We start from the raw sequence: 576,716 nt of genomic DNA on the forward strand, positions 1-576,716 counted from the left end.
ATTATTCCAAATAATCTGAACTCCCCCCCTCCCACCCCCCGCTTGAGGCAGGAAGAGAAAGGGAGCCAGAACACCAGGCAGGCAGTGGCAGCTGCACTTCACCCAGGCAGGCTGCCTTGCTAGCAAGTGGCTGTCCTGCTGACAAGAAAAGAATGATAGAAATGGGAGGGAGAGTGCTGGTGTGGCTAGGGGCAGGCTGCCTGACCAGCAGCTGGCCCAGTGGCAGAGCGCCATGAGTTCTCAGGTCCCAACTTGTGGATCTCTAACTGTTAAAATTCTCCTTAAGTATACACAATTTTAACAAGAATATGTAGAAACCAATAGAACCATCACTCAAGTAGTTTAAATCTAGTCAACAAAACCCTCACTGATTTTAAAAACTCTTACAATGCTTTTAAGTGATGGGAAGATTCTAACTTGACAGGAGAATGAGCTTACTCTTTAGGAACATTGTGTGTATTTTAATAGTAAAGATGCTATTTAAATCATGTACAGTCAGAAGAAAAAGACAACTCTAATTTTGCCCCAAGCATGGAGAACCCATATTAGAAACTTGGGGTTTTGAACTAAAACAATACATTCAGTAACATCCCCACATCCTCTACATTCACTTCTTGTCCTCATTTCTATTCTTCTCACAAGGGCAGACAGAGCCAAAATGAGGCAACAGCAAGGAGGTGAGACAGAGAACTTAAAGCTGTGAAAAAACAGTTTAAATGGAGTAGATCATTAAGTCAGCTGAAAGGAATTGCAAGTTATAAACATGTTATGTAGAAATGGAGGCATTTGGATAATTAGTGAGTAGAACAGGCTATGTCCGGATTTCTAGGGTATCAAAAAGGTAAGTAGAAGGAAAGATGTTGAAGCTGATCTCTATCTATTGTTGAATAAATCTATATTGTGATTATGTTCTAAAATACCATATTTTAATTTTAAAAATTGTATTTACTTAATTTATACTCCACTTTTCTTCTCAATAGAGACCCAAAATGTCTTATATCATTCTTGTCTTATCATTTTATCCTCACTATTGCCAGCTTAGCCGTAATAAGAGACAGACACAGGCTTGGAGATAAATGGCCGTTTATTAATATAACTGTAACATATAATAACTGTAACTACGGCAAGGGCCAACTATGCGGTACAGGCCAAGCCACGGGGTCACACCTGACCGCTGCCTTGGCCTGTCTGGGCGAGCCCCAAAGCCCCAAGTGTAGGCCATTCATAGAATGGCTGCAACCCGGCCAGCCAGGCTAATGGATCCACCCATCAAGCTCCAATCGCCCCAGCCGTACAGCATGAGGGAAGGACTTGTTCCTGGGGATCCCCGCAGGCGTCTGCCTGTGCAATGGTAGCCGTCACAAGCATACCGCACTGATGGCAGACCCTGTTCCCCCACGTATGGGGGAAATGCCACAGGGTGCTCACCGGCCCACTCCCTATTCCCCGAGAATCTCCTGCCAGGGAAACCTAACGGCACCACCCCGGCCAAAACCATGAACCTCTGCCAGCAGTGCAAGGTAGGCAAAAAAAACCCCACACCAACAGCCAATACGGAACAGGGGCAAAAAATTCCTACCTGGCTCTGGAAACAGCAGCCGGCTAATCCTGCACTATGACAGGGTGAGGTGGGTGGGCCGAGCGAAGTCAGCAACTGAGGGACGGGAGAGCGGAGCCGCCTTCTAAGGCTCAGGCTCCGCCCCCGGCCAATTACCCATATGCCCGGGAAGGGAGTCTGTCTCTTTCCCGGGCAAGCTTGCAAAGCATGGCCCCCGGCTAATGCAGCGTTGCTGCAGCCGGGAGTGCCAAATTGCCAGCTTAGCCGTAATAAGAGACAGACACAGGCTTGGAGATAAATGGCCGTTTATTAATATAACTGTAACATATAATAACTGTAACTACGGCAAGGGACAACTATGCGGTACAGGCCAAGCCACGGGGTCACACCTGACCGCCGCCTTGGCCTGTCTGGGTGAACCCCAAAGCCCCAAGTGTAGGCCATTCATAGAATGGCTGCAACCCGGCCAGCCAGGCTAACGGATCCCCCCATCAAGCTCCAATCGCCCCAGCCGTACAGCATGAGGGAAGGACTTGTTCCTGGGGATCCCCGCCTGTGCAATGGTAGCCGTCACAAGCATACCGCACTGATGGCAGACCCTGTTCCCCCACGTATGGGGGAAATGCCACAGGGTGCTCACCGGCCCACTCCCTATTCCCCGAGAATCTCCTGCCACTGACAGGGCCAAGCCTCTGCTTAGGCCCTGATGCCCCACAGGTGGCTCAAGGCCAACCTAAGCCCTTGCCGTAGGTCGTCAAGAAAAATTTCATTGCTCTCTGGCGATAAATGCACGCCATCATCCCGGTAGAGATGGGCAAATTCGGCCTTAATCCTAGCGTGCGGTAAATATATCCCCAGGCCTTCCCCAAAGGTTTTTTCATGGCCCAGTTGGCTTTACGCCGGGCCCCCTCAACAGCCCGCGGGTCAGATGCCTCACGCCACACCCGACGCTGTAACATTTCGGACCAGAAAATAAGCACGCCTGGCCACCGACGGCTTATTTCACGGAGGTCCACGGTTGCCTGCAGCGACAGGGCCTTGCCCTGCACCAAACCAAGGTCATTACCTCCCAGGTGTATGACCAAGATATGCGGGGGCGGACCCTTCCGCCCCCTAAAAAGGAGTGGTAACAAGGCAGGCCACCGAAGTCCACGCCGTCCCAGCCACTCGACCGTGGCCACAGCACTGAGCCCCAGCTGGGATCCAATCGGAGTCCGTCTGGCTTGGTGAGCGGCCCAGAACACCATGCTGTGTCCACAAATCATGATCCTGCATTTCAAAGGGCCAGGCACCGCACCTAAGAAAGAGCAGTTAGCAAGGGCTGTCAACAATGGGAAAAGGGGCATATGTAAGATCGAAATGCACCCGACCTCCACCTGCCCACACGTTGTATCACCCTTTGAGTATAACCCATAGCCGCGGCAGTAGAGGCCGCCCCAATCCGAAAGGAATGGGTGCCGAATTTGACCCCAGATAGCCCCAGCTTACAAAGGGCCTTCTCCGTAACCGCCCAAAACTGATAACGGGTCAAAGGGGCCCCATCAACATGCCTAAACAAGGCACCTTGGTCGTCACCTCACAGCTCAATATAATCCCTAAGGGCTCGAACCGGACAGAGCTCCTGCTCAGAACAGGGGCCTAAAACCAAAGTGGTGCCATGCTGCTTCTGGTCTGTCTTGGAGCGACGGATCGTAATGGACACCTTATCCCCCACAAACTTGATGTCCTTAGCCAGCAGGGCCCTGCTGGACGTATCCGTACGAGCCTGCACCACCAACTCACTAACACACAACGCACCAAAAAAGGCCACTAAAGACGCTGCATGAAATAACCTCTGCTCATAGGGGGAGGAACAGATATCAGGCCAAATGGCTCCCAAACTCCTCAGGACAGTAGGAGAAATTGGCTGCCACTGATCCTTAGGAGCACCAGCCTCCCTGGACAAGCCCTCAAGCATCTTCCGTACCCTAAAGTCGCCGGTGGCATCAGCCAGGCCGCGGGCCTTGCTGACAAAAGCCAGTGCCGCCAAACAGCCCCTAATAGACTTAACTGAAAGACCGCGTCTATGCTGCACCACACAGAATTGCATAAGGTGCTCTGGCGGAATGGGTCAAACATTCTGAAGACCCACAGCCCTCCTGAACTCTGCAAACTGCCCTACCGCACGGTCATACGCCCTCCGGGTACTAGGGGCTAACGCTGACAGGATTGCCTAGTTCGCTTCCACCTTCCAAGCCGCCACAGCTCGCTGGGCATCTGCGCTGGTAAGCGATCGGCCTCTGGGGCAAGGAGCCGAAACCGATCCATCTGTTGGCGAGACAAAGCGTCCGCCACACCATTACTAATCCCTGGAACGTGTCTGGCTCTAAACAATATATTCAGCTGAAGACACTTGAGGGTAAAGGCCCTCACTAACCGCATAACCCTAGGCGACTTTGAAGTCAAGGAGTTAACCACATGAACCACCGCCTGGTTATCGCACCAGAAGTGTACCGTGTGGTTCGCCAACTCCTCGCCCCAAAGCCAAACAGCAACCAGCAGGGGGAAAAATTCCAGAAACGTCAAGTCTCTGGACAAACCCTGCTCTGCCCAGTCAGGCGGCCAATGGGCCGCACACCAGTGCCCCCTAAAATACACTCCAAAACCCAGGGCCCCTGATGCATCGGAAGTAACCTGAAGCTCAGCTTCAAGCAACAAATCCTCCCTCCAGAACGTGACCCCATTAAAGGATCCCAAGAATTCCCTCCAAACCTGCAGGTCCTCGCGCATGCCCCTACTGAGGCGCACACGATGATGGGGGAGCCTCAGGGACCCCATGGCATCACACAATCGCCGCAGAAAGGCCCTACCTGGGGCAATCGCCTTGCACGCGAAATTCAAATGCCCCACAAGCTGCTGCAATTCAAGGAGGGAAACTTTATTCCGCCCCTTAAGGTCCTCTAACCGACCCCGCAAGTCCTCAACCTTGTCAGCAGGGAGTCTCAAGGACTGCTGTATGGTGTCCAACTCAATTCCCAAAAAGGTCAAGACCGTGGAGGGGCCCTCGGTCTTCTCACAAGCCAGAGGAACACCCAGCTCCTTAGCCAGAGAAACAAAGGTGAGCAGCACAGAGGGGAAACCCCCACGGAAACCAAACAAAACACCAATCAGTATATAAACTTTGAAAGTTCTTAAAGTGCCAGTGCAATATACAGTGCAAACTTTTAACATGAAAAGTATCAAATTCATTCAAATTACATTCATATACAGAAACATAAACATTCAGATAAACTCTACAGTAGTAGTTATAAACATTCAGATAAACTCTACAGTAGTAGTAATAGCAGCATAGACAGAAAGTGTCCAGAAGTATGCACAGACTACAGAGGTAAACTCCTCCTAATGACGATATTCTTGCTGTCCTTTATTCCATATTCTTCCAACAGGGATATATAAGAAGCTAAGACCTTTTTCCTCCACGCTCAATCTGGGGCCGGCTGCAAATCACAGATTTCGTGCCCACTTCATCAGGAGCGTGATTTCTATCGTGAAAAAGATTATATCAATCACTCCCCTCAATATATCAACCTAACCCAATTCGCACTGTTCCCAATTCATTTCCATACTCACATATCCCATCCATTATTCTTATTCACAATAAAGATTGCTAATTAGTCAACCTGGAGTCTGGCTGCTGCCTGTTCTTTAACGCGTGCATAGTCCCCTCATTAGACCTTTTTGTCTCTACTCCTTGATTGGAGACTCACAACTTAAAGGTACAGGCTTAGAAAATACAAGTCAACTATGATGTGCAACTTACAGGTAACAGTTCAGTAACAGCTCATTATTCAAGCCCTTTGGTTTCACACAGTCAAATTTGAATATCCAGTAAGCCTCCCGTTGGAGAAGCCACGATTGTATTTCCTCTCGTTCACCCTTGGCAGCCACTTCTAAAATTACAATCTTAAGGTTATTAGCTTGGTGCTTTTGCTCCTTAAAGTGCTGAGTCAGTGGTGCTTCTATGACATTATTCCGAATACGTGCCATGTGCTCCAGTATCCTGACCTTGACGGGTCTGAGCGTGCAGCCGATGTAAAACAAGTTGCAGGGGCATTCCAGAGCATAAACCACTCCTTTACTCTGGCAATTGGCAAAATGGCCAAAACTATGCTTAAATCCCCTGATGGAGATCTCTTTACCCTCCACAAACAGATCACAAACCTGGCAGTGCCCGCATTTGAAATTCCCCTTAGGGAGGCGGCATAAGTTGGTCTCACTGCAAACATCAGCCCTAACTAATACATCCTTTAGATTCTTAGTTTTACGGAAGCCTACCCTTGGTTTCAATTCACAGCCTTTGATGCTCTCTATAATATTCCAATGGTGAGAGATGATCTTCCTTATCTGGTTAGCCCTGGGAGTGAAGTCCAAAGCCCAGACTATCCTATCTTCCTGTGTTTTTCTTTCTGATTCAAACAGGGATCTTCTCTCTCTCACTCTTGCTCTCTGCCAAGCATGCTCCACCACTTTCTCTGGGTAATTCCTCCTCAAAAACTGCCTACAGAGGGATCTGCCATCTCTGTCAAAATCCACTGCACAGGACGAATTCCGTTTAATCCTGAGCAGCTGCCCAAAGGGGATGTTCTCCCTTAGATGCCGGGGGTGAAAGGATTGGAAATCCAAATATGAATTTTTATCTGTCTCCTTAGTGTAGGTCTTAATTTTAACCAAATGGTCCCCACTCCTGTATGTAACCACATCCAAATAGTTAATTTGTTGTTCATTATGTTGCCACGTGAACTTGACATTAGGATCCTGACTATTCAGCCACTCACAAAATTCTTCCACTCCCTCCATGTTCCTATAGATGAAATAAAGGTCATCTATGAAACGGAAATATTGGACAATATGTTCTCTATATGGGTTTGAAGGATGTAGTATAAAGTGATTCTCCCAGCTGCCCATGAATAAGTTGGCTATACTGGGTGCCACAGAGCTGCCCATCGCTACCCCTCTCAATTGAAAATAGAAATCTTTCTCAAAGCGGAAATAGTTTTTCTCAAGTACCAAGTCCAACAATTGTAACAGAAAAGCCCTAGAATGCCCAATGGCCCTGCTCCCTAATCAGCGCATCCTCCACCACCATTCTAGCTGATTCATGCGGGATGATTGTGTACAAGGAGCACACATCCATGGTGAGGAATCCAGCCCCTTCTTCTAGATGCGTGCCTTCTATACGTTTAATGAAATCTCTAGTGTCCTGCAGAAGGGGACGTATATTAAGCACTGCTGGACGAAGTACAGAGTCAATCAATATTGCCAATGGCTCCAAAATGGATCCATAACCTGAAATAATTGGCCGACCAGGGGGAGGGTCCACTTTTTTGTGTATTTTGGGTAGAATATAAAATAAAGGAGTCCGGGGATTCTTAATCCACAGAGATTTAAAAAGCATCTCATCTATTTCTCCCGACTCCCGTGCTTCATTAAGGACCACCTTAATGATGTTTCTAATGTGGTCTGTTGGATCTGATGGTATTCTCACATAGCTGGATGCATCTGCCAGTTGTCTCCTAGCTTCTCCTAGATACACTTCCCTATCCAAAACAACCACTCCTCCCCCTTTGTTGGCTTGTTTAATGACAATGGTATTATCCTCTTTCAATGTCCTAATTGCTCTGAACTCCGCCCCAGTGAGATTCTTCCAGGATTGTAAAGGTTCTTTCTCTAATCTAGCCACATCTCTCATAAACATAAATTCGAATGTATCAATTCTGTGGTCAGATACTGGGGGCATGAAAGTAGATTTCTGTATAAGTCGTTTGGGCACAGTGAGCTCCGAGTCGGACCTGTCATTTCCTACTTTGCTAAAAAACGCCTTTAGTTTGATTTGGCGAATCAGTTTAAACAGATCCAAACGCGTTTGGAAGGGATAGTAAATAGGTGTAGGAACATATCCCAGACCCTTGTTAAGGACAGATTCTTCTGCAGGGGAAAGCGGGCGTCCTGATAAATTGATGACTAAATTATTTATCTCGGTTTGTGGAAACCTCTCCTCTTGCCTTTGCCCAAAAAAGGCTGCCTGCTGTTGGAATATATAGTTCTACTCCGGAGATGACGTCCACTAGGACCCTCATCTCCTGAACTATCAGAGAGTCCCGATGTCTCTAAGTCCGAAAAGGATCTAATCGGTTCTGCCCAGGTCACCCTGCGTTGAGTATCTTTGTTAGTATTCAAGTTGTCCCACCAATAATATACCCTATTGTTGGCATAATCAAGGGTGTCCCTCTTATATTTCTTGATTTTAATTTCCCTGGTACGGGCTTCAAACGCTTTGACTTCCTGTTCTATTTCCTTAAGTCGTGCCTCAAATTCTGAGGAAGGTAAAGGCGTCTGGATCGCCTCCGTCATCTTCTCTATATCTTTGGTGAGCTCTGCGCATTCCTTCTTACTCCTTCTAACTATAAGCAACATCAAGTCCAAGCTGCACTTGTTTAGAATAACTGCCCAGTCTGATTTAAAACCTTCATCAAACCCAAACATGCCTGGGGGCTTTTGGATCCTCAAGCCTCGTGGTATTCGTGAAGCCTGTAAATAATCAAACAGGGTGGCCGCATGCAGTTCAAATTTAACCTTTTTGCATTTGAGAAATTTTAAGGAGTCCCAATCATCCTTAGGAGAGCTCTCCGGATCTTTCATGATAGAGGACATGCCAGCCAAAATTTCTTCCCTATCGTCTGTAGAGAAAGCCAAAACTTCTTTGAAAGAAGCCATAATCACAGTGAGGAGTTAAAGAGAATGGCCGTTTCCGTAATGAAAGCTGAGCAGCACAGAGGGGAAACCCCCACGGAAACCAAACAAAACACCAATCAGTATATAAACTTTGAAAGTTCTTAAAGTGCTAGTGCAATATACAGTGCAAACTTTTAACATGAAAAGTATCAAATTCATTCAAATTACATTCATATACAGAAACATAAACATTCAGATAAACTCTACAGTAGTAGTTATAAACATTCAGATAAACTCTACAGTAGTAGTAATAGCAGCATAGACAGAAAGTGTCCAGAAGTATGCACAGACTACAGAGGTAAACCCCTCCTAATGACGATATTCTTGCTGTCCTTTATTCCATATTCTTCCAACAGGGATATATAAGAAGCTAAGACCTTTTTCCTCCACGCTCAATCTGGGGCCGGCTGCAAATCACAGATTTCGTGCCCACTTCATCAGGAGCGTGATTTCTATCATGAAAAAGATTATATCAATCACTCCCCTCAATATATCAACCTAACCCAATTCGCACTGTTCCCAATTCATTTCCATACTCACATATCCCATCCATTATTCTTATTCACAATAAAGATTGCTAATTAGTCAACCTGGAGTCTGGCTGCTGCCTGTTCTTTAACGCGTGCATAGTCCCCTCATTAGACCTTTTTGTCTCTACTCCTTGATTGGAGACTCACAACTTAAAGGTACAGGCTTACAAAATACAAGTCAACTATGATGTGCAACTTACAGGTAACAGTTCAGTAACAGCTCATTATTCAAGCCCTTTGGTTTCACACAGTCAAATTTGAATATCCAGTAAGCCTCCCGTTGGAGAAGCCACGATTGTATTCCCTCTCGTTCACCCTTGGCAGCCACTTCTAAAATTACAATCTTAAGGCTATTAGCTTGGTGCTCTTGCTCCTCCTCAAGGACTGCTGTATGGTGTCCAACTCAATTCCCAAAAAGGTCAAGACCGTGGAGGGGCCCTCGGTCTTCTCACAAGCCAGAGGAACACCCAGCTCCTTAGCCAGAGAAACAAAGGTGGCCAACAACCTGGCGCACTGCTCAGTGCCCACAGGCCCAACGAACAAAAAATCATCCAAATAATGACAGGTATCCGGGCAGGCAGTGCGGCGACGCAACTCCCATTCCAAAAAGGAACTGAAGCGCTCAAAGGCCGCACAAGAAATGGATGACCCCACAGGAGGGGCACGATCCATATAAAACTTGCCCTCAAATGCAAAACCCAGAAGCTCGAAGTCACCTGGGTGAACCGGGAGAAGACGAAAAGCTGACTTAATGTCACACTTTGACATCTCAGCACCCACTCCACAATGGCGCACGACCTTGACTGCCTGGTCAAAGGACGTATAACGCACCGTACACAGTTCCTCCGGAATGGCATCATTCACGGAACTGCCCCTGGGAAACGACAGGTGGTGGATAAGGTGGAACTCCCCGGCCGCCTTCTTTGGCACCACACCGAGTGGGGAAACCCTCAAACAAGGAACAGGAGGGGCATCAAATGGGCCGAGAACGCGGCCCTCTGCACACTCCTTAGCGATCTTAGCCCGCACTACATCTTCCATACCAGCCACAGACCGAAGGTTGGCTGCCATGAAAGGCTTGCGCTCACCCTGAAACGGAATACGGAACCCAAACTTAAACCCAGAAACCAAATACTCGGCGTCACTTCGCCGGGGGTAAAGGGACAACAAGCCCTCAAGTACCCTCAGATTTATTGGGGAGGGGCCCTTTTCCAGGCCCCTGCTGACTACCACCGCCCCCGAACTGCTTGCCTCCGCCGCCAGGCCTGGACTTGGGACAGGCAGCATAAGAGTGAGACCCTGCACAGGTGGGGCACTCGTGACAGTACTTGCAGGCTTATGATTGCATTGCCCCTTGGATGTGAAATCCCAACAGAGCAGCCGGGGTTGAACCGGCTGCCCCGCGGAGGCGCGGGGGCCAGGTGTGTTGTGAGGGCGGAAAATCAAGTGGCCACTATCTGACCTATCCCCTACATTTGGCTTGGCCGGGGTCATAAACTGCAGCCATAGCTGCTGGTGAATCTGATCCCACGGCAAGTTCGGGTTCATGGCCGTGCGCATCCTGAACTCCTCATCATACTGGAGCCAGGCAGAACCAACAAAAACCGTATAACCTTTATAGATTATATCCAGGTATTGAAAAAGCGCGACTGCGCACCAAGGCTGCGCCCGTGTCAATACGCCTGCATAAATCAGGAACCCGGGCAACCAATTTGACCAATTACGGTCCACTTTACGCCGCCTGATTTTCTCCTTATCTTTCTCATCCAGATCATCTTTGTCCTTCTTCTCCAGCTCCCTGAAGAGAAGGGCAAAAACATCTACATACTCCCCCCGCACAATTTTATCCCGTGTGGCCTGAGTCAAATGGTCACCAAGCGGTAAGGCAGTATCACCAAACGGCAGGGCCCTGTACGGCACCAAGCCATAAGGAGAGGGCCCATCAGCAGGGAAACCCCCTTGGCCCCCGTAGCCATAAGGCCAACTTACAGGTGGCAGGCCAGAGGACGTGGACTGGGCCTGTAGCTGAGCCGGGCCAAGAGAAGAGCTAGCACCACCCTGCCAGCCAGGAGGGGCAACAGGGGGCCAAACCAGAGCCGACTGCGCAGAAGCCTCAGGGGAGACAGGAGGCCAAGCTGAAGAAGTGTGTGGCATGGTGGAAGCAGTGAACCCGGGGGGCCCGGAGGCAGCAGGCTGACCCCAGGGCCCCCACGGCCAGGTGCATGGCTGTTGAGGCACAGCCAACCTACCTTCCTGCAGCACAGGCTCCACCGCTATGGCCACTTGGCCACCGTCCGCAGCTGCCTCCTGTTCATCCTCGGGTGCAGCCACCTCTTCCACAGCTTGTGACGGACGCTGACTGCCGCTGGCTTCACCGCGATCACCTCCCGAAGCTGCCTCCAATGCTGAAATATGCTTCAGGATATCCTTTTGCAAAACAGAAGGAGCAACTTTTTTAGTAGGCCGACGAACCCTACTCCTGGTGACTCCTTGCTGAGCTCCCACCTGGGCTTGTTCCAAAGCCACTAAGCAGCTAAGTATCCCTTGCATTCCAGATTCACCCTCATCCTCATCAGAAGATGACTGAGCAGGGGGGTGAGGCCTCTTCGCAGCCACCTTTTTTGCAGGCTGTTTGCCCTTAGACGGGCCACCCCCTTTTTTAGGGGGCATCCTGACACTATTAATGTTAGATACTAAAAGCAAACTATCCCCTTGAGAAGGAGGGGTTAACGGGGGACAAAGGAAGAAGCAGGCTCTGGCCAACAAAATGGCCGCCGCTAAAGCCCAGCCACAAAATGGCCACCAAGTACCTCTGTGCCCTGGGTAATGCTGACAGAGAAGGTGACTAATCACTTACCCTGAACGGGCAAGAGCCCCCGCACCCTGCCCTACCACCCGGGTGTGGGGGGGGGTACCACAGCAATAGCCCAGATGGCCGTTCAATCCAGCCACCAAAAAGCCCACCCACAGATACTCCCCCACCCCTATATAAGGGTGAAGAGCAACAGGAAGGGACAATCCCCCCCGGGCAACAGAGGGAGTGGGATATCAAAAGACCCCCCAACCACCAATCCACGAGGTGGGGCAAAGCGGGGGAAATCCCCAAAGAAAGCTGCCCTCCAGAAATGGAGCCGGCTAAGCAGGCAGCCGAGCCGGGCAGTAAGGCCGCCGGGAAAAACACCCCGGTCTAATGCACAGTTGCCCAAGCACCGGGCGTGCCCAGAAGCCGCAGCGGGCAGAAGCGAAGCTGCGCAGCCACGCCGCCGCAGGCAAGCGTGACCAAAAATGGGGGGGGGGCTCAAACGGCTCTGGCCGCCAGGGAGAACACCAAGCGAGCCCACTGCCGCCCCCCAAGCCCAGAGAAGAGCTGCGGGGCAGCCGCAGCAGGTGGGAAGCCACACCGCGCCGCCGCGCCGCCGCCGCGCCTCAAGCAGGCACGGCGAAAAAGGCCGCTGATGCCTCCAGACGTTCCTCGCCAGCTGCCGCCGAGAAGCCACTCCGCTGGGCGCCCAGCCGCAAAGCGTCTCCCTCGCCACTCCAAGGGACTGCTGCTGACTACGCTGGAGGAGGTAGGCCCCTCCAAACACTCGGAGAGCTGGAAGGCTCCTTCCCTCTCCGAGCAAAGTCAGCAACTGAGGGCCGGGAGAGCGGAGCCGCCTTTTCAGGCTCCACCCCCGGCCAATTACCCGTATGCCCGGGAAGGGAGTCTGTCTCTTTCCCGGGCAAGCTTGCAAAGCATGGCCCCCGGCTAATGCAGCGTTGCTGCAGCCGGGAGTGCCAAATAACCCTGTAAGGTAGGTGATGCTGAGGGTTTGTGACTGGCCAAAGGTCACCCAGCAAGATTCTATAGCAGAGCAGGAATTTGAACTTGGGTCTCCCAGATCCTAGTCTGAACTCTAGCTACTATATAACACTGTTATTGTGTGGTTATGGATTTGTTCCAACTATATATGCATTATGACAGCCTGCCTTTCTCATACCCTGTCACCCACCATAAACCTCCATTCACAGGTTTGGGGTTTCCAAGACACTGAGAAGCAGTAAACTCTTGCTACTTGTCTAATCTTTATTATCAGGCAGAGAGCCCTGACTCAAATACACACAGGGTCCCCTCTCTCCTCACTCAGAGGCTCCACCAGACAGGCAACCTGTTCTCTTTATCTACTTCCCCTTACTTAGCTCATTCCAAGAGCTATTAGGGAAAGAGAACTTAGAGTTAACTTTCCCTTGTATACTCTGCCACCATTTAATTAAACTTGGTTCATTTAATATGATCAGAGTGTTTGAGGTCTGTAGGTATGATATTTTCCCTCAGCCAACAATTTCAAGCCAGCCAGGGTTAAACAAAACAAAAATAAACTTTATTTATAAGATGGAACCTAGGAGTGAATGGTTTTAAACTCATAAAAATACTGGGGTTAAACAAGGAATATTTCAGTGTAATAAGACAGGTTTGTAATCAAACAGCAATATCTTCTCTCAGCCATTCCCAAAAGCCTTCTTTCCCCTCTCACTCTCTCCAATTGACTTCAAGTGCCAGTGGCCCAGCATTCTGTCTGTTTTCATGGGTTGTTTCTCAGGAGAGGCAGATCTGGATCTAATCCTGTCAGTCACATGCATATCTATGCTGCTTCTTGACACCAATATGTCCCAAAAGAGCTTTTTGAAAGGCATAAAGCTGCAAAATGTAGATAAAATAATATTTAAAGCCAACAGCAATAAATACAAATCTGTAATTGACCAACAACAGAATGAAAAAGGACTTTAATATGCCACAGTCCTCAAATGGAAGAATTCTCATTGAACTCACCCCAAGCACTTGCTGAAAAGAGATTTTTTTCAGCATCGTCTGGAACAGGGTCAGGAATGGTTAATGGAGAAGGGCATCCCATAGTCTTAATGCCATCACCAAAAATTCCCTTTTCTTTGTCACAATTTGTCAAATGTCTGCAGACAGAGACATAATTAGAAGGACTACGTCATTCAATGGTTTAAGTTTAATCATATTTAAAGATTTTTGGTAGATGCGGTAAAATATATCCAAATGCTATAGTGAGACAGAAGACATTACAGTAAATATGTTTTTCATGGAGAGGGATCGTTGGCCTTTGGAATCCCAGTAGAACTCATGAAGATTATCTTCTTAAATTTGAAAACCTGTTAAACTGAAATGGTAATTTACAAAACTTGCAATACAAAAGAACACATTTTCGAAGCCCAAAGGAAAGTCCTCTTTCAGATAGATTTCTCATTTTCATTCAGTAAAAGGGGGGGAAATGATACGAGAAACTCACCACAGAACACTTTTTTTCTTTTTCATAAGCTTAATCTTTGTATGAAGCCACTAATCGGAGTAGTACTTATGAAAAGCAATATATGAGCAATCACCTGGGACTGCAGGGAGGCCAGATACACTACAGGGTGTGTGACAAATTTATATAATCAATATTATCCTTTATGCACTTTAGCCAATTCACATTTATCAATACACAAAAATTTGTTATCTGTTCATATCCAAGAGTCCGTATTCTACTCAAAGCCCGAAAAAGTCCATAATACAGTCCATACTGCCAATACTTTATATTCCCCATTCCTTTCAGCAGGATGTACGCTGAGTGCTGTGTCCACAGTCGTCTGATGCTCCCGTCGGTTGGCAACGAGCCCGCTAGCATGTGTTCATGCTTGTTTCGAGAACTCTTGTTCACTGCCACATTAATTTCTAAAGACAAAAATCAAATATCTGAAGCACTACTGCAATGCAGCTAAATACATTCCATTACAAAAACGCTTGTAACTTACAATTCTTCTGTGAAATCAGCAGTATTCTTACAAGTCAATTTCCCAATTTCCTATTCGGGTGTGGGTTTTCCCCACTGAGATCAATTTAACCAACACTAATGAATTACCATTTAAAGGCGCAGTAGTTCCATGTCACAGTCAAATAATTAACCCGGTAGGGTTTTGAAAGGTTATATTATCTTACACAGCAATTTCATAAGCATGTAGCCTAGTAGAAGTTACAAAAACTTACAGAAATTTACAAAATTCGGACTCTTAGATATGAACAGATAACAAATTTTTGTGTATTGATAAATGTGAATTGGCTAAAGTGCATTTATTTCACATAAAGGATAATATTGATGATATGAATTTGTCGCACACCTTGTAGTGTATCTGGCCTCCCTGCAGTCCCAGGTGATTGCTCTTATATTGTATTTCCACTGGAGACCTCCCTCTTTTGTGTAGTGTACTTATGAAAAGAACATTTTGAATTTTGTTATTTTAGGAGGCAACTAAATACTACTTGATTTAGTTTTATGTATGATGTGCCATTGACTCTACAAATCCCTTGTTTGCAATCCTTTAAATCACTCAAACACATATAAAGTTTGAATGTTTATAAATATCAGTGATTCTAGTTTGGTTCCTAGCCCATAAATATTGCACAGGAAAAAAACTTAACAGGTTTTAAGAACAATATGGGGCGGGGAGGGAGCTCCTTAGTTTTTGGGCTATGGATGGCTGAACATATGAAAAATAAATAAATTATGCCGTTTTGGGCCATACATGCTTGAACACCTGTCAATTCAGCTGACATTTTGTTTGCCAACTGCAAAAAGGGAACTGATTTTTCAGTGATCAGTTTGACTGTTAATTGATCCACGAGTGGCTGTTTAGCAGCTTCCTTCTGTACATTCCTTCCTAACTATGCAGTACAGTGCAGTCAGCTTTCTTTATACATGTATGTCCCACCCAGACTGACTGTACCCTCCCCCATCATCTTTGCTTCATGACTGCTCTGTTCAGCAGGCAATTGTTTAAATAGACAATTAAATCAGTCATTTAGCATATAAAGTAGTCATAGCATGCTGTGTTTTAATAAAGTCCTACCCTTAAGAGTTAATCTAAATAGTTCCTAGTGATGGTATTGGCAGGTGGACAGTTTGAATCTGAAGTATCTTTATGCATATACTGTTTTTGCAAAAACTTGATGCAAACCAGTTCAGCAGGCGTTCATAGCTGTTTGTCATGAACTGACCAGTTGATTAGCTCATCTCTGACTGACACCTTTGAAAATGGTAAAATCAACTGTTGAACATGTTTGTACTGAAATTTGGAGCATCTTTAATAACAGCTGGTGGAGATGTTAGTTTTGATTGAAGCTGCAAGGGGAAGGGGACGATTAACATGGGGATTTCAATGAAGAAGTGATAACAGCAGGGGTCCACCTGGGTAGGACAGATCAAACAAAGGTACAAGGCTACAAGCGCCTATATACCAATGCCCAAAGTATGGGTAATAAGAAGGAACAGTCTGAGCTTCTCTTGCAAACAGAGTGCTACGATATAGTAGGAATTACTGAGGCTTGGTGGGATGATTCCCATGACTGGAATGTAGTAGTGGATGGGTATGAGTTGTTCAAAAAAAAACGGAAGGGCAGAAGAGGAGGCGGAGTGGCATTGTATGTGAGGAGAGGGCTTGATTGTCAGCAAGTTCTGGAGAATGTGGTTGACAGCCCAGTGGAAAGTATATGGGTGGAAATAAGGGGAGGAAGGACAAAGGGTATTGTTTTTGGAGTCTGCTACAGTCTGCCTGACCAGGGAGAGGAAATGGATGCTGCCCTCCTTGAACAGATTGGTAGCATATCCAGACATCAGAACCTTATAATTATGAGTGACTTCAACTTCCCCCATGTGTGCTGGGAGACAAGCTCGGCAAAGCAACAAGACTCACACAACTTCCTGACCTGCCTGGCTGATAACTTCCTTTTTCAAATGGTTGAGGAAGCTACAAGGGACTCGGCCATACTAACCTTAATATTAACTAACAGAAAAGAATTGGTAGATGGGGTGAAGGTGGTGGAGACCTTAAGGGGAAGTGACCATGTCCACCTTGAATTCCAGTTGCTGTGGGGGGCCAAGGAAGTTCATAGCCGGACTCATAGGTTAGATTTTTGTAGGGCCGACTTCAATGAACTCAGAGGCTTGATAAGAGTCATTCCATGGGGGAGTGTGCTGGAAGAGAAAGGAGCGAGTGGGCTCTTCTCAAACATAAGCTTTTGCAAGCTCAAGCCCTCACTATTCCAGCAAGATGGAAACATGGTAAGGGCTCCAAGAACCCAATATGGATGAACAGAGAGCTTCAGAATAAGCTAAAGGAGAAAAAGGAAATGTTCAGGAAATGGAGAGAAGGACAGACCTCTAAAGACTGAGGGTTACTAGGTACTGCAGATCAGCCATCAGAGAAGCCAAAGCTCAGTATGAGCTGGGTCTGGCCACGGCGGGTCGCTACAATAAAAAAAACTTCTACAGATATGTGAGAAGCAAACACAAGGTAAAAGAGGCAATTGGACCGCTGATGAGAATGGATGGAGAAACTCTGATAGAGGACAGAGAAAAAGCAGACAGGCTTAATGACTTTTTTGCCTCTGTTTTCTCCCTGAAGAACTCGAGCCCATCTAGAGATGGTAGTAGACATGACAGGACACCTGGGTGGCTAGTTGACATTGACAGAGAGGTTGGGGAAAGGCACCTGGCTGCACTGGATGAACACAAATCCCCTGGGCCGGATGGTGTGCACCCAAGAGTGCTCAAAGAACTTCCTAGAGAACTTGCAGAGCCTCTGTCCATCATCTTCAAGGCCTCCTGGAGGACTGGGGATGTGCCACAAGATTGGAGAAGAGCAAATGTTATCCCATTCTTTAAGAAAGGAAAGAAGGATGACCCGGGAAGCTACAGGCTCTTCAGTCTGACTTCTGTTACTGGGAAGATATTAGAGCAGATTTTAAAGGGATGAATCTGTAAGCATCTGAAGGACCATGTAGTGATCAGGGGAAATCAACATGGTTTTGTCCTCAACAGATCTTGCCAGACCAACCTGGTTTCCTTCTTTTATCAAGTGATGAGCATTCTGGATCATGGGAACTCTATTGACGTGATTTACCTGGATTTCAGTAAAGCTTTTGATAAGGTCCCCCATGACTTTCTAATGGGTAAACTGGAAGTCTGTGGACTGGACTATAGGCCAGTTCGGTGGATAGGGAACTTACGGTGGACAGGGACCACCCAAAGAGTGGTGGTCAATGGTGTTTCATCAGATTGGAGGGGATGTCCAGTGGGGTGCCACAGGGCTCGGTTTTGGGCCTGGTACTTTTCAATATTTTTATCAGTTATTTGGATGAAAGGGGTTAACGGGCTACTCATTAAATTTGCTGATGATACCAAATTGGGAGGAGTGGCAAACACCCAAGAAGATAGAGTTAAAATTCAATAAAACCTGAATACTCTGGAGAAGTGGGTGGTTGTGAACAGGATGAAATTCAACATAGATAAGTGCACAGTATTACATCTGGGCTGCAAAAATGTGAAGCACAAATACAGGAAGGGGGATACATGTCTGGGTAGTAGTGTATGTGAAAGAGATCTTGGAGTAAGAGTGGACTGTAAACTAAATATTAGCAGTCAGTGTGATGCGGTGGCAAAAAAGACAAACTCAGTATTGGGTTGTACCAAAAAGGCCATTGCATCAACATTGCAGGAGGTCATAGTCCCTCTTTATACTACCTTGGTCAGACTGCACCTGAAGTATTGTGGGCAGTTCTGGAGGCCTCACTTCAAAAAGGATGTGGACAAAATTGAGAGAGTGCCAAAGAGAGTGACGAGAATGATCAGGGGTCTGGAGACTGAGCCCTACGAGAAAAGGCTGAGGGCCTTGGGAATGTTTAGTTTGGAGAAGAGGAGATTGAGGGGGAACATGATTGCTCTCTTTAATTATTTGAAAGGCTGTCATTTGGAGGAAGGCAGCAGAGGATAGGACGTGAAGCAATGAGCTTAAATTACATGCAGAAAGGTCTCGGCTGGATATTAGGAAAAACTTTTTCACCATCAGAGTAGTTCAAAGGTGGAACCAGCTGCCTAGGGAGGTAGTGAGTTCCCCTTCACAGACAGTTTTCAAGAAGAGGCTGGATGAATGTTTGTCACGGGAGCTTTAGGCTTGTCCTGCATTGGGCAGGGGTTTGGACTAGAAGGTCTGTATGGCCCCTTCCAACTCTATGATTCTATGATTCATTTGCAGATGACCTAGTATTTATTGATTCTGTGAAATGCCTCAGGAGAAAAGATTAAATCCTGTCTTACTCTGTCCTATAGCCATAATGCACTTGGAGGTCCATGTGCACTATATTCCTTTAAATACTATGTGAATATGTGAATATCCAGTCACTATCAAGTCTGCTTTTGTTCTAAAAACAGTTTCTAGATTTAAACACTTTGAATGGAAGATTTACTCAAGTTAAGAACTTTCCTTCCTTCCTTCCTTCCTTCCTTCCTTCCTTCCTTCCTTCCTTCCTTCCTTCCTTCCTTCCTTCCTTCCTTCCTTCCTTCCTTCCTTCCTTCCTTCCTCTTTTTGTTTAAGAACTGGGTGAGGGGGCAGTGATGAATTGTATAGATCTTGGAAATGCTTCCATCACAGGGGCCTAAGGATTGTATATATGTATATAAGTAAAAATGAGGGGGGAAAGACTTTGCAAAACAAGAAAATAAACTCCAATTTTTTTGCCCATTAGATGTAATTCTGCTTCCACCCACATTCCACTGGAAGCACCATTATACCCATTATATTTGAAAACTTTATTTCCTAATGTTCTTGCTTTTCAAGGTAGTAAATTTACAGCCTTGCCTTCTTACAATACTATTCAAAGGAGAGCACAGCTATTTGATTTCATTTCCTGTCATGCTCAAAAATAATCACTCATTTTCATTTCATGATTTGCTTTCACTTTTCCTGACTGAGAGCTTAGTTTCATCACCTCCGTTTGCAAAAGCATGCAATTTCCTTATCTTAAATTTCCCATGCTCTAATCTCTTTTGTTTGCCTCATCAAGGGCATTTGATACTGTAATCTACACAGCATCTTGCAGACCTGATTCCTATTGTGTATGGTTACATTGTTGTTAACACTGACATGATACTTTGAGGCAGCTGGTTCTCATTGCACATCCCTTTGGCCTGAATCTGAATTATTATCCATCCATTTAGACAAGTACAACAATGTACTTGTAACTATTTGTTGATTTTCCTTGGGCTGATTTAGGATGAAAGCCCTGCTGATTTCTGTATTATATTATGAAAAAAGGTTACAGATTGGATTTGTGACAAGATTCAGTCCTTCTGTTATTGTTTGTGTCAGGCTTAAAGTAAATATGTGTCTGGCCACATTTTCAAGCTTCAGTATAATAGGTTGTAATCAGAATGTTTATCTAAAGGTGCAGGTGTTTATCAGGAACCACACTAACTAGAAAATGTTTCTCTTCTCTCTGCTTCTAAAAACAGTTACTTCAAGCCAGCAAAAGTGCATGACATGAATTCAGGGTTTATATCTCTAGCTGGAGGAAGGTTCATACAACAGGTCCTCCCCTCTCTGGTGCAATGCCAGGGCTGCAGGTGAAGAACACAGTTCAAAACAGTAATTCATCCTCTTCCAAAAGAACAGGAACAGGAGAGACATATTTAGTGCCACACATTATCCTTCCTTGCCAAAGAGCAAATGTCACAATTAATCCATGTGCACAATTCCAGCAGCCAAATCAGAGGGAGGAATTTTGAAGGAAGAGTTGAGAAAGGCCATTGACAATTACATTTAAGCAAGCAGCTTCCTTGTATGAAGTCAAAATCATGGTCCTCTGAGAGCCAAACACACGAGATGAATTACACACAGCTTTTTCTGAGAGGGAGACTTGGGGTGGGGGTGTTTAGAGGGCAATGAGGTGTAGGTCTCCTGTAAAGTTGAAGGATTGTGGATCTTACAGAGGTCGTTTTAGAGCCCTCTCCCAAGTAGGTGCCATCAGCCACCCCATTTTTTACTATTGTGGAGAGAAAATGACAGCAACTGGGGAAACCCATTGATCATGCCTTTCCCGGGATTCAATTTCCCTGAAACTTGGAAGTTCTTTAGAAGACAGTGAGGAGTAGGTCTCCTGAAAATTTGGAGGATTTTGCTTGCAAAATGCCACCTGAGCCCCTGAGATAGTTTCCCTAGTTTTCCCCACAGAGAATAATAGAGATTGAAGGTGGTTGGGTTCACCTTCTTTCAGGGCGCATAAAGTGGACCCCTGAAGTCCAATCTTCATGAAACTTGGGAAGTCTTTATAGAACAGCTACAAGTAGGTCTCCAGCAAAATTGATAAAAAATTGGTCATAAAATGCCCCCCAGACCCCTAGAAAACCCCAAATCACATTTCCCATTGGAAATAATGGCCAAATTTTACCCAATTTGCTCTTTATTCCAGAGCCAAACTGGAGAACAAGTAGCCCCCACCTCATTCTTTTCAGGTTCATGTATCAGGCAAGTTTTTGAACTTTTGCTCAGATGCTCAATCATGTTGCCACAATCTTTCTCCCTACCTCCTCCTTATTTCAATTGAAGACGCTGCATGGAGAGGAGGAGGAGGAGGAGGAGGAGGAAGTTACGGGGGGAGGAGGGTGCTGGAAGGAGGAGTAGGGAGGTGGCGGTGTCAACTAGAAAGTGGGAGAATTTAAATCATGCCCTATTAAAAGCAAAACGGTTGGGGTATAAGCCGGATCTAAGGGCAAAGAGTGGGGAGAGAGAAGCGGAAACCGCCCATAATTGACACTCTGCAATGGCAACTTGCTGATTATGACTATGGACACTCACAACTGTGACTACACCAGTTACCTGATACGTGCATGGAATCATAGAATCATAGAGTTGGAAGGGGCCATACAGACCATCTAGTCCAACCCCCTGCCTGGAGCTACATGGCACGTGTTCACTCGGGATAAAATGGACATGGGCAGGTAGGAACAGACATGATTCTAGACACTTGCATAGCCTCATGTAACGAGTCTCGTTTAGTGTGGCTCTGAGTCTGTCAGCAGGAATTTTACACATTCAAGCATACTTTTTCTCAGCTCCATTACCCAATCACACAATTAAAATGGAGCAAAACCCTCCTTGATCTAAAGCATGTACTCTTCAGCCAAGCTATGGATCTTTCCCCAAGGCCTTTGAGCAACTTAAGGAGTGGACCCCATACTATATCTTTACATTAAAATCATGCAGACTTATCTGCATAACGCCTATCCATTTGTAAGAGAGTCAGTATTACTGACAACACACTGTTTGATCCCTTTGCCCCATTACTGTATCCTTCTTTGGTGTTGGGAAGTCTTTGGGATTCTAATGACTTGATGATACCTAAATATGATTACTAGGAAATCTTATTAAATTCACTAGGAAATATTTTCTAATATACTATCATTACAGTTTAGACAGCAGGAAAAAAATAGTAAAATATGACTGTGAAACTCACATTTTAAAGTATAGAAGACTGGTACAGAAGGACATTTTCTACCCTTCTTTAGAAGAATAGATTATTGTCAGGCACTCATTTCCAGGAGCAGGAAAGTGCCTTGAGACAGAAAGTCAGGTATCAGCCAGATAGTCATTAGGCAAGGAGTCTGCCAGTGAGCAACCAAGTAGAAGACCAGTACTCTGTTAGTGCACAGATCATGTGTTGATGTCCCTTTCTGATGAGCTGTCCAGGCTTTGAAATACTATAGAACTTAGAATTTTGTATTAGATGGACATAGGATTTACTCTCTAGCATTACCTAATTTTCCTGGCCTGGAGACAGTTGTATGAGTAACGTAGTCCACTTTCAATACTATACGGGTCCCTCTGTCCAGCAATCTGACTTGCATGTGGAATTCTGCAGGACTCCTAGTTAAACCCCAAATGATAGTGAAACAGATCTGATAGTTTAAAGGGTTTCTCTGGACTTGGTGAAATATTAGCAAATTTATTCTCTCAGGTTTTAAAACCAAGCTGGTTGTGAGTGTATGAAAGGGTCTTCCTCAATTATTTTAGCTTCCAGATCTCTGATACAGAAAGAAGAGGGTTCCCTTCCCCCAGTACTACTTACCTGTTTTCCAGTATCAACAGAAAAACAATAGCAATTGTATCCTAAATAAGCTATCTCCTCCACGCCCTCACCTAAAACTCTCGAATTATAAATGATTAGGAACTGATAGGTGGTAGCAATCCTACAATTTAAAAACTGCTGTGCTAAAACGGTAAAAGATTATATTACCTACACATTTAAATTATATATTGGAAAGTAATCCACTAGAGCCCTCTTAAAATTAATCAGTGAAGAAACCATTTCAAGTCGAAGTATCTTCTAAAGGATGAATTGTTCCTTTTTAGCATGAATGAGAAAGCAAACTTTGTCTCATCTGAGTAAAGAAACAAAAGGGAAGATACTGATACTCAAACCTCATAGATTTTATGATTTCAGGAATGATAGAAGAGTAAAATGCAACTTTCTTTTTAAAAATAAATAAATAAATACTTTAATCAGGATTTCCCTAATGCTATCTAGACGTATTTGAATCTAGATGGAGAAGATTGCAGTATTTGCAAAAATTGTTGAAAAGGGTAAAAAAAATGATAAGAGAATCTTGCTGACTCACCGGCAGGCTGTACTGGCATTGAGAGCAGGATGCAGTGGAGGTGTGGTCAGTCAGGAAGAGGAGTATCCAGCCCTTCTCTGGTGCAGCCGCATGGTCAGCGCCATTCCTTCTGGATCCCTGGCAGTAGCAGCACGGTTCTCGACTGTGGATCTGTGGTTGAGGTAAAAGGAGGGCTCCTGCCAGGGATTCCTGTTTGGTATGGACAGGCTTTTATCTGGGGCCTGGGATTCACCTTCCTCCCCCCCCCCTATTTCAAAAGAAGCAGTGAGCAGGACATGGGAGCCAGATGGAGATCCTTGGCCAACACCAGGGACTCCCAGGGCCCCCGCCTGCACCCCTGGGCCCCTTTGGCAGGCTCCCCCCTCCCTGTAGGGAGCCAGCTGGTCTACTTGTTTGGGGTGGGGGTGGGGGACCATGATGGGGGCCAGGCCAGTCGGCGGACCCTCCACACCGCCACCCCAGCTTTGGCATTGCCAGTGGGGCTGGCTGGGCAGCTGGGTGTGCTTAAGTGTGCACCATGGCCTGTGGTGCTGGGCCAGCCTCAAGGATCTTCCACAGCTGTGGCATATCAGGAGCTGCTGGGTGGGGGGCTCACAGTGGGGCCATGCCAGTTACGAAGCCCAAGTGTGGGGGCCTGGCCCTGTACACAATAAGTAGGGATTGAGGTACTCACATGTCTGCCTCACAGGTGTGGGAGGTTCTTTCTTGGTTCTCAGGCATGGTTCTCAGGCATGGCATCAGGATCCAAGGGCAAGGCGATGGCTGTGACCACCCAACAGGGCCTGGTCACCAGGTGTCATGGCCCAGTCTGAGAGTGAGGTCTCCTCTGGAGGAGAGGAGCCTCGTGTAGCCAGCCAGGACTCCTCAGGAGAAGAGGAGCCCTGTATAGCCAGCCCTAGCCCTGATTCAGCAGAAGCCAGCAATCAGGAGCAACAGCTGCTGGCTGATCAGAGCTTGCAGCCAGCAGCTGAGACACCAGCACCCTCTAGCTCCAATACTACAGGGGAAGCTCAGCCAGGGACTTCTATAGATGCAGTGCAGCCAAGAGCCTCCACCCCCCCAGGTTCACCCACGCCCAAGGAACGCCGCAGGCAGCGCCAGAGACTGGAACTGCAGGAGAGACGGCGCAGTGCTCGCCTCTCGAGCCAATGCCAGCTGCTGGAGAGTGATGATGAGTAATGTCAGGATGAAGCCCCAGCAGCTGGCTGAAAACCACGCCTGGCTATAAGAGCCAGTTTGGAGGAACTGCCGGGTGTGGAGGCAATGTGTCAATTACCTGCAACCACTTCCTGGTACCTTGCATCTCACTCTTGCCTGCACCTTGCCTTGATACCCTCGTGCTCTGACCTACGGACTGGACTTGGCTTGGCTTTTTGGATCTTGGACACACCCCTGGCATTTACCTTGGGCTCTGACTAACAGACTGGACTCAGCTTGTGACTCTTGAACACTCCTTGGCTTCGTGTTAGTGCCTGGGCTACCAGCTTGGGCAGGTCCAGCCCATGACACCAGGGGTGTGGTGGGGGCCCTGTGCAGTTCATAGGAGGAACCGCAGTGGGTGTCTGACCATGGCCAGGCCACTGCCACAGAAGAGCAGGGCAGGTGCCCCACTAGAGTCCCCGGCAAGGAGGAAGCAGTGCATGTGGCGCTCCAGAGCCTCTTGTGCGGCTTCAATGAGTTCATGCATGTCCTGTCTGACTCCATATCAGCCCCCCTGGGCAAGGATGGTGGCCTTGTCCCCATGGGGGTTGAGCTCACGACAGCACAGGCTTTGGGCCGGGGGCTTCAGGGGGGCAGTGAGCAAAAATGCCCATAGGTGGTGGACCCCCCCACCAGCTGGGCCTGGAGCTGACTAGTCACCAGCACCAAGGAGCCCATCCCCTGATGACCAGGGCACGATCGACCAACTGAAGGACCCATCGGGCCCTGAGGCTGCGTGGAAGAGTGACGCAGAACTGGAGGCAGACTGGGGTTGGGCTCGGGTGTTGAAGCGGAAGTCTTGCAGGTCACAACAGAGGAGTAGCAGCTCATCCAGAGCATCATGGGGTGAGTCATCGGCAGATGAGGATTGGGAGCACGGTGCACGAGATTACTGGGGAAAAGCAGCATATGCCCCGGGGTTGGAGGATTGGGTGCAGCGCCACAGACACTGGGGAGGACTGATGAGGGAGCACACACTTCCTGGGAGCACCCACGTCCCATCATGCTGGGACATTTACCACCACTAGTGGGCCCTGAGAAGGCTCCGTTGGGCTACCTCCTATCCATGAAAGTGAGGGTGCACATCCTGAATGGGTATTTTGTAGATATTTTCACCCTGCTGCACCCAGACAAGTTGGCCGAAGTGTGTGGATGCTCCGAGAAATGTAGGAGAACCGAGAGGGAGCAACCAGCTGAGCTCACCTTCAACAATTGGATCCTTTGTTAACAGTGTTTACATGGGGGTGGTTTAGGTGGCCTACCCGGAAAGAGGCTGGCACCTCACCACTCACCAGAGGAAGGTCGCACAGGTCAGGGCAGCAGCCGGGGACTGGGGAGCCTTCGAATATGATGAGGAATTCCAGAGGAAGGTGTTCAGCAACAAGCTTACCAGATGGGACCAGCTAGACAGTGTGGTATGGTTCCAGGTTGTGGGGCTGAATGGTAGGAGCAGGGGGAACAGACCCTGGCAAAGGGGACTATCACCAGGAGGTACTCACTCAGGAAGCCATGCTGGGAGTACAATGTCAACGGCCCAGGTGTCAACAGCCCAGGTGTCATTACGACCATGTGTGCAAGATGTGCTAAGGCTGTCACCAAGGCAGGATTGCCCCCAGCTCCCAACAGCCCTTTTGCGGGTGTGCAAGGGTGGCAGCCAAGGAGGCTCTACCGCAGCAAGCTAGAAATGAAGAAAGCACGCAAGGGGACTGGTGGTCTCTCACCCAGATGCCAGTCTTCCCGGCAGTGCTGCAGCCTTTGCTGCAGCATTACAATAACTGGGCTGCTGCCGCCATGCTTTGGGAGGGGTTCACTAGAGGGTTCAGAATATCTTATGAAAGGCCGCACATAGCCATGGACACAGCCAACATGAAGTCAGCTAGGGACCTCCTGGAAGTGGTGGCAGCCAAAATCCTGGAAGAGCTGAGTGCAGGATGGGTGGCTGGCCCATTTGACTCTCCTCTTATCCCAAACCTGAGAGTGTCCCAGCTCAGCATGGTCCCAAAAAAGGTCCCCAGAGAATATCACTTGATCCATCCCTTGTCATACCCAAAAGGGACGTCTATGAACAATGTAATCCCTCTGAAGCTTTGCTCTGTACGCTATGCCCATTCGACCAAGCAGTGAATCTGGTGTGCACCTGTAGCTGCAAGGCACTCATGGCTAAGTGTGATATCCAGTAAGCCTTCTGGCTTCTTCCAGTCCACCCTGAGGACTTGTACCTACTGGAGTTCAAATTCCAAGGCAAATGGTACGTGGACAAGGCGATGCCTATGGGTTGTGTAGTGGCCTGCTTGGCCTTTGAGACTTTCAGCACCTTCCTGGAATGGGCCATGAAAGATCAAGCGGGCTCTCCTTTCATTATTCATTATCTGGATGATTTTTTTCATGGTGGGCCTAGTGGGCAACACTGACTGCCAGAAATGACTTCACCTGTTCCAGGAGGTGGCTGCTGAGTTGGGGGTCCCATTAGCCCATGAGAAGACAGAGGGCCCCTCTAAGCACATAGTTTACGTGTGGATTTTTATAGACACCATGCAGGGCACCTGAAGCCTGCCCCATGACAAGCTAAGAGCTCTCCTTGAGAGAGTAAGCAACGCGCTTGGGTCGAAGAAGACACTGTGGGAGGTTCAATCCCTCCTGAGTAGCCTGAACTTTGCCTTCAGGGTGGTGGCACCCAGGAGACCATTCTGCACTCACTTGGCCAGGGCAATTGCAGGAGTGATGCCCCCCCCCCATCACCACATTCAGATTACCAAGTGGTTGAAAGTGGATCTGCAGATTTGGCAAACCTTCTTGAAAGTCTACAATGTTGGCACAAGCCCATGGAGATGGGGGCAGCTTTCCAAGTACACTCTGATGCCAGGGAGGGCGTGGGTTTTGGGGTATATTGGTAGGGACAATGCTGTGCCCAGTTATGGCCGGAGGTCTGGAAGGACAGTGGCATCCTCAGAGACCTTACGTTCCTGGAGCTCTTTCTGATTCTGGTCACGGTGGTCCTCTGGACCAACTGGCTCCGAAACAGGAAGGTCCTCTTTGATGCAACAACTAAGTGGTGGTGCGGGTAGTAAACAGACAGTCGTCACGCTTGGAGCAAGTCATGTGACTGGTACGCAGGCTGGTACTCCTCTGCTTGCAGTACAATATTGTGTTCAGAGCTTGCCAAGTATTGGGAATACAGAATGACATAGCAGACGCTCTTTCATCAACTGTTTCAGCATTCATGGCCTTCCTCTCTGAGTGGCTTGGCCAGGCAGAGAGCAAGGTACCAGAGCAGGCATTCTTGGAATACTTGGCACGGATGGACAAGTCCAGGTATGCACCCAATACCATCAGGATGCATGTGGCAGCCATGTCATTTTTCTACAGGGCGACAGGTCACATAGACCCGACCAGCAACTTCCTGGCCCAGTGGGCCATGGTGGGCTGGGCCCATTGGGAATCCCCCTGCAAGGACTCCCAGTGGCCGATCATGGTGGACATATTGCTGAGTATCCTGGGGTGCTTCCCCAGAGTATGTCGCTCATCCTTCGAGTCCATGCTCTTCAAGGCAGCCTTTTGCCTAGCATTCTACATGGCCTTTCAGGTGGGGGAGCTTGTAGCCCCTTTATCTGGGGATCAATCAGGCAGGGCACTGGCTGTGGGTAATGTTTTGCTCAAGGGCAGCAACTTACGGGTCAAAGCCTGGCTCTCCAAGATGGACCAGCAGGGGCAGGGAGCAATGGTATGGCTCCGAGCAGGGCCCCCTGACCTGTCCAGGCAATCAGTGAGTATCTGGGCAAGCACCCCTCAGCTGCCGGCCAACTCCTGGTCCATGCCGACAGGACCTTAATCATGAGGTTCCAATTCACAGCTGTTCTGAAATCCAGCCTCCAAGCAGCTGGCTTTCTGCCAGCGGAGTACAGTTCTCACTCATTCCGGACTGGGGCAGCCACCACAGCAGCCAAAGCCAGGCTGTCTGCAGACCCCATTAAGGCGATTGGCAGGTGGGCTTCCAGAGCATACTTGGGTTACATCAGAAGAGAGTGCACTAACGTTGTTTGATCTAGTTGTAGGCATGGTGTCCCCCTGGGAGAGGTGGCAATCAGCTGGCAGCAACATCTGGACAAGCAAAGAAGAATGAGCAGTTACGAGATGTGGTTGGGGCCCCTGCGGGTCCCGGAAGAGATCCTCAGGGCCAGTTGTGCTGGTTGCCTGCGGGAATCAAGAAGGAATTTTTCCCACAAGGGGCCAGATTGGCTGGGGATCCCTTGGGGTCCTTCCTCTGGTCATCAAAGTCAGGAACCCCGAGGGTGGGGTGGCTCCAACTTTCTTGGCTACAGCAGTTGGAGTACTGGTGGGAGTCGGACCTTCAGCCTTCCTCCAGTGGCAGGTTTGAGGCATTGGGCTGGATCCCAATATGGTGAGTGCGGCATTTGGGCAGCTCACCACGATGGATTGGGAGGCAACAGCCATCCAGCAAGGCTGGCAGCAGAAGAACACTTGCTGTGGTGTGCCAGCATGGGGCTGGCGTGATATGCATTGGACGGTGAGTGGGCCTTCCGATGCCAATGGGAATCCATGCCCATATGCCTGGCCAATGATCCATCTAGCTGTAATCTATAAAGTTGTGGCCATTCCAACCCAAGAATGGTGTCTGTGTGTTATTTGCCAGAACACAGACTGACGTAGCACATAGGAGACAAGAGAAACTCGCTGACTCACCTGCAGGCTGTATTTGCACCAAGAGCAGGATGCAGTGGAGGCATGGTCAGGAAGAGGAGAAGTGTCCACCCCTTCTCCAGTGCAGCCGCATGGTCAGCGCCATTCCTTCTGGATCCCTGGTAGGAGCAGCACATTTCCCGCCCACCCTCCACTCTCTGGGCTGAAGGGAGGGCTGTGTCAGGGGAAAAGGACCCCTCTGCCCTTAGATGTGAGTTCACTCAGTGTAACACAGTTTATGGTGCAGAGACAGTAAACCAAGGCACACAGAAGGAAAATATTTTTTATTCTGAGGAACTCAAACTTTGCAAGCATCTATAAAATAACAAATCCTCATTAAAAGGCTAATTAGGGCTAACGTAACTGAAACACTTAGATTAGCTGACTAATACTCCCACAGGTCAGCCTCACCAACGGACTCCACAGCGTGATAACAGGTCTTGCGACGTTCAGACCAAAGCAGTGGTCCAGCACCGTCAAAAGCAGGGAAAGCCACACCCCTCTCCATGGCTGGAAACAGGCCCATCTTAAAGTGAATCCAGCCAATCAAGGCAAACCTCCACTAAACAATTGCTGCCCTGAGAAACTTGTGAGGGAATAAGGCATGACGACACACCAGTCATGCCAAATTCACGCAGGTGCAGGCAATTAGCCTGCTAACCCCTCTCAAGCCAGTAGCACTACTTTTTAACAGCTCTTAAAGTCAACTCACACCAATATATTCTTTCAGGCTCAAGTTCTTTTCCTGACAGGCTGTCACAACTTTATGGGTTTGGTGGGTTTGAGGCATTGAGTCGGGTCCCAATAGGGTGAGTGGGGCATTTGGACAGCTCACCACGATGGATTGGGAGGCAATGGCCATCCAGCAAGGCTGACGGTGGAAGAATGCTTGCTGTGGTGTGCCAGCATGGGGCTGACGTGATATGCATCTGACAGTGAGTGGGCCTTCCAATGCCAGCGGGGATCCATGCCCATATGCCTGGCCAATTATCCATCTAGCTGTAATCAATAAAGTTGTGGTCATTCCAACCCAAGTACGGTGTCTAAGTGTTATTTGCCTGAACACAGACTAACATAGCACATAGGTAACAATGTGAATATTTTATGATTCACATAAATGAAGATACAACAAAAACTTGAATAGAAATTCATAGAAAGTAAAATGGATCCATATCTAGGAAAATTACACATGTGTATCTTCATTCTGAAAATGGGGTAGCTTCTTTTGCCCGTCTTAGTCTTCAGCTGTCCATTTCCCAGCCACCAGTAATGAGGAAGGCAAAAGGTGAGGTGATTGTATACAGTCTTTCCCACCTCAGTGCTGTTTGTTCTTTTTTACTTCCTGTCTGCTATCCAGGCCAGCTTGCAGCCAGAAATAGAATAAGCATCAGCAACCGTTGTTACTTGTATGGAGGGGACAGATGCTGGCTTGTTACCTACAAATATAAGAAGAATCAGACAGGTGAACCTACTACTACCAGAAGGTGACCATGCCTGCAGAAGCACTGACATTTGGAGGAGGCAGGCAGGTGATGTTCCACTAGTCTCAGGAAGGGATAGGTAATTGTGCCTTCTGTTATCAAGCAATGTTGGCTCTTGAAGTTGTGGGGACTACCAGAGGGGGTACACCAAAAAGTATTTTGTTCAAGGTTCCACACCATTAGAACCAACCCTGACACAACTAGTTCCATTCACCCAATAAAGATCTTGATGCATTTCTAAACACATAGTCCTATCCCACACTGTGCAATTTAATGGATTTCTTTAGGTCAGTCGTTCTCTCGCAGCCTAACCTACCTTACAGGGTGGATGTTGTATGAGTAAAATGAAGGCAGATAATATTTGTATACATTTCCGGCTCCCTTTTGGAGAGAAAATGGGCTAGAAATATCTAAATAAATAAAGTTTATATATAAAGTTTAAATGCAGTTTGTTTTTAATAGAGATCTGCTGTTCAACAGAATACTGCCAAAAATTGCTCTGGCTGTCAGTGCAAACCCTCCTTCCAACAAAGATCCTTTTGCAGTTAGGCAATTCATGTGATGTTTACTAGTCATTATCACGCTGAGTTACTACCTCCTTTAAAATCTAAAGTAGACTATACCCATTGATACTGTAGAGCTTCAAGATAAAATGAAAGCATAATAAACATAAGGTATAAGCACACATTACAGAGTAGAAGTTGATACAGCCGTCAGGTGGAAAGTTGCTTTGCAACTACGAGGCAGACAATAATGGAAATAAACTCCAAGTTCTATCGGGAGAGAGATTTTAGGCTAAAGTATTGGATGAGAATGAAAGTGGCCTATGTCTATTCAATATAAGCAAGATAGTAATACCGGGAACAGTTTGGATCTGCATCTAATAGATTAAAAGCAAGAAAATTGTATGTTATTGCCAATATAGCCTCTCCCCTTTGCCTACATCATTCTCTCCTTCCCATACAGCTGCCAAGCTACCTTTATTTGCCTCCTGTCTTCAGCTTTGTTTCTTTCCTCCCCTGGAAGCCTCTACCCAGGAAAATTATGGCCAAGTTGTGCAGTGATGGCCACCAGGACAGGTCCATTTGTATTTTAGAGAAGTAAGCCTGTAGTCTGTTTACTTGTAGCAATATATGGAAAAACTGTATCTCTGCAATGAATTGGGCTAGACTTACTTTTTTAAAAATGAAAGCTGAGATCTCAGAGAACCTAATGCATATTTTAGCATAACAGTATATCAATACAACACTATTATTAAATCACTGATTTAAAAATCAGTGCCAGGGAAACCTGCTGTGTGGAAACCTTGTCATTGCTGTGCTGTATTAGCAGCTTCAGCAGTAACAGGGAACCTACACACCCTAAAAACTCCAAAAAATCCACAATCTAGAACTGGCAACATGAACACTATATGCAAGCTAGAGAACATTTAGACCTCTTTGAGCTTGGGGTCATGGTGGGATACCCTAATGTTGACATGCCTTTAACTAACCCATTAGAAGGCTGAGATCCCAAGTGAACCCATTTTCTGCTGTGGTGTCTCTATTTTAGAGATAGTGGGCAACTTTCCTTTCTCTTGCAACATGGCCTGTTTATATTATTCACACATAAATGGCTGCTTTTGGCTACCAACGATATGTCAGTGGGTCTGAATATCAGCACCACAAGCTTTGTATCACCTGCTTTCCTGTTTCTGACATGAATTTGGTTTTTCCAGTGTTTCTGTACTGTGCACCTTTTTATCTATTATCATATTTCAGGGGTAAAAAAAACTTGAAAAAATCAGGCCTTAAAATTAATCTGGTATTTCATATGCATAAAATATTAGAACAGCATCCCTGTGCAATGATAAAGTAAGAAAAGTAGGAGGACAAAGCCATAAACTAGGTTAGAGAGAGAGCGGAATATAACTGCATACATCATCCAGAATGGCAGATTGTCAGGATTAATGAGAGACATCTGTCTGCACCCATTACTAACTAGGGAGTTTGTCTCATTTGACTCAGTGGGATTTACTTCTGAGTAAACATAGCTAGGACTATGCTGTCAGAGGAATAACTTATTGACTGCATCCCAGCTGTGCCCTGTGCAGATGTAACAAGTCAGATGAATACCAAGTTCTCATCAGCTCATGATTAATGCACTGCCAGGCAAGAGAACTATAGTTATATGTTCTATTGGATAACTGACTTGCAAGTTTTTTTCTTGCTGTTTTAGTTGGGTTTTGAAAAATGAATGGTAGAACTTTAATTATTTATTAGTGTCTTTTGCAATTAAAATATGAGATTAGATCTGGAAGTATAGATATTTGGAGGGTCAGCTTCACTTTCTTTACATACAGGAAATGCTTCAAAAATGCATGTCTCTTAAGTAGAGATGGGCACGAACAGCAATACAAAAAAAAAAGCCACAAACAGCCAAATGTGCTGTTCGTGAACAAGCTGTTCATGAGGCCCCATTCGAAATGAACAGGTGGTCATTGCAAGCCTCATTTGTTGCTGTTTGTTGCTGTTCATCAAGCCAGACAGTCTGGCACCTGCAATCAATTCTTTGGCAACTTAGGCAGGGATTGTCTGAACTCTGTCTGAACTCCTGCTGTTGCCCTAGAAATCCCAATCTAAGCCCAATTTAGCTTGATAGGCAGGTCTTCCTTTCAAGTGTGGAGCTCCAAATTTGTTACAACAAGGGAGCAAAGAGAGGGGGGAGGGGGGCTCCCAGCTCTGGCTTAGTTTACAGACAGTGGAGAGGGAGAGAGTTGCTGTTAGCATTTTGACAGAGAGAGTGCATTGGAGCTTAAATTTTCTTTGTGTGTGATGGAAAAGGGATCTACGCCTTCATGTTCCAGGGCTGCTGCCAGGCTCTGGAGGCAAGCTATTATTTATTATTGGCAACTTCCCTGGTGCCTGCTCAGGTCAGGTTTCTGGGAGTGGTGCATTAGGGATCTTGACTTGGGGATGATGGCTGGAGGAGAGCCTGCTGGCCCCCATGAACAGCCAACCATGGACATGTTCATGAACAGGGACATGTTTGTAGTTGTTCATGAGTCCCTGTTCATGGATGGCAACGAACAATGAACATGATGTTCATTTTTTTTCTGTTCGTGCCCATCTCTACTTTTAAAACATCAACCTTAACTAACATACTATAATTAATCAAATTCAATAGCCTTCTAAAAGAAACAGTGGTGATGAATAAATTGAAAAAAAGTATCTTGCTGTCTCCACATCATCCAACAGGCAAACCTTTGGCAAAATCAAAGTGAATTAAAGCAGAAGTGGTTTTTCTTCATGCACATTGACATTACCCAACTGACTTCTCGTCTCCTCTTCTCCTTTGCTGTGACACTGCTCCAGATGGCAGGAAATAGTTTAAATAGACAGTGAAAGCAGCTCAGCTAGGTAGTTCAGGTTCTGAACAGGGTTGAAATAATATCTGCCATTCTGTTGCTTCATTGTTACATAGATTCACTTGTTCTGTATTCTACTCCTATTTTTCTATATTTAAATCTATAACAACAGCCCATAAATGGTTGTTGTGGGTTTTCCGGGCTGTATTGCCGTGGTCTTGGCATTGTAGTTCCTGACGTTTTGCCAGCAGCTGTGGCTGGCATCTTCAGAGGTGTAGCACCAAAAGACAGAGATCTCTCAGTGTCACAGTGTGGAAAAGATGTTGGCAGGTCATTTGTATCTACTCAGGAGGGGTGGGGTTGAGCTGAGTCATCCTGTAAGAGTTTCCCAGGGTGTGGAATGCTAATGGCGGGAGGCTTCACTGTATCCTGAGGAGGTTCTTTTGCATATGGATTGGTGCTTGATGTGCTAATCTTCTCTGCAGGGCTATTGTCGAGTATAGAGTGTTTTGTTAGCCTGGTATTTTTCAGAACTGGAAACCATGCTCTGTTCATTCTTAAGGTTTCTTCTTTCCTGTTGAAGTTTTGCTTATGCTTGTGAATTTCAATGGCTTCCCTGTGCAGTCTGACAAAGTAGTTGGAAGTGTTGTCCAGTATTTTGGTGTCCTGGAATAAGATACTGTGCCCTGTTTGAGTTAGGCTATGTTCAGCCACTGCTGATTTTTCAGGTTGTCCAAGTCTGCAGTGTCTTTCATGTTCTACACTTTGTGGTCCCGATGTAAACTTGTCCACAGCTGCAGGGTATACGGTATACTCCTGCAGAGGTGAGGGGGTCTCTACTGTCTTTTGCTGATCGTAGCATCTGTTGTATTTTTTGGGTGGGTCTGAATACTGCTTGAAGGTTATGCTTTTTCATAAGCTTTCCCATCTGATCAGTAATTCCTTTGATATATGGCAAAAACACTTCCTGTAGGAGACTGTTTTTCCTTGGTTGTTTGATTCATCCTGGGTTTGATTGCTCTTCGGATTTCATTTCTGGAGTAGCCATTTGCCTGAAGTGCGTGGTTTAGATGATTAATTTCCTCATTGAGAAAGTGCGGCTCACATATCCGTCTTGCACGATCCACTAATGTTTTCATTATGCCTCTTTTCTGTCGGGGGTGGTGATTGGAGTTTTTGTGTAAGTACCGATCAGTGTGAGTTGGTTTCCTGTAGACCTTGTGACCTAACTAAAAGTTTGCTTTGTGGATGACCAAGGTATCCAGGAATGGGAGTTTTCCCTCAATTTCTTTCTCCATTGTGAATTGTATGTTCAGGTGGATGTTGTTGAGATGATTCAAAAACCCCATCAATTCTTCCTCCCCATGGCTCCAAATGATAAATGTATCATCCACAAACCAGAACCATACACTAGGTTTGTGGGGTGCTGATTCTAGAGCTAAAACGAGATCCCACCTGCAAAATCACCAGGCTAACAAATGCGCTGATCAAGAATTCCTCACTACATCCCGACACGCACAGAAAACTATGCAAGACAGAAGCACAGCCACCTAGACTATATGGACTCCCTAAAATACATAAGGATTCAGTCCCACTCCGACCCATTGTGAGTGCCATTGGTGAGTGCCCAGGAAAGACAGGCTTAAATCCTCATTCTGCCAGTCACATACTTCCAGCTGAATGTATCTTACAGGGTTGTTGTGAGGGTCAAATGGAGATGAGGAGAATGATATAAGCCAGTTTGGTTCAAATTGAGGAGAAAGGTGGGTGTAAATGAAGTAAATTAATTCATTAATAAATTGGGAAATCTAATGTCTTCCACAAGTCATGTCCTTTTGATAACCATTGCACCACAAATAAATAGCAAACAAAGGATGAAAAAGCAAAGACATACTTGGACTGGACTAGCTTGGAATGAGATCACTGGTATGGTCCTCAACTTCCATGCCCTGGTTGCTGAATGATAATGTGGATGTCTAGTCTAGATTTCTTTCAAACAACAAACCAGGCACAGTTTACATACTCCAAAAGGATCCCTAGGAACTAAACCTGCACAATCGTTTACAAATTAGCAGATATTTCTGGATTCTCTCCATTACATACCATATTTCTTTAGAAAGCATTTGGCATGGAACAATTTTGTTCTAATTCCAGTTAAGACTTTTATAAAGCCAATGACCTCACTTCCTTAGCTATCTATATGTAAAAGTTGGAGTTTAGCTCACTGTGATTTGGTCCAAATGAATGATAAGGAAGTGATGGTACATCCTCTGAGCTTTAAGACTGGATAGACTGCACTTCTGAATAAATAAAAAGCCATTATCAAGATCCTCTCCAGTCCCATGAATGTTTAAATTTATTTAAATCTAACATGCAGAAACACACTCAGTTCAATGACCACATTAGTTTATGTAAGATCTCCAAACATAGCGCCTCATTTAATTCTGCATTTTTGAATTAAAAAAATTGAGTTTAAATGAGTTCAAAAACGTGCTACGTATTCCTCTGTTCAAAGTTCAATTTGCAAGTTGTGAGAAGCATCTTATAACAATCAAAAAAAGTTTGTGTTCACAGATACACAAAACTATTCTGAACTGTATTTCAAATATTTGCTGCTTTCCCACATTTCTTTCTGTCCTACTCTCCATTAGACATGGACACGAACTGGAATACGAACAAAAAAACCCCCATGAACCAGTCCAGTTCATGGTTCGCGAACCAGTGGTTCATGGAAGCTTATTTCCACAAACTTCCATGAACTGGTCTACTGGTTTGTTCAGTTCATTTTAAACAGCAATGCCCCTTTCCGTGTCACTGAAAAGTGGCAGGGAAAGGGGCATTTAAATCCACAGATCAACTGCTTGTTGAGGAGATCCCAAAGCAGCGGATCATTTAAACAGCGGGGCTTGGCTGGCTGGCCAGGAGTTTCCAGCTGGCTAGCCAAACGCCACCCGCAGTATAAATGGCCATTTCCTTGCTGCTTGGAATGGCCATTTAAACTGGGGTTTGGCTGGCTGGCCGGGAGTTCCCGGCTGGCCAGCCAATCCCCACCTGTTGTTTAAATGGTCATTTCCCTACCACTCAGAGTGGCAGGGAAATGGCCATTTAAACAGTGGGTGGGGCTTGAGCATTTAAAGAGCAAGTGATGCTAGGTGAGCCGGCCAGCCAAGCCCCACTGTTTAAATGGCTATTACCTTGCCACTCAGAGCAGTGAGGAAATGGCCATTTAAACTGTGGGAGGGGCTTGGCTGGCTGGCTGGGAACTTCTGGCCAGCCAGGCATGCCCCACCCACAGTTTAAATAGCCATTTCCCAAACAAGCAGCTGATCCGGGGTTTTAAATCCCTTTCCCTGCCACTGCTAAGTGGCTTGAAAGGGGCATTTAAACCCCACAAACCATGAACCACAAACCAGTTTGTGAACTTGCCCAGTTCGTGGTTCCTGGTTCATGAAAACACCACGAACCATGAACCGCACAGTTCAGTTTTTTCATGGTACATGCTCATGTCTACTCTCCATCTGTCCTGCTACCCTATCCATCAGTTTTTTAAAAAAACCTTCTTAAAGAACAGCTTTCTTGGTTGTGTCATTCCTCTTTGTGGGGAAGGAGAAATGTGGGAAGAACGGCAGTACTGTTCACTTTGATCACCTGACTTTCAAAGTCAATCATATTCAGTGATTAGTCTAAATTGTATTTCAAATAATTCACTCATTCTTGTATGGTCCCTGGGAATAATGGTTTGATTCAGCAACTTCTGAACACATGTATGAATGCTACTTAATGCTTTGCATCTAAATGCCAATTATGACAAAAGCAGCTGTACACCAACAGCTACTCAGGCAACTGTTACATTGTGGACAGGTACATTCTTACATTGTTTTGTTGCCAGAAGTGGTATCCTTGCAATAAATGATTTGTGGGGGAATTAGCACGCAAGAAGGATAGCTATACGAGAGGCTGGTAACTGGGATCTATCACTGGTGTATACCAGGTCCCTTCTGAAATAGGCAAATGAGTCTGGTTCTTAAGGTCAAACAATAGCTTTTATTAAAGGGCAAGATGGCATGCACATACACTTACAATTACAGGGTAAAATAATCATACACACGCACACAGAAACCTAGGATGTTTAGCCAGAAATTGGGGAGAGAAAGGGAGCAAATATATCTACCTATCCTTGAGAGGGGGGTCCAGTCCACAGAGAAGAGGGTAGTTTTGAATGCCAGCATCCTTGGCCAAGAGAGCAAGAGGCTTGGGCAAACCTCAACAGAACAACACTTATGGATCCGGAAGCGTAAATGAAAGAAGAGAAGCTTAGGGAGGAGACCCTAAGGGAGCAGCATCTTAAACTGGCATGATTTGAATGAGGCTAGGGCCTACTGTTATAGGGAAAATGTGCCCTGAGGTGGAAGAGCCCACCTAGCCGTTAGAACAAAGGCTCCAATGGTTAGTTCCTGGGTTAGACAAAAGGCTTGAGTACCTTGATTGATAGCTGCTGGGGTGTGTGAATACAAATGTAAAACTAGTTCTAGCGCTGCATAAAAAGGATAGTTTGCTGATGAAGTCTACTGCAGCTAAGTACATTTAGGGACTGTTGTCTCCCAGGAATGACTATATACCTATCGATGTCATTTGATTAGCTCTTCAATCAAGGACAGGAGATCTCATCACGGAAGAAGAGAATGGAAGGTGATAAATGGGGATGGCTCTGTGAGACCTTTGTTGCACTGTACTCCTTGGGGGCTAGAAGGACAGTAAATCCAATCGCTCTCAATCACTCTGCATTCCAATGTGGCATTCCATACATGCCATGTTCTCCCGGGCAGGATTAGCAACTGCTAGAGGTCCTCTGGTGGCCAAACAGCAGCCATTTTAACTCCAGAGGTGTGAACATCTTTAATATTACAAGCAGCCATATATAAAACTGCTATTAAAATGGCAGAGGCCGGGCCGACTGCTTACAGTTTGGTGGACGTGCCCAAAGATTCAAGTGCATTGGGAAAAAGTTATACTACTATGGGGGGGAAAAAAAGGTTACACAATACAATGCAATCCAGAAACAATATTGTTGAACTTATGGAATAAAACCAATGTACCTACTTATAGAACAGATTTTATCTCATTAATTATAACAGCCGCCAAGATACCCATAGCCCAAAAATGGAAAAGTGACAGCATACCTACTATGAGTCAATGGATGTCAAAATTATGGGATCTCTTAATATATGACAAAACAACAGGCCAAATAGCCTCATCAGAGAATCATAATTATCAATTAGTCTTCATGGAGAGATGGCCGTATTGTGATTTGCTTGCCTGGTGCGACAGTAGTGGACATCACACAGGTTCTAGATAGGTTGGTAGACAGTGCTGCGGAGGAGCCAGTGGTTGTGGTACATGTTGGTACCAACAATGTGGGGAAATGCAAGTGTGAGGTCCTGGAGGAAAAATTTAGGCTGCTAGGCAGGAAACTCAAAGCCAGGACCTCCAAGGTAGCTTTCTCAGAAGTGCTACCTGTTCCATGTGCAGGGCCAGAGAGACAGGTTCAGATTAGGAGTCTCAATGCGTGGATGAGACAATGGTGAGGGGAGGAAGGGTTCAAGTTTGTGAGGCACTGGGATGCTTTTTGGAACAAAGGGAGCTGTACAAAAGAGACAGTCTCCACTTGTCCCGAGAAGGAACCAGGCTGCTGGCACTAAAATCAAAAAGGTGGCAGAGCAGTTTTTAAACTGAATCTTGGGGGGAAAGCTGACAGGAGATGAAATATCTCTGATTTGGGATGGTTCATCTCAAAGAGATGAAGGGTTAGCTGTTACTTTTCTACAGGGAAATGGATTAGAGTTGTCCACTGAGATGGTGACAAACAATATGGACTGCCTGGCAAGATCTCGAGGCAGGAGGAGGAAGGTTGCAGGCTGAACATGCCTGGGAAATTATGGATGTTTATATACAAATGCTAGAGGTGTCCAAGGTAAAATCAGGGAGTTGGAATGCTTAGTGTTGGGGGAAAACATAGACATTGTGTGCATTACAGAAACTTGGTGAGATGAGGAAAATCAGTGGCATACAACAATTCCTGGATATAAATTATATTGTAAGGATAGGGAGGGAAGGTTTGGAGGTGGGGCGGCTCTGTATGTCAGAGAGGGTATACAATCCAGTAAGATTGAGAAGGTAAGAGAACTAGATTTGCTGCATAAATGCTATGGATTAAAATAGTGGGCCCAAAAGGAAACTTAAATCTAGGAGTTTGTTATTGCCCACCGGATCAAAAGATAGAGGATGATTATAACATGATGAAAGAAATAAGGATAGCAGCTAGATGAAATAACCGTAGTAATATATGAGTTCAATTTACCCTCACATTGATTTGGGTCAATATGTGTTCAAGTCAGGAGAAAGAGACTGAGGGCCAAGCTACACATGACGAATGACACTTGAACGGCAAGTGTATTTCTCCCTTTTCACTTGCCCTCCACTCAATCCACTTGCCGTTCAAGTGTCATTCGTCATGTGTAGCTTGGCCCTGAGTTTCTAAACACTCTCCATGACTGTGCTATGGAGCAGATGGTTGCAGAACCTACCAGGGGAGAGGCAATCCTGGACTTGGTCCTAAGTAATGCCCAAGATCTGGTGAGAGATGTAAAAGTGGTTGCACCGCGTGGGAACAGTGACCATAATGTTATTGACTTCAGCATTTGCATAAATAGGGAGTTGGCCAAAAAGACCAACACAATCACTTTAATAGGGGTAACTTCTCTGAGATGAGGGGGCATGTCAAGAAGAAACTGAAAGGAAAGGTCAAAAGGGTCAAAACCCTTGGGAAGGTTGGAGACTATTTAAAACTACAATCCTAGAAGGTCAGATAAAATATATACCAAAAGTTAGGAAAGGCACAAATAGGTATTTAAAAAGGCCTGCATGGTTAACAAAACAAAGTAAAGGAAGCTATAAAAGGTAAGAAAGTTTCCTTTAAAAGGTGGAAAGCTAGTCGGAGTGAGGTATATAAAAGGGAACACAGGCTGTGGCAAAGAAAATGCAAGTCTGTGATCAGGTAGGCAAAAAGGGACTATGGGGAACATATTTCAAAAAACATGAAGACCAACAATAAACATTTCTTCAAATATATTAGAAGCAGGAAACCAGCCAGGGAGGCAGTGGGGCCCCTGGATGATCAAGGGGTAAAAAGATTAGTGAAGGACGATAGGGAAATGGCTGAGAAGCTAAATTCATTTTTTGCTTCTGTCTTCACTGTAGAAGATGAGAGGTGCTTGCCCACTCCAGAACAGCTGATTTTGGGAGGAGTGTTGAGAGACCTGAGTTAGATTGAGGTGACGAGAGAGGAGGTCCTACGACTGATAGACAATTTAAAAACTAACAAATCACCAGGCCCAGATGGCATACATCCAAGAGTTCTGAAAACTCAAATGTGAACTTGTGGATCTGCTGACAAAGATATGTAACCTTTCATTAACATCTGTCTCCATTCCTGAGGACTGGAAGGTAGCTAATGTCACCCCCATCTTTAAAAAAGTGTTCCAGAGGAGATTCAGGAAATTACAGGCCAGTCAGTCTAACGTCAATACCGGGTAAGTTGGTGGAGACTGTTATTAAAGAGAGAATTAGTAGTCACATAGATGAGCAAAAGCTATTGAGGAAGACTCAGCATGGCTTCTGTAAGGGAAGATCTTGTCTCACGGACCTGTTAGAGTTCTTTGAGGGAGTGAACAAACATGTGGACATGTGAACCAATAGATGTTGTCTACCTGGGCTTCCAGAAAGCTTTTGATAAACTTCCCCATCAAAGGCTGCTAAGTAAACTCAATAGTCATGGGGTAAAAGGACAAGTCCTCTTGTGGATCAAAAACTGGCTAATGAATAGGAAACAGAGAGTGAGTATAAATGGGCAATATTCACAGTGGAGGGTGGTAAGCAGTGTGCAGGGCTCAGTATTGGGTCCAGTGATTTGGAGTTGGGAGTAAGCTGTGAAGTGGCTAAGTTTGCAGATGACACTAAATTGTTCAGGGTGGTGAGAACCAGGGATGATTGTGAGGCACTCCAAAGGGATCTGTCGAGGCTGGGAAAGCGGGCATCAACATGGCAAATGAGGTTCAATGTGGCCAAGTGCAAAATAATGCACATTGGGGTCAAAAATCCCAAATTTACACAACTATGGGGTCCAAACTGGCGGAGACTGACCTAGAGAGAGATCTTGGAGTCATGGTAGGTAACTCACTGAAAATGTCGATACAGTGTGTGACGGCAATAAAAAAGGCTAATGCTATGCTGGCGATTATTAGGAAGGGAACTGAAAACCAATCAGCTAGTATCATAATGCCCCTGTATAAATCAATGGTACGGCTTCATTTGGAATACTGTGTACAATTCTGGTCACCACACTCAAAAACGATATTATAGCACTGGAAAAAATGCAGAAAAGGGCAACTAGAATGATTAAAGGGATGGAACACTTCCCCTATGAAGAAAGGTTAAAGTGCTTGGGGCTCTTTAGCTTGGAGAAACAACAACTGAGGAGTGACATAATAGAGGTTTACAAGATTATGCATGGGATAGAGAAGGTAGAGAAAGAAGTATTTTTCTCCCTTTCTCACAACACAAGAACTTGTGGGCACTCAATGAAATTGCTGAGCAGTCGGGTTAGAACAGATAAAAGGAAGTACTTCTTCACCCAAAGAGTGATTAACACATGGAATTCACTGCCTCAGGAGGTGGTGGCAGCTTCAAGCATAGACTGCTTCAAGAGGGGATTGGATGGAGCAGAGGTCCATCAGTAGCTGTTAGCCACAAGGTATAGATGTCTAGGGCAGTGATGCTCTGTATTCTTGGTGTTTGGGGGGGGGGCAATCAGTTGGAGGGCTTCTAGTGTCCTCTCCCCACTGGCAGACCTCCTGATGACACCTGGTTTTTTGGCCAGTGTAACACAGAGTGTTGGACTGGATGGGCCATTGGCCTGATCCAGCATGGCTTCTCTTATGTTCTTATGTTCTTATTGTTGTTTTATTATTGTTAAAATACTAACTGCAGATGAAAAAAAAATTCAAAATACTGTTCCTTTTAAATTGTAAGCAAATCACCAATGAAGTACTCAACTTGAAAGAAGTGCACATTGTGAGCATGACAATTTCAGTTTTTGAATATATTGAACAACATTGAAGCATTACTAGCTCAAACAATTTGTTTTTGCTGCAGTGTATCTAACCTTGCCTCAGATATTTTACATACCCTGCAACCAATCAAATGCCAGAACAGTTCTTTTATTTCTCATACCTTATTATTTGGAACACCACATTCTAGGACCAATGCAAATTTTCATACTTGTGGAGGTGTACTGTTTGAAATTACAAAACTGGAAATTATAATCTGAGGTGCATATTAAAAATGAAGTAGTAAATAATGGATATGACTGAAGGGACAGTTATTACAATGGAGAGAAGCATACCTTGAGTACCCTGGGATCTGTAGTAGAAATGCTGCTATTTAGTGTGATCTGCAATTGTGGATGGGAGCAGTGGAGAAGATTCCAAAGCCCAAGTGATTTATGAAATGCTCCAAAAGAATTATTCTAATTAGGTGAATGCACCACAATATGGTAAATCAAGCTCAACATAAGGAATTGTAAAATGATGCAGATTGGGGCAAAGAAGTCTACCTTCACATATACACCAATAATGTCTGAACTGGCAGTGAATTAATAGGATAGATATCATGGGGTATCGTGACAACTCACTGAAAATGGGTTTGGTGCTTTCCAGTACTTCCCCTTACAACACATAATTACATTGCAGAGTTCACTGTCACGATATGGTGTTATGACCACTAGCTTACATGGCTATGGGACTAGTGTGGATGAGCCATTGATCTGATCTGATAGAGTCTAGATTTTTTGGAGACTGGCAGTACCGTCCTAAACACAGAGATGGTTTCCACATGGGGATGGGATTTTGTGGTTTTCCTGTTGCTGGCATGGCGGTAGATAAACTGCAGCAGCAATAGGGCTTCCTCATGGCAGATTTCCCCACAGTTTCCTGTCTCTAATCCTCTGGATGTGGTGAACCCTGGACCACTAGAGTTTTTGCATGCTTTTTTAAAATGACACTAGAATATCATTATATGCATATACTGCTACAACTTTGTAGCAGGTTCTCTGAATTCGCAGCTTCATTTGTTTTTAGCAAGTAAGCTTCTAGCCCCTTCTCTTTGAATATATGCCTTTCCCCTCATATTTCCTCAAGGGAAGGGGCTAGAGATTTGCTTTAAAAAAATAAAAGCTGAGAATTCAGACAACCTGCAATGGCATATAGATATAATGATACCCTAGTACAGATTTTGAAGTAAAATAATAAGCCTTCCAAGTGGTGGGAGGAGGAAATAGTTACCCAGGGAGAGGATCAAGGAAAATGGTGCTATCTGGGCCAGAAAATCTTAATGTCCTCACCCACACAGCAGCCAGCCAAGGTTCACAGCTGTCTTTCACAAAACTTCAGAGTAAAGCAGGTTTGACAAAGATCAGAAAAGAACCAGGGAAACCTCCAATGGAGCATGAAAAACACATGTGGAGAAGCAGGGGGCGGGGGAGGGGGAACCCACTTCCCAAAAGCATTGAACTTGGGGCAAAAAATCTGTGTGGAAATGTCCAGAGTTGCACTTCATTTAGAAGGCTATAACTCTGTTTAAGATTGCATTGCGGCCTCTTTTACAGAAGGTTTCTAGTTTGATTGGCTCAGTCTTGACTTGTTTATTTGGGCTGATTTTATCATGAACTCAGATGATGCATTAGAGGGAAAGATGCTCATATGTACAATGAATTCAGGTGGTATAAATTGTCATAGCAACTATATTGAAGACATGGTTCAACACCATTCATTGATTGATCTCAAAGAGGAGATTATCTTTCTCCATTGTCACCCTGGTGCACACATTGTGATGCCTGCAGAGGAGCTGTCAGATATGCAATATCCTCTGAAGATGATCCCTTTTCAGACATTATTAATCTTTCTTGGCACCATCAACCTGGAGAGAAGACATATTTTATTTAAATCACAGCTATGCAAGCCTTTGAGATTTAGTTTTCAGAAAAATTCTTTTTTGTGCTGAGCTGGCTCACATGACAAACAACAAAGCCTACCAATAAAAAAGTACTAGAGAGCCTACAGGTCATCTCTTTAACAGCTGCAAGTCTGTCCTTTCTTGATTTAGAGATTTCACTATGCTAAGAAGCTAATATTTAACCATTTTCGAGCAAGATACTAGGATCTAAAATCCACTAGGATTAGCAAATCTAGCATATAAATTTAATGAATGAATGCTTCTGTGTCTTAGAAAAATTAAGGTACATATAGGAATATTTTATTTTTTATTTATTTACATTATTTATATATCTTAACAGTAAAACAAAAGATTGTACACACACATAGGGTATCTAGGGTAATGAAGCTTATTTTATTTTTCAATAGGTAGGTTGACAAATAACATATTATATGTTAAATACATTTAATCAACATTTTAAAATTATTTTTGAACAATGTTCTGAAAGGAAAATAATATTTTCTATGGAGTAACAATTAGGTATTCTACCTGATTAAATAACGCTTAGTTGGAGTCTATACTCTACTTCCATTCTTGAGCTGGAGGAAGGATCCACCATTACAAGAACAGAGCGTAGGACTGAATGTTTAGTTCATTAATTGTATATATTTTAGTTAACAGATTCATTAACTGAGTAAATCTACAGACCTTGAGTTCAAACAGATTATCTTATCTAAAGAAGAAGAAGAAGAAGAAATGGCAGTTGGATTGGATTTGTGTTTCAAAAGAACAGGAATTTACCCCTTATACAGTTTAATCTCTCACTACCTGTATGATTTTGGTTTGAAACTGAAACTAGAGATGGGCACGAACCGCATTGCGAACTTCAAAAAAACATAAAATTGGCAATCGCGCAATTGCGCGATTGCAATCCAGCAGTTCATGATTGTCCTCGGCCAACGAACCCACGTTCGGAAGAAGCCTGGTTTGGTGCGTTTGGCCGCGGTTCGGGAAGCCAGACACTCAGGCGCCAGCAATCAAGTCCCTTGGAAACGGAGCCGGGGGAATGCCTGAACTCTGTCTGCGCTCCTTCTGTTGCCCTGGAAACCCGAATGGAAGCCCAGTTTACCTTGATTGGCAGGTCTTCCTTCCAACCACGGAGCTGCAAAATGGTTACAAGTTGGGAGAAGACACCTGGGGGAGGGAGGGGGAAGGGGATGTTCTGTAGCCATCGTCACTCCAATCTCATCCCTGCAAACCCTAATAGGCAGCTCTGACGGCCAAACACCTTGAGGAGGGAGCTGGATGACTGGATAGGTGAGGGTACCATCACTATGGGATGCATGGTGATGGATGGTGGCCAGAACATGAGGGCAGTGGTGCGTCAGGTGAGCCACGAATGCATTTACTGCACGGCTCACAAACTTCACCTAGTGGTGAAAGACGCGCTTGTGTTGGGCTCCTCCTCGGAACCCCAGGACCCTGTGAATCGTGACTTCCAGTATCTCCTGCAGAAATGTTGGAGGCTCACGAGTCACTTCTTGTGCAGTCTGAAATCCACTCATGAACTGTGCCAGAAGCAGGCCAGGACAGGCGTGCCAGAGCATGTCCTGATCTCTGACGTAGTCACTCGCTGGAACTCAACCTGTGCCATGCTGGCGAGCTTGGTGGAGCAGCAGGCTGCACTCCAGGCATGGCTCTTAGAGAGCGATGCTACGAGTCAGGTGGTTGAGTTCAGCTAGGAGGATTAGCTCACCATCACTGAGACAGTGGAAATCCTGAAGCCCTTCAAGGACTTCACTGTAGCGGTCTCGTCTGACATGGCGACCCTGGGTCTGGTCTTTCCTCTGGTGCACACGCTCCAGAGTTCACTGGCCTCCTTTGTGGACCCAGACGCACTATGTGCAGACAGTGTTCCAGCAGTGCGTATGCTCATGAGAAGGCTGCAGCTTGGCATAGCTGCCAGGCCAACGCCTCTCATGCAGAAGGAGTCGTACATGTTTGCGACCATGTGCGACCCACGCATCAAGGGCACTTTTGGCTTGCTGCTTCGTAATTCCCTTTATTCCGGATCTTTTTCCCAATTTGGGTATCCCGAATCAGGAAACCCGAATCGCGCTGGCCCTGCACACCCCTAGTAAGTGGTATTGGTTATCACTTATTCTTCATGGCTTTGGTCCAGCATACCTACGGGACTGCTCCCCCATGCTCCTCCACAGCAGTTTTGGTCATCTGAACAGGGTCTCCTGCAGGTGCCACCCTGCACATTGGCAAAATCAACAACAGCCTGTACATGGGCTTTGTGGTGGCTCCTACCCTGAGGTATGGCCTGCCTGAAGAAGTCAGTAGAGTCCTCACTCTGCTGGATTTCTGCAAACAATCAAAACTGAATGATTCAAAAAGGCATTTTTAATCAGATAGGAGGGCTGTATTGTAGGGAGATGTCAGATGATCCTCTAATGACTTAGGAACCGTAGACTTTACCACTATGTTGTACTGGATTCCTGCTAATGCTATGTCTTTGTGAACTTGTATCTATTTCCCTATAGCATTGTTTATGGAAATTGTTCTTGATATTGATAGTACTAATGTCATAGTGTGTAACCCACCTTGAGTCTCCATAAGAAAGGCGGACTATAAATGACATAAATAAATACATTTTTAAAAAATGTGGTGTTTGATACCATTGGCCATGGTATCCTTCTGGAAAGGCTGGCTGAGCTGGGAGTGAGGAATATTGCAGATCAGTGATTTTTCCTCTAGTTTGCAAATTTTGTGTTTGCAATTCATGTGTTTAATATCTTGTTTTCATGGAGGAAAGAAAAATGCCACCCATCTGTTAAACCTGGTCTGGGCAAAAGTGCTCTGCAGCAGACATCCAAGAGTCCCTTGGTTTCATTCCTCACATGTGGGGGGGGGGGGTCAATGATACAATTAATTTTTTACCAACAAAACGACCACTCAGAAATTACTTTTGGGGTGGGACATGGGCTGCCTGACTAATAGGGTTCCCTTCAAGACATGGGGAATCATAATGATCAATAGGTAATCTATAACTGCTTGATTGAAGGGACAACAGTAGATTAAGGAAGCAATGCTGAAATGTTGCTTCAACAGTTATTCTTGGAAAAATGCCACCAAAGAGAAGCAGGAGCACTTCTGGAGGTATGAGGAGGTGTCCCTGCTACTTGGCATCCTGCAGTCTAGATTCACCATGAACCAGCACTCACCGGTGAAACTGTGTCATTGCAAGGAAGCCTACTGAAGCCGGCTTCACCTGAATGACCAACCAATACCAAGTTCAAACGAGTCAAATGTGACTTCATGGACTCCCTGGAGCCATAGCAGGGCATCCTTCATTGCAGTGGCCAGATATTGCACCACTGCTTGATGATGTGGCTGTGAGAGGCTGCTGGAAGTCTGTGTTGGTAGGATCATCACCACAAAGGTAATGACAGTATGTTGTTAAGTGATGGATCATGGAAGTGAGCCTCTTCGTAGAAAAGTTAAAATAATACATGGATTATCAAATTTCAAATGAGCCATGGCACGGTGGCTCTCCCAAACAAAAGAACCACTGGCTTGTTGATGAGTCGAGGTGTCGTTGAGATGGCAGACTGTCTGCTCTTCCCTGTGCCACAAACAACTTCATTCTGATGTATACTCTCCCAGCCACTCTTCCAAGTGATGGAAGGACCCCCACCCCCATCCTGATGTTCTCCATCCCAACAAATGTTCCAAGCACCTCCTCCCATATGTTTACCATCCACCCTACTTTTCAGAGTGATGCAAGCACCTCTATCTTGATGTTAATCCTTCCACTCAGTCTTCCAAGTGCGGCTTGTACTGTTATCCTGATGCTCACCCCCATCCCACTCTTCCAAGTGTTACAAGCACCTCGTCCCAGCTATTTGCCACTCACCCTACTCTTCAAGTTATTGCAAGCACCTCCTCCCTGATACTCCCCTCCCAGTCCTCCAGGTGTTCCAAGCCCCTCCATCCTGATGTTTACCCTTCCACTCACTCTTCCAAGTGTTGCTTGTACTCTTATCCTGATGCCCTCTTCAAGGTGTGGCAAGCACCTCCACCCTGATGTGTACCCTCCCACTCATTTTATCCAATGTTGCTAGCACCCACACCTGACAAATTCCCCACTAACCCTGCATTATGTCCCACTCTTCCCAGTTTTGCAAGCCCCTCTACCTTGGGGTACACCCCCAAACCAAATGTATAAGTTGTTATTAGTCTAGGAAGGCATGGGGGAGATGTCAGAGAGAGTATTCACACACCCTTCCCTCCACAAAGCCTCCACATCCTTATGAAAACTGCATGGATGCTTTTGCACGATAGAAAATGATATGGGGCGATTTCTCTGTGCGGGTCATTCTGAAGAGCTTGTGTCATGTCCACTGTGCACAGAGCTGTGGGGAGATGCCTCAGCAGCTGTGTTAATTGTTGGAGTGCAAAGAAATTAAGCACAGAACATGCATTATGTCTACAGTGAAAAAAAAAATGCAAGAATGGACAGCTTTCAGATCATGGTCAAAAAGCTGACCCAAACTGTCCGCTAGCTGGAGGAGGAGAACAGGAAACTAAGGAGGGACCTGGATGCATTGGTGTCTATGCAAGAACAGTAATTTTTACCAGGTCACGATCTGTAAATATATTAATAGTTAAAGACTTTTTTTTAATGGTTGAATTTTGAAGCATAACATCTAACAAAAAAAGTAAATATCAAAATTTTCCACAAGTGTTTTTTTTTTAATGAAATTTTATTGGAATTAGAATCATTTGATTTCACATTACAATCAATTCCCGTTTCCCAATTTCTAACCCCCTCCCTTTCCCCCCTTTTTTGTAGACTTCCAACAGTTTTCCAACCCTTTGTCCCTTTTCCCTTACTCATTTTAAATTCATCTATCTAACAAACATATACTTTCCCTTTAATCTAAGCAATAATTCTTTAACTATTTTTAACACTCTGTACCCTGTCTTTAAGTCCCTTCTCCCATATTAGACAAATTTGTCCCTTTTTTCATAATTTCATAATTTCCTGGTTTCAAATATTTCTATAAGCCATATACCATATAAACCATATAATCCATACATTCATATAAGTCAACCAATTTAACTTATATTCTATATATTACTTTTTCTACATATCTTGTCTTCATTCTACTTTAGTTATATTTAATTATATTATTAATTTCCTCTTTCTTTAATTATACATCTATATAACTATCGTCAAAAGTTATCAATCAATTTGATCCATATATTTCTTCAGGTAGACTTATTCAGTTTAACATGTTACACGTTTATACCAGAAACAATATTAATTAGTTGGTCCTTATAATTAGTTATTTTCTATCCATATTCTATATATTTTTCTATATATAACAATCTAACAAGATAGCTGCTTAGACATTTTCATTTCTCTCTCTACCCTACGGTAAAGTCACCCCCCTCTACATTTTGTCATGTTTCAATAGTTCTCAAACTGCCACAGTTCTCCTCCCACCTCCCATTTCTTCAACATATATTGCTTCAGCTTCTCCCAGTCTGTGTTGAACTGTCCTGGGTCCAGATTTCTCAATTTTCTTGTCATTTTGTCCATTTTGGCCATATACAGCAATTTGTAAGTCCAGTCCTCAATAGTTGGCACTTCTTGTACTTTCCATTTTTGTGCATACAAAAGTCTGGCCGCTGCTGTCATGTAAAATAGCAATGTTCTATATTGGGCTGGAATGTTCTCCATTCCCAAGTTCAGTAGCAGGAATTCTGGGTTCTTATTGATTTGAAATTGTAAAATCTCACTTATTACTTTTATTATTTCTCCCCAGTACTGCCTAGCTACCTCACACGTCCACCACATATGGTACAGAGAGCCCTCGTGTTTTTTACATTTCCAGCATTTATTAGAAGTGTTCGAATTCCCTAGCGCAATCTTCTTTGGTGTCATGTACCAACGATAGATCATTTTGTAAATGTTCTCTTTAATATTAGTACACGTTGTAATCTTCATTGTGTTTTTCCACAAGTGTTCCCATGCCTCCATTGTTATTTCTTTGTTAAAATTTATGGCCCACTTCACCATTTGTACTTTAACTATTTCATCTTCAGTATACCATTTCAACAGTACTTGGTATACCTTGGAAATTTCCTTCTTATCCTCTTTTAAAAGTGTCTGCTCTAGTTCCGAATTCTCTGTTCTTATGCCTCCCTTTGCACAGTCCGAGTTGTAAAGATCTCTGATCTGCCTATACTGAAACCAATCATAGTTGGGTGATAACTCGTCCTGTGTCTTTATTTTAAGTTTGGAAGCTTCTATTCGGGTTATCTCCTTATATGTTAAACACTGTTGTTCAGTATCGACAGCTCTCGGATCTATTACTTCATATGGAACCACCCACATGGGGGTTCCTTCTTGTAGAAAGTCTCTGTACTTCTTCCAAGTTGCAAATAGGCTTTTCCGTATGTAATGATGTAAGAACATAGAGTTCACTTTTACTTTGTCATACCATAGGTATGCATGCCATCCGAATATTTTTTTATATCCCTCTAGGGCCAATAGTTTCTTATTCTTCAGCGTCATCCAATCTTTCAGCCACACTAGGCAGATTGCATCATAATAAAGTCTTAGATTGGGCAGTTGCATTCCGCCTCTTTCCTTTGCATCTTGTAAAACTTTCATTTTCACTCGAGGCTTCTTGCCTGCCCAAACAAAGTCTGATATTTTCCTCTGCCATTTTTCAAACTGCTTAGAGTCTCGGATAATTGGTATTGTCTGTAACAAAAACATTACTCTTGTTAACACGTTCATCTTAACTGCTGCAATCCTTCCCAACCATGACAAATTCAATCTATTCCATTTGATCAAATCTTGCTCAATCTGAGTCCATAATTTTTCATAATTATTTTTGAATAGGTCTATATTCTTTGCAGTCAGTTCAACTCCCAAATATTTCACCTTAGTTGTTACTTCACAGTCCGTTATTTCCATTAACAGTTGTTGTTTTTGCTTAGTCATATTTTTGCATAGTATCTTTGACTTCTTTTTGTTAATATAAAACCCTGCCAAATCTCCGAACTCCTTGATCTTCTCTATCACTTTTGGCATATTCTCCATTGGGTCTTCCACAATTAACATTATATCGTCCGCAAATGCTCTGATCTTATAAGAAAAGTCTTTTATTTTTATTCCGCGGATTTCTTCATCTTGTCGTATTTGTATCATCAGTATCTCCAATACCAAAATGAATAACAGCGGAGACAACGGGCAACCTTGTCTTGTTCCTTTACTTATAGTCAATTTCTTAGTAGTCTCATCATTCACCACAATTGCTGCATTCTGGTCTCTGTAGATTTCTTTAACTGCTCTTATGAATCTTTCTCCCATTTGTAGCTTTTCCATAGTGGCAAACATAAAGTCCCAGTTCAAATTGTCAAACGCTTTTTCAGCATCAACAAAGAAGAAACCAACCTCTTTGTCACAACGCTTATCATAATACTCAATAGCATTGATCACTGTCCTTAAATTGTCTCTGATTTGTCTACCAGGTAAAAAACCTGCTTGTTCCTCCTCAATAACTTCCGAAAGCCATCCCTTCACTCTCTCTGCCAGTATCTTCACAAAGATTTTATAGTCATTTTATAGTCATCCTTTCCCAAATTTGTTGATTGTATTGCCGTTTTTATTTCCTCATCCGTTACTTCGTTGTTCAGTCTGTCTCTCCATGCTTCCGAGATTACTGGGAGCTTCATTTTCTCCAAATATGTCGCTATCGATTCTTTATTCACCTCGTTCTTATTATACAATTTAGCATAAAATTTATAGAAGGCTCTACTAATGGATGTCTGTTCCAAATACGTTTTGTTATCTTCACATATTTTATTTATTGTTTTCTTTTCCTTTCTCTTTTTCAGTTGCCATGCCAAATATTTCCCAGGTTTGTTTGCACCTTCAAACCCATTTTGAATCAGTCTTTTAAGATTCCACTCCAATTCTTTATTATTCATTGCTGTCAGCTGTTCTTGTAATATTTTAATGTCCTGATAAATTTTCTTTTTCCCTGGTCTCTTCTTTAACTGTATTTCTTTGGCTTTTATTTTCTCCATAATCTCCTGTCTCTTCTCCTCTTTCTTTTTTCTGACTCTACCATTTAAGTCCATTAGTATGCCCCTAATTACCGCCTTGTAAGTGTCCCAAACCTTGTTGGTTGGTACTTCTTTATTCATGTTGTATTGTATGAAGAACTTTGTCTCTCTTCTCAGCATCTCCATATTCTCTCCCTCTTGAAGTAAGTCCTCGTTTATTCTCCATCCCTTCCTTTTGCTCCTTCTCCCCAATTTCCACATGATTGGATTATGATCCGAGCCTACCATCGGCATTATTTCCACTTCCTTAGTCCATAACGCTAAGTCTTTTGAGGCCCGGATCATATCAATTCTCGATAGTGTAAAGTGTCTTGCGGAGTAAAACGTAAATTGTCTACTTTTCGGGTTTTGTCTTCTCCATACATCTTCTAAGGTTTCCTGTTGTATCAATTCAAAAAACAACTTTGGTAGCAGTCCTCTCTTCTTTTGTGCAGTTGATGATTTTTTGTCTAAATCCAAATTTGTCACTCCATTGAAGTCTCCAGCAAGTATTATCTGGTCATATGAAAGTTCATCTAGTTGCTTCCTTAAATCCTCAAAGAAGCTTTCTTTTGCTCCATTAGGTGCATAAATTCCAACTACCAGCACTCGCTTTGAATTCCATACGCATTCCACTGCTATAAATCTGGCTTCCACATCTTTCATTACTAACTTTGGCTGCAGCTCCTCTTTAATATAAAGCACTACTCCTCTTTTTTTCTTATTAGAGGCCGCTGCAAAATCATTGCCCAATTTTTTTGATTTTAAATACTTTACATCTTGTTTTCGAATATGGGTCTCTTGCAAACATACAATATCACATTTTTGTTTTAATAGCCAGTGAAAAATGCTTTTTCTCTTATTCGGTGAATTAAGGCCATTTACATTCCAAGATAAAACTTTACACTCCATAATCATAATCTTGTTGCTGGTAAGTCCTTTTCATTGTCTCTTATAAATCGCTCCATCTCTCATTCAGATCTGATGCGTTTTTGGCCCCTCCAAATTCAAAGGACACTCCTTCTGGTAATTCCCATCTATACCTGATTTTCATGTCCTTCAAAATCTGAATTAGCGCCTTATATTTTTTCCGGTCCAATAACACCGATCTGGGTAATTCCTTCATAATGATAATCGTCTGGCCGTCAATCTCCAATGGATCTTGAAACTGTTTAGTCACAATCTTCTCTTTCATATTTCGAGTCGTGAATTGCACAATCACATCTCTTGGTAATTTCCTCTGGGTCGCAATTCTTGAATTTACACGATATACCACATCCAGGATAGCCACAACTTCCTCCTCCTCCTTCCCCAGGTATTCAGCTAACACCTCAGTCATCTGTTCTTGCGCTGTCTTTCCTTCCACTTCCGGCAAGCCGCGAAATCCTAGCTGCTTCTCCATGTGTTTACTTTCCGCAACCGCCATTCTCCCCCTCATCAGCCTCATCTCTGTTTGTTGCGTGTCAGCTAAATTCTCCACCGCGCCTTCTACTACTTTAACTCTCTGCTGTGTTCCTTGCAGTTCATTTTGCATTGTTTCCATACCTTTCTTTACTTCTGACAGCTCACTTTTCACTGTCTGTTTAACCTCTTTGATCAGCTCCGGTTTCATGTCCTTAAGTTCTTTAATCACTTCTAAGAGTTTTTTGTCTAGGTTCTCTATTGCCGATTGCCACTCTTTTTTCGACATCGTGGGGCTTGCCTTAGCTCGCTCCCACGAGTCCGCCCTCTTCCTTAACTCCGTGGCGTAAAATTTAGTGTCTTTTTAATTTTTAATTTAAATGTCCCGGTCTTTTTGCAAAGGAAAAACTTTTAGAAAATCCAAAATGTCGGGCGTCTTTTCTCTATGGTTTTTCTATGGTTTTTGTAATCCAAAATGGCTTACTTTCTCTTCCGCTGAAGCCGCGGCTTTTCCCCTTTCAAAGATGGCGATTCCCTTCTTCCTGCCCTCCGGCAGGGGCCGCTTCTCTCCAGCAACTCTATTGTTATTACGTACTTCCTGTCTCCCGACTTCCCGCAGTAGCTCTCGCGATGGTAAAATTTTCTCACAGCTCCATAACTGCAAGTATTCAAAACAATAGTCCAAATTCTTTAATAACTTATTTAAACTTAGTCTTTTTTCTATTTCGACTCTTGCCGAGTCTTCTCCTCCTTATAATTAGCCTGTTGCAGTTTTAAAATCTACTTTTAATCTTCTTTACTTTTAACAATCTGTCCTGTATCAGAAGATAGTGATCTTTACCTTCCCATTCACTTTCCGTGGGTTGTAATAACTGTTTCAATCTTCGTTTCTCCTCTACTCCTCTTTCCCCTGTTGAAGCTTGGGTACGTAGGTCTTATGCCAACCACATTGGCCCCGAAACTGCCGCAGAGATCATAGCCGACCTGTCACAGGGTGGGACCTCAAGGGTCGTGAGGGGGCCCGTCGCGTAGAGCCCCCCCTTGCCCGAGATCAATGCGCCCTGAGGTCTTGAGCGTTCTTTGCCTGCTCTCTGCCTGAGAGCAGTCGGCCGCGGGCTATTTTGCCCCCGCCGGCCGCTTAAAACGGCAGTCCGGTCAGCTCCTCAGTTGGAGCTGCTTCAGACCTCCATGAATCCCAAACCGGAAGTCCTACAAGTGTTTGTTTTTGTCGTCAATTCTACCAACAACAGTAAAACATGCTATCATGTGCTCTGAATGAACCAAGCTATTTAGTAACAGAATGGAGATGTAGGAAAGTGAACTCAGCTGGCCTCTCAAAATACTTAGACAGCAACAAGCATGACTCTAAAACTTAACTGCAAGTGCAGCAATGGTGACAGGATGCTGGGAACACTTAGGGCAGTCAATATCCTTTCCAATTCTGCACCTCTTCAGTAGTCAAAGGGAGGGATCATATCTCTTTCTCCTTCTAAAAATGCATGCCCATTTTTTCAGTGGCTCTGAAGGTGGGGAGTCTTCCCTGTATTGGGAAGGAGATGGTGCATTAGTATCTGGGGCAGCAGCTTCTTTCTGCTCCTGCATCAGCAGTTCTGTCAGGTAGTTCAAAGCAATGACAGCTTTGTTTAGCGCCTGTATATTTTGCACCTAGGACTCAACAAACACCCTTCTGTTCTCCTGTGCCTCTCTGATAGGTTGTTCATGTTGCAGCCTCAAATTTAGGAGGAACATCATATGCCAACCACTCCCTGTGACATAAGCCTCCCCACATTCTTGTTTTCTCTCTCGCTCCTTCCTCTCACACTGAGCCAACATTTTCTCTGCCACATTGCCTAGGAGTGCAATGTGCTTTGTCCTGGTTCATGTTTTCTCTAGGCACATTGCTGGAGACAGCTGTGCCATGGCGGTAGAAGGGTCAGGTCTAGTGGGAGTTTCTTGTATGGTTAGTACAGTACACATGGAGGATAGGATGAGAAAGTCACTAAAAATCACTTTCCTACATTCCTGATTTACAGAGCCACCTCCAGTTTCTTCACAGTCATCCGTGATTAGTTTTTCCTCTGAAACTGCAAGACAGTGCTAAGAAAGAGGGAAAGCAAAAAATTCAAGAGTGTGTAATTGATGAATGAACCATTACAGACAGCATTCATTGATACATTTAGAAGAACTTGTCCACAGTCACAGGCCCCTGACAAATAAGCAGTGACAGGAGTACATGGTCCTTTAACAAATCACATATCACAAGGGGCATGTACAAGGAGCCTTTGCAGTCTTTACTGCTGACCTTGTGTGTTCCCAAGGCAGATTAGGATAATTACCATCTTTCACAGTCTGTCCATCGTCCTCAGGTGAACCCATGAGGTGGGCATCACTAGTAGACAGTTTCTGTTCTTCTGAAGAACCTGCTATGGATCACAGCAGGGAGTAGGTTAGCAATGGGCTATTTGTGAACTTTTCCCTAAAAACAAACTGTTTGCAATCTAAAACCAGTATTGTTAACATTCCCCCCAATCCTCCCTCCCAAACTCATGTTTCAAAGTTCGACTAGTTGTTTACCTGCAATGTAGAGTGTTGAAGTGGTGATCTCCTGGAGTTCCAGAGTCACCATTGGGTGTGGGAAGAGTTCCTCTGATCCTTCCCATAGATTATGTATTTGAGGGTTTGAATGAGTTAGGGAAACACTTCTGGCCACCCATTGTGGCTTTATGCTGGCATCTCATCTAAATATCCTGTGTAGCTGGGAGTAGAAGGGGCACGTCACTGGAGCATTCTCCATGGCAGCTTTCCCCCCACAAAAGTAATGCTTCAGCGTTGCTTCTTCACCATATTAAAAAAAAAAACTGAATGAATTGTTGCTCCACTTGATATTTGCTTTCTGACATCATAAACCTCCTATTACCATGACCACTGACAACCCGCTCAGGTCCCACTTGTTTCTTTGGTCTTTTTAAGAATCACTACAATTTTACACTGCCGTTGTATCACAGTGAGGCAATGTTATTGTCTTTTTTTAACATGGCAGAAAAAGCAGTCAAGGATCTGAGAAGGGTGGGTGTGATTAGTTCCACACAGACCAATCAGCTCCCAAAGAAAACGAGAGGTCGGAGAAGAGAGAAGTATAGAGTTCACACTGACATTAATCAAACCAACCATGACTCGGCAGCGGCTTCAAAATTACATCAAGGTATGTCCACAGGGGGAAAAATGGAGGATGCTGCAGACAAACATTGGTCCTGCATCCCATGACTACCTTGCAAGTGTGAAACTCCTGCAAACATGGGAAGCAGAACAGATACTGAAACGCTTAAAAGTCCCAGTGTGAAAAGGACTTATGTACTACATAGAGTTAGTGGCTAGGATAAGCTCAGTGCATACCAGGAATTTCTTTTTTATTTGGAAAGCTGATGAATTATGAAGTCTCTCTCGGATTCGGTTTCGTTTTCTCAGCCATGCCGGACGCTCCTCTCGGCTGGTCCGGGAGGAAACGACCGGGCACCCTGACCGGGTGGCTGATCCGCAAGGATTAGCCCCCAGGACTCCCAGGGAGGGAGCCAGGGTCCGGGACGCGGCGGGAAGAACTCCCCGAAATCAATGCGGGGGGGGGGAATTGCCCGTTTGTCCCTATGGAGGCCGGCAGATGTGCGCGGCGCCTCGAGTGCCGCCGGGCAACGAGAAACGGCAAGTAAAAGAAACAGGCGGAAGCCTGTAAACAAGCGAATCCCTTCTGTTCTACAAGCGTTTGTGAAGGAGAGGTTGATCTGAAGAAGACTCGCTCTTCCCCTTCGTTGAGTTCCAGAATTTTGTTGGCGCCCCCCCCCCCCCCAAAATGGCAGCAAAGAAGCAAAGTCCCGCTCTCGGTAAGTCAATCTCGGCTACCTTGCAGAAGGGGGAGTCGCTCGAAGAGTTGGTGCGCAGGGCGGTGGTGGAAGCTATAAAACCCTTTGTTGACAAGCTGAACGAAACTGATCAAAGGGTGGGCTTAATTGAAAGCGAGGTGAAAACCATTAAGGCAGCAGCGGGGGGGCAGAAAAGTCTGCTCTGGAAAGTGCGTCACTTGTGAAGGCTACAAAAAAGGAGCTGAAGTTGGTGGAGAACCAGCTGATCGGGCTACAGGTGGAACGAACGCAGACAATTTTGCGTCTCCAAAACGTGAAAGAGGAGGAAAATGAGGATCTGTGGGATTTGGTCTCGGAACTACTGGCGACACCCGCGAGGACGACTAAAGAAGAGGTTAAAAGCGCCATTTTGGAGGTCCGTCGGGCTTCTTCAAAATATGCAACAAAGCGACAGTTGCCTCGTGAGATCATTATGGACTTTTCATCTAAAAAGATTCGGGACACCATCCTATATAACTCATACAATGCGGATTTGGACTTTATGGGTTTGAAAGTCAAGATTTTGAAGGACGTTCCATTTCTAGTCCAGAAACGGCGTTTTAAATATAAAAAGTTTGCAGCTCTTCTGAGGGACCATGGAATAAAGTACAAATGGTTATTCCCGGAAGGAATATGGTTCAGATATAAAGATCAGGCCTATAAGATATTATCAGAAGATCAACTAAAGGATTTTGAGAATAAAAACCCAGAACTCTGCTGCACCAAGAACGAAGAAAAGGAGGAGCCGGAGGGGGGGGAGGAGGAGGAGAGCATCGCAACAGCAGTTGCACAGAGAGAATTGCGTCCGGGACCTAGAAGGGGGAGGAAAGTTTAATCAGAATTTGAAATGTTTATTCTCTGTATGATTAACCACTCCATCATTATTCTATGGAGCTATTTTTGTATTATGACAGTATGAAGGGAAACATTGAAGTGTAGTGTTTAGTGTTTGTAGTTCATTCCCCCCCCTTTTCTTTTTCCACCTCTCTTTGTCCCTTCCCTCTCCCCTTTCCTTGTGATAGTCTGGTGTAGTGTTAAAAAAAAAAAAAGAATTATGAAGTCTCTCATGGGAATAAAGGTGACGAATTTTTGTTAAGCCTATATATTAATAAAATATCATAAAATTATACAACGTTCAGTGTCCAGTTCCTTTTCCTGGAAGTATCATTTTAAAACATCAGATTTAAAAGTTTTTTCTTGAGAAGCTGATGGGCTTGGAAACTACACAGGTTAACAAAGGTAGAAGAGAAACATAAAGAAAATAAAAATCCATATAATCCTGCATTCTGCCTTCCATAGATGCCAACCAGATCCTGAAATTAAAATGATTACCTCCTTCTTAGATTGCAGAGGTGTGCACCTTTGGGAAATAACAGCAACAAGATTAACAGTGGGTAAGGTTCCTAACTGCGCTCCCCACTGGACAGCAAATGGTTCTTGCTTAGGATTTGTGGGGAAGACTGTCATGAGAAGATGGCTGCAGAGAAGGCCAAGAAGGGTATAGGTAAGGAAAAATATTATGGATTGAATCCAGCAAGTTATTTTTTTAAAAAAACTTAGTCTTGGCCAGTTCCTCATCTTATTACAATCCCTGTTCCATATGGCTTTTATTCATGTAGGTTGAATGATTTTCAGCACAGCCTTTTAAACAGCTGAAAGGGACCGTCTCCTTCCTTTTTTACCATTCAAAAAACTGGTTGGGTCAAACTCTGTGAGACGCACAGATGCAAAGTTTGTACAGTACATTTCCAGTGTTTCTTAATGAGCTTTCTTCCCAAATGAGAATTACAATAGCAGTTTGTGAACAGAGAAGTTAACTTCAGTTCTTCAATTGAAGGCTTCAGTACTTCAATTTTTTTTCCTCCTTTCGCATTATTTTAGCTGTATTATATCTATGCACATTTATTTTCAGCAGTGGAACTGCATCATGTGCTTTGAGATCATTCTCTCAGAAATACAACTCTAAAAAAGGGATTTAGATATTTTGTACTGGAGATTCCTCAAAGAAAGATGAAAGATAAATCCTGAAGTTTGTGCAGATAAACTCAGTTTGACCAAACAATTATCTTCCTTAAGTTGCAAATGGTTTTGGATTTCACCTTAAGAACAGTTGTATGTTACCCAAATTACTATACATGTAAAGGCCCTGTATATGCAAAGGCATCCCCCTGCTGGCCCAGGACAAACACAAGTACTGGAGGATATTGAAAACAGTATTTTGGGATCTTTGGCCTGTATATATCAAGGTTTAGATCCAGCCCAGAACACAGAATAACTGGGGGGAATAAGTAGTCTTAAAATGAATAGGGGTTTTATTGAGATAATATAAGCCAAATTAAACAACTGTTACAAGAAATATGAGAGAAGGAGAGAGAGAGAGGGCGAGTATACACAAACACACACACACATCTCCACAAGAGAAAAATGATGTGTACATAATAGTATAACATGAAATGTATTAATAATGCAGGCTTTTGAATTTATGCTTGAAGAGATGTAAATTAGATAATAGCACTCCATTGTAAGATTAGATTGATTAATGCCTAACTACAATAAAATCATGATTTAAGTACGTATGGCATCTCTAATAATAGCTATTGAATTTTTATTATTATTGCTGCTATGATAATTAGAACTGTAGAAAAGTAGACATGCTTCATCCTCTTTAAAGGAGAAAAATATCCATGCTTAAATGTAACTATTACATAACAGCTCCATACTTACATATTGCTTCATGATGGAGGATATATCTCCATACAGTATAGCATCCTTTGGTATTTAAATGGTCACCTGCTTAGATTATGCAAACCTAGATTTTTTTATGCTAGCCTTTTAATTGTGTGATCAGATAACATACTTCTATACAATCCACATTAATTATGAGGGAATACATTTAGACAAAATTACCTGTGTTGTTACTTGTTTATCATGGGTGTGTTTGCTATGTGCCATCAAGTCACCTTCGACCTATGGCAACCCTATAAAGGAAAGATCTATAAAATATCCTATCATAAACTACTTGCTCAGATCTTGCAAACTGGAGGATGTTGCTTCTTTTATAGAGTCAAGTCATCTCGTATTAGGGATTCCTCTTTTCCTACTCTCTTCCACTTCCTCTAGCATTATTGTTTTTTCCAGTGAGTCTTGTCTTCTCATGATGTGACAAAAGTATGATAGCCTCAGTTGTGTCCTTTTGCCTTCTAGAGAGGCTTAATTTGATCTAGAATTCAATGTCCATGTTGATTTGATCTAGAACTCAGTGTCCATGGTATCCACAAAACTCTCCTTCAGCAATACATTTCAAATGAATCAATTCTCTTCCAGTCAGCTTTCTTCATTGTTCAGCTTTCACATCTATATAGAGTAATGAGGGATAGCATAGTTTGGATTATCTTGATCTTGGTCCCCAGAGAGACAGGATCTTTTCTAGTTCCCTCACAGCTGCTTTTTCAGGTCGCAATCTTCTTCTGATTTCTTGGATGCAGTCTCCCTTTTGGTTGATGATTGAGCCAAGGAATAAAAAATCTTGAACAATTTCAGTTTCCTCATTGCCAACTTTAAAATTGTATTTATTTGTTTGTTTGTTTGTTTATTTATTTATTTCAAATTTGTATTCCGCCCTCCCCGCAAATTGTGTAATTCCTCAATAGTAATTACTTTTGTGTTCTTGATGTTCAGCTGTAATCCTGCTTTGGTGCTTTCTCCTTTAACTTTCATCAGTAATTGCTTCAAGTCTTCATTATTTTATGCCAGTAACGTGATGTCATCTGCATATCTCAAATTGTTAATGTTCCTTTCACCAATTTTCACTCCACCTTCTTCTAAATCGAATCCAGTTTTCCTTATGATATGCTCTGCATAGACGGTGAGCAGGTAGGGAGATAATATGCATCTTTGTCTGACACTATTGCCAATTGGAAATAATTCCATTTCCCAATATTCTATCCTGATAGTAGCCTCTTGTCCAGAGTACAGATTGCACATCAAATCAATCAGGTGTTGTGGTACCCTCATTTTTTTTTAACACTATCTATAGCTTTTTATGATTCTCACAGCCGAAAGCTTTGCTGTAATCTATAAAAGAGATTTTCTTCTGAAATTCCTTGGTATGTTGTCACCTGCTATGTCAGACTGCATTTCGGCAAATGAATCACAACAGACACCTGCTTGGGTTAGGAATGGCCACAACTTTATTGATTACAGCTCAGTGGAGAATTGGCCTGGCATCTGGGCACGGATCCCCATTGGCATCGTAGGCCTGGCATCCAACTGATGCATCACCCATGAGCCTCCTACTGGCACACCTCGGCACACATTGTTCTGTCACCGGCCCTGCCTGGTGACCCTTGCTTCCAGATCCATTGGGGTGAGCGGTTCTGAAGGCCCACTCACCCTGTTGGGATCTGGCCCAATGCCTCAAAACCACCACAGGAGGAAGGCCAGAGGCCCGACTCCTGCCAACAACCCAGCTGCTGCAACCGAGAAAGGTGGAGCCACCTCCCATCCCCAGGGTTCCCAACTTCGATGCCCAGAGGAAGGCAAAAAGCTCAAGAGGCCCCGGCCAATCTGGCCCCTTATGGAAAAAAATCCTTCCTGTCCCCCGAAGGCAACCGGCACAAATAGCCCTGGGAATCTTTGCTGGGACCCCCAGGGGTCCCATTCGCATCCCCCTGACCCAGCTGTTCGTTATCCTTCTCATCACGGTGTCACCAGCTGTGCACCATCTCTCCCTGGGGGATGCCATGCCTGCAACTAGATCACACAATGTTAGTATATTCTCTTCTGACATAACCCACATATGCTCTGGAAGCCCACCTGCCAATGGATTTAATACGGTGAGTGGACAACCCCGCCTTGGCTGCTGTGGTTGCTGCCCCAATGTGGAACGAGTGGGAGCTGTACTCAGCCAGTAGGAGGCCTGCTGCTCTCAAGCTGGAACTCAAGAGAGTTGTGAACTGGTACCGTGTGAGTAGACTGCCGTCAGCGTGCACCAGGAGTTGGCCGGATGTGGCCAGGCAGTTGTCCAGGTACTCACTGACCGCCAGGACTGGGCAAGCCCCCCCCCCACATCACAGAGCTGTACCACTACTCTGCACCCCTGTTGGTCAGTCCTGGAATGCTAGACCTTGATCAGCAACCCACCACCCCCGAGCAAGATATCTCCCCATGCCAACAGCCTGTTGGTCTGATCCCCGGCTGATGCCGCTGCCAGCTCACTTACGCGGAAGGCTCTTTAGAATACAAGGCTGCCCTGAACAGCATGACCTTGAAGGATGTGTGGCATATCACACCCATTTGCCCCAATATGACCTGTAAAATGTCACCTTCTCCTGCAAACCTTTCAGTTTCTCAAGAGGTAGCCTGCAGGTACCCCATATGGAGTCTATCTGTATCCCCAGGAATGAAAGGCAGGTGGAGGGACCCTCGGTCTTCTCTTGGGTCAGTGGGATGCCTAACTCCGTGGCCAACCCTAGGAACAAACTCAGGAGGCTCTGGCATTCGCTACTGCCCCCTGCCCCGCCATGAAAAAGTTGTCCAGGTAATGAGAGACGAATGAGGAATGAGCAAGATCTTTCAGTGCCCATTCGAGACAGTGCTGAAGGTCTCAAAGGCCAAGCAGGCCATGGCACAACCCATAGGCATGGCCTTGTCTACATACCACTTGTCCTGTAATTTGAACCCCAGGAGGCACCAGTCCTCCAGGTGAACATGTAGTAGATGGACAGTGGATTGAATGTTGCACTTGACCATGAGTACATCATAGCTGCAGGCCCATACCAAATTGTCAGCCAATCAAAAGAGGCATAGCACACTGCGCAGAGGTCAGAGGAATCGTATCATTCACAGAGGTGCCCTTCGGTTAGGACAGTTGGTATATCAGGCGGAACTCTCCCGGTGCCTTCTTCGGGACCACAGCAAGCGGGGAGACTCTCAGGTTGGCAAAGGGGGGGAGTCAAAAGGGCCAGACACCTACCCCGCGCTCACCTCCTTTTGGACCTTAGCTGCCACGTTCAGGATATCCTGTGCTGATTTCAACTTGGGAGCATCTGTGGCCACCTGTGGGCCCATGTAAGGGATCCTGAATCCTTCTGTGAACCCCTCCCAAAGCATTGTGGTGACCACCCGGTTGGTGTATCACTGCAGCTATGGTTGCAGTGAGGCCGGGGAGATCGGCATCTTGGTGAGAGAATGCCAGCCCGCCGCGTTGGCTGCCTCATTTCTTCCCAGGAAACAAGGCGCCGCCCTGGCCTCCTCCTGTTGCTGTTCAGCTCCCTTCATCCTCTTTTCCTCTGCTCCCTGCTGTTCCCCCCTTGAAAGTGCCACTGAGATCCAGAACCCCTGGGGCAATCCCACCAGGGGTGGCAGCCATGGCAGTCCTTGCAAATGTGATTGAAGCAGCACCTCGGCTTTTGGCAGCCCCCCACATTGAATTCCCAGCATGGCCGTTTGATGGCATGGTGCCTGTAACCCGAAACCCTCAGCCTGGGGCCGTTCCCCTGAGCTCCTGCCATTTACTGCTGGTAACCAACCCATGTTGTCTGGCTGATCCCAACGGGTGAGCTCATTACTTGATGCCTTCTTCCGGAAGGTTTAATCATATTTCAGGGCTGCCCGCTCGACTGAGGTGGCCTTTATACGCATCACCTTCCTCATGTGCATGGTAAGATGCCAAGCATGCTCGGGGTACGCTACCTGCACCACCCCAGCATACTCACAGTACCCCAGGACCCAATTAGTGAAGGTGCACTCAGCCGGTCACTCCCTGTCATGTCATCTGCACTTCCTGGGGGATCCACTGTCCCCCATTGGCTCTGCTGATTGCAGCAGAGTGAACACGTCCACATAGTACCCACTCAGAATGCATTCCCTCACCCGAGCGAGCAGGTGGTACTCAATAGGAGCCTCACCAGGCCCCACAGGCTGTGAGGATTCTCTGTGGTGAGCCAAACGGGGGTTATCCCATGCCCCTACATTCGCTCTGCCCTGGTGTCTGCAGCGCCGCACCCAGTCCACCAGCCCTGGGACGTAGGCCACTGTCTCCCAGTAATCCCATGCCTTTCTTTCCCTCTCAATGCCCTGGATGATGAAGAGCTGCGGCTCCAGCTCCTCTGTTGAGCCCTGCATGACTTTCGTCCAGAGACCCGGGACTGACCCCGGCTCTGCTCCTGCTCAGTGTTGCTCTCCCATAGAGCAATTGGGCTCGCCGGGTCTACCTCCTCTTTCTGCTCGACCAGCTCACTAGCTTCCGGCGAAGGGGTCCTTTGTGCCGAAGTCCTAGCCAACTTATGCCCCACCACCTGAGGAGGCGAGTTCCTGCGAGCCTGCATGCCTGCGAACCCCTTGAAAAGGTCTGGCCGGTGTCATGCCCACCTGTGCCACTGCCTCTCACAGAGGCCAGCTCACTGCCTTTGCAAAGTGCTGTCATCAACGCCACCATGTACTCATGTAGGCCACGCATGGCCGCCTGCAGTGCCGCCCCTTGGGCAGGGGCCCTGACCTGGTTTGTGCCCTGCTTCCCCGCGTCCACAGCTTGGCTGCCACTGGGCATCTTGTGGGAGGGCCCTGTGCCACTGGGCACCTTGGGGGCTCCCCCCATGTCCTATGGGGGGCCCTTGCTGTGCCCCTCATCATTGGGCCCTGACGGGTAGTGACGGCCACTGCGTTGCTCCTGGAAGTAGAACTTAGTGCCATCCTGCAACATATAAAAGGAAAAACTGCCCATGCCTGCAAGGCAGTCACATGAGCCCATGCCGCCTTAAAAGACTAACAGAGGTGGTGTGCCATTGCCTGCCTCTGTAACCCTGGACCCTGGGGGGGGGGGTCCCCATCCATGTCCAAGCCACGGCTGATTCTGGTAGCTTCTGAGGTCATCTCAGGAGCCTGTGCTGCCCTGGGGAGACTAGCAGGGTGATGTGCCATGGCCTGCCTCTGCATCCTGGCCTCTGCAGAGAGTCCACCATCCATTCTTGCCAAGGACGTCCCTGCTCCACCCTGAGGTGTGCCAAAATCAGGCTCCCCCAGTGCAGTCCAGGTCAGGGAGGGAGGCTCGAGCAGCTGCTGCCATGGTGAAAGCTGAGACCTGGCAGTCCCCCATCAAGATCCCAAGTTGAGTGAGCAGTGGAAGGGCCCCCTGCCTGGCCCACAGAGGCCCCCCTGAACCCCAGGGATGCCACCTGCTGGCCCATGTGGGCGGCAACCCAGATTGCCCCGCCTAGGCCCGGGCCCCAGGCAGCCACACCACCCGTGCAGGCTCCGGGCCAGGCAGCCCCAGCTGCCTTGTGGCCTGGAAAGGCCCCCTGGGGCCCCTGCAGCCCAGTCACAGGCTGCCCCTCCTGTGCGGCTACATGCCGGGCTGTCCCGCCTGCACCAGGGCCCAGGAAGGCCCTGTGGGCCTGGGTGGCCCTAGCGCGCACCACACTAATGGGACAGACAGTGTGTTGGCTGCCCCACCTGCACCTGAAGGCCCCCCAGGCCCACCCGCACCCCAGGCTGAAGGAGTCCCCAAGGCCTGGGCAACCACAGTGTGCACCACAGCAAGTAAGGCTCCTAAGCCCACCCATGCCGCTGCTCAGGAAGGTCCCCGAGGCCTCCAGTGACCACGGGCTGCACTGAGCCACCTGCGCCGGTGGCAGGCCAGGCCGCCCTGCCCATGCTGCAGAGAGGAAGGGCCTGTGCCAGGGCTGTGGGGGGCTCCGAGGCCTGGGTGACCGCAAAGCGTGCCGGGCCACCCACGCGGGCAATGGGCCTGGCAGTCCCATTAGCAATTCTGCCAAGAAGCCCCCCCCCGTGTCCCTGTGGCCATGGCGTAGGCCGCAGGCACTGTGTTCCGGGTGCTCTGCAGGCCTGGTCACCCCGCACCACTGTGGTTGGTGCTGCCCCGGGCAGCTCCATGGTGCCAGGGGCTGGGTAGGCCCTCTGGGCACCAGGGCCATGATGAAAGTTCACCGCCATGCCACCCAGTGTGGGCAGTCGGCCAGGTCGAGCTGGGTATGAAGCCGCCAGGTTCCAGCCACCCCACCCCCACCCGGGAAGAGAGTGTTGGGGGTGAAGGGGGGAAGGAAGGGACCCCGGGTCAAGCCCCCACACACCACCGAGGGAGCCCCTTTGGCATGGGGGAAAAAGACACTTCCCCTCAGGCAAAACCCCAGCATCCACACCTTCTGACATGCTGACTCCTGCTCCTGCAAATGCTCAGGTGAAAATTCCGCTAGTCACATGGCTGGCTAGAGCAGGGTGGATGCTTCTCCTCCTCCAGCTAGTCCCGCCTCCATTGCATCCTGCATCCAGTGCCAACCCAGCCTGCCGGTGAGTCGTCAAGCTTACTTTTCCATTAGCCATTGTAAATTTGCAATGTGATCTCTAGTGCCTCTTCCTTTTCTGAGTCCAGCTTGAACATCTGGCTTTTCTTGCTCTATATAGGGTAAGAATCTTTGTTGTAGAATTTTGAGCATCATTTTTCTTGCATGGGAGATTAACACTATGATCCAGTAGTTGCTGCTCTTTTTGCCATCCCCTTTTTTTGGAATTGTTTCTCATAGAGACTGAAAAATAATTGCCACATTATTCTTTGTTGTATTTGCCTGTGCTTACTTCTCATCCATCTTCTTCCCTCTTTGCTGAATGGCTGGTCAATGGTTTCCAGAGTTTCTGACTGGTGATGTAAGTAAGTATCACAGCTGCTTACCGTGATATCATCTATAACATTTAACAGTGTTGAGGAACTGGTAATTTTTGAACTTGCAAAAAACTTCATATGAAATTAATTAACTCTTGAACTTAAGTACTGCGCACAATATTTTAGCTATTCCTTAAATTAGGGTTATTTTAAGCCATTTCTTATTCATTTATCTGTGGACCCAGAAATATTATACAGCTGAGCATGTGTCCACTCAAACACTCCAGTAAGCTATTTAGTTAAAACAGTCTTATAGAAAGGCAGACATCAAATGGAAAAGCAATCTTTGCAAAATTCTACACAGGAAGTTCTGATACTTCAAGTTGCATCTTTTGGTTTCTTATCAAACACTGGACTTCTCTGTGAGACCATACTAGATAGTAGCCAAGTCAATTTTGCTGGTTCAGTTCCCATACTGCAGCATTTTTTTTCATGGCTGTCTGCACCAGATTTGCTACCATAAGAAGTCATTATATGGCTTTTCCGCTGCTTTCATGGGAGCACTTATATCCTGACTTAAAAAAAGCCTCCGGCGCGGAACTTACCTGCGCCGGCGTTTGCGGGGCTGCAAAGCGGGAAAGGAAGGCAGGACGGCTTTCCTGCCGGCCCAGCCCAGGCGCGCGGCTCCACAGCAGGCTGAGCTGGGTGTTTGAAAGGCACAGCTGGCCAATCGGAGTCGCCGCCTGGGAGCCAATGGGGAGAAGGCAGTCAGCCGACCTGAAAGGGGAAGTTTTCCCTCAGGTCCTCCCCAGAGGTTTTATAAGGCTGGGCCGGCTCCCGTGGCTCAGTCGGCTTCGGAGCAGCGATCCCCGCCCACCCTCCGCTTGAAGACGGTTAGAAGTTAATGTAATAGTTAGGTTACCATAATTGCAGGATTACGTATGTATGAGCATTGAAGTTGAGTTTTGTTAGCGTTAATTGTCACAACTTGTTGTTGGCGGTTTGGGCGTGGGGCACCGATCCCATTGGGAAAAACAGTGCCGGCCGGCACTGTGTTCCCATAGATGGGGATCCCCATAAGGGATCTTGGGCCAGGCTTGGCAGGGGTAAGCCCAGCTCGGGGGCTGACAGACCAGGCCTGTGTTCAGGTGACGGGGGAGCCACGCAGAGGCTACCGCCCAGTGTGACTCCCTTAACTGTCATCCCGTGGTTTCCCCCTGCAGCGGGCCGGCTGGAGGGGTGAGGGGTCATCGCCTGGCAGGCGGGTCAGCCGATGATGGGATCCGTGCCCTTACGCAGCCATAGCTCCAGGATTCTGTAACCAATAAAGTTGTGGCCAATTTTCTCCAAAAGAAGCGTCAGCGTGTTTTTTCCTGCCTGGTGAATTCCTGCGATTCAGGCTGGTCCCGCAAAATCTGCTTTGTGGTCAGTTGTTTCCCCATGCATACTCTTTATTCCATTTTTTTGGTGTTCCATCCTCTTCTGCCCCCCTCTCCCATCCCTGCCAGCCCACTGCATTGTGATTGGCTACTCTCATCTATCCGGCCATGCCCTCTTCTCTCCTTTTCATCCTTCTCCCTTCTCCTCTTTCCTCTTTTTTTTTTAAATTAAGTTTAGTGCTGGATCGATGAATCACTGGTTTGAAATCAGGCAAGGGCAAGTTCCCTTTTTATTCTTTTTGCTTTGGCACAGGTGGAAATATTGTACAGGAGGCTAAATATCTGGGTCTCAGAAATAAAGACTTTAATATGGAGTTTTAGATTCTCTTTTTAACCCATGGTGGAGAAACAGTTAATTAGAGGCAACTGTGAAGGAGGCAGGAACGGAGCTTTGCCAGCGATTCATTCAATATTATTTCTCTTTGTTTCTAGGGGGGGAAAATTCCTTGTTCATGCAAGTGATTCAAGTGCATGCTTGAATCCCCCCTCCCACTTCCTCTATTGTTTCCCCTGTTTGGCTGGCCAATAGGCAATTCTCACAGCCAATTTCATGTGGAGTTCCTTAAAAAGAAAAAGAGGAGCACAGGCAAATCTGCATATCAGGATCAACAAAGGGAGAGGTGGAGGGGTGGAGAGATTGAAATCCAGAAAATCGGTTGATTCAGCACTCCAACGATGCATCAATTCAGCACATGTGCAGAAAAAAAAGGAAGAAAAGACTGGCGCTTTTGTGGACACCACAAATGATGGCATCAGTGATGATTAATCAAAAAAAGTTGCTATGATAGTTTGTATAAATATAAGTAACCAAGGAGGGGCAAGGAGAGCCATTATACAATTATGTTTAGTTATGACAAATTGTGAATGTATTCTCTAGTAGTTTAATGTAATTTTAAATGCAGTGCTTGTATAAGTCTTAAACTAATTCCAAATGCACTGCTTATGTAAGTTTGTATAAGTCTCAAATTGTTTGTATAAGTCAATTCAATTTCAAATGTAGTGTTTATATAATCTTTTATTATGCACTTTCTATTTTCATATCTTTTCTTTTAAATATACGTTTTTTAAAAGCACTCATGATGATCCCAACTCATTTTGGCATGGTGCAAACTTTAAAAAAAAAACAGTGTCAAGATGACCAAAACATGAGAGGTTCAAATGGCCACAAACAAGCCAATTCCATGCCTTTTGGCTTGACTTCAGGGAAAATGAATTATGTCCCCCAGGCAGAAGGGCAAGTGTTGAGGCTAACCACATGTGCATGTACATTTTATTATTTGCAGTGCTCATGTTCTCAGCGGATCTCAGGAGGAGTTCTGTCACAGACAATATGGACTCACAAGGGGACTCTCAACAATTTGATCAAGGCCAGAATCATCAAGTACATGATACTTGCTGGATGAAAAAGAGTATATGGAGCCAAATATGGGGATTTAAAGAAAGTTTTCTGCTGAGCTTTGTATATAATTGATGTTAGTTGTACGAAATGTGGAAAGTGTCAGACTGTGGCTTGCTAAAAGTTGTAATCCAGACTACCTCTTGCAATGAGACATGAGTCCATTGGTTTCAAAAGATTTACTGAATATAAACAACCATTATAGTCCACAATCCAAGATGCTAGGATCTTGGCTGAAACAGAAGTATTGTTATGAATGACAGGCAAAAGCTAAGGTACAGAATAGCAATCCTCTGTAGGCCCCATCCTCCCCCACAGTTCTCAAAACAAACGGCCCAAGGGTGAGAAAGTGAAAGCTTCCCAAGGCTGGAAAAGTTGTAGACATAACATTCTTCTCTCTGTGATGTTCCAGTGAACTGCTTGCCACCTGCAACAGAAGCACTTAAAATAGTGACAAGATTAAAATGGAGTCTCTTTGGTTTGAAAATACATAAAACATAGTCAGAACCTGACATTCTGCCCCCTCTAAAACGTTCCTTCCCCGGGTTTGAGAGGATACAAAGTATGAAATGCTTTTAACAATTTAGGAGCATGAACATGAACAGACTCCACCCACTCATCATGCCCAGAATCAACGTCCTTCCACCTGATGAGGTAAAACAGCTTATTATGTTTAACTTTAGAGTCCAAAATCTCTTGTACTTCATAATGGATTTGATCATCAATCAAAGTAGGCATGGGAGGAGCACGGGTGTGCCATTGATTTTCTGGAGGGACCTTTTTCAGTAGACTGATGTGGAAGGTGGGATGTACGTGGCGTAAATTCTTTGGCAAATCAAGAGCTACAGTAACTTTGTTGATTACTTTGTGAACAGGGAAAGGTCCTAGAAATTTTAACGCTAATTTATGGCTTGTTTGTGCCACTCTTAAATTCTTTGTGGACAAATATACAAGATCTCCTGGATGTAATTCCCATTCGGCCACACGATGGCGATCAGCGTACTTTTTATAATCCTGTTTGGCTTTGTCAAGATGTTTTTGAATAAGAGTCCATTGTTGCACTGCTTCCCCCCACCATTCTGAAACATCTTTGGGAGCTGTCGGAGGGGGAAGAGTTTCAAAAGGAAAGGGTTTAAAATCATAGCCATAAACTACTTTGAAGGGTGTTTCTCCAGTAGAAGCATGCACACTGTTGTAGGAAAATTCTGCTAAGGGCAATAAATCAATCCAATTATCTTGTTGAAAATTGATGTAGCATCGGAGGAATTGTTCTAAGAGTTGATTAGTTTTTTCCGATTGCCCGTCGGTTTGCGGATGATGGGCGGAGCTTAAGCCTTGTTCAATGCCCATAAGTTGGAGAAGCTCCCGCCAGAAGTTGGCAACAAACTGTCCGCCGCGGTCGGATATCACCTTCGATGGAAAAGAATGTAGTTTTACAATATGTTTCAGAAAAATGTCTGCTAACCTTTTTGCTGATGGTATAGTGGTACAAGGAATGAAGTGGGCTTGCTTTGAAAATAGATCCACTACGACCAATATACAGGTGTGGTTTCTGGAGGGGGGTAGATCTGTGATGAAGTCCATAGAAATGATTTCCCACGGTCTGCGTGGGGTTTCAAGTGGTTGTAAAAGTCCGGGGGGGTTGCCCTTCCGCGTCTTGGCACTGAGGCAAATGGGGCAGGAAGCCACATATTGGGAAACATCTTTGCGCAAGCCTGGCCACCAAAATTGTCTTTGTACTAAATGGAGAGTTTTTAAATATCCGTAATGGCCTGCAGTTGGGGCATCATGACAGCGTTGTAATACTTCTTTTCTTAAAATAGCTGGTACGTAGAATCGATCACCCCAAAGCCACTCCCCTTGCACAGACTGATTTAGTTTTCCTTTGGGTACATTTTCCCCCTCCTTCTCCACTTCGCTTTTCAGTTTTTGTCTCCACCCCGATCTGATTGAGGAGGTTGCGTTGCGCGACTGCGCGTTGTAACCACTCCTCCTAGTTGCGTAGGTGAAAATATAGTATCCACTGTCTCCTCCCTCCTCCCTGAGTTGGGGCATGTGCAATAGTGCGTCTGCGAGGAAATTAGTTTTACCGGGCAAGAATTTGAGGGTGAAATTGAATTTTGAAAAGTATTGTGTCCATCGTAACTGTTTGGCATTTAGCCTCCTAGGACTACGCAAAGCTTCTAAGTTTTTGTGATCTGTCCAAACTTCGAAAGGGTGGCGGGCCCCTTCTAGCCAATGGCTCCAAGTGGATAGCACGGCCTTAACTGCAAAAGCTTCCTTTTCCCAGACATTCCAATTCCTTTCTGATTCAGAAAATTTTCGAGATAGATACGCACAAGGTTTGAGACTATTATCCTCTCCCCATTGGAGAAGAACGCCCCCAATTGCCGCATCACTGGCGTCTACCTGGACTATGAATGGGCGGTTTTCATCGGGGTGTTGCAGCACTGGTTCAGATATGAATTGCTGCTTTAAGAGATCAAAAGCTAATTGGCATTGTGGTGTCCATAGTAGTTTAGCGGTTGGCTTTTTGGCTTGTTCCCCTTTGTTTTTTGTTTTTAATAGCTCTGTAAGGGGAAGAGATATTTGGGCAAAGTCTTGTATGAATTCTCTGTAGAAATTAGCAAACCCCAGAAATGATTGCAGTTCTTTACGATTTGTGGGGGTTTGCCATTCTTGAACTGCTTTAACTTTGCCTGGATCCATTTTTAGCCCATCTTTTGAAATGCAGTGTCCTAAATAACTGAGTTCAGTTTTGTGAAATTCACATTTGGGCAATTTGATGGGCAACTTGTTGCACATTAGAGTAGTTAATACTTGTTGGACTAATTGTACATGTTCTTCTTCTGTTTCCAAATAAATTAATACATCATCTAAGTAAACGACTACTCCTTTATATAAAAATTCATGTAATACTTCATTGATCATGGACATGAAAACCGAAGGGGCCCCAGCCAGGCCAAAAGGCATGACTAAATATTCATACTGTCCTAAAGGCGTATTGAACACGGTTTTCCATTCATTCCCCTCTCTTATACGAACGTGGAAGTAAGCATCTTTTAAGTCCAATTTCGTGAAGATCTTACCATGGGCCACAACGTTGAGTAGGTCTCGGATGAGAGGTATGGGATATGCGTTTGTGAAGGAGACTGCATTAAGTCCTCTGAAGTCAGTGCATATTCTTAATCCTCCATCCTTTTTTTAACAAACAATACTGGAGCGGCATGAGGACTATTTGCTGGTCGGATAAATCCTCTTTCCAGATTGGTGTCAATAAATTTGCGGAGCTCCTCTCTTTCTATAGGGCTCATTGGGTATAATCTGCCCTTGGGCAAGGTGGCTCCGGGAATTATTTCTACTGCACAATCTGTCCTCCTATGGGGAGGTAAAGTGTTAGCCTCTTCTTCTGTAAAGGCTTGTAGATAAGCTCGATATTCTTTAGGTATTTGATTGATTTCTTCCTGGCTTAGAAGTGCTTGTTCCATGAGGGTAGGATTGCTACCCCAATTTTGGTTTCAACGATGATTTTTGCAGCGATTGTGTTTAAAAATAATGCTTCCAGCTGGCCAATCTATGTCTGGGTTGTGGTCCCACAACCATCTGCTCCCCAAAATCAAGGGGTATTTAGCTGTAGAGCTAATCACAAATGATCTCATCTCCCAATGTTGTCCCATTCCAGTAACCACAGGTATTGTTTCAGTGGTAACTGGGTTCATGTTAGTACCATCCATTTGTTCAAAAATAACCGGAGTCTCTAGTTCTTTCATTGGGAGTACTAGTCCATTTACTAGAGCGGGTGCAATAATGTCTCTGGAGCATCCAGAATCAATGAGAGCTTGCATGCGAACATGAGTCTTTCTTTCAGGATTGACTAATGTGACAGGCATGAATAATATGGACCCTCGAGGTCTTTCCACTATGGGAACGGACTGCTTTTTGATCTGCTGTTTGGGTCCGTTTGCGACAGATCCATTTCGTTTCCCGAACTGGGGCTCTCTGGTCCTTCTTCTCCGATTAGAGCGGTTGAATCAAGTTCCATGATTTCTTCAAGCTCTAATCCTTTCTCGGGAGGATTTCTTCGGGAAGAACCTCGCCCTCTCGCAGTTCATGGAGCTGGCGTTGGGTGGTATGGGGGGGAAGGGTGGTAGAGGCTGGATGCCGTGGTTGGAACGGAGTTCATTGCACAGGCCTGAGTGGACATTGTGCTGTGTAGTGACCGCTTTGGCCACAATTTAGGCACAGTCCTTGTTGCCATCTAGCTTCTCTCGCTCCCCTGGCTGCGTATCCTGCTCCCCTTCCCCCTCTCACAATTATTGAAGTCCGTCGATGCCCTAACGCTTGCTGCTGTTCCACGAGCCGTACTTCCTGCATTCGGTTTTCTACTTCACATGCTAATTGAATCCAGCCCAAAAGTGTGAGGGGATTATCTTGCATAAGGGCTCGATCCAGCAATTTGGGATTCATGCCTTGTTTGAACAAAATTATTTTGGTGGATTCCTCACACCTTGGGCATTTGGCGGCCAGCTGTCGGAATTTAGTAACATCGTCTCTGGCCGACATATTTCCTTGCCTGATGGTTTGTAATTCCATTCGGGCTCTACCCTCTTCCAATGGATTTTCATATTGAGCTTGGAGGGCTGCTACCAATCCCTGTAGGGAATCTAATTCTGGGGCCCCCTATTCATACAACGTTACATACCATTCTGCCACTTTTCCTTGCAACCGGGATCCCAGGTGTTCGATTTGACTGGCCTCGTCTTCGAACAAATGTCCCCAACGATTAAAAAATTGAAGCGCTTGTACTAAAAAAAATCCCAGTTTCGTGGGATCCCCGTCGAACGTAGCTTCCAGCGTCACCCATCCCATCGGTAGCTCCTGAGGTCTGGCAACCGGTGATGGTAGCAGGTAGTATTGTAAAGGCACTGGTCTCTGTTCCGGCCGTACATCGGGTCGACACGGGATGGGTTGCATTGGGGGTTGTTGGGGTCTTGGTTGCGGGGGGCCCCGCAGTCTCGGAGGAGGAAGACCTGGAGGCCTCTGCGGCGGGCCTTGCGGTCTTGGAGCCGGAGGACCCTGTGGACGTGGAGGGGGACCCTGCAGTCTCAGAGGTGGAGGACCTTGCAGTGCTGGACCCCATGGAAGAGGCTGAAGAGGAGGCTGCTCCTGTGGCTGCAGAGGTTGTTCCCCTGGGAGAATTGGCTGCTCCTGCGGCTGGAGATATTGGTCTCCTGGGAGGATTGGCAGCTCCTGCGGCTGGATAGGTTGATCTGGTGGCCCTTCTCCTCCGTCGTCTCCCGGAGGCCCCAGCGGCGCATCTAGACGGGGTCCTCCCGGAGTCCCGTCTGGTGGCTCTTGAGGTTGATCAGGCGGTGGCATCACTGGTTTCTGCTGATCATCAGCTGGTAAAAGTGGTTGCTCATCCTGAGGGGGTGCCTGGTCCGCTGGTGGACGTAATCCAGGTAAAATCCTCTGGAGGGCTGCCACCTCTCGGCCAATCGAAACTCTAGTGCATTCCCCAACTTCTTGCGGGAGCCCTTCTCCTGGGCCTCCTACAACCAATACTGACAGCAAGTGAACTGCATGTGCTAAACTCTCCTCCATGCTGCTGATTCTCTCTTCTAATCTTTGTACATGTCTGGGGGCTGAGGTATCGACATCCTTCTCAGGTAATTCCTGGAGTGGTTCAGTTGGAAATTGTGTAGTTTCTATATTTTCCGGATAGGAGGTGGCTGCTCGGGGCCAAGGTTGAATCTCTCCCATTCCGATGGCCCCGGTACCTTCTTCTTCCTCCGATATGCCCACCAGGATTCCTTTCGTTAGCCCCGTTATTGCCGAAATTCCAGCATCTACCGCTAAATTTCGGCTTTGTAACTGCTGCCAACTTTGCTCGCTCGACTCGCGTTGCCCTGTCCACGGGGTGACTTCCGCGTAGTCCCAACTCATCAGATCATGGCGGGAAGTTTCCCACACCTGGGTACTTTCAGAACCTCTTAGGTCCCACTCTATTTGGTCGGATTCTCTGTTCCAGTAATACAACGGTTGACTACTGGATCTCTCCACTGATGAACCGACGACTCTTTTCCCATCCATCTGCAATCTAGAAAACACTGTACTCGCTCTCCTCTCCCTCGTCTCTCTCGGCCTCGAACCCCACTGCCTTGGTGTAGGCAACGATATCAGGGGTTCTGCCATCACCCTTGGTCGAGCTCCCGCTCTGTCGGGTGCGAGGGTATACACCGTTGTACGGCTTGTCTCCATTCCTCCCTGAATGGGTTGATTAGGGGGTTCTAGTCCTTCCAAGTTGGAGGCATAAGGATCAAACAAAGGGTCCCTGTTGGACGCGGCCTTGGTATCCGTCTCCCCTGGCTTAGGCATTGGAACAGATGTGATTCATAACAAAATGTCAGACTGTGGCTTGCTAAAAGTTGTAATCCAGACTACCTCTTGCAATGAGACATGAGTCCATTGGTTTCAAAAGATTTACTGAATATAAACAACCATTATAGTCCACAATCCAAGATGCTAGGATCTTGGCTGAAACAGAAGTATTGTTACGAATGACAGGCAAAAGCTAAGGTACAGAATAGCAATCCTCTGTAGGCCCCATCCTCCCCCACAGTTCTCAAAACAAACAGCCCGAGGGTGAGAAAGTGAAAGCTTCCCAAGGCTGGAAAAGTTGTAGACATAACATTCTTCATCTCTCTATGATGTTCCAGTGAACTGCTTGCCACCTGCAACAGAAGCACTTAAAATACTGACAAGATTAAAATGGAGTCTCTTTGGTTTGAAAATACATAAAACATAGTCAGAACCTAACAGAAAGGGAAGCAGAAATACAGATTTACTACTAATTTTGATATGCATTTAATTTTTAAGCTGCTACAGTATCCAAAACAAATCTCTATTTCTATAACGTCTGTCTGGTGAAATCTATATGAGTCAACATATTAATTTACTTCTTGGTCATTCAAATATCTGATAATTAATATGAAGCAAATACTGTCAAGGCTTAAGCATAATTTCTCCAGTACAAATGTATAACATGTACCCTCCAATACTACTCTATATGTTCAACTTCACAAAAGCCGATCTTCTATTTTATTTTGGCAGTGACATAAATAAAACATAACTGTAGTGAGCTTCCCCACTAGGAGCCCTGCTCTCCCAGGCAATGATAAAATGCACCTATTTCCTTCCACCCTTAGTTTGGTTCCTGAATTCCATTGATTTCAGTGAAGGTTACACCAAGTAAGTACAGGGATTCTAGAGCAATAATGCATAGTACAGATTTTCTTTCATTTAGTGATTGAATAAGCTTATATTCACTTCAGCAATCTATTATACCTTTTATGTTTAGATTGTATATGTAATGAGAAGTTCAGAAGAAGATTTTACTGAAAAAAAACCATATGAAGTCTTTCCTCTGCTTTTTCTTCCCAGGTGTTATTTTATACATTTGGCCTGAATGTGCAGCTCCACTTATCAAAGTAAACAACTGGCTGCCAGGTGTTCTGGACATTAAAGTATTTTTTTAAAAAAATCAATTTAAAGGATTAGCCAGTAGAGAATGCTCAGCATCTTGTGCCTTACCCAAGACTGAATGTTTCTTTCGTGACTCACTCAGCCAGCACCAGTTTTGATTTTAAAATACTCCAGAAAAGCTGTACCTGAAAGACATCAAATATAACTTGTACTAACTGCAATCATTTTAGATTCTATGAAGCAGCAGGAAACGTGTTCATCTTGCCATCCTACAGTCTACAGAGATTTCAATTGGAAGTATTCTAGCTGAGGTAGTATGTGAGTTTCTCTTTTGAAAAAGTAGTTCAACTAGCCATTGTTCCATCTTTTCAGCACTGACCTACCAGGTGAAGGCAGCCTTGATCCTGAATGGTCAAAGTGCCTGAATGTGGCTTTGAACACTGTTGGAGGTCTGGGCCCATGATCTGCCAACCACCCCTCTAGAGAGGTATTTTTCACATCTTTGCTTGGATTACAAAGTTTCAAGTTATATAATACTGGTGTGTTGCCTTTTAGCATCATGTTCAACCTCAAATAAGAACTTGCAGAATGTAAATGAAGCTATTGTTCCCCCCTCCCCATCGGAATGAAGAGGCAGGCATCAAAGCTGGGAAGTAAAGGGTCGCTTTATTAAAATTACAACAACATATCTGTCAACATGGCAAGAGGCCTAACTAGCGGTACATGTCAGGCCCTAGGGTCACTCATGGATCTCTGCCCTGACCTGTCTGGGCAAGCCACCTGCTATCCCGGGTATGAGCCATCCATCATATGACTGGGAACCGGCCAGGTCAGATGAAGTGGTTCACCTCCTTAAATCTTCCCCACCTGGCCATAAAGTGGGGAGAGGCTTGTCCAGGGGTTTCCCACCAGGGCGTCTGTCCTCGCAACTGGGCAATAAAGTAACCAGCTGCTCCTGACAGACCCCAATTCCCCACCAATGGGGATATACCAAGGGTGGTCACCAGTCCACTCATTTTTCCCAACTTCTAACCTGCCACCACTAAGGCCAAGCCTCTGCTTAGGCCTTCACGCCCCATAGGTGGCTTAAAGCCAACTGAGCCCCTGCAATCTATCATCCTAAATGCTGCTGCTTCCATTCCCTTGGTAGAGGTCAGCAAGCTTGGCCCCAATTTGAAGATGGAGGTCCCTAGCCCCTTCCCTAGGTTATAAAGAGGGCTTGCCATCCTTCACCTAGCTCTCAGCCCTGAGTCCAAGCCCCTTGAGCACCACAGGCAGGAAGTCTTGGACAAAACCTCAAACTGGGGCCCAAGCTTCTTGCACACACCTGGCAGGGAAGCCTTGGGCCCAAAACAACAAAATCCAACTTCCTGCAACCACAGGCCAGGAAGTTTTGTGCATTTAGGAATGAAGACCTTGGGCCCAAAACAAAACAACATTCAAAGTTCCTTGCACATACCCAGTGGGGAAGCCTTGAATTTCAGTGCACCCACGGCATAGAGCCTTGGGCCCAAAATAAATTGCAAGCTTCTTGCACACACCCGGTGGGGAAGCATTGGAATACATACCATAGGAATCCTCAGCTTCTACAACACACACTAGGGGAAGCCATACGTCCTGAACCTGCAACAATGGGTAAAGCCTCAACAAAAGCTCAGTCTCCAAGGAGGACTTGATGGGCCATAGATCTCCATGTTTATGGGTCATTGCCAACCCCAATAATTGCACCTAGGGAGAAAATACAACCAGTAACTGCCTTCAATAACCAGGCAACAAAACTTATGTGTTATCAACCACTCAATCTTGCAGCAAAGGCCCTTTGCCCCCTTGCTTCTGGGTAGACCCAGCCCCATTTGTTCTGCACCTCTTGCCCTGTCCCTGATGCTTACATGCTGTGCAGACATGAGGGCCCGCACAAATTGGGCATGCATGGCAGAACATGCAAGTCTCCCTGGAGCAAACCCCCTGTGAGACAAACTCCCAGCAGAGCATACATGGCTGGGCAAAAATGCTCCCACGGCAGGCAAGTGCCCGATGTCGTGGAGGTCCACTGCACCAAGTGACTGCTATCAGAGCAGTCGCCTGGGCCGTTTCCAGATGGCTTACCTGAAGCCACTCCATGCTGTAATGTTGTGGATTGTGCTGGGGAAAATGCAAAATATCGCATTTTCCCCAGCACGATCCACAACATTGCAGCATGGAGTGGCTTCAGGTAAGCCATCTGGAAATGGCCCTGCATTGGTCCACATTGGGGATATCACCTGCACACAAAGCTGCTGGTGAACTTGATCTCAGGGCAAAGCAAGGTTAAGGGTGAAATGCATTCAAAATTCTTCATCATATTGCAGCCGAGCTGCACCAGTGAAGTCTGAATCCCCCTTGTATATGATGTCCATGTACTGGAACAGGGATGCTGCCCTCCAAGGCTGTACCCGGGCGATGACCCCTGCATAAATTAGAAACCCAGGAAGCCAAATAGCCCAGGTCCTTTCTATAGGAAGGTCAATGGTTAGTCACACCTACCTTGGCCAAAGGACATTCTGCTGATACTCATAAAGGCTTAACAATACAAAGTGTCTTTCTGCTACGTGCGGTTTTCCTGTCTCTGCTAGTAACTGATTAGCAGGAGGTCAGCAAAGACAGACATCTCTTTCCTTATTCATTGTTCCTGGGGATTATACAAGAATGCACAGGCTATGCTTAAATAAACGACCACTGCCCAGTGGGGCAGACCAGTGTTCAGAATTTCAACCCTGTGTCGTGTGATTCCTACATGTGGCGTGCGAACAGGGACCCCACTCATCAACGCCTGGCATAGGCCCCTTGAGTGCACTCCTTTGTTGCTGTCTCAGTGACCCCTTCATTGGTGAGTATGGGAGGACAATTTTCACATGCCCAGTGCAGGCATATGGAGGAACTACGGTTCCTGGTTCAGAAGTCCAGTGGGTCCGTGGCTTCTAGTCGTTCCTTGTTTCAGGAATTTAATAAGCTATGCCCTTGGTACCCAGAGGACGGTTCTCTCCACGTCAAGGACTGGGAGAAAATCGGCCGGGTTCTTCATACCCCGCCACGAGCTAATGTAGAGTTGTTGCATACATGGCACTAATGCTGGCATGCAGTGGAGAAGTTTACACCCGTTCCCACAACTGCTCAATTGTCTAAGGAACGTCCACGAAAATATGCTGATGTGCAATTGCTTCCTCCGGCACCGCTCAGCTCCCCATCCCCTCCATTACCTTCTGCACCCCCCAGTAAAGATTTTAATCCTCCACCTTCCTCTGGAGGAGTCCCAGGGTGCCTTGTGCAGGAGGTACTGGAACGAGAACTCAGGCAGGCAAAATCCGAGGACGTGGCAGAATTAACTGAAATGCTTGCTATCTGCCCAGTTCATTTTACTGACCAGGTTGATGCTCAGGGCAATCAGATTGTGGAATATAAGCCTCTCTCTTATCCTGTTCTTACGGAGTTAAGAAAAGCTATTCGACATGTGGGATTGCAGAGCAGTTATGTACAAGGCATGCTTGAGGCTGTTATGCGTAATTGTACCCTAGTTCCCAAGGATTGGAAAACCACGATTCGCATGCTTTTAACTCCTGCAAAATATGTGGTTTGGAAAAGTGAGTTCCACCAACAGTGTATATTAAGAGGCACCAATTCTGTCAGAGCTTACACGGCTGAACAACTGTATGGAGCAGGTAATTTTACTGATCCCAATACACAAATCGTCTTACCTGCCGCCACTCTGGAGGATTCTTCTAATTGTGCCTTTCGTGCTTTTCAGCGTGTTCCATCTTCTGGCAAACCCTCACAAACCTTTTCCAGCATTCGCCAAAAAGCCACAGAGCCTTACACAGACTTTGTTAATCGCCTTCAGGAGGCTCTTAAGCATCAAGTTGATAATACTGAAGCCCGAGAGGAGCTGTTAATTAAATTGGCTAAGGAAAATGCTACCTCTGAATGCTGAAGGATTATCACGGGTCTGGGAAAAAGCCCGGAGTTGGCAGAAATGATTAGAGCTTGCCAAAATATAGGAACTCCCTCGCATTAAGCCTCTTTGCTTGCTGCCACTCTCCGCCAGGGTGTAAAGCCAGGGGGAAAATGTTTTAACTGCGGCAAACCTGGTCATTTTAAAGCAGAATGTAGGGCTCCTTGGCGTGGAGGTGTAAAACCAAAACCTACCAGCCCAACTGGAAAAGGAAAGCCCCGAACCAAATGTCCCAAATGCGGCAAAGGATTTCATTGGGCTAGTGAGTGCCGCTCGGGAAACTCCTGGACGGGCCCATCTCTGGCCCCGGTCCAAACAGAGGCAAGTCTGGGCTAGAATCCTTGCCTGCTTCTACTGTTTTCAATTCCCCAAGTGCCACTAAAGGCAGTGCAGGGATTGATCTTTTCCTACAAACTGATCTTACTTTCCAGTTCCCCGGAGAAGTGCAAGTCGCACCTTCTCAGCTCTCTGGTCCTTTGCTTCCTGGCCATCTGGGCCTGATCTTACCTTGCTCCTCTAGCGGAAAAAAGGGAATCTTCGTAGTCCCTGGGGTTGTCAACTCTGATTATGAAGGAGTCATACAAATACAACTGTGGACTAACTTGCCTCAGACTTTGCCTCAAAATTCTGCACCCGCTCAGTTAATTCTTGTCCCCTATGTCTTGCCCGCAGGGGGAGCCGACCGTGAGCGTGGCACGGGAGGTTTTGGGTCTACCTCTGCTGATTCACTGGTAGGACTGACTACCACTATCTCTTCTGCATGCCCTCAGCAACATATTTTTATCCAAGGCTGTAAGTTTAAAGGTATTATTGATACTGGAGCTGATGTTACTGTTCTCAGCCACTTGCAGTGGCCCCCTGAGTGGCCTCTAGAGGCCTGTCCTAGTGTTTGGGGCGTAGGGGGAAAACAGGGAGCTCAACAAAGTGCACACTTTCTTTCTGCTTCTCTTCCTGATTCTGATCGAAGGGTGCAGTTTCGCCCTTATGTTCTCGATATTCATGTTAATCTGTGGGGACGAGACTTGCTGAGCCAATTTGGCACTGTTGTCACAGTGGGGGAATGAAATGTCTCCCACTGCTCTCCCCCTCAAGTGGCTCACGAATGAGCCTGTATGGATTGATCAGTGGCCTCTCCCGTTGGACAAACTTTCTGCTTTACAATCTTTAGTTTCTGAACAGCTAGCCGCTGGTCACAAGTGGCAAATGGCGTATGTTGCATGACCTCCGTGCTGTCAATGCCTGCATTCAACCTATGGGTCTGCTGCAGTGTGGGACTCCAAATCCTAATCTTATTACTCATGATTTTCAATTACTTTTTGTAGATCTTAAAGATTGCTTTTTTACAATCCTGCTCTGTAAGGCAAAAGAGAAGAAGAAGATACGTTACAGAAGTCCTTGCAGTCACATCTTTAAAAACTTGTCAGTTACATCTTCGCTTGCCTTTACTACCCAGGGTCCCAGGGTTGGGGACTCCTTGTCAGAATAATTCTGGAATTATACTTGTATATTGTTTGTATCATACAGTGCATATATAATAATCTTGAATGCTAGAAGGTTTCACCCTAATAACAATCTATCAGTTATAATTATTGACTTTTGATTTTTTGCCCTTGGTTACAATTTGTTTCTCTTATCTTTGCGGTTATAACTGCCAATTCACTTCTCATTCTTTGTGTGCTGTGCTGTTTTCTTCCTCCCGGGAGAGCAACCTCCCTTCATGACCATTTAGATTATAACCTGTGGGAGCAGCTAGCCCGGTAAGTCAACGCCTCGACCTTTTGCATTGAGGAGTCTGCTGACATGTGGGGCAGACCGGTGTTCAGAATTTCAACCCTGTGTCGTGTGATTCCTACACCTTTCTACTTTACGGTGTTTAAGCAGTTCCTTATCCTGCTCCTTGAGGTCCTCTTTATTCTTCTTCTCTAGTTCCATGAAGAGAAGGGTAAAAACATGCACATATTCCCCTTTAAGGTTCTTTCCTCTTTTTGGTGGTCCCCAGGGGCATTGCTGTGTCCCCAAAGGGCACTTTGCCTGCCCAGTGAGGCCACAGGGCAGGCAAGGTTGGCTAAATAATAGGGCCTTGTAATTGAAAAAAAAATGGGGAGGAGGTAGCCCTAGGCCCTTTCCCCATCCGCAAGGCCCTAAAGGGCATTTACTCGTAGTTAGAGCAGAGGGATCTGTAAAAGAAACTCCATGGTGCCAGTAAAACCATTCCTGCTTGAGTTTGAGCCTGGGTGGCCAGCCAACCAGCCATCCAAGGCAGCTGTCCCATAAAGGATGGCTGCCCCCACTGCGGCCATACACCATTAGAAGGTAAAGTTTGTGATGTGCTCGGCTGTGTATATGCAGCCTGAAATGCACATGGGTGCGCAGAGGCAGTGGCCTGACCCCAGGGCCCCTATGACCACATGTCAGGTTCCACCATGGGTACAGTAGTGTCTGATGCATGAACTCCTGATGGGGGGGTCTTGGGAGCAGCCAGGCTCAGCACAGGTTCCCATGTAGTGGAAGGAGGGGGGTATACATTACCTTCACACTCAGCCACTTATTGGCCTGGTTTGCCTCTTGACTCAGCTCCTGTCTCTGCTCCTTGTTATGTATCCTCCTCCTCTCTCTCTCTCCAATCCTACACTCTCCACCACCACCTCCCATCTGAACCTGCCTATATAGGGTTTTTCTCCCCTTTCCCTCCACCCTTCCTCCTGCATCTCTTCCTATCCCAGGGCAGCTTTCCAGCTGCAGGTTGATTGTTCATGATGCTGTCCAGCTGCAGAGACTCCTTGATGACTCTCTCTAGCTTTTGCACCACACTTTTCCCTTCTACCCACTCACAGGATGGGGCTGGTGGGGCCTTCCCAAGTGTTGCAGTTTGGCCGGTGCTTCCACCTTGGCTCTCGAGGTGCTAGCTTGGGCTTTTGGAACTGCACCAACCTGTCTGGCTGGGCAGCAGAGTCTTGAGATGTCAGGTTTGCATCTTGGCCTTCGGGGTTGAGCTTGGCAGCTCACGCACCTACTGCCACTGTGACCCCCAGGCTTCCCAAGGTGCCTTCCTACTCTCCCCCTGCCATGGCTTCTCCAGGTTTCAGCATCTGGTTGCCTTCTATCTGATAAGGCAAGTCCAGGAGGGTGAGGAGCTCATCCTCAGAGACCACACATTCCCCAGTTGTGGCCCAGACAACTTACCATCTAATTCCAGAGGCTATACTGCCACTGTCACTTGTCCAGATTTGGCTGACCAACCTGAATTTTACAGTCAATGGGGTCTAGATTTTTACAGTCAATGGGGTCTAGATTCAGACCTCTAGTAAATGTTTTGCAGCATGCAAAGCTACCTGTGATTTTAAAAGACTTCTGGAATATGAAAAAGTGCAAATTGTCCTTCATTCACGCTTCATCATCATTGTAACTTTTTCTTATTATTTTCTTTTAAATGTATTTTATTTTCTATTTGTATTATACTATTTGACCTTAAGCAGGCTCTAAATGTTGTTTATAATAAAACTCATTAAAAAAAACCTAAACATACATGGAGTTGTCTGCTTCCAGGTGGAGATTAGAAATCTTCCAGAATTATCTCCAGACCAGAAAGATCAGTTCCCCTAAAGAAAATGGCTGCTTTAGAAGATGAACTCTATAGCATTATATCCTGCAGAGATCCCTCCCCGTACCCAAACTCCCTTCCCCAACTCCAAATCTCCAGGAATTTCCCAACCATGAATTGTCATCTACAACATTCTTGTAATGCTTTATATGGTAGGTGCACAAAAATAGTACAAGTTCAAATATCAAGTCTAAAAGTATATATGACAATAGCCATTCCTAAAAGAAAAGAAAGAAGTGCATTGGGAGAATCACCTGAACTTGATAACTTTCTTGCCATAGATACTGTTATGTACTTATGATAGAGTAGGCCTATATTCTTTTGAGCTTGCAGTAAAACTACATTTTGTGATTTGGATTCATCAGTTACACAACTGGAGGGGAGCATAAAAATATCATATTTGGCCATCTGCATCCTCGTCCCTCACCTGACACTTCTCTCTTTCTGCCCTTTGCATCCAGCACAAAATTTGGCATACCTCATCAAATTGGGGAATCTCCATAAAAGGTTTAGATACTCAAGTAAAAGATTATTGGTTAGAGTTATCATTGGAAAGAATTTTGAATTGACACTCTACTATTTGAGTGGTCCTTAAATAGAACAACCCAAGCAGAAGTAATCCAGAAGTAAGGGGACCAAAGGGTGTGAGCCTTTGTCTCATTTTTGCCAAACCCATATAGCTTCTTCTATTTCCCTCCCTGTTTTATGGTGCCAGAGTTCTTTTTGAATGGTTCAGGGGCCCATGAAAGTGGACACATTGGTCAAATTTGTTTGAAACTTTGGTTCCCCTGCAATTTTTGTTCCCCTGCAATTTTGATGTAACTTGGTTGAAAATCAGCTACTTCAGCCACCCTGAAAAAGTTCCCTAAGAGGAATAATAACAGAGCTATGTTTCTCTGTCTCTTCCTCCATACTCCCTTTGTGAATAGAAAAAAACATGAAGGAGGGAAACACAAAGTTTTTAGCTGAACTGTAATTTTTTAAAAAGTCAATCAGTGTAAGAGTAGGAAAATGAAATGAATATAGACCATTATAGACACATATATGAGACCAAAATAAATAATAGTAGGAATTCAAAAAGATTCCTCTATGATTTTTCTCTACCAGTGTCTCTGAACACCTAATGACCTCATAAATTATCAATGATGGAATCAAATTCAGCACCTTTATTGACTAAATATGCTTTAATGAATTTTTTACTATTCATCTATATCTTACTGACACACTTTACAATAGCTTGACATTTCAAAGGCACCTTTTGTAATGGAATTTTATTCAGCCTAATTTGTTCAAAATTCATTATCTATGCAGAACTTCCTTGTTTCAGCTGCTAGTGTCATTGATTCAGACAAAGAGGGCAATCTCATAACTCTAAGACTTACCATATTACACGTCTTATCTGGTCTTAATAAACTGCTTGCACATATAGGAATAGAACAGAATAAATGTTGGGGGGTGAAATCATTGGCTAGTCTATTTAATTATTCTATTCTGTTTCCAGTTCATGAGGTTAATGAATTGATTGATTTTTAATTTTTGAATTTATGCTTCTGGGGAAATACTATTCCATCTGTTTTCTAAATAGAGAAATAAATAAAGATCACGGTTCGTGTGTCCTGCAACATGTCAATAAAAATAGGGACATGACCATGAATTAGTTCCAGGATGACAACCAAGCACAGAGGAACCCAAGAGGTCTCAGGGGTAAGACCTGGAAAACAATGTTTGGTCTAATCATTGATTATATACTAATGAAGGAGATTCAAGGAGTTCAAGAGCTTGGGGTGGAAAATGTCTCTGCCTCCACAACAATCCTGATGTGCTGAGAGAAGATGGTGTGTGGATGTGAATGTGGCTGTTCCTAGTCCTAGTCCAAAATGCACCATTATACCACAGTGGCTGTCAGTGAGAGTGAGATCAATTCACACTACAAATATTCATGACTCAAAAGAATGATAGCTCAAGAATCTGGATTGGAGATTCAGGCCCCATTACTAAGCACAGTAGTTTAAACACTCTGCTGAATAAACTTAGCTAGGATCAGGTTTAAACACAATTAATAGGATTTAACCAATAGTGATTGTTGTTGGGGGGGGTCATAATTTCCAAACATCTTGGGGTATGTGTTACTATTCTGGAAAATTACAGAAATGACCCAATTTGGTGGTTTTCGTGTATATCTTCAGCTCAGAAATGTCATAATACACAGCCCTGTTGAACATAACCGTATTAAATTCATTTACAATATTTTTAAAAGCCAATAAAATATAAATAAATACTAAATAACTATTTTACTTAATTTTTATATAATAAGAAATTCAAGTTAATAAATAAAATAATTACATTTTTCTATTAGAAGAAAATAAAGACTCCTTGACCGCTATCAGACACAACAATTTTGCCCCATTTGTGTAGCATATCTCTATTATTCCCTCCCTTTCCAATCAATGTCCCTCATTGTCCCTAGCACTGGAGTAACCCCCCCCTTTTTTTTAGAGGGCAGACTATTAGTATATCAAACTGGTTCTAGTCTCACTTCTCAGGTATTTATGGACTTCTCTACTTTCCAAAATGCATCAACAAGCCCTATTTTGCTTAGAACAATGCTTTTCCTCCAATCATCTACCCTTAGCCTTCCTTGATGCAGTGATCACTGGATGGTAGCAGAAACTGGGCAGGAGATTAGAAAATCTTTCTCTTTGGTGCATGAATCTGGATATGCTGGATTTTTTTTTTAAAGAAAGAGAATGCCAAGAGTTTTTAAAACACGGTCTTTGCTTCATTCTCATGCTACAGGCTGGGTTCCTATTGTGAGGGGAGAGAAGTGACCTGAAGTCGCATCTCTGTCTGTATCTCCTCTTTGCCCTACCCTAATATGTGCAAGTGTAACCCTTGATCCACTAGAGGGAGTGAAAGAGTTGGAGTATTCCTTATAAGAAAAAATGGCATAATTTCCCCTGAGAGATTGGAAGATCTGAAACTGTAGGGAGAAGCAATCTAACCTCAGAAGCACTCCTTTCTATAATTATTATATATTAATATTTTAGAAACTCCTGTAAAGAACAGAAGACATCCCCAACACAGAGCACAGCTACATATTGGTGCATCTTCAAGGGACTGGCTAGACAGAGACCCGGGTCTGCTTGAATACAACAGGCCTGAATTGTTACATGATGGTTGTTGTTGTATATGCTTAATTATTGTCCCAAATAGGATGTATTTTCAAGTTGGTTCATTGTTTATTTCTTAGGATACCAGACCCCCACAAGGAGTGGGTGATCCCCCACTCCCACGCTCCACCCCCACCACCGCTTATCTGGTCGGTGGGGAAGAAAAGTGGGAGACTGCACCTCCCAGGACCCTGCACAATGATGTTGTGCCTTACTGCCCTGGCAGCACTCCCACACTCTACAGCAGGCTGATTTCAGGCACAAATGGGCCCAATTCACCTTGTTGCAGAGTGCAGAAGCGCTACTGAGAAGGCCCTGAAGAGCTCCTGAACTTCACAGTGGGCCAATTTAGGCCCCAAACAGGCTTGATTTGGCCCACTGTGGAGCACAGGAGCACTCCCAATGACCACATGAGGCCCTGTGTGATGACATCACTTCCTGGAAGTAACATCATTACACAGCCCAGGAGCACGCATGAGAGCTCCACACTAAAGGTGAGTGATGGGTCTTCCACCTCCTGCTGGGAGGGTAAGGGGACCAGGAAACCCTATTAATTTTATAAATGCAAATGTCACAAGGTGGGATCACCTTGTGACACTTAGTGTCATAGATGTGAACTCTCTTAGTTACTTTAAATTTAAAAATATATTTGATACTGCTTCTTGAATTAAATAGGTTATGCAATCAAAGCTTTTGTCTTAATGTAATTAAGCAGATGGGTCCAAATAGCTTATATAAAGAGGATCTGTGCCTTTATAGAATCAGAAAGCCCACACAAAGCCAGTGAGATGATGCAGTTATTGGAAACACTGTGCACAGAAATACCAACCGGGGTTAAAATGTTTGGCAGGGAGCTGGAATAAATGTTATGATGGGACAATACCCTGATCAGGCACAAACTATTTGCTGAATCACTCTCACTACCCTCAGTGCCAACCTTAGAATCATGGAGTTGGAAGAGGCCTTACAGACCATCTAGTTCAACCCCTTGCCCAATGAAGGAACAGCCTAAAGCATCTTACTATATAATTGAGTAAGCGTATTTCAGACAACTCACTTTATACCCTGGTGTACCACCAGAGGGCACTGTCATGGAAGGAAGCCTAGGCGAAGCACCATATCCCTCCAGAAAACATGCCATGGTGGGAAGCCCAGGCCAGGAGCAGGATGGGAGCAGGTGGCAATGCCCACCTCCCACCTTCACCCAGCTGGTATTAGAAGTGAAGCAGGTGGCAATGCCCACAACCCAACTTAACCCAGCTGATATTAGGAACGGAGCAAGTAGCAATGCCTAACCCCCGATGTAACACAGCTGGTATCTTCAGCAGCAGAGGAGGTGACAATGCCCTCCCCCCTTTGAACCAGTTGGGATCAGGAGTGGAGCAGTTGGCAATGCCCCCCGCCTCAACCCAGATGATATTAGGAGCAGAGAAGGTGGTAATGCCCACCCCCGCCTTAACACCTGGTATTAGGAACGAAGCAGGTTGCAATGCCCACCCCTCGCCTTAACCCAGTTGGTATTAGGAGTAGAGCAAGTGGCAATGCCTCCCCCCCTTAACCCAGCTGGTATTAGGACCAGAGCAGTTGACAATGACCGCTTCCCCAACTTAACCCAGCTGCTTTAGGAGCGGAGCCGGTGGCAATGTGCACCCCCACACACACCTTAACCCAGCTGGTAATAGGAGCGGAGCAGATGGCAATGCCCACATCCATTTTAACTAAGCTGGTGTTAGGAGCGAGGTAGGTGGCAATGCCCACCCCCTGCCTTAACCCAGCTGGTATTAGGAGTGGAGAAGGTGGCAATGCCCACCCCCCTTCACCCAGCTGGGATCAGGCTCGGAGCAGGTAGCAATGCCTGCCCCCTTTCACCCAGCCATAGTCAGGCACAGAACAGGAGGCAATGCCCCCCCTTGCCTGGCATGTATCAGGCATGGAGCAGGAAGCAAAGCCCACCACCCCTTTACATGGCCAAGATGAGGCAGATCAGGCATGGAACAGATGACAATGCTCACCTCCCTCCTTCACCAGCTGGAATCGGTGACGGAGGAGGAGCAAATGCCTGCCTGTCCGCCCTCCCCTTCCTAGAGCCCGTTGTATTTTTTCCCACAACGAGCTTTGTTGCTAGTCCCCAATAAGTGTTCAGCCAGCTACTCTTTGAAGACTGTCAATGAGGGGGAACCCACCACATCCGTTGGCAGCCGATTCCATTTCCTTCTGTTGAAGGAAACTGAAAACCAGAACAAAAGCACCAGAATAACAGACAAATCAGAAGGTTTCTGATCAGATAAAACAGTTGGAGATAATTCTGTTCAAATTTGATGCATTTATTATATTAACAAACTGATACGTTGTAATTAACTTTTATTGGTAAATTTCCAGCTGCATATTTCTATGTATATCATGTAGGCAATATGAAGTTATTTTCAATTTTAGACAACAGAAGTTTTTGTTTATTTTTGTGCTTCATTCTAATGTAAAGGTCACATTACATATAGGAGACTGAGAAAATTGTTTTATCTTTACAGATCAATATATATATAGCTTGTTATAGAGCTGGTAAATTATTAAGTGTTAATTGACTTCTTAAGCTAATTGGCTAATGTCAGTTAAATAAATTACTGTATCACCAAGACCTCAGTGTAAATGACTTTTAAATATATTGATGGAAGTATTATAGCTTACAATTTCATAAGCAGAAACACATTGTCAGAAGAAAGTTACTTCTTTTGTTCTTTGTTAAAATAATGGAAAAAATATTCTATCCATTGAACTTCCTTCCCTCTCCAAAATCCCCCTTCCTTAGGAACTGCCTACAAATCTCCAGATATTTCCCAAGCTGCAGTTGGCAGCCATAAGAACAGGAAGAGAGGAAGTAAGAAAGAAGATGCTTATGGAAGATACTGAGGCTATCAGACCTAGAGATGCAAAGTAATGGCTCACTTTTAGGGTTGTCTAGGCTGAGAATGGGGACATGACAGGGTACAACATCAGTGATGTCTCTATATCACTTCTGAGTACAACTGGGTAAAACGGCTGTCACTACATCGCTTCTAGGAAACACTGGCAAATGTATGGTAAATCCATAGAGTTCCTGGCAATTCCAAGAGTTACCCTTTGCACTTCTTGGTTTTATCCAGAAGTGACATAGCTACATCAGTGATGCCACTTAAAAAAATTCTCTCCTACCACCACTAGCAAGTCTACTCACTTTAGAGTCTATGGCTGAGATTCCATTAACAGAAAAATATGAATTAAGACATGCAGGTGAAATTCTGCTAACAACTTGTAGATTGAGACATAACGAGGTGCCCCAATTTTTCCCTCTTTATACATTTTAAAAATCAAACCATTAATAACAGAGTAACTGTTCTACCACCTCACAACATAACTTCAGAGACATAATTTTAAAGGAAATATTTGGTAACTCATTCAGTAAGTTTTAGTTAAAATTTATTACTTGAATCCTATGTAACATGAGCAGAGGGGAGCTGCATACACATACATTTTCCTCCCCATCCCTCCACTGCAGTCATTACCTTCATCTGAATGGCCCAGGCTAGCCCAATCTTATCAGATCTCAGAAGCTAAACAGGGACAGCCCTGGTTAGTATTTGAATGGGAGATTACCAAGAAAATCCAGGCTTGTTACTCAGAGGCAGGCAATGTGAACTACCTCTGTTGGTCTCTTGCTTTGAAAATTCTATGGGATTGCCATAAATTGGTTGCAACTTGATGGCACTTTATACACACACTGCAGTCATCAGCTTCCTCTCTGAATTGTGCTTCTATATCAATAGAACCACAGGAATATCAAGGAATCTACGGAGGGAGGGGGGCTGCAGTAAAAATTGTAGTGAAAATCAGCAAAAACTGACCTCTCACTTTTCTGTGGGAAGTACATTCCATGAACTCAAAAGGAGCTCACGATCCAAGCTTGACAATGCTTCCTCTTTCCTACTATAAATTTAATAAAAATTCTACTATATTTAGAAAGGTAATACTATGTAATTCAGATAAATAACTGAGTCCTTTAGGTGCCTCCATTCTACCTGGTCACCTCATATAAAGAAACAAACACCACTGGCTTTTAAATCAATAATCAACATGGAAACCCCCCTTCCAATTTTCTGATATTCAATAAATGAAGAGGTTAAACATAAATTAAAGTGCTAGAATATTATATATCTTCTAACCATGTCAGAGATTTCATATATGAGTTTTCATTTCCTTTACAAATAAAATTAAAATCAAGGTTGTGTCATTCCTAGAAAAGTCTATTTTGGTGTGCAGGTCATGGCCATTAATCTGAAGGGCTTTCAAAGCTTTCAAAATGTTGTCAAGTATTGCCTGCTGGTTATTTTAGCCTAGCAGTTGCCTTTTTAGTTCTCAATGTGGCATAAATTGCATGGGAAGCATTCCACAACCCATTTTCGCCTGATTAATCCTATTCAAGTCAATGGGTTTGCTCCTGAGTTATGGACTGCAGCCATATTCTCTATGGCATGTCTAGCATTATCCAGCATTTTCATTCTTCTTTTGCCAAGGTTAGCCAGATCTCAGATGGCCAGAATGTGCAGAAGGACACTACTCACTGTAATGCCTCATAATCACATATACCATTATGAGTTGCAGCAGTTTCAAGACATACTAATAGAATAGCCTCCCATAAACACTAGGGTTTTTAGTTGTACCTTTAAGCACCTTGTTGAATGCCAAATTTGTATAAGTTTACTCATACTGAAAGTCTTTCGACCTCAACAAGGAAACATTCAAACTCCTTTATTATATATACAGACAGTGCTTGGGATTGACCTGAGTCAATCCTGTTCACATGGGACTGAATGCAATGAACAATGAAATGAATGACTTTATGGACTGGATGTCTCACACTTCATATCTGGATCCCTTCTCCAAGTACTCTCCTAAAAAAAAAACTGTTCCTGAGTGTCTGAGGTGGCTCAGGGTCAAACTACATGTTACCTGTAACACAAGTATGATCAGACACATACTAACTGCACCACACTGAGGGTCCTGCAACACAATGCAACATAGTGACTGCAACATGGGCTCCTGAGGGCATTTTGGCTTGGGAAAATAGCACTGGAGAGAAGACTGAAGCCTCTCCTCCACCCACTGTCATACTTCTGAGCTGAACAGGGCTCCACTGTGCTTGGGAACATTAGTGTCTTGACTTTACATAAGTCAGTTCAGGTACACAACTAGCATGTAGTTTGACCCTCAGCAGCATAGTAGGGTGCTGCATGATGGGGTGTGTATATTCAATTCTTCCACAAATGAGGCAGGAAGGGGTGAAATTTCCTCAGTTTCCTGCTTCACCCCACCCCCCAGTATCCCATGATAGTATATATTCAAAGAACCTTGGAATCTCACAGGTAGTTTGGGGAGAATTAGGAGTCTTTAGAGAGGTTCAGGATAAAACACAAGAATTCCATATTCCATTGACGGTTCATTGCCATCATAATAACAAGTGGAGTTTTTGATTCATAAGAGTGCTCCATCAGGGTCTGCCCAATTCTCCCTATATTGTCTTCTTATCCCAACAGCCATGGCCCTTTTTGAATGGGAGATGGTTACCAGTGATATGCAGGGCACCCTATCCTGGCTTGTGGATAAGTCTGTAAGGGTATTAGTCTAAGGCAATACATTGTTTATAAAAAGTGTTTGTGTGAGATACTATAATTGTCATCCTTCAGGATTCAGCTGCCTCCCTGGGATTTTAAGGCACTAACAGTGCAATCCTAAGCAGCATTATACCCTTTAGGTTATTAGTGTACAACAATCAACCATACGAGGCACAATATAAGTAAGTATAAACGTGGGACATTGAGGCACTATCTTTCATACACAATGATGTTGTCTGAACTGATGGGAACTGACCAGGGAAGAGATCTTAAGATCATGATGAATACCTCAATGAAAATTTTGAAGCAATGTATGGTAGCAGTGAAAGGAATAAATTCTATGCTAGAGATTGTTAGGAAAAGGTTGGAAAATAAAATGGCCACTATTATACTGCACTTGTATAGATCTAAGGTCAGTTCTAGTTGCCTTTTCATAAAAAGGGTATTGTAGAGTGAGAAAAGGAACAGAAAAAGGGCAACCATATTGATCAAAGTGTCGGAGCATCTTCTGTACAAGGAAAGGTTAAAGAATTTAGGTCTTTTCAGTTCTTAAAAAAAGATGACTAAGATGGAACATGATAGAAGTTTATAAAATTAGCCATGGTGTGGAGAAAGTGGATAAAAAGGCAATTTTTTTCTGCTGTTTCCAAAATAATATAACTTCAGAGCACCCATTGAGATTGATGTTCACTATATTAAGAACCGTCAAAAGAAAGCATTACACAATGGTACTCACTGACACAGGACATGGTGAGCAATACAGAGAGCCAGTATAATATAGTAGTTGGACACTAGGATCTGGGAGAACCAGTAATCCCATCTGCCATGGAAGATTGCTGGGTGACCTTGGGCCAGTCGCAGACTCTCAGCCTAACCTAACTCATTGGGCACTTTTGTTTTCTGCTGAGAAGAAAGACAGGGTATAAATGAAGTAAGTAAGTAAGTAAGTAAGTAAGTAGATATTATGACTTTAACCATGATTAAATACATTTATAGAAAATAAGCCCATTGGTGAGCACTAACCATGATGGATAAATGGGAATTACATGTTCAGAGGACCACAGTATGCTGGTTTCTGGAGCACAGCAGCAGGCAGAAGTTTTGGTTTCTGTGGACATTACAGGGCATTTGATCAATCACCATGGGAAACATGAACTAGATGTACCATTGTTCTTGTCCAGCAAGCTCCTCTTATATTCTGTTCTGCTTATTTATTCCAAACAAGAGAAAGAAATATGCCTTCATTATTTCCTTTGTGATTCCGACCTCTTTAGCTCATTTCCCCGTTCTCATCTTCACTAAAAGTGCCTCTATTTTAATTGCCTATAGTATCCTGGCAAAAGCTCATTTTTCTTCTGATAAGATTTTGTTAGAGCAGAGGTTCTTGCAAATCAGGGAAAAGGCTGGTGTTGCCAGACTGATCTACATGCTTTACCCCCTGTGCAAACAGATACATTTGTGAATATCCTATTAAAGTTAACCATAAATAAATTTCAGATATAAATTCTACAACAGAAAAACATCCAAGACTTGGTCTTGCATTCCAGCTACGTTTCACACATCAGGCCTTGTCTGACTGTATGTAATACCACGAAATTACTTGTGCACATTTCTCTTTCTCCTTTAAAGAATGGCAGGTATTATAGCCATGTGTACTTGTATGTGTTTAAGTGGGCAATTCACCACACTTACCCTCCCCTTGGCCAGTAGTCTTTTGGTTCTGCCACTACCAAACTCATTTTCAGGCTTACCTTTCACCAGCAGTTTCGTACTGGTGAGATTGAGCATATTCAGAGCACTGATCATGAATGAATATCTAGGCATATAGGAAGGAACTTTGACATAGGGCCAAGCTACACATGATGAATGACACTTGAACGGCAAGTGGATTGAGTGGAGGGCAAGTGAACAGGGAGAAATACACTTGCCGTTCAAGTGTCATTCGTCATGTGTAGCTTGGCCCTTAGTCTATCTTCTTAAACAGAGAGATGACTTTATTATACTACATCTAGATATGTTACAGAGGATAAAAACACATGGAAATGCAATAGCATAAAACAAAGGTTAGGCAGAACTAAGAAAAGAAAAATAAAACATTAAGCTAGGCCAGCATTTGCCAACTTTTTAGATATGACGTGACCCACCAGACCGAATTTACTTGGTACAGTGACCTATCTAGGGTTGGCCCAAGGTTTTCTGTCACCCTTGGCAATGTACGACCTTGGCACCCATCTGATTCAGAATTCCATTATCTACAGGGGCCAGTGGTTGTTGTGGGTTTTCCGGGCTGTATTGCCGTGGTCTTGGCATTGTAGTTCCTGACGTTTCGCCAGCAGCTGTGGCTGGCATCTTCAGAGGTGTAGCACCAAAAGACAGAGATCTCTCAGTGTCACAGTGTGGAAAAGATGTAGGTCATTTGTATCTACTCAGGAGGGGTGGGGTTGAGCTGAGTCATCCTGTAAGAGTTTCCCAGGGTGTGGAATGCTAATGGCGGGAGGCTTCACTGTATCCTGAGGAGGTTCTTTTGCATATGGATTGGTACTTGATGTGCTTGATGTGCTAATCTTCTCTGCAGGGCTATTGTCGGGGATAGAATGTTTTGTTAGCCTGGTGTTTTTCAGAACTGGAAACCATGCTCTGTTCATTCTTAAGGTTTCTTCTTTCCTGTTGAAGTTTTGCTTATGCTTGTGAATTTCAATGGCTTCCCTGTGCAGTCTGACAAAATAGTTGGAAGTGTTGTCCAGTATTTTGGTGTCCTGGAATAAGATACTGTGCCCCGTTTGCATTAGGCTATGTTCAGCCACTGCTGATTTTTCAGGTTGTCTAAGTCTGCAGTGTCTTTCATGTTCTTTTATTCTTGTCTGGATGCTACGCTTTGTGGTCCCGATGTAACCTTTGTGGTCCCGATGTAACTGGATGCATAACCTTCAAGCATAACCTTCAAGCAGTATTCAGACCCACCCGAAAAATACAACAGATGCTACGATCAGCAAAAGACAGTAGAGACCCCCTCACCTCTGCAGGAGTATACCGTATACCCTGCAGCTGTGGACAAGTTTACATCGGGACCACAAAGCGTAGAACATGAAAGACACTGCAGACTTGGACAACCTGAAAAATCAGCAGTGGCTGAACATAGCCTAACTCAAACAGGGCACAGTATCTTATTCCAGGACACCAAAATACTGGACAACACTTCCAACTACTTTGTCAGACTGCACAGGGAAGCCATTGAAATTCACAAGCATAAGCAAAACTTCAACAGGAAAGAAGAAACCTTAAGAATGAACAGAGCATGGTTTCCAGTTCTGAAAAATACCAGGCTAACAAAACACTCTATACTCGACAATAGCCCTGCAGAGAAGATTAGCACATCAAGCACCAATCCATATGCAAAAGAACCTCCTCAGGATACAGTGAAGCCTCCCGCCATTAGCATTCCACACCCTGGGAAACTCTTACAGGATGACTCAGCTCAACCCCACCCCTCCTGAGTAGATACAAATGACCTACATCTTTTCCACACTGTGACACTGAGAGATCTCTGTCTTTTGGTGCTACACCTCTGAAGATGCCAGCCACAGCTGCTGGCGAAACGTCAGGAACTACAATGCCAAGACCACGGCAATACAGCCCAGAAAACCCACAACAACCATCGTTCTCCGGCCGTGAAAGCCTTCGACAATACAGGGGCCAACTTTTTTTTTTTGAGAAATCAACAAACATCACAGCCTACTATGAACCCCAGGCAAGTGGCATGCCGAAGTATGCAGCCTTTGCATACAAGAGCTACACTCCAGCCTTTTACCACCTTCTTCTCCATTATTCCCTATCACCCCCTTTAAGATTCTAAGAAACTCACTCTAGTAACCATCAGGACATATTTTACTTGATTCTTTACAAATTAACATGTGTATGCAGTGATGACAAAAATACAAGCTAATGTATGACACACTGGCTGGTTCCACATAGCCAAAGCCTCCAGAAGATTGCATGAAACTCATGGAATGAAGCGTGTTCGTAGCATGATTTCCCAGCACAATCTCATTTAATGGCGTGATTTCTGACGTCATCGTGTCTTTAAAGGGGAACACGCTAAGAAGACACTTCATTCAGTGAGTTTCGCGCGATCTTATGGGTGCATATGAAAATGGCCACTATTTCCACTTCAAACATGATAATTTTCCTACAGAAATACTATTCTACATAGAAAAACCTGTATACCTATAAAGTTACTAGTTGCCAGATGGCTTCCCCCTGTTCATTACTGCTGTAAAAGGTGGAGGAAGCAAGAATATGAAAAGCTGGCATGGAGGAAGAGGAGAGAAAGAATGCAATTCAAAGGACAGAGGCAGCCATGAGGGATGACTGGTCTGCAACTCATTTTTAGAGGTTTCACAACCCATTTCTGGTTCCTGATCCAAGGGTTGGAATACACTGGACTATTTGAAAGTTACAGTTTTTAACTCACATCTCCTTCACTGGGATGAGTGCCAATCTTCTCCATGACATAGGCAATAAAGGCAAAATCCTTCTATTTCTTCTGCTCCTGGTGGGACATGGCTTGCTCACTTGCACCTTCACCCAAGACGTTGCATGTACACCAAACATACAGTACACAGAACAAAGAATGTTCAGAGTTTTTAATCTTTGTCCCCGTTTGGGCAGATTTTCCCATTCCCAGTTCTGGGCTTCTCTTGTGGGCTCAGTAGGCAGGGCCCCCCTCCAGCAGTGTTGGGGAGCACAAATTACGCGTAGCTTCAGGCTTTATTGTCTCACATGGATTAGACAGTCAGTTACCTTTCTAGCCCACTTTGACAGTGGCTGTCGAGAATTTTATTGCCCTCCTGCCCCCCCTCCACACTTTCTGGGAAAGAGAATTTTCTTCAGGATCTGATTTTCTAGGGGACCCACTAGGGTTGCAGAAATATATAAAAACATAGAAAAACAAAACTTTTTTTTTAAATCCCATAAAACACCTACCTGTGCTGTGCACATGCACAGTCCTCAGTCACCTTGAGGAAACACTCAGCTGCTGGATGCTCCAATTGACCTGGCTGAAGTAAAGCACAGATGGGTCAAAAGGGGGTGTGGCTGCCATGGAGGGAGCTTTACCCCCCCCCCATCACTATGACAGAATCTGCAACATTTTGTTGTGGCCCTCTGCTTGTATGATCAGAAAATAAGTGTTTCAAAATTGGAGACCAGCTTCAGGATCATTGAAGTTGCAGTGTCAAGCATGAAGGGAACTGGAACATCATAGCCAAGGTTATGTCCAGAACCTCCCTCTCCCATGCTATTTCCTAAGGAAACTAAAGTTCTCACAGGCATAACTCATCAGAATATAGTGCTAAGAATCTTGAAACTGGCCACCCTTTTCTGGATAATGATAGGACTTGCAATGCAAAAAATGTAGGGAATCAGTCAGTACACCTTAACCCAATTTATGTCCAGAACCCCCATGCTTTTTGCAATGTATTCCATGGTTCTATCTTTGAGGCAGACATAACTTATCAGAAAATTAAGCAAGGAATCTCAAAGTCACAAATTAGCTGCTTAACATTCTGCTGTTATTTGAAATGGAAGGAGAAGTTTGAAATGGAAGATTCAGGCAATAGAGACAGGAATGTAGACTTCCCTGACCTATCATAGTCAGTGTGGTATAGTGGAGTCTGACTATGATCTAAGAGCCCAGGCTTGTATCCCACTTTTGCCACAAAAGCTTGTTGGGTGACCTTGGGCCACTCACACATTCTCAGTCTAACCCCACCTCACCGCCCCACCCCCCCCTCAACCCTCAACCCCCCCCCCCCACACACACAGGGTTGTTGTGAAAATAAAATGGAGGTGAGTAAAACAATTAAATTGTTTTGTATTTCCATTGGGGAGAATGGCAGGGTATGACATTGTTAGATTTCACTTTGCAAAAATAGATAATTGCTCTTGCTGCCAGGAGGCAGAGCTGCTCACTCAGTATTCCAGCTACTGTTAATATCGCAACTGTAGAGATCTATGGGTTGGCTAGTGGAGCCAACAGGCACACCTCTAGTTAAACATAAAGAATGACAAAAAATAGGTTTTCCTGCCACAAATAGTCAATCTTGATAATCCCAAGGGATTAAATCATTAAATACAAAACAGTCCACCTTTGGTTCACTTTTCTTTTTTTATTTTGCACAAATGCATTGTAACAATGCCAAAAATGTGATCAGTTCAGCACATATTATGTTGATGATGTCACAGTTTCAGTCAATTGCTTGTTTAATAAAGACTGTTATCCATCTATCTTTAGTGCTAGATAAATTTAGCATTTTTTTGATGAGAAGTCTGTGTGAGACTAATGGTTTAATAACAAGGCAACATTGATTATATTGATTGGACCTTAATATCTTGACTCACTAGTTTGTCAATATGTTTGCTTATTAAATCAGCTGCCTATTTTCAAACAGATGTGCTTATGTTATCATTAATGATTGATTTATATAAGAAAACACAGACCTCTGCAGGCTAGATAGATGGCAGCCAAAGAAAAGAGATCTAGAACTAGAATGATGGTGCCCATATCTAAGACTTATCTACACATTACAAAAAAAGTGAATCTACAATACAATGTGTTTACAACATTTTCCACTGGGCGTTGAGGTTATAGATAGCTTATTGATGTTTTTGCAATATATTATGTTAAAGAGAGCAGATGAAATTTCTCAGCAGGCATGATTCCATGACAGGGCCTATAATAAGGGCTTTTAAATAAGTTGTATAGCCTTACTGTGTTTTTATTTGGCACCCCACACTACAGGCTTGCAAAGTGGTCATATACATCTCCACAGTGAAATCAATAGGAATTCCATTTAATACTATTTAGGAGGCATTTTATAAAGCAACATAGTTACAAGTGGTGACTGGATTCTCACGTTTGAAAGTTAATTGGCTACTACATAACCAGAATAAAGGCAATGACATATGGATTAAGCTAAGATTTTGTAGCAATTTACGATTGTATACCATTATTAACTTTAATTTTCTTAGTATGGATTCCCATAAAGGCTACTGGAAGTGTGCAGCAGGGTTTGGGCATAGAAGCAATGCAAAGCCCACACCAGAGCCACCCTGATTGGCCACCTCTGTCAAGAGAGATCAATTTCATTTCAGTTTCCTGGATTCAGGGCTTCAAGTCTTTCAAACTGATGCAAAGTGGTGCTCACCCAGTATCTCAAGGATGAAACTGAGGCTTTCTTACTCTTTGAAAGCCTTGGTCCATGTTCTTTTCAATACCCTGAGGCAGCACTGTTGGTGTTAGTATATTACTTTGAAGGAGCACAACTCTGAAGGAAGAAGACACCCCCAAACACTTACTCTGGGCACTGATCACAGCCCCCACAGACCTCCTAGGTAGTAGGAAGATGCCTGTTCCATTTTGCTTGTGAAACTTTTCAGTCTCTAGGTTCCTCCTGAGGTTGTACCCACATACAATCAGTATCTCCAGACACAGGCTAGAATAAAATATCTTTTAGGTTTTTTTAATACAGGTTATAAAGAGTGTTGCAGAGCATAAAGCACTCTAGTTTAGGCAATAGACAAGAAAAAACAAACATTTTCTATTGCTAGCTAACAACTATCTGACTAAACACACTTTAAAGCTTGCTACAAAACTTCTCTGATGTAGCTTTATAGCTGATAGGTTCTCCCCATTTGGTTTCATAAAAGAGTCCATTTCCAGTGGGATGGGCCATAACTGCTGAAGTCCAGCCATTGCCCTGAACTCATAGAGCTGCCCTACCGCATGGCTGTATGATCTGCGGGTGCTTGGGGCAATGGACAGTTGGATCGCTCTGCACGCTTCCGCCTTCCAATCTGCCACAGCTCTTGGGGCATCCTTGCTGGTTGCCTGTTGGCCCACGGGGCAAGCTGCCAGAATCGTTCCATCTGTTGGTGAGACAAAGTGTCTGCCACACCATTATTAACACCAGGAACGTGTCTGGCCCTGAACAAAATGTTCAATTGCAAACATTTCAACGTAAATGCCCTGACCAGCCTCATCACCCTGGGGGATTTAGACGTCAGAACATTCACCACATGCACCACAGCCAAGTTGTCACACCAAAAGTGGACTGCCTGTTTAGCTAGCTGCGGACCCCAAAGCCAAACGGCCACCAACAAGGGAAAGAACTCCAAAAATGTAAGGTCTTTGGACAATCCCTGTGCTACCCAATCAGCTGGTCATTGGTCAGCACACCAGTGGCCCTGATAAAACACTCCAAAGCCCATGGACCCAGAGGCATCAGAGGTGACTTGGAGTTCAGCTTCTAACAAAAGATCCTCCCTCCAAAAAGTCACCCCCTTAAAGGAATCCAAGAATTCCTGCCAAACCAGCAAGTCCTCCCGCATACCTTTGCTAATTTGCAAGCAATAATGGGGCAACTGCAAGGTCCCCATAGCATTGCACAGCTGCCTGAGAAAAGCTCTCCCAGGACCCACCGCCTTACAGGCAAAATTTAAATGGCCCACCAATCACTGCAGCTCGAGGAGGGAAACCTTGTCTTTACTCAGAAAATCACCCACCCAAGCCCTCAGATCTACCACTTTTCCCAAGGGCAACCTAAAAGTCTGTTGCACAGAGTCCAACTCTATGCCCAAAAACTTGAGGACAACAGCTGGTCCCTCAGTTTTTTCATGGGCTATAGGAACACCCAGTCCTTCAGCCATTACCATGAACCCGGCCAATAGCCTAGCACACTGCCCATTGCCAGCTAGCCCAGACACCATAAAGTTATCTAAATAATGAACGGTGTCAGGGCTAGCACAGCGGTGACGCAACTCCCATTCCAAAAAGGAACTGAAGCGCTCAAATGCCAAACAAGAAATGAAACACTCCATGGGAAGGGTCCTGTCCATATAAAACTTTCCTTCAAATGAGAACCCCAGGAGATCAAAGTCTTCTGGATGAACAGGGAGCAGACAAAAGGTAGACGTAATGTTGCACTTAGCCATCTCAGCTCCCACTCCACAGCAGCGCACAACCTTGACTGTTTGGTCAAAGGAAGTGTAATGCACCGAGCAGAGCTCATTGGGAATGCTGTCATTCACGGATCCTCCTTTGGGAAAAGACAAGTGGTGAATAAGGCGAAACTCCCCTGGTGCCTTTTTTGGCACCACCCCCAAAGGAGAAACCCACAACGTGAATAGGGGTACTTTCAGGAAACTGCAGTAGTGGGATCCAAACCAGCAAAGTGCTGACTTGCAGCCCAACCAATTAACCACTATGTGAGAATGGCTCTCTACAGTGCAATAGCATTATAATGACAGTGTAACAGTTTCTCTGAATTCCCAGCTTTCATTTTTTTAAACTAACTAACTTTCATTTTTTAAAAAACTAACATTTTTTTTAACTAACTTTTTTTTTTTAAAAAAGTTAGCCACTTCCCTTGCACAGATATGCCTTGCACAGATATGCCTTTCTCCTTGTATGCCACAAGGAAAGGGGGTAAAGATTTACTTCTTTAAAAAGCTGGGAATTAAAAAAACCTGCTACACCTAACATCATAATGCTGTAGCATTATATATTGTAATGCAAAATATATATATATTGTAATGCAAAAGTTTGGTGGCCCAGTGGAGGGAGGTAGATAGTTTTGGCACTAGAAAAAGCAACACTGTTTGAAATGGTCACAGCAATTCACATAGGGATCATAAATGGATGTAATTGTTGTTTGAAACCACCGCTCCGACACTGTTTTACACAGACAGCAATAGATAACAACCAGGTTAAAACTGAAATATGAAAGGGACTGAAGTCAGCATCAAGTTTCAGAGTCCAAGGCATCAAGTCAAAGTTGTAATCCACAAGGTCCCCAAAGAGAAACCAAATATACAGAGGCAGATCAAGAGCCAAATGTAACACAGGCAGAATTACTTTTCCTGATTTATGCTTAATTGCCTAGCAACTTAGGGAGATCTCATTAACCAATCAGTCCTATGCAAGGACATTTGAGGTTGACATTCTGAACAGTTTGTCAAACATTCTACTGTGCTGACTTGCAGCATGAGGATAGCCTGAGAAACAAACTATTTTGATGATCAACCATATCTGATACAGAGGTCTGGACTTCAGGGTCATCAATATACTGAGAATAGAAAGCAGTTAAAATCTAGCTTGGTATCTGTATGTGGAGAAATAAAATGAAACTAAATTCAGAAAAAGTGTAAGCACTGGTTGTCTTTGATGGGACTTATACAACCTGTTTTGTATGGAGTAGCAGATCCCAAATAATCAGGCTTACAGTTTGGTTATGGCTCTGCTTCTAGAGAAACAAATTGTTGGGATGTTTAACTGGGTTGAAATAAGCAGAGCAACTCTGTTCTAAGTCAATTAAGGTCAAAGGGCTTAGAAGGAGAGGTGTACATAATGGACAAAACAAATCAAAATTATACACAAAACTTGCTGATTCTGCTCATTAAAGTAGCTTCCAGAATGCTAAACCAAAATCCCGGAAATTAAACTGAAACAAGTCCCTCCCACTAAACTGTCTATGTGTTTTGTTTCATTTCATACCTTTGGCATTGAGCAGGCTTGCCTCACAGGGCAGAAAAGCAGCTTACTTTCCTGAACAGTGCCAATCAGATCTAAAAGGGAGAGAGACCTTAAGTTATTAATTAACTTTGTTGTCAGGAAGAGGGAATGAGACCAATGGGCTTGAGTGCATCTCCCCTCACCAATCAGGTCCTTGCAAGGGGAGAACCCTCTCTTCCCTGCCTATTAGCTTTGAAAATGTTTGGATGGGAGATTTCAAACATAGGCGGCAATTCAAAAGACACTTCCTGAGACAAAGCACTATTGAATAATATAGGACTTACATCTGAGTAGTCCTAAGATTGCGTCCTTAGTCTTTCAGGGCTCTCTCTCTCTTTTAGTCAATTGGAAAACATGTAACTCCTTCCTTTCAAAAGCAATCCTGCCTGCCTCAACAGCAAAAACAAAGTTTAGATCCCTTTGGGTAGGGGAGGGGAGCAATTCAGCCAATCATTCTGTCTGCCTGCCTGCACGTGGATGATGGAGAAGATTGGCAGCAAGATCATCTCATTTTGTCAAGGAATGCTGAAAGGAAGGATTTGGATTTGCCTCTCATTATGAGAACAGAGAACAAGGAAACTTGAAACCAAAACTTAACAGCAGAATGCAAAGGTAATATTGGCATTATACAAAAAGAAAGAAAAGGTGAACATGAAGCAGGATAGTTGCATTTGTTGCAGTGCTCTTCTACTTGGGAGTGCCCTGCAACCACTGGTCTATCAGTCAATGCTCACTTTCCATGGGCCTGTTGTTCTGTGTGCATGCTATTGTGCTTGAGAAAAAACTCAGTGGATCAATTGTTTAGACTAGGAGGGGGACTACTGATTGATGCTGTTTTTTGTTAAGCCCCAAAACAGCTACTCCAAGGCTGTTTACCTACTCTCTCCTGAAAAGAACAGCATGCATTTGCACATGTGCAGCCAAAGCATGTGTAATGGACTAAAATGAAAATACTAGCATGAACAAATGATTAATGAATCGAGATTGTTCACAAACTCCTTTAAAAAGAGAGAGAGAGAGATTGTTCCCAAACTCCCAGAGCTGAAATTGAAACTGGAACCAACTGTGCAACCCTAAGTTACAGCAAATGTTAATGATTTTATCCACAAAATAGGTTATAAAAACATCACAGTGGACCTGTAGGTTTTCCAGGTCTAAATTGTCAAGATCCTTGAATAAGAACATGTTCACAACCCAGAAAAGCTGGAAGCATTGTACAGATGCAATGGTGGCAAAAGAAACATATTGGGCCCTACAGACAAGTAAAGAGTGCTCTGGAGCGATCATATCCATAGCTCGGCCCACCTCCATATTTCACATAGCAACCAGGGCTATGAGAAGAGCATCAATCTTGCTGACAAGAAAATTCCCAGCATATAAGAAAGCCATCTTGATCCATCAGCATCTTTGGCTGTACTATTCTAACTGCCCCCACCCCAAGAGCTTCTGAGTGACTGTGGTTCATGGGAAGGGCAGTATGTAAAATTCCCCCATTACCAAACTATATATTTTGTCCCCAAGAAAACCAGATCCAGTGTTATGTGACTAGGGAAATGTTTGTGAGACATCAGAATCTACTTAATATAGTTGAAAGCCCAACAGACCATACACTGAAATGGCCAGCTTTCCAAGGAACATTTCTGAGTGCCTTGTTCTTTTTGTTCAGAATAAAGTTTTGACAGTAGAACAGAGTTATGATCCTTTAATTCCCATGCAGGTCTTTGCTTTTGTAATCGATCAAGCCACATCTATGTAGGACCTTTGCTGAGTAATTCTAAAAGCTATCACCTTCTCTGCGCTTTGCAAAGTACATTCAGTACAACTCAGGTCATCCAGCACCATAAAATACATGATAGTTTGATCCTCTCACCGCTCTTCACTAAATTGTTCCCATCTTGCAGAGAATAAATATCACAAAAAGTTGAAGGCAGGTACACAGGAGCAAATGTCATGGGTGAGGTTGCAAATTATGTCATAGGTAGCCACAATCCAGAGCTCATGAGGGCCCGTTAGCAACAGCCATTAGATATCAAAGCTTTGGCATAACTCCCTCTTACACAAGAGTTACTTTTTTGTTTTGCTTGAAGAAGACCCTCCACAGGGCCCTGATGAAATTCTCCAGCCTTAATGTCCTTGTTTGGGAATGTAACATGAGAGAAACAGCTGTGATAACATTTGACATTATAGTATAAACTTGGGGCTTCGATCCTGTACATACCTACTTAGAAATAAGTTAAATTGAAGAAGGATTTATTTCTAAGCAAATGAGTTTAGGTTTGGGAATGCAAGTAATATTTTCCCAATGGCTTTCTTTTTTGTAAGCCTCCAACAGTTTTTTCAGGAAAGAGCATTTCTGACTTCTCCTAAGAGTTCCAAAATACTCACCATATGCAGTGAGCATATGGCATAGCTTTATAATAGCATTAAATATCAAGAACATGGCAGATTTTCACAGAGACACCACTATGGGAGGAAGTTGCTTCAATATGACAAACAGCTGCTTATATAAATTTTGTCCATAGTGAAAATAAACACCATTATTTATGACATGGTTACGTTTGGAAATATCACAGTAAGGAAATTAATCAAGTACACTTGTCTTTGCTCATGTGGGGAAAGGCAATGTTTTTGTAGTTGGGCAACATAAAATGGTTAGAGAGAGTGTAAGCAAAATACTTCATATTTTGAAGCTGATACAGTATATGTATTTAAAGACAATCAGACAGACAGACAGACAGACGCTTTGTTGGTTTAATGCTGCTCATAGTTGCCCTAAAGACTGAACATATCAAAATGATACCATAAAATCGGATTGAATTATTAGACAGTAAAACCTAATTCATTAAAATGTCTTAATTTAAATATTAAAAATATCTGAGGCCTGAGCCTTTCCATTAAAAAAGAAATTAAATAGAAGTTGGTCAACTACTTCAGAACCAAGCAGAATGAAAAATGCATGGTGCAAGGTGAAGATTAAGTTGTTGCCCTTTTTCCTAGAATGATCCTCAGTCTTCAGCAATAGACATTCAGCACAATCCACAAAAGTGTCATTTACTAAAATTCTGTTGGCATATATGTTGAAGTTAAGCAATTGGATCCAGAGTAAATCTTCCATTAACTGAAAACACTTGCATTGACTGAATGGAACTTTTCTGCCTCCTTCTTTTTCTGCCTCCTCATTTTGATCTCCTCAATATACTACTTCAGGGAACATGGGGCCATTTCAGGGAGCTCAGTCAACTGCAGCATGAGGTGGGAAACAGAAAAGTTGCATTCTGTTGACACAAGTGTCTTGTTAATGGAAACCAGACTATGGATCTAAGGATTCCTGCCAGAAATGAATGTTGGCATCTTTGCATTGCCCCCTCAGTTGGAATGAAAGGCAGACACAGTATTTGGGTTCTAAAATGGGCCACTTTATTAAAATTACAACAATTAAACATAAACTATGGAAAGGGCCTAACTAGCGGTACAGGTCAGGCCCTGGGGTCACTCCTGGACCCCGCCCTGACCTGTCTGGGTGAGACACCCACTGCCCCGGGTGTAAGCAATCCATGGTATGGCTGGGACCCGGCCTGGCCAGGCGAAGTGGTTCACCCCAGTAAAGCTCCCCCACCCGGCCATACAGCAGCGGGGGGAGACTGGCTTGTCCAGGGGTAACCCACCCAGGGCGTCTGTCCTCGCAACTGGGCCGTACGGCAGCCAGCCGCTCCTGACAGACCCCAATTCCCCACCAATGGGGAGGTGCAAAGGGTGTTCACCGGCCTGCTCAAATTTCCCCCTAACTTAAATCTTGCCACCGCAGAAGCCAAGCCTCAGCTTAGGCCTCAGCGCCCCACAAATGGCTTAAAGCTCAACATAAACCCTTGCCGCAGGTCGTTCAAAAATATACTATTGACTCTCGTAGAGAGGTATACACCATCCCCTCAGTAGAGGGGCCTGAATTTGCTGATGGAGCAAATAAATCACCAACCCCTCTGTCCTAGCCTTGAATAGGGCTCTGTTGGCCATTTGCCTAGCCCGTTCTAAAGCTTTGTGGTCCAATGCATCCTGCCACACCCGGCACGGAAGCATTGCAGACCAAAAAAATCAGGATGCCGGGCCAACACTTGCTATTCTCCAGCAAGTCATCCCGCACCTGCCAAGACAGGGCCATGCCCTTCATCAAACCCATGTCATTATCTCCCAAATGAATGACCAGGATGTGTGAGCCAAGGTCATTACCATGCGGTGAATGACCAATGTGAGGCAGAGGTCCACACCTCCTATCAAACGATTAAGGCCACTACTTGCCTGGGCGGTGCAAGCCTGAGTGCGCCTGTAAGGAAAGGGCCATGCCCTGAAAGCCAAGGTCATTACCATGCGGTGAATGACCAATGTGAGGCAGAGGTCCGCACCTCCCCTCAAACCATCAGGCCACAACTTGCCTGGGCGCTGCATGTCTGTGTGAGCCTGTAAGGAAAAGGGCTAAGCCCTGTGAGACAAGGTCAACACCATGCGGCGAATGACCAGGACATGAGGCGGAGGGACGCACCTCCCCTCAAACTATCAGGCCACTACTTGCCTGGGCGCGGCAAGCCTGTGTGAGCCTGTAAGGAAAGGGCCATGCCCTGTGAGACAAGGTCAACCCCACGCAGCGAATGACCAGGACGTGAGGCAGAGGTCCGCACCCCCCCTCAAACCATCAGGCCACTACTTGCCTGGGCGCTGCAAGCCTGTGTGAGCCTGTAAGGAAAGGGCCATGACCTGTGAGCCAGGTCAACACCACGCGGTGAATGACCAGGACACGAGGCGGAGGACAGCACCTCCCCTCAAACTATCAGGCCACTACTTGCCTGGGCGCTGCAAGTCTGTGTGAGCCTGTAAAGAAATGGACATGCCCTGTGTGACTAGGTCAACACCACGCGGCGAATAACCAACATGTGAGGTGGAGGTCCGCACCTCCCCTCCAACCATCAGGCCACTACTTGCCTGGGCGCTGCAAGCCTGTGTGAGCCTGTAAAGAAAGGGCCATGCCCTGTGAGACAAGGTCATTACCACACAGTGAATGACCAACATGAGGTGGAGGACCGCACCTAAATGACCAGGAGGTGAGGCAGAGAACTACATCTCCCTTCTAGCCACCAGGCCACTCGGGCACTGAGATGGGGGTGCACCATGTATGTCAGAACAATGGTCACATCCTATTGCTGGACCTTCATGTACCAGCCAAGGGGACCCCTGGGCATAGCTCCTGACCACCCTGAGGCCCAATAGCCTCCTAAGCCCCATTGCCTTTGGCTCGTTTGCAAACGTGTCACCTGTAAGATTTGTGTCATGAGCCATAAAGGCTCCTCATGACCCATCCTTAAGGGATTAGGCCACAACAAGGCAGAACAGCTGAAAGTGTTGTCACATCAAAGCTGGGAGGCACACTAAACCAAAGTTGCCATGCCTCCCCTCCACCTAAAAAGTGTACAGCAGTATTGAAAGCCCATTGAGTGCTGATTAAAATGGCAAACTACATTGCCCTGCACACCTCTGCTTTCCAAGCTGGAGAGGGGGGAAATCCTGAGGAATCCAGGCCAGGGATCCACCGGCCTCAAGGGCAAGCTAACTAGGGCTGCCATCAAAAGACCTTCAAGCAGGCATCGGAGATGGCCAAAAGCACACCAACTAGCAACAGGCCTCCCTCCATAAAGTGACTCAGTTAAAGGAGTTGAGAACCCCCCATACTTAGAGGTCCTCTCGCATGCCTGCTGTAATCCTAAAACTGAGATATGGAAACTGTGGGATAGTCATGGCCGTGTTAAAGCTGCGGGTGAGTGTTACATACCCCGTCAAGAAAAGAGCTGAAGCAGCCAAAAGCCACACCTGAGACAGAGCACGCGGTTGGCGGAGCCCTGCCTGTGTAGGGATGGTGCTTGAATGACAACCCAAAAGCAAAGAGTCCGCAGGCAGGACCCAGGGGAGGCAAAATGACAACTCAGTGTCACCTTTCTGTGCCAACTGCACGCCGCTGATAACCTGATAGCCCAGACGAAGCATGTGTCCGCACAGGCATCATTTACTGGGCTTCTTTGGGTGGGAAGGGTGATGAATGGAATGAACTACAGCAGGCTGTCTGGTACCTGACCAAAAAGTGGGGAAGACCAGCCAGGAAGGAGGGAGCTTCCCATCTCTAGGAACATTCTTCCCCAAAACAAGGCATTGGCACATTTGGGAGATGCTCCATGCTGCCAAGGTACCTTCAGTTGTATAGAGCTGGATCCTCATACCAGACTACTGCTGGGCTTCCTACAGACCCACCAGCACCTGGCACCCACACTTAGCCACCTAGGGCAGGATATGGTGGACTGAAGCCATCCCTGAGGGACCTGGATAGGCATGACATAGCCAGTCCATGCTTCAATGAAGGGTGTGTGTGTGTGTGTGTGTGTGTGTGTGTGTGTGTGTGTGTGTGTGCGCGCTGATAGGAACTTGAGTGGACAGCACCTGAGCTACTCCACCATATAAGCCCATTCACATTACCAGTCGGCACTAACCCTGGAATGTGCTAGCTAGACCATGTTGGGTGGGAAAAGCCATGGTGTGAGGAGGCAGGGACTGACCCACAAGGCCCCCAATGGCCAAGCATACCCCAGCCAGGGCCAAATGGACCTACCATCACTGACCACCGGATACCTGCCATAGATACCGCCTCACAGCCATGCACTCTACAGTCTGGAATCCGCTTCCCTCACTGCCAATATGGCAGATGCTCCCATTACCTCCTTATAAGGTGGCTGCATTGCCACTGCTACCAGCCTCTTTCATCCATATCCATGTTGTTCTTCACAGTTCACCGGACTCTTCACTGCCAGGGGCGCTGAACAATCCTCCCAGGCCATATGGACCCAGCTTTGTCAGTCGGTTCACTGCCATGCAACCGGACTGGATTAAGGCAGGGTAGCTCAGATGAGCTACCGTCCATCAGTTGAACTAAACTGTCAGAAAGGACAGATAACATCTTAGACTTCTGTGCCCCACATGACAACTTTGCAGTTTTCTGCACTCCCCCCCCCTGACAGAAGATTTCCCACCTAGCTTCCTCTTCTGGGCCCGGGCCTTTCCTGGCATCTAGATGTGCCACTAAGTCCCTGATGACACTAGTACTCAGCAGAGGAAGAAACTTGCCTCAGGGGTCTCCTGGTTGTGGGGGACATACATGCTTCCCCTTTCTTTGGAGAAGCTTTGGATAGCTTTTTGGGTGGCAGTCCACCATGCTTTTACAGCAACCTACAAAGCCTGACAATGATGATGATTGTCCTCCAACATCAATTTGTTCTGTTTCTTATCAATGAAATGTTATTAATCAAATCCCACACACTACCAATCAAACGGTTCACCTCTTCTCACCCTTCAGTGCCTCTTTCTTTGCACAATAACCCAGTCTTGCTAAAGCAGATGCAAAAACACAATATGCCATTGGTGGCATGTGTGAGAAAGTAATAATGTGTGCTACCAGCCCAGGTGTGAAGCAATCTGCCCCTCAGACGGCTGAAATCCACCCCTGTTGCTGTAAGTACTCTCTCCAATAAAGAAAAACAATGGGGTGGGGGAGGCCTAGATAGGCTGGAGGCCTGAGGGGGCTGGGCCTAACCCTGCCTCAGCCCTCCTGACTGATAGACACTGATAGCCCAGTATTTCCCTCATTCCTTTGGTCTCTTCATCATCCTCAAAGGATGAGTCTGCAGGTAGCTGCACAAGCCCCACCAAAATGACTGCAACTGCTAGTAAGCAGGAGGCAAATCAGGCCACACAAATGCCACACTCAAAATGGCCACTCTTGGAGCTGCTCATATTGTAGATGCCTTCATAACATGGCTGCACTGCCAGGAGGCTAAGAAGGTCACTGGGTGCCACTCTCAAAATGGCTGCGCCCAACTAAATAAACTGCAAAATGGCCCCTGCTGCCTGCAGGCCAAGGCTGAGCTATTGCTGCTAGAAATACTCCCTCCCAAGTAAGTGTAAATGGCAAGGGAGGACAAAGCCTAGATGGAAGGGGGTGGGCGTCTACCAGCATCCACTCTGCTAGGCCAGTAGCAATAAAGTATGAATTAATCCACCCCTTAAATGGCTGCAACTCACCCCTGTGGCCTACAGCAAAGCCTATTGCTGCTGCTGCTGCTGCAAGTATTCTCTCTCAACAAAATAAAACAGTGTTGTGGGGCGGGGGGGGGATCCTAGGTAGGCCAGAGGCCTCAAGGGCTGGGCGTAATCCTGCTTTAGCCCTCCTGACTGATAGACAACAGGCCCCAAATGTAAACAAGGAGAAAAAAGTCTCTGCCAAACCAGTGAGCCTGGCCCTGGGCCCTGGCTCTCCTCTTGAAGTCTGAAGGTAGCAAGCAGGGGAAATTCACAGTTTCTCCAAGGCAGCTACTGCTGCCTAGCCCTAAGGGCCCTCAGTAAAACCAGCCTCAGAGGAACTCGGCTGAGAGAGCTTGAAATGAGCTCTGCTCAGGCCGAGCACAAGGCACAATTGAAGGCAATGGTGCGGACAAGCCATCTAAGGCTACAGGCTCCGCCCCCAATGCTAAGCCCTGGATGCCAGGGTGTGCCTTCTGCTTTCCTCCTTCCAAGGAGGCAAAAGCAGCCACCGGCCTGAATGGCTGTTGCCACTGGCCGGGATGGCTGAATTGTTGTTGGCATGACATGCTTGCAGTCTGAAGTTCACAGTAATTCTGTTTCTGACTGCAATTACAGTTGTATGAACAGAGCACTATCATTAAACCGCCATCGGTGTTAACTGTACAGAGCTTGGCTGAATTCAGGTAATTGTGGTAAACTATGGTTTACAAACATTGGTTTGATCAAATCCTAGTCAGTTGTGATATCTAAATAAAGAATGTTCAACAAAATGTGGTCTGTTGTTTGGGACCAAACTGGGATTTTACAACAACAACATTTGATTTATATACCGCCCTTCAGGACAACTTAATGCCCACTCAGAGCGGTTTACAAAGTATGCCATTATTATCCCCACAATAAAACACCCTGTGAGGTGGGTGGGGCTGAGAGAGCTCCAGAGAGTTGTGACTAGGCCAAGGTCACCCAGCTGGCTTCAAATGGAGGAGTGGGGAATCAAACCCAGTTCTCCAGATTAGAGTCTCGTGCTCTTAAACCACTACACCAAACTTTCTTACTACAGTAAGTGAAGACCTTCCTAGAATTAATATAAGCAAAGGGGTTTTGTGGAAGGTACCATAGACTTGGCTTGACCTGAGTCATCTTCTTGGGGTAAAATTACCCCTTTAAAAGCTTTAGTTCCAGTCACTCTGAGACTCTCTCTGGCAACAAGCATGGGTGAGAGCAACCAAAGCGGGGGGGGGGCTTTCCTTTTTTTGCAGCAGTAGCTAAAGCTTATCTCAGGAAATAGCTGCATGACACAGCAGAAGGGGGGAAAGGATGAAGAGTGCTCATTGCTAGATAACTCTTGAAAGGCAGCATCAGGCTCCAAAGTGAAAGCAAGGCCAAGGGGAGGGGGAGAGGAAGGGATCAGTGTCCTCAAGAACAGCTTACATATGCATAAGCATGTGACTGAGCAAAGAAAGAAAAGGCTGTTTTTGTACAGATCATGCACACCAATTGTTTCAGATGTTAATTTTGTTGGATAAACATGGTGAAAACTATTTTAAACTAGGGTTTATTGATCCCAGTGTCTACTTACTGTTGTTTGTCATAATATTTGTATTCCTGGTTTATTGAGTAGAACTGCTTCTTCTGGCTACATGGCCATAGAGATAGCAATATAAATAGAATGGCCTGTCTTCTGGGAAGATAAAGGGAAGCAGATTAATCAGGGTTTGTAACTTATTTCTGGTAATATTTCAAGTTTGTTATACAAACCACATGCCAAACAAACCACAGTTTATCATGAATGCAGCCCTCATCACTAGAACTTTCCAGTCCTGATTTAATGGAGGATAAAAATCACAGCATACATCTTTTGGGTGGTGTTAATTGTTTATGCAATAGAAAACTTTGAATGGTATTTATCAGACTGAAATGTTATATTACACCTGGTTCTTTTTAGGATTCTACTAAGATCAAGAACAATGGCTCAATGCTCTAGCATTGACAGACAACATACAATCCCACTGGGTTGGACCAGCTTTTCTGCTGATGAAAAAGTAATGAACGGTCCTAACTTACAATAAAAGAAGGCTATGCTGGTAATCATAGGGCCTAGACGTGCGAAAACTCTGTTGGATAGCATCTGGATCCAACCTATTTTATTTACTCACCCATGATTGTTCATATGGTAATTCTGAGAGTCTGTTTAGTGACTTTTTCAAAAATATCAAGAAGGAAACAAAGCACCTATTGTACCTGGCTTTGCTTCTGGTGCATTAGAAAGCCTGGAATTGTGTACTTGTGCATTGCACCTGTTCACTTGCGGGATGCTTTCTCTCTCAGTTCTTATGACTAAGTAGTCATCCTTTATAAAAACATTTTTCTATTGGTTCCAATGTTAAGTCAAATATAATTTGCCATACCATCCTGGGAAGGAGTCTTTTGCATGTGAACCAGCACCATCTTCTTGGGACTGACAATCACAAATTAGATTACTGTAATTCACTCTAGGCAGGGCTTCCCTTGTGCCTGACCCAGAAACTGCAGCAGATCCAAAATGCTGCTGCTCGTATCCTGACAGGAATTTCATTCGGGGCACATGTGACTCCAACTCTGCAGCAGCTGCACTGGCTCCCCGTGGAATTCTGGATCAGGTTCAAGGTTCTGGTTCTGACCTATAAGGCACTAAATGGACTGGGTCCAGCATACCTGAGGGACCACCTCTCCATATATGTACCTCGGAGGGCTCTTAGATCTGCAAGTAAACACCTACTGGTGGTCCCTAGCCCCAGGGAGGCTTGGCAGGCCTCGACCAGGGCCAGGGTATTTTCTGTCCTGGCCCCAACCTGGTGGAACTTTCTGTCGGAAGACAGTCGGGCCCACCAAGATCTTGTAAGTTTTCAGTGGACCTGTAAGACGGAGATGTTCCACCAGGCATATGGTTGAGGCCAGCACTGGATCCATCTAATTAGTCTCCCTGCCAGTCTCCTGCCAGTGTGGGGGAGCATATGGTCCATCTGCCTCCCCATGCTTGAGGAGTTAGAGTTTCACCAACCCACACCTCCACCCTTTTCTTCCCTTGGGTATGGTGGGCAGGGACAGGGGGAAGGGTGCACTATTTGGAATGCTGAAATCCATGTTTGTACTGAGATGTATTTTATTGGTTTTATTTATTGTAATTTATTTATCATTGTAACCTGCCCTGAGCCTGCTTGCAGGGAGGGCAGGCTAAAAAGCTAATCAATCAATCAATCTATAAAATGATCAGCAAAGACTAAAGCAAGTTTTGCAGTCCAAGGTAACTCAGGTATAGCTTCTTGGCATATCTCCTATCCCTATTTTGTGCAAGTTGTTTAGACAGGAACTACTTATTTAATTGGTCAACCAATTGACAACTCTCCAAATTTCTGGACCGTTCATGCAGATAGCAAGAATGAAATTCCAAACTTTGGATATTTTTCATTTTTGCTACATGATCTCATGGTCCCTCCTGCACACAGGCCAATATTATCACATGAAAACTTTCTATGTTGCTCTTTCAGGTTATTTTTAACTTGTTCACTTTTCAGCTCTTCTTACCCTTATAGCTCTCAGCCTTGGGGCAATTGCTTCAAGGGAGGGTGGTCTGACTATTATGTTGGAGCCTTTTTAAAATGATGGTTTCATTAAGCAAGAAAATGGAGTTGAATGTTTTGCTCTCTGAAAACGAGACAGCAGTTTCCTTTTTTTTTTTTAAGATTCTTTCTCAGATCATTAAAAGAAGATTTTCTGTACTGGGTTAGTATCAAGTATGTGAAATTTGCTACCACTCAAGCATAAGTTTAAAAAAACTCTTTTGTTAAAAAAATATTTAATCATATATATAATAATACAAATGAAAAGGAACCATGAAACCATGAGATACAGAGAGGACTAAATCATAAAATTAATCCATGGAGAGCAGTAAAAGAAACTACACTTCACAATCTGTTACAAACACAAGAATCACAATGGACAAACATCTAAACTTTGTTTCATTGAAGGAATTACACCTTTAGCACCTATAAAATCCAGAGCTGGTTTCCATATTTTATCATACTCGAATAAAGGAATTACCATACATAGGTCCCCAAAGAATGGATTATGAAAATCCTGCCCATTAAATATTGCTCCCAGATTTCCTGGTACCATTTTTTGAGCAATGGTCCCGTGAGAGATTTCCAATTCCTAGTGATAACCAGGCGAGCAGAGGCAACCAATATCAAAACCAGAGATTTAGTATTTTTATCAAGCAGAGAATTGGCCCAAAAATCTAATAACAAAAATTCTGGACAATATGACAATGAAAGACCCACCATGTTGGATATCTCCTTATGAACCACCTTCCAAAAATCCTAAACCAGATGGCATTCCCACCACACATGTAGAGCTGTGCCTTCCTGCTTACAAGATCTCCAACACAATGGGCTCAAAGACCTGTTCATCCAGCTCAATTTATGTGGTGTTAAATACTAGTTGGACAACAACTTGTAAAAATGGAGTTTAATGTTCCAACAACGGGATTTGTTGGAGGAGGAATTCCATATCTGTTTCGAATCAGAATCTGAAAAGGCCAGTTATAAGGAGTCAGACCACTTTTTTTGGTATGGTAAAGGACCCTTATGTATTGCCATTAGTAAAAATTTATAAAGGGTGGAAATCGTGCCCAGTTTACCATCATTCCCATTGCAAATTATTTCCTCAAACGGAGTTAGTGGCTGAAGCAAATCCTTGGACCTGATCAGATTAGTGATCAGATGTTTTAACTGAAGAAATCTAAACCAGGAAATCTTAATTCCAAATCTTTCCTCCAGTGTAGATTTATCTAAGATTGCCCCATCTTTAATCCAGTTAATAATCGTCGACAAACCAGAGCATCTCCATCCCCTAAATTCACTTAACTCCTTTCTTGGTAGAAACCAGTCTTGATTAATGAAGGACATTAAGGGAGAAATACCTGGAGTTAAGAATTTCCTATATTTGTCCCAGGTTTTAAGCATGTTATCTAATAGGAGGTTGGAGGTAATCAAAACAGGCCTGTTTTTAGCCAAGGACCAGATGGTTATTGATAACGAAAATGGTGAGAGTTAGAAAAACTCTAGTGGTTTGATGAGTTATCAAAATGGTATATCCATGATATAAATGGAAGTCTGGGGAAATGAGTGAGCATTTTGAAGCTCAGAAACTTTCCTGAATGCAAAGTGCTCAAGTGTGATATCCTCTTCTCCATGTCATTACAATCAACAATGATTTCAGTAGTACAATCTTAACTATTCTACCACCACCAATGCCTGCCATATTAATATCTAGACCTTTTCCTTTTATTTTTTGAGGCTAATACTAAGTGTGTTTCAGCAGTTTCTGTGGAGATCTGGCTCTAATCCTATCTTGTCCTGCTAAAGTACTCGTTTTGATTTAAAAGGGCTTCACAGGATTTAAGGCATTCTGCTAGAATTGTTTGAACTTCACTAAAGGCCAGACTGGTGTCTTCACAGCTGTTTTATCACAATAGAAGCTAAGCATGAAGTAGTTTCAAATAAATCATTGCAACATTTTAAAAAATGAGATGGAAAGGCTTGCAGAATTATTTTTCACGTCAGAAGTGCTCTATCACATTTAGATGCAAAATAAATACTGTGTATAAAACAGACATTTATAATTGCTTTTATAGCTTATCCTCAAATACCACCTGTAAGTAATCCAAAACGGACCATTTAAGGCAGTTTCTGGGTGTTCATGTGTTTTGCATTCATGCTACCATCATGGATTTTGAAACCTTGCTCTGTCAAATGTAATAAAGCTTTCAGGTTTCTTTTTTTTTTTTTTGAAAAAATTTTTATTGGGTTAGAATCCATTATTTTTACATTACATTCAATTTTCCCCAAATTTTTCATTCCTAACCCCCTCCCTTTCCCCCCCTTTTGTTGACTTCCAACAGCTTTCCCACCCTTTGTCCCTTTTCCCTTACTTCTGTTAAATTCCTCTATCTAAAACAGATATACATTCTCTATTATATTAAGCAGTACATCCTTAACTACCTTTCTCGTTATATACCCAAACTGTAAGTCTTTGTTTCCATCTTAGATAAACAATTTATCCCATTTTCCAGCTTCAAATATTTCTATATATCATAAACCATAAAAATCTTACATTCAAATCAAACAATTTGACTTATTCTCTATATATTCCTCATTCTATCTTTTTATGGTAGTTCTGTATAGCACATCACATAGTCAATCAATTTGACTCTTCTGTACATTCAGTTTGGTGCATATAAATCTTATCAAAGAAAGAAAATATTGTTAGTTATTCACTCCTTATATTTAAACCTTATCATTAATTATTTTCTATCAATATTCTATCTATTAACCTATATATATCTATTTATATATCAATCTGTTAACTGCTTATTAATTCACATTTATCTCTTCCTCCCTCGGTAAAGTCACCCCCATCTATTATACTTTTATTATACTTCAGTAGTTCTCAAACTGCCACAGTTTTCCTCCCACCTCCCATTTCTTCTCCAGATATTGTTTCAGCTTCTCCCAGTCTGTGTTAAACTGCCCTGAGTCCAGATTTCTCAGTTTTCTTGTCATCTTATCCATTTCTGCCATGTACAGCAATTTGTAGATCCAATCTTCAATAGTTGGCACTTCTTGTACTTTCCATTTTTGCGCATACAAAAGTCTGGCTGCTGCTGTCATATAAAATATCAACGTCCTATGATGGGCTGGAATTCCCTCCATTCCCAAGTTTAGTAGCAGGAGTTCTGGGTTCTTATTTATTTGAAATTGTAAAATTTCACTCATTTCTCTTATTACTTCCCCCCAGTACTGCCTAGCTACCTCACACGACCACCACATGTGATAGAGGGAGCCCTCATGCTTCTTACATTTCCAGCATTTATTAGAAGTATTCAAGTTCCCTAGCGCAATCTTCTTTGGTGTCATGTACCAACGATAAATCATTTTGTAAATGTTCTCTTTAATATTAGTACATGTCGTTATCTTCATTGTAGTTTTCCACAAGTATTCCCATGCCTCCATTGTTATTTCTTTATTAAAGTTTATAGCCCATTTCACCATTTGTGTTTTAACTATCTCATCCTCGGTATACCATTTCAACAGTACTTGGTACACCTTTGATATTCTTTTCTTGTCCTCTTTAAGAAGGGTCTGCTCTAGTTCCGAATTCTCTATTCGTATACCTCCCTTTACAGAGTCCGAGTTATATAAGTCTCTAATCTGTCTGTACTGGAACCAGTCGTAGTTAGGTGATAGTTCCTCTTGCGTCTTTATTCTAAGTTTAGATGCTTCAGTTTTAGTTATTTCTTTGTATGTTAAACATTGTTGTTCATTATCCACAGCTCTCGGGTCTATCACCTCATACGGAACCACCCACAAGGGAGTTCCTTCTTGTAGATAAATTCTATACTTCTTCCAGATTGTATATAAACTTCTCCGTACAAAATGATGCAGGAACATCGAGTTGACCTTTACTTTGTCATGCCATAGATATGCGTGCCATCCAAATATTTTTTTATATCCCTCTAGGGCTAGTAGTTTCTTGTTCTTTAATGTCATCCATTCTTTCAACCAAACTAGGCAGATTGCATCATAATAGAGTCTCAGATTGGGCAGTTGCATTCCGCCTCTTTCCTTTGCATCTTGTAGGACTTTCACTTTCACTCGAGGCTTCTTGCCTGCCCAAACAAAATCTGATATTTTCCTCTGCCATTTTTCAAATTGTTTCGAGTCTCTGATGATTGGTATTGTCTGTAGCAAAAACATTACTCTTGGTAACACATTCATCTTAACTGCTGCAATCCTACCCAACCATGACAAATTCAATCTGTTCCATTTAATCAAGTCTCTCTCTATCTGAGTCCATAGTTTTTCATAATTGTTTTTGAACAAATCTATATTCTTTGCAGTTAATTCGACTCCCAAATATTTCACTTTGCTTGTTACTTCACAGTCCGTTGTTTCCATTAATAGTTGTTGTTTCTGCTTGGTCATGTTTTTGCATAGTATCTTTGACTTCTTTTTGTTAATATAAAAACCTGCCAAGTCTCCAAACTCCTTAATCTTATCTATCACTCTTGGCATATTCTCCAGTGGGTCCTCTACAATTAACATTATGTCGTCCGCAAATGCTCTGACCTTATATGAATAGTCCTTTATTTTAATTCCCTGAATTTCCTCATCTTGACGTATTTGTATCATCAGAACCTCCAACACTAAAATGAACAACAATGGAGACAACGGGCAACCTTGTCTTGTTCCTTTACTTATCGTCAATTTCTTAGTCAATTCATCATTCACCACAATTGCTGCAGTCTGGTCTCTGTAGATTTCCTTAATTGCTCTGATGAATCTTTCTCCCAGTTGTAGCTTTTCCATAGTGGCAAACATAAAGTCCCAGTTTAAATTGTCAAACGCTTTTTCAGCATCTACAAAGAAGAAACCAACCTCTTTGTCACAACGCTTATCGTAGTATTCAATAGCATTGATCACTGTCCTTAGATTGTCTCTTATTTGTCTGTCTGGCAAAAAGCCTGCTTGTTCCTCCTCTATAACTTCCGAGAGCCACCCCTTCAATCTCTCCGCCAATATCTTCGCGAAAATTTTATAGTCATTGTTAAGTAGCGATATGGGTCTGTAATTTTTCACATTAGTCAGGTCTTGGCCCTCTTTTGGGATCAATGATATGTTCGCTTCACTCCAAGTAGCTGGAATCCTTTGATCCGTTAAAATTCCATTTATCACCTCTTTTAGGAATGGTGCCAGTTCATTAGCCATTACCTTATAAAATTTAGCCGTAAGTCCATCTGGCCCTGGCGCCTTTCCTAGATTTGCAGATTGTATTGCCTTACTTATTTCCTCGTCAGTTACTTCACTGTTCAGCTTGTTTCTCCAAGCTTCCGAGATTTCTGGAAGTTTGATCTTCTCCAAATATGACGCTATTGATTCTTTCTTCACTTCTTTCTTATTATACAACTTAGCGTAGAATTTATAAAAGGCTCTACTAATGGTAGTCTGCTCCAAATACGTTTTGTTATCTTCACAAATTTTATTTATTATTTTCTTTTCCCTTTTCTTCTTCAATTGCCATGCCAGGTACTTCCCAGGTTTATTAGCGCCCTCAAACGCTTTTTGATTCAGCCTTTTAAGATTCCATTCCAATTCTTTATTACTCATTGCTGTTAGCTGTTCTTGAAGTATTTTAATTTCCTGGTGTATTTTCTTTTTCCCTGGTCTCTTTTTTAGCTGTGTTTCTTTGGCTTTTATTTTCTCCTCAATCTCTTGTCTTTTCTCCTCTTTCTTCTTTCTTGCTCTACCGTTTAAATCCATTAGTATGCCCCTTACAACCGCCTTGTAAGCATCCCAAACTTTGTTGGTTGGTACTTCTTTATTCACGTTGTATTGTATAAAAAACTTTGTCTCTCTTCTCAATATTTCCATGTTCTCATTTTCCTGTAACAAATCCTCATTTATTCTCCATGCTTTCCTTTTTCTCCTTTTTCCTAGTTTCCACATAATTGGATTATGATCTGAGCCTACCATCGGCATTATTTCCACCTCTTTAGTCCATAACGCTAAGTCTTTTGAGGCCCAGATCATATCAATTCTTGATAATGTAGAATGCCTTGCAGAATAAAAAGTAAACTGTCTGCTTTTAGGATATTCTCTCCTCCATACATCTTCAAGAGTCTCTTGTTGAATCAACTCAAAAAAAAGCTTTGGTAAAAGTCCTTTTTTCTTTTGTGCCGTTGTAGTTTTTTTATCTAATTCCAAGTCTGTCACTCCATTGAAGTCTCCAGCAAGAATTATCTGGTCATATACAAAATCATCTAAATGCTTCCTCAAATCCTCAAAGAAGCTTTCTTTTGCACCATTAGGTGCATAGAGTCCGACTACCAACACTTTCTTTAAATTCCAAATACATTCCACTGCTACAAATCTAGCTTCCACATCTCTCATAACAAATTTTGGCTGTAGCTCCTCTTTTAGGTACAGCACCACTCCTCTTTTTTTCTTGTTAGAGGCCGCTACAAATTCTTTGCCCAGTTTTCCAGATTTTAAATATTTTACATCCTGTTTTCTAATATGGGTCTCTTGCAAACACACAATGTCACATTTTTGTTTTAGTAGCCAGTGAAAAATGTTTTTCCTTTTATTCGGTGAGTTTAGTCCATTTACATTCCAAGATAGTACTTTACACTCCATACTCATGGTCTTGTTGGTAAGTCTTTTTCATTGTCCTTAATAAATCGCTCCATCTCTCGCTCAGATCTGATGCGTTTTTTGGCCCCTCCAAACTCAAAGGACACTCCTTCCGGTAACTCCCATCTGTACCTGATTTTCATGTCCTTCAAAATCTGAATTAGCACTTTATATTTTTTCCGGTCTAATAACACTGATCTGGGCAACTCCTTCATTATGATAATCGTCTTGCCATCAATCTCCAATGGATCTTGAAACTGTTTTGTCACAATCATCTCTTTCATATTTCGTGTTGTAAACTGCACAATCACATCTCTTGGTAATTTCCTCTGGGTTGCAAATCTCGAGTTCTTGAGCTCTCGAGTCCTTGAGCTCTTTAATCATATCTAAAAGTTTTTTGTCCAGATTTTTATCCAGATTTTCTATTGCCGATTGCCACTCTTTTTTCGACATCGTGGGGCTTGCTTTGGCTCGCTCCCACGACTCTGCTCTCTTCCTTAACTCCGTGGCGTAAAATTAAACGTTTTTCTTTTTCAAATGTCCCAATCTTCTTACCAAAATTAAATTTTAAAGTGTCCAAAATGTCGGGCGTCTTTTCTCTATGGTTTCTCTATGATTTTATAATCCAAAATGGCCTACTTCCTTTTCCGCTGAAGCCGCGACCCTTCCCTTTTCAAAAATGGCGATTCCCTACTTCCTGCCCTCCAGCAAGGGCCGCTTCTCTCCAGCCGCTCTATTGTTATTACGCACTTCCTGTCTCCCGTCTTCCCACAGCAGGTCTCGCGATGGTGTCTTTTTCTCACAGCTCCAAAGCCACAGGTATTCAAAACAATAGTCCGATTTCTTTAATAACTTCTTTAAACTTAGTCTCTTTTCAAATACAACTCCTGCCGAATCTTCCCCTCCTTTTCACTAGTCTGTTGCAGTTTAAAAATCTACTTTTTTTCCTTTCTGTTTTTGTCAATCTGTCCCGTATCGAAAGATAACGATCTTTACCTTCTCTTCACTTTTCTCGGGTTGTAATCGCTGTTTCGATTGTAAGTTCTCCTCTCAGCTTCTTCCCCCAATTGAAGCTTGGGTATGTAGGTCTTATGCCAGCCGAATTGGCCCCAAAACTGCCGCAGAGATTGTAGCCGACCCGTCGCAAGGTGGGACCTCAAGGACCGGGAGGAGACTCGTTGTGTAGAGCCCCCCCTCGTCCGAGATCTAGCTCACCCTAGGGTCTTGAGCGTTCTTTGCCTGCTCCCCGCCTGAGAGCAGTCGGCCGCGGGCTATTTTCACCCCTCCAGCCGGTTAAAACGGCAGTCCAGTCAGCTCCGCGAATGGAGCTGCATTAGACCTCCATGGATCCCAAACCGGAAGTCATAAAGCTTTCAGGTTTCTACTGACATGGAGGGCAGATCAGACTAGCATTAGTATGAGTGGAATACTTTTTCCAAAATTCACTTTTTAAAGATACAGCCATGGATTCCTCAAAACAGCAGTTTATCTTTTATTTCTCTTTGTAGCTTTCTGGCAATCCTCATATGCACCTTTTCATAAATGCAGCATTTTTTAAATGTTATACTTCACAGGATAGTGTTGTAGAAGGAGGATGAAAAGGTTATCCTTATGAGATGGAGGGCAGGAAGGGTTACATCAATGCTTAGTTCTCGTGGCCCCTTCTTACATGCCCAAGGTAAGGCCAATCACCACCTTGGGGTCAGGTAGCAATTTTCCCCAGGCCAGTTTGGCTAGGGATCCTGAAGGTGTTTTGCCATCTTCTGGGCATGGAGCAGGGGTCACTGAGGGTGTGAGGAGGTAGTTGTGGATTTCTTGCATTGTGCAAGATGTTGGACTAGATGACCCTAGAAGTACCTTCCAACCCTATGATTCTATTGCCTGATTCTGCAAAGTGAAATTCTGAAATTTTGAAACATCTCCCACCTTGTCCTCTGTCTCCATGAATTTTTCTCTGAATCACACAAGAGTGGATTTGAAACAGACTCCAAATCCCTAAAAAAGAGAAAAAGAAATGAATTTCAGGAAGAAAATGGGTAAAGAAGAATTAAGAAATTTTCTCTTCACAATGCTAAGTCAGATGTTGTATTGTACACCTTTCCCCTTTCATGGTAGTTCTGTTGACTTCTGTATTCACATGAACAACTCAACATGTAATGGAAGCTGCCAGGTTGCAGAGGTGGGGTGGAACCTTAATTTGCTAAGGATGGGGTGGAACCTTAATTTGAACCATTAGCTATGGTGATGGTGGTAGGTGAGCATTTCCAGAGCAGGCTTGGGACCTTGGGCAGCTCAGTCCTAAACCCTGAGGCAGCGTCTTTGCTCATGCATTGACGTAAATGGGGCACCACTCCACAGCTCCCTATGGACTTTTGCAGGAGAGTCCTGCCAGTGCCTGAGTGCAGCAAGGTGAGGCATGGCTGCCGCCAGGAGCATAACCACCATTCCCCTGACAACCTCACTCACATCAGCCAATGGCCACACCGCTCCTCTGACAGGCAAGAGAGGGGCAAGCAGTAGTGCAGCCAATAGGGAGGCTGTGATCCCCGCTGCCACCAAAAGGCCCCTCCTTGGAGAGCAGGCATCCCTGCCAGAGAGGGGTGCAGAGGTGACAGTGAAGGTCCTGATCGAAACCAATCTTCTCACCCGTCCAGCCCCGATTTCCGATGAAGGCCAGGCCGGTGGCTGCACTGTGGTGCACCTGCAAATCCCTGCTGCTACCATGAGAAACAGGTTCCCCCTCCCTGAAAAGTGGAACAAGAAAGCCTGTAGCACTTGGGAGCAGCCCATGGATTGGAAGAGTCAGGTGGGGAGGTGGGTTCTTCAGTGAATGACAGGAATGCCATTTGGAAACCACACAGGAGGCTAGAAGGGAGTGCCCACAGACTTGTGGTGGTGCCATTTGAACAATCGCTGCATCACAAAGATGTGAGAATGCAAGTTGGACCTTGAGAGCCACACTCCAGTCCAGGGGTGACACCCCCCCCATGGACTGACAGCCTGTGTGAGCAGAGAAACAGTTCTAGGGGCCTCCATTCACCTCCTCCCCATGCCAGATTTCCCAAGTCCATCCCTGCTTCCTCAAACAGCAAAATGGAGGGTGGTCCATTCTCCTGGAGGAGAATGAGATCTGAAGATGTCGCTCCCACATCCCCCACCTCTATGCAATAACTTCCACTTCCCCCTCTGCCTGGCTTATCAGATTCCAGCAGCTCAGTCTGTCAGAGAATGAACATCTTCAGTCAAGTCTTCCCAGACATTCATAGGCCACACTTCAATTCCCACCCCACTGCCTGAAGTTACATTGTGGTGAGCGAAGGGGGCAGAGAAGCTGGACAGGGCACCACTTGACACCTGCTCCTCCTGGCAGCAGATCCCACCCCATTGATCCCAGCCCGGAGCCAGGAAAAAGTTGCAGGGATGTCCCAATGGGGAGTTTGGGAGCAGCGGCAGCTACTGTCAATCTCAGGGGAGCAAGCAAACTGATAGCTGTTTCTTGTTCTTCGAAACAATGTATTAAATTGGAAAAGGTGCATCGTACTCTGGAAGTATTTCCTGCCAATGTGGTCGAGCCGTGGGCTGCCTTGTTAAACTGCTCCCTGGGCAGGACATGAATGGCACTTGCAGAAGCTTATGGAGAACTCAGAAAGTCATGGTCTCCCAGACAAGTGCTGATCTGCCTGCAAGGGAAACAGACACATGTTGCAAGTGACCCAGGCCGGTGCGCAGCCAAGGCCAAGCCCAATCTGCAACATCTGGGAAGGTGCCCATTGGTTAAGAGGTGTGGCGGCAGGTCCACAGGTGCAGCTCGCAACCACATGATGCATGACTCTCTGGTGAGACAGCACTCTGGCTTGGAATAATCTTATCTCGTGAAGGAGAAAGTGGCTGAGCACCCTCCAGCAACAGGTGTTACAACATCCAGTCAACCCAACCACTGCCCACACTTCCTCCTCTGCCAGGAGGGGCCCCAGCTGAGGGAGTCTGAACAGAGCTCCCACATGGGTAGCCCCCCCCCCAATGGCTGTGTCAAGAGTAGTTTTCTGGGCAACTGCCTCTGGGGCAGACAGGGGCTGCTGGCACTGCCCACTCCCCGCCGAGCCTCACCTGAAGAGGCTGGCAGTCAGGCGAGTTCAGGTGAGGGGGCAGCTGGCACAAATCAGTAAGCTGGGTTAGGCACCGCCCCAGCTCCTTCTTACTTGTCAGTGCTCCCTTGCTCCTTACCAAGCTACAACTCCAGAGTCAGATAACCTAGAAGGAGATTTGGGTGGTTGTTGTTAGTCAGACATTCTGGACTTTGCCCTTCTTCCCTTGAGCAAGTGCAAAGTTCTCCTGGTTTTCCCGCTAAGCCCCCCAGTGCACTCTGGGCCTGCCACCATGAGTACCCACTCTCCTGCCTCGTGCACAAAGTCCCCACAGCAGAAGGATGACAGGCAGAGCCTCCAACCGCATGCTCACCTACCTGAATTCATGAGCGGTGCAGCCAGAGGTTTTGTAGGATGCGTGGGCAGGTGATTGGGTGTGGGGAGGGGGGCTTGCCCACCTTGGAAGTGCATGTGGATTGGCCCCTGGGTTAGTTCCCATCCTATGCTCCTTCGGGTCATGGAGGTGGGACTAGGTGCACGGAGAGGGGCTCCGAGTTTTCCCATTCAATGTGCACCTATGGGCTATGCCTCTTATTTTGTGGCATAGGTTTCCACTGCTACAGGCGGCATTCCTGGGCCTGGAGTGGCTTTGGAAGCAGACTAACTCATGGCCCACCCTGTCTTGCCCCCTCCAGCACCAGTGCGGGACCTTGTGCCGCTCTTACACCTCCACCCAGCCGCCAAGCGTGCCTGCTAGCAGTGACCCATCTGTGATGGTGTGCCTTGGGTAGGCATCAGTGGAAGGGGAGTTACGTCCATGTAAGTGCCATTTACTCCTGCACAAGGCTTAGTTCTCTCCCTATGCGCTTCCCACCCTGCTGCTTATGATTGCATTTAGTTTCTTGTGGGTTCTGAAATTGCTGCATAAATAATATAATATCTACTGTCAGTCAGTTTGCAAAAGCTGAGATCATACCTCAGCCTGATCAAAACAAACTAAATAATCACATGAATGAAATCCAAGTCTCACATGATAGGATTATGTCACGTATGCCAGCATACCTGCCATTATTGTGTTATGCATTTTGTGCTGATCATAACTGTTTGCCAAAGTTATATTCTGTATACTGTATATGTCATCTAAGAGTGTCTTAACTACCAACATAAAATGCAGGTGAGCCACTGAGGCCTCTCCATTATCTGCTGAAAATATTTACTTTCCCTTTTCTAGCAAGTGTCCTTGGAAGTGAGCTGCAAGCAGCAAACCATGTATTTTTTCTCAAAGACTGGGATCATTTCACTTTGTACTCTGTCTAGTCTAAACTAATCAGTTCCCATATAACTTCTCTGGGGTTTTGCTCCAGACTGTAAATGAACCTGATGGTTGGGAAGTTTCCCTATAATTAGTGTGTGAACATCTTGGACTGCATAGATCTCTAATGAAGTTGCTTCAACTGGAACACCTGTGTGTTAACTGTGGAGAACTTGGAGGGGCCTAACTGCCAGGGACTGACATTTTAACAAGGAGAAAGTGGGAAACCCACCCGGGATGGATCCTGAGAGACTTACTTTCACTACTAATGCAACAATGTGCTTTGTAATTATACAAACATACAAATATATATTCTTCTAAAGGCAAATGCTCTCCAATCAATGTAACAAATGTGCTCAGCATCAAACAGACATACAGTGATACAAAACTGCAATATAACAAGTGCAACAAATGCAATACGTTCTCTTGTTACTAAGAATGACCACCCACTCCCCCGATTCCCCCACACTCAAGACCAATTGCCCGACCACAGGCTGGAATATCAACAGGGCTGTCACTCAGGAGAGGCCCTGGGTTGCCACCACTGCATGGGTTGCTGAAGGGATTATAGTTCACTCCTACTACTTCGCAGCAGGCTGTTTCACAACCCCAAGGGGGCCAGCTGGTGCTGCCACTTCAACAACAGCTGCCAATGGGATCTTTACTGTTGGGGGCCATCGCACCTGCCCCACCATGACCGAGAGAAAGGAGGGGGGGAAACTGGAGCAACCCCCCTCAGCAAGGCCGATCCAGGGAATCCCAATTGGATTACAAGTCAGTTCTCCACAAGATGGAGTAATGGGGTCCACCTCTTCAGGGGACCCCATTCATGCCACTACTTCAAGGAACAGCAGCGGGCCTGCTGCCACAACCGCCAAGGGGGGATCACCGCTACATGTCCCCCATTTCGCCTCTACAAGTACTGCTAGCAGGGATGCCTATGGCTCTGGCAGGGGATGGAACACAATGGGGTCTACCATGTCAGGAAGCCCCTACCATGCAACCACCCTCTGGAGTACCCATAGGGCAACCACTGTTGTTTCTGCCATAGGTGGCCCCTCCACCTTATAGAGGCCCAGCCATACTGCCACCACTTCCAGGAATGTGGAGAGGACATTTACCACAGCCTCCCCCTGTGGCCCCGATCCTCAGATTGCAAGCCGCTCCAGAGGGAGGGCCCCCAGCAATGGGCCCACATCAAGGGTGGCATAAGCTAGGTGCACGGTTCTATGAGAACCCAGAAGAATTGGGATTGTTCATTATGCAAGCAGTAGCATTTTTCCAGGAGTGGGGTCACGCTTTCCCCAATGAACATAGCAGGGTAAGCCACCTGGGATCACGATTGGGTGGACCTGCAGCCGAATCGTATGTGACCCTATATGAAGATGGAGCAACAGAATTATAGACCTTTGATGTGCTCTTGCATGCTAAGAGCCCAATTTGAGGATCCTCTCGAGGAAGAATGGGCAAAACCCAAGCTGAAAACAATGTGGCAAAGACAATGACCAATGTGAGAATACGCTGCTGAATTCAGACAATATGCCACCAAAGTTTACGATTGGACCAAAGGGATTAAAATGGAATTCTTCTGAGCTGGGCTAAATGCATACCTAGTAGTGAAAGCCCTTGTGCAAGACGACCCCAGAACCCTACTGGGATGGATCTAGCTGGCGTGTGAGATCAAAAACCAAGACCAAGTGGTGAAGCTCCTAAAGATGCAACAACAGTGGGGAGCTAAACAGCCACACTCAGAAACAGGAGTAAAGGACTGAAGATGGCCCAAACCTCACCCCTCGGAGTAGGAGAGAGCTCTGTATTGGAAACAGGGCCTATACATACAGTGCGGAGGAGTAGGGCTCTTTGTGCTGCTGGCAAAAGCAGCACCCAAAAAGGTACCCCTGAAACAGAACTGATCATAGATGGGCCTCGAAGCTGCAGAAATCCTGGATAGGGCGGGCGAGGACCCCTTGGAGGGAGAGGAAGACCAGCCCACCCAACCAGCTAGAAATGGCAATGGCCTGCCATGAAAAGACCCCAATGGCAGGTCCCAAAAGCAAAGGCACTAGAGAAGGTGAGACAAAAAGGGGCCCTATTTTACCCACCAGTGACTTTAGTTAATCCAAAAAGGGACACTCATATGTGAGTGCAAGCTTTAATTGACTCGGGATGCACTCAAGATTTAATTGCCCCAGCCCTAGTCAAAGAATTGGGACTGAGTGTAAATGAATTAGAACACCCCATTGTGTTTGAACAAATGGATGGGTTCCACATGAAATGGGAACCCGCCCACTATCAGACTAAACCGATCCCGGTGGGCATGGGAAATCATTGGGAATCAAGAACTTTTATAGTTAGTATTGCCACCAAGTTCCCTCTGGTGTTGGGGATCAGATGGCTCTGGGACCATGACCTTTTGTCAAATGGAAAATGGAAGGACTACAATTCAATAGGGAGAAATACCAAAAGCATGTATGGACCAAAAAGTGGGGTCCAAATACGCCTCCCCTCTTAGAAACTGTTCTACTAATTTGAGAAGAGGTTGAACAAATCCCCACCGAATACTGGGATTTACAACAAGTATTTGATGAAAAGGAAGCTGATGAACTCCCACCCCCCACCAAGCTACAGTCTGTGCTATTGAACTGCTCCCAGGGCAGAAGTGGCCAAAAGGGAAATTATATTTGATGAGCTGGGAGGAACGGGAGGAGCTGAAGGAATTCATTGATAAAAACGTGGCGTGAGGATTCATCCACCCTGCCAGCTCTCCCCATGCCGCTCCGGTGTTATTTCATAAGAAAAAGGATGGGGGGCTAAGACTTCGTAGTGATTATCGAGGAATAAATGCTGTTTTGATGTCTAATGCCTACCCCCTCCCTCTCACTAAGGATTTGTTGAGCGTGGTGGCTCAAGGAATTTTTTTTTTCTAAACTGGACTTAAAAGATGTGTATTTTCGGGTATAAATAAGGGAGAGGGGAGAATGGAAAACTGCTTTCAACACCCCATTGGGACAGTTTGAATACCAGGTGATGCTTTTCGGATTACAAGGGGCTCCTGTGATTTTTATGAGTTTAATTAATGAATTGTTGCATAAAAACCTGTACAAAGGTGTGGTGGTTCATCTTGATGATGTGTTGATTTATTTACGAGATTATGAGTCAGATGTGACATTAGTTAGATAAGTGCTTAAAGCCTTAAAAGACATTCACTTACCAGTAGAACTGTCTAAATGTGAATTTCAAAAGGAGGAGTTGGACTTCTTGGGCTACCATGTGTCTGGACAAGGTCTAAAAATGGATCCAGCTAAAATACAAGCCGTGGTGGGGTGTGATTCCCTTAAAACTAGAAGGCAATAGCAATCCTTCCTGGGTTTCGCTAACTTTTACAGACCATTCATCAAGAACTTTGCTCAAATCTCCTTACTCTTAACTGATCTGTTGAAAACAAAAGAGAAGGAGTCTCAAGAAACGAAACTTAGTGCTAAATTAATCTGGACTAAAGAATGCCAGGAGGCATTTGACCATTTCAATAAACTGTTTACCTCAGAGCCGGTCCTGCAGCACCTGGATGAGAACCGTAAATTTATTGTGCAAGTGGATGCTAGCAATGTTGCGATGGGAGGTGTACTCCTGCAAGCAGATAAGGAGGGGAAATTACTCCCCTGTGCATATGTGTCAAAGAAATTATCTGAGTCTGAATGCCATTGGGTGATATGAGATAAAGAAGCTTCAGCTGTTAAACTGGCATTAACTACTTAGAGACACTGGTTAGAGGGGGCTAGGGTACCATTTAAAGTATGGACTGATCATAAGAACCTAGAAGCCCTACGTGCCCCCCGCAAATAAGGCGCCAAACACTTGCGGTGGGCAGAATTCTTCTCCAAGTTCAATTTTACTCTGCAGCACCTGCCCAGCAGATGTAACTTCCTGGCAGACGCGCTCTCATGCATGCCCCAACATGAAAGCCAAAGGGCGGCAGTGATAGTCACAGTGTTCTCACCAACCCAATTGGGAAGGGCCATGATTACCCGTGGTCAAACTACAAAGGTGAATGTGGAGCCTGACCTCCCCGACTGGGAAGAATGAGTTTAAAAAGAGGTGGGAAAGTAGGGGGAAGCTGTACCAAAAACTGAACAGAAAGATGGGGAAACTGGTAACTGATACAGAAACGATAAATTGTATGTTCCAGCCAGCCTAAGGGGGGAAGTGTTGAAACAATGGTTCCAAATTGGCTGGTCATTTTGGATACTTGAAAACATTGCATCTAGTGCAAAGGCAATTTTGGTGGCCAAATATGAGAAAAGATATTTCTCAGTATGTATCTTCTTGTCTAGTGTGTATAATATGGAAACTCAGAGGAGGGAACCCCCCCGACTGTTACAACCACTAAAAACCCCCCATAGCCCATGGGCTGTGGTCTCAATGGACTTTATCACTGACCTTCTGTCCTCAAAAGGGAAAACTGTAATTCTAGTGGTGGTTGATTTGTTTTCTAAACAAGCACATTTTGTTCCCTGCGCTACTATTTCCACAAAAAAGAAACTGGCCACCCTCTTTATGCAACATGTGGTCAGGCTGCACTCTTTTCCAAAGAAGTTACTTTCTGACAGGGAAGTCCAGTTCATTGCCAACTTCTTGGGGGAGCTTCTCCAAGTAGCATGGATTGAATAACTTAACGACCCAGTGGGAGGTCATAAAAAGACTTTGGAATAAGACAAAGAGGATTACAAAAAGTTTGCTGACAGGAAACGATCTGCCCAGTGGAAACTGCAAGCAGGAGATTATGTGTACATCTCTACCAAACACTTCAGGGGGGAGCAACCTAGTAAAAAACTTGGATGGAAATTTTTGGGACCTTGCCCAGTAAAGAAAGTAATCAATGAAGTAGACTTACCAAAGAACGTAAAAAACATCCACCCAGTATTTCACTTTATCCTGCTGAAAAAAGCTTTCCCCTCTCACTTACAAATGGCATCTGGAGCGTGGAGCTCCCCACCCTATCCTGGACAAGTACAGTTGCTTCAACTGAAACACCTGTGTGTTAACTGTGGAGAACTTGAAGGGACCTAACTGCCAGGGACTGACAGATAATCTTTTTGGCAAGTGTTGCAACTAATTGACTGAAATAATGAAATACTGATAAGAACCAAGGCTGTAATAGCTAGTTCCATAAGCTTCTACAAATCTCAAACCAAAGTATAAAAACAGGTTAAAATTCATGAACTCGTCCCCCTCCCCCCAATATCATGGGTTAATTGTTCTTGCTGGAAAATAAAATTATTCAGGAGAAAATGACTACTCAATGTATAAAAACAAGGAATAGAGCTACCTACTGAAGCTTTCTTAAAGACCATTTGACTCTCAAAAGCTCATACCTTGGAAACATAGTTGGTCCTTATGGTGCTATTGGACCCAGATCTCACTCTTCTATTGGAGACCAACATGGTTATCCACCTGAAACCACTGTACCTTTGTATTCATACCTATGAAAGCACCAAAAAAGTCACAGAAACCTCTATACTGCTTGAATCTACGTAAACTGTCTTTAAAACACTTGTGTGTTTGTAGGGTACTCTCTTTCAGCCCACCTGATTGTTTACTAAAGCTTCTATTGAAGGGAAAATTAGGATATTTTTAACCTTCCTATTGCTCACTTTGGGGGGAAGGAGACATGGTATTGCCCAATTTCATCAGGTCTTGGAAACTAAGCAAGGTCAATACTTGTAGGGAAGACTCTGCAGAGGAGGGCACTGACAAACCACCTTTGCTTCTCATTAGCCTTAAAAGCCCCTTGTTGGGATCACTATAAGTTGATTGTGACTTGATGGCACATGCACACACATGGCTCACTTGGAACATAAATTAGTGTCTTAGCTAAAAACCTCACATCCTGAAAAATCTAGTGATAAGATGATTTTTATTGATGGCTGTATCTAAACTTCATTCCATTCAGGGACTTTGGGAAGAATTTCAGCTGTTGGTATTCATCTGGGGCTTTGCTACAGTGGAACGATTTCATTCTATGGTCCACTGAAACCATGAAGAGTAAGACTGGATAGGTCTGCTGACTCCTAGTTGCAGCAACTTCCATGATTTCCAAACTACATTTTGAAACTGATGCAGAAGTAAACTCAGTTTCTAATACATGGCATTGTTTACATGAAGGCAGATTCTGGAACAATTCTCACAACTATAAAAAAAAATATGTGTGAATGACCTTTGCCCCCCTATTTGGAATGAAGAGACGTACACAAGGCTTGGGTGAAACAGGGCCTTTTATTGACCAAACTAACTTAATAACTTAATAACGGCAAGGGTCTAACTAGTGGTACTAGTCGAGCCAAGGGGTCAGTGGGACCTGCTCCTCAACCTGCTTGGGTGAACACCCCCTGCCTCAGGTGCGAGCCATCCATTGCATGGCTGTAACCCAACCGGCCAGGCGAATGGTTCCCCCCTTTAAAGTGCCATATACCCCAGACTTAAAGCCCAAGGGAAGGCCTTTTCCAGGGGGTCCCAAAGGCAGCCTGCTCTCTCAGCTGGCAGCTGTAAAGCCCGCCAGCTGATCCGAGACAGGCCCCCATTCCCCACCAATGGGGAGGTGCCACAGGGTGCTCACTGGCCCATTCTGCCTACCCAAACTAACCTGCCAATGCCAGGACCAAGCCTCTACTTAGGCCCTGGCGCCCCACATCTCCTGCAGGGCTAACCACAACCCTTGCCACAAGTTGGTCAAAATATCCCATTGCCCTTAAAGGACAGGTGCATGCCATCTCCTCAGTAGAGGTCAGCATACGTGTCCCTAATCTGGGGATGGGGCAAATAAATCCCCAGCCCAGCACCCAAAGCCTTCAACATAGTCTTGTTGGCTTTACGCCTGGCTTGCTCAACCCCTTCATGATCCAAGGCCTCCCTCCATACCCGACGTGGGAGGATGGCAGACCACATTATGAGAACACTAGGCCACTGCATGGCTATAAACTTTAAGTCAGCCTGTGCCTAGAGAGTAAGGGCCTTGCCCTTGACCCAACCCAAATCATTCCCACCTAAGTGGATAACCAAAAAATTAGGGGGAGGGGCACATCTTCCCTCGAACAGGAGTGGCAACAGGCCTGGCCACCTTAGGCCCCAACTTGGGCCCACCAACTGAGGCCACTCAACTTGGGCCCACCAACTGAGGCCAAGCTGGCATCCTCTTAGCCTGATGGGCAGCCCAAAAGATCATGCTGAGCCCGCAAATGAGGATCCAGCACCTCCCATGGTGAACAACAGCACCTGAAGAAGAAAAGGGAACAATTAACCGAAGTTTATAAAGGGGCAGGTAGAGGACGGACATACCCCCGGTAAGCCGTCAATCACCACCATCCTACACTGCAAATGGCCACCTCAGGGTATCCCATTGCGGCTGCTGTGGAGGCCGCCCCGATCCTAAATGAGTGGGTACAAAACTTGAATCCCACCAAGCCAAGCTTAGCCAGAGCTCTCGGTAACAGACCAGAACTGGTACTGAGTAAGGGGGGCACCATCACAGTGGCAAAATAAAACCACATTACCGTGGCCCCTATCCAGATATGCACACAAGGCTCTCACGGGGCACAACTCTGACTCCACACATGAGCCCAACTGAGCCACCACCCCTTTTTGGTGCTGGTCAGTTTTAGACCTCCAAATGCAGAGGGTAACACCATCCCCAACAAACTGCACATCCTGTACCAGAAGGGCACAATCTGACTGATCCATGCGTGACTGCACAACCAGCTCCCCGATCCTGAGGGCTCCCAAAAAGACCATGAGAAATGCCGCATGAAAAAGCACAGCCTCCTAAATGGATGAGCACACAGAACCTCAGGCCACACCTAAGCCCCGAAGGATGGATGGAGAGATAGGTTGCCTGGCATCAGGCTGGGAACCAGCCTCCCTGAACCAACCCTCCAGCATCTTATGGACCCGGAAGTCACCCATGACCTCCGGAAAACCACGAGCCTTGCTGGCAAAGGCCAGCGCAGCCAAAACGTCCCCTCAGAGACTTTACTGACAGGCTGCCCCCTCTCCATTCAACACAGAACTGCATAAGATGTTCTGCAGGAATGGGCCAGATTTGCCCCAAGCCCACAGCCAACCAGAAGCTAGCAAACTGCTGCACAGCACGATCATATGACCTTTGGGTGCTAGGGGCAATGGCTAGGCAGATGGCTCTGTGCGCTTCGGCACTCCAAGATCCCACATTGGGACTGGCAGAATATCGGCCTTGGGGGAATGTTGCCGGAACCGTTCCATCTGCTGACGAGACAAAGCATCTGCCACCCCATTGTCAATGCCTGGAACATGCTTTGCCCTGAACAAGATGTTCAGCCGGAAGCACTGGAGCATGAAATGCCTCACCAGCCTCATAACCCGGGGCGACCGGGATGACATGGGGTTGTTCACCTGCACCACAGCCATGTTGTCACACCAAAAGTGGACCACATGGTTGGCAAGTTCATCACCCCACAGCCATACTGCTACCAAAATTGGAAAAAATTCCAAAAACGTAAGGTCCTTGGTGATATCACCATTGCACCAATCAGCCAGCCAGGGTTCCGTACACCAGTGCCCCCAGAAGTAGACCCCAAAGCCCGTGGACCCAGAAGCGTCTGAGGCCATGTGCAACTCTGCCTCGAGCAAAACCTCCTCCCAACAGAAAGTAACTCAGTTAAATGATGAGAGAAAATCCTCCCAAACCTTCAGGTCATCCCTAACTCCTTGGGACAGCCTGACCCTATGGTGAGGCAAGTGCAGGCCTGCCATGATGTCACACAGCCACCGCAAAAACGCCCGCCCGGGTGCCACAGCCTTACAGGTGAATTTAAGGTGGGCTACAAGCTGCTGCAGCTCGCATAAGGAAGCCTTCCTCTTATTCCTGAGCACTGCCAAATGCCCACGCAGATCAGACACCTTGGACCGCGGTAGATGGAAGGTCTGCTGTACGGTATTGATCTCAATACCCAAGTACGTCAAGACCTGGGCGGGGCCCTTGGTTTTCTCGTGGGCAAGGGGGACCCCGAGCTCCCCAGCTAAGGCTATGAACCTGGCCAATAGCCTGGCACATTGGCCTGACCCCTTAGGTCCACAAAAAATAAAATCATCCAGGTAGTGGGCGGAGTCACAGCATCGCTGCCTCTGATGCAAAGCCCATTCCAGGAATGAACTGAACTTCTCGAAAGCCGCACAAGAAACAGAGCAACCATAGGAGGTGCTCTGTCCATGTAAACTTGGCCATCAAATGAGAAACCCAACAACTCAAAATCCCCCGAGTGGACAGGTATGAGGCGAAATGCTGACTTGATGTCACATTTTGCTATTTCTGCACCAATACGGCTGCGCTTCACCATAGTGACAGCCTCATCAAAGGATGTGTACCACATGGCACACAAGTGCTCTGGGATGGCGTCATTAACCGACCCATCCCTGGGAAAAGACAGGTGGTGAATCAGACGGTACTCACCTGCTGCCTTCTTAGGCACTACTCCCAGTGGGGAAACCCTCAAATTGGGGATGGGGGGGTGGGGAAAGGTCCCAAAACTCACCCCTCCGCACATTCTCTAGCTGTTTTAAGCCTCACAACCTCCTCCATGCCGTCCACTGAACACAGATTGGACGACATGAAAGAGGCCCGAGGGCCCTGAAAAGGAATGTGGAAACCAATCGTAAACCCTTCTAACAAAAACTGAGCCGAAGCCCGATCGGGATACCCCTGCAATACCTCAGCCAGAGCCTTCAAATTTATGGGCATTAGGCCCCTTGTCAGCTGAAGGCTGACTGGCCCACCCCCAGGCTGCCTTCTGCCACTGCATGGCTGGGGGCAGGGACATCCTGAGAACGCATGGGAACCTCTGCACCACAGGCATTCATGCTTAAAACTGCACCCCCTCTTGGAGCATACCCCATGATAAGTGAATTCTCAACAGAGCAGCTGGGGCTGAACCAACTGCCCCACGGAGGCATGGGTACCAGGAGGGGTGGCAAGGCACTGCAATAAATGCCCGCTGTCTGACCTATCACCTAGGTTGGGCTTGGCAGGGGCCATAAGCTGCAGCCAAAGCTGCTGGTGAATTTGGTCCCAGGGCAATGTAGGGTCAACTGCAGCGCGCATATGGAATTCCTCGTCATACTGCATCCAAGCAGCAACAACGAAGTCCATATACCCCCGATATACAATATCAATATACTAAAACAAGGGGGCAGCCCATTGTGGCTGGGCACGTGCTATAACCCCGGCATACATCAGCATGCCAGGCAACCAATTGGCCTAGGTGCGGTCGACCTACCGGCGCTTGAGCCTTTCCTTGTCTTGGTTATCCATCTCATCTTTATCCTTCTTCTCCAGGTCACAGAAAAGGAGGGTAAAGATGTCAATGAACTCACTCTGAAGGATCTTATCCCTAGTGACACGTGTGAGCTGGTCACCTAAAGGCAGAGCCGTGTCCCCAAAGGGCATAGCCCTGTAAGACATGACGTCCAAAGCCGAGCCTTGGTAATAAGGGCTCATGGGAAATGTGGATGCCCAAAGGATTGGCCGCTGCTGGCAATACCAGACACACCCGCCTGCACTACCGCAGTTGCTGGAGGGATGACCCTGTGCTGAAATGGCAAAGCCTGAGGGCCCCAAAACTGCCACTGACCAGTGCCACCCTGCGCTACCTGATAGGGGTGACCGAACCAAGCCGGCAGACCCACTTGCGGGGCAACCATTGAACTGCTGTGCTGTGGCTGTGACACCTAACCAACAGGAGTACCAGTCATGCTGACAGGCCCCCAGGGCCAAGAGTGTGTGTCTTGTGGTGCAGGCAACTTACCATCCAGCTCAGGGTGGTCCATGGCCACAGTGATGGGAGGCTTCTCAGCAGCCTCAGGCCCCTCCTGCTCCTCCTGAGTAGCCATCCCACTGGGCTCCAGGTCTCTTTTTTTAATTATTTTTTTATTTTTTTATTACCTACATCAACTAACAATACAGAGGGAAAGAAGGGGGCAGGGGAAGGAAAGAAAAAAAAACAGCAACATATAACAACACTACACTACAAATAATGCTTTCCCTTCATACTGCCATTATTAAAAAATTAAAACTTTGTAAGATATTGATGGAGTGGTTGACCTTGCAAAATACAGATTACAATCCAAATTAAGTCTTCCTCCCCCCCCCCCCGGGCCTCAGACGCAGTTCTCTCTGAGCAACTGCAACCGCAGTGCTCGTTCCCCCCCCCCCCTTCAGACTTCAAATCCTTTTCTTCTTGCTTGGTGTCTTGCTGAAATTCTTGATTTTTGTCCTCAAAATCCCTTAGTTGATCTTCTGATGTTATCTTGTAAGCTTGATTTTTGTAACTAAACCAGATACCTTCTGGAAATAGCCATTTATACTTTATTCCACGTTCCCTCAGAAGGGCTGCAAACTTTTTATACTTAAATCTTCTTTTCTGAACTAAAAATGGAACGTCCTTCAGTATTTTAACTTTATTACCCAGAAAGTCCAGATCCGCATTGTATGAGTTGTATAGGATAGTGTCTCGGATCCTCTTAGATGAAAAATCGATGATGATCTCGCGAGGCAGCTGACGCTTCGTTGCATATTTTGAAGAAGCCCGACGGACTTCCAAAATGGCGCTTTTTACCTCTTCCTTAGTTGCCCTCGCGGGTGTCGCCAATAGTTCCGAGGCCAGACCCCATAAATCCTCATTTTCCTCCTCTTTCACATTCTGGAGGCGCAAAATTGTCTGTGTTTGTTCCACTTGTAGCCCGATCAGCTGGTTCTCCACCAGCTTTAACTCTTTATACGTTGCCCTCACGAATGACGCATTTTCCCGAGCAGACTTCTCTGCCCCCCCCGCTACTTCCTTAATGGTTTTCACTTCGCTCTCAATTAAGCCCACCCTTTGATCTGTTTCATTCAGCTTGTCAACAAAGGGCTTTATGGCTTTGATAACCGACCTCTTCACCAAGTCCTCGAGTGACTCTCCTTTCCCCTGCAGGGCAGCCGAAATTGACTTGCCCAAAGCGGGACTCTGCTTTTTCGCTGCCATTTTAGGGGGGGGGGGACCGCCGACCAAATTCTGAAACTCAGCGAGGGGGAAGAACAAGCCTTCTTAGCTTCAGATCCCATCACTCCTTCGCGTGCGCTTGTAATAACAGAAGGGATTCGCTTACTTACAGGCTTCCGCCTAGTTCTGCTCTTTGCCGTTTTCCATGGCCTGGCAGCACTCGAGGTGCCGCTCACGTCTGCCGGCCTCCATAGGAACAAATGGGCAATTTACCCCCTGCATCAATTTCAGGGGGCTCTTCCCACCGCGACACCCATGGTGTTGCTGTTTCTGCAGCCCTGCAGGGGGTGCTGTGAAGGGCATTCATTTTACTAGGAGCTAGTTTGGTTTAGTGGTTAGGGTGCGTAGCTCTAATTGGGTGATTTGGGTGTTTTTCCATTCCTCCACTTGAAGCCAGCTGGGTAACCTTGTTGCCGGTTTCGGCCCTCTGGAGCCATCTCTGCCCCCCCATTTAATAGTGTTGGAGGGGATTTTGAGGGTGAAAATTCCCCTTTGAGTGACCAGTGGCCCTAGTGGAATTTTTCCTGCTTACGGCTTGAAGCCACTCTTTTATTAAGCCATGCCTCCTAAGAAGGGTGTTGGGGTGAGTAAGGGCAAGCAGCCTGCAAAACAACCCCTGACTAAATGAGTGCTGCCTGCCTCTTCCTCTGATGATGAAGATGTGGAGTCTGCTAGGCAGGAGATCCTTGCTAAGCTGGCTGCTCTGGAAAAGGCCAGGGGTGTCATTCCTGGGCAGCCTACTGGGAGCAGGGTGCGGAGGGCCTCCAAGAAGGTCTCTGAGGCCACTTTTCAAAGGGATGCTTTAACGTGCTTTTCTGCTCTTGAAGGTTCAACAGGTGCAGCTGGCGAGGGTGCGGCTGTGCATCCTGGAGACCTGGAGCCCAGTGGGAGATTCGTTTTCGTTTTCTCGGCCATGTCGGACGCTCCTCTCCGCAGGTCCGAGAGGAAGCGCCTGAGCAGCCTGACCGGGCGGCTGATCTGCGAAGATTAGCCCCCAGAACTCCCAGTGAGGGAGGTAGGCAACAAATATGGGGCGGTTCCACCCAGTGGACAAAAGGCACCAACCACACACACCCAGCCACAGTCCCCCAAATGGCGAGGCAGTGGGGCGGTGGCCCAGGGCGTAAGCCATGAACGCCTGCATGCCAGCCAGCCGGGGGGGGGGCGCAAAACTAAACAAATGCAATCCGCGGTGCAAAATCGCCCTCCTAGCCGAAGGGCCCCCCCACTTATCCGGCCCTAGGAGGGCAGAGAAAGACACCGCCGTGCTAGATGATGCCGCTGCCACAGCCATGGCTGCCACACGGGGCCGAGCAGGCATGGTGCCCAGCACAAGCCATGCCGCCGCAGCCCCAAGTGAACACTGCTCACTCCACGGGCACCGGCCAAACACAGAATGAGCTGACAAAGCCTCCAAAAGCCGCTGATGAGGCCGAGCATCCGACGAGTGGCAGCAGGTGGGAAGGCAAGCGCCTCTCAGAGCAGGCAAACCCGCCAAGGCACGTCATCGCCCATTCCCTTTCCTCTTGCAAGCCGAGGCCGGAGCAACAGAGCTCCATTGCCTATGAGCTTGCAATGAGAACTTCTCAGGAGGGGATGCAGGGCTAGCCTATAATCGGCCAGGCCACACACCCCTCCAAGCACCCAGATGCCCGGGAAAATGCTCCTTTCTTCCTCCGTGCAGAAGGGCAAATGGCGGCACCCAGGTAAGCGTGCAGGCGCGCCCCAGGAGTGCCGTTATGTGCTTATATAAAAAAGGGGGTGGTGATGGTGGTGGTGATGGTACTAATTCACAAAACACTTTTTAAAAACTATAGCAATCATAGAAATGGTCAGGAGTAATTTCTGTGATTTGTCTGAGATATTAAGTTATGCAATCAGTAGAGTTGCTCTTGACAACATCTTTGATTATTAGCATCACACTAATACTGTGTGAACAAAAATCAAAGACAGTCTTATTGCCTTTTTTCCTTGCATTGGATTTGTGTACCTACAGTTGATAAGTCTTGAGCCCAGAACTCTAATCTAGAACACTGCATTATCTTCTGATGAACTAATCCAAATTTTTACAGTAATGAATACCTGAAAAATTAATCTCTTTCTTTCTCTCCTGTACTGAATTACAACTCTTGTGAATATTATATCTTTATGTATCTGCTAAACACTACACCTTCATGGTCTAATGAATAATGGCTTGGATCTAGTGATGTGCAAGTGGAAACATAAACAGATTTATACCATTTCATGTGCACAAGGTCTTGTGCAATACCAAGTGCTTCCCTTCCTGTTCTTATTGTGCTCAGAATTAGAATTTGAATGTTTTGAGCAAGTGAAAAATGATTTGGTATATGCTATGTTTAACTTAGCATAAGGAGATAGCTTGAGCTTTTTTCACATTTCCACATGCACAAGGAAGCTAGCACATGTGGAAATCTTCTAGTGGAACCAAGCATGTATGTGGGGTTTGGAGTGAGACTATTAATGTAGATAAAGAAACCAAATAGTATGTATAACTATTATGGGAATTGGTATCCATCCTGTTTTGAAATAAACTACTTTTACAGATAAATTCAGAGATAAAAGACAATACATTTTGTCAATATTTCTGTGAAAGAAAACACTGTTGCTCATTTCAATAACACACTTGCATAGGTTTAAAAAACCCTGACTGGAATCCTTGTGAAGTAATTACAAGGAAAATTCTTGCTACTGCAGCTATTGCAGTAACGAATTATTGCCATGAATTTTAATTATCTTCTGCATAGTGAATAGAATTGAAGTGAATCTGAACATCTTTAAAAGTGCTGAAAACCGAAGCTTTATGAGGGGGTATGATTTACAGTCAGTTATGTCAGAATAAATGGATTGGCAATTTGACATTGACAAAACCCACTGTAGCTATCATTTTCAGTGTTCTGGGTTAGCACATAATAATTTGTGAAGCTATTTTGGTGCAAAGTTTGCTTGAATAGCGATGATGTAGATTCAGCATTACATTTTGCTAGCATGCCAACTATTATGAGATAGATAAATAAATGGAGACCTCAAAGCAAGCAATAAAATGCATCATACAAAATGGCAGTACTTAACCAGACAGACTTATAAAGGTGAATGCTATAAAAATTAATATTAGTGAGCTCTGTTTCAATAAGCTTTCAGTACTAATGCAATCTCACTTTTGGGGATCATTATGTTGATAAAACTTCTGTAGCATCAAAGCAATTTACACTGTTCATTGCAATAGAAGAACAACATACCTAAGCCTCTAATTAAAATCTCAAAATACTTATAATCAATGTGCATACCAAAGAAGGCATCTACAAAACAATCCTCTTCATTCAATGCTCAAATTATGATGACTTACTGCCTGCCAGTCTAAACAATATGTTCAGTTAACAACATTGTGTGAAAGGTATAGCAGAGCATTAGTCACATTAGTGTTTCTGTTATAAGCTATGTATTGATAACAACAAAAACTAATTGCAAGTTTCTTGGAAAAACTGAGAATGTGTTAAGAAAACAAACTTTTATCAATGCCTAGCAGGATTGCCTGGTTTCCTGCTATGGCTTGACGCTTCCTATAGACATCCTGCTCTTCACATCACTGCTCAAAGTGGCAACAGGAAGCAGGAAAATATAAAAAAAAACTGCTGTTGGGCTGATGGTGTGGCATCACTTCCTCAGAAAACCCAGAAGTGATACCATACCTGTCTCGGAATTGTTAGTATTCTGACAATTCTTAGAGAGGTACTACATCATTTCCAGGTTTCCCCCAAAAGTGACATCATGCTCTCACTGATGGTGTTTTCCCATGCCCCGAACCCCTTAGATTCTTGCCAGTTGATAAACTGTGCCTGGTAACCCTAATACCCAGCTTGACTTGAAACCCAGCCCACTCCAGTACTTTTTCAGAGCCTTATAGCAAACTAGCAGCAACTATAAATTGCATAATTTTGCAATTGTTAAACATCTGATAAAATTGCAGGAAGACAGCACAAATTATTTCCTCACTTTTATCTTCAGTGCTATGCTTATTTCTAATACAGTACACATTGCTAGCACTGAAATGTTATTGTTTATTATATTTCTATTCCATCCTGCAACTAAGTATCCAAGGGTTTTTCTGCAAAGTCACATTGGGCACCAAGCAGTCTACCTCCTCCTGAAGGCAAGATCTCAGTAGGTCCCTGATCTACTGACTTACACTGTGCAGACACAATGGTGGCAAAAATTGTTATTTGTTTGCCACCATTACTGCCATGGACTACACTTTAAAATGAGTGTTCACTCATGTCTTATCTGATTCCTCCCATGTCTTCTTCCACTTTCTCCCTAGATCTTCATTGTCTTTTCATCAATTGCAGCCCCTCTGTAAACCAACAAGCTACCTGCACTCCCAACTCTTGAGAAGTTTTATCTATTGTAGTGTTTTTGAGACATCCTTTTTGTATGTATTAATGGGATAGTTGTGTATTTCATGTACAGTTTTCTTGTTATTTATATATGATCTGTGATTTTTTAAGTATTGTGCTGTTTGGTTCAAAGGAACTTATTGTTAATAGAGGAAAATCACATGGAAACGATGGTGTTGTCCTCATTCTAGAGGTCAACCAGAGCACTGACAGAAGCTCCAACCATATCAAAAGGAAAATCCCCTAGAGCTGTCAGGAAGCCATTCAGATCTATCTGGCTCTGGAGGGGGGGTCATTTTAATAGATCCTCCACTCCTGCAGAGTCTTGGTGTCCCTGCAAGTCTAAACTAGAGTAAATAGTGATCTAAAGGAACCATAATAAATTCCTGTTCCCTCAGATCACATTCATCCTGCCTAGAACAAAATACCAGGTCAACAGTGTGACCCAGGGTGGGGTACACTTTACTGGGTCTGGATGTCCAGAGGGGCCCAGCGCAGGCTGCAAGCCCTATTTGTCAGATCTGTGGCTAAATAATAATTGTAATCCAGACTACCTTCTGCAATCAGACAAGAATCCATTGTTTCCAAAAAGTTTTACTGAAAAAGCAATCATTATAGTCCACTGGCCCAGATGCAATATCTAGGCTGGTACACGTGTATTGTTACGAATGCCAGGCAAAGCATAAGGTACAAAGTATCAGATCCCAGCAGACCCAACCTCCCCCCACAGTTCTCAAAACAATCTCTTTGAAGCTGAGAAAGCGAAAGTTTCCCAAGGCTGGAAAAGCGATAGCCAAAACAATCCTCTTCTGTGAGATAGCTGCTTGGAACATCTATTTATTAGTGCAAAACAAACAGCAAAAACCCCAATGCTGGCAAGAAAAACCCTATTGGCAAATCTGTACATATGATTCTATAAAAGATTTCCAAATATCTAAAAATAAGTTCATATGTAATTGCCATCTATATTCAATATGCTCAAATGCTGATAAATTTATAAGGTCCAATCGATTATAGAAAGTGGCCTTTTTTCTTTCCAGTGTTATAATATAAGCCTGTTAGTTACTGTAAGAGCATGAAGAGTCCATTTCCATTGACCATCAGCTAGGTTCCAAGAGACAAGCAAATAATTTAACAGTACATTAATATCCTCAAAGATAAATGAGTATTTGAATGCAAAATTAATGTGGGTAATGACTTCCTCCCAAAAGGGCTGAATGACATATCCAAAGCATATGCTTAAGAGACACATCTTGCAGATTACACCACCAACAATTAGACACTGTACTTAATCCTTTAGTAAAAAGGCACTGTGTTGTCCAGTATACCCTAAACCTTTTTTTTTGCTGACAAATTTGCAGTTTAAGATTAGAGATGGGCACAAAATGGGAAAAAACAAGTGTTTCGTGTTTCGTCGTATTCCATGAATCACGAATCATGAATTTTCATGAAATTGTCCCATTTCGAGAAATGATTTGTTAGTTTCATTATTTAGCAGAACTCATGGCACTTCAATGGCCCCCTTCATACCCAGAGATACCAAACTCATAGGGAGACTTCAGCAGACTCTCCTCCACCCACCCTCACCTAACAAGCCAGCAAGAAGAAATGCTCTAAATAAAAACATAAGCAAAGAAAATTAAAGAAAAAAAAGGTAGGCCTCAGTCAAGCCAGGCCCTAGAGCCAGCAACAAAACACAATTTCCCGTGCAATAACAATGTCTCCCTATTTTATTTACAGTAATTGCATAATTTAACAGAACTATACCACATGTAACCAGTTCTAGGAAAAAATATTTTGCAGGCGTCATATATGCTCCAAAGTCCATACATAAAGTGTCCAGTGCTTCAAGTGCTCTATTAATATTGCAACAGGTATTAAAGTGCAAATGCTTCCTAGCACCATGTACACATTAATTATTTCATACAAGCTCGCCTTATATTCCAACTGGAGTTGGGTATAGTCCAAGATTTGGTTCCAATAAACTGTGTAGTTCACAGATTACAAGGAAGGTCCAGATCACCATTGATATCACATGTGATATTGATTGTATATGCAATATTTATTGCTGTATTGTAAATGTAAATTATTGTAAGATGGTGTGTAATATGTGTTATTGCATGTTTTTCCAGCAACTGTGTTCTTTGAGAAAGAGTTTGGAAATGGATACAATGGTGATCTGGACCTTCCGTTAGAATAATGATGTCACAGAATTATCAATGTACACCTAAAGAATACACACAAAGGTCTACTTGTAATCTGTGAACTACACAGTTTATTGGAACCAAATCTTGGACTATACCCAACTCCAGTTGGAATATAAGGCGAGCTTGTATGAAATAATTAATGTGTACATGGTGCTCGGAAGCATTTGCACTTTAATACCTGTTGCAATATTAATAGAGCACTTGAAGCACTGGACACTTTATGTATGGACTTTGGAGCATATATGACGCCTGCAAAATAATTTTTCCTAGAACTGGTTACATGTGGTATAGTTCTGTTAAATTATGCAATTACTGTAAATAAAATAGGGAGACATTGTTATTGCACGGGAAATTGTGTTTTGTTGCTGCCATACTTACCGTGTTGCTCCATATTTTGTGCTAGGCCCTAGAGCCAGGCAATGCCCTGAGACTGAGGTTGGGTGCGGTGGAGGAAAGAAAACACCCTCACTCAATGACCTTCCCAGCAAGGCCAAGAGCTGAAAATAAGAAAGAGGCTTTTCAGTCTTTTTTAAAGCAGCAGCAAATCCAGTCAAAAGCTCCCAATTCCACTCTCACTCCAAATCCCAGCAACAGGTCCTCCCTCTCCCCTCTCCCTCTGTCTACTGGAATTGAAAAGCGTGAAGCAGAGAGCTGAACCTTATATAAGAAATGTTCACATAGAGCAGAACAGGAGGTCTCTGGTTGGCAGACAGACCTGCCTAACTGGGTTTGGAGGGATGAGATTGGTGTTCCCATGGCTACAGAAGGCCCATCTCCTCAGTTGCCTAGGTTGCCTCACTTGCCTCAGTTGCCTAGGGGATTAACCCCCTTGCTTCTTGATGTATAGGGAAGAATGGAAGCTCTCCAGTTGGCAGGGAGAGCTGCCTATCAAGGTTATGTGGGCTAATATTGGAGTTTCCAATGGCAACAAAAGGTCTGCAGACATTCCAGGCCTATGTTTCTTATGGAATCAATGGATCAGCACCAGTCTGTCTGGCATCATGAATCATTCACGAATTGAACAAATCAGCCTAAAAAGTCATGAATTTCATGAAAACTGCAGTCCCACAAAATGTGTTTCATGAAACATAAACTGGCCCGATTCATCATGAAATTTGATTCGTATTTTGATTCGTGCCCATGTCTATTTAAGATCCATAGCAATGATAGGTATAAGGCTTAAAGTCTTATCCCATTGCTTAGGCAGAATTGAATGCTCTAGCTCATTATTTCATTCACCTCTGAGACTCTATGTATCATATTTATTGACTGATCAGATACTTATAGAAAATATTGTAGTTTTCGTTCAGTGTATAGATTCAATAACTTCTTCAAAAGTAGGGGAGAGTTTGAAGCACTCAAAGCTGCCAGGCCTCAGTGGATATTTGAATACCCACTGAGGTCTAAATATGATTTGCCAACTTTTGCTGAATGGCAATATTTACAATTGCAACTCCTCAGTCTATCATATCAAGAACTACCAGTCCCTGAATTCTTTTTGCATAGGCAGGAGGAGACGCAAGAGAGAAGGACACCTTGTGAGAAAGAAAAATCAAAACATCATAAGAGCAAGTGCTGCTGCTGCTTCTGGTAGGATTTGCAAGCCCAAAACATACGTGTCTATCTAATTCACCATTGTCACAAACACACACAGTCTATGCTGCTATGCCTGGTGGTGGCTATAAAAACAAATCAGGCAGCCAGAAACATAAGGAGGCAAAAGAGATGGAAAGAAGCAGCAGCTAAAAGCGACGGCCACAGACTCACCTGAAGGCAGTCCGCGCGGGGGGCGGGGATGGGTGGAAGCGGGCGGCCGCCATCTTCCCCCCCTCGGCTGCCTCCGCTGCCCCAGCCAATCAGTTTGAACTTCCCCCCAGCCAATCAGCGTCGGCTGGGGAGGGCGGGCGGGGCGCGGGCCGGACCTGAAAGGCTCAGGTCCCCCTCTGGTCTGGCCGTTCCCTATTTAAGGAGGCAGCCGAGGGGGACCCGGCATTCGCGTCTCCGTTGGGCGAACTGGTCGGGCGTGCGAGCGGTGCTGGCCTTCGGAGTTGAGATCACTGCACAGCACTCGACTCGAGCAGCCCAGCCCTCGCGCGGAACGTGGAAGTCGCCGGTTCCAGGCAGCAGCATCGGACGACGCGGGAGAGGAAGCCGGCTGGCCGAGGAAGAGGCCGCGAAGACTAAGACGGACAAGCCACGGCAGTGTCGGGAACACATGGCGCCGAAGAGGAGCAGCAAGACAGCGGCTGGGGCCTCGGCCGGGCCGCGGCCAAACGGCAGTTCTGCTGGAAGGGCAGGGGGAGGCGGGAGACCCTCTTCACCCTGATCAAACCGGAGGCAGAGGATGGGAGGTGCGCCCCCCCCATCTAGACAAGAGGCCAGGGCAGCCAGGAAGGAGACAGTCGAGTGCTCTTTTGGCAATTGGCTTGAGGGCTACACCGTCTACATGGGGGTGGTTCACGCAGCCTATCCCAACAGGGGCTGGGATCTTACCAACCACCAGGGCAATGTGCTCAGGGCCAGGGCACTGGTGGGAGAGGTGGCAGCCATCGAATATGATGAGGCCTTCCATAAGAGGGCCTCCCACAACCCGAGGGCCATGTGGGACCTGATCAGCCAGAAACTGTGACTCTGGCTGGTGGGGCCCCACATGAGGGGCTGGGGCGAGGGCGTGAGGGGGGCAAAGGGGCCCAGTCTCCGGGATAAGGGCAGAGGCCTCTGTTGGGAGTACAACCAGGGCAAGTGCATGCGGCCACGGTGCAAGTACGAGCACAGCTGCCACTCTTGTTTCGGCCCCCACCCCCGTGCCTCGTGCACGCGGGGCACTGTAGGCCCCCAGCCCTTTCGCACGGGCCGGTCCTCCAACGGCGGCCCCCGCAAGGAGGGAGGATCCGGCACCACCGGGACTCAGCCTGCCACCACAAGCAAGTGAGGTGCCACAGGGGTGGGGAGGCCTAGCCCCCACCCCAATCAAGCTAAGGGCACTTCTCTCCCTCCTGCTCCTCTACCCCAACAAGAGGGCCGCACGCTACTTAGCTGAGGGGTTCACCTCGGGTTTCCGCATACCATTTTTGGGGTCGCGGGTGGCCACCACGGCGGGCAATCTAAAGTCCGCCATGAAAATGCCCGAAATTGTGGTGGCCAAGTTATCCAAAGAGGTGGCCGCCGGCAGGGTGGCAGGCCCCTTCCCCGCTCCCCCCTGCCGAATCTGAGGGTGTCTCCCCTGGGGGTGGTTCCCAAGAAGGCGCGGGCAAGTTCCGGCTCATCCATCATCTCTCGTACCCACGGGGGGCATCAGTAAACGACGCCATACCCCAGGAGTTCTGCTCAGTGAGATATGCGTCATTCGACCATGCAGTCAGGTGGGTTCAGGCTTGCGGGAGGGGGGCCCTAATAGCAAAATGTGACATCGAGTCAGCCTTCAGGCTGCTGCCTGTCCACTCCGCGGACTTCTGCTTACTGGGAATCAAGTTTCTGGGTAGTTAGTATGTGGACAAGGCCATGCCCATGGGGTGCTCCATCGCCTGCGCGGCGTTTGAAACTTTCAGCACCTTTCTAGAATGGGCGGCGAAGGTACGCATGGGCGCCCCCACATCACGCACTATTTGGACGATTTTTTAATATCTGGGCCCCCTCGTGGCCCGGGGTGCGCGGAACGGCTCCGCATTTTCCAGGGGCTGGCGGGGGAGTTGGGGATCCCCCTTGCACAGGACAAGACCAAGGGCCCGGCCACCCACCTGGTCTACCTGGGGATTGAACTCGATTCAGTGGCAGGGGTCTCCCGCCTACCAGCGGACAAGCTGGCCCAGCTTTGTGTCCTGTTCTCCAGTGCCATGTCACGCAGGAAATGCACACTTCGGGAGCTGCAGGGCATCATCGGCCACCTTAACTTTGCCTGCAGGGTGGTATCCCCTGGCAGGGCCTTCTGCGCACGACTGGCACAGGCCACCAGGGGGCCCCGCTCTCCATTTCACCATATCCGCATCACGAAGGGCATGAAGGAGGACCTGGGGACTTGGCTGAGGTTTCTGGATGGCTTCAACGGAGTCTCCTTGTGGCAGGTCCCTCAGGACCTGGGCTCCAGCTTGCAGGTCCACTCGGACTCTTCTGGCAGCCTGGGCTTTGGGGTGTACTTCAGGGGGCGTTGGTGCACGCAACAGTGGCTGCCATCCTGGGCAGAGGGTGGGATCCTTTGGGACCTCACCTTCCTCGAGCTATTCCCCATTGTGGCCGCGGTGGTCCTATGGGGGGACCTCCTCCGGAACAGCAGGGTGACTTTTGGTGCGACAACCAGGCGGTAGTCAGGGTGGTCAACAAGCAATCCTCTCGCTCAGAGCGGGTCATGCGCCTGGTACGTCGTTTTGTCCTCTCCTGTCTATCCACTAACATTACATTCTTAGCGCGGCACGTAGCGGGTGTGGATAATGGCATTGCAGACGCGTTGTCTTGATTCCAGATGGAGAGGTTCTTCAGCTTGGCTCCAGCAGCTCAGCGTACACCCAAGGAGTTCCCGAAGGACCTGTGGCTGCTTGGCAACGATCGGTGATGCAGGGGGTGCTCAGCTCCATCACCCCCTCCACACTCTGGGCCTACACGGCGGCGGAGCAGCGATTCTGGGCATTTGTGTGGGAGATTGGGGGGCAGACTCTTGGCCTGCATCGCAGGACCTGGTCCTGCGTTACTTGGCCCACCTACGAGCTTTGGGGCGGGCCCCCAGCACCATGCGGGGGGACATGGCGGCCATTTTTTTCTTCAGCAAGGCTTTGGGCTTTAGTGACCCATGCGATTGAAGGGTGGAGGCACCTGGTTCCTCCTCCCCCAGACAGCCACAGACCCATCACCCTACCCATTCTACGGGAGATCATGCGCCTGGCCCGCAGCATCTGCAGGTCGGATTTCAAGGTCATTCTATTCCGCGCTGCTTTTTCCCTGGCCTTCTTCGGGGCCTTGCGGGTGGGGGAGATGGTTTGCTCTGCGAAAAGGGACACCTCCGGTCGTGCCCTGCAGGTGGGGGATGTGTCCCTGGGCCGGCAGGGTCTAACCATCACTGTCCGCCAGTCCAAGACCAACCAGCTGGGGCGGGAAGCCAACATCCTCCTCCGCCCCTCCTTCATCTCAGCCGTGTGCCCAGTCCAGGCATCCAAGGAGTATCTCGTGCAGCGCCCCACAGGCCCCGGCCCCCTACTGGTGCACGCGGACTCCTCCCTGGTCTCCCACTTTCAATTTGTCACAGTGCTGCGGGCCTGCCTCACCGCGGCAGGTCTCCCCCAAGGGGAGTTCGGGACCCACTCTTTTAGAATTGGAGCCGCTACATCGGCCAACGAGTGGGGCCTGGGGCCCGCCCACATCCAAGCCATTGGGCACTGGAAGTCTTCTGCTTATCGCACCTATGTGCGCCCCACACGGGCCAAGCGCCTTTAACACACCTGTTCTGTTTACTTTTCCGGCAGGTCACAACAAGCAGGTCTGGATCTGTGGGCACAGCATCGTCCACTGGGCTGGTGTGTACTCAGCGGCATCGGGATGGGGCAAGCATCTTGGTCTGCAGAGCGCGATCAGAGTTTCCTGGATGGGGGTCAGAGGCATGCGCTGGGACGCCATGCTTCCACTCCTGCTCCAGCACACTCGGCGGTGGGGCCCACCAGACGGGCTGGTCATTCAGCTCGGAGAGAATGACCTAGGCCTGTGGGAAGGACCGGACCTGAAACGTGCAATGGTGGGGGACTTGGAGCAGCAACCACCTCCTGGGGTGGTTGCAGGGTTAGGAGTGTTGGCGGCAGCCGCTTTGGGGCTCTTGTGGCCGGTTGGCATTGGGATCCGATCCCCCGGGGGGAAATGGGGCCTTTCGGCCACATCCAACCCCATTTATGGGGACCCCCATAAGGGGTCCAGGGGGTGAGGTCAAGGGGCAGGCCCAGCTCGGGGGCCTGCCAGAAAGCCTCACTCCTAGGTGGCGGGGGGGCCAATAAGGGGTGTACACCCGATTGGCCCCATCAACTGCCATCCCTTGGTTCCCCTCCACAGGACGGCCTGTGGGGGCTGGAGGGCATCGTCTGGCAGGCGGGCCAGACGATGAGGGATCCGATCCCTATGCTGCCAATACTCCTATCTTTGTAATCAATAAAGTTGTGGCCTTGTTAACCCCAGATGCTTGTACGTGTTTTATTTCCGCCGCTTGCGCCCGCTTCCACCGCCCATCATCGCTGGACAGCAAGCGATGGCCACAGACTCACCTGAAGGCCAGTTTGCAGTCCGCGCGGGTGGCGGGGATGGGTGGAAGTGGGCGGCCGCCTTCTCACCCCCTCGGCTGCCTCCGCTGCCCCAGCCAATCAGTTTGAACCTCCCCCCGGCTAATCAGCATCGGCTGGGGAGGGTGGGCGGGGCGCGGGCCGGACCTGGAAGGCTCAGGTCTCCCTATGGTCTGGCCGTTTCCTATTTAAGGAGGCAGCCAAGGGGGACCCGGCATTCGTGTCTCCGTTGGGTGAACTCCCACCCACCCTCCCCTTTCCAGATTGTAAGAGCTCACCGCTTTACGTTTAGGTTTTATTTCTCTTGTCACAACTGTTGGGCGGGTTGGCATTGGGATCCGATCCCCCAGGGGAAAATGGAGCCTTTCAGCCACATCCAACCCCATTTATGGGGACCCCCATAAGGGTTCCAGGGGGTGAGGTCAAGGGGCAAGCCCAGCTCGGGGGCCTGCCGGAAGCCTCACTCCTAGGTGGCGGGGAGGCAATAAGGAGTGTACACCCGATTGGCCCCATCAACTGCCATCCCTTGGTTCCCCTCCACAGGACGGCCTGTGGGGGCTGGAGGGCATCATCTGGCAGGTGGGCCAGACAATGAGGCATCCGATCCCTATGCTGCCAATGCTCCTATCCTTGTAATCAATAAAGTTGTGGCCTTGTTAACCCCAGATGCTTGTACATGTTTTATTTCCGCTGCTTGCGCCCGCTTCTGCAGCCCATCATCGCTGGACAGCAAAACGCCAATCTATCCTTCAGTTTTACAAATCAGGAAAGGCTAACTTTCTGCAGTCACGTAACAATATAGTAACAGGGGAAGCAGTTGAACAAAATCAAGGTAAAAATTATTTCAATATAGGAACTGAGTCTGTGAGTCTGTAGCAATTAATTTTCAGTGAATTGTTCATAGCCCTATGGATTCTTTGCACACTGCTAGTGACCATGAAAGAAGCTGAAAGAAATTTCAGCAACCTAACACTCATTTAAAAAAAAAAAAGCTGCTGGTGTTCTACAATGGGGCAAGAATGGTTGAACCACCTAGCCGTATTGTCTATGAGTGTGAACTTGCAAAAAACTTGAAAAAATTGATTTTGAGGAGCTAATTCATGATTTTGCACTAAAAAAGGCCAAAAAAACCCCCTTTAAGGCATATTCTTTGCAGACATTGACTTAAAGAGACCAAAAAGTCATAAAATGGTTATCAGACTTATAGATCTCTCAGTCTGGGTGCTATTATTAAACAAAACTAGCAAAACTGGCCTTCTTTCAGAAATGTAGAATGTACAACAATAATTTCATAGCTAATTTTAAAAAAAAACCCTGTGTTCATGGTTCATGAGATTGTATGTATGGGATGAGGGACTGTAGAGTTGGTGAGTATGTATGGAGGCATTTAAAAAAGTTTGACCTGGGGCTTAAAAAAAATAATACTTGGGCCCTGGTGTGACCTACACTCTGTGCAGGAACTGAGACATGGTCCATGGTAGTTATTACAATCACTTGATGAACCCTAACCCTTAAGTCCTTAGGTGGTATAGAGGAAATAGTGCTACTGGGACTTTCTGAGTAGTTCATTATAATAAAATCAGAGTCAAGGCAAATGACTTAGTCTAAATCAGTGGTGGTACTCATTCTACAGTTTACAGAGACCCACATTGACAATTACCATAAACCGTAAAACAGCCACATTTACTTCCATCCCTGCTATAAGGCAAGTACATCTGGGAGGCTCGCAGCGTACCCATTGTCTGCTAGTGGCTTTTTCAATGTGGAAACAACCTGCTACTGGCCAAAGGCCTTGCCCACTTTTCAGAAACAATTGGCAAATGTCACACTGGGGAACAGTGCTCAGAAGAGGCACAAGTTGAATGGCAAAGAGCCACATGTGGTTCCTGAGGCACCAAAGCAATATTACTGATCTAAACCCTTGTAAATCGTCAGCAGGATCACTTAAATACATTTTAAGCCACAGAACCACCAGTCCCGTTTAGTGGATTCAGATATCTTTTGTCCCCACCCGTCTGATGGGGAGGGCAGTCTAGAATTGTGATTGAATAAATAAATAAATAAATAAATTTGTTATGGGAAGGGGTTTTTTTTCCAAATGCCACTTTTTAAGATATATCAATTAATTTTCCTACTTCCTTATTTCTCTTTTAAAAGATGAATTTCTCATTCATTTCTCTTTGATTTCTCTTTGTAGAGAAATGGAACAGCCCTTGAGGTTGTTTTCTGTTACACAACACAGAGTGGTGCTCTGGCAGGATGATAGATCTAAACACACATCTTTGGGAATCTGTTTCTTGTTGTTATTTTTAGTGACTTGTTATTAGCTACAGCAAGTTGAGGGAGGGGAGGGGAAGAGAAACAGCTCCAACTGCCACCCCCCCAATCCCTCTCTTTCCCTCTGTTCTTGCTTGGCAAAAGAATACAGTGTATATGCACTGAGTAGCTGCCACCAGCATGAATTGGCAGTCTCAGGTTCCCTCTCTGTCACTGTCCCTGTCTCTGTCACATACGCACATACACACACCAGTCTAGACTTCCTGGGCTGAGATCCCCACCTTGTGATTACACTGAGCAATCAAAGGTATTTACATATTTTTGTCCTCAAGGAACAAAGATTTACTGAGATATAGTAAAGACAGGATGCAAGTGGAATGTGTAGAGAATCCAGTGAATATGAGGGGAGTATAGAGAGCATATATATGGAAAACCATTGGCTCAGAGCTTCTGTGCCACATCCCAAGGTGGATACTCACTGGCACAGACTGCCCTCTGTTCCTGTGCATGATCAATGAGAAATGTGCATAAGATTTCTTGTTTACCGAGAGTTTTAAAAGACTGGAAAAATTCCCATCTCTCACATTGAGATTGGCCTACTTTTTAGATGAGAAGTTATTAATTTCCATGTCTGGGAAAAATGGCAAATTGCAAGTAATAAGTTTTGGGAGAGTTGGTATATTATCACACCTTTGCACAAACAAACAACCTGAGACTCCACTGGCAAGGATACAGACAGAATGAGCTAAGCATATTGTGAGAAAGTTACTCCATGAAGGAAAAATCATACCACTTAGGGAAATTATCGAAACAATAGGAAAATTAGGAGTATGTTGAGAGCATCATTAAGTGACAAACTCCATGGAACTGTTGGTGACTATCAACATTCCTACTTCCTACAAAGGACAGCTAGGAATATTTAGAGACTACAGGCATCTAAAGAGAAGATTCTGTTCTGATTAGAAGTGTTGTTGTTTCAATCCTCTAAAACTTTGTGTCATTGCTTAGAGTTCTACATATTAAATCAGATCATTATTAAGTTTCATCCAAAATCCAGGTTCTGTCTAGACCTGGAACACTGGCAAAGTTCAGATATTTGAAAATAAAATTCAACTATCCAGAGACAAGCCATGTAGACAATGGCTGTGCTAGCTCTTCCGCTGTGAAGCATAGATACAAGCCTGGAGACCTAGAGGGACTTGGCTCAGGTTGCAAGTCCACTATTATGATGTGGCCTACTTATTATGTCATTTCAGAAATAAAATATAAGCTTTCTTTCATGACTTACGATATATGTATAAAGTAGGAGTTTATGCAAAGTTTATGTTAACGCTCAAACAAATGCTCTTGAATCTCTTTAATAATGTTCTCTTCAATAAACACATAAAAGGCCTATAAACTGGGATAGGGTGGGAGAGAATACAGGTTATCCTCCCTATAGACATTTCGTTTCATAATGCGTATTAGGTTTTACTAGGAATTGGAAGGGACAAATCCCTTTTGGCTAGATTTGTTCATGGGAGTAGAAAGGATTAACTTTTGAAGAAGAGGATTCAAAAGCCCTTCTAATAGCCTTCAGGAAACATTTCAAATGCCATTGTGCTATGATATTTGGCTAGATATCATTTTGAGCACAAAAAGGAGCAAGTCAATGTGCTCAAGCAAGACTGCTGAAAAATGACAACCTTAAAATCCAATCCAAAGCAACTGAAAGCAAGCTAATAGAATGGTTTTCCTGTCATCTGAATGCTTTCTCTTGCTGTTTTTGAGGAATAAATAGGGAACCAGAGCCATAGCAATATCATAGCAGTAAGATACAATATGCCATTAACCACTTTGAAAAGGTAAGCCTCAGCCAAAGTTCTCATACCAGAAGCATTTCCTCTGTCATAATAGAGCTGTTACTTCTACAAGTTGAGTCATGTTAAATGGGAGCTTGCCCATCAGCACATCCTCCATCCTAGATTTCTGAACAAATCTTTGGGTGCAAATTAAAATCACCTATATAGAAAGCAGTATAATTCAGTTTACTAGTTTTCCCAACCCTATCATCAGGACAGATTGTTCTGGAAGACTCTGATCAGGCCCGATTCAGATATAGGCATTTACTTAAGAAGCCCTAAGCATCTAGTGAGTTTCCTATATCAAATAATTCAATTCCTGGCTCTACGTACACCACAGATAATGTCTTGGGTTCATTACTGGTTATTCTACACAAGTAATTCAATTATGGAGTCTCTGTTTCCATTCTAAAGCTTTATTATTGCAACATAGTTAATCAGCATTCTTAATATCAACTCAATAAAAAAATCACATCATACATTATAACAACTACAAAGACCATTAAGGAGAGCAATTGCATGTGTCCAAAAAAAGTCTTACTCAAAGATCGGAAGGTCACAGGCAAGGTTTCAGAATCTTCTCCTAGCAATAGCTGTCTGTCCCGCTTCAAAGGAGTGCACACTTTTGGCTAACATATTGTTTTATAACTTCAAACACCAGACAAACATCCATATTTGAAACATCTTAAATATATATAAAAATTGTTAGTTTATTCATTATACTTTTTATCTTAACAAAGGCTATGTGAAATTAGAGATTACAAGTTTCTCAAACATATTAATATCTTTTGGTCTTCAACCAATTCATTCATTATTGAGTAATATTTCTAACTTCTGAGACGTTAGACAGTTCTGCCATTCTCAGATTTTACACTAGAGCCTTAGGTTTGGGAAAGACCCCAGAGAGCAGAAAACACCAAGCTAACTGTGAAACTATTTGGACTCTCCAAAAACTTATAAATGGACCAAATATGAAAAAGTTTCTGTATGAGAATTTAATCATGCATATTTTTAATGAGAAAATTTTACCCTCCTGCAGCCCTGATAGTTGGAGGAAAAACCAACCCAATCCATGCTGTTGTCTTTTTGCCGCCTAGCGTTGAGGGTGGGAGAGAGAAGGGGGGTTTGAACAGACACAGACCACACCAGTGCTTGGGGAAAACATGGCCACAACTTTATTGACAGCAGCAACAGAGGAGTATTGGCGCAGCATGTGGATCAGATCCCAGAAGACGTCGGCTGACCCGCCTGCCAGCCAATGGACCTCAACCCCCCCCCAGACCCCGGCTGGGGGGAGGGAGCACCGAGGAGTGGCATTTGGGGGGAGATCACCTGGGTGTACGCCCCTGAGTGAATCCCCTGCCACCTGGGAGTGAGGATGCCGTGGCAGCCCCCGAGCTGGGCATGCACCCCCAAGCCTCAATCCCAAGACTCCTTAAGGGAATCCCCTAATGGGAAGCCTGGGGCACGGCGGCCCCCAGCTTCCACTTCCTCAGAAAAACAAATCCAAGGGGGCGTGGTCGCAAGCAGAATAAAAGAAGGCGATCGGTAGGACCACGTGAAGCAATGAAGTTTGAAATAAAGTTTAATGTTCTCTTCTTCAGAACTCAGTATAAGGCACAACAGTAAAACAAGATTGAGAATTTGTTTTTTTTGTGCTCCAGACAGTGGACCCTAAACAATCCGTTGACGTGCACAGGATGTTGTTATGGTTAGAAGCTCAGTGGATTGTCCGCTTAAACAGCCTTGCACCTCATGGGCTGAATCTTGAGGTAGATTTTTCTTCATTTCTGGGCTGATAACGTTGTAATTGGCATTATGCAGCAGTATTCCTTGTAATACCATATTGTAGCCTTGCCCCTTTAAGTTTAAGGAACTGGGTTGTTATCTCAATTAGTGACCACAACTTTAAATAGTGGATGAAGTCAGCGTTTTTCCACCCCATGAAATGAACAATTTGGGATCATAAGTTTCAAAGAGAAAGGTAGTGATAGCAGATCATAATTGGTGAGTTTTTTTCTTTGTAATGGTTTTCTGCAATATATTTCAGTGTAATCTAAGCCAGGGTTTGTATACCACTTTAGCAGAACAGACTTAATTAAATATACACTCTTTCCTTCTGCTCACATAATTGGTTTAGACAAGCTCCTTGTTTGCAGTGGTGGCAACATTTTGGAGAGAAGCAAGTAGGGGTGTGCAACCACAAAAGATTCAGGTCTCCTGCTTCTGGTTTACCCAGAACAGGAAAAAAAATTGGTAAACCTGAAACCCGAAGGGGTATATAAGCCGATTCTGGATTATTAGGGAAGATTCAGCCATTGTTTCCAATGGGAAATGCTGCTCCCGGCTATCTGGGGGCCTGAGGGGGGTCATTTTCTTCCCTAATAACACCAAATTTGCAGGGGACCCTCTCCCAACCATCTTCTCATGTCCACCCAAGTTTCAGGGAGATTGGACTTCAGAGGGCCATATTATGCCACCCCCAAATAAGATCCCCCAGCCACTACCTATCTCCATTGTTTCCTATGGGAAAAATCAGGGGGAAGGTTCCCAGGAGGCTAGGGGTGGCATTTTGCAAGAGAAATGCAACAAAACTGCAGGGGACCCTCTCCCAACTCTCCTCCCATGGCCACCCAAATTTCAGGGATATTTGACTTCAGTGGGCCATGTTATGCCCCCCAAAGAAGGTCCCCCAAGCCACATTATTCCCTATAAGGACTGACTTCACACCAGAGAATCACAGTAAGAAAAATTAAATTAAACATACACAACAAAACTATATGAAGCAAGTGAGTGAGCAACTAGAAGTGAACAACCTCTCTCAGTACAGCCAAACTGATGAAAGTGGATCAACTTCACTCCAGAGAATCATCCATTGAATTCAACCCAAACACAACTGAACCATGTGTTGAAAACTAGTGGGCTGTTCTAGGAGGCTGGGGCTGGCATTTTGCAAGCAAAATGCACCAAATTTGCAGGGGATCTACTCCTACCTGCCCTCTGGAGATCACCCAAGCATCAGGGAGATTGGTCTTTGAGGGACCATGTAATGGTTCCCCAAAGAAGGTTGACCACTACCCCAGCCACCCCACTTTCTATTGTGGGAAAATCCAGACTCCCACAATAGAAACACATGGAATGTGGCATCTATGGTCACAGGCAGAAACCCCTCAATAGACCCCCCCCAACAAAACCAAAGACAAACTCCTCAAAATTCTCCAGCACACTCAGAGCTGGCTGGCCAGCCACTCTCCATGCTTCTCTATGGGGCCAACCATCGCAACAGAGATTCACACACACACAAAGTCAATTTTTAAAAAAATATTTCTTGGTAACAGGAATAAATTAAAAACATCACATCACTGCTAAATCACAATGTACAGTCCTAGATTAAATCAACCCCCACCATCACAGCAGAGAATCAAAAACACTCCAAAAACAGAACCAAAAACATACCAAAAATAATTGTTTAAAATTTCATTTCTTGGATTTCTGGGAACAGGATAAATAGCACATTCAAATCACAGTCCGACCTCGAATTTTTTTTAAAGAAAAGACTGTCCTCCCAGAGAATCCCCAAATTGGGAAAGGAAGAGCTGCTTGCTCCTGCAGCGACTGGCTCTTTCTCTCAGCCAATCTCCCTTCCCTGATCACTCCCTCTCCCCCTCCCTCTCCTGCCTCTCTCACTCCCCTCTTCCCCCTCCCATCAATTGAAAGTCATAGGAAGAGAGGTCTTTGAAGCTTTTTTCCTCTTGCCGCGGCAAGGGGAAAAGGCTTCACAGAGCAACCTGAATCAACCCGAATCACTTTGGGTTGCTCTGCTTCGGGTTTTCCAAATTGGGCCAGCTCTGCTGGGGCCAATTCAGGAATCACAGATCAACCCGAATCGGAGTTGATTCGGGTTTGCTTCGGGTTTCTGAAACCCAAAGTGCACATCCCTACTTGCAAATAACTAGACTATTGTCATCAAATGGATGGTAAAAAAATCACAAGAATTACAGAGCAAATTCATCAAATAGGAAGCCAAATTGAAGTCAAATAGATTAGGAAGATGCAACTCCGTTACTTGGGCTATGGATCCATCTAGCCCAAAGCTATGCCTGCAGCTTTCCAGGATCTTAGAATGAGATATCACCCAGTCCTGCTACAAGGTACCTTCTCAACCAGAGAAGGCACGAGATGCTTCACAGCACTCTGCTGGTTCAAATCCCACTACTGCCTTGAGCTCAGTACATGGCCTTGAGTAAGCCATTCCTCCCAGCCCCAGCTCCCCAGCTGTATTGTGGGGATGATGATAACACTGATTTTGTTCAGCACTCTGAGTGGGGAACTAATCTGTCTACAAGAGCCATATATAAGCACAGTTGCTGTTGTTACTCTGCCCCTGGGCTGTAGCTGTGGCCATTTGATGGGAAGGAAGGCCATTTTTGGCTTCCTCTGCTGCTGAAAACAGCCTCCCTGCCCCTCAAATGGTGGATGTGACAGCCATTTGAGGTGCAGGGAGGCCGTTTTCAGCCTCCACTGCTACCCGGTGGGCCCAGTCAGTGGCAGAAGAGGCCAAAAATGGCCTACCCGCCCCTTACGGGAGGAGGGGGAGAATGCTGCGGGCCTGCAGGCCAAGGTAAGTGTGGGGCTGAGGCTGGGGCTGGGGGGGTTGGGGTGGGGGCTGGGGGCTGGGCATTTTAAAGGGCTCTGCTGCTTGCAAGTGGCAGGTCCCTTTAAACTATCCGCTGGCAGGCAGCAAGGGGGGATCCCCCCATGCCACCTGCCAGCTGATAGTTTAAAGGGACCTGCCACTTGCAAGGCAGGAAACAGCCCTTTAAACTGTCAAATGCCCCTTTCCCTGCTGCTGCTAAGTGTCTGGAAAGGGGCATTTAAATCCCACGAACCATGAACTGGTTCGTAAAGTGGCCCCAGTTTGTGCCAGTTTGTGGTTCCTGGTTCATCAAAATCCATGAACCACGAATCTCATGGTTCAGTTTTTTTGTGGTTTGTGCCCATCTCTAGTTGTGTCTTCTGGCCCCAAGAGGTGCTACCCTGTTGAGTTAGACATATCACCACTAACTGAACACAGACTAATGCTATTAACTGCACTCTACTGAAAACAAGAGAGACTATTTGGGCATTGTTTCAGATGGGTAGCCATGATGGTCTGCTGTAAAAGAGCAAGGTCTGGGTCCTGTAGCACTTTCTGTACTGTTTGCTGCCTGAAGACAGTTTTTAATGGATGCCCTCCAGGGCCCTTCCCCCTCCAGGTGTATGTCACAATGAAGTATGGAATTGTAGGTATTGGACATGTTTTTCCCCAAGACAAACTTCAACAGGGAAAAGAAATGTAACACTGATGGTTGCTTTTCAGGCTTTTCAGATACACTAGCTTTTAAAGAATGCAGTTATGCTTTTTAGCTAAAATGTATAAACTCTTGTTTAAATTTCAGATAGGAGTGAAAGACCCTACGATAAAATGGGCAAACTATTTTGGGTATAATGTACAATTGGAACTATGGGAGCATATGTGGATGAAGGGTCTTAAATTCACTCTGAGTTCTATGCTTAAAGAATTTTTTTTTTATAAAATGATGTATCATTGGTATATGACCCCAAACAAATTAGCTAAAATGTATAAAAATATTTTGAATAAATACTGGAAATGTGGACAGCATGAAGGGACATTTTATCATCTTTGGTGGACTTGTAATAAAGCAAAAAAAATTGGATATAAATTCATATGGCAATACAGAACATTTGAAAACTAGTATACAATTGAAACTAGAAGCCTTCTTGTTGGAATTAATGGACAAAAAAATGGAGAGACTCTCATGGTAGAAATGGAAAAAATAAGGACAAAAGTCTGACCTAAGTGACATTCACTCACTGTAATTCCTATATTCAATGTTACAGTTAAAGTGCTCAGTGCTAATGATGTCTTATACAAAGTAACAAGCTAAATGCAATAATCACATATAAGATTTTAAAACTAAGTGGCGCAACCCACACTCACTGATACAAAATCAATTACAACACTCATAACCTGGTGCCAAAAGTCAAAATATTCTGAAATATGCAAAATTACTGCTACGCCTGATACACATACAACCAGAGGAGTTGTAAGCTCAGTTCATACAATTTCCAAGGGACCATGCCTTTCAAGGAAATACAGTCCAAAGTGCCCATGTGCATCCAAAGATCCTTAATTAGAAGTACAGGAAATATACCATGTTCTTTTATTTTGATTCTTTTGATGTTTCCACAAGTCTCTAGTTTCAAAATGGCTGTGGTCCTTCAAGCTCCAATCCTCTGGTCCCTAAAAGGGGAGAAAAATTGGGGGGGGGGTAGCCCAACAGACTGCTCCATTAAATCCTGTTTTATCAATTTTTTTTCAAGGAGATTGCACATATTCCATGTATCATTTCCTATGTTGTAAAAGCACAACAATAAATACAATATCAAAAAAACCCAGATTACATTCCTATTGCATTAAGTCAAATGTACAATTATACCGGAGTGCCCCATGTGACTCACCAATGTATGTTCAGTCATTTGCATACAAGATATTCCCCATATTGTCTTTTCCACTGATGGGAAGCATTCTGCCTGCAGACCTTAGTCAATTAAATAACAATTTAGAAATATTTATTTTTGGGGAGGATTGTTTGTAGCTGACACAGTTTATACATCAAGATATGCTGCAATTAATTGGGGAAATGTTAAACAATAACATTCCAGCATAAAACAGACATGTATTTGAAAAAAAAATCTGTTTGTGTATGTATTTCTTGAACATGGACAGCAATAAATGGTCTCTCAATAGAAACTGGCACCACTTGATGATTTATAATCTCAAGAATACTTTGGAATTTGTTTTATTTTATGTACATTCAATAATATCAATTTTTTTAGACATAGACATTGATTCAGAACATTCATTCTTTATTTTTTTTTAATTGTGATATTTTTACCAAAATCTCCTTTTCTTTAACTTTAAAAGAAATGAAAATGTACTTGGTTTTCCTGAAACCCTAAAATAACCAGAAATGTATAGTTCCCTAATGGGAATTGATGGGCTGTATTTGGAGAACATGTTCCTTATATTCATCATGAAAATCAAATGTCAGTATGGAATAATCATAAATTACTTGTGGAGTATATTAACTGAAGGTGTTGATTTACCTGTTCACTGATATTTTGACTTAATGTTATAACTGAGATCCCCTTATTTCTTCACAGGCTTCTGATTTCATAATCTCCATGGAGTGCATTTGATGTGGTCTTCTGAACAGAACACAGAGAATGCGCAACAGAAGTATCAATCAAAAAACTGTCATTTAGTTCTCTATGACAAAGATGTAAGGAAGCTATACGGTGTCAGTATAAAGAATTTTACTGGAAGTTTTCAACTTTACAGTATTCATTCCTCCAAAGAAGAAATTGTGCTTCAGAGAGTTCAAGAGATGAGCATTATTTTGAATCAACCTGTTAAAAATTTCTGAAGATCGTGTGACTAATCAGTTCTTCTGATTCCACCTCTTCGCTGACAGTATGTCAAATATTAAATATATACCTCTCATCTTAGAAACCAAAGCAACCAGAGAGAATTCATTACTGTCTAGTTGTTTGAAAATCTCTAAATCCTTCTATTTCAGTGATAAATTAGGTTGCAATGGGACTAAGTTTCCATTTATCAAAGCATTCTATTCAGGGATTAATCCCCCAAACAGTTACAATTGGATATGGACTCAGTAAAATATCACATCTGAAAGTGATTTAGTTGCCAGATGAAAAACAGTAGAGAATATTCCTGAATTACAGTTGTTGTGGGTTTATAGAAACTATGAGTTCACTACAGATATATGAAGAAGTTTACAGTTTGAGCTGAGCAAAACATTCACAAACCTGTCTATTATGAATACTTTCTACCAAATTGCTCACACTTGTATTTCATTTCTATTCATATTTGTTTAATTGCTCAATCTAAGACTATTTCATAGTAGGTTAATCAGTCTTTAGATAAAAAAGTAAAACAGAGATTTTAGATACCTAATTCTTGTACAAAATATAGGGAAGAATTATGTACTATTCTATTTTTTTCATCATGTATGGTTGGTCCAAGGCAACCATACTCCAAGTAGAAATCAAAGAAAGAAGTATACATCTATTATACTAAAAACAGAGCATATTATTTTGCAATATATTTTGAATATTTATACAGTACTGAATTGCATGGCCTAAAAATGTGCTTATTTTTAATCACAGGCTAGCAATTTCTATCAGTTTTGACTGAAAGTGCATACTCTGGTTTCTGACGAGTTTATAATGAAACTGCAGTGAGTTTTGTGTCCTTGTGGATAATCGGCAGCAATCAATAGTCTTGTGACATATTCCAAATTGTGATGAATCACTTCCCATGTACAAATTTAATAAGAGTTTATTGTTTTCAATCATGCAAACAGATCCCACCTGAAGCATAAAGTATCTATTTCTCCTATCAACTTATCTAGCCTTTTGTAATCCAACATGGATTCCAAGCTTTTTTTTTAACCCACAGGTAACCAACACTCAGGATAGGGTAAAGGTGGTGGGAACCTTAGGGAGAAGTGATTGCACCTTTTTAGAATTCCTTTTGCTATGAGGTATCAAAGGAGTTTATTGCCAAACACACAGGCATGGCCAGATCGAGGAGGGGCTGGGGGTAGTCTTCCCCCAGCGTTGCCAGGGAGGGGGCGCCGGGAGCAGCTGCCAGGAGCATGTGGGTGGCAGCGCGGGCAGCCTCCCAGCCCCCCATGCTGCCTTTTGCCTGCCCCGCAGGACAGGGGGCAGCTGACTTGTTCTGCAGGCAGTGTGCAGGGCTTGGAGGCCGCCCGCACCATTTGCCTGCCCCACAGGACAGCCCTGCACACAGGACAGATTTTACAGATGACATCACAACCCTAGATTCAGCCCTGCACACAGGATAGATTTTAGTAGAGTAAACTTTAATAAACTTAGAGATATGATGAGAGTTATTCCATGGACACAAATGCTGGAAGAGAAAGGAGTGAATGAAGGATGGGCTCTTCCTAAAAAAGAGCTCTTGCAGGCTCAAGCCATTACCATTCCAGTAAGACAGAAACGGGGTGGAGGGTCTAAGAAGCCAGTGTGGATGAACAGAGAACTCTGTGATGAGCTAAGGAAGAAAAAAAAGATGTTCAAGAAATGGAGGGAAGGAAATGCATCTAAAGAAGCATTTTATTGTATTCTGCTCTGAGCTGTTTGTGAGGAGGGCAGGCTAATAATTGAATCAATCAATTAAATAAATATAAGAAGAGTATCTAGGGGTAACTTGGCACTGTAGGGCAGCCATCAGATAAGCCAAGGCTCAGAATGAGCTGAGGGACTCACCACAACAAAAAGATGTTCTTCAGTTATGTGAAGAACAAATGGAAAGTTAAGAGGGCGATACCTCTATTGCTGTGTCAATATGGAAAATTCTGACAGAGGACAGAGAGAAGGCAGAAAGACTCAATGCCTATTATGCCTGTTTTCTCCCTGAAGGAGTGAACAGGCCCACCTAGAGATGGTAGTAGGCAAGGCACAGCATCGGTGCTGCTGGTTGACATGTGCAGAGGAAGTTATTAAGAGGCACCTTGCTGCACTAGATGTGTACAAATCCCCTAGGCCAGATTGGATGCACCTGAGAGAGCTTGCAGAACCTTTGTCAATCATCTTCCAGGCCTCTTGGAGGACAGGTGATGTCCAGAAGACTGGAGGAGGGCAAATGTCATCCCAACTTTCATGAAAAGGAAAAAAGATGATCCGGAGACCTACTGGCCAATCAGCGTGACATCTATCTCAGGGAAAATGAGTAGATATAAAAAAAAGCAACCTGTAAGCATCTGATGGACAATATGGTGATATGGGAAAGTCAATATGGATTTGTCCTTAATAAGTCCTGCCAGATGAACCTCATCTCCTTCTATGACCAAGTGGGGGTTTACTGGATTGTGAGAATGCTGTTGATGTAGTTTATATGGATTTCAGTAAAGTTTTTGACAAGATTCCTCATGATGTTCTGATGGGTAAACTGGAGGACTGTGGACTGGACTCTAGGATGGTTAGATGGATAGGGAACTGACTGGATAACTGTACTCAAAGAGGGAGGGAGATGTCCAGTGGAGATGTCCTCTCGAGTGCCACAGGGTTCGGTTCCAGGCCCAGTGCTTTTCAATATTTTTATAAATGATCTGGAAAAGGGTGTGAAGAGATTACTCATTAAATCTGAAGATGACACCCAACTGAGAGGAGTAGCAAACACCCCTGAAGACCGGGATAGAATTCAACAAGATATGAACACACTGGAAAAGGGGGCAGATTTGAATAAGATGAGATTTAAGAAGGATAAGTGCCAGGTTCTGCACCTGTGTAACAAAAATGCAAAACATGCAGGATTCGGTTTCATTTTCCCGGCCATGTCGGACGCTCCTCTCTGCAGGTCCGGGAGGAACCATCTGAGCAGCCTGACCGGGCGGTTGACCCGCGAGGGTTAACCCCCAGGACTCCCAGTGAGGGAGCCAGGGTCCGGGGTGCTGCGGGAAGAACCCCCTGGAAGTAATGCAGGGGGTAAATTGCCCGTTTTCTCCAACGGAGGCCGGCAGACTTGCGCAGCACTCCGTGTGCTGCCGGGCCATGGAGAACAGCAATAAGCAGATTTAAGGTGAAAACCTGTAAGTAAGCGAATCCCTTCTGATTTTCAAGCGTATGCGAAGGATTGGTGGGAGCTGAAGCTAAAAAGGCGTGGATTTCTTCCCCTGCACCGAGTTTCGGAACTTAGTTGGTGCTCCCCTCCCTAAGATGGTGACAAGAAAGCAGAGCCCAGCAATGAGTAAATTGGTGATGGCGACGTTACAGGGGAAGGGGGAAACTTTGGAAGAGAAGGTGAGACGAGCAGTCTTTGATGCTGTGCAGCCCTTTGTTGCGAAACTGAATGAAATGGGGCAAAAGGTTGATTCAGTGGAGAGTGAAGTGAAAGCCATTAAAGAAACAGCGACCAGAGCAGAGCAGTCTGCACACGAGAATGCAGTACTCATGAAAGCAACAAGTAAGGAAGTGAAGCTTTTGGAGAATCAAATAATAGGATTACAAGTGGACCGTGCCCAAATGGTACTGTGTCTTCAAAATGTAAAAGAAGAGCAAAGTGAAAATTTAAAAGATTTGGTGTCTGGACTTTTGGCGCCATTCGCAAAGGCAACTAAAGAAGAGCTAAAAAGCGATATTTTGGAAGTCCGGCGGACATCTTCAAAGTATGTAATGAAGCGTCAGCTGCCTCACGAGATTATTATTGACTTTTCATCTAAGAAGATTTGGGACACCATCTTATATAATTCGTACAATGTGGACTTGGATTATTTGGGCAATAAGGTTAAAATATTGAAGGATGTTCCATTTTTGGCTCGTAAAAGAAGATTCAAGTATAAAGGACTTGCGGCTTTCTTGAGGAAATGTGATGTAAAATATAAATGGCTGTTTCCAGAAGGCGTCTGGTTCAGATATAAGGATCAAACCTACAAGATTACATCAGACACGCAGCTGACAGACTTTTTGTTCAACCATCAAGAGTTTCAGCAAGAAGAAAGTTCGAAGTCTGAAGGGAAAAGTGGGGGGGAGGAAAGAACGGGCGCAGCTGCTTCAGCTGCGCAGAGAGAACTGAGACCGAGACGCAAGGGGGGGGGAGAAGTCCTGATCCTGAATATAGTCTGTATTGTATAAGATCTACCAACCTGCTAGCATATTAGAAAGTTAACGTTTAAGAAAAATTGCAGCATGAAGGGAATACAAGACATGTAGTGTAGCGTTGGTTGTTTGTATGTTGCTTTTCCCTTTTCCCAGTCCTCCCCTCCCTTTGTTTTCCCCCCTCCCCCTTATACTTTTGTAGTCTTTTGTAGTTTTTTATGTTAGATATTAAAAATAATTAAAAAAATTCAAAAAAATGCAAAACATGCATACTGGATGTGGAGTACACTTCTGGGTAGCACTGTGTGAACAAGATCTTGGGATATGGGTGTGTGGGAATTTAAATATGAGCAGTCAGTGTGATGCAGCAGCAAAAAATGTGAATATGATCATGGGGTGTATCAACAAATTCTTAGCTGTCAGTATCTGTCAGTTTCTTGGCTATGGGCATTGTAGTACATTGTAGTGGAGGGGGGAAGGTCAGTAATAAAGTCCATGGAAACCATGGCCAATGGCCGAGGAGGCATTTCCAAGGGTTGTAATAGTCCAGGGGGCTTCCCCCTTCTTGACTTTCCCATTATACACACTGGACAGGAGGACACATATTGAGAAAAGTCTTTCCTCATTGCTGGCCACCAAAACTGTCTTTGTACTAAATGCAATGTTTTCAAATATCCGAAATGACCAGCGGTTTTGGCATCATGGCATTGGTGCAAAATTTCTTTCCTTAAGCTGGTTGGGATGTACAGTTTGCTCCCCTTATACCAGTGGCCATCCCCCACTTGCTTTAGTTTGGCTTTGGGCATATTTCCCCCCACCTTTTCGGTTTCTGTTTTCACTCTCTCCCCACTCTGAGAGATCAGGTTTCAGGCTGCTTTGCATTTTCGCTGCCTGGCGACGTATCGTCACTGCCCCTCCCAACTGAGCTGGCAAAAAATGTGTATCAATTATCTCCTCCCTCTGGCTGTCATGTTGGGGCATGCGTGAAAGGGCGTCCGCTAAGAAGTTTGACTGCCCGGGGAGATATTTTAAAGTAAAATTAAATTTAGAGAAAAACTCCGCCCACTTTAATTGTTTGGCGTTTAATCTCCCGGGGGGTGGGTACGTAGTGCTTCTAAGTTTTTGTGATCAGTCCACACTTCAAAAGGCACCTAGCTGTAAGAGCACTCCCCCCATGGCTGTGTCACTTGCATCGACTTGCACTACGAACCTCTTGTTCTCATCTGGGTGCTGCAGCACCAGTTCAGAAACAAACAACTTTTTAAAGTGTTCAAATGCTTCCTGGCACTCCGCCGTCCAATTTAACTTAGTACTAGGCTTTTTTCCTTGCTCTCCTTTCTCCTTTGTTTTTAGTAAGTCTGTTAAGGGGAGGGCAATCTGAGCAAAGTTCTTAATAAAGGGTCTGTAAAAGTTAGCAAACCCCAGAAACAACTGCAATTGTCTTCTTGTTTTGGGGGCCTCCCACCTCACTACGGCTTGGATTTTTGCCAGGTCCATTTTCAATCCCTGGGAAGAGATTTGGTACCCCCAAAAATCCTGCTCCTCTTTATTAAATTCACACTTAGACAATTTCACTGGCAGTTAATGTTTCTTTAACGTGGTCAGTACTTTTCAGACCATCTCCACATGTGCTTTCTTATCAGCAGAATAAATTAACATGTCATCTAGGTAAACAACCACACCTTTGTACAGGTACTTGTGTAACACTTCGTTGATGAAGGTCATAAAAATGCCTGGGGCCCCTTGGAGCCCAAACGGCATAACAAGGCCCTCAAATTGGCCAAGGGGCATATTGAATGCCGTTTTCCATTCATCCCCCTCCCTTATTCTTACCCAGAAGTAAGCATCTTTTAAATCCAACTTCGAAAAGATTTTTCCCTGCGCCACCACACTGAGCAAGTCTCTTATCAAGGGTAGGGGGTATGCATTTGACATTGAGACCACATTTAGACCCCGGAAATCCGTACACAATCTTAACCCCCCATCCTTCTTTTTTCGGAACAACACTGGTGCCGCATGGGCGGAGCTGGCGGGGTGGATGAATCCCTGCTCCAGGTTTTTATCAGTGAAGGCTCTAAGTTCCTTCCTCTCTACTGGGCTCATTGAATACAATTTACCTTTAGGTAACTTTTCCCCTGGGATAAGTTCAATTGCAAAGTCCGTATTTCAATGGGGAGGTAATTCAACGGCTTTCTTTTCATCAAACACTTCTTTTAAATCATGATATTCTGGGGGGATGCTCCCTTCCTTACCTGAAGTTAACAGTACAATCTCTAAGGGAGAAGGTGCTGCCTTTCCTCATATCTTAGTCCATGCATGTTTAGCACACTGATCTCCTTTGAAGACTACAATTCCAGTGAACCATTTGATATATGGGTCGTGATCCCATAGCCACTGACTTCCCAGCACCAAGGGGTATTTGGCTACGTCACTCACTACAAAAGTCCAATTTTCCCAATGGTCTCCCATTCCAGTAGCTGTAGGTTCGGTTTGAAGCTGTGCCGGTTGCATACTAGACCCATCCATTTGTTCAAACACTATGGGGTCTTTGAGTTTGGTTACTTCTAAGCCCAGTCCATTTACTAGCACTAGTGAGATTAAATCTCGTGAACAGCCAGAGTCTATTAATGCCTGCACCTGAATATGAGTTCCTCTTTTCGGGTTCAGTAAAGTCACCGGCATAAACAATATGGCCCCTCTTTCTCTCACCTTTGGAATGTCGGGTTCTTTAGAGACCTGCCGTCAGGACCCTCTTATGGCAGGTCTTCTTCGTTTCCCACCAGGGGAATGAGATTTTTCTCTGCTTCTGTGGATGGGGCCATTTCAGTAATTTCAGGGGTATCCTCGACCTCTAACCCGGTCTCCGGCTTTCTCCTCTTTGTGCCTCCTCTGAGGCTCGGTGGTTTGGGGGGAGTTTTGGGCTTAGGTATGTTTTGGGTTTCCCCCCTCTGTACAGCTCTCTGTCACTGGCACCACAGAACACTGCGAGGGTTGGGAAACTGCCAACGGTGGTGCTTTCCCCTCTGGTACTGGGCTTGGTCCCTGAGGGGGTATGCTTTGTGCTAATTGGGAACGTGGTAGAATTCCCCCCATTCCCATTGTGGTTACTGAGACAGATTTGGGAATAGGCACTCTTTGATCATTGGTGAATTGCTCAGAAGTCATTAGGCTTACTTCTCTCCTTCCCCACGGCACAGTCCATGCCTAGCCCCCCACTTGTGGTGAAACCACTGGCCACTCTAACTCCTTGTTCGTTCCAATTCCCAAACGGGCTGGCATCTCTGGTGTGCTTACATTTGCTCGCTTGTTAAGTAGGTGCCATTCCCATTCCTGTTGTCTCCTGACAGCACACATTAATTTCCCTCAGGTTGGATGCAGTCCATCTCTCACAGTCTGCAGCTGTTGGGTCTCGGCTGCTTCCTCCAATTTGCTGGATTCCAAGGGTCCTGTCTCACCCACAATGGAGTAAAACCCTACAGCATACTTGGTTTCAGGGATTAATCCAAGGCTCCCCTGCATTTGTACATTCTCCAGCACCAATTGTGCTGGTATAGTGAGCGGCAGCATCTGGCCCCATTCTGGGTTAATTTGCCCAGACACTGCTCCCATTTGTACATCCCCCAACACCAATTGTGTTGGTGCCGCTTGTAGCAGTGAGAGCTGCAGCCTCTGGCCCCACTCCTGGTTAATTGGCCCAGCCGCAGCTCCCGTCTCCCACAGAGTTAGTGGGCTGACTGTAAAATCACCTCACTCTGCAGCCTCTCCAGGGGTTAGTTCAGGGCCCCCCAACATCTGCAACTCCGGTGCCTCTCTTAAAGAATGGGGACCGGCAACCCCTGGCCTCAAGTTCCATCCTGTTTGGGCGGCAGTAGCAGCAACCGGCTGCATCATTGGCTCTCTGACATACGTTTCTAGTTCTAGGGAACATCAAAAGTACACCGTGCCATGGCGTCGGGTTCCCTCTCCGGCCACTGTGGACCTTCGTGGGTTCCACTAGCGCGGGGCTGGCAAAGTCCATTGATGGTACTTGGATCCAGCTTTAAGGATTGCTCCCAGCTTGTGGTACATCGGAAGGGTCCCCCCCCATATTGAGGCCCTGCATGGCCGAGATGTTATGGTCCATCAGAACCTCCAATTGGTTATGGGTCACAGGTGCTAATTTCATGGAAGCTCCTTCCAGGGCGGTCCCCGGTCCCCGCTGGTTTGAGGGGTCCTCTGGCTCTGGTAGCCCCAGGTCTGGCTCAGATGATGTGAAGATGGTCGCCATAATCCCAGATTTCAGGTACAGAGGACTAAAAGGGATTCTGGTCAAATTGTCAGTCTCTGGATGGTGAAATACAGCAGACAGATCCCTGGTTCATTGTAACAAGACAAAGGTTCTTGGTTAAATGACTTTTATTCCGAAATCAGTTCTTTCCATATTCAGATTCAAAGGTCTACTTAGAAGTAAAGTAAGCAGCTAAGCAGTTCTAGCAGAAATTTGACCAGAATGGCTACATAGAAAAAGTACATCCCTTTTCTACCCATGTCCCTTCCCCCTCCCAATTTCCAAACAACCTAGTGTTGTTCTTTCTGTGTGAGAACACTATGTATATTTGTGCTATCAGGCTACAAGGAGAGAAGACATATCACAGTCAGGAAGAAGGCTTCAAACTGGTAAACACCCGACCACCTGGGAACGTGTGACAACTCACCAGAATGTTAGCAACAAGGAATGGAATTATATCTGGCAATACAAGAAGGAGTCACATTTGACAGAATAAAGCATACACTTGACAACAGAGATATTAGCATGAATGAATGGGTACAGTCAGACATGACAATATCATCCAAATCACAGGATGTCATTGTCCCACTATATAAAGCACTAGCAACAAAGCCCGTTGTGGGGGGAAAATACAACGGGCTCTAGAAACGGGAAGGCGGACAGGCAGGCATTTACTCCTCCTCCATCACTGATTCCAGCTGGTGAAGGAGGGGGGGGGTGGGCATTGTCATCTGCTCCATGCCTGATCTGCCTCATCTTGGCCATGTGAAGGGGTGGTGGGCTTTGCTTCCTGTTCCATGCCTGAAACATGCCAGGCAAGGGGGGGGGGCATTGCCTCCTGTTCTGTGCCTGACTATGGCTGGGTGAAAAGGGGCAGGCATTGCCACCTGCTCCGAGCCTGATCACAGCTGGGTGAATGGGGGTGGGCATTGCCACCTACTCCCCATTGGGTGAAGGGAGGAACAGGCATTACTTCCTGCTTGGCACCTGATCCTGACAGGTGAAGGTGGGGAGTGGGCTTTACTACCTACTCTGCTCCTGATCCCAGCTGTGTGAAGGGGGTGAGGGCATTGCCACCTGCTCTGCTCCTGATTCTGGCAGGTTGAATGGGAGGCAGGCATTGCTACATGCTTGGCTCCTGACTCCGGCAGGGTGAAGACTGAGTGGGCATTGCTGCCTGCTCAGTGGCTAATTCCGGTAGGTTGAAGAGGGCAGGCATTGCCACCTGCTCAGCTCTAATAAGAGCTGGGTTAAGGCAGGGGGCAGGCATTGCCACCTTCTCTGCTCCCGATACCAGCTGGGTTAAGATGGATGTGGGCATTGCCATCTGCTCCGCTCCTATTACCAGCTGGGTTAAGGCGGGGGGTGAGCATTGCCACCTGCTCCACTCCTAATACCAACTGGGTTAAGGTGGGGGAGTGGTCATTGCCAACTGCTCTGCTCCTAATATTAGCTGGGTTAAGGCAGGGGGGCGGGTATTGCCACCTGCTCTGCTCCTGATCCCAACTGGTACAAAGGGGGGAGGGCATTGTCTCCTGCTCCGCTGCTGAAAATACCAGCTGGGTTATGTCAGGGGTTAGGCATTGCCACCTGCTCCGTTCCTAATACCAGCTGGGTTAAGATGGTGAGACAGCATTGCCACCGGCTCCGCTCCTAATACCAACTGGGTTAAGGTGAGGGGTGGACATTGCAACCTGCTCCATTCCTAATACCAGGTGTTAAGGTGGGGGTGAGCATTACCACTTGCTCTGCTCCTAATACAAGCTGGGTTAAGGTGGGGGGGCGGGCATTACCAACTGCTCCGCTCCTTATCCCAACTGGTTCAAAGGGGGGAGGGCATTGTCACCTGCTCCGCTGCTGAAGGTACCAGCTGTGTTACGTCGGGGGTTAGGCATTGCCACTTGTTCCGCTCCTAGTATCAGCTGGGTTAAGTTGGGTTGTGGGCATTGCCACCTGCTTCACTCCTAATACTAGCTGGGTGAAGGCGGGAGGGATATGGTGCCTTGCCTAGGCTTCCTTCCATGACAGCGCCTTCTGGTGGTACACCAGGGAATAAAGTGAGTTGTCTGAAATACGCCTACTCGATTATATAGTAAGAAGATTGGTCAGGCCCCACCTGGAGTTTTGTGTGCAGTATTTGAGACCTCACTTCAAAAATTATGTGTACAATTTGGAATAGGTGTAGAGGAGAGCAACCAGGGCCTGGACACTAAGCCCTATGTGGAAAGACTTAGGGACTTCGGAATGTTCGGTCTGAAGAAGAGCTTGAGGGACGACATGATTTCTTTCTTTTTAAAAAAGGCTGTCAGTTAGGGGAGTGAAGGGAGCTGTTCCTGTTGGCAAAAGAGGATAGAACTTGAAATGATGGGTTCAAACTTCAGGAGGGAAGGTACCAGCTGGATATTTAGAAAAACTTCTTCATGTTAAGAGTAATTCAACAATGGAATCAGCTGTCTGGGGATGTGGTAGGTTCCCCCTAATTGGCAGTCTTCAAGGAGCAGTGGGACAAATACTTTTTGAGGATGCTTTAGGCTGTTCTTTCATTGGGCAAGGGATTGGACTGGATCATCTTTAAGGTCATTCCAACTCTATGATTCTATAATTTGATGATGCTTCTTCAACCTCTTGCTTCTTGACTCCAACCCTTATATGATAATCATGGAAATGTCATATGACTCACAACTATGAGCTTCTTTATAGTGCAGGCTCATGTTTTGAAGAACGGGCACATGAATGAAAATTTAAAGATTTTCCACACTGTTGAGTTCCCTGTATCTTTATCTATTGTCCAAGACTTATCAGCATATAAATATCCTGTTACGATAATGTTGGGGGATCCAGGTGTGTTTTAGTCAAAGGTAAAATACTAAAAGCTGGAGTCTTGAGACATGGATGATTGGATTAAAAGAGAAATGCTTGTAGGCAAAGGTCCAAATATGCATACAGACCAGTATGGGTGATTCCAGTCTCTTCCTACTGTAGATCTTCATGCCTCTGGAAAGCTACCACAGAAACCCAGAATGGCATTGAAGAAGTCATGACAGACTGCAGTTGGAAAGAAAAATAAACAATTCCTCCTCTCATTAGTACAACTGCTTTTAACAGCATCCTTAATGAAGGCACAAAACACCAAGGTATGGGTTGTGGTGAGAATTCCCCTATAAGTGGGCAAACCTCATCGCTTTTATGGGCTTGGTTCGATGTTCTATTAGCCCCTTACCAAGGTGTGTATATGTAGTGTCACTGAAACCTTTGCTATTCTAAACTGACCGTTGTCACTAAGAAAGACTGTTGCTAACACAATGTACTTAACCAGTCTAATGTTGTTTATTAAAACAAACCACAAGCATGCAGATAATACTAGGCCAAAGGCGCCTTGTGGGGCCTTAGTGAATTACAACAATAATATATGAAAATCTGACCCCCCAAACAAGACAAAGTTAATTATAAACAAAAGAAAGAAAAGCTTCCCTTCCCCAAGCAGTGAGAATTCTCGGACTGAGAAATGCGAACCACAGGAGCTAACAGCACTCTCTCAAGGCTGGCATAGTCAACCCCGATCCTTGGTGGCTCTGATCTTTTATAGAAAAAAGATCAATGGTTTTGGGAGGTTATTGCATGTGTAAATTGCATTTTGCTTTGTTCTCTTTGATAGGAAACATATCCTGTGCAGAGGATGTTCCCAAGCTATCTATCAACATATCAATACATACAAAATGGACAGTTACTCTTGATATACAAACATCTGGAGGTGTAAATTACTGCAATAATTTCACACTTTTTCAAGGCAGGCTTTGTCTTTTGTTCTCCCAGTTGTCTTGAGATAAGCCAGAGCCGAACACCTTATCTCGCATCTATGTAACAATTTAGTTGCAAAAGGCCAGAGGCCCTGCGTGTGTAAAGTATCAATTAACAACTTGTTTTTCCTTCCCTCCCTTTGGCAAATTCCCAGGGGAAAGATTCCTTGCAGGCAGCTAGAAAAAGCCAGCCGCCTTGCCTGCTGGGAGTTTGGACAAGGCCTGTGTTGGTTCCATGCTTAGCCTTTACATGTTAGCAGCTCTATTTTCCGATCCAAACCCAAAAATTCTTACAACATGGGTTAAACATTACTAATGGCTGATCTATTCTACATTAACAAAACATTGCCCCAACTTTGAATGTGGGGTGCTATCTAAAAAGCAACTAACATTTTAGGCAAACCCACTTTGTCTCCAATCCTGTCCAGCATTACCATTGCCTTTATTTATCCCAGCCTGCAAATAAAATAGTAATGAGATGGGTTAAGCCTCATCCACATGCCACTCAAGCAAGTAAAGTCTGGTTAATTCTGGACCCAGATGGTCCAGTCCACAATCCACTCAGCTGCTCATATCAATGAAGGGAAGCAATGGCTCCCAGACTCACCTGGGGGTCAAATTGCAGGTGATGCAGGAGAGGCAGGTGGGGAGATGGCATGGCGGCCACCATGTTGTGTTGGGGGTGGGGAATGATGAGGGGCCAGGGGAGCATGCCCAGGCACATCTGGCACAGGCCCCTGGTCTGTGAGGCAGGCCCCACCACCACAGCACTTGGTCCGTGGCAGCAGCAGGGAAGGATGTGCCTGGGCCAAGTGGAAGGGCAGCACAGCAGCAGCACATGTGACTGTGGAGTGCTGGCCGCCAGGCTGGAAGGCGCTGCTGTTGACTCTTCGCCCCTCTTGGGCCCTGCATCGATTGGCTGGAAGAATCAGCCAGGAGGAGCTTCTGGCACCTGCTGTGCCATTGCTGCCTCTTCTCCCCTTGGTTCAGTACTGAAGCGCCTCAGCCATACTAGGTGCTCTTCTTGTCCAGAGCTCCCTTCATTATAATTTGGGCATGGACTTTGTGGGAACAGTGCATAACTGGGTGATGAGGCCAATGCAATGTATGAAGAAGGAAGAGCCAAGGAACTGGCAGAGCAGCTCTTGAGTTAGCACCCACAAGCAGCCCCCCTCTGCAAAAGTGCTAAAATGGCCACCCTGCACCAGATGAATGTGCTTGCATGCCAAGATGCCAGCCACTGCTGATGTTCCTGTAGGAACTAAGGCTAGCAGTGTGTGTGAGAGAGAAGCTATGATTCCAGAGCAGGTTCAAAAAGGACAACAACTTTTCCTGTGGACACCATTTCCAGCCAGGGCTGCTGGCATGAACTGTTTAGCCGTTGCACCTTTGATATGCAGATACCCAAAGTGAAGACCAGGAAGCGAGGCACCTCTGACTCTGGGAATCACCCATTGAAATGATTGCCTCCAACTATCAAAACAATGGAGCGCAGTAAAATGCAGATGATGCCCCATTTGTATCTTTTCTTCTGCATAGAGTTGACACAAAGCACCATCAATAAACTCAATCGCTTCCTCCCCTCCCCTTCCCGTCCCTCCTTCCCTCTATCAGGTGTCACAACAGAAAACATTAGATCCCAAATTATCTTTTTTGGATATCAAGTGTTTTGCTAAATTGACACATTTATTGCTTTTGTTAAAGTTCCTGAGAATCATCAAAGGAGCATGGGCCATTTCCACTAACCTTGCCCCAAGACAAATAATTGGCTATTTAGGGGAGAGGCAAAAGCGCCCCGGCATGCGCCACCCCCCCCTCAACTAACGTAGTGCAGGCACTCCCAGAAATCTGACCTGAGCAGGCACCAGGAAAGGTACCAATAGTAAATAATAGCTTTGTCCCAGAGCCTGGCAGCAGCCCTGGACCTTGAAGGGGTGGATCCCTACCGCACCACTCCCCGAAACCTGACCTGAGCAGGCACCAGGAAAGTTACTAATAATAAATAATAGCTTGGCTCAGAGCCTGGCAGCAGCCCTGGAACTTGAAGGGGTGGATCCCTATCCCACCACACACAAAGAAAATTCAAGCTCCAATTCACTCTCTCTATCAAAATGCCAACAGCAACTGTCTTTCCCTCTCCACTGTCTGCAAAGTCAGATCTGGGAGCCCCCCTCTCCCCTGGTCTTTGCTCCCTTGTAACAAATTTGGAGCTCCACACCTGAAAGGAAGACCTGCCTATCAAGCTAAATTGAGCTTAGATTGGGGTTTCCAGGGCAACAGCAGGAGTTCAGATAGAGTTCAGACAATCCCTGCCTAAGTTGCCAAGGAAATTGACTGCAGGTGCCAGACTGTCTGGCTTGATGAACAGCAATGAACGAGGCTTGCAATGACCACCTGTTCATTTAGAATGGGGCCTCACAAACAGCTTGTTCGTGAACAACAGATTGGGCTGTTCATGGCTTTTTTTGTTTGTTTGTATTGCTGTTTGTGCCCGTCTCTAATGCTGACCAGGAATTTTAAATATTTTGTTAAAGTATGTTGCATGTCAAGGAATTCTGTTTTTAAATTGCAGAGATAAAATTCAGGCATACTGTACAGCTAAAATGAAATAGATGGCCAGTGGCACTTAAAACCTTCAACTTCCAGCATGTGAGTTGGAGAGTGTGGCTCAGTGAAGAGAGTTCTGAGTTAAAAAACAAACAAACAAGCAAAACCCCAGAGTACACTGGAATGATTTTGTTGGGGTCCAAGGTGCTGCAGAGCTTAGGTTTTAAATTTGCAGTATCAGATTAGCATATCTGTCCCTCTGTTATGATGTGTTCACTTAAAATTTCAGGCATGGTTTCGATACCAGATTTAGGTCGCTGGCTAGAAAAGAGATTCTAAGCCGGATAGCTGCCTAAGGGGTTTAATACAGGCATCCTGAGCTACTGTTTTGTTCCCTGGCTACACTAACTGCTGGCCAAGAAGAGTGCAGGTGTTCAAGTGATTATCTTGTACTGTTCTGCATGGGATTCATTGCAGAGCTACCTTTTTAGTGTCATAGGCTAGGCATGATCCCATGCCCAGTGGCATTGTGCAAGGTGGACCCATCTCTTTCTCTTGCACTTGCTGCCACATTCCCACACAGGGGAATGGTTTATAGTTTCACCAACTCACATTTCTGTCACTTCCCTGCAGATTTCACAGTGACAGTCTCTCACTTTTCCTTACTTCACAATATAATACCCTGAATAGTTAGAACGTGTTTAGTGCTGTGTAGTTAATGCACATTGATTAACCCGGTTACCCTCAGCATGCATTGTGGATTTCTGGGGTGTGGTGGTGGCCAGTAATGGCACATTGCAAGCTATCCAAACTGGAGGGGAGTGTTATGGGAAGCTCCTAGGAAGGAATGGCACAGTATTTACTGCTGTGGAAGGTTTGAAACCCTTGTGACTATGGCTGGAAGGACAGATTCATCCTCATAATCAATCCGCCCTGAGCCCACTTGGTTGGGGAGGGCAGACTATAAATCTAAGTAAGTAAATAAATAAATAAATAAATAAATAAAATGCAGCATTTTCTTGCCTCTGTGTAAAATGGAAATAATAGAATAGCATGCCCCCACCCCCTTTTTAGGTATTAAGCATTAGTCACTTCTGTGCTCTGCATTCCATAGGAGCACATAACACTAGTAGGGAGCACATGCCCTAGCCTTAATTCTGTTTCGCGGACATATTCCAGGCAGAGCAGGCTCAAAACTTTAGTCTGATGTTTGGAACATGAACATTAGGTTGTGGTTCCAGCAAGCCTCCTGTAAGGCACTTGCCCTGGTACGTAGTTTGTAATATACATATAAATAAATAAAATGAAGGATGGGAGTTCACACAGAGTACAGGGAGTTTTCTGCCACTATATTCATTCCCCTCCTTGCACTTCCAGTTTTAATCATTCTTGGAGCACAGGTAAATAATCACCAGCTTTCTTTTCTCTCACCTCTGAGTTTCCCTTGAGGATCAGTCAAATATATTATTATAGGACGATAGATAGATAGTTATAGAGACGTGTAGATACAGATATTAAGTTGCAGCATGCATTAAATTATTTACTTTTGAAATGGTATGTTGCTGCTGTGAAATGCTCTTGGGGGGTTTGGAATATTTTGATGCTGTTCAATGGTGTACATACCGTATCATGCATTTTAAGAAGGCAGCCCTGAATTCTTATTCATGCACCTTATGCGCATGTTCACCTTGCGTTGTCAGCTAACAAGTTTTTCTTCAGCCCAGTATGCTGCAGGATGGGGAATCTGCACTACGGAACCCTAAGGGACTCACAGAATCACAGAGTCGGAAGGGGCCATACAGACCATCTAGTCCAACCCCCTGCCCAGTGCAGGATGAGCCTAAAGCATCTCTGACAAATATTCATCCAGCCTCTTCTTGAAAACTGCCAGTGAGGGGGAGCTCACCACCTCCCTAAGCAGCTGATTCCACTTTTGAACTACTCTGACTGTGAAAAAGTTCTTCCTAATATCCAGCCGGTACCTTTGTGCATGTAACTTAAGCCCACTGTTTCAGGTCCTACCCTCTGCTGCCAACTGGAAAAGCTCCTTGCCCTCCTCCAAATGACAGCCTTTCAAATATTTAAAGAGAGCAATCATGTCCCCCCTCAATCGCCTCTTCTCCAAACTAAACATTTCCAAGGCCCTCAGCCTTTCCTCGTAGGGCTCAGTCCCCAGACCCCTAATCATTCTCGTCACTCTCCTCTGCACCCTCTCGATTTTGTCCACATCCTTGTTGAAGTGAGGCCTCCAGAACTGCACACAATACTCCAGGTGCGGCCTGACCAAGGCAGTATAGAGAGAGGCGATGACCTCCTGTGATTTCGACGCTATGGCCCCTTTGATACAACCCAGGATTGAATTGGCCTTTATTGCCACCGCATCACACTGACTGCTCATATTTAGTTTACAGTCCACTCTTACCCCAAGATCTCTTTCACATAAACTACTGCCCAGAAGTGTATCCCCCATCCAGTATTTGTGCTTCCCATTTTTGTGGCCCAGATGTAATACTGTGCACTTGTCTTTGTTGAATTGCATCCTATTCACAGCTGCCCTCTTCTCCAGAGTATTCAGGTCTTGTTGAATTTTAATTCTATCTTCTTGGGTGTTTGCTACTCCTCTCAATTTGGTATCATCAGCAAATTTAATGAACAGCCCTTCCACTCCTTCATCCAGATCATTGATAAAAAATATTGAAAACTACCGGGCCCCAAACTGAGCCCTCCGGCACCCCACTGGACACCTCCCTCCAATCTGATGAAACACCATTGACCACCACTCTTTGGGTGCGGTCCTCCAACCAGTTCCCTATCCACTGAACTGTCCTATAGTCCAGTCCACAGTGTTCCAGTTTGCCCATCAGAATGTCATGGAGGACCTTATCAAAAGCTTTACTGAAATCCAGATAAATCAAGTCAACAGAGTTCCCCCGATCCAGTAAGCTGGTCACTCGATCAAAGAAGGAAACCAGGTTGGTCTGGCAAGATCTGTTAGGGAGAAAACCATGCTGACTTCCCCGGATCACTGAGCAGTCCATCAGATGCTTACAGTTTGATCCCTTTAAAATCTGTTCTAATATCTTCCCAGCAACAGACGTCAGACTGACCAGCCTGTAGTTTCCCGGGTCATCCTTCTTCCCTTTCTTAAAGATTGGGATAACATTCGCTCTTCTCCAATCTTGTGGCACATACCCAGTCTTCCAGGAGACCTTGAAGATGATGGACAGGGGTTCTGCAAGTTCTCTGGAAAGTTCTTTCAGTACTCTTGGGTGCACCCCATCCGGCCCAGGGGATTTGTATTCATCCAGTGCAGCCAGATGCCTCTCCACAACCTCTCTGTCAATGTCAATTAGCCACTCAGGTGTCCTGCCACATTTTCTACTATCTCTAGATGTGCCTGAGTTCTTCAGGGAGAAAATGAGGCAAAAAAGTCATTAAGCCTGTCTGCTTTTTCTCTGTCCTGCATCAGAGTTTCTCCATCTACTCCCAATAGCAGTCCAATTGCCTCTTTTACCTTGTGTTTGCTTCTCACATATCTGTAGAAGTTTTTCTTATTGTAGTGAGCCCCCTGGTCAGATCCAGCTCATACTGAGCTTTGGCTTCTCTGATGGCTGATCTGCAGTACCTAGTAACCCTCATATATTTCTCTTCTCTCCATTTCCTCAACATTTCCTTTTTCTCCCTTAGCTTATTCTGGAGCTCTCTGTACATCCACATCAGTTTCTTGGAGCCCTTACCATGTTTCCGTCTTGCTGGGATAGTGAGGGCTTGAGCTTGCAAAAGCTCATGTTTGAGAAGAGCCTACCTGTCACTCGCTCCTTTCCCTTCCAGCATACTCTCCCATGGAATGACTCTCATCAAGACTCTAAGTTCATTGAAGTTGGCCCTAAGAAAATCTAGCCTACAAGTCCAGCTACAAACTTCCTTGGCCCCCCACAGTTACTGGAATTCAAGGAGGACATGGTCATTTCCCCCTAAGGTCCCCACCACCTTCACCCCATCTACCAATTCTTCTCTGTTGGTTAATATTAAGTTTAGTATGGTTGAGTCCCTTGTAACTTCCTCCACCATTTGAAAAAGGAAGTTATAGGCCAGGCAGGTCAGGAAGTTGCTTGAGTCTTGTCACTTTGCTGAGCTTGTCTCCCAGCACACATCAAGGAAGTTGCACATAATTATAAGGTTCTGATGTCTGTCTACTCTACCAATCTGTTCAGGGAGGGCAGCATCCATTTCCTCCCCCTGGTCAGGCAGTCTGTTGCAGACTCGAACAACAATACCCTTTGTCTTTTCTCTCCTTATTTCCACCCATATACTTTCCACTGGGCTGTCAACCATATTCTCCAGAACTTACTGACAATCAAGCCCTCTCCTCACATAGAATGCCACTCCTTCTCCTCTTCTACCCTTTCGGTTTTTCTTGAACAACTCATCAACGCCGGATCTAGGGTTCCCCGTGCCCAGGACAACCCTAGGCCGACCACCTCGCGTGCGTGCGCACTCCCCGTGCTGCATGATGATGTCACTTCGGTGATGTCATAACGCAGAGCGGAACAGCGGAGGCAGCGTGCAGGGCTGGGAAGCCGCCTGTGCCATTCGCCTCCCCGCAGGTGAATGGCACGGGCGGCCTTACAGCCCTGCGCGCTGCCTTTTGCCTGCCCCGCAGGACAGGGGCCGGCTTGCTGTGCACCGCCTGCCCTGTAGGGCAGGCAAAAGGCAGCATGGCCACCCGCGCCATTCACCTGCTCCGCAGGACGGGGGTGGCCGGGCGCCCCCTGTCCTTCTGGGCAGGCGAATGGCATGAGCAGCCCCGCAGCCCCCCGTGCTGCCTTTTGCCTGCCCTGCAGGACAGGGGGCAGGCGAAAGGCAGTGCGGGGAGCTGCGAGGTGTGGGGGTCTGATGTCTGCGCCCTCTGGCACCTGGCAGCTGCTCCCGGCACCCCCTCCCTGGTGGCGCCAGGGGCAGACTATCCCCCTCCCGCGCCCCCCTTGATCCGGCCCTGCAACTCATACCCATTCACTACCACATTCCAGTCATGAGAATCATCCCACCAAATCTCAGAAATTCCTACTATATTGTAATCCTCTGTTTGCAAGAGAAGCTCAAGCTCTTCCTTCTTATTACCCATACTTTGGGTATTGGTATGTAGGCACTTGTAGGCTTGTACCTTGGTTTGATCTGTCCTACCCAGGTGGGCCCCCGCTGTTATCACTTCTTCATTGAAATCCACATGTAGATCATCCCCTTCCCTTTGTGGCATCCGTTTAAAGCTCTCCTGATGAAGCTCTCCAGGATCTTTCCAAACATTTTCTTCCCTGACCTTGGGAGGTGCTAGAAGGCTTTCTCTAAGAAAACTTATCCCAACACCCAAAGCTCTCCTGCTGGCACCACCGCCTCAGCCAACGATTCACCTTGAGTATAGTCTGTTCCCTTTTCATTCCTCTTCCTTTGACAGGAAGGCTAGAAGAGAATACCATCTGTGCCCCCATTGTCTTCAACTGCCTTCCAGGAGCTTCATAGTCCTCGTTAATTCTTGTGATTGTATTTGTGGCCGTATCATTTGTTCCCACATGAACCAGCACAAACGGTACTGATCAGTTGGTCTGATGAGTTTCGGCAGTCTGTCTGTAATACCCTGAATTTGCAGCAAGCAAAACATCTCTCAGAATAGGGGATCTTGCCTAGACACATGACGTTCCATACCCCTGAGCAGATAGTCCCCGATGACCACCATCTTCCATTTTCTTCCAGTTCCATGTGGCCGCATGCCCTCTTCACTCCCTCCTCCAGGTTTTTGTCATTCTCCTTCCACTCTTGTCTCTGTCTCCATCTCAAGCACCTCAAAACGGTTCTTGAGCTCCAGTGGACCAGAGCATTAGCCCACGTCTTCCAGTTTGTATTGCAGAACTGAGAGGAGGCTCAGAAGGGAGATCGACTCTTCCTTCTTTTCTTGGACTTATTTCTTCTTGCTTGTGCAGAGCCCCCAGGCTCTTATCAATAAAATCATCCCTTTCCTTGATTTCCTGAAGGGTGGTGATCCTCTCCTCCAGGCTCTGATTCTACTCCTCCAAAAGCCTGACCAGCTTACACTTCTGACAAGTGAAGTCAGTTTTCTCTTCCTGAAGGAAAACAAACAAGGCACACTCCATGCAGGTGTCTGGAAAGGGGCCTTCTGTCAACATCACTGCCTTCCAAGTATATTCCAATAGTACTCTTCTAGATGCAAGTCCCTTTCCTTCTCCTTCTCAGAGACCAGATGGCTGAAATAAGCCTCTGATGAGGAGGAACCTCAGTCAGTAGAGTGTGGGAACAGCAGTTAGCCCCAGGCAATTAGTAACAATCCCTCTCTGCAATCAGCTCCAACTCAGGCAAAAAAGACAAACAGAAACACTTACTTCAACTGGCACCACTTTACAGCAGGCTCTACACACTCACACAGTCCCAAACACTGTCCTCCCATGCAGTAACCTCAGCAAATTCCCCCAGCAGTTAAGGAAGGCAACAGAAAAGGACTCACCACTCTAGCAGCTCCCTTTCCTGCTCCTTCTCAGAGCCCAGATGGCTCCAGTTCTTCAAGTGCATCCTGGATGGAGTTATGGGCCGTACCTGTTGCCAGTGAACTGCTGAAATTTGCAACCACTCATATATTCAAGGGAATTATTGGATTGTTTGCTTCCTCCACCCTGCAGACCTCTTAGATGGGGATTTAATATTTGGCCTTAGTTACCCAATGTCTGTGCCATAGTTGTGCATATGCTAATCTTCCTGGGGGGCATGGGGCCTCATCCCCAACATCTAGAGGGGTGTGTGCAGGGTTTAGCTCATGGGGCCTCTTCTCACGTGCCAAGGGTAATGCCGATCACCAATTTGGGGTCAGGAAGGAATTTTCCTCCAGGTCCTATTGGCTCTGGGGTCCTGGAGGGTTTTTCCTTTTCCTCTTCCTCTGGGCATAAAGCAGGGGTCACTGTGGATGGGGAGGGAGTGTCATTCAGGAGCCCCCTCTTGGAGGGCATGTCCTTGCTATTGTTGTGACCTCTCCCCCCACTTCCTGAGGAGGTGGTCACTGGCAGAATGGCCTGGGGTCTTTTCCCTGCTATGGACGGATGGATTTGTACAGCTGCAGGTGTCGAGCTACATTGATGGAGCCCAAGCTCTCCACTGATTCTCTCTTTTTAGCTGCAGGTTCTGAACTGGTTCCAGTGAAGCCTTACTGCAGGGGGACAGTGGATGCCAGGTACAGTGGTGGCAAAGTGGCCAGGACCTGGAGGAGTGCACCAACACGGTGGATCCTAGCAGTGGCCAAGTGGGCATCCTGGAGTTCTTCAGGATAAGCATGGGGGCTCCTCAGGGGGGCCCAGCTCAAGATGAGCCTTCTTTGGACAATGGGCTAGAGCAGGTCATGGTGCCCAACCTCAATTGAACAGGATGCAGGGGGCAGAGCCTGTGGGATGGCTGTTGGAGTCCCATGGGGTGACTATTCCCTGATCAGCTATCGTGGAACAGAGATGGTTCTCGCCTGGTGATGCCCATCCAGCTGAGGTCTGGATGTGTGGTCACAGGTAACCTGGGCCCGCTTGGTTGGTTTTGCAGCTCTGGAGTGTTGGTGCGTTACCGAGCAGCCCCCCCCTCCTGCCCTGAGGCCAGCCACGAACTGTGTCTGAGTTCTACACTAAAAGATTGCCTTGCACGTGTGCCTCTAATACACATGTCAGTTTCATATCTGATGCTGCAACAGACTGTGTCAGTTTCCTGGACAATTGCTTTCAGGACCCTTGTGTGGCACAGCCCTGTTCAAGCTTATATTTGGACTTTCCCTTGTGGTTCTACCCTGCTACCAATCATGGACTGTGTCTTAGATGCTGCTTCCTCGCCTTCCATGAGAGCTTGCCTCACCCTGGGCCCCAGCCACGCTGCTAGTAGTCAGGTGCCAGCCAGGGAAGATCTTCAGTGAGCCTGACTAGGCATCCCCTGGCCAGTCCCCACCTGGAGCCTTCCACAGGCTGGTTGCCAAGCTTGCCCTCGCTACCGGGCAGCCTGCTAGTAAGCCCTTGCCATGCCCAACCAGCAGCCATGTCTCCAAGCAGCCAGGAGACCTAGAAGAACTGCCTGCTTTGGGAAGCCATTTCGAAGAAGCGAGCTGACCACGTACACAGCGAGAGAACTCCGTTCTCCTCTGCATATCTTGACACCTATCCAGAATGGAGATTGAGCACCGGTCAGCCAGAGAAAGCAACAAGCGCACATCAAAGCAACCTCTGCACTCCAGACTTGATGGCACCAGGATGAGCGCTGTTAACGTGCAAACTGCCAGGATCCCCTTCCTTCCCCTGTCCCCTCTCCCAAAAGGTGTCATGATATCAATCAGACTTCAAACAGTGTCCAATCAAGGCTATTCTGATAGCCCCAAATCCTTTGATTTAAGTCGTGAGAACCACTGAACGGGGCGCCAGCCCCCAGGTGCTTTGAAAGTATATAAGCTAGCCCCTCAAACCATAGGGTGCGCACCATTCCTGTCCCAGCCCCCTTGCTGTCTCTCCGTGGTTCTGGTGCTGGCACTGGACCACGTCGCTGCCATATCTCTGACCTGCCTCAGGATTGTAAGTATGCCCTTGTCATCGTGGGGTTCCTGCTCATGCATCCGTCTCTAATTTTCCTACTCTGTATTTCTTAGCTCTTGAATGTAATCTTGTATGTGTGTGTAAGTTCAGGCATACGCCACACTATTAGAAAATACACTTTATTGATTGAATAATTGTAGTCTGCCTCTTTATCACGTGAGTTTCTGAAGAAAGGACCTTGGTATAGCTGGCTAGATCCGTGCTAAATTTAGTTCTGGACTGCTAAGCTAATTCCCCATCCAAATAAAAGGCAGTTCCAGTAACAGACGGTGAGCCATTTTGTGGTGCTTGTGGCAGATTGGCATTTTGCACCAATCAGTTTGGGGGGAAACAGGGCCCTCAGGCTTAGTTTCCCTATTATGAGGTTCCCCATAAGGGGTCTGGGAAGTGAGAAATGGCCAGTGCATACCCATTCAGGGCCTGTCAGTCCACCTCACTTCCAGATGGCAGGGGATGTTTCACACAGGGGTATATACCCATGTGGAATTCCACTGGCTGTCATCCCATGGTCTTCCCCCTCAGCAGGGTCTGAGGGGGTGTGTGAGTCAGCAGGCAGCTGTGACAGGCATCTTCAGAGGTGTAGCACCAAAAGACAGAGCTCTCTCAGTGTCACAGTGTGGAAAAGATGTGAGAGGATCCACACTACCCGCAGAAAATTTGCGTGTCTTATGTGAGAGGATCCACACTACCCACAGAGAAGGCCTTCTAGCACCTCCCAAGGTCAGGGAAGAAAATGTTTGGAAAGATCCTGGAGAGCTTCATCAGGAGAGCTTTCATGGAGAAAGAAATCGGGGGGAAACTTCCATTTCTAGATATCTTGGTCATCAGCAAAGCAAACTTTCAGTTAAGTCACAAGGTCTACAGGAAACCAACTCACACGGATCGGTACTTACACAAAAACTCCAATCACCACCCTCAACAGAAAAGAGGCATAATAAAAACATTAGTAGACCGTGCAAGACAGATATGTGAACCACACTTTCTCAACGAGGAAACTAATCATCTAAACCATGCACTTCAAGCAAATGGCTACTCCAGAAATGAAATCAGAAGAGCAATTAAACCAAGGATAAATCAAACAACCAAGGAAAAACAGTCTCCTACAGGAAAAGTGTTTTTGCCATATATCAAAGGAATCACTGATCAGATGGGAAAGCTTATGAAAAAGCACAACCTTCAAGCAGTATTCAGACCCACCAGAAAAATACAACAGATGCTATGATGAGCAAAAGACAGTAGAGACCCCCTCACTTCTGCAGGAGTATACCACATAGCCTGCAGCTGTGGACAAGTTTACATCAGGATGCCACACAGCGTAGCATCCAGACAAGAATAAAAGAACATGAAAGACACTGGCCATCTGGAAAAATCAGCAGTGCCTGAACATAGCCTAACTCAAACAGGACACAGTATCCTATTCCAGAACACTAAAATACTGGACAACACTTCCAACTACTTCGTCAGATTGCACAGGGAAGCCATTGAAATTCATAAGCATAAGCACAATTTCAACAGGAGAGACTTTAAGAATGAATAGAGCATGGTTTCCAGTACTGAAAAACAGGCTAACAAAACACTCTATACCTGACAATAGACCTGCAGAGAAGATTAGCATATCAAGCACCAATCCATATGCAAAAGAACCTCCTCAGGATACAGTGAAGCCTCCCTCCATTAGCATTCCACACCCTGGGAAACTCTTACACGATGACTCAGCCCAACCCCACCATCCTGAGTAGATATAAATTACCTGCCAACATCTTTTCCACACTGTGACACTGAGAGAGCTCTGTCTTTTGGTGCTACACCTCTGAAGATCCCAGTCACAGGTGCTGGCAAAACGTCAGGAACTACAATGACAAGACCATGGCTATACAGCCTGGAAAATCCACAACAACCATCATTCTCTGGCCGTGAAAGCCTTCGACAATACAAGTTGTCACAGTGGGCTAATTTAGGCCCCAAATGGGTCTGTTTTGGCTAGTTTGGGGGCCAAATCAGTCCACTGCAGAGTGTGGGGCTGTGTCATGCTGCCTGAGAGTGAGCCACGGGAGGCCCATTCCCCTGCCTTTCCCCCTGCTCACCAGGTAATTGGGGTGGGGATGGACAGTGGGAGCAGGGATCCCCCACCCCCAGCAGGGGGCTGGCAATTCCAGGAATCCCCCTCCATCTAGGATTGCTGATCTTCCAGTGGGGATTCAGGATCCCCCATTCCTAGCATTCCCTCATCATTCCCTCATCACTATTCATCTGGCCAGCAGAGAGAAAGTTGTAGGAAGAGGCCACCTGGGGCTCTCTCCTGGCACAGTGCAACACCTTCCAGGAGTGATGTCATCACACAGGCCCCGGGACTGCACCCACGCTTTGTGCCAAGCTGATTTGGGGGCCCAAATCAGCCTGGTAAGGGCCTCCAAGAGGTAAATGCTGGATGCCCCCACCTGCCAGTAGAGAGGCTGCAGGTTGGGTCACATACAGTTTTTGAACTTCCCTTTTCTTTCAAAAGAAAAAATAAGGCATTAAAGAGCAAGACATAAACTGTGAAACTTGTAAAACACCAAAGAAAATTAACAAATAACAGTTGAGGCCTCATTTGAGCTTGAAGCCCAGGTCAAATGCTACCTTGCCCCTCAACTGCTCCTGTACCTAACATTTGTAATGTGCCTTTAGAGAATCTCTAGAACACTACAGTCTTAAAAAAACTAGGTTAGTAAGGCCTTTAGTGCCCTGACCTGGATAACACAGCCAAACCCGATTTTGTCAGATCTAAGTAAAACAGAAATCTTGTTAATTGGTTTAGTGATGCCGCAGAAGGAAATTTATTTTAAAATGCATGTGAAAGTCTAAAAAACTGGGAGCGAATTAATTAGAATGACTATATAAAGCAGGGTCAGACTTGCTCAGTAATTGGATGGGAGGCCTCCAAGGAAGGCCAGGGTCACTATACAGAGCCAGGCAATGGCAAACCACCTTTGTTACTTTCTTGCCTTGAAAACCAGCAGGGGTTGCCATAAGTCAGCTATGATTTGACAGTATTCTCTACCAAAAAGACTTTGGGTTTAATAAATGCACAAGAAACACATTCCCTCCAGTTTGCTGCTGTTGGAAGCTAAGAGTTGGGTAAATAGAAGTGGGTGAGACAGCTGGGAATACTTCAAACATAGAGAAATTTAATACAGTTTAGGTTGGGATCTCTAACAGTGCATGCCTAAGCAGAGTTACTTCAGTTTGAAGCCATTGGTTTCGATGGAGTTAGACTGGAATAACTCTATTTAGGATTGCACTGTAATAAAAAATACTAAAATATATTATAATTTGGGAAGAATTTGCTTCTAATTTTCTTCCATCCATTTGATATTACGTAGATTCCAGATTTCTAAATAGATGTTTATTGCCAAATTTTAAAAGCCTGATTTTATTGCTGCTAGTAACTTCAGTGGAAAAGGGATTCTAACTAATAAGGTTTTTTTGGGGGGGGGGGGAAGTAATTATAATTTAAAAATAAGTTTTCTACTCTGGCATCACTGGACCAATTAACAAGCTTTCTATTTTATTTAGATTACATTTAATTAAATTCTGTACATTCATATTCAGCTGTCTCTGAAATTGATGGTTTCTGCTTGCTTGTGCTAAAGATGTACAACATGAACAAACATATGTGGATGTAGATGAGTAATTTGGTAGAACCTACACTGTAGAGTTAAGAATATCACTTTCCCCCCTTCTTATTTGCCACACTCAGAATGTTGCTGACAATATCTCCTTCTGTGATTTAAACTAATTGAAGTGGTCTATTTAAACTTGTGCCAATTTTAAAGCAAATTAAAATATGCTGTTCACTGTAAGGCATGCCTCTCACATAAGTTATCTTTAAATGTTATAATACTCAAACACAACCATGACAATATGTACTTGGCCTTCTTGACTGTCCCCATATTTATAACAGGATGGTAATAAATATTTTTATTTATAACAGGATGGTTTTGATGGAAAGAGATCACTATCTGGAAGGCAGCAGAGTTATACCTTTCTAAATTCATTGCACTGTTTGATTGTTGTTGTTGTTTTTTAAAAAAATAATTGGATGGGTCATTATACAAATATAAAAACATACACAGTTAACATCCATCATATTGTAATACCCCCCCACCCTTTCCCCCCCTTTTCCGTTGACTTCCGACAGTTTTCCATTCCCTTTATTACCTCTTAAATAAAACCTTAACCAAGCTAAACTATATATAAAATAATAATACCTATCTAATGATGAATACCATTATCTAACATTCCCTATCTTTTAGTACTATCTATCAATAATATCCAATAACCTACAATATAATATGTCCCCTATATTAATAGCTATATACTACATTCTAAGAATGGGTCGTAGTAATAAATTTTATACCATTGCATATCTTTAGATAGCACTATTACATGTATCTATCATATCTATAATGTTCAAAATTATTAATATCCTTTATATTTTTATCCAATTCATGAGTTATACCCTAGTAAATTATAACATATTGTACCTACATATATCAATAAAATGGTATATTATCACAGACTAGATTTTTTACTTCTAATAGAATATAATGATTACTACCTCTGTATTAATTCAAAGTAACAGAACACTATCATCCCCTCAGAAAGTATCCAAAGACCACACCTTCCCTTTAATGTCCCACTTTTTTTCTATATAATTCTTAAATTTCTCCCAACTTGTTACATACTCTTCCATATCTTCCTCTCGAAGTTTCCTCGTTAGTTTATCCATTTCAGCCAAGCTCAATGTTTTTAAAGTCCAATCTTCCACCGATGGTATCTCTTTTGTCTTCCACAGCTGTGCATAAATTATCCTAGCTGCCGTAGTCATATAAAATACCATTATCATGTCCATTTTGTCAAAATCTTCTAGGTTCATACATAACAGTAACAATTCTGGGTTTCTAACAACTTTTTTCTTCAATATATCTGGCATAGCGTCTACTATTTCCCCCCAGAAATGCTTAGCTTTTTCACACGTCCACCAGATATGATAAAAAGAACCCTCACGCTTTCCACATTTCCAACATTTATCTGACATCTGACTATTTCCATTGGCTAGCTCTTTTGGCATGAGATACCATCTATAAATCATTTTATACTCATTTTCTCTTATCGTGGTACATGTTGATATCTTTATAGTATTTTTCCACAATTTCTCCCAAGCTTCCATCAATATATCTTTATTACAATTTATTGCCCACTTTACCATTTGAACTTTAACTGTCTCATCTTCTGTAAACCATTTCAACAAAATCTTATACACTTTAATTTCATCGTCTTCTCATATTTGTCTAAGTAAAATTTCCAACACCATCACAAATAACAGTGGAGAGAGTGGACATCCTTGTCTTGTTCCCTTTCTTATGTCCAGCTTTTTTGTTATTTCTCGATTGACAACTATGGCTGCAGATTGATTCTTATATATCGCCTTAACTGCTTGAATGAACATCTTACCCATCTGTACTTTTTCCATCATTGCAAACATAAAATCCCAGTTCAAATTGTCAAACGCTTTTTCAGCATCCACAAAGAAGAAACCAACTTGTTTTCCTGGATTTTTATCATAATATTCTATCACATTCAATACAGTCCTCAGGTTGTCTTTTATCTGCCTATCTGGTAGAAAGCCTGCCTGCTCCTCCCCTACAAACTCCACCAACCAGGCCTTCAGCCTTTCAGCCAATATTTTCGCAAAAATCTTGTAGTCATTGTTTGTTAAAGATATTGGTCTATAACTTTTTACATTGGTTAAATCTTGTGTTTCTTTTGGTATTAGTGTAATATTAGCTTCATTCCACGTTTCCGGCAGATCATCACCTTTTAAGATTACATTCATCACTTTTTGCAGCAACTCTTTCAAATCTTCTGCCATTACTTTATAAAATTTAGCTGTGAGGCCATCTGGTCCTGGCGCCTTTCCCATCTTTGTAGCTTGTATCGCTTCCACAGTTTCTAACGTTGTTATTTCAGCATTTAATTTATCTCTCAATTTCTTGGGCACCGTTGGTTAAGTCAACTTTTGAAAATAATCCTCTATTGAATTCTTATCAATTAGTTTCTTCTGATACAACTTTGCATAATATTTTAAAAAAGCCCTCTCTATTGAATTTTGATCAAACAGTTCTTTCCCATCTTCCACGATCTTACTAATTATTTGTTTCTCTCTTTTCTTCTTTAACTGCCACACTAAATATTTCCCTGGTTTGTTAGCTCCTTCAAATGATTTTTGTTTCAGCCCTTTCAACTCCCATTCCACCTCCTTATTTTCCATTGCTCTTATTTGTTCCTGCAATATTTTAATTTCCTGTTGTATTTTCGTTTTACCCGGTCTTTTCTTTAATTGCTGCTCTTTAAATTTGATTTTTTCTTGAATTTCTTTCAACCTCGACTCTTTGTTTTTCTTATCTTTGGCATTTAAGTCCATAAGAACTCCCCGAATCACAGCTTTATACGCATCCCATACTTTATAAATTACCACTCCTTGATCCACATTGTACTGTATAAAGCTTTTAGTCTCTTTCTTAAGAACATCCACATTAACATGACTACTTAACAAATCCTCATTTATTCTCCCTCTCCTTTTTTTCCCTTTCGTTCCAAATTTCCAGAAAACAGGATTATGGTCTGAACTAATTTTTGGCAAGATAACAGTTTCTTTTGTACATACAACAAGCTCTTTTGATACCCAAATCATGTCAATTCTTGAAAAAGATTGATGTCTTGCTGAAAAAAAAATATATTGCTTAGCACCCGGATTCTGTTTCCTCCATACATCCTCTAAACCTTCCTGTCTTTGAAATTCAAAAAAGGATTTTGGGAGCTTACCTCCTTTGTTTCTTATCAAATTCATTGTTTTATCAACTTGTGGATCTACCACTCCATTAAAATCCCCCGTCACAATCACTTGATCATATGTCATCTGTCCAAGTCAATCCTTAATTTCATCAAAAAATTGTTCTTTCACCCCGTTTGGCGCACATATTCCCACAATCAGGGCTTTTTTGGCATTACAATCAAATTCCACAGCCAAATATCTCCCCTCCTTATCATTAAAAATCAATTTCGGTTGCAATTCTTCTTTAATATATAACACAATCGCTCTTTTCTTTTGCTTAGTTGTTGCCACAAATTGCTTCCCTGATTTTTTATTTTGTAAATACTTTACATCCTGTTCTCTTATATGGGTTTCTTGTAGACAAATCACATTACATTTTTGTTTGGCCAACCAATGAAATATTGCTTTTCTCTTTGAAGGTGAATTAAGTCCATTTACATTCCATGATATTAATTTGTATTCCATAGTTACAGTCTAGTTGATTTTGGTAAGTCCTTTTCAAATTCTGTCAAAAACACATCCATTGCATGTCTTGATTTGATGACTCGCCTCACAGATTGAAACTCAAAGCTCAACCCTTCTGGAATTTCCCATCTGTATCTTACGTTCATTGTTTTTAATTTTTGAGTCAGGTCTCTGTATTTTCTTCGGTCTTGCAAGACTGATCTCGGTAACTCCTTCATAATTCGAACACACTCCCCTTCAAGTACCAATGGGGATTCATAATGCTTTCTGATAATCTCCTCCCTCATTCTCTTGGTGATTAACTGGACAATAACATCTCTTGGCAAGTTTTTTTGCTCTGCATACATGGAATTAACTCGGTAGGCAATGTCTAGGTTGGCAGCCACTTCTTCCTGCTCTTTACTTAAAAATTCCACAATTATTTCAGTGACTTGTTTCAATGCAGATCCCGCCATTACCTCTAGAATACCTCAAAAACGAAGCTGTTTTTCCATAGCTCTGCATTCCATTACAACAATTCTATCACTCACTCCTGCTGCCTCTGCTCTTATACTCTCCGTTTTCTCCTCCACCTCTTGCACTTTTTGTTTTGTCGATTGGAGCTCTGTTCTTATTTCATCAATACTCTTTGCCAATTCTGCAACCTCTGATTTTATTGCCTCTTTGATCTCTTTAACTAAATTCAATTGCGAGCCTTTCACTTGCTTCTGTAATTCCTGGACCATTTCTTGTGTTTTTTGTATAGTCTCATTTGTTTCCTTATTGCCTTCTGTTTTATTTTTGTCTAAACTTTCAATCGCTGCCTGCCACTCTTTGTCCTTTTCCCCCGCCATTGGACTTGCCTTGGGACCCCACGAATCGGCTCTCTTTCTCAGCTCCATCTTTTCTATTTTATTTTACTTAATTAGTTAAGTCCAATAATATAAATGGGAAAGAGGAAAAATCATTTAATCTTTTGCAAACCTTCAAAATGTTGGGCCTTTTTTCTCAATGGTACTCTCTATAGTTGCCCTCAATTTTTCCCTTGTCCAAAATGGCATACTCCACTTCTTCTTTAAAATGTCAGGTACACTTTCTCTCTACTGAAGCCTTCTGAAGCCTTCTGCCCTTTCTACACTCAAAATGGCTAACTTCCACTTCCTCTTCTGGTCTCTTGTTCTGCTTTGTTTTTCTTCCTCTGTTCCTGCCGTCTTCCTGCCCTTCTAGCAACCACTCACTTGTATTACAGGCAACTACAGGCAGTTCACTTCTCACAATGTTTCAGCCTCTTCCCAGACTCTCCCTCTCACGTCATCTCCCAAACCACAGGTATGCAAAACAAAAGTTCTTTTTGCTCTTTTTAAGCTCATTAAGTCATTAAAATCACTTTCTTCACTCCCAGCCACTTTTTAATGCCTTTTGCTTTAGGAATTTGTCTCTTTACTTTAAAATGTTTCAGTCTTTGAACAAAGATTAAGTCCGTTAGGGGAGATAGTGCTCTTTACTCTCTCTCACTCTCATAGGGTTGTACTCACTGTCTCTTTGACTCCCTTCTGGTTAAAATCTGTTTCTGAAGCTTGGGTACGAAGATCCTATGCCAATTAAATGACTCCAAAGTTTGCTGCAGAGATATTAGCCACCCCTCTGGGAGGGGATCTTCAATGCAGATGGAGAATCCTTGATTCAGACCCCCCCTGCCAAGATCACACCCTCTTAGGGCTATCGAGCGTCCTTGCCCAATTTCTGCCTGAAATTGGGGGGCCGTGGGTGATCAAAGCACCCCACTAGCCCAAAAACAGCAACCTGGATGGCTCAGCTCCCTGAGTCACTTCAGATCTCCATGATCCCCAACCGGAAGTCTTGCACTGTTTGATTGTGATCCTATACAATTATTCCTGTCCATGTACTTTGATTTCAGAGACAGCAGACTGGTGTAACTCTCCATAGGGTTGCATTGTTACAATGTAATCCTAAAAACATTTTCCTGAGAGTATGCCCCATTCAATAGATTTGAGTAGGATTTTGAGTAGACCTGCTTAGAATTGCTCTCTTAAACACTTAGGAAGCAGCTAGATCTGTAAAAAAACTTTCTGCACTGTGAAAATAAAGTGAGTCCTTATATCATACTCTCCATTCCATATCATAGATCCAGAGGAGTTAGCCGTGTTAGTCTGTAGTAGCAAAATACAAAAGAGTCCAGTAGCACCTTTAAGACTAACCAACTTTACTGTAGCATAAGCTTTCGAGAATCTCTGACGAAGAGAACTGTGATTCTCGAAAGCTTATACTACAGTAAAGTTGGTTAGACTTAAAGGTGCTACTGGACTCTTTTCTATTCTCCATTTCATATGACTTCAAAATGTACTTATCTTCTATTCTTAATTTATTCCCTGTTTCTTAAATGATGATGTGGCCCAAGTTTGTATATTCAGTAAGGACATCAGGCAGCTTGGATATTACCAGTGCAAACTTAAATAAAGTTAATTGAAAACAATGGGCTTAGAAAGATGTAATCCTTTTTTTAGGATTGTGCTGTACATGTCATAGGGCTCTTTGCATTTGAACAATTTCTAAACATGCTTCAGCTAGTGTCCCAGGTACTGGGTGTTAGTGGCAAATAACTTTCCAGACTGGTATCTCTTAGGGTTGCCAGGTCCCTTGACTCCCCTGGTGGGAGATTGGGAGCCTGGCACCTACCTCACTGTGCTCCTGGGTCCTGGTTTTGTGCATGCATGCACTCCCGGCTTGCATGATGACGTCACTTCTGGGAAGTGACATCATTGTATGGGTCAAAGGGCGGCCTGGGAGCCCTCCCACACTCACTAAGGGACTGGATTGGCCTGCTGCAGGCACAATTCAGCCAAAATGGGCCTGCTGCAAGGCATGTTTTGACCCGAATTGGGCTGCTGTGGGAGCGGGAACATGCCATGCCATTTCTGTATTTTTCTTCTTCACCTTCTCCTGATATAGATCCCAGGTACTAGAATTTTTGAACACAGCAGCTGGTGAAAGCAGCAAGTGATCTCACTTTAAGGCCTATATTTCTAATAATGCCACAGTTTTACTGAATATTTATTATATAATCACCTTTGCTTTACTATTTGATTAGAAAGGGACTGGAATTCTTATAGAGGTAATAAATGATTGATTTGCAGTATTGTTTTTCAATTTTACCTTTCTTCCTGGATGAGGGTTTAGCCTAAAATATGTGTGACCTTGATTCAAATTTTTTTTCCCAGTAAAGGCATCCATGGCCATTTAGGCCAGGGATAGTATTGTAAAAACCCTTTGAAAATCGAATGAGGCACAGGATATTATTGGTGGGGCTATTAATTGGTCAGCCAAATGGAAGAGCAGCTTGGAAACTTTATCAAGGTTCTCCAGTGTTCTACACAAGCATTTGCTGCATGCCAGTTGAAAGAACCACATGAGGCAACATAGGATTCATTGCCAATCTATAAACAGATGTGGTCTTAGGTCTGTTTCAACCATATCTGTAAAAAGCAGGCATAGGACAGGTTCCTTATACAGGAAGGGTGAATTGGTGAGCACAATGAGACATCATATATTGGAGGAACATTCTGGTGACAAGCCATCATTCATTGTAGAGTGAGATGGATTGGGAGGGGATGCCCTTGGTGCTGACCAGCATTAACCAGACATTTAATTGTCTGTGTACTACATTGGAGGAGGCAGGCAAGGCTTGGCATCTCTTGGCATAGTTCACATGCTGAGACAGAGAAACAAAATCAGGGTAATTACTGGCCAATTTGGAACCAGGGTGGATTTGTGCAAATGATGGTAGTTGCTGGGCTGTCCAGTGTATCCTGCCCTTAATGATGATCTGTAAATGGATTTTTCTGACCTTTTACCTACATGAGTTCTTACTGAAGCTGCCCTTTTACACAGGAGGCCATTTCTGCCTCGATGGGTAAATGCCTTCTCTCAGATAAAGCTGTGGGTCATGATGAACCTACAGTAAGGAGAGAATATCAACATTTGTTTTCATTCTCTTTTTTGCCTTGGCTAAGCAGTCTCTTAGGTTTTATACCCATAACAAAAGTATGGCTTCAGATATTTAAATATGTTTATACTACAAGATCTGATTTGTCCTGTCACTTCGGCCTGTTGGTACCATGTTTCCTGGAGGAATGTACTTCTGAAGAATTATTTGTATTAACCATTGATTTTATATTTTTAAACAAATAGCAATTATTCTGTAAACAATTAGAGCTGAAGGGTATAAAAAGCTCCCAATGGAACTGGCCTTTACACATTTCTACCAATGTGTCATGGGCTTATCAATATAAATAAATAAACTCATATTCCCTTGAAGATCACTGCCTTCAGTGTCTTTATTTGTGTAAAGTCATTGGCTTTAAGGGGGATATGAATAAGACACAACAAATAAAATAAAACTTCAAATAAAATCCTCTTACATGTACAATTCAACTCAATTTAATAAACTAGTTAAACTCATGTATGGTTGCCTTGTGTCTTTATTTAGGGAGATGCTCAGAAAAAACTGTATTTCATCACTTTAGCCTTTGCATTCTGCCTTTTTGTACAACCAAAGCAATGAGACTGGAAGGCTCTGGTTCATGTAGATAGGGTTGCCATATGGGGACTAGAACAATACAGGACCTGGGGGTGGGGGCACATTTTTTTTTAACATTTGTGTGTATATGTGCAATGAGTGCACACTTCCAGCGGGCACAATGATATCATTGTGCTGACCCACTTATGGGCTCCCTGGCTGGCTGGCCACTCCCAGGCAGTGCCTTGAAGCTGCAGGAGGCGAGCTGAGTGGCCCACTCTCACCCATGTCATGCAGGAGGCCAGGCACCTGGGCTGGCTGGCTACCCAGGTAGCACCACTCAGGATGACATCTGGGTGCCCAGGCTGCTGGCCAGTTCCTTAGGCCAGCAGTGATGCTGTGCAGCCTCAGGAAGCTGGACAGTTGGGCAGCGTGACAGGGGAGGATTCATGTGTTTAGTATTTGGGGAATGTTTCCCGTGGACAGTCCCCCAAAATACCAGACTGTCTGGGTGAATCCCAGACACCTAGCAGCCCTACCAGCAACGAAAAAAATGAATCATTGAATGCTCATATAGTGTTTGTGCACATGTACTTGTTCATGTGTATGGCTCTGTTCAGATGAACACCTGCGGCTGAAAGCTGGTATGATATTGATTTATCCCTCCCTTGTTCACCCTACATACGATTGTTGCATGTCTGGAAATGTTTCTGGATGTTAAAAGGAAAATCTATCAATAGTTTAGGGACAACATGTATACGTTTTTATTTGGAATAAGACATATAGATGAATCTGTACAACCTCTAACAAGCAAGTATTGTTCCTTTAATTAACTTTCCTTGTCATTGGAAGAAAATATGCTCAAGCAAACACACTATGATTCTTTCTTAAGGCAACACTGTGCTGGTTTCTTTACATGCTTGATTTTGATCTTATATTACTGGGCATATAATTAAAGAAAACTAATTTTAAAGTGAAAACAGTATGAGACATCCAACTATGCTTTTCCTGAAAAAATGTACTGTTAAATTGGATAAATTTAAACTTCAACAGCTTTACATCCCGCACTTCCCTTCATGCCACTAAATAAACTGCATTGCAGTTAATGGCTTGGTTGGAAGCTAACTCTCAAATTAATTTTATAGTGATATTATCAAAATCCAACTTTAAAAAAAACACATAATTTGTGTGTGATGGGCTGCAGGATTGTGCTGGAGCCCAGTTTGCTGGCTGTATTGTTTATTCATGATCTTAATGAGAAATGTGTATTGATTCTATTTAGAACTGTCTCGTAGACTCCAGTTTAACAAAGCTTCCTTTCTTTGCAAGCTTGATACAACACATACTTGCATTAGCTGTGCATGCTTACTACTGTAAAATAAAGGGGACTCAGGTGCTTGTTAGTTAACATTGATGGGATTTTGGCACAGAATAACAAACCAGTGAAAGCTTTTTATGAGATGCTGAAAAACTGTAGTCTTTTTGAGTATCATTCAAGACATAAAGCTACAGGAAATAAGCCAGAAGATGACAAAAGAGCAGACCAGCAGAAAGAAGAATGTGTTAGTTTGGAACTTGATTAATGGGATCTTTCCTAGTTCTTCCCTCAGTTGTAATGCAGCAGGCATTGTACCATCATACCCTGAATACCCCTTCTGGCAGCTCAACATGAAGTTCTGTAATGGAAGGAAACAAGACACTTCACAAAGGAGATGCGGTAAGGCCAACCATATTTGGCAAATGTTTCTACATACTTATATCACATTAAAAATGCAAAATGGTAACCAAAAGCACCAATAGCATTAATTTGATAGTGTCCAAAGAATTAAGGGGCTGTCCATTATTCAATGCTCAGATGTTGAGTCTGATTACTACTTTGAAGTTCATTATGTCATATCAGAAATTACTTCTTTAAATCCATTGTGTGATATTCATTGTGGTTTTGGCCATCTAGGTCTCTGGTGCACAGATCTTAGCAGCATAGCAAAGCCTACAGTGATCTATAATGGAAGGGGCAATTTGGTGTTTTGTGTAGAATTTAAGGATGTTTCCAAGATTCTCTTCATTAAATATTCCTCCAGGATGTACTTCCAGGCATTAAGAGCAGAGGAAACTTGGCACTAGGAAGTAGACAAATACCCTGGGTAGTACTGGCAGGCAGACAGGAACAGCAGAAAGATAAACAATGACAGATGGGAACTACCCCATCAGCATTGGACACTACACAGTTGAGTGAGCACAATCCTGGAGTAGCAGTTGGAGAAAGGAGGCAGGAGGCAGCAGACTGAAGTATGGCATACTCTGTATTGTTGACGCAAGGGTAACATTCTCTCTTAAATGACACTTCAAGGAAACCCAGCCTTCCCCATATGCCAACTGCCTCTACCATGCCTATTAGGGTTGCCAGGCCCCCAAGGCTTGAAATCAGAGAGGGGGATTGGGGGCGAACCAGGAGAACTTACCTTGTGCTCGTGCACAATGCACACATGCTTCAGAGGACTTCCTTGTTGCTCTAGGAATGACTTCATTCCCAGTGTGATACAGAACTGATGGGTCGTGCATAGGGCAAATTTTATCAAAGACTATATTGGGGGCTGATTTTCATTTAATCAGCCCTGCACTCAACGTGTTGTTTCTGTATCATGTCAGGAATGACTTCATTCCTTGATGCAAAAAGGAATTACTCCAGAGTTCATGGGAGCATGCTGCAAGGCTCTCAGGCCCATTCGTGCACATTTCCCCCACCAGCCAGGTGAGATGAGGCAGAGGGTGGAGACTGAGAGTGGGAGATCCCCCACTGGAGGAATGGGATCCCCAATGCCCATATATTATACTGCTGACCAACTAGTTTTTTTAAAAATTGTACTTTATTTATATCCACTTTTCTCCCTAATGGGACCCAAAGAGGATTACATCATTCTCTCTTCCATTTTTTCTGCTCACAACAAGCTTGTGAAAGTAGGCTAGGATATGAATATGCAACTGGCCCAAAGTCTTCCAGCAAACTTCCATGGTAGAGTAGGGAATTGCACCTGGGTGTTCCAGATCCTAGGCCATCACTCTAGACATTACACCACTGGCTCACATTATCTCCCCAAAACAACAGTATCTGATTCTGCTACAGCAGAACACAGACAAAAAAAGGGGGTGGGAATCTATTTTATTCCTAATATACAATGAAGGGTAGAAAAGTAATCAAATGTAGAAAAGAACACAGAGAAGACAGTTGCAGTAAATGGAATAAACTGTCAAGGAACTGCAAAGGGAATTATATAAGAACTAGAAACAAAGCCCGTTGTGGGAAAAAATACAACAGGCTCTAGAAAGGGTCGAGTGGGCAGGAAGGCAGTCTCTTCTCCTCTGTCATTGATCCCGGCCGGTGAAGGAGGGGGGTGGGCATTGCCACCTGCTCCACATGTGATCTCAGCAACATGAAGGAGTGGTGGGCTTTGCTACCTGCTGCACGTCTGATACAGGCCGGGTAAAGGGGGCCAGGCATTGCCACCTGCTCCACTCCTGATCCCAGCCAAAGGAAGGGAAAACGGGCATTGCCTTCTGCTCTGTGCCTGATTATGGCTGGGTGAAGGGGCAGGCACTGCTTAGGACTGAGCTATAGCCGTCAGTATTAAGTGTACTATCTCTTTAAATGAGCTCTAGTTACAATGAGATGTGAAAAATATTTATGAATTTGTGCTTACCTGCTTATTTCCTGTAAAGATGAAGTGGTGAAATGTATTTCTGTCCTTGCACATACTTGTTTGCACTTGCACTTTAGCAGAATCATTGACATTTGTTAAGAGAAAGTTAATGTGTATTGTGTTAATTACAGGGATTAAGATCTTTGTTTCAAGCCTCATCCCAGCTGGGTGAAGGGACGTGGGCATTGCCATTTGATCCCTGCTGGGTGAAGGGAGGAGTGAGCACTACCTCCTGCTCCTTACCTTATCCCGACAGGCCAAGGCAGGTGGTGGGCTTTGCTACGTGCTCTGCTTCTGATCCTAGCTGGGTGAAGGGGGTGTGGGCATTGCCACCTTCTCTGCTCTTGATTCTGGCAGGTTGACAGGGGGCAGAGATTGATGCCTGCTTGGTTCCTGATTCTAACAGGATGAAGATGGGGTGGACATTGCTGCCTCCTCAGTGCCTTATTCCAGTAGGTTAAAGGGGATAGGCATTGCCACCTGCTGCACTTCTTGTCCTGGCTGGGTGAATGGAAGAAGGGAATTGCCTCCTGCTTTGTGCCTGATCCCACCCAGGTGAAGGCGCTGGGTGGGCATTGGCACCTGATCAACTTCTGATCCCAGCTGGGTGAAGGGGGCATACATTGCCATCTACTCTGCTCCTGATCCCATCTTGATGAAAGGGTTAGGCATTGACACCTGCTCCACTCCTAATACCAGCTGGATTAAGGTGGAGAGTGGGCATAGCCACCTGCTCCACTCCTAATACCAGCTGGGTTAAAGCAGGGTGTGGGCATTGCCACGTGCTCTGCTCCTAATACCAGCTAGGTGAACTTTGCCACATGCTCTGCTCCTAATGCCAGTTGTAATAAGGAGGGGGTGGGCATTTCCGCCTACTCCGCTTCTAATACCAGCTGTGTAAAGGACACTCCCGCCCACACCGGGATAAATGAATGTATGGCTGGTGCTTACTTTTACTTGGTGGTTATAAACAGAAGCTCCTGAAGAAACAGGCGCGAAATCTGTTCACAGCCGGCCTCAGATTGAGAGATTGAGAGCATTCCAGGGGAGAGCGTTCTAGGGTGTGCTATCCCAGGAGGAAGCACCCCCCAGCGATTGTTTCCTCACTGGCAATTACATCTGCACCATGCTGGAATGAAACAACAACTAAGATATTTCTACTTTAAGTTATGACAACATAGAAGGATAAACTGACTTCAAACAAAGACTCAAGCCTATGTAGGCTATTCTCTCCCGGAAAATATTTCATGAACTGGTTATCTAAATGGTATCATCTTTAACTCATCCTACCCTGTAAGATTGTTTATGTAATATGTATTGAATCATGTATGGAGTGTTATGAGCACGTTGCAATTTTGAAACTTTGAAGACACTGTATGAAGTGTTATGAGCACATTGCACTTTTGGAATTTTTAAAATATAATATAAAGAATCATTTTTTGTATCCTGTAGGGTTTTGCCCCCCTTTTTTCCTCCCAGTTTATTACAGGTACCGCTCCTAATACCAGCTGAGTTAAGGCTGGAGGGTGTGTGCATTGCCACTTGCTCCACTCCAAATACCAGCTGGGTTATGGCAGGGGTGGGCACTGCCACCTGCTTCGCTCCTAATGCCAGTTGTGATAAGGCAGGGTGGGCATTGCCACCTACTTTGCTCCTAATACTAGCTGGGTTAAGGCAGGAGCGCGCATTACCACCTGCTCTATTCCTGACCCCAGCTGGCTGAAGGGGGTAGGCATTGCCACCTGCTCTACTCCTAATACCACCTGGGTTAAGGTGGGGGTAGGCACTGCCACATGCTCCACTCCTAATTCCAGTTGTGATAAGGGGGGAGTGGGCATTGCCCCTGCTTCACTCCTAATAACATCCGGGTTAAGGTGGGGGGTGGGCATTGCCATCAGCTCTGCTCCTAATATCGGCTGGGTTAAGGCATGGGCAGGCATTACCACCTGCTCCGCTCCTGATTCCAGCTGGCTGAGGGGGGGGAATTGCCACCTACTCCTCTCCTAATACTGGCTGGGTTAACGCAGAGAGTGTGCATATATACCTACACTGCTCCTGATCCCAACTGGGTGAAGGGGGAGAGGTCTCCTGCTTTGATTCTAATATCAGCTGGGTAAAGGTGGGGGTCCGGCATTGCCACCTGCTCTGCTCCTAATACCAGCTGAATTAAGGAAGGCGGACATTGCCACCTGCTCCACTCCTAATACCAGCTGGGTTAAGGAAGGCAGACATTGCCTCCTGCTCCACTCCTAATACCAGCTGGCTGAATGGGGCTGGGCATTGCCACCTGCTCCGGCACTAATACCTGCTGGGTTAAGGTGGTGGTGGGCATTGCCACCTGTTCCACTCCTAATACCAGCTGGCTGAAGGGGAGGTGGGCATTGCCCCTTTCTCCACTCCTAATATCAGCTGTGTTAAGGTGTGGGGGGGGTGGGCATTGCCACCTGCTCTGCACCTAATAGCAGTCGGGTTAAGGCGAGGGAGGGCATTGCCACCTGCTCTGCTCCTGTTCCCTGCCTGGGCTTCCCACCACAGCATGTTTTCTGGAGCGATATGGTGAGTTATGTGGACTTTCCTCTGCAGCAGCACCCTCTCGTGGTACAGCAGGGTATAAAGTGAGTTGTCTGAAACACACTCAATTATATAGTAAGATTATATAAGCAGCTATGTCCTTATTTCAGTTGGAAAGACCAATGTGAAAGTACTTTCTGGTGTCTGTCTGAAAAAGGATTTCATAAGGTCAGAAAGACATCACTCTGGGCTTGGCTCTCACCACATTCCACCACACCATGGCAGTACCAACCAGGGGACACTGAGCGCTCTACCCCTACTATCCTTGGTGCCATGCTGTCTGGGGAGTTTCAGTTTTATTTCTCAAGAAGCCAGTATAAGCTGTCTGAGGAACAGGTCTCACTTTTCTCCTCTTGCAATCAGTCTAGCCTGCTTTCTATAGAAGTCACTAGAACTCCAAATATTAGGAATCATTCTGAATATTCAGAACAATAAAATATGCATTTAGAAATATTTGCAGCTAGCATTATTTGGTTCTATCAAACATTTCCAAATCCAAACTGCACATCCCTAGTAGTTTCTCCACCTCAAGTTCTGGAGACCAGCTTTTGTGAATGTAGGTTCCATTTGAGGAGTCGGGCCAGTTTGGTGTAGTGGTTAAGAGCACGGGACTCTAATCTGGAGAGCTGGGTTTAATTCCCCCCTCTTCCACTTGAACCCAGCTGGGTGACCTTGAGCTAATCACAGCTCTCTGGAGCTCTCTCAGCCCCACCCACCTCACAGGGTGTTTTTTGTGGGGATAATAATGTCATACTTTGTAAACTGCTCTGAGTGGGCATTAAGTTGTCCTGAAGGGTGTTATATAAATCAAATGTTGTTATTATTATTATAATATTATAATCCTATGGATGAATGTCTGGAGTACACAGGTGTTCTGTGGTAACAACTATCTTCAAATTATTGCTAGTTTATAATTCTTTACTTGGTTAAAGGAATTAATCTATTTAACACCTGCAAGTATTGTTTTAAATGCACTTAATGTCCCATATCTTGCATGAAGCCAGTTGACTTTAAAATAGTAGAATACGAATAGACTGTGGAAATGGGGAGGAAAGGCCTTTTCTAACCTCCCTTATTCCTCTAGAAATTTGTTTCGTCAAGCAGAAATGTAATAGAGCGATTCTAGTAAGGAACATGGCCTGAAGTGTCTCCTCTCCAGTCCATTAACCAGAAGGGCAGAGGGGACAATCATAACAAATGTACATTTCACATTTAAAAAGTGATAGAGGACATTTAGGTTTTTTGTCTTCTTTATCTAAAACCCATGTATTCTTCCTGTTATCTTCTTATCTCTTCCCTTCTTATCTTTCTTTGTAATCAATGTACTATTTTTCTGGTGTAAAATGTGGATGGCTGTTTAGCTCACTCCTGTACAAGACTAATGGCTTGAGGTTTAAATCTTAAAAAATGAGAACCCCCCCTCCCTTTCAGGGATCAGTAGAATAAATAATCTCCAAGAGCCCTTTCCTGGTCTCTTAGCCATTGGTGCTTTGATTTTTTTTCTTTATGAAGTTTTCACAGACCTTTTCCTATTGATTGCTTAAATGTCCCCTTGGGATTCTGTGGTAGTTGTGGTGAACTTAATCAGCAGTATATTCCAGAAAGGGAAATTATTATGCTCTGGAGGGTCACACCTGATTTGAACTTCTATAAAAATAGAAGTCATAGTGGATAAATGTTTTATACATTTGAAACTGGTTGTATCAGTCAGAAAACTTTAAAAATTCATATTTCTGTATCTGTTTTTACTCTGAATTTAAAATCTGACACATTTGTAAGGATATGAATTTAAAAAATAACAATGTAGTCCTAAGCAGAGGTACACCCTTCTAAGCCCATTGACTTATGGCAGACCTGGAACCAATCAGCATCCAAACCAAACACATCCAGTTTCTTTGTGAGAGTTGGGGGGACAGGGTAACACATGGGTTAGCCTTAGACGTCTCAGAGGGCAAGAAGGGGCAATGCTGACAGGTCAATGGGGATGTTCCACCACATGGGGAGAATTGCCTCTCACAAGCCAGTCACAGGAAAAACAGAAGTAGGTGTCCTTGGAACACAGGATGTTAGCTGCCTAACTGTAGTCTTGTTCTATATATACACTTCTTGCCCATCAGGGACTTTAAATTTGCTTGTAGCTGAACATGGCCATGTGACAATGAATCTGCCTCAAACCCCTAAGCAATTGTGCATCTTTTGGGGACGATTTAACTTCCTTCATGCCCACATCCCCAACTTTGCTGACATTATTGAACCTCTGTGGTACTTGCTAAAGAAGCAATGTACCCCTCAAAGTATATTCTGCGTGGTCAGGCGATGCCCCTTGTTAGCAACACCTGTCTGACACAAGAGGTCCTTTGCTTTAACAGTAAGGGCTTCTTAGACTTCCAGAAAAATTCATGCACAGTCTCCTGTCACAGCCTCTGTGGTTTTCAGCATGCCCCAAGTCTTAATTCGATTATAACAAAGTATGAAGACAGTCAAGCTCCTGAACATTTCTCACAGTTATGAAGATGCAAATCTATAAAGATGCTTTAGCAAGAAGCTTTGATTAAATGTTGATCTGTACCTTGTAAATAATATTGTGCCTGCCTGTATAAAGGCACAGTGCATGTAGCTAAAAACCTGAGAGACTATGATAGACCAAGTAGGCCCAAGAGAGCAAAAGTCAGGAATCTCACCCAGAGGATTAGAATGACCCTAAGACTGCAGAACAACTAAAATGGGAAGTCACATAAGTAGAAGACCACTGTCACAGGAACATATTACAATAATTCTCAAAGATGCCCAAGCCACATGACTGAGAGCCAAACTACAAGTGACGTTTTACACAGGTTGGACACTAGTCGGTTTTCCTCAAGTTTTGATGGGAAATGTAGGCATCCTGGTCTTGCAGCTGTAATGGAGAGCCAAGCTGTAAAACCAGGGCGCCTACATTTCCCATCAAAACTTGAGGGAAGCTGACAAGTGTCCAACCTGTGTAAGGCATCACTTGTAGTTTGGCTCTGACACTCATGTCAAGATGGGCATCCAATCACAGAGTCCACATGGGGCAAGGATACCCTAGGAGCAGCCAAACATGGGCATGAGGCAGGATGGGCCAAGAAGCTCCAAGAAAGCTGAAACAAAAAAATTGTTGCTAGATTCTCCCAACTGGTTTGTGAATTTCCACTTGTTTGGCCAAGCTGATTGGGGTAAGTTTAATACAAGCTTGCAAAACAAAACTTTGTTTCTGTTTATAATAAAGCTACAGCTGATTTCATGACATCTGTCATGAAAACTAATCTCCACTGGGAAACTATCTCCACTGGAGCACCTAGCTTAGGGTAGAATTCTCACATGACACCATCTGCAAAGGGAAAAGGAATTTAAGATAATAGCCTGGGCTAGATATATCCTTTTTCTGATGGTGCCATGATGTCTTCATTGGTATGATGTCTCATGGTATGTTTAAATTTCTGTCACTCCTGATCCTGGGCATAGCTTCTCTGCAAACCTCCATGAAACATTTGGAGATAGAATAGCAGGGAATGCATGGTTACCTTTGAGCCAGAGGGTGAACACAGCATGGGAAGTTGTGCATGACCCTCACTATCTGGCTCAAAGATGGAATATCTTGGAGCTGCACAGCAGCACCATGAATGAGGGTGATGCACCACTTCCCATCCTGTGCTTCCACTCCTTGGGGTAGAAAAAATACATTGAGGTGGTTTGGGCAGAAACACTGCTTGTCTTAGAGCCAAGCTATAAGTGACGCCTTACACAGGTTGGACACTTGTCAGCTTACCACAAGTTTTGATGGGAAATGTAGGCGTCCTGGTTTTACAGCTTGGCTCTTCATTACAGCTGCAAGACCAGGATGCCTACATTTCCCATCAAAACTTGAGGGAAGCTGGCAAGTGTCCAACCTGTGTCAGGCGTCACTTGTAGCTTAGCTCTTAGTAATTCCAGCTATCAGATGTTCACCTATAGTAAGGAGTGAGCAAATGCCTCAATTGCAGCTGATGGCAGAATTACTGAAAGAAGGATTTTTGAAATGTATACATGTGAGGCAGTTTATACCCCTAGGGATACACACACGTACACAAATGCTTATCATATTGTGCCTATTTCTGTAGATCCCAGCATGTACAGAAGCGTGGGGGATCTGCATTAGACCCCAGGGATTACCTTTTACTGGACTGTGAGAGAAAAGTACAATTTACACAAAGTACAAATATTTGCAGAGATGTTGGCTAATGATTATAACAATTTAAAGGTATCTAAGAAGTGAAATAATTTAAGTTCGGTTGTTGTGGATTTTCCGGGCTTTCGGTGCTACACCTCTGAAGATACCAGTCACAGCTGCTGGCAAAACATCAAGAACTACAATGCCAAGACCGCAGTGATACAGCCCGGAAAATTCACAACAACCATTGTTCTCCGGCCATGAAAGCCTTCAACAATTTAAGTTAGGCTGTGGGTTGTTTGATTCTATGTATTCCAAAAAAGGAAACAATTTTTCCAAAAATTCTGCATTATTAGGAAAGTGTTCAGCTTGGTACATTTTGTTGTTTAATTTGCTAAAATAAAATGATCCCATACTTTTGTAAACCAGTTTTCAATTGTCAGTGTCTTTTTTGATTTCCAATACATGGAAATAGCAATTTTAGCTGCTATAAGTAGATTTGCTATAAGGTCTCTTCTAATTTTAGGTATATTAATGTTTTCCCACTGGTCCAAAAAGATTATTTCTGGGGATAGAGGAATTGCGTAACTAGTTATGTTCTTAATTACTTTTAAAATTTCCTGCCCAAAATTTGTCAATACGTGAGCATTTCCACCAACAATGGGAAAATGTACCCTCTTCTCCACAGCCTTTCCAATGTTTCGGTGAAGACAATGATGATACCTGTGAAAGTTTTTTAGGGGTCATATACCATCTATTTATTATTTTATATGTTTGTAACCTTGTTACAATTATATTAGAATTAAGTATATTAGATGACCAAATCTTTTTCTAATTGTCTAATTGTCTCCACAACCTTTCCAACATTTCGGTGAAGACAATGATGATACCTGTGAAAGTTTTTTAGGGGTCATATACCATTTATTTATTATTTTATATGTTTGTAACCTTGTTACAATTACATTAGAATTAAGTATATTAGATAACCAAATCTTTTTCTAATTGTCTAATATTGTTCAATTTTGCAATCTTGTCCCCATTTAGTTTGACAATTAAGGATTTTGACTTTAGAAGTAGCTAGTATGGTCCTATAAGTTTTAGAAATTAAGCCTTTACGTACGATTTTTGGGGAGTTTAATAATTGTTCGAACTCAGTTTTTGGAGCATTCATTATTTTCTTAAGGTTAATTTGATCCGCAATGCTTTTAAGTTGCAAGTATCTAAACCATTGTATTTTTATTGTTTTAAATTCTAGTTCTTTTTTTTCTAATAGGCCCTTATGTGAGGCTTTATCAACTAATCTGGTGATTTTAACTTGCTTCCAAAATCGATTAAAAGTTTTGTTTTGTCCTGGTGGAAACCAGTGTTGAGAAATGAAAGATGAAAATCTGGAAATATCTGGAATGAGTTTGCCTCCTATTTGATCCTTCAATATTAATTCTATAAAGATATTGCTCTTAATCATTGTTGAGTGACTATTAGGTTTATTCCAAATTACATCTGTAATTGATTCATTGTCCAACAAAGGTTGATTGATCAATGTCCAATTTGGAAATAATTGCATACATTTGATGGCATTTAAACATTAAACTTATTATACATTTCTGAAATATACAGTGTAAAATAATTTATATTTTGGCCTCTCTACTTTCTAATGTAATTTGTACCTGCTGTACATGAGGTTTTGATCTACATACCAACACTCTACTTCTGAAATGCAACATGCTCACCTCTAAGGTCATGCTAAGTCAATTCAGGCCTGAGAGTTTTAAAATATAAGAGATCTGTGAAATTTTAAAAGCAGTTTATTCTTTTTTAAAATCAGTTGTGTGAGAAAATTAAATATGAATAATTAAATGGCTTTGAGATTTAGAAAATAGTTTTCAAATAATTGAGTGAGTTCACAAAAGATTTGCTGAAATATTTTCTACTTTTCATTATAATTTTAAATATTGGATTGTTGTCAGCTTAGCTCTACAGCTCCATAAAAATGTCAGTGTAGTGTCCCATATGCTTTCAGTAACAATATAATGTCTCTAAAAGATTTGATGTCAATGGAAATATCTCACAGACTCAGATTAAATTAAGTGATGCACATTTCTACGGAAACAGATGACAATATCACCTCCAGTGCCTCTTATGTTTAGTACTGTGATTAAGAAATTAACATCATTATTTTAGATCTAGTGACAACCTATCAGCTCCAAAAGTAGCTTACATGGGATTCTTCCAACCAAAGTGTTCTGTCACCATACTCATTATTATAGATTTTATTCAACTTTAACTGTAAGGCTTTTTTTTTTTAATGCTCCTACTTACAGTAACAATCATACCCTGCCTGGACATAGCCAATCCGGCCACCTGAAACTACACCATAGTTACATCAAGACTAGACTACTGTAATGTACTCTGCATAGGTCTCCCCTCAAAGTCAATTCAGATATTCCAGTTGGTGCAGAATACCACACTTTTAGGTTGCACTGGAAGTGATTTCATCATGTGGTATTGTGGAGCTTGCTTCCCCCATTTCCTGAGCTTGCCTTCTGCTTATCAGCTAGTGATTGGCAGGCAGAAGCTAGGCTTGCTGGGAGTTTGCCTGCTGAAAATAAGAATTGCATTCCAGTCAATGTTTAAATATAGTGGTTAGAGAGTTGGATCTGTGACAACCACGTTTGAATCTCCATTCTATTATGGAAGCTTGCTTGAGTGATCTTGGACCAGTCACAACCTCTCAGCCTAATCTACCTCACAAGGTTGTAGTGGGGATAAAATGGAGGAGAGGAGAATTATGTAGGCTACCCTGGATTCCCATTGAGGAGAACAGTGAGGAATAAAGTAAATAAAAATTAATTATGTATAAACTGAAATGAAGGCTATTTTTTTCTCTTTTTCACTCCAAGCAGCAAAACATTCAAGAACTGAGAATGTGATACATAGGACTTCTTGGTATTCTTTTTTAAAATTTATAAATATATAGACTATACACAGATGTTACAGAAAAGCCGAAATAAACACAGGGAAGTCTTGTTCTAACATTTCTTGATCTCAGCCCCCAGACCTCAGAGTAAAATGTGCCTATACTGGTTCTCAAGGCTCTGCTTTAGGAATGACTAAATACCACTAGAGTCCCGCCTCTGCAAGCACATGCATTTCTAATATTAAAGTATGCATTCCATAGATAGCTATGAACAGGTTGTAAGGATGCTTTCTTTTTTTTAGTTAATGGCTCTGAAATTAGCCAGTAGGTTTCATCCTTTTCCAGACAGGAGAGGTATATCAAGGCAAACCATCTGGTCATTACAACTTATTTGTTTGCAATTGCAAGAAAACACTGAAGAATGTGTACTGTTAATAGGGATAAAAATCACAGGAGAAATATCCTTAGCTTTTCTTACACACAATATTGGGCTGCATTCTAGACACAGCTTCATTAAAAGCTGATTTGAGGCTGTAACAATGCTAAACCAGAAGCCTGGTGAAGAGCATCAACTAATATATGGAAGTGCCAGTCCTACCAGGCCCTGGTCATACTAGCTGTAATGGTTATAGATATCAGTTAAGTTGCCAAATCTGGATAAAGAAATTCCTAGATATTTGGGAGTGGACCTTGGGGAAAGTGAGTTTGGGGAGGGGAGAGACCTTTGCAGGATATAATGCCACAGCGTCCACCCTCCAAAGATAAGTATATCCTCTGTGTTGCTGAAGGTATCAGATATCATGAATGAGCATGCAGGCCAGGGGCATCAAGCACAGTGGTAGTGCAATACTATGCACAGTTTCCAAAAGAGCTTAGACTGGAGAAGCTCCTGTTAGGATTGCATTGTAAATCAATCTTCCATCTCTGTACCTTAAGGTTTTAATCTAATTCCTCATTTCTCTGGATCCCCTTCCCCCTACCACTAAGAGACTGCCACTTGATTTCGCTTGCTGTGTGTTGGTTAAAAAATACACACACAACTTCCAATCACATCATTTGGACAGATTTTATCTTTCATTTCCTTCTATTATATGCCAGACAATTATTCACACTCTCTTTATTAAGTCAATTTGTTTAGTGTGAGAGCTCACAAGGGAAGATGTCTGTTTTATGTATGGCTTTAATTAATAATAGCTCTGGGCAGCAAGGAGTCAAAAAGACTGCTTGTGATGTATAGAAACAAAATGTTTTGCCTCCGTTAGTCAGCATCTGTGAGAGGCAGGTTCAAAAGAAAGGGAAGATGGTATGTTGGAGGTAGGTGTCATAAGAAGCTACTTTGAAAAGACAGTGTTTGTTCATAAGAAGGCTAAACCCCAGCAGCTGACACTTCACATTCAGACTTTGCTCTGAAGAAGAATTGTGTTTTCTGTATATTTTCAGGAAAAAATAATGCTTATTAATGTAACAATGTTATCAAATGTCCTTTTGTTTTTGTGTTTTTTTGAAACGTTTTTTATTATTTCTAAAATAGCTCCCCAGTACTGCCTAGGAACCTCACAAGTCTACCACATGTGATACAATGATCCTTCATGACTTTTACATTTCCAACACTTATCAGACATCTTAGCATTTCCATAAGCTATTTTTTTTGGCGTCAAATACCACCTATATATCATCTTGAAAACATTTTCCTTAATACTGGTACAGGTTGAAATCTTCAATGTATTTTTCCACAAATACTCTCATGCCTCCATTGTTATGTCTCTTTGACAATTTATAGCCCACTTCACCATGTGGACTTTAACAGTTTCATCCTCTGTATACCACTTCAAAAGAATTTTATAAATTTTTGAAATTTTCTTCTTACTTTCTTGTAGTATAGCTTCTTCCAGTTCTGAGTGTTTCCATTTAATTCCATCTTTTGAACGATCCGAGTTATATAAGTCCTTTATCTGCCTATATTGAAACCATCCATAACAAAAAGCTAGCTCTTCTTCTGTTTTAATTCTTATCATATTTTGTTCCTGAATAAGAATCTTTTTATAGGACAGACATTGATCTCTATTATAAATAACTCTCGGGTCGATAGTTTCGAATGGTATCACCCATGAGGGGATACCCTTACCCAAATGACTTTTATATTTTTTCCAGATTGTGAAGAGACTCCTTCTAACATAATGATGCAGAAACATAGAATCAGCTTTCAATTTATCGTGCCACAAGTAGGCATGCCATCCAAACAATTTTTTATAGCCTTCCAAAGTTAGTAGCTTACAGTTCTCCAATGACATCCAATCTTTAAGCCAAACCAAACAAATTGCTTCATAGTATAGTCTGATATTCGGCAATTGCAGTCCACCTCTTTCCTTGGCATCACACAAAACTTTCATTTTTACTCGAGGTTTCTTGCCTGCCCATACAAAATCGGAAATCTTCCTCTGCCGCTTTTCGAATTGCTTACTGTCTCTAATAATTGGAATTGTTTGTAATAAAAACATAATCCATGGTAACACATTCATCTTGACTGCCGCTATTCTTCCCAGCCATGACAGATTTAATTTATTCCATTTAATCAAGTCTCTATCAATCTGCTGCCATAGCTTTTCATAATTATTCTTGAACAAGTCAATATTCTTCGCTGTCAGCTCAATTCCTAAATAGTTTACTTTATGCGTTACTTCACAATTTGTAATTTCCATCAATTCTTGTTGCTTTTGTTTGGTTATATTCTTACATAATATCTTTCACTTTCTCTTGTTGACATAAAAACCAGCCAGATCTCCGAATTCCTTTATTTTGTCTAGCAACTTTGGCATATTTTGTATTGGATCCTCAACAATAACCATCATATCATCCGCAAAAGCTCTAACTTTGTAGGTAAAGTTTTTAATCTTTATGCCTCTTATAGCATCATCCTCTCAAATCTGAATCAATAGCATTTCCAAAATCAAGATAAACAACAATGGAGATAATGGGCAACCCTGCCTTGTACCCTTTCTGATTTCCAGTTTTTTGGTTAAATCATTGTTGACTACAATTGCTGCACATTGGTCTTTGTAAATCGCTCTTACCGCTTGAATAAAATCTTTTCCCATTTGCAGTTTTTCCATTGTGGCGAACATAAAACTCCAATTTAAATTATCAAAAGCTTTCTCTGCGTCCACAAAAAAGAAACCAACTTCTTTTTCACAGTGTTTGTCATAATATTCTATCGCATTTAAAACAGTTCTCAAATTGTCTTTGATTTGCCTATTTGGAAGGAAACCTGCTTGTTCTTCTGCAATAAATTCCACAAGCCCTTCCTTTAATCTCTCTGCCAAAATTTTTGCAAAAATTTTATAATCATTATTCAGCAATGAAATAGGTCGATAATTTTTAACATTATATAGGTCCTGATCTTCCTTTGGTATCAATGATATAATGGCCTCATTCCAAGATTCTGGAACCTTTTGTCCTCTTAAAATTTCATTCATTACCACCTTCAAAAAGGGTACCAATTCATTTGCTAATGATTTATAAAATTTAGCCGTAATTCCATCTGGACCTGGTGCCTTGCCTAATTTAGTCGACTGAATAGCTTCTTTTATCTCTGTCTCTGCAATTTCTGCATTCAGCTTTTCCTTCCATTTTTCTGATATCAATGGTAATTTAATTTTATCTAAATATTGTTCAATAGCATTCAAATTTACTTCTTTCCTTTGATATAGTTTTGCATAAAATTTAAAAAATGCTCTACTGATCGCTGATTGATCCATCAATGTCATTCCATTTTCTTGAATCCTAGTTATCACCTTTTTTCTTTTTTCTTTTTCAGCTGCCACGCTAAATATTTCCCAGGTTTGTTTGCTCCTTCGAATGACTTTTGATTTAATTTCTTCAGTTCCCATTCCAACTCTTTATTCTCCGTTGCTTTCAATTGTTCTTGCAAGATTTTGATTTCTTGATATACTTTCTTTTTCCATGGTCTTTTCTTCAATTGCATCTCCTTAATTCTTATATTCTCCACAATTTCTTTCTTTTTTCCCTCTTTTCTCTTTTTATCCCTTGCATTTAAATCCATCAATACTCCTCTGATAACTGCTTTGTAAGTATCCCAAACTTTGTGGGTTGGAACAGTGTTATTCAAATTATACTGTATAAAGAATTTGGTCTCCTTTTGTAACAGTTCTAAATTACCCTTTTGCTGCAGCAGATCCTCATTTATTCTCCATCCTCGTCTTTTGGTGCATTTTCCAAACTTCCACATAATTGGATTATGATCTGAGCCTACTTTTGGCATTATCTCCACATCTTTTGTCCATACAGCCAAGTCCTTAGAGGCCCAGATCATATCAATTCTTGATAATGTCAAATGTCTTGGCGAAAAATACGTATACTGCTTTACTTTAGGATTATTCCTTCTCCAAATATCCTCCAAATTCTCCTGATGCTTAATTTCAAAGAAGGATTTTGGCAATAGTCCTCTTTTCTTTTGTGCACCCTTTGTTTTTTGTCAACGTCTAAAGCCGTAACTCCGTTGAAGTCACCTGCCAAAATTATTTGTGAGTGAGTTAGTCTGTCCAGTTGTTTCTGTAGATCCTTAAAAAAATTATCCTTAGCACCATTGGGTGCATAAATCCCAATCAGCAAAATCTTTTCCATATTCCAAATAATTTCCACGGCTATATATCTGTCTTCCACATCCTTAAACATCATTTTAGGTTGCAGTTCATCTTTAATATATAAAACGACTCCTCTTTTTTTTTTTTGCTTCGATGACGCTGCAAATTCCCTTTCCAGTTTATCATTTTTTAAATATTTCACATCCTGTTTCTTAATATGGGTCTCCTGTAAACAAATTATATTACAATGCTGTTTTGATAGCCAATGGAAGATAGTTTTACATTTAGAAGGTGAGTTCAGTCCGTTTACATTCCAAAATATGATTTTGCATTCCATAATCAAATTCTGGATCTTTTAGGTAAGTCTTTTTCATTGTCCATAAAAAACCTCTCCATCTCATGACTGGACCTAATCGTTTTCTTGACTGTTTGAAATTCGAAACTCAAACCCTCTGGTATCTCCCATCTGTATCTAATATTCAAATCCTTCAACATTTGAACCAATTCTCTATATTTCTTTCTTTCCAACAAAACTCCCCTAGGTAGCTCTTTCATTATTCGCACTCTTTTTCCAGCAATTTCCAAAGGGTTTTGAAACTGCTTACTCACAATGTCATCTCTTGTTCTTTTTGTTGTAAATTGTACTATCATATCTCTTGGTAGATTTTTTTGAGCTGCATATTTTGAATTAATTCTGTACGCCACATCCAGAAGAGCTGCAATTTCTTCCACTTCCTTGTCCAAAAATTCTGCAAGTATTTCTGATATCTGCTCTTGGGCTGATTTTCCCTCTACTTCTGGGACTCCGCGAAATCTAAGTTGTCTTTCCATGTGTTTACATTCCATTACAGCCATTCTTCCTTGCAAACCCTTGGTTTCTATCTTAAAAGAAACAATTTATCAACTTCATCTTCCATTACTTTCACTTTCAACTGCGTCGTTTGTAACTCCTTCTTGACCTCATCAATACTCTTGGTTACTTCTGCCACCTCCGATTTAAGTGTCTCTTTAAAGTCTTTCGCCATATCCCTTATCATATCCTTAATCTCTTTATTTCCATCCACCACCTTCTTGTCCAGGCTCTCCAATGCCAACTGCCACTCCTTCTTCGACATCGTGGGGCTAGCTTTACCTCGCTCCCATGAGTCCGCTCTCTTCTGCAACTCCGTGGCAAAAATAATTTATTGTTTTCAAAGTTAAGTCCTTTATTTAAAACGAATTCTTCTCCAATTAAAAAATCCCGGTGTCCAAAATGGCGGGCGTCTTTTCTCTATGATTTTAACTCAAAGCTTCGGCCCTTATCCTTCTCCAAGATGGCCCACTTCCGCTTAAGTTGAGGTCTTGCCCTTTTCCTTTTCCAAAATGGTGCACTTCCTTTTCCGGGTTTCCTTTAACCGCCGCTTCCAGCCCGTTACTCTATTACTTTGATGCACTTCCTGCTCTGTCACAGCCACACAGCAGTTCTCGCATTTCTTCAAGTTTCCCACAGTTCACTATCTCTCTTAGACTGCAGGTATGTAAACAATAATTATGTCCCGATACAGACTCACACTGGCAGCATGCAAGAGAAAACTCCCAAGTTGTCCAAGCAGGGCAGCACCCAGTTCCAAGGTTCAGGCACTAACTGGGCACACTCACGGCTTCAAGTCCAAAGGGGGATTCCAAAAACACATCCACAGGAACAGGCCAAGGTCAGGGACAAGAGAATCAATTCCAAACACAGCAGCAAGGTCAGTAGCGAGTGGACTCGTTGCTTCCACGCAGCCACTCCCTCTTCAGCTGCTTTTAAGCCTCACAGTACTCAGCACCTGCCAGCTATCTCAGTCCTGCTCCTGCGAGCACTCATCATCACTAATGATGCTGGGCCGGTGCTGTGCTTCTAGCCTGGCACTGCGCCTTCTGGCTTGGAGGGCTCTTCTAGCCCTCCTCTGGCAGCGCTCCCGAGGCTCTGGTGATGAAGGGGGAGAGCTGGCCTGCACCTGGCTTTCTGTTGCCAGCCCAGGGCTGGGAAGCTGAGGAACCGATGTGCTGGGACCTGGCTGTGGATCAGTATCTGAGCCTTCAGAGCCTGCCTCCTCCTGCAGTGCCTCTGCCACTGGCTGTGGATCTGGGTCAGGTTCACCAGCTGCCTCTTCCTCAGAAGAGTCCTCTGAGTCTCTCTGCTCCACTGGGCCAGGTTGGTCCATGACAAATTACTTTTCTGCTCTAATTCTTCTAAATAAATTCTTTTTAACTCAGTCACTTTACCGGAGCATAGCCAATAAGTCTTTAGAACTTAGCAATCTTTATCTTCCAAATTAATTCAGTTCCTCTTATCAAATTTCTTCTCGGAAAGAGAGATAGCAATCTTTACCTTAACACCTTAATCGCTGTTTCAATGCTCAAAATATTCCAAATTAGTTGCTGAAGCTTGGGCACGGTGATCTTATGTCAATTCAATGACTCCAAAGCCACTGCAGAGATCTTTGCCATCCTTCATAGAGTGGGACCTCAAGGCTGGGTGGGCGATCGTTGCGCAGATCTCCCCCCACAGCCAAGATCAACACACCCTCTGGATCCTGAGCGTTCACACCTGTTTTCCACCTGAGAACAGGAGGCTGCGGGCGATCTAGCACCCCACTAGCCCTTACAAACAGTGGCTCTGACAGCTCCGCTCCTTGAGCTGCGTCAGACCACCATGATCCCAAACCGGAAGTCCTAAATGTCCATTTGTTTAATGCATGTTAATTATCAGTATGGAAGCTTCATAGCATCAACAGAAGAGAAAGGAGAAAATACTTAGTCGAAATAATGAGTAGAAATGCAGAAACAGTGACAAAAGTAAATTAGATCGACTATTCTCCACCCAGAGAAGGATTTCTTCAATCAACCTATTAAGAGGTAAATCACTGGCCTAGGTTTTTTTTTAACCTTTTTTTTTAGTTCTTAAAAGTTAGCCAAAATCATTGTGTGGACATAGTTATCATAGGTGATGTCTTCTAGATGATAATGGTTCTAGTCTCAAATATGAACCATTCTTCTTAAAGAGACAAGTTCTTTACTGCTCTGAATATGTTTGGTTTTTAACTATGTATTTGTTTGGTTAGTGTACCTGTGCAGCCTATCCTTCCTCCAAGTAGACAAGAAAAACAACTCAGGTCAACCTACTGAATTGAGGTAGGTCAAAATGAGTTTTTTTTAAAAAAAAATCTAATATCACTAAGTGGATGCATTTGCCTCTTGCTTTTCCATGTCAAGATCCAAGATTTTACCCACTGTACTACATACAATATTTTCTCCTGGATTTTTTTGGGGTGGGGTGGGGGAGAGGACTAAGTACTGCCCAATCCTTCCTAAAAAGTTGAACACAATTTTTACCCAAATACAAACTTTCTCCTAGTCTAACATGTGACCACGGTAGACACATTTCCTACATTTTCTTGTTTCAGGAGATCTATATTGTACTTGAAGTTGCTCTGTATTGCAGGACCTCAGTCCAGTAAATTCATTAAGAGAAATAGTTGAAACAAGTTACTTGCAAGTTGTTGCAACTACCTCAAGTCCTGTTGCTTTCAGTGGGGCCCAACGATACCTAGTCATGAATATTGTAGTTGATTAGACTAATAGTTAATAGCTATTTTTAAGAACAATGTAGGACAATTTCATCATGTGATATGATTAGTTCTTTGTGGTAATACACTTGTGAGCTTCTTTAAATTCATTGTTTCAAGACAAGGGTCCCTTTTTTATAAAGAAATAGCACTACTTTAAAGAAAATTATCAGCAATTCAACAGACTGAGCAGTATAAGAAAGATAAGAATAGATTTTCTTTTCTACTTTCTTTTCTACTTTACAGACAGGAACTGTAAAGGCCGTGAAACTACGATTTCAATGACATGGTCTTTTGGCAAGAAACAAGGAAGGCATTTTAACCATTGCCTGGCAAGTTTGCTTTTCTAAGCAAAGCTTCACTATTATAAGATACACTCAGAGACACATGTCTATGAACTAAGAAGGGTATAAATCTGATTAGGCAGGAACAGTTAAATATACAACTAAAGAGGTTCGATAGAACTAAGTGAGAGAGAGGTTAGTGTCTAAATATCTCAGAATTAAAAATAACTGCAGATTATGGGTTTTAGTTTTATAGTTTTACCTTCCTTATCATCCTTTTGCTAACCTTTAAATGGTATAGTGTGGCATAGAGAAAAATATGATGAAGAAGTTAGAGTGGTGGAATAGGATCTGGGAGACCTACATTCAAATCCCTGCTGGGTAACCTTGAACCAACCAGTCTCTTATCCTAACCTGCCTCAGAGTAGGAGAGAATAAGATACTCCACCCTAAGCTTCTTGAAGGGTGGGGTACAAATGTGCTAATCAATGAAAGACATATTTCTAAAAGTGTCACGACCTGGAGACCCTCACCCCAGTCTCTGAATGCTGAAAGCCAGCACTCTGGACCCCTAAGAGTATCCAAGAGCTCTGGTCAAAGATTTGTGAAGCTCTCTGGCTCCCTGGATTCATTTGAGTGCGTGTACACCTTTGGCTAGTAACACTGGACACAGGCAGGTAAAATATATTATTGGAATTTATTAAAGAAAGAACATAGGAGCATATGCAAAGCAGGAATCCCTCTTCAAAGTCATTTAGGCAAGGCACAAAAACAAATAAGACTTGCTATTCTAAATAGCACCTAAATAACTAAAATTACTACAAACTGACTGTCTAGTATTCTCTGACTTAGTTCCAAGGCTAGTTGATCTTACCAAAGGCTTAGCAAAGAGTCCATTCATGCCAGCCAACTCTAGGCATCCTTACAGTGTGGCATAGTGCTAACAAGCTCTCTCACACATTGTAGATAAGCAACAACAGCTGAAAGGTAAAGGCTGAGGTTTCGCCTAGAGATAATGAGGCGTCTTGAGATCCGGAAAAGTTGGCCCACCAGCCTGGGAACCAATTGGGGCTCAGTTACTTACTCAGTTACTGCCAATTCCACTGCAGGAGCCAGCCAGGCAGTAAGAGCAGGCGGCACTGTGTGCAAGCAAGCTGTGGGAAGAAGAAGAGCTATATCTGCCATTGACCCCACCACTGCTTCCACCTTCCCACCATGTGAGCCAAACAGCCAAGAGAAATTGTAGGTGGATTGGTTGGCCAGCAAGTGGGTGGCCCGAGGCATAAGCAGCCCAGAGAGTGAGTGAAGGAGAGGGAGTGACCATATGGATGAGATCCCCCCATGACTCTTGTAGGTCTCCTGAATTTCATTCTACCTGAATGGCACTCCTAGTTTAACCAGGAGAATTGCTAAATTAATTCCAAATTTTATTTGTTTAAAACATTTATATGAACTCTCTGCTGGATACATTTTCTATGTATTAATTTTTTTAAAAAAAAATAAAAAACATTTATATTAGGGGTGTTCATAATGAAAATTGTGAGCCATAAAAATAATTAAAATAACTGTTTCCAGATTTTATTGGTAACTCTTCAGAAAGAAAACACTAGTCCTGCCTGCTTGGTAGTCACAAAACCCCTCCCTGAAAAAAATAGTGCTTTTTCTGAGTTCTAGTGTATACCAGAAATGCAGCCTAAGCTCACGTGTCACTTTAAATCTGTACCGATTCCTGAACAATTTCTCCCTTCTGAACAGATCATAGCAAGGGAGGAGCAAAGAGTGCCAATCAATCCCAAACTGCAGAGGGTTGGTATTCTCCTTTTCACCTCCATCCCCCTCACCTCTCCCCTTGTGTGCTGGAGAGAGACCTTTTTTTTTCTTGTGAAATTAAAAAAAAACCACTGGGTTCGCTCAAGGGCCCATAGAATACAAATGCTTTGCCCAATTTGCTTGAAGCTTATAAGGATAGGCAGAAGACACTCAGCTGCAATTTTGGTGACATTTGATTGAAAAACAACAACTCCAGTCCCGCTCCCCAAATCTCCCATAGGGAATAATGGAAATACAATGATGGCTGAGAATATAGCTCTTTTAGAAATGCTCTTTAATTGGATGGAGACCCTTATCTGAAATTTGACTAAGGTATTGAATTCAGAAATGGATTTAAATGAATGTATGTCATTCAGAAATGGATTTAAATGAATGCATGTTAAATTATAGTGAAATTAGATGGAAGCTTTCCCCTTTCTCTTTTTTCTTTTCCTTGTGTTTTGTTTATCTTCTTGTTACTATTTATTGTTGGGTAAAAATATAAAACAATAAAAATTTTAAAAAGCAATGAAGGCTGGGGGCAGCTTGCTCAGGGGCTTGCAGAATTAAAACACTTTTTGAAACTTGGGGGTTCTTTGAAGGACAGGCAGAAGACACTCTGCTGCAATGTTGGTGATATTTGGTTCAAAAAATAGCCACACACACACACACGCACGCACGCACACATGCACACACACTCATCAGAAGTCTCCCATAGAGAATAATGGTCATACAATTATGACGGCTGGGAAGGAGTTATTCAAGTGCCTGCAGAATTTAAATGATTTGCCCAATTTCTTTAAACTTGGGGTTCTTTGAAGGACAGTCAAAAGACTCCACTGCAATTGTGGTGACATTTGGCTGAAAAACAATGACTTGAGCCCCACCTAGAATCTCCCATAGGCAATAGTGAAAGTGCAATGATGGGAGGGGGGTAGGGAAGGCTGCAATGGAAGGGTTCCTCACTTTTTGAATGGAAACAAAAAACAAATCACAAGGAAGGAGGACAAATGCAGAGTTTTCAGTGGAAAGTTTTTTAAAAGGCATCAGTCACTGTAAAAGTAAGGAAATTAAAAGAATGCAGATGAGAGTTTTTTTTAATGCTGGTGGCCAGCTAGTACTTAACAGCCATTTTAGGAATTAGCAGAGAGAAGTTGGTGGTGCAGCTGCACACAGAGGGACCCACTTCACTGGTCTGTAAAATTACCTACCTTTATTCAATCTGCCTTAAACTTAATTGTTCTTCATATTATAGAAGGACTGTCTTCTGGTGCCGCTAAAGCAAAAACAGCTGCCCTACAGCCTCTAGTGGTCCTCTTCCCCTTCCCAATTGAAAAGAATGGCCATGAAAATTATGATAATGGGGGAAAAAACCCAAATTTCAATCCCATCCCCCCATAACCTGGCAATGCCTCACCAGAAAACCACTCAATTATGTTTAACATTTCACACAACAGTTCTAGATAAGTAATCACATTGAAAATTTTCTAGTTGCATGCCCCAAATTTATATGCCAGATCTTGAGAGATCCACTTGAAGTAGCTCATGAAAAAGGTATAATCATATAGCATAAATGCATTAAAATTAACATGCTTTAAATAGCAGCAAAAAAAACCCAGAAGCATGAAAGCACATAAAAACTGAGAAACATAAAAGAACACAAAATATTTGGTCATAAAACATTTAGTAGCCTTATCTAATATCCTCATAATAGTTCTCAGGATAGAAACAGATGGTAAAAACATTTTGAAAGAACAGTCCCTTAATTAAAAAGCTGCCTAAAAAGAAATATTTTTGCTTAACACTTGAAAGAGAGTAGGGTAGGTGCTAGGTGAGCCTGAAGGGGGACAACATTCCACAGCTGTAGTGCCCATGTTGCAAACACCTTCTGAGGCACACAGATCACTGCTTGTGAGGAGGCTTTTAACTAGCAGGACGTCTAGTAAAGGAGCATGAGCAGTATGCCACAGGTTTCCTGCAGTTTCTTTGATCCCATCCCCTAAGAACATGTGTGAATACAAGTGTGTGTATGTATCCTCAAGTTGCTTCAGACTTATGATGACCCTATGAATTAATGGCCTTCAAAACAGCTTATCATTAATAGATTTGCTCAGGTATTTACAGAAGGCCATAGCTTCCTATATTGATTCAAGCCATCTCATGGAGATGACTTGAGTAGTTTAACACAGACAGGAGAACTGGGGGAAAGTTGGCAAGGAAGTTTGGGAAGTAAGTGCAGACTTCCATCCAGGCCAATAAAGGGGATAATTCTTCTATCCAGTCAAACAGGGAGTTTACTTTGAAGAGTGAAGAGATCCCTGATCTGGTTTGGTTATAAACTGCCTTTGGAGAACTTATGAGTCAGTTAAAAACTGAAGATGTGTATTGATGTTTCAAGAGAAGGGACTTGGGTAGACTTGGGTACTGGAAAGAGGGCCCCAGCCTTCTTGAAACCAAATAAGTCCCTGCCTCTTCAGGAGGCAATGGCGTCCTGATGCTCCCACTCTGTAGGAGAGACATGCAGCTGGGTTTTTTGTGGTTGGAGAGCTTTTCTCCAGCCATTTATCATTCCTGATAAGAGAATGATCAAAGATACCCATTTGTGCCTCATTTGGTGAATTTGATGGAACATTTACTGCCTGGACAATGTCGGGGCAGTATCTGATGTTGAAGTGCCAAGGACCAGGAACGCAATATCATTAAAAGCAGCGATGGCATGAAGGACGACACCTCCCAATCTTATCTACTAATCGCTTTCTTTGACCTTTTAACTACAGTTTGGAACTTGTGATACAGAACGGTTTATTCAGCTTGCTGAGAAAATTTCTCTTGCTTAACTCTCATCTAACTTGTGTATTATATGTTGAAAAATAAGAATTTAAAGGAATGAATATACTCACAGGAGCTTGCTTTATTTATATTGGAAAAAGAACGTTTCAAACAGACATAGGGTGAATTTTTGCTATGTTGGTGGAAGCCTGTGTTTCTTTTTTATGACCTGACAAGGCAAACAGTCTGGCATGCGAAGCTAGAATGTAGTGTGAAGAAACAGCCTTGGAAGATAAGCCAACAGAATGATAATATCTTCCTGAGAAGTCCCTGTCTCTCTTCATTTGTTTTTTCCTTCTGAAATTGTTCTATGCTTTTAGCTATAGAACTCTGGCTTAAGTTTGGTGTAGCCAGTTTGGTGTAGTGGTTAAGAGCACGGGACTCTAATCTGGAGAGCCGGGTTTGATTCCCCACTCCTCCATGAAGCCATGGGTGACCTTGGGAGAGTCACAGTTCTCTGGAGCTCTCTCCGCCCCACACACCTCACAGGGTGATTGTTGTGGGGTAATAATAACACTTTGTAAACCGCTCTGAGTGGGTATTAAGTTGTCCTGAAGGGCGGTATATAAATCAAATGTTATTATTATGTTGTTATTAATATTAATTTCTGGATCTTTGAGAGATAACACTGTGAAGACTTCTGGCTTGGGATCATGGAGATCTGAAGTGACTCAGGGAGCTGAGCCATCCAGGTTGCTGTTTTTGGGCTAGTGGGGTGCTTTGATCACCCACAGCCCCCCAATTTCAGGTAGAAATTGGGCAAGGACGCTCGATAGCCCTAAGAGGGTGTGATCTCAGCAGAGGGGGGGGTCTGAATCAAGGATTCTCCATCTGCATTGAAGATCCCCTCCCAGAGGGGCAGCTAACATCTCTGCAGCAACCTTTGGAGTAATTTAATTGGCATAGGATCTTCGTACCCAAGCTTCAGAAACAGATTTTAACCAGACGGGAGCAAAGAGGCTGTGAGTACAACCCTATGAGAGTGAGAGAGAGTAAAGAGCACTAACTCCCCTAAAGGACTTAATTTCTGTTCAAGGACTGAAACGTTTTAAAGTAAAGAGACAAATTCCTAAAGCAAAAGGCATTAAAAAGTGGCCGGGAGTGAAGAAAGTGATTTTAATGACTTAAAGAGCTTAAAAAGAGCAAAAAGAACCTTTGTTTTGCATACCTGTGGTTTGGAAGATAACGATGCGAGGGGGGAGTCTGGGAAGAGGCTGAAACATCGTGAGAAGTGAACTGCCTGTAATTGCCTGTAATACAAGTGAGTGGTGGCTAGAAGGGCAGGAAGACGGCAGGAACAGAGGAAGAAAAACAAAGCAGAACTAGAGACCAGAAGAGGAAGTGGAAGTTAGCCATTTTGAGTGTGGAAAGGGCAGAAGGCTTCAGAAGGCTTCAGTAGAGAGAAAGTGTACCTGACATTTTAAAGAAGAAGTGGAGTATGCCATTTTGGACAAGGGAAAAATTGAGGGCAACAATAGAGAGTACCATTGAGAAAAAAGGCCCAACATTTTGAAGGTTTGCAAAAGATTAAATGATTTTTCCTCTTTCCCATTTATATTATTGGACTTAACTAATTAAGTAAAATAAAATAGAAAAGATGGAGCTGAGAAAGAGAGCCAATTTGTGGGATCCCAAGGCAAGTCCAATGGTGGGGAAAAAGGACAAAGAGTGGCAGGCAGCGATTGAAAGTTTAGACAAAAAAATAACAGAAGGCAATAAGGAAACAAATGAGACTATACAAAAAACACAAGAAATGGTCCAGGAATTACAGAAGCAAGTGAAAGACTCGCAATTGAATTTAGTTAAACAGATCAAAGAGGCAATAAAATCAGAGGTTGCAGAATTGGCAAAGAGTATTGATGAAATAAGAACAGAGCTCCAATCGACAAAACAAAAAGTGCAAGAGGTGGAGGAGAAAACGGAGAGTATAAGAGCAGAAGCAGCGGGAGTGAGTGATAGAGTTGTTGTAATGGAATGCAGAGCTATGGAGAAACAGCTTTGTTTTCAAGGTATTCCAGAGGTAATGGCGGGATCTGCATTGAAACAAGTCACTGAAATAATTGTGGAATTTTTAAGTAAAGAGCAGGAAGAAGTGGCTGCCAACCTAGACATTGCCTACCGAGTTAATTCCATGTATGCAGAGCAAAAAAATTTGCCAAGAGATGTTATTGTCCAGTTAACCACCAGGAGAATGAGGGAGGAGATTATCAGAAAGCATTATGAATCCCCATTGGTACTTGAAGGGAAGCGTGTTCGAATTATGAAGGAGTTACTGAGATCAGTCTTGCAAGACCGAAGAAAATACAGAGACCTGACTCAAAAATTAAAAACAATGAACATAAGATACAGATGGGAAATTCCAGAAGGGTTGAGCTTTGAGTTTCAATCTGTGAGGCAAGTCATCAAATCAAGACATGCAATGGATGTGTTTTTGACAGAATTTGAAAAGGACTTACCAAAATCATCTAGACTAATTATGGAATACAAATTAATATCATGGAATGTAAATGGACTTAATTCACCTTCAAAGAGAAAAGCAATATTTCATTGGTTGGCCAAACAAAAATGTAATGTGATTTGTCTACAAGAAACTCCTATAAGAGAACAGGATGTAAAATATTTAAAAAATAAAAAATTAGGGAAACTAATTAGGGAAACTAATGAGGAAACTTCGAGAGGAAGATATGGAAGAGTATGTAACAAGTTGGGAGAAATTTAAGAATTATATAGAAAAAAAGTGGGACATTAAAGGGAAGGTGTGGTCTTTGGATACTTTCTGAGGGGAGGATAGTGTTCTGTTACTTTGAATTAATATAGAGGTAGTAATCATTATATTATAGTAGAGGTAAAAAATCTAGTTTGTGATAATATACCATTTTATTGATATATGTAGGTACAATATGTTATAATTTACTAGGTTATAATGTCATGAATTAGATAACAATATAAAGGATATTAATAATTTTGAACATTATAGGTATGATAGATATATGTAATAGTGCTATCTAAAGATATGCAATGGTATAAAATATATTACTATGACCCATTCTTAGAACGTAGTATATAGCTATTAATATAGGGGACATATTATATTGTAGGTTATTGGATATTATTGATAGATAGTACTAAAAGATATGGAATGTTAGATAATGGTATTTATCATTAGATAGGTATTATTATATTATATATATTTTAGCTTCGTTAAGGTTTTATTTAAGAGGTAATAAAGGGAATGGAAAACTGTCGGAAGTCAACAGAAAAGGGGGGGAAAGGGGGGGTATTATAATATGATGGAAAGTTAACTGTGTATGTTCTTATATTTGTATAATGACCCATCCAATAATTTTTTTTTAAAAAAGAGAGAGAGAACACTGTGAAAACATTATGAAATTGGACTTTAATTACATCTAACTAATTGGATTTTATTGGCGCTGAACAAAGAAGGAATTTGATTTATGGGGCTAAGTAAAAAAGAAGAAGAAGAAGAAGAATGGGATATATACCTAAAGAGTGGAAATGGACTGGAGGACTATTCAAAGTTTGTATCAGACAGTTAACTCAGATGTGAAGTTGAAATATATAAAGTTCATACTAGATTGGCAACGTAAATGTGGTAATGAAATACACAATAATAAAAAAAATAGTAAGAGAAGCCGCAATTTAGATTGTGAAGAGTGGACAGAATGGGAAGAAAGAATATTATTCCGGATCAGAAGGGGAAGAGGATCAAGATTAGAACAGTCATGAAGATGTGAATAAAGAAGTTTGGATATAAATATATAAGGAATGAAGGGTAAATAAAGGGGCCATAAATTTATTTTGTAAAACGCTTTAATGAGAATTCCAATAAAAATATAAGGATACATGCTTTGTAAAGGATTAAAGGTTTGCAAATTAAAGATTGGAAAGGGGAATAGAAGAATTATTATATTATTTTGGGTGGTTAATGTGTATTTGAAAGATAAATTTCTAGTTTGGACCAGAGTTCTGTGCGTGGGGAAATATGACAGGGAAGGAAGAGGAAAAGAGTATTTTTTTCCTTTTTTTTTAATGATATGTGGGGAATTATTAAAGTGGCTTGTCTGGTGATAGTGAAGGGATTGGATTGGAATGATGTGCGCTCTAATTGAGATTGCCAAATTTATAGTTATAAAGAGATATAAAAATATGATTTGTATACATAGCAAATTGGAAGCCCTTGATGACTCTCTGACTGGAGAAGAAAGATAAATTAATGATTAGGTTATGTTAGAATGTCAAGCTTGGATGTTAAAAAGATGAGATAAGATATGCACACACACACACACACACACACACACACCATCTGTTTGGAAGGAACCCTGCTTGCTCTTCTGCAATAATCTCAACTAACCAGTCCTTTAATCTCTCCGCCAACATTTTTGCAAAAATTTTGTAATCATTATTTCACAACGAAATAGGTCGATAATTCTTGACGTTACTCAAATCTTGATTTTCTTTTGGAATCAGTGATATATTGGCCTCATTCCAAGACTCTGGTATCTTTTGTCCTTTTAAAATTCCATTCATTACCTCTTTCAGAAAAGGTACCAGTTCGTTTTCCAATAATTTGTAGAATCTAGCTGTAATTCCATCTGGACCTTCCCTAACTTAGTCGACCGGATAGCCTCTTTTATTTCCATTTCCGTTATTTCTGCATTTAATTTTTCCTTCCATTTTTCTGATTGTATTGGTAAGTTGATCTTATTCAGATATTGGTCAATAGTATCCAAATCCACTTCTTTCCTTTGATACAACTTTGCATAATACTTAAAGAAGGCTCTACTTATGGCCAGTTGGTCTATTAACGTCTTACCATCTTCCTGAATCTTAGTTATTACTTTTTTCTCCCTTTTCTTTTTCAATTGCCGCGCTAAATATTTCCCAGGTTTATTCGCACCTTCAAATGATTGTTGGTTCCATTTTTTAAATTCCCACTCTAATTCTTTATTGTTCATTACTCTCAACTAGGGGTGTGCAAAGGCACACCGTTTCGGGTTTCTCGTTTCGGATACAGCAAAACCCGAAATGGCTAGCCGTTTCGGATATCGATTCGGGTTGTTTCGGGTTGTTTTCAATGGGAAAATGCCTCCGTCTTCCTGGATGCCTGGGGGAGGCATTTTCCCACCCAATCAAGCCAAAAGTGGTGGGGACCTTCCTCTAACTCCTCTCTAACAATCCCCCAAGTATCAGACCGATTGGACTTTGGGGGGCCATGTTATGGCCCCCCAAACCAGGTCCCCCGATCCTCGCCTAAGAAAGGGAAAAGTGAGCGTCTTTTTAGCTTGCTGCTGCTAATCTTCTTCATTATTTCCTATGGGGAAAAAAAAGAAGAGGCAGGCTTGTCTTGCCAGGGGTGGCATTTTGCATGCAAAATGCCCCCCAACCCTCTGGGGCCCTTCTCCCACCTCTACTCCCACCCCCCACCAAGGCTCAGCCTGCTCCCACTTGGGGGGGCATTTCATGGCCTCCCAAGTAGGTGCTCTCAGCCCCCAAAGTCCACCCCCTACAGCCCTACACAAACCCCATCCCCCCCAGCAGCCACACACAGACCCAAATCCCCGCATTAGCCCCTCACAGACCCAAATCCACCCCCAGCGGCCCCACGCCCATAACCCCAGGAACAGGCTGGCCAGCCCTCCCCCTTTGTTCCCTATGCTGGGAACTTCTAAACTCTCCCAGGGCAATTCCGCACAGCCCAGGGGTGCCACAATGGTGGGCACACTTCTGAGTGCCAACTTGTCCCTGGGAAAGAGCACCTGACACACAGACAACCACCCCCTGACACCCCCACCACCTACAGGGAAGGCTGGCCAGCCTGCCCCATTGTTCCCTATGCTGGGAACCAACCTCACATCAAAGAATGAAGCACACACACACACACACAATGATTCAAGTTTAAAAAACTTTATTTTCTCACTTTCAAAGTACAATAGGTCAACACATCACAGCAAATCACACTAACCATCCCCCACATAAAAGGACAACACAACTCACTACACATCAGAGAATCTTAAAAAAAAAAATAACAAACACTAAATTTTTGAACAGATTCAGGTTACATAGTAGGAGGGCACAACAGGGCATGGAAAAAGAAGTCCACTAAACAAAATTAACATAACAACTAGCTTCATACAACAAAACCACAACACCTTTCAAAAACTCCTCATGAACAGCTTAAATTTACACAGCAGTAGGGCACAAAAGGGCATAATAACAGTATGCTTGCAGTGAGTCACACTACTCAAACATAACACAACTCAATAAATATCAGACAATCACCAAAGCTTCAAAACATCTGTACAAGATGTGTATAACACAGCAGGAGGGCAAAATGGGTCAAAAACACTTCCGTTCTTGAACAGATTTAGGTTACACAGTAGCAGGGCACACCCACAGGCAGGTCAGCATTGTCTTGGTCAGAAAACAACACAACTATCATGAAATAAAAAACTTATTTGCTTAACCCCCTCAACATCTCCGCCATAACAACAAAAAACCACACAAAGACTTCTTCTGTTTCAAAATTTCTTTATCTCTATGCGCGTGAGCCCATCTCCCAACCATCCCTCCATAACCAAACTTATTGGGGGGAAACCACTGCAACAAGGTCCAGCAGAACCAATGTCATTTCCTCCGGCTATGCTTTCAGTTCAGCCACAAAAAGCTGGACTGGGCACTGCCAAGGCACTGCACAGTGGTATTTCTGGAGCAGTGTTGCAGAGGTTTCCCCCCACCCCCACACCAGCCTCAGCATTTACCTGGAAACATCTGCGAGAGATCATCATTGGCTGGTTCCCAGCCCCAACTCTTCCCGCATTCTCCCCCCCCCCAGCAAACCAAACAGTAACATTTCAACTTTTTTTGGGTTGGTTTTTTTTTTATAAATGAACGTTTCAACTTTGAAAAAACATTATTACAATTTTTTGGGTTTTTTTTTTTTAAGAAAATCAACTCTTAAAAAACATTTCATTTTTTGGTTTTTTTTTTTTAAACAAAGATTTCAACTGTGAAAAACATTTTAAACATTCCAAACAGCAGGATCTGACATTTTCCCATTCCCTAATCCCCACCTAAGCAATCCCTATCTAACCTATTTCTCCTTCCAGTGGCAATCCATGTTTCTGGGGCATTATTTTTCAGAATAAATTTGGTCCCACAGGGTCTGTCTTAGTGCTGGGAGATGTTTTGAATTCCCTTGAGGGGGCTTTCAAATTTCTGGGTGGATTCCCTTTGCCACTGGTTCCTAACCACCCTTCCTCTACTGGCCGGTTTTAACTGCATCTACAGGGTTTTATGCAGGGGAAAGTGCGATTCCAAAGGATTGGACTCACAGAGGATGCAGGCCACAAGTTGGGCTCACCTCAGTCACTCTGGAAGTCCAGTCCTGAGAAATCGAAGAGGCGAGAGTTGGCCTTCAGGAAGGTCAACTGCTCGACTCTCCATGGGAGAAGGCGAGTGCGATGTGGGCCGATAATGTTGCCCGCATGAGAAAACACGTGCTAGCTCTCCACGCTCGTCGGAGGGCATGAGAGCAGCCGCTGCGCCTCGAGGGAGAGGTCCGGCCAGACTGACTCCTTCTTGGCCCAGTAGCTGAGCGGATCAGTGGAGAGCGACTTGCAGGGCTCTGCGAGGTAGTCCCTGACCATTGCCTCCGCTGGATCCTCTCTCATGGTTCTCACGACCCCAGAGGGGACAAGGGACCACCGGAGCATCTCCATCTCCATCAGCACTCCGGTGGTGGCCACGGGGGGGAGGCTGCGCAGAGGGGGCGTCAGAGGGACCCGCATGGCAGGGCCCCTCTCATGTGCTCCCTGTCAACAGGTGTCCCCTCTTGGCCTGCCTGCGCCTCACCCAAGAGCAGAGCCCATTTCTGGCTTGGGTGAGGTTCCCGTCCCACTCGGCGAAATTGCCCTTTATGCGCGGGTCACACATGGTCACCAACATGTATGACTCGATCTGCATGAGAGGAGTTAGCCTGGCAACTATGCCATGCTGCAGCCTTCTCACCAGTGCGCGCACCGCTGGAACAAGGTCAGCACGAGGTGCGACCTGGTCTGCAAGGGTGGCCAGATTCCTCTGGAGCGTGTGCACCAGGGGAATGACCAGACCGAGGGTTGCTGTGTCTGACGAGACTGCCACAGTGAAGTCCTTGAAGGGCTTCAGGACCTCCACTGTCTGGGTGACGGTGAGCCAATCCTCCTGGCTGAACTCACCCACCTGACTCGCACCGCGGTTCTCAGAGAGCCATGCGTGCAGTGTGGCCTGCTGCTCCACCAAGCGCTCAAGCATGGCGCAGGTGGAGTTCCAGCGAGTGCTTACGTCAGTGATCAGAGCATGCTCTGGCACACCTGTCCTGACCTGTGTCTGGCGCAGTTCGTGTGTGGCTTTCACGCTGCGCGAGAAGTGACTCGTGAGGCCCCAACATTTCTGGATCAGTAACTGGAATTCACGAGTCCTGGTATCAAGGGGTTCCTTCGAGGAGCCCAACCCCAGCGCATCTCTCACCACTAGGTGAAGTTTGTGAGCCACACAGTAGATGCACTCTTGGCTCACTAGATGCGCTGCTGCCCTCATGTTCTTGCCACCGTCCGTCACCATGCATCCCACGGTGGCGGGTCCCTGGCCTATCCACTCTTCCAACTGTCTCCTCAAGGTGGCAGTGATGTTGTCCGCCGTGTGGGACATGTCGAGCACCTCGGCGTGAAGCAAGGCCTTGCAGTAGCCGGCCCGGCGGTCTCCCATCCTTCCCTGGCTAGCTGTGCTAGGCACCTCTCCCCGGCCCCCACCCAGAACTGCCTCAGGTTCCCACCAGTGAGCAGTAAGCGAGAGGTACACTTGCTGCACACTTGGGCAGGTCCAGATGTCGGATGTGAAGTGCACAGTTCTCCCGGCAACCTGGGACAGCTGTGCCTTCACATGGTCCCCGGCAGCCCTGTAAAACGAGGGCACCACTGATCTGCTCAACGTCGTGCGAGCAGGGACGGCATACCAGGGAAAGAAATCGTGGAGCAGTCCTGAGAAGCCGAAGTCTTCTACTATGGAAAACGGTCTCCCATCCACCGCTACCATGTTGACAATGTGGCGCGTAAGGCGCCGGCTGGCCCTCTGGATCCCCTCTCTGGGCACACTAAGGCCCTGCTTACCAAGCATCTCCAGGAGAGAGACTTGGCGTCCCTTCCCTACAGGAACCCTTGGGGGGAGAGCACCAGAGGAGCCTGCCTCCTTCTGGCTAGCTGGCGGCCGTGTGGCACCACTTGAACTTTCCCCCCGAAGAAGCACCGCCTGGTGGTGCCTCTTCATGTGGGTCCTCATCCCAGACGTGGAGAGATGCAGCACATCTCTGCCACAGCTGATGCGCTGCCTACAATGCAGACACTGGGCTGCTCGGGGATCCTCCGTTGTCTGGAAGTGCTTCCAGATTTTGGAGTAACAGGACGGCCCACGCTTCACAGGAGAAGCACTTTCGGGCCCACCCTGAGGCATCTCCTGTGAGGTGTTCTGGCCGGACACGCCGTGTCCCACTCTCGGCCGGGCAGGTGGGGATGGACGAGGCTGAAGGGGCAGAGATGTGGGCTCTTCCACCACAGTCTCTGCCTCTTCCTCCTGCATCCTCTCTTCCTGCACAGCCATGAGAGGCCTGCTGCTGGCCTCAGAGGAAACTGGGGTGGACCGCCCCAGGGGGGGGGGTCTCACGGGCAGTTCCTCCAACATCCTCCGGGTTTCTGGGATGATCGTGAGGGATGGAAAAGTCACATGCCCCACGTCCATCCCAGGAGACACCACATGCTGCCCCTCCTCCAACAGCTGGCTCGCAACCACTGGAGGAGGAGGAGCCTCAGCAGCAGGCCCCTGCCCAGTGCCAGCCCCTGCCTCATGCACCCGGGTTGGGAGTGGCTGTCCAGCAGCTGCCTCAGGAAAGAGAGCCTTGCGAACCTTCTTCCTGTCACCAGAAGCCAAGCTGGTGAACAGCAGCAGCGCAGGGGAGGGCCTCCTCTGCTCAGATGGGGGGGCTGCCGCAGCAGTCCCCCTCTCCCTCCCCTCCTCCCGTCTAGATTTCTCCCTAGCCTTTCCCCAAGGGCCCCTCTCTGCTTTCCTCTCTGACATACTTTCCCCTCCCAAAATCTACACTAACTAAGCAGAAAACCTTGGGAAAACAAAGGTCAACTTTGTTTTCGAGACCTAAGTTACCTGCTCTAAATCTGTGCTTCTAGTCGCTCTGCGACTTGGAGATGAACAATCAAGTGCCTTTTTAAGCGACGCTATTTATGTCGGGGAACCTGAGCCTGCCAAACAGCTGAATTCCTCCGGAATTGAGCTGGCCCTAAACCCCAATAACAGGTGACAGCCTTAGACACTCACACATTAGTATGCCCGGGCCGGCCTGGCACCACCATGGGTGCCAGAGATGGGCAGTTAAATCGTAGTTATGGGGGCACTAATGGGAAGCCTATTGACAGCTATTCCAAATTTGTATATATATAGAATTCAAACCTAACTCTCACTCACTAATGCTTTTCCTGCTGCGTCCCTATTTAGTTTTTTTTAAAAAACTACGTTTGGTTTCCCTATCGATTACTTTGAGGGCAATTAGCCACTGAATACCTACCAACTGGCCTACCTACCTAAGACACTATTTAGCGGGAACAATGTTTCTGTGGTGTGTCGGTGTGGGGTGTGGATGTGGTGGTCTGAAAATATGCCTCCCCCCTCCCAAGCTAGCAAGAACCCACCCCTAAGCCCACCCAAATGTAAACCCAGACTCACTCACCAGTCCTGCAGTCCAGTGATGTTCAGGCGGTCTTGCAGCTGGTCCTCCTCTCCTCCGCGATGCTGTCAAGAAAGGTGGAATGTTAACAGAGTCAATAACACACGCTGCACACACAACCCCCAAAAGTCAAGGCCCCGATCCGCTTTGGGCCTAGACAGTCATGAAGCCATTGTGAAGAAGCGGTGCCAGAGTTAAAAGTCAGGTGGCATGTAAGAACCTCCCCCCCAAGAAAGGCTAGGGCCAACCACTGGTAAAACACAACACATCCACCCTGCAGAGCAGGCCTGTGTGTAGGCCCGAAGATGGCACACTCATTTTTTAGGCCTGGGAAACAGTAGATCAAGCCCACCCCACACTCAAGCATAACAAAGGAAACATTAAAGAAAGCAAGCACAACAATCAATACTGACCCCCCCAACCCCCAAACAATGTCCTCTTGCCCAACTAGAAAATGCCCCCCTAGCCCAAGCCATAAAGACCAAACTTAAGCATGTGCTAGCAGATTGCCACAGCAGCAGCAATAAATTCAAAAAAAAAAATTTAAACCCTACCAGTCCTCCTCTCCAGATGTCCCGCAGCAAAGTTGATCCTCCACACACAGCGGTCTCCAGGCCGATGTCCTCCAAGTGCAGTCCAGTCCAGAAGAGGTCCACGAACGATCAGCAACCTGTTTGTGAAGCATGCTTGTGAGTGCCAGGCCAGCCAGCAAGCAAAAAGGCACCAAAGCCAGAGCAGGAGGCCTGTGTGTAGGCCAGAGGCTGGCACACTTGTTTGAGAGCCTGGTGGGAGGCATTGGATGAAGGGGACCAGAAACAGCAAAGCAAGCCACACCAATCCAGTTTGTGAAGCATAATTGTGAGAGCCAGGACAACCAGCAGAGAGGCACCAAAGCCAGAGCAGCAGGCCTGTGTGTAGGCCAGAGGCTGGCACACTTGTTTAAGAGCCTGGTGGGAGGCATTGGATGAAGAGGACCAGAAACAGCAAAGCAAGCCACACCAATCCAGTTTGTGAAGCATAATTGTGAGAGCCAGGACAACCAGCAGAGAGGCACCAAAGCCAGAGCAGCAGGCCTGTGAGTAGGCCAGAGGCTGGCACACTTGTTTAAGAGCCTGGTGGGAGGCATTGGATGAAGAGGACCAGAAACAGCAAAGCAAGCCACACCAATCCAGTTTGTGAAGCATAATTGTGAGTGCCAGGCCAGCCAGCAGAGAGGCACCAAAGCCAGAGCAGCAGGCTTCTGGCCTGTGTAGGCCCAAAGCTGGCACACTCATTTTTTAGGCCTGGGAAACAGTAGATCAAGCCCACCCCACACTCAAGCATGACAAAGGAAACATTAAAGAAGGCAAGCACAACAACCAATGCTGAACCCCCCCCACCCCCAAACATTGTCCTCGTCTGCCAACCTGTCCCACCAGGCCATGCCAAGACAGACTAAACTGAAGCATCTTTTTGCAGAGGCAGGCCACAGCAGCACATTGCCCAGCATCAATAAATATACAAAAATTAAAAAAAGCCTACCAGGTCTCCTCTCAGGATGTCCAGCACAGTTGATCCTCCAGGCAGATGTCGTCCAGGTGCAGTCTCTCTCCTCTCTCGGTCAGCAGCAGCAACAGAACTGTTCCAGACCAGTCTTGCCCCAAATTTAAATCCCCTACTGCAGCCTCAGCCAAAGATTTGAATCTATTGGCTGGCAGAAGGATGCAGCAGTGGTATTGGTGACTCCTAAAGTCCCCCCTCCCTTGCCTGTTAATTTTGGCTGGAATCTGGCATTGCTTTGCAAATGCCAAGTGTAATGCTAATGCACCTTGCATTTGCAAAGCAAAGGATTCCCTCCTATGCAAGAGGGGTGAGGGGTGAAAGAAGGAGTGAGTCACTCACTCCTTCTCCCCCCCCCTTCTAAGAACCTTCAGGAAGCCTTAGCTTCCAGCAGGATTTTGCTAGACGCTTGCAAAGGCAAACGCCTAGCAAAAACAAAATGGCGATTCTCGGAAACCGAAACAAAACCCGAAACAACCCGAAACGTTTTGGGTTTTGTTGTTTCGGGTTACCCAAAATGTTTCAGATAACCCGAAACAAGTTTGTTTCGGGGTTTTTTTGGGTTTCTGAAACCCGAACTGCACACCCCTACTCTGTTCTTGCAGAATTTTTATTTCTTGATACAACTTCTTCTTCCCAGGTCTTTTCTTTAATTGTAACTCCTTGGCCTTTATCTTTTCCGTAATTTCTTGCCTTTTTTCTTCTTTTCGCCTTTTGTCTCTTGCGTTTAAATCCATTAAAGTTCCTCTGATTACTGCTTTGTAGGTATCCCATACTTTGTCAGTCAAAACACCTTTATTTAGATTATATTGTATAAAGAATTTGGTCTCTCTTTGTAGTAGCATTATACTGTCTTCTGATTGCAGCAGGTCTTCATTTATCCTCCATCCTCGTCTTTTGGTGCCTTTCCCAAATTTCCACATTACTGGATTGTGATCTGAGCCTCCTTAGTCCATACCGCCAGATCTTTAGAGGCCCAGATCATATCAATTCTTGATAGTGTCGAGTGCCTCGCCGAGTAAAACGTATATTGTTTTATTTATCTCCAAACATCCTCCAAATTTTCCTGATCTTTAATTCCAAAAAAAGGATTTTAGCAAAAATCCTCTTGTTTTATGAGCGCCTTTCATTTTTTTATCATCATCCAAATTTGTTACTCCATTAAAATCACCTGCCAGAATTATTTGAGCATATGTCAGTCCGTCCAATTGGTTCTGTAAGTCTTTAAAAAAGTTCTCCTTAGCGCCATTCGGTGCATGAATCCCAATCAAAAGTATTTTCTTTGCATTCCAAATTATTTCCACTGCTATATATCTAGCTTCCGGATCATTTAAAATCATTTTCGGTTGCAGCTTATCTTTAATATATAAAACAACTCCTCTTTTTTTCTGCTTTGACGCCGCTGCAAATTCTTTCTCCAATTTAGCAAATTTTAAATATTTCACATCCTGTTTCCTAATATGTGTCTCCTGCAAACAAATTATATTACAATGTTGTTTAGATAGCCAGTGGAAAGTAGCTTTACGTTTCGAAGGTGAATTTAGTCCGTTTACGTTCCAAGATATAATTTTGCACTCCATTATCAAAGTTTAGATATTTTGGGTAAGTCTTTTTCATAGTCCTTTATGAACATTTCCATCTCCTGTCCAGATCTGAGTGTTCTTCTGGTCTCACAAAACTCAAAACTCAATCTTTCTGGTATTTCCCATCTATATCTGATGTTCAATTCTTTCAACATTTGTACTAGTTCTCTGTATTTCTTCCTCTCCAACAAACACCCCCTAGGAAGTTCCTTCATTATTCTCACTTTTTCCACCAATTTCCAGAGGGTTTTGAAATTGCTTACTCACAATCTCTTCTCTTGTTCTTTTTGTTGCAAATTGGACTATTATATCCCTTGGTAGGTTTTTTTGTGCTGCATATTTTGAGTTAATTCTGTATGTCACATCCAGAAAGGCTGCCAATTCCTCCGGTTCCTTTTCAAAAATTCTGCTAGTACTTCTGAAATCTGCTCTTGGGTTGATTTCCCTTTCACTTCTGGGACTCCACGAAATCTAAGGGCCAAGCTACACATGACGAATGACACTTGAACGGCAAGTGGATTGAGTGGAGGGCAAGTGAACAGGGAGAAATACATTTGCTGTTCAAGTGTCATTCGTCATGTGTAGCTTGGCCCTAAGTTGTTTTTCCATATGCTTACATTCCGCCACGGGCATTCTCTCTTTCAAACCCTTGGTTTCTATCCTGTGTGATACAGCCAACTTGTCAGTTTCATCTTCCACTGTTTTAACTTTCTGCTGTGTCGATTGTAATTCTTTCTTGACCTCATCAATATTTTTAACCAGCTCCACCATCTCTGATTTAAAAGTCTCTTTGAGCTCCTTAATGTCTTTCACAATCTATTGCATCATATCTTTGATCTCCTTATTCCCCTCTGTTACTTTTTTATCAAGACTGTCCAGCGCCGTTTGCCATTCTTTCTTTGACATCGTGGGGCTTGCCTTACCTTGCTCCCACGAGTCCGCTCTTTTCCTTAATTCCATGGCGTGGCTGGTTTACTTTCCTCACCTTAAGCGTCAAATTTTAACCAAGTCTTAAAAATTTGCGATCTTAGCATCCAAAATGTCGGGCGTCTTTTCTCTATGGTTTTTACTTGAAGTTTATGCCCTTTCCCTTATCCAAAATGTTCTACTTCCGCCCAATTTGAGGTCAAGCTCTTTCCCTTCTTCAAAATGGTGCACGTCCTCTTCCGGTTCCTCAGAGGCCGCTTCCAGCCAGTCTTTCTATTGCACTGACACACTTCCGGTTTCTCTTCTCGACACAGTGTTTCTCACGATGTTTCAACTTTCTCACACTTTGCTATCTCTTACAAGCCGCAGGTATGTAAACAATAATCTATTTTCCGCGTTAGCTCCTCTCTAAAAAATTATTTTTTCTCAGTTACTTTGCTGGAATATTCAAAGTAAGTTATTAAGTCTTTTGCAATTTTTGTCTTCTAATTTGATTCAGTTTCTTTTACCATTTTTCTTCTCACATAAAGAGATAGCAATCTTTACCTTATTAAATCTTCTTTATGGGTTGTAATTGCTGTTCAGTAGTTATGATAGTCCAGTATTCCCAGTTTAGTGCTGAAGCTTGGGTACAGAGGTCTTAAGCCAAAAACTTGACTCCAGAGCTACTGCAGAGATCTTTGCCACCCATCTATGAGTGGGGTCTCAAGGCTGGGTGGGTTATCATTGCATAGATCCCCCCCACAGCAGAGACCCTCACACTCTCGGGGTCTTGAGCATACTTGCTTGTTCTCTGCCTGAGAACAGGGGGCTATGGGCAGTTGGCACCCCACTAGCCCTCACAAACAGCAGCATGGACAGCCCAGCTCCCTGAGCTGCTTCAGCCCTCCATGAACTCCAAGCCGGAAGTCTCACAATATGAGAGACTATATATCTGGCCAGTTTCTTCTTGCCCTCCATGCATCTGATGAAGAGAACTGTGATTCTCGAAAGCTTATGCTACAATAAAGTTGGTTAGTCTTAAAGGTGCTATTGGACTTTTTTGATTTTTCTCCACAATGGGGACCCAAAGCAACTTATACTATTCTCCTCTCCTCTATTTTATCCTCACAATAACCCTGTGAGGTTAGTTTGACTGAGAATGTGTGCAACTAACCCAAAGTTACCCAATGAGCTTCTACAGTTCCCAAAATCCTAGTCTGAAGCAATAACTACTATATCACACTGGGTTTTGTCGAGTAGCTGCTGTTGAACAATAGTGAGCAGCCAGGCCAGGATGAGTTATGCAAATCATCTGATAGCAAGTCACCTGGTGGTTTCTGCTGGGCCTGGCCTCAGTAAGTCCTACTTCAAAGACCAAAATAGCCCTGGGAAGGGCCTTGCCTCTCTTTATATCATTTTTCTGACAGAAAGGACAGTAGAAATCTGATATAACTGCACACACATGCACACGCAAACACACAGATTCTCAGGGCATTTTTCAAGTTTGTAGAAAGATCTGTCTCATCTGTTCATGGTTCCAATATCTGGATTTAAGTGACCACAGACTTAATCATGTTAAAAATTAGATATATTGATGAGTGGGAACCTGCAAGGACTTGTGGCGTGCATCTAATCTGCCTCCCAAGTATTTCCTCTTTCCCTTTCCTGAAAGCCCTAAAAATCTCTCCGCTTTTCTTTCTTCTAAGCCTACTCATCAGCCAACCTATACCCTCTAACTAAGAAAATTATGGCCCAATTCTGCAGTGCCAATTTCTGGGCCAGACTCATTTGCACAGTAGGTAACCTACAAGGACATACAAGGGGTGCCTTTGTGATGGACAGGACTGGCTCCAGCTCCTCCTCTCCTGGGAACGGGCAGAATGCTGGGGCAATAAGAGTTAGAGTCCTTTGGATGGAAAAGGAGGCTCTTGGGAGCTGCTAAGAAGGGTTTTGACTCTGCTGAGGGAAGGCATTAGAGAGAGAATGTTAATCTGTTCTGATATTTTAAAACATTCTCTGTATGATTTTTAGTTTAAAATCTGTTCACTTCTATGTTCCATTGTGTAAATAAAGTTTGGGTTTGTTTTGTTTAACCCTGGCTGACTTGTGATCGTTAGATGAGGGGAAATATCTGACACGCACACACAAATGCTCTGGTCAAATTAAGCAGGCCTAGTCTAAATAGTGGCAACATATATATAAAGTAAGTACCTTTAAGTTCCCCTTCCCTCAACAGCCCTGGGCTGTAGCTGGGTGAGGGGAGGTACATATAGGGAACTGGCTGCCAGTCTGTTGGAGCCTCTGGAAGAGGAGAAAAGGGACCTTGTTATGGCTGTCTGTCTGCTGCAGTGGAGGCTAGACAGGTGGCATATGGCAGACTCCCAGGCTTTACTGCCCTGGGTGGCAAGATGTGTGAAAGGCTTGTGTGTGAGTTGGGGGGGGGGTCTACACTCCACCATCCATAACTTTGTTCTCCCCACACTGTTTTCTCCTTTCCATATTTAAACCCACAGACCATCACCTTTTCTGCTTCCTTCTCCCCAGGAGCTGCCTCCCTCACCTCTCCTCCCTTGCCTGATGGAGGATTCAAGGGATTGAACCAGGTGCTGCACCATCATCTCTTGCCTTACATGGAGATTCAGCAGGCTGAGCTAAGAACAGCTTCTCTCTCCTCATCTCACACAGAACTTGAACAAACTGAGTCAAGGTGCTGTCTACTTTGCTTTATGTGAGGTTTGGGTAGGCGGAGCCAAGTGCTGCCTCCTTCACCTCATACAGGGCTAGGTACTGCCTTTGCCACCTCACTTCATGTGGATTTCGGGCTGGCTAGGTACCACCTCCACCACATCATCTCAGGTGAGCCAGCCACTGCCTCTCCTGCCTTTTGTGGGGCTTGGGCGATCCAGGCTCAGGCCCTCTGTCACAAACCTGGCTTGGGTCATGTGGGGAAGTACATCAGCCCACTAAGAGGCATCCCAGTGCTCTTAGTTGCCAATCCACACCTGCACGAGAAGTAAATTAGGCTGAGAATGTATAAGGTCACCAAGTGAGTTTTCATGGTAGAATGGGGATTTCAGGTCCTAGTCTGAAACTCTAACCACTACACCAAAATGGGCTGAATTTTACTTACAGAAACTAAGCTTGGAATGCTGGCAAGGCTGTTGAGGTTGCTTACCAACAACCACAGAGAACATCCATTTCTTAAAGCTACAGGGACTTCTATCATTTTAGGGGTTTTTAACCTCACCAGCGTATTTTTTTCCTGCAAACCTGGGGACATTTTCCAGTTTTATAGAAAGATCTGTCTTATTTGTTCATGGCTTCAGTCTACAGATGTAAGTATTGTCTAATTTGACCAGGTTGAGAATTAAATATGTTGATAATCCTTGAAAACATATTTGTCATTGTGATAAAAGAAACCAAAGCCATTTAACTACGCTTCTTTAACTATATTGTGCTATCCCAGTTATTGCCGATAGAAAGCTAACAAATTTTAATGAAATTATTTTCAAGACTGCCTGCTTCTATTTGAACTATTTTTAAAATAAACAAGGAAAATTGAGAAAAGAAAATTAAATAGGCACTTAGACTTAAAAAGAACAGTCATGAAGTTCACAATGATTAGTATAAAGATATCAAACAGATAAATCCTGTCCTCATTACCTACCATGGACAGAGTTTCAAATAACCATAATTAATAGCTGTGCAATTGTTCTCAATCATTTTGACACTTTACAATTTCAGTATGAAAGGCTGACTTTGTTGAAGGATAATGCTGGGCATTCTAAATTGCCAATTAGGATGCAAGATTGAATGCAACCTTTTTCTAAGTGAAGCATATTTGCATACAAAAAGTACAGCTAAAATACACAAACATGCTCCCTTTAAATTACCTCCCACTCTGCAAATAAACAAAAACGCCCAGGTCCTAGTGTTCTATCTACAAACACTATTAGGAGGTAAAGCTTTCAATTCCTGGGCCATAATTCTTAAGCTGTCTAATAAAGGAGAAAGCCTCAGTGTGCCAGCAGTTATTACCATTACATTATTCAAACTGCCCAGGCACATTCAATTCTCACAATAAGCCAAGGTTAATTATAGCACTCTGTTATGCTTTGATATTTGAACATAGGTTCATTGTTAATTCTATGTATAAGCATTAGATGAAGTCATATGATTTTTGCTAGAATGTCAGTGCAATCCTAAACAGAGCTTTACTCTTCTAAACTCATTGACTTCAATGGTTACAGAAGGATATTACTCTGTTTAGTATTACACTGTACATCTGGTGAACAAATCTAAATATGGTGATATTTGTATACCACACAAAGAAATGTGAACATTAATGCTACTGTTAAAAATATATTTTGCTACATTCAAGTAAAAGCCAAATCGCTTTTTACTAAAAGTTGAACTCAATTCCCTGCCACTGTCTCTTGATATTATTGTTGTTATCATTGGTTCTGAGACATTTCTGGTACAAATAGTGATTCACAATTATAGTTCAGTAGTACAACAACAACAACAACAACAACAACAAAATTTAAAAAAAACATTTTAATGGGTAAATATATGCAATTTGATTCACTACCATATATACTTTTGATGCATAATTGGTGGAACAAATTGAGGGACAGAAAGAGAAGGTAGCAGAGGAATGCTGGATCCATACCCCACCCACCACTCTTCCCCTGAAACCTATAGGTCCACCATTTCACTACTTGATATGGACAATATATGTTTAGTAGGTACTCCGGCTAGGGGGAAGGGATTGCAAGCAGGCAAGTGGTGGGTAGTAATATGTTAATAATTCCCGTCCATCTGAATGAGTTGAGCAGCAATGATTCTGGGAGCAATCCTAAGTAGGTCTAAGAACCATGTTAGTCAGTGGGGTTTACTCCCAGGAAAGATTCTTTTGGATTGCTGTCTAGAGTTTCCAAAGAGCAGGCTGAATTTTTCTCCCCTGAAGCTGACTCCCAGAGCCAGAGCCGAGGTGAAGTGAACAGAGGGAAAGGTGCATAGTGAAAATGCCACAGTAATTTAATAGCATCAAACAGGGTAGGTTTGGAGAAATACTTTATATAACTTTCCCACTTATTAGAGACAGCTGTTTTCTGGCTAAAACTGATCCAACCTCACTCTCTTCATAAAGTACTGTGCAATTAGCCAGTTGACGCCTTCCACACACCAGACTTATCGTCTCATTTTTCAAAATGTCAAGCCAAAACCAATGCAATTGGCTGGGCCACGTTCCCTCCTCACCTCTTCCATGTAATAGTGGTGTGTTGTTGGTTTATTTATTCCATTCCATACTTGAATAAATTGGGATTGACATCATTAGTGATGTCACAATGCCAGTCCCTTTTTTAGAAAATATATATTTTTACACAGGCTAAATTAACACATTGCTGGAAAGTGAAGGGAACACTATTCCTGGAATTTCTCCCTCCCCACCTCTCTCCACCTCTCTCTTTGGTTTGGGCTCTGCTCTTCCCCTTATACAATATTTGAAACCCTACTAATATGGAAAAATGAAAGCAATAAAAGTAATGGGAATCTGCACCTCTAACATGCTTGCAAACCATCGGTGCATTGATCCAACACTGAAAAAGAAAAAAGAAGAAAGAGGAGGGGGAGAGGAAAGTGGAGAGGGTAGAGGATGGAAAGGAGGGGAGAGGGAATGGCTGGATAGATGAGGGTAGCCAAGCACAAAGAAGTGCAAAAAATAAGTAAGGAAGTGGATGTTGTCATAGAGTCAAGCTGAGAGAAATCCCTTTTAGACCTGTTTCAAACTGATTGTGAAGGGGGTTAGTTAAATTAATTAGGTCTGGTGAAGGGGGTTAGTTAAATTAATTAGGTCTGGTTTGTCCCTCACTAAGTGGAAGTCAGGATTAGTATGAGTTAGGTCTTTTAGCCTCAGCAAGCACCCTAGGCATCTGTGTATGGTTGGGGTGAAGGGACCTAATCAAAGCAGACACTGTAAGCTGACAAGTCCAAGTGCCTGGCGAGACAATTCTTTTGGAGTTGAGTATCATCACCTGAACCTACATGTTAACTACTGTAGGTCAATGGTATTGAAGAGCAAGCTATCTATGTATGTTTTTGGTGGCCAGGCAAGGGAAAGCAAAGTATGGTTATTGCATTACTCTAAACTTTGAGCCAGAGCCCTAGTGCTTGTGAACCTTCCAGTAGCCTCTTAGGAAATGTTCATATATCTATACACATACACACATATTTACTACCACATGGCTTCAGCCGGAAAAGCAATAAACATATTATTATTATTATTATTACTACCACATGCCATACATGAAAACACCAGACAACAATATATGGAGTGGTGGTGTGCACATGTATGCATCCACATGTGTGTGCACACTCACACTCACTCACTCATACATATGTATGTACATGTGTATGGATAACCCATATAGTCTACTGCCTTCATTTATGGTATGCAGCAGCAAATTGCTTCCATGCTTTTATAGTTCATTCTAAATTTCACAAAAGAGTCAATAAAAGGGGATAGGGGGTAGGGGTGTGCAGTTAAAAAAATGTATTACTTGGATCTGAGTATCCAGAATACCATATATATTCAGTATTCCTGATATAAGGGTCTGAATGTACCAATTTAGTATTTGAGTTTTCTTCTGGAATCTGAATACATTCAGCTCCATTATTCCCTAGGGAAGAATGTATATGGGGAGATGGTGGGGGGGATTTTTTGCGTGAAGACCACAAATAATGCAGTAAACCTAGCCCTTCCTGTCTACTATATACCCACAATGTTTCAATAAGATTGGAATCAGGGAACCAAATCTATGGGTCCTTAATCTAGAGGCCAAAGGCCCAGTCCCAATGCAAGCTGAACCAAGAAATTCCGACAGAACCAACATCAAACCAGATAAACTCAGCAGAACCAAAGTGAAGCAAGGTACACTGTTGCAAACACAAAAGTACTAGTATCACTCTCAGAAGCCAGATAGAATCCACGGCCAATAGGCTAACACCACATAACAAAGTACCAATATCAACCACCCAGCAGAATCATCAACCTGGCAATGACAAGCAAACATGATGCACACAATAGTAAATTAGTATAAGATCCCTCTCCCAAGGAAGACCTCAGAAAGTGAGAAGGAGGGATAATTTTGGATAACCCAAGTTCTCCTCTCTCTTCAGTTTGCAGCCTACACTGTGACTCACTGGCTTAGAGGAACCTGGAGACAGAGCTGCAGAAGATTCCCTTTGTAACTAGCCTTCCTGTTCACTTCCATCCCTGCAAAGAAGAAAGTTTATTTAACACTTTTTAAGAGGCCAGTTGTAGACCTAACCAGACACTGGGTAATTATCTGAATCATAGAAAACTAGTAACAGCCCATTGTGGGAAAATACAATGGGATCTAGAAAGGGGAGGGTGGGCAGGCAGGCATTGCCTCCTCCTCTGTGACTGATCCCAGCTGGGTGAAGGTGGTGGTGGGGGAGCAGACATTGCCACCTGCTCTGCTCCTGATCCTGGCCAGGTGAAGGGAAAAGGGCATTGCCTGCTCTGTATCTGATCCCAATAGGGTGAGGGGGGCATTTTTGCCTACTCTGCACCTGATCCCAAGTCAGAAGACAGAAACCGCAAGTGGATGCTGGAAAATAGTCAATATACCCAATAGTACAAAAATCAAAATTCTAATGTGCAATCAATCAATATCACAACCAGATCACAAAATGTATGAACCATTAGTCAAAAGCAGTGTTACAAGTAATTCATAGCAGGCAAGCCGCTCCTTATAGTCTTTTAAATCTTTTAAATCCAACAGGTGTAGTCCTCCACTCGTACAATGGGTGTGGTAAGTGGAAGGAACAGGTAAGTCAATGCAAGTAAATATGTAAAGTTCCACAGTGGGTAATGCTCCAATTTCTTCCTTCCAACAGGTATGCTGTCCCAGATGAAATATGGACATGTAAACTCCCCGTCCGACAACTTGGACTGGCTGTTGCCAGTTGTTTCATGAGCAACACCTCCTCAGGGGCGGCAGCCCACACCACCTGTGATTACCTACAAAAGTATACAAACCCTGCAAGGTTACATGATGCAAGGTTACATGATGCAATAATGGTACAATGATAAGCTTAATAAACATAGATTTGAAATACCTTTGTCAATGTTATACAGTACTCACCAGTGTAAGACAGTCAAAACCAAAATTCAGAATCAACAGTATACTCAAGGCAAAGTCAAAAGGCAGCAGCTAAGTACCGACTAGCCCAAGATGCCCAGCTTATAAAGCCCCATCCTGAAGGCTCTTAAAGTAACAGTAACAATACAGCACATCATAATATACATGCAATGTAACATTATAAACCTCCCAAGACAATATTCAAGATGACACAATACATGTATTGTACACACTATGAATAAAATCAAAGAAAGCAAGACATGTTAATTTCATAGTTTAAGCCACTTGGATGCAAGGAGTGCAAACAAAGTATCCAATAACACTCTTTTTGCAATAGTGTTCTCTATAGTGATCTAGAGGGAAGAGACATTCCTGAAAATAAAACCATAACCCTAATGTTATCTGCTCTGTGATTTAATTGTAAGAAATGCTCCACCAACGGGGCTTCCTGAACACTATTCTTAATACATGATAAGTGCTCCAGCAGTCGCACCTTTAAAGGACGAATAGTGCTGCCCATGTAAAAAAGGTTACATTCACACATAATTAGATACACCACACCTGAAGTTTGACAAGTAATTAAATTCCTCAACTTGACTTTAATCTGAGTGCCAGAAATTATGACATTATTGCCAGTCATGAACAGCGAGCAAACACGGCAATATCCACACTTAAAGAGACCCGCTGGCAATTTGGTCTCCACCCTGCTCTCCTTCAAATACGAATGCACCAGCATATCCTTTAAATTCCTGGTGTGTTGGTAAAAGATTGATGGTGGCGTCTCACAACCTTTGATGCTTTTAATAATAAACCAATGTTTATAAACTACATTCATGATATTATGGAACAGGGGAGTGAAATCCAGAGACCACTGGAGGCAGCTACCCTGATTTATTTAGAGAGATTTATTTATAATCAGGCCAACAACCCCTTTAGTGACAAATTAATTTAATTTAATTTATTCAATTTATAGTCCACCCTCCCCACACCAGTGGGCTCAGGGCGGATCACAACAAAGCTTAAAAACACATTACACAATTAACCATCATTACTATTAAAAACATAAAATAGTACATATCATTCATTTTAAAAATACTACATCTGTATAAATATAAAAAACAAAAGACATAGCAGCACATAATTTAGACGCTCACCTTTCGCCATCTAGAGAGCATTTTTTCAGCAAAATATGTGAGAAATGGGAGGTGACATTGAATGGGAGGGAATATAGTTTAACTCCCCACTGGGGGGGGGCACTGCCTAACATCAACCATATGCCTGGCTGAACAGTTCCATCTTGCAGGTCCAGCGAAATGCTAACAGATCCTGCCGGGTCCTGGTCTCATAAGACAGAGCGTTCCACCAGGCTGGGGCCAGGGCCAAAAAAGCCCTGGCCCTGGTCAATACCAGTCGGGCCTCTCTAGGGCCAGGGATCTTTAATAGATGTTTATCGCTTGAGCGAAGGGTCCTCTGGGGCTCATAGGGGCAGAGGCGGTCTCACAGATATGACGGTCCCAGTCTACATAGGGCTTTATAGGTTAATACCAAAATCTTGAACCTGATTCGGTACTCCACTGATAACCAATGCAGCTGGTGCAATACCGGTGTTATGTGCCCCCATATCAGTGTTCCGACAATAACCCACGCCGCTGCATTCTGTACCAGCAGTAACCGCTGGATCAGGTTCAGGGGAAGCCCAGCATACAGTGCATTACAGTAGTCCAGTCTAGAAGTGACCATTGCTTGGACCACTGTAGTCAAGTTGCGGGATGATAGATAGGGGGCAAGTTGCCTGGCTTGTCAAAGATAGTAAAAAGAAGACTTGGCAACAGCAGTAACCTGATCCTCCATTGTCAGGGAGGAATCAAGAATCACCCCAGGCTCCTAACTCTTGGAGCCAGTGTAAGCACTGCCCCATCGAGTATAGGGAGCCAGGGTCCCAAATCCATACTTCCATGACTCAAGTACATGATCTCCATCTTCGTAGGGTTCAGTTTCAGCCAACTTTGTCTCGACCATCTGGCCACGGCTTCAAAAGCATGCTCCAGGACATCCAGGGCCAATCCAGGCCATCCATCCAACAACAGATAAAGCTGGGTGTCATCTACATATTGGTGACACCCAAGCCCGAAACTCCACACCAACTGGGAGAGGGAGCACATATAGATATTAAATAGTAATGGGGAGAGTATTGCTCCCTGCGGCACACCACATACTAGTGGCCTATGGGACGATAACCTCTCCCCTAGTGCCACCCTCTGTTCCCAATCACAGAGAAAAGAGACTAGCCACTGCAGCGCTATCCCCTGAATCCCCACATCAGCGAGGTGGTGGGTCAAAAGATCATAGTTGACCATATCGAACGCTGTTGAAAGGTCCAATAAAATCAGCAGCACCGATCTGCCCCGATCAAGATGCCTGTGGAGATCGTCTGTGAGGGCAACCAGCAATGTCTTTACCCCATGTCCTGGGCGGAAACCAAACTGGAAGGAATCTAGGGCCGAGGTCTCCTTCAGGAAGTTCTGCAGTTGTTTCTCTGCCGCTCGTTCAACCACCTTACCCAGAAATGGGAGGTTTGAGACCAGGGGGTAGCTGAGCAAATTGGTGGGTTCTAATGATGGTTTCTTCAGAAGAGGCCATACCACAGCCTCCTTTAATGCCCTAGGAAAAACTCCAGAGCTTAAGGACAAGTTTACAATTGCTTCCAAGGAATCCCATAGTCCGTCGACACTGACTTTTACCAACCATGACGGACACGGGTCCAGGGGGCATGTGGTAGGCTGCACCACCTGTAGAATCCCGTCCACCTCCTCCCCAAAAAGGGGGCTGAAACGATCAAATATCTGCCCCAAAGATGGCTAAGGGGCCTCTAGTTCACGTACTGTATCAACTGTGGCCGGTAAGTCGTGGCGGAGAGACAGGATCTTATCAGCAAAAAAGCTCGCAAAGGCCTTGCAGCTTTTCTTCAAATTTTGGTGGTCTCCGCCTGATTGAGAGACCAATGAACACACCACATTGAACAATTTAGCTGGGTGTGAGCTAGCTGATGCAATGGAAGCTGCATAGTATTCCTTCTTCACAGCCTTCACTGCAATATCTTAGGATCTCATAAACAACCTATAGGATGTTCTTGCTTCCTCGTCACGAGATCGCCACCACACGCGCTCAAGTCATCTTAGTTCCCGTTTTTATCGCTGTAGCTCCTCCATATACCAAGGAGCTCGTCGATTTCGGCAACAAAGAGGATGACGGGGGGCAATTTCATCAATGGTCTCAGAGACCCAGACCTGCCAGTCCTCCACCAGCTCATCCAATGAACTGCCGTGAAGCATCGGTTCCCGCAGGACATTCCAAAAACCAATTGGATCCATGAGTCTCTGCAGGCAAGCATAAATTTGCTCACCGCCCTTGCAGGGGAGGGGCACACCCAGCCGAGCCTCCAGGACCACGTGGTCTGACCATGGCACTAATTCTATTCTGTACAGAACCACATACAGTCCCATCCCAAAAATCAAATCCAGCGTATGGCCCGCTTTATGTGTGGGCGCCGATACAAACTGGGAAAGTCCCAGTGTTGCCATGGCTGATACCAGGTCCGCAGCCTGCACAGAGGCGGCATCATTAGCATGGACGTTGAAGTCCCTCAGCACCATCAGCCTGGGGTACACCAAGGCCCACCCCGCAACCACCTCCAACAGGCGCCGTAGGGCGTCTGCTGGTGCGTTAGGCCATCGGTACACCAGACAGGCAGCCAAACTTTCCTCGGCACTCCACACCAGTCCCACACAGTCAATGCCAGAGATCTTCGGGATGGGTAGTGGCCTGAAGGAGAAACCCCCCTCGGGTGAGGATTGCCACCCCTCCCCCCCGACACCCTGTTTGCGACTGATGGAGGACCGAGTATCCCCGGGGGGGTCAGCTCACCTAAGGTGACTGTTTCGCCTTCCCTTACCGAAGTCTTGGTCAAGCATACCAGGTCCATATTAGCTGCTGCAAAGACGTCACACAGTGTTCTGGTCTTATTATTTATAGACCTGGCATTACACAACATCAGTGTTGAAAGGGAGTTTTTCCTAGCTCCAACACCAGCGTGTCTTGGGATGGGACGTAGGCTAGAAGGGCACTGAGCCTTGCCATATCTCCCTGACCTTCTCCCTTTTAACTGAGTCCCATCGCCATACCTCCCTTGTCCTTAGAGGACTGGGATCCCTGGCCTTATCTCAGTTGCCCTCCCCACATCCTTCATCATCATATCACAATACCCAGTATCTTTTAGCAGCAGGAAGCAGCACCAGTTCTAACAATACAGAGAGTAGCACCAGTTCTAATCCAACAAATTTCTATGGCTCAGCCAAGCAGTTTTTGCCTAGACCAATAACATCCAATGGAAGCCAGGGCCTAAATCAATTTCAACATTCCAATTCAATTCAGTTCATAATGTATTCCACCCCCCATCTACCCGGTTTCACATTTCAACTTTTAATTCTGGCATATACTGTCTTGCTTAACAATTCCAATTTGCAGCAGAACTTTTTTTTCTCATTTATTTTGGGAGAACTCTTAAGGGTTCTCTAATGTAATTAGGGCTACAACTAAACTATCAATAATCATTCCATTTCTGGGGGAGGTGCACAATTTCGAAATTATAACTAAAACCTATCCCTATTTTACAATTCCCAATTTATGTCCTTCATGGTCTTTAAAGTCTTGCTTTGCTGGGTCAGCTCAACACACTCTCCCCGAGCCAACCGCCTAATCCTTGCCTGGGGGCCTCCCTTTTAACTGAATGCCTCCAGCATTCTTTGACCTCCTTGGGGCTGTCCAACGCTACTCGGATCCCTCCGGAGATCCTCGACATTTCTCAGAGGCTGCTCGGCTGCTCAGTGTTTCTCCAACGCTGCCCGGCTCCCTCCGGAGGTCATCGGCGTTTCTCGGAGAACTCCGCCTAAGCCTCAACAGTCCTGCCCACCCTACCTTCTTCCCTTCCAGTCCCTGTTCTCGCTGGCCCCCAAACCTCCAGTGGTCTTGTCTCCCCAACTGGGTGACTCTCCACTGGGCAATTGGGTCACCAGCTCGGGTTCAGTAGGGTTGGGGCAAGTTGCTTTTTAACAGGAGGTTGGGGCAGGTTGTTTTAACAGGCAGTTGGGGCAGGTTATTTCCATGAACAAGTTATTTCCACGAGCAAGTTATTTCCACAAGCAGCCCTTGGACTACTCCATGCCACCCAAGCACTCCACACCATCCAACACAGGTTGAAGCAAAACAGTCACCTGCTATGGCTCTCCCACTCATTCTGCTTTCCTCTCTGCTTTCTTCTCTGCCACACTGCTCCACTGCCGTCTCTGTTGTTTATCAACTTTGCTGTTTTATCTCGTTGTAATTTAGTCCTTCAATTTATAGTTCTGTTTCCTAGTACTTTGGGTACTTCGGGTCGTCTTTTAGCAACAATTTCAGATATTATTTAGTTGTTATTTAGTTGTTATTCAGATGTTATTTGCTCAATCTTAGGGGAGCTCAGATCTCAGCCTCCGCTTGTGCCACCATCTTAGCTCCAAAGCTAAATACAACAATTAATGTTGTATTTTTGCTACATTGATGATCTAGTAGCTATTTTAAACTGTTGTTAAATCGCCCTGAGCCCGTCTGATGGGGAGGACGGTCTAGAAATGTGATAAAATAAATAATTGTCAGGATGTCAATTCTCTAGCCAGAGTAACACCATGTTACCATGTGCTATAATCAGTAGTTGTCTAGTTTTCCTCCCTCTAGGCCCTTGGCCATTCTCAACAAAGCTTTCATTCAGTCAAGGGCCTCTACAGCCTTTGGATTATGGACACCTGTATCCTGAGCATAGCTTTCAATAAACCTTTTGGAATCAAAAGACCTTGTGCTTCTTGCAGAAGGGGGGAGACGAACTCAGATAACTGGGATTCCATAGTCTGACATTTTGTTGAGAATGGCATGTAAAACGAAAGTTACAACACTTCAAACACCCATTCCCAGCCTCCGCCCTAGTCCTGTCTGCGAAGGCATGAGAAGACAAGGACATCAAAGTTGTTGGCTGGACTGGATAGATAAGGCTCTTTGCTCCCATGGATATGAGCAGCCTGGACAACACCTGGGCCTAGAGGGAGGAAAACTAGACAACTACTGATTATAGCACAAGGTAACATGGCGTTACTCTGGCTAGAGAATTGACATCCTGGCAATAATAAAAAATAAAAATAAATATTTTGGACCATGAAGACACTGTCCCTGCCTTTGCCTCCTGGCTGAATTATCTTGATCTGTGCCTTAAGTTCACGTGCAATGCACACCCCAACTGTGTGAATTTCCTAGATGTGACTGTTTTTCAGGATGGGGACAATACTATTCCTGTTCGCCCTTTTAGGAAATCCACAAGTCAGTATCCTACCTTTAGTACTCATCCTTCCACCCACATAATTTACGTGACAATATACCTTTTAGTCAGTTACTAAGGGTCAAACGTAATTCCTCTGTCTCCCAAGATTACGAACGTGAAGCTCAGTCAATGGGATGTGATTTTGCATCTCGGGGTTATCCTATGGAGATAATTGACAAAGCCCTTTGTAGAGTAAAGAGCATCCCTCTGTCTGATCTGCTTATTCACAAGCCCAAAGCCAGTAAGACAGGTATTTCGTGGGCTCTTGATTATACTCCTCTAGCCCATAAAATTAAAAACATTATATTAAAATACTGGCATCTTATAGCAGATATTCCTGGCTGTAATGTTGTCCCCACCATTGGGTTCCACCGTACCCACAGTATTAGACATTTTCTTGTCCACAGTGACTTGCCATGTGAGCATGCTGTGGTATATATGAACAGTCACCACAGATGTGGACATTGTTCTGTATGCCCCTTATCACTAGACGGCTCTAGCATTGTGTTTGACAAATTGGGTTTAACTGTCTCTTTAAATGCCTTCAGCACTTGTTCGACTTCTGCTGTTATTTATGTTATCATTTGTGGGTGTAAAAAACTGTATGTGGGCAATACCATTCGCCCTGTACGTGTTAGGATTTTGGAGCACTTGTCAAGAATTTGTCATCAAGTTGTTGAAGCTCCACTCACTGAACATTTTCTGGAGCATCATTGTAAAGAAAATGAATTGTGATTTTCTGTTTTGTATGTTTCTTCTTCTAGGAACACTGTCAGCGAACAGAATTAGTGCGTAAAGAATCTTATTGGATATATAGATTGAAGTCTCTAAGATCTGATGGCCTCGATGCTGAATTATCCATGACTTGCTTTTTGTAAGTTTGGTATTACTGTTTTTGGATGTATGCTGTTTCTTTAAGAATTGGTTTTTATATTGTGAGAATGTCGGGCATCTCTCAACAGGCTTTTTGGTTCTGTAAACATCATGTTGCCACAATAGAGATTCTAGATGCTTCACTGTGTGTAAGGAGTCTTGTTTGTGTTTACTTACCTTGTTAAAATGTTCTTGCTAAGTGAATGCTATATACTAAGAATACTGGTAATTGTTTTTTACTTACCTTGTTAAAATATTCTTGCTAAGTGAATGCTATATACCAAGAATACTAGTAATTATTTATTACTTTCATTGTGCTTTTATTTTTAGTCAAGGTGGTCCTCTATTTTTTTTACTCCCAAGAGTCATTGGGGTCTTTGTACCCCTTGTTTGGTCATGGACATCTGCAGAGAAAACACACAAGTCAAGCAACATTAAGAATTACAGGCTTTGTCTTCTTTCTTTTTTAAAATCAATTTTTATTGAATGGGTTAACATACATTCCCATAATACATAATACAACTACATTTACCCTTTAAATCAGTATATATGCCCCCCATCCCTTCCCCCTCCCCCTTTCCCCTTTTTGACTCCCAACAGCACTATAATCCCTTTATTTCTTATTATTATCTCTATTCAAATACTTGTCCCTATTATAAAAGGTAAAGTTTTACATATTCTCTATACATCGTAATAGTTGTCCAGAGACCACAGCTGTCCTTTCACATCCCACTTGCTTTCAAGATACTCCTTAAATTTTCCCCAGTCATTTAAAAATTCACTTGCATTTTGTCTTTCAGTTTTCTTGTCATTTTATCCATCTTCGCCATGTACAACAGTTATTGGATCCAATCTTCAACTTCTGGTATTTCTTCTTGCTTCCAGTACTGTGCATATAGTAATCTTGCTGCCACCGTCATATAAAATGTCAATGTCCTATCCTTCACATTAACTTTTTGCATATTCAATCCTAACAATAACATTTCAGGGCTCTTCAACAAATTACATTTCATAATCAATAACATTTCCATATATATCTTTGACCAAAAAAGCTTGGCCTTGTCACACGTCCACCACATATGATAAAAAGAACCCTCATGTTTTTTTACATTTCCAGCATTTCTTTGACATATTACTATTTACATTAGCTATTTTTTTCGGTGTTTAGATACCACCTATACATCATCTTGTATCCATTCTCTTTCAGATTATTACATGTAGATATCTTCAATGTGTTCTTCCATAGAAATTTCCATGCCTCCATTGTAATTTCTTTATTAAAATTTATTGCCCACTTCACCATTTGAGTTTTAACCATCTCGTCTTCCGTATACCATTTCAGTAAAAGTTTATACACCTTAGAAATCATTTTCTTCCCCCTCCAAATAGAAGCTCCTCTAATTCTGTATTTTTAGTTCTAAAACCCACTTTCCTTTTCTCAAATTCAAATAAGTCTTTAATCTGTCGATATTGCAGCCAACCATATTCAAATGGTGAATCCTCTTTGTTCTTTATTTTAAAAGAGTCTCTGTCCACCCATAATAGTTCTTTATAGGTTATCCAATCTTCTCCCTTGTATTCCATATTTGGGTTTAAAACTTCTGCTGGAACAATCCACATAGGTCTTTTTTATAATCATTTTTCAATAGAGAAATGGGCCTATAATTCTTGACATCTGTTAAATCTTGTGACTCCTTTGGAATCAATGAAATATTTGCTTCGTTCCATGTGTTTGGGAGACCTTTTTTCTTCATAATCTCATTCATCAACCTTTGTAGGGTCTGCACCAGGTCTTTTTTCATTACTTTTTAAAATTTTGCTGAAATTCCATCTTGACCCGGTGCTTTCCCCATCTTAGTTGACTCTATGGCTTCCAAAATTTCTTCTTCTGTAATTGGAGCATTTAATGTCTCTTTCATTGTATTTGCAATCTTAGGTAATCTTGCATTTTCTAAATATCTATTTTCTCTGGGTCTATCCTCCTTTTTTGAAATAATTTGGCATAATACTTGTAAAATGCTCTTTTTATCCCTTGGTGTTCCATTATCTCTTTCCCTTCCTCCACTATCTTTCCAATTCCTTTTTTCTCCCTTTTCCTTTTCCTTTTCAATTGCCAGGCTAGATATTTCCCTGGCTTATTGGCCCCTTCAAAAGATTTTTGCTGCAAAGCCTTTAAATTCCACTCCAACTCTTTATTTGCAAAGGCCCTCAGCTGCTCTTGTAGTATCTTTATTTCTTGAATTATTGTTTTCTTCCCGGTCTTTTCTGTAACTCTTTCTCCTTCTAAGAAATTTTTTCCTGTATTTCTTGGATTTTTTTTTCTTTTTTCCTCCTTTCCCTACTGTTCAAAGTAATCAAGATCCCTCTCATCACTGCTTTATAAGCATCCCAAACCGTATGTGTTGGTACTTCCTTACCACTGTTATATTGGAAAAAGTATTTTGTCTCTCTTTGAAGAAATTCCATATTTTCCTGACTCTGAAGAAGATCTTCATTTAATCTCCATCTAAATTTTCTAAATCCCATCGAAATTTTCCACATCATTGGATTATGATCCGAACTCACCCTCGGCATCATCTCTCTTTTCTTTGTCAACAGACTTAACTCTTTTGTGGCCCAAATCATGTCAATTCTTGAAAAGGACTGATGTCTTGCAGAGTAGAAGGTATAGTCTCTTATTTTGGGATTCCAATTTCTCCATATATCTTCCAAATTTTCTTGTCCTACCAGCTCAAAAAAAAGATTTTGGTAACTTCCCTGTTTTTTTGTTAGATGACTTTAATTTCCTGTCTAGCTGCAGATTAACAACACCATTGAAATCTCCAGCCATTAAAATTTGCTCATATGAATATTGGTCCAGATTTTGAATTATCTCCTTATAAAAGTCATCCTTAGCTCCATTTGGTGCGTGAATTCCTAATACCAAGGTCTTCTTAAAATTTAACATTATCTCCACTGCCAAATATCTTCCATCTTTATCTTTAAAAATTAATTTGGGATCCAATTCTTCCTTTACATTTATCACAACCCCTCTTTTCTTTTGTTTTGCCAATGCCCAAAATTCTTCTCCTAATTGTCTGCTTTTTAAAAATTTACAGTCTTGCTCTTTAATATGTGTTTCTTGCAGACAAATTATATTACAGTTTTGTTTCTTTAGCCAATGGACAATTTTTGAGGTGAGTTCAGTCCATTAACATTCCAAGATATTAGTTTGTACTCCATAAGGTTACTTTTTAACAGTTCCAGGAAAGTCTCTTTCATTATCAAGCAGGAACACTCAATAAAAGAAATCAAAATAGAAATTTCCAAATGGGAAAACCAAAATCTTAACTGGTTTGAAAGATATAACTTGATTAAAGCATTTATATTGCCTAAGCTTTTATTTTTATTTACATCACTCCCTATACAAATTCCAACCAAATTGTTAAAACGATGGCAAACAATGCTTAACCAATTTCTATGGCAATGAAAGCACCCAAGAATAGCCTTTAAAACATTAAGAAAGAAAGAAATACAAGGAGGATTTAATTACCCAGACTTGGAATTGTATTATGCTACAACTCGTTTAATTAATTTAATGCAAATAATTCAAGATAAAGGTCAAACTGATTGGATAAAAACCATAAGTATCCCACAACTCAATATTACATTACAAGATATAGTTTGGAAAAAATCTAATCATAGACCCAAAGAAATTAATCATAATCCATTTTTAATAACTATTTTAAAAATATGGGATAGATATAAAAACAAATTAATCCCCAAGGTATCTCGCTTTGCTACCATTGCTTCGCAAGAAGATCCAAAATATAATTATAAAATAATCAATTTAAAAACCGAAGATCAATATAGTAACCCTCGTTTAATTGATATTGCTACGAAAACTGGCTTGTTAGAAAAGCATAAATTAGAAGAAAAAATGGGACAGAAAATTCCTTGGTTCTCTTACTTCCAATTAGTCTATTTTTCAAAAGATATCAAGCTGAAAGAAATAATGAATAAACCAAAAACTGAGTTTGAACATTTTATTGCCACTCAAGAATTCATAAGAAAAGGTTTAACTTCCAAAATTTACAATTTACTAATACACTTATCAAGGACACCCAATACTAATCTATATTCCAGATGGCAAAAAGATTGGGAAATCACTATTTCAAATACTGATTGGGATCGAATTTGGGTCTCTAATTCATTTAATACACATGTGATCCATCTTTATTTACAATCATACACAATTATTAATTACTGGTACCTCACACCCTATAAGTTGTCAAAAACCTATTCAAAAAGTTCCCCCCTATGTTGGAAACAATGTGGGGAACTAGGTAATTATGTACATTGTTGGTGGAACAGCAAGTATGTAAAAGAATTTTGGAAAAAGATTTTATATCAAGTAGAACTTATAACTTCATATAAGATTCCTCTAAAACTAGAAATTCTTTTTTTGGATAATTGGGACGACCTAAATATTCCTTCAGTTAGAAGGGATTTAATAACTATACTATTTCATGCAGCTAAATCCTCACTTGCTTCATTTTGGAAGTCACAATCAGTTCCTACAATTAACACCTGGTTCAACAAGATATGGGATTTTCTAATAACGGAAAAAATAACAGAAAAGCTATACCTACAGAAAAACCCCACTGGTACTTCGAATTTTTATGTTAAGTGGGAGCCTTTCCTCGAATTTCTTTCTAAAAATGATCTACTTTTGACAAAGCTACCTTACCAAGAAGTTATTGATATGGAAATGTGGGGTTTATGGTGACCTTTTGTGCAGATTGTTATATTACTATTAATATCTCTACTGTTAAGATTGTTCTGTTTGTTACATATTTAAAATAAGTATTAATGGTTTCTTGTATTGATACTGACAAACTTGTATCCATCTTTGGTTTTAATTTGAGTATATTGTTGTTTAGTTTGATGATAGCTGTTAATGTTATTAAAAAATTTTAATTAAAAAAAAAAAGCAGGAACACTCATATCATGTCTTGACTTGATGTTCACTCTTGTAGATTGACAATGAAAGCTCAACCTTTCAGGCATTTCCCACCTATACCTAATACTCTTCTCTCTCAATTTTCCCGTTAATTCTCGATACTTTTTTCATTCTTGCAAGATTTTTTAAGGAAGTTCTTTCATAATTCTGACTCTACTTCCCTCCATTACTAAGGGGCTTGCATAATGTCTTTTTAAAATTTCTTCTTTCATTCTTTTGGTTGTCAGTTGTACAATTATGTCTCTCAGTAAATTTTTCTGTTGTGCATATCTGGAGTTTACTCTGTATACCAAATCCAAGTTTACTTCTATTTCCTCTGGCTGCTTGTTTAAAAATTCTGCCAATATTGCAATCATCTGATCTTGCACACTCTGCGTTGTAGACTCCGGCACTCCCCTAAATCTCAACGGGTTTTCTGTGATTCTACACTCCATCACTGCCACACGCTCTTGTAGTATTTGATTTTCCAATTTTAAACTAGAGGTCTTTTGCTCCACCTCTTGAACTGTTTGATTTGTTGACTGTAGTTCCTTCTTTATTTCATCTATATTTTTAGACAGCTCTGTCACCTCTGCTTTTATTAACTCTTTTATATTTTTAATCAAACTTTCCTCCATTCTTTGCATAAATTGGCCCAACTCTTTATTGCCATCTAGCACCTTTTTTTCTAATGCTTCTATAGCAGTCTGCCATTCCTTATCTGCTTTCTTCATCATGCCTGGGCTAGCTTTTGCGCCACCCCAAGTGTTGTCTCTCTCTCTGAGCTCCGTTTTTAATGTCCACTTCAATTTCTATTTTAAGCCAGTGTTAATTTCTTTTAATTTAAAGTCTTATTAATTTTGACCTTACCAAGATGTCGGGCACAATTTCTCTATGGTAACTTCCTTGCTCCTTTTCCCTTCTTGAAATGGCGGGCTTTCACTTCCTCTTGACCTCTCAGTTTCTCCATCTCATGATCTCTTCCGTGTTCTTCTGCGCTGTTCCCTCTTCCTTCCTGAGTTGGCTCCTCTCTAGGCGGAAAAACTCACAGTGCTCTGTGTCTTCTATAGTCTCACGATGTTTACTCCATTTCCTCTCGTGCTCCCTCCCCTCTCTCACTGCCGTTATCTCCTCCAAAACCACAGGTATGTATAAACAAAACTGATTTTTCTTCTTTGATGCTTTAAAGTTCTATCAAATTTCCACAACTTCCCCTGGATTGCCTTCCTCCTCTACTCAACTAGCTGCTCAGTCCATTAATTCCACTTTTTCTTGGCTCTTTCTTCTGATCTTTAGTCCAAAAAATAAGATAGTAATCTTTACCTTCCTTTGCTCCATTTGGGTTGTTCGTGCTGTTTCTTAAGTTCAAAGTTGATCAAATTCGGTACTGAAGCTTGGTTTCTGACGATCTTATGCCAAAATTTGACTCAAAAGAGCTCTGCAGATACTTTAGCTCGCCTTCTCAGAGGGGACCTCAAGGCAACGGGAGAAATCCTTTATTCAAAACCTCCCCCCCCATCGCCGAGATCACTCACTCTCAGGGTCTTGTAGCGTTCTGGCCCCTCTCCTACCTTGAGAGGGGTGGCAGTGGGTGATCTAAGCACCTGGGCTGCCTAAAACAGTTGCTCTTGATTGCCCAGCTCCCTGGGCAGTGTCAGGTCACCATCAATCCAAACCGGAAGTCAGGCTTTGTCTTCAAACAAGATGTTTAAAGATCCTTACTGCACTTACCTTGCATCTTACTATGCTGCTGTGTTGCACTGACTATTGCTGCCTGTGTCTCCCTTGTGTGGGGGCTTACTTTTATGTCTGGTTCATTCCTTGGACTTTAATTCATTACTGATACATTAAATTTTGTTAAATTTTGTTATATTGTTTGTTATATTGTTTTCCCTTGTATTATATTGTTAGGTTCCATTCCTGATCCCAGCTGGGTGATGGCGGTGGGTGGGCATCACCACTTGCTCTGTGTATGATCCCAACCTGAGCTTCCCTCCATGCCACGTTCTTGGAGGGATGTGCTGCCTTTTCTGGGCTTTCCTCCATGGCAGCACCCTGTGGAGGCACACCAGCATAGGAAGTGAGTTTCTGGGACATGGTTAGCCTTTTATATAGTGGGGTGCTTGTTTGATGTATGATTCAGTACTCCTATGTAATATGAATGAGCAGTCTAAAAAGAAGATATGCATTCTACAGGCTATGTAATAATATAGCTTAATGAAATGTTTCATTAAAGAAAGCAATATGGTAGAGTTCTTTTGAGTCCCCTTTTATGTGAATTACTCTTTTCCTTCACAAACTAAGCCCACATTGATTTCTTTCAAGGCTTATCATAATCAATAGAGCAAACCCAGTAAAATCAAATACCTTATCACACAAATTGCCATTATTTCTTCAGGATAAAAAAGATGCTGGATAATACAGTACTAAAGATTTCAGTATAAAGATATGTACTCTGATTTCTATTCTACCCCACCTTTTGTCTGACTGTTTTTGACACAGAGATAAACGTACAATATCCCAATAAGCATACTTTTGGACTAATTCTGTGAGGCTGGGCCCCCAGAAAACACATTTAGGCTTAGATATACACTGTTTAAAACACACATTTTCAATTCATAGACACTGGGATCTAAACTGGTGACATAAAGCAAGATAATTTTTCATTCACCTTCAAAATATAGTTGCTCCAGAGACATTTATTCATTTTTTGCTTTACATTGTGCCCAGGATGTATGTCTACCTGAAAATTAGAACTGAAGGCAAACAAGTTTACAATTTATCATCATCCTGAACCCCAAATGCCTTTTTCTCCATTTCTGTGCCTAGCTGGCATGTAGCAGAAGAGATGAAATCAGAAATCAGTCTCACTTAAAGTATTCCCAGAGTTGTGATATGCTATGCTTCCTCCTTCTCTGTAGAAACTAGTGAGGTAAAACAATTTACTTAGCCTTTAATGTTAGAAGATGTTTCAGAGATGACACACTTTTTATATGACAAATATGACATTTGTGCTGGCATGATTTTCAGACAGTTTTGATACAGATAGCTGAAAGGATTGATAATAAAATTCCTCATGGAGTTACTATAAGAGAGAAATTTTGCATGGCTGACTCTGAGCTGTGATGCCCACATTCAACATCTGGAGATAGCCAGGAAGACACATGCTGCTGCTGATCAGGACTGAGTATGCTACAGTGCTAGAACTCCATGTAAAGGAATTGTCAGTCCAAAGCCATTTTTTTGGTAAAAATGGCTGTACTCAGGTCTAGAACTGTAAGTGTTGTCAGGCTCTGGCCTGTCTCAGATATGTGATGGCTCAGCTGATTAGTGATACCTGTGGAGCAGTCTCTGAGTTCCCAATGATTTCACCTCAGGGGACTGTTCTCAGAGTGGCTTTATGTTCACTCCCTAGATTTTCACACAGCTGAAATACAAACAGCTCAGCCCTGATTGGCTCTTAAGTTGCCAGTAGATGCACTGAGTCCTGAAAAAGACCTCAATTCCTTTCCTCTCTGGACTAGCTTTTTTTTTTTTGACCAAGTTCAGATCATGATGCAACTACACCAGAGAGAATCTGAAAGCTGCATGCTATTCATTGCCTCAACATGTTCCTATGACGAACTCCTCAGCATTGGAGAGGGCTTGTATTCTAATAAACAGGTAAGATAAGTAACAAATGGATGCCAAACAGAGATGTCTAGGTAGCTAGCTCTCAAGTTTCTAAACAGGCAGATTTTATTATGTAGCAACAGTAAGGTTTTCTTATTTTAATGTCTGTTGCCTGTCTAAGAGTGCTTTATGCTTTTTGCAAACACTCCTTAAGCTAATAAATTTAACTTTTATTTAAAGCTTTGCTCATCTGAACAGGGTCTCCTGCAGGTGCCACCATGAACATAGGCAAAATCAACAGCAGCCTGTACATGGGCTTTCTCTGTGGTGGCCCCTACTCTGTGGAATGGCCTGCCTGAGGATGTCAGGAGATCCCCGACTCTCCTAGCTTTCTGCAAACAATGCAAAACCAAATTATTCAAAAAAGCTTTTGTATTGTAGGGTGGGAATCTCAGATGCTTTGCTAATGAGTTAGGGACCATAGATTATCAACTACCATGTTGCCTTAAATACTACCAGTTGTTTTAAATATGTGCTCCTATGAGCTACCTATGCTTCATGTTGTCTAATGTTAATCCTAGAATTGCCTATGTTCTGTTTCAGCATTTCTTCAACTCTATATTGGATTCTTGCTAATGCTATGTCTTTGTAAACTTGTGTTTATATACCCTCAGGCATTGTTTATGGAAATATCCTTGATATTGACTATACTAATCTCACACTGTGTGATCCACCTTGGTTCTCAGTGAGAAAGGCAGACTATAAATGACATAAATAAATTGAAGCTGAGTCTGGAGTTTATGACTTGGGCATGGATACCCCCAGAACAAATCCAGAGATTGGAAAGGCTTTTGGGAAAGGGAGAGCTTTCATTCTCATATACAAAAGAGAGTATGTCCCACCTGCCTGACTGCTGAAGTGGCTCTGCTCAAAATTAGGAGGAAGGGAGGTGGCCTTTCTGATAATCTGCATGCTGATTGCTGAACATACATTTTAAAACAGAAGGGCATTGCTCACAGAGATCTGCCATTCTGGATCAGACAAATGGTTCCTCTAGGACAGCATTCTATTCCTAGTGGTAGCTGCTGAGACACTACAGGGCAAAAATCATGCCCACAGATAATCTCTCTTCCCTACTGACTACTCTCTAGAATCTGAAATTAGAGTCCTATTTAGCTATCACAATAGATCATAATGGACCTACTCTCCATAAATCAGTTCCACTACATTTTAAATTCATTTCAATCAGTGATAATATTGTGGCAGTGAGTTCCACAAGTAAATTAGCATTATGTAAAGTAGTTCATTTCATTTGCCTTAAATTTACTGTCAGTCAGTTTCATAGGGGGTCCTTGAGTTCCTGCAATATGAAAGAGGAAGAACATTTTTGCTCTGCATTTTCTTGACATCATGAGTAATTTTGTAGACCTCCTTTAGATCATTCTCAATCAACTTTTTTCCTCCTGAACTGAAAAGATCCAAAGTCTTCAGCCTTGCCTCACAGGGCAGGTTTTCCAGTCCCATGATCATTTTGCATGCCCTCTAATGCACTTTTTTCAGTTGTTCAATTTTTTTTTTAAGATGAGGGTAGAAGAATGGTATACAATAATACAAATGTGGCTGAATTGGGGACTTGGCTATAGGCATTATAGATTTTATTCTCGGTCGTTTTCCTGATTACATCCAATGGGGAACTTGTCTTTTAAAAATCAATCACCATACACACCAAGTTGACATTTTCAGCAAGCTATCCATCACAGCCACAAGATCTTGTTTTAATCTATCAACACCAATTCAGACCACATCAGCATATATGCAAAATTAGGATTGTTTACCCCAATATGCATTCAGTTTCATCTGTCATGTCATTGCCCATTAACCTGGTTTGGAGATGTCCTTTTGGAGATTCTAAGAATCCCTTAGTGAAAGTTCTGCAGTCATTCACAAATTTTGTTACTTTTGTATTCACCCCAACTGTACATAAGAACAAAAGAACATAAGAGAAGCCATGTTGGATCAGGCCAATGGCCCATCCAGTCCAACACTCTGTGTCACACAGTGGCCAAAAACCAGGTGTCCTCAGGAGGTCTGCCAGTGGAGAAGGGACACTAGAAGCCCTCCCACTGATTGCCCCCCCCCAAACACCAAGAATACAGAGCATCACTACCCTAGACAGAGTGTTCCATCTATACCTTGTGGCTAATAGCCACTGATGGACCTCTGCTCCATATGTTTATCCAATCCCCTCTTGAAGCTGTCTATGCTTGAAACTGCCACCTGAGGCAGTGAATTCCATGTGTTAATCACCCTTTGGGTGAAGAAGTACTTCCTTTTATCAGTTCTAACCTGACTGCTCAGCAATTTCATTGAGTGCCAACGAGTTCTTGTATTGTGAGAAAGGGAGAAAAATACTTTTCTCTACCTTCTCTATCCCATGGATAATCTTGTAAACCTCTATCATGTCACCCCTCAGTCATCGTTTCTCCAAGCTAAAGAGCCCCAAGTGATTTAACCTTTCTTCATAGGGGAAGTGTTCCATCCCTTTAATCATTCTTGTTGTCCTTTTCTGCACTTTTTCCAGTGCTGTAATATCTTTTTTGAGGTGTGGTGACCAGAATTGTATGCCTAAATTGTAGATCATTTATGAATAATTCAATACAAATTAAATCCATTAACTCTTGCATCATCACAGACTTTGTTATAGTTCTGTTTTCAGAGGTGAAACAGATGGTAATGAAGAACAGAGCCTTTGCCACCCTAGTCGGAATGAAGAGACAAACACCAGGCTTGGATCTAACGGCCACTTTATTAATTAACTTCAACTAATAACATCAACTAACAACTGTGGCAAGGGCCTACTAGCGGTACAGCTCAAGCCACATGGTCACCCCCTGGACCTTCACCTTGACCTGTCTGGGTGAGCCCCAAAGCCCCAGGTGTAAGCCATCCCTGTGGATTGCTGCGACCCGGCTGGCCAGGCAAATTGGATCCCACCTTTCAAGCTCCTAAGCCTCAGCCATACAGCAGTGAGGTAAGGACTTGCACATGGGGTTCCCCAAGGCAGTCTGCTCATGCAGCATGGCTGCTGTTACAAGCAGTACCAGCTGCTCCTGGCAGACCGCTCTTCCCCATCAGTGGAGAAGTGCTTAGGGTGCTCACAGGCCCACTCCCTATTCCCCAACTCTATCCAGCCCATGACATCACTAACCAGCACCACCATGCCAATTACCTCAACCCTAGCAAAGGTGCAAGGTAGGCAAAAAAACAAACAAAACCTCATACACAATGCCAATCCAGGTGAAAGGAGGGAACAATTCCTATCTGACTCTGAATACAGCAGCTGGCAAATCCTGCACCAATACAGGGTGAGGAGGGTGGGCCAAATGTTTTCAGCAACTGCGGCTGGGGTAAGGCGGAACTGCATAAACAGGCTAATGGCTCCACCCCACAACAGGTCCTGGATGTCCGGGAAACAGCGCTGCCTCCTCCTCCTTCCGAGGAGGCAAAGTGCAGCGCCAAGCTTGCACGGCATGCCAGCAGCCAAAAGGGCCATTTTTTTAGTGTGTTTCTGTGTCTGTTTTGGAAGTCCCTTTCCCTCTCCCTGCATTTTGTACTATCACTGGATATTTTGCAGCATTAAGACTTTCTTTTAAAAAAGAACCACTTGCAAGGCCACTTATGGTAACCACTTCTACTCTAGAAACCGCCCCATCCTGATTTCTGTGTTAAATGCAAAGTACTCTAGAGAAGGGCAAGGTTAGTATTTTTGCAGATTTGTGCTCTCTTTGATCAGTTAAGCTCAGAGGTTTAGAAAATGCATTGATTTTCCTGCTTAGAATATACTGTCTGTTCATTTCAAAAGAAGGGTTACATTAACCCATCTTTTGTATATGCAAGCCATTTTCCTTTGTATATGCAAGCATTTGCATATACAATGTATATGCATTCCTTTGTATATGCAAGCCATTTTCTTTGCTGATTTTAATAAGAAACTTGAAATGTATAAAACATCTGTGTGTAAAATAGAGGCCTTATGGACTTGGGAATATAGTTTATCAATTATCACTGGATAAGGATGATTTGAAGCAATGTGTGCAGTTTTAGTTACAATGTTAGTAAAACTATACTGGAATATTGGAGAAAAGGTGCCATAGAAGAAAACAGAAATTACATTGGGACTCTGTGGGTTTGAGCTTGATAAAAAACCATCCAAGCATAGCTTCCATAACTTATAAAAAAAAGATTGTGAAAGAAACTGCTGAAAGATATATAATACACTGCAAAAGAAGGTATATAACCAACTTTTTCCTTTGAAAAGTAGCTAAACATGACCACAAAACAACGTGATTGTTTAAAAAGAGAATAAAATCTAAAGAGTTCAACAATATAGAATTCATTTCCCCCCTGAAACTATGCTCCCCCCCACCCCAATTCTTGTCTTGTCTTGTAGCAGGTTATCCCTTGGTATCATTCTGGCTTTGTTGATCTGTATCCTTACTACATCAGGTGGGCACTGTAGTGGACATGGGCAAAAACCGGGGGAAAAACAAACTACGTGGTTCATGGTTCATTCAGTTTTACAGAACATGAACCATGAACTTTGCCAAACTTGAGCTGGTTCATGAACCAGTTCGCGGTTTGAGGTTCGAGGGAGCAGGCCCCTTCACGCTGTTATGCACAAACTTGTGCCTTAGGTGTCCCTCTCGCCAATCACAATAAGAGACACACCCCACGGAGTCCTGTAGAATGAAGCAATATATGATTGTTTAATTTAAACAATGGAGGAGCCCATTTTCACAGGAGTAGGTGGTCTCCTTGTGTCCTGAGCTCATCAAACTTACAATAGAAATACAGGCAATTAATACTTTCAGATAATCATAACAATATTACAGTATTCTAATATTTGATATCTTATTGGCTTGTAACATATCTAGGGTCAGTTCTGATTTGAAGATGCAATTCTAGGCTGGCCTCTCTATTTGGGGGAATTCCAGTCTTCACAGTTTTTTTTCTCTGCACTCATTTTGGAAGGACACTGTCTAACCTTTTACCTACTTTCTTCTGGGCATAATACTTTCAAGGGCGCCAATGAGTCTCAATCTGGTGGATAGGAAGGGATGTTTTCCTATTCGTGTCCTTTTCCCGAGTTTCTTATCAGCTTTAAGGAAGATAATACCACAGGTGGCCAAAACCAGCTTGCTGCATCAAATCAGTTTTCTACAAAAGGCTCTCTGGTACTGATTTCTATTGGAATCTATAGAATAATATAACATATAATATAAGTGCAGCCCTAAAAGCAGTATATCAGTTCTTACAGAGTTTCAAGTCTTCTTGTTTCAAGTGTCAAATTCTTACAGGTTACATTGCAAGTACTACTTTGGCTCCTGAGCATAGAAAAAGTGCAAAGCATGTAATACTGAAAAAGCATAGGTTTAGTATATAAAAAGAAGTATATAAAAACCCTCCAAATCTATATCCATCAACGCTCACAGACAAACTAAACAAGACGAATTAAATGAGGTTATGCAAGTATCTAGGATCATGTCTATTCTTTCCTGCCCATGTCCATTTTACTCCTGATGAACACGTGTCCTGTAGCCCCAGTCCGTGCACGTGTTGGGTAACTGGTGTAGTTGTTGTTGCGAGTGTCCATAGTCATAATCAGTGAGTCACCATTGCAAAGCATCGATTTTGAGTGGCTTCTGCTTCCCACTCCTCTTTCTGCCCCTGGATCTGGCTTATACTCAAACAGTTTTGCTTTTAATTTGGATAGGGGTGGCATTTTGCAAGCAAAATCCACCAAATTTGCAGTGGAGCTAGTTCTCACTGTCCTCTAAAAACTCCCCAAATTTTAGAGAGATTGAACGCCAGGAAAAGCATGATCCATGGGTCCCCCCTTCTTGTCATTTTCTCTTCACAGTAACCACTTCCACTGGAGAGCCTGCTGGCAGCTACTTTGAGGGGCTACAAACTGACGTTCCCAATGTCCAAAACCCACCAAATTTGCAGGGGAGCTAGTCCTCACTGTCCTCTAAAGAGCTCCCAAGTTTCAGAGGGATTGAACCCCAGGAAAGGCATGATCCATGGGTCCCCCTTCCTGTAGTAAAAACTGGAGTGTCTGCTGGCAGCTACTCTGAGGGGCTGGCCCTTTTCCTGGCTGGATGGGCCAGAATGGGAGCTCTCTAGTTGGCAGGGACAGCTGCCAATCAAGCATGGAGGCCTCAGATTGGTGTCAACCAAAAGACTGCCACCGTTGCCTGGGCAATGGATTGAATGGCGCCAAAGTGCCTGGCTTCCTGAACCAGCAACAGAACAGTAGGAAAAAGTCATTTGTTTCATTAAAACGCGGCCCCATGGAGTGTTTCTTTGACTATGAACCAGCCATTCCATCCAGAACTTTGTTCCATGGTTCGTTTCATGCCCATCTCTATACTGTAGTTCCATAAATGTCTGTTGTAGATCCTGCAGGTGAGAATCTCTGTCAAAAGAATTGGCATAAATGCAGTTTTAATGTAGAGCTTATCTGTAACCTCTACATTAAAGCTCACCATTAAGATGGTGACTTGAGGCATGTAGATATGTTTTTCAATTAGTATTTTTCTGGTAGAAGGTGGTTTTTATGTTTCCATCATGTATTTGTACAGTGGTGTCTAGAAGATGTACTTCTTGTGTGGATTGATTCATGTCAGGTTGATAGTGGGGTGGAAGCTGCTGAAAGCCTGGTGAAATTCCTCCAGTGCTTCTTTCTCATGTGTCCAAATGATAAAAATATCTTCAATAAATCTCAAATACAAGAGGGGTCTTAGTGGGTGGGCACTGAGGAGCAGCTGCTCCATGTCAGCCATTAAAATGTTGGCATATTGTTGTTCCATGAGAATGCCCATGGCTGTGCTGTTGATTTGAAGGAATAAATCTTCACCAAATCATAAATAGTTGTAGGTGAGGACAAACTGGCAGAGCTTGGTAGTGAAATCACCTGTGGTGTTGTCAATATTCCTATTGGCCTGTAGCCCATCTTTGTGGGGAATGTTGGTATACAGAGACTCAACATCCATGACTGTCAAAATAGCATTACCTGGTAGATTGTCAACTGATTGTACTTTTCTCAGAGAGTCTGTAGAACCTTGCACATAACTGGGGGCACTGATGGCATAGAGTCTGTGAATGGAGTCCATGTACCTAGACATACCAACAATGATGGTCCCTATTCCTGAGATAATAGGGCATCTTGGTTTTCCAGGCTTGTGTATTTTGATACACAAGATAGAAAGTACCCAGTTGAGGTACTCCTGGTGTCTCTACACAGATTTGTTCCTCTATGTGTGTTGGTAAGTCTTTCAAAATCCTGTTCAGTTCTTCTTGGGATTCCTGAGTGGGGTCTTGAGGTTAGTAGTTTGTAGAACATCGTGTTGGATAGTTGTCTTTCAACCTCTTTGCTGACTACATTTGGCTTCCAGTAAAAGATTTGCTAAGAGTGATGTTCCTTCAAGCATGCAAACTTCAGACCATGAAGGTCTTTAAAGGTAATAACCAATACTGTGAATTTGATCTGTAAAAAAATAGAAACCAGTGCAGTACTCACAACAGGTTAGATATGTTCAATGTGCCTTGTGCTGGATAATAATTTGGGAACCATGTTTTGATCCAGCTGAAGCTGTTTTCAAGGAGACTTCTGGCTTGGTGTTATGGCAGTCTGACATGATCCAGGGAGCTGGATCATCTGAGTTGCTGTTTTTTAGGCTGCTGAGGTGCTTCGACCACCCACAGCCCCCTGATTTCAGGGAAAAATCAAGCAGGAATGCTCTGCAGCTCCAAGAGTGAGTGATCTCGGCTGAGGGGGTGTGTGTTCTGAATTAAGGATTCTCCCCCAGCCTTGAGGTCCCCTCATAGAAGGGCGAGCCTATATCTCTGCAGCAGCTTTGGAGTCAACAAATTGGCATAGGATTGTCGTACCCTAGCTTCAGCTACGGATTTGATCAGAATTTAGCAAAAGAAACAGTGATTACAACCCCAAGGAAAGAAGAGGAGGTACAGATTGCTATCTCCCCTAACGGGCTTGATTTTTAAACAAAGACCAAAAGTTATTAAATGAGAGACAGAGGTAATTAAAGTGGAAGAGCCAGTAAAGAGTTTGGGAGTGAGAACTGTGAGACTGTTTAATATATAAAGCATAAAAGAGCAAAAGGGAACTTTTTGTTTACATACCTGTGGTTTTGAGAAAGCGACGCGGAGGGAAGGAAGTGGTGGAAATATCGCGAGAAGGAGTTTGTTTGTTGGAGCAGCAAGCCGTGTATAGAAGGGCAGGAAGTGTGCTGGAGTAGCAGTGGAAGGAAAACAACAAGGAGGCAGTGAAGAGTTGAAGAGGAAGCGGAAATTCACCATTTTGGATAAGGGAATGACTGGAGACTTCACAATAGAGTTCACCATAGAGAAAAGATGCCTGACATTTTGATTGCTGGAAAAGGTACGGATTTTAGTAACTTTTAAACCTGACACGAGCACAAACAGTGACAGGTGAAAACGGAGTCAAGAAAGAGAGCAGACTCGTGGGCAGGTGCTAAGGCAAGCCCAACGATGTCGAAGAAGGATAAAGATTGGCAGATGGTGATTGAGAATTTGGATAAAAAACTGACAGAGGGCAATAAAGAATTAAATGAGACTATACAAAAGACACAGGAAATGTTGCAGGAGTCACAGAAAAATTTACAGGAGTCACAGCAGAATTTATTAAAAGATATTAAAGAGGCAATAAAGTCAGAACTTGCAGAGTTGGTGAAAAATATTGATGAGATTAAAAAAGAGCTTCAGTCTACCCAACAGAAAGTGCAAGAGGTGGATACAAAAACGGAGAATTTGGCCACTAACCTAAAAGTGGAGACATCAGTGTTAAGTGACAGGATGGCTGTTATGGAGTGTAAAGCTACTGAAAAACAACTGCGATTTAGAGGCGTTCCGGAGACAATGGCACAACCAACCCTGAAGCAAATTACTGAAATAATAGCAGATTTTTTAAATATAGAGAAAGAAGAGGTGGTAGCCAATCTGGATATAGCAAACAGAGTTCATTCAAAATATGCACAACAAAAAGATTTACCAAGAGATATTATTGTCCAATTAACCACAAAGAGAATGAAAGAACAAATTATTGGAAAGCATTTTGAGACCCCATTGGTACTTGAAGGGAAGTGGGTCAGGATTATGAAAGAGTTACCGAGGAAAATTTTGCAAGAGAGAAAGAAATACAGAGATTTGACACAGAAGTTGAAAACTTTGAATATAAGATACAGATGGGAGATACCTGAAGGTCTGAGCTTTGAATTTCAAACGGTAAGGAGAGTGATTAAATCAAGGCATGACATGGAGGTTTTCTTGTTAGAGAATGAGAAAGACTTACCTGACACAAGTAGGCTTTAAATATGGAGTACAAATTAATATCATGGAATGTAAATGGACTTAATTCATCTTCAAAGTGTAAGACATTATTTCATTGGTTGGCCAAACAAAAATGTAATATAATTTGTCTACAAGAGACCCGTATAAAAGATCAAGATATTAAATATTTGAAAAATAAGAAATTGGAACAAGAATTTGTGGTGGCGGCAGAGCAGAAAAAGAGAGGAGTTGCAATTTATATAAAAGAAGAGCTACAACCAAAGATGATGGTGAGTGACAGTAATGGCAGATATTTGGCTGTGGGGTTTAGATGTAATACCAAAAAGGCATTAATTTTGGGAATTCACGCTCCAAATGGAGAAAAAGAACAATTTTTCAATGAAGTTATAGCCCAACTGGGTCAAATGACATATGATCAAGTGATTGTGGCTGGAGATTTTAATGGAGTGGTGGATTTGCAATTGGACAAAAAAACTAGTGTGAGTAAAAATAAAACAGGGAAACTGTCAAAGATATTTTTTGAGCTTCAAAAGCAGGAAAGCCTTGAGGATATCTGGAGGAAATATAATTCGAAGATCAAACAATATACGTATTTCTCGGCTAGTCATCAATCGTTATCAAGAATAGATATGATTTGGGCATCTAAGGTCCTAGCGGTTTGGACAAAGGAGATTGATATTATGCCAAGAGTTAGTTCAGACCACAATCCTATTTTTTGGAGATTTGGAATGAGACGTAAAAAGTTGAGATAGAGAATAAATGAAGATCTCTTATACAATCAAGTAAGTTTGGATGTCCTGAAGAAAGAAACAAAGTGTTTTATTCAACATAATGTGGACCAAGGGGTGTCAATTCAAAAAGTTTGGGATGCCTATAAAGCGGTCATTCGAGGAGTTTTGATGGATTTAAATGCCAGAGATAAGAAAAGTAAAGAAATGAAATTGAAAGAAATACAAGAAACAATAAAGCAAAAAGAGCAACAACTAAAGACCGGGTAAGAAGAAACTTCAACTTGAGATTAGAATTTTACAGGAGCAGATAAGAGCAATGGAAAATAAAGAAATGGAATGGGAATTGAAAAGATTGAAGCAAAAATCATTTGAAGGAGCCAACAAACCTGGGAAATATTTAGCATGGCAATTGAAAAAAAAGAGAGAGAAAAAATTAATAAGTAAAATTATGGAAGATGGCAAGGAGTTGTTTGATCAAGATGCAATTGGGAGAGCATTCTATAAATATTATGCGAAATTGTAACAGAAAAAACCTATTGATATTAGACTAATTGATGAGTACTTTCGAAAGATAACCTTACCAACATTACCTGATAAGCTGAAAGATAGATTGAACATCAAAATTAAAATAACAGAAATAATGGAAGCGATACAGGCAACAAAAACGGGTAAGGCACCTGGACCAGATGGAATATCGGCTAAATTTTATAAAGTAATGGCTGATGAATTGATACAATTGTTGCAGAGAGTAATGAATGGAATATTAGAAGGAGAAGGAGTACCGGAAACATGGAATGAGGCAAACATTACATTGATACCAAAAGAAATCCAAGATTTAACTAATGTTAAAAATTATAGACTGATATCTTTAACAAACAATGACTATAAGATATTTGCTAAAGTATTGGCGGAAAGACTTAAAACTTAGTTGATGGAGTTTATTGCAGAAGAACAGGCAGGTTTTTTGCCGGAGAGACAGATAAAAGACAATTTAAGAGTAGTACTGAATGCCATTGAATATTATGATAAACATCCGGGGAAGGAGGTTGGGGTTTTTTTTGTTGACACAGAAAAGGCTTTTGACAATTTAAATTGGGACTTTATGTTTGCTATAATGGAAAAGATGCAGATGGGTAAGATGTTTATCCAAGCAGTAAGGGCAATATATAAAGACCAATGCGCAGCTATTGTGGTGAATAGTGACTTAACAAAAAAACTGGAAATAAGGAAGGGGACGAGACAAGGGTGTCCACTCTCTCCACTGTTTGTGATGGTATTAGAAATTCTACTTAGATACGTGAAGACGATATTATACGAGGACTGAAAATAAAAGGTCATTCCTATAAAGTGAGAGCCTTTGCCAATGATGTGATGGTGATAGTTGAAGATCCAATTCAAAATATGCCAAGATTAATGAGAAAAATAAAAGAATTTGGTGACCTTGCAGGATTTTATATTAATAAGAATAAATCAAAGCTACTATGTAAAAATATGACTAAACAAAAACAACAAGAATTGATGGAGATAACGAACTGTGAGGTGGTGCATAAAACAAAATATCTAGGCATTGAATTAACTGTGAAGAACATTGATTTATTTAAAAACGATTACGACAAGCTATGGCAACAGATAGATAAAGATATGTTGAAATGGAATAAATTGAATTTATTGCTGCTATTAAGATGAATGTACTTCCAAGCATAATGTTTTTGATGAAAACAATACCAATTGTGAAAGATAATAAGCAGTTCGATAAATGGCAAAGGAAGATTTTGAGCTTCGTTTGGGCAGGGAAGAAGCCTAGAGTGAAAATGAAAGTGTTATATGACGCCAAGGAAAGAGGTGGATTACAATTACCAAATTTACAACTTAATCATGAAGCCATTTGTTTAGTTTGGCTGAAGGAATGGATTCTGTTGAAAAACCACAAATTATTAGAATAAAGAGTTGGAATGGGGACTGAAGAAATTGAATCAAAAGTCGTTTGAAGGAGCAAATAAACCTGGGAAATATTTAGCGTGGCAGTTGAAAAAGAAAAAAGAAAAAAAGGTGATAACTAAGATTCAAGAAAATGGAACGATATTGACTGATCAAACAGCGATTAGTAGAGCATTCTTTAAATTTTATGCAAAATTGTATCAAAGGAAAGAAGTAAATCTGGATGCTATTGAGCAATACTTAGATAAAGTTAAATTACCATCGATATCAGAAAATTGGAAGGAAAAGTTGAATGCAGAAATTACGGAGACAGAGATAAGAGAAGCTATTCAGTCGACTAAAATAGGCAAGGCACCAGGTCCAGATGGAATCACGGCTAAATTTTATAAATCATTGGTAGAGGAATTGGTACCTCTTTTGGATGCGGTAATGAATGAAATTTTAAGAGGACAAAAGGTCCCAGAGTCTTGGAATGAGGCCATTATATCATTGATACCAAAGGAAGACCAGGACCTATGTAATGTTAAAAACTATCGACCTATTTCGTTGCTGAACAATGACTATAAAATTTTTGCAAAAATTTTGGCGGAAAGATTAAAGGAAGGGCTTGTGGAATTTATTGCAGAAGAACAAGCAGGTTTCCTTCCAACCAGACAAATCAAAGACAATTTGATAACTGTTTTAAATGCGATAGAATATTATGACAAACACTGTGAAAAGGAAGTTGGTTTCTTTTTTGTGGATGCAGAGAAAGCTTTTGATAATTTAAATTATGTTCACCACAATGGAAAAACTGCAAATGGGAAAAGATTATATTCAAGCGGTAAGAGCAATTTATAAAGACCAATGTACAGCAATTGTAGTTAACAATGACTTAACTAAAAAATTGGAAATTAGGAAAGGTACAAGGCAGGGCTGCCCATTATCTCCATTGTTGTTTATCTTGATTTTGGAAATACTGTTGATTCAGATTCGAGAGGATGATGCGATAAGAGGCATAAAAATTAAAGATTTTACCTACAAAGTTAGAGCTTTTGCGGATGATGTGATGGTTATTGTGGAAGATCCAATACAAAATATGCCAAAGTTGTTGGACAAGATAAAGGAATTTGGAGAGTTGGCTGGATTTTATGTCAATAAGAGAAAATCTAAGATACTATGTAAGAATATGACCAAACAAAAGCAACAAGAATTGATGGAAATTACAAATTGTGAAGTAACACATAAAGTAAAATATCTAGGAATTGAGCTGACAGCGAAGAATATTGACTTGTTCAAAAATAACTATGAAAAGCTATGGCAGCAAATTGACAGAGATTTGATTAAATGGAATAAATTAAATCTGTCATGGCTGGGAAGAATAGCGGCAGTCAAGATAAATGTGTTACCTTGGATTATGTTCTTATTACAAACAATTCCAATTATCAGAGACAGTAAGCAATTCGAAAAGTGGCAAAGGAAGATTTCCGATTTTGTATGGGCAGGCAAGAAACCTCGAGTAAAAATGAAAGTTTTGTGTGATGTCAAGGAAAGAGGTGGACTGCAATTGCCGAATATTAGACTATACTATGAAGCAATTTGTTTGGTTTGGCTTAAAGATTGGATGTCATTGGAGAACTGTAAGCTACTAACTTTGGAGAACTGTAAGCTACTAACTATAAAAAAACTGTTTGGGTGGCATGCCTATTTGTGGCACGATAAATTGAAAGCTGATTCTATGTTTCTACATCACTATGTGAGAAGGAGTCTCTTCACAATCTGGAAAAAATATAAAAGTTATCTGGGCGAAGGTATCCCCTCGTGGGTGGTACCATATGAATCCATTGACCCAAGATTTATTTATAATAGAGATCAATGTCTGTCCTATAAAAAGATTCTCATTCAGGAACAAAATATGTTAGGAATCAAAACAGAAGAAGAGTTAGGTTTATGTTATGGATGGTTTCAATATAGGCAGATAAAGGACTTACATAACTCGGATCGTTCAAAAAGTGGAATTAAATGGAAAGATTCGGAACTGGAAGAAGCTATATTGCAAGAAAGTAAGAAGAAAATTTCAAAAATTTATAAAATTCTTTTGAAGTGGCACACAGAGGATGAAACTGTTAAAGTCCAGATGGTGAAGTGGGCTATAAATTGTCAAAGAGACATAACAATGGAGTCATGGGAGTATTTGTTGAAAAATACAATGAAGATCTCAACTTTTACCAGTATTAAAGAAAATGTTTTTAAGATGATATATAGGTGTTATTTGGTGCCAAAAAAATAGCTTATGGAAATGCTAAAATGCCTGATAAATGTTGGAAATGTAAAAGGCATGAAGGATCATTGTATCATATGTGGTGAACTTGTGAGGTAGCTAGGCAGTACTGGGGAGACATTTTAGAAATGATAAATGAGATTTTGCAGATTTCAATAATAAAGAACCCAGAACTCCTGCTACTGAACTTAAATATGGAAGATGTTCCTATGCAACACAGGACATTGCTATTTTATATGACAACAGCGGCAAGAATACTATATGCACAGAAATGGAAAGTGCAAGAAATACCATCTATTGAAGAATGGATACAAAAGTTGCTGTACATGGCAGAAATGGATAAGATGACAAGAAGGCTGAGAGACCAGAACTCTGAAGAATTTTTTAAGGACTGGGGAAGACTGAAGGAGTATTTGGAGAAAAAATGGGATCTGAAGGGGAAATTATGGCAATTTGATAGTTATTAATTAGGGAAAATATTGGAGATAGGGATTTTTACCATTTAAAGCGAAGTTTTAATTATTGTTAAGTTTAAGTTTTGAATAGATATGAATTTAATAGATATAATTTAGTTTATTAAGGAAATATGAGATAATAACATATAAATGGAATAGATAAGTAAGGAATAGAATAAGATAAGGGTTGGAAAGCTGTTGGAAGTCTGAGAAAAAGGGGGGAGGGAAAGGGTGGGGGGAAATAGATATTTAGGTTTTAAATAAAAATGATATCTGTAATATGTACTTACCTAATTAAAAAAAATTTTTTTTAAAGAAAAACCACAAATTATTGGCTTTGGAAGGATATAAAATTTTTTTTGGATGGCATGCATATTTGTGGTATGGCAAGATTAAAATGGATGCTATGTTTTTGCATCATTTTGTGAGACGGAGTCTATTTAGAGTATGGCAAAAATATAAAAGATATTTCGAGGAAGAGACTCCATTGTGGATTATACCAGCTGAAGTTGTAAATCCGAATGTGGAACTTGGTGGAGAGGAGTGGATGACGTATAAAGAAATGTTAAGAGTGGAACAAAATACATATATTATGAAAACTAATGAAGAATTATCATTTCAGTATGGTTGGTTTCAGTATAGACAAATTAAAGATTTATATGATGCAGATCGTAGGAAAGTAGGATTTAGGGTTAAAAATTAGGAGTTAGAGAGGTGTTTACTTCAAGAAGGGAAAAAGTTGATATCTAAAATATATAAGATTTTGTTGAGATGGTATACAGAAGATGAGGTGGTTAAAGTTCAAATGGTTAAATGGGCAATAAATTGTAATAAAGATCTTACAATGGAAGCTTGGGAACGATTGTGGAAAAATACAGTAAAAATTGCAACATGTACCACTATAAAAGAAAATGTTTATAAAATGATTTACACCAAAAAAGCTAGCTAATGGTAATAGCCAAATGTCAGATAAATGTTGGAACTGTAAGAAACATGAAGGGTCCTTCTATCATATGTGGTGGACGTGTGAAAAGGCAAAGCAGTTTTGGGGGAATATTGTGGATGTTATGTCATATATTTTGCAGAAAAATGTTGTTAAAAACCCAGAACTGTTATTGTTATGTATGAACTTAGAAGAATTTGATAGTATGGACAGAACAATGGTGTTTTATATGGTGACAGCAGCTAGGATGTTATATGCACAACTTTGGAAGACACAAGAGATACCATCGGTGGAAGACTGGATCCAGAAGTTATTGAACATGGCAGAAATGGACAAACTAACAAGGAAACTTAAAGAACAAGATATAGAAGAATTTATTATGAACTGGGAGAAACTTAAGAACTATATGGAAAGAAAGGGGGACATGAAGGGGAAAATTTGGTCTTTGTTTTTTTTTAAATATTTTTTATTTTTCAATATCTAACATACAAAACTACTACATACATACATACCCTACAAAACAGTAACTACAAAAGACTACAATAGCACAAGGGATGGGAAGGAAAGGAGAAAAAAGAGAAAGGGAAGGGGGGGTGGGGAAAAAGGGGAAGGTAATCTACAAACACTAAACACTACGTTTCATGTTTTCCCTTCATACTGCCATTATTCAAAAGTTAAAGCTTTATATTATATTGATGGAGTGGTTGACCTTACTAAATGCAAATTACAATTTAAATTCAAATTAAATTTTTCTTCCCCTCCTGGGTCCCGGATGCAATTCTCTCTGAGCAGCTGCAGCCGCAGTGCTCATTTCCTCCCCCTCCCCCTCAGACTTCTCCTTTTCGTCTTGCTTGGTGCACTGAAATTCCGGATTTTTATCCTCAAAATCCCTTAGTTGATCTTCTGATAATAACTTGAAAGCTTGATCTTTGTGACTGAACCAGATTCCTTCCGGAAATAACCATTTGTACTTTATTCCACATTCTCTCAGAAGAGCTGCAAACTTTTTATACTTAAAACGTCTTTTCCGAACTAGAAATGGGACGTCTTTCAATATCTTAACTTTATTACCCCAAAAGTCCAAATCCGCATTGTATGAATTATATAGGATAGTGTCCCGGATCCTCTTAGATGAAAAATCAATGATGATCTCGCGAGGCAACTGACGCTTCATTGCATATTTTGAAGTAGCCCGACGGACTTCCAAAATGGCGCTTTTTACTTCTTCTTTAGTTGCCCTCGCGGGTGTCGCCAATAGTTCCGAGACCAGACCCCGTAAATCCTCATTTTCCTCCTCTTTCACATTCTGGAGACGCAAAATTGTCTGTGTTCGTTCCACTTGTAGCCCGATCAGCTGATTCTCCACCAGTTTGAGCTCTTTATTCGTAGCCTTCACGAGTGACGCACTTTCCCGAGCAGACTTCTCTGCCCCCCCCCGCTGCTTCCTTAATGGTTTTCACTTCGCTCTCAATTAAGCCCACCCTTTGATCTGTTTCATTCAGCTTGTCAACAAAGGGTTTTATAGCTTCACCAACCGCCCTCCGCACTACCTCCTCCAACGACTCTCCCTTTAGGGCAGCCGAAACTGACTTGCCCAGGGCAGGACTTTGTTTTTTTGTTGCCATTTTAGGGGGGGAGGAACTGCCAGCCGGATTCTGAAACTCAGCAAAGGGGAAGAACAAGCCTTCTTAGCTTCAGATCCCACCACTCCTTCACGTACGCTTGTAGTATCAGAAGGGATTCGCTTACTTGCAGGCTCTCGCCTAATTCTGCTCTTTGCCGTTTTCCATGGCCCGGCAGCACTTGAGGCGCTGTGCACGTCCGCCAGCCTCCGTAGGGACAAACGGGCAATTAACCCCCCGCATTAATTCCGGGGGGCTCTTCCCGCAGCGTCCCGGACCCAGCCTCCCTCACTGGGAGTTTTGGGGGCTAATCTTCGCAGATCAGCCGCCCGGACAGGGTGCTCGGGCGCTTCCTCTCGAGCCCGCGAAGAGGAGCGTCCGACATGGCTGAGAAAACGAAACCGAGTCCCGGGAAAATTTGGTCTTTGGATAACTTGTAAAGGGGGAAGGTAGTTCTTTACCAGGAGTTGAAATATTTAAACAATAGATAATGATAGATAATGGATTTTTATTGTTAAATATAGTTTAATAGAAGAGATAGCAGATAGACTGCAATTTAAATAGGGGGGGTTGGAAAACTGTTGGAAGTCTACTATAAAAAGGGGGGAATGGGTGGGGGAACTGAAAGGGTATGGAGATGTTAATTGAATGTAATGAGTGATATATGCTAACCCATCCAATAAAAACTTTTTTAAAATAAAAAAAATGATGAAGCTGTTTTCAAGAGCAGTCCCATTGCAAGCATTGTATATCGAGGTTCACTGTTGCATGAGTAAGCATGGCTAAATTTCCTTGGTCTCCTCAGTACAGGTCTGATTTTTATGTTGGATGTTTCTGTAACGTGTAGTATATATCAGGTAAGTCATGTGTGACAGACAGGACTGGTTCCAGCTCCCCCTCTCTTCTGAAAGACAGCCAATGAGAGTGGGTGGAATGCAGGGCCAATGAAAGTTAGTATCTGTTGGAGGTAAAGGGGGCTCTTGGGAGCTGCTACGGGAAAAGGATTTTGACTCTGTTGAGGGAAGGCAGCAGAAAAAGATAGCTGATTACAAACGTGTTCTGATACTTCAAAACATTTTCTGTTTAACTCTAGTTTGTTTATTAGTTTAAAATCCATCCACTCTTATGTTCCAGCTTGTACATAAAGTTTATTTTTGTTTTGTTTAACTCTGGCTGGCTTGAAAATCATTGGCTGAGGGGAAAAAATATCACACACACAAATGCTCTGGTCATGTTAAATGGGCCTATTTTAAATGGTTGTAGTGTATACATAAAGTAACCTCTGAGATCCCTTTTCCCCATTAGCCCTGGGCTGTACCTGGGTGAAGGGAGGTACGTACAGGGAATTGACTGCCTGTCTGTTGGAGCCTCTAGAAGAGGAGAGAAGGTACCCTGTGAGGATTTTGGATAGAGCTCTCTGCCTGATATAGTGGAGGCTAGACAGGGTGTGTGTGGTGACCCAGCCTTTACCTGCCTGGGAAGCATTAATCCTGTGAAGGGAAGTTTGGGGTGGATAGCAATCATGTGAGGAAAGGCTTTTGGTGGAGGGGTCATCCCCATATCATGATATTAAGTTGAGGAACCATGCAGTTTGCAAACAAACAAAAAAATTCAAATAGCTCGGTTTATAACAAAACCTGTTCTTATCCCAGAATGTGTTTTGACCTGCCTCCTTTCATAAGGGGTTTAAAACTTACATTCATGTGGTTTTATTTATTTTATTGATTTTAATGTTGTAAGTCAACTTGAGTCCATTGGAGAAATGAATCATAAATGTATAGAATTTGGTGAATGATGAGTAAAATATTTACACAAATATATTTTCCATGAAAGTTGCCAAATTTCACAAGAACTGTTACTTCAAAGCACTTTCAAATCTTGATAGCAGTATCAAGAAAGCTAAAGCTACAAATAACACAATTATTCAAAGCTGTTAAACTTACGTCCAAACAGTTTCTTCTGATAATGAAATCACTTCCTATGCAGTGTTTGTACAGTTGTTATATTTTTTAAAATTAAGAATTGTTTTAGCTTGACTGTTATATTGTACATGATGAGTGTAAGCACCCTTCAATGCACTGAATGAAAAAGGTGGGTATCAATTTCCTAGTCCATCCTAATACTAAAAATAGGAGATGATCTTGCATGATTTGTTTTAACAAATTATGCCAATATGTTTGTAGGGCTGCTAGAGAACTAGGTCTGTGCAAGTGTGTTACCACTGTGAATGGCATTGTGAACCATAATTGGGTTGGAAGATTGAATAGAATAATGTTTAATAGTCTTTCAAACTAGGCATCATTGAAGCCTGAGGCAGATATATTGAACATAGGAAGCTGCTAAGTGTCAGCTTGTGGCTAGATAAGGCGCTTCCTACAGGTTCCCTTTCAAAAGCAAACAGGAGTCCATTGATTGAACAAGGAAACTTTACTGCAGAAAAGGTCCATTATAGTCCACTGTCCTGAATAGGAGACTCAGGATGGTACATAGTCATTGTTACCAATGAAGGGCAAAGCATGAGGTACAGAGTAACAATACCCATCTGGATTTGCCTCCCCCCACAGTTCTCAAAACAACATCTTTCAGTCCTGGGAAGCTGCTCTCCTTCAAGGCCAATGCTTGGTGGAACGGTGTTAGACAAAACAGTCGCCTCCGGTGGGAATGCTGCCTGGGAACTGGTGCACCTGGGAAGAAAGCACTTAAACACTAGAAGCATTAGAAAATGGAGTCAGTACAGTTTAGATATACACTGGACCTGACATTCTGCCCCCCTTAAAATAGATCCCCCCCTGGTTTATATGGGTAGCGAGTATGAAAAGCTTTGGTTAATCTAGGAGCATGAACATGTACAGAGTTCACCCACTCATCGTACCCAGAATCAAAGTCCTTCCATCTAATGAGGTAAAAGAGCTGATTTCGTTTGAGTTTAGAGTCCAAAATTTGTTGTACCTCATAGTGTATTTGGTCGTCAATTAAAGTTGGAATGGGTGGAGCTTTGATGTGCCACTTGTCATCGGTAGGAGCTCTTTTTAGAAGACTGACATGGAACGTATCATGTATGTGGCGTAAGTTCTTGGGCAAAGTTACAGCAACAGTCACTTTATTTATTATTTTGCGCACAGGGAAAGGTCCCAGGAATTTCAAAGTGAGTTTGCGGCTTGTCTGAGCTAGTTTCAGGTTCTTTGTGGAAATATACACATGATCACCTGGTTGTAATTCCCATTCGGCCACACGATGGCGATCTGCGTATTTTTTGTAATCCAGTTTGGCTTTTTCAAGATGTTTCTTAATAAGCGTCCATTGTTGCGCCGCCTCCCCCCACCACGAAGACACATCTGGCAAATTAGAGGAATGGAGAGGGGGAGCGTCCAACGGGAAGGGATTGAAGTGAGCTCCATAGACAATTTTGAAAGGGGCCTCTCCAGTTGAAGCGTGTACACTGTTGTTATATGAGAATTCGGCCAGAGGGAGAAGGTCTACCCAATTATCTTGTTGGAAATTAATGTAGCAACGAAGAAACTGTTCTAGTATCTGGTTTGTTTTTTCGGATTGTCCGTCGGTTTGTGGGTGGTGGCTTGAGCTCATGCCTTGCTCAATATTCAACATTCTCAAAAGCTCCCGCCAGAAGTTGGCAACGAACTGTCCGCCGCGATCCGAAATCACCTTGGACGGAAAAGAATGTAATTTTACGATGTGTTTTAAAAATAAATCTGCTAGTTTTCGAGCGGTGGGTATAGCAGTACAGGGAATAAAATGAGCTTGTTTGGAGAACAGATCTACCACGACTAAAATGCAATTATGTCCTTTTGAAATAGGTAGATCAGTGATAAAGTCCATAGATATTATTTCCCAAGGTTTGTTGGGCGTTTCCAACGGTTGAAGGAGACCTGGAGGTTTTCCTTTCCTGGTTTTTGCGCTGAGGCAAATGGGGCAGGAACTAACATATTGGGAAATGTCTTTGCGCATGCCCGGCCACCAGAACTGTCTTTGGATTAGATGCAATGTTTTCAGATACCCATAATGACCAGCAGTGGGAGCATCATGACAGCGCTGCAAGACCTCCAGCCTGAGGCTGTCTGGGACATAAAACTTGCTTCCAACTAGCCAATCCCCCTGTGGGGACTGGACCAGTTTGTTTCGCGGAGCCTTATCCCCCTCCTTTTCCACCTCAGCTTTAAGTTTCGTTTTCCACTCCTGGTTGGCCGGGAGGGGCTGTTTGGCTCGGCTGCGAGTAGTCACCACGCCCCCAAGTTGCGTAGGCGAGAAGACCGTGTCGGCAGTCTCCTCCCGTTTGCTCTTGTGTTGGGGCATGCGCGATAGGGCGTCCGCCAAAAAGTTAGTTTTGCCCGGGAGATAATTTAGAGTGAAGTTGAATTTGGAAAAGAATTCCGCCCATCGCAATTGCTTGGCATTCAGTCTACGTGGGCTTCTGAGGGCCTCCAGATTTTTATGATCTGTCCAGACCTCGAAGGGGTATCGCGCCCCCTCCAGCCAATGTCTCCAATTAGTAAGGGCCGCTTTTACTGCAAAAGCCTCCTTCTCCCACACATTCCAATTCCTTTCTGCCTCCGAAAACTTTCTAGACAAGAATGCACAAGGCCGCAACTTTCCATCCTCCCCCTTCTGCAGTAAAACTCCCCCTATTGCCGTATCGCTGGCGTCGACTTGCACTACGAAAGGGGACTGTTCGTTGGGGTGGGAGAGGATGGGTTCCGTTACAAATTGTTTTTTCAGGCATTCGAAAGCAGTTTGGCAATCGGAGGTCCATGATAGTTTGGAGGAGGGTTTTTTAGCTTGGTCCCCTTTATCTTTTGTTTTCAACAATTCCGTTAAGGGGAGCGTGATGTGGGCGAAATTTGCTATAAAGTCTCTATAGAAGTTGGCAAAACCCAGGAAGGATTGTAGTTCTTTACGGGTGGTGGGTGTTTGCCAATCTTGAATCGCTTGTATTTTGGTTGGATCCATTTTTAAACCCTCTTGGGAGATGCAATACCCAAGGTAAGTGAGTTCGGTTTTATGGAATTCACATTTGGACAACTTGATGGGCAGTTTATTTTTCATCAAGGTGGCCAGGACCTTTTGTACCATTTGAATATGTTCCTCCTCTGTGTCTGAATAAATTAAGACATCATCAAGGTACACCACCACCCCTTTGTACAGAAATTCGTGCAGAACTTCGTTTATCATGGACATAAATACAGACGGGGCTCCCGTCAATCCAAAAGGCATAACTAGGTATTCATATTGTCCGAGGGGCGTATTAAATGCGGTTTTCCACTCATCCCCTGCCTTGATACGGACGTGGAAGTAAGCATCTTTTAAGTCTAATTTTGTAAAGATCTTACCTTGGGCGACGACGTTGAGAAGGTCTCGGATGAGTGGTATAGGATAGGCGTTGTTGGTGGACACTGCATTAAGTCCTCGAAAGTCCGTGCACAGTCGTAGTCCCCCATCCTTTTTTTTCACAAAGAGAACCGGAGCGGCGTGGGGGCTGTTGGCTGGACGGATGAACCCTCGTTGGAGGTTGGTGTCGATGAATTTCCGGAGCTCTTCTCGTTCATGGAGACTCATGGGATATAGTCGTCCTTTGGGCAGTGAGGCTCCGGGCAAAATTTCCACCGCACAGTCCGTTCGTCGGTGCGGGGGTAGAGTATCAGCTTCCTCCTCGGAAAAAGCGTTTAGAAAAGGCCAATACGGTTCGGGTATTTGGTTGATTTATTCTTGATTAAGAAGGGCCTTTTCAGTGTGAGTTGGATCATTGCCCCAGTTTTGGTTCCAGCAGTGATTTTTGCAGTTGGCATGACTGAAGGTGATGCATCCTTGGGCCCAGTCTATGTAGGGATTGTGATCACATAGCCACTTGCTGCCTAGAATTAACGGGTATTTGGCAGTGGAGCTAATGACAAAAGACCTCTTTTCCCAATGTTGTCCCATGCCTGTGATCACTGGGATGGTCTCAGTGGTAACAGGGTTCATATTGGTGCCATCCATTTGTTCAAAGATTACTGGATTTTGTAATTCCCGAGTTGGTAAGACTAGTCCATTGACTAGAGCTGGAGCGATGATGTCTCTCGAACAGCCCGAGTCGATAAGGGCTTGCACTCGGATGTGCATTTTTCTCTCTGGGTTGATTAGAGTCACTGGCATGAATAAGATGGACCCGGGCGGCCGGTTCCGTGCCGGAACGGGCTTGGGGCGGATCTGTCGTTTGGGCCCTTTTACGACAGATCCATCTCGTTTCCCGACTGGGGGCTTTCTGGGTTGACTTCTGCGTTTGGGGAAGCGGGGTCGTATTCCATAACTTCTTCCGCTTCTAGCCCTCTCTCTGAGGCGGGCCTTTGGGAAGCGCCGCGGCCTCTGTTCGCTCGTGGTGCGGGAATCGGGCGTTGGAGAGTAGGAAATGGAGCAAGGGTTGGGCGCCGTAGTTGAAGCGGAGGTCTTTGCACAGGCCGGTAGGGACATTGTGCTGCAAAGTGACCGGCTTGTCCGCATTGCAAACACAGCCCTTGTTGCCATCTAGCATCTCTCGCTCCACGGGTGGCGTACCCAGCTCCCCGTCCTCCCTTCTGTAAAGTCAAAGGTCTTCTTTGTTTCGTTTGTTGTTGTTGTTCAACCAAACGGACTTCCAAAATGCGATTCTCAACTTCGCATGCAAGTTGGATCCAGCCTAACAACGTAGGGGGATTGTCCTGCATGAGGGCTCTGTCCAAAAGTCTCGGGTTTAGTCCTTGCTTGAACAGAATGATTTTGGTGGACTCCTCACACCTAGGGCATTTGGCAGCCAATTGTCGGAATTTCGTGATATAGTCTCTCGCCGATATGCTACCCTGTTTAATGGCTTGCAATTCTGTTCGGGCCCTGGTTTCCTCTAAGGGGTCTTCATATTGCGCTCGAATAGCATCCACCAACCCCTGGAGAGTATTGAGTTCTGGGGCCCCGATATTATAGAGTCCTACATACCAGTCCGCTGCTTTGCCTTGTAAGCGGGATCCGAGATGTTCAATTTGACTGGCCTCGCTGCCGAAGAGGTGTCCCCACCAGTTGAAGAATTGCACGACTTGCACTAGGAAAAATCCCAGTTTGGAGGGATCCCCATCAAAAGTAGCTTCCAGTTTCACCCAACCCATCGGGAGGTCTTGCCTCGGAGTCGGTGCTCGGTAGAAGTCTGTCGGAAGCATCAATGGCACTTGAGGTATGGGGGGACCCGGTTGTGGTAGCGGTGCTGGTTGCGCTGGCGGCGGCATCACCGGTTGAGCCGGGGGTAACGGCCTCGGCTGGGCTGGCGGTGGTGCTCTCGGCTGGGCTGGCGGTGGTGCTCTCGGCTGGGCCGGTGGCTGCAGTCGTGGTCGGGCAGGCGGCTGCAATCTCGGTCTGGCTGGTGGCAATACAGGAGGTGCTGGCAGTAGCGGTTGAGGCGGAGGTGGCCCGTGCGGCTGAGTAATGACCGGCCGCTGAGGGACGGGTTGGTGGGGTCGTAGTGGTGTAGGCCCCACCGGTTGGTTCGGAGGTGGTATTACGGGCTGCTCAAGTGGCAAACGTATCGGTTGCTGCGAAGGAGTTAGTTGCGGTCGAAGCGGAAGGGGCCGCAGCGGCGAAGGCCTGATGGGTGGTGGGCCGTGCGGGCTTACCCCTCTCGGCGTCATGTTTCTAGGACGCAAAGGCTGATCTTGTGGCGTCGGGGCGCTCGGGGTCTGTTGGATGGGAACCACTTCTAGCGGCCGTTCCTCCTCTGAAGGGGCCGGGGGCTCTTCCGTCTGATCCGGCCGAACTGTCATTGGAGAAGCGGGAGGGGGTATCACCGTCGTTTCGGTTGGACGGGTTGGCCCTTCTTCCTCCTCTCTAGGCTCCTCCGCTGGAGTCTCCTTGGGAGATGGATCCCCGTCCGATTTTGGGGTTTCCGTTGGAGTCTCTCCAGGTGCCTCAGCTGGAGTATCCCCGCCCGGCGGGGTTTCGTCTATCCTAGGGAGTTCCGCGGGCGATTCTCCCGGTTCTCCCGGATAGTATTCCTCCTCTCCCGAAGGTAGCGGCTGCTGCGGGGCGTCCTCCACTGGATAGGACATGACACTTTGGAGGGTGGCGATTTGTACCGCCATTTCTTCAGGTGAGATTCTCTCCCCTGCCCCCATCGCTGAGATTAGGTGAATGGCATGAGCCAAACTTTCCTCCATATCAATCAGCCTAGCCTCCAACTGTTGCATTCGGCTAGGACCCGGTTGCCCCATCACGGAACCTCCCTCGGTTGTACTCACCGGGGAAAACGGTCCCCAAGGCGGAGGGTCTCCTTGATCGACTCGTGATCTCGCTGCTAGAATTCCTTTGGCTAGGCCCGTCACTGCCGATATGCCGGAATCTACAGCATGGGTGCGACTTTGCATTTGCACCCAACTTTGTTCAGGAACTTCCGTTGGCTCTTTCCAAGGGACAAGTTCCGAATAATCCCAACTCAGGGCGCCGCGGCGAGATGTGTTCCCGTCCGTCTGTTCGGCCGTCCTGTTCCAAAACAGCCACGGTTGGCTGCTATCCAGCTCAGGGACAGTCTCTAGGCTTCGGCGTCCGTTCATCGAAATTCTTGGATGAAGCCCTCCGGCCCGGCGCTCTCGCGTTTCTCGGGGTCTGGCTCCCCACTCCGACGGGGTGGGTAACGAGATCAAGGGGAGAGCGGTAGCCGTCGGCCTGGTCCCCTCACTGCTGAGGTCGATGAGAGGCGATGTAGACGTCGAAGCTCCAGCCCCGGCTGGCACATGAGATTCTTGGGGTTGCACTGTTTGACTGTCGGGGGACGCATACGGATCAAACAAAGGATCCCTGTCCGGGACAACCTTGGATTCCGCTGGGCCCGACTCAGGCATGATTGGTAACAAAATGTCAGCTTGTGGCTAGATAAGGCGCTTCCTACAGGTTCCCTTTCAAAAGCAAACAGGAGTCCATTGATTGAACAAGGAAACTTTACTGCAGAAAAGGTCCATTATAGTCCACTGTCCTGAATAGGAGACTCAGGATGGTACATAGTCATTGTTACCAATGAAGGGCAAAGCATGAGGTACAGAGTAACAATACCCATCTGGATTTGCCTCCCCCCACAGTTCTCAAAACAACATCTTTCAGTCCTGGGAAGCTGCTCTCCTTCAAGGCCAATGCTTGGTGGAACGGTGTTAGACAAAACAGTCGCCTCCGGTGGGAATGCTGCCTGGGAACTGGTGCACCTGGGAAGAAAGCACTTAAACACTAGAAGCATTAGAAAATGGAGTCAGTACAGTTTAGATATACACTGGACCTGACACTAAGATGATCATACTGAGATCATTGAGCCCTCTTATTGAATGTTGCTTAACCTGCCTCAATATTGTACTTCATCTAGGATCTCACCATTGAAAGAACTTTCCTAACAAATGCTGCCTGATATTCTTTAACTACCAAACTACAATAGCCTCAGTTTTATCACTTCAGCTTTTAGGGAGAATTCAGGCTTTATTTGATCTAGAACTCACTTATTTGTCTTTTTGGCCATCCATAGTAGAAACTCTCCTCCAGCACTACATTTCAAATGAATCAATTTTCTTCCCTTCTTCACCGTCCAACTTTCACATCCATACATGGTAATGAGGAATACCATCGTTTGGATTATCTTGGTTCCCAGAAAGACATCTTTATTTTTAAGGATCTTTTCTAGCTCTCTCACAGCTGCTCTTCTGAGTCTTAATTTTCTTCTGATTTCTTCATTGCAGTCTCCCTTTTGGTTGATGATTGAGCCAAGGAATAGAAAATCTTTAACAATTTCCGTTTCCTCATTGTCAATTTTAAAATTGTGTAACTCCTCAGTGGTTATTACTTTTGCCTTATGTCTTCTTGTCTTCTTTATATTCAGATTCTCATGATAACAAGATTCTCTGGAAAAGTCAATAATGCTAGGAAAAGTGGAAGGCAGTAGGAAAAGAAGAAGACCTAAAACGAGATAGATTGACTCAATAAAAGAAGCCATGTCCTCCAGTTTGTAGGATCTGAGCAAGTCTATTAAGGGATAGGATGTTTTGGAGGTCTTTCATTCATAGATTCGCCATAGGTTGGAGGTGACTTGATGGCACATACACATTCTTTAATACCAGAGTTTGAACCTGGGCCCTGGTGTATGCAAAGTATGTACACTGTGTCAGGCTATGGATGACAGGATACTGCAGACAGATTTCTTGCCCATTTGCAGAAAGACATCATTACTTAGTCAAATGGATTTTATTCAGAAACCAGTTCATTTCAATATTCAGTTCCATAGGTGTACTTAGGAGTAATATAAATGTCTAAGCAGCTCGACTAGAGATTGACCAGAATGACAACAAGAGAAAGAAACAGTTCTTTTCTAGTTCACTCTGCTCCTCCCCCTCCCAGTTATCAATAAAGTTTCCCTACTCTTTCTCTGTGAGAACATTTTACATGTATTGTCGAAGGCTTTCACGGCCGGAGAACGATGGTTGTTGTGGGTTTTCCGGGCTGTATTGCCGTGGTCTTGGCATTGTAGTTCCTGACGTTTCGCCAGCAGCTGTGGCTGGCATCTTCAGAGGTGTAGCACCAAAAGACAGAGATCTCTCAGTGTCACAATGTGGAAAAGATGTTGGCAGGTCATTTGTATCTACTCAGGAGGGGTGGGGTTGAGCTGAGTCATCCTGTAAGAATTTCCCAGAGTGTGGAATGCTAATGGCGGGAGACTTCACTGTATCCTGAGGAGGTTCTTTTGCATATGAGGAGGAGGAGGTTCTTTTGCATATGGATTGGTGCTTCATGTGCTAATCTTCTCTGCAGGGCTATTGTCGGGTATAGAGTGATAAAGGCAATGCTAAAGTGATCATGAAAACAGAGGAATACAAAAAGAAGATTAAGGAACTCCTGGACCCCTCCACCTACAAAAAACTAAAACGAGATCCCACCTGCAAAATCATCAGGCTAACAAATGCGCTGATCAAGAATTCCTCACTACATCCCGACAAGCACAGAAAACTATGCAAGACAGAAGCACAGCCACCTAGACTATATGGACTCCTTAAAATACATAAGGATTCAGTCCCACTCTGACCCATTGTGAGTGCCATTGGTTCACCGACATATGAATTAGCTAGACATCTGGCCGATCTCCTGCAGGACCACATCGGGAAAACCTCGTCTTACATCAAAGATTCAGCAGATTTCATCAACAAAATCAGTTCTCTGAAATTCAATCCACAAGACATACTTGTCAGTTTTGATGTTGTATCCCTGTTTACCAAGGTTCCAGTAACAGACACTATTGCACTTATTAATCAGATTTTCCCAGAGGATGTAACAGCCATATTCCATCATTGTCTGACAACCAGTTACTTCCAATGGGATAACGAATTCTATGAACAGATGGACGGGGTGGCCATGGGGAGCCCTCTCAGCCCAGTTATAGCAAACTTCTACATGAAAAAATTTGAAAAAACAGCTCTAGAATCAGCACCCCACAAACCTAGTGTATGGTTCCGGTTTGTGGATGATACATTTATCATTTGGAGCCATGGGGAGGAAGAATTGATGGGGTTTTTGAATCATCTCAACAACATCCACCTGAATATATAATCGAGGGAAAGAAAGAAATTGAGGGAAAACTCCCATTTCTGGATACCTTGGTCATCTGCAAAGCAAACTTTCAGTTAGGTCACAAGGTCTACAGGAAACCAACTCACACTGATCGGTACTTACACAAAAACTCCAATCACCACCCCCGACAGAAAAGAGGCATAATGAAAACATTAGTGGATCGTGCAAGACGGATATGTGAGCCACACTTTCTCAATGAGGAAATTAATCATCTAAACCACGTACTTCAGGCAAATGGCTACTCCAGAAATGAAATCCGAAGAGCAATCAAACCCAGGATGAATCAAACAACCAAGGAAAAACAGTCTCCTACAGGAAAAGTGTTTTTGCCATATATCAAAGGAATTACTGATCAGATGGGAAAGCTTATGAAAAAGCATAACCTTCAAGCAGTATTCAGACCCACCCGAAAAATACAACAGATGCTACAATCAGCAAAAGACAGTAGAGACCCCCTCACCTCTGCAGGAGTATACTGTATACCCTGCAGCTGTGGACAAGTGTACATCGGGACCACAAAGCGTAGCATCCAGACAAGAATAAAAGAACATGAAAGACATTGCAGACTTGGACAACCTGAAAAATCAGCAGTGGCTGAACATAGCCTAACTCAAACAGGGCACAGTATCTTATTCCAGGACACCAAAATACTGGACAACACTGCCAACTACTTTGTCAGACTGGACAGGGAAGCCATTGAAATTCACAAGCATAAGCAAAACTTCAACAGGAAAGAAGAAACCTTAAGAATGAACAGAGCATGGTTTCCAGTTCTGAAAAACACCAGGCTAACAAAACACTCTATACCTGACAATAGCCCTGCAGAGAAGATTAGCACATCAAGCACCAATCCATATGCAAAAGAACCTCCTCAGGATACAGTGAAGCCTCCCGCCATTAGCATTCCACACCCTGGGAAACTCTTACAGGATGACTCAGCTCAACCCCACCCCTCCTGAGTAGATATAAATGACCTGCCAACATCTTTTCCACACTGTGACACTGAGAGATCTCTGTCTTTTGGTGTTTCACCTCTGAAGATGCCAGCCACAGCTGCTGGTGAAACGTCAGGAACTACAATGCCAAGACCACGGCAATACAGCCCGGAAAACCCACAACAACCAACATTTTACATATTTGTGCTATCACGCTTCATTGCCAAGGAAAAAGACATCAAAGTCTGAGCGGAAGTCCAGTTTAACCTAGCACTTGGCTTTTTCCCTTGTAATTCTTTCCCGTTCGTTTTTAACAAGTCTGTTGAGGGTAGGGCAATTTGAGCAAAGTTTTTAATGGTCAGTAAAAGTTAGCAAACCCTAGGAACGACTGCAACTGTCTTCTTGTTCTGGGGGCCTCCTACCCCACCACTGCTTGGATTTTTGCCGGGTCAATTTTCAGCCCTTGGTGAGACAACTCAAAAAATCCAGCTCCTCTTTGTGGAATTCACATTTAGACAGTTTCACCGGCTGTTGGTGTTTCTTCAAAGCAGTCAGTACTTTTCTGACTAATTCTACATGCGATTCTTTATCAGCAGAATAAATTAACATGTCATCTAGATAAACAACTACACCCTTGTACAGGTACTTATGTAGCACCTCATTGATCATATTCATGAACATGTCTGGTGCCTCCTGTAGGCCAAAAGGCATGATGAGGTACTCAAACTGGCCTAGGGGCATATTGAATGCAGTTTTCCATTCAACTCCTTCCCTTATCCTCTCTCGGAAATAAGCATCTTTTAAGTCCAGTTTTGAAAAAATTCTTCCTTGCGCTACGACACTGAGCAAGTCTCTAATCAAGGGAAGGGGGTATGCATTTGACATTGAGACAGCATTTATCCCTTGGTAGTCCATACACAACCTTAACCCCCCTTCCTTCTTTTTCCTGAACAGCACTGGCACCGCATGGGCGGAGCTAGCGGGGCGGATAAATCCCCATTCCAAATGTTTATCAATTAACTCTCTTAATTCCTTTCTCTCAGCTGGGCTCACTGAATATAATTTACCTTTAGGCAACTTTCCCCCTGGAATAAGCCCAATAGCACAGTCTGTTTTTCTATGGGTGAGGTAGCTCATCTGCTTCTTTTTCATCAAACACTTGTTTTAAATCTTAATACTCAGAGGGAATTACTCCTTCCTCTTCCATGGTTAACAGTACAGCCTCTAAGGGGAAGGGTGCCTCCTTCCCCCACACTTTAGTCCATGCATGCTTTGCACAACAATCCCCTTTAAAGACCACCATCCCGGTGGACCATTTTATGTACGGTTCATGATCACATAGCCATCGACTTCCCAACACCAAGGGGTATTTGGCTACATTACTTACTATATATGTCCGATTCTCCCAATGAACTCCCATGCCCATGGTTGTAGGTTCGGTTTGAAATTGGGCCGGGTGCATACTAGATCCATCTATCTGTTCAAATATTATTGGGTTTTCCAATTCGGCTATTTTTAAGCCCAATCCATTCACCAATGCTGGTTATATTTATATCCTGTGAATACCCAGAGTCTATTAAAGCTTGCACCCGCACATGAGTTCCTCTTTTTGGATTCAATAAAGTCACAGGCATGAACAGTATGGCCCCTCTTTTCCTCACCTTTGGAGGTTCTGATTTCTGTTGGACCTGCCGGCAGGGCCCTTTTATGGCAGGTCTGTCTCATTTCCCGACGGCACCATATACTCCTCCTCAGCCTCTTTTTGTGGGGGTTCCCCAGCATATCCAGGACCCTCATTGGCATCCAAGCAGGCTTCTAGGTTCCCACATTTCATACCCCGGGTCCGACCCTATAGGTTTGGGTAGGAACTCACTCTTTCTCTCCTGTGCCAATTTGCCGGGGCATTGCACTGCAAAATGCCCCATGCCTCCACAATTTAGACATAGTACTCATCTCCATCGTGTCTCTCTTTCAATCACTGAGGGCCAAGCTACAAGTGACGAATGACACTTGAATGGCAAGTGGATTGTGTGGAGAGCAAGTGAACAGCGAGAAATACACTTGCCATTCAAGTGTCATTTGTCACTTGTAGCTTGGCCCTGAGATAGGGGCATGTGAGTAGGGGCTGTGACTCCTGTTTGCAGTGGTGGGTCTCCTTGACACTGCTTGTTGTTGCATTCTTACAAGTTTTACTACTTGGGTTCTGTTTTCTCACAGGCTAGTTGAATCCATCCTAACAATGTTTGTGGATCATCTTGCATTAATGCACGATCTAACAGATCCGCATTTAGACTGTTTCGAAAGATTTTAATTTTTACTCCTTCATGATAGCCCGGTATTTTGTTGGCTAGCTGCCTAAATTTGGCAGCATACTCTCTGGTGGCTCTGGACCCCTGTTTGATGGTTCTGAAATGTGTTTTGGCTCTTTCCCCTTCCAAAGGATCATCAAATTGAGCTTTGAGCGCATTTGCGAATGTATTTAAATCATGAAGCTCAGGTTTCAAACTGTCTTGTCAAAGAGGAGCTTTTTTAAAAACCTAAGAAACAAACATGGAAGTTAAAAGCCACATAGCATGCATAGACCTAGATGTGTGGTCAGGACCTAAGGCTGTAATTCAGCTCTCAGTCATGTTTTCTTAAATATATAAAATCACTATATTCTGAGAACATTGTGATTTTTTTTTCTATGCAAGTCTGGACATTTCCAGAACCATCTGAATTTTTTTTTAGGTTAAGATAAGGCGTCTTATGGAAGTAATTACACATCTTTACTGCAATGGGCTCAGTTTCAAGCCTTATAATAAGGAATAATAAAAGAATGTCTAAAAGCATTTACTTCCTTTTCAATAGTGACATACAGTAGCAATAACCTCTTGTACCTAAAGTTTTCTAGCAGGAGCAAAAAATGTCATGCTGTCAGCAGAAGATAGTAATGAGCTATCCACACCTGATTTTTTGTCATGTTTAGACAAAGCTTTTATTGACTTTTGATAACATGTAAGACAACAATTTTATCAACATTTCCATTGCTTTGTGGTGAGATGTTTCATTTCCTTTTTCTCCTCTTTCATTGACCTTCTAAACAATAGCATTAAGACAAATATGCTGTTATGTTGACATACTGAGAACTAAGGAACCCTTTGAAATGTCGGCATGCTTTACTTCATCATTTCTGTTAACAGAAAGACAACTTTTAACGAAATAAATAAACCCATGACTTGTTCTGACATCTATGAGTATTTACATTCCTAGATTTTCTTCTCTTCAGTGCAAAAAACTTACTAGAGCTATAAAAAAGATAGTTAAAAGTAGTCCTTGCCAAGGAGAGTAAGAACTATATTTCTAAAAAAAAGATCATGTGATGTTTTAATGGTCAGACTGTCCATTATTTAAAAAGGTCTGTAGTAACAAACAAATGGGTATCAGCTGTGCATTTCACCTTGCTTATTCATTTGTTCCTTTAGCCACACCACTCTCCAAACTCCTACAGCAAGCATAGGTCTATTATTCATTGTGAGGGGAGGGGGAAATGAAACAGGCTCAGTGAAGGAACCAATGGAGCAATGCTTCAGGAAACTTACATGTTCCTGGGATGTCTTACAATTAATCAGAACTACTTATCATAGAGAGATTCTAACATATATAGCTGTCCTTTCAGGGCAAACTGACTGATGGAGTAGTGATCGAACAACTCCAAGTCCTCTTGAATGACTCATCTGCTCTAGACTCTTTTTGGTCTTGTTTCAGGTTGGGCTATGGGATAAAGATAGCCTTAGTTGGTGATCTTCATCTTAATGTTGACAAATGGTCATACCTCTAGGTTGCTTCTACAGGATTTATCTGCACCCTTTGACACAGTGCTCTATATCTCTCTATGCAAAACTCCTGGTGAAGTGGTAGAAGTCTTGAACAGAGAATAAATTGAACCCTGACAGAATGGAGGTAATGCCTGGATGGAAAGGCTGAGCTCTTGAAATAATTTGAAGGAAATTGTGTTTCTCACCTTTTACGGTTAAGAGCATAGATTAAGAGCATAATAACATCCAGCATTACTGCAAGAACCCATTCTCTTCCAACTTAATATAGCCCAGGGACTGTCCCCCTTCCTTCACTCAACTGTTCTGGCTGCCTGGATCTATGCCACAGTAACATCGATAATAAACTATTGCTGCTATGTTCTGCCACAACAGTATTACTCATCTGAACAGGGTCTTTTGTGGAAGCCACCCTACAAATGGGCATCATCAACAATTGCCTGTGCATGTGCATTCTGTGTTGTGACCTCATCTTGTGGAATGGCATGCTAGAAGAGGTCTGGAAGGCTCTCACAATTCTGTCTTTCCAAACCTATGTAAAACCGTATTGTTCACAAAGGCATTTTTATAGAGGTAATAAGACTATATAATAGCAAAATGGCTCAGGAAGGAGCTTTAATAAAAGGATCAAGACTGTGAAATATACCATTGTGTATTTCCTGTTTTCAGTTCATATTATCATACTCTCACTGCTTTATTGTTATGCTTATATACTATCATTTTTGGAAATGTTTAATGTATGTCTAATACCATATGCTTTATTCCAGATTGCTCCAGTCCTAGCATATTGACTTACACTTTGCTATCCACCTTGAAGCTCAGTAAGAAAGGTGACCTGTAGGTAAATTAAATAAAAATACATAGAGTAAAATAAAATAGCTGTACCTAAATATTGCTTTTGTAATATTCTTATATAGTTCATGCATAAGTTGGTATGAAAAAAGAAGGCAATGTTTTGAAACAAGAGGAGGTAAGTTACATTTAGGAATTTGTGGATTATACTGCATAGTAATTTTTGAAGAAAATCAGGTCATACATATGTTCTGAACATCAAAAGTCCCATTCCAGTGCTTTTGAGACGGGAACTGTGAACAGACAAGACAGATGTTTCCACAAAGCTGAAAAAAATCCCAAGTTTACATGAAAATCTGAAAGCTTATATATATGTGTGTGCGCGTGCGCGCGTGCGCGCGTGCGCGCGTGCACACACACACACACACACATATGCATACATTGGAGTTTTTAAAAAACCCAAAATGATAAAAGGAGAGCATGTAGCTTTAAGAAACAGATATACTTGATGACTGTTGCTAGGCAACCAGCATTCCAGGCTTGGTTTCTGTCACTAAAATGCAAGGGGAAGCGGGCAGGGCCCTTTCTTGGGCTGTTTTGGCATTTGAGGGAGAAGTCATTGGGGCCAGCCCCAGTACCTACCCAACCACCCGCCCCCAGGCAGCTTGCTACCACATGACTCAGCCAGACATAGCTGCTTGTTAATGTTCAGCAGCAGCCACCCCACAAAAGCCATGTGAGGCAAGGAAGGGAGCATGCTACCCAGCCCACCCAACCCCACACAAGGCAGTCATGGGGTCATGCAGCATCACGGTCACCCAGCATGAGGTGAAGGAGGCAGTCTGGCTCAGACCACCGAATCCCCATGCAATGTGAGGGAGGCAGTAGTGCTTGATTTGGCCTGCCTGATCCTCACACGGGGCAAGGTGAAGAAGGTGTTGCCTGGCTTGACCAACATAAACCCCATGCAAAGTGAGGGAGGTGGCACTTAAGTCCTACAGATGCTAGGTCATCCAAGTCCTACATAAAGTAAAGGAGATGGTACTTGGCCCACCCAAAGGGAAGAAAGCAGTGCCTAGCCTAGGCCCTATATGAAACCAGGCCCAGCCAAGCCCTGTGCAGGGTGAGGAAAACAGCTCCCAGCCAACTAGTTAGACTGCCTCTTCCTCCCTCCCTCCTACCTTTGGGAGGGTGGGCCAGGGGCAAGTAGATGGCTTCTCCCTCTCTCCATCCCTCCTTTGCAGGCAGGGGCAGGGCAGGTTGGGGAAGGGGCACTTTTCTAGGGGTTTTTTTTTACACCAGTCTGACCCTGCTCAGGATAAAATAGAAGATAAAATGGAGAAGAGAATGATGTAAGCTACTTTGGGTCCCCATTGTAGAGAAAGGCAGCATATAAATAAAATAAATGTAGCTGAAGTTGGGAGAGGGGGCAGATAAAAGTTAGGTTGATGGGTGGATGGGAATAAGAAACTAGCAGAGAAGGGTAGGATATGGGATTGCCAGGAGGAGGGAAATAGGAAATAGTGTGGAGAGGTAATACAGGGGAAAATGAGATCTCTCATATACCGTATATTTCCAACTGTACAACTGGGCCTGATCCAGCAACCAGCACTGTGCAACTAGGCCATAGTTTTCCCAGGTAGAGGCTGTTAGGGGTCAGGAAGGAAGGGAAACTGAAAATGGGGGTGGGGAATAAATGTAGGTGGTCTGGTGGATGGGAATGAGAGAAGGAAGCAGGAGATGGAGAGAGGCTCTGGGAGCTTTCAGGGAATTGAAAGAGGAAATAGTAGGGGATGTGACAATGAGAGGCCCCCTGAAAGTCCTTGCAGGTTCAAGCTTGTAGATTCTAACTCAGGATCAAAGGTTAGGTTATATTTTAGGTTCCTTCCAATTTGACAACTACTGAACAGGAAATGTGTGGAAAAATCATTAGAAAAATGCCTTTAGGGACAGATGAGATTGTGCTAAAGGAAAACAGACTGAGTTATGTGATGTTCGTTATTCACAGCAGAAATGTGAGCAACCATGTGGCTTAAGAACAGAATGCAACCATCTGATATTTTACCCAACCATAATTAGTAACTGTGTAAGAACAAATTCCTGAAGTAAATCATGGAAAGGGAGCTTGAGGCCAAGACTAATTTTTGACAAAATAGGGTAAAATATTGTAAGAAATTAATGGGCAAGAAGGAAAAGACTTTATATTTATCAAATGTGGACTGAGTAAGCCTCAGGGATCATTACCAGCATGATATAGTGGTTAGAGTGTCAGACAAGGATTTAAGAGAACCAGATCTGATTTCCCATTCTGCTGTGGAAGCTTGCTGGGTGAACTTGGACCAGTCACACACACTCATTCTGTTATCTCACAGGGTAGTTGTGAGGATAAAATTGAGGAAAGGAGAAATGTGTAAGTCACCTTGGATGTCCATTTGGGGGGGGGGGAGTGGGGAATAAATTAAGTAAATAAGAAACATTTTCCAGTATCTCTTTAGGAACTTTAGGAGCTTGTGTATTATAAGGCTTTTATGCGTAAGACTTAAAGTGGTTCTTGCTTCAAGTGTTCTGTACTAGTCTAGCTGTATTGTGAACCAAATGCCATTTGCCTTAGATGAATATCCCTTGGGAGAGATTTCCAGAATTTTGGGGCCACAACCGAGAAGGCCCTGGTCTAAATTCAGAAGCCCAGGATACCAGACCAGGGCCTCAGATGATAACCACAGAGGCAGGATTGGTTTGGATGGGATTAGACTGTCTTTATGGTATACTTGTCCCAAACCACATAGTTACTAGATCCAAGCTTAGGTTCACAAAGACATCTGCTTTTTAGGTACATACCCAGAACTTTTATGTAAGTCTTATTGATAGGAAATATGGAACTATAAATTATCAAGTAGTATAATCAGTGTGAGTGCAACAATATTACTAGATAGAAAGATGAGCTTTTTTCTGACTGCTTGCCACAAAGGCTCATTAATGCCAAGTTGATTACAAATTCAGCAGAGGGAGACTCACTCAGCCATCAATATTTGTAATGTGAACTCAAAATCTGCATTGACCAGAATAGTCATCTGTCATGTGTGTTTCCCACTTTCTGTTCTGGATTAACGATCGGATATTCAAATAAATGCTTTGTGGAAAGTTATAAGGGGCTCTGAGTCTCTCTCTCTCTCTCCCCCCCTCTTAATTATTTTATCTCTCTGCAATGATAGGAAATCAGCAAGTGCAGATAAGGGCATAAGAATTGTTTTTCTGTATCAGAACAGAAATTAAAGAACAATCCTAAACATACTGATATACATAAGAACTCAGAATCCTCAAGTCTATTCAACGGGGCTTACTCCCAGGAAACTGTTCTTAGGGTGGTACTACTAGTCTAGCAATCTGTTTCCAAAAGTGACTGCTAGCTTAGTTAAGACCTGTAAGAAGCGCTTAAGCAGGGCACAATGATTCTCTCAAATTTGTCACTAGAATCCAATCATTGGATATACGCACTTCTGAACACTGAGGTTCCATTCCATCTTTTATGCAATTGTGGAAGGCATCCCTAAGACTTTGTTTTAGAAATCATTTAGCTAATGATCAGAATTCAGCACTACATACAATAAGGAATCCTGTCACATAATTATATGAAAAACTTCCTTTTCTTTATCCTCAACTGACTGCCAATTTTTTTTATTGGATAATACATTATTCTTGCTATTTGAGAGACAGGTAATAATGTCAATTTTATTCACTCTTTGCAGTTTGTTCATAGTTTTATGAACCTTTATTTTACTCCTCCTCTCCCAATAGTTCTTCATAGCATAAAAGATTCTGCTGACTCTGATGATTTTTGTTGCCTTTTCAGAACCTACAGTATTTGGTGTTTAAATATAGACATAGTTTAATTTTTATAATGGTTTTATGATACTTGTTTTTATAATATCAGGTTCAAGTAGAGTTCCAAGTTCCCCTGGTTGGGGCAGGGGAATCCCCTGCTCCCAGACCCTGCCCCCTGCCTCCTCTTACCTGGTCAGCCAACAGGGGGAGAGGGGAGGGGAATGGGAACAGGAACTCCAGAGCATACACTTGTGCTCTCTGGAGGCTTTGTTGGCATACTGGGAATATCATTCCTGGCATGACTAAGGAAGGGAAGGCCCCCACGGGGTGGTGGTGGTGGTATTTTTGCTTAAAATCAGATGATGGGTAAGTTTCCCTCATGTGTTCTGCCATGACTCCCCCCCCTTGGTCCTCTGGCAACCCTAGGTTTAAAGTTATTAGATATTTAGTGTGTGTGTATGTTTGTCCTTAGTAGAGATGGACACGAACCAAAATACTAACCAAAACTCATGACGAACCAGGCCAGTTCGGGGTTCACGAACCAGCTTTTTGTCAGATCCCATTTCTGATGAACCACCATGAATTTTAGGCTGGTTCATTTGGTTCATTTTTTGGTTCGTTACTGCAGACAGCCTGGTGCTGATCAATCAGTTTCCTAGGCAGCAGGGAATGGACTTCCTGCAGACCTTCTGCTGGCCCGGAAGTGACCTTCTGCAGACCCAGAAGTGATGATTTTCTGACCTAGATGTGATGTTTTCATGAACCAAACGAACCGGTTCATGAACTTGAGGAGCAGGTTCATGAAAGTTCATGGTTCGTGAAATTTCATGAACCACGAACCACATGGTTCATTATTTTTTTCTGGTTCGTGCCTATCTCTAATCCTTGCACTTATCTTATATAACCCATTTTTGAGAAAAGCCTTGCATACCTTTTTTTACAGTATGCTGTGATGCATTAGGATGAAAGAAATCTATAGTATTTCCCACAAGACTTTTTGGGGAAAGTGGAAAGAAAGTGTTCAGCCTGACACAGAAGGTAAAACAGATTTCTCAGGTCCCTTTGGGTATACACAAACAGGCCATGTTAGAAGAAGGGACTGGCAATGTCACTTGCTCAGGCCTTTAGGGCTGCCAGCAAAGAAGAAGGAAGGCAACAACCATAGAGCCAATTAGATAGATAGGCTGCTATCAGTCTCCTTCTTGCCAGGGGAACTTCCTTCCCTCTCTCCCCCTCCTCTCTCTCTTCTTCCCTGCATGCACCAGGAGAGGCAGCATGGTGTCTCCTCCTAAGAGAGATGGCCTACTTTCAATCTAAAGCCATCCTAGCTAGTTAGATCAGTTACTAGTTCTTTCTCTCCACTAAACTTATGTAAATATATTTCTTTAGATAAATAAACAGTTATTTGTTCTTTAACTTGGATGAGAGGTTTCTGCATGCAGTTTGTTTAGTTAATGTGTTTTAACTAAAACCCAATAGGCTGAGTGTGGTTGAGCCCAATGTATATGCCCAAAGGCCCTTATTTTATCTCTCTGCAATGATAGGAAATCAGCAAGTGCATATAAGGGCATAAGAATTAAGTACATTTAATTTTGGTTAAACAAACACACACACACAAACAAAATGCCCTCACTGTATTGGAATGTTTGCATTAGAATGTAAAGTCCAAGTGTAGCCCCAGGGACCAAACATTTTTTGTACTCTTTAGCTGGGTTTTCCATTCAATTCTTATTTAACAACAACAGATTGTGTTCATGCCTTTAAATGCATTCTTTAAATACTCAATCATTTTATTTTGATCACTCCCAATGTGGATTTTCTTCTCCCTATTCATAGCGTTCTTAGATTAGCCTACAAATCATGGAAACTTATATAAGAAACTCATCCATGACTCAAAGCAGAAAAAGTCAGTTCTTTCTTATCCCATGTTGAACAATATGCTAAATAACAGCTTGAGTTTAACTCAGTAAATAAGTTGGGTTAATTCTGGTATCAGTAATATCAGTATAAGAGAGTGAGGGAAGATCTTAAAAGAAGATTATACTATTAACACATATATTCATCAAGAGCTTTATCACCACAGAAGAGTAATATTTATGACTATGTGCATTGTGTTTGAAATGTATATTATGTCTGCATTGGCTAAGAGAAAAATAAATATTTAAAAGTTCTGAAAGCAAAACATAAGAAATCAGATCAGCTAAAGAAAGTGAGATATGGAATCACTGTATTTGATTATGAGACGTAACTTTCAGTTGTCCCAGATCTTAATATGTTAGGATTCATATTGTTGAATGCTAAAGAAAATAAAACCCCCTCAGTTTTTGGAAGTTGTAATAGACTCATGATATACAGATTTTGGACACACGCAGATTAAGAGTTTAAGTCTGGAGAAAATGGTGCTGAAGGAAAGCCTAAAACCCCTCTTCCCCCCCTCACAGTGCCCCCAAGCCAAATGGAGCAACAGAATGCTTTGCAGGTGTGTTCCTTAATCATACATTTGACTACAAGTTGGGCTGGACACTCATGACTAGAGATGGGCACGAACCGAAATACAAACCAAAATTAAGCATGAACCAGGCTGGTTCGTGGTTCGTGAACCACAGTTCATCAGATCCCATATCTGATGAACCGCCACGAACTTTTAGCCTGGTTCATTTGGTTCATTTTTTGGTTCGTCACTGCAGGCAACCTGGTGCCAATCAATCAGTTTCCTAGGGAACAGGGGACAGACTTCCTGCAGACCTTCTGCTGACCCAGAAGTGACCTTCTGCTGACCTGGAAGTGATGATTTTCTGACCTGGATGTGACGTTTTCACAAACCAAACAAACCAGTTCGCGAACCAGCTGCAGGTACGTGAAAGTTCGTGGTTCATGGTTCGTGAAATTTGACGAACCACGAACCACATGGTTCGGGGATTTTTCAGTTCATGCCCATCTCTACTCATGACCCCTCATGTCACATGTACCATGTATTTTGGCCTTTATACTGGCTCCTAAATTGGATGAGAAAATTGAATAGCCCTTATTGAATAGCCCATTCAATAAGGATAGAACAACCATGGAAAACATTCTTGTCCCGGTAGTCTTACCTCCTTTAAGGAGAGAAGAAAGCAAACCTTGTTGTATTTTAGTGCAATTTGGGCTCATATGGTAAAATTGATTTTTACCTATTCTTTTAATTTACTGGGGTTTTTTTTTAGTAATGTCGTCTAAAAAAGCAAATCATCTATATATCTAATGCTCAACTTGGCCCCATTTGTGGATATTTAAAACTGGAGACTGGGGCCATGAACAGGCTAAACAGATCTTTATATAAGCCTGTGAAAAGCCACAGGTTTGCCGAAAATTCTGAAATATAAAAATAAAATGGGCCCTTGTTTGCCACAAATCCCTGTAGCCACACTACTGCTGCTCCTTTTCCTTCCACAGGAGGGGCATTCAAGTAATCATTTCACTTGCTGGCCACCAACTGATGTCTGGAACTATCATGCCATTGGCTGGATCAGCACAGCCCCTCAGCTCCCAGGGCAATGGCCTTGCTACACAGGCTTGATCCCTGAGGGCACCAAGCACTGGAGGTGCACAAGGCCTCAGACCAACATAGGCATGGATCACATAATCATGAAGTCAAAGAAGTCCATAAACATGTTGCCAAGATAAACTTTATTAGAGACATAGGCTCTTGGCATCAAAAGAAGGACAGACAGTAGTAAAAAACAGGAACCAAAAGAAAAATAACATCTAGCAGAGAGACAGAAGGTAGTTCCTAATGCTACAAAGAAGTAATGATAGCAAGTCTGGATTATTTGCACATTTGCGAGTAACATGGAAATCCATCAGATAGAGTGTTCTGCAATTATTTCAGCTATCTACACAGAAATAGTGCTATTTTCCTGTTCATGCATTTCACTAGATATGTGAAAAAAGGAATATGAACCATATAGTTACATTTGGTAGTTGTTTCCTACTAACATGGAAACCCAGAAACAGAGGATGAGAGCTTTGAAAGAAAGATCAGAGGCAATATAGGTAGGACAAGAGAAGTATCATGAATATTATGTACTATACTGTTTGTTTGTGGGTTTTTTACCCTCAGTCTGCAGACTTAGATCTCTATATCTTTACACAGTTGTCAGTAATTGAATATTTCAAATGAATGCATTACATTTGTTTATCTATCTTCATTGTCAAATTATGTATGGATCCTATTCATTCTCTCCCCCCCCCCCAAGAAAGGTTACCTCAGTAATTTTAACTTGTTTTTTTAAAAAATTGTTGATTATTTGCCTATCAAGATGCAGCAGTTTTATTAAATTAAATATACTTCATTCTTTCTTGCTGTAATCTGGAATCATGCACACGCTGACCTGGGTCTTTGTGTAATCATTATTAGATATGGGCACGAACAGCATTACAAATGCAAAAAAGCCACGAACAGCCCATTCAGCATTTTGTGAACAAGCTGCTCGTAAGACCCCATTCTAGACAAACAAGTGGTCGTCACAAGCCTGGTTTGTTGCATTTGTCCGCTGTTCGTAAAGCCAGACAGTCAGGCACCTTCAATCAATTCCCTTGGCAATGGAGGCAGGAACTGTATGAGACCTCTGGTTATAAAAGGAAGCGTGCTCCAAGCTCTGGCTTTTCAGTTTCAGAAGGCAGTGGAGTGGGACAGAGCTGTTGGTAGCCTTTTGGGAGAGAGACAGGGAGAGTGGATTGGAGCTGGGATTTTTTCTGTGTGGTGGGTGGGATAGGGATCTATACCCTCTGGTTCTAGGGCTGCTGCCAGGACCTGGGGACAAGCTCAGTGGGCACCTCGGCTGAGGGCTCACACTGATTATTATTATTATTAGTGCCTGTTCTGGTCAGGTTTCTGCAAGTGCTGGGCTAGGGCTCTACCCCCTCTCTCTGGTTCCAGGGCTGTTGCTAGGCCCTGGGGCCAAGCTCAGTGGGCACCTCAGCTGAGGCCTCACACTGATAATTATTATTACTACCAGATCTGATTCTGGTCAGGTTTCTGGGGGTGCTGGGCTAGGGCTCTAGCTCCTCCCTCTGGTTCCAGGGCTCCTGCCAGGCCCTGGGGCCAAGCTCAGTGGGGACCTCGGCTGAGGGGGTCACATTATTATTAGTGCCTGATTGGTCAGGTTTCTGGGAGTGCTGGGCTAGGGCTCTACCCCCTCTCTTTGGTTCCAGGGCTGCTGCCAGGACCTGGGGCCAAGCTCAGTGAGTGCCTTGGCTGAGGACTCAGTGTTCTCTCATTTTCTTTTCTCCTTAATCCTTCTTTGCTGGCACAATGAGGCTTCGGGCAGGGGCCAAGGGTGGTCGTGGGGGGAAGTGCAAAGATTGCCCCAGTTGCCTCACGGGAAACAGTACTGGACAGGGCTCTGTGTCAGCAGAGACTCCTGCTCCCCAAAAATCACCTCTGGGGGCTGTGGAGGAGGCTGAAGAGCTCTTGCCGCCGGGGGAGGAGGAACTCTTTTAACTGTTTGAGGAGGAGAAGGGCAAGGGATCCATGAAGGAATGGTGAGGGTTCGATGAAACATCCATCTCATTCCCATCCCAAACTCCCAGTGCTTTCCCTGCCTGCAGTCCACCCCTCACTCCATCTTCCATTGCCAGCTCTGCAGTATGGCCAGTAACCCTTTGTCCTCCTTCCCCTGAACACTAATTGGGCCACGGTTCAAACTCTATGTATGGAGGCACTTTTGGGCCCTTCTGAATGACCCCCGTGTAGTGCTGTGCTGTGTTTGTGATGGCCTGATGTGCAGGGACAATGATCTGAAGCACCTGTCATCGACAGTCCTGTCCAGGCACCTGAAGACGCACCACCCGAGCCTGTGTTCTCCTTCCTCAGCCAGTAGGGGGAGATGGAGGGCTACCAGCTCCTTTGAGCCAGGATCAGTGGGAGGGTCACCAGAATCCACCCCAAACAAGAAGCTTTGCCCCAAGGGAGCTGCTGGTGGGAGTGGAATGGTTAGACAGACCACCCTTGGGAAGGTTGTTCCATTGGGGTCAAGGATAGTGGTGTTAAAAAGGGTAATGTCTAGGGCTCAGGAGGCGGGCATTCGTGTAGTGGCAGAGACAATTTCCATTCAAGGATTCCCCCATCCATCGTGGAGGGTGTGGGCTTCCGAAGGCTTCTTCAGTACTTTGCCCCATGGTTCTCCATGCCATCATGGTGCACTGTTGGGCATCGAGTCCTGCCTGCTGTCTACCATTCTGTGTGAGACATGGTGCTCAGGGAGCTGTTGGCCACCAAAGACCATAAAGTACACTTCATGGCTGACCTCTGGAGCAGCTGCCATCATGGCTACCTTGCCATCACCACCCATTGGTGGCAACCAGAGGACCTCCGTCACCCCTGGCCAAGAACTGTTGCTGCAAAAAGGTGCCATGCTTGACACTGGGCTACAGGGTAGTTCTTCTCCAGGCCCGGGGATGGACAAGGTCCATACTGGGAAGAAAATCACCACCACTATAAAGGCAGCTCTGAGGGAGTGGATGGCGGGGGCAGAAGGGTTTGTCTGTGGCTTCATGGTGATGGACGTGGGAAGCAACGTGATGGCAGCCCTGAAAGAGGCATCCCTCCCAGACCTGGTGTGCATGGTGCACAAGCTACACCTGGTGATGCAAGGCAAGGTACAGCTGGGATGTGGGAACCTTGTGGACATGCAACCTGCTGGAAAGCTGCCGGCGCATCGCTTCCCACTTCTCCCGCAGCATCAACTCTTCCCACAAGCTGTTCCAGAGGCAGGGGGAGGGGGGTCCACGAGCACCAACTCTTCCAGGACCTGCCCACCCACTGGAACTCCACCTATGACATGATATGTCATCTGGTGGAGCAGAAGGGCCTGTTGCAGGACATCCTGTCATCTATGGACTTTCTGAAGAGGGGAGAAGAGCTGAGCCTCAGCTCCATGGAATGGAGAGTCCTTCCCCAGATGTCCTGGATGCTGAAACCCTTTAAGGAGTCCATCAAACTCTTGTGCTCCTATGAGGCCAGCCTGGCTCAGGTCACCCCCTGATCCACGGGCTCGTCCAGTTTCTGGCCAAAGAGCTCCAGGACGAGCAAGAGCTGTTCCCTGGGGTCTGGGACTTTGTGCGGAGAATTCAGGCATGCATGGCTGAGCACTTGCATCCTCTGCACCACAAGGTGTCATACCAAATGGCCTCCCTCTGTGACCCCCGGATCAAGGGCAGAATCACCATGCGGGCGGGTCAGAGGAAGCGCTGGAAAAAGGAACTCTGCACAGCAGTGCTCCGTTACCAGAAAGAGAAGCCAGGATGGAGGGAACCGAGGGGCAGGCGGTGGAGAAAGAGGAAGAAGAGGAGGTGGGGGAGGGGGAGGGGAGGGGGAGGAGGTGGGAAGAGAGCCACACCAGGATAGACCCACTCAAATGGCCCCACTTGATCTCTGGGCCTCATCAGTGAGCTGTGTGGTTGGCCGCAGCACAGTGGGTGCGTCTCTTACAGTTTAGGACTCTGCAGGGGCTATGGTGTGAGAGTACATTGCAGAGCCCACCAAGCCCCCTCATTCCAACCCCTTGGAGTGTTGGGTGAGTAAATCTGCCATATGGCTGGATCTGTCTATTGTGGCAACCAACATCCTGTCCTGCCCTCCCATCATCGTGCAGAGTGAGAGGGTGTTCTCCCACCTGGAAGACCACCTCCGTCCCTGCCGCACATATCTGAACCTAGACCTGGTGGACATGTTGACCTTCATCAAGGTCAACCTTAACCTACTTGGGTATCCCTCCGTGGACCTTAACCTACCTGGGCTCTGAGCCACCCCAAGTCTACTGTGGTTCTAGGCCAAGCTCTGCAGCGGGTTCTAGCCCCCGTCAGTTCTCGGGGCTGCTTCCATGGCTGGTAACCCGTAGCCCTCCTCTCCCAGACAAGATCCCAGACACTCCCTCTTTCAACCTCTCCCTCTCTGGAAGGCACCAATATGACCCCTCCCCACAACTTCTCCTGCCAATCATATCCTCTCCCTGACAAGTCCCGGTCCCTTTTTCAACCTCTCCCTCTCTGTCTGGATGGCACCAATACGACCCTTCCCCACAACTTGTCCTGCCCATCGCATCCTCTCCTCTCCCTGACAAGTTCCCGGTCCCTCTTTCAAACTTGCCCCCTCTGGATGGAACCAATACGATCCTTCCCAATGACCTCCCCTGTATGGCCCATCCTGTCCTTTCCGCAAAGGCAGGAAGGTGGGTAATGTCAGCTGCCACCACCTTTGGGCACGAGGGACTATCACGCCACTGCCACTGCCTTTGGGCCTTCCTGGCCCCGCTCCGCAATGTGGCTGTGACAAACAACCCTTTGTCCTCCTCTCTCTGACAAGGCCCTGGACGTTCCCAATTTCAACCTCTCCCCCTCTGGATGGAACCAATACAACTCTTCCCAATGGCCTCTCCTGTCCTGCCCATCCCGTCTTTTCTGCAAAGGCAGGAAGGGGGGTGATGTCAGCTGCCGTTGCTTTTGGCCACGAGGGACAACTCTGCGGCTGTTGCGCAGGTGGTTGTACAGTACCACACGGTGCTCCCTATCTATGGTGCCTCTGTCCACGCTGAGCTGGGGGGAATGGGTCCCGTGCTGTGACTCACGTCCTTTCCTTGAAGGCAGGAAGGTGGGTCATGTCATCTGCCACTGCTGCCCCATGACTCAGTGGGTTTCTTGGCTCATGGCTCATCAACGAAGGGGTCTTACTGGTCCTGCTCTGCAATACAGCCAGTAACCCTTTGTCCTGGTCTCCCTGACAAGTTCTCTGATGGTCCCTTTTTCAACCGCTCCCTTTCTGGAACCACTCAGATGCGTCCCAACCTCTCCGGTCCTGCCCATCCCATTCTTTCTGCGAAGGCAGGAAGGTGGGTCATGTCAGCTGCCTCTGCTGCCCTGTTACTCAGTGGTTTTCTCAGCTCATGGCTCGCCAATGAAGGGGCCTTTCCAGTCCTGCCCCTAGATGCAGCCAGCAACTCTTGTCCCCCTCTCCCTGAAAAGGTCCCAGTCCCTCTTTCAACCTCTCCCTCTCTGTATGGTGCCCAAATGACCCTTCCTCATGACTTGTCCTGCCCATCATGTCCTCCCCCTAACAAGTTCCCAGATGGTCTCTCTTTCATCCTCACCCTCTGTGGATGGTACTAATACGACCCTTCCCAACGGCCTCTCCTGTCCTGCCCATCCTGTCCTTTCCGCGAAGGCAGGAAGGTGAGTGATGTCAGCTGCTGCCTCTTTTGGGCATGAGGGGCAGCTCAACAAGCTGTTGCTGATATGGTTGTGCCTCATGGTGCCCCTCTTTCCATGGCACCTGCTGTCCCCTCTGAGCAGGTGGGAATGGGTCCCTCCCACCCATTCTGTGAAGGCAGGAAGGTGGGTGCTGTCTGCTGCTTCTGCTTTTGGACACAAGAGGCAGCTCAAAAGCTGTTGCTGATATGGTTGTGCTGCATGGTGCCCCCCATTCTTTGGCACCTGCTTTCCCCTCTGAGCGGGGGAAATGGGTCCTGCCCACCATTTCCGTGAAGGCAGGAAAGTGGGTGATGCTGGTGGCAGCCTGCCTGTACTATCTGCACAGGTAAGCTGTCTCTGAGTGGTGCAGATTCTGTGGAACTGCTGTCTTCTGTAGGGTACACTGAATAGGCTGCCACATCTGTGACAGCAGGCCGGTGGGTGATGCGGGGGGGCATCCCACAGATCCCCACATGGGCACCTACCTGTCTGCCCACAATCCCCTTTCCTAGGGGAACTGATGCCTTCCCCACAATGGGGGGGAGGCATCCTCCATTGCCTCCACAGCCAGCACGTGAGCCTCTGCTTCTACATGTTATGGGCAGGCCCCACCTCCCACCCTTTGTTCTTTCCTTCCAACTTTCTAATGATGGGATGACGCAGATATTTATGCAATTCACATGTCTCCCCAATATGCCCAGACATAGTATCTGTCTCTCCTGTCATTCCAATACACGTATTCAATGTATCCATGCATCCCTCTATCCTATACACCTATCCCATACAGCTGTGCACCTGTCTATTGAGAAACCTGTCTATCCCATGTACCTAAATGTCCAATGTTCCATGTCCAGCCAGTGTGTTTGGCCAGCAACAGCCTCTGCACCACCTCTGGGAGGCCTGGTGGGTGGGTATATAGAGGTTGCATTGGCGAGAGGCCAAGCCCCCTGCCCCCTAAAAGGGAGGAAGCCAGCCATCAATTTCCCCAGCCTACCAGGCCCAGCAGCCACTGCCATCACCCACCATTATACTTTGGTGGAAAGTAGCCTCTTGGAGGCCTGGTGGGCAGGCACATGGGGGTTTTTCCAGTGAGTGGCCAACCCCCCACCCCCTAGAGGGGAGGTGGCCCACCACCACCTCCCCCAGCCCACCAGGCATGGTGGCCACTGACATGACCCACCATTACACCTTGGCAGAAAGTAGCCTCTGGAAGGCCTGGTGGGAGGGCACGTGGGGGAGTGCCACCAGCAAGTGGTCAAACATCCTGACCCTTAGAGGGGAGGCTGCCCACCCCCACCTCCCACAGCCCACCAGGCCCAGCCGCCGCCGACCTGACCCATCTTTATAACGTGGTGGAAAGTAGCCTCTGGGAGGCCTGGCAGGCAAGCACAAGGGGGGTACCGCCAGTGAGTGAACAAACACTCCACCCTCTAGAGGGGAGGTGACCCATCATCACTTCCTCTAGCCTGCCAGGCCCAGTGGCTGCCAACATGACCCACCATTATACCTTGGTGGAAAGTAGGCTCTGGGAGGCCTGGTGGGTGGGCACATAGGGGGTGCTGATGGCGAGCGGCCAACCCCCTGCACCCTAGAGGGGAGGCAGCCCACCACCACCTCCCCCAGCCCACCAGGCCTGGCAGCCGCCAACATCACCCACCGTTATACCTTGGCAGAAAGTAGCCTCTGGGAGGTCTGGCAGGCAGGCACAGGAGGGTACCATTGGTGAGTGGCCAAACCCCCTGCTCCCTAGAGTGGAGGCAGCCTGCCATCACTTTCCTCAAAATATGTCTGATTTTCTGATAAGTGATATTCAGCACCGATCTGTATTCATTTTTGTATCGTTCTGTTAGTGATACTCTCCTACAGGTGCTGTAAAACAGCAATCAAGATTGATATAAACAAGAATGAGACTCTGACTTTTAGACATTGAGCAGGTAAGTAAAAGAAAAGTCTGCCAGTGATGGCACAAAGGAGCAATCAGGGACAAGGAAGTATATATTTAAAATTTATATCTCATGTTTCTCCCAAGTGGCCCAGGATGGCTGAAGAAGAACAAAGGTCCCTAAAAGACAGAAACATAAGTAGCAGCAGCTGTTGGGGGAGGAACATTAGTGAATGGGTTCACAAGGAAAGAGATGATGAAAGAGATGGGAATATCAGGTCATTTAGGACATTAAAAGTAAGAAGGAGCAACTTCAGTTGTGCTTGTAAAGAAATAGGCAACAAATGAAGTTGCAACAAACCATGATTCCTCCCTCTATCTAATCACTATACAGTTAAATATATAGAAACAGTTTAATCTTATACACATACTATATAGTTCAAAAATATGAATGCAATAAAACGTAGATATACAATACAATCACTACTATCACTACAAATTACATCGTACCATCAGTTAATACATACACATATACACGACAAACCAGAATAACTCATAACGACAAAGTGTAGTGACCAGACTCCAATACTATTACATACATATAGTGATAGCAATCAAGAAACAATCCAAATCAGGGAACAAATAAAAGAAAGACAGTCCAAAAGTCCATTCTGGAATATCGTTTCAGTATCATAAATATAACCAGCCACTTCCTCCAACTTATTCTATAAATGGAAACTCTGCAGTGCAAACAGTGGAGGAGCTCTCATAGATGGTGGCTGGAACTCCGACCAACAAATCGCTAGCCAATCTGTTTTGCAGTGTAAGCTTCCTCAGGGGCGACAATACAATTCATTGAAACCTTAAAGATTCACCCCAAATATCTGCTCCAGTCTGGTGTCAGCGGAAACAAGGTTTCATGAACAAGGTCTTCTTCCCTGTGTGCCTCCTTTAGAGTTGTTGTTTAACAAATGAAGTTGCTCCAAAGTAGATGCAAAGTCCAAATTACTTTGTGAAGGGAAAACTGATGACCTTTAGCATTTAAAACAATACAAATAGGCCTTTGTGCACTGTTGTTTGTGTTTGGGGGTACAGTGTGATTTTTTTTGTCCAAAGCACAATTCTGTGACTCCACCTACTGTACTGCCAATTTGTGACTGAGTTCACTACAATGATTTGTTTTCCTTGGCCCTTTTCTGTTCTCAATCAATTCCTGATTTAGACTACTATAACGTGGGGCTACTTTTAAAGAAAATCCAGAAACTTCAAATGATGGAAAAGGTTGATAAACGCTGTGCAATTGTCTGCCAATCATCTCCAACAGAAACTCCATGTGTTTTCTGGACAAAAAGGATCAAAACCATCAGAGATCTGTATCTTTAACACCTCCCCCCTTTTATGACTGAACTAAGTAACAGAGTGATCAACTGTGTGAAACACCAAAGATAAAAATGGATTAATTACCCTTATCTAATTGTAAATTGAGATTATCCACTAATTCAACTCCATTCCATTCCAAATCTGCACCTGATGACAGACTGAATGGGTAAAAGGTGGATGGGTCAGGGAATCCAAGTACACTCACAGTTTTTTTGCTACCACTCACAAAGTCAGATTAGCTAAAATAAAGATTAGCTACTAGCCTATAATTAGTGTTTTGACCATGAAGGGTTTTTATTTAAAAGCAGAGATTTAATCTCTACATTCACAAGTGACTTTGAAAAAACTCCTGCCATCAATGAGTAATTCACAATTTTAGTAGGAAGAACATTCACTTTCTAATGCACAATTTCATTAATGAGGAAAAGCAGGAATCCACCCTGCAGATGGTGGCCTTCATGACTACAAGGATCCTGTCTACATAAATCAGAAATATGAAGTAGAATCTGGGGGGAAATGGACAGAAGCTCCCAACACGTCTATAGCAGCAGCTACTTTGAACCTGGCATCTATATCAGACTGGATAAAAAAGATTTTGTCTGACCTGGATAGCTCCTGCAAGCCCTATCTTGTAAGATCTTGGAAGCTAAGCAGAGGGATCACAAGCTTTATCTAATGGTTTGGTAGCATGTAAGCTTCATTTTCCATAAAAGGTTCTTAGCCTACAAGAATAATGCCCTGAGTTGGATAGCCCAGGCAAGCCTTAACTGGTCAGGTCTCAAAAGCTAAGCATGGTCAGCCTTGGTTTAGTAACTGGATGGAAGACTTTCAAGGTCACTATGCAAAGGCAGGCAGTGGCAAACCACCTCCATTAGTCTCTTGTCTTGAAAACCACAGCAGGAGTCACCATAAGTCAACTACAGCATGATGGCACTTAGAGATTTTATCCTCATATTGCGGCACTTACCCGGCTCGCTGTGTGCAGTGTCAGCCGGATGTTGTAAATTGCTGCACTGGAAGGAGGGAGGCTGCACCAACTCCTCTCCCTTCCTTATTTGGGCTGGCTGGGCAGGGCGGGGCAAGAGCTTTAGAGGCTGAGCTGCCCTTGCCCAGCCTCAGTTGCTTCAGGTGCTCGGCCCACCCTCCGCTCCCTGTATTGGTGTAGGATTAGCTGACTGCTGTTCTCAGAGCCAGGTAGGAATTTTTTCCCCTCTTCCCTAATTGGCTATTGGGAGGAGGGGTTTTTCGCCTACCTTGCACTGATGTATAGGAGTGGTGATTGGCTTAGGGTGGAGCCTGTTAGTTTTGTCATGGCAGGTTTGGGGTCAGTTAGGTGCGGGACGGTGAGCACCCTTGGTGCTTCCGCATAGTGGGAAGAGGGGCCTGCCTGAGGGGCTGGTACTGCTTTGACGGCTGCCAGGGGTAGGGCAGGCTGCCTTTGGAAACCCCTGCTTGCGAGTCCTTCCCTCACTGCTATACTGCTGAGGTGTTAGGAGCTTAAGAGAGGGGTGACCATGTTGCCTGGCCAGCCGGGTCTGCGCCATCCAGTGGATGGGTCGCACCCAGGGATTTGGGGCTTGCCCAGACAGGTCAAGGTGGTGGTCTGTGGGACCCCATGGCTTGACTTGTACCGCTGTAGGCCCTGCCTTGTTATTAGTATTGTATGTATATAGTTAATGAAGTGGCCCTTAGATCCAACTTGGCGTCTGCCTCTTCATTCCGACTAGGGTGGCAATATTCTGGCAACCAAACCAACAAATTCCCCAAACCAACAAATTCAAGACAAACATGACAGCACTGCTTTGTCTTAGGCTTTTAGAATGTCATGCATTAACAGTGATGCTACTAGAATGCTAGACATCAATTATCTCACCTATTAAAGGGCATACAACTACCAGTACTGAGTAGTGCCTGCGCGGGGTCCTCTAGTTTGGTTGGTGGGGGAAGGGGAGGCATAAATCCTAAACAAAAATGTCTATTTGGAGCATGGTTGTCCTATATTGGGGATTTTTTTTTTAAAAAAAACAGGCATAATGACATTATAACATTAGGATTTACGACACATACACACACCCCTGCTGTCCAAACTGGAGAGCCCCTCTCAGGCTGACTCAAAACTGGAAGGCACACACTGGCACCAGGAGTGGTGGAAAACCAACACTACCCTATCTCCACAGTGGCAGGAAGGCCCAGTGAGGTGGCCTGGCTTTCTGGAGGCTGGAGAAGACCCAGCGCAGTGGTGTGGCCCTCCAGAGGCCCAAAGATGCCCAGCACAGTGGTGGTAAGGCCTGGCACAGCAGCAGGAAGGACCAGTCTGGTGGCTCAGCCCTCCAGAGGCCCAGGAAGGACCAGCATCATGGCCCGGCACTCTGGAGGACTGGGAAGGCCCAGCATGGCAGCCTGTCTAGAGTTGCCAGGCCCCCTCAATCTCCCAATGGGAGATTGCACTCTGCAGGGGCCCACAACAGGCCCAATCCATGCCAAAATGGGCCCGATCTGTGCCCTTTTTGGCGCAGATTGAGCCCGTTTTGACGTGGATCGGGTCCGTTGTGGGTCCCTGAGGAGTGCAGGAATGCTCCTGCGCTCCACAGGGGCCCCGATCCAGGCCAAAACAGGCCTGATCCTGGCGGCTGCTGTGCATGGAGGCGCGCATTACCACAGGGGGGCATGCATGGAAGGTGTGCGCCTCCTCCGCTGGCCAGGTAAGTAGGGGCAGGGGTGGGAGTGTGGGGCCAGGGGATCCCCTGCCCCCACCGGGGGTCTGTCAGCCCTAAGCCTGTCCCTCTGGAGGACTGGGAAGGCCCACCATCATGATGCGACCCTCCAGAGAAAGTTTTCTAGAGCTCGTTGTTTACACAACATGCTTGGTTGCTAGCGAGATAATAACATGACATTATAATGTCATAAAATTTTCTTCACAAAAAAATGGAATGTCTTGAGAAAGGAGAGAGAGGAGGGGAAGGATGGGGAAGGGGGAGGGAGTTGCTGAGAAGAGAACATAGAGAACTATCAGCAAGAAGTGGTCGATGGGGGAGGCAGAACAGAGGATGGAGGAGGGAAAAAAGAATGCATTATTGAAAAAGCCAACTCAAAAGTGCTTCAAGAGAAATGTTAGTGAATAAGCGCAAGCAGAAAATCCAAAGAGAAATCTTGAAAACACAGCACTGAAATCTGAAGGAGGGAGTTAAGCATCTGGAATTTGGAAAGAAAACTCTAAGAAAAATGGGACCTAAAGTGGTGAAAGTCACCCATGCAAAAAAGATTGATTGATTGATTAGATTTTTAGCCTGCCCTCCCCACAAGCAGGCTCAGTGTGTGTTACAATCATAAATAAATTATAATAAATAATACCAATAAAATGCATCTCAATACCAACATGGATTTCAGCATTGCAGATGGTGCACCCTTCCCTCTGTCCCTGCCCACCATACACAAGGGAAGAAAAGGGTAGAAGTGTGGGTTGGTGAAACTAACTCAAGTATGGGGAGGTAGATGGACCATATGCTCCCCCCCCCACTGGCAAGAGACCGGCAGGGAGGCTAATTAGATGGATCCAGTGCTGGCCTCAACCATATGCCTGACGGAACATCTCTGTCTTACAGGTCCTCTGAAAAGATACAAGATCTTGGTGGGCCCAAGTGTTTTCCAACAGAGAGTTCCACCAGTTTGGGGCCAGGATAGAAAATGCCCTGGCCCTGGTTGAGGCCAGCTGAGCCTCCCTGGGGGCAGGGACCTGCAGATCTGAGAGCCCTCCAAGGTACATATGTGGAGAGGCGGTCCCTCAAGTAAAGGCTGAAGACTCCTGATAAATGCCATCCCATGTGTATCTAAATATAAATTGCAGTTGTCTAGGAATTTTGTTGGCAGAAGCTCCTATCAATGAAAAAAGAAAAATATATACTCTCAAAAATACAGTGGGGGGAGTGGAGGAGTATTGTGAAGACAGAATTTTATTTGTTTGTTTGTTTATTAATTACACTTCCATACCCCCCTCCCTGCAAGCTCAGGGCAGGTTACAACAGTAAAATATAAGTTACATTTAAAAACATTGATAAAACAACAAAAATCCCATTGACACCCCCCCCCACCAGACTGCAGCCTTACAACCCAACTCCCGCAGACACAGAGGGGTGGGTAAAAGAGGGGTGGGTATAAGAGTGGAACAGGCCTTTCCAATCAGGCTATAACTCATATAGAGGCCAGATGATCAACTGTAACTCATATGCGGGGGCAGATGGTCACACACACACACCCCAGCCAGGAGGGCAGTTGGGAGGCTCCTAGGTAACTGCTGATCTGGCCTCAACCTGGCAGAACATCTCAGTCTTGCAGGCCTGCTGGAATGATACAAGATCCTGGTGGGCCTGCATATCCTCTGTTAGAGAATTCCACCAGATCGGAGCCAGGATTGAGCCACTGTTGCAACCTAGGCTTCCATTGACAAGGAGGCATCCAATATCACTCTCAGACTCCTGACTGTCAGAGCAGGCACGTGTGGTGCCCCATTGAAGGCTGGAAGCTGGATACCGAAATCCAACAGCCCATGACCCAAGGACAGGATCTCCATTTTAGCCAGATTCAACTTCAGTCAACACTCAACCAGACACGGCCTCCGAAGCTCTTACCAGGGCATCTGAGGCAGAACCGGGCTGGCCATCCATCAACAGATACAACTGGGTGTCATTCACATACTGGTGACAACCCAGTCTGAAACTTCATGCCAGCTGGGCAATGAGGCACATGTAAAGATTGAACAACAAAGGAGAGAGTATCGCCCCTTGTGGGACATCAAGTTCCAGTGGGCTGCGTGATGATAGCTCTTCTCCAAGTCTCACCCTCCGTCCTCAACTACGGAGAAAGGAGACAAGCCACTATAAGGCTGTCCCTCATATCCCCACATTGGCGAGTCAGTGAGTCAACAAATCATAGTCGACTGTCGAACGCTGCTGACAGATCTAACAACACCAACAGCACCGACCCATCCCAATCCAGCTGCCTGTGAAGATCATCTGTGAGGGCAACCACCACTGTCTCTGTCCCATGTCCTGCACAAAAACCAGACTGGAATGGGTCCAGGACAAAGGAATCCTTCAGGAACACTTGCAACTGTTCCACCACTGTTTGCTCAATCACATTGCCTAGAAACGAGATATTTGAGATTGGGCGATAACTGGATGGGTCGGTGGGGTCCAAAGATGGTTTCTTCAGAAATGGCTTCACCAGACTTCCGGTTTGGCTAATGGTGACCTGACGTGGTCTAGGGAGCTGGACCATCAAGAGTGACTGTTTTGGGCAGGCCAGGTGCTCAGATCACCTGCTGCCTCTACAGAAGAGGAGCTAGAATGCTACAAGACCCGGAGAGTGAGTGATCTCGGTGGCGGGGGAGGTCCTGGACAAAGGATTTTCCTCATCGCCTTGAGGTCCCCTTGGAGAAGGGTGAGCTAAAATCTCTGCAGTACTCTTTGAGTCATTTGTTTGGCATAAGGTCTCCAGAAACCAAGCTTCAGAACCAGATTTGGCCAATTTGAAACGAAAGAAACAGCACGAAAGACCCAAACGGAACAAATTGAGGTAAAAGATCTTTATCTTTCTTTCGGACTTAAAATGAGAAGAGAAAGTTAATTAGAAGTTAAAAATGTGGACTGAGCTGATAGAACAAGAAAGGAGCAAGGCATCTTGAAGGAAAAAGTGAAATTCAATAGACTATAAAGTGTAAAAGAAGTGAAATTAATTTTTGTTTATGCATACCTGCAGTTTTGGGAGAGATAACTGGCAGTGAGAAAAGGGGAGGAGGCTGTGAAGCTGCGGAGCAAACATCATGAGAGGCTAGAATGCAAGGAGAACAATGAGTGACACTGCCTGGAGAAGCTTAATTTGGAGAGTAAGAAGGAAGTGGAAACAGCAAAGAAGACCTCGGAAGGAAATCAAAGGAAAAAACGTGAGAAATAGCAACGAGAGGACAAAAGGAAGTGGATACCCACCATTCCGGAAGGGAAAAGGACGAAGCAAGCTACCATAGAGACTCTCCGCCCGATATCTGGTGAGATTAAAATAGTCTGGATATTCAAAATAAAAGCTAAAAAGGATATCTGGGGTGGGGAAGAATCTAGTGTAGAAGCATGAAGAAAGTGGAGAAGAAATGGCAGGCTGCCATAGGAATGGCTATAGAATCGCTGGGAAAAAAGTTACAGAGGGCTATGAAGAATTGAGCCAATCTGGGACTTCCTGTTTGGGATCCATGGAGGTCTAACGCAGCTCCACTTGCGGAGCTGACCGGACTGCCGTTTTAACCGGCCGGCGGGGTGAAAATAGCCCGCGGCCGACTGCTCTCAGGCGGGGAGCAGGCAAAGAACGCTCAAGACCCTAGGGTGAGCTAGATCTCGGACGAGGGGGGGCTTTACACAACGAGTCTCCCCCCGATCCTTGAGGTCCCACCTTGCGACGGGTCGGCTATAATCTCTGCGGCAGTTTTGGGGCCAATTCGGCTGGCATAAGACCTACATACCCAAGCATCGATTGGGGGAAGAAGCTGAGAGGAGAACTTAAAATCGAAACAGCGATTACAACCCGAGAAAAGTGAAGAGAAGGTAAAGATCATTATCTTCTGAGACGGGACAGATTGATAAAAACAGAGAGGAAAAAAAGTAGATTTTTAAACTGCAACAGACTAGTGAAAAGGAGGGGAAGACTTGGCAGGAATCGAATTTAAAAAGAGACTAAGTTTAAAGAAGTTATTAAAGAAATGGGACTATTGTTTTGAATACCTGTGGCTTTGGAGCTGTGAGAAAAAGACACCATCGCGAGATCTGCTGTGGGAAGACGGGAGACAGGAAGTGCGTAATAACAATAGAGTGGCTGGAGAGAAGCGGCCCTTGCTGGAGGGCAGGAAGTAGGGAATCGCCATTTTTGAAAGGGGAAGGGTCGCGGCTTCAGCGGAAGAGGAAGTAGGCCATCTTGGATTACAAAATCATAGAGAAACCATAGAGAAAAGACGCCCGACATTTTGGACTCTTTAAAACTTAATTTCTATAAGAAGACCGGGACATTTAAAATAGAAAAACGTTAAATTTTACGCCACGGAGTTAAGGAAGAGAGCGGATTCGTGGGAGCGAGCTAAAGCAAGCCCCACGATGTCAAAAAAAGAGTGGCAATCGGCAATAGAAAACCTGGATAAAAACCTGGACAAAAAACTTTTAGATATGATTAAAGAACTTAAGGACACGAAATTGGAGCTGATAAAAGAGGTTAAAGAGGTTACACAGACAGTAAAATCGGAGCTGTCAGAAGTGAAAAAAGGTATGAAAACAATACGAAATGAATTACAAGGAACGCAGCAGAGAGTTAAAACAGTAGAAGACGCGATGGAGAATTTAGCAGACACGCAACAAACAGAGATGAGATTGGTGAAGGGGAGAATGTCAGTTGCAGAAACTAAACATATGGAGAAGCAGCTACGTTTTCGTGGCTTGCCAGAAGTGGAAGGAAAGTCAGCGCAAGAACAGATGACTGAGGTGTTGGCTGAGTACCTGGGGAAGGAGGAGGAGGAAGTTGTGGCTATCCTAGATGTGGCATACCGTGTGAATTCGAGAATAGCAACCCAGAGGAAACTACCAAGAGATGTGATTGTGCAGTTTACAACACGAAATATGAAAGAGAGGATTGTGACAAAACAGTTTCAAGATCCATTGGAGATTGATGGCAAGACGATTATTATAATGAAGGAACTGCCCAGATCAGTGTTACTGGACCGGAAAAAATATAAAGTGCTAATTCAGATTTTGAAGGACATGAAAATCAGGTACAGATGGGAGTTACCGGAAGGAGTGTCCTTTGAGTTTGGAGGGGCCAAAAAACGCATCAGATCTGAGTGAGAGATGGAGCGATTTATTAAGGACAATGAAAAAGACTTACCAACAAGATCATGAATATGGAGTGTAAAGTATTATCTTGGAATGTAAATGGACTAAACTCACCGAATAAGAGGAAAAATACTTTTCACTGGCTACTAAAACAAAAATGTGACATTGTTTGTTTGCAAGAGACCCATATCAGAAAGCAGGATGTAAAATATTTAAAATCTGGAAAATTGGGCAAAGAATATGTAGCGGCCTCCAACAAGAAAAAAAGAGGAGTGGTGTTGTACATAAAAGAGGAGCTACAGCCAAAATTTGTTATGAGAGATGTGGAAGCTAGATTTGTAGCAGTGGAATGTATTTGGAATTTAAAGAGAGTGTTGGTAGTCGGACTTTATGCACCTAACGGTGCAAAAGAAAGCTTCTTTGAGGATTTAAGGAAGCATTTAGACGATCTTGCATACGACCAGATAATTCTTGCTGGAGACTTCAATGGAGTGACAGACTTGGAACTAGACAAAAAGACTACAACGGCACAAAAGAAAAGAGGACTATTACCAAAGCTTTTTTTTGAGTTGATTCAACAAGAGACTCTTGAAGATGTATGGAGGAGAGAATATCCTAAAAGCAGACAGTTTACCTTTTATTCTGCAAGGCATTCTACATTATCAAGAATTGATATGATCTGGGCCTCAAAAGACTTAGCATTATGGACTAAGGAGGTAGAAATAATGCCTATGGGAGGCTCAGATCACAACCCAATTATGTGGAAATTTGGAAAAAAGAGAAAAAGGAAAGCATGGAGAATAAATGAGGACTTGTTACAGGAAATAGAGAATATGGAAATACTGAGAAGAGAGACAAAGTTTTTTATACAATACAACGTGAATAAAGAAGTACCAACCAATAAAGTTTGGGATGCTTACAAGGCGGTTGTAAGGGGCATACTAATGGACTTAAATGGTAGAGCAAGAAAGAAGAAAGAGGAGAAAAGACAAGAGATTGAGGAGAAAATAAAAGCCAAAGAAATACAGCTAAAAAAGAGACCAGGGAAAAAGAAGGTATACCAGGAAATTAAAATACTTCAAGAACAGCTAACAGCAATGAGCAATAAAGAATTGGAGTGGAATCTCAAAAGACTGAATCAAAAAGCGTTTGAGGGTGCTAATAAACCTGGGAAGTACCTGGCATGGCAATTGAAGAAGAAAAGGGAAAAGAAGATAATAAATAAAATTTGCGAAGATAACAAAACGTATTTGGAGCAGGCTACCATTAGTAGAGCCTTTTATAAATTTTACGCTAAGCTGTATAATAAAAAAGAAGTAAACAAAGAATCAATAGCGTCATATTTGGAGAAAACCAAACTTCCAGAAATCTCAGAAGCTTGGAGAAATAAGTTGAATAGTGAAGTAACTGACGAGGAAATAAGTAAGGCAATACAATCTGCAAATCTAGGAAAGGCGCCAGGGCCAGATGGACTTACGGCTAAATTCTATAAGACAATGGCTAATGAACTGGCACCATTCCTAAAAGAGGTGATGAATGGGGTTTTAAGGGATCAAAGGATTCCAGAAACTTGGAGTGAAGCGAATATATCATTGATCCCAAAAGAGGGCCAAGACCTGACTAATGTGAAAAATTATAGACCTATATCGCTACTCAACAATGACTACAAAATTTTTGCGAAGATATTGGCGGAGAGATTGAAGGGGTGGCTCTCGGAAGTCATAGAGGAGGAACAAGCAGGCTTTTTGCCAGACAGACAAATAAGAGACAACTTAAGGACAGTGATCAATGCTATTGAATATTATGACAAGTGTTGTGACAAAGAGGTTGGTTTCTTCTTTGTTGACGCTGAAAAAGCGTTTGACAATTTAAACTGGGACTTTATGTTTGCCACTATGGAAAAGCTACAATTGGGAGAAAGATTCATCAGAGCAATTAAGGAAATTTATAGAGACCAGACTGCAGCAATTGTGGTGAATGATGAATTGACCAAGAAATTGATGATAAGTAAAGGAACAAGACAAGGTTGCCCGTTATCTCCATTGTTGTTCATTTTAGTATTGGAGATTCTGATGATACAAATACGTCAAGATGATGAAATTCGTGGAATAAAAATAAAGGACTATTCATACAAGGTCAGAGCATTTGCGGATGACATAATGTTAATTGTAGAGGACCCATTGGAGAACATGCCAAGAGTGATAGATAAGATCAAGGAGTTTGGAGACTTGGCAGGTTTCTTCATTAACAAAACGAAGTCAAAGATATTATGCAAAAATATGACTAAGCAGAAACAACAATTGTTAATGGAAACAACGGATTGTGAAGTAACAAGTAAAGTGAAATATTTGGGAGTCGAATTAACTGCAAAGAACATAGATCTATTCAAAAACAATTATGAAAAACTATGGACTCAGATAGAGAGAGACTTGGTTAAATGGAATAGATTGAATTTGTCATGGTTGGGCAGGATTGCAGCAGTTAAGATGAATGTGTTACCAAGAGTAATGTTTTTGCTACAGACAATACCAATCATCAGAGACTCCAAACAATTTGAAAAATGGCAGAGGAAAATATCAGATTTTGTTTGGGCAGGCAAGAAGCCTCGAGTGAAAGTGAAAGTTTTACAAGATGCAAAGGAAAGAGGCGGAATGCAACTGCCCAATCTGAGACTTTATCATGATGCAATCTGCCTAGTTTGGTTGAAAGAATGGATGACATTAAAGAACAAGAAACTATTAGCCCTAGAGGGATATAAAAAAATATTTGGATGGCACGCATATTTATGGCATGACAAAGTAAAGGTCAACTCGATGTTCCTGCATCACTTTGTTCGGAGAAGTCTATACATAATCTGGAAGAAGTACAGAATTTATCTACAAGAAGGAACCCCTTTGTGGGTGGTTCCATATGAGGTGATAGACCCGAGAGCTGTTGATAATGAACAACAATGTTTAACGTATAAAGAAATAACTAAAACTGAAGCATCCAAACTTAGAATAAAGACACAAGAGGAACTATCACCTAACTACGATTGGTTCCAGTATAGACAGATCAGAGACTTATATAATTCGGACTCTGTAAAGGGAGGTATACGAATAGAGAATTCGGAACTAGAGCAGACCCTTCTTAAAGAAGATAAGAAAAGAATATCCAAGGTATACCAAGTACTGTTGAAGTGGTATACCGAGGATGAGATAGTTAAAACACAAATGGTGAAATGGGCTATAAACTTTAATAAAGAAATAACAATGGAGGCATGGGAATACTTGTGGAAAACTACAATGAAGACAACGACATGTATTAATATCAAAGAGAACATTTATAAAATGATCTATCGTTGGTACATGATACCAAAGAAGATTGCGCTAGGGAATTCGAATACTTCTAATAAATGCTGGAAATGTAAGAAGCATGAGGGCTCCCTCTATCATATGTGGTGGTCGTGTGAGGTAGCCAGGCAGTACTGGGGGGAAATAATAAGAGAAATGAGTGAAATTTTACAATTTCAAATTAATAAGAACCCAGAACTCCTGCTACTGAACTTGGGAATGGAGGGAATTCCAGCCCAACACAGGACGTTGATATTTTATATGACAGCAGCAGCTAGACTTTTGTATGCGCAAAAATGGAAAGTACAAGAAGTGCCAACTATTGAAGATTGGACTTACAAATTGCTGTATATGGCTGAAATGGACAAGATGACAAGAAAATTGAGAGATCTGGACTCAGGGCAGTTCAACACAGACTGGGAGAAGCTGAAACAATACCTGGAGAAGAAATGGGAGGTGGGAGGAAAACTGTGGCAGTTTGAGAACTACTGAAGTATTGAAGTAGAGGGGGGAGACTTTACCGGGGGGAGAAGAGATAAATGTGAATTAATAAGCAGTCAGATTAATAGATTGACATATATATAGATATATATAGGTTAACAAACAGAACATAGAGAAAATAATTAATTATAAGGACTAAATATAAGGAGCGATTAACTAACAATATTTTCTTTTTTTTTCTGACAAGTTTTGTACCAAACTGAATGTCTGAAGATATAGATGGGTCAAATTGATTGACTACGTGAGGAGAGATATATAGAACTATTATAAAAAGATAGAATGAGTAATATATATAGAGAATAAGTCAAATTGTTTGATATAAACGAATGTATGATCTATATGGTTTATGATATATAGAAATACCTGAAATTGAAAAATTGGGATAAATTGTTTATCTAAGATGGAAACAAAGGCTTACAGTTTGGGCATATAATGTTAAAAATAGTTAAGGATGTACTGCTTAGAATAATGGAGAATATATATCTGTTTTAGATAGAGGAAGCTAATAAAAGTAAGGGAAAGGGGACAAAGGGTTGGAAAGCTGTTGGAAGTCAACAAAAAGGGGGGGGGGGAAAGGGAGGGGGTTAGAGATGAAAAAATTGGGGAAAATTGAATGTAAATGTGGAAATAATGGATTCTAACCCAATAAAAATTTTTCAAAAAAAAAAAAGAATTGAGCCAATCTATGCGGAAGATGGAAGAAAGTTTGATTAAAAACATAACTGATTTACTAAAAGCAGAAGAGGAGGTGGAGAAGGAGCTACTAGTAACAAAGCAGATAGCTCAAGAGATGGACCAAAAAACAACCGATCTGACAACGAGTTTAAAAGTTGAAAAACAAGCAGTTCAAGATCGTGTGGCAGAAATTGAGTACAAAGCTACAGGCATTAAGCAGGGAATTCACAATATGCTGGGGAAAACAATGCAGAGTGTGCAGGAACAAATTATTCAAGTTTTGGCAGAATTTTTAAAGAAGCAATCAGAAAATTTAACAACAAATATGGAATACAGAATCAACTCCAGTTATGTACAACAGAAGAATTCACCAAGAGAGAATATTGTTCAAGTGAAAGAGGAAACCCGGAAAAGAGGCACAAGTACAAGATTCAAGTTTCAAGTTGGAATTACATAAAGGACTAAGCTTTCAGTTTTAAGCTACAAGAGCTTAGTAGAGGATTGAATTTATGGTTAAAATGTAAAGTTAAAGGAACAAATTGATAATGTAAAATAAATGAACAAAATGGAATATGTTAAATGTAAAGTTAAATGAACTAATTGATAAGAAAATGAGGAGAACCAGATTTAAGTAAAAAAAAATTTCTGTGGACTGGGAAAATGTAAAAGTAAAATTTATTTGTAAAAGATGTGGAAACTACAGATGGAATTATTTGATGGAACAAGTTTTTAGTTCCAAGTTAAAAGTGCTATCTAAGGGACTGAAGCTAAATCAAAAGTTTAAAGTTATATGTAATTGGTTAAAGAAACATATTGTAATAAGTTGAAGATTGGATTTAAACTGTTGTATATGGTGTAAATGAATAGATTGATAAGGTAGTTATGAGAATAAACTTAGGTGAAACTCTTTATAGAATGGGGGGAATTTAAAATCAAAGCTATGTGAAATTAAGAGGGATCTGATAGAGTAAGAGTAGTCTAATGACAATTATAGAAAGGTAATGATAAAGAATAAGTTAGGATTTTGCCTTTAATTATAGGGACAAATGAAAGTAACATAGAGTTAATGATAAGAATGCGGCTCTCCCAGCACGGAAAAACGCCGCTGAAGCTGGGAGCTGTCCTTTGAAGCCCCACCTGGTGGAAAGGAGACAGTCTCCCTTCCCAGGCATCTGGGGCTTTGCCGGGGGGCGGAGCCAGGAGCCGTTTACTGGCGGCTCCGCTTTCCCCCAGCTTCAGTCTCTTCGATTGCTCGGCCCACCCACCTCACCCTGTTTTAGTGCAGGACTAGCTATCTGCTAGTCCAGAGCCAGGTAGGAATTTTTCCCTCTTTTCCCTGATTGGCTGTTGGGAAGGGTTTTTTTTCGCCTACCTTGCACTAATGGCAGTGTTTATTGTTGGGTTGTGCTGTTAGATAGTGTTGGCAGGAGATTTTGGGAATAGTGTGCAGGCCAGTGAGCCCCTGTGGCATTTCCCCAAGGCTGGGGAGCAGGGTCTGCCATTAGGGCGGGATGCTTTTGATGGCTTCCGTCAGGTGGGCAGACGCCTGAGGGGATCCCCAGGAACAAGGCCTAACCTCATGCTAGTCGGCTGGGGCGTAAAGGGTGCTTGAGGGGGGATCCATGGCCTGGCTGCCGGGTTGCAGCCATTCATGAGATGGCCTACACCCGGGGCATTGGGGCTGGTCAGGGTGCTGACCCCAGGGCTTGACGTGTACCGCTTAGTTAGCTCTTGCCGTGCATTACATTTATGGTCATTTTAATAAATGGCTCTTTATTCCAAGCCTGTGTCTGTCTCTTCCTTACGGCTGGGGTTGCAAATAAAGGAGTCATAGTGCTGTTGGGTGTCAACATAGAAAAGGGGGGAGGGGAGGGGAGGGGGTGGGCTACATATATTAATATAGGGGGGAAATGTATTGTAAAATGATTGATAGAATGTATGTTAACCCATCCAATAAAAAATTATTAAAAAAGAAAAAAGAAAAATAAATGGCTTCACCATAGCCTCCTTCAATGTCCTTGGAAATATTCCAGAGCTCAAGGATAGATTAATAACAGCCTCCAATGGGGCCCTCAGTCCATCTGCACTGGCTTTAACCAGCCACAAAAGACAGGGGTCTAGGGAGCACTTAATGGGCCTCACCAGTCATAGGGTTCTGTCAACCTCTTCCTGAGAGACTGGACTGAAGTGGACTGGAAAAAAAAGTACTTCTTTTTGTTCTTTTAATTTTTTGTGTGTGCAGTTACCTAAAGCAGCTTTCTGTGTTTTCTTTCAGAATTCCCTTTTATTTTGCCAAGAGAAAATCACATCATTGAAAAAGTGAGCCATATTCAACAGTCTGGCAGAGACTATCATTTATTTATTTATTACATTACATTTCTAGACCACCCTCCCCATCAGATGGGCTCAGGGCAGTGTAACAACCAACAATTTACAACATACAATTTAAAACAATAAAAACATCATGAATAAACATTTAAAATATTTAAAACATTTTTCCGTATACAATAAAATTTCTCAATGGTGGATATAAATATTAAAATTCAGCATTTTAAATGCAGGGCCTCGGTCTTACAAAATGCCCTGCATCAGACTTCGTGAGCTCTTGAATGGGTGGTGGGCATTCTTCAATGGTATGGTCAGTGAGAGGACAGCCTAGCCCCCACCTAATGCCTGGTGGAACATCTCCATCTTGCAGGCCTGGCGGAAAGATAACAAATCCCACCAGGCCCTAATCTCCTCAGACAGAGAGTTCCACCAGATCGGAGCCAGGGCTGAAAAGGCCCTGGCTCTGGTAGAGTCCAGACGGACCTCCGTGGGGTCAGGGACAATCAGCAGATGCTTATTAGCTGATCACAGCGACCTCCGGGGAACATATGGGGAGAGGTGGTCCCAAAGGTATGCTGGGCCCAGTCTGCATAGGGCTTTATAGGTCAATACCAAAACCTTGAACCGGACCCGGTACTCAACTAGTAACCAGTGCAGCTGTCAAAGGATAGGTGTTATATGTGCCATGGTTGGAACTCTGGCAATCACTCGTGCATCTGCATTCTGAACCAGCTGTAGTTTCTGGATCAAGCCCAAGGGAAGCCCTGCATAGAACGAGTTAGAGTAGTCTAATCTGGAGGTGACCGTTGCCTGGATCACTGTCGTAAGGTCATGGGTCAGTAAGTAAGGGACAAGTTGTCCTGTCTAAGATAGAAGAATGAGGATCGAACAACCGCTGTGACCTGTGCCTCCATAGATAGGGAAGCATCCAGGACCACCCCCAGGCTCCTAACTCTCGACACCAGCACAAGCGGCACTCCATCGAGAGCCAGGAGCCGGATTCCCGCACCCATGGACCCTAGACCCACATGCAGGACCTCAGTCTTCATGGGATTCAATTTCAGCCGACTCTGTTTCAACCATCCAGTCACAGCTTTGAAGGCATGTTCCAGGACATCTGAGGCAGAGTCAGGCTTGCCGTCCATCATCAAATACAATTGGGTGTCATCTGCATATTGATGGCACCCAAGTCCGAAACTCTGTACCAGCTGGGCGAAGGGGTGCATGTATACGTTAAATAGCAAGGGGGAGAGTATTGCCCCTTGAGGGACACCGCACCCCAACAGGTGGTGGGATGACAACTTCTCCCCCAAAGCCACCCTGTCATATTGTCATAGTGGGTGAAACGAGTTAACAGGAGTTTTAAAAACTCTTCCAGTGCAATTCTATGAAGAGTTACTCCAGTCTAAGTCCATTGATTTTCATGGGCTTAGACTAGAATAATTCACCATAGGATTGCACTGATTGAGTATGAAATTTTCAATAACTTGGAACATATCTGTAAAAATTGATAAATGCACATGTAATCACTGCAATATTACTGTATTCTGAGTAAATATAATCATTTATATATTTAAGAAAGGATCTCTTATGCAGTTTCTGTATGAAAATATCAAAGAAAATTCATGAAACAAAATTACTTTGATTTATGTTATAGCAGGACATAAATTGGTCTCTTTGTAATATATGATCCTTCTCACTTGCCAAACTAGCAAGAAGGACCCTTTTTTACGGAGTCATATCTCAAGAGACCTTTAAAAATAATAAAAGAATAACTCTGCAAGGATGGCACTGCTAGAATCCCACCAAGCATCTTTCTTTTCTTCTAACTGCACCAACTAATTTCTCTTTTGCTAGTTGTATTGCAATTGACAATTTAGCCTCATGCAAGTAAATGGGTTGTCCAAAGTCTAGTAGTCACCAAGTATTTCAGCTAACAAACTATATAAAAATCTTATGAGAAAGACTTTTTGCACGCCCTCGAAGATATAATATTGTTCCCTCCAAAAGAATAATCTCATTCTCTTCTATATACTATCAAGTTATGTGCCATCAAGTCACTTTTCCTACTACTTTCAACTTTTTCTAGCATTGTTTTCTTTTCCAGTGAGTCTTGACTTTTCATGATGTGACAAAAGTACAATAGCCTTAGTTTAGTCATTTTACTTCAAGAGAGAATTCAGGCCTGATTTGATTTAGAACCCATTTAATTGTCTTTTTTGGCAATCCATGTTACCCGTAAAACTCTTTGTCATGTATGCTTGCCTGCAGTACATTCCATGTGTATGTTATATGCCACTTATTGATCCTCTGACACTATGAAGAGTTCTGATTACGTCTCCTTGCCTGTTCTTGGGAAATTAAGGGTATCAGGAGTGGAGAAGGTGGCAATACCCACCCCCCTTTATCCAGCTGGGATCAGGAATGGAGCAGGTGGCAATGGCTGCCCCCTGCCTTAATCCAGCTCTTATTAGAGTGGAGCAGATGGCAATGCCCACCCCCTGCCTTAGCCCAGCTGGTATTAGGAATGAATCAGGTGGAATTTCCCCTCCCACCTTAACACAGCTGTTATTAGAAGCAGAGCAGGTGGCAATGCCACCCCCAACCTTAACCCAACTGGTATTAGGAGCAGAGCCCACCCCCCTTCACCCAGCTGGGATCAGAAGCAGAGCAGGTGGCTTTGCCCACCCACTGCCTTAACTCAGCAGGTATTAGGAGTGAAGCAAGTGGCAATGCCCACCCCCAACTTAACCCAGCTGGGATCAGGAGCAGATCAGATGGCAACGCCCACTCTCCTTCACCCAACTGGGATTAGGAGTGGAGCAGGTAACAATGCCCCCCTGCCTTAACCCAGCTGGTATTAGGAGCGAAGTAGGTGGCAATGCCCATCCTCCACCTTAACACAGCTGGTATTAGGACTGGAGCAGGTGGCAATGCCCCCCCTGCCTTAACCCAGCTGGTATTAGTGGTTGAGCAGGTGGCAATGCCCCCCACCATCACCCATTTGGGATCAGGAGTGGAGCAGATGGCAATGCCCACCTCATGCCTTCACCTGGCTGGGATCAGCCACAGAGCAGGAGGCAATGCCCTTCTTCCCTTCACCCAGCCGGGATAAGGAGCAAAGCAGGTGGCATCATGATGTACCACCTTCGTTATATCTTGGTAGACACCTGAAAGAAAAGGAAAGAAACAACAAATTTTTTTGAATAGATGCATACTTACTGTCTTCCTCTGTGAGCCTGGAGTCTTTGCCCTGCTCCTGTAAAGGTATTGGAATAGGACTTTGCTATCTTTGTCTGCCTTGGACTGATACATAAGCTGTGAACCCCGTAGACGGCTTAGTAACGAGAGAATGTACTGCATTTGTTGCATTTGCTATTTTGTATCACTGTATGTCTGTTTGATGCTGAGCACATTTGTTACATTGATGAGAGAGCGTTAGCCTTTAGAGGTACATATATATTTGTATGTTTGTATAATTATAAAGCACATTTGTTGTAGCAGTAGTGAATGTAAGTCTTTCAGGATCCACCCCGGGTGGGTTTCCCACTTTCTCCTTGTCACAAGCAGTACCAGCCGCTACTAGCAGACCCCTCTTCCCCACCAATAGAGAAGCGCCAAGGGTGCTCAACAGCCCACTGCTTTTCACCAAACTCTATCCCGCCAGTGACACCACTAACAAGCACCACCCAAAGCAAATTTCCATCACTCAAGTCCTGGCGCAAGGTAGGTGAAAAACCCCTTATGCCCCATCCAATTTGAGAAAAGGGGGAAAAATTCCTACCTGGCTCTGAATACAGCATCCGGCTAATCCTGCACCAAAAACAGGGTGAGGAGGGTGGGCCAAGTGTTTCAAGCAACTGAAGCTGGGTCGGGGGAGCCGCCTGAGATGGCTGCTGGCTCCACCCCCCCCCTGCTAAGGCCCGGATTCCTGAGCAAGTGCTCTGCTCTCTCTCCTTCCAGGGGGCAATGCACGACCCTCTGCTTAAGCTGCTAAGCTGCCCGCAGTTGTGGCCGTATTGCCCCCCAAGTTGGAATGAAGAGACAGACACCAGTGTTGGATCTAAGGGCCACTTTATTAAATTAATCTCAACATTAAACATTAACCCATTACTGTGACAAGGGTAAAAGCAGTACAGGTCAAGTGACGGGGTCACCCCTGGACCTCTGCCTTGACCTGCTTGGGCGAACCCTCCCTGGGGATGGCTAGGAAACCCAGCCGGCCTGGCAAATTGGTTTCCCCCTTTCAAGCTCCTAAGCCTCAGCCGTACAGCAGTGAGGGAAGGACTTGCACATGGGGTTCCCCAGGCAATCTGCCCATATGCACTGGCAGCCGTCACAAGCAGTACCAGCTGCTCCTAGCAGACCGCTCTTCCCCAGCAATAGGGAAGTGCCAAGGGTGCTCATCAGCCTACTGGAGAAAGAATGGAGGATAATAAACTGGACTGCAGCATCCAGTTACTCAGGACCAGAATTTGTGACATATTGGGAGATCAATACATTGATCTTTCCTGGGTTTCTAAAATGTTAACTGTTGCCCGCATAGGATGCTCTATAGAAGGATAATAAATTTAATTATGCCAGCACTAAAAAGTTTAATTATGCCAGCCCTAAAAAGTTTCACTAATCTAAAATGATGACCTCTATGCTTTATAACTTATTACCTATGGAAAGGTGGGGGAAGTAGCCTCTCTTTTCCTTTCCACAATTAATATTGGAAGAAGCTGAATGACTGGACTAAGGAAAGGAGACGTCTAGAGAGGTGCTGGTAGAAAACTTGGAGTGAATTTGACAGAGCATGCTATAGAGCTCATTGTGAGGCATATGAGATGACAGAGCCAGTGGCAAAGAAATCTGATTTTTCCACTACCATTGTGTCACAAACTATCTTTTTAATCAAGTGTGCAGATTATGATTTGATTTATGTCCATTACAGTGAACCTTAATTTCATCTGACAGTCCTGTTTATGATCATGAGAATCACAAACAATTTCAATAAATATAGGACATTAATTACCACAGGGAAGCCCTATGCTGCCAAATTAAAAGCAAAACAACAAAGCTGATCTTTCACGATGGTGAGTATTGCAGAAATGTAATGTAAATAACAAATTGAACTAAAAGACAAACAAGAGAAGTTAGACCACCTGTTATTTTGAAAATTGCAGGGAAATTAACAAAAAGGAAAGTAAAACAAATAAACCCATATTTCCCCTATTGTCCCATATGACATACTTTTCTTTTACACTGAAAAAAGGGATGTGAAAATGAAAGCAATACATCAAATGGAGTCAGGACACCCCTTCTGTTGCTAACCAAGAATTTCTGGAATATTCCCTTTCTAGGATCTACAAGATAAAGCTCTAAACAGTTTGATGAAAAACCAACCACATTGCCAATTAAGCAAAACACAGGTCACTGTAGTAGTGCTGCAGAAACAAAATAGCAGTTTCACTGTTAGCATTCCTGGGAGTTTTATGAAAAAACTTGAAGTAGACAACTACAATATTACTAATGAAATCAGTTCTCAACCAAGCCTCATCTAAGGGTCAAGCTACACATACAGGTTTTTAAAGAGTTCCCCAAACCCAACTAGACTTCTGTGCAGTCACACAGCAGCTTTGGGGATGACTGTTAAAAAATTGAGAGCCCAAACAGCCTCAGAATACCTCCCTGGGGGGAGGAAGAGCTTCTCCTTCTCCCTCAAGCTATTTCCCATGTCACAATAGCACCCCCTGTTTTTACTGCTCCTCATTCACGGAATGTTTCACGTGGAGCAGAAAAAAACAGGGAAAAACCTCCCTCCTGTGCTATTTGACACAGCCTGAGATGGAAGAAAAGAGTCCCTTCTCCCTCCATAGAGGCATTCTCAGGATATTTGGAATCTCATTTTTTTCTAAACAGCTATTCACTGACAGGAGAGTATTGGAAATAGGGAGCGGGCTGGTGAGCACCCAGTGGCACTTCCCCATGGATGGGGAAATAGGGTCTGTCAGCAGTGCGGTATGCTTGTGATGGCTACCTTAACATGGGCAGACTCCTGTGGGGATCCCTAGGGACAAGTCCTTCCCTCCTGCTGTATGGCTGGGGTGTTAGGAGTTTGATGGGGGGATCCATTTGCCTGGCCAGCCAGGTTGCAGCCATCCCAGGGATGGCCTACCCCTGGGTCTGTGGGGCTCACCCAGACATGTCAAGGCGGAGGTCCAGGGCTGACCCCATGGCTTGACCTGTACTGCTTAGTTGGCCCTTGCCGTGGTTTATGTTTAATGTTACATTAATAAATGGACCTTTAGTTCCAAGCCTGTGTCTGTCTCTTCATTCCTGCTGGGGTTGAAAATTAATATTTCTAAACCTAGGAAAGAAGTATCAATTTATAATATAATGGAAGCACATAAACATCACTATGTGTTTGTGTGTGTATACAATTTGAAAGTTAATAGTGAATCTAGATTTACTGTTTTAGGCTTCTCAATAGCTATATCTAAATTGAAACTAGCAGCTGAGAATACTGAATGTTGAGTACCAAGAAAGGCTGTTGTCTTCATGTCTAGAGAAATACATTTTAATAAAAGGATGTAGCTGTTTGTGGCCAGCATAAGTCATCAGAAAATAACACTAAGAGTTTCAAAAATTGGCCACCAAATTGAGGATGATGACAAGAATTATAGTACCAAAAATGAAAGGAATTCAAATATTCTGGTCCAGATTATCTCCAGAACATCCCTGTGCTATTTGCAATTGAAGTGTTGATTTACTCACTAGAAACCAGAAAGGAAAGGGCAGGAGAGACAGGAATAGTGGAAGAATATATCCCCTCCTTTACAAAACAAGCTTTCAGAAAAGAGGTCTTCCTGAGAATGATATTCATTGAAATAGTAGTCTAGAAGCAGCAGCTTGTAAGTCACTTAAAATGTTACAAAATCTTCATGTTGCTATGCTACAAATTTGTGCCATTTCTAATCCTTATCATCTATGAAATGTATACAAGAAACATCAATTTTGAATCAAGGCAGAATACAAAATCCTGATGTCATGTAATTAAGACATTTTGATAAAACACTTGATGACTGGTTATTTTCTAACATAAATGGCTTTGGTCTTCCTGTACTGCAAAGAGACGATACATTCACAAAAGGATATAGAATGGATATTGCATATGATTATGAAGAGCTTGTAGAATTCATACAAGAAAATGAATCAAAATTAAGACTGGACAAAGGGAGCATTTTAAATCTAGCAGTGTAGATTTAAGAAGTAAGCTCAGACCAACATTACTGCAGGCAGTCTGGTCACATCTCAATCAACTTTGCTGGCCTAGCCAGATAGGACATATGGCTGTCCCTAGGAACATCACAATAGAACCTTGATACAGCAACAGAAGACAGGCTCATTGCTAGCTGAAAGAGTCCCAACAAGCCTCAGTAGCTGACATGACAAAAGGTTGGCCCAATTTCCAATTCTTGCTCCAATACACCTAGGTCCTGGCGTTTAGGTGCCCCAAGAACGTAGATTTTTCTGAACAGACTTCACTGGGAGACCATTTCTCACTTTTGTAACCAAGTATCTAATAGGAGCAGAAAATTTGCACGGCACATAGGCTTATCCTACAGCTGGAGCTGTACTCTCGGAAGCCTGTCATGGTAGATCTTGGTGCACACCTTTTATTTGGTTGCAGTGTATTGGTTTCCTAGTGTAATGTTATAAAAAAAACTTTAAAAAATCTTCTGATCATTCACACATTATTGAATCTGATTGTTTTTCTATCTAACTGCAATCACTGTTTGGACTTTGCATAAAACTTTGTAAAATTCAGAACAATAATCAAGTTGCATGGTATGTGAAGTATCACAATAGCTGACAATATGAAGGAAGCTTTTTAAAATATGAAATACTACAGAAATTTGTTGAGATGACCTAAATATGCCAGTAAAAAGGCTATGATTTTTCCCATGATGACATTATTTTTTATACATGACACATGATCAACAGATTCGTGCAAAGAACAGTGAAATAGTTGAACTTCAAGCAATCTGTCAAGAATATCATGAAAAAAAACAATGACAGTAAGAAACTTGATTGAACTAGATGATCTCTATTATTAAATGAACAGGCTTTTTAGTATGAAGGGTGGAAGAACAAGCACAATGCTCATTTATCATTGCCAGGATTGTTCAGTATTGACATCAATGGAATAGATTCAACCATGGGAAACAAACATTTAAAAAACAGGCATCTCTCTGTATTTTAAATGCATGGCTGCAGACAAAAACTAAGCATATTTGCTTGGTTCTTAAGTAGAGTTCATGGAACATTTACAGTGCAATCCTAAGAAGAGTTACTCCAGTCTAAGATCAGTGGAATCTCCATGCAAGATGCTTCTTCTGTTTGCATAGAAGGCAAAAGCCATAGGAATCCAAAATCCGCTAACTTCTTGAAGGACATCAACAATGACAATCAACTTGTGCACAAGTGAAATTATGCCATAGGACCTGAACCATTGTTCTTTACAAAGCAATAAAGGGCAGATCAAATGCTGTATTTGCACAATAACTGGTATGGAAAAGAAGGACACCTGCCTGTTTGACTCATGTTTAGACATGGGCACGAACCAAAAAAAAATTAATGAACCAACAGTTCACGGTTCGGTGCTGCCGACGATCCCGAGGTCACAAACAGCAATGAACATTTCCTGTTGCTGAACCGGTCCATGGTTCATTGGGCATGGAATGGCCCCCATGGCACTTAGAGAGCCCATATTCCCGGGCAGTGTTTTGCAGGCTCTCCTACAGCCATCATCCAAGTTTGGACATGATTGCAAAAGGGATCTTGGAGTTATACCCACTCCAATCCAAGGCCCCCAGGAAACTCCCACTCGACGCAATTAGAGCCACCGGTTGACATTGGCCCAGTGTACAGAAGGTGGGTGATGACGGAAGCCGGCAGGCCTGGCAAGCACAGGGAGGAGGCAACAAGCTACCTGCCCCTTAGGGGTGAGGGGTCTGGCTGCTCGCTGGCGGCACCCCCATGTGCCCGCCCACCAGGCCAAAGAGGAGCGCACTGGTATTTCCGGCGTGGGTGGGAGAGGACATGTCATTCGAATGGGGGCCTGATCCCCCAGCAAGCGAGGGTCCTCACCCGAGGGTCCCACTGAGGAACAGTACAGCAGCAGCCGACAGTACCCACCTTCCTGCCTTGCCAGAAAGGACGTGAGGGAGAGGAGATGTCGTTTGGAGGGGTTGGAGTGCTCCAGAGAGGGACAGGTCAAAAGAGGGTCTGTGAAATCGGAAGATCCCAACAGCTGCGAGGCCTCCTCCAAGGATCCCACTGAGGAACTCTGCAGCAGCAGCTAGCATCAACCACTTTCTTGCCTTTGCAGAAAGGATGGAATAGGACAGGACCAGAGAGGTCGTTGGGAGGGGACTCAGTGTTCCGCAGAGGGCGAGGTGAGAAGAGGGACCGTGTACTTGTGTGGGAGAGAAAGGCCGAGCCTGAGGCTTCCTGGCCGCATTGTGCAGCAGGACTGGGACGGAGGGACCCCACATCCACCCTGAAGGAGTGCGCAGACTGCTGTGGCAGAGGTTTGTCCGCACCCCCTGTGTCACAGTGGAGGCTGTCGCCAGCATCACTCACCTTCCTGCCTTTGCAGAAAGGATATGACTGGTCATGGTGGCATTACCCGTTCACCCCTGCCCAGAGGGGACCACCACTGCTGTTGGCAGGGGCAACCGTGGCATGCAATTTTATGCGCAACAGCAGTTGATCTGTCCCACGTGGCCCAAAGCTGAAGCATCATACAGCACCCACCATTCGACCTTGATGGAAAGTGTGTGAGGGCGAGGGACCCATTCCCCCCTGCTCAGAGGGGGCAGCAGGTGCCCATGGAAAGGGGGGGGTACTGTGCGGTGCCACACTAACACCAGCAACAGCAGCAGAGCTGCTCCTCATGGCAGAAAGCAGCATCAGCTCACAGCACCACACCTTCCTGCCTTCACGGAAAGGACATGACTGGTCGTAGTGGCACTACCCATTGACCCCTGCCCAGAGGGGACAGCCACTGCTGTTGGCAGGGGACAACGTGACATACAATCTTATGTGCAACAGTAGTTGATCTGTCCCTTGTGGCCAAAAGCTGAAGCATCATACAGCACCCACCGTCCAGCCTTCACGGAAAGGGTGTGAGGGCAAGGGACCCATTCCCCCCTGCTCAGAGGGGGCAGCAAGTGCCCATGGAAAGGGGGGGTACCATACAGTGCCAAACTAACACAAGCAACAGCTCCTGAGCTGCCCCTCATGCCCAAAAGCAGCAGTGGCAGACCTCAACCACCTTCCTGCCTTCATGGAAAGGACACGTGACTGGTCGTGGGTCCCATTCCCCCCATGCACAGAGAGGACAGCAGGTACACATGGATAGGGGTGCACCATGCAGCTCAAACCTGTCAAGCTCAGCAAAAGCTTCTGAGCTGCCCCTCAGGGTCCAAAATGGCAGCAGCAGACAGCACCCACCTTCCTGCCTTCGTGGAAAGGGTGGGAGGGACCCATTCCCCCCTGCTCAGAGGGGACACCAGGTGTGGGGGGGTACCGTACGGTGCCACTCTCACATCAATAACAGCAGCAGAGCTCTTCCTCATGCCCAAAAGCAGGGTCAGCTGGCAGCACCACACCTTCCTGCCTTCGCAGAAAGGACGGGATGGGAAAGGCAGGAGAGGTTGGGACGCATCTGAGCAGATCCAGAGAGGGAGAGGTGTGAATAGGGAATGGGAACTTGTCTGGGAGAGGAGGTGCCATGGAAGCAGCTCTGAGAACTGGGGGAGGCTTGAGCCCGCTGTGGATAAGCTGGGCCGGCTACAACCCCAGGGTGGCTCAGAGCCCGGGTAGGTCCAGGCCCACAGGAGGGTGCCCCAGTAGGTTGAGGTTCACCTTGATGAACGTCAACATGTCCACCAAGTCCGGGTGCAGACGTGCGTGGCGGGGACGGAGGAGGTCTCCCAGGTGGGAGAACACCCGCTCGCTCTACACGTTGGTGGGAGGGCAGGACAGGATGCTGGTGGTGATGATGGACAGGTCCAACTATCGGTCAGATTTCCTCGCCCAATACTGCAATGGGTTGGCATGGGGGGAGGCTCGGGGGGCTCAGCAAGGTACTCATGCACCATGGCCCCTGCTGAGTCCTCCACTGAGAGGGACACGCCCGCCGTGCAGCAACCAACCACGCAGCCCACCGATGAGGCCCAGAGATCAAATATGGCTGTTGGGGTGGCTCTTCCCTGGCGTGGCTCTTTTCCCACCTCTTGCCCCTCACCCTCCTTCTCTACCGCCTGCCCCTAGCCACTGCCCAGTTCCTTCTTTCCTGTCCTCTGTCTCTGGAAACGGAGCACCGCTCTGTGGAACTCCTTTTTCCAGTCCTGCATCTGACCTGCCTGTGCGGCGATGCTGCCCGTGATGCGGGGGTCACAGAGGGAGGCCAGTTGGTAGGGTGCCTTGTGGTTTAGAGGATGCAGGCATTCAGCAACACAGACCTGGATCCTCCGGACAAAGTCCCGGACCCTGGGGAGCAGCTTTTGCCCTTGCTGGTGGAGAACAAAATGGCTATTCCCTTGCGAAACAGCAAATAGAAGAGGAAAAAATCCACAGGGAATACAATTCTAATTTACAAAATTACAAAACTGTATTCAGAGTGCAAAGGCTACAAAATTTCATCACTGTATTCAAATAAGTAAATAACAACCTCTTGATGCAATTTTCAGGCACACACATCAACAATACAATAATCTTTTACATAATCATAGAGGGCAAGTTGCAGTAGACACACACAATTCCCAACAATCTTTTTGGAATAGTTATAACAATTCTTTCCAGGACTTCCCTCAGCAAGTGAACGGTGAAGCCCAGCTGCGAAGCAAAGCGGCTGGGCTGAGAGTAGTGGTTCTGGAGGTGTCAGGAAAACAACATTCTGCTAATTTGCAGGTACCCCTCCAACGCCGGGAGGCTCATTGGATTCATAAGTTGAACACAATGCACCCCTTTGGGTTGAACCATGAGCTTTCTCTCAACTGTTTTTTGTAGTAAATGATCTCTATTTGTATTTAATGGGATAAATGTGTATATATGCGTGTTCCCTTTAAGACACCTGTTAATGATTAGTCTGACATTGCTGATATAGGTGGCTTTTGGTTCCCTCAGCCACACACGCATAAGAGATTTTCAAGGCTATGCTTTGGGCATGTAAGACTTAAACACATTGGAAATTTCCTTTTCTGCTGTAAAGGTATGTGTTTGTGGTTTGGGTCATGAAATATTTCTAGGAAGACCAAAGAGGCTAAATAATAAAAAAAAAATTATTGTAACGTTCCACACGCTCCTGATGAAGGATTCCGATATCTGCCACAGATAGCTGGCCCCAGATTGAGCGTGGGTTGGAGCTTTGCTTCGCGGCTGGGCTTCACCGTTCACTTGCTGAGGGAAGTCCTGGAAAGAATTGTTATAACTATTCCAAGAAGATTGTTGGGAATTGTGTGTGTCTACTGCAACTTGCCCTGTATGATTATGTAAAAGATTATTGTATTGTTGATGTGTGTGCCTGAAAATTGCATCAAGAGGTTGTTATTTACTTATTTGAATACAATGATGAAATGTTGTAGCCTTTGCACTCTGAATACAGTTTTGTAATTTTGTAAATTAGTATTGTATTCCCTGTGGATTTTTGCCCTTGCTGGAACTCCTGGGCCAGAAACTGGTCGAGGCCGTTGATCAGAGGGAGGACCTGACCCAGGCTGGCCTGGTAGGAGCATAAGAGCTCAGTGGCATCCTTGAAGGGTTTCAAGATACAGGACATCTGGGCAAGGACTCTCCAGTCCATGGAGCTGAGGCTCAACTCCTCCCCCCTCCTCAGCACATCCGAAGAGGACAGGATGTCTTGCAATGGGCCTTTCTGCTCCACCAGACGACATATTATGTTGTAGGTGGAGTTCCAGCGGGTGGGCAGGTCCTGGAAGAGCTGGTGTTCAGGGTCCTCCCCCTGCCTCTGGAACAGCTCATGGGAGGAGTTTATGCTGCGGGAGAAGTGGGAAGTGATGCGACGGCAGCTGTCCAGCAGATTGCGCGTCTGCAAGGTTCCCTCGTCCCAGCTGTCCCTCAGTTTGCTCACCAGCCCGAGCATGTCCTGCGTCACAAGGTGCAGCTTGTGCGCCATGCACACCAGGCCCGGGAGGGATGCCTCTTTCAGGGCTGCCAACATGTTGGCTCCCGCATCTGTCACCATGTAGCCACGGACAAACACTTCCACTCCGGATGTGCACTCCCTCAGAGCCGCCTTTATGGTGACGGCAATGTTCTTCCCGGTGTGGACCTCGTCCATCCCCCGGGCCTGAAGAAGAACCTCCCTGTAGCCCGGTGTCAAGCTGGGAACATTTTTATGGCTGACAGATCTTGGCCTGGGGAGGCAGAGGTCCTCTGGTTGCCACCAGTGGGCGGTGATGCCAAGGTACCCGTGATGGCAGCTGCTCCACAGATCAGCCGTGAAGTGCACTGTCCTGCCTTGGGTGGCCGACAGGTCTCTACTGCCTCGTACAGGGCAGGCACGACTCAATGCCCAATAGTACGACATGACCGCATGGAGAACCATGGGGCAAAGTGCTGGAGCAACAGTTGGAAGCCCACACCCTCCACGACCGATAGGGGGAAGCCTTGCAGGGCAATCATCTGCGCCACCACACGAACGCCCACCTCCTGAGCCCTTGACCTCACCCTTTTCAACAGAGCCACCCCCAACCCCAATGGAACAACTTCCCCCAGGGAGGCCTGCCTAACCCTTCCACTCCCACCAGCCGCACCCTCGGGGCAAGGTTTTTTGCTCGGGGTGGATTCTGGAGACCCCCCACTGATCCCGGAACAGATGAGCTGGTGGCCCTCGGTCTTCCCCTGATGGATGTTTCGCTGGCTGAGGATGGAGACCACAGGCTCAGGTGGTGCCTCTTCAGGTGCCAAGTCAGGGCCGTCGATGACAGGTGCTTAAGGACATTGCCCCTGCTCACCAGGCCCTCACACACACAGCACTGCACCACGCGGGGGTCAGTAGGAAGGGACCAAAAGTGCCTCCAAACATTGTGGTTGAACCGTGGCCCACTAATGGTTCCAGGGGAGTGAGGATGAAGGGTTGCTGCTGGATGTGCCAAGGAATTGGCAATGGAAGACGGAGTGATGGGTAGACTGCAGGCAGGGACAGCACCACCGGTAGTTTGGGATGGAGATGGGCTGGATGTTTCCTCGGACCCCAACCATTCCTCCAAGGATCCCTCCACCTCCTCCTCCTCAAAAATTTTCAGGAGTTCCTCTTCCGCCTCCAGCAAGAGCTCTTTGGCCTCCTCCACAGCCGCAACTGGTGATTTTTGGGGAGCAGGAGTCTCTGCTGCTCCAGAGTCCTGCACAGCACTGCTTCCCATGCTGCAACCGGGACAATCTCTGCACTTCCCCCCATGACCACTCTTGTCCCCCACCCAAAGCCTCATAGTGCCAGTAAACAACAATTGAGGAGAAGAAAGGAGATGACACTGTGAGCCCTCAGCCAAGGTGCTCACCGAGCTTGGCCCCAGGCCCTGGCAGCAGCCCTGGCACCAGAGGGAGGGAGGGACTACAGCCCTAGCCCAGCACTCCCACAGACCTCAACAGATCAGGCACTAATGTGAGCCCTCAGCTGAGGTGCCCACTGAGCTTGGCCCCAGGGCCTGGCAGCAGCCCTGGCACCAGAGGGAGGGAGGGACTGGAGCCCTAGCCCAGCACTCCCACAGACCTCAACAGATCAGGCACTAATGTGAGCCCTCAGCTGAGGTGCCCACTGAGCTTGGCCCCAGGGCCTGGCAGCAGCCCTGGCACCAGAGGGAGGGAGGGACTACAGCCCTAGCCCAATACTCCCACAGACCTGAACAGATCAGGCACTAATGTGAGCCCTCAGCCAAGGTGCCCATGGAGCTTGGCCCCAGGGCCTGGCAGCAGCCCTGGCACCAGAGGGAGGGAGGGACTGGAGCCCTAGCCCACCACTCCCAGAGACCTGAACAGACCAGGCACTAATGTGAGCCTTCAGCCAAGGTGCCCACAGAGCTTGGCCCCAGGGCCTGGTAGCAGCCCTGGCACCAGAGGGAAGGAGGGACTAGAGCCCTAGCCCACCACCTGACCCGATCAGGCACTGATCAATAATCAATGTGAACCCTCAGCCTAGGTGCCCACTGAGCTTGGTCCCAAAGCCAGGCAGCAGCCCTGGAACCAGAGAAGATAGATCCCTATCCCCTGAATCCAAACTGAATTATACTCTCAGTCTCTCTCCCCAAAGGTGAGCAAGTGGCAAGCAAGAGCTCTGTCCCACTCCACTGCACGCTGAAAGTGAAACCCAGCCTGGGAGCCCACGGCTATTTATAAGCACAGGTCCCATTGAGCAATGCTGGAGGTCTGTGTTTGGCCATCATAGCTGCCTATCAGGGTTTGCAGGGATGCGATTGGAGTGACCATGTCTTCAGAACACCCCCTTCCCCCTCCCTCCCCTGGGTTTCTTCTCCAAACTTGTAACTGCTTTGCAGCTCCGTGGTTGGAAGGAAGACCTGCCGATCAAGGTAAGCTGGGCTTCCATTTGGGTTTCCAGGGCAACAGAAGGAGTGCAGACAGAGTTCAGGCATTCCCCCGGCTCCGTTGCCAGGGGAATTGATTGCTGGCACCTGAACCGCGGCCGAATACGCTGAACGAGGTCTCTCCTGAATGCTGGTTCATTGGCTGTGGACGATCACGAACTGCCGGATCGTGATCGCGCAATCGCCAATTTCGTGGGTTTTTGAAGTTCGTAATGTGGTTTGTGCCCATCTCTACTCATGTTCCCTTTGCCAGTGGCAAACATATAGCAGATAGTTCATCAATCAGTTTGGCTGTTCATGAGCAATTCAGGCCTATTTGACAGGCTGCTATTCACATATTCAAACTGAATAGTACAGTGCAGTTGCCAGTATTTAACCTGTTCTTACAGACCAATGGGAGTCCTAATTTTCCTCTACCCCTAGATATCTATTGTTGCCTCTTGCTGCTTGGCAGCTAATCATATACATTGAAAAGTGAGTAAATTAGTTGGCAAAATTGATTACTATACATTTTTAAAAATGTTATTGTTTGGTGTTTACTTAAGTCCAAGATATGTTAAAATTATTGTGTTCATAAGGATTTTCACAGAGCCTGATTGGACCATTCATGATCTTCAGGGAGAATTGATTCTGTTTAATGTGCAGATACAAAAACAGCTTTGCAAAGCAGAAAGAAATTAGACTCAAACGCCACAGCTATTTCATAGAAGTAAAGCTGTTTGGTTGCAATTTGAGATTGATCTCAGAAACTGAATATATTAGAAAATTGGCTCAAGAGAGACTGATGCCACTCTATATGGTATGTTCACTTCTCCAGTGTGTTTGTTGCAACATTTGGCATCTGTAATGAAAACTGAACTACACTAGAAGCACAGCCATATAGCATCTATGTACCAGGATGGCAGTTAAGTGATACCGCATTGTTATATACTTCCCATTTTTATAAACAGTGAGAAGTTCCAGGAACAATTCTTCCCAGATTTCTTCCTTTTGAGAGCACTGGACCCTGCCCAGCAAACGGAAGTGAAATGTATTTTCACAAAAAGTCTAGGGTAAGGCTTTGCCAAGCAACAGAGAGGAGAGCAAAGACTGTGATCAAAGCCTATCTGTACTTCTGGAATCCCAAAGGAGGTTCATACTTTACTTTCCAACTGAAAGATAGGCATAACTGCTTTAGAGTCCCCCTGCTGCCCCCTGACAATTTTCTGTTTTTTAATGTTCTCCATTAATACATTGAAGCCAACTGCTCTTGTTGGTTTGACCAGTTGAAAGCGCCCAAAGAATTACCAACCAGAAAACAAAGATGCAACATTCTAATTTATTTCTTCCTGCTTTTTTATGCCTAACAGAGATTTCAAACTGCACCATTTTTAACCACAAGAAATGGGCCTCTAAAAGGATTTTTTAACATCCTTTGACATAGAAATGCCATGAAAATGCATAATGATCTCAAACCTATTTTATTCGCAAGATAAAAACTGAGATAATCTTTCAAGGGAAAATCTGAACTTTGTTCAAATTAGCATTGACCTCATGGGAACAGGTTTATTATAAACCATTATATTTCTGCTGCCATCAAATTTTCTGAGATTCACCCATCATTAATTATAATTAATTTTTAATAAATATTGCCAGAGAAATCTTATTACAAGGATCTGATCAACTATACTGTAATGTATCAGATGGTAATGGATCTGAAGAAGTCATTATAAGCTGCTATGCTAATGACCCACAAACCAAAATATACATCAGAGACCTTGAAGACGTTATTACCATTTATCATGCCAAAGAATTCATATTGTTTGGAATTTAAAATCAGGAATAAACTGCATATGCCTTATTTTCTCCCCCCCAAAAAAGAAATGAAAAGATATCTTATCAGATATTTTTAAAGCTTTAATTTTGTTTTGATTTCTGTGTTAGACAATACCTCTTTGTATGATACACTCAAGAACACTCTATGAAGATTTCAAAAGTGATATATTGCAAGGAATTGTATATTTCCATGTATAAAAGTTAAATCCTAAATATCAGGGGGAGGAGGAACTCTTCCTTCCCCCCTCAAGCCATTTCCCAGTGTCAAAACAGCACAGGAGGGAGGTTTTTCCCTGTTTGTCCTGCTCCACATGAAACTTTCTGTGCAAGAGGAGCAGTAAAAGCAGGATTTTCAGGATATCACTTAGTACTGAGTGAACTTCGCATATGTATCTTCCCAGTGAATCCTCAATGCTATCCCTCTCTGCCAGAACCATAGCATCACTAGATCTGAGTATATGAGATGACTGGGTTGTTAACCATTTTCACTCTGAAGAGTTTCTTTCCTTTTCATATTCATATTGGTTGTTTTTGCTAACTTTATTTAGGATAAAATACCTCTACAGGGGATGAAAACATCTTTTTGGTCTCTAAGGTGCCACTGGGCCCAAATTCTGCTGTCAGTAATGATGGGCAAATTTTCCCAAGTGTTAGATAGAAGATCTCACCAAAATGAGTTAATTTAGCCTGGAGTTGAATTGCTCCCACTTTAATTGCTTTTAAGCCGAAGCTCATACCCTACCACAAATTTTGTTAGTCTTATAGGTGCTATTGGATTCTTGCTCTTTTCTTAAACTCGGGTACATTCTTATCTTCTGGGCAGTGAGTTTTTCATTCTTATCTACTGATTCAATTTCTTCCCTGAGTCCTGAACTATTGTGATCCCTTCAACATTGCCCCTTCCCTTCCTCAAAACATATCTAGTGACACTGGGAACAAGGAGAAAAGTGGCTATTGCTGATTTTTTGGATTTAGGACAAGAGATGGGCATGAACAGAAAAAAACCAAACATGATATTCGTTGTTCATTGCCATCCATGAACAGGGACTCATGAACAACCACGAACATGGCCCTGTTCACGAACATGTTCATGGTTGGCTGTTCGTGGGGGCCAGCAGGCTCTCCTCCAGCCATCATCCAAGTTTGGTCAAGATCCCTACTGCACCACTCCCAGAAACCTGACCTGAGCAGGCACCAGGAAAGGTACCAATAATAAATAATAGCTTGGCCCCAGAGCCTGGCAGCAGCCCTGGAACTTGAAGGGGTAGATCCCTATCCCACCACAAACAAAGAAAATTAAAGCTCCAATGCACTCTCTCTAACAAAATGCCAACAGCAACTGTCTCTCGCTTTCCACTGTTTACAAAGCCAGAGCTGGGAGCCCCCCTCCCCCTGGTCTTTGCTCCCTTGTAACAAATTTGGAGCTCCACACTTGAAAGGAAGACCTGCCTATCAAGCTAAATTGGGCTTAGATTGGGGTCTCCAGGGCAACAGCAGGAGTTCAGACAGAGTTCAGACAATCCCTGCCTAAGTTGCCAAGGGAATTGATTGCAGGTGGCAGACTGTCTGGCTTGCCGAACAGCAATGAACAGCAATGAACGAGGCTTGTAACAACCACCTGTTTGTTTAGAATGGGGCCTCATGAACAGCTTGTTCATGAACAGCAGATTGGGCTGTTCGTGGCTTTTTGTGTGTGTTCGTATTGCTGTTCATGCCCATCTCTATTTAGGACACTGAGGAACAGTATCATCACCAGGAACTGTAGTTTCCCACATCATTCTCCCATTGTCAAGGCACCTACAATGGCAAAAGCAAAGCAAGGAAGGACAGAGCGGCATTCTTTCTCATCACATGAAGGGGAAGGAAAATCTACATCAGCAAAGGAAAATACATGAAGGATCACACAATTCATTTCTGAAGTTGTTTGACATGCTTTTTACCTTGGGTTGAGCCAAAACTGGGATTCAAGTGGGGCGGGAAATTATAAACACCCCCCCACACACACACACTGTGAATGTGCATGTTTTTCAATATTCTGGGCAATGGGTTTTTCATTGGGGTGATATATCCAGAAAACTCTCCCGCAGGCATTCAGATACAGTCATTGGTAAAAAAAATTCCTATTTGGGCCATCTTTGCTTTTTATCTTTTGTTTTATTGATAATAGAATTCATTTAAAAAGGTGCAGATTACTCTCTTTATAAAGAAATCTTAACAAGGTTATATAAATTAGTATCACTAAACTCATCCATCTAGCAGGGCTTTCTTTCCCTTAGAATACATTTTAAATAATATTTTTATACTGTACTTACAGCAGAAGAAAATGACTTGCAAGTTAGAGTGTATTTAAAAAGTCTACAGAAAATCAGTTTAGGATCTCTAGAGTGCCCTCCTAAACAGATTCAAAGGGTGTAGGTCTGCTTGGGATGACACTTCTTTAAAAATTTGAAAACAATCACCACATTTGTTTTAAATAGAATTTGAATAGTTATCATTTTTAAGACAGATCCCTGTTGTATTATTTTTGCACCTTCATTTGTATTTTTTTTTTAAATCTTGGAAATGTTTCTGACTGCTTAAATTAGTTGTTTCTCTATAATGTCAAACTGAAAAGAAAGCTGTAAAAAAAAGGTGAAAATGAGGCAACAGAATTTAGAGCTTATAATGGTTCTGTAGCAAGTCCATACAGATACACATCATTTTGATTCATTCCTAGAATCATGTGGGGTAGGCTTGTACAATAATTAAATGGTCTGGGACCATGTTGTTATGGAAATCAGTACAAGCACAAAAGCAAACAAACAGCTAGTCCCAATTAAGCAGGCTTTCCTTCCAGGATTAAGCAATATTTATCACAAATCACTGTTTTATTTTGCTGTTGTTATTTCTGTTGCTGTTGCTGTTGTTAGTAGACATGGACACGGATCACAAAAAAACAAACCACGAACCACGGAACTGGACCAGTTATGAACTGGTTTGTGGTTCGTGGTTCATGGGCTTTAAATGCCCCTTTCTGGCCTTAACAGCGGCAGGGGAAGGGGCATTTAACAATTTAAAGGGCCCTTTCCTGCCTTGCAAGAGGCAGGTCCCTTTAAACTATCACCTGGCAGGTGGCAGGGGGGATCCCCTCTGCCTCCTGCCAGCTGATAGTTTAAAAGGACCTGCTGGCAGGGCCCTTTAAACTGCCCTTTAAACTGCCGCTGTGGCCATTTGAGGGGTGAGAAGGCCGTTTTCAGCCTCTTACGTCACCCTGCAGGCCCCCAGGGTGATGGAAGAGGCCAAAAATGACCTTCCCACCCCTCCTGGGAGGAGAGGAAGGATGCTGCACTGCAGGATAAGGTAAGTGTGGGGCTGGGGCTGAGGCTGGGGAGTGGGGGGTAGGGGGGCTGGGATTTGGGCAATTTAAAGGGCCCTGCCACAGCAGGTCCCTTTAAACTATCAGCTGGCTGCCAGCTGGTAGTTTAAAGGGACCTGCTGTGGCAGGGCCCTTAAAGGGGCAGTTTAAAGGGCCATTTCCCTGGGGAAATGGCCCTTTAAACTGCCCCTGTAAATATGACCCAATGAACCAGCATGGAAAGGAGCTTCCCCAAACCCTGGTTCGCGAACTCCGAACCAGCCTGGTTCTTTACAATGATGGCTTCCAGGCTCTTTAGGGCAGCTGATTTTGCACTTAGTGACACCAGAAGCTCACAGAACAGAATCCTCCCTCTAAACCCTCAGTTACACCAAAAAAAGAGGAGAATGTATGTGCCTCACAACACATGCAATAACAAGCCCTGAAGAAGGTGAGTGTCGGTGGGTGCACACTGTATCAGGAAACTGGCTGGCAAAGGTGTAGCAGGGTGGTGGCAACATTAAAATAATCCTGCTTCGTGTTCACTTTTTCTCCTTTTTTTATATGGGCATGCCAGCCTCCAGGTGGTGGCTGGAGATCTCCCAGAATTACAACCAATTTCCAGCCAAAAGAGATCAATTCCTCTAGAGAAAATGGTTCCTTTTGAGGGAGGACTCTATGGCATTATACTCTGCTGAGGCCCCTCCCCTCCCAAATCCCACCCACTTCAAGCTGCACCTCCCAAATCTCCAGGCATTTCCAAACTGATATCTGGTGACCCTATTTCTATAGTGCCAATAAATTGACAGTATTATGGTACTCCCAGTTGGCGGCAATAGTCACTTTGTCTGGGGGCCTTGATTTGCCTCCCTGAAGGAGGAGGAGGTATCAGCACTTCCCTGGCCATATGGGAATGCTGGAGTGGGAAGAGTAAGAGGCCTTACTCTTGCTCTATCCCTCAGTGTCCCATTCGTGCCTCATGCTCAACCTGAGCAGAGCACACTTCAAGCTCTCTCAGCTGAGCTCCTCTGAGGCTAGTTTTACAGAAGACCCTCAGGGTTAGGGGGAAGTAGCTGCCTTGGAGAACCTGTGGTATTCTCCTGGTTGCTACCTTCAAACTCCAGGATGAGAGCCAGTGCCCAGTGCCAGGCTCACTGGTTTGTCAGAGACTTTTTCTTATTTACAATTGGGTCCTGTTTTCTATCAGTCAGGGGTCTAGAGCAGAGTTTGTTGGGAGGGAGTACTTTGAGTAGCAACAGCAGAGGCTTTGCTGTAGGCCAAAGGGATAAATTGCAGACATCTGAGGGGTGGATTGCTTCACACATTATTGCTATTGGCCTAGTAGGGGTCTACATTCCCAGGGTAGATGCTGGTAGGCTCACCCTCCCTGTCTAGGCTTCCCCCCCACCTCATGCACACGTAATTGGAAGGGAGTATTTCCAGCAGCAATAGCAAACACCTCGCTGGAGGACGCAGGGAAGGCTTGCAGCGATCTTAGTGGTGGATTGCTTCACACGTTATTGCTACTGGCCTAACAGGGGCCTGCATTCCCAGAGTGGATGCTGGTAAGGCCCAACCCTGTTTTTTCCTGCTCTATTTTGCTGCCTTTTTAAGGCCTAAGTACAGCTATTTGGCTTTCTCACTCACACCACCTGATGGCATATTGTGTTATTGCATCTGCTTTATCAAGAACTGGGTTTTTATGCAAAGAGAGGGGCAGAAGGGGAGAGCAAAAGTTAACTATTTGATTAGCAATGTGTGGGATTTGATGAAGAGCATTTAATTTACAACAAACAGAACAAATGGATATTGATGGACAATCATCACAGTTACTAGGTGTCAGTCAGGCTTTTTTTTAATATTTTTTTATTTTTCAATATCTAACATACAAAACTACTACATACATACATACCCTACAAAACAGTAACTTCAAAAGACTACAATAGCACAAGGGATGGGAAGGAAAGGAGAAAAAAGAGAAAGGGAAGGGGGGTGGGGAAAAAGGGGAAGGTAATCTACAAACACTAAACACTACGTTTCATGTTTTCCCTTCATACTGCCATTATTCAAAAGTTAAAGCTTTATATTATATTGATGGAGTGGTTGACCTTACTAAATGCAAATTACAATTTAAATTCAAATTAAATTTTTCTTCCCCTCCTAGGTCCCGGACGCAATTCTCTCTGAGCAGCTGCAGCCGCAGTGCTCATTTCCTCCCCCTCCCCCTCAGACTTCTCCTTTTCGTCTTGCTTGGTGCACTGAAATTCCGGATTTTTATCCTCAAAATCCCTTAGTTGATCTTCTGATAATAACTTGAAAGCTTGATCTTTGTGACTGAACCAGATTCCTTCCGGAAATAACCATTTGTACTTTATTCCACGTTCTCTCAGAAGAGCTGCGAACTTTTTATACTTAAAACGTCTTTTCCGAACTAGAAATGGGACTTCTTTCAATATCTTAACTTTATTACCCCAAAAGTCCAAATCCGCATTGTATGAATTATATAGGATAGTGTCCCGGATCCTCTTAGATGAAAAATCAATGATGATCTCGCGAGGCAACTGACGCTTCATTGCATATTTTGAAGTAGCCCGACGGACTTCCAAAATGGCGCTTTTTACTTCTTCTTTAGTTGCCCTCGCGGGTGTCGCCAATAGTTCCGAGACCAGACCCCGTAAATCCTCATTTTCCTCCTCTTTCACATTCTGGAGACGCAAAATTGTCTGTGTTCGTTCCACTTGTAGCCCGATCAGCTGATTCTCCACCAGTTTGAGCTCTTTATTCGTAGCCTTCACGAGTGACGCACTTTCCCGAGCAGACTTCTCTGCCCCCCCGCTGCTTCCTTAATGGTTTTCACTTCGCTCTCAATTAAGCCCACCCTTTGATCTGTTTCATTCAGCTTGTCAACAAAGGGTTTTATAGCTTCACCAACCGCCCTCCACACTACCTCCTCCAATGACTCTCCCTTTAGGGCAGCCGAAACTGACTTGCCCAGGGCAGGACTTTGTTTTTTTGTTGCCATTTTAGGGGGGGGGGACCGCCAGCCGGATTCTGAAACTCAGCAAAGGGGAAGAACAAGCCTTCTTAGCTTCAGATCCCACCACTCCTTCACGTACACTTGTAGTATCAGAAGGGATTCGCTTACTTGCAGGCTCTCGCCTAATTCTGCTCTTTGCCGTTTTCCATGGCCCGGCAGCACTCAAGGCGCCGCGCACGTCCGCCGGCCTCCATAGGGACAAATGGGCAATTAACCCCCTGCATTAATTCCGGGGGGCTCTTCCCGCAGCGTCCCGGACCCAGCCTCCCTCACTGGGAGTTTTGGGGGCTAATCTTCGCAGATCAGCCGCCCGGACAGGGTGCTCAGGCGCTTCCTCTCGAGCCCGCGAAGAGGAGCGTCCGACATGGCTGAGAAAACGAAACCGAATCGGTGTCAGTCAGGCTTTGTGAGTTACTATAACAGCATGGTGGAATGCCACCAAAGAAAGTCATCCAAAAGCAATCCCAAAGAAAGAGGAGCATGTATGCGCCTCACAACCATGAGACCCCTGAGGCAAGTTTCCTCATCTGAGCATGAGGGGCATCAGGATCCTAGTGACACATCTAGATGCCAGGAAAGTCCAGGGCCCAGTAGAAGAGGCTACGTGGGGTATCTTCCGGGGACAGTGCAATAACCTGCAAAGTTGTCATGCAGAGAACAGAAGTCTAAGATGTTACCTGACCTTTCTGACAGATTAGTGCAACTGATGGACAGTAGCTGATATGGGCTAGACTGCCTTAATCCAGTCCTGTTGCAGTAGCAGTGGAACTGATTGACAAAGTCAGGTCCAACTGGCCTGGGAGGATCATTCAGCACCCCTGGCAGCAACGAGTCTGGCAAACAACCTCTAGAGGGTATGACAGTGGAAACTGACATGGATATGGCCAAAAGAGGCTGGTCATCGGAGCCTGGGCCAGTATCAGTGGTGGAGCAATCACCTGATAATGAGGTAATGGGAGCATCTGCCATGCTGGTGGCAAGGGAAGTGGATTCCAGACTATAGAATGAATGCTGTGAGGCGAAAGTGGTGACAAAGTATCGGGTTTGGTTGTTGGAGTCTAGGGCTGTGATCCGTAATGGTAGGTCCATTTGGGTCCAGCTGGGGTAAGCTTGGCCATGGGGACATTGTAGGTTAGTCCCTGCCTTCTCACCCCCTGGCTCTTTACACCCAGCATGGCCATGCTAGGACATAAGGTGGGTTATATAGTGGGATAGTTGAAGTGCTGTCCACACAGGTGCCTATCGGCACCCCCTCCCATTCTTTGCAAGCCTGACTGGCTATGTCATGCCTATTCAGGGCCCTTAGGAATGGCTTCACTCCACCATATCCTGCCCTAGGTGGCAGAGTGTGTGTCAAGTGTTGGTGTCTCTGGGGATATACCCAACAGGGTCTGGTATAAGGACCCAGCCCTATAAAGCTGAAGGCACTTGGGCAGCACAGATCATCTCCCAAGTGTGTCAATGCCTTGTTTTGTGGATGAATGTCTGATGGATGGGCCTTGCTCATGTATCACTGCTCCACCCCCTGAACCCCCCCCAATTTTTTGGCTAGTCTCCCCTCTTTTGGTTAGGTACCAGAAAGCCTTTAGTAGTTCATTCCATTCATCACCTTACTGCCCAATGGGGCCCAGTAAATGATGCCATACCAGAGCATTCCTGCTCTCTGTGTTATGCACTCCTTGATTGGGCCATCAGTTTGTTTGGTAGTGTGAGGTTGGTGCAGAAGGGCCAATGGTGACACTGAGTTGTCATTTTGCCTCCTTCTGGTTCTGCCAGAAGACTCTTTGCTGTTGAGTTGTCATTCAGGGGCCAATCCTATGTGAACAGGTCTCTGCCACCTGGGCACTCTGTCTCAAGTGTGGCCTTTGGCCGCTTCAGTTCTTTTCTTTAGGGGCCATGTATCACTTGTCCATGGCTGTAACAAGGTCATGATTACTCTGCAGTTTCTGCATCTCAAATTTAGGATTAGAGCAGGCATGCAGGAAGACCTCCAAGTATGGGGGTTTATCAACTTCTTTAATGAAGCCATCTTATGGAGGAAGGCCTGTTTCTAGTTGGCAAGCTTTAGGCCTTCTGTGATGCCTCTGTATATACTGCTTTAGGTTCTTTTGATGGTGAGACTAGTTAGCTTGCCCTTGAGGCCATCTGGTTCCTGGCCCAGATTTCTCAGGATTTTTCAAGCTTGGAAGGCAGAGATGTACAGGGCAATTTAGTTTGCCATTTCACCCAGCATTCAACAGACTTTGATCGTGCTGTATGCTGGTCTATGTGGGGGGGGGCATGGTGGCTTGGGTTTAGCGTGCCTCCTGGCTTTGTTACACCACACATTCTTTGGGCCACTCTGCTTTGTTATGGCCTAATCCTTTAAAGATGGGTCATGAGGAGCCTTTGTGGCTCACAATGCGAATCTTATAGGTGACACACTGGCACAGTGGCCGTTTATCCAGCGGGTTGGCAGGTGCTGGCCAGGAGTGCTCTATCAAATTTGTGGCCCCAGTGTGGTGTTGTAGAATGTCTTACTGATCATGTTTTTTTCTGCAGGTGCTGTATTGCCACAGGAGGCTGAGGACTCTCACCTGCTGGCACAGGATGGTGGCGACCAATCAAGCGTGGTCCTCTGCCTCAGATTCTCGTCATTCACCTGGGAGGTTATGTCCTTGGCTGCAAGTCATGGCCCTTTTGTTACAGGCTCACACAGACTTGCACGGATAGGCAAGGTGGCCTGGTATGCTGGAGGAGAGGAGTGGTCCTCTGCCTCACGTTCTGGTCATTAACATGGGGGCAATGACCTTGGCTGTAGGGCATAGCCCTTCCAATACAGGCTCATACAGACTTGCAGTGCATAAGCAAGTAGTGACCTGGTGCACTGGAGGAGAGGAGCAATCCTCCACCTCACATTCTGGTCATTAACTGAGGGGTAATGACCTTGGCTGCAGGGCATAGCCCTTCCGATACAGGCTGACAAAGATTTGCAGCACATAGGAAAGTAGTGGACTGGTGATTTAATGTTAATGTGGTCTGCAATGCTTCCATGTTGTGTGTGGTAGGAAGTGATGGACACCAAAGCAATTGAGAGTGCTAGGCATAAGGCCAAGAGAGCCCTCTTTAAGGCATTGGTGGAGGGATTGGCAATCTATCTGTCCCATCTGCAAATCACGGCCAAATCTGCTGACCTCTATAGAAGGGATGGAGTTCACCTATCAGTGAAAGGGAACAACAGTTTCTGGAATGATATGTATTAAGGCCTCAGGTTGGCTTTAAGCCACTTGTGGGACATGAAGGCATAAGCAGAGGCTTGGCCTTAGCGATGGCAGGTTAGAAGTTGGGGGAAATAAGTGGGCTGGTCAGCCTCCTTGGCATATCCCCATTGGTGAGGAATTGTGGTCTGTCTGGAGCAGCTGGCTGCTTTATGGCCCTGTTGTGAGAATAAACACCCTGGTGAGAAACCCCTGGACAAGCCAGTCCTCCCCTAGCTTCATGACTAGGTGGGGAAGCTTTAAAAGGGAGAACCACCACCAGGCCGGGCCGGTTCCCAGCCATGTCTGCCTCTTCATTTCGAATGGGGGGGGGAATACCTTTGCATTCTGCTGTTGCCTCTTGCACATGTTTCCTTGTGCTTTATAGGATTGTTCTCATGGTGAGGAGTGTTCTTGCATTAGTTGCTGCTCATCTCCATCACCCAAGTGCAGGCAGGCAGGCAGATAGCATGATTGTCTGAATGCGCCCCTCCCCCCCCCAAATAGACCTGTGTTTTTTCCATTAGTTGTCTTTTTGCTGTGGGCAGGCAGGATTGTTTTTGAAAGGGCAGAGCAGGTGAACGGCTCACAGGATGGGGTGGGGGAAGCAACCTTAAACAGTTCTACTCATATGTAAGTCCCATGTTATTTAATAGAGCTTAGACCCAAGGAAATGTCTTAAGAATTACAACCTGTGATTGAAGTCTTCTGGTGATTTTAATCACATGACAGATTGAAAATGCACCTAGCTGCATTTTTCCTCACAATGGCTGACCATCCAAGTGCCCTGATGGGAATGGGGGAGACAGACACTTATGCTTTGGAGTGCTGCAAAGCAAAGCAAGCAGCACTTTCTCCCCTAAACAGGTCTACTCAGATGTAACTCCCATGTTATTTAATAGTTCTTACTCCCAGGGAAATGTCTTAAGAATTGCAGCTTATGATTGAAGTCTGCACATTCCTCCTTACAAATGTTTCCAAAGCTGATAAGCAAGGAGGGGGCTCTTTATGCAAGGACGTGATTGGCAGGAAGACAATGTCATTGCCCATATAACAACTCACACAAAAAAAGATATACTCATGTGCATTGCATACATTCCTCCTACCCAACAGTGTTAATTAATAATGTAAGGGCTCTCTTCCCTTGGGATCCAATTGGAGAATGGCATTAAGCAGGGGTCATTTCGTAGAAAAAGAGCGAGAGGAACTCATTAGCATATGCCACGCCCCTTGCCATCACCGGAAGTGTGTCATCAGTATAACTGATTTGCATATGCCACACCCCTGACATCACCTATTCTGGCTGTTTTGGACCCAATCCTGGCCATTCAGGCCGAAATTGGGCCCAAAATGGCAAAAAGGGGCTGAAAATAGCTGAAAAGGAGCCCAAAATGGTCAGGATTGTGCTGCTGATGAGTGGGAAAGTGATCCACCACCTGTCACAGGCCCAATCCAGGCCGTTTTGGCCCCAATCCAGGCCGAAATGGGCCCAAAATGTCCGAGAGTCAGGTGGGTGGGGCCACCTGACATGTGACCTCTTTGGGGAACTGCCGGAACTGCGTTCCTGTGTGTTCCCCCTCAAAATGAGCCCTGGCATTAAGGAAGACAAGAGGCTGCTATGTATCCCTTTATGGAATCTCTTCTTGTTGAGCCTTGTCTCTGTAAAATTGAATATATTCTTACTGGAAGAGGAAATACATGAGATTGGAACTGTATCAGTTAGCAAAAATAATGCTTTGTTGTTTGTATTGCATTGAAAGAGCATTTGGGAGGCTAAATTTCAAAGTACTCTATTTGAGAAATAAGGGAAAAAAACAATTGTAAAATTTGAAAGTCTTAAGTCAATTTCATTTCCAATATGCTTGATGATCAGGACATTAGTTTGAATGGAAGCACAGCTGAAAGACTAGAAATTTGAAAGGAAATTGACCAAGAGTTTCTTAGCAGCAGAGCTGTGTGCCTCTTTGAGAAATAAAAAAGGAGGAGATGAGTTTCTGGCTGTAGAGGCATTATCCATAACTGAAAGACAACCTGTTCTTTTAAATGGACATGTTTCCCCCCTTCAGGAAGAAAATGGGTTTTCGTCAGGAAAAAAAAAGTTTCTTTGGGTCTTTGGGCAGATTGATATGTAGGTGAAAGGGGACAACAGTGGCAAAGCACTGCAAACCATGTATGTACAAAGCATTTATGATCCAATTCCTGACATTCTTGAATGTCCAGCTATGTAGGTTTTTTTCCTTTAGTCTTCAAAGCAACCTTCAATCCAAACAGAAAATGCCTTATACAGAAATGGAAATGATGGTACTACTGAATGTTTATGTGGGATGCCAATGCCCTTCCCAATAGTACAATGGTTAATGGAAACACAGCACATCTTACTATATAATTGTGTTAGCGTGTTTCAGATGACTCACTTTATACCCTGCTGCACCACCAGAGGGTGATGCCACAGAGGAAAACCTATATCACTATATCACTATATCGCTCCAGAAAACATGCTGTGGTGGGAAACCCAGGCAGGGAACAGGAGCGGAGCAGGTGACAATGCCCTCCCCATGCCTTAACTCGGCTGGTATTAGGTGCGGAGCAGGTGGCAATGTCCACCCCTCACCTTAACACAGCTGATATTAGAAGCGGATCAGGTGGCAATGACTACTCTCTGTTTTAACCCAGCTGTTATTAGGAGCGGGGCAGGTGGCAATGCTGGCCCCCCACTTCACCCAGCTGGGATAAGGAGCAGAGCAGGTAGATGTGCACACTCTCTGTCTTAACCCAGTCGGTATTAGGAGCAGAACAAGTGGCAATGCCCACCTCCAGCCTTAACACAGCTGGTAATAGGAGTGGAACAGGTGGCAATGCCAACCCCCACTTTAACCCAGTCGGTATTAGGAGGGAGCAAGTAACAATTTCCACCCCCTGCCTTAACCCAACTGGTATTAGAAGTGGAGCAGGTGGCAATGCCCATCCCCACCTCGACACAGAGGATATTAAGAGTAAAACAAGTGGCAATGCTCACCCCTGCCTTAACCCAGCTGGTATTAGGAGTGGAGCAGGTGAAAATATCTGGCCACCCTTCAGCCAGCTGGGATCAGGAGCGGAGCAGGTGGTAATGCCTGCCTCTGCCTTAACCCAGCTGTTATTAGGAGCGAAGAAGGTGGCAATGCCCACCCCTGCTTTATCACAACTGGTATTAGGAGCAGAGCAGGTGGCAATACCCACCCACCCCTCCTTAAACCAGCTGGTATTAGAAGTGGAGCAGGTGGCAATGCCCACCCCCAGCCTTAGCTCAGCAAGTATTAGAAGTGGAGCAGGTGGCAATGCCCACCACCTTTAAGCCACCTGGGATCAGGAGCAGACGAGGTGGCAACGCCCGCCTGTGCCTTAACTGAGCTGGTATTAGGAGCACAGCAAGTGACAATGCATACCTTCCACCTTAACTCAGCTGGTATTAGGAGTGGAGCAGGTTGCAATGCTCACCCCCCCCCACACACACACACCTTAACCCAGCTGGTATTAGGAGCAGAGCAGGGTACAATGTCCACCCCTGCTTCTCTCATCTGGGATTAGGAGCAGAGCAGGTGGCTGTGCCCACTCTCCACCTTAAGTGAGCTCGTATTAGGTGCAGATCAACAATGCCCACCCCCTTCACCCAGGCGGGATCAGAAGCAGAGAAGATGGCAATGCCTGCCCCCTTCACCCAGCTGGGATCAGGAATGGAGCAGGTGACAATGCCCGCCCAGCGCCTTCACCTGGGTGGAATCAGGCACAGAGTGGGAGGCAATTCCCTTCTTCCCTTTGCCCATCTGGGACAAGAAGTGCAGCAGGTGGCAATGCCTGTCCCCTTCAACCTGCTGGAATAAGGTACTGAGCAGGCAGCAAAGTCTACCCCATCTTCACCCTGTCGGAATCAGGTGCCAAGAAGGCAACAATCTCCACCCCCCTTCAACCTGCCAGGATCAGGAGCAGAGAAGATGGCAATGCCTATACCCCCTTCACCCAGTTGGGATCAGGAGCAGAGCACATAGCAAAGCCCACCACCCGCCTTTGCCTGTCGGAATCCGGCAAGGAGCAGGAGGTAGTGCTCACTCCTCCCTTCACCCAGCAGGGAACAGGTGGCAATGCCCACCCCCCCCCCTTCAGGCAGCAGTGGATGCCCCCTTCAGCAAGCCGTAATCAGGCACAGAGCAGAAGGCAATGCCCATTTTTTCTTCACCCAGCCTGTATCAGACATGCAGCAGGTAGCAAAGCCCACCACCCCTTCATGTTGCTGAGATCAGGTGTGGAGCAGGTTGACAATGCCCACCCCCCCTCCTTCACCGACCCGGATCAGTGACAGAGGAAGAGGCAACACCTGCCAGTTCACTCTCCACATTCTAGATCCCATTGTATTTTTTTGCCACAACGGGCTTTTTTTTCTAGTGGAAACATAAGAGGCCAATCCTCTGTGGTTGTGAGATTGATAAAATAGTCTGCTGGTTGATTAATGCCCCTATCACTCTCATTATCTGCCTATTCAGTCTCTCCTTTCTTTCATCCTATTAGGATTTCCAACTCTGGCTGAAAATTCCTGAAGATTTTGAGGCAATGAAGTATAGAGTTTGGGTGCAGGAGGGAGCTCAGCAGAGATGTGATCTTAAGTAGCTGTCCAAAGCTTACATTTTCTCCAGGGGAAGTGATCTTCATACTCAGTTATAGTTTGGGAGAGTTCCAGGCTCTATTTGGAGGCTAATAATCTTACTGCCTTGTAAAAATGTACAGCATTACTCTCTGTTGTGGTTAACTTTTGTAAAATGTAAGTGGCATCTGCAAGGTGCCAGAAAATGTATGATTAATAACTTCCTATGTAACAATCAAATGAAATAAATGGTTTAATTCAGATTAGTTAAAATAAATAGGTTTAATAATGGAGCATATCAGGCTCAGCATTACCCTTAAGGCAGTCATCTCAATGGAAAATTAATAAAAAAAATTTTTTAAAAAAGGCAGTCATCTCAGATTACAGTATGTTAGGGGTGGCAACTTCCTGTCCTACCTGCCTATTACTGTCACTTCCACTTTTGCTTTTGCCCCCTCTTTTGTCTCTACCTGGGAGCCAGAACAATGTATAGCTGCCACACATGCCTTAGAGGGTCCCCAAAAGAGATCCTTCCTCTCGAGGGAGTTCCAACATTTTAATGGCTGCTTAAGCATCTGGAGTAATCAACGAAATCATGATCAATCTCTCAGACAGGAAAGAATCTCACACAGGGAAGTGCTATGGTGTATGAGCAACTACCATGCTGTTTTTTTTAAAAAAAAAATTATTGAAACATTTGTTGCAACAAATAACTTTCAAGCAATAAACATCATTACAAATCTGATTGAGAACAAAAATCAGTGTACAATACATAGTTAGTCTTGTATCCTTATTAATTGTCATAAAATATCCATGTAATTACACAATTATACTACTAGCTTAATAGAAAGAGAGGTATCCATTGTTTGTTATAACTTGTAAGATTTTTGAGTTAGGCTGCAGATTATTCTCTTCTATGTATTCCAGAAATGGGAGCCACTTTTCAATAAGAACAGTATTTTCTGTGAAATATTCTGCATTTTGCATATCATTGCTTATTTTTTCTAAAATAAAATGATTCCAAACTTTAGAGAACCAAGTTTCAATTGTTGGTAGTCTTTTTGATTTCCATACTGTCACTATGGCACTCTTAGCTGCTATAAAGAAAGAGGCAACAAGCTCCTTTCTGGGTTTGGGGATGTGTAAATTTTCCCACAGGTCTAAAAAGATCATTTTCAGGTCAAAAAGGAGTTTGTAATTAGTGATGTCTTTAATTTTCATTAATATCTCTTCCCAAAATTGTCTAATTCCTTTACATTCCCACCAACAGTGGGCAAAGGTTCCCTCCTCGCCACAATTTTTCCAGCATTTTGGGGATGATCTAGCTGATATTTGCGCTAGCTTTTTGGGTGTTATGTACCATCTGTGAATCACTTTAAACATTTGTAATTTAGTTATGATGACTTTCGAGGAGAATATTCCAGATGACCATATTTCCTTCCAAATCTCTGGGGACTGTTCAATTGCACAGTCCCTACTCCAGCTAGTTTGACAGCTTAATTGCTTGTTCTCAGTGATGTTTAGAAGTAGGTTATATAGTTTGGCTATCATCCCTTTTTTTTGTTGTAATGGTGAGTCTAGAATTTGTTCAAATTCTGTCAAGGGTTCTTTCATGATGTTCCTTAGCTTTATTTTTCCTGCCATGTGTGAGAGTTGTAAGTAACTAAACCAATGTAGTTTCTGTTCCAGTTTGTTCTCTATATCTACTTTCTCTAGGAGACCTGATTTTGTGGCGATGTCAACTAATCTAGTTACTTTTGCCTGTTGTAAAGTTAGGATAAGTGATAGATCCCACCCTGGTGAGAACCATTCTTGATTAATAAACGTAGAGAATCTGGATATTTTTGGAACGATTTTGGTCTTGATTTGGTCCCATGTCTTTAAGATAGATGATATCAAGAAGCTTTTGTTGATGCTTTGTGGCCTGTTACTTGGTTTATTCCAAACTATGTCCTTTATGTCGCAGAGTTTTGAAGGTGGTTGTATGATCGTAACCCAATCTGGCTGAGGGAAATTTGAAGTCATTTGCAGGAGGTTAACCAGTCTTGCTGCTGATTGATATAGGTATAAATCTGGATAATTAAAACCGCCATTTGTTGATTTCCTCCTCATAGTGGTGAATGCAATTCTCGGATGCTTGTTCTGCTATAGAAATTTATTAATCAATATTTGCCATTGAGCTATTTGTGTTCTATTTATAGTAAGAGGGATCGCTCTGAACATAAAAATAAATTTTGGTAGTACAAATGCTTTTATTAAATGAAATCTGTCATACCATATGAGTTTTATTTTATTCCAATTGATAATGTCTAGTTTAATTTGATTTATCAATTTGAGGTGGTTCAGTTTTATAAGATCCTTCAAGTTGGGGGTGATTTTAGCACCTAAGTATGTGAGATGTGTTGGAGACCATTGAAAACTATATATTGTACTAATTTGTTGGACCGTTTTGCTATGGGTGTTGATGGCAAGATAGTAAGATTTTGTTTGGTTGATTATTAATCCTGATATTGCACCAAATTTTGTAAGTAGAGATGAAAGATAGGACAGTGAACTTAATGGTTTGGTCAAATATATCATCATGTCCGTGAACAAGCTAATTTTAAATTCTGTGGAGTCAACATTTTTTCCCTTTATCTGGCTGTGTTCTCTAAGGGCAGTCGCAAAGGGTTCTAGGGCTATTGCAAATAAGAGAGGGGATAGGGGACAACCTTGCCTTGTGCCTCTTTTAATGTAAATGTTTTCTGAGTACATAGCGTTTACTTTGATTTTTGCTATAGGTTGGTGGTATATAGCTCCAATTGTATTTAAGAATTTTTCTCCAAATTCCATATGTCCCAATGTTTTTAATAGGTATGATGTTTCTACTGAGTCGAAAGCTTTTTCGACATCTAGTGATAAAAAGATGGCTTCCGTACTGTTTTGGATGCAGTGATCTATTAAATTTAATGATTTATAAATGTTATCTGTAATGTCTCTTTTTGATATAAATTCTGATTGGTCTGTGTGAATATACTTGGAAATGAATGCATTTAAGTGATTTACTATAATAGAAGCAAAGATTTTATAATCATGGTTGAGCAATGAAATGGGACGGTAGGATGCTGCTTACTACCATGCTGTTTTAAAGAGGGTTGGGGAAAAGGATGTTCTGGTTCTGAGTAGAGGTGGCACTAGGCTTCAGCAGCAAAATGTCTTTATCTAACACTGGGACTATTTAGAATGGATTTTTTAAAAAGTTAATATGCAAATACGCATCCCAAAAATTGTCCTGATACTTTATTGGAATGTATTTCAACATGCTTTATACATATATTTTATGTTATTTGTATGTCCAGAAACACTTTCATGAAATTATAATCATTGCTAATAACACAGCAATGATTCACCCCCCCCATTCGAGATTGTTTTAAATTCTTATGAACATTAAATTGAGAAAGAGAATCCCAGCAACTGTGGAAATGTCAGAGCTAATTGCATTTAATATGGGCTTGGTATCATAAAACATTCAAGACCAATTTTATTTGTACTTGAAATGTGGGTTTAAATAAATCATTTATCCTGCAATGGCTATGACTGCCAGCATCTGATGATATTTCCCCTTCTTCTGATATTGCAAAATACAGTGAATGATATGTGAGTTCTCTGGAAAATGTGCAAGCAGTTTCTATAAAGATATTCCTTCTGCTTACATAGAGACTATTTTGAATTAATTACAGAAAATCTAATGATTCTTGATTTTCAGGTTTATTTAATCTCAAGGGTAATATATTATTTTCTTTCTGACATGAGGGTGTGCGGCTTCACAAAATGAAAATGCTAGAAAAATTAACATCAATTAACTTGAAATTCAGATAATTGCTTTGAAATACTTAAGAAAAAAGTGCATGCAGGATCACAGAACACCTGTCTGAAAGTTGTTATACTTTTCTGTGAAATTTACCAAGCTTGCCAATAATTTAGTTTGCCTCATTGCAAAAATCTTTATATTTGTTGTCTCACTTTGAGTGTCTGTAAAGATAATAAGACACAAAGCGAGTCTCTGTTTATTTGGTGACGAAGCCACCCCAGAACAGCCGATGCTTCTCCTGAATTCTCTAGAATCAAATTTCATTGGTTAGCAGCCTTAATAAGGGATCTGATGTTTAAGTACACTAAAGCCTCATTGAAGAATTCTGGCAATGAACTTGTTTGAAAAGGTTCAGACAAGAACTTTGCTGGGTTTGTTTTGTTTTTTTTGTTTTTAAATCAAGGGAAACTTTTCTTCACAATCAGAGTCTTGCATCTATTCTGTTGAAGCAGTCACATTCATGTCACATTTAAAACGAATACATATGCTTATGGCTTATGTGAGAAGAAATTATTTTTGGCATTTTTGACAGGCTTTTCTGTGAACAAATGATAAAGTCAATTATCTATTTGAATTTGCCTGGATATATTTGTAAGATTACCATTTCATCAAAGTTTTCATTGGGCTCTAAATAGTGATGACTAGCAAAAGGGATTGCCTAGTTTTCAAACGTCTCTGTTGAATCTAAACGTGTCTCTTTCTGGCATTAAACCAGTGGGAAATCAAAGAAAAATTTATAACAAGAACCTGAATTTTAGCATTTCAGCAAAAGAAAACAGAAGGATAGATATAGTTGGTCTTTCTGTAATTTGAAGTCAAGAGTTTTTAAAACCACATGTTCAAACTCTTTCAATTATGAGCTACCATCCAACCAAATTTATTCTTGAATATCCACTAATCAGTTTTACCTCTTTGGAATAAGCAGCATCTAAATATCGGCTGTGTTCTATACATGTTTTGTTCTGACCATGGGTGGGCAGATACACTTTTACCCCTCTGGATCCATCGGTCAGGTCTACAATGAAATCTTACTTCAGTGTATGGATTTCAGTGGTCTTGGACTGTGGTAACTGCATGAGATTACACTGTCAGACACGAAGTTGTGCCTTAAGAACACATGCCAGTCATAAAATGGTGGTACTGGGATACAGACTGCCATATCAGAGGGCAAAGCAGAGAAAACAGGCTATTGTATACAGCAATTGCATGTGGCTATTTTGCCACCAAACTATGCCATCCACACATTATCCAGCCACCACAGTTTTACTGAGGACTACAGCTAAACTGATTTTGATTCTGGTTGATGGCTCTGGTTTTCTTAGAATTGTAGCACTGGATGGGCTTCAAGGGTCATCTAGTCCAACTGACTACGCAATGGAGAAAATTCACAGCTACTGTCATGTCTGTGCCCCATCCATGCCATTATTTTCATGCTGAACCAGTAATGCTGTTCTGAACCAATGTTTCATGCTGTAACTTGATGTCATATTACCAATGACATAACTGTTTTGCATTCACAGGCTTATAGAAGCTACAGGTGTCTTATCTAACCGACTGTAGAAACTCTCAGTGCTTCTGACCTTGTACCCTGCTCACTCCCATGCACTGTTATGTTACAACTTTGATCTGCTTTCTCAGTGTCTAGACTTGATAGTACAAATATGTGAGATGTTCTCAGGACATGTTCGCACCAAAAGTCATTTGGCTGATGGGAGGGGGAAGGAGTAAATGTGTGAGTTAAGAGAAAGGGTTTTCTCACATGTTGCCATTCCTGTCAAATTGATCCTTACTGTTTAGTAGCTTACCTTGCTTCTGAGCAACCCTATGGACATATCTGTGGAAATGATTTGATTTCTGAATAAAACCATTTAACCAAGAGCCTGGATTCTTGCTGCAATGGTACAGGGATCTATCTGCCATAACCTGTCATCCATAGCCTGACAGCTACCTCCCCAACTCCCCCAAATACCCCTGTTCGAAGCCCAGAGGAATAGCATTTATGCTGGAGAACAATTCAGATTATGAGTGACTTTGGTGGTACTGGGATACAGCCTGTCATATCAGAGGGCAACAAAACTTAGAGGCACCCCCACTACTAGAACTGTAAACACCAAGTAGAAAACTACACGTGAGGTGCAAAAACAGTAATTACTGTAATGAAACACAATAACAAAGAGCACAGTGGCAATAGTTACATCCAAATCAAATATAGTCACATAAGTAAACAATGCCGGAGTATAGCCTCACTCTGCAACAGTCAAATGAATAATAAAGGTATGCCCCACAAGTCCAAACCATCTTAGTTAGGCAATAGTTAAAGCCAATTGAAGTCAGAAAGAAGTAAGCGCTGTCGGGTTCGTAGGACAAGGGGCTAAAGGCGCCCGTGTGGCACACCGGAGAATCCGCCCAACAAACAGGGCCAGCAAATGCTACCTGTTTTTTCATGGATTCACTTCCTCCAGGATGGTTATCTGCGGTTTCCAATAAACAAACTGTAAAACAGACCAAGAGCATATGGAAGGTACAATCTCCAAAGCATAAAGTGGTAAATAGGGATGTGCGTTTCGGCATTCAGAATGCCGAAAGAATGCCGAAACAAAAGTGTTTCGGCATTCTTCAAGAATCCCGAAACGTTTCGGGGAATGCCGAAACGTTTCGGGATTGCCGAAAGAAAAACCCGAAACGTTTCGGGATTCTTTCGGCATTCTTTCGGCATTCGAGAATCGCCATTTTGATTTTGCTAGCCGTTTGCCTTAGCAAGCGGCTAGCAAAATCCTGCTGGAAGCAAAGGCTTCCTGCAGGCTCTTAGAAGAGGGGAGGGGGGGAGAAGGAGTGAATCACTCACTCCTTCTGTCACCCCCCACCCCTCTTGCAAAGGAGGATAGGGAATCCTGCTTTGCCTTGCAAATGCAAGGTGCAAGCATTGCATTGCACTTTGCATTTGCAAAGCAGCAGAGATTCCCGCCAAAACTAACAGGTAGGGGAGGGGGAGCAGGAGGAGGGTGGCTCTTGGAGTGTGGGTGGGGAAAGGCAGGGGACTGGGGACTTTAGGAGTCACCAATCCCACTGCTGCATTCTCATGCCAGCCAATAGATTTAAATCTTTGGCTGAGGCTGCAGCAGGGGATTTAAATTTGGAGCAAGACTGTCTGGAACACTTCTGTTGCTGCTGCTGCTGAGCTGTGACCGAGAGAGGAGAAGAAGAGAGACTGCACCTGGAGCCTGGAGGACATCTGCCTGGAGGATCAACTGTGCTGGACATCCTGAGAGGACACCTGGTAGGCCTTTTTAAAATTTTTGTAAATTTTTTTGATGCTGGGCAATGTGCTGCTGTGGCCTGCCTCTGCAAAAAGGTGTTGCAGTTTATTCTTGGCATGGCCTGGGGGACAGGTTGGGCAGACAATGTTTGATGGTGGGGTGGGGGTTTCAGCATTGGTTGTTGTGCTTGCCTTCTTTAAGCTTGATCCACTGTTTTAAGATTAAAACAAGAGTGTGCCAGCTTTGGGCCTACACAGGCCAGAAGCCTTTCTTCTGGCTGGCTCTCACAGTTGTGCTCCACAATCTGGAATGGTGTGGCTTGCTTTTCTGTGTCTGGTCCCCTGCTTGCAAGGATTCCCAACAGGCTCCGTCCTGATCAACTGTGCCAGCCTGTGGGCCACACACAGGTATGGCCTGGGGGACAGGTTGGGCAGACAATGTTTGATGGTGGGGGGGGGGGGTTCAGCATTGGTTGTTGTGCTTGCCTTCTTTAAGCTTGATCCACTGTTTTAAGATTAAAACCAGAGTGTGCCAGCTTTGGGCCTACACAGGCCAGAAGCCTTTCTTCTGGCTGGCTCTCACAGTTGTGCTTCACAATCTGGAATGGTGTGGCTTGCTTTTCTGTGTCTGGTCCCCTGCTTGCAAGGATTCCCAACAGGCTCCGTCCTGATCAACTGTGCCAGCCTGTGGGCCACACACAGGTATGGCCTGGGGGACAGGTTGGGCAGACAATGTTTGATGGTGGGGGGGGGGGGGGTTCAGCATTGGTTGTTGTGCTTGCCTTCTTTAAGCTTGATCCACTGTTTTAAGATTAAAACCAGAGTGTGCCAGCTTTGGGCCTACACAGGCCAGAAGCCTTTCTTCTGGCTGGCTCTCACAGTTGTGCTTCACAATCTGGAATGGTGTGGCTTGCTTTTCTGTGTCTGGTCCCCTGCTTGCAAGGATTCCCAACAGGCTCCGTCCTGATCAACTGTGCCAGCCTGTGGGCCACACACAGGTATGGCCTGGGGGACAGGTTGGGCAGACAATGTTTGATGGTGGGGTGGGGGTTTCAGCATTGGTTGTTGTGCTTGCCTTCTTTAAGCTTGATCCACTGTTTTAAGATTAAAACCAGAGTGTGCCAGCTTTGGGCCTACACAGGCCAGAAGCCTTTCTTCTGGCTGGCTCTCACAGTTGTGCTTCACAATCTGGAATGGTGTGGCTTGCTTTTCTGTGTCTGGTCCCCTGCTTGCAAGGATTCCCAACAGGCTCCGTCCTGATCAACTGTGCCAGCCTGTGGGCCACACACAGGTATGGCCTGGGGGACAGGTTGGGCAGACAATGTTTGATGGTGGGGGGGGGGGTTCAGCATTGGTTGTTGTGCTTGCCTTCTTTAAGCTTGATCCACTGTTTTAAGATTAAAACCAGAGTGTGCCAGCTTTGGGCCTACACAGGCCAGAAGCCTTTCTTCTGGCTGGCTCTCACAGTTGTGCTTCACAATCTGGAATGGTGTGGCTTGCTTTTCTGTGTCTGGTCCCCTGCTTGCAAGGATTCCCAACAGGCTCCGTCCTGATCAACTGTGCCAGCCTGTGGGCCACACACAGGTACGGCCTGGGGGACAGGTTGGGCAGACAATGTTTGATGGTGGGGGGGGGGGGTTCAGCATTGGTTGTTGTGCTTGCCTTCTTTAAGCTTGATCCACTGTTTTAAGATTAAAACAAGAGTGTGCCAGCTTTGGGCCTACACAGGCCAGAAGCCTTTCTTCTGGCTGGCTCTCACAGTTGTGCTTCACAATCTGGAATGGTGTGGCTTGCTTTTCTGTGTCTGGTCCCCTGCTTGCAAGGATTCCCAACAGGAACCGTCCTGATCAACTGTGCCAGCCTGTGGGCCACACACAGGTATGCTGCTTTGGCCAAGGTAACCCTTTTTGGTTGCTGGCCTGGCACTCACAGTTGTGCTCCACAATCTGGAATGGTGTGGCTTGCGTTTCTGTGTCTGGTCCCCTGCTTGCAAGGATTCCCAACAGGCTCCGTCCTGATCAACTGTGCCAGCCTTCGGCCCACACACAGGCCTGCTGCTCCGGCTTTGGTAACCCTTCCCATTTGCTGGCCTGGCACTCACTGTTTTGCTTCACATTCAGGTTGTTTATCGTTGGTGGACCTCTTCTGGACTGGACTGCACTTGGTGGACATCGGCCTGCAGATCTCTGCGTGGAGGATCAACATTGCTGGACATCTGCACTGGTGGACTGGTAGGGTTGTTGTTAAATTTGGTTTTTGAGCTTATGTCTGCTGCTGTGCCTACCTGCGAGCATATGCTTTGGCTCTGTCTTTATGGCTTGGGCCGGGGGGGGGGCATTTTCTGGTTGGGCAAGAGGATATTGTTTGGGGGTTAGGGGGGCCAGCATTGATCGCAGTGCCTGCTTTCTTTCATGTTTCATTTTTCAAGTTTGAGTGTGGGGTGGGCATGAACTGCTGTTTCACAGGACTAAAAAATGAGTGTGCCAGCTTCTGGCCTGCACAGGCCAGAAGCTCTGCTGGGTGGATGTGTTTTGTTTTGCTGCTGGTTGGCCCTAGCCTTTAAGGGGGGGGGCTGACTTGGCTTGTGCAACGGGGCCTTGAATTTTGGGGTTGCGTGTGCGGCGTGTGGTGTTGACTCTGCTAACATTTCCAATTTTCTTGACAGCATCGTGGAGGAGAGGAGGACCAGCTGCAAGACCGCCTGAACATCGCTGGACTGCAGGACTGGTGTTACTGTGAGCGAGTCCGGGTTCACATTTGGGTGGCCTTGGGGGTGGGTTCTTGCTAGCTTGGGAGGGGGGAGGCTCATCTTCAAAACACCACATCCACACCCCACACCGACATACCACAGATACATCGGTCCCGCTAAATAGTGTCTCTTAGGTAGGTAGGCCAGTTGGTAGGTGATCAGTGGATAATTGCCCTCAACATAATTATTAGGGAAACCGAGCCTAGTTTTTTTAAAAAAACTAAATAGGGACTCAGCAGGGAAAGCATTAGTGAGTGAGTGTTAGGTTTGAATTCTATATATATATATATATATATATATAAAAAAATTTGTAATAGCTGTCAATAGGCTTCCCATTAGTGCCCCCATAACTAGGGTTCCACTGCCCATCTCTGGCACCCGTGGTGGTGCCAGGCCGGCCCGGGCATACTAGTGTGTGAGTGTTTAAGGCTTTGTCACCTGTTATTGGGGTTTAGGGCCAGCTCAATTCCAGAGGAATTCAGCTGATTGGCAGGCTCAGGTTCCCTGACATAAATAGGGTTGCTTAAAAAGGCACTTGATTGTTCATCTCCAAGTCACAGAGCCACTAGAAGCACAGATTTAGAGCAGGTTAGTTAGGTCTTGAAAACAAAGTTGACCTTTGTTTTCTAAATCTTTTCTGATTAGTTAGGGTTGAATTTGGGAGGGGAAAGTATGTCGGAGAGGAAAGCAGAGAGGGGCCCCGGGGGAAAGGCTAGGGAGAAATCTAGAGGGGAGGAGGGGAGGGGGAGGGGGACTGCTGCGGCAGCCCCTCCATCTGAGCGGAGGAGGCCCTCCCCTGCGCTGCTGCCGTTCACCAGCCTGGCTTCTGGTGACAGGAAGAGGGTTCGCAAGACTCTCTTTCCTGAGGCAGCTGCTGGAGGGCCACCCCCAACCCGGGTGCGTGAGGCAGGGGCTGGCACTGGGCAGGGGCCTGCTGCTGAGGCTCCTCCTCCTCCAGTGGTTGCGAGCCAGCTGCTGGAGGAGGGGCAGCATGTGGTGTCTCCTGGGATGGGCGCGGAGCACATGACTTTCCCTGCGCTCCCGCTCACCCCAGGAACCCGGAGGATGTTGGAGGAACTGCCCGTGAGACCCCCCCTGGGGCGGTCCACCCCAGTTTCCTCTGAGGCCAGCAGCAGGCCTCTCGCGGCTGTGCAGGAGGAGAGGACGCGGGAGGAAGAGGCAGAGACTGTGGTGGAAGAGCCCACATCTCTGCCCCTTCAGCCTCGTCCATCCCCACCTGCCCGGCCGAGAGTGGGACACGGTGTGTCCGGCCAGAGCACCTCACAGGAGGTGCCGCAGGGTGGTCCCGAACGCGCTTCTCCTGGGAAGCGTGGGATGCCCTTTTCCTCCGAAATCTGGAAGCACTTCCAGACAACGGAGGATCCCCGAGCAGCCCTGTGCCTGCATTGTAGGCAGCGCGTCAGCCGTGGCAAAGATGTGTGGCATCTCTCCACGTCTGGGATGAGGTACCATATGAAGAGGCACCACCAGGCGGTGCTTCTTCGGGAGGAGGGTTCTAGTGGCGCCGCACGGCCGCCAGCTAGCCAGAAGGAGGCAGGCTCCTCTGGTGCTCTCCCCCCAAGGGTACCTGCAGGAAAGGGACGCCAAGCCTCTCTCCCGGAGATGCTTGGTATGCAGGGCGCTAGTGTGCCCAGAGAGGGGATCCGGAGGGCGAGCAGGCGCATCACGCGCCACATCGTCAACATGATAGCAGTGGATGGGCAACCGTATTCCGTAGTTGAAGACTTCGGCTTCTCAGGGCTGCTCCAAGATTGCTTTCCCTGGTACGCCGTCCCTGCTCGCACGTCGTTGAGCAGATCGGTGGTGCCCTCGTTTTACAGGGCTGCCAGGGATCATGTGAAGGCACAGCTGTCCCGGGTTGCCGGGAGAACTGTGCACTTCACATCGGACATCTGGACCTGCCCAAGTGTGCAGCAAGCGTACCTCTCGCTTACTGCTCACTGGTGGGAACCCGAGTCGGTTCTGGGTGGGGGCCCGGGGGGAGGTGCCTAGCACAGCTAGACAGGGAAGGATGCGAGACCGCCAGGCCGGCTACTGCAAGGCCTTGCTTCACGCCGAGGTGCTCGACGTGTCCCACACGGCGGAGAACATCGCTGCCACCTTAAGGAGACAGTTGGACGAGTGGATAGGCCAGGGACCCGCCACCGTGGGATGCATGGTGACGGACGGTGGCAAGAACATGAGGGCAGCGGCGCATCTAGTGAGCCGAGAGAGCGTCTACTGTGCCGCTCACAAGCTTCACCTAGTGGTGAGAGATGCGCTGGGGTTGGGCTCCTCGAAGGAACCCGTGGATACCCGGACCCGTGAACTCCAGTTACTTGTCCAGAAATGTCGGAGGCTCACGGGTCACTTCTCGCGCAGCGTGAAGGCCACGCACGAACTGCGCCAGACACAGGTCAGGACAGGTGTGCCAGAGCACGCTCTGATCACTGACGTCAGCACTCGCTGGAACTCCACCTGCGCCATGCTTGAGCGCTTGGTGGAGCAGCAGGCCGCACTCCACGCGTGGCTCTCCGAGCACCGCGGTGCGAGTCAGGTGGGTGAGTTCAACCGGGAGGATTGGCTCACCATCACCCAGACAGTGGAGGTCCTGAAGCCCTTCAAGGACTTCACTGTGGCGGTCTCGTCAGACACGGCGACCCTCGGTCTGGTCATTCCCCTGGTGCACACGCTCCAGAGGAATCTGGCCACCCTTGCAGACCGGGTCGCGCCCCGTGCTGACCTTGTTCCAGCGGTGCGCGCATTAGTGAGAAGGCTGCAGCAGGGCATAGCTGCCAGGCTAACTCCTCTCACTAAGGAAGAGTCATACATGTTGGCGACCATGTGTGACCCGCGCATAAAGGGCAATTTCGCCGAGCGGGACGGGAACCTCACCCAAGCCAGAGACGGGCTCTGCTCTTGGGTGAGGCGCAGGCAGGCCAAGAGGGGACGCCTGTCGACAGGGGGGACGCAAGAGGGGCCCTGCCGTGCGGGTCCCTCTGACGCCCCCTCTGCGCAGGCCCCCCCCGAGGCCACCACCGGAGTGCCGATGGAGATGGAGATGCTCCGGTGGGCCCTCGTCCCCTCTGGGGTCGTGAGGACCGTGAGAGAGGATCCGGCGGAGGCGATGGTCAGGGACTACCTCGCGGAGCCCTGCGAGTCGCTCTCCACCGATCCGCTCAGCTACTGGGCCAGGAAGGAGTCGGTCTGGCCGGACCTCTCCCTCGAGGCGCAGCGGCTGCTCTCATGCCCTCCGACGAGCGTGGAGAGCGAGCGCGTCTTTTCACATGCGGGCGACATTGTCGGCCGACATCGCACTCGCCTTCTCCCATGGAGAGTCGAGCAGTTGACCTTCCTGAAGGTCAACTCTCGCCTCTTCGATTTCTCAGGACTGGACTTCCAGAGTGACTGAGGTGAGCCCAACTTGTGGCCTGCATCCTCTATGAGTCCAATCCTTTGGAATCGCGCTCTCCCCTGTATAAAACCCTGTATATACAGTTAAAACCGGCCAGTAGAGGGAGGGTGGTTAGGAACCAGTGGCAAAGGGAAAACACCCAGCAATTTGAAAGCCCCCCCCCCAGGGTATTCAAAACATCTCCCATCACTGAGACATACCCTGTGGGACCAAATTTATTATGAAAAATAATGCCCCAGAAACATGGATTGCTACTGGAGGGAGAAACAGGTTAGATAGGGATTGCTTAGGTGTTTTTATCAGATGAAATCCTTGTAAAAAAAAATTGTAGAAGAATTGTTGTACTGTTTTTTGAAAGTTGATGTTCCGTTCATGTAAAAAAAAGGAAAAAAAACCAAAAAAAAATGTTGTGATTATGTTTTTTAAAAGTTGATTGAATGTTCATGAAAAAAAAAACCCCCCAAAAATGTTGTGATTATGTTTTTTAAAAGTTGATGTTCTGTTCATGTAAAAAAAAGGAAAAAAAACCAAAAAAAAATGTTGTGATTATGTTTTTTAAAAGTTGATTGAATGTTCATGTTTTAAAAAAAAAAAATTTGATGTTAATGTTGGGTTTGCATGGTTGGGGGATACGGGTAGAGTGGTGGATGGGCACCGGCCAATGATGATCTCTCACAGATGTTCCCAGGTAAATTCTGAGGCTGGTGTGGGGGTGGGGGGAGACCTCTGCAGAACTGCTCCAGAAATACCATTGTCCAGTGCCTTGGAAGTGCCCAGTTCAGCTTTGTGTGTCTGAACTGAAAGCACAGCCACAGGAAATGACATAGGTTCTGCTGGACCCTGTTGCAGTGGTTCCCCCCCCATTTAGTCATGTTATGGAGGGAGAGTTGTATTAGGCTGGTAGTTATGATCATCTTCTGTTTCCATGCCCTGTTGTGCCCGCTCACTATGTAACCTGCTGTAATGTTCAAAACTTTACTGTTTGTCCATTTCAAAAGAAAAATTGTGTTTAAGATTCTCTGATGTGTAGTTAATTGTGTTGTGTTGTGCTATGAGGGACAATAAGTGTAATATGTTGTGATTTGTTGACCACTTGTAATTTGAAAATGAGAAAATAAAGGTTTTTTAAACTTAATGATTGTGTGTCTGTGTTCCCTTCTTTGATGGGAGGTTGGTTCCCAGCATAGGGAACAATGGGGCAGGCTGGCCAGCCTGTTCCTGGGGTACTGGGTGTGGGGCAGCTGAGGGTGGTTTTGGTTCTGAGAGGGGCTGAGTGGAGGATTTGGGTCTGTGTGTGGCAGCTGGGGTGGGGGAACTGGGTTTGTGTGGGGCTGTAAGGAGTGGACTATGGGGGATGAGAGCACTGGTTGTCCCTTGTGCCCAAGTAGGCCCCTGCTACTGTCCTGGTGTGGGCTTCCATGCCTCTATCAGTTGCTGGCCCTCCTTTGCCATCTTTTTCTGAAATTTTCCTAGGGCTGCCAAACTCCTGGTTGGGCTTGAGTTCAGGTTAGAGAGAGTAGTTCCCTACAGAGAAACTGGCTGCTTCCAAGGGCAATCTCTTTAGAGGGCAAATGCGGACCATGGATTCTGGGGGAGATCCCTACTCAGATTTTCCTTTCCACAAGTCCCACCCCCAAATTGCCAGTAACTTCCAAGGCCAGAGTTTGCCACCCCAGAGAGATCCTGTTCCCACCCTCTTAGCCTTGGCATGAAAGTTGTAGCCCCCATGGAACGCTTCCAGGTTCCTGATTCCAAGCCCAATGACACCAATGTAAGACAATCCAGACCTCCATCAAAAATGGATTTTAAGTAGCAGTGGGATTGGGCTGCATTTCAGTCATTCACATATCTGGTTGTGTTCCCAAACATTTAGCTTATGTTTTTTTAAATCAGCGTATGGCACTTAAGGACACTTTTAAATGGTTCTAAAAACATATTTTTATTATGAAGTATTTAATGTGGCATTGATCAAGGGCAGGCCTTTTGGCCAAATGAGCAGTATCAGTACAGTAAAATTTAGACAAAGCTCATAGGAGGAAAAAGCATTCACACTGTGAAGTGGGAAGAAAGTTTCAATTTACATGTACCATGGACTCCGAAAAAGACATGTAAGTGGCATCCAGACCAAATCAGGCCTGCTTTCTCCCTTGAAGATATCAATTGATGATAGTGCTTATGTCACATCATGAGAAGACAAGGTTCACTAGAAAAGACAATAATGCTAAGAAAAATTGAAGGCAGTAGGGAAAAGAAGAATACCCTAGATGTGGTAGATTGACTTCGGTTTGCAATACATGGACAAGGTTTTTGGGATACTGTGGAGCTCAATATAATTCTAAAGTACACCACAAGTGATTTGAATGCATAAAACATACAGACACATACACATAAAATGTATATACCCCCTCCCCACCAAATTAAAGGTTTATCTTATGCCCCGGTTTTCTCCCCCATGGGAACCTAGAGTGGTTTACACATTGCTGTTCTCCCTTGATTTGTTTCACCCTCATCACAACCAGGCTAACAATAGACAGCTGCTCCATGCCTCACATTGGAGTGACTCCACCGATGGCCTTCTTAGTTGTTGGAGGGGGTGGAGGGGGGGGAGGAAGGAAACAACGCACTCCTGCCCACTCTATCTGGGGCCTAGGTGACCAAATTGCTTGGCCTTGGCAAGGAGCCAGTGGTGGGGCGGCACTGGTTCTGGGGCCCCGTCCAGAACATTTGTCCAGGGCCCCAAAATCACCTAGACTGCCTCTGGAAAACACAACACAATTGTTTACTTAGGCTGAGCCAAGAACATCCATCAAGCCTACAAGGCACAGAATCAGAGTCTGCCAGATTCTAGACCAACTCTCTAGCCATTGCACTACAGTGGATATCTAAAAATTGTTCATACCCCCACCAGCAACTTGAACATTTTTCTCCAAAAGGCACAACTTGGCTGGGTCTCAAAAAGGACTATGATGCATGGGCCTGTCAATGCATACTGGTACTAAGGCTCTGGCCGGGGGGAGGGGGGCATTGTGCCAATGCCACCCTGGCTTTGGAAGGGGACAGTAAAATAGAAGAAATAATCTAGTTTCAGTGCCTCCCCCCCTTCTCTGTCTCTCTCTCTCTCTATAATGTGAGTGAAAACATTACTATACCATCACTGAAGCCTACAGGATACTTAGGGTCTGTTCACACACGCATGATCATTTAATGGCAATGCTCTGGCATGATGATGTCTGTTCTAGGAGGTGATGTGATCATCACACAAGGCTGGGGAGCACGCACAATTCACAGCAGGCAGATTTGGGCCACAAGGGATCCTGCTTTGGCCTGTAGGGCCCAAATCAGCCCACTGCAAAGCACAGGCATACTCTCAGGGCAGCCAGATGACATCAGTGACATCACGGCAGCAGCCCCTGGAGCGTACCTTGAAGGCTCATTCACTGACTTTCCCCCTTCGTGGTGATAGGTGAGAGTGGGGGATCCCCCACCAAGGGGAAACGGATCCCTAATTGTGTCTGAGGTTGTGGAAATCAAATGGGTCATTACCTCCATATTGCTTCTGTCTTTGAGGGACTTACATGCACATTATATTTAACTCCAGATTTCTTGATTGTCAAGGAATGCATGTGGTGGGGGGTGGGGGGAAGGGTGGGAGAAGGGCACCTGAGGGTGAGGGTGGCATTTGGCATGCAAAATGCCACCCCTGGCAAGACAAGCCTCTCCCAGCTGTCAGTGGTAGAGATGAGAGCAGAGCACCCACTTGGGGAGGCCATGAAATGGCCCCCCCAAGTGGGAGCAGGCTGAGCCTTGGTGGGGGGATGGGAGGAAGGGTGGGAGAAGGGCCCCAGAGGGTTGGGGGGGGATTTTGTTGCAGTGGTTCCCCCCCATTAAGTCATGTTATGGAGGGAGAGTTGTATTAGGCTGGTAGTTATTATGATCATCTTCTGTTTCCATGCCCTGTTGTGCCCGCTCACTATGTGACCTGTTGTAATGTTCAAAACTTTACTGTTTGTCCATTTCAAAAGAAAAATTGTGTTTAAGATTCTCTGATGTGTAGTTAATTGTGTTGTGTTGTGCTATGAGGGACAATAAGTGTAATATGTTGTGATTTGTTGACCACTTGTAATTTGAAAATGAGAAAATAAAGGTTTTTTAAACTTAATGATTGTGTGTCTGTGTTCCCTTCTTTGATGGGAGCTTGGTTCCCAGCATAGGGAACAATGGGGCAGGCTGGCCAGCCTTCTCTGCGGGTGGTGGGGGGGTCAGGGGGGTGGTTGTCTGTGTGCCAGGGCAGGTGCTCTTTCCCAGGGACGATTTGGCACTGCCACCATTGTGGCACCCCTTGTCTGTGCAGAACTGCCCTGGGAAAGAGAGTTTAGGGGTTCCCAAAAGGGGAGGGCAGGCCAGCCTGTTCCTGGGGTTATGGTGGGTGTGGGGCAGGTGGGGGTGGATTTGGGTCTGTGAGGGGCTACTGGGGGGATTTGGGTCTGTGTGTGGCAGCTGGGGTGGGGGAACTGGGTTTGTGTGGGGCTGTGAGGGGTGGACTTTAGGGGCTGAGAGCACCTACTTGGGGAGGCCATGAAATGGCCCCCCCAAGTGGGAGCAGGCTGAGCCTTGGTGGGGGGTGGGAGGAGGGGTGGGAGAAGGGCCCCAGAGGGTTGGGGGGCATTTTGCATGCAAAATGCCACCCCTGGCAACACAAGCCTCCCCCAGCTGTCAGTGGTAGAGATTAGAGCACCTACTTGGGGAGGCCATGAAATGGCCCCCCCAAGTGGGAGCAGGCTGAGCCTTGGTGGGGGGTGGGAGGAGGGGTGGTAGAAGGGCCCCTGAGGGCTGGGGGGCATTTTGCATGCAAAATGCCACCCCTGGCAAAGGAAGCCTGCCTCTTCATTTTTTCCCCATAGGAAATAATGAAGAAAGATCAGCAGCAGCATGCTAACAATATGCTGCTCCTTTGCTTTCTTATGGGGAGGATGGGGGGACCTGCTTTGGGGGGCCATAACATGGCCCCCCAAAGTCCAATCTGTCTGAAACTTGGGTAGTTGTTAGAGAAGGGTTAGAGGAAGGTCCCCACCAATTTTGGGCTTATTTGGTGGGAAAATGCCTCCTCCAGGCGTCCTGAAAGACGGAGGCATTTTCCCAACAAAAAAACCCGAAAGAATCCCGAAAGAATGCCGAAATAATGCCGAATCCCGAATCCCGAAAGAGATTCTTGTTTCGGCTTTCGGCTAATGACGGTAGAGAATCTTGTTTCGGGTAATCCCGAAACAAGAAAGCCGAAAGTTTTTTCCTTGCACACCCCTAGTGGTAAATATACCCACTAAGTAAAGTAACATACTTACAGAGTTTCCACAGTGAAAAAATCTCAATCACATAAGTCCAAGAGTCAACAAATGAATTAAACTGCAAACAGACCAAATACAAACAAGAGCATATGGATAAACTCCATTTCTACAAAATGAAATAAAGAGCATACATACAGTAAATGAAACACGTACTTACAAAGCTTCACAAAGCAGTCACAGAGTTTGCACAGTGAAAATGTTTTCGTCTCAGTCAAACAGTCAACAAGTTAATCAAATGGCAACTAAGACAATCTCAGCTGTACCCATTCCCCAAATTAAGGAGGTAACAATCAAGATCTGCAGATGTCCTTAAAGATACATCTCATAGAAGACAAGTGAAATTGATCTCAAGGTTCAACCCTGAGGGTTTTAACGAATGCAACCTGTGAATCCACATCGACTCTTGCTGCAAGAGAATCCTCTTGCGATTACGCTCAGGTAAGTTTTGTGCTGAAAATAAAATGGTAAAGCGAAAGTCATCCTCCTTGTGGTTTTTACTAATGAAATGATCAACTAAAGGAGCCTCTAGAACTTTAGTCCTGATTCACGAAATGTGTTCCAGTAAACAGATCTTGAGGACTCCCTCTTTCGTTTTTTGGAACGAAAAGGTCCCTTCTTTGAGTGTTCCTAGCCCGCTCATACGCATTATGCAGTAAATAATCTGGATAGCCACAATTTTTGAAAGCAGACAACATGCCTTGAGCTCCCCTATCCCAATGCTTGACTTTTCACAATATTCTTCCTTTAACTAGTATACAAGTCGTAACTAAGGCTTGGATCTACCATAGTATTTTTGTGGACATAGTATTTTTATATTTTGTGGACATAGTATTTTTGTAGTATTTTTGATTCTGGTTGATGGCTCATTCTGATTCTGGTTGATGGCTCATTTTCACTCATGAAAATGCCCTCCGCTAGTTGTAGTAGTAAACACTTTGGTGATCAATTCACTGCCTCACACCTAATTTGATCCTTGACTTGTCACAATATTCTTCTTTTAACTAGTATACAAGTCGTAATTAAGGCTTGGAACTACCATAGTATTTTTGTGGACAGAAGATTTTCTGCTGACAGAGCATGATTACTGTTTCATCTCCTACTTATGCTGCAGCCTAAAATGCCCCAGTGTTGTTGCCTCCAAGTTTAACATTTGGGGTCATTTGTACCACAGTGAAAGAGAAGGTGAAGAAGTCAAACATCACAAGCAAAAATCCTTCCATCCACAGAAATACTCAGGTGGATCTATTCCTAAAGTTCTCTTCTTTTGAGCATTCTTGTCCAGTTGCACCTAAGAGACCAACTAGATTTTTAGGGTATGAACTTTTGAGAGTCAAAGCTACCTTCATCAGAAACAAGGCACAGAGAAATGTAGGAGTCTTTATAACCCAGACAGAAGGTAGGAGGGGTATTGCAAATTATAGTGTCAAGAAACTAGCTACGATACATGTTGTAATTAGCAAGATAGTGCAGGGGTGCAAAGTGCATAAAATTAGCATCTGTAGTGTGAGAAAAAACCCTATATCCTTATTCGACTCCTCTCAACCTCTGCCTGGATTATTAAGATGCCTACCCTTTTCCATTCTTTGCATCTGATATCGGATGAAGGGAGCTTTGACTCTTGAAAGTTCATGCCCTAGAAATCAGGATTGTCTCAAAGGTGCAACAGGATTCAAAACGTGCTTTTCTACTGCAAATCAGCCCTCAATAAGTGACAATAAAGCAGTTAGTGCACAGATTTTTCCCTTTCATATTCTGTTTTGTCATTTTTTTATTAGCAACAGATCTTTCACAAGAATTGTGTGCAGTGAATTCAAATGAAATGGAGTGGAGGGAGTAATATAGCATGCCCTATAAACCAGGAATTGTTTTGTTTGCAATAATGAGACTGGAAATTGTTCTGCCAAAAGAAAAATAACGGGCTAAATATGGATTTTGGAAGAAGACTTGGATAGGTTTGGCTTCCCCACATGTCCAAACTGTTCATAAAATTAACTTCGTAGGAACTGAGCATGACTTGAGTTGTGCCTTCCAAGAGTTCTTCCCGGAAGACTCTCAGTTTCCTGAACTTGTTTTTTTTTTTTAATTCTTAAGTAAGCCATGCCAATATATATATATATATATATATATATATATATATATATATATATATATATATATATATATATATATATATAACCTGCCCTACAATATATAATCTACTTCTAACTTCTCGTTAAATATAACCTGCTCCTACAATATAGAATCTACTTATATTCACATTTTAGGTATCTAAATTAAGAGGTGAATGATGTAAATGTGACCTGAATTATAGTTCATGTTATTAAAGCCTTTATGGTCTGCAGGGTGAAGATTAAAAAAAAAATAGGACTCTGTGGATTCTTTAAAATCTTTCTTGTACGGAGACTGGCATATGTCTGTGGCCTTGGACAATGATTAATAGGATCTAATTTCTTGCATGGAAAAAAAATCTCAAGACCTTACAAAGTTTTCCTGACAAAAACAAAATGATATAGTCAAATACATACTTCACTTGTTCAACTAGAAGAAGCCATAAACAGTGTTTCCACTCCCCAAATTGTTCACATTTAGGTAATTTGACACTTCTCTATCTATCTTTAAAATAAATTTGTTGAAGCTGAGGCTTATATATTCTCTGCTGCTACAGAGTATATCTAAAGATTTGCCTCAATTGTTCTACTCTAATAAATTATATTGTTAAAGTCAAGTCAGAGCAAAATCTTTTTTTTAACCATGAAGAATCCTGAAATGTTAAGGGATTTTATTCTTATATTTGTAAGTAAAACTTGGCCAGAAAGGCTGCAATACTATGTGGGAAAATTAAGACAAATAATGAGAAGAACAATCATAAATATATTTTAAAATGTTTAACCACTAAAGGTAATAATTTATGAAGGACAAATGTAGACATTTGCCTGAGAGATCTGAGCGGCATGTTAATGGACCACAATGAAGACAGATCACTCCATTAGAATACCGTTGAGCAGACAGCCACATCATGAAATGCATCTCTGCCAATGCACATCAATCTTGCCACAATGGCTGCTTGGATTAGACAGGAAAAAGTACTCCTGTGAATCTTTAAAAGGCTATTTCTAGCCCTTTTTAATGTTGTTTAACTTTTTTTATTTTATTTTATGGGCACTACCTGGGCTTATATACACACTGGAGCCTAAAGATATATCTTTTGGAAATCCTTCAAACATATTGTTTCTCATTGAAACGTAAAAAATCTTCACCACTTTTCTCATTCAGACTAGTCCTTGTGTATGTGTTTTATTATTTCTGAAACAGGCATATGTGCCCAGTAATTTTTAAAAGGTTAATTGATCTGATAGACAGCTATAATGAAAACTTAATTTTACACATGGAGGCAAAGTTCTTTTAGAATTCTGGAGTCTAATATTTTGATCACAAGAAAGCATAAAACCACTCTGATCATCCAAGAGCAGATCAGATCGCCTTATAGAAAAATGTTTTTTGGCTGCCTCTTGATGTCACTGTGGTTTGATGACATTATTTGTATGCTGTAGGCAAAACCTCTTACCACATTGTTGTCATTCCTCATTCATTGTAATGCTCAGAGGCACCATAACATAAAATATCACTGCTTGCATTTTTAACATGATGCCTTTTCTTTCTTGCTTATCCAAGATAAGTGAAAACAAAGACTGCCAAAGTTCAAACTATACCCTGAGGTTGGTAAGTAAGAAGGCTGGAATCCATTATTAAAGACATTGTTGTTAAGATACAGGCTGCAAGTAGCAAACTCAAGTATCAAAGAAAAGCTTTAAGGATCGAGAACAAAAGCAGTCATGGTAAATTAATTTAAATGATGGTTTTTCATTCACTACAAAGAGATTGCCATGTGGTAAAGTTTAACAGTCTCAGTGAGCCCACAGAAATACACATTGTTGATTGCTCTTACATATTGTCACTCTAAAAGTATTTCTGTTTTTTTCCCCGATAACAAAGAAGGCTCATCATTGTTCTTACCAAGAGAAATTCTGATACCTATCATGTTACTGAATTGCATATCTTTATAAAGAGTAGCAGCAAATCCAAAGTTTTTTTAATGGCATAAACTGCTGTTTAGTACAGTTATAAATTTAAGACGGGGGTAAGGAGGGTAAAGGTGATATGTTCAAGGTGTGCACTAAAATTTTTGTTTTGGTTTCAAATCTGCGGTTGTCAAGTAACTGTTTACCATTAGTGGCTTGGGGGGGGGGGATAGGGCTGCACTCTGTTTGGTTTTTTTTTGTTTTGTTATTATGAGTTTTGGACTTGCAATGAGGCCTTTGAGGCTGTTTGGGACAGCTGTTTTTGCAGTTAATGGCACCAAATTCACACAGAACACAGTCCTCCCTATAAACCACCAACCCACTGAGTTTGAACACATACAATAGGATTCAATGTTTATGGACTCTGGAGAATGGTTGGGGGAAATAACAAGAGTGCTGGCTGTGTATGCTCACATTGTTCTTTTCAAGAGGTGTTGGGGAAATAAATCTCTGGGGCAGTCATTTTCATTCTTAAACAGTGAGTTTTGTGTGTATTTCCAGCTCATTTATTTCATTTTGCATGTCCCTAGTGTTATGTGTTCAATGAATGACAACATTGGAAATTCATTTTCTTCTCAGTTTCCATTGTCAAGTTGACTATTTATTTGTGTAAGTCAACTTCATCTGTAAGTCTGTCTTGAGTTCTAACTTGAATCACTACTTAAGGAGCACTTGTACTAAGTTTTTTGCAGGATAGCAAAATAACCTCTGTTATGTACTGACTTAGCTTCTGTCTGAGCCAAGGCTCCTAAAGTCCTCATTGCTATTGGCTGTTTTCCTGCTGGCTGCATCCAATCCCGTAAATAAGTTAATTTTTATATACTTAATGCAAACGAAGGATTCTATCTTCATGTGCCTGTTGGTTGGGGGTTGACATGGGAGTGTGGTTTTTGTGTATATATTTTGAACTCCTGCTGACTGTTTGGGTCTGTCTGCTTCTAGTCCTCAATAAAGCTGTTACTATGAGCTAAGTCCCTATTACTTTGAGCTGAAATCACAATACATAATAACCTAGTTATGTGATGGCCAGAATTATAGTAATTATAGGGCTGGGCTAGGATTGGAAAGACCTGGGTTCAGATCCCTATTCAGCACTGTCACATGCTTGAAGAATTTAAGCTAGTCACACACTGCAATCCTAAAAAGCATTACACCTCTGGGCTTAGAAGAGTGTAAGTCCTCTTAAGATTGAACAAATAACTATTCTAACCTGCACTCCAGCTATTTTCCCATAGTGAATACGACTGCAGACCAGAATTGTCCATGACCAGATTTTTAATATTGGTATGTAATGGCAACACATTGTAAATGAAGAGTGATGGTAGAGAGCAAATTTTCTTTCAGGGTAGCTAATTTACCGTTAGTGAGCTCCCTGAGGAATTTCTGAAAAGTTTCTTTGGATTCCTGGAACATAGTCCTCAGAGTCCACAATAGTCCTCAACTATAGTACTTAGGAAGCAATCATCAGTTTATTCCATGTCATAAATTTTCAATTCTTCTTTCTTTTTAAGTGACATACTCTATGAATGATCTATTGATATGGACATGAAAACCATCATTTTCCATTCCATTAATGGAAAAGTGCTTTCATTTATATTTTCTAAAGAAAACAATATAAATATCCCCCAAATAAGATGGGACTGTTTTGTTGCTTGGTATTGCTGTGACAAAATATTGTAAAAAGGAGCTGTAATAAAATGGTTACATAGTACAATTCAACATTTATCATTTAGGACAATATTGATTTTTTTAGATGTGTCTTCACCTTTCAGTAGTTCAGTATAAAACATGAATCAAAAGAAACCAAGCCCCCCCTCCCCGAACCCATGGTTATGTACTGAGTGTAGAAGCATAAAATATGTACTCATGAAGTCATAAAATTGAAAACAGAATAAGTTTTGGGTATACCTATCAGCATTTACCCTTCTGTACAAGAACTCCACAGGTTGACTGGAAGTATTTCTAAAGTGTAATTTTACATTGTGCCTTTCTTGATTAAAAAAAAAAACCAACATCAAGATACAAATAGGCTGTCGACTTCCGGCTTGGGATCCATGAAGGTCTAACGCAGCTCTAAGGGCTGAGCTGTCCGTGCCGCTGTTTTGAAGGCTGGAGGGGCGCAAATTGCCCGCAGCCACCTGTTCTCAGGCGGAGAACAGGCGAGAACGCTCGAGAACCTGAGGGCGCATTGATCTCGGGTGAGGGGGGGTTCTACACAACGAACTCCCACCCACCCTTGAGGTCCCACCCGAAGAAAGGTTGCCAAGATCTCTGCAGTGGCTCTGGAGTCAAATTTTGGCATAAGACCTACATGCCCAAGCTTCAGCAAAACAGCAAAGGGGCTGGATTCGATCAGATAACAGAAGCAGCGACTACAACCCAAGAAAAACACTAAAGGAGGTAAAGATCGCTATCTCTCAGTACGGGACAGATTTTAAAAAGAAATAAGAGGCAAAAGCGGATTTAAGAACTGCAACAGACTAGTTATATAAGGGGGAAGATTCCGGCAAGAAAAAAATTGAAAAAGTAAATTTGTAAGGAGAAGCTAGCGCGGAAATTGGATTATTGTTTATATACCTGTGGTGGGGAAGAGATAGTAGACTGTGAGAAAGCTTAAAAATCGCGAGAACTGCTGTGCAACGGAGAGGAACAGGAAGTACATCAGAACCATAAAGAGACAGAAGAGAAGGGCCCTTTTTTTTCTTTTTTTTTAATATAATAAATTTTATTAAAACATTTGTTGCAACAAATAGTTTACAAGCAGTATACTTCATTACAAATCTGATTAATAGATCAGTGTACACTACAGAGTTATTCTTGTATTCTTATTAGTTGTCATAAATATATCCATGTATTTACATTATTATGCTATTAGTTTAGTAGAAAGAGAGATATCCATTGTTTGTTATAACTTGTAAAATTTTTGATTTAGGTTGCAGATTATTCTCTCCTATGTATTCCAGAAATAGAAGCCATTTTTCAATAAAACCAGTATTTTCTGTGAAGTGTTCTGCATTTTGTATGTCATTGCTTATTTTTTCTAATATGAAATGGTTCCAAACTTTAGAAAACCATAACTCAATGGTTGGTAATCTTTTTGATTTCCATAGTGTTGCTATGGCACTCTTAGCTGCTATAAAGAATGAGGCAACAAGTTCTTTTCTAATTTTAGGGATGTGTACATTTTCCCACAGGTCTAAAAAGATCATTTTCGGGTCAAAGGGGAGTTTATAATTAGTGATTTCTTTAATTTTCATTAGTATCTCCTCCCAAAATTGTCTAATTCCATTGCATTCCCACCAGCAGTGAGCAAAGGTTCCCTCTTCACCACAATTTTTCCAGCATTTTGGGGATGATCTAGCTGATATTTGCGCTAGTTTTTTGGGTGTCAGGTACCATCTGTGAATCACTTTAAACGTTTGTAGTTTAGTTACTATGATTTTGGAGGTGAATATTCTAGACGACCATATTTTCTTCCAATTCTCCAAGGATTGTTCAATTGCACAGTCCCTGCCCCAGCTAGATTGACAGCTTAATTTCTTGTTCACAGTGGTGCTTAGTAGTAAGTTGTATATTTTAGCTATCATTCCTTTTTTTTGATGTAAGGGTGAGTTTAGAATTTGTTCAAATTCAGTCAAGGGTTCTTTCATGATGTTCCTTAGCTTTATTTTTTCTGCCATATGTGTAAGTTGTAGGTACCTAAACCAATGTAGTTTCTGTTTTATTTTATTCTCTATATCCACTTTCTCTAGGAGACCGGATTTGGTGGCGATGTCAATTAATCTAGTCATTTTTGTTTGTTGTAGAGTTGTGATAAGTGATTGGTCCCAACCTGGCTTAAACCATTCTTGATTAATAAACGTAGAGAATCTAGATATTTTTGGAACGATTTTGGTCTTGATTTGGTCCCATGTCTTTAAGATAGATGGGATCAAGAAGCTTTTTTTGAAGTTTTGTGGCCTGTTACTTGGTTTATTCCATACCATATCTTTTATGTCAGAGAGTTGTGAAGAAGGTTGTATGATCGTAACCCAATCTGGTTGGGGAGAGTTTGAGGTCATTTGCAAGAGGTTAACCAGTCTTGCTGCTGATTGATATAGATGTAAATCTGGATAATTAAAACCACCATTTACTGATTTCCTTCTCATAGTGTTGAATGCGATTCTCGGATGCTTGTTCTGCCAAAGAAATTTATTAATTAGTATTTGCCATTGAGCTATTTGAGTTCTGTTAATAGTGAGAGGGAGTGCTCTGAACATAAAAAGAAATTTTGGTAGTACAAATGCTTTTATTAAGTGGAATCTGTCATACCACGTAAATTTTATCTTATTCCAATTGATATCTAATTTAATTTGATTTATTAATTTGAGGTGATTCAATTTTATCAGATCTATCAAGTTGGGGGTGATTTGAACTCCTAAGTATGTTAGATGTGTTGGGGACCATTGGAAACTATATATTTTATTAATTTGTTGAATCATTTCGCTGTGGATGTTAATGGCAAGATAGTAAGATTTTGTTTGGTTGATTAGTAGTCCTGATATTTCTCCAAATTTTATGAGTAAGGATGAAAGATAGGACAATGAGTTTAGTGGTTTAGTCAAATATAACATCATGTCATCTGCGAACAAGCTAATTTTAAATTCTGTGGAGTTAACATGTATTCCTTTTATCTGGCTGTGTTCTCTAAGGGCAGTCGCGAAGGGTTCTAGAGCTATTGCAAATAAGAGAGGGGATAGGGGGCAGCCTTGCCTTGTACCTCTTTTAATAAAGATGTTTTCTGAGTGCAAAGCATTTATTTTGATGTTTGCTATAGGTCGGTGGTATATAGCTCTTATTATATTCAAAAATTTTTCTCCAAATTGCATATGTCTCAATGTTTTAAATAGATATGATGTTTCTACCGAATCGAAGGCTTTTTCGACATCTAGCGATAAAAAGATGGCTTCCGTATTGTTTTGGTTGCAATGGTCTATTAAGTTTAGTGATTTGAAAATGTTATCTGTAATGTCTCTTTTTGGTATAAATCCTGATTGGTCTGTGTGGATATATTCGGATATGAATGTATTTAAACGATTTACTATAATGGAGGCAAAGATTTTATAATCATGGTTAAGCAATGAAATAGGGCGATATGATGCTGCTTTTAGAGGATCTTTTCCCTGCTTATGGATTACTATGATGTCAGCTCTCTCCCATGTGGGTGGCATTATACTCTTATTCAGAATCGAATTGGCTAAGTCAGTTAAGTGAGATGCTAACAAACTCATGTACTTTTTGTAAAATTCTGCCGGATATCCGTCCGGCCCTGTAGCTTTGTTATTTTTAGCAACTTTAATTGCATCTGTTGTCTCCTGAATAGTGATGGGTTTTTCTAGGAGTTTTCGGTGTTCTACCTCTAATTTCTTGAGATTTTTTAGTGAATTTAGAAAGTGGGATATTTTAGTTTGGTCCGGATTTTTTGAAGAATATAATTGTGTATAAAAGTCCTTAAAGACCTTAAGAATTGACTCTGGTTTGTATTGCATTACATTCTTACTGTTGTTTATTCTGTGGACATTGTTTTGTGTTCTCTTTTGTTTTGCTTTATTTGCTAGGATGCGTAAATTTTTAGGTGTATTGTTCCAATGTGTCTGTTTGATGGCTAACAGATTTTTGTATACAGTATTACTTTCCAAGGTTTCTAGAATCTTTCTTTGTGCTAAGAGATCTCTGTATATTTTTTTACTGCCTGTTAATTTATGCTTATTTTCTAATACTTTTATATTACTCATTAACTCATGTTTTTGTTTCATTTTTTCTTTATTAATTTTAGCAGCGAGGGCAATTATATGACCTCTAGTCACTGTTTTAATTGTGTCCCAAAATATGTGTGTCTCAATTTCTTTTGATAAGTTGTCTGTAATAACTGTTTCTATTATTTTCCCAATTTCTTTGGTTGCAAATTGATTGAATAGTAAGTGTTTTGGTAGGCACCATTGAGTGTTGTTCTGTGTTCTAGCGTCTAGATTGAACGTCATGGCTACCCATGCATGGTCTGAAATTGTGTTGCTCCCTATTTCTATTTTCTCTACTTTATCTATTATATTATTAGAGCTTAAAAGGTAATCTATTCTAGTGTATGTGTTGTGTCTTTGTAAAAAATATGTATAGTCCTTTTCTCCTTCATGATAGTGTCTCCATGTGTCTATTAATTGATATTTCTGTAGAATAGCTGCTAATTTTGTTGGTTTAATTTTTTTTGTCGTGTGTATTTTATTGAAGTTTGATTTGTCTAATTGATGATTCACTATGTAATTTAGGTCTCCTCCACTTATTAAATATCCTTCCTGAAAAGAAATCAATTTTTGCAATGCTTCTTCTATAAAATTTAATTGATTCATGTTGGGGGCATATAGTGAAGCCAGCGTGAGTGTGTGTTCCCCTACTTTCCCTTTAACAAAGATATACCTGCCTCTTTTGTCTTTGAGTGTTTTAATATGTTGAAATTGTAAATCCTTTGCAATCAATATGGCTACTCCCCTTGATTTGGAATTTCCAGCTGCGTGGTATTGAGTTTGTAGCCACCTAGCTTTTAATGAGTCTGTATTGTTATATCGTAGGTGGGTCTCTTGCAGAAATATAATTTGTGATCTAGTTTGAGCTAAGTTTGAAATTACTCTCCTTCGTTTAATTGGGTTGCCTAAACCTCTAACATTAAAAGTTAAAACTTTCATTTTAGAGCACATTTTCCGTTTTGGTTGTAACAATTATTTGTGCCTTTTTCGCCCCCCCCTTTTTTCCCTTTCCCTTTCCCTTTATAAATTCCAAATGCACTATGTGTCTTAAATGGTATTAAATTTAAATTCTTAGTGCAAATTGAATCCTTTCAGCTAAATGCAATTTTCCTTCTCAATACTGGTTTTATTGTTGTTGTTGGTGGTGGTGGTGGTGATTGTTTGTTTGTTTTTTAATTAATAAACAGCAGAAGAAATAGTTTCTGGATCTCTTTCTCTCTTCTTCTCCCCCCCCTTCTTTTTTTGTGTGGTTTGCAGATGTTCACTGTCAGTTTTAACAAACAAATAATGTACCAATTTTGTAACTTAACTTGTAATTCCTTAAGTAATTATTACGATATAACTATGAATATAGTAGTTTGAATATCACAATAATATTTCTTATAAAGCTTTTTCTTAAGTTCTATATTTAAACCACACTCCTTAAGTCTATGTACAAATACCACGGTTTAAAGATTTCTCTTATTTCTTACACAATAAATCTTTCCTAGAGTTCAAACCATTCAGGTGTTGACAAGTTATACCTCTTCAACTCCTTATATTAACACAGCTTCTCCCTGTGTTTGCACCATGTATTATTATACTATCTCCCTTTTCCTTTCTTTTCCTGCTATTATTTTATTTCCTTTCCTTTTTCTTTAGTTTTGTTGCAATCTCTAATCTACTTTATAAATTTTCTTTTCTCCCCTCCCCCTCCCTATGTCCACCCTAACCCTCTACCTTATCCTATACCTTCCGCTCCTCACTTCTATGCTAATAAGCTATAACAATTATCTATATAGATTTTTTTTTGAGTTTTATTGAATTTTGATTTTTTCCCCCTTATTTTCCTTTTCTTTTTGTCTTTTTTTAAAATTTTTCTTAATGTTGATTTTATTAACGTATATAAATCTATTTAGCTAATATGTGCAACTAACTAACTATCCCTACCCCTTCCTCTTCCCACCCTCCCTCCCTCCCCAAAATCACCTTTATACTTTAATAAACTTAGGATTCCACTTGTTGATTGAATAAACAGTATTCTTTGTTTCTATAAAGACTTTTCAAGTTTAGCTCTCTCAAACTGGTGGGTTGCCTTCACTCACCAGTTGTGGACGTCTACCTCCCTTTTCATCCACTTATGAGAGCTAAAAGAAACTATGTGAGCTCTGTTAAGGGCCCCTCCCCCCTTCCCCAAAAACCTCTGTATTTATAATTCTATTTACAAGTACACTACCATATATTTAATCAAGTCACATAATTGTTATTCCTTTTTACCAGCTTGCTGAAAGTCCGGGTTAAGAAGATTTAAGTGTTTCTAATTGGGATCTTGCTCCCTTTCTGAGGAGAGAATAGTTCCGAGGATTTTCTTTTCTGATTTTGTTTGCTCGTCTCCATCGGAGTTTCCAGTCCAATTGCATTCAGTAGCTCTAGTCCCATATCGATATCAGTTGCTATGTATCTTTTGCCTTGGTGAAAGACCATAAGTTTGCATTGATCTTGCCATTTGTACCTCATATTCGCTTTTTGCAGAGTCTCAGAGATTGGCTTAAGATCTCTTCTTTTAGCGAGTATTTCCTTTGGGAGATCAGTGAAGATGTATATCAGTTTGCCTTCACATTTAAATGATCCCCACGTTCTGGCTTCCTCCATTATTTTCTTTCTTGTCCTTTGGTCGGGTATCTCGATAATTATATCCCTCAGGCGATCTTTATTTTTGTTTTGTTGGTAAGGTCCCACTCGGTAGGCTTTTGTGATGTAAGGGTAAATTCCTTCCTCAAGCTTTAATTGTTTAGCTAGCCAATTAGCAATGAAACATGTAAGATCTGTATTATGCGTATACTGTTCATCTATCCCCCGTATCTTAACGTGATTTTGCCTGGCATTTAGTTCAAGTTTCATTAGTCTGTCTTGCTGTTCCATAATTATATTTTGCATATCGGCAACATCTTGTTGGGTCTTCACACTCACATCCAAAGCTTTGTCGGCTTTATGGTTAGCCGTTTGCAAATCTCTTTTTATTTCCGTGAGTTGTGTAGTGATAGGATTGATTAATTTAGCCATTTGGTCCACAATATCTTGCCTTAATTTCGCAAGTTGGGGGTCTAGATAGCTTTCTGATGGGTTTACCTTAGTAACGTCTTCGTTTACAGTGAGTTCCGCCATTTTGTTCTCCTCCGTTCCACTGCGTTCTTTCCCCGCCGGCCCTCCTGAAGCCGCGAAAAACGCTTGTAAGTCTTTCACTGCCTTCGGATTGTTTTTCTTTTTCTTTGTTGAGTGTGTGAGCATTATTTTTTCCAAATTAATTTTCTTTGTAGTGCTTATTATCGAGGTTTTGGGTCGGGAGGGCTGGAGCGCTCTCAACATGCGTCCATTCCTCTCCGCTGGGATGCCATGCCCCAGAAGGGCCCTTTTCTTAAACGCCGGAAGTAGGGTGACACCATTTTGAAAGAGGGCAACTGGCGACTTCAATGAAAAAGGAAGTAGGCCATCTTTAAAGAAGGTAAGGGCGAGCGCTTCAGTACAAAACCATAGAGAAAAAACGCCCGACATTTTGGACAGTTTAAAACAGCGTTTGAGAAAAATAAACTGCAATCAGACTTTTAAAAATAAAAGAAAGTAAAAAAGTAGCATCACGGATTTAAGGAAAAGGGCAGACTCGTGGGAGCGAAGCAGAGCTAGCCCCACGATGTCAAAGAAAGAGTGGCAAACTACGATGGAAAATTTGGATAAAAAAGTTTCAGAGGGAAATAAAGAGCTTATGGATATGATGCTAGAGATGGCGAAAGAATTAAAAGACTTTAAAGAGACGCTTAAATTGGAGATGGCAGAACTTACAAAAGGTATGGATAAAATACAAAATGACCTACAAGCTACACAGCAGAGAGTCAACGCAGTAGAGGAAATGGTGGAAACTTTAACAGATGTGCAAAAGACTGAAATGAGAGGGATGAGAGACAGAATGGCCGTTGCAGAAAGTAAACAGATAGAAAAACAACTCAGATTTCGTTCGGTCCCAGAAGTAGAGAGAAAATCAGCCCAAGAACAGATTACAGAAATTTTGGCAGAATACCTGGGGAAAGAAGAGGAAGAAATTGCAGCTTTCTTGGATGTGGTGTATAGAATCAATTCCAGATTTGCAGCTCAGAGGAAGTTACCAAGAGACATGATTGTCCAATTTATGACTAGAAGCACAAGAGAATTAATTGTGAGCAAACAATTTCAAGATCCATTAGAAGTCGATGGAAAAGTGATGAGAATCATGAAAGAGTTGCCCAGATCGGTGCTGTTCGAATGGAAGAAGTATAGAGAACTGGTTCAGATGTTAAAGGAGCTGAAAATCAGATATAGATGGGAAATACCAGAAGGACTGACATTTGAGTTTGGTGGAGTTAGAAAGAGCATCAGATCTGGCCATGAGATGGAGACTTTTATTAGGGAAAATGAAAAGGACTTACCAAAAACTATAAGAAAGTGATCATGGAATGTAAAGTTATATCTTGGAATGTTAATGGACTAAATTCACCTTGTAAACGCAAAGCTACTTTCCACTGGCTAGCAAAACAAAAATGCAATATAGTTTGTCTGCAAGAGACACATATTAGAAAGCAGGACGAAAAATATTTGAAATTTGTTAAATTGGGAAAAGAATTTGTTGCCGCCTCTAAAAAGAAAAAGAGGGGAGTTGTATTGTACCATAAAAGAAGAATTGCAGCCCAGACTAGTTTTAAAAGATGCAGAAGCCAGATATTTAGCAGTGGAAATTATTTGGAATTCTAAGAAAATATTGATGATCGGGATCTATGCACCTAACGGTGCAAAAGAAAATTTTTTTAAGGACTTAGAGAAACAATTAGATGAATTGACCTATGATCACATAATTTTGGCGGGTGACTTCAATGGAGTTACAAACCTGGAAGAGGACAAGCAGTCTAAAGCTGCTCACAAAAAAAGAGGACTATTACCAAAGGCATTCTTTATGCTTAAGGAACAAGAGAGTTTAGAAGACGTGTGGAGGAGACAATACTCTAAGAATAGACAATATACATTTTACTCGGCAAGACATTTTACACTATCAAGAATAGATATGATCTGGGCCTCTAAAGAACTGACGTTATGGACTAGAGAGGTGGAGATAATGCCAAAGGTAGGCTCAGATCACAATCCAATTATGTAGAGATTTGGGGAAAATAATAAAAGAAAAGGATGGAGAATAAATGAGGACTTGTTACAAATATAAGTAAATATTGCATTGCTGCGAAGGGAGACCAAATTTTTCATACAATATAACCTGAACAAAGAAGTGCCGACCAATAAAGTATGGGACACATATAAAGCGGTGATAAGAGGCATACTAATAGACCTGAATGCAAGAACTAGGAGGAAAAAGGAGGAAAAGAGATCTGAAATTTTGGATAAAATAAAAGCCAAAGAGATACAACTTAAGAAAAGACCGGGGGGGGGGGGGGAGAGATATCAGGATATTAAAATTCTGCAGGAACAATTGACAGCAATGGACAATAAAGAATTAGAGTGGAATTTAAAGAGGATGAATCAGAGGTCGTTTGAAGGTGCAAATAAACCTGGGAAATATTTGGCGTGGCAACTAAAAAAAAGGAAGGAGAAGAAAATCATAAGTAAAATTCTAGAAGATGATAAGGTGCTTATGGACCAAGCGGCTATTAGTAGAGCCTTTTTAAAGTTTTATGCAAAATTGTACCAAAAAAAAAGAAGTGAGTAAAGATTTAATAGCGGAATACCTAGAGAAGATGAAAATTCCGACAATTCCTGAAAAATGGAAAGAGAAATTAAATAAGGAAGTGACAGAAGAAGAAATAAAAGAAGCTATACAATCAACGAAGATAGGAAAGGCGCCAGGACCAGATGGACTAACGGCAAAGTTTTATAAAGTGATGGCTAATGAACTGGCGCCATTCCTGAAAGAGGCAATGAATGGAGCGATGCAAGATCAAAGGATTCCTGATTCATGGAACGAAGCCAATATATCGCTGATTTCGAAGGAGGGTCAGGACTTGACTAATGTTAAAAATTACAGACCAATTTCGTTGTTGAATAATGACTATAAAATATTTGCAAAGGTGTTGGCAGAGAGGTTGAAAGGATGGATGTCGGAATTCATTGCTGAAGAACAGGCGGGATTTTTACCCAACAGACAAATTAAAGACAATTTGAGGACAGTAATAAACACTATTGAATACTATGACAAGCACTGTGACAGAGAGGTTGGTTTTTTCTTCGTAGACGCAGAAAAAGCATTTGACAATCTGAACTGGGATTTTATGTTTGCTACCATGGAAAAGCTGCAAATGGGAGAAAAGTTCATACAAGCAGTCAAGGAAATTTATAGAGACCAGAGTGCAGCAATCATAGTGTATGAGGATTTGACCAAAAAATTGAAAATCAGCAAAGGAACTAGACAGGGATGCCCGCTGTCTCCATTGTTGTTTATTTTGATTTTGGAAATATTGATGATTCAAATACGTGAAGATGACACAATCCGAGGTATGAAAATAAAAGAGTTTTCTTACAAGGTCAGAGCTTTTGCGGATGACATAATGTTAATAGTAGAGGATCCAATTGAAAATATGCCAAAGGTAATAGAGAAAATAAAAGAGTTTGGAGATTTGGCTGGATTTTACGTGAACAAAAAGAAGTCAAAGATTTTATGTACGAATATGACTAAACAGAAGCAGCAAGAGCTAACGGAGATAACAGACTGTGAGGTGACTAATAAAGTAAAATATCTTGGCATAGAACTGACTGTGAAAAATATAGATTTGTTCAAAAATAATTATGAGAAACTGTGGATACAAATAGAGAGAGACTTAATAAAATGGAACAAACGGAATTTATCATGGCTGGGAAGAATTGCAGCAGTAAAAATGAACGTCTTACCACGTGTGATGTTCTTGTTGCAAACTATACCAATTATCCGAGACTCCAAACAATTTGATAAATGGCAAAGGAAAATCTCAGATTTTGTGTGGGCAGGCAAGAAACCACGAGTGAAAATGAAGGTTTTACAAGATGCGAAGGAAAGAGGTGGCTTGCAACTGCCCAACATAAGACTGTATCATGAGGCAGTATGTCTTGTATGGTTGAAAGACTGGATAATGTTAAAAAACCATAAATTGCAGGCGTGGGAATACTTGTGGAAAAACACGCTGAAAATTACGACATGTACCAATATTAAAGAGAATGTTCATAAAATGATTTACCGTTGGTACTTGACACCAAAGAAAATTGCGCTAGGGAATTTGAATATGTCTAATAAATTCTGGAAATGCAAGAAACATGAAGGATCTTTGTATCACATGTGGTGGACTTGTGAGGTAGCTAGGAAGTACTGGGGGGAAATAATAAAAGAGATAAGCGAGATTTTACAATTTCAAATAAATAAGAACCCAGAACTCCTGCTGCTGAACTTGGGAATGGAGAGCATTCCAGCACAATATAGGACATTGCTATTTTATATGACAGCAGCGGCTAGACTTTTGTACGCGCAAAAATGGAAAGTGCAAGAAGTGCCAACTATTGAGGACTGGATTTACAAATTGCTGTACATGGAGGAAATGGACAAAATGACAAGGAAACTGAGAGACCTTGATCCAGGACAGTTTAACACGGATTGGGAGAAGCTGAAACAATATTTGGTGAAAAAATGGGAGGTGGGAGGAGAACTGTGGCAGTTTGAAAATTACTGAAATACAATAAAAGTAGAGGGAGGTGACTTTACCGGGGGGTGGAGAGTTAAATGAGAATTTCTAAGCAACTATTTTATTTGACTATTATATATAGTATTAAGTATCATAGGTGTTATTATAAGAATTATAATGATAGAAATTAATTAATTATAAGAATAGAAACTAATTAATTTCATTTTTGGCAATAATTGTATAATGGAGATATTTTATAATTGCAATGAAGAAACCTAAGCAAGGGGGGGAAATACATAGTAATAGACTATATGTATAGTATAGACTACATGTTAAATTGACTGACTGAGGTATATATGGGTCAAATTGGTTGACTACTTTTGGTGGATAGCTGCATAATGGAGGATTTATATAATTAAAATAGTACGAAGACAAGATGTGCAGAAAAAGTAATATATAGAATATAAGTTAAATTGGTTGACTTATATTGAATGTATTGTTTATAGAAGTACCTAAAATTATGCTAAATGAGGGATAAATTGTTTGTCCCATATTGAAGATGAGATTATAAGATAGAGAATAGAGTACCAAAATTAGTTAAATGACTATTATTAAAAGAATATATGCCAAGAATGTATTATTTAGTTATGCATTATTTAGTTGTTAAAGTAAGTAAGAAGACAGAGGACAGAGTAAGAAGACTGTGTTATATAGATAAGCTTAGAAGAAAGTGAAAGTTAATGTTTGACAGATATAATAAATTTGAAATGAGTAAGGGATAAGGGACAAGGGGTTGGAAAACTGTTGGAAGTCAACAAAAGGGGGGGAAAGGGAGGGGGTTAGAACTGGGGAAATTAAAGGAAATTGACTGTAATGTACAATTCAATGATTTCTAATCCAATAAAATTTTTTTTTAAAAAACCATAAATTGCTGGCCCTGGAGGGACATAAAAAAATATTTGGATGGCATGCATACATGTGGTATGACAAAGTAAAAGCGGACTCTATGTTTTTGCATCACTATATTCGGAGAAGCCTCTTCACGGTCTGGAAGAAATACAAGTTGTATATGGAAGATGGAATTCCTTCATGGGTGGTTCCGTATGAAGTAATAGATCCGAGAACTGTCGATAACGAACAGCAATGTCTAGCCTACAAGGAGATCACACAAATACAACATTCAAAGCTGAGAATAAAGACAGAAGAAGAATTGTCTCCTTGTTATGGATGGTTCCAGTACAGACAGATCAGAGACCTTTATAATGCGGACTGCCAGAGAGGAGGAATAAGATTGGAAAATTCGGAGTTAGAGGAAGTGATACTACAAGAAGGCAAGAAAGAAATATCCAAGATTTACAAATTACTTTTAAAATGGTTTACGGTGGACGAAACAGTAAAAGTCCAGATGGTGAAGTGGGCAATAAACTTTCATAAAGAAATAACAATGGAGGCATGGGAGTACCTATGGAAAAATACAGTGAAGATCTCAACTTGTACGAACATTAAAGAGAATAAGAATGTGCTTAGAGTAAGAGATATTATGATTCAAAGTTGGTAGGAAAATATAAATGAAATAGATTTAAGTAATAAGAAGGGTTAAGGGTTGGAAAGCTGTTGGAAGTCAATAGGGAGGGGGGAGGAAAAGGGTGGGGGACAGAGTAAGGGGAAAAATGGGATTATATGTGTTAAATTTGGAAAATTTTCTTTTGTTTTTCCACTCACCAATAAAATTTTATTAAAAAAAAAAGATACAAATAGGCTGTCAATAGCACATGTTATGCTAATGGATGCTGCTCTTTATTCAAACTGTCCAAGGATAATAATTATTTACAAATATGTATCCAATTCATAATAAACATTTATGGTTTGTTTCTCTCATCTGAAGAGTTCCAAGCATTTCACAAAGGCAGGTAAATTTCATTATACCTTGTTTGCTGGATTGTATATGGAAGATGAAGAAGGAAGTGGCATGCTGCTTGTAGAAATACTGCTAAGACAAGACAGCCCCTTCCCGGCTGAAGCAGAGTGGCATTTTGCAGCCCCAGAAAAGGAAAATGCTGACCATGCCTTCCTGGGCATCCGGGGATTGTTGTGGGGGCAGAACTCAGGGCATATAAGCCTGCTCTGCCCTCCCTTCAGCAGGTAGTTGCCACGTTCACTCAAGAAGGTTGGAGCCTTTTGTGCTTGTCCCTTCCTGAGCATCAGGCCTTTTCTCCGGCCGGCGTTGGAGGCATCACTGCTTCGGTGTGGCTCCCTGTTTACAGGCCGGATCAGAGGATGGTGGTTTGAGGGGTGCACATTGCTGTGGCAAAAGGAAGCATTAGCCTTACCAGGTGTCATGTCTGAGCCCCATCCATGCCAATTTTAATGATCCTTTTGTGCTGAACCAATGTATCCTGCTGTAACTCGATGTCATTTTACCAATGTCATAACTATTTCTTTCACAGGCTTTCACAGGTGTTTATCTAATAGACTATAACAGCTTCCAGTGTTTTTGACCTTGTACTCCCTCACAGACTTTGCTGTCTTGCTTCCTAATGACTCAGCTTGATATTGCAAATATGTGAAACATTCTTACGCAAGAAAAGCGCCAAAACCTTGTTTATGATTGGGAGGGGGGAAAGGAGCAGACTTGAATGTTAAAAGAGAAGTCTCTCCCGCATGATGTCATTCCTATCAACTTTCATTCTTGCTGCTTAGATGCTTACCTTGCTTCTGAGTAGTCCTATGGACATATATAAGGAAATGATCTGATTTCTGAATAAAAACCATTTAACCAAGAACCTGTGTCTTGCTGCAATGGTCCAGCGATCTGTGTACTATATCCTGTCATCCATAGTCTGACATCAGGAGGATGTATCACTCCTGGTTGCTCTCCCTCCTTTTTTCTTGCTATTTTCTGGCTGGCTGTGGGGCAATGCCATTTCAGTGTGGCTCCCTCATCTCAGGATGGCTTGTTGGGCATCGTTTAACTGCCATTTGTCCCAGCATTCAGCTGCACCCCCCTTTGTGCTGTTTTGGTGGCATTTTTATGCCACATTGAGAAGTGACACTGCCTGGGCTTCTGCTGCCTCATTCAGAAAGAATTAGCCCCATGCTCCATCAGCATTTGGGCTTGTGGGGCAGTGGTTTCAGGGCCATTAGCCCTGCAAGGACCAGTACGTCAGTTGCCTTACCCCTTTATGTTAGCAGGAGAGTTTGCTGTGGGCAGGACACCCACTCCCTATTTTTTACTTAGGCCTTTCACAGTTTGAGTAGTAGGCCTATCTAGTTAGTGGTGGTGGGCTTGGCTTGGTTACCTTCTGGCCCAAGTCATCCATATTATGTGGGCGTGATATTGGCAGACAATTTGTGAAATAGCGCTTCTTTCAACAGGGCCACAGGCCAGGGGTATGTTAGGCTGGCCTGCTGCAGTGTAGGGTGGCCATTTGTTGGTGGCTCTATGTTTCTGCATGGGCATTGGCTAGTTTAAGTGGGCTGGCAACAGTGTAAGGTTGGCCTCTTTGTCTATTAACATCTCTGAGGATATTAGAGCTCCTCTAAGGAAATAGGCAGTTACCTGCCTTAGGGTTGCTGTACTGTAATGGTTAAGTGTTAGGGTTGCAAATTTGCATTTCCTGGTTTGATAAGTCATTCTTTTCAGACCCCACTCCTGTCATATTATTGACACAATAAAAAATCTGTGGAGCCATGCCTAAAGGTAGAGGCACCTCAAAAGAAAGCAGCCTGCCAAGCAACCTCCTCCAAAGAGGCCTCTGCCAGCCTTGTCCTCATCTGAGAGACAGCAGATACCGGACCAGTTGGCAGCTCTTGAGCAGGCTAGAGGTGGCACCTTGGAGCCTGGGAAACCATATCCATGGATTTTATCACAGACCTTCCCCCCTCCAAGGGCCACACTTGTATTTTGGTCGTAGTGGATCTGTTCTCCAAACAAGCTCATTTCATACCCTGCACCACTATACCTTCAGCCCGAAAACTATCTTCCTAAAACACATTGTTAAACTGCATGCTTTTCCGTCAAAGGTAATTTCAGACCACGGCGCTCCCCCCTCCTACTTCAGCCTCCAGGGATGTTTCAGAATGGTGGGGGGAAGCAGCTCAGCAATGGACTGTGATTAAAAAACATCTCGACAAAGCCAAACAGGATTACAAAAAATACGCTGATCGCCATCGTGTGGCAGAATGGGAATTACAACCTGGAGACCTTGTTTATCTGTCTACAAAAAATTTGAAAGTTACTCAAACCAGCCGGAAGTTAGCATTGAAATTTCTAGGACCTTTTCCTGTTCGTAAAGTGATCAATAAAGTGACTGTAGCCCTGGATTTACCAAAGAATCTGCACCATGTACATGATACATTCCATGTCAGCCTCTTGAAAAAGGTTCCCCCAGCAAATCAATGGCACACCCGTGCCCCTCCTATCCCAACCTTGATTGATGATCAGACCCATTATGAAGTGCAACAGATTTTGGACTCTAAACTTAAAAGAAATCAGCTATTTTATCTTATCAGGTGGAAGGACTTTGACTCTGGATTTGATGAGTGGGTGCACTCTGTACATGTTCATGCTCCTAGATTAGTTAAAGCATTCCATACCCGTTATCCGCATAAACCAGGGGGAGGAGCATTTTAGAGGGGGCAGAATGTCAGGTTCAGAATGCTTTCCTTTATGTTATAACCAAAGAGACTCCATTTTAATTCTTTTAGTATTCTGAGTGCTTTATTCACAGGTGCCAAGACGTTCCCTAGCAGCTATCTCACAGAAGAGGAATGTTTTCACTACAGCTTTTCCAGCCTTGGGAAACTTTCACTTTCTCAGTGTCAAGCGGCTTGTTTTGAGAACTATGGGGGGAGGCTGAGCCTGCTGGGGTTTGATACTCTGTACCTTATTCTTTGCCTATCATTCGTAACAATACACGTGTACCAGCCCAGATATGGCATCTGGGCCAGTGGACTATAATGGTTGCCTTTTTCAGTAAATCTTTTGAAAACAACAGACTCTTGTCTGATTGCAGAAGATAGTCTGGATACAACTATTATTTAGCCATGGATCTGACATTTTGTTAGGACATTTGGTCCTAGAAGAGAGGCTGTTTAGTATGGAAGAGAGTTTGGCCCATGCAGTCCATTTGCTTTCCATGCTCGTGGTCGGAGGATCTGAAGGGAACCAAGACATGGCTTCCGGCGTGCAGAGCATCAGTCAAAGCCTGTCAACTTTACAGAGAATTATGCCGCGGACAGACACCGTTGTGCAAGATCAGCAACACCCTTTAGCTGACAATCCGCAACAACCTGTACCGCCACCAAATCCAGCGCCAGGGCCAGTTGATGAGAAATCGGATGACACAGAAGAAGAAGAAACAGGAGGAGGAGAAGGGGGGCAACCGCGAGAGGAGCCTTTAGGGACCCCGCCCCAGCCCAGGGCTACACCACAGCATCCACAGGGGGAAGCTCCGGTCCTGCCGCCTACACCAATTAAGCCGCAAGGACAACCAATCCTCCAACCGCCAATCTTCCCACCACGAGGACAGCCGTTCCTGCTGAGACTTTTGGCACCGATTCCATGGGGCACCACTCCTCGGCCAACACCGCCGCTGGGATCGATCCCACGGGGTACCACTCCTCAGCCGATACAACCGCCGGGACCGAGAGGACCCCCTCCACCAGTATAGCCTGTACTGAGAGGACCTCCTCCACCAGTACAGCCAGTGCCGAGAGGACCCCCTCCTCCATTGCAACCTCAACCGAGGCCCCAGCAACCTCCGATTCAACCTCCTCCGCAGTACCCTGATGGGAGACCTCAACAAGTTCCAATACAATATTACCCACTGCCTGCACCGGTTGCCAGACCTCCAGAATTGCCGATGGGGTGGGTAAAACTGGAAGCCACGTTTGACAGAGATCCCTCCAAATTAGGATTTTTCCTAGTACAAGCCTTACAATCCTTTAACCGTTGGGGACATTTGTTCGGAGATGAAGCCAGCCAGATCGAACATTTGGGGTCTCGCCTACAAGGAAAAGCAGCAGAATGGTATGTAGCCCTTTATGAATTGGGGCCCCCTGAATTGAACACGTTGCAGGGTCTTGTAGATGCACTTCGAGCCCAATACGAAGACCCCTTGGAAGAAAGTAGGGCCAGGACAGAATTACAATCAATTAGACAAGGCAGCATGTCAGCTAGAAACTATGTTACAAAATTCCGACAGCTGGCCGCCAAATGTCCAAGGTGTGAGGAGTCCACCAAAATAATTCTGTTCAAACAGGGCATGAATCCCAGACTGTTGGACAGGGCTGTTATCCAGGATAATCCTCCCACACTCTTAGGGTGGATTCAATTAGCTTGTGAAGTGGAAAATCGTATGCAAGAAGTACGCTTAGTCGAACAGCAACAAACCGCCAGGCATCGGCGATCATCTGTGCTTGTGAGAGGGAGTAGGGGAGCTGGATATGTGACTAGAGGGGCGAGAGATGCTAGATGGCAACAAGGATTGTGTCTACAGTGTGGCCAATGCGGTCACTTTGCGGCACAATGTCCGTTCTGGCCTGTGCAAAGAAATCCATTCCCACCAAGGCGTTCAGCCCCCACCTCTCTGCCCACACCAACCCGTCCAACGCCCGCTCCAAGAGCGACAAGAGTTAGAGGGACCTTCCGTAGAAATCCTCCCGAGAAAGGTTTAGAGCTAGAAGAAATTATGGACTATGACCCAACAGCTCTGATTGGTGAGGAAAACCCCGAAAGTCCTGCCTCGGGAAATGAGATGGATCTGTCATAAAAGGACCCAAGCGGCAAATCAAAAATCAGTCAGTTCCCATTCCAGAAAGACCTCATGGGTCCATACTATTCATACCAGTTACATTAGTCAATCCAGAAAGAAAAACACATATTCGGGTGCAAGCACTCATTGACTCAGGGTGCTCCAGAGACATTATTGCTCCAGCCTTAGTGAATGGATTAGTACTCCCAATAAAAAAGCTGGAAACTCCAGTAATTTTTGAACAAATGGATGGCACCAATATGAATCCAGTTACTACCGAAACGATACCTGTCATCACAGGCATGGGACAACATTGGGAGACGAGATCGTTTATAATAAGCACTACAGCCAAATACCCGGTAATTTTGGGAAGCAAATGGTTGTGGGATCACAACCCCTATATAGACTGGACAGTAGGAAGCATTACTTTTTTCCATGAGAAATGTAAAAAGCATCGCTGGGACCAGAATTGGGGTAACAGCCCTACAATCATCGAGCAAGCCCTGTTAAGTCAGGAGGAAATTAACCAAATACCTAAACAATACAGAGCCTATGTCCAAGCCTTCACCGAAGAAGAAGCCAACTCCTTACCTCCCCACCGGAGGACGGACTGTGCTGTGGAAATTTTACCAGGTTCATCTCTACCCAAGGGCAGACTGTATCCCATGAGCCCAAACGAACGGGAGGAGCTCCGCAAATTCATTGACACTAATCTTCAAAGGGGATTCATCCGACCCGCAAATAGCCCGCATGCTGCTCCAGTGCTATTTGTCAAAAAAAAGGATGGGGGATTGAGACTCTGCACAGACTTTAGAGGACTTAATGCAGTCTCCTCCAGCAACGCCTACCCCATACCACTCATCAGGGATCTACTCAACGTCGTGGCACAAGGTAAGATCTTTACAAAATTAGATTTAAACGATGCTTACTTCCACGTTCGTATAAGGGAAGGCGATGAATGGAAAACCGCATTCAATACGCCCCTCGGCCAGTACGAATGCTTAGTTATGCCTTTTGGCCTGGCTGGGGCACCTTCAGTTTTCATGTCCATGATCAATGAAGTATTGCATGACTTTTTGTACAAAGGAGTAGTGGTGTATCTGGATGATGTCCTAATTTACTCAGAATCTGAAGAGGAACACATAGATCTTGTGAAAAAAGTCTTAACTACTCTGATGTGTAACAAACTTCCTATTAAACTGTCCAAATGTGAATTTCATAAGACAGAACTCACTTATTTAGGATATTGCATCTCCAAAGATGGCTTAAAAATGGACCCAGGCAAAGTGCAAGCTGTCCATGATTGGCAAACGCCCACTACTCGTAGAGAACTACAATCCTTTCTGGGGTTTGCCAACTTTTATAGAGAATTTATAGCGAACTTTGCTCAAATAACACTTCCCCTTACCGAACTATTAAAAACCAAAGACAAAGGGGAACAAGCTAAAAAGCCAAGCGCTAAATTGTCTTGGACGCCCGAGTGCCAAGCAGCATTCGATCAACTCAAAAACCAATTTATTTCCGAACCAGTACTACAACACCCTGACGAAAATTGCCCATTTGTAGTACAAGTGGACGCCAGCGATACTGCAATTGGAGGCGTCCTCTTGCAGCGTGGGGAGGACGGTGTGCTGAAACTCTGTGCCTTCCTGTCCCGAAAATTTTCTGAGCCTGAAAGAAATTGGAACATTTGGGAAAAGGAGGCTTTTGCTGTAAAGGCGGCACTCTCCACCTGGAGACATTGGTTAGAGGGAGCCCGCCATCCATTTGAAGTATGGACAGATCACAAAAATTTAGAAGCGTTACACAGCCCCAGAAGGTTAAATGCCAAGCAGCTTAGATGGGCAGAATACTTTTCTAAATTCAATTTCACTTTGAACTTTTTGCCTGGCAAAACTAACTTCCTTGCCGACGCCCTATCGCGCATGCCTCAACATAAAAGTAAAAGGGAGGAGACCTTAGACACTGTCTTTTCGCCTACGCAATTGGGAGGAGTGGTTACAATGCGCAGTCGCGCGGCCCAGCCTCCTCAACCAGACCAAGGGTGGAGACTAAAACTAAAGGCTGAAGTGGAAAAGGAGGGGGAGAATGTACCCAAAGAAAAATTGCAACAATCCGAGCAAGGAGAGTGGCTTTGGGGGAACCGATTTTATGTACCCGGCAGTTTAAGAAAAGAAGTGTTACAACGCTGTCACGACGCCCCCACAGCTGGCCACTACGGGTACTTAAAAACACTCCATCTAGTGCAACGGTAGTTTTGGTGGCCAGGCATGCGCAAGGACATTTCACAATATATAGCATCATGCCCCATTTGTCTCAGTGCCAAATCACGCAAAGGCAAGCCACCTGGACTTTTGCAACTTTTAGAAACGCCAAGCAGACCATGGGAAACCATATCCATGGATTTTATCACAGACCTTCCCACCTCCAAGGGCCACACTTGTATTTTGGTCGTAGTGGATCTGTTCTCCAAACAAGCTCATTTCATACCCTGCACCACTATACCTTCAGCCTGAAAACTAGCAGATATCTTCCTAAAACACATTGTTAAACTGCATTCTTTTCCGTCAAAGGTAATTTCAGACCACGGCGCTCCCCCCTCCTACTTCAGCCTCCAGGGATGTTTCAGAATGGTGGGGGGAAGCAGCTCAGCAATGGACTGTGATTAAAAAACATCTCGACAAAGCCAAACAGGATTACAAAAAATACGCTGATCGCCATCGTGTGGCAGAATGGGAATTACAACCTGGAGACCTTGTTTATCTGTCTACAAAAAATTTGAAAGTTACTCAAACCAGCCGGAAGTTAGCATTGAAATTTCTAGGACCTTTTCCTGTTCGTAAAGTGATCAATAAAGTGACTGTAGCCCTGGATTTACCAAAGAATCTGCACCATGTACATGATACATTCCATGTCAGCCTCTTGAAAAAGGTTCCCCCAGCAAATCAATGGCACACCCGTGCCCCTCCTATCCCAACCTTGATTGATGATCAGACCCATTATGAAGTGCAACAGATTTTGGACTCTAAACTTAAAAGAAATCAGCTATTTTATCTTATCAGGTGGAAGGACTTTGACTCTGGATTTGATGAGTGGGTGCACTCTGTACATGTTCATGCTCCTAGATTAGTTAAAGCATTCCATACCCGTTATCCGCATAAACCAGGGGGAGGAGCATTTTAGAGGGGGCAGAATGTCAGGTTCAGAATGCTTTCCTTTATGTTATAACCAAAGAGACTCCATTTTAATTCTTTTAGTATTCTGAGTGCTTTATTCACAGGTGCCAAGACGTTCCCTAGCAGCTATCTCACAGAAGAGGAATGTTTTCACTACAGCTTTTCCAGCCTTGGGAAACTTTCACTTTCTCAGTGTCAAGCGGCTTGTTTTGAGAACTATGGGGGGAGGCTGAGCCTGCTGGGGTTTGATACTCTGTACCTTGTTCTTTGCCTATCATTCGTAACAATACACGTGTACCTGCCCAGATATGGCATCTGGGCCAGTGGACTATAATGGTTGCCTTTTTCAGTAAATCTTTTGAAAACAACAGACTCTTGTCTGATTGCAGAAGGTACTCTGGATTACAACTATTATTTTGCCACGGATCTGACACTAGTCAGGTAAATAAGTTCAAGAGAAGTAGGAAAACTAGATCTTCCATTTGAGCCTCCTGCAATACAAACTGGAAGACATGGACTAAGGTGATGCTCTGATCCACTGGAGCTCAAGAATCATTTTGAGGTGCTTGAAATGGTGATGGAAACAAAAGTAGAAGGAGAACCACAAAAACCTGGAGGAGGGAGTGAAGAGGGCATGTGGCCACATGGAAGTGGAAGAAAATGGAAGATGGTGGTCATCAGGGACTCTGCTCAGGGGTATGGAACATCATGTGTCTTGGCAAGATCCCCTATTCTGAGAGATGTGTTGCTTGCCTCGAATTCAGAGTATTAGAGACAGACTGCCAAAACTCATCAGACCGACTGATCAGTACCCGTTTGTGCTGGTTCACGTGGAAATGAATGACACGGCAGTGAATAACATCACAAGAATTAAAGAGGACTATGAAGCTCTTGGAAGCCAGTTGAAGACAGTGGGGACACATAGTATTCTCTTCTAGACTTTCTGTCAAAGGAAGAGGAATGAAAAGGGAGCAGACCATACTTGAGGTGAATCATTGTCTGAGGTGGTGGTGCCAGCAGGAGCTCTTTGAGTTCTGGGACCATGGGATAAGTTTTATTAGAGAAGACCTTCTAGTACATAATGGGCTTCAGCTCTCAAGGTCAGGGAAGAAAATGTTTGGAAAGAACATAGAGAGCTTTATCAGGAGATATTTAAACTGATGCTGCAAGGGGGAGGGGACATGGAGATTTCAGTAAAGAAGTGATAATAGCAGGGGCCCATCTGGGAAGGTCAGATCAAACAAAAGTACAAGGCTACAAGTGCCTATATACCAGTGACCAAAGTATGGGTAATAAGAAGGACAGGCCTGAGCTTCTTTTGCAAATAGAGGACTATGATATAGTAGGAATTACTGAGACTTGGTGAGATGATTCCCATGACTGGAATGTGCTAGTGGATGGGTATGAGTTGTTCAAGAAAAACTGGAAGGGTAGAAGAGGATGCAGAGTGGCATTGTATGTGAGGAGAGGGCTTGATTGTCAGTAAGTTCTGGAGAATGTGGGTGACAGCCCAGTGGAAAGTATATGGGTGGAAATAAGGAGAGAAAGGACAAAGGGTATTGTTGTTCGAGTGTGCTACAGACCACCTGACCAGGGAGAGGAAATGGATGCTGCCCTCCCTGAACAGGTTGGTAGAGTGGACAGACATCAGAACCTTATAATTATGTGCAACTTCCTAGATGTGTGCTGGGAGACAAGCTCAGCAAAACAACAAGACTCACGCAACTTCCTGACCTGCCTGGCCAATAACTCCCTTTTTCAAATGGTGGAGGAAGCTACAAGGGGCCCAGCCAAACTAGACTTAATATTAACCAACAGAGAAGAATTGGTAGATGGGGTGAAGGTGGTGGGGACCTTAGGGGAAATTGACCATGTCCTCCTTGAATTCCAGTTGCTGTGGGGGGCAAAGGAAGTTCGTAGCCAGACTCGTAGGATAGATTTTAGTAGGGCTGACTTCAATGAACTCAGAGGCTTGATGAGAGTCATCCCGTGGGGGAGTGTGCTGGAGACCTTCAGACAGGTCTCCTTCTTGCTTATGGCCCTGTTGCCACCAAAGTGTGCCTTCTGAGCATAGGATTCCCTTCCTGCATAACTGTGGCAAGGCCTTAAAGTTGTCATCCATGGAGGGAAATATGGTAGCTCCACTTACATCTTCAGAGAGTGAATGCGTACCATGCAGCTTCTCACTAGACACAACTTGTGTCATTGTGGCTCCCACTTCTTTCTCCTCCAACACACTACTTCCAAAGAAGAGGTCTTCAATTAACAACTGATTACTCTTGGCCTGACTCATCTTACTAGTACTTCCAAAGTTTGCTTGCAAACTATGTAAGCCTTTTGAGTACAGAAGTCTCTGCACCTTAACAGTGTCAACACTGGCTTATCAATCCCAATTTGCTGCCACCATGTCAGGGAAAGGCCCCTTTATCCTTAGATGAGAGTTCGCCCAGTGTAACACAGTTTATAGCATTAGAGACAGTGAACCAAGGCACACAGAACAAAAAAAAAGTTCTTTTATTCTAAGAAACTCAAGCTTTGCAAGCATCTATAAAATAACAAATCCTTACTAAAAGGCTAATTAGGGCTAACGTAACTGAAACACTTAGATTAGCTGACTAATACTCCCACAGGTTGGTCTCACCAGCGGACTCCATTGGATGATAACAGGTCTTGCAACGTTCAGATCAAAGTAGTGGTCCAGCAGCATCAATAGCAGGAAAAGCTGCGCACACGCACACACACGCACATGCGCACGTGCACGCGCACGCACACGCACCCATGGCTAGAAACAGTCCCACCTTAAAGAGAATCCAGCCAATCCGGGCAAACCACCACTTAACAATTACTGCCCTGAGAAACTTGTGAGAGGAGATAAGGCATGATAACACAAAAGTCCTGCCAAATTCATGCAGGTGCCGGCAATTTGCTTGCTGAAACCCCTCTCAAGCCTGTAACACTACTTTTAACAGCTCTTAAAGTCAACTCATGGCAATATTCTTTCAGGCTCAAGTTCCTTTCTTGACAAGGTTGATCTATTTACACTTCTTTTTAGAGAATTAGAGAAAAAGGAGAAGGAACACCTCGATGATAGGGAAAAGGAGTGCTTGAAGCACAGGAAGATTGATCGCACCTGGGCAAACTGGCTACCAGGCATGCTGATCTATGCGGGGGTTATCGCTAGGGCTCAGCCTTGATGGGCTGCACCTTTATTTCAGTATATTAATATTATCTATGGGTGATACACAAACTTCTCAGGTGCTGCATGGTTGCAGTATGATGAGTAGTTTCGTATGCGTACGGCTCTTAATCCAAACCTTCCGTGGGATCAGATTCACCAGCAGCTTTGGATGCAGGTAATGTCCCCCACCAAGCTGAATATGGGTGACCACTCTGACAGCAGCCACCTGGTACAGTGGCAAGAAGCCGTTCAGAACTCCCGCCCCCAGGCAGGGTTGACGGTTCAACCCCGTCTGCTCTGTTGGGAGTATAACTCCCAGGGATTCTGTTCCAGAAAGGACTGTAGTTTTAAACATCAGTGCTTCATCTGCAGTGGCCCCCACACTTCTGTGTCCTGCTCTAGACAGTCAAGGAAATGGGGTAAGAGAGGGGGAGGTGGTTCTCAGTTTGGTTCTGTAAAAGTGTCCCAGGGTTGGAGCAGAAATGGCCAAATGTGACATTAAATCTGCATTTCACCTCTTGCTCATTCATCCTAGTGATTTTGTGCTCTTAGGATTTTCGTTTAAGGGCCAGTTCTACATGGATAAGGTGCTCCCTATGGGATGCTCTATTTCTTGTGCAGCCTTTGAACATTTTGGCTCTTTTCTGGAGTGGGCCTTGCAGTCCCGGCTTTTATGCCAGGACACAGTCCATTATCTAGATGATTGTCTTTTTGTGGGTCCTCTGGATACATGCCAGTGTGCTTGCCTATTGGTCGGCTTTATTGGACTGACTGAGGAACTTGGGTTCCTATTGGCACAGGAAAAGACGGAGGGCTCAGCATCTGTACTTTCATTTTTGAATATTGAATTAGACACTGTGCAGCAGAATTCACGGCTGCCACCCTAGGAGTTCAGTGACCTGCGGGCTCAAATAGTATCCTTTCTGGGAAAACGTAAGGTTTCCCTGTTGGAACTCCAGCAACTAGTAGGACACCTGAACTTTGCGTGCAGAGTTGTGGCACCAGGTTGGGCATTCTTACAATGCCTTTGTGATGTCATGGGTGGACTTCGGCTGCCCCATCATAGGCTATGGATTAGCCATGCTATGAGGGCTGATCTAGAAGTTTGGGAAGAATTTTTGGCTTCTTATAACAGAGTTACTTTCTGGAAGGAGGACCTCCTCCTGGAGGAAAACCTGCAGGTGTCTTCGGATGCTTCTGGGTCTACAGGTTTTGGGGTATATTTCTGGGGGCATTGGTGTGTTGAGCAGTGGCCTGAATCCTGGGTACATCTTGGGCTCACTTTAGACATGATTTTCCTGGAGCTATTTCCTATTCTAGTATGGTCTTTTTATGGGGGACCTAATTGGTGGACGGTACTGTCAATTTCTGGTGTGATAACCAAGCAGTGGTGTGGGTCCTTCATTCCCTCTCATCTAGATCACAGCAAGTTATGAGGCTGGTCAAGGCGTTCACACTTAAATGTTTGCGGCTGAACATTTTGTTCTTGGCAAGGCATGTTCTGGGTGTAAATAATGGCATGACAGATGCTCTGTCTTGCTTACAGATGGAACAGTTTTGGCAGCTTGCCCCAGAGGCTGACTTGCAGCCGGCTCAGATGTCCCAAAATGGTAGAGGCGCAAAGGGCCATCCAGTTGGTGATTGCCCCCAGTACTCAGAAGTCTTACAATCAGGCAGTGCATCAATTTTCAGGCTTTAGGAGAGATGCCGGACTGCCGCAGGTATGGCCCATACCAGTGAAACATCTTATGCAGTTCTGCGTGGAGCAGAAAGGTAAGAGACTGGCGGTTAATCCATAAGTAGCCAGCTGGTGGCTCTTGCCTTTGCCAACCAGGCTAGGAGAATGGTAGAATCCACTGGGGACTTCAGGTTGAGAAAGATGCTTGAGGGTTGGTCACAGGAAAAAGGATCATGTGGTGATGTCAGGCAACCCATTTCCCCTTTGGTGCTCTGAGGCCTTGGCCTTGTGTGGGAGAAGGTATGCCACTCAGACTACGAGGTGGCATAGTTCCATGGTGCTGTTCTCATGGCATTTTGGGGGGCTCTGTGGGTTAGTGAATTGGTTGCCCAATCCCTTAGCGTTGGGTCTGGTCATGCCCTTATGGTGCAAGACCTCAAATTCATTAACAATACAGTTACTCTGAGGGTCCGGTTGTCTAAAACTGACCAGAAGGGTAAAGGGACAGAGATTCAATTGAGTTCCTGTTCCAAACTGGGTTCGTGTCCTTTGAGCACACTTAGGCACTATGTGGAGTTGTGAGGGGACAGTGAGGGATTACTTTTTCATCATGTGAATGGCACCCCTCTTACTAAGTACCAGTTCTGGGCAGTTACAGGCAAGGCTCTTGCCAGATTAGGTCTGGCAGGCATCAAATCTGCCATCCATTTCTTCAGTATTGGGGCGGCTTCCATGGCAGCAGCTACATGTTTTCCTGGGTCTGCAATCTAAAAGATAGGGCATTGGCAGTCCTCGTCATATAGAAGGGCATACGTGAGACCACAGTTGTCCTTGTAAACTTGTTGGTTCTGTTTCCTTCTTCAGGTGCTGTGTCTTGCAGCGAGAGGCTCTGGATCCTCATCTGTGGGCACAGAATGATCTTTCGGGTGGTCCACCCAGCCAAGATGATACCGATCGGGTCCCAGCTTGGCCTTAGTGAATGGGCCACAGTCGAGTGGCAGGGCCATAGAGAACTTCATTGGCCTGGGTTGCAGCCACTCCTCTTTGAAGGAAGGAGCAGTCCACCCCTCACATCTTAGTCATCCACCTAGGTGGCAATGACTTTGTCTTGGTGAAGGGTGAGGCCCTGTCTTTACAGGTCCAGGAGGATTTGCTGGTTATAGGCAAGTCCTGGCCTGATCTGCTGATCATGTGGTCAGTGATACTTCCACATCTGGTGTGGTGGGAAGCCTTGCATCCTGCGAGGATGTTGTGGGCTAGGCTTAAGGCCAATTGAGCCCTGGAAAAGCTCTTGGTAGGGGTCTGGGGAGCAACATGCTACACCCCAGAATTCAGACTGAGCATGCCAACCTCTGTCGAGGTGATGGGGTCCACCTTTTGGTGGCTGGCAACAACGTATTTTTGGCTGATCTACAACAAGGGCTCAGGATGGCCATAAGTCACCTGTGGGGGATGTGGGCCTAAGCAGAGGCTTGGCCCTAGCAGTGGCAGGTTGGGATTAAAAATGAATGGGCCTGTGACCTCCTTGGCACATCCTCATTGGTAAAGAATTGAGGTCTGTCAGGAGTGGCTGGTGGGCTGTACGGTAGCCAACTGTGAGGGCAGACTGCTGCGTGGCTCCCCTGTACAAGTAAGGCCCTCCTGCTGTATGGTGAGACGCTGAAGGCTTGGAGGGGAACCATTTGCCTGGCCGCCAAGTACTGCCATACTTTTGTATGGCTCACCCCTGGGGCAGTGGGAGCTTGCCCTGACAGGTCAAGGCAGAGGTCTGGAGTGACCCCAGGGCTTGACCTGTACCACTAGTTGGCTAGATCCCTTGCTGTAGTGACAAATTATGTTATATTCAATAAAGTGGCCCAATTTCATTCCCAAGCTTTGTGTCTGCCTTTTATTTTGACTGGGGCGGGGAGGGGATAGCTCTTTATTGATACTCCATGGACAATTATATGCATGTTTATGTATGACACAACTCTATTAATTCTTTTTTAATGCCAAAACTAATATAGTGGAAAACTGCAAGAATCCCAAGGGCTAGCAGTGACATTTGGATAAACATTTCACTGTTACTTCATTGTAGCAAGTGTCCTTATCTCTTCTTCCACCTTTACTAGGAATGTCTATTTTATTTTCTATAAGGTTAATTTACATATTTATTTGATTTCTAGCCATCCCTGACAAAAGCTACAAAGTGGCTTACAAATATAATCAGATATTAAGAAACAATGCAATAATCTAAGAACTCATGCAATGCAACATAAAAATGTTAAAATGTAGTAAAACAATAATAGAATTACCACAACCTCAAGAATCATCAGTGACATCTATGTTAAGTAGGTAAATTGGCAGCCTATCCAAAAGTCTACCTGCCTAAAAAGGAGTTAACTAGCTTCAGGAGGAATGAAGGGGTACAGACTCAGAGTTGGGGTTCATAAGAGTACCCATGAACTCTCTCTGTCTCTCCTTCTGTTTGTGTATGTGTATATAATTTAATATTATACTTGTGCATTCAGTCACCTAAAAATGTGACCATTACTTAATAATGTTTTACTGTTTTTTCACAGTGTGTCTGCAATCACCTTTTAAGAAATTACTATTTTTGATCTGCTTGTCACTTGACCTACTAGTGAATAAATATGTAAATTTGGTGACTATATAAACCTAAAAAGTAGGGTGCTGATTTGCAAGAAGTCATGAAAAGGGGTTTGTGTGTGTGTGAGAGAGAGAGTGAAGTTTCCTCCAGGTACTCTGGGTGTTCACCTTCAATATCTCACACTCTACATTTCTGTGTATCTCCTTCCATCTCATATGCATTGGACCTGACAGTTGTGACTTAAATATATGATTTAAAATCCAAAATTGACTTACAGTGCAATCCTGTACAAAGTTACTCCAACCTAAGCCCATTAATTTCAATGGGCTTAGACTGGGGTAACTTTACATAGGATTGCACTGTAAATTGTTCTCTCCCTCACCTCATTAATACAGAGTTGGTGAAAAAAGTTCCATTCTGCTGGGGGAACACTAGGAGGAAAAATGGCTCTGGAAAAGGCTTCACCTCGGCCTGCCAGGCCTGCCCCCTCAAAAGGAGAGAGTAAGGCAGAAAGAGCCTGTTTGCAGACTAACCAGCCCCAAAGCTCACATAGCTCATTTGAATGCCTCCCATGCTGTACACAGTCTTTGTGTGTTGCTCACAGCTTTCGTGTAAACATCCATCTGTGACACTCCTGGCTCCGATCTGTCCATAAATAGCTTACTCAAGGTCAGGTACATCCATTGTGCATAGCTCTGTTTTGTTGGGTGGGACATGATATTCCATGTGTAGCTCTGCTGGGTCAAGTGCATCTGCAGCTTGCTTGGGCTAATATGGCTTGCCTGGACCAGATGTGTCTGTTCATGGCTCACTTTGGCCAGGCACCTTCTTTCTAACTCCTGGCCTGGACCACCCCAAGTGAAGGGGGCAGGTCATTACCCCACCAGGTCATTGGCCCACTTTCTCAGTGGCTATAATGGCCAGTCTGCCCCTGCATTCCACCAGTGAGAGAGAAACCAGACACACACTTCATAATATTTTTTTAATGTTTTATTTTTGTGAGCTGCCTTCGATGTGCTTCTTATGGAAAGATAGCATTGAAATGTCCAAACTAAATAAATAAACATATTCCTACTCAACTCCAAATGGTGACTTCCTAGCTGGCTATAGGTGGGAGGAATTGACTATAGGGAGACCTATGGTCACACATTAAATATGTGTAACCACACTGACTGGGTGACTGTTTAAAGTGAGTCTTTCTTCTTCATGACTAAGGATCTACACATACTAAGCATTGCAAACTCATCAACACACACGTGAATATATAATATTTAGAGGCAGTAGATAATTGGAATGCATTGCATTGGATCCAATAACCATGAAATGAATGTATGAAATGGATCTTTCCTCCTTCTACTGCCATTTCTTTTCTTCCTGAAAAGTTTTTTTCTGAGGACTGGGAGATTCTCAAGAACAGTGAGGTATTTGGCATGGCGGCTTCTTCAAAATGAGAGAATCAGACGAAATGCATCCCTCCACACTTTTGCAAGAGTTTTTGTTTGATCCATTAGAAAATCTGCACAACAGGAGGGGCTGATTTCTACTGATTTCCTCCTTGAGAAATTTGCAAACAATAATTTCATGAGGTCAGCATAGTTTCATTTTAAACTATAAACTATTAACTTATATGAGAAGTATGTAGCCTATTATTTTGATATTACAAATTCTTTATTCAAGGTGAGGAGCATTTTAATAAATTCTTGATTGCTAATTTATACACATGTCTAATTTGCATAAATTTATCTTTTGTAAGCTAATTTGGTTGCTAACTAAATTAATCATAATTAATGTTTAGTTTTATGTTGTGATTGCTTAAATAACATTTTTAAACCACAACTACAGTTTCAAATCAAATGGTGATCCATTAATATTTATAGAGTCCTTAAATGACGAATTAAAATTGAAGGGGGATTCATTTTAATTTGAAATATGCTGTTAAGTGAGCTTTTTAAATGTATTGTCCCTTTTTATTATGGCTCTTAGTGCAAAAGTTTCAGGAGGCAATTGTATGAACTGAATGTATGAAAAATAAAATCAGAATAGTATTCCCAAGTGAGATTATCTCATATTATGAAGTAATAGTATGATATGGATATACTTTTATTGTGAGCAATAGCAGGTCTAAATGGAATTACATATAGCAATCTGGTAATGGATATCATTACAAAAATAATCCTAATAACAGTTTACCATTTCTACTGCACTTGGGCAAAAGGATTAAAGCCAATATTATTACATTAAATGTAATGGGGATAAATGTAAGGATTGCATCTTTGTTGAAACTTGTAACTATTTTCTGGATAATGCCTGAGAACAAAAGCAACAACTGTAACCTGATGTTCTAATTAGATGTTCAAGTAGGTTTTGGCACCATTGACCATAAAAAATGCACGTTCTTAGGAAAACCTGGTAATCATTTGTAGGAACATTCTCAAATCCATTTGCTAGAAATTTTGGTATCCAGAAGCTGGAAAGTGATCTAGTTGAGGAGTGCTAGGCTAGCCTATATTCAGTCATAAGGTGAGTTGATGAATTCATTGTCATTTGTCAAAAAGCTACATACAGGTTCATGGGGCAAGAAGGATTAGTCCATACTGGGAACCCGTTCTATACTGGGTATACTGCAACAGATTCAAAGGAGCAAGATGTTTCTGTTATGTACAGGATTTGTTGTGTTAATATCTATCTCACAAGGCCTCTGCTTGGCGTCCCTGCTTTCAGAGGTGAAGCGGGTGTAGGGTTTCCAAACGAAAGTGGGTGCTGGAGTACTCATAGAATTACACCTGATCTTGAGACTACAGAGATCAGTTCCTCTAGAAAAAAATGGCAGCTTTGGAGAGTGGACTCTGCTAAGTTTCACCCCCTCCCCTATTGTGTTCCCCTCAGGCTTCATCTCCAAATTTCCAAGAATTTCCTGACCTGGAGTTGAAAACCCTAGGTGAGTGGCAGCTGGAAACAGAGCTTTTTCATTAGTGGCACATCACTTAGGGAATACTCTTCCCCCTGAGGCTCACCTGACACCTAACTTGCCATCTGTTAGGCTCTGAACTACAGTATCTCTGTCCCTCCAGAGCAGTAGACAAGAGTAACAACTGGCAATGGCTAACTCAAGAGATATTGAGAGACTGCTGAATCACAACTGATAACAAAGCTCAAAACAATGCATGCACCTGGATTGAATCAAGATCTAGTCTTCTTGTTTCATTACCAATGCTGATTTCTCCACACCTATTTCCCCTCTGCATATCCCACCTAATCCAATCAACATCTGTAATTACTTCACTCTCCAAAATATCGGGATAGATGCACTCACATTCTAGCTGTATCTGAAGAAGTGAACTGTGTCTCATGAAAGCTTATACCCTATCTGATAGGGCCTATCATAAATAAATTTTGTTACTCTTATAGGTGCTACTTGACTCTTCAGTTCTACTGCTACAGACAGACTAATATTGCTGCACATCTTGATCTATCTCAAGGGATATTGAAAAAAGGTACAGAAGAACTATATATTAGGTGCACAAGAACAGGCATTAAGAATGAATTGTATGAAAGTGAAAACTGAAAAGACCACAAATTATGGCAAGTGTAAAAAAAGAGATGAAACAAGTGCAACAAAGCAGATGAAACAAGCGGGCATTTCATCAATAGATGTGGTAAGATTGCACAAACTGACTATAAAACTGCCATAAAAATGGAGCTGCAATGCTGCATTGAAGTTTATACAAAAAGTATGAGCTATCATCTGCAAAATATTGGTGGGAACATAAGCTTGAAAAAGTTTCAGAAAATGAGAAAGATAAGATCTTGTGTGATTTAAAAATCCAAACAGATAAGAAATTAGAACGTAATACTATGGCTATTTCTGTAGTTGAAAGTAAGAAGGTCATATTGATTGACATGGCAATCCCAAGTGACAATCGAATTGCAGAAAAAGTGGTTGAAAAGATAACAAAATATCTAATATTTGAAGTTCATTGTCTTTGGGATAAACATAAAATGTCTATTCCGGTAGTGATAGGAGCGCTAAGTATGATTGCAAAAGGACTAACTAAACATCTAGATGATATTGGCAAAGAAAGAAGAGAAAAAGGAGAATTGCAAACAGCCGCATTACCTGGAACATGCCACATACTAAGGCAATACCTCACTGCAGGTGTCATTCTGCAGAAAAAACGGCTGGGATGGGGTCGGTGCCAGGCAGGAAAACCCTCCCCTGCCTAGCACCAACCCTATCTGGGCCATTTTGGCCCCAATCTAGGCCAAAATGGGCCCAGATCGGGGCCAAAATGTCCGGGACTGGGTCGGTGCTAGTTAGAGGACGCTTCCTCTGCTCAGCAGCAACCCAATCCAGGCCATTTTGTCCCCAATCCTGGCCATTTCTCCCACAGTCCAGGCCCAAACAGGCCCAAAATGGCAGTTTTGGGCCCAGATTGGGGCCAGAACAGCTGGGACCAGGTCTGTGCTGGGCAGGGGAACCCTCCCCTGCCCAGCACCAACCCAATCCTGGCTGTTTTGGCCCTGATTACAGCGGAAATGGGTCCAAAATGGCCAAAAGTGGCAATTATGGGCCCTTTTGAGCCTGGATCGGGGCTGAAACCGCTGGGATCAGGTCAGTGCTGTGCAGGGGAGGTTTCTGGCACAGACCTGATCCAGGCCATTTCAGCCCTTATCCGGGCTGTTTTGGCTCCGACCAAGGTCAAAATGGCCCCAAATGGCCAAAAGTCAGGGGGCCGGGGCCACCTGACAGTGACCTTTTGGGCATTCCCCCTCTGAATGATCCCTGCCTCACTGACTCCTAGTAATGGATAAAATCCATGTTGGTAAAGGAGTAAAAAAGTTCAGTCCAAACATCTGCTGGACTGTGATGACAATGATGACGATGATGAGGGTGATTATATTTAGTTTGGAAAATAATTACCTAAGGCACAATTCACACTGGATATCTTCAGCAAAAAAAAAATGTATTGTCGTTCTGTGTATCTGGTCATTTAAATTGTAGTAGTACAATGTTACAGCATCAAGTATATCTACTGAAAATAGATCCAAGTTTGTTCATTTCCCCCTCTATATTTGTCTAGATGAAAGGGCTTCAAGTAGTGTAGTAGGCCTATGGAAAGTTACAAAATGTAATTCATTTTTTGATACATACTTCACTAGCAATAACTTTTAAACTCATTGTTGAAAAACCATTCTAAATATAGATTTGTCGTAAACTCGTGACAAAAAGGCTATTCATGTGGGATCTTGGAAATCACTGCATTATAAAATACATTCATAATATTTTGCTATGTATATTTTTGTGTGTTTTATTTCTGCTAATTATGTGGGGGTTTGAATGTATGCCTACTGTTGTTAAGAATTCTGGCCTCTAAAGTAAGATGGAGGGGGTAGGGGGTAAGTGAAGTGTGCTGTGATTGGATGATAGCTGTACCTAGGGCAAAGTGAATGGCAGTTTAGTCAGAGTTGTTCTGAGGGAGAGAGTTCTGTGCATTGTCCCAGTGTTGAGGATAGCTGTTCTGGGAAAAGAGAAGGAATGAAGTGCTGTATGCCTCAGCCCCAGACTTATCTGGGGACCCTGTTTGCAGTCCACAGGGGTTGGGGGGTGCATTATATTGTGGCTGTCGTTATTCTGGGGCCCAGTGGCTTCCAGAAATCTCTCTCTCTTTTTTTTTTTGAAAAATGTTTATTAGGTGAGTACAAGTTACAAATATAGTTTTTATTTAAAAACCTAAATATCAATTTTCCCCCACCCTTTCCCTCCCCCCTTTTTCTCGGACTTCCAACAGCTTTCCAACCCATATCTTATTCTATTACTTACTTATCTATTCCTTCTATATGTTATTATCCCATATTTCCTTAATAAACTAAATAATATCCATTAAAATCAAATCTATTCAAAACTTAAATTTAACAATAATTAAAACTTCACTTTAAATGGTAAAGATCCCTATCTCTAGTAATTCCCCCAATTAATAACTTTCAAATTGCCATTATTTCCCCTTCATGTCCCACTTAGGCTTCCAGAAGTCTCCATGGGGCTGTGCAGGTAGCCCAGGATTCAAAATGCTTGGCAGTCAATTAGCTGCTAGCTGGCCATGTGAGAGGGTCCGAGCCTATGCACCTGAATGGTGCAATCTTCTCTCTCGTTCACCAGCTGCATATATGTTCAGGAGCAGGCTGAGTACTCAGCACTTTGGTTTTGACCAGTTTCCCACTCATATCTCCCTCTCTGCATTGCTGTAGTTGGGGTTTTTACAATTGCAAGTCTGGAATTATGGAATGTCATTCCTTGATTCTTTGCCTTTTGTAACATGGATTGGGGTTTTTGGATCTGCTGTTGTTTGCCTAGCTTTGTGTCAACTTTAGGAAAGATGGTCACCTTGTCCTCACCCCTTTGGTGCTGGAATCGCAATTTGAGGGAAGTCTATATTTTCTTTTGGTGTTTAAATTATTAGCCTAGGTGGCAACTAGGGAAAAATAAGCCTTTGTGACTGAGTCCATTTAGAAATGTTTGAAGATCTGTTCCTGTCTTGAAACCGCTACACTTATGAACTACTCAAACCAATACACTTATGAATTTCTCTGAAATCATTATGCATACATACTTAAAAATAAACTCTATTTACCTTACAGCTAACCTCACATGCTGACCATTCTGTTATTATACCATAAATAGCAAAGCCTTCCTATGTTACATTTCAAACGGAGAGAATCAAGGCTACATCATTTGGTGGCAGCAGAAACCTAAGGGAATGCTAAGAAAGGCAGGGAGGCAGTATAATACAAGTCTCATAAAAGGACTTGATGATGGTGATTGGAAAGGTATTGAGGAAGGTCTTGCACTCTTCTTCTTCCCTCACCTCCACCTTCTGCCCCCTCTTGTCTTCCTGTGTCTTTCCATACATCCTTTGTATTGTCATTATCATTGACCTTTTGTGCTTTGGTTTTCATGGATGCTATATCATCTAGCCATGTTGCCACAACACAAAGGGTAGAATCTACAATCCACCATAAGAAGTCACAGATAGTTGCTGATCATTCCAACTTTCCTCCTCTCTCCCCACAAGCAGCCACTTCCAGACCTGGGAAAGAGGTCATGGGATCCATTTTGTGTGTGTATGTGTGGTCAAGTCTCAATTGACTTATGGTGACTCCACAAGGGGCTGTCAAGGCAAGTGAGAAGCAGAGGTGGTTTGCCATTGCCTTCTTTTGCAAAGTCTTTATTGGTGGTCGCACATCCAAGTACTGATCCTGCTTAGTTTCCAAGATCTAACAAGATCAGGCTATTCTGTGCTGCCTTCCCTCTGGGACCCAAATTAGCAGTACAAAAAATTCACTTGTGGCCCCTTTTTCTTTATCCTAGCATTCATAGGTCCATATTCAACAGTCTACAGATGGAGAATCCCAGGCCTAGATCATTTTTTTTAAAAAATAAAGCTTTATGGAAATCACTTATACATCCTAAACTAATCTCAATCACACTTCACATTCTCCCCAAATTTGACACACTTCACACTCTCCCCAAATTTGGCAGACCTAATTGTATGTACAGGCTGCTCAAGCAGGAGAGTCTGTTGATGATGAAAAGCAGAATTCTGTACTGGCCTACCTTGGCCCCCACCTTTTTTTAGAGCTGATGATGTCACAGTATCTCTGCCCCTCCTCTGCTCTTCCTTTGCCTCTTTTACTCCTTCCCACTTAGCCTCCAGAATGCAGCTGTGTGCCCAGTTCTTGCTCAGTACCAGATGTTCCCAAATGACATCTTTTCCAGGCTCACTGGCTCCAACTGTTTCATGGTCACTGTTTCATGGTTGCTTCTGCTGGGGAGAGGGAAAGCTTGAGGGTCATTAAATGTGTCATACTGGGATAGAACAAGGTGTTCTAGGACCAGAGTACTGTAACTTTAGCCTACTTCTGCTTTTCACGCATTCTTGGATGCTTTCTGTATTTCTAAATGAGGCTTAGGAAATTATTAATACTACAGTTTCTGGTTACACAGAGTAGTAAAGAGTCCAGTAGCACCATTAAGACTAACCAACTTTATTGTAGCATAAGCTTTCAAAAACCACAGCTCTATTCATCAGATGCATGGAGGGTATGAAGAAACTGGCCAGAGATATATAGGAGGGGAGGGGAGGGGGAGAAGGTGCAGGGAATGAGGGACATGTAAATGTAAATCAGTTGCAAAAGTCATGAAAGAGGTGGAGTGTGCAATCCAGGCTGGGTGTGACCTCTTCTCTCCATTGCTGAATATGAAAGTTTCAGGGGAAATTGTAAATTCACTGTTTTTCTTTTTTCAACCATTAAACTCACATTCATGCAAAGAGGCACTCTTCCTAATTCCAGTATAAACCAGATTGTGAAAGACAGAAAATGTACAGTAAACTCAAAGTAAGTCACATAACAAAAACAGTATTGCTTATGCACTTGGATGTGGGAAGAATAATAATGAGCCAATGCAACTTTCAATACTGTTCCTCACGGTATGGATTTCCTAGAGTCAGAAATGGCTGCTTCAAGAGTGGAAAACCAAAGGAAGCCATCAAAGATCACAGAAGTCAATTAAGAGAACTAACAGACTTTGAAAAGATAATCACTCAGCAGAAAGACCACATGTTGGGGCAAATTTATAAACTTCTGCTGCAATATGACACAGAAACAGAACAAGTTAAAATGTGTATGTCGAAGCTGATTCAGAATTTTGGAGAACTGATAACATTCTAAAAGTGGAAAATTTATGGAAGAAGAGTATAAAATTTACCACAAACCAAACATTAATAGAAAACTGGTAAAAGATGTGGTATATAACTCCAAAAGGTACAGCAAAAATGGATAAGAAATTAAAGAAAGAAAGGACGAAAGGAAGAAAGGAAATTACAAGGAAAGGATACCAATTACAAGGAAAGGATGCCAATGCATGTCAGAAATGAATTTTAGTAAATGAGCAGTAATAAGGATTGGCTTGATGAAGCGGAGCAAAACGAGATGTATTAAGAGCTGGAGCACCTGTTGCCAACTTTCCGGGAGCATCCCTCTCCTCATTGTTGATCTGCTCAATGGATTTCTGCCTACAAAAAAATGAAACGCGAACACAATTGACTACTTCTTGGACTTTGATACTTACTTATTGACTGAAATAACTATTTATAGAGAAGCATTGGTTTCAAGTATATTGAATATTAGTGGCATTGACCCGTTGGTGATTTCTTGGGGTATTTAGAAGTGATATGTAAATTAGGTTTGTGAATTTTGTTCAGGCACTTTGGACCTTGCACTTGCACTTTTTCAAAAATTAACAAAAATAGTAAGAAATATTTTAAAATATTATAAAACAAATACTTTTGTCTGGGTCTCTTGGGACATGTGTCCTTGTTGTTCGTGTTGTATGAGACCCACCCTGGTTGGTTTGTAGCTTGCTGAGTTCTTTCAAAGCCTATCTTGAGTACCTTTTGGAGTGCATTCTTTCTTGGCTTTTGAGGTGCCAGGGGGGTGATATTGGGCTCTGTGAAACACCCACTCTCTGATGACTGGCAGTACACTGTTGGGGCTCTTAGATTCAGTTCTTTCAAAGCCTTTCCCAAAACAGTGAGTGCCTTTTGGGGTGCTTTCCTCCTTGGCTTTTGAGGTGCCAAGGGGGGCTATTGGCCTCTGTGAAACACCCACTCTCTGACTACCGGCAATATGCTTTCAGGGCTCTTAGCTTGACTTCTTTCAAAGCCTTTCTTTCCCCAAACAGTGAGTGCCTTTTGAGGTGCATTCCTTCCTTGCTTTTGAGGTGCCAGGGGGGTGCTATTGACCTCTGTGAAACACCCACTCTCAGATGATGGCAGTACGCTTTTGGGGCTCTTTGCTTGAGTTCTTTCAAATCCTTCTTGAGTGTCAGGCTATGGATGACAGGTTACAGCAGACAGATCTCTGGCCCATTTGCAGTAAGACACAAGTACTTAGTCAAATTGATTTTATTCAGAAATCCATGATACCATTGCTGAAAACACGAGTTGGGAAAATGCCCTTTGCCCTAAGAGACCTTTTGTTCTTCAATAGAAGAGATGGAAAATGCTGGGTATGGAAGGACAGAAGAACTCTGACTGTCCGGTTCACTCTAGGTAGCAATTCCAGATCCATTAACTCACCTACCTCTGGCCTATCACCCATCAAGACTTTCAGATGATTCATGGCCATTGCTCTGGTACTCCAGTCTGGTGTCATGCCCCTATAGGGGTAGATGTACAAGCAGATCTTAGAGGCTCACAGAGTTAGCTGTAAAAGGTTTTTTTTTTGTAACTATCAGGCTTTTGTCTAGCTTGACTAGAAGCCAGGTCTGATTTCTGTGTGGAGCCATGCTTTGGGAACATCTTCTTGAGTTCAGCCTGCTCAGTACACTCAGGGACAACCCTGTCGATCATAGCGCCCTTACTGTCAGTTTGGGATAGAGTTTTGACTTGTTCACTGAGGGCTTCCCTCTTATTATGCAGCAGCTGTAGCATTTTGCAAACATGATTCACTGTTCTCGCAGTCAACTGCAGCAGATCAAAAAAATCCTTGTCTGCTTCCAGCAGATCCTCCTTCCCTGCACCACAACGCATCGTAAGGCTCCCCTCCTCTCTACCACACTCTGCCTCCTCCCTGGACATTAAACCACCAGAAGGGGCAGAGCCCAGGTCTTCTGCTGATGCATCCTGGCTCCCCCCAGCACCTCAAAGCGGTTAGAAGTGGAAATCTGAGGTAGGTAATAGTCATCGATTTTTAACTGTTTTGAGAGGGGCGGTGAGAGTTCTTCATCCTGTCTAGTGCGCTTACAGGATTTCATCTTGAGAGAAATAAATATCACAAACTAATTAGCAATGTGCTGGCAATAACCCAACAGTATGCTGCAATAGTTTAGAAACTCCACATTCAAGAAGAAGTTCTCTCACAGCTGTAAGCCAGATAATTTACTAAAACACACCAGTCCACGCTGATATCTTTGGCGTCTTTCCTGGGAGCCGTCCTCCCTCCAAGAATTTCTTACAGCTGTAACTGTGGCTGTTGTTGAATAGCTTTCGGTAATCTTTCTGCAGCCCAAATCCACTCAAGTGACGACTAAAATAATACCTGTAACATCCAGCCCAATTGCAGTAACTGCAGAAAGTCCTCCCAATTGTCTTTTATCTTATCTTATCTTATCTTATCTTATCTTATCTTATCTTATCTTATCTTATCTTATCTTATCTTATCTTATCTTATCTTATCTTATCTTATCTTATCTTATCTTATCTTATCTTATCTTATCTTATCTTATCTTATCTTATCTTATCTTATCTTATCTTATCTTATCTTATCTCAAGAGTTGCGGAGTCTTCGCTAAGCAAACAAGCTATAAATTTAATGCAGCCAAAATATCCAAGCACCTCCTCAAAGTGTGAGGAAAATAAAAACAATCAAAAAAAAGAAAAAAGGCTTAAAAGGTTTAAAACTACTTAGCGTCTGTAGAGCAGTAAATTCAGTCGGCTGCAGCAGTGAGTGGCACAGCGCCAATTTCAAAAATCCCCAAGTAAGGGACATCCCAAGGAAATAGTCAAAAAAGCGTTTCTCGTCAATGAGATTAACTCAAACCTCATCCTCCCAGAGTCGACACAAGAAGAGGATCATGTTGATGAGGAGGTCCAGAAAATGTTCACTGAGTTACCGGACCATCAACAGCGTGGATTGATCGTGGACTTCCGGTTTGGGATTCATGGAGGTCTAACGCAGCTCCACTTGCGGAGCTGACCGGACTGCCGTTTTAACCGGCCGGTGGGGTGAAAATAGCCCGCGGCCGACTGCTCTCAGGCGGGGAGCAGGCAAAGAACGCTCAAGACCCTAGGGTGAGTTAGATCTCGGACGAGGGGGGGCTCTACACAACGGGTCCCCTCCCGATCCTTGAGGTCCCACTTTGCGACGGGTCGGCTATAATCTCTGCGGCAGTTTTGGGGCCAATTCGGCTGGCATAAGACCTACATACCCAAGCTTCGATTGGGGGAAGAAGCTGAGAGGAGAACTTAAAATCGAAACAGCGATTACAACCTGAGAAAAGTGAAGAGAAGGTAAAGATCAATATCTTCTGATACGGGACAGATTGATAAAAACAGAGAGGAAAAAAAGTAGATTTTTAAACTGCAACAGACTAGCGAAAAGGAGGGGAAGACTCGGCAGGAATTGTATTTGAAAAGAGACTAAGTTTAAAGAAGTTATTAAAGAAATTGGACTATTGTTTTGAATACCTGTGGCTTTGGAGCTGTGAGAAAAAGACACCATCGCGAGATCTGCTGTGGGAAGACGGGAGACAGGAAGTGCGTAACAACAATAGAGCGGCTGGAGAGAAGCGGCCCTTGTTGGAGGGCAGGAAGTAGGGAATCGCCATTTTTGAAAGGGGAAGGGTCGCGGCTTCAGCGGAAAAGGAAGTAGGCCATCTTGGATTACAAAATCATAGAGAAACCATAGAGAAAAGACGCCCGACATTTTGGACTCTTTAAAATTTAATTTTTGCAAGAAGACCGGGACATTTAAAACAGAAAAACGTCAGATTTTACGCCACGGAGTTAAGGAAGAGAGCGGATTCGTGGGAGCGAGCTAAAGCAAGCCCCACGATGTCAAAAAAAGAGTGGCAATCGGCAATAGAAAACCTGGATAAAAACCTGGACAAAAAACTTTTAGATATGATTAAAGAACTTAAGGACACGAAATTGGAGCTGATAAAAGAGGTTAAAGAGGTTACACAGACAGTAAAATCGGAGCTGTCAGAAGTGAAAAAAGGTATGGAAACAATACGAAGTGAATTACAAGGAACGCAGCAGAGAGTTAAAACAGTAGAAGACGCGATGGAGAATTTAGCAGACACGCAACAAACAGAGATGAGATTGGTGAAGGGGAGAATGTCAGTTGCAGAAACTAAACATATGGAGAAGCAGCTACGTTTTCGTGGCTTGCCAGAAGTGGAAGGAAAGTCAGCGCAAGAACAGATGACTGAGGTGTTGGCTGAATACCTGGGGAAGGAGGAGGAGGAAGTTGTGGCTATCCTAGATGTGGCATACCGTGTGAATTCGAGAATAGCAACCCAAAGGAAACTACCAAGAGATGTGATTGTGCAGTTTACAACACGAAATATGAAAGAGAGGATTGTGACAAAACAGTTTCAAGATCCATTGGAGATTGATGGCAAGACGATCATTATAATGAAGGAACTGCCCAGATCAGTGTTATTGGACCGGAAAAAATATAAAGTGCTAATTCAGATTTTGAAGGACATGAAAATCAGGTATAGATGGGAGTTACCGGAAGGAGTGTCCTTTGAGTTTGGAGGGGCCAAAAAACGTATCAGATCTGAGCGAGAGATGGAGCGATTTATTAAGGACAATGAAAAAGACTTACCAACAAGATCATGAATATGGAGTGTAAAGTGTTATCTTGGAATGTAAATGGACTAAACTCACCGAATAAGAGGAAAAATATTTTTCACTGGCTACTAAAACAAAAATGTGATATTGTATGTTTGCAAGAGACCCATATTAGAAAACAGGATGTAAAATATTTAAAATCCGGAAAACTGGGCAAAGAATTTGTAGCGGCCTCTAACAAGAAAAAAAGAGGAGTGGTGTTGTACATAAAAGAGGAGCTACAGCCAAAATTTGTTATGAGAGATGTGGAAGCCAGATTTGTAGCAGTGGAATGTATTTGGAATTTAAAGAGAGTGTTGGTAGTCGGACTTTATGCACCTAACGGTGCAAAAGAAAGCTTCTTTGAGGATTTAAGGAAGCATTTAGACGATCTTGCATATGACCAGATAATTCTTGCTGGAGACTTCAATGGAGTGACAGACTTGGAACTAGACATAAAGACTACAATGGCACAAAAGAAAAGAGGACTATTACCAAAGCTTTTTTTTGAGTTGATTCAACAAGAGACTCTTGAAGATGTATGGAGGAGAGAATATCCTAAAAGCAGACAGTTTACTTTCTATTCTGCAAGGCATTTTACATTATCAAGAATTGATATGATCTGGGCCTCAAAAGACTTAGCGTTATGGACTAAGGAGGTAGAAATAATGCCGATGGTAGGCTCAGATCACAACCCAATTATGTGGAAATTTGGAAAGAGGAGAAAAAGGAAAGCATGGAGAATAAATGAGGACTTGTTACAGGAAAGAGAGAATATGGAAATATTGAGAAGAGAGAAAAAGTTTTTTATACAATATAACGTGAATAAAGAAGTACCAACCAATAAAGTTTGGGATGCTTACAAGGCGGTTGTAAGGGGCATAATAATGGATTTAAATGGTAGAGCAAGAAAGAAGAAAGAGGAGAAAAGACGAGAGATTGAGGAGAAAATAAAAGCCAAAGAAATACAGCTAAAAAAGAGACCAGGGAAAAAGAAGGTATACCAGGAAATTAAAATACTTCAAGAACAGCTAACAGCAATGAGCAACAAAGAATTGGAGTGGAATCTTAAAAGACTGAACTAAAAAGCCTTTGAGGGTGCTAATAAACCTGGGAAGTACCTGGCATGGCAATTGAAGAAGAAAAGGGAAAAGAAAATAATAAATAAAATTTGTGAAGATAACAAAACGTATTTGGAGCAGACTACCATTAGTAGAGCCTTTTATAAATTCTACGCTAAGTTGTATAATAAAAAAGAAGTAAACAAAGAATCAATAGCGTCATATTTGGAGAAAACCAAACTTCCAGAAATCTCGGAAGCTTGGAGAAATAAGTTGAACAGTGAAGTAACTGACGAGGAAATTAGCAAGGCAATACAATCTGCAAATCTAGGAAAGGCGCCAGGGCCAGATGGACTTACGGCTAAATTCTATAAGACAATGGCCAATGAGCTGGCACCATTCCTAAAAGAGGTGATGAATGGGGTTTTAAGGGATCAAAGGATTCCAGACACTTGGAGTGAAGCGAACATATCATTGATCCCAAAAGAGGGCCAAGACCTGACTAACGTGAAAAATTATAGACCTATATCGCTACTTAATAATGACTATAAAATTTTTGCGAAGATATTGGCGGAGAGATTGAAGGGGTGGCTCTCGGAAGTTATAGAGGAGGAACAAGCAGGCTTTTTGCCAGACAGACAAATAAGAGACAATTTAAGGACAGTGATCAATGCTATTGAATATTATGACAAGCGTTGTGACAAAGAGGTTGGTTTCTTCTTTGTAGACGCTGAAAAAGCGTTTGACAATTTAAACTGGGACTTTATGTTGGCCACTATGGAAAAGCTACAACTGGGAGAAAGATTCATCAGAGCAATTAAGGAAATTTACAGAGACCAGACTGCAGCAATAGTGGTGAATGATGAATTGACCAAGAAATTGACGATAAGTAAAGGAACAAGACAAGGTTGCCCGTTATCTCCATTGTTGTTCATTTTAGTATTGGAGATTCTGATGATACAAATACGTCAAGATGAGGAAATTCGTGGAATAAAAATAAAGGACTATTCATATAAGGTCAGAGCATTTGCGGATGACATAATGTTAATTGTAGAGGACCCATTGGAGAACATGCCAAGAGTGATAGATAAGATCAAGGAGTTCGGAGACTTGGCAGGTTTTTATATCAACAAAAAGAAGTCAAAGATATTATGTAAAAATATGACTAAGCAGGAACAACAATTATTAACGGAAACAACGGACTGTGAAGTAACAAGCAAAGTGAAATATTTGGGAGTCGAATTAACTGCAAAGAACATAGATCTATTCAAAAACAATTATGAAAAACTATGGACTCAGATAGAGAGAGACTTGATTAAATGGAATAGACTGAATTTGTCATGGTTGGGTAGGATTGCAGCAGTTAAGATGAATGTGTTACCAAGAGTAATGTTTTTGCTACAGACAATACCAATCATCAGAGACTCTAAACAATTTGAAAAATGGCAGAGGAAAATATCAGATTTTGTTTGGGCAGGCAAGAAGCCTCGAGTGAAAGTGAAAGTTTTACAAGATGCAAAGGAAAGAGGCGGAATGCAACTGCCCAATTTGAGACTTTATCATGATGCAATCTGCCTAGTTTGGTTGAAAGAATGGATGACATTAAAGAACAAGAAACTACTAGCCCTAGAGGGATATAAAAAAATATTTGGATGGCACGCATATTTATGGCATGACAAAGTGAAGGTCAACTCGATGTTCCTGCATCACTTTGTACGGAGAAGTCTATACACAATCTGGAAGAAGTACAGAATTTATCTACAAGAAGGAACCCCCTTGTGGGTGGTTCCGTATGAGGTGATAGACCCGAGAGCTGTTGATAATGAACAACAATGTTTAACGTATAAAGAAATAACTAAAACTGAAGCATCCAAACTCAGAATAAAGACACAAGAGGAACTATCACCTAACTACGATTGGTTCCAGTATAGACAGATCAGAGACTTATATAATTCGGACTCTGTAAAGGGAGGTATACGAATAGAGAACTCGGAACTAGAGCAGACCCTTCTTAAAGAAGATAAGAAAAGAATATCCAAGGTATACCAAGTACTGCTGAAGTGGTATACCGAGGATGAGATAGTTAAAACACAAATGGTGAAATGGGCTATAAACTTTAATAAAGAAATAACAATGGAGGTATGGGAATACTTGTGGAAAACTACAATGAAGACAACGACATGTACTAATATCAAAGAGAACATCTACAAAATGATTTATCGTTGGTACATGACACCAAAGAAGATTGCGCTAGGGAATTCGAATACTTCTAATAAATGCTGGAAATGTAAGAAGCATGAGGGCTCCCTCTATCATATGTGGTGGCCGTGTGAGGTAGCTAGGCAGTACTGGGGGGAAATAATAAGAGAAATGAGTGAAATTTTACAATTTCAAATTAATAAGAACCCAGAACTCCTGCTACTGAACTTGGGAATGGAGGGAATTCCAGCCCAATACAGGACGTTGATATTTTATATGACAGCAGCAGCTAGACTTTTGTATGCGCAAAAATGGAAAGTACAAGAAGTGCCAACTGTTGAAGACTGGATTTACAAATTGCTGTATATGGCTGAAATGGATAAGATGACAAGAAAACTGAGAGATCTGGACTCAGGGCAGTTCAACACAGACTGGGAGAAGCTGAAACAACACCTGGAGAAGAAATGGGAGGTGGGAGGAAAACTGTGGCAGTTTGAGAACTACTGAAGCACTGAAGTAGAGGGGGGAGACTTTACCGGGGGGAGAAGAGATAAATGTGAATTAATAAGCAGTCAGATTAATAGATTGATATATATATATAGATACATACAGGTTAACAAACAGAATATAGATAGAAAAGAATTAACTATAAGGTTTAAATATAAGGATTGATTAACTAACAATATTTTCTTTCTTTTTGGTAAGTTTTGTACCAAACTGAATGTCTGAAGATATAGAAGAGTCAAATTGATTGACTACGTGATGAGAGATATATAGAATTATTACAAAAAGATAGAATGAGCAATATATAGAGAATAAGTCAAATTGTTTGATATAAATGAATGTATGATCTATATGGTTTATGATATATAGAAATATTTGAAATTGAAAAATGGGATAAATTGTTTATCTAAGATGGAAACAAAGACTTACAGTTTGGGCATACAATGTTAAAAATAGTTAAGGATGTACTGCTTAGAATAACGGAGAATATATATTTGTTTTAGATAGAGGAAGCTAACAAAAGTAAGGGAAAGGGAACAAAGGGTTGGAAAGCTGTTGGAAGTCAACAAAAAGGGGGGGAAAGGGAGGGGGTTAGAGATGAAAAAATTGGGGAAAATCGAATGTAAATGTAAAAATTATGGATTCTAACCCAATAAAAATTTTTTCAAAAAAAAAAAAAACAGCGTGGATTGATTGATAGACTGGGGGGATTGAGGGACAAGCTGGTTAAGCTTAGTGTAAGCAGCCAGCAGACCATGGCCCCTGTCACTAACGAGACAGTGATGGAAACTGATATTAACAGCGCTCTTCCCCCCTCTGATATTTCAGCACCTCCACAGGCAGTTCAGGAGAGTGTGCCGGCAAGAACTCAACAGTGTCCTGTGGAGGCTGAGTCAGTGACCAGAGAGTCCAGATGTCCTCATAGGGAAATAGAGTGCAAAGTTTCGAGAAATGGTAGTGTGTTCCATGACGAGAATGAGACACTTAATCAAATAGTGGAAACTGAATGACTGAGTATCCAGCCAGCATCCCCTAATTTTAACGTCATCTCCTGGAATATTGCTGGCTGGAAGAATAAGTCTACTGATTCCTCCCTTAAAAACTTCCTTACAAGGTTTGATGTGATTCTACTCCAAGAAACCTGGACCTGCAATGAAATTTCCTTGGAGGGATTTAGGGCTCACTTCTTATGTGCTTTTAAAATGAAGAGATTTGGTCATCCTCAAGCAGGTCTGGCCATACTTTGGTCTAATAACCTAAATTGGGAGTTCTGCCCCCTTGGGGATTGTGGCCACCTAGTTCAGGCTGGTATGCTGAAGAGTGCAGGGAAAGTCTTAATAGTAATTAATATTTATCTGCCTCCATGTGCAGATAGGGATGCCTTGTCCTCTCATTGGGAGACCCTCTTTAAGTATTTAGAGGAAGTGGAGCAGAGCTATCCAGGAGCAGATTTATTGATTGCCGGTGATTTCAATGCTAGGGTGGGTCAGAATAATGTAGAGATGGCTGGAAAGTTGGGGCTGGACCTCAAGACTGATATACTCGCCCATTTCTTTGAACCGAGACTTTCTAAAGATCAAACAGTTAATGAGGCTGGTGTTTATCTGGCCCAATTTTGTTTAAGGTTTAATCTTATCATCTTGAATGGATTGTTTCCTTATGACTCTCCAGGCGAATTTACGTTCACCTCATCTACGGGTTGCAGTGTGGTGGACTACATGTTAATCTCACCGGCCCTGAGGGATACGATGAAAGCCTTTGCAATATCAGATCATACTGAAAGTGACCACTTTCCGTTGACCCTGGTGTTAGACAGTTCTGATATTGCTCCTGGGAGCGTTCGTGGGAGTGAGAACGGTGGTAGTGCGTTATCTAAACTCCCCAGGGTCAAGTGGTCACAGAGGGCAGCAAAAATGACTGCTAATCTACTCATCCCTAACACCTTAGACCAGTTTATGGGTACATTAGAGGCCACTCCATCAGAGTGGATTCCGCTATATGACAACCTGGTCAATAATCATGCCGGGATCATGATGTCATATGCAAAACAGCAAGGGGGCAGCAGGGATGCCACTTCGCGGGGGTGGTTTGACAGCGAATGCCAGTTGATGAAAAGGTGTGTACGTGACATTTACCAACGTTATAGGGAATTAAATCTAGAGGATCTCCCTTTGGAGTATTTTGAATCCAAAAAGGCTCTACACCAACTCTATAAGGACAAGCAGAAAAATTTCTTGCTCAAAAGCTGGGAACCCCTTCTTCAGGCCACAATTAGCAATGACTCAAGGAAATTCTGGTCCCTGATAGCCGGCTCTATGGGAAGGAAGAGTTTAGCAAACAACTTAATTACGGCCGACTACTGGCACAAATATTTTTCAGAGATTTTTCAGGTTAATAGGTGCAGTCCTAAAGAGGAATTTGATCTCTATCTGGAGGATTGTCCTCTATGGGAGCCAGTGTTGACTGAGGAGACCGAATCTCTAATTACAGCACTCAAACTGGGTAAAACCCTGGGGCCCGATGCTAACCCCCCTGAGGCTATTAAGGCTTTCCCTCAGTGGTGGGCCCCCTTCCTGGCTGCCTTGTTTTCAGCTATAGATAGGTCAGGAGTAATTTCTAAAGAATGGAAGAACGCTGTTGTAGTACCCATTTTTTAAAAAGGTGATCCACAGCTTCCTAATAATTATAGACCAATTTGTCTCTTATCCATCATAGGGAAGCTATATGCAAACCACTGGGCAAACAAGCTCAAAGCTTGGATTTCAGACCAGCAAATCCTGGGGCCAGAGCAAATTGGCTTTTGCCAAGGTAAATCAGCCCTGGACCACTGTGTTGTTCTTAGTCACCTAATAAATAAATATAGAAAAGGGAAAGGCCCTAAACTATACATGGCCTTTTTAGATCTCAAGGGAGCGTTTGACTCAGTGCCTAGGGATATTATGTGGAAGAAACTGAGCCTAATGGGGATCGATAGGCATTTGCTTTACCTGATACAAAAACTTTACTCTGAAACCACCTGTCAGATCAGATGTTCGAAAGAAGGAGATCTAACTTCCAGGATTACAATTACATTGGGTGTCAAACAAGGCTGTACTCTGGCCCCTTTACTGTTCAATCTTTTTCTAAATGATTTGGCACCCTTTTTGAGCTCTGTTAATGGCCATTTCCCTAAATTGGGAATGAGACACATCCCCTTATTGTTGTATGCCAATGACGCTGTACTCCTTTCACTCTCAAAAGTCGGGATGAAAAAGATGCTGATGTGTTTCTTAAATTATTGTGATAAGAACAAGCTCTCCCTAAATTTTGAGAAGTCCAAAATTATCGTATTTGGTCGAAGCTGGAGGCCCTTTAATTGGACTGTACAAGGTAACTCCATTGAACAGGTGAAGAGCTTCAGATATCTCGGAATCCATTTCCACTACAGTGGAAATTGGGCCACTCATATTAGGGAAACGGCCAGGGAAGTGAACAGCAGTGAACTCGCAATCTCTTGCTTCTTTTACACGAAAGGAAACCAATTTATACCAGCTGTCCTTAAAGTGTTTAACTATAAAATATGTGCTAAGCTACTTTATGATGCTCCTATTTGGATTTCTGCTTCCAACGAAGCGATCGAAAGAGTCCAATCTAAATTTCTTAGGAAAACCTTGGGGCTTCCAGCTTGCGTACCTTATGCGGCAATTTCCCTCGAGACAAATCAGAGATGTTTAGTTACAAAGGCATGGATCTCAACCTTCAAATTCTGGCTTTGCCTACATTTTCAAAGCGGGCCTAATAGTCTCATAATGTATATGTTACACAAGTCTAACACGTGTGACTGGTTGAACTATATTAAAAGGAAAATTACATTGATGGGGCTCAACATAGAAGATCTGTACCTTTTATCTGAGAAGAATGCTTTTGTTAGGATTAAACAGAGGCTAATTGACATGGAGATGCAAGACCTTAGAAGCCTCGCTTCAGGACATTGCTCTCCTGTTCAATGGGGGATTCCATTTAGTGATGCGCCGGCAGAGTATTTTTCCTGTTTAATCGATCCCTGTATTCGAAGGGCATTTATGTTGGCCCGTTTTAATGTGCTCCCTTCTGCTGTCCTATTAAAAAAAATCCCATTTGGAGAAAGGTTATGCCCCTGTAGGATGTTGGAAATCGAGGATACAGCCCATGTACTTTTATCGTGCAGATTTTATGATGATTTATGTGCATTTTATTTGGATTACCTACTGCAATTGCTGGAGGGCAAATCTGTTGAGAGTAAGATAGTGAGTCTTTTAGCCTCAACCAAGGTTGAAGTCACGGAAATGGTGGCAAACTTCCTTTACCGTGTATACAAGAGGAGAAGTGTTTTTAGAATGTTTAGCAATTAACAGGCTCCACTTGTTTTTGACACTGTTACAGTTATGCCAATAAAGGGTCTGTCTTGTCTTGTCTTGTCTTCAAAATCAGATCATTTACATATGCATGTCCATAGGGCTACTTAGAAGCAAGATAGGCATCTAAGCAGCATGAGTAGAAGCTGACAGGAATGACATCATGTGTGAGAGACTTCTCTTTTACCCTTCTGGTTTACTCCTTTCTCCCCCCTCCCAACTGTAAACAATAGCTTGGTGCTTTATTTGTGTGAGAACATTTCACATATTTGTGATATCATGATGAGTTACTAGGAGGCAAGACACAGCACTGTCTGAGAATGAGCACTGGAAGTTGTTACAGTTCAACAGATAACCACCTGTGAAAGCCTGAGAAAGAATAGTTATGACACTAGCAAAGTGACACTTAGCTATAGCTCAATACACTGTGTTCAGCAGAACAGAAACAAAATTGGCATGGATGGGGCTCAGACATGACATTCTGCCCCCTTAAAGGTGGCCCCTCTCCCTAAGGGCCTGGTTTGTCAGGATAGCGTCTATGGAAGTTTGAGATCAGTCTAGGTGCATTCATATGGGATTGCTCCACTCATTCTTGGTACGATTCATCAAAATCCTTCCACCCAACCAGGTAAAAGAGTTTGCTGTGCCTAATCTTAGAGTCCAGGATTTCTTACACTTAATAGTGTAATATGACCATCCACCAGCATTGGATGTGGGAGCCCCCTTTCAGGATGCCACTGATCAAGGGTGGAGGAGCCCTTTTTAAAAGACTAAAGTGGAACAAAGGGTGGATTTGTCTTAAGTTCTTTGGAAGTTCAATTTCTACAGTCACATCATTGATTACTTTCTTTACAGGGAAAGGACCTAGATATCTCCTTCCAAGCTTTTTACTAAGTTGCTCCCCCTTTATGTTTTTGGTGGAGATGTATACAAAATCTCCCGCCTGTTTCAGTTCAGCCTTGGCAGTTTCCGCTTTTACTCTCTCTCCCCACTCAGAGAGATTAGGTTTCAGGCTGCTTTGCATTTTTGCAGCTTGGCTACGTGTTGTCACCCTCCTCACCTCTGGTGAAAAAACTGTATCAATTATCTCCTCCCTCTGGTTGTCATGTTGGGGCATGCGCAAAAGGGCATTTGCTAAGAAATTCGATCGCCCAGGAAGGTATTTCAACGTGAAGTTGAATTTGGAGAAGAATTCCACCCACCTTAATTGTTTGGCATTCAGTCTCCAGGGGGTGCGTAGTGCCTCTAAATTTTTGTGATCAGTCCATACTTCAAAAGGCACTTTAGCCCCCTCTAGCCAATGCCACCAAGTTTCAAGGGCTAGCTTTACTGCAAAAGATTCCTTCTCCCACATGCTCCAATTGCATTCAGTCTCAGAGAACTTCTTAGAAATGTATGCACAGGGGTGCAGTTTCCCCTCATCATTAGGCTGTAAGAGCACTCTGCCCACTGCCATGTCACTAGCATCTACTTGCACAACAAATATTCGGTTCTCATCAGAGTACTGCAGAACCAGTTCAGAAATGAACAACTTTTTTAGGTTCTCAAAAGCTTCTTGACACTTTGCCATCTGAATCAACTTATCACTAGGTTTTTTTCCTTGCAGCCCTTTTCCCTTTGTTTTTAACAAGTCTGTTAAGGAGAGGGCAATTTGAGCAAAGTTCTTTATGGAGGGTCTGTAAAAGTTAGCAAACCCTAGAAACGACTACAATTGTCTCCTTGTTTGGAGGGCCTCCCACCCCACTATAGCTTGGATTTTTGCTGGGTCCATTTTTAGTCCTTGGTGAGAGACTCGGTACCCCCAAAAATCCTGTTCCTCTTTATGAAATTCACATTTAGACACTGGCAGTTTGGCAGTTTGTGTTTCTTCAAAGTTTGTGTTTCACTGGCAGTTTGTGTTTCTTCAAAGCGGTCAGTACCTTTCTGACCAATTCTACATGTGATTCTTTAACTGCAGAATAAATTAACGTCATCCAAATAAACAACTACACCTTTGTACAGGTACTCATGCAGCACTTCATTGATTATGTTCATGAACACACCTGGCACCCCCTGTAGCCCAAAAGGCATGATGAGGTACCCAAACTGGCCTAGGGGCATATTGAATGCAATTTCCGTTCATCTCCCTCCCTTATCCTCACTCAGAAATAAGCATCTTTTAAATCCAGTTTTGAGAAAATCCTTCCTTGCGCCACCACACTGAGCAAGTCTCTAATCAAGGGAATGGGGTATGCATTTGACATCAATATAGCATTTATTCCTCGGTAATCAGTACACAGCTTTACCCCCCCCCCCATTTTCCTTTTTCTGAAACAACACAGGCGCCACATGGGCAGAGCTAGTGGGGCAGATGAATCCTTGCTCCAAGTTTTTATCAATGAACTCTCTCAGTTCTTTTCTCTCAGCTGGTGTCACGGGCTGGGCCAGCCCAAGCAGGGTGGTTCAAGTCCAAACCTTAAGGCCAAAGTCAAAGGGGAGTTCCAAGAGCAAAGGCCAAGTCAAACCGGTGGTCAGAGCACGAGATAAAGCCAGGAGTGAGTCCAGAGTCCAAGAGCAAGGTCAGGCACAGTCCAAGGTCAGTCACCGATAGTGTCAGGTCCAAAAGCAGGCACGGGCAAGGTTCACAGAACACGGAGTAGTTGCAAGCAGTAGACACATTGCTTCCACGCCCAGCAGTTCCTCCAGACTGGCTCTTATAGCCAGGCGTGGTTTTCAGCCAGCTGCTGGGGCTCTATCCTGCCACTACTCATCATCACTCTCCAGCAGCTGGCGTTGGCTCAAGAGGCGAGCACTGTGCCGTCTCTCCTGCAGTTCCAGTCTCTGGTGCTGCCTGCGGCGTTCCTTGGGCGTGGGTGAACCTGGGGGGAGGGGTGGAGGCTCTTGGCTGCGCTGCACCTGTAGAAGTCCCTGGCTGAGCTTCCTCTGTAGTATTGGAGCTAGAGGGTGCTGGTGCCTCAGCTGCTGGCTGTAAGCTCTGATCAGCCAGCAGCTGTTGCTCCTGATTTCTGGCTTCTGCTGAATCAGGGCTAGGGCTGGCTACACAGGGCTCCTCTTCTCCTGAGGAGTCCTGGCTGGCTACACGAGGCTCCTCTCCTGCAGAGGAGACCTCACTCTCAGACTGGGCCATGACAGCTGGTCTCATTGAATAGAATTTACCTTTAGGCAACTTTTCCTCCGGGATCAGTTCAATAGCACAATCCGTGTTTCTATGGGGGGTGGGGTAGCTCATCTTCTTTTTCTTCAAACACTTGTTTTAAATCCTGGTATTCAGAGGGAATGACTCCTTCCTCTTCTGTGGTTAACAGTACAGTCTCTAAGGGGGGTGCCTCCTTCCCCCACACTTTAGTAGATGCATGCTTTGCTCAATGATCGCCTTTGAAGACCACCATCCTGATGGACCATTTTTTCATCATACCACCATGAGGGTTGGAATGAGGAATAAGAGTGGTCATGGGGGGAAGAATTGCCAAGGTTGTCCTGGTTGCCCATTGGTGCCCAGTACCAACAGTACCAGGGACAGGGAGATCTCTAAAGTAACAGAACTTGGAGTGGAGGGAAACTAGCTCTTCAATCCCCAAGGTCCAGTGACAATAGGACAGTGGCCAAGGTCAGTGGACTAGGCTCATCGAATATAGCTTTCCTTTTGGGAGTTTTTGGCCCGGGATTAGTTCTATGGCACAGTCAGTGGCCCTATGGGAGGGGGAGTTTATCAGCTTCCTTCTCATACTCAGCTCAAGTCCTGATACTCAGGAGGAATTTCCCTATCTCTTCCTGAGTTAGTAGAGTGGTCTCAAAAAGGGGAGGTGCGCTTGAGCCCCTCTCCTGTTTCCATACATGATTTCAGCATTCTCCCCCCAGCAAAACACAGTTCTCCTGTTTTCTACTTCACATATGGGGCATGGTCCCATAACCACCGTATTCCCAACACCAAAAGGAATTTGGTCACATCACTTACTATGAAAGTTCTGGCTTCCCAGTGATCCCCCAACCCCATCGGGACAAGCTCAGTTTCCACATTAACTGGGGCTCCTTTCATTCGGGACCCATCCATCTGTTCAAATACGATGGGGTGGTCCAATTTACGAACGTTCAACCCCAACTCGGTGACTAGTGCAGGGGCAATCAAATCCTGAGTGCATCCAGAGTCAATTAACACCCGCACTCGAATGTGGGTGTCCCTCTGGGGGTTAACAAAAGTCACGGGAATGTAAAGCAAGGCCCCTTTTGGTCTCACCTCTTGAGGTGCTGGTTCCTTTGGGACCTGTTGGCGGGGCCTCCTTACAACAGGTCGCTGGCATTTTCTGCCGGTTGAGTGGGCATCTCCTCCTCCTCCAATGGGTCTCCACTCAGCCCCTCCTCCACGTTTAGGCTGGTTGCCACTTCACTTCTTTTCTTGGGAGCCTTTTTGGATGGCTTGCTAGCCAAAGCTACAACCTTCTTTGTCAAGTGGCTCCTCTCTACCTGCTCTTTTCACCCTCCCGGTCATTTGGTGGCAAAGTGGCTCACTCCTCCACATTGTAGGAATAGCCCCCCTCTTCATGCGGATGGCTTGCTCCATGTCCTGGGAATGCAGTTTGATAGCTCTCTTCTCCCTTCCTCTTGCCTCAGTAGGGGTTTCTTGGTTGTCACCTGGTGCTACATCTTCAGAAGCTTCACCACTTGGTCTCGATTCTCCACTTCACAGGTGACCTGGATCCATTTATTTATTCATTTTATTTTATTTATATCCCACCCTCCCTATGAATGGGCTCAGTGCGGCTCACATCATAATTAAAACACAATAAATTAATAGTCAACTTTAAAAACAGATTTAAAAACTTATATTAAAATTCTCTGGCACCATTATATATAGGCTACTTTGGATACTAATAAAAGACCTACATAGGTCATAGCTTTGGGTAAAATGTATAGCCAAGGGCAGTCATAGAAGAGGTAGCAATCTTAGATAGGATAAGGGGGCACACCTGCTGGTCCTCAACCAAAGGCCTGGTGGAACATCTCCATTTTACAGGCCCTGCAGAACTGTAATAGGTCCTGCAGGGCCCAGATCTCCAGCAGGAGAGTGTTCCACCAGGCTGGGGCCAGGGCAGAAAAAGCCCTGTCCCTGGTGGAGGCCAGCCAGATGTCTCTCGGGCTGGGGACTACTAGGATTTGTTTATCTGTGGAGTGTAGCACCCTGCAAGGGACGTAATGGAAGAGGCAATCCTGCAGGTATGCGAGTCCTAGTCCATGGAGGGCTTTAAACACCAAAGTTAACACTTTGAACTGGATCCGGAACTCCACTGGAAGCCAGTGCAGCTGGCACAGCACAGGATGGATATGCGCTTGAACAGGTGTTCCTGTAAGAACACGCGCTGCTGCGTTCTGGACCAGCTGCAGCTTTTGGGTCAGGCCCAAGGGCAGCCCAGCATAGACTGAGTTGCAATAATCTAGCCTGGAGGTGACTGTTGCATGGATTACTGTGGCCAGATCCCAAGATGAGAGATAGGGTGCCAGCTGTCTGGCCTGTCAAAAGTGAAAAAGGCAGATCTGGCAACGGTCGTGACCTGGGCCTCCATTGAAAGTGTGGCATCCAAAGTCACTCCCAGGCTTCTCACCGTCAACAAAGGCTTCAGTTGTACCCCACTGAGGACTGGGAGCCGGGTCCCCAACCCCATTGCTCCACAATCCAGACACAGAACCTCCGTCTTCAGGGGATTCAATTTCAGGTGACTCTGATGTAACCATACTGTCACAGCTTCAAGACCCTTGGCCAAGGAATCCAGAGCACAATCAGACTGGTCGTCCATCAATAGATAGAGCTGGGTGTCATCTGCATACTGGTGACATCACAGCCCAAAATTGCGGACTACCTGGGCAAGGGGGAGCATATAGACGTTAAATAGCATTGGGGAAAGAATTGTCCCATGAGGGATGCTGCACACCAAAGAATGGTGGGCGGTCATCTGTTCCCCAAGTGCCACCCTCTGTCCCCGACCATGGAGGAAGGAGCTCAGCCATTGAAGGACTGTCCCACAAATTCCCATGTCGGTGAGGCGGTGGGTCAAGATATCATGATCAACCATGTCAAACACTGCTGTAAGATCTAAAAGTATAAGCAGTGCTGACCCGCCCCGATCCAGGTGCCACCACAGATCATCTGTGAGGGCGATCAGAGCTGTCTCCATACCATGGCCGGGCCTGAAGCCAGACTGGAATGGGTCAAGATAGAGGCATCATCCAAGTATACCTGTAACTGTTCCGGCACCACCCTCTCAATTACCTTACCCAGGAATGGAAGATTTGAAACTGGGCGGTAATCCCAGCAGGGTCCAGGGTTCATGTTGTACCAGGCTCTTCGCCACCAAATCAGGATTCAGCCCAGCCTGGAAGAATTCGATTTTAATCCCTTCGGTCCAGTCACTCACCTTTGCTGCATACTGCCTGAATTCTGCAGCACATTCACGCATGGGTCGGTGGCCTTTCCGCATCCTTTTCAGCTTCGTTCTGGCCTACTCCTCCTCAAGCAGGTCCTCAAACTGAGCTCTCAACACATGCATGAATGTATCGAGACTCCATAACTCCAGGGCCCTGGCCTTGTATAGGGTAACATACGACTTAGCAGCCAGGCCACCTAAGCAGGATGCCAGGTGGCTTACCCGGCTGTGTTCGTTCAAAAAAGTGTGGCCCCATTCTTGGAAACATTCCAATGCTTGCACAATGAAGAATCCCAATTCTTCAGGGTCTCCTTTGAATCGTGCATCCAGTTTATGACATCCCTGTTGTGGTGGCATTGAGGGAGGGGCTCCTAGTGGTGCAGCCGGTTTCCCTGGAGGCGGTAGAACAGGGGGAGGTTGCAGCGGTTTCAGCAGTGGTCCAATCGGCACCCCCCATGGCAGCGGGATAACCACGCCTCCCAGGGGAGGGGGAGGGAGGGGGAGAAATCCCAATGAGTCTGCTGGGGGTCCCCACGGTGGCGAGGCGACTGGTCCCCCTCTGGATGGCGGAGTGGCAAGTTGTAATCCCAGTGGCCCCTCTGTGGTGAAATGGGAGGAGGGGGACACCTTGGCCGTAGTGGTCCCCCCCCCCATGGATCTGCTCCTGTTCCATCTACATCAGGCCCAGGCCCCGGCGGTGCTCCTGCCAGTAGCATGCAATGCATCATCTCTTGTGATCCTCTCATCACCTATGCCATCTCCTTCTTGAGTTCGCCCATCTCCCCCCATACAGCCCGCAGGTGCTCAGGGTTAGTCTCTGGGGGTTCCTTCTCATCTGAGTCCGGTATGGGATCCTTCCTCCTCAGACTCATTTCATGGGGTCAATAGAGATCTCCTCTTCCTTCACCGCCTCCAACCTGAAGAACTCTTCCAGTTCTGACATACTATGGCTAAAATCCATGCCTCACCTTCGCATCTTTTCTCGGGTCGCCTAGCCCGCTGATCTCTGGGGCACCCACTCCTGAGGGGTGGTTAATAGCTAATTCTGGTGAGTTTTCCCCTTCTTAGGGATCACCCCAAGCTCTCGTCCATTGGTGCTGAGCCTGGAAAGGGGCCTTGTAGAAGGTTCTCTGGCTACCTCATTTCCAGAGCTTTGTACTGGTTCCAGATCGATCAATTGTCCCTCTGGAAGCTCTGAAATCCCTTGTTCCAGCTCATATGGCATGGTGCCGATAGTCCGATGTCAGGATTTTGGGTCCAAGGGAAAAGAGCTCTTCTGCCAAAATGTCAGTCCTTGGCAGGTAGATCCCCAAGCTCTCCACAGCAAACACACAGGTGTATTGGTTGAAGTAACTTTATTAGAGATCCATCAAGTTCAAGGTGCTCAGGCAACTGTATTGGCAGAAGTGACGTTAAGGAGGTTGGTAGTGTTAGTTATAGGGAAGAGTCCCGCCATTAGAACAGGGACCATTAAAGTTTGGGCGCGAAGGAGTCAGAGGACAGTGAAGAGGAGAAGCTAGGTTTAGGCTAGACAGAACAAAGAATGAAATCATCTCGGTTCCCAAGAAGGATACATTTCGAGCCAGCCACAGCCGGCATTCAAGGACACTTGCTGGAGGCAGCGGGGAAAGAGATAGTAAATACTTGGAGGATAACCTACTGGCTTAACATCAATAAGAAACTTCTCATGCCCTCAGAGGACCAGCAAATAACACAGAATACATTCATGGCAAATATGCAGACAGGCATATATGACATAAAGATCTTGATAGTTCATAAATGAAGAATTGAAGAATTTTGTAATTGACAAATAAAGTGAAGGATAACACAAGCCCTGTAGTGTTTCACTGGAGTCTGTTTAGAGGTCAAGAAATGGCAGCCATCTTCAGATCATACATGATTATTGTTCAATAGTACTTATTAGAATAAATGGTTTTTTTGCTGTTTGATCTTGAATACCTCAGTGAAGAGGTCTTGGAAATTTTCAGTGCATTTCTACTGGACCTTGAAATGATACTACTGGTGGTGCCAATAAAAAAATTGCACCATGATATTCACATGCATCACTGCATATGGAATTGGTCCCAAAATCTATAGATACCTACTAAATCCCAAGAATGTTTTATAACAGAAATGGAAACCTTCTAATATTTTAAATTTAGCCACACATCTTCTGTATTTTTCTGATGTTTTGGTTTTTGCAGTGCATCTACCCAAAGCTTAAAATACATGACTAGTACAGATGTTCTGTAAGTATCCAACAACAGACAGTTCAATATAGTAGCTTGAACAATCTCTTCTTGTTTTTTAAAGGCTTCAAGTTACTCAGTAAGAGAATAGTAAGATTTATCTACTTATTCAAAATGTAGCAGTGGTTTCTCTTCAGCTTAGCTCTAATCACAGTATAATTCAAGAATGGCTTGTAATTAGGCTATTTGGTGATTGTATTCTCTCTTCTTTTCAAAAAGAATTGCTACAGGTCTGTCTAGAGAGTTGTTAAAAACTAATGCTAAAGATATCTGGAGAGCATTCGATGGAATTCAAGGAGCATTTAATATTTCACAACAGAAGAGCTGGCAGTCATCACAATTTCATAACTCTGAAAGAGATCTGAAGATCAGTCTATACTAAAACTAGTTCCTTGGTACCCACCTTTACTTAGTAGCTTCCCACATCAAGATAGTTGCCATAAAAAGTGAGCAAGAGTAAACATGCAACACCTGCTTACAAGCAAGAAAGATCTAGAAAAGGATCCCTACAAAAAGCTTTCAAAGGATGATAACCGTTCCTGCATTTCCTAATTTTTTTCAGTGGCTAGAGGAAAAGGGAAAGAGGGCTGAAGAGGCAAAAAACAGAAGGTGGGACATGACTGAACACTTCCTTTAATTGACCACATTTTACCTGGGCTCAAGCACATAGTCAGAAATATTATGGTAAAGAGAAATAAGGACAATGAGACAGTAAGCTTGCCACGTCACCATCATCATAAACACGAAGGCTCACTGAAAAGGACTGGATGGAGTCATGGGGTGGAGCCTAGTGTTGTCACATTGAATAGCTGCATTGATAGTAGCATTTCCTTTCACCACTAATTACTACATGACATCTGTGTCTACTCATAATCATAGCTTTAAAGAAATAGGTTATTTACTGCACCATTTAAAAAAAAGGGGGGGAACTTTAGTGACAACTATTACTTCCCATCTCCCATTTTCAGGTGCAGTAATTACATCAATCAGGCATGCATAAAAGTTTTAGAAGAAGCTATATCTCTACAATATGGCACACCTTCAGGGAAAGGTTATTTTCTAATTTATTTGTTTTATTAAAACTCGCATATCCTGCTTTTCCCTGTAGCTCAAAGTAGTTTGCAAAACACAATTAAAAATATCCAAGGAGCACTGAAATCTCAATTTACTCCCAGTCTAATCACTACACCATGCTGTACCTTGAAATGAACCCAGAAATAGACTGTTAGCTAGTGAAACTGCTTTGATCATATTAGAAACCTTTTGTTAAATACTTGGTGTACATACATTCCTCACTCAAGAGATGTTGTAGGGTGTAAGATAGTGGGGCAGGATTTAAAACTTTATTGTAGAAAGCTGAGGATGTTTGGGGGAGATAACAATTAATTAGTGACTTAATTAATAAAAAGGAACATTTCCAAATTACACATACCTGCAAACCACTCCTTCTAATCTAGAAAGCACCCTCTAATACCAGGGAAGTAAATGCATGTTGCTACTGTATATTGGGTAAGCTTACCAAGTTCCTGGTGGGGATGGGAGGGGGAAGCCCTGCAACAGGACCTTCCCACTGCGTCTCAACTGAGCAGTGAGAGAAAAATAAGGGGGGAATGGGAGGATGATGGTCAGCAGCCCCCTGATATGATTATACTACTTCAGGCACAACCAGAAATGATGTCAGCATGCCACTGGCAATGTCATTATGTCACCAGAAAGACACCCCTTGGAGTGGTGAGCCTCTCATCAGTTGCCAGCCTCATGTTGGCAATTCTAACTATTAGTAGGGGAAAAGTGCAGGCACAGAGTATTTTCAGTCTCAGCATTCAAAGAAAGGGTTGTTCTTGGCTCACATTTATAACAACAACAACAACAACAACATTTGATTTATATACTGCCCTTCAGGACAACTTAACACCCACTCAGAGTGGTTTACAATATATGTTATTATTATCTCCACAATAAACACCCTGTGAGGTGGATGGGGCTGAGAGAGCTCCTAGAAGCTGTGACTGACTAAAGGTCATCCAGCTGGCTTCAAACCCAGTTTTCCAGATTAGAGTCTCGCGCTGTTAACCACTACACCAAACTGGTATCTTCAAAGACATAGTCTTCTGTAGTGAGAAATGATGGGGATTAAGACTGCTTGATGTTATGCCATTTTAGGCCTTTGACCTTCTGCAATGGAAAAGAATAGTTTGTGTAGAGAGGAGTTCTGGAGTTTAAACCTGATAGAGCACTAGGCCTCCTCAGTCTTACGGGGAGAAATGATGAGAAGAGGAGCTTGACAGGTTATTCATTTGTGAGTAAGAAACTTTCTGCATATGGTTGCTAATGTCCAGGTGGGGCTTTGAGATCTCCCAAAATTACAACTGCTCTCCGGACCACATAGATAATTGTCCTGGAGAAAATGTCTGTTTTGGTGAGTGGACTCTATAACATTTCACCATTCTGAGATCCCTCCCTATTATTACATTATTTACAGTTTGCTTTTTTCAATGAGACTCACAGTGGATTATATAGTATAAGTCAATATGAACATTGGCTGAGACATTCAAATACAACACAATGGGATAAGGATAGCAGAAGTTTGAAAAGAAGAAGATACCCATTATAGAGCTGAAAGGAGCAACAACAACACTGAAACAAAACACAAAACTATTCAGTAGGAGCATACTCACAACAACAGTGAGTACACAATAGTGTAGTCTATAGTAACCAATGCATCTCTTTGAACTAGAGATGGGCACAAAACAAAACATGGAACAAAATTCCAAACGGAATGGCTGGTTCGTTTGCAAAGAAACGTGTTCTGTGGCTCCACGTTTTTACAGAACAAACACATTTACCTACAGTTCCATTTCTGCTTTTCTGCTTTTGCACCATTCACTCCATCGCCCAGGCAACAGTTGCAGTCTTTAGGTTGCCCCCAATCTGAGGCCTCCATGCTTGATTGGCAGCTGTCCTTGCCAAGTAGAGTGCTCCCATTTCTGGCCAATCCAGCCAGGAAAAAGGGGCGGGGGAGTGTTAGGATCTCTAAGGCAACTGAGGAGATGGGCCTTCAGCAGCCATGGTAACACCAATCTCTTCCTCCCAAACCATATTAGGCAGTTCTTTCTGCCTATCAGAGTGCTCCTGTGTTGTTCAATCTTGGCTTTTTCCATAAATAGAGGAAGCCATGTGACCTGGTTTCAGTTTCTCCAGAGTGAGTTAGGGAGTAAAGAGCTGGCTGGCTGGCTGGCTGTATTACTAGGAGAGGAACTTGGGAGGGATCTTTGGCCTGCAGCGCATTTCTTGCTTCTTGGAAGGACACTGAAAATCTTTTCTTTTCTCCTTCTGCCTTTTCTTACTGGGGACTGGGGAAGTTTTGGGGAAAGGGTGCTTTTTTTCCTTTCTTCCCCCACCCAATCCCAGTCTTAGGTTTTCATCCCCCCCCCCCGCCCTCCCCAGCCTAGTCCTAGGCCTTTGAGTAGAGCTGGGTTCTTGCTTTTCTAAGTGAGTTTTATTTGCTTTTTCTGTTTCTTCCCCTCTGCTTTTTGGAGCTCCAATATTCTGGTTTGGTTTCTGGGGGTTTGTGGCCCCCCCTGCAAGCAGCCTCACTTTTCTGTAGGCTGGCTCCCTGTGTGTGCACTTGTGTGCACTTGTGTGGTGTAGTGCAGTTTTCCTTTTTTCTCCACACTCCTCCAGTGCCCTTTACTTTTATTTGGAGTGTCTCTACAGCCTGCGCCACTGACTGGGTGATGTTTGGGGGGGCTTGTGCCTCTGGTGCGCTGACTCACACTTGCATGGGGCTGTTTGCTCTCTGTGTGAACTTGTGTGGTGAAGTGAAATCTGACCTCTTTTCTGCGCACTCCTCCAGTGCCCTTCACTTTTATTTGGAGTGCCTCTCCAGCCAGTGCCACTGGTTCATGCCTCTGGTGCGCTAAATCACATCTGCACGGGGTTGCTCAACTGTCTGTGCTGTGCACACCATCAGGGTCCCCACTTGCATGCTTCTGTAGTGCAGCTCGCTTTTGCTGTGTGCATGCACACCATCAATGCACACACTGTTTTATTTTATTTTGAGCCCCTTTCCAGCTGGGGACAGTGTCTGGGTAGAGGTGTTTATGGGGCTGTCCACTGACTCACAACTGCATGGGTAGCTTTACTGTCTGCAGGCTCCCAACTTGCATGCTTCTTTAGTGCAGTTCACTTCTGCTTTGTGCATGCACACCATCAGCGCACACACTGTTTTATTTTATTTTGAGACCCTTTCCAGCTGTGGGCAGTGTCTGGGTGGAGGTGGTTTTGGGGGCTGTCTGCTGACTCACAACTGCATGGGTGGCTTTACTATCTGCAGGCGGGCAGGCACAGGGGGTGGAGGAGAGCCTGCTAAAAACTGCGAGTTTGGGCTCTCTGAGCATGAAGGGGCTGTCCTGGGCTCAGATGAACCCTGAACCTTGAACCAGTTTGGAAGTTCATGATTCAGGTCCGTTGTGGTTTGGAAGTTCATGATTCAGGTCCGTTCTCCTGTGCCCATCTCTACTCTGAACCATCCCTACTCTGAGCTCATCCCTATTGCCTGTGTAAGTAAGTCCTCCTGAATAATTTGGTTTCACACAGTTTTCAGAAAGCTAGGAGAAAGAGAGGTTTCCTGACCTCTTAAGGTAGACCATTCCATAAAGTGGGGACAACCACAAAGAATTTGTGTGTACAGGCAGCTATGAATTTTTCCCTCATTTCCAGGATGGTACCTGCAGAAGGCCCTTTTCTATTAGGGCACAGGGATAGAGACAGTCTTGCAGATATCAAGGACAAGGCAGTGAAGGGCTTTTTATGTGGTAGCCAGTAGAGATGTGTACTGTGGAAATTTCTGCTTCAGTTTCAGATCTGTAGTTTCTGAATAATCTGTCTTCCATTATTGGTTTGTTCTGTGTGGGCTGGTGCCAGGTTGGATCTAATACATTTGGGGTTTTTGTTGTTATGAGTTTCAGCCCTTTGTGCATGTGCAAGGCAGTCATTGGCTGCTCATTCACAAATGCACACTGTTCTTTCCAAGGGAAGTTGGGGGTTAAAGCTCTGGGGCAGCTTCCCCCCCCACACACTTAATGGCACCAAAATCACATAGAACATCACCCTCCCTCCAAATCATTGACCCACCACGTTTGAGCACACATAACAGGGTTCAGCATTTAGGGACCTTGAAGTATGCTTGGGAAAAGGTATCAAGGTAAGTATTGGGCAGATGTGCTTGCACACGCTGTTATTTACAGGGGGAGATTGGGGGGAAATGAGGCTTTATTCATGCTTAAGCAAAAACTGCAAATTTGTTACCAACCATTAGTCCCCCCTCCTAATCAAAAAACCCATTGATCCAATGAATTTCTCCCCAAGCACAAAACACACACAATAATGGACCCCCAAAAGAAAATGAGTGTCAGTGGGTGCACACAATGGCAGGAAACTAGCTAGCAGAGCAGCAACAGTGACCAAGCAGAACAGCATTCCTTTGCCAACCAGTCCAGTGCAGTGAAGTTTTTAAAAAATCTGCTTTATGATAGAACCAATAAATTACCCTTGTGCCCTGCTGTTCCCTATTGATGCCACACTGCCCTGCACTTTGTAGTTCCATTCCCATGATAAGGGGAAAATCCTTCCTTTCAATGCTCAGGAAGAGCTGCCTGCCAGAGTCAATGTGAATGAATCTGACTGAGCTCCACCCTCAGCTCTGATCTTTGAACTGTAGAACTGAAAGCCCTGAAAGAACATTGAGAGCTCTTCCTAGGCTTCAGTATTAAGAGCAAAATGTTCCCAATAAAGCATTCATAAGATTTCCCTTCATAAAAGTCAGCATAATATTTCTTGTCACAGTGCTGTCACAGTGGAGAAACCTCCTGGAACTGTGACTGGCACTTCACTCAATGCCCTGCCTCTCAATACTAGTTTCTCTTTGAATGCTATGTCTTTTTGACCAGAGTAGACGATGTATACAACATTACCATGATCCTTTGTGCTTGGTTGTCAATCTATCTTGACTTGACACTGGGTCATAATGTTGTTTCACGCCATATCAAAAATAGATAGAACACTGGCAGAGAAAAGTTGTGTGTGTGGGGGGGGGAGTGCTGTTGTTCTGTCAGCATGGGAGTCAGTGTTATGTTTTACACATAGCCTCCTGAACCAGTGATTCCTCTCCTTCCTACAACAGTGCATCACAGTGAGATTGAGAGTAGGGGTGGGGGACTTCTTTAGTTTTGTTAATGGGACATTTTGGGAATGAGGGATGGCCCTCTTTCTTTTATCTAGTTTTTACCAATAAAGGTGGGAGCCCAGGCAGGTCACCCAGTCTCTATTTTCTGACTAAAATTGTTAACCCAGAGTTCAAGGATGAAGTAAAAGTAGTTAAACTGAAGCCAACACCACAATCTCAATAAAGAAAATGAAGGCAGCCCACCCAACTAGAATGGTCCATATGGAATACTGATTTGGAAAGACTTTGGTGTGCACATCCACCACTGTTCAGGTGAAACTGAGAAGACTTCTCTGGCATGTTTTATTGGTAGGGAGAAAGATTACAGTTTTTCTGCCGCCCTCCCCGCATCATTTTAGGACTAGGTTCTGTACAGTTAATAATGAAATTTCTGACCCTCCACCCACAAACTGTTACACAGCATTTGCAGGTGGAAAAACTTTTTTATTATTATTTTGAGGGGAAAATGTGAATATCTGTTCCACACTGTATGTTTCCACATATACCCAATACCATGGTGTGCAACTTTAGGAGACTTTGCAGAAAAAAGGGAGAAGATGTAGACAACTGGTTGCATGATTAGGCATCCATTTCCCATTTTATTATCAAAGAAACAGCATGCAGTAGCTTGAGAGAGAGAGAGAGGGATTTGTTTCCCCGAATCCATGCCTGGACATTAAGCAAATCTGTTGTGTCACCATTCAGAAACCTAGACTTTCTGGGGATGAAAGATTAAGTGATTTTCTTCAAAAAGGCTGACAAGTGACAGTAACTAAATTCTATTGCCAGGAAACAGTCATAAGTATTGTTTTCTGCACAAAGCACTTACAGTAACTGACGTTGTATAGGAAATATAATATTTTGTTGGCACAGCATACAATTCATTATTTTGCCATTTTTTCCAGATTGTCAAATGATAATTTCAATAAATCCTTTAATAAACTTACTCAAATCACTGAAGTCTACCTTTTATTTTTTTTTCTTTCGAGCCTGTAAGAATGTACAGTGATTTTTCCAAGAAAATCATTCATCAGCATTTTGGAAATATGTGTGCGCTCTAAGTCAAAGAATGTACTATATTAAGGCTCCCTGGCTCTGGTCTTTTAAATGAAAATCAATAGTAATGTGTCAAGAGTCACTGTGTGACTGAACGTGATGAGTTCAGCTGTCTCCACCTGGCTTCTCCTGGCTTCACGGGTAATACTGATGGAGATTTTTTAAAAATTAAGAAGAATAAAAAGCATTATCTCAGTACTTCAGCAGAATAGGAGTGTTGAGTAGCAGCCTCAGGCATATGTGGGTCTACCATGGACAATCTTACATTCTGACAGTAATCCTCTATTGTGTTGTGTTTGCTGGTAATGTTAGTTTTTATAAGAATTAACAGCTGGCCTGGCACTTTACATTGAAGTTATAGGGCTTCTACACAATCTAAATGAATAAAAATACCACTGCCATTTTCAAACACTGTTCTCTTACTATTTTTTTATCTGAAGAAGTGAGCTGTGGCTCACGAAAGCTCATATCCTACCACTAATTTTATTCGTCTTATAGGTGCTACTGGACTCTTGCTCTTTTCCACTGCTACTGTGAGCAGTCGACCCCGGCCTCCTCCATGTAAAAATCACAGAGTTCCTGAATTAAAACAGCTTGATCTGTATCAGGGAGATTCCAGACAGATGGAAAAAACAGTTATTGAGTCCTGCCTAGGAGAATAAAGCATGAATGCAAATGCAAATGCAAAAGCCAAGGACTGGGAGTGATTAGTTCCTACCTCCCCCAAGCTATGGACATGCAGTCATTGATGACAAAGGTTCCTGCTGAGTTACCCCTACACATTCCAAATCACCCCTCCTTTCCGTGATTTATATCCCATCCTTCAGCTGATGGGCCATCAGTCAGCATTGATAAGTTGTAAATTTCTTCCTAGCATCATGTAAATTCATATAGCCCAGGTCTTAGGACATTAATGAGCAATCATTTCTTTGTCAAGTAGCAGAAAAACCCAATCTTTCTCTTTTGTCGCACCCCAGTAGTAACAGTCAAAGTTGCTAAACCATTTGTCATTCTCAGGAACTGACTGTTGTGGCCTTTTGTCTCCATGGCTAAGAGGGCTCCCCAGCCTCAGGACATGATTTGCCCTATACAAATCAGGGCTTTGCCCCACTCAAATTATACATATCCATCCAGATTAGTGCCCTCTCTGAACCCTCTTCCTTGGCTGAAGACACAGGACTCTTGAAGCTCTCTTCCTCTGTGGACTGCTCTATTTTTTTGGGTAGGTAACGATACCCCCCCCCCACACACACACACTATTCCAATCTCTGGCTAATTTCCTAGGACTCTGTATGTTTGTGCCAACAGTTTATTACTTCTTGTGTGTATGCATTTTCTCCTTTAAATAAAGTTACTCTGCTTTGAAGAACACCTGTCTTGAAAGTTTCCTTGGGGAGAGGACCTCGTAAACATTGATGGAGATCATGTTTGTTACTGACATAGCCTTACTCTTTGCCACTAATTCCCCTCAATTACTTGCAAGGAGTCTCATTCCAGTAACAGATTAATGATGGAGGAACACGGGCAGCACCATGTACTTTTCTAGCACTCATGCGTTGCGAGCACATGTCCTAGCAATCTACAGACATAGGGAATCCTCCCCATAGGCACTCTCGAGAACTGGTGTAAGCATATATGGATCTTGTGTGCATGCATCTTTAGCATCCCCTGATTTGGAAGGGAACCTTTACTCGTTTTTCTTTCTCTTACTCCCTGAGAATTGTTCTCATGTTTTCCTTTCAGTCTATTTTATGGGTGGGAAAAATTAGGCTAAAGCCTTCCTTAGCTCTCTCCTTTGTAGAAATTAGAAACCCAGATGTAAGGAGTCAGGATAGGCTCCCTCCAGTTGTTTAGAGGTCTGGATAGGCCTCTCTAGGAGTTTAAATTTCAGTTGCTGAGCTGTTTAACTTTCAAAATCAGCTGCTGAGCTGCCTAGTGTTGTTTTAAATAGAGTTAGCAATTATCCCGGTTGAAGAGGAGGCGCCCCTCCCTTCCAAAAATTAGCCAGAATTAAATACACTTGACCAGTAAGTCCAGTTTGGTTCCTAAAAGCCTTCTCTCCCTTGCACTCCACTAAACCCCCAGCTGAGCTGCAGATCTAAGTTCCATCAAGTTTGTCCCCTGCCCCTTGCCACACTACCGGATAGTAGGACCAAGGAGTAGCAGGCTAGGACAAGCCCCCTTTTCCTAGACCAAGTCCTTGTCTAGGTTCACTACTGGGAGGAAAACCAACAGTGGTGCATGGATTGCTAAGGGCTCTAGAGCTAAGTATTCATGTAGCATGAGTAGGGACTCCTCGGCCAAGGAGTGTGGACTCTCTCCCACCTAGATTTTTAGTGCAAAAAAGCTGTCAGTTTAAAAGGAAAATGTTCAAGCAGAGCTCAAGCTTAGACAAAATTGAGAGATGGATTGTGAAACAAGGATAGAACCCCTGGGAGGTGGGATCCTTTAAATGCCCAAATCCCATGCAAGTTTTAAGAGAAGCTTTTAAGGAACAGAATAAGGAAAAGAAACTTAGAAACATGGCTAACACGGCTACCCATCTTGATTTATGTTTTATGTTTCACTTTATTCCTGACTTGATGCCGAGCCTGGAAAAGAGAACTGACTGACAAGAAATTTTAAAGTAATGAGATATTTCAGTGAATACCTTTTTATTATTGTCTCATCTGTATTAAGAGAGGGCATATATTCCTTCTCCTCCTCTCTTTTTACATTTCTTTATAGTTTTGTCAGTGGGCTCAGTAACCTTTTTTGTCACTTTTTATTCTGTAGAATGGTTTGCATGCATAAATGCATATTTTTATATGTAATGTTTATTGAATTAATATATCAATGTATGCCATTTGCAAGAATACTATAAATATATATATATATTTGGTATAATATATAAATGTGATCTATTGATGCACAAATAATACAGCAAATGTGTACATTTTCAGGGAGGATTGGTTTGAGAAAACGTCACAAAAATAAAAAATAGCACACAAGGAAAAGTGGGATTTGGGGATGGAAACTGCTTCAATGAGGAACTCTGGCAGTGCAATCTTAAACAATGCCCTTCCTCTTGAGGCTCAACTGGTGCCCATGTTGCTTTCTCTTAGGTGCCAGACCAAAATGATTCTGTTCACCCAGGCTTTTAACTAAGAGGTTGTTTTTTTAAGTAGTATTTTAGTCTGAAAATTGTGGTTTTAAGCTTTCTGTGATCTTGTTTTATCATCTATGTTTCTGTACTCGGTTGGGGCTTCTTAAATGCAGGATTTTAATCAATATTTTATCTAATGTTATGTTTTTATTATTTTTATTTTATAAGCTTCCTCAGGCAGGTTCCTTGAGAGACAGCATAAATATGTTCTAAACAAATAAATAAGCAAAGGAGCACACTTCTAAGCCTCTTGAACCTCAGTGGACATAGATAGGTGTGACTCTTTTTAGGATGTTTAGGATGGCACTGAAAATCATTCTAAATCTGATTGTGTGACCTATCTCTAGCTTCTCTATTCAGCATCTGTGTTTGTCACTTAGGGATGATTCAGCTTCTTCATGTGAAGTGTTCTAGTAGATATAAACATAGAGAAGAAATGTCTGATGTAGTGTATCCATGGTTACAGGCAATTGTATCATGACTGAAAAGCATGTGGATGCATTTATATGAATCAACACTAGGAAGCAATGTCTGGCATCACCAATCAGATATTACACAGGGTGTTCAGTGTTTCAGGAATTTCAAGTTTCTGTATCAGATGGTAGATGATCCAAACTACTGGACAGGAACCCAGTTGGTGCCTACACAGTCATTATTTCAACTTCCAATTGTTTATTTGTGTTAGATACAACTGGGGAGAAAATAACCAAAGAATCTACTTCCTTGTGTTGTCTTCTCTCCCTTCATCCCCATTTTTTCCCATAAGAGAACAAACTGAAAAACTATTTTAATATAGTCGAACAAGTGGTTCAAATCAGCAACTAATTTGGTAACTGCTTTTTTAAAAAGTCACTATGATTTAAAATCCAAGGCTACATACAACTGATGTTAAAACTGTCATTTCACAGGGGAGAAATTAAAATTACACTGATTATTTAATGAATTATTGATGACGTATCCAAAATATGTTGTTCTGGAACCCATATTCTACACAATGATATTCAATGAATTCAGTAGAACTTCCAAATTAAATATGCATAGCCATGAACTCCAAGTCATTTTATGTATAATTGGGTTCTCTGATATTGCCTAAAATGCAATGCTGTTCTTCAGTGTGGGAATTAAGGGGGGGGGGTTTAATATGGGATAGTATTATTTCATCATTATCAATATAAAGACAAGTGTCAAGGAAATATGTAAGTCCTGTTTCTGTGGTACACAAAGCTGCACTGGCCAAGTACCAGGAAGATTACCCCAAGGTGCACAGAGCAGCAGAGTCTCACTATGAGCAAAGCAATCCTGGAAGACGAGTAGAGATGTGCTCACTTCCATGGAAGGTCAAGGCTCACTCAGGCATGGCATATGATCCTTGACTAACTTCAAGCTGCCTCTTACCCTCATCTATGCAGAAACATCCCTGTTCAGCAACTCAAAACAAAGCAACATGGCCCAAGTGCTGTGGAACTCTAAGCTCATTGTTTGGGATGAGAGCACCATGGCACTTAAGGGGTGTTTTGAGGCGCTGAGCATAACACTCAAAGATGTCAGGAGCAATGAGAGAGTGATGGGGGGAGTCACAATGCTGCTGACTGGAGACTTCTGGCAGACTCTGCCAGTAGTTCCAAAGGGAACTTAAGCTGACGAGGTTACCATGTGTGTCAAGGTGTCATATCTGTGGCCCCTCATCAGGAAACTCTCAATAAGAAAAAACATGAGAGTCCACTTGGGGGTCCAAGTGGACAAGGCAAGGAAATATGCAAGGTGAGGTGTCCGCTGAGGAATTCTCTGAACTCCTACTAAAAATAGCAGACAAAGTATATCCCGAGTCCAATGAAAAGGTGACCATTCCTGCAGGGCTGGGCACAGTAGTGACAACCCTAGCAGACCTAACAACCGTGATATACCCTTATATCACCACTATCACATAAAAGTCCATGGACTGGCAGTACAAGCATGCCATTCTGACCCCCCAGATCGACAAGGCTGCCATCAGTAATGAAACACAACTTAACTCACTCAAAATGGAGTACAGATCTTTGAACTCAGTGGTGCAAATGGATGATGCAGTCCACAATCCTGTGGAGTTCCACAGTATGATCAACCCTCCTGGCTTTCCAGCCCCTCAAAGTGGTGGCTCCAGAGATGTTGCTCCAGAACCTCAGCCTACCCAAACTCTGCAATGGCACCAGACTGTGAGTGAAAGTCTCCACAGGAACATCATTGAGGCCACATTGTTCACCGGCAGTGCTCGGGGGTGGGGGGGAGTAGATGTTCATACCACGCATACCACTCATACCATCAGAGAACCCCTTCAAATTCAAGATACTGCAGTTCCCCCTCAAGGCCTGCTTTTCTATGATGATCAACAAGGCCCAGGGGCAGACACTGAAGGTGACAGGAATTGACTTGAGAGATGATTGCTTCTCACATGGGCAGTTCTACATGGCCTGCTCCAGAGCTAGCTCTCCCAGGAGCCTGGTGATACTAGCATCTGAGGAGAAAACCACCAATGAGGGCTACAAAGAGGTCCTTCAGTAGGAAAAAAAAGATTGTACATATTTTTCACCTTATTTATTGTGCTACAATCTTTTCCTTTCAAAATATCTTTGATAAATGTTATATTTCAAAATTCACTTCATCAGTTTTCAGCATTAATACCCTTCGCTTTATTTAAACACCTTTATGAAGCTCGAGTACTATGCTATTATACTACAAAACCAACTAACCCCCCCCCACACAAAACAAAAAATGTTACATACCCATAAGTATTATAACAGGATTTAAAGTAGTGTAGTGAAGAACAGGCACCAAGCTAGTCTATATATATATATATAAGACAAGTGTCCTGACTGACTCATCATCACCCAGCCCAAACCCCTGGTCCTAGAAACATGAAATTTGGGGAGAACATTCCGTTCATGATGTAAACACCAACTAAGAAGAGATTTTAAGAAATTAAGACTCTCAGTCTTCCTGAAGGGCAGTATATAAATCTATTTATTATTATTATTATTATTATTATTATTATTATTATTATTCACTGCCTTAAAGCTGCCTCTTAACTTCATCCATGCAGAAATACTCAGTATCTCAAAACAAAGCAACATGGCCGAAGTGCTGTGGAACTGTAAGCTCATTGTTTGGGATGAGAGCACCAAGGCACGTCAGGGGTGTTTTGAGACACTGAGCATAACCTTCAAAGATGTCAAGGGCAATGAGAGAGTGACAGGGAGAGTCACTGTGCTGCCAGCTGGAGACTTCTGGCAGACTCTGCCAGTAGTCCCAAGGGGAACTTGAGCTGACAAGGTTACTGTTTGTGTCAAGCCATTGTATCTGTGGCCCCTCATCAGGAAACTATCACTAAGAAATAACATGAAGGTCCACTTGAGAATCAAGGTATCTGCTGGGGAATTCTCTGAACTCCTACTAAAAATAGGGGAGAGAGTATCCCGAGTCCAAGGGAAAAGTGACCATCCCTTCAGGCCTGGGCACAGTAGTAGAAGCTCTAGCAAACCTAACAGCCATGATATACCTTGATATCATCACTATCACAGAAAAGTCCATGGACTGGCAGTGCAAGCATGCCATTCTGACCCCCCAGATCGACAAGGCTGCCATCAGTAATGAAACACAACTTAACTCACTCAAAATGGAGTACAAGTCTTTGGACTCAGTGGTGCAAATGGATGATGCAGTCCACAATCCTGTGGAGTTCCTCAGTATGATCAACCCTCCTGGCTTTCCAGCCCCTCAAAGTGGGGGCTCCAGTGATGCTGCTCCAAACTCTGCAATGGTACCCAAACTCTGCAATGGTACCAGACTATGAGTGAAAGTCTCCACAGGAATGTCATCGAGGGCACATAGTTCACTGGCAGTGCTCAGGGGGGGGAGTTGGGTTTCATACCACGCATACCATTCATATCATTAGATAACCTCTTCGAGTTCAAGAAACTGCAGTTCCTTCCCACGGTCTGCTTTGCTTTGACGATCAACAAGTCCCGGGGCAGACATTGAAGGTGACAGGAATTGACTGGCGGGAGGACTCCTTCTCACCTGGGCAGTTTTAGAGTGAGCTCATTCCGCAATCTGGTGATCCTAGCACCTGAGGGGAAAACCACCAATGTGGTCTACAAAGAGGTCCTTCAGTAGAAAAAAACTAGTTGTACATATTTTTCACTTTATTTATTGCACTACAATCTTTTCCTTTTAAAATCTCTTTGATAAATGTTACATTTCGAAATTCACTTCATCAGTTATCAGCATCAACATGCTTCACTTTATTCAAACACCTTTGTGAAGCTCAGGTACTATGCTATTATACTACAAAACCAACTAACCCCCCTCCCCACAACCAAAAAATGTTGTTACATACCAATAAGTATTATAACTGGATTTAAAGTTGTTAAATACTGGTGAAGCATGGGTATCAAGCTAGTAGTATAATAAAAGAATATACCAACATTGATATAAACCATTACAATAACACTGCATCCGCTATTGTATGGAGGACTATGGGAAACCCAAATGGACTCCTGTAATTACCACATTCTTGAAAACTCCACAAGATAGGAGCTTATACACTCTCAGGCAAGCACATACCCCTTTGATAGGTGAACAGACAACAAAGCACTTATGGCCACTTGGATCATATCACTTGGCAGTCACAAACTACTCTTCAACCAGTAAGATTTCTTTATGGGCTCTGGTTTTCAGCTGAATAGTTCTCTTAAGATAGGCAATTTACAGATATCAGCATACAGACAGGCTTTCAGAGGGTTAAGCAAAGCTTGGTTAGCTTTAATTAAAGAGATTCATTAACAAGGGAAAATTGAGAATAATGACTTGCATTTAAGACTTTCTATATTGTTAAATTAAGCAACTCTGCTTCCTGGTTACATTTTAAAATTACATGTATGAGCCTGCAGGAAAGAACTACAACAACTTCTAAGAATACTGACCAGTGAATTGAATCTCTTGAGCAAAAAGCATGTACCTCTAAAGGTGGACAAATCATCTTTTTAATTTTTAGATGCCTCTAGTGAAATCTGGAAATTTAAACAAAATCCAACAATTGAGAAACATCTCTTAACAGTCCTCATTAGTCTGTTCCTTATTAAACTGTTCAACAACAGATTATGCTGTTCACTGATATTCTGAGTTTGTCAGCCAGTCATTTCATCAATGCAATGCTAAACAGTTACACTGTTCAAAATCCATTGCAGCCAATGGGATTATAAGGGTATAACTCTACTTAGAAAGACACTCCCAGATGATAATAGTTTTCCTTGGCACATCAGGATACTTCTACCATAGTACCACCCTGTATTATTATTTTTATTATCAATATTTAAAATATATCTACCCTGGCCTCTCAAAGGTTGCTAAGAGGACTTGTGAAAGGATAACTGTTCCATATTGCACAATAAAATAGTCCTCTAAGACAATGGAATACAATAAAACGTAATATTTATTAATGTTATTTATAGTCCACCTTTCTTGCTGAATATCAAGGCAGATTGCACAGTATAGGTATGTATGATAAACACCCGGGTCATTCAGTAAATAATATAATAGGGCAAGGACTGCAGAACTTTAAAAACAAGCAGAGATCCGATACAGTGCTGAAAACAATGCTGAATCAAAACATAAGGAGAATGACATGATACATTGTGTGACATGGAACTACAGTAGGAGCATACTTACAGCTAGAGGTTTGCACTGGAAAAAAATTCAGCTGATTTGGGCTCGGTATACTGAACCTGGGGGGAAAAAATCAATATTCCCCAAATACCAAATTCATTCTCCAGTTTGGCTCAGCAATACAGAGCAAATTTGGCCATTGTTTCCAATGGGAAACACAATTCAGGGTTTTCTGGGGGCCTGGGGGGGCATTTTTGGACCGTCTGGAGTGGAGATTGTAATTGGGAGTATTCCTGTGGCTATGGAAGCCATGATCCATGTGTTTCTGCAGTGGGAGTCAGTTTTTTCCCCCACAATAGAAACAAATGGGGTGGCTGAGAGCACCTACTTTGGGGGGCCATAAAATGGCCCCCAGGGTCCAATATTCCTGAAATTTGGTGAGTCTCTAGAGGACGGTTAGGAGTAGGTCCCCTGCAAATTTGGTGAATTTTGCTTGCAAAATGCAACCCCAGCCCCCTAGTTAGCTGTCCTAGATAACTCCCCAAGATGGCTCCTTCAGATTTCCCCATAGGGAATAATGGAGATGGGAGGTGGGTGGGGTCCCCCATGGTCCAATCCTCATGAAACTTGGGGAGGGGGTGTCTTTAGAGGACAGTCAGCAGTATGTCCCCTGAAAAATTCATAGATTTTTTTTTTTTTTTGCAAAATGCCACCCCCACCCCCCTGAGTATCTCCCATACCTTTCTCCATAGGAAATAATTAAGAAATGAGGTGGCTGGGGGCAAACAGGTGGGAAGCAGTGACTCTTGCTGACAGCAAGAAACACTGCTGCTGCAGTGGCTTCCAAAGTTTACTAAATTTTATTGAGTAAGTTCAGTAAACTTCAGTTCGGTATTGCCAAAAGGGGTTAGCAATACTGGATTGGGTTCGATAATGCCAAATTTTACTGAATCAGGTAAAGTCTGGTATTTTTTACCAAGGCCCAAATCTGGAAACACACATCCCTACTTACAATAACAGACAGTATGCAGTAGGATAGTCTATAGTCCCTATCCCTTTCTAGTACATCTTTCTGAATCATTTTCTTACAGCACAGGTTTATTACTTCTGTAAAGAGCCCCCCTGAATAATTCAGTTTTGTATACTTTGTGGAAAGCAAAGAGAGTAGGAGCTTTCTTGACCTCTTTAGGCATGCCATTCCATGAGGTGTAGGCTACCACAGAAAATGCACATGTATGGGCAACTGCTAACTTTACCCAAGTGCATGCTGCCACCTGCAAAAGATCCTGTTCAGATGAGCACAGCTATCGTGGTGAGACATGGAAACAGATGGACATAAAGGGCTTTGTATGTGACAGCTATTACCTTGGACCTAGTAATTCATAGGTAGCCAATGGAGTGGCTGAAGAATGGAAGTAATATTCATGCTTTGCATAGTTCCTGATAATAATCCAGCTGCAGCATTCTGCACCAACTTGAATCTTTGAGTTGACTTTGAAGGAAGATTATGCAAAGTGCACTACAATAGTTTAGTCTCAATGTTACCATCCAAGTGGTCATATCGGTTGTAGGGGACCATCTTCCAGGCTAAAGTAAGTTTGCAGAAGGCATTTTTTTTTTGCAGCAACTTTAACTTGCTTCTCTAGCAGCAATATTGGATCCAGAATAACCCATAGGCTTTTAACCAAGTTTGCAACGGTCAACTGAACCCGATCAAAAGTGGGGACCACAATGTCCTTTAATATCTCTGTCTTCCCAACCACCATCACTTCTATCTTGTCTGGATTCAGTTTCAGCTTGTTTGCTTTCAGCCATTTTACTATGGCTATCAGCTCTCAGTGGCTTAAGGCCTCTACTGAATCATCTGGTGATTTGGATAACAAGATATATAGTGGGGTGTCATAGAGCATACAGCATAGCATCTAGATATCAGTAGCAGTCTTTTAAAAAAGCATTGACTTAGTGATGCATAAGACAATTAAAACAGAAATAAATAAAACCAAACATGATATCAATAATAATATTTGAATTAGTAATTAAAAACGTTAAACATCTCATAACTACATCAGACTTTCAGTGAATTTTGTATAATGATATCAGAATCCTGCAAATCTTTCTGGCATGCTTTTTAAAATTAATTCTATATATGCTATTGTTTTATGATTTGATGAATTTTTATAGCTTTCATATCTTTTAAAGCTTTTTTGTAAAGTGACTTTCCCCTAAAACTTTTATAGCATGTTTTATTTTCTTGCAATACAACTATGTTAAGTTTTATTTTGTTTTATGTGATTTTATAGGAAGGGATTCCCATAGTAACTCTTTGACTAGAATCTTTTATTTGAGGGAGAAGCATAGAAACATTATGAAATAAACAAACCAATAAATAAATAATGGATTCTATAGAGACAAAATATGTGAAGAGAGAGAAAGAGAGATGAAGTGAAGACATTAGAACAGGTAGTTATTCTTCATTGAACTTCTGTTGATGTTGTGAAGTAGCCATTGAACTATACCTTCTACTTTGGTGTCTCTTCTTGTCATTGTGTGTGTGTGAGTGGTGCCTTCAAGTCATAGCTGACTTCTGGCAACCCCCTGGCAAAGTTTTCATGGCAAGAGACTATCAGAGGTGGTTTGCCATTGCCTGCCTCTGCAATCCTGGTCTTCATTGGAGGTCTCCCTTCCAAGTACTAACCAAAGCTGACCTTGCTTAGTTTCTGAGATCTGACGAGATCAGGCTCACTTGGGCTATCCAGGTCAGGGCTTTTGTCATTGGGGTTTTGCTAATTCTTAGGTGGAGATAATGCATTGAAGAAAAAATTCATTGGTCCATCTATTGAAAGGGATCTATCTATCTGTCTGTCTGTCTGTATACATATATATGTATGTATGTATATATTGCATTAACAGTTTAAAGTGTGATCCTAAAATCACTTTCATAGGAGTAAGCTCCATTCAGTAGAATTCTGAGAAGATATGTTTAGGATTTATAATCTGTGCCGCTATTATTTAATGCTGCCTTCTAGTTTGCAAACGTCAATGCAGAGTCCATTTTACTTTATATTAGCCTGTTTCCTAAATCATAAGAAATATGTAATTCTGCCTAATCTGTATATAAAGCTTTGCTTATGGGACATCTTAAAGCTACTAAAATCATTAACAGTTTCTTTTTGTATTCTTCATTTTTGTATTTTTGAAGACATAGTAATATAAAAGGCACTTAATTTTAGCAGCCCCACTCTTTGAACAGCATCTCTTAAATGGCAGAAAGATAAATGCACATTTAGATTAAAAGCTGAAAGCTGCTGTTACTTGTTGACAGCACTTTAAAACACAATCAGTTTCAATCCTTTCTTAGCAAACATTCTCCATCTCAATGACTGCTTTATCTCTTCCATTCTGTGATAACACAGCAGCAGCCTGTTTATGCAGTGTCAGAAAGACCAAGGATTTGCTGTAAAATTTTGAAGATCGATTGTCATTGAGCAATACGGAGAAACTATTATTGTCTCATGTATATGATTGCAAGTAGCAAAGTGATTACATAGACAAATAATAGTGTTTTCCAGTATGTATAATTTTGTTTGATATTTTTCTGCCCTCTTATCATGAACATAATATGTCATTGTTTAGACAAAGACTGCTCTATACAGTTGCTAGTGTTATTTATTGGCATTATAAACAAAGAAATTTAAAAGCAAGTGGTGGGGCAATCAAAAACAGAGTGCTCAATAGCAGATTTTTTAAAGTGGGGTTGGGGGTGGATACTACAACCCAACAAAATTGTGTTGGGAACCAGATAGAAGAATGCTGATGCAGATCTCAGAAGCAAAGCAAGGTTGGACTTGGTTAGCAATTGGATGGGAGACCACCAACAAAGACCAGGGTTGGAGAGGCAGGCAATGGCAGACCACCGCTGTTAGTCTCTTGCCATGAAAACCACACCAGTGGTCACCATAAGTCAGATATGACTTAAGGACACTCTCCTCCACCACCAGGAGAAAAAATATGTAGGAAGGTTACATAGTATAGCTTGATCATCCATTCTTGGATGATGGACTATCAAGGAAGGCTCACTTGCCTAAAAAACCACTCAATTGCATTGCTATAAATTGGTTGCAACTTGACAGCACACACATACAGAGGAAAAAAATGCAAACTGTAATAAATGTTCATGTTTACACCCTAATTAAGTATGTTAAGTATGTCAAGATGCTGCAAATATAAAGTTTTTAAAAGTTTGGAAAGGTTTGACTGAAAACAATTGATTCTCCCCAACCCATAAAAATATTGTTTTTGGAATTTGGGGCTTAATCTTCATGATATCACTGGGCTTATTTATGTGATCTTTAGAGGAAAGCTTGAAGGGGCCATTAAGAATACATCTGTGTCTTTCTTTGCTATTCTGAAGATGCATATATATCACCTCAAAGCAAGTGCTAGCAGAAATCCCAAGGGAAGGACTTCCGGTTTGGATTAATGGCAATCTGACGTGGTCCAGGGAGCTGAGCTATCAAGAGTATCTGTTTGGGCTAGCCAGGTGCTTGAATCGCCGGCTGCCACCCCTCTGCAGGGAGTAGAGGGGCAAGAACACTACAAGACCCTGAGAGTGTGTGATCTCAGTGGCGGGGAGGGTCTGAATAAAGGATTTCCCCCACCACCTTGAGGTCCCCTCAAAGAAGGGCAAGCTAAAATCTCTACTGTGCTCTTTTGAGCCATACAATTGGCATAAGATCACCAGAAACCAAGCCTCGATACCAGATTTGAACAATTTGAAACTAAGGAAACAGCACAAAGATCCCAAAAGAACAAACAAGGTAAAGATTGATATCTTACTTTCCGGAGTTAAAAGCAGAAGAGAGACCCATTTAAAATTTAAAGTAGCAGTCTGAATGGATAAAAGTAAAAAAGGAAACTATTTTGGGACTAAAAAGGGAACTTGATAAACCTTAAAGCCTTAAAAGTGAGAAAATAGCTTTTGTTTATGCATACCTGTGGTCGCGGCGGAGATAACAGCCCTGAGAAAAGGGAGGGAGCTGGAGAACGAGTGCAGTAAATATTGCAAAAGGGCAGAGTGAATTGGCGAGCAGTGTCTGAGTTGCCTAGAGGGGCCCAATTTGAAGAGCAATAACAGGAAGAAGGAAGTGAACCCGGAGAGAAGACAGCGGAAACAAAACAAAGGAAAAATCGCGAGAAGGAGGAACGAGAGTTAAAGCGGAACTGATTGCCAGCCATTTCGGGAACCAGGAAGAAAGCAGGGAGTTACCATAGAGAAATTGCGCCTGACATTTTGAAAGCTTGAATTTGATTGGACTTTTATAAATAGACTTTGAATTATTTAAATTAAGTAAATAAACGGAATAAAAACGGAGCTTAGAAGGAGAGCAGATACCTAGGGTGGTACAAAATCAAGCCTGAGCGCGATGAAGAAAGCGGAGAAGAAATGGCAGGTAGCCATAGAAACAGCCACTGAAACGCTGGAAAAGAAAGTCCTGGAGGGAAACAAAGAATTGACTCAATCTATGCAGAAGATGGAAGAAAGTTTGATAAGGAATATAAAGGAATTGGTGAAATCGGAAATAACAGAGCTGTCTAAAAATATAGAAGAGGTCGAGAAAGAACTGCAGACAGTTCAGACAGTTCAAGAGATGGAACAAGAAATCACCGATTTGACATCTAATTTAAAAGCAGAAAACCAAGTACTGCAGGAACGTGTGGCTGTAATGGAGTGCAAAATTACAGAAAATCAGCTGAGATTTAGGGATGTCCCTGAGACTACAACGCAGAGTGTGCAAGAGCAAATAACAGAAATTTTGGCAGAGTTTTTGAATATGCAACCAGGAGAAATAACAGCAAACTTGGATTTAGCCTACAGAGTCAATTCCAGCTATGCACAACAAAAGAACTTACCAAGAGATATTATTGTTCAATTGATAACCAGAAGAGTGAAAGATGAAATCCTGAAAAAGCATTTTGAAAACCCTCTGTCACTGGACAGAAATAGAGTGAGAATTATGAAAGAGATTCCCAGAAAGATCTTACAGGAAAGGAAGAAGTATAGAGAATTGACACAAAAATTGAGAGACAAGAATATAAGGTATAGATGGGAACTTCCAGAAGGATTGAGTTTCCAGTTCCAAGCTACAAGAATTATTATCAAATCAAAGCAGGATATGGACTTGTTTTTGCTAGAAAACAATAAGGACTTTCCCAGATCAGATAGAAAATAGTATGATGGAGTACAAATTAATATCATGGAATGTTAATGGATTGAATTCACCACAAAAGCGAAAAGTTATATTCCATTGGCTAAAATTGTAATATAATACGCCTGCAAGAAATGCATATAAAGGAACAATATTCAAAATTTTTAAAAAATGTACAATTAGGGAAAGAATTCTTGGCGGCTGCCAAACAAAAGAAAAGGGGAGTAGTGATATATATAAAAGAAGAATTGGATCCTAAATTAATTTTTAGACAAGAATGGAAGATATGTTGCAGTAGAAATAATGATGAATTCCAAAAAGACTTTGATAGTGGGAATATATGCGCCAAATGGAGCCAAACATGAATTTTTTGAAGAGATAACACAAAATTTGGACTAGTATGCGTATGAGCAAATAATATTAGCGGGAGATTTCAACGGTGTGGTTGACCTGCAATTAGATAGGAAATTAAAGTTGGCAAAGCAAAAATCAGGGAAGCTACCAAAATCGTTGTTTGATTTGATAGAACAAGAAAAGTTGGAGGATATATGGAGAAACTGGAACCCTAAAGTTGAGGATTTTACATTTTATTCAGCAAGACATCAATCATTTTCGAGAATTGATATGATTTGGACAACTAAGGAGTTGAGTGGTTTGACAAAGAGAATAGAACTCATGCCAAGAGTGAATTCAGACCACAATCCTATAATGTGGAAGCTCTCGAGCGGTCACAGGAAAATAAGATGGAGAATAAATGAAGACCTTCTATTGAACCAAGAGAATGTGGAATTTATTTGAAAGGAAACAAAATACTTCTTCCAATATAATGTGGATCAAGGAGTACCAATACATGTGGTATGGGATGCATATAAAGCAGTGATGAGAGGGATATTGATTACATTGAATAACAGAGAAAGGAAAAAAAGCGAGGAGAAATTTAAAGAAATTCAGGAAAAAATTTCCAAGAAAGAACAAGAACTAAAGAAAAGACCAGGCAAGAAAGTAATAACTCAAGAAATTAAACTATTACAAAAGCGGTTAAAGACCTTTGCTAATAAAGAACTGGAGTGGAAGTTGAGGATGTTACAGCAGAAATCTTTTGAAGGGCAAATAAGCCAGGGAAATACTTAGCTTGGCAACTGAAAAAGAGGAATGAGGAAAAAAACAGTTAGCAAAATAATAAAAGATGGAAAAGAATTAGTGGAACATCAAGCTATAAAGAGAGCCTTTTGTAAATACTATGCCAAGTTATTTCAAAAAAGGACAATGGAACCAGGAAAAATATATGAATATTTGGGAAAAGTTAAGTTACCAAAGATTTCAAAGGAAATGAAAGAGATTTTAAATGTTCAAGTTACAGAACAAGCAATTATGGATGCCATAGAATCAACCAAACTGGGGAAGGCACCAGGTCCGGATGGAATATCAGCAAAGTTTTATAAAATAATGAAAATGGACCTGGTGCACTCCCTACAAAATGTGGTGAATGGGATTTTGAAAAGTAAAGGATTTCCAGACACTTGGAATGTAGCAATTATTTCATTGATTCCAAAGGAGTTACAAGATTTAACAGATGCGAAGAATTATAGGCCAATATCCTTATTAAATAACAACTATAAATTTTTTGTAAAAATATTAGCAGAAAGGCTCAAAAAACTACTAATGGACTGGGTGGGAGAGGAGCAAGCTGGGTTTCTACCTAATAGGCAAATCAGAGACAATTTGAGAGTGGTTTTAGATGCTGTAGAATATTATGACAAACACCCCGATAAGGAGATAGGGTTTTTTTTTGCGGATGCGGAAAAAGCCTTTGACAACTTAAACTGGGACTTCTTGTTTGTAACAATGGAAAAGATGGACTTGGGGGAATACTATATAGAGGCAGTGAATGCAATCTACAAGGACCAAAGAGTGACATTATGTTTAAATAACGATGTAACAGCAAAATTTGAGGTAAGAAAAGGTACTAGACAAGGATGTCCACTTTCTCCTTTGCTATTTGTTCTGGTATTAGAAGTTTTATTGAGGCAAATAAGAGAAGATGAAGAAATCAAAGGGATAAAGAACAAAGGATTCTCATACAAATTCAGAGCATTTGCGGATGACGTGATGTTTTTAGTGGAAGAGCCAATCCAGAGACTACCGATACTATTGGACAAAATTAAAGAATTTGGAGATTTAGCGGGTTTTTTTATGAACAAAACTAAATCAAAACTACTTTGTAAAAACATGAGAAAAGAGAAACAGGAGTTGATGAGATTAACAGATTGTGAAGTGGTTCAAAAAACAAAATACTTAGGAATTGATTTGACAGTCAAGAATATAGATCTATTTAAGAACAACTATGAAAAATTATGGGTTCAGATAGAAAAAGATATGGTTAAATGGAATAAATTAAATCTATCCTTGTTAGGTCGTATCTCTGTAGTCAAAATGAATGTATTACCCAGAATGATGTTCTTGCTACAAACTATTCCAGTTGTAAGAGACAAAAAGCAATTTGATAAATGGCAAAGGAAGATTGCAGAATTTGTGTGGGCAGAGAAGAAACCGAGGATAAAAATGAAGGTGTTATGTGATGCAAAAGAAAGGGGGGGGGCTTGCAATTACCTAATTTGAGACTATACCATGAGGCAGTATGTTTGACTTGGTTAAGAGAGTGGGTTAAATTGTCTAATCATAAACTATTGGCTCTAGAGGGACATAACAAGCTGTTTGGATGGCATGCATATTTATGGTATGATAAGCAAAAAATGGAATCTATGTTCCAGCATCATTATGTCAGAAAGAATCTCTTTATGGTTTGGCAAAAATATAAGATGTTTATGGGTGACGGAAGACCCTTGTGGATAGTACCAGCTGAAGTTGTGAATCCAAGTCTGGAATATAAAGGAGAAGAATGGATAACCTATAAGGAACTGTTGAAGTGGGAAAGAAACGAGTTCAGGATGAAAGACAATACAGAGTTGCCATTTCAATATGGATGCTTCCAATTTAGACAAATTAAAGATTTATTTGAATCTGACAAAAGGAAAAGAGGTTGGGAGATGGACTAACAATTATTTCTAAGATATATAAACTTTTATTGAAATGGCATACAGAAGATGAAACAGTCAAAGTCCAAATGGTAAAATGGGCAGTGAACTTTAATAAAGAAATTACAATGGACACGTGGGAATATTTTTGGAGAAACACATTGAAAATATCAGCATCTACCAGCTTAAAAGAAAATGGATACAAGATGATGTACAGATGGTATTTAACACCAAAAAAGTTAGCGAATGCCAACAGTCAAATGTCAAATAAATGCTGGAAATGTAAAAAACATGAAGGTTCGATGTGGTGGACTTGTGAAAAAGCTAAGATGTTTTGGTCTAAGATTTTTGCTGAAATGTCATCAATTTTGAAAAGTAATGTAGCAAAGAGTCCAGAGTTATTATTATTGGGATTAAATATGGAAAATATTGATGTTAGAGATAGGGTATTAGTTTATTATATGACAGTAGCTGCAAGTTTAATGTATGCACAGTATTGGAAGCAAGAAGAGCTACCGGAAACTCAAGATTGGATTCAAAAATTGTTGCACATGGCGGAAATGGACAAATTAACAAGAAAGTTAAGAGAACGGAATCTAGGGGAATTTGTGGCTGATTGGGTGAAATTTAAAAATTACCTAGAGAAAAAATGGGATGTGAAAGGTCAATTGTGGTCTCTCGATAGTTATTAAGAGGTAGATTTGATATAGAAGCTATAACTTTGCCTTGAGTAGTAGGGACAACTATAACTTAGATATAGGGATAAGAAGAAAAAGGATCAGAGTGCTGTTGGGAGTCAACTCAGAAAAGGGGAAGGGGGTGGGGTAGCATATGTCAAGAAAGGGGGAATACTTGTTCTTAAATGTTTTAGAAGGTATGTGAACCCATCCAATAAAAATTTTTCAAAAAAAAAATCCCAAGGGAAGATCTTATAGGAATATACAACCTAGGATTGCCAACTCTGGGAGCCAAGCTACAGGTGACTTTTTTCACGTGGAGAACACTTGATCATTTTCGCAAGTTTTCCAGGGAACTGAAGTCCAAGTGTCCTTCTCCTCACTGTTAGAATCGCTGCCTGAAGAGCCAGAGAAAGCCAGCAGCAGCAGCTTTTGCAAATTGTTCCTCCAGTCACAAGCCTGCTGTCAACAATCTTTGGGGGTGGGCAGCTGTAACTTTCTCCCTGGGCATCTTGCTCCTGGGGAGCTGCTCTGGAGAAAGCCGACATGTCGGTGAAGCCGAGCAGGACACCCAGGGAGGAAGTTGCAGCCCACAGACTCCGGATTTCAGTCAGAAATCCGGCAGGAACGCTTGTAGCCCTGAGAGTGAAGGGTCCCGGTGGGTGGGAGGCTCTGAATTAAGGGCTTTCCTCCCAAGCCTTGAGATCCTCCTTGGAGAAGGGCGGCCAAAATCTCTGCAGCAGCTTTGGGAGTCATTAAATTGACATAGGCTCGTTGTTCCCCAAGCCTTGGGAACAGAATTGAACAGAATTGGACATTTGAAGCAGTGAGTACATCCCAAGAAGTTTATGTTAAGATTACTATCTCCCCCAACGGACTGTTTTACTGGATAAAGACTGAACTTTTAAAAGAACAAAAGACTGAGTTACCAAGCTGAAAAAGTATACTAAAAGACTGAGCAGTTTAATTTGAGTTGTGACAGTGAGAAAAAGTTAAAAAGAGCTAAGAAGAATATTGTTTTGCATACCTGTGGTTGGGGAGATAGCGACGTGGTGGGTGGATCATGGGAATCGGAAGGCGGGACGCGAGACAGGAAGTAGAGGAGAGGAGATAGAGAGAGCGCGGCGAGGGAGGTCAGGAAGACCAGGAAGACCCGGAAGAAAAATAAAGTTGGAAGAGGAAGTGAAGTACCCACCATTGGAAGTAAGGGAAAGGAAATGGAAGCGAAGGATTCACCATTGAAAGTAAGGGAAGACCATCGATGTGACAGTATTACCATAGAGAAAGATCACCCGACATTTTATATCATAGAGAAACATCGCCTGACATTTTAAGGGTAAGGGAAGCCTCAATCGCCATTTTAACAGAGGACTTGAATTAAAAAGAAGACGGAGTTAAGAAAGAGAGCTGATTCAGGGGGACCCAAGGCAAGTCCAATGGCCTCCAAAAAAGAAAAGGACTGGCAGGTTGCCATTGAGAATTTGGATAAGAAAATAACAGAGGGAAATAAAGAGATTCGGGAGATGATACAACAATTACAGCAAAACTTAATCACGGAAATGAAAGAAGCGATTAAGTCGGAGATTACGGAAGTTAAAAAAGAGATGGAGGCAATAAAAACTGATTAACAGAATACCCAACAAAAGGTGCAAGAAACGCAACAGATGGTGCAGGACGGGGAGAAAAAAACGGAGGCTATACAGACAGACACTGTGGCTATGGGCAAAAGAATGGTGATGATGGAATGCAAAGCAATGGACAGACAAATTTGTATGAGGGCGGTCCCAGAAAAAATGGATGGATCTGCTCTTAAACAAGTAGCTGAAAAACTGGCAAAATTTTTGGGACAAACAGAGGAGGAAATGTATTGTCGAAGGCTTTCACGGCCGGAGAACGATGGCTGTTGTGGGTTTTCCGGGCTGTATTGCCATGGTCTTGGCATTGTAGTTCCTGATGTTTCACCAGCAGCTGTGGCTGGCATCTTCAGAGTCTCCTACAGGAAAAGTGTTTTTGCCATATATCAAAGGAATTACTGATCAGATGGGAAAGCTTATGAAAAAGCATAACCTTCAAGCAGTATTCAGACCCACCCGAAAAATACAACAGATGCTACAATCAGCAAAAGACAGTAGAGACCCCCTCACCTCTGCAGGAGTATACCGTATACCCTGCAGCTGTGGACAAGTTGACATCGGGACCACAAAGCGTAGCATCCAGACAAGAATAAAAGAACATGAAAGACACTGCAGACTTGGACAACCTGAAAAATCAGCAGTGGCTGAACATAGCCTAACGCAAACAGGGCACAGTATCTTATTCCAGGACACCAAAATACTGGACAACACTTCCAACTACTTTGTCAGACTGCACAGGGAAGCCATTGAAATTCACAAGCATAAGCAAAACTTCAACAGGAAAGAAGAAACCTTAAGAATGAACAGAGCATGGTTTCCAGTTCTGAAAAACACCAGGTTAACAAAACATTCTATCCCCGACAATAGCCCTGCAGAGAAGATTAGCACATCAAGTACCAATCCATATGCAAAAGAACCTCCTCAGGATACAGTGAAGCCTCCCGCCATTAACATTCCACACCCTGGGAAACTCTTACAGGATGACTCAGCTCAACCCCACCCCTCCTGAGTAGATACAAATGACCTACATCTTTTCCACACTGTGACACTGAGAGATCTCTGTCTTTTGGTGCTACACCTCTGAAGATGCCAGCCACAGCTGCTGGCGAAACGTCAGGAACTACAATGCCAAGACCACGGCAATACAGCCCGGAAAACCCACAACAGCCATCAGAGGAGGAAATGATGACCCATTTGGATATCGTGTATAGAGTCAATTCAAAATATGCAGAACAAAAGAACCTACCAAGAGATATTATTGTCCAATTGACCACAAGGAGAATGAAGGAGGAAATTATTAGAAGACACTTTGAAACTCCACTGGAAATAGCCGGGACTCGGATTCGAATCATGAAAGAAGTACCACGTAAAGTGCTCCAGGATCGGAAAAAATATAGAGATTTGACACAGAAGCTGAGGGCAGCTGAAATTAGATATAGATGGGAGCTGCCAGAAGGAGTGACTTTTGAATTCCAATCATGGAGACAAGTGATTAAATCGAAATATGCAATGGATGTGTTTCTGATGGAGAATGGAAAAGACTTTCCTAGCTCATCCAGATTATAATTATGGAGTACAAATTAATTTCATGGAATGTTAATGGACTTAATTCACCCTCTAAATGAAGAGCTGTGTTACATTGGTTATCTAAACAAAGAAGTAATTTGGTTTGTCTACAAGAGACTCATATCAGGGATCAAGATGTTAAATATTTAATTAACAAAAAGTTAGGAAAGCAATTTGTTTCGGCAACAAAGCAAAAAAAGAGGGGAATTGTTATATATATAAAAGAAGAATTGCAACCTAAATTAATAGTGTCTGATAAAAATGGAAGATACCTGGCTGTGGAATTTTCATGTAATGCAAAAAAAACTTTGGTACTTGGACTATATGCGCCAAATGGCTCTAAGGATATATTCTTTAAAGATTTACGAGAACAAATGGAGCAATGGACTTATGATCAGGTAATTATAGCTGGAGACTTTAATGGAGTGTTAGATTTGCAGTTGGATAAAAGTTCATCAACAAGTAAAGCAAGGACGGGGAAATTACCAAAGTCCTTTTTTGAAATTCAGGAACAAGAAAACTTAGAAGATGTTTGGAGAAAATATAATCCTAAAGCGAAGCAGTATACGTTTTTTTCAACTAGTCACCAATCTTTTTCCAGAATAGATATGATCTGGGCATCTAAAGAACTGGTAGTGTTTACAAAAGAGACTGATATATTACCGAAAGTTAGCTCGGATCATAATCCTGTGATGTGGAGATTTGGAATGAGACATAAGAAACGGAGATGGAGAATTAATGAGGATCTTTTGGGAGACCCAGAATGTGTTGAGGTACTTAGAAAAGAAACGAAGTTCTTTATTCAGTGTAATGTGGATGAAGGGGTGTCAATGCACATGGTCTGGGACACTTATAAAGCTGTAATTAGAGGTGTGTTGATGGACTTAAATGGTAGAGAGAAGAGGAAAAAAGAAGTGAAATTAAAAGAGATCCAGGAAAAAATTATCCAAGTAGAACAACAACTGAAAAAAAGCCCAGGTAAAAAGAAATTGTTGTATGAAATAAAGTTACTGCAAGAACAAATTAGGGCTATGGAAAATAAAGAAGTGGAGTGGGAGTTGAAGAAAATGAAGCAAAAATCATTCGAAGGAGCTAATAAACCAGGGAGATATTTGGTGTGGCAATTAAAGAAAAAGAGAGAGAAAAGAGTAATAAGTGAGATTACAGAAGAGGGAAAGGAATTATATGATCAAGGACTGATTGAGAGATCATTCTATAAATATTATGCCAAGCTATATCAGAAAAAAATAGTGGATTATGAAAAGATAAGAGACTACTTTGATAAGATTGATTTACCAAAGGTGCCGGAGAAGCTGAAAGAGAAGCTTAGTGCTGAGATAACAATAATGGAAGTGCTACAAGCAATACAAGCTACTACAGTTGGCAAAGCTCCGGGACCAGATGGAATTACAGCAAAATTTTATAAAGTGATGGCGGAGGATTTGAAACAAATGATGCAAAAAGTAATGAATGAGATATTGGAAGGGGTTGAGATGCCAGATACATGGAATGAGGCTAATATTACATTGATACCGAAGGAGACATTAGACTTAAGTAACGTTAAGAATTACAGACCAATATCTCTAACTAATAATGACTATAAAATATTTGCAAATATATTAGCGGAAAGACTTAAGGCTTGGTTAGTGGAATTCATAGATGAAGACCAAGCTGGCTTTTTACTGGAAAGGCAAATAAAAAATAACCTACGAGTGTTGCTGAATGCCATTGATAAAAATCCAGGGAAGCAGGTTGGCTTTTTCTTTGTGGATGCGGAGAAAGCGTTTGACAATTTGAACTGGGATTTTATGTTTGCAACAATGGAGAAGATGCAGATGGGAGAGAAGTTTATACAAGCAATAAAGGCAATATATAAAAACCAATCTGCAAATATAGTTGTCAACTCAGATGTGACGAAAAACTTGGAAATAAGGAAAGGAACAAGACAAGGGTGTCCGCTTTCCCCACTTCTGTTTGTAATGGTATTGGAGATCTTACTTAGGCAAATAAGAGAAGATAATTCAATAAGAGGACTGAGGGCAAAAGGATTTGAATATAAAGTGAGAGCTTTTGCTGATGATATAATGGTGATAGTGGAGGATCCAATAGAGTGCATGCCAAAATTGATGAAGAAAATGAAAGACTTTGGAGATTTAGCGGGATTTGTAATAAATAAGGTGAAGTCCAAAATACTGTGCAAAAATATGAGTAAACAACAACAAAAGGAGTTGATGGATAAGGTGGAATGTGAAGTAGTGAACAAAATCAAATACTTAGGAGTGGAAGCTACTGCAAAAAATATTGATTTATATAAGAATAATTATGACAAGTTATGGCAACAAATAGATAAAGATATGATCAGATGGAACAAAATGAACTTGTCATGGTTAGGTCGCATTGCAGTAATTAAGATGAATGTTCTTCCAAGAATGATGTTTTTATTACAGACAATACCTGTTGTTAAGGATAGTAAACAGTTTGAAAAGTGGCAGAGAATGATTTTAAATTTTGTTTGGGCTGGAAAGAAACCCAGAGTTAAAATGAAAGTACTTTATGATGCAAAAGAAAGAGGAGGTCTACAATTACCAAATTTTAAATTATATCATGATGCGGTATGCTTGGACTGGTTAAGGGAATGGTTGTCATTGAAGCATTTGAAGTTATTAGCACTGGAAGGATACAATAAACTATTTGGATGGCATGCATATCTATGGTATGACAAAGTAAAAGCAGACTCTATGTTTTTACATCATTATGTAAGAAGAAGTTTGTTTGCTGTATGGAACAAATATAAGAAATATATGGAAGAGTCTATACCAATGTGGATTTATCCCTGCGGAAGTAGTAAATCCAAGAACAGAATATGCAGGCGAAGACTGGTTGACATATAAAGAGCTTCTTGAGATAAAGCAGAACAATTATATGCTTAAAGGCAATGATGAATTGCCATTCCAATATGGATGGTTTCAATATATGCAGATAAAAGACTTATATGAGAAAGACAAAAGGAAAAATGGTTTTAGATTACAAAATTCTGAGATTGAGAACTGTTTGCTTCAGGGGGGGGGAGAAAATCATTTCTAAAATATATAAGATATTACTGAAATGGTTTACGGAGGTGGAGGTTGTTAAAGTTCAGATGGTCAAATGGGCAATAAATTGTAATAGGGAAATTTCAATGGAAGCTTGGGAAAAGGTGTGGAAAAATGTAGTTAAAATTTCAGCATGTACCACTGTGTGTGAAAATGTATATAAAATGTTGTATAGATGGTATTTAACACCGAAGAAGTTGGCCAACGGTAATAGCCAGATGTCTGATAAATGTTGGAAATGTAAGCAGCATGAAGGTTCATTCTATCATATGTGGTGGACTTGTGATAAGGCTAAGCAGTTCTGGGGGGGGATATAGTAAAAGTTATGTCAGATATTTTACAAAGGAATATAAATAAAACCCCGAAATTGCTGTTATTATGTATGAACCTAGAAGATTTTGATAAAATGGACAGAGTTATGGTGTTTTATATGATCACGGCGGCCAGAATGTGTTATGCACAGTTGTGGAAGATACCATCTATGGAAGATTGGATTTTGAAAGTTCTGAATATGGCAGAAATGGACAAATTAACAAGGAAATTGAAAGAACAAGAAGAATCGGATTATACATTAAGCTGGGAAAAATTCAAGAAATATGTGGAGAAAAAGTGGGACATGAAGGGGAAACTGTGGTCTTTGGAGAATTAAAGGGGAGATAGAAACTTACTTAAGGTCAAAAAGGGGTATATTTTATTGTATTTTTTTGGATTAGTATGGAGTTATAGTGTTATAGTAATAGGTATTTAAGGAATAGTATGTTACACACATATATGTATCTTTTTTAGTTAGTATATTTAGTAGTACTTATTATATACTTATATAATTTTTATATTTTTAATTAAGATACGCAATATAGTAAGTGTAGATAGTTAAGATGAGTAAAGAGATTTGATTAGTATGCATAATATAGATATACAGTATAGACTTTAAGAATCTATATGATATACTTCTTAGATTAAGCTGGGTATGGAAAACTGCTGGGAGTCACTAGAAAAGGTGGGGGGGGGAAGGATGGGGAAATTGTTATGGGGTAGATAATGTTAATGATTTCTGTGTATGTTTGTGAACCCATCCAATATATATATATTTTTTTAAAAGAGGATACTTGTAATGCCTGGAGCTCACCATGCCCCACCAGGAGGTAGGCAACACTGTGGAAAGGGTGGAGAGCGCTGCCCACAGTTTGTTTTGTACAACATTCAACAAGGAATCATCTCACTTCCAGCATATTTCCACTTGTGTATCTTCTGGGCTATCAGGTGTTTTAGGCACAATTCAATATCATAATGCTTTTAACTGGAATATTGGGGAAATATCTGCCACCTTAATGATGGTATTTGTTTTTATTTCTGTTTTATAATTGAAGATACTTTCTGTGAACAGACCTGGATTTTGTTACGGTAAATTTTATTATCTAGCCCTTCAAATTAGCCTACTAGAAGGGCAGCTGAAGCCCCTGCTACCATTAAAATAGCATAGTTTAGCCATCTTTTAAGAATATCACAGTGATATGTGATTGTATCTGCAAAAATAACAAATACTGTTAAGTGTACCGAGTTTTCTAGTTAATAAAATAACACCATTATGTTTACTTGGAAGGGAATTTTCTACTGTGTTCAATAGCCTGATAAGACTAAAATTCTAAAGCATACTAATAATTAAACTAATAGCTAAAAGAACTTTCTTTTTACTAATAAAAGCACTTACATTAAATGAAGTCCCGGAAGTTAACAATAAATTGGTTGCTGAAGAAGGGAGCTCTGACTCTTGAAAGCTTATACCCTGAAAATCTTGTTGGTCTCTAAGGTGCCAATGGACTCAAATGCTGCTGTTCTACTGCAGACCAACATGCTACCTACTTGCAACTTACCATACATGAAAGATGGCAAAAATGATGGTAACACATGGATTTGTTTTAAAAAGTTGTACATTGTTGTTGTCATCTCTGGTTAATGGTGGGGTAGATCAAAGAAGACTGCTTTTAGAACCCCTAAACTCTAAGAGATGTTTCCCCAGAAAACACTTAAATTGAGAAAATATCATTTTCTCAACACAGAATACAACTGGTATGATCTAACCAAAGTAATGGATTTTAAATCCCATTAATTTCAATGGTAGTAGCATGAGCTTGCTTAATATTTCCAGTTAAACCAATGGGATGTATTTCGTTAGCTTTGCTTGGATCATGCACTAAACTAACTCATTTCCAATCTCGCAGACTAACGCTACTTGTGCTGTTCTGGTTTTTATTAAATCTGATCTTCAGCACCGAAGTTTCATCTTTTTAATATTCCATGAGTGTGCTTTAAAGAGTTCATTAGAGCACAGCAATTATGTAGGTGGTGATGTCTGATTAATCAAGAAATGAGCACATTCTTAGCTGTTTTTTTTTTAATTTGCTTTCACCTGGATACTAATAATGTAAAATTGACCTTTTCTTAGTGTGTTTCCTAGACATGTCCAAATATTGGACAAATATTGGATGGAATTAGTATCTGCCTTTAGTATTCTTTAGTTTCTGGTTTGGCTAATAGGTTATGTCCAATGAGGGACCCTCAAGGATTTGTGAGGGGCATCTAATTCAGCCTAAGACTGGATTCTGGGATTACTTCAGAGACAGGAAATGCAACAACAGGGCCATTCTACATGTTCTCACTCAGAGAGGTCCGTGCTGTCTCTCCCTCACCCCGCCTCCACCTCACACCAGCATCAGTCTCAGGAAACTAGATGAACACTAATATTGTATGAGCTGCTTCACTGTTGCCATGCAGCTCTGGACTTTTTGTATTATGTGCAACTGAAGGAGGCTGCTAAGGAAATGTAAAACATTACAGTGAAACTGTTTAATCACTAAGATTGCTAGACAGGTTTGAACAAATATGTTTACACAGTTTTAAATATAAATCTAGTCTTGCCTGCTTTTTGGGAAAGAAAGAGCACTGATTTGCTCCCCCCTAGTTGGAATAAAGAGGCAGACACAAGGCTTGGGTACTAATGGGTCACTTTTATTTGACAACAACATAAACTCTAACACAGCAAGGACCTAACTAGTGGTACAGGTCAGGCCCTGGGGTCACCACTGGACCTCCGCCCTGCTGCCTATCAGCTTTGGAATCATTTGGAAGCGGGAATGTGCATCTTGGGGTTCTTTTGTGATGCTACTCGGACACTGCTCTGTCTTCCTCACCACCATCAGGGCACTTGGAAGATTGGTCACTGTGAGGAAACATTCCTCATGGAGTGTGTGTGCAAGAGGTCTGTTAAATTAATCAAACTTGATAAAACTGCTGGAAGACTTCAATAATAGGGTGTAATTCTAAAGACACTTCCCTGGGAATGAGCACGATTGAATAACATATGACATCTGAGTAAATCTGTTTAAGATTGCTCCCCCTCCTCCCAGTCCTGTGAGCCATTTGCCTACTCTGCCTTTTAAAAAAACCTGTCTGCCTCCAGCAAGAGGAAATCTTATGGAAGAAATACAAGTGTGTTTAGGCGGGGCAGAAGAGATTGAGGGCGAAGCTACAAGTGACGAATGACACTTGAACAGCAAGTGTATTTCTCCCTGTTCACTTGCGCTCCACTCAATCCACTTGCCGTTCAAGTGCCATTCGTCACTTGTAGCTTGGCCCTCAGACAATCATGCTGCCTCCCTGCCTGCCCGCACTTGGGTTAATGAAATTGAAAGTGATTAATGTGAGAACACATATATGCCCCATTTTGCAGTGGAATGCTGAGTGTCAAAAGGAAGTTTTTTGCCCCTTATTATGGCAATGAAATTGCAAAGCACAAGGAAACATGCATTAGGAGCAACTTGAGGTTGCAAAGGTAATAATTTATTGACACTACCATCACTTAGAAAAAAAGAGAACACAAAGCAGGATTGTTTATATTAAAGAACAGCTCCGGCTACAGTTCTTCAAGCTAAGTGGCTGCAAGTGCCAGTTCCTCAAGTTGCTTTATGTATTACTGTTTCCTACCAATTCTCCCATTGAATATAATGTTAAACATGGGCACATTTCATTACCTCAAAAAGGAAGACCCCTTTATTTTAACTTTCTGATATTTGACAGTGAGGATATCGTAGTGAAGTACTGCAATCCCCACAACTTTGTCCAGTTCAGCTAGAAAACCAGGAAGATATGCAACCATGAAAGGTGGGGAGGTACTTCCAGTGAAACCAACAGGAAATAATAACAAAATAGAATTATGAAAATGAAACAATAACAAAGGAAACAAGAATAAAACAAAGCTATATTAATAAAAACAAAAGAAACGAAAAAAGCTTCCATGCACAAGTCTAGTTGTCTCAGTACATTAATTAAGAGTATAAAGGTTCTGGCTGTCTTAGTACTGAAGCCTTAGAAAGATATAAGTCTTAATTCAGAATGATCTAATTTGGACCACAGTTTTTTCCAGTCACAAATCCCAGTTCTGTGAGATAAAGCCCTTTGACCATAAACACACATATATCCTGCACGTACACCTCGCCACTGAACTTTGTCACTTCGTACTCACTCACAATTACTTCGAATTTGGTGACAACTTATATCTACAGGTTAATGGCACAGCCATGGGCACACGCATGGCACCACAATATGCTAACATATTCATGGCAGACTTGGAGCAACGCTTCCTCAGCTCCCATCCACTGGAACCACTACTATACTTAAGATTCCTGGATGACATCTTCATCATTTGGACCCATGGGAAGGAAGCCCTTGAGAGATTTCATCAGGACTTCAATAACTTTCACCCTACTATCAACCTAAGCATGGACCACTCTAAACAACAGGTACACTCCCTGGACACCACTGTACAACTACATAATGGATGAATAAATACCACCTTATACCGGAAACCAACAGACCGATACTCGGTCTATTGTCCACAGCCAAGCCTTACGTTACAACCGTATCTGCTCCAATGCTCTCGACCGAGACTCACACTTAAGAGATTTACAACAAGCATTTTTGAGACTACAGTACCCACCAAATGAAGTGAAGAAACAAATCAACAGGGCCAGACTAGTACCCAGAAACAGTCTGCTCCAGGACAAACCTAAAGGAACTAACAACAGAACACCACTGGTTGTCACCTATAGCTCTCAGCTCAAACCCATCCAACGTATCATCAGTGAGCTACAACCCATCCTGGAAAATGATACCTCTCTCTCAGAAGCCCTGGGTGGAAGACCTTTCCTTGCCTACAGACAGCCCCCCAACCTTAAACGACTTCTCACTTACAATCATGAATCGGCCAGCAGAGTCACCAGCACAGGTACCAGGCCCTGCAACAGACCCAGATGCCAGCTCTGCCCTTATATCTACCCAAGGAATACAATTACAGGACCCAATGGTATCAACTACACTGTCTCTGGCTCTTACAGCTGCTCATCCTCCAATCTGATATATGCCCTCATGTGCCAACAATGTCCTTCTGCTCTGCACATTGGACAAACCAGCCAACCTCTACGCAAAAGAATAAATGGACACAAATCTGACATTAGAAATGGAAATGTCCAAAAACCAGTGGGAGAACACTTCAATCTACCAGGACATTCAATCAAAGACTTAAAGGTCGCTGTAATTCAACAGAAACCTTTCAAAAACAAAATCCAATGGGAGGCTGCTGAATTGGAATTCATATGCAAATTTGACTCTGTCAAGCTGGGACTGAATAGGGACTATGAATGGTTATCACATTATCACAGGTAACAGATTTCCTTTACAGAGGCGGGGTCTGGGGGAGCCCAGTGGCGCCTGGCGTGGGCTTTCGGGGACCACAGTTCTCTTTGTCAGATGCATCTGACGGGGAGAGCTGTGGGTATCAAAGGCTTATACTACATAGGAATTGGATGGTCTAGCTGTTTTACTGCTGCAAACTAACACGGCAAACTCCTTTGAAGCCTCACCCAAGCCAACTGACCCCCACACCAAAAGGAGATGTTTACATTTACTAGCAAAGGAATGTTTTGGTTGCATCCTCCCTCTCCCCCCCTAACTGCATCTTCTCTCTCCTCCCCTCCTCCCCCTCCTCTTCTATATTTGACCAGTTTCTGTACTATGCATCTGACAAAGAGAATTTGATTCTCGAAAGCTTATGCTACAATAAAATTGGTTAGTCTTAAAGGTGCTACTGGACTCTTTTTGATTATGCACCTTAATTTATTTGGTTAATTTATTTTATTATTTATTGTATGTTGATTTTACAATTATTTTTTTGTTTTTATTGATTTTAACTGATGTTCACTGCCCAGGGCCCCTGAGGATGGGTGGTTTATAAATTGAAGTAGTAGTAGTAGTAGTAGTAGTAGTAGTAGTAGTAGTAGTAGTAGTAGTAGTAAGCCTGTTTGTAAGAAAGAATCAGTACATGCTCACTTTACAAATCAAACTGGAGACTAGTATCTGAATAAATGTGGAGTTTCAATCACACCTTCAGATAGATCAAGATGGGTAGCCATGTTTGTCTGTCTGTAGCAGCTGAAAAGAGTCCAGTAGCACCTATAAGAGTAACAAAATTTATAGTAGGGTATGCGCTTTCATGAGTCACAGTTCACTTCTTCTGATACAGCTAGAATGTGAGTCCATCTGTCCTTTTATCTTGGAGAGTGGATTAATTACAGAAGCCGAATGATAATAGCCGGTGAATGACAATAGCAGACATGATTGGATAGGGTGGGGTATGCAGAGGGGTAGTGGGTGTGGAGAAATCAGCATTGCTAATGAGACAGGAAGGCTTGGTCTCAATTCAGTCCAGGTAGATGTATTGTCTTGAGCTTTATTATCAGTTGCAATTCATCAGCCTCTCATAGATTTAGATCCTAGCAACATCATCAGTGGGCCCAACAATATCAGCCATACCATCTCATATTCATACTCCTGCTCATCCTCTAATATGATTCATGCCATCACATGTCTGCAGTGCCCTCCACCCTCTACATTGGACAAACTGGCCAGTCCCTTCAACAAAGAATTAATGGACATAATTCTGACATCAGAAACTAAAACATTCAAAATCCAGTGTGTGGGGGGGGTACATTTTAACCTTCCAGGACATTCAATTGCTGACCTAAAAGTAGTAGTTATCCTGCAGAAGAATTTCAAAGGGAGATTAGAAAGAGAGACTCATGAGCTCACTGTGTGTGAGAGAAGTATAAGCTGACTTCATAGAATTCCACTCATATTAGCCAGCTAACACAGTCCATGTCTTCTTAGATAAATCTTGTGTTCTGGACCCTCTAATAACTTTAGTTGATTACTAAATCATGCTCCTTTGTTAATCTCCTTGACCTGTCTGCATCCCTTGATACTATAGACCAGTGATGGCGAACCATTTTGAGCCCGAATGCCTAAACTGCAACACAAAACCAACATTTTTATTTCAAAGTGCCAGCACTGCAATTAAACCTGAATACTGAGGTTTTAGTTAAGAAAAAACAACTCATACAGTTGTCCCAACTAATTAACATCTCTCTCTCTCTCTCTCTCTCTCTCTCTCTCTCTCTCTCTCACTCACTCACTCAGGAGCCACGACTGAAAGTAAAGCAAGTTAAATCAAAGCAGTTTGCCCTTCTTTAGACCAGCAGCCCTGCTTGCAAGCATGCTCTCCCTCCCTCTCTCACTCACTCACTCAAGAGCTACGACTGAAAGTAAAGCAAGTTAAATCAAAGCAGTTTGCCCTTCTTTAGACCAGCAGCCCTGCTTGCAAGCACGCTCTTTCTCTCACACTCACTCAAGAGCCACGACTGAAAGTAAAGCAAATTAAATCAAAGCAGTTTGCCCTTCTTTAGACCAGCAGCCCTGCTTGTAAGCACTCTCTCTCTCTCCCCCTCTCCCTCACTCAAGAGCAAGGACTGAAAGTAAAGCAAGTCAAATCAAAGCAGTTTGCCCTTCTTTAGACCAACAGCCCTGCTTGCAAGCACACACTCTCTCTCTCTCTCACTAGCTCAAGAGCCACGACTGAAAGTAAAGCAAGTTAAATCAAAGCAGCTTACTCTTTAGAAAGCCAGCCCCAGCAGCCTCGCTGCTACCTCCGCTTCCTGCTGCTAAAGGATGCTGATGACTTACCAGCAAGCTGGGATTGGCACCGAGTGCAAGACAGAGTGGAGGCGGGACTAGTAGTAGTAGGAGTGTCCATCCGGCGCTGGACAACCGCATGGTTAGCGCCATTACTCTTGAGCATCTGCAAGCAGCTGCTCAGTAATCCACAGGTGAGGGCAGATACTCTGGTGCCCCCCCCCCTCCGGGATCATGCTGATCCCTTCTTCCCCACCTCACCCCCTCCCTCTGGGGGGGCGTGCACCTCTTTAAAAAAAATAAAAAGGGAGGAAAGAACCGGGGGTAGGTGGGGGCGGGTGGCCTCAGGCACGGGGTGGCTGCGGGGTGTGCGGCAGCTGCCTGGGCCCCCCAGACCTGCCCCTGGTGCCCCTCTGGGGGGAGGTTGGGGCTGGTGCAGCCGCCTGGTTGCCCCGAGGGCCCGAGATGGCGTGGGCTGCAGTGCCACGGTCGTGGCCAGCCAATGGACAGCCAAGCGGTGCTGCCACTGGCCACCAGCATGGGAGGCCCTGGGATGGCATGGCCTGGCCTGCGGTGCCCCAGGCGGCATGGCCTCTGGCTGGGCCAGAGCTGGCGGGCCTGGGGGCGCTGGCCATGGCTGTGTGGGTGAGTCAGCCTGCGGGGGCCCTGGAGTGTGCGGCTCTGGCCACTGGCTGGTGCGACCGCTGATGGTGCCCAGCGGCCTACTGGGTCCTGGGGCGTGGTGCCGCTGCCACACCGGTTGCCTTGCCCGCAATGCGGACAAGCGGCCTCGCCTCCAGCCAGGCCGCAGCTAGCGGGCTCGGGGCCTCCATGGGCAGCCCTGGGCGGCGGCAGCGGTGGTGGCATGGGCCATGGCTGGCCCACGGACAAGCAGTTGGGCCTTCCCTGGTGGCGGCATGGGCGGGCTGCCCGGCCTCTGTCAGGCCACGTGCTCCGGCGGGCTGTTCGGCCCGGCTGATGCCGAGGGCCATGGGTGCACCTAACATGAGCCTGCGAGGGCCCGGGGCCCTCCTTCTCTGCGGCGTGGGCTGCCTGACCACCGCCGGGGCCGGCCGTGAGCTGCGAGCTGTGGGCCGTGCGGTGGTGGGGCTTTGAGGCTGGTGCGGGCAGGATTTCAGGGGGGGTGCTCCCATGGCACTGCCGCTGCAGCACTTGCCCCAGTGCTCCTTCGCCACAGCACTGGCTGCCTGACAGCTGCCGGGGCCAGCCATGGGCAGTGGGCCACGGGCCATTTGGTGGTGGGACTTTGAGGCTGGCGGGGGCAGGATTTCAAGGGGCTGCTCCTGCGCCACCGCCACCGCCACTGTGGCCCTTGCCTCGGTTCCCACGTGGCCTGGGTGGCTGGGCTTTTCCACCCCTGGGGCCGGCGGGACCCCAAGCGCTAACCCCCTTGGGGCGAGCAGGTGTGGATCAGGGGTGGGGCAGTTCGCCCCCGAGCTCACTGGTCCGCACTTGAGCCCCTGGGGGCTGACGGTGGTGATGTGGCAGCAGGCTCTCCCCCACAGCCGGGAGGTCGACAGTGATGCTCTTGGCCTGCACCCTGGCCCAGGACCCAAATGGGAGGTTCTCACCATCGTTTGGCCTCCAGAGGCAGGGGAGGTGCCATTGTCCCCGCAGTTGTCGCTGGGTGGGGGGCGGGGTCCCAGAGGCCATCAGCTACTTGAGTCAAGGGACGGGACCCCTCTCAGGGCAAGACAGGGTGGCAGTGGTCGAGTTCGTGGCACCATCCTGGGAGGCTATAGACATGCGAGCATACAAGAGAAAGAATGAAATAAAGTACAGGAAGGTACTTGGACACACATGCTGACACAAATGCCTCGCAGATGGCAGCGGTTATTCCTTTGACTTTGTAGCATGGCACCAACTCAGAGTTCCAGGAGTAAGGGGCGGCCGCCTCCACCCGCAGGGGCACCCTGAAAGACATGGGGGGACCCTTGCAGGGTGCCCGGTGGGGTGGGGGGCCTCCGCAAAGTGCCCAACGGGGACCAAGCAAGGACCAAGGGGAAGCAAGGCGAGAGCCAGGCAGGGGTCACCGCCCAAGGAGAGGTGGTGGAGGCAGCCATGCAGGGCATGCAGGAGTGCATGGTGGCTCCGCTTCCTGCTGCTAAAGAGATGGGCAGCAGGGTGGCAGCCTTGAGGAAAAGGAATCACATGGGCAGGGCTAAAACCCATGTGATCTCTGCTCAGAGCTAATAAAATGCCGTTGCAGGCGTTCCCCCTCCAAATGAGCCCTGGACCTAGCGATCGGCGACTTGGCTCGCGGGCCCACAGAGAGGGCTCTGCGTGCCAGCTGTGGCACGCATGCCATAGGTTTGCCATCACTGCTATAGACCATGCCATCCTCTTGAGGCATTTGGAGGCATAAGTGGATATCAAGGGATGTGCCTTGAACTGGTTTAAATCATGCCTCATGGAACTGACTCAAAGGATTGCTGTTGGTGACCAGCTATCCTCAGGGTAGGAATTACCTTGTGAGATTCCACAGGTCATGATCTTATCTCCCATGTTATCCAACCTCTTTGTAAAGCCTTCAGAAGAAATCTTTCAGTTATGGAATTGGATGTCATCAAGATGCCGATAATATTCAGCTCTGTATCCTGCAATACAAATCCCTTGATGATGATGCCTTAGAGGGCCTAAATTGCTGCCTGACAGCTGCAGTGAAACAGCTGAAAGTGAACAAATTGAAACTTAACCCAGACACGACAGAAGTGATGCTGGTTGGGAAGGCAGAGATCTTGAAAGACACTGTGCTCCTCACTTTTGATAAGGTTCATTTGACCCTTGTTGACACAGTTATAGCCTAGAGGTTATACTGGTTCCAGCATTGTTGGTAAAGAAGCAAGTACATACAGGTGCAAAAAAAGAAAAAGCTTTCTCCCAACTCTGACTAGCTTGAAAGATGCCCCTTACCTTCAGACAGCTGATCTGACCACCTGGTTTCATGCCATAGTAATATTGAGACTAGAGTACTGTAATGCACTCTACATAGGTCTTCTCTCGAAGTCAATTCAGAGATTTCAGCTGGTACAAAACTCTGCAGTTCAGTTATTATCAGGAGCTGGGTGGAACACGCACATTACTTCCATTCTGCAGTCACTGTATTGGCTACCCATCAGTTACCAGGCTGAATTCAAAATTTTACCTATCGCATGCAGAGCCCTTCACAGCTTTGACCCCTCATATTTGCAGGCAGGGGTCATTTCATAGAAAAAGAGCTGGAGGAACTCGTTAGCATATGCCACACCCCCTGATATCACCGGAAATGTATCATTAACATAACTGATTTGCATACGTCACAAACCCTGATATCACATATCCTGGCTGTTTTGGACCCAATCCTGACCATTCAGGGCTGAAATTGGGCCCAAAATGGCAAAAAAGGGGCTGAAAATGGCCCAAAAGGGGCCCAAAATGGCCAGGATCATGCCGCTGCTGAGCAGCAGAGTGATCTACCACCTGTCAGATGCCTTATCCAAGCTGTTTCGGCCCCAATCCAGGCTAAAATGGGCCCAAAATGGCTGAGAGTCAGGTGGGTGGGCCACCTGTTATGTGACCTTTTTGGGGAACTGCCGGAATTGTGTTCCAGTGCGTTCCCCCTCGAAATGTGTCCAGTTTGCAGGACTGCCTCTTTCCCTATGCTCTGCCATGGAAGCTTCACTCTTTTAAGCAGATACAGTGTTGGAAATGGGAAAAATCAATAGCTTCCCATACATGTATATTCTGTGTGATAGCTTCTACCTTATGGCACTGCCTGCCTGAAGAAGTTAGAAAGCTCTCAATCTCTAGGCTTTCTGCAAAATATACAAAACTATTTTTTCCGGAGGACTGTAGACTATGCTACCAGGTACTATCTGTTAGTGTCGATTAGACATGGGCACAAACTAGGGGGGGAAATGAACCGTGTTCATCCAGTTTCACAAACCCCAAACCACAAGCTTTGCTGAACTTGACCCGGTTCACGAACCAGTTTGTGGTTCGTCGGAGCCCAGAATGGGCCCCTTCATGCTCAGAGATCCCAAACTGATCAGTCCCTTTTCCAGCAACAAGTGCAGGCCAAAGATCCCACCAAGCAATCTCTCTCAAAAGCCAAGTTCCAGCAAGCCCTCCTCTCCCTCTCCCTCTCTGATGAAACTGAAACCAGAAGGCACAGAGCTTTCCCTTTTATATAAAATGCCCACATTGAGCAAAACAGGACCACTCTGGTTTGCAGAAAGACCTGCCTAACATGGTTTTGGTGGAAGAGATTGGTGTTACCATGGCTACTGCAGGCCCATCTCCTCAGTTGCCTTAGAGATTCTAACCCTCCCCCCTTTTTCCTGGCTGGATGGGCCATAATGGGAGTTCTCTAGTTGGCAGGGACAGCTGCCAATCAAGAGTGGAGGTCTCAGATTGGGGGCAACCAAAAGACTGGCCACCATTGCCTATGCAATGTATTGAATACCTGAACCGGCTACGGAATGGTAGGAAAAAGTCATTTGGTTCGTAAAAATGTGACCCCACAAACCGCATGTTTCTTTGCCTATGAACCAGCCGTTCATTTCGTGCCCATCTCTAGTGTTGATATGTTCCCAGTGGGAGTTTCCATGTCATTTAATGTATCATGTCAAATTACTTATGTTTTGTTTATGTAATGTTTCATATATGTATGTGTTTCTTTCAAATTTCTACGATCTATATTGTATTGTTTTTTGAATGTCCAAGCCATCAATCATATTGACATACTCTTTGTAATCTGACTTGATATGCAGTGAGAAAGCCAGACTTTAAATTACAGAAAGTAAATAAAATTTACACTGGCCAAGCGTATCAGGACTGAATAAGGCCAGCTCGGGAAGATACAGGACTCTGCTGTGTCTGTCTGTCTCACACACACACACACACACACCAAACTCCTCATGTTCAAGAAAGTCTGGAGAAAGCATAAAGAGGGGAGTCTCCTTAATGGCAGCAGCTTTCATCAGTATAAGGGACTATTCAATGGGCTCTCAGCAAATCGAGATGCAAAGGGGCTGAAACATATTTTTAAAATTTATATGAGTAATTGTGACATGTACCACTATTGCTGGAACAAAAATGTTCTGTTCAACCCCTAGACATTTTCTATCCAACTCCTAGAAATTCTTTATTCTTTTCACCTGAAATGGAATCCCAAATTTTGTTTCAAACTCAGCTTTAGGAAACACTACTTAGATGCACAAAATTAATCTAGCTCAGTTATATTTGCTCGTAGCGTATGTTCCACCCAGTTTTTTGGCACCCTTCTATCTCCAACAATCCCAGTCAACATTAAACTCTTAACAGTTCCTCTCTATTGCAGAGTATTTATGCTCGCATGTCTGAATGCTGCTTCTTCGGCAGTTTTATTTGGAAGATACCATAATACACTGGTTCCATGGTGTAATGGTTAGCACTCTGGACTCTGAATCCAGCAATCTGAGTTCAAATCTTGGTGGAACCTGAACATTTCATTTTAAGAACCCCGTGGCACAGAGTGGTAAGCTGCAGTACTGCAGCCTAAGCCCTGCTCATGACATAAGTTCGATCCTGGTGGAAGCTGGTTTCAGGTAGCCGGCTCAAGGTTGACTCAGCCTTATATCCTTCTGAAGTCGGTAAAATGAGTACCCAGTTTCCTGGGGGTAAAGTGTAGATGACTGGGGAAGGCAATGGCAAACCACCTCACAAAAAGTCTGCCAAGAAAACGTCATGATGCGACGTCCCCCTTCCCCATGGGTTAGCAATGACTCGGCGCTTGCACAGAGGACTACCTTTACCTTTTACCATAATATACCTTACTTGGATAGACTTTGTCAATGCAACTTAGAAAAGGTCAACTCTTTGTCCCATATAATCCAGCCCCCACCCGGCCGGCAGCCAAGGGCTTGAGGCAGCATTTTCCCCGGCCTCATAGGGCCACGTGGAAAGGGGATGGGGCTAGGTGCCTTAACAGTGCAGCCCTGCCCCCGTTCCTGCACTTGCCGCCTCGTGCTCGGATGGAGTGGAGCATTTTTTGCTTGCTCCGAGCACTTTGGGGCTTGCTCCGAGCACTTGGGCTTTGGAACAGCTGAAAGGTGGTAAGCGTCAGTCAGAGCGGAGTGAGGTCTAGCAGCAGCTCCGGCTCCGTTTTCTGCAGTGTGGAGGCTGCGGTCGGGCCGCGCAGCTCCATTTCTGAGGTGCTGTTCCCGGTTTTGGCTGGTTTGCCTTCGTCACGGAGCAGAGCAGAGCCAAGCTGTTCACACAGTGGTGGCCCACACAACAGCTGATAGGCGGCAAGGGGTGACGTAGCTAGGAGCAGAGCTCTGTAGCCTCCAGCTCTGCGGCGCTTGTCTTTTGACCAGCTTGTTCTTCAGATCTGGGTGCTGCTCTTGCTGTTGGAAGGATGGCAGCGGCCAGGGGAGTGCGAAAAGGCAGTGAGAAGTGGCGTTGCAAGGAGCGTATCTGTCAGAGCGTCTGGCCTGCTTCCTATGCTGCCTAACAGGATTTTGTTATTGCTGCTCCTGCCTTCTATTGTTACTTCCTTTACTGGCTTCCTGGGTAGAGGGCTGTGGGTGCCTTCTGCTGCCTCAGAGCGGCATTTGGGGGAGTTTTATTATTAACCCCCCCTTCAGTTATTGGTTAACGGGCTTGGGGGATATATTCAGAAGGTTTACATGGGGTTAGCTCACCTTCCTCTCATTCCTTTCTGGGATGTTTAATTAATTAATTAATTAATTACACACACCCCTTTTCCTTCCTTGCTGTTGGGTGGATTTTTGCCCTATAGAGGGGTGCTCGTTGCATCACTGCATAGAACAGTCGGTGGCCATTTTGGGAGTTGGTGTTCTTCCTTACAGGCATAAGTGGTGGCCATTGGACAGAAGTAACTGTCCAAGAAGCCCCCTCCTAAGGGCCCCCCTCCCACTTGGTTATCTTCTGATGAAGATGAAGCCTCTGGTCATCAGGACACTTTGAACCACATAATGGCCCTTGAGCAAGCTAGCGGTGTAGTGAGTACAAGGGGGGCAAAGCTCAGTAGGTCTGTTAGGTTAACATCAGCAGCTGCTTTTCAAGCTAAAGTGATTAATAGACTTTCTGCCCTTGAGGGGCCTTCTACATTAACATGTGCAGAGACTACAAGGAGCCAAACAGCGGAAGACATTTCTATCAGTGGTTAGCCTTCCGGAGTTGATCCCGGTTGGGTGATTGATACTGAACCGGGGGTGGTGACCGTGGACCCGGTGGTGGATGGTAAGTCTCCTCTGAGTCAGCAGGGTGGTGAATGGCCTGGGGGCCCTGGGGTCAGACCACTGTCCCAGCACCCTCAGCTATGATGCATCCATCTGGTATGCAGCAGAACATCATGCAAAGTCAAAGTGCCTATGGGGCTGGGTTTCCTCGGAGCAATCAGGTATGGGGTGGATAGTCTGCTAGAGCTGACCCGGGCACATTTACAAAGATGTATACTGCCTCTTGGCAAGGTTTTGATGGCCAAGCATTGCCTGGCCTTTCCTCCACATGGCCCAGTTACGCTCTTCCCAGGAACTTCCCCTTTGCAGGATGACCCTTTATGGCTTGGTTCCTTATCGGGCTCTACACAGCCCTACCCTTAGGTGATCATCTTGCTCAAGCTACCAGGAATAAGATTTTAAAAGGCGAGTTTGTCAATGTCTTCTCCCTTCTCTACAGGGAACTGGAGAGGAAGGACAAAGAGGACATGGAGCAGCTGAAATGGCACCAGGTCGATCATACCTGGGCCAATTGGCTCCCTGGGTTCCTGATTTAGTCTGGAATAATTGTTAGGTGCAGCCATGGAGGACTGCATCTTTTTTCCAGTACCTTGACATAATATATAAAGGGTACACAGGCTTTGTCAGTGCTGCGTGGATGCAGTATGATGAAGAATTCTGTATGAAGGCAGCAATGAACTCTGCTTTGCCATGGGATAAGATTCTCCAGCAATTTTGGCTGCAGGTGATGGCTCCTGCAAAGGCCAATCTTGCAGACTGCTCTGACAGTTCACGGGTCAGCTGGTTCAAGCACGGCTTTTATGCTGGGACTTAGCTTATAAGGAACATGCACAGGGAAACCATGCAGGTTCAAATATGATTGCCCAATGTGTGGGGGCTCCCACTCCTTCAAATTCTGCCTTAGGCTATAGAGGCAGGGGCAAGCGGAGCAGGTGGGGCTGGGGTAACTCCCAGCAGCAAGCTGGTAAAGGATCCCAGCCCAATAAAACTGAAGGACCTTAAGCTCCTCTTGGGTGGTTGCGCTAAGCGTGAAGATGCTTTGTTCCTGTTTAAGGGGTTTAAGTTTGGTTTTAGGATCCCTTCTCAGGGCCCCAGGGCTCCTTCCATGGCGGCCAATCTACGGTCAGTGACTAGTATGGAAGGGATCATTAGGGATAAAATTGCTAAGGAGTGTGCTAAGGGTCTGGTGTTGCCCCCCCCTTTTGGGGCCCCACCGGTCCCTTATTTGCGGGTGTGGTGCTGAAAATAGCAGCGGGCGAGTTCCAGCTGATACACCACCTTTCTTACCCCAGGGTGTGTGTGTGTCAGTTAATGAGGCTATCCCAGAGTTCTTTGCTCTGTGAGGTTCCTCTGTGAGGTACATGTCCTTTGATTAGGCAGTCAAGGTTGTCAGGCATTGCTGGGATGGCAGAATGTGACATTAAGTCAGCATTTCACCTTCTCCCAGTTATCCAGAGGACTTAGTGTTGTTGGGTTTCTCTTTTGAAGGCCGTTCCTACACGGGCAGAGCATTACCCATGGGTGCAGAAGGAGGGCTCTGTCTAGCTGGACACTGTCCATAAAACCTCCAGGCTGCCATTGGAAAAGTTAGCCAACCTCAGGGTGAGGCTGGCCTCATTTAACGAGTGGTATTGAGTAACTCTGAGGGCCAAGCTACACATGACGAATGACACTTGAACGGCAAGTGGATTGAGTGGAGGGCAAGTGAACAGGGAGAAATACACTTGCTGTTCAAGTGTCATTCGTCATGTGTAGCTTGGCCCTGAGTTGCAGCATCTTTTAGGGCACTTAAACTTTGCTTGTAGAGTTATGGTTCCTGGACGGGCTTTCTTAAGGCACCTCGTGCCCTGCAATGTCATGGGTGAATTAAGGCTTACCCATCACAGGCTCAGGTTAGATGTCGTGATCAGGGAGGAACTTATGTTTTGGTAGGAAATTTTATGGGAACGATCTTTTGCTGGAAGCGGAGTGGCAGGGGCATTATGATGCCTCCAACTCTCTTGTGTTTGGGATGTTCTGGCCATTGGATTGGGTTGGGCAGGGGACGAGACCTTGCCAAGCACACCGTGCACTTTTGGCGACAATCGGGCAGTGGTTCATGTCCAAGTTACGAAGGGTCATGAGGCTAGTTAGAGATTTCACTCTTCGCTGCTTGAAACTGACCATTGTGTTCATGACCAAGCATGTCTCAGGGTGTGATAATGAAGTGGTGGACGCTTTGTCTCACCTACAGATGGACCAATTTCATCAGCTTGCCCCTGAGGCCAACCTGATGCCTGCCCAGATGTCACAGGAACTATGGCAGCTTGGAAGGTTGAAGCCTACAGGACCATCCAGCTAGCCATTGCCCCCAGCACACAGAAGTCCTGTGATCATGAGGTGAGGCAGTTTGCAGGGTTTAGAATGAGCAAGGTTATGACCGGTATTGCCCATCCTGGTTATGCAGTTTTGTGTTCAACTGAGGGCTTGGGGCTTAGCAGTAATGTCAATCAGGTGATGTCTAGGGGCATTAGCAATACTTAGGGGCACTTAGAATAAGTGAATTGGTGGCCCATTCTATTTAGGATGAGTCAGGTGCTGCCTTACTGGTCCAGATATAAAAAGTTTGTGGGTGATAGAGTTACTTTAAGACTAGGCATCCTAAGACAGATCAGTTACAGCTGGATCCTGTGCTGACATCAGGTTGTGCCAGGTCCCAGTGCTGAAGCAGTATATTGCACTTCGGGGGGGGGCAATGGGGGTTATTGTTTTAAAACATTGATAGAGTCCCCCTCCCCCCCTTGACTAGGTACCAGTGCAGGACAGTCACTGGATGGGCACTGACAAGATTGGGTCTGCAGAATGTTAAATTTAGCATCCATTCCTTCTGGATTGGGACAGCCTTGATAGCTACAGCCATGGGTTACCCTAGGCAGGTTATCCAGCTGGTGGGCCAGTGGAGGTCCAGGGCCAATCAGTCATACATTCGCCCACTGGGCGCTGGGAACCTTCCCTGAATTGTTTTTTCTTTAGGTGCTGTGTTTCACTGTGGAAGGCTTCAAATCCTTATATGTGGACAAAGCATGGTTCTTTGGGCGGCCCACCAAGCCAAGAGGATGGCCATCGGGTCCCAGCTTGGGTTAAGTGAGTGGGCCACAGTTGAGTGGCAGGGTCGCTGGGGCCTACGGTGGCCAGGGCTGCTGCTTTTGCTGTTTGAGGGGAGGAATGGTCCTCTGCCTGACATATTGGTCATTCACCTGGGAGGTAATGACCTGGGCTTGTAAAGGATATGGCCCTTGCTTTGCAGGTGCAGGCTGACTTGCAGTGGAGGAGCAACCAGTGGCCTGATGTCTTAACTGTTGGGGTTTGAGATACTTCAGTTAGTTCGATGGAACAGGTTGGGTATTTAGCTTCCCCATCCCAGGACTAAGGCCAGTTTGGCTAACCTCTACCGAGGCGATGGGGTCTACCTTTCAGTGGCAGGCAACAACATAATTTTAGATGAACTGAGGCAAGGGCTATGACTTACAGTAAGTCATCTGTGGGGCATGAAGGCCTGAGCAGAGGCTCGGCCTTAGCGCTGGCAGGGTTTTTTTTGGAGGGATGTTAGTGGGATAGTGATTGCTGGGGATATCAGGGGCCTGTCAGGATCAGCTGGCATGCTTGGCAGCGGCCAGTTGAGAGGGCAGGCTGCCTGGTGGGAGCCCCTGGAAAAGTCCTGCCCTCATGCTCCGCGGCAGGGGTGCTTGGAGCTTTAAGAGGGAAACCATCCGCCAGGCTGGCCGGATCCCAGCCATGCAGTTGGATGGCTTAGATCCAGGGCAGCGGGTCTCACCCAGACAGGTCAAGGCGGGGTCCAGGGTAGTGAATCCAGGGCTTGATCTGTACCGCTGGTTAGGCCCTTGCCAGGTTTCAGTTGTTGCAGTTAATGTTGTTGCCATAAATAAAAAGTGGCCCTTTATTACCCAAGTCTTGTGTCTGCCTCTTTATTTCAACTGGGGGGGGGCAATATTGGAATGCTCTCATGACCATTTTTATCATGAACTCTGGATTGCTCCTATTTTAACTAAACTACTTCCTACCATATCAAAATATAGTTGTTTATTTGCTGGTGGATAGAGACACAAGGATTGTTACCCAAATAGGTGGTCTTGTAAGTTGAGAGAATAAGCATACAAGGAGAAGCAGTGAGAGGGAGTAAGTGAGATATCTCCACCAGTGTACATAAGGATCATTCCTCTAGAGAACTCTTAATAAAAACAGGTGGATGTTCAACAAGAGTGATTTTTATTGAAGGAGTAGCAGAAGCAAACACATAGGAAATCGCACACAACATACACACAGAGCTAAGGGGAAAACAGGGAGTAAAATGGAGAAGAATGTAGGGTTGGGTAATATTTACCAGTCTGGAAGATAGGGGATGTCTGTAGGATAGTAACTTTGAGTGACCAGTGCTTCACAGCAGGAAGAGAGTGGCTTAGACACATGTCCAAGGGTGAGTGTTGTATAGAAGAACATGCACACATGGCTCTGGCCAAGGCAGCATAATTATAGTGTATAATGTTGCCTATGACTCACATGCCAGTAATTTTCCAACTCCTGGCAGGGGGTTGGCAATTGTTTCCTGCCTCGCCAGGCAGTGTTTTTGTGTTTAAAACACATGAGGCCACATGGCGGCCATATTCATAAGCTTCCTTATTAGCATGAGGGGTAGGGTCAACTGCCCACAGGATCGCCCTGGCTTTGCCCAAGTATCTCTCCACCATAATTTCCTTAAAGAAATAGACTCTATCTGCTGCTCAAGATCATAGAATCAAAGGAGAAAAGGAATGAGGAGAAGGAAGAAAAGGAAAGGAAATCAAAGGAAGAAAAGGAAAGAGGAGTAACCTGAGTAATTTGTTACATAAGCAAAATACTAGAAGCCACTTTATCTGCTGCAGAGCAAACTTTTTGTTGCACAACAGCATCTAAAAAACAGGCTGAGCTATTTTCCTGTCACCTGAATTTGAAGTTCTATGAATACAGTCCATAGCTAGATAAGAAAACAGCTGAGAGAGTATGAAAGCCAAATAAAGTACCAAACTGGATTTCAGTGCAACCTCTGTTTGCTTACGAAGAGAGCTACCTTTGGCTCATCTGGTAGAGCTGCTGTCTATGAAATATTCAACATTCTCAGGAGGTTCAATTATTCTGTCAATTCTAAAGCCAGAACATGATTAAACATAACAGAGAAATGCTAAGATCATCAGTTTAAATTTTTATTTTTTTTGTCAGTCTTCTTAGGCTGTTTTTATGTCAGCCTTCTTAGGGAAAAGATATTACCCCCCCCCCCCCACACACACAAGTATTCTTCTTGGTGTATGCATATATTTTCTGCATGAATAAAAGTATTAGAAATAAATTTCTGTTCAAAGGTGTGTCACATTGGAGTCATCCTGAAATCAATTGAAAGAACATTCTTGGCTCATTCTGAACGGTCATTAAGGGAGATAATAGGAAATAGCAAATTTTACATTTTTTGTAATTTGTTTATAAAAGCAGGGGCCTGGAACAAAATGTAGCCGATTGTGTGAGGGTGAAATTTGAGGGGAGGTGTGTCCCATTCTCCCACCTTTGCTTCCTCCTCCCAAAGATCACCCTCTGCTTTTTCCTCCCCTTTCCAGACCCTGTCGCTTTCTCTTCCCGCTCCCAGAGGTCCTTCCTTTTCCCCCTTCACAAAGATCGTTCCCTGTTTCTTTCTTCCCCTTCCCAGAAGTCCTTTCTGTTAGTCTCTTCAAACACCCATGCACCTATACCCCCTCACATTGACTCTTTCCTTATTTTGTTGTCTCTGGAATTCTGCCTTTTTTTTTATCTCCCAGCCCTGGTAGCTGGGCATGGTCAGTTTGGGCTCACCAGATGCTGGCTAGGTACAGTAAGGATAAAGGGTGCTGCAGCATTGGTCTAGTGCAGCAGGGTACCATAGACCTGTCAGCCTTTGCCACTTGTGGGCCTCATTTATCTGCTGCAATGTGGTGGTGGCAGAGAAAGGGAGTGGAGAGCACCCCAATATTCTGCCAGTGTCCTGGCACTTCCCTCAGTCAGCCATGTTCTTTTCCATTTGGGCTTTGCAGGGCAGCTCTGGTGTGTGTGTTTTTGTGGTGCAGAGGGAAGCCATGCTGGCACACAGAGCACACTCTTTTGGTGGAGGATTTTCTAAAAAAAAATCCCCATGCATGTGTTTAAATTTTAAGATTTTTCTGCAACCCTTGAATATTCCCCAAAGTTGAAGAAGCACATGGTTCTGATCCTTGGATATAAACATCTGCATGGTCAGGACTAGAGATGGGAACAAACAGCAATACAAACTAAAAAAAAGCCACGAACAGCCAAATCAGCTGTTCGTGAACAAGTTGTTCGTGAGGCCCCATTCTAAACTAACAGGTGGTCATTGCAAGCCTCATTCATTGCTGTTCGTTGCTGTTCGTCAAGCTAGACAATCTGGCACCTGCAATCAATTCCCTTGGCAACCGGAGGCAGAGACTGCCTGAACTTTGTCTGAACTCCTGCTAAGCCCAATTTAGCTTGATAGGCAGGTCTTGCATTCAAGTGTGGAGCTCCAAATTTGTTACAAGGAAGCAAAAGAGCCAGGGGGAGGGGGGCCCACAGCTCTGGTTTTGCAGACAGTGAGGGAGAGACAGTTGCTGTTTGCATTTTGAGAGAGAGACAGGGAGAGTGCATTGGAGCTTGAATTTTCTTTGTGTGTGGTGGGATAGGGATCTACCTCTTCAGGTTCCAGGGCTGCTGCCAGGCTCTGGGGCCAAGTAATTATTTATTATTGGTACATTTCCTCCTGCCTGCTTAGGTAGGGTTTCTGGGAGTGGTGTGGTAGGGATCTTGATGGCTGGAGGAGAGCCTGCTGGCCCCCACGAACAACGCAGAACAAACATGTTTGTGACAGGATCATGTTTGTCAGTGTTCGTTGTTCATTGTTCATGGATGGCAACGAACAATGAACACCATGTTGTTGTTGTTTTTTTGTTCGTGCCCATGTCTAGTCAGGACCACTTCAGAATTAGAGGTATGGTCTGTATCAATCATTTTCTGCTTTCAGTGTTTTGTTTTGTTTTAATTAAGAGGCCACACATTAGACTTAATATTTTACACTAAGTCTTTGAGGGAAGACCTTGACTCAACACTGAAACTTCAGCCTGAACTATGATCAGACCATCATCTGCTGAAGGCAAAAGTGAATATAGCCCCAACTCCCCTCAACATGAGAGATCCAGATAAAATGATTCACCTACAAAGATTCATAGACCCTTCCAGATTCCAAAATGCCTTGGGGGATTTTAGAATTCCAGACACATGTTCCACAGAAGATGCTGTAGGAATGTGGAACAAAACTCCTTGAAGCTATTGACACCATTGCTCCTTGTTGCCCCCTCTGGCCCTTGGGATGGAACCATGGTTTACCACAGAGCTGGCTGACCTGAAGAGGGCCAGAAGATGTCTAGAAAGATGCTGGCAAAAAACTCGCATGGAAGCTGATAGAGGTTGCTACAGAATACACTGGAGGATCTATGAAGCAGTAATGAAAGTAGCAAAGAAACATTACTTCCCGGCGACCATTGTATCAGCTAGTTCTTGACCATCCCAATTGTTCCAGACACCTTCTAAACCCTAAATCTGAACCTTTATAGTCCCCAAAACAGACAATTAGCTGTGAGTCCTTTGCTAAGTTTTTTGCTGATAAAATAGCATGAATATGCTCTGATCTAGACGCCAACTGCAATGCAAATGAGATAGGAGAAATGCTTAATACACCTACATTTGGACTGCTTTGAACCAGTTACAATGACAGACCTTAACAGGGTCCTGGTATCTATGAAAGCCACTACTTGTGTGCTCAATTCTTGCCCATCTTAGCTGTTAAAATCAAGCAAAGATCACATCAGTGAACCATTTAGAAGTATTGCAAATCAATTGCTAACTCAGGGCTCCTTGCCCCAGCCACTCAAATAGGCAATTATCCATCCACTAATTAAAAAACCATCCCTAGACAAAACTGATGTGACCAATTATAACCCAGTCTCTAATCTGCCATTTCTGGGCAAAGTGATTGAGAGAGCAATAGCTGACCAACTCCAGATCTTGGAAAACTCTAGCACCCTACCCAGTCTTGATTCAGACCAGGGCATGGGGCAGAGACAGTACTAGTAGTGTTAGTGGATGATCTCCATCTGAATATAGATAAAGGCTGTGCCTCCTTATTGCTCCTCCTGGATCTGTCTGCAGCCTTTGACACAGTAGACCATGCCATCCTGTTGAGGTGTTTAGAAACAGAAGTGGGCCTCAAAGGATGTTCCCTGGACTGGTATAAATCATTTCTCATTGAACGGACTTCAAGGGTTGCTGTCGGAGATCAGTTATCTCCCATGTTATTCAACCTCTACGTAAAACCTTTAGGAGAACTCATTTGCAGCTATGGAGTGGGATGTCATCAATATGCAGATGACATCCAACTCTTGCTATCCAGGTCCCCACAGGATGCAGTGGAAAGCCCCCGGCCCCGGCGTTTGCGGGGCTTGCAGGCAGGAAGGAGACGTGCAGGAACGGCTCCTTCCTCTCTGGCCCCAGCTGATCTGCGCGGCCCTATTCCAAGCTGCGCGAAAGTGTTTACCAGCCAGCCTATCAGATGCTGGCTGGGAATTTGAATGTGGGTCCATTGCAGGACCTGAGGGAAGGAGTTTTGCATCAGGCCCTCGCATAACCCATTTAAGCAGGGGCCGGAGCGCATGCATGTCAGTTGGCTCCGGAGCTGCGACCAGAGCAGATGCACCGAATCGCAGCTCCGGACTCCCGGCTGGCGTAGGGACCGCGGTGGCCATCTTCCGCCCTTTGCTCCTCGCTCCAGTGGCCGAGGATGGCCCGCTGGGAAGGGCTTTTCTCCGACCGGGGTGGAGGCAGCCTGGGGGTGAGTGGTGGCCCGGGGGCCTTCGCGGCGGGTGGCTGTGGGACTGTGCTGGCTGCATCCGGGCAACTGAGGGCCTTGGGGTGGGCTTGGCCTTCGGGGAAGCCCAGGGGAGTCACGGGAGGTGGTGTGCATTAGCTGCGGGCCGGCGGCCGGGCAGAGCATACCTATAAGGCCTGAGCAGGGCCGCAGCGTGCTGTGTTTGGCGTCAGGCCGCGATCTAGTTACCCTAGGGTCCGCCCAGCGAAAGCGCCGGGCTTAATTCCCTCGGGCCGGCCCCTGCAGTCTTGATTCCCTGGGCCCGTGTCGCACAGGCCCGGGGTGGCAGCCGGCCCTTATCAGGCCTGTTGGCCCCAAGCATGTTGCTAATCCAGAGGCCCAGCTTTAGTGCTCTGGTTTCAGCCGGGCTCTGGGCCCCCTGTGCCACGCCGCACATTAAGCCTACCGCATCATGCCATCCAAAAGAGTGGCATCGGCCCCTAGGGGCAAGATACGGGGCAAGGGCAAGACAAATAAAGGGGAAGGAGCCTCGGGCGATCATAGGGCCAGACCAGCCCCTTCTCTGGGTGGGGCACATGGCGCAGGGAGCAGCCCGGGTAGGGGGGAGGCCCACGCCCAGCCTCGAGTTACCAAACAACCGGCCTTACTGACCATGGATCAGGGCAAGCCTAGCACCCCTCGGGGGAGGGCTGCTGCAGCCCATGTGCCCCGGGTGGCTAGGGCGGTGAGCACATCGGCGAGTTCAGAGAGGCCAGCCACCAGGCTCGCGTCAGGGGCTTTGGGGCGCTCCACTGTGCCTACAGGGGTGCAGTCTTCCCGGCCACGCCGTCGGGCTGGGGGCCGGTCTGCTGCCACCCAGAAGGGGAAGGACGCCACCCCTGCTGGGCCCAAGAGGCCTCAAACCTCGTCCCGAAGGAGCTCCTCACTAAGGGGCATTTCTAAGGCGCTCCAGCAGCTACAAAAGAGGGTCGACTTGATGGAGGTGCCCAGCTCTTCAGAGGAGGGAGGGTCCTCTGGAAGGGAGGTTGAAAGCTTACCTGATGATAATGCAAGCTCAAGTCCAGTTCCAACAGGGTCATCCAGGCGGGGTCAGCAGCCTTCTTCTCCATCCAGTGGTGGGTCTTCTAGTCCTGAGATTAGGAAGCCCCCTGCTAAGAAAAAAAGGAGACGGATGTGCAAGGCCCGAAAAACATCACGGCACAGGGAAGTTCCGGACTCGTCTACATCCTCAAGTGAGTCATCTTCAGGAGGGGAGGATAGGGACTCTGATGGGGACTACTGGGGGGTGGCTGCTCACGTCCCGGTGATCCCAACTTGGGCCGCCCGGAGGCGTTCCCACTAAAGGGTCGGGTAAGTCGGGCCCTCGGTCCATATGGGAGGAGGATGCCACAGAGAAGGAGGCTTTCCCTGCGGGAAGCCGTGGAGCGGAAGAGGACCCTCCGGGGGGCCATTTATCTCGCAAGATATGTAGGCACATTTTGGATGGGTACTACGTGGATGTGTTCTCACTCATACGTCCAGAGGCAGAGGAGGGTCTCTCCCGCCCCCCTTCTAGGAAGCGTAAAAAAGACAGGAAGGGAGATGTAGACAGAACTTTTGCCAACTGGATGGAAGGTTTTATGGTTCTCATGGGGGTTGTCCAGATGGTGTATCCAGAGAGGGGGTGACACTTGTCCAACCATGTGTCTAACGTGCTACGGGCCAGGGCCCTTGCAGGAGAAGGGGCGGCGATTGATTATGATGAAGCCTTCCGTAAGCGGGCTTCGCATAACGCCTGGAGAAGGTGGGACTTGATTAATCAGAAGTTGTGGTTATGGTTGGTTGGTCCAAGCATGCGGGGAAAGCTCTCCCACCCGGAATGCGGCAAAAAAGGCTAAAGTGAATGCCACCTCAAATAACAGTGCTTCAAATGATGAAGTGCAGATGCTCCCCAGGTGCTGGATAGCCCTATGTCGGGCCCTCCAGCTTGGGGAAGTTTCCTTGCTGAACAGCGGAGTTCTAATATGTCTCCGTTTTTCAAAGACAGATCAACGGGGAAAAGGGACCCAGATTTCCCTGAGCAAGTCCGATTCCGGTCCGTGCCCCTTATGGGCTCTCAGGGCTCATATGGACGTTCGCCCTATGGTTGGGGGCTTCCTGTTTGTTCACAAGGATGGGACCCCCCTTTCCTGTTTCCAGTTTGTTAGTGGCTTGCGCTTGGCCTTGGAAAGGGCTGGTTTCCCAGCCTGGGAGTTTGGAGCCCACTCTTTCAGAATAGGGGCCACCACTGAAGCCTCTGATATTGGCTTGTCCCCTGGGCGTGTGCGGGCCATTGGCCGGTGGCGGTCCGGGTGTTACAAGACATATCTCAGGCCAGAGCTGGTACTTAATGCGTCTTCTTTTTAGCTCCTTCAGGTCATCGCAAGCTGGTGTGGATCATGGGTCATAGCATTGTCTTCTGGGCTGCCCGCTATGCCAAGGCATCTGGCTGGGGATGTGATCTGGGCCTAGCATAATTGGTCACCATAAAGTGGATCAGATCGAGGGGGATGACCTGGAGTTCACTGATGCCTCGTTTTCATCGTCTTGTGGAGTGTGAGGGACCACCAGACACGGTTGTCCTGCAGCTGGGGGAGAACGACCTGCCCAGAAGAACCAAGTTGGAAGTCTTACAGGACATGTTAAGAGACTTGGGTTTGTTGAGGGACAGTTATGCAAACATGATGTTATTTTGGTCTGCTCTGCTTGAGCGCTGTAAATGGAGAGGAACCCGGGACAATGCCAGGGTGGATTTGGCCTGCAGGAGACTAACTAAAAGAGTGAGCCAAATGGTTAGAGAGAATGGGGGATTGGTAATAGATCACCCTGACATTTCTTTCAGGATTTCAGCCTTGTATCGCCCGGATGGAGTGCACCTGTCCAGCTGGGGTCAGGACATTTGGCTACAGGATATACGGGACAGTTTATTGTATTGGTTGAAGGATTAGGAGCTTTGGCGGGGAGCCATTTCATGGCTCCAGTGGCGGTTGGGCGTTAGGCACCGATCCCTGTGGGGAAAATCAAGGCTGGGAGGCAGTGTTTCCGCATAGATGGGGATCCCCATAAGGGATCTTGGACCAGGCATGGCAGTGGCAGGCCCAGCTCGGGGGGCTGCCAAGGCATGCCTGCTTCCAGGTGATGGGGGAACCACACAGAGGCTTCTGCCCGGTGTGGACCCCTCAAGCGTCATCCCAGGGTGTACCCCTTCAGCAGGCGTGCTGAGGGGGTGAGACAGGTGGGTCACCCGATGCTGGGATCTGTGCCCTACGCTGCCAATGCTCCTTTTTCCTTTCTGTAACCAATAAAGTTGTGGCCTGTTTTCATCCAGCAAAGCTCTTGCGTAAATTTTTCCTGCACTAGACACCTGCCTTAAGCTTGCCCCGCAATCTTAGATTGCTGCCTGACAGCTGTGGTGAAATGGCAGAAAAACAACCAATTGAAATTGAACCCAGACAAGACTGAAGTGATGCTTGTTCGGAAGGCAGAGATCTTGAAAGACGAACACCCCAATTTCAATGGAGTTTGTCTGACCCTTGCAGACTCAATTAAGAGCCTAGGGGTTGTACTGGATCCAGCACTACTATTAGAAAAACAAGTTAAGCCAGCCACAAAAAATGTTTATTACAATCTCACTCTAGCCTGGAAGATGGGTTCTTACTTCAACATGTTCAACCTGGACACCTGGATCCATGCTATGGTAACATCAAAAGTTGACTATCACTGGTGTATGTCCCCTGACAAATTAGCTAAAATGAATAAAGGTGTGTCGAATAAATGTTGGAAATGTGAGAAACAAGAAGGAACATTCTATCATCTCTGGTGGATTTGCCATAAGGCTAGAAGATTTTGGATTCAAATCCATATGATAATACAATTTTTTTCAAAGACTACTGTACAGTTTAAGCCAGAAGCTTTTTTTGTTAGGATTAATGGACAAACAGTTGGGAAATTAGCATGGGGTTTTATTTTTGTATATGACTACAGCAGCTAGGCTTTTATATGTGCAAAAATGGAAAAGCACAGAATTGCCTTCAATTGAAGATTGGATTATAAAAACGACAGAGCTAGCAGAGATGGCTAAACTTACAGCTTTGATCAGAAATAAAACATTGTCAACTTTTTTGGCTAACTGGAATCTTCTTATTGAGTTTCTTCATGAAATAAGGAAAAATGATTTGATGATTTGTGGCTTTGATTTTTAAGAAGATGAATCTGGGAAAAAACAAATAGAAGGGAGGCAGTAGAGGAAAAGTTTTGGCGAGATTAAATTTTAAGTACGATGTTTGTTAAAAAAGATAAGTGTTATAGAGAAGAATGGATATGAAATATGTATTATTGTTTTCTTTTATTTCGAAGTTGTTTTTTTCTTCTTCTTGTAAGTTTTTTACCATCCTTTTCTTTATTTTTGCTTTCTGCCCTTTTTTATTGGGCTTTTAATTCTATGAATAAAATACGCAGATTATATGGTGGAAAAAAACCTTGACTATTGTAATGCACTATACATAGGTCTCCCATCAAAGTTAACTAGAAGGTTCCAATTAGTGCAAAATGCTGCAGCTTGACTATTAGCAGGAGCATGAACATCACTCCCATCCTACAGTCACTCCATTGGCTACCTATCAGTTACCGTGCTCAATTCAAGGCATTAGTTATTACATACAACGTTCTTCACAGCCTTGTCCCAGGGACTCCCTCCCTCCCTATGCCCCTCCATGGCAGCTTTGCTCATCTGAACAGGATCTCTTGCAGGTTCCATCCTGTACATGGACAAAATCAACAGCAGCCCACACACGGGCTTTCTCTGTGATGGCCCCTCCCTTGTGGAATGACCTGCTTGAGGAGGTCAGGAGAGCCCCCACTCTCCTGGCTTTCTGCAAATGATGCAAAATGAATTATTCAAAATATTTACTCAGATAGGAGGGAAATATTGTAGGGAGGGGATCTCAGATTCTTTGCTAATGAGTTAGGGACCATAGACTTCACCATTATGTTGCCTTGCATATTATCTATTGCTTTGAATATGTCCTATATACTACCTGCGCTTCATGTTATCTAATGTCAGTCCTAGAATTGACTATGTTCTGTTTCAGCAATTCTTCATCTCTGTATTGGATCCTTGCTAATGCTATGTCTTTGTAAAATCCTATGACATTGTTTATGGTAACGTTCTTGACACTGTATGGAAGTGCCTTTGATACTGATTGTACTAATCTCACACTAGGCAGAAAAACTTTGGAGAAGAGCATAACAAAGAGTCAAAATAAATTCCTTAGGCAATTGGTAAGGCTGTGAAGAAGCGGTTGTGGCGAAACAGGAAAAACCGAGGCTAGCGAGCCCGTTGCCAATCTCCTGCTGGGAGCTCCCTTCGGGGCGGCACAGCAGGACCATTTCACTGCATAACACGTCGTGGGTTGAATGTTTACCCTGAAAATGAGAAGAATAAAGATGGATTGAAAAGAATGAAGATGTGGATTCTTTAAGTGTACGTTGATTTGGATAATCCTTGCCTGTGGCATAAGAGGTTTTGCAACAATCGGGTCTGTTTGGGAGTTGTCCCCTTTGTTCGGCATTTACATACAGACCTCCCCCTGATACACTATGTAATCCGCTTTGAGTCTCAGTGAGAAAGGCAGACTATAAATAAATAAATAAATAAATTCTATAATAAAAATAAAGATACAATTATACAAAAAACTAACAGACTATCCAAAATAACAAACTGTACAAACAAAAAAGAAAAAGGATAAAAGATAAAGGAAAAATAAACTGAAAGGAAACTTCTGGTTTTCTCTGTGACAAGTATTAGTATTTTCAAATTTTCTCTTATTCTATGTTAAAAATAAACGCTCTCTAAAGCTCTTTCTAATGTCCAAATTCCCTAGTCCATAAATCCACAAGTCATCAAATCATTATTATCTATTTCATGTAAAAAGTCTATAAGTGGTTTCTATTCAACATATCCAGTCTAGGTCTTAGAGCCAATAGACTATTCAACTAGAAAAAGGCAGCAATATAACTAAAAAATCATTAAAACATAGTGTTTAATTGCAGCAGTTATATATTTACACTCACCACCCCGTAACAAAAGTCTGCCAAGAAAACGTCATGATGTGGCGTCCCCCCATGAGTCAGTAATGACTCAGTGCTTGCACAGGGGACTACCTTTACCTATGTTATATTAAAATCCAACTCTGCTAACAGAGTCATTAAATGACAGTTAGAGGAGCTTCTTATTCAGGTGAGGATCCAAAAATTTTCTTCTCAGATCCGAATAAATTATGCAAAAAAGAAGAAATATTCAATAGTTTTTACTAAAGACTTATCACAGATACAAATGCTAGATCCTGCTTCTTGGCCTATAAATCATCTTTATAAAACAGCAAGCAGAACTGAATTAATTTTAGCAAGAAAAAAAGAATTTCTGATAACATGGCACCGTAATACTATAGAAGAAGTATGGTAACCGATATTGATTAAAATATGAATATCAAAAATATATGGGTGAACATATGTGCCACTTCCCTTCCTGAAGACCTCACCATCCTTTTGCCAAAAGATGGCTGGTACAAATCAAACTATAAGTACCAGTCTTCCCTAATGTCAGTAGAGAGTCACAATTCAAATTAAGTGAGTTCAGCTTATCTGTGAGCAGGTAACCCCATCCAGGTTTAAAAGAATCTGATACTGATAGTGAAACTAGTGATTCTTTACTCTCTAAGTTAATTGCAAGCCAATATTTAATGTTAATCAGGCTATGAAAGAAATGGTCTTTTGCATAGTTTCAATTAGCAAGGAGGATGAGGTGATACATCTAGGACATGCTAAAATCGATCTAAGGACATCTGTCTGGATTATATCTGGGCGTATACCCAGGCTACCAATCCACACCAGAATAGCATACAAAAACAGTGATGTTATTTTTGCTTGAAATGCACCCAGAGTTGCAAGGGCCATATTGAGCACCTATGGTGGAAAAAAAAATCCTCAAAATTGCAGCTGTACTCTTGACTTTCATAGATATCTCTTTAGCATACAAAGCCCAAGAGAGTGAACGTTGGAATAAAACTCCCATATATTTAAAAGACTGAACAGCTTCCATAATGTGATGGAAGATATTCCAGAGTAATAATTCCATCTGACAAAATCTAACAAAAACTAAAACCTTGGATTTTTTTTGCAATTAATTATCAAGTGTTCATAAGTGTCAGGGCTTGTCACTGCCACCGCTGGGCAGGGCACTGGCTGTGCCAGCCCTGGCATCAGAGGGGCACCAGGGATGCTGCAGGACCCTGCTCTGTGGAAGGAGGGGTAGTATACATCACCCTGACTCCCTCTCAGTCCACTCGCTGGCCTGTTCAACCTGGCCTGCTTACCCCCTGCATCCTCCATCATCTCCTCCTCCCAGAACTCTCCTCCAAGCCTCCACTCTCGCACTGCTCTGCTCTCACTCCATGCCATCACTCCTTACTCACACCCACCACCTCAGAGCTCTTCCCAGCTACCCTTTATAGGGTTTCCTTTTTCCACCCCGCCCTCCTTCCAGGCTTGTTCCCTCTCCTGACTTGGCCCAGCTGTGCTTTCCCTCAGGTGTTTCCCTCCTATCACGAATCCCTTCTAGGCTTCTTTGCCTTGCTGGCAGGGTGGGGTTGAGTGTGAGCCATCCCCAGCTGAGGTCTCCTCGGCCTTGCTCACGAGGAGCTGCCCCAGCCAGCTTCTGTGCGACTGAGCTTGTCTGGCCTTGCTCACGAGGAGCTGCCCCGGCCAGCTTCTGTGCTTCTGAGCATGCCTGGCCTTGCTCGCAAGGAGCTGCCCCAGCTGGCTTCTGTGCTGCTGAGCTTCCCTGGCCTTGCTCGCGAGGAATTGCCCTGGCCAGCTTCTGGGCTGCCTGCTCATTGATGCTGGGCGGGGCTACCCATCTCCTCCCCCAGAATGCCTGTGGCAGCTCCACCTAGAGGGGCTTGGCTCCTAGCAACTCCTGAGCCAGGCTACTGTCCTCTAGCCAGGGTGTGGCTCTGGGCTGTAGTGGCTGCTTCTCCTCCTTGGCTGGTAAGGGCTCTGTTTGGGCTGCTGCTGGGTCCCTATTCCCCTTGCCTTGGCCCTTTTCCTCTGGCCTGCTTAGCCCCCTCTCTTCGCCCTGGAGGGTGGGACTGGCTGGTCTCTCCCTGCTCCCTCCAGCCCTCTGAGGCTTTGGCCTTTTGCCCCTTCCCCCTGGAGTGGGCAGGTTCTGGACCTGGTTGCTGGCTGGGGTGGTAGGACTGCTGCTTCCCAGTTGCCTCCCACTGCTCCCTCCTGGCAAGTCTGGGGGCTGGGACTCAGACCCCGGACACTCAGCACAATTTTGATTGAAGATCACAATTGATCATCACAGTCCCATTCTGGTTACAGATACCTGAACTATGTTGTCTGCATAAAGTATGACCAGAAGCAGATGAGACCCTAGCCATGGGGGGTCCAAAAATGGCATATTCAGTCAGGGGGCTAAATCGTTAACATAAAGATTAAACATGGTAGGAGAAAGGACACTGCCTTGTTTTCACCCCTCCTGACCTGTATAGGAGCAGATAAATAGCCATTTACACCAAAATGGACTCTAATCTGTGTATTGGCGTAAAGACAACTAATCAAAGAGAATAACCTAACCAGTATATTTGTCCTGCATAGCTTCTCCTAGAGTCTATCCCAAAGAACCATATCCAATGCAGATTTTAGGTCAAAGAAAGCAACATATAACCTACCCTGTTTGGTTCTAATATATTTCTCAGTTATATGTGCAAGAGCCACACAATGATCAGTTGTTGACATACCCCTCCAAAATCCAACTTGTTCTATTCCCAGCAGACGTTCTGAGTCCATCCAAGTTTTCAACTTAGCGTCTTGCAGAAAGTTTGCCAATGCGGCACTTACCCATACGGCAGCAAGGCTGCTCGGATGGGGGCCGGGTTTGCCGCTCCGGAAGGAGCAAAGACAGCCCGCGCTTAAACCCATCCGGGCATTGGCCTGGGGGCGGAGCAAACGGCTAGTTAGCCGGTTCCGCCCCACAGGCCTCCTCAGTCGCCGCGTGTCTGCTCGTGGGAGAGGAGCTGGTTTGCACCTCTCCGAGAGCAGGGCCTGCGACTGTGAGGCCTGCGCACAGGCCTCGGGAACCCCGTCGGGGGAGGACGGGCGGCGGCCTCGGCAGGCTACTGTGGCCGGACGGGTGGCTGGGCAGCGAGCCTGTTGCCGTTCTCCGGCCGAACGCGCCCGTGCCGGTTGGGTGCTGCCCGGCCTGCGGAGCTCCGGGGTGCACGGCGGAGGCAGGCTGGTTGCATCAGCAGCTTACTCCGCGCCCGTGCCGGTTGGGTGCTGCCCGGCCTGCGGAGCTCCGGGGTGCACGGCGGAGGCAGGCTGGTTGCATCAGCAGCTTACTCCGCGGCGCGGGAGCGTGCGTCCGGGTCTGTGGCCGTAGCGGTGGTTGGGTGCCTTGGCACCGGCCGGTTTCGGCCCAGCCCGCTGCAGGCCCAAGCCTCGCCGCCGCCGCGGCTCGCGCAGCCGCGGTTTATTCTAGCTGAGGGGTTGTGAGTCCCCTCTTGGGCAACGGTTGGTCGGGGGGGCAACAGGGCTCCCTGTACGGGGGTTTTTTGGCGGAGGGGGCCTTATTGGGGTGGCGGGTAAATTCCTCCCCCCGCCCCCCGGTGGGTGTCGGTCTGTAGGGGACATCTCCCTCATCCTTTACCCCTCCCCCCCCAGTGAAGTGGCAAGGAGGATTCAGGTGTTTCTGCTGCCCCCAGTGGGTTGTAGCGTCTCACCCCCCCCTTTTTTGTTAGGTTGGGGTGTTATAGGGATTGGGTAGGTTGCTGGCCTTGACCTTTTGCTGTTCCCATTGTGGGGGGGTGGCTAACAGCCTTTGGGTAGGGCATTTTGAGTGCCTTCTCCCCCCCCCTTTTTTCCTGTTAGGTTTACTGCCCAGAGGTGCATGATGCCTGGTAAGGGTAAAGGGCCGTCTAAGGGGAAACAGCCGGCTAAGCGTCCCCTAGCAAAAAGGCCAGCCCCAGTTTCATCTTCATCGGAGGATGAGGGTGATTTACAGGGCAGGCAAGACATCTTGGCTCGCTTGACTGCTTTAGAACAAGCCAGGGGAGCAGGTGGCTCAGCACTGGGCAGGGCAAAGAGGGCTCGCTCAACCCTTTTGGCTTCGTCAGCCACCTTCCAGCGGGATGTTCTTAACAGGCTTTCTGTTCTTGAAAGTGCAGGTGCACCATCAGTCCGAGAGCAAGCCCGTGAGGTGCCAGTGGTGGAAGCCACAGTGGGTGAACAAAGCGGCGCAGCTGAGCAAAGCGGGCAGGAGGAATCTGGGCAGGTGGCCGTGGCAGTTCACCCTCCGGAAGGTGATGGTAAGTCAGCTGCACCTGTTACCCCAGGGTCTTGGCCCTGGGGGCATTGGGGTCAAGTGACTGCTACACCATCTGCACCCCAGGGGCACACGGTTCCTACGGTGGGAGGTACCCCTCATTTTTACGGGGTTAACCCCGCATGGCCACAAGATCCATGGAACGCGCTTCAGGGCTCTAGTAACGATGTAGCTGGCCCATCTTCGGGGCAGGCCCCCCCGGTCCCTGGTTCCCAGGCATCGGTGAGCCACTTTAATCAGTGGGGCTATTATCCGTGGTGCTTTCCTGTGGGGGGGATTCACGGTTATGGGTCCATCCCATTTGGAGCTATGCCTTTTGGGGATACAGCGATGCCCCTAGGTGACCACTTAACTCCCGCCACTAGGGATAAGATTCTGCGTGGCGAATATGTGGATGTTTTCCATCTCCTGTTTCGGGATTTGGAAAAGAAAGATAAGGAGGAGTTAGATGATCGCGATAAGGAGAGGTTGAAGCGCAGGAAAATAGAGCGGAACTGGCATAACTGGCTGCCAGGCATGTTAATCTATGCCGGCGTGGTGGCTAGGGCTCAGCCTTGGAAGGCTGCCCAGTTATTCCAATACATTGATATAATTTATAGGGGACATACGGACTTCGTTGGTGCAGCTTGGCTGCAATACGACGAGGAATTCCGTATGCGTGCCGCCCTCAACCCGACCTGGCAGTGGGACAGGATACACCAGCAGCTTTGGCTGCAGGTCATGTCCCCGGCCAAACCGAATGCAGGTGACCGCTCGGATAGCGGCCACCTGGTTCAGAGGAGTCAGACTACGCAGGGCACCCGCGCACCCGCGGGGCAGCCGGTTCAACCCCGGCTGCTGTGCTGGGACTTTAGTTCCCAAGGGGTGTGCTCCAGAAAGGTGTGCAATTTTAAACACCAGTGCCCAATCTGTGGTGGCCCCCACCCTTTCACTTCTTGCACCAGGCAATCTAAGAGGGCGGGAAGGCGTGGAGGTGGGGGCGGGGGCGGGGGCCCCCCGGCTACTGCTGGAAAAGGGCCCCAGCCCCATAAACCTGACGGTTCTTGAACGCCTCCTTGCGGGGTACCCTAAACGCGAGGAAGCGCACTTTTTGTTGGAAGGTTTTCGTTATGGCTTTAGGATTCCTTTCCAGGGTCCTAGGGCTCCCTTCATGTCCTCTAATTTACGTTCGGTTGTGGGCATGGAGGAGGTTGTTAGGTGTAAAATAGGTAAAGAATGTTTGGAGGGGCGTGTTCTGGGCCCCTTTCCGGCCCCCCGGTTCCGTGTCTGAGAGTGTCGCCCCTGGGTGTGGTCCCAAAGAAAGCCGTGGGGGAATTCAGGCTCATTCATCACTTGTCCTACCCTAGAGGGGGGTCGGTGAATGATGCCATCCCTGAGCACATGTGCTCTGTTCGATACACTTCTTTCGATCAGGCTGTCAAGGTTGTTAGGCAATGCGGGGTGGGGGCCGAGATGGCAAAATGCGACATAAAGTCTGCATTTCGTCTTCTGCCGGTTCACCCGGACGACTTTGAGTTGCTTGGCTTCTCGTTTGATGGCCAGTTTTATATGGATAGGGCATTGCCAATGGGTTGCTCGATTTCGTGTGCAGCCTTTGAGCGTTTCAGCTCGTTTCTGGAATGGGCCCTCAGGTCACGGCTTCGGTGCCGCGCCACGGCCCATTATTTAGATGATTTCCTTTTCGTTGGGCCCCCCGGGGGGGGCAGTGTCACCGCCTTTTGACGGGCTTTATTGCCTTGGCGGCTGAGTTGGGCGTGCCTCTCGCCCATGAGAAAACGGAAGGTCCGGCTACTACCCTCACCTTTTTGGGGATTGAGCTGGACACAATCAGGCAGGCCTCCCGGTTGCCTGCCCAGAAGCTCTTCGACCTTAGAACTCGGCTGGCCCTTTTTAGAGGGAAGAAGAAAGCCACGTTGCGTGAGCTCCAGCAGCTGGTGGGGCATTTAAATTTCGCCTGCCGGGTCGTAGCCCCCGGCAGAGCCTTCCTCCGGCACTTGTGCGATGCCATGGGGGGACTTCGTCTCCCCCATCATCGCCTTTCCATCAATAGGGGGATGAGGGAGGACCTGGAAGTTTGGGAGGCATTCCTCAGGGACTTTAACGGGGTCTCATTTTGGAGGGAGCCTCTTAGGTTAGCGGCGGATATGCAGGTTGCCTCCGATGCTTCGGGGTCCCTGGGGTTCGGTGTCTATTTTCAAGGTCACTGGTGTGCCGAACGATGGCCGGTACAATGGGTCAGAAGGGGATGGTGTAAGGACCTCACCTTTCTGGAAATGTTTCCGATCCTGGTAGCAGTGCATCTTTGGGGGGACATCTTGGCAAACCACTCTGTCCACTTTTGGTGCGACAATCAGGCAGTGGTTCATGTCCTCCGGTCCCTTACATCTAGGTCATCAAGGGTCATGAGGCTGGTTCGTGCCTTCACCCTCCGGTGTTTAAAGCTTAATATTTTGTTTCTAGCTCGGCATGTCCCTGGGTTGGACAATAGCGTGGCAGATGCTCTGTCTCGCTTTCAGGTTCCCCGGTTTCGGCAGCTTGCCCCCGAGGCGGACGCCGCACCGACCACGATGCCGTGGGAGCTGTGGAACCTTGGAGGCTAGAGGCTGAAAGGGCTATTCAACTGGCACTGGCCCCCAGCTCGCGGCGGTCGTACGATCGAGCAGTGCGTCAATTTGCGGGTTTTAGGGGGAATGCGGGTTTGCAACAGGTATGGCCTATACCAGTGCAGCACCTCATGCAGTTCTGCGTGGCTCAGAGAGGTTCTGGGTTGTCGGTTAAGTCTATCAGGGGTCAGCTAGCGGCTTTAGCCTTCGCTAGTAAGGCCAAGGGTCTTGCTGATCTGACGGGCGATTTCCGTTTGCGGAAAATGCTTGAAGGGTGGTCCCGTGAAACTGGGACTCGCAGGGACGATAGGCAGCCAATTTCCCCTGCTATTCTTAGGGGTTTAGGCGAGCTTTGGGATAAGTTGTGTCGCTCTCCGTTTGAGGCGGCGTTGTTTCATGCGGCTTCCCTTACCGCGTTTTTTGGGGCGCTTAGGGTCAGCGAATTGGTGGCCCTGGCTCGGGCTGATCACTCGGGCCGTGCCTTGAGGGCGCAGGATCTCAAATTCGAGGGTGACGAGGTCACCCTTAGGGTACGAAGATCCAAGACTGACCAGGCGGGTAGGGGATTCGTGTTACGTTTAGGCAGCTGTGCTGAACCTGGCCTATGCCCGGTCAGCGCGTTGAGGTGCTACGTGGCTCTCCGGGGAGAGGGTGACGGGCTGCTTTTCCGGCACGAGGATGGCTCCCCATTGACCAAATATCAGTTTTGGTCGGTGACTGGGAAGGCTTTGTCGGAACTGGGTCTTGACGGCTTGAAATTTGGGACTCATTCCTTCAGGATTGGGGCGGCTTCGACGGCCGCGGCTATGGGGTACCCGGGCCCAGTTATTCAGCGTCTGGGACGCTGGCGGTCGGCGGCCTTCCGGTCTTATGTCCGCCCTTTGGGCGGAGAGGTGAACGCTTCTTGACTTTGGTCTCTTTGCAGGTGCGGCGGCTTGCTACACGAGGAAGAGGGTTTTGATTTGCGGCCATAGTATGGTCTTTTGGGCTGCTCGTCAAGCAAAGAAGACCCAGTTCGGCTCGCAGTTGGGCCTCAGTTTGTGGGCTACGGTCGAATGGCAGGGTCGGAGAGGTTTGCGGTGGCCTGGTCTCCTGCCGCTCCTTTTTGAGGGAAGGTGTGGCCCCCTGCCGGACATTCTGGTAATCCACCTCGGTGGCAATGATCTTGGCCTGGTGAAGGGTAAGGCCCTATCTTTGCAGGCGGAGGCCGACCTGTGGTGGATTAAAGAGCGTTGGCCCGACACGCTCATTATATGGTCAGCAATACTTCCCCGTCGTGTATGGAGGGAAGCGTTGGACCCTGTCGGGATTGAAAGGGCACGTCATAGGGCTAACAGGGCCTTGGAGAAGGCCTTGGGCCGGGGTTTGGGGATATATCTGCCACATCCCGCTATAAAGGCTGAGGTGGCTGACCTTTATCGTAGCGATGGGGTCCACCTGTCGGTGAGTGGCAATGACATTTTCCTGGAGGATTTGCGGCAAGGGCTCAGGTTGGCCATAAGCCACCTGTGGGGTGCTAGGGCCTAAGCCGAGGCTTGACCCTTAGCAGTGGCAGGTAGGATAGCTTGAGCGGGCCGGTGACCCCTTGGCACATTCCCATTAGTTGGGAAATGGGGGTCTGTCAGGAGCGGCTGGTGAGGCTGTACGGCTGCTAGCTGCGAGGGCAGACTGCCTGGTGGGGAACCCTGACAAGGCCGCCCCTAGGCTCCACGGCTAGTGAGGGCTGGTGCTTTGAAGGGGAACCACTCGCCTGGCCGCCGGGTCCCAGCCATCCTCTGGATGGAACACCCCCGGGGCAGCAGGGGTCACCCAGACAGGTCAAGGCGGTGGTCCGGTAGGACCCCAGGGCTTGACCTGTACCGCAGTTAGATCCCTTGCCGCAATGACAGGTTTATGTTATGTTGGTTAATTAATAAAGTGGCCCTGTTTATATCCCAATACGGTCTCTGTCTTTTATTCCGACTGGAGTGGCAATGCGGCACTTACCCATACGGCAGCAAGGCTGCTCGGATGGGGGCCGGGTTTGCCGCTCCGGAAGGAGCAAAGACAGCCCGCGCTTAAACCCATCCGGGCATTGGCCTGGGGGCGGAGCAAACGGCTAGTTAGCCGGTTCCGCCCCACAGGCCTCCTCAGTCGCCGCGTGTCTGCTCGTCCCACCCACCTCTCCCTGTTACAGTGCGGGATTAGCCGGTCGCCGTTTTACGGGGCCAGGTAGGAATTTTTTCTTCTTCCCCAATTGGCCTACAGGGAAGTTGTTTTTCGCCTACCTCGCACTGCGGGACATATTTAAACTGGTGGTTGATGGAATGTATATAGTTTGGCCACTGGCAGGTAGGATAGCTTGAGCGGGCCGGTGACCCCTTGGCACATTCCCATTAGTTGGGAAATGGGGGTCTGTCAGGAGCGGCTGGTGAGGCTGTACGGCTGCCAGCTGCGAGGGCAGACTGCCTGGTGGGGAACCCTGACAAGGCCGCCCCTAGGCTCCACGGCTAGTGGGGGCTGGTGCTTTGAAGGGGAACCACTCGCCTGGCCGCCGGGTCCCAGCCATCCTCTGGATGGAACACCCCCGGGGCAGCAGGGGTCACCCAGACAGGTCAAGGCGGTGGTCCGGTAGGACCCCAGGGCTTGACCTGTACCGCAGTTAGATCCCTTGCCGCAATGACAGGTTTATGTTATGTTGGTTAATTAATAAAGTGGCCCTGTTTATATCCCAATACGGTCTCTGTCTTTTATTCCGACTGGAGTGGCAAAAGATGACGACAGGCTTAAATGTCTATACTTCTTCAGGCTTAGTTTATCTCTTTTTTGTAACTAGGAACCACTATAGCCTCCTGCCAGTTCAACGGAAATTGTCTGAAATAATCAATAGTCTGAAACAAGCATGTCAAAATTGGGGGCCAACAAGTGCCAAAATCCTTGATTAAATCAGATGGTATCCAATCGGGCTCTGCTGCCTTGCCTGCTGCCTTTAAACCAGCAATAAGGTTCAAGATATGGGCTTCCATAGCTGGAGATCAAGTAATATCTCTGTCTTTACAGTCCAACATCCTCGATAGTTGACAGTAGGGAAGAGGCAATGTATAAAGACATATAGTGTTCCACCCACTTATTAAAGGAGATACAATTATCCATATTTTGTTTTCTTTGAGCGAATGACCTGTTAATGATCCTCCAAAAAGATCTTGTGTCTTTCCTTACTGGTGGATGCCTCAATCAGATTACCCCAAGATTGTCGGATACCATAGTACTTCTTGTGCCTAAGAAGGATCCTATGTCTACACTTTGAATTAAGGTATATTGTTCGCATAGCAACATAATTAGATTTCTTAAATTTACACTAGTCCTTCCTAACTTGTTTCCTGCTAATTTTGCACTCTGCATCAAATCAAATCAAATCTTTGTTTTTTCATTCAATAATAAATTAACTTATGGTCTTCTCTCTAATCAATGAAGTGAGCTTTGCCATCATTGCAAGTTCCTGAACCTTTATCAACCATTCTTTTGCAGGCAGAGTTAGATTCTTCTGGTTTTGTGCATATAATACTCTCGCTGTAGTAATCATATATAAAATCAAAGTTCCATAATTTCTTTCCAACTGAATATACATTATTCCCACAAAAGTCTCTAGTTTCAATTGTCTTTTGGTGTTGTTTTGTATATTTTTTGTACACATATTATATGCTTTTATAGGCAATGCATGCTGTACCGATACATGCAACATACGTATGTTTGTATAATATATATGATATATAAAGCTACTTTACTGATGCACAAATAACATTGACAGATGTGTACATTTATTGGGAAAATTTGGTGCAAGAAAACAGGAAATAATATAATAATAAAATGTGGTTTAGATTTGCACAAGTGAGAAATTAAAACGTATTTTCAAGTGGAATCAGGATTCAGGATCAGTATGGAAACTCTGCTCATTATAACATTGATAGTTTAGATCTAAAGCTACTCTAGGTGTGTCTATAGGCTTTGTGAGGCCACTGGGATATCTTTAAACAGCAGATTTCCCTATGCTAAGTCACAATATGCTTTTTGAAGTCCCATCACCATCAGTATCAAAAGACAGTTGTCATCAAGAAACGTAAGCTGAAAGATCATGTGGTCCTTTAGATCCTATCCATTCTGAAATAATATCCCACTTATTTGGAATATTTTAATAGCAACTCATACCATAGATTGCTGCTGGTTTCCAAAATTATGCTTACCAAATCACTTTAATCCCCAAAACACTATTAGGATGAATTAGCTACCCCAGTTGAACTTTTTTGGTAGAACTCAGAGAAAAGTAGGTCTAGAACCTTTCATTCCTAGGACATTGCCACCTGAACAGTAGTAAACAATGTCCTTGAAGTACAACTACTTAACATTTACAGTTAACCTTCTGGTTTTTTTAATGGATAGAAAATAAACCCCGGTGGTCCAAAGAACCATGTTAAGAGGAAAGATACAGCCCTTCATGAAAACCACAAACAAATGAAAACTTGGTAGGACATTTTTTACCTCCCAAAGAATTTAGTTTGGGATGGAAATATGCCCCAATATGTTATTTTTGTTTTCCAGTGGATGATTTGAACATTTATATTGTTGTTGTTTTTTAAATTATTTACCTCATTTGTAGCCTGCCATTCTCACTGAGACTCATGCTGCATTACATTTATTTTTTCTTAAAAGTTCAGCCAGACAGCTAGGACTCCCAATAAATAATGCAGCAGGACTAAGATTACAGAAATGGAGTTTTGGATGATACATTTATCATTTGGAGCCATGGGGAGGAAGAATTGATGGGGTTTTTGAATCATCTCAACAACATCCACCTGAATGTACAATTCACCATGGAGAAAGAAATTGAGGGAAAACTCCCATTTCTGGATACCTTGGTCATCCGCAAAGCAAACTTTCAGTTAGGTCACAAGGTCTACAGGAAACCAACTCACACTGATCGGTACTTACACAAAAACTCCAATCACCACCCCCGACAGAAAAGAGGCATAATGAAAACATTAGTGGATCATGCAAGACGGATATGTGAGCCGCGCTTTCTCAATGAGGAAATTAATCATCTAAACCACGCACTTCAGGCAAATGGCTACCCCAGAAATGAAATCCGAAGAGCAATCAAACCCAGGATGAATCAAACAACCAAGGAAAAACAGTCTCCTACAGGAAAAGTGTTTTTGCCATATATCAAAGGAATTACTGATCAGATGGGAAAGCTTATGAAAAAGCATAACCTTCAAGCAGTATTCAGACCCACCCGAAAAATACAACAAATGCTACGATCAGCAAAAGACAGTAGAGACCCCCTCACCTCTGCAGGAGTATACCGTATACCCTGCAGCTGTGGACAAGTGTACATTGGGACCACAAAGCGTAGCATCCAGACAAGAATAAAAGAACATGAAAGACTTGGACAACCTGAAAAATCAGCAGTGGCTGAACATAGCCTAACTCAAACAGGGCACAGTATCTTATTCCAGGACACCAAAAGACTGGACAACACTTCCAACTACTTTGTCAGACTGCACAGGGAAGCCATTGAAATTCACAAGCATAAACAAAACTTCAACAGGAAAGAAGAAACCTTAAGAATGAACAGAGCATGGTTTCCAGTTCTGAAAAACACCAGGCTAACAAAACATTCTATCCCCGACAATAGCCCTGCAGAGAAGATTAGCACATCAAGTACCAATCCATATGCAAAAGAACCTCCTCAGGATACAGTGAAGTCTCCTGCCATTAGCATTCCACACCCTGGGAAACTCTTACAGGATGACTCAGCTCAACCCCACCCCTCCTGAGTAGATACAAATGACCTACATCTTTTCCACACTGTGACACTGAGAGATCTCTGTGTTTTGGTACTACACCTCTGAAGATGCCAGCCACAGCTGCTGGCGAAACGTCAGGAACTACAATGCCAAGACCACGGCAATACAGCCCGGAAAACCCACAACAACCATATATACAATTAACATTGAAATAGATTAAGATCCTATCTCTTATAAAGTGACCTCTTTGGCTCTTCCATTATACTGGTGTTCTAACAAAGAACTGCATGGACATACTACTAAAGCAAAAAAAAAAAAAAAAAGCCTGGGATTTCATGAGTCTGTAAGTTATTGCTGATGTTCCTTCCTGTATTTTCATCTCTGCCATTAGTAGGCTATGGAGAATGTAGGCTATGGAGAATCTGCCAGAAGGCTCAATATATCGTTTACACTCGTACCAGAATCAGGAGAATAAGAAGTATCTTTGGCTGTTAACATTAGAGATTAGTTATGACCATCTATTTGTAATACCTGTATATTGCTATATTAGAAACCAAAAGGGACCCATGCCTTGCAAGTGACACAGGATCAAATTTGTTACATTTTATTTATATTCTGTTTCTCAAGAAAGAAAGGTAGAGCAATTGCCCAGGGCTGTCCAAGTATCATTGCTTGCTTACTAATAGGCAAATGTTTTTTACATTGTTATCTATGCACTATTAACTTTTAAGTAAATGAATAGACCAGTTCTGGGGAAAATAAATTGCCTACTGCAGAGGTGAGTCAAAAAGAACAATATAGAGAAACTGAAATTTTTATAAACTTAGACAAATTCACTCTTAGAATTCTGTTTTTATCTCAACAACACATGGCTTGGCTCTTAAAATAATTATATTTTAATTATGTGCTCATTCTGAATTGTACCTAAAATAGGATGGCTGTTCAGGGAAAATGGGAATTGTTGTCTATTTTCATAACCTGTTGTTATGACTATTATAGGTCAAAACTCGCTTGAGATTTTAAGTCATTAGTATTTAAAACAATTATGTTAATTTATGTATGCAAATTGCAGTAATTGCTGTTGCTTCATATAAGTATCCTCATAATCCTGCCATCTTCCTACCGAGGTCAAGGCTTTCTATTTTTAAGGCAAGAAACATTCAGCATTTCAACAGAGAAACTCATTTTCATCAAATTATGAATGACATTTATGTAATTCATTTGCTGCCTCTTCCAAACATAAGTACTGCTATTTTACTAATTGCTAGTGGACACAATAGTATTGGAAAGGATTTACACACACACACAAACCAATGTGCCAATGAAAAGAAACTGCTAACACTGCTCTCTGCCTAGTTTTTCTTCTCCCCATTCCTTTTCTTTTCCTTCTTTAGTTCTTTTAAAGCTCATTATGTCTTCATGATGTTAGCATATTTGTCCTGTTTTCTCATTATTCTTAATTAAATTCTTAACCCTTAATATAATTCTGATGGAAAATACATTTTGTTGGAAAGGAGATGTTGGTGGAGTGTAAGCAAGTGTATGTATGTACAAACACACTCATATAAAACCAAATAACTATTAAAACATAATAGTGTTTTTCACTCATTACATTTTATAATGAGTATGGGTAGAAAATGCTACATGTTATCATCACAATATATGTGGACCTGCACTGTACATTCTGAGGGAGTCATTACGAGCTAGGCTTATGATCCCCCTGTGCTCTCCTGTGCTACACTGTCACACTGGTGACACAGAAACCATGGGGTGTCCTGAAGCCAAGCTCAGTAAAAAAACACTCATTTGGAGGCAATTTTTATGGAGCTCAGCTTTAGTGTGCCCTGCAGCTCTTCCATCACCCTCATTTCCCTCCCATGCCTTCTTCCCCCCATGCTTTGCATGTGTGAGGGCAGTAAGTACCCCACTGCCCTCTGCTCCCCAGCACTCCTGCTTTGTTCCCTGGAGCCCCTAGCAATCCTACTGAAGGCATTTGCGTTCTACAAGAAACATTGCTTTCTATAAAACACATCTATGTTTATCCTGTGCTGTTTTTCCACTTCTCTGTGAACATATCCTCCAGTTAGGTATTTTTCAGACTTAAGTACTGGGAAGGCAATAAACATCAGTATTCCTGATATTCAGGTCGAAAAATACTAGATGTTATTTGAATCTGGGTTTTTGAAGGGAAGTTGTGTATATTTGGCTTTTGGGAGTTTCCTTTCCCAGTAAAAGTAAAGATAGGGGTGGGAGAGGAGGCAACTATCAGACAGCAAATTAGGGAAACGATGTTGTACAAGAGAATTGTACAAACTCATCAAGCCCACCAAAACTCATCAAGCCTGCTGCTAAGTACCCATTTGTGCTGATTCACGTGGGAACGAATGACACGGCTGCAAATACTGTCGCAAGAATTGAAGAGGATTATGAAGCTCTTGGAAGGCAGTTGAAGACATTGGGGGCTCAGGTGGTATTCTCTTCTATCCTTCCAGTCATAGGAAGAGGAACGTGCAGGGAGCGGACCATACTTGAGGTGAATCGTTGGCTGAGATGGTGGTGCCGGCAGGAGTGCTTTGGGTTCTGGGACCATGGGATAGGTTTTCTTAGAGAAGGCCTTCTAGCACATGATGGGCTTCACCTCTCAAGGGCAGGGAAGAAAATGTATGGAATGAACCTGGAGAACTTCATCAGGAGAGCTTTAAACTGATGCCGCAAGGGGAAGGGGATGATCAACATGGTGATTTCAATGATGAAGTGAAAACAGTGGGGACCCACCTGGGTAGGACAGGTCAAACAAAGGTACAAGGCTACAAGTGTCTATATACCAATGCCCAAAGTATGGGTAATAAGAAAGAAGAGCTTGAGCTTCTATTGCAAACAGAGGGCTACAATGTAGTAGGAATTACTGAGACTTGGTGGGATGATTCCCATGACTGGAATGTGCTAGTGGATGGGTATGAGTAGTTCAAGAAAAACCGGAAGGGTAGAAGAGGAGAAGAAGTGGTGTTGTATGTGAGGAGAGGGCTTGATTGTCAAGAAGTTATGGAGAATGGGGCGGACAGCCCGGTGGAAAGCATATGGGTAGAAATAAGGGGAGGAAGGACAAAGGGTATTATTGTTGGAGTCTGCTATAGACCACCTGACCAGCGAGAAGAAACAGATGCTGCCATCTTTGAACAGATTGGTAGAGTATCCAGACATCAGAACCCTGTAATTATGGGTGACTTCAACTTCCCCGATGTGTGCTGGGAGACAGGCTCAGCAAAGTGTCATGAATCACGCAATTTCCTGATCTGCCTGGCTGATACTTCCTTTTTCAAAAGGTGGAGGAAGCTACAAGGGGCTCGGCCATACTAGCCTTGATACTAACCAGCAGGGAAGAATTGGTAGATGAGGTGAAGGTGGTGGGGACTTTAGGGGGAAGTGACCATGTCCTCCTTGAATTCCAGTTGCTGTGGGGGGCCAAGGAAGTTTGTAGCCAGACTCGTAGGTTAGATTTTTGTAGGGCCAACTTCGATGAACTCAGAGGCTTGATGAGAGTCATTCCGTGGGGGAGTGTGCTGGAAGGGAAAGGAGCGAGCGAAGGGTGGGCCCTTCTCAAACACGAGCTTTTGCAAGCTCAAGCCCTCACTATCCCAGCAAGACGGAAACATGGTAAGGGCTCCAAGAAACCGATGTGGATGTACAGAGAGCTCCAGAATAAGCTAAGGGAGAAAAAGGAAATGTTCAGGAAATGAGAGAAGGACAGACCTCTAAAGAGGAGTATATGAAGGTTACTAGGTACTGCAGATCAGCCATCAGAGAGGCCAAAGCCCAGTACGAGCTGGGTCTGGCCAGGAGGGCTCTCTACAATAAGAAAAACTTATACAGATATGTGAGAAGCAAATGCAAGGCAAAAGAGGCAATTGGACCGCTGTTGGGAGTAGATGGAGAAACTCTGATGCAGGACAGAGAAAAAGCAGAGAGGCTTAATGACTTTTTTGCTTCTGTTTTCTCCCTGAAGAACTCAGGCACATCTAGAGATAGTAGAAAATGTGGCAGGACACCTGGGTGGCTAATTGGCATTGACAGAGAGGCTGTGGAGAGGCATCTGGCTGCATTGGATGAATACAAATCCCCTGGGCCGGATGGGGTGCACCCAAGAGTGCTGAAAGAACTTTCTAGAGAACTTGCAGAACCCCGTCCATCATCTTCAAGGCCTCCTGGAGGACTGGGGATGTTCCACAAGATCGGAGAAGAGCGAATGTTATCCCAATCTTTAAGAAAGGGAAGAAGGATGACCTGGGAAACTACAGGCCGGTCAGTCTGACTTCTGTTGCTGGGAAGATATTAGAACAGATTTTAAAGGGGTCAATGTGTAAGCATCTGAAGGACCGCTCAGTGATCTGGAGAAGTCAGCATGGTTTTGTTCCTAACAGATCTTGCCAGACCAACCTGGTTTCCTTCTTTGATCGAGTGACCAGCTTACTGGATCAGGGGAACTCTGTTGACGTGATTTATTTGGATTTCAGTAAAGCTTTTGATAAGGTCCCCCATGACATTCTGATGGGCAAACTGCAAGACTGTGGACTGGACTATAGGACAGTTCGGTGGATAGGGAACTGGTTGGAGGACCGCACTCAAAGAGTGGTGGTCAACGGCATTTTATCAGATTGGAGGGAGTTGTTCAGTGGGGTGCTGCAGGGCTCGGTTTTGGGCCCGGTACTTTTCAATATTTTTATCAATGATCTGGATGAAGGAGTGGAAGGGCTGTTCATTAAATTTGCTGATGATACCAAATTGGGAAGAGTAGCAAACAGCCAAGAAGATAGAATTAAAATTCAACAAGACCTGAATACTCTGGAGAAGTGGGCAGCTGTGAATAGGATGCAATTCAACAAAGACAAGTGCACAGTATTACATCAGGGCCACAAAAATGGGAAGCACAAATACTGGATGGGGGATATACTTCTGGGCAGTAGTATATGCGAAAGGGATCTTGGGGTAAGAGTGGACTGTAAACTAAATATGAGCAGTGTGATGTGCTGGCAAAAAAGGCTAATTCAGTCTTGGGTTGTATCAAAGGGGCCATAACGTCGAAATCGCAGGAGGTCATAGCCCCTCTCTATACTGCCTTGGTCAGGCCGCACCTGGAGTATTGTGTGCAGTTCTGGAGGCCTCACTTCAAAAAGGATGTGGACAAAATCAAGAGGGTACAGAGGAGAGCGACGAGGATGATCAGGGGTCTGGAAGCTGAGCCCTTCAAGGAAAGGCTGAGGGCCTTGGGAATGTTTAGTTTGGAGAAGAGGAGGTTGAGGGGGGACATGATTGCTCTCTTTAAATATTTGAAAGGCTGTCATTTGGAGGAGGGCAAGGAGCTGTTCCAGTTGGCAGCAGGGGGTAGGACTCAAAGCAATGAGCTTAAATTGTATGCACAAAGGTACCGGCTGGATATTAGGAAAAACTTTTTCACGGTCAGAGTAGTTCAAAAGTAGAATCAGCTGCATAGGGAGGTGGTGAGCTCCCCCTCACTGGCAGTTTTCAAGAAGAGGCTGGATGAATACTTGTCAGAGATGCTTTAGGCTGACCCTGCACTGGGCAGGGGGTTGGACTAGATGGTCTGTATGGCCCCTTCCAACTCTATGATTCTATGAATTGTCATGATTGGACAGAGCTCTTCCTTCCTAGCTTGCTTCCTGAGAGTTCCTCCCTTCTCTCCCCCTCCCTCCTTTACCTGGGAAAGGAAACCTCCAAAAACCAAGTATATTCAGATGTATGTGCATTAATTGTAACAGATTAAGAGAGCTTGTGTGTGAGGGTGATGGGGAGGTGCAATCTCCCTGCATCACAAAGCAAACAATCTTTTTCTTATTTCTTAACTTGCTGTTGGATGAGCCTACAGATTTATTTCTTTCCCCGGGAGAGCTAAGAAATCTCTATCAGGAAAGAGTTTGGTCCCTAGATGTCGGACTTCACTGGTAGCAAAACAAGGGTTCCACATTTCTTAAAGAGCAATTACCTTTAGCCCGATAATACCAGCTTTCTGAAAAGAGCTCTCTGAAATCCTGTCTGGGTTTCTGTACTTTTTCATTCTCCTCTGTTTCTTCAATCCAATGTGAAGAAAACACAGACAGAATTCCTGAGAGTTGTTTTCAGAAAGCCACTATTATTGAGCTAAAGATAATTTTTCTTTAAGAAATGTGGAACCCTTGAACTGAGTTTTGCTACCAGTGAAGAAGACATCTGGGGACCAAACTCTGCAGGAAGGCCAACTTGGTGCTCAGCGAGCCGGCTGCCCCATCAGCAGGAAAGCAGTGCGAGTGACCTTTCCAAGGGTGTGGTGCAGTCTCCACTCCAGTGCAGCCGCCTCTGCCACTATGTCCTTTGGGAGGCCGCTTTCTCTGCTTGCAGCTGATAGGACAGCTGGCTCTCGGCATCCAGTGAGTGCCTAACAAGCCAGCAGCCCCATTAGCCACAAGTGGTGAAAGTGGCCTCCAAAAGGGTGCGGGCAGCTGCAGCAGATGGGGTGGCCACATCCTGCATGATGATGCCACTGGAAGAGGCATGCTACACTGCTGATGGCCTGTTTTGGACACCCTCATCAACTTGTTACCTCAGGGTGTTTGCCAATTAACCCTACCTACCCTGAGCAACCTGCCCTATTCCTGCCAAATTAGTCGTAGCCTAACCAGAGTTTTAGACCAGGCCTAATTAATTAATTTCTAGCAATAAGGACACCATGGAGCAGGCAGGAAAAGGGTCTCACCTCATTCAAGTGGTTTATTTCCCCCCCCCCACACACACACACAAATTCCTGCTTGGCCCCAATAGGAAACCAGCTATTCCAATAATGCTCTCTAGGATGGAAGGGGGGGGGGGTTGATCACAGCAAATACCTGCTGAGGGAAATGGGGCCATGAGAAAAGTCTCCTGTCACCCTCAGCTTGATTTGCTGTGCCTCTCTAGCCCCAGCAATGAGACCTCATGCCATATTTAAATTCATGTGGGCTGAGGCAAACTGGCCCATGGCTTAAAGCCATGAACGTCACTTATTCTGAAACTAGATGGCTAATGATGGTCTAGACTGGAAAAAAACCCACACATGTAGTAGCTAATGGATAACATACTTTATATTTATTCTTATTGTGATCACAGCTGTTTATAATGTATTATCCATTGCTATTTCTTGTGCTGACTCTTGTTACAGTTTTCTCTTGCAAGCTAGTTAATAATTCAGCAATCAGCATAAATTCATGATTGCAAATGTCAAATTGTATGTTGAGGTAATTTTCTGAATACAAAACAAAACAAAAACAAAACTAGTCATACCAAAACAATTGTAATTCATGCTGTCATAGGAGAACCTATTTTTCATATTATTTTATAATCAAAATCCATACTAAAATAGCTTATTGTAAAGAGATAATTTAATTCAGGTTTGTTCCATTTACATCCAAATGACTCTTGATGTTGATTTTAGAGGATAAAATCTGTTACAAGTTGGGAGCATTATGTTGTTTCGTGTTGTTTGGAGTTAAGTGATACTGAATTCAGGAAGATACATGAAGAAAAAGTTCATTCAAATACTAGTTAGAGTAAAAACAAAGAATATGTAAACAGAGAACAAATTCTTACTGGATTCCTTATCTTATATTGCTTACTAGACTAACCCCAAAATCCTGAGTAACTGTGTCCATCATGAGGCATAATTAATTTTTGTTATATTCCTACATTTAAAATATACAACACAACATGGAATTGCTATGATTTGTAGGTAAATATAAGCAAAACCATGTAAAGTGAAATATTTATTTTTCAAAAACTTTCTTCTTCCAAAACTAAGGATTTCTATCTGATTTTTTTGCTCTTACAGGCTTCATTAACTTAATCAACTCAGAGTAATTTATATCCCTGCCAAATTATCATTTATTCTGTGACCATAATTTATCTTGATGGCACTGTTACCTCACTGTTAATCCCTACATTAGCTCTTTTAATAGCTTTAAGCAGAATCAGAGTTCTGTGTCTAAATTTGACATTCTTTAAAGACCTTCAGGTACAATCGTTATTTTGGTATTTATTCTACATGGGTAATTTAGATACATCCTCAGTACATTATTTAAATTCAGAGGATGCAATGGCACAGATGTATTTATTACAATTATTCTTACTTTAAAAATATACCATTCCATTCAAAGTACTTATCACTTAGATATGGAAAGTAAATGTTAAAATAACAAAATCTGCTGTGTTTAAAGAGAATTTATATAAGATGTTCCATAGATGGTGTCTAACACCAGTTAGACTCACTAAAATGTTTAAAAATATGTCAAATAAGTGTTGGAAATGTAAAGAAGGTATAGGGACATTTTTCCACCTGTGGTGGTCCTGCAAAGAAGTACATAGATATTGGATAACGGTACACAAGTTATTACAAAATATCTTACAGATAACAATTCCTTTGAAACCAGAAATTTTTCTATTAAACAGTATGTCGGATATAAAGAGAGAGCAAGAACACTTAGTAATCCATATAGTAACAGCGGCTAGAATCTTATTGGCAACCTATTGGAAACAAGAAAGAATTCCCCAGCAAGAAGAACTAATAAGAAAGGTAATGGAGACGGCGGAAATGGATAAATTAACATTGTTAATGAAAGGGCAAATGGAAGAAGACTTCTCTGCACCATGGGATCCCTTCTACAAATGGATGACAAATAACTATAACTGGTAAACATAAATATGATACTAAGATTAACTGTATAATGACATAATAGAACTCACAATTGATGTAATAAGATGGAATATAAGAGATAAAGAAATAGATAATAGATATCAACAAGTAAAATGATAACTGTCTCATGTTTGTATGTGTGTGTGCTGGAAAACAAACAAAAAATTTTTTTTAAAAAGTGCTTATCACTTATATCTTTTCCTTGTATTTGCCCACCAGAAGTGAAGAAGAAGAGAAAGAGTTCCTTTCTATCTGTGAATGTGAGCTGGGCAAAAAGCATGGCCAGACAAAGCATTTCTTCCTTCCGCCAAATATTTTGAAGATAAGTGCAGTCATACATTAAACTCAGGTAAAGTTGAGGTTTCCCCTAATTACACATGAGATTATAGAATACAAGTGGGGGACCTGCAAGGACATGCATAGGGAAGTTCTCATTTTTTAATCCTTCTTCCCTTCTCTGATCCCCATAGCCTCCCCCCTTGTCCTGCTTCCTCCTATTCTTCCCACCCACCTTTGTCTGCCCCCCTCATTTTTACCTTTTCTCCTTCCCCTGCCCCAGCATCATCTTGCATATGGCCCAGTTGTATGGTACTGACTGAGCCTGGCCCTGTGGCAAGGACTTACTGGGGATACTTCACTTTTCCTTATATCTCCTTCCCCACACTATTTTCTCTTTTCCTCCTCCTGGCAACCTTCATTTACTCACCTTTCCCTACATCCATCTCTCATCCAAACCCTCTGAACATCTTACATTTTATCTACCTCCCATCGTCATCTATATTTATTAAATTACTTCATTTATATACTTCCTTTCTCCACAATAAAGACCCAAAGCAGCTCACATCTTTCTCCTTGCTTCCCAATTATCCTCAAAACAACACTGAGAGGTAAGTGTGAACCTCTTATACACTGCCACCCACCTTAAATCTCCCTATACAGGTTTGGGCTTTACAAGCAGTTAAGGAAAGTCACAAGATGCCACCTGAATAGCATCTGTTTTTTATGTAAAGAATCCTCCTGACCCAAATCCCCACAGGGTCCCCTATCTCCTCTTTGCAGAAGCTCTACTAGACAGGCAGCCAGTGCCCAGTATTTACTTCCCTTCAGGCAGCTACTGCCCAAGGCTATTGAGAAAGGGAACTTAGTGTTTCTAAATAAATCCCACCATTTATTTATACCAGGTCAATTTGTCATGATCAGAATGCTTAAAGTTTGTGTGTGTGTTATTTACCCCCCAACCAACAACTTCAGGATAGCCATGGTTAAAAACAGAACAAAGAATAACTTTTATTTTCAAAATAGAACATTGGAGTGAATGCTTTCAAAAATATAGATATATTGTGGTTAAATGATCACTATGTAATAGAATAGGACTTAATGGCCAGCTATCTCTCTGCTGCGTCTCCTCAGCAGCATCCAAAATCCTTCTCTCCCTTCTAACTAAGGTGTGCAATTTGGGTTCCTGATTTGGAATAAACACCCAGATCAGATCTGATTTGTAAAGATTTGGAATTTCCGAATCGGACCCAGCATTGCGGGCCCGATTTGGGAATCCTGAATCATAGCTTTCTGAAGTGATTCAGATCGCTTTGGGAAGCTTTGGGTCAAGGGCTTCCCTACCTGCCAGCTTAAGCAAGCCACGAGGTTTAAAGCACCATGCCACTTGCCAGACTCATCAGGAGTGTCTCTTTTATTTGCTCCCCCCCCCCACAGCCAATCTCCTACCCGTCCTAATTCCTTGGCTTCCTCCTCTTCCTCCAGTGCCCCCTCTTTCTTCCCAATGGCCTGTCCCTGTCCCAACTCTGCCCTGCCCTTTGTCTTCCCCATTCACTCAGTGGTGGATCCCTGCCTCTGGAGCCCTCCCTCCTTGGCCCTTCTTGCCTCCCCAGCCGGGCACATCCCTCTCCAGCCATGCACAGCCTCTTCTGCTGGGGTTAATAATAATAATAATAACATTTGATTTATATACTGCCGTTCAACAACAACAACATTCAATTTATATACTGCCCTTCAGGACAACTTAATGCCCACTCAGAATGGTTTACAAAGTATGTCATTATTATCCCCACAACAAAACACCCTGTGAGGTGGGTGGAGCTGAGAGAGCTCCAGAGAGCTGTGACTAGCCCAAGGTCACCCAGCTGGCTTCAAGTGGAGGAGTGGGGAATCAAATCCAGCTCTCCACATTAGAGTCCTGCGCTGTTAACCACTACACCAAACTGGCTTGCAAGACAACTTAATGCCTACTCAGAGTGGTTTACAAAGTATATTATTATTATCCCCACACAAAACACCCTGCAAAGTGGGTGGGGCTGAGAGAGCTCTTAAAATCTGTGACTGATCCAAGGTCATCCAGCTGTGACTGACCCAAGGTCATTCAACTGGCTTCAAGTGGAGGAGTGAGGATTCAAACTCCGTTCTCTAGATTACACTCCCACACTCTTAACCACTACACCAAACTGGTTGAGTGTCTGGGCCAGTTGAGGGTGCCCGATTCAATTGGTCTCGCTGTGCTGGGCCATTGCCAGCCATGCTCGGCTGCACTGAAAGAGCCAGAGTCGGGGCCTCTGTTGGCCACGGAGCTTGCTGCACGGAGTTTGCTGCAGCACTACCCCGAATGTCAGCTGAGTGGCAGTGGCAGTGGCAGGCACTTTCCTCTGTCCCCATGTGCTCCAGGCCAGCTACTTCTCCAGCTGCTGCTTGCCCTCACTAGGCCACAGGCCGGCCCCCTGTGAAGTGAGCTGGGCTGTCGGTGGGTGCCCCATTGGAGCGAAATCCCAGGCTGGGAGGGTGGCAACAGGGCTTGGTCCAGCAGAGCCAGACACTCAGTTTCAACCGACAGGCGGGGACTTCTCCACCTGCCAGCTGAAGCAAACTGTGAAGTTTAAAGTACTCCTTTCTGTGCTGCTTTCCAGCAGCTTGCCACATCAAAAATTGCTTATTTCTCTTTTCCACACTTCAGAAATTCCAAAGCGGGAAACCCAATTTTTTTGTTGTTGCCCACACCTACTTCTAACTGCCTTCCAATGAACTTCAAGTGTCAATGGCCCAGCATTCCATCAACTTTCCTTGACTCATTCTCAGAAGAAGTGGAGCTGGAACCAGCCCTATCTGTCAAAGTGGGTTAGACTGAGATTATGTGACTAGAAAAAATCATTCAGTGAGCTTCCATAGCACATTGAGATTCAAACCTGGACCTCCTCGATCTTACTCTGAAACCCTAATCACTACACTACACTGGCCATTGTTTGTGTGAACGGAGGAGTTGCTGTTGAACAGTAGTGGAATCAGATCTGGATGAGTCAGGCAAGTAATGTGGTATCAAGTCATCCAGTGGTTGCGCCCGAGTGTGGGCCCAATGAATCCTCCCTCAAAGACCAAAACAGACCTGGAAAGGTCTATGCTGCCTTTTACTGACAGCACCTAAGCCTAGAATACTGGCTTAACTGTTATGGATGCCTATCAACAGCCACTGAGGGTGTTTGATTTAAAGTTGCAGGAGCTCCTTTTAGTATTTATTTTAACTCCCTATATATATTTATATATTTAGATTTCAGATTTTTCTGCAAACTTGGAGCATTTTTGGTGCATAAGAAAATATGTCTTGTCTGTTCACGGTTAGGGGTGTGCAAAGGCACACTGTTTCGTTATTCTTGTTTCGGGTTTACCCGGAACAAGAATCTGTTTCGGATACAGGCAAAAGCCGAAACGGCTAGCCGTTTCGGCTTTCGGCTTTCGGGTTTGTTTCTGCTTGTTTCGGCTTTCTTTCGGCTTTTTCAATGGGAAAATGCCTCCGTCTTCCCGGACGCCTGGGAGAGGCATTTTCCCACCGAATCATCCGAAAATTGGTGGGGACCTTCCACTAACCTCTCTCTAACAACCCCCCAGGTTTCAGACCGATTGGACTTTGGGGGGCCATGTTATGGCCCCCCAAACCAGGTCCCCCTATCCTCGCATAAGAAAGGGAAGGGTGAGCATATTGTTAGCTTGCTGCTGCTCATCTTCTTCTTCATTATTTCCTATGGGGGAAAAATGAAGAGGCAGGCTTCCTTTGCCAGGGGTGGCATTTTGCATGCAAAATGCCCCCCAACCCTCTGGGGCCCTTCTCCCACCCTTCCTCCCACCCCCCACCAAGGCACAGCCTGCTCCCACTTGGGGGGGCATTTCAGGGCCTCCCCAAGTAGGTGCTCTTTTCTCTACTACTTACAGCTGGGGGAGGCTTGTCTTGCCAGGGGTGGCATTTTGCATGCAAAATGCCCCCCAACCCTCTGGGGCCCTTCTCCCACCCTTCCTCCCACCCCCCACCAAGGCTCAGCCTGCTCCCACTTGGGGGGCCATTTCATGGCCTCCCCAAGTAGGTACTCTCAGCCCCCAAATTCCACCTCCTACAGCCCCACACAAACCCAATTCCCCCCCAGCTGCCACACACAGACCCAAATCCCCACATTAGCCCCTCACAGACCCAAATCCACCCCCAGCAGCCCCACACCCATAACCCCAGGAACAGGCTGGCAAAGGCCAGCCCTCTCCCTTTGTTCCCTATGCTGGGAACTTCTAAACTCTCTTTCCCTGGGCAATTCTGCACAGCCCAGGGGTGCCACAATGGTGGGCACACTTCTGAGTGCCAGCTGGTCCTTGTGAAAGAGCACCTGAACCACAGACACCCTCCCTCAAATTCCCCCACCACCTACAGAGATGCCCCATTGTTCCCTATGATGGGAACCAACTGCACAACAAAGAATAAAACACGAACAACACAAAATAAAGCTTTTTAAAAATTATTTTCTCCCTTTCAAAGTACAAGTAGGCAAAGCATTATGACACATTACACCAGCAGTCCTCCACACAGAAAAATAACACAACTCACTTAACATCAGAGAATCACAAAGCACAATTCCTGTCAAAAACACTTTATTTCTTGAACAGCTTTAGGTTACACAGTAGCAGGGCACAACAGGACATGATAGCAGTGTACTACACAAAATAATACAACCCACTTCACCGTTTTTGACAGCAATTGTGTTTGGGTGATTCTCTGATGTGAAGTGAGTTGTGTTATTTTTGTGTAAGATACTGCTGCCATGCCCTTTGGTGTGCCCCCCTGCTGTGTAACCTAAAGCTGTTAAAGAAATAAAGTGTTTTTGACAGGAATTGTGTTTTTGTGATTCTCTGATGTTAAGTGAGTTGTATTATTTTTCTGAGGTGGAATGCTGGAATGCCCTTTGGTGTGCTCCCCTGCTGTGATAGGGGGACCTGGTTTGGGGGGCCATAACATGGCCCTTCAAAGTCCAATCGGTCTGAAACCTGGGGGGTTGTTAGAGAGGGGTTAGAGGAAGGTCCCCACCAATTTTGGGATGATTCGGTGGGAAAATGCCTCCCCCAGGCGTCCGGGAAGACGGAGGCATTTTCCCATTGAAAAACCCGAAACAACCCAAAACGTTTCGGGTTATTTTCTTTCGATTAACGCGAAACGTTTCGGGTTTCCCAAAACGTTTCGGATAACCTGAAACTTTCTTTCGGGTTTCAGAAACCCGAATTGCACACCCCTATTCACGGTTCCAGTCTCAAGATTTAAGCATCCACAGATCAGGGGCACTTGTCTATTAGCATATAAGATGTGACCAGGTTCTTATTCACAGTGGCAGCCCTACCTTTGTGAAAAGAACTGTCTAAAAGAGCTGTCTCCTCTATTACAATTCAGGCAGTAGTGTGAGGCAGTACTCTTTAGGCAGGCGTTTACTTGAACTGATATTGTTATGGTATGGTTTTTTAATATTGGTTTTAACTTAATATCTGATGATTGATTAATTAAAAATGTATTGGGTACTGGAAACCACTTTGAATATTATGGAAAATTGTTTTAAAATAAATCATTCAATTAAATAAAAAAATAAGAATAGATTTACAAGACCCTTAAGGTTTTTTTTAAAAAGACAAATGACATTTCAAGAGGCCTATTTCAGACTAAACAATACACTGATATGTTTGAGCCAGGAAATACTGAAAACTCATTCAGAGTCAAGCCAATGTAAGAAAACTTCCAAGGTAGAATGCCAAAAAAAAAGTCTGACAAGCATATATAACACAGATTCTAGAGTTTCCAAGTACTGCATACATTAAAATGTTTTCTACATGCTTTCTATTTCTTTTAAAGAGAGAAAACATCCAAATACATGAACCACCATCTGGAGTGAAGCTTTACATTCTAGGGGAAATTGTCCTGCAATGTATTTTTCATGGGTCAATTTAGGCTGCAATCCTAAGAACACTTCCTGGAAATAAGCCTCATGGGTGGGGGAGAAACCTTGCTCACTTGTTCTCCTATTCTCACCTACCTCTGATGGGATTCCAGAAACAATAAAAATTCATAAACTATTGGAAATACAAACAGTTATTGTGTGAACGTTGACAAATGAAATAACAGAAACACTGATAAACTCAGAGAAGTGTATTATTAGAAAATAAGTGGGGACTGCAAAGACCCGCAGGGGGCATCTCATGTTCCCCTCCCACACCATGTCTTCTTTCCCTTCCCTGCCTCCCATAGCCTCTCCCTCTTTCCTGCTTCTTTCTCTCCTTCCCACCTGTTTGTCTGTCCTTGTTTTCAACTTTCTCTCTTCCAGCTCACGCAGCCTCTCTGCAATGGCCCAGTTGCATGATACTAGCTGAGTGAGGCCCAGTTGCATGACAGGGAACCTGTAAAGACTTCTATGTGTTTGTGTGTGTGTGTGTGTGGGAGGGGTATTTCACTTTCACCTGTATTTTTTTCCTCACACAATTTCTTCTTTCCTTCCTCCTGGCAGCCTCCGCATGCTCCCATTTCCCTATGTCCTTGTCTCCTTCAAACCTGTTACACACTTTTTATTTGTCCCCCATTTTTATCCATATTTACTAATTTACTTGATTTATATACTGCCTTTCTCCACTGTAGGTACCCAAAGTGGCTTCTTGCCTTCATAATATCCTCAAAACACTCCAGAGAGGTTGGTTAGACTGAGAGTGTATAACTGGATCTAAGTCATCCGGTGAGCTACCAAAGCAAAGAGATAATTCAAACCTGGGTCTTCTGCAACCTACTCTGAAACTCTAACCTCTGCATTATACTGGCATTAGTGGGGGGATGCTGTTGAACAGCAGCAAGCATCCAAGCCTTGGTGAGTCATGAAAGTCATGTGGTTTGAAGTCATGTGGTGGTTGTTTCTAGACCTGGCCCTAATGAGTTCTCTTTCAAAGACACTGGAAAGGGCCCTACCCCCTGCCTTTTACCAACAGAAACCAAGCCTGGAATAATGACTTGTTGTTTGGTTGCCTAGCAACAGCCACTGAGAGTATCTGGTTAAAACTACAGATCCTTTAAACATGAGGGGGGGGGGTTAAACCCTCAATCTTTTTTTTAAAAAGATTTCAGATTTTTCCGCAAACCTGAGTCATTTTTTAGGTGTGGATTTAAGTATTCTTAGATCAGGGCACTTGGCTATTAGAATATAAAATAAGAACAGGTCATACAGGAAACCAGGTGCCCAGACTAATGGTCCACTTAGAGTCTCTCTACAAGAGACATCTGACACATGAAGCAATCTCTGCTGACTCTGCCTTTTTAAACTACTCTTCCCAGCTAACATTGTGTCTCCCTTGATGAACACATACCAGGGTGTCTTGTGTAGAGAGACTTATCAGTCTAGCATGCTTTTCTCTAGAGGCAGACCAGAGAAAACCAAGAAATTCTTGTCTGGGGTCTGCAGCCCAGTCCCCGGACTTACCTGGAGAAGAGGATGGGAGCCCACTGGGAGACAGTGGCCCAGCTGCCTCAGCAGACAGCCAGGCCCAGAACCAGCTGGCCACAGAGGGAATGGAAGAAACACCCAAGCCTCAGTGGGTTAGATGGAGCAGTTGGAAGCCAGCCAGCCCCACCCTCCAGTGGAAGGCTGGGGGTCCTGGAGGAAAGAGTAAAGATGGCCAAGAGGGAGTCAGGGCTGAGGGGGAGGGCCCAGAAGACAGGGACAACCATCCCTCAGTCAGCCAGACTGTGAGATTGCCAGAGAAGGTAGAAAGGCAACCAAGGACCACACCCCAACCTGTAAGCAGGGAAGAAGGGGATCATAGGGACCAGCTGGGAGCTCAGAGCAGGGGAGGCTTGGCAACTAGCCAGGAAAGCACAGCTGGAACTGCCAGGAAGCCTGGAGCTTGGATCAGAGGAGGCTTGGCAGCCAGGGACACAGGGGGACACAGCTGGAGCAGCCCGGAGCAGCCAAAGCAGCCAGATTAGCTGTCCCACGTATGGCTGCTTGACACAGCCCAGGCCAGGGCTAGAGGGCAGGCAAGGGGTGTGGCCTGGCAGGTGGAGCCTGGGATGAGGGGTAGGATATAAAGAAAGTCCACCCACAGGGTGTGGTGGGTTGAGTAGGAGTGATGTTGGAGCAGAGCGGGGAGGAAAGTTGTTGAAGGAGGAGATGGTGGAGGTCAAAGAGGATGATTGGAGCAGGTTGAGCAGGCCAACGAGTGAACTGAGAGGGAGTCTGGGTGAGGTATACCGCCCCTCCTTCCACAGAGCAGGGTTCTGCAGCATCCTTAACACCCCTTTGACATCAGGGCTGGACATACCGGCGCCCTGTCCAGTGGCGGCTGTGGCAAGCCCTGACATTCTAAGATACCAGCCTTCCCTCATTGTTGAACCCCAACAATTGATATTCATGCTGTTAAGAAATACAAATGGTAGAAACATTCTTATTGAATAAGAAGTCAGAAGACCAGGAACTAATGCTAGTGTTGAGCAGTAGTTACAGCGTTGATTGGATTAGGGAGAGTCAGATTCAAATGCCCAGTCTAAAATAAAAGTCACTGGATTACTTTGGAGGAACTACATACTCTCAGCTTAACCTGTGTCACTAGGTTGCTGTGAGGAGAAAAAGAGAATAATGTATACTTCATAGAGGGAGGGCAAGATCTAAAATATACCAGATATTCAGATGAATACTAATGTGGTTCTTGAGTCTGACCTGAACCAGTTTTAGCTCTCTTAGTTCTCTATGCAACGGAAGTGTGACCTCGTAAATGATATCTTAGATGATTAATTATGTGAGATTTTGATTGATTTGTTAGTTGATTAAAACCTCATAAATTTGTATGTGAGTTGAACAGTTATTCTGGAGGAAAAAAGTCATTTACTACATTTTCGATGATGCATTGACTTGTCAGAGCAAGTGCCTTTTTTGAAGAGGCATTCCTTCCTGGAAATGACAGGAAGTTAAAAATGATGGCATTACTCTTTGCTGCAATGCTTCAGATAATCAACAGAGATGCTGTTGCTAGGGATCGATGAATATGCTCTTTTAGACTTCTTTTAGAAATCTTTTAGACTTCTTTTTCTTTCTATATGTTTTTATGAACTGTTTTGTTTTTATTGCTGGAACAACTTGGTTTTTTGTTTGTTTTGTGCAGTTTAATGCAATTTATACACAATTGTATAATTTTGCTACTGCTCCATACGTCCATGAGTGGTGAGAGATCCCGGGGCTGCATTATTATTATTATTTATTTATTTATGTTATTTAGAGTACACCTTTCTCACTGAGACACAAGGTGGATTACACAGTATAATAGTTGGGACATTCAGTAAATAGGATACGGATTGCAGAAATTTGAAAACAAGCAGAAATCTGATACAGAGCTGAAGCAATGAAATAAAATAATATAGAAATAATTTAATGTGGTTTGACTTGAGAGTTCTGGGCAAAAAAGTCTATCATTGAGTGATTCTGCACAGGTTGGATAATGCACTTCCAATCCTCTTTATAGATCATTTGGAACAGATTTTTTTGTGTGTGGAACAAAAAATCTACCTCAAACAATTGATAAAGTGCATTGAAATGGCATTATTCAATGTGTGCGGAATCAGCCATTAAAGGAAAAAGGAAATGATTGATAAGTCATTTATTATTTCAATATATAAATTTTTAATTCATTTGTTATCAACTAGTTTGCCATCAGGTGCCTTAAAATGGTGAATGGTGAAACTCAGTTTGAAACAAAACCATGCCATTTCCTTTTCTGTCCCACTAGAAGCAAGAACTATGACTTGGTTGAATTTTTTAAATAAGAAGTGACATATTCTGCCGTGAATTTTGTTCTTTTTCTTTGTTTGCTAAAGGGCTCTCCATTTATCATGCTGTACCTTATTCACACAAAGCAGCTTTTTTGTTGCATGATTATTGTCTGTATGCTTTAAACGCATTCTGATTGCTGCGGGAATCCTCTGTTCAGTAATATGACCCAATACTTACTTGTTTAGAAAAATTACATACTGCCTCTCCAGAGATCCTCCTTAAGGCCACTCAGAAAATAGAAATAAAACATGATAAAACAATAAAACAGTATAAAATCATTAAAAATAACAATCAACAATGCCCAGCCATTAAAAGCCATCCTTAGAGTAAAAAACAACATAAAACATTTAACAGGTCTAAAATTACTTTTGGAAATCAATACCTTACTAGTACTAGACAAGAAAAAAATTGAAAACATCAACTCCTTAGAGATAGCATTGTATAATGATTATATTGCCCCCTCAGTCAGAATGAAAGGCAGACACAGTATTTGGGTTCTAAAAATGGGCCGCTTTATTAAAATTACAACAATTAAACATAAACTACGGCAAGGGCCTAACTAGAGGTACAGGTCAGGTCCTGGGGTCACTCCTGGACCCCGCCCTGACCTGTCTGGGCGAGACACCCGCTGCCCCGGGTGCAAGCCATCCATGGTATGGCTGGGACCCGGACTGGCCAGGCGAAGTGGTTCACCCCTGTAAAGCTCCCCCACCTGGCCGTACGGCAGCGGGGGGGAGACTGGCTTGTCCAGGGGTTCCCCACCCAAGGCGTCTGTCCTCACAACTGGGCCGTACGGCAGCCAGCCGCTCCTGACAAACCCCAATTCCCCACCAATGGGGAGGTGCCAAGGGAGCTCACCAGCCCGCTCAAATTTCCCCCTAACTTAAATCCTGCCACCAGGGAATTACCTCAGTCCCACCATGCCAATTACCTTCCCCTTCTCACAGTGCAAAGTAGGTGAAAAACTCCATCCCCAAGTGCCAATCAGGGACAAGGAGAGAAAAAATTCCTACCTGGCCCCAAAAGGCGACCGGTTAATCCTGCACTGCAATAGGGTGAGGTGTGTGGGCTGAGCACGAGGCACAACTGAAGGCAATGGGACGGAGAAGACAGCTAAGGCTACAGACTCCACCCCCAATGCTAAGCCCTGGGTGCCAGGGTGTGCCTTCTGCTTTCCTCCTTCCAAGGAGGCAAAGAGCAGCCACCGGCCTGAGTGGCTGTTGCCACTGGCCAAGATGGCTGAATTGCCCGCTCAGTCAGAATGAAAGGTTGACACAGTATTTGGGTTCTAAACTGGGCTGCTTTATTAAAATTACAACAATTAAACATAAACTATGGCAAGGGCCTAACTAGCGGTACAGGTCAAGTCCTGGAGTCACTCCTGGACCCCGCCCTGACCTGTCTGGGTGAGACACCCGGTGCCCCAGGTGTGAGCCATCCATGGTATGGCTGGGACCCAGCCTGGCCAGGCAAAGTGGTTCACCCCTGTAAAGCTCCCCCACTCGGCCGTACGGCAGCAGGGGGAGACTGGCTTGTCCAGGGGTTCCCCACTCAAGGTGTCTGTCCTCGCAACTGGGCCGTACGGCAGCCAGCTGCTCCTGACAGACCCCAATTCCCCACCAATGGGGAGGTGCCAAGGGTGCTCACTGGCCCACTCAAATTTCCCCCTAACTTAAATCCTGCCACTGCAGAGGCCAAGCCTCAGCGCCCCACAAATGGCTTAAAGCCCAACCTAAGCCCTTGCTGCAGGTCATTCAAAAATATACTATTGCCTCTCGTAGAGAGGTATACACCATCCCCTCAGTAGAGGTCTGCAAACTTGGCCCGAATTTGTGGATGGAGCAAATAAATCACCAACTCCTCTGTCCGAGCCTTGAATAGGGCTCTGTTGGCCATTTGCCTAAACCGTTCTAAAGCATCGTGGTCCAATGCATCCTGCCACACCCGGCATGGAAGCATTGCAGACCAAAAGATCAGGATGTCGGGCCAATGCTTGCTATTCTCCAGCAAGTCATCCCGCACCTGCTAAGACAGGGCCATGCCCTTCATCAAACCCATGTCATTATCTCCCAAATGAATGAACAGGATGTGTGAGCCAAGGTCATTACTGCGCAATAAATGACCAATGTGAGGTGGAGGTCCACACCTCCCATCAAACCATCAGGCCACTACTTGCCTGGGCGGTGCAAGCCTGTGTGCGCCTGTAAGGAAAGGACAAGGCTGGGAAGTTACCAAAATCCTTTTTTGAATTGGTTGGACAGGAAAATTTGGAAGATATTTGGAGGAGCTGGAATCCTAAAATAAAAGACTACTTTTTATTCAACAAGACACCAGTCGTTTTCAAGAATTCATACGATCTGGGTGACAAAGGATTTAAATTTGATTACAAAGAAAATAGAAATTATGCCAAGGGTGAGTTCGGATCATAATCCAATGATGTAGACAATTACGACAGGAGTCAGGAAGTTTAGATGGTGATTAAATGAAGATCTTCTACAGAGCCAAGAGAATGTTGAAATAATTCAAAAAGAGACAAAGGACTTCTTTCAACTGAATGCTGATCAAGAAGTCCCAACACATATGGTGTGGGACACCTATAAAGCTGTGATCAGAGGGATCCTGATCACATTGAACAGCAGGGAAAAGCAAAGAAAAGCAAAGCAACTTCAGGAGATACAAGAGAAAATTTCCAAAAAAAAGAAAGACTTACAGAAAAGACCGGGGAAGAAATCAATAATCCAGGAAATTAAGATATTACAAGAACAACTAAGAGCTTCTGCAAATAAAGAGTTAGAATGGCATTTAAAATTTCTGCAGAAAAAATCCTTTGAGGGGGCCAACAAGTCAGGGAAATATTTAGCCTGGCAACTGAAAAAGAAAAGGGGAAAAAAGTTATAAGGAAGATAATAGAAGAAGGAACGGAAATAATGGACCATCAAGGGAGAAAAAGAGCTTTTTACAAATATTATGCAAAATTATTTTTAAAAAAATGATAGATTTAGACAAAATAGAAGCATATTTGGAAAGAGCAAAAATACCAAAGATTTCAATGACAATGAAAGAGATTTTGAATGTTCCAGTAACAGAAGGAGAAATTTTAGATGCTATACAATCAACTAAAAAGGGAAAGCACCGGGTCCAGATGGAATTACAGCAAAATTTTATAAAGTAGTGAAAAAAGACTTGGTGCAGCCTCTACAAAAGTTGATGAATGAAATTATTAAGAAGAAAAATCTCCCGAAGACTTGGAATGAAGCAAATATTTCACTGATCCCAAAAGAGTCACAAGATTTACTAAATGTCAAAAGTTATAGGCCGATTTCTTTATTAAACAATGATTACAAAATTTTTGCAAGACTTATAGCGGAAAGGCTTAAGAAATTTTTGATAGAATTCGTAGGGGAAGAGCAGGCCGGATTTTTACCGAATAGACAAATTAGGGATAATCTGAGAGTGGTGTTGGACGCCATTGAATATTATGATAAGCATCCAGAAAAGGAAGTAGGCCTGTTTTTGCTGATGCTGAGAAAGCCTTTGACAATTTGAATTGGGATTTTATGTTTTTGACAATGGAAAAGATGGATATGGGGCAAGATTTCATTAATGCAGTGAAAGCTATATATTCTGAACAAAATGCGTCACTAGTGGTAAACGGAGATTTGACTGAAAAAATTGAGGTAAGAAAAGGTACAAGACAAGAATGTCCACTTTCACCGTTACTATTTGTTATGGTGTTGGAAATACTTTTGAGACAAATAAGAGATGATGACAATATCAAAGGTATAAAACTCAAAGGGTTTTCTTATAAGTTCAGAGCATTTCCAGACGATGTAATGTTTATAGTAGAAGACCCAATCCAGACATTACCGATATTGTTAGATAAAATTAAAGAGTTCGGAGATCTGGCAGGGTTTTTTATTAATAGATCAAAGTCAAAACTGCTCTGTAAAAATATGACAAAAAAGAAACAAGAACAATTAATTTAAGATTCAAAGTGTGAAGTGGTTCAGAAAACAAAATACCTGGGGATAGAAGTATCAGCTAAGAATATAGATCTATTTACAAATAATTGTGAAAAACTGTGGTCGCAGATAGAGAGAGATCTGTTGAAATGGAACAAATTGAATCTGTCATTGTTAGGATGTATCTCAGTTGTTAAAATGAATGTATTACCGAGAATGATGTTTCTGTTGCAAACGATTCCAATTGTTAAAGAAATGAAGCATTTTGATAAATGGCAAAGAAGAATCTTAGATTTTATTTGGGCTGGGAGAAAACCAAGAATTAAGATGAAGGTACTGTGTGATGCAAAAGAAAGGGGAGGCTTGCAATTACCAAATTTGAGATTGTATTATGAAGCAATTTGCTTGGTCTGGCTGAAAGAATGGGTGAAATTATCTAATCTAAAATTATTAGCTTTGGAAGGGTTCAATAACTTGTTTGGTTGGCATGCGTATTTATGGTATGAGAAATATAAAATGGATGGTATGTTTCAGCATCATTTTGTGAGAAGGAATATCTTCATGTATTGTCGAAGGCTTTCACGGCCGGAGAACGATGGTTGTTGGGGGTTTTCCGGGCTGTCTTGCCGTGGTCTTGGCATTGTAGTTCCTGACGTTTCGCCAGCAGCTGTGGCTGGCATCTTCAGAGGTGTAGCACCAAAAGACAGAGATCTCTCAGTGTCACAGTGTGGAAAAGATGTAGGTCATTTGTATCTACTCAGGAGGGGTGGGGTTGAGCTGAGTCATTCTGTAAGAGTTTCCCAGGGTGTGGAATGCTAATGGCGGGAGGCTTCACTGTATCCTGAGGCGGTTCTTTTGCATATGGATTGGTGCTTGATGTGCTAATCTTCTCTGCAGGGCTATTGTCGGGTGTGGAGTGTTTTGTTGGCCTGGTGTTTTTCAGAACTGGAGCCCATGCTCTGTTCATTCTTAAGGTTTCTTCTTTCCTGTTGAAGTTTTGCTTATGCTTGTGAATTTCAATGGCTTCCCTGGGCACAGTATCTTATTCCAGGACACCAAAATACTGGACAACACTTCCAACTACTTTGTCAGACTGCACAGGGAAGCCATTGAAATTCACAAGCATAAGCAAAACTTCAACAGGAAAGAAGAAACCTTAAGAATGAACAGAGCATGGGCTCCAGTTCTGAAAAACACCAGGCCAACAAAACACTCCACACCCGACAATAGCCCTGCAGAGAAGATTAGCACATCAAGCACCAATCCATATGCAAAAGAACCGCCTCAGGATACAGTGAAGCCTCCCGCCATTAGCATTCCACACCCTGGGAAACTCTTACAGAATGACTCAGCTCAACCCCACCCCTCCTGAGTAGATACAAATGACCTACATCTTTTCCACACTGTGACACTGAGAGATCTCTGTCTTTTGGTGCTACACCTCTGAAGATGCCAGCCACAGCTGCTGGCGAAACGTCAGGAACTACAATGCCAAGACCACGGCAAGACAGCCCGGAAAACCCCCAACAACCAATATCTTCATGATTTGGCAAAAACGTAAGAAGTTTCTGGATGAAAAAAGACCTATGTGGATTGTACCAGTGGAAGTAGTGAACCCAAATATGTATTATAGAGGGGAAGATTGGTTAATCTATAAGGAATTATTGAGTGGAGAGAAAGACACCCTCAAGATAAAAGGTAAAGATGAGTTACCATTTGAGTATGGTTGGTTACAATATAGGCAAATTAAGGATATATTTGAAACTGACAAAAGAAATGTAGGTTTTAGAATAAAAAATACCGATCTAGAAGAGATTTTGTTTGGTGAAGAAGTGAAAATGATTTCTAAAATATATAAAATTTTGCTGACATGGTATACACAGGATAAGGTTGTTAAAACACAGATGGTGAAATGGGCAATAAATTTTAACAAAGACGTGCCAATGGAAAGCTGGGAATTTCTATGGAAGAATACTTTGAAGATATCCACATGTAACAATTTGAAAGATAATGGATATAAGATGATTTATAGATGGTATCTAACACCGAAAAAATTAGCAAATGCAAATAGTGCAATGTCAAATAAATGTTGGAAATGTAAAAAACATGAGGGCTTCTTTTACCATATGTGGTGGACCTGTGAAAAGGCCAAAATGTTTTGGTCTAAGATTTATGGAGAAATGCTGTTAATTATGAAATGTAATTTGTTGAAGAGCCCGGAAATGCTGTTGCTAGGATTGAATATGCAAGAAGTTAACATGAGGGACAGAACTTTGTTATATTATATGACTGTTGCAGCAAGAATTTTGTATGCACAATACTGGAAAGAAGAAGACATACCAGAAGTTGAGGAATGGATCCAAGAGCTGTTGCACATGGCGGAAATGGACAAATTGACAAGGAAATTGAGAGAGCAGAATCCGAATGAACTTTTAACTGACTGGAAGAAGTTTAAGGACTATGTGGAAAATAAATGGGATGTGAGAGGACAACTGTGGACTCTAGATAGTTATTAAGTAATATGAGCCATGAGAATGAACATGAACTTTACCTTAGATAATAGGGACTACATAGTAATTAGAGATAACGATAAGAAATTAAGGGGTTTTAGTGCTGTTGGAAGTCAAAAAAGGAAAAGGGGGAGGGGGAAGGGATGGGGGGCATATACTGTAATTATAAGGGCAAATGAGTATGTATTGTGTATTATGTAATATGTTAACCCATTCAATAAAATTTCTATTTAAAAAAAAGAATGAAATGGGTGAACTAGTTCTTACCTCTAAGGATAATGAAAGACATTGTCCATCTAATGTATGATGGAAATGGTCTTCTACAAGATTTGTTTTCAGGACAAAAAATGTGAATTCAAGCCAGGCGATCACTTCTATGAGTGCCAGTCTCCACTCTAAAATGACAGAGTACTTCACTCAGGGTTTGAGTTTTCTGTGCATTCTAACACAAACATTGCAGTGATTGTATGTGACAGCTAATCTATTCACATAACTGACATGAGCATGATAATATTTAAGCAGGAGTGCTCCATGTGTTCATTGTCCAGCCCTGTGAGGTGCTTTCCTCACCAATGCTGGCTATGAAAAGCAGGTGTCCTTTGGCCTCAGGCAGGCAGGAAAAAGGACTGTACTACCTTCTTCCTTTTCCTCCCCCAAAAGACACTCTCCCCTTACGTTCTCCTCAGCCCTCACAGGACTGATTCCCCTTTGCCACCTTCCTGGGTTTCCTCCCAATCTCAACCCAGACTCCCTGAATGGCATTTCTCCCAGCCTATCCCATGGGAGGGCTGGGTAGACTCTGCTGTCTCCTGGCCCATCCTACTCCATCTCAGCCCACAGTGGGGTATTTGCATTGTCCTTTGCCTGGCTTGCCCCTTCTGCACCTGGAGCCTCTCTAGCAGCTCTTTTGGCAGCCGGGGGCCTGATCCTTCCCCATTTGGGTTGCTGAAGGCTTCCCATCAGCCTGGCTAAGGTTGAGCCACTTGAATTGCTGCGGGCAGAAGGTGCATCATCTGTGCAGCCAGGGGCTGTTGCCTGGCACTCAGCATGGGCATCAGCAGCTGTTGCACCAAAGGAGAAGGCAGCCTGGACCCCTGTGGCAGGCAGCACATGTACTGAGGTGCTAATGGAGGAGGTAGTGCAGGTCCTGGGGAAGGTGCCTTCCTCTGTAGTGCTGGCAGGGAGGCAAAGAGGACAGTGTCACTGGACAAGCCCATACCCTGGATCAGAGTCAAAGACTCTGGTTGGTGTCACTTGCAGTTTTAAAGTATAGCACATACATTATCATGTTAATCCTGTAAAAAGCCCTATATCATAGGCTCGTTTCTGAGGTTGGGGCAGATTGGCATGCTTAAGGCTACATAGTATATTTGTGTCTCAAATCAGATCAGAGCACCTAAATGACCAGGAGGCGAGGCAGAGAACTACATCTCCCTTCCAGCCACCAGGCCACTCGGGCACTGAGATGGGGGTATGCCATGTATGTCAAAACAATGGTCACATCTGTTAGAGATTTATGGTATTTTATATATTTAGTTTAGTAACTTAGCAGAGTAACATATAGCAGAGTAATTTAGTCAGAAGCGTTTAAACCCTCACAAACGTGCATTAATTAATCCTCAGACAAAATTCATAGAAAGATAGAACTTACAGTTTATTGTAGCAGATTTCTCCATAGCAATATCTTCTGGTAATAACAAGGGAAATATCCTATCTAAAGAGTTACATTCTCTAGGCTAATACCACGGCCTGAAAACTAGGCTGCGAGGTTGTAGGTGCAGGTTTGTGGACAAAAAGAAGGGCTCCATGAGGAGCATGGTGGCTTCACATCCTTTCTCTTGGAAGAGCATGAGGGAAGGTGTGAAATCTCCCAAGAGGCACAGAGGCAAGAGGAGGAGTCAGTAGGCGTTCCCACCTTAGACAAGAGAGTGGCAGATTGCTAGACTTATACATTACATTCAAAGAGACATGCAGCGCCCCCCAGTGGCCAAAGGCAGGCTGAGTCGCCTATTCCAACAACATCATATTGCTAGACCTCCACGTACCAGCCAAGGGGACCCCTGGGCATAGCTCCCGACCACCCTGAGGCCCAATAGCGTCCTAAGCCCCATTGCCTTTGGCTCGTTTGCAAACCTGTCACCTGCAAGATTTGTGTCATGAGCCAGAAGGGCTCCTCATGACCCATCCTTAAGGGATTGGGCCACAACAAGGCAGAACAGCTGGAATAAGTGTTGCCACATCAAAGCTGGGAGGCACACTAAACCAAAGTTGCAATGCCTCCCCTCCACCTAAAAAGGTGTACAGCAGTATTGAAAGCCCATTGAGTGCTGATTAAAATGGCAAACTAGATTGCCCTGCACACCTCTGCTTTCCAAGATGGGGAGGGGTGAAATTCTGAGGAATCCAGGCCAGGGATCCACCGGCCTCAAGGGCAAGCTAACTAGGGCTGCCATCAAAAGACCTCCAAGCAGGCATCGGAGAAGGCCTAAATCACACCAACTAGCAACAGGCCTCCCTCCATAAAGTGACTCCATTAAAGGAGTTGAGAACCCCCCATACTTAGAGGTCTTCTCGCATGCCTGCTGTAATCCTAAAACTGATATATGGAAACTGTGGGATAATCATGGCCGTATTAAAGCTGCGGGTGAGTGTTACATGCCCTCTCAAGAAAAAAGCTGAAGCAGCCAAAAGCCACACCTAAGGCAGAGCACGCGGTTGGCAGAGCCCTGCCTGTGTAGGGATGGTGCTTGAATGACAACCCAAAAGCAAAGAGTCCGCAGGCAGGACCCGGGGGAGGCAAAATGCCAACTCAGTGTCACCTTTCTGTGCCAACTGCACGCCACTGATAACCTGATAGCCCAGACGAAGCATGTGTCCGCACAGGCATCATTTACTGGGCTTCTTTGGGTGGGAAGGGTGATGAATGGAATGAACTACAGCAGGCTGTCTGGTACCTGACCAAAAAGTGGGGAAGACCAGCCAGAAAGTAGGGAGCTTCCCGTCTCTAGGAACATTCTTCCCCAAAACAAGGTATTGGCATGTTTGGGAGATGCTCCATGCTGCCAAGGTACCTTCAGTTGTATAGAGCTGGATCCTCATACCAGACTACTGCTGGGCTTCCCACAGACCCACCAGCACCTGGCACCCACACTTAGCCACCTAGGGCAGGATATGGTGGACTGAAGCCATCCCTGAGGGACCTGGATAGGCATGACATAGCCTGTCCATGCTTCAATGAAGGATGTGTGTGTGTACTGATAGGAACTTGAGTGGACAGCACCTGAGTTACCCCACCATATAAGCCCATACACATTACCAGTGGGCACTAACCCTGGAATGTGCTAGCTAGGCCATGTTGTGTGGAAAGAGCCATGGGGTGAGGAGGCAGGGACTGACCCACAAGGCCCCCAATGGCCAAGCATACCCCAGCCAGGGCCAAATGGATCTACCATCACTGACCACCGGATACCTGCCATAGATACCGCCTCACAGCCATGCACTCTACAGTCTGGAATCCGCTTCCCTCACTGTCAGCATGGCAGATGCTCCCATTACCTCCTTATAAGGTGGCTGCACTGCCACTGCTACCAGCCTACTTCAGCCATATCCATATTGTTTTTCACAGTTTGCCAGACTCGTCACTGCCAGGGGTGCTGAACAATCCTCCCAGGCCATATGGACCCAGCCTTGTCAATCGGTTCACTGCCATGCAACTGGACTGGATTAAGGCAGACTAGCTCAGATCAGCTACCGTCCATCAGTTGCACTAAACTGTCAGAAAGGGCAAATAACATCTTAAGACTTCTGTGCTCCACATGACAACTTTGCAGTTTTCTGCACTCCCCCCCCACCCGAAGATTCCCCACCTAGCTTCCTCTTCTGGGCCCGGGCCTTTCCTGGTATCTAAATGTGCCTCTAGGTCCCTGATGACACTAGTACTCAGCAGAGGAAGAAACTTGCCTCAGGGGTATCCTGGTTGTGGGGCACATACATGCTTCCCCTTTCTTTGGAGAAGCTTTGGATAGCTTTCTTTGGTGGCAGTACACCATGCTCTTACAGCAACCTACAAAGCCTGACACCTAGTAACTATGATGATTGTCCTCCAACATCAGTTTGTTCTGTTTCTTATAAATGAAATGTTATTCATCAAATTTCACACACTGCCAATCAAATGATTAACTGCTTCTCACCCTTCAGTGCCTCTTTTTGTTTGCACAAAAACCCAGTACTTGCTAAAACAGATGCAATAACACAATATGCCATTGGTGGCATGAGTGAGAAAGCAGTAATGTGTGCTACCGGCCCAGGTGTGAAGCAATCCACTCCTGTTGCTGTAAGTACTCTCTCCAAACAAAGTAAAACAATGGGGTGGGGGAGGCCTAGATAGGCCTGTGGGGAGGCCTGCGGGGGCTGGGCCTAACCCTGCCTCAGCCCTCCTGACTGATAGACACTGATAGCCCAGTATTTTCTTCATCCCTTTGGTCTCCTCATCATCCTCAAAGGATGAGTCTGCAGGTAGCTGCACAAGCCCCATCAAAATGACTGTTACTGCTAGTAAGCAGGAGGCAAATCAGGCCACACAAATGCCACACTCAAAATGGCCACTCTTGGAGCTGTGCATATTGTAGATGCCTTCATAACATGGCTGCACTGCCAAGAGGCTAAGAAGGTCACTGGGTACCACTCTCAAAATGGCTGCACCCGACTGAATAAACTGCAAAATGGCCCCTGCTGCCTGCAGGCCAAGGCTGAGCTATTGCTGCTAGAAATACTCTCTCCCAAGTAAGTGTAAATGGCGAGGGAGGATAAAGCCTAGATGGAAGGGGGGGCTACCAGTATCCACTCTGCTAGGCCAGTAGCAATAAAGTATGAATTAATCCACCCCTTAAATGGCTGCAACTCACCCCTGTGGCCTACAGCAAAGCCTATTGCTGCAGCTGCTGCTAGTATTCTCTCTCAACAAAGTAAAACAGTGCGGGGGGGGGAGGGACCCTTGGTAGGCCAGAGGCCTCAAGGGCTGGGCATAATCCTGCTTTAGCCCTCCTGACTGATAGACAACAGGCCCCAAATGTAAACAAGGAGAAAAAAAGTCTCTGCCAAACCAGTGAACCTGGCACTGGGCCCTGGCTCTCCTCTTGAAGTCTGAAGGTAGAAAGCAGGGGAAATTCACAGCTTCTCCAAGGCAGCTGCTGCTGCCCAGCCCTGAGGGCTGTCAGTAAAACCAGACTCAGAGGAGCTCTGCTTAGGCCGAGCACAAGGCACAACTGAAGGCAATGGGGCGGAGAAGCCAGCTAAGGCTACAGACTCTGCCCCTAATGCTAAGCCCTGGATGCCAGGGTGTGCCTTCTGCTTTCCTCCTTCCGAGGAGGCAAAAGCAGCCACCGGCCTGAATGGCTGTTGCCACTGGCTGGGATGGCTGAATTGTTGGACTAGGATCAGAGAGATCTGAATCCCCACTCTGCCATGGAAGCTCCCTGGATGACCTTGGACCAATCACACACCCTAACCTACAATCACAGGATTGTTCTGAGGATAAAATGGAGGAGAGGAAAATGATGTAAGCCACTTTGTGTCCCCTTTGAGAGAAAGGCAGGATATACATAAAGCAAATGAGTACATGAATAATTAAAAGTTCAAAGAAATCTTTTGATGTGGGATCTAAAAAACAGTAGGATATGTGTCGGGTGCTTTAAGGAGAATGCTATTCCAAGGGCTGAAAAGCCCTGTCAGTTCTGTTGGAAGAGGCACAGAGACGAAGATTGTAACTGGTGGGCTGGAATGCCTGGGAAGATGTGCCTTTTTAAGTACCCTGGCTGAAGCCATTTAGGGCATTAAAGGTAAGAATCAGCACTTTTGTGTACAGAAACAGAAAGGCAGTCAGTGCAAAAATTAAATAGCAATCTAAAGACTAGTCCTTCTTCATAAAGAGGTGTGTTTAATTTTTTTCTATAATTCATGCAATGCATGAATAGATGAGGTTGGAGGACTAAGTGAAGGTGTGATTGGGAGGTGCTGGAGGTTGAGACAGAATAGAGACCATAGTGCCCCCCCCCTCCATACACACACATTTGGGATGGGCACCAACTGCCATTGCACGATAGTTCTGAACTCACTATTGTTATTTTCAATTGTAAATATACACCTTAGATCTGCATATAAGGCAGGTACAGACATAACTGACTTGGAAAGATCTAAAAGATTACTTTCAGGCACAAAAAACAATTCCTCTGTCTCTTATATCAAACACATCAGGCTTACTTACTATGTTGTATGAAATTTGTATATGCAAGATCCTGAACATATTTTAATGTAATCAGTGGAAAGACAGCTGTCCCCTTCAACAGATTTTGAAATGGAATCCTTATATATATTCTGTATTATATATAGCTGATTGATTTTAATGATGAATTAACAACACAAATAGGGCCTATTTATTTATTTTAAATAGGGCACAATTCAATTTACATCATGAATATGGTAAAATTAACATAGTATTTGTGTAACCACATACGTCTCTTTATGCAGAAGTCGGGTGGGGGAGGTAGATGGAGGTGTAGAAGGCTGGTAGTAAAGGAATCCTATATGTAGAACAAGTTATCAATAACTTCTGCTTGCCTTAGAAACCTGAACATGTTACAAGTTGTCACTTGCATATATATAGGTATTGTTCTGATAGTAAGATGCTAATAAACCTTGAATACTGGCAAGATAAACTTCTGATTTCTCGTCTGTCAAACATCATCTTCTATCATGCTCTGTTGTAATATTACACAGAAAGGTGTTGATTTGCAATAAAAATAGTTTAATTTTGGCACTATTTACAATTCCTATAGTATGTATTCAGCTTGAAATTATTTAACTTTTTTTAAAGCTTTTAACATCTTTACCCTTTATCATGCTTATGAACTTGGTTGAATTGTAAGTGAACAACATTTTTATTTAAAATTGAGCAGAGTGATCATTCATGTATTTAAAAGAGTTATTCCCAGTCTTGTGAATTTTAAAGTTCTAAGAGGAATTTAAAGGCATAAGACAGATTGTTTGTTCTTCATCACACCATTAAGTAGATGATAAGCAAGTACGTATATTAAGAAGCAATACAAATTATATGAGGGGAAAAAACCCTTGATGCTTTAACTGAAGACCTCCAAAAATCATACAGAAAAAATGAGTGAGATTTGAGTCCAGTAGCACCTTAACGCCAAACAAGATTTCCAGGATATAAGCTTTTGAGAGGTAAGATACCTTGCCAGAAGACAGCTTGATTTGAAAGCTTATACTCTGGAAATGTTGTTAGTCTTTAAAGTTCTACTGGACTCACATCTTGTTCTTCTGCTGCAGACAACATGGCTTCCCATCAGAAAAAAATAAAGGAATTAAAGAAGTCTATTGCTGAATATTGCTGAATTGCTATTGCTGAATAGGATCTTGTCCAAAAATTGTAAAGCAAAACTGTTGAATTGGAAAGCATTATTTCTCTCTAAATTATAAAATAGACAATTCCACTCTAACTAGAAGATTAAAAAATACTAATGATTAGTCAAATATAGCATTCCTGGTGGGTCTTAAATGTGTGTATTGGTTGCAAGACATAAGGAAAAGTCACCCTAGTCAGAATAATGAGACAGACACAAGGCTTGGAAGTAAAGGGCAACTTTATTAAACCATCACATTAACCATTAATACAGCAAGGGCCAACTAGCAGTAAAGGTCAAACCACGGGGTCACCCCTAGACCTCCACCTTGACGTGTCTGGGCGAGTCCCGAAGCCCCAGGTGCGAGCCATCCTATGGGTGGCTAAGACCCAGCAGGCCAGCAAAATGGGTTCCCTCAGCTCAAGCTCCTAAGCTTCAGCAGTACAGTCATATGTACTATATAGAAAAATGGTATATTCATGGACTTCGGGTTGAGGAAATACTAAAATGAGTAGCATTTTCTGTCAGAATGTATAAATAAAGATAATTTTAATAATTTATTATTTATGAAACCACTATTACATTCCAGTCACGAAACAAAAAAAACATAGGTAGAGCTGCACTTGTCCCTGCCTACAAGTTATTAATTACTGGGTGAGAGCTAATGTTCTAAGAAATGCTCACCTTCTGAACATCAACAGAGAACATCTAGATCATGGATGCTTGATCACCAGCAGATTTCAAACAGCATAGTCAAATAGAGATGCTCAAACTCCCTGCAATTCGGCTAATTAGGTATCTGAAGAAGTGAGCTGTGGCTCATGAAAGCTCATACCCTACCACAAATTTTGTTAGTTTTATAGTTGCTACTGGACTCTTTTCTACAGCTTATCAGCTGTTCACTGGTCGTAAACAGGGAACCAATTGTCTTACAGTTAGTTTAGTGTTAATAAACAGTTCAAGCCTGTTCAGATGGATTACTTTTCAAATATTCAAACTATGTAGTACACTTTATCACTCATCAGCAATGGGATAAGGAGAGACCACAGACTTTACTACTATTATTGAAAACAGTGAAAGACCACAGACTTACTACTAAAATATCAGGATTTTCTTTGGGAGAATGTGACTATGTCAATCAATCTGAATAAATTTGTCCATAAAATCCCTGAAGTTATATGGCTGCATATTTGAATTTAGGTGGGGCATGGTGTTTTTAATACGTATTGCTACAGTAGGCAGGGAGACAGACAGGCATTATCAGAGCTGTTGATCCCACAACACCCAGAACTGAACTGAGGCTGTTTATAGGTGAGAGTGCTGGAAGCTGCAACAGTAGCCAGAAGTGTGCAGTCACTCACTGCAGGAAGTTGTCCAGCGCCCCACAATTCCTTACAGTTGTTCTAGGTCTCAAGTTTCCTCATGGTGCTCAAAGAGGCCTGGGACAGCCAGTCATGTCATCTATGCTTCTCCCTAAGCTTTCCATCTTTTATGCTCTTGGCATCCTTGGTTGTAGACCACTATCTTTCATGGGTCCCTCGTTACCCAAATAGGCAGTTTCCTAATTAGGTGGGGGGATTAGCTTTAAGGAGATAAGTGAGAGGTGGGGTAACTGGGATTTTCCACCTATGTTTACAGGGATTGTTCCTTTAGAGAACTTTCAAATAAGTCAGATGTTCAACCAAAAAGGGTTTTTTTTAATTAAAAGAGAAATAAAAGGGCAGACATACAGAAATCACACACAGCACATGGCTAACTAAGAACATCAGGGAGGAAATGTGAGAAAGCAGTTTTGGGGAAGATGATAGTAACCAGTTTTGAAGATAGAGGTTCACGGAGGTGGCAGCAAAATAACCAGCATTTCACAAGGAGAAGAAAAGAAGCCCAAATGGATTTGGGGGCATGTGGATGGATCGAGAGCACACAAACACACTCACTGGTGGCTAGGGAGTCCAGTTATAAGGCAAAATGCTTCTGGGAGCAAGCTAATGTCTTTGCCCCCAAATTAATAACTTAATGGGTTGTCTGGAGATTGGACAATCAGTTGCAAGAGATTTGATGGGTCCTATGTGAGGTGGACGATAGGTGAAAAAGTGCTTGATGACCCTTTGAGTATCAGAAGGGAAAAGTGACCAGGTTTGCTGAATAGCTTTGATTAGGATAAGTGGGTGTGGGGAAATGAGAAAGGGTATTAATGAGATAAGTCAGGAGTTTCTTGGGAGACCTCATTGTTCTAAGTTATGCATCTCTCTCTGGGTTGTGAAGGGCATCAGTTGATCAGTCACTCTGACTCACACTTGGGAAATTTTCCAGACTCCTACCTGGCTGGCATCCACTCAAGGCCAGGCAGTGCCTTGGACTTACGATATATGAGCAAGTGATGTTTATGATATTCCATTCATAAACTTCCCTTTTAGCAGTGAGGAGGGGTCTGACTGCTAACACCCTCAGCAGTCCTAGTTTCTGGTGCTTGCTCCTGCTCCTAAGCTTCCTCAAGCCATGATGGACTGGACTTATCCATGAGGCAAATGGAAAAGAGTCCTAACTTGGAAATCTAAGGTGATGATGTACCTTAACTTATTGCAACTTCAAGTAAAGCTCACCAGTCCTGAGTTAAAAATCCCTTTAGCAAGGATCTAGGGAAGAGAAAGGGGTCTGCATGTTTTCACTTTTTCTTTGTTCTCTTACTAATCCCAAAAACTTGAAAAGAACATTTTATCAGTGTTAAACTTTATATATATATATATATATATATATATATATATATATATATATATATATATATATATATATATATATATATATATATATATATATATATATATATATATATATATATATATATATTTCAGTCTCCGAGTCACATCTCTAGACACTCAATATATCTATTCAGTCTAGCTTTCTGAAAGGGGTTAATGGGAAAAGGCAGTGGAGAATCATGAAAGCTCTAAATCATGAAATTATAATAATTCCCCTTCCCATGCTCGCCTGTAGAAGCTGAACAGAAAGTGCAGCAACTAGGTGGCATCTCTAAACTGCAACACAGGTACAGCATTACATGTATGACTTCCTCTGGTAGGTTATCTGGTGGTTATCTAGGTAGTAACTGACACTCTAGGGGAGCAAGTGGAACGGGCTCATTATAAAGCAAATACTTGGGGTGTCCCTAGTGGTTTTCTGACCTCCTGGCAAGACCATTCCTTCACACTCTCCACAGGATTGACCACCATTGTGTCCTCATCCTTTAATGAGGAATCATTAGGCCTAATCCTGACAGGTTACATGAATTTTATTTTATGAAGTGGCAAACCCACATATGTGGGTGAGGGGGCACATAAGTGGGGGTGAGGATGAAATGATCTAGTGCCTTTTTCATTGCCTTGATGAATGAAAGAACACATTCGCATCCTTATTTAACATTTGAAGTTTCTCACATTTATGTCATCATGTGTGGTAACCAGCTCAAGCCTACGTCAGTTTACTGAGACATAATAACTATTTTTGTCATGTATCTGATTCCTAGGAATCTGTGCAGCCATAGTCTATTTCTGGATTGGTTCTATAGAGTCTATTTTTATGACCAAAGTTGAAAAATTATGATAAATTGCTTAAATGTAACAAGATATTCAGAAAAGCTCACTAATCTGAAGGAATAGTATGCTATCTATTGTGCAAAACCTATGCAGCACTATTGTAAAGACTGATATGAAGATATTTAGGGAAGGTCAGTATAGTTAAGGAAAAGATGGTTGTTGTAGTTTGAGGTAAAGAATAACATGCCTCATTAACTTATCAGAATGCCTGGAGAGTGTTTTTGCAATACTAGGCAAAAGATGTGGTATATATCATGTATTGTACATGGATTTTTTGACAGTTGATAAAGTTTCATATTTGAAGCTAATGTATAAGTTGCAGAATTATAGAATACTCTAAATGGAAAGTTGGCCTCTGGGATTAGAACTTTGCTGCAATGCCAGAGAGAAAAAGCATAAATGAAGGCTTTTAAGACTGAAAAAAGTAAGAACAATGTTAAAATAGAAAGCATATTTCTGTGTTTGCAGCTTTCTTTATTACAGAGCATCATTTTAACCACAACCATTATAAGAGCACAAGAGGCTTTTCCATTAGAAATCCCAAGTGGTCAATCGAATAGTCCATCATCCAATCATCCATGCTACAAAATTAAGGGAGAAAATATTATGTATCCGTTTGACTAAAGAGAATTAAATAAAGATTAGGTAAAGTTTCTTCCAGCAGTATAATCCAAGAAGGAAATAAAGAGGGTACCCTTAACTGGAATTAAACTAGAATGTCACAACTGGAATTAAACATGATCCAATTTTATTAAAGGAAAATGTCATAACATATTATTATGACCAATGGGAAAGAGATAGTTATACCTCTTCTGTGTATGATGCCCTGGGAGACTGGCATAGACCATCAACCAAAATGACCCTGACCACACAACTCAACTCAATCGTAGGCAATACCCTAATGAATTACCATTTGGGCAAAGACTATGGGAAAGAGGTGCATTTTATAGGTTCTAAATATGAGGAGCCTGTACCTTCTATAGGTTGCACTCTTCCTTTACTTCCACAGACAACATACCCATTAATATGCTGGTGAGCCTTGTGAGTGTTCTGCCATACACAATTTAATTGAGATAGTCCTTTGAACACACTTTCCATAATACCATACTGCTGATGCTAGTTTACATTATAGTCCTTATGCCATAAGAAATGGTCATCCTAGTAATCCACGTAGATCTTTGGGTATTGTTGACGTAAAAAAACACTGCACAGGCTACAAAAAATGTCTTCAGACCTCAGCTGTGGCCCTGTCTTCCCACTTAGCATGGTCATATTTGGACTTCTGCCCCAAATGTTCATCTGTTTGCATTCACCCCAAATTCTAACATATCAATAGAAAACAAGACCTTGCATAGGACTGGGCCAGTAATACAGTTCTCCACTGAAGTCTAGTCACTCCATAATCTATAAAAAGGGTCTCTCAGCTCCTCTTGTAGTTGGTTTTGCTCCCAACATCTGTCACTGCAGAAACCACTGGATTCCCTTTCCTCCCTTTTTGATTTGTCTGGACCTTTTCCCATTGCTGAAATCACTGAATCCCCTCCCTCAAGTCCTTCCAGGTGTCAGAGCCTGTTTAACCTGAGTAACGCCATGTTTAACTCTGTAGTATTTAGTCTTTCTTTCCCTCTAGGCCCCAACACCTGCAAGGAGCCGAGTCCATGGGAAAGGAAATCCTCTTATCTGTCTGCTCGACCTTGGCCAGCTCTACATTCCTCTGAGAAGCTTTGCTATGCGAACTCAGGGGGGAGGCTGGGCTTGGGAGTGTGAATTGTAACCACTTTCTGTTCATGAGTCATTCTTGACAATACTTTGGTTGGCCAGGATCTCTATCCTGGAATATGTACATCTGGAGATGAATGCTGTTTTTCACAATAAACCTTTTTGAAATCAAAAAGACCTTGTCTTCTTGCAGAAAGGGAGTGGAACAGACTATCAATTCTGGAATGACATAGTCTGACATTTTGTCAAGAATCATCCTTTGAAGTCTACAACCCCTCACCCAGGGCAGTTGGATACCGATGCCTCCTTGATTGATCTACCTGTCCCTGGTCAGGAGGAGGATGACTCAATACCACTGGTACCAGTGAGTGGATCGGGGGAGACCCCAGATACCAGTGGAGTACCCACCGAGGCGCCTTCCGAAGTTCCCGAGGAAGAAATTCCTGAAGAAGGTGCGGGGACAGTGCCTGTCGGAGGAGCGGAGCAACCTGATCCGAATGTAGCTGGTGCCCGGCCGAAGGTGCAAGAGGCTAACGGACAGGACCAACTAATTTCACTGCCGACACCAAGGCAGTGGGGCTCCCGATCTAGAGAAGCAAGGGAGAGGAGAGCTGGGACCATGTTTTCCTGGTTGATGATTGACGTTCAGCGCACTGTCGGGTCGATGGAGCAAGAAGGCCCTAGCATCATATGGGATCTAAGGAGGGCCACCCGCACACCGGAAGAAGCGCAGGCCAGCAACCAACCCTGGCATAAGTGGAATATAGATGCAGGCCGCCTGGAAGAGTGGGATCCCCGAGGCTCAGACAGCCTCCAGGATTGGGAAACCACCAGGAATGAACTTATGAGCTGGGATTACATGGATGTGAACTCGGCTAGAGCGTGGGAGCACAGCAGTTGGAGAATCGAACCCAAGCGGTGGATACTGGGATTGCAGCAATTACCGGACTAGCGAAGGGACTCTTAGCTGGTATGACCAAAGAAGAGGAGCTACGCATGCAAGGAGGCGCAACAGTAAGCCCGATACCATCTAATGATGCTAGAAGAATAATTCAAGGAGGGGGTTCGACTGGAGGTGCAGAGGGGCCCATACAGCCGTGGCCTTCGGACTATGTTCCACCTCGGTCGCAAGAACCATCTGACCCCTCGGAGGCCAGTGATCGAGGAGAAGACAGAGCAGCGCAGGAAGCTGCTGAATATTACCGACATATGGAAAGTCGGATGGAGGCGATGGAGGATGAATTAGCCCAGGCTGTTTTCCTCATTGGTGAGTTGGTGAGAGGTCAGAGAGAAGAGCCAGCGGTGGCCGATCAAGTTCGACAAGTGCCAGCAGTGGTGCAGGGACAAGTACCTACAAGTGCCCCAATATCGGTGGCCACGCAATCCACTCCAGGATCCAGCGTGGGCCCGTCACCGCTACCGCAGCAACAACCGCCTATTCAAACGACGCGAACAACGCCCGCCCCGCAACAACAGCAGGTAGCTGCACAAGTGTTACAGACACCTTTGCCGACGCTACCGGCCCCAACTCAACCAGTGCTTCAAAGCGTTCCACAGCCACCACCTTCAGGTCAAAATGCCCCTCCATAACAGCAGCTTCCTCCCCCTCCGAGACAAGTGCCACCACCGCCGCCTAGACAGGTAGCACCTCAGCAGTTGCCCCCACTACAAGTCCCTGCAGGAGGCCCAGGGGCACTTTCGAGAGCCCCACCGCCTGGGAACCCACCCAGAACTAGACCAATGGGAGTTCCACGAGGTCAACCCAGAGGATTGCTACAAGGGCCAATGCCTCCACCTCCTCCGACACAAGTGTTGCAAGATAGAAGGAGGGAACCGGAGTTGCCTTGGGGCTGGATTAAATTGGAAGCCACTTTTGATACACCAATATCCCACATGCAGATGGACTGCAAGCCATAAGGAATATTATCCCTGACAAAACCACAGCACACCTCGCCACTGAACTTTGTCACTTCGTACTCACAATTACTTCGAATTTGGTGACAACTTATATCTACAGATTAATGGCACAGCCAGGGGCACACGCATGGCACCACAATATGCACAATATGCATGGCGGACCTGGAGCAACGCTTCCTCAGCTCCCATCCACTGGAACCACTACTATACTTAAGATTCCTGGATGACATCTTCATCATTTGGACCCATGGGAAGGAAGCCCTTGAGAGATTTCATCAGGACTTCAATAACTTTCACCCTACTATCAACCTAAGCCTGGAACACTCTACACAACAGGTACACTTCCTGGACACCACTGTACAACTACATAATGGACGAATAAATACCACCTTATACCAGAAACCAACAGAACAATACTCATATCTACATGCCTCCAGCTACCACCCAAAACATACCACTCGGTCTATTGTCTACAGCCAAGCCTTACGTTACAACCGTATCTGCTCCAATGCTCTCGACTGAGACTCACACTTAAGAGATTTACAACAAGCATTTTTGGGACTACAGTACCCACCAAATGAAGTGAAGAAACAAATCAACAGGGCCAGACTAGTACCCAGAAACAGTCTGCTCCAGGACAAACCTAAAGGAACTAACAACAGAACACCACTGGTTGTCACCTATAGCTCCCAGCTCAAAACCATCCAACGTATCATCAGTGAGCTACAACCCATCCTAGAAAATGATACCTCTCTCTCAGAGGCCCTGGGTGGAAGACCTTTCCTTGCTTACAGACAGCCCCCCAACCTTAAACGACTTCTCACTCACAATCATGAATCGGCCAGCAGAGTCACCAGCACAGGTACCAGGCCCTGCAACAGACCCAGATGCCAGCTCTGCCCCTATATCTACCCAGGGAATACAATTACAGGACCCAATGGCATCAACTACACTGTCTCTGGCTCTTACAGCTGCTCATCCTCCAATCTGATATATGCCCTCATGTACCAACAATGTCCTTCTGCTCTGTACATTGGACAAACCAGCCAACCTCTACGCAAAAGAATAAATGGACACAAATCTGACATGAGAAATGGAAACGTCCAGAAACCAGTGGGTGAACACTTCAATCTACCAGGACATTCCATCAAAGACTTAAAGGTCGCTGTAGTTCAACAGAAACCTTTCAAAAACAAAATCCAACGGGAGGCTGCTGAATTGGAATTCATATGCAAATTTGACTCTGTCAAGCTGGGACTGAATAGGGACTATGAATGGTTATCACATTATCACAGGTAACAGATTTCCTTTACAGATGCTGGGTCTGGGGGAGCCCAGTGACACCTGGCGTGGGCTTTTGGGGACCACAGTTCTCTTTGTCAGATACATCTGACGGGGAGAGCTGTGGTTATCGAAGGCTTATACTGCATTGGAATTGGTTTTGCTGCTACAAACTAACAGGGCAAACTCCAACTGACCCCAACACCAAAAGGAGATGTATACATTTACTAGCAAAGGAATGTTTTGGTTGCACCCTCCTTCTCTCTCCTCTCCTCCTCCTCCCTCCTCTTCTATATTTGACCAGTTTCTGTACCATGCATCTGACGAAGAGAACTTGATTCTCGAAAGCTTATGCTACAATAAAATTGGTTAGTCTTAAAGGTGCTACTGGACTCTTTTTGATTTTGCTACCACAGACTAACACGGCTAACTCCTCTGCATCTACTTTTGATGGAGATACACAAAAGTTGGGATTTTTTGTAGTTCAAGCACTTCAATTCTTTAATCGATGGGGGCATCTGTTTCCAGATGAGGAGAGCAGAATCAATCATTTGGCATTGAGACTGGAAGGCAAAGCGGTCGAATGGTATGTAACTTTATACAACTCTGGCGCCCCAGAGCTGGACACTTTACAAAGTTTTATGGCTGCATTGCACGCACAATATGAGGATCCTCTTGAGGAGGACCGATCTCGTACAGAATTGCAAGTATTACATCAGGGCACTCAACCGGTCAGAGAGTATGCTGCTAAATTCAGACAATTGGCAGCCAAATGCCCTCACTGTGAAGAAGGGACAAAAATAGTAATGTTTAAAGGAGGCATGAATCCTCGATTTCTGGACTGGGCGCTGATGCAGGATGACCCGCCAACCCTCCTCGGCTGGATCCAGTTAGCCTGTGAGGTCGAAAACCATATACAACAAGTGCAGCTAGTAGAACAACAACAGGCTATAGGGACAAGAAGAACGCTGATAGTACAAAAGGGAGGAAGGGGGGGACCCCCAAGCCGCGGGACTAGAGATACACGTTGGAGACAAGGACTGTGCCTCCAATGTGGTTGAAGTGGACATTTTGCAGCACAGTGCCCTGCCCGCTTGCCAGCGCAAAAAGCCCCCACTCCGGCACGACCCATCCCAGCCCCAAGAACAATCCGAGGAAGAGGAATGCCGAAGCGCAACCAGCCTGAGAAGGGCTTAGAAGCAGAAGAAGTGTTGATGGAGCTTGACGTGCAACCCACCGGGGAGGAAGAAGAAGTACCCAGCCCCCAGTCAGGAAACAAGATGGATCTGTCGTAAAGAGACCCGACCGGCAGATCAAAAAAGAAAGCTCCCCACGAGAGGTGAGAGAAAAAGGGTCTATCTTATTCACACCAGTTATTTTACTAAACCCCAAAAGGGGGACACATATATATGTGTGGAAGCATTAATTGATTCTGGCTGCTCCAGAGACATTATAGCCCCAGCCTTAGTGAATGGATTGGGTCTAAGGGCTAAAGAACTGGAAAATCCTATTATTTTTGAACAAATGGATGGATCCAACATGTCTCCAGTAACCTTAGAATGTGAACCAATACCCACGGGTATCAAAAACCACTGGTAAAAAAGATGCTTCATGATAAGCCAAGCGGCCAAATACCCTTTAATCCTTGGCAGTCGTTGGTTATGGGATCATAACCCCAATATAGACTGGGCCAAAGGAACAATAGATTTTAATCATGAAAAATGCAAACATCATGACTGGCAGATAGAATGGGGAAGAACCAAACCACCTGTATTGGATGTTGCACTTCAAAGAGGAGTTGAATCGCATCCCTAAAGAATATAGAAGCCTGAAGCAAGCATTTAGTGAGGAGGAAGCTGACAGTCTTCCCCCTCATCACGCCACCGACTGCGCCATCGAGATCCTGCCAGGAGAAGAGCTGCCCAAAGGCAAACTATATTCTATAAGACCACTGGAAAGGGAAGAACTAAGAAAATTCATCAACAAGAATTTAGAAAGAGGATTCATACGCCCGGCTAGCAGCCCGCATGCAGCTCCTGTGCTATTTGTAAAAAAGAAGGATGGAGGCTTAAGACTCTGCACCGACTTCAGAGGAATCAATGCAGTGTCAGCAACCAATGCTTATCCCATCCCGCTCATCAGAGATCTACTCAACGTCATGGCGCAAGGTAAGATATTCTCCAAATTAGACTTGAAAGATGCCTACTTCCATGTAAGAATTAAAGAAGGGGATGAATGGAAAACCGCGTTCAATACGCCCTTAGGCCAATATGAATACCTGGTCATGCCTTTTGGCTTATCTGGTGCCCCATCAGTATACATGTCCATGATCAATGAAGTACTACATAAATATTTATATAAGGGAGTGGTCGTGTATCTAGATGACGTTTTAATTTATTCAAAAACAAAAGAAGAGCATGTAAAATTAGTACTGGAAGTACTGACGACATTAATGTGCCACAAACTCCCTATCAAACTTTCCAAATGTGAGTTCCATAAAATAGAACTGGATTATTTGGGCTACCGCATTTCAGGGCAAGGACTAAAAATGGATCCTGCCAAAATTAAGGCCATACAAGAATGGCAGACACCTCGTACTTGTAAACAATTACAGTCCTTCTTGGGGTTTGCCAACTTCTACAGAGACTTTATAGAAGGATTTGCTAGGATAGTCTTACCTTTAACCGAGCTCTTAAAAACTAAAGGGAAGGGGGATCAAGCAAAGAAACCCACTTCCAAATTAGAATGGGACCAAACTTGCCAGACAGCCTTTGATGAACTCAAATTCAAATTTACTTCAGAGCCCATCCTGCAACACCCAGACGAAAATCGACCCTTTATAGTGAAGGTCAATGCCAGCGATGCAGCCATTGGCGGCGTGCTTCTACAGAAAGGGGAGGATGGGAAAACCAAACCATGCGCATATCTGTCTAGAAAATTTTCAGAAGCTGAACGGCATGAAAGTAGCTCTCACAGTATGGCGCCACTGGCTTGAAGGAGCTCGACACCCTTTCGAGGTTTGGATGGATCACAAAAACTTAGAAGCCCTAAGAAGCCCTAGATGTCTTAATGCTAAACAGCTCCTTTGGGCAGAATTTTTTTCCAAATTCAATTTCACCCTAAACTTCTTCCTGGGCAAAACTAACTTCCTGGCGGACGCTCTCTCGCACATGCCCCAACATCAAAGTAAAAAAGAGGAAACCATTGACACCGTATTCACCCCTCACCAACTGGGGTCAAACTGCGTCAAACTACGCAGACGCAAGCGGCGGAAAAGGGGTGGAGAGCAAAAGTGAAAAGCGAGGTGGAAAAAGAAGGGGAGGGAGCACCCAAAGCAAAAATGTCCCAAACGGCAGAGGGAGACTGGGTAAAAGAGGATCGGTTGTACATACCAGCTAGCCTCCAAAAAGAAGTTCTACAGTGTTGTCATGATGCCCGCACCGCGTGTCACTTCGGCTACTTAAAAACTCTCCATTTAATACAAAGACAATTTGGGTGGCTGGGTATTCAGAAAGATGTTTCCCAATATGTTTCGTCATGCCCAATGTGCATAAGTGCCAAAACCAGGAAGGGAAAACCACCGGGACTTTTGCAGCCGCTAGAAACCCCTAGTAGACCTTGGGAAGTAATTTCTATGGACTTTATTACAGATCTCCCTACCTCCAAGGGGTGCTCCTCTATTTTAGTGGTTGTGGATCTGTTCTCCAAGCAAGCACATTTTATACCTTGCACAACCATACCCACCGCCAAGAAACTAGCGGATATATTTATGAAACACATTGTAAAGCTGCATTCTTTTCCCTCTAAGGTGATATCCAACCGCGGTGGACAGTTTATTGCCAGTTTCTGGAAAGAACTACTTCAATTAACTGGAATGGAGCAAGGAATCAGTTCAGCGTTCCACCCGCAAAGTGATGGACAATCAGAAAAAACTAATTAGAACAATTTCTTCGGTGTTATATTAATTTCCAACAAGATAATTGGGCGGAGCTTTTTCATTTTGCCGAATATTCACATAACAATGCAGTCCACAGTTCAACAGGTGAAACCCCCTTTAAAATTGTGCACGGCTATGATGGAAAAGCTTTTCCCTTTGAGCTGCCACAAGGAAAACAGCCCGTGGGAGATCTACATCAATGGTGGACCACCCTTAGCCAACAATGGACAGCTATACAAACAGCCTTAAATAAAGAAAAGCAGATTACAAAAAATATGCAGACCGCCACCTTGCAAAAGAATGGGAATTACACCCAGGAGACAAAGTATACATCTCAACCAAAAACCTTCGAATGGACCAAGCCAGCAAAAAACTGGCTTAAAAATATTTAGGACCCTTTCCTATTAAGAGAGTAATCAACCAAGTAACTGTAGAAGTCATTCTACCAAAAAACCTGTGCCACGTCCACCCATCGTTCCATGTGAGTCTATTAAAGAAAGCCCCCGCGCCAGACCAATGGCATCCCTCACCAACCACTCCCATCCCAACAATGATCAATGATCAAGTTCACTATGAAGTGGAGGAAATATTAGACTCTAAGATCCAATGTAACAAGCTATTTTATTTAATTCACTGGAAGGACTTCGAGGAAGGGTATCGGGAGTGGGTGGAGTCTCTCCATGTAAAAGCCCCCAGACTCTTTAAACAATTCCATCAAGCATATCCTAACAAACCGGGGGGAGAGGGGTCTTAAGGGGGCAGAATGTCAGAGCCTGTTTAACCTGAGTAACGCCATGTTTAACTCTGTAGTATTTAGTCTTTCTTTCCCTCTAGGCCCCAACACCTGCAAGGAGCCGAGTCCATGGGAAAGGAAATCCTCTTATCTGTCTGCTCGATCTTGGCCAGCTCTACGTTCCTCTGAGAAGCTTTGCTATGCGAACTCAGGGGGGAGGCTGGGCTTGGGAGTGTGAATTGTAACCACTTTCTGTTCATGAGTCATTCTTGACAATACTTTGGTTGGCCAGGATCTCTATCCTGGAATATGTACGTCTGGAGATGAATGCTGTTTTTCACAATAAACCTTTTTGAAATCAAAAAGACCTTGTCTTCTTGCAGAAAGGGAGTGGAACAGACTATCAATTCTGGAATGACATAGTCTGACATCAGGACCACAGATCCAAAACATTGCTCCCTCCTCTTCAAGCCAGGCAAGATATCATTTTCATTCTCCCTTTTTCCAGGCCTAAGCTTCCCCATTCCCTGCTCATGGCCAATCTGCCTTACTGCCAGCTGTTCTTTCCCTTAGTTGCTTTAATTGGGCATTGTTAGTATTTATTTATTTATAGTCTACCTTTCTTATTGAGATCCAAGTTGGACTACAACAGTACAAGTGAAAATACAATATAATAGCTAGGACATTCACTGAACAAAGTATAATAGAGAAGAACAGTTAGGACATTTGGAGAAAAAGATACACTTGGGAAGGGTCACAGATTTTTTTTAAAAGCATAAAGCTGAGCACAGAGATGAAACCCATCAGAAACAAAGCATAGCTAATTTCCATGGCATGTGTAGCAGTATGGAAAGTTGCTAGTAGGCACATATCTACATAGGTTCATATCTACATCAGCACACAGTATCCAATAGTGAAGCATTCAGTACTCATCCCTACCAAGGCATCTCTCTGAACTATTTCTTATGACATAGCCGTGTAATCTGGGTAGAAAGCCCTCATGAATAATTCTGCTTTGCATAGTTTATGGAAAGCCAGGAGACTAGGGCTTTCCTGATCACCTCAGGCAGGCCATTCTTGTTGATTTTGCCCAACTACAGGGTGGTATCTTCAGAAGACCCTGTTCAGATGAGTGGCTGCCATGGCAGAACATCAGGGGAGAGGTGGTCACACAGATATGGGGGGCCAAGACCATGAATGGCTTTGAATGTGATAGTCATGACATTGTGCCTGGTAAACGATGGGAAGGCAATGGAGTAACTGCAGAGTAGGAGTGATATACATGCTCAATTTAGCTCCTGAGAGTAAACAAACTTCAGCATTCTGCACCAATTGAATCCTAGAAACATGCATGTTTTTATTCAACTGCAATATGCAAACTACTATAGTACTTTTGAAATAGAAAAACGTGAAATCTATTTAAAAGGGGGATTACAATCCCTCCAAATATTGTTATTGTTGATGGTGGTGTTTGTTTATAGTCTGACTGAGATCCAAGGTGGATTATGTACTGCAAGTTAATACAATATAATAAATAACTAGGATATTAAATAGCTAGGACATTCATAGCAAAAATACAATATGATCAGCAGATGGGATATTCAATGAAAAACGGCAGGGTATGGTAGCCATAAATTTGAAAACTAGCATAAAGCTGAACGCAGAGATAATTTTTTTCTGAACTAAGCATAAGTGATTAACCTGACAGCTTTAGCAACATTGAACTAGGAGTGCATCTTCATTAGAGATGGGCATGAACAGAAAAAAAATGAACATGATGTTCATTGTTCATTGCCATCCACAAATAGGGACTCATGAACAACCACAAACATGGCCCTGTTCACAAACATGTTCGTGCTTGGCTGTTCGTGGGTGCCAGGAGGCTCTCCTCCAACCATCATCCAAGTTTGGTCAAGATCCCTACTGCACCACTCCCAGAAACCTGACCTGAGCAGGCAGCAGGAAATGTACCAATAATAAATAATAGCTTGGCCCCAGAGCCTGGCAGCAGCCCTAGAACTGAAGGGGTAGATCCCTATCACACCTCTCCCAGAAACCTTACCTAAGCAGGCGGCAGGAAAGGTACCAATAATAAATAATAGCTTGGCCCAGAGCCTGGCAGCAACCCTAGAACTTGAAGGGGTTGATCACTATCCCACCACACACAAAGAAAATTCAAGCTCCAATGCACTCTTTCTATCAAAATGCCAACAGCAACTGTCTCTCCCTCTCCACTGTCCGCAAACTAAGACAGATCTGGGACCCCCCTCCCCCGGGTCTTTGCTCCCTTGTAACAAATTTGAAGCTCTGCACTTGAAAGGAAGGCCTGTATATCAAGCTAAATTGGGCTTAGATTGGGGTTTCCTGGGCAACAATAGGAGTTCAGACACAGTTCAGACAATCCCTGCCTAACTTGCCAAGAGAATTGATTGCAGGTGCCAGACTGTCTGGCTTGACGAACACCAATGGACAGCAATGAATGAGGCTTGAAACAACCACCTGTTTGTTTAGAATGGGACCTCACGAACAGTTTATTCGTGAACAGCAGATTGGGCTGTTCGTGGCTTTTTTTGTTCATATTGTTGTTCGTGCCCATCTCTAATCTTCATCAGCAGATAGTAGCCAATAGCCTAGTGTACAGTCCAAGGTATCTCTTTGAGCTATTTCTTATGACACAGCCCTAAAATCTGGATAGAAAGCGTTCCTGAATAATTCAGTCTTGACATAATTTGTGAAAAACCACAAGAGTGGGAGCTTTCCTGATCTCCACATGAATAATAGAAACAAAGCCTGTTGCTTTTAAAAAATGATCACTGGGCTCTCAGTTGTCATTTTGCAGGCTCCTAGGCAACCACAACAATATTGCTGAGCCTTCCAAGCCTCGGTTTCTGTAAAATAAAGCCATGGGGTAGCATTAGTGGACTTGGAGGCCAAAACAGCCCTGGAAAAGATCCCGTTCTTCCTCCTCTGTCATTCTCCTTTTGGAGGAGGACTCACCAGGGACATCCTCAGGGTTGACCACCAAAGATTCACTATCCACTGGGCCTTGTGCTGCCAGCTACTATACAACTGGGCCAGTGCCAGTGGCCACTGTATGACTGGACACAGCACCAATGGGCACATTGATGACCACTGCACAACTCAGTTTCTTCCTAGGTTCTAGGGTGAAGGAAGATAAGATGAGACAGATAAGGGAAGATAGGCTGGTGGGTGGGAAGGAGAGAAGGAAGCAGGAAAAAGGGAGAACCTTTGGGGCCATCAAGAGTGGGAAAGGGTACAGGGTAAAGGAGTTGTCCCCTTCTTGTCTATTTGTAAAAACAGTATAAATCTAAAATAGACTTTAAAAGCCCCTTTTTGTCCCTGGGCTCACCAAGAAGCCTACCTTTATTCCCCCCCCCCTGCCCCATCTCCCACTATCCCTCCTTCCCTCACCCTGGCAGCCTCTCCCTAGAAAAACCCTGGCGGAGTTGAGCAGTACTAGCCACTGGGACAGGCCTTGTTATATGATGGAGAACTGGCAAGGATTTGCAAGGGGGCATCTCACTTTCCCCTAGAGTACCTACTCACACAATTTCCTCTTTTGCTCTTCTGGGAAACCTTTGTCAGGTTCTGCCAAGGGTGCCGCCCAGTGAGACACCAGTCTGCCTGAATTCTGCTTTAGGGGACCTTCAGGGATGTCAGGTTCTACCAAGGGCACCAGCCTGCCTGACCTCCACCTTAAAGGACCTTCTGGGAATATGTGGGATCCTGCTCTGTGGAAGGAGGGGGGGTACATCACTCTCACACCCTCTCAGTCCACTCACAGTTCCCCTTAACCTGACCTTGTCCCGGCTGCCTTCCATGACAGCTGCCCCCATCCAGCTGTTGATCTTACTCCTCTTTGTCTTCACTCCTCCACCTCCTCTCCACTGCTCACTCATTCTCTCTCCCTTTCCCCCACTTCACTACATTCCTACACAACAAGTCACCATGCCTTGTGGGTGGACTCCCCTTATATCCCTTCCCCCCTTCCTGGCTCCACCTCCCAGCCATGGCCCCAGCACCCTAGCCACAGCCTTGGCTGGCCTAGGCAGCCACACCTGTGGATGCTTTGCTGGCTGCCTTGGCTGTCTCTGCTAAGAGCCTCAGGCAGCTCCACCTGTGGCTGTTTTGCTTTCAGCCCCACCTGGTTCTGGCTGATTCCTTCTAGCTTGCCTGCGGGCTGGGGCGTGGCCCTGTGCTGCCCTTCCTTTACTGCAGGTAAGGCTGCTGACTGTCTTGCTGTCTCTGCTTCCTGGGCTTTCTCCCTCTGGTCTTATCCCCTCCAGGTTGTCCTCAGTCTCCCTGCCTAACCTCCCAGCCTCCCAGTGGAGGGTGGGGCTAGCTGGCTTCCACCTGCTCCTTCTAGACCTCTGAGGCTTGGGTGCTTCTTTACCTCCCTCTGTTGCTGGCAAGTTTGGGACCTGGTCTGTCGGGAAGGCGGAGTAGCTGCCTCCTGGCTGTGCCCTGTCTGTTCCTTTTGGCAAGTCCAGGGGCTGAGCCTCAGACCCCAGACAACCTTCATATCATCATCTTTCCTTGCTTCCTTCTCTCTTTCCCACCCATCCATCAACTTACCTTTTATCTGCCCCCCCTAATCTACAGCTATTTATTATTTATTTTCTTCATTTACTCCCCACCACTCCACAGTGGGAGACCCAAAGCAGCCTACATCATTCTCTTCTCATCCATTTTATCCTCACAATAACCCTGTGAGATTGTTTGTGAAACTTATGCCTACTTTTATACAAGACACAAAGGACTGTGGTCAGAATTTTGAAGTTTGGATCAGTCTGGACCCAAACCCATAGCATAGAACCAGTCCTGCCCTGAGAAACAACTTCCTAAGGCTCTCACTTTCTCTTTCTTTGAACTGAAGCTTCATTTCATGTGTGCATGTTTCTTGAGAGAGCTGGCAGAAGTCTGGAGCATTTCCCCCCTGACACAAACCAGAAGGGGGGCCATAAAGGAGCATTAATTGAGCAAAGGTATTTGGCTTTAATAACAAAAGCCAGTGAGGGTCCCAGGCAAAGACAAATGGCCAAAGACCCCTCTGGCCTCTACAAGTAAATTAAAGCAGGATACTTCATTGGGCTCCAGAATAAATGCTTAGGGACAGTGATAGTGCACATTCCTTTTACATTCCAATGTATATACAGCTATTGCGTATATCAAGTAAACTGTATATCATGTGAGAAGAGAGTGTTCTGAAAACAGTTCTATGTTAGAACAAGTGACGGTCCCTTCTGGGACCATCCAACAGCCTTGTCTTAGGAGGTACCTGAGAGCAAAAGTACAGCAGAGAACCATGTGACCATGTATGTCAGAGAGCCAGAGATTTCTCTATAAGAGTAGCACCTACAGGAATACTCTCCACTGCTCCTTGGGAAGACACAAGAATCTTGTGTCTGCAAACAAGTAGTCACCGTGCTGTCTCTTGGGAACCCATAAGGACCTGCTTGGGTCCAGGGGCTTCCAATAGGTAAGCCAGAAAATCTCCTGTAGGATTGTGATTTTGCTATAGCTTGCTTTTAGGTATAAGGATCCATATTATAGAACTGTTTTTATTACATGCTTATAGGTTAAGGTTTTCTCTTTTTTGGATTGCATAAAGTTTTACTATAAGACTGTTATAAGGTTTGCTTAGGGGTTTATATTATTAAGGGTAAGCATTTCTCTTTTAGGCCTCTATACTATAAGGTTCATAGGTTATAATACCACTAACTGCATGCCTGTATGTCTGGGTCATTACCGGTCTTGCTAACCATTTGAAACATTCAAGGACAGACAGGCCTATTGTGGTGCCTTGTCTTGCCATTAAGTGTATTATTCCTCTTTTCCAAAATAAACCTTAGTACTGGTTAAGATCTTCTCAGTACAGAGGTGTTTGCCTATGTCACTAGCACAGACCAGCAATAGGGAAAGCGAGTTTAGGTTACAGGGTTACACTTACACTCAAACAAGCCTTGGTAAGTGGCTTTCCAGAGCAAAAAACTGAGGGGCTGCCCACGGAGACCCATGAAGAGTGTGAGGAGGAGGGCCCCCCCCCAAATTTTCACAACAAGGACATTATTAGGAAACTTAAGGGGGTTGTTTTTCCCCCTGGGGCAGTCCTGATTACCATGGATGTGCCATCCTTGTATACTAGTATTCCACATGAGGAGGCATGGTGGACAGTAGAGGAGTTCTTAAACTTGAAATCTGATCAAACTCGTTCCCACTCATTTCCTGGTATCCCTACTGGAAATTACATTAGAAAAAAATTATTTTAAGTTTAATGATCAGTTTTACATGCAGTTCAGGGGCATAGCTATGGGCTGCACAGTGGCCCCTTCAGTGGCCAACCTATTTATGCATAAATTAGAATCTTTTTGCAACTCGGTTGTTAATCCCTTCTTTTTACATATTATAAACTTCTGGCACTACATAGATGACCTTCTGATCATTTATGATGATAGTAATACTGTGGATAATTTTCGTGAATGGATGGATAGAGTGCATCCTAATAATAGGTTCAGCTGGCAAGTCAACAGCCAAGAAATTAACTTCCTTGATATAACTATTTTCTGTGATCAGAATGACTGTCTGGCAGTCCATTCCTTTAAGAAGGACACGGACAGAAATTCATATTGACATTACCGTTCCTTTCACCCACCACACATTAAGAATAATATTCTTTTGGGGCAGTTTCTCTGCCTAAAAAGAAATTCAACTAGTTGTAGTCATATGGGTCATGACTTCCTTGCAAGGGGCTATCCTACTCATGTTGTTAATGCATTACAACGGGCTACACTGCACCCCAGAGAACAGCTGCTAGAGAGAGGACATAAAACAAATCAAAATAGGTTGGTTTGTGCTCTTGATTATACACCCCTTGCCCCAGCTATTGGAAAAATAATCCATAGATATTGGGATCTTGTAGAGGGCATTCCAGGTTGCAGGGACCCTCCTATAGTTGCCTACCTTGGAACTAAAAACATTAAGGACATGCTAATTAGATCTGAGTTTACTGACAAGACAAAAACAAATAAACACCTACCAGAGGGTCATTATGCTTGTGGCAACTGTAGGGTTTGCCCACTTGTAATGAATGCACAGGAACTTACTCCTTTACAGATAAAATCAACACATAAGTTTACAAACTGCAATACTGCTAATGTTGTTTATTTGACCCAATGTCGCTGTTTATTATTGTATGTAGGCAAAACAAACCGGGCTGTAAGACTAAGAATACTTGAACATTTGTCACATATAAAAATCAAGGTGACAGAAGCTCCGTTAGTTAGTTATTTTCTGGAAGCAGGACATAGAGAAATATACAGACTTATTATAGAGAAATATACAGACTTGAAATATACAGTTTTGTATACATCAAAGGAAACGTTTCCAGAGGCTATAAATGTAGATCTGCATAGGAGGGAAACCTTCTGGATTTATAAACTGAATACCTTAATCCCCAGAGGACTGAACATCAATAATGATTATGCATGTTTCTCTAGTGGAGGGCAGCTCCAGCTACTGGTCACTTTAAATTTACGTTCAGTTTCCAGCTGTGAGTGATTTAAAAGGTTTGAGGCTTTTATCACACACAGCCTTCCTTAGGAGCAGTAACTGACGCATGTCTAAGTGTAGTTGAATGGGAGTAAGTGCAATATTGTTATTGCGTTTATTCTGTCACATTGTATTTATGCATGTTTTTCAAACTGTTTTTGTATAAAGGTTTCTGAATATTGAAAATAACGTTGGTGAGATAACCATCTTTGAAAAAAAACCTGAAACAGGACCCCTCCCCCCAAATGAACCAGTCTGTCCGTTAGATGGTATACATTCCAACCTGCATGTACTTGGACCTATAGTTGAAGTTGGATCCTATGAAATTTTTGAGTGATCCTAAGGAATACTAATGGACTTTAAAAGTATCTACTGTTTATAGGTAGTATCATCATTGGTTTGCACTAGCACTTTATGTATAAGTCTGTATATGAAGACTGTGTGTATTGATATATATTGAATGGCCAATTGAACTATGCAATAACAATAAGAATATTTTTGCAACTGTTATAAGTGTTTATTTCGTTAGGTTGTCACGATTATTGTTCTCTATTGCTATCTCTTCTCGTGATTCTCTGCAATTGGTTAAATTCTACTTCCATAGCAGAGTTGGGTTTGGAATAGAGATGGGTACGAACAGCAACGTGAACTAAAAAAAAGCCTCGAACAGCCCAATCAGCTGTTTGCGAACAAGCTGTTCCTGAGGCCCCATTCTAAATGAACAGGTGGTCGTTGCAAGCCTCGTCCGTTGCTGTTCGTTGCTGTTTGGCAAGCCAGACAATCTGGCACGTGCAATCAATT

The 576,716-nt window shown here is 44.1% G+C and overlaps 1 non-coding gene across 1 annotated transcript; it reads left to right on the forward strand.

The window, feature by feature from the left end:
* Positions 1–492,903: 492,903 nt before the first annotated feature.
* Positions 492,904–492,975, forward strand: TRNAQ-CUG (transfer RNA glutamine (anticodon CUG)). The gene has a single exon. It is a non-coding gene; the product is annotated as a tRNA-Gln (tRNA).
* Positions 492,976–576,716: the final 83,741 nt, after the last annotated feature.

This window comes from Eublepharis macularius, chromosome 3 (assembly GCF_028583425.1).
Source record: "Eublepharis macularius isolate TG4126 chromosome 3, MPM_Emac_v1.0, whole genome shotgun sequence".
Classification (NCBI taxonomy): domain Eukaryota; kingdom Metazoa; phylum Chordata; class Lepidosauria; order Squamata; family Eublepharidae; genus Eublepharis; species Eublepharis macularius.